General features: G+C 43.5%; 1 long non-coding RNA gene across 2 annotated transcripts; it reads left to right on the forward strand.

The window, feature by feature from the left end:
- The first annotated feature begins 79322 nt into the window (after window positions 1-79322).
- LOC121281158 lies at window positions 79323-349518 on the forward strand. 2 transcript variants are annotated; one of them, XR_005943831.1, is made up of 4 exons: window positions 79323-79661; window positions 89540-89617; window positions 210177-210290; window positions 349467-349518. It is a non-coding gene; the product is annotated as an uncharacterized LOC121281158 (long non-coding RNA). The 2 variants fall into 2 exon arrangements; XR_005943830.1 differs by lacking the exon at window positions 349467-349518 and adding an exon at window positions 215782-217144.
- The last annotated feature ends 227198 nt before the right edge of the window (window positions 349519-576716 follow it).

A 576716-nucleotide genomic window follows, 5' to 3' on the forward strand; every position in this document is an offset into this window, starting at 1 on the left:
TTCTGTTTCTTCCTCCTTCCTTTTGTTTTTTCCAATAATTTAAATAGATTTTTCTTTTCCCACCTATTTCCATTATTTTTAAATCATTTATGCCCCCCGACCCCCACTAGAGCTGTACCTTGAGTGCCCTACCATCCATTCTTAATGAGCACATTCGTTTAGATAATATCACCAACTTCAACACCTCTGTGTTCTTTTGTTCTTTTGTCTGTGACATCTTTTGATTATCTGATCCTATCACTGCTTGCTTGTCCCTACAACCACACCACCCCCCTCCACTTCTCTCCCTCCACCCAAACCACCCCCCCCCAACCTTAAATCAGCTTATATTTCACCCATATCCTTAGATTCACCCCGTTCTGCTGAAGGGTCATGAGGACTCGAAACGTCAACTCTTTTCTTCCTTGCCAATGCTGCCAGACCTGCTGAGTTTTTCCAGGTAATTCTGTTTTTGTTTTGGATTTCCAGCATCCACAGTTTTTTGTTTTTATCTCTTTGTTCTGAATGGTGTCAAGATTCTTGAGTGTTGTTGGAACTGCAATCCTCCAGGCAAGTGAGTATTCCATCACACTCCTGACTTGTGCCTTGTGGATAGCAAAAGGGAATAATGAGGTTTTGGGGAGTAATGAGGTGAGTTACTCTACGATGAAATCCCAGCCTTTGACCTGCTCTTGCAGCTACTGTATTTATATGGTTAGTCCAGTTTGGTTTCTGATCAATGGTAACCCAAACAATTATGTCAGCAGGGGATTCGGTGATGGTAATGCCGTTGAATGTCAATGGTTGGATTCTCTCTTGTGGAGATGGTCAGTTTCTGGCACTTGTGTGCCGTGAATGTCACTTGCCATTTATCAGCCCAAGCTTGCATGTTGCCCAGGCAATGCTGCATATGGGCACAGAGTACTCCAGTATCTGAGGAGTTGCAAATGACATTGAACATTATGCAATCATCAGCGAACATCCCCACTTCTCACCTTATGATGGATGGTAGCTCATGGATCAAGCAGCTGAATATGACTGGGCCTGGGACACTACTTTGAGGAATTCCTGCAGTGATGGCCTGGGACTGAGATGATTGATCTCCAACAACCACAACCATCTTCCTTTGTGCTAAGTATGACTCCAACCTGTGAAGAGCTTTCCCCCTGATTCCCATTGACTCCAATTTTGCTAGGGCTCCCTGATGCCACACTTGGTCAAATGTTGCCTTTATATCAAGGACAGTCACTCTTGCCTCACCTCTTGAGTTCAGCTCTTTTTTCAATGTTTGGACCAAGGCTGTAATGAGGTCAGGAGCTGAGTGGCTCTGGCGGAACCCAATCTGAGCATCAGTGGGCAGGTTATTTCTGAGTAGATGCCATTGATTGCACTGTTGATGACCTCTTCCATCAGTTTGCTGATGGTGGAGAGTAGACTGATGGAATGGTATTTGGCTGTTTTGAATTTTTTTGTGTATAGGACATACCTGGGTATTTTCCCACAATGCTAGGTAGTTTCCATTGTTGTAGCTGTGCTGGAATAGCTTAGCCAGGGGCACAGGTAGTTCTGGAGCACAAGTCTTCAGTACTATCTCTGGAGTGTTGTCAGGGCCAAAAGCCTTTGCAGTATAAAGCCCTTCATGCATTTCTTGATATCATGTGGAGTGAACTGAATTGGCTGAAGACTGGCATCTGTGATGCTGGCGACCTCCGGAGGAGGCCAAAATGAATCATCCACTCAGCACTTATGGCTGAAGAAGGTTGCAACAGCTTCAACTTTGTCTTTAGCACTGATGTTCTGGACTCCCCCATCAATGATGTTCAGGATATGTGTGCAGCCTCCTCCTGCAATTGTTTAATTGTCCACCTTCATTTCCAACTGGATGTGGCATAACTACATGGCTTAGAATTGATCCATTGGTTGGGGGATCGTTTTGCTTTGTCTATTTCATGCTTCTTCCGTTGTTTGGCATGCAAGTTGTTTGATGTTGTAACTTCACCAGGTTATTACCCCATTTTCAGGTGTGCATGGTGCTGCTCCTGGCATGCCCTCCTGCACTCTTCATTCAATTCCCATTCATGAAAGCCCATTCAAAACTTTAAAATCTTCTCAAGTACTTAATCCTTTGTAAAAACAAACAATTCACCCCCTTGAGAGCAGTGGAGGCTGGGTCATTGAATATATTCAGGGCTGAGTTAGATAGATTTTTGATCAGCATGGGAGTTGGGGGAATGGGGGGCAGATAGGAAAGTGGAGTTGAGGCCATGATCAGATCAGCCATGATCTTTCCAAATAGCAGAGCAGACAAGAAGAGTTAAATTACATATTCCTGCTCCTAATTCTTGTATTCTTGTGCTCTTGTGTTCCTTTCCACAAGCTATAATTAATTTAGCAAGGGGATCCTAAATTCACAGTTTGATTGAAAGCTCAAAGAGGATATTTATGATTTGCTGACTTTAATGTGGGTTTATGAATGGAAGTTTGTTTGTTTTTATAAGGAATTAAGCACTTCAGAAGATTTAAACATATTGAATGGGCCTTCAGGAATGGAAGTTTTTTTAATATAGTGAAAGCTGTAATAGACATTTAGACCTTTATTTTATTTCATCTCAACATGGCTCCTGAGGTCTCTCCATGCTGGATACAAGGTGAGTTGGTATGGAGGGTGTAAGAGCCAAGAGTGCCGGATGTGTTGGCATGGGTTGGCATTGAGTTGGCATGAAGTGCCTGTGGGGGCTGGGTGGGGAGGAATAGGTTGGCATGAGTTTGTAGTCAGTTGGCATGAGGGCTCTAAGTGGCCTTGGGGTTGTGTGGGGAACATGGGTTAGCGCTAAGTTGGTATTATGGTATGGGGTCATGGAGGTGGCAGCGGAAGTGTTTGGGTGGGTTGTGGGATGTGAGTGGTGAGGGCCAGAGGGCCTAACATTTAACAAAACATCTGAGACAATATCCCAGAGTGCAAATGCAGGCCTTTTAAAAAGCCCTCCTCAGAAATCAGCAACCCCTGTGGCCATCTCCTAACTGCATCCTAGGGCGGCAGGCCCAACTCCATCATGCACCCTCTCCCCTAGGACAACGATTGCACCTTTCAGGGTAGTTTCTCCTGAGATGGATGTGGCAAGCAGGGAAATTTCCCGACTCAAGCTACCCGTCTCAGGAGCGAAAATCTGGGTCTTAGTCTTTTTTTTTGTTGTGGTAGTTGAAGGAAATATATTGATGAGGGCACTAGAAAAGTTTCCTGCTTTTTATAATACTGGACTGCGGCAGGCAGGATTAATCTTCAACATCTCATCCGAAGGACAATTCCTCTGACAATGTATCACTTGCCTCAGTAATGCACTGGAGAATCTCCCTAATTCATGTGTTCATGTCCTGAAATGAGTTTTGACCCTACAGTCATCTAACTAAGAAACAAGAGTGCTCTCAACTGAACAAAGCTCCAGAGAATATAATCTCTTTGCTTCTGGGAGCTTTGCTTGATTCCCATTAAGACTGACTTGCTGAAACTCTCCTTTCTCTGGCTGTACAATTCCAAAGAAAAAGATTCTGGAGTGATATCACTGTTTAATTCAATCTCAGAATTGCACTCTCTGTGCAACAGTGTGATATTTTCATTTCTTTCCAGTGCATACTTTGTAGCCTCTCTGAGGAGGGTTGTCAATTAATGTTGCATTATCTGCAGAACATTGCCACCAAATCATTTCTCACTAACAACTGGACTGATTCTGCCCCAAACTCATTTCAGTTAGGAACTTTACAACTGTTAGAAATTAGATTTCCATCCCATCAGTCTAGGCCTGAGTCAAACTTGGGTTGCCAGAGGTGAAAGGGCAAATATTCTAACAGACTATTCTGCTCAATCCAACAGAGAGAATTTTCAATTTTGTTTCTTCTGTTTTAAGTACTACTACTGGAGATTTAATTTTCATTTCCACCTGTTTTCTTATGTTGGACTTGTTTTATATCTGTGTTTTCCTTTTTATTTACAGCGATAAGAGGTTAAGAAAATTGTTGGCTAGTAATGTGCTGTTTCACTTTTTCCTCCTTCACACATCTGTTAATTGCTTTTCTGCTACCCCACGAGCCACCTTATACATGCACTATTCCAAAACCATAAAGGAGGGTGGCTAGTCCCCCATCACTTACACAAAGCCTAGCAGAAACTTTCCCCATTGATCTTTCCTCTCGAATAATCCCTAGTTGAATTCTGAAGCCTGCTATTTATATAACTTATGGATACATCCCGTGTGCTAAAATTGTTTGGAGCCTCAACTGCTCCATACATCATTGAGGATAATTTAGGTTTTAGTAGCCAGATTGAAAGGTTACAAAAGAAGCAGTTGGAACAATGAGACAGAATAACCACAAATAAGGAAGCAGTACCTAAAAAATGGTGGAACTCAAAATGAAATAGACACCACGCTCTAATGGCTTGATAGAATAATGAGAAAAGTCAGTCAGGAAATAGCCGAGGCTCTGGTCACAATCTTTCAAACATCCTTAAATATGGAAATTGTGCCAGAGGACTGCTGGATTGTTAATGTGTTGCCTGTGGTCAAAAAAGTGTTAGACCAGGAGGCCTAATATTGGTAATGTGTAAACTTCCAGAGGATGTAATCTGGGATAAGATTGTTAGTCATTGAAATGAGTTACTTTCATACATTGCAGATTTGTGAAATATACGTCATTTCTGGCAAATTTTAGTTCTTTGAGGAAATAAAGCGCATTCTTAAAAAGCAAGGAGTGGATGATATGTATAATATTTGGAAAAAAAACTTTTCATAAGATGCTGCTTATTAAACTGAGGCACATAAAAGGATTATCATAACATTGTTATGATCGAGTGAGGAGTGAACTAGCTCCCCTTTATTCAGTGCCATCGGTTAGTCACAACAAAGGTTTCTTTAAAACATTTCCCTGTGAATGCCTTTTCCAACCCAATCAATCAAACTAGGTTTTCTTGAGTCAAAGAAAGAGTACGTTTATTCATTAGTAAACCCGAGAAAAAATAATAAAAGACATGACGACACACACACAGATCACAGAAGTTAGAAAATATAGAGTCCAAATATAAGTTAAAATAATATGTGATTGAATCCTTTTCTTGTCCTTGGGGTGTAGATTGTTGCATGTTGTGGATATTTGAAGTTAGCTTGTTTCTTTTAAAACTCTAGAATTGAATTCAAGTTCAGGTAACTGCACTTTGCTGGAGACAATCTTAGCTTCTGAGAGAGAGAGTGATTCCTTACTGCTTCCTTCATCAGTTTTTCCAGGTGACTTTGATGACTTCTCTCTCTCTTTCTGGCTTGGCAAACCAAGCCTCCTGTCTGTATATTCCAAGAAAGGAATCTGATTAACATGGCCAAGATTTTTTGGATGGCGGGGTTTACCATCCTGTCATCTGAAGAGTTTGGTCCCCATGGACACAGCCTGTCCTGCAGCCATTTCATGCTCTCACTTTGGAGGAAGTTCCACCTTAAAGAGCTGTTGGCTAGTATGATTGGCTGGCAGCTCTCTAGCCCCTGCAATGCCAGAAGATTCAGTGGACAGGGCTAGGGCTGCATGCAGCAATAGGTAATTTTTGAGGGTCTCAGGGAGGGGAGGGTTGGGGAGGCCTGAGGGTGTAGACACTGGGGCATTGGAGTGTTGGGGAGAGGCTTGGAGGAAAGGGAGATCCATGGATTACCAGACCTTAAGTGAGGAGGGCAGCTAAAAGGGGGCTTCTGATGAAGACACCCTCTACACTCCTGAGGCCTAAACTCAATTATTTTTTGGCTCCCCCCATACTCAGGGACTCCTCTCAGCAGCCTAAAAATTGAGAATGGGTGTAAAACAGCCCTTAGGTAGTCAATAATTGGCCACTTAAGGGCCTCAACTGGGACAAGGGCAAGCAGCTTGTCTGAGGCTTCGCCTGCCCCAGCGTTAAATTGCTGAAAGGTTGGAGCAGGCAGGAGCCCAGCAGGAAGCTCCAGTGCTATTTCATGCTGCACCCCCCACCTACAAATCTGGTGGCAGGGGAATAAAACTCAGGCTCGTGTCTTGTAAACGTTGTTCTAGAATAAGTAATCACATTTTTGATCTTTCATCTCAGAAAGTTTTGACGCATTTCAACCTGCTAGAAGCCAACAGGAGATGGGATTATTTCGTCCTGTAGAGGGAATTTTGAGTGCCTGATAGGTGTATTTGGCTAGTTAGCAGTTCCCATTGTCTTGACAGAATTGCAGTTGATTAAAGTCTAGCACTTTGCATTTTTAATGACTTCTTTTAAAGGCTCCCTTTTTGAAGTGGACCTTTACAACCCTCAGGTGTGAAACGCTATGCAGCATGTCAGGACAGGCCTGCAGTACAATCCATTTAGGAACTTTCCAGAGATGTGTTCAACTCACAATACCAGACATCAGGTGACTGGTGGTAGCCATCTTTGATCAGTGTCTTTTCTTATCTTTTTTTTCAAAAAACAGGTCATCTTTAAATAGTTCAGTATGTTTTTGGTTAACTGGTGAAGTTATAGGTAGATCTCAGTCATAATTTCCCTTCATTGTTACAACATAGATAGAAAGCTAGTTAAAGTAAAGAACTCAGTACTTCTAATTATGCTTTTCTGAATGAAAGGGTAGTACTGTTGTAATTCTTCTTTTTTTCCCAATTGCTGGTCATTTATGACTTGAAATGACACAGTGACAAAATATGCAGTTGACAGATACAGGGAAGTGGCTAATTGTGAAGAAGGCATGGATAGATTAGCAGATTGGACACATGGAAGTCAGATGCAACTTTATGTTGATAAATGTGAAGCATTGCATTTTGAGAGGCAGAAAGAGGAGAGAAATCCTACATTAGATGGCAAACTTTAAAAGGTGTAGGAGAACAGAAAGACATGGGGCAGAATTTTCTGGTTAGCGGGTAGAATGTGAGCGGGCATGGGCCCAGGCCGCCGTTATAAGTGGGGGGGCCAATTAAGGCCAGCCCAGCGTGAATTGCGGCACCTGAGGACAGCGGGAGTGGGTGGGCAGTGGCGGCGGGACTGCAATGACCACCGGCTCCAATTGGCGACCCGGCGGCCTGTTTAAAAAAGCTGCTGCAGCCTTTCAGAAGCTGACAAACATGGCTACTGGAAGGGCTCCCCAGAGCACTGCTGGTAGCAGGCCAGGCAGGAAGGTAGAGCAGGGGGGCACGGTGCCCTCGTTTTTCAGATAGTTACCTTGCTGCCCTCCTTGAGGAGATGGCAGAACGGCAGGAGGTCCTTGTACCCCAAGACGGGAGGAGGAGGCCCCCCTCACATGACCAAACGTGCCTGGGAGGAAGTGGCAGAGGTGGTGAGCTCCCGCGATGTGGTGCAGTGCACCTGGATCCAGTGCCGCAAGCACTTCAATGACCTCTTGCTCTCTGGAAGGGTGAGTACCAGATTGGCATTGGTCACTTAACCCAGCAGGTCGGCTTTCCCCCCTGGGGCATCATCCCCCCCCACCGACACCCGCCAAGTCTGGGTGCAGTGACTGCATTGAATCATTGATGCCATGTGTCCTTCACTGGGTGGGCCAGCAGATATTGCCCATGCCTATGTCACCCTGAGAGGGTGGTGATGAGATGGGTTATGCCCCCGCAGCATGTGATACACTGAGACCCACATTACTGTATTGGAGGCAACCTGGAGGAGCTGCACCTGGGCGCAGTGCTGGAACTCCAGGACATGTCAAAGTCAGGGTCATGACATGCTGGGAGGGGAGCGTCAAGGTGGCGTGGCACTGACCGATCTGCTGCCCTCAGCACTCCACATGCTTGCACCTCCTTGCGATGGAAGATTAGACCATGTGGTGCCAAATGTGATGTAGGCAGCAGTTGCCGAAGGGTAGGGTGGGGAGGAACAGGCCTGGCATCTTTGTGTGAGTGTTTGGCAGCCAGTGGGATGAGGAGACACTGGAGCCCTGCAATGTCCCACTCTGGTTGGGGTGGGCTGTCCACGAAGAGAATCCAGGTACAAGTAGCACTAATCAATGATCTTCTCTCTCTTTCAGGGGAAGAATGCACATAATGCTGCCAAGCGGGTGAGGATTGGCAGACAGCTGGCCCAGGTGGCCATCAGTACCAGGTTCGAGCAGGTGGCCCTAGATCTGAAGAGGCGCCATGCGCCCAGGTCCACCAGTGTTGGTGAGCTGGGGTGCCACTGCCTAGCACTGAGGACATCATTGTTCTCCCAACAGCCATGGCAGTGCTGAATGTTCAGTGATTGAAGTTTGCAAATGGCTTGACAATCGATTATGGAAGGATAAGCGCATAATGATCCGGGGGACAGGGATGCACATTGACATTGTCTCCACGTTAACTACTCAAATGTCCTTGTTATTCCTTTCAGCATCAGCGGATCAGGGCTGGGAGGAGGAGGCATAGGTTCCCTCTCATACCTGAGGGCCCTGAAGTCTTGGACTCACCAGCGTCACACCATCTCTGCCAGGCAGGCACCAGCGCAGATGCTAACACCTCGGTGGGAATTAAATCATCGGCTAGTGTCTCGGGGCACAGCGGTGAGGGCACTTCACAGTCACTGGTGGAGCTGGCGGATACAGAGAGTGGCCATGGTGCCAGCAGTCAGAGGACTGCAGGGGACCAGGCACATGCTCAGTTGGTGGCTGATGATGTGCCTCTGGAATCGTCCACGATGCAGCAAATGCAGGAAATGCGGCAGCGTGTGTGGGAGCATCTGGTGGAGATACATGATGCTATGCTTGGCTTGGTGCACATGGCGGAAGAGTCTATCACAGAATCACAGAGTGCAGAAGAGGCCCTTCGGCCCATCGAGTCTTCACCGATACATGGGAAACACCTGACCTACCTACCTAATCCCATTTACCAGCACTTGGCTTATAGCCTTGAAAGTTATGACGTGTCAAGTGCTCATCCAGGTACTTTTTAAAGGATGTGAGGCAACCCGCCTCCACCACCCTCCCAGGCAGTGCATTCCAGACCGTCACCACCCTCTGGGTAAAAAGGTTTTTCCTCACATCCCCCCTAAACCTCCTGCCCCTCACCTTGAACTTATGCCCTCTTGTGACTGACCAGTCAACTAAGGGGAACAGTTGCTCATGGACATCTATGTGGACCATCGCTGATGCAATGAGTCTCTTGGCCTAGCGCCATGTGTCCTCCATAGACACAGTGGTGACTCTCATGGAGAGGATCCTCCAAGAGACCAATCGGGGCTTCCTGGGGATGCGCTCGGACCAGCAAGCCCTCACATCAGCATTGACCTCAGCTGGTCAGTGCCAGTGTGGGAGATGGCCTGGGCACCAAGTTTCCCAGCTCGATTCCCATCTATCCACGGTGAGCAGGTAAGTCCGAATCGACCTCATGTTGGTGCTGCAGCTGCCTGACACCTCTGCAGGCTCCTCCAGTGCACTCAAGATGTGGACAGCAGCTTCTCCGCCCCTCTGTCATTGACCATTGCATCCGATGAGGCTGCGACGACTGGGGAGATGCCAGCTGTGGAACTGGCAGATCCCTCCTAGGTGGGGCCAGCATAGGCTCCTCAGGCCAGAGGACGGCCGCCAAGGTCATCAAGGCCAACAGGACAGCACAGTGAGCAGGTTGTCTCAGATGTCAGCGAGAGGGCAGCACCAAGACATAGCACCCAAAAGTGTAAACATAAAGCACCTTAGGCACACCACGGGTTAATCACCGGTGCTTTTGTGTTGGCGCACAATGAGTTGCTGTGATTTTTAACGCCTTTGTCATTTTGTTTTCTTAAATTCCTTTAGTTGTAATATTAAATTCAGACTTATCACCATGGCTAAGGGTGCCTCTTTTCTGCAGGTGGATGGTTACCAATAATGTTAGTGATTTGTGGGACATTCAGCTTTATTGACAAGGCTCTTGGTTAATGTTACTATCCAGGCAGATTTTGCACTTAGGTATGGAGTTTGGAGCCTGCAGCACAGGCTTGTTCTAGAGGTCCACATGTGGTGTGCTAGCTGAAGGATTAAAGCCTCCCGGGTGTTCCTGCCTCCCTGGAGTGTACTGGGTCAGCGTCTACCCCCGCAGCATTTCCCTGTGCATGCTCATCCTTGGACTCACTGTTGGACTCATCGTATGCAGCAGCAGCCACTGCGTTTACACCTTCTTAGTCCACGGCATCCCCCCTTTCCAGTGCAAGATTGTGGAGAGTGCAGCATGCAATCACTATCAGTGACACACGATCTGGGGGATACTGGAATGCGCCCCCTGAGCGGTCCAGGTATCGGAAGTGCATCTTGAGAAGACCGATAGCTCTCTCCAAAATGGCCCTTGTAGAGCTGTGGCTCCTATTGTACCGCTTCTCAGCTTCTGTTCTTGGATGGCAGAGAGGGGATGGCAGAGAGGTATCATGAGCCACTGTCTGAGGGGTTAGCCCTTGTCACTCAGCAGCCAACCATCACCTGGGCTGGAGCAGTGAAGGCCCTGGCACCTGGCAGTGTCTGAGGATGTAGGCATCATGGGAGCTGCCTGGGTACCTTGCACAGACTTGTACAATCACCATCCTGAGATCACACACTATCTGCACGTTCATGGAGTGGAAGCCCATCCTGTTGACGAAGGCACTGGGCTCACCTGCTGGCATCTTGTTGGCCACATGTGTACAGTCTATTGCACCCTGGACTGGGGGGAAGCCAGCAATGGCCGCGAAGCCTCTGGCTCGCTGTGTCTGGCTGGCCTGGTCCCAACGGAAGTGGATGAAGGTCAATGCACAGCTGAACAGAGCGTCTGTAACCTGAAGATCACCCACCGAGCCCTGGAAGAAGCCAGAGGCATAGAAGTTGAGGGCAGCTGTGAACTTTAGAGCAACTGGCATGGGGGTGTCCGCCCACAGTTAGGGGAGATCTCAAGCCTAATAATCTGACAGATGTTGGTAGAAATAGGAAAGGGGTGAAATATAAGCTGGTTTAAGGGGGAGGGGTGGGGAAGAAGTGGGGGGTGTTCCCTGGGTCCCTAACCCTAACCCTAATTCTAAACCTCCCCCGCACCCCCCCCGCCCCCCCCGCAAACCCCTTAAACCAGCTTATATTTCACCCCTTTCCTATTTCTACTTAGTTCCGTTGAAGGGTCATGAGGACTTGAAACATCAACTTTGCTCTTCTCCGCCGATGCTGCCAGACCTGCTGAGTTTTTCCAGGTATTTCTGTTTTTGTTTTGGATTTCTAGCATCCGCAGTTTTTTGTTTTTATCTTTGTTTTTAAATCTGAAAAATGTAGTTGACTGTCTCCCTTGAGAGATGGAGCCTCCTTCGGCACTGCACCTCAGACATATTGAAGTAGCTGCTTTGCTGCCTGTTTACCCTGGCAGCAGAATAGTGGCATATTCTCTAGCCCCTTCCACCTTGGACCACCTCTTGGCCTTGCACCCCTTGTGGCTGCGCTTCTCCTCCCAAAGGTGGCTCCCCTCGAGACTGAATCTGAACTCCTGGCCTCCTCCCCCTACTAGCCCTCCCTTCCTCCTCAGAGGAGGTGCCTCCAGTGGAGAGTTCAGCTCCCATTCCCAGGCTAAGGGAAGGCTTCCTGAAACCTGCAGGTCCAAAAATGATTCCTCACTACAGAGTGCTGACCTGAAGATTGCGAGTCCAGTCCAAGCAACTGGTATGAGTTTTGAAGTATTGCAGCTCACACAGGCAAGTATCAGTAACTTTGCAAATTAAATATTTGACAGGGCACACTCACAACCCCACTGAACCCTTTTATCCCGCCTGTGGATAAGGTCTCCTACCCGCCTGCCCATTGTGCCCATGCGCCGACCTGAAGATCGCATGGGAGCTGAAAAATCGGCATCAGTTGGTGCCTCAAAGGCCTTAAGTGGCCCTTTAATTAATGGCAGCTGCACATCAGATATTATCATGCGCCCGCCCAACGAAAAAGCACGATGGTGTCACGTGAGGGGACATGTTTCATAACATTTTTCATTTCTTTATGTTTTTTAAAAATAAACTCTTCACCTCTCTGTGTCTCAGGGAGATTATCAAGTGCGCATGCGCAAAATTCATGTTCGCTCCACTTGCACTCCTCTCCCCCCACTACAAGCCCACACAGGCAGCGCTGAATGCTGCCGCTCGCGTTTCACGTTGGGCGGGCCTTAATTGGCCAGCCAGCGTGAAATCACCTTCCGGCTTACATCGCAGGGAGCAGTCGGCTTTCCGACCACCTCCACCCACCCCAGCCGAGCCCGCCCGACAAGGGCAAAACTCTGCGCTAGGTTTCACAGACGGGAACAGAAACTAAAAGAAACTTAAACAAGTTAATGTTTAGGGTGCAGTGAGAATATTGCACCCAATTTTGAGCACTGTTTTAGGAAGCATGTCAAGTCTATGGAAATGGTTCATAAATGATACACTAAGATGATTTCAGAGCTGAGAGACTTTAGTTATGAAGATAGGTGGCAGGAAACACTTTATTCATTCAAAAAGTGCAGGTTAAGACCTGATGGAATCATGAAGGGTTTTGATAAATTAACGAGAAAGTAACGATTTCCGCTGCATAATGAGAGGGCACAATTTAAAATGGCAACTTCAAAACAAAAGGGACAGCTTAAGAGAATTTTTTTATGATGGGTCTATTAGGAAATAAATTGTCCCTCATTAACATTATTGAAGTGGAATCCATAATTTTGAAAAAGGTTAATTAAATAAATACTTGAAAATTTAAAGATGAATTAAGCAGGTAGCTCTTAAAGAGAGAGTTCACAATTCCAACTGTGCCTCCCGAACATGCAAATCATCCACCTGAAAGAAAAAGTATATCGCCTATAGGAACTGGGATGAGTATAAATCAGCAACGCAACCCATCTACAGGAAGGTCAGGAGAACAACTCCAACTGACTGGAACATGATTCTCTTGTGCCCCAGCCCCTGAGGACTGGTGACCAAGAGCAGACGCGTTGCTTCAATTCTTAAATCTTCATCATTCTCTGCAGAATAGTCACCGTTCCCACCAAAAGGAATTGTTTCAGTTGTAGATGACCAAGGCGCACAGCAGTCTGCAAAGAAGTAAATTTGTAAATATAAATCTCCAAGATGCGGTTTTTGAAAACTGCCCAAAATAAAGCTCACTGTATAAACGGAGCGGGAGGAATATTCCCTTTAATATCAGTAGATGACACACTTACTCTTTGCCTTGGAAAGCAAGCAATATTATGCATGATCTCCCTTTCACTTTGTGGTCCTATTTAATTTAAATATTGAATTCTAGAGGAAGCTAATTTCTCTTCTCAATAAAAGTGCCTGCGTTATGAACTTCAATGGAAATGGTTTGGACAACAAATGTCGAGGAAAAGACCATTAGTAGGTATTTACTTTGAGTGGCGATTCCAACCTCAATTAATTAAATGTCACAGAGTTGAGTGTGGGAGCATTGTAAAATATTAATGATTTGGCCACATACTCAGCTTCCTGGGGAAAAAAAATCATTTCAGTGACATCGCATCATACGTAGGCCTTGTAACTTTTTTGTGAACCACAAAGCTTTTATTATACATTTTGGACTATAAATCTGCTTTTCTCTTTTGATGGAGTTGGATTTTTGTGATACTTTGAATAATGTGCATATAGTGTTGATGGATAAGGATGATTACAGCCCAGTGAAATGACAGATTGAAATGGCTTGATGCAATGATAAAACCGGGCAATCTGTCTTTCCCAATGTTCATTTTAATGACTGGATGTCCTATTATTTCAATTCCCCTCCCTTGAAGCTCGTCTTTTACTGCAGAAGCTGTTCAAAATCAAAATGGAAGGCACAAGTAAATTCACATATGCTGCGATTACCCCAATGACTCTGAGTATCTCAGCTGTACTAACCAATAATGTTGCAAGTTTGAATCCATAACCTGTGCTGAGTTAATTGGTCTCAGCAACCAGGAGAGTAAACAAAATATTGATAATTGTTCCTGGCCGTAATAATTATCTAGCAGCCCAGAAAATGCACATGTGGATGCCTACTGAGGACAGAACGAAGCTCAAATAGGGTGCCTCCAGCTTTCCTCTCCCTTGGTTGAATAGCTTGCTGAAAGTCACTGTCCAGGATTTTTCAGTGACAATGAAAATGTCAGTGTTTGCCCTCCAATGATGACAGCAACTTCAGGATGACAGAAGTGCGGAAATTCATAAGCTGCTGACAGTGATTCTATGTCCCTCCATAGAGTAAGCTGTTGATGTCATTACTGAATGCAATTACAAAACAATCAGTTGGTAGCGGGCATGTTCGGCGATGTGAGTGGACAATATGGCAAGAAGGCCAAAAATCGGTTTCAGAATGTCGTGAAATCAGTTTGCAATCGTCTGCTCTGCCAGCCAATGGCAGGCCGCATTTCCTGCCGCTGGACATTGGGAACCTCATTGTAATATTGTAATACACCCTTACATTATTATAAGCCCAGCCCACGGGAATCGTTGCCCCCACACCACCCCCCCACACCCCGCCCACCCTGCTGGATCATCTGAGCACATTGGCATGATTGCACGCCAAAGTGTTTCACAACAGCATTTATAAAGCATGCATCTGGCAGGCTGCACTTTGAGAGAAACTTGGAGGTGAGTGCGTGGAGGAATGGACTTGGGGTAAAGTTGTGCAGCAATCACAAGGGTTGCCTGCTGGGCTTCAAGATTGAGGTGCCGTACTTTCAGGCAAGGGCACAGGCAAGTTGCTTTTTCCCGGCTGGCTGGCAGTGCAGTGCGGGGCTAGGGCTGCCCTGCGGTTGGGGAGAGTTGGCGTGGGGGGTGCAAGGTCTGCACTGTGACTAAGGTGATGTGGGGTGGGGGGGAAAGGACTGCCCTGTGTTTGAGGTGAGCTGGAGGTGGGGGGGACAAGGTCTGCACTGCAGTTGAACGTAGTGCACAAGCATGTGTGATGGGGCGGGGGAGGGAAATGGCCAAGCATTAGGGAAATCTTGTATAAAGTGACCATTCCTCCGCAGCTGAGACAGGTGCAGCCACATGGACGTGCTTTGAGTCAGGCCTCCAGCTTATCTGCCCAAACCAAGCAACACAGAAGCATGAAAGTGCCACCAAATGCTCCAAATCTTCCCCACCCCCACCCCCATCCCCCCCCCCACCCCCCATCTCACGCACAGACTGCAAACTAATGAGCGTTTTAGTGGACTGCAGAACAATTGGACGACTGTGCATGCTGTACAATATCCATGCTAAAGCTGGCCATGAAGCAGTCACTGGTGAAGGTGCTCACATTCCCCCCACAATGTCATCATCCCAGTTTGGACCAGCCTCCCCCATGGTTCAAGCTAACAGTGCGGCCATTACAGTGCAGGTTAGGGGAATACCTGCCCCTGAGCTGAGAGCACAGCATGGAGCCCAATGGGCGAAACTGCCGCCAATCGGTCAGGTGGAGTGGGGCGGATGTGGGTTGGGCCTTGGGCAGCCATGCAATGCACTAAGTTCTGGCTATCCAAGTGGTGGCTAGCGCTCTCCAGGATGCGTTAAGGGGCCTTTGGACTTAACCAAGAGAGGTTCTTAGAACACCCAAGCTGACCCATGTGCCTCTCTCTTTCAGCAGGCACGAGGAGCATGAAGCCTGATGACTTAGCCGTATACCTTATGACGTACAGAGAGCGGAGACAAAGGAGAAAAGAGTGATGGAGGCGCCTGCTGGGCAGAGGGGGGAGCAGCTCCCTTAGGAATCCCTGGGGATCACGCACACACTGCTTTGTTGACTGTGAGAATACTTCAATGTGAATGGTTGCTTAGCCTGCTTGTGGACATCATGCATGTATGGAGATCCCTTTACTTGAGGCTGGGTTAAAACTGACATCAGGAACAGGAAATATGTTGCTTCACTTGTTACCACAAATCTAGCCCATTGTTTTGTACATAAACGAATGAGAAACCTTTGCTTAGGGGAGAACAAGGAGACAGAACAATATTGGTGATAAGTACAAAAATAAGATTTCCTGTGATAAAGCTTCATTCTCCAGTTTCTGTAGGTTGATGCAGCCACATATTTCAGAATGTAAAAAATAGGAACAGAAATAGAAATAAGCCTGCTCCACCATTCAATATGATCTTGGCCTCAACTCCACTTTCATACGAACAAATGAACATAAGAACAAGGAACAGCAGTAGGCCATTCGGCCCCTCAAGCCTACTCCACCATTTAATAAGATCATGTCTGATCTGATAAGAACTTCAAATCTGCATCCTGCCTACACCTGATAACCTATCACCCCCTTGCTTACCAAGACTCTATCTACGTCTGGCTTAAAAATATTCAAAGACTCTGCTTCCACTGCCTTTTCAGGAAGAGAGTTCCAAAGACTCACGACCCTCTGAGAGAAAATTTTTGTGACCCCTTATTTTTAAACAGCGACCCCTAGGTCTAGATTCTCTCACAAGAGGAAACATCCTCTCCACATCCACCCAGTCAAGTCCCCTCTGGACTTTATGGCCAGAATTCTTACCTTGATGGGTGGGCGGGCTCCACCGGCTTGGCGGCGAGCGGGCAGCTGAACTCTGCCGCCGAAAAGGGCCCCGCCGTCATTTTTAAGTGGGCAAGCCAATTAAGGCCCGCCCAGCGACCTGCCCGATGGGAAGCGCTATGCACATCTGTCAAAGTGCGTTCTATTGTGTATGCGCGCAAAAGAGTGCACTGCTCCCTGAGACCAAGTGCTGTCTCAGGGAGATTACTGACAGTGTCAAAAACATTAAAAATATAAAAATATTAAAATTATTAACATGTCCCCCTCGTGTGACAACGTCACACGAGATATGGGTCATGTTAATAAAAAGGACATAAACTTTATTAAACTTTTTAAAAACAGACATGAAACCTCATCCTGCCAGTGGATGAGGTTTCATGTTTTATCAGGAGCCCGCTGGGGTTCCCAGCCTGCCCACCAGCCTTAAGGTTGGACGGGCAGGGCTTTTAATGATGTTAATTAGCCTGTCAATGGCCTTAATTAGCCATTGACAGGTCGGCGGGCGGACAGCTGTTTTCGCTGTCTGCCCACCTTCCTCAATATTTAAATGGACCGGGATGATGTCGGGGGCTCCTCCCAACGTCATCCGGTGTCATTTTCTCATCGGCGAGCGGGCCCTGCCCCAAATCGCCGACTGGAAAACTCTGGCCTATTGGTGTTTGAATCAAGGCACCTCTTACTCTTCTAAACTCCAGCGGATACAAGCCTTTCCTCATAAGACAACCTGCCCATTCCAGGTATTTGTCTGGTAAACCTTCTTTGAACTGCTTCCATCGTACTTACGTCCTTCCTTAAATAAGGTGACCAATACTGTACACAGAACACCAGATGTTGTCTCACTAGTGCTCTGTATAACTGAAGCATAACCTCTCTACTTTTCTATTCAATTCCCCTCGCAATAAATGATAACATTCTATTATCGTTCCTAATTACTTGCTTTACCTGTATACTAGCCTTTTGCAAGATCCCTCTGCATCTCAGAGCTCTGCAATCTCTCACCATTTAGATGATATGCCTCTTTTTTATTCTTCCTGCCAAACTGGACAATTTCACATTTTCCCACATTATACTCCATTTGCCACATCTTTGTCCACTCACTTAACCTATCTATATTTTTTGTAGCCTCCTTGTGTCTTCTTCACAAATGACTTTTCTATTTATCTTTGTGTCATCAGCAAATTTGGCAACCATCCCATCCATCCCTTCACCCAAGTCCCCTGTTCCCAATTTTCCTTGATTTCTTGACTAATCAAAAACCTATCGATCTCAGCCTTAAATATACTCAATGATGGAGCATTTATGACTCCCTGAGATAGAGAATTTCAAAGATTTACAACCCTTTGAGTGAAGAAATGTGTCCTCATTTCAGTCCTAAATGATCAGTCCCCTATCCAGGCACTGTGCAATCCTCAGTGAGGGGGAACAACCTCTGTGTTTATCCTATTAAGCCCTTAAGAATCTTTTATGCTTCAATAAGATCACCTCTCATTCTTCTAAACTCCAGAAAGTATAGGTCTAATTTACTCAGTTTTTCATCCTAGGACAACCCTCTCATCCTAGGAACAAATCTAGTTAAACTTTCCTGTACATCCTCCAATGCAAATATATCCTTTTTAAAATATGAAGTGCAAAACTGCACACAGTACTCCAGGGGCAGAAATTTTCGTCTCATGGACAGGCACCCACCCAACCTGAATGGAAGTAAAATAGTGCACAATGACGTCGGGACTTTCGCCCAACATCATCGTGCACCCGCGTGATATTTCGCTCGGCGGGTGCCTAAGCGGCACCCACCATTAATTAAGCAGCCACTTAAGGCTCTTAGCAGTCCAGTGGACTGTGATTCTTCCTCGCCTTGTGATTATTTGCTTGTCAGATGGGCAAAATGGGCAGGTGGCCAGCTGACATTTTCACAAACCTCATCTAAGGGCGGGATAAAAAGGGTCAGCAGCATTGTCAGTGTGAATAGTGAGGTGTTTAGGAGACAGCTTGTAGCTGGTTGCCCATTGGTACTTAACAGCTTCATCTCTGTTCAGGGATTCATTCTTAGTATTGCCAGGCTTCATTTCAGGACTCATTGCTGTCTTCCAGCCCCCCCGGAGGGTTCAGGTCTTGTGGACCCTGCCAGGTATCAGACAGCCTTCCCTTACCCTGGTAATGGGGATTGTGGTCTCCGCTGGAGGCACCTCCTCTGCAGAGGAAGAGAGGGGCAGAAGGGAGAGGAGGCCAGGTGTCCCAATGCAGCTTCCAGGGGAGGGACCTGTGGGAGGAGAGGTGCAGGCACAAGGGGCGCAGGGCCAGCAGGTAGCTCAAAGTGGAAAGAGCTGCAGAAGATGCTACTATCCTGCTACCAGGGTTTACAGACGGCGATGCAGCTACGTCAATATGCCTGAGGTGCACTGCCGAAGGGAGACAGTCACCTCCATTTGCCAGATGATTGGGCCTGAAATCAACTCTGACTGTGTGGGTGGGAGACCCCACGCTAGTGGCTCTAAAGGCCACAGTGGCCCTCAACTTCTATGTCTCTGGCTTTTTCCAGGGGTCAGTGTGGAATCTCCCAATCAGTTGTCCACAGTTGCGTCAAGCTGCTCACAAATGATCTGTTCAGGTGGGTACTGACCTTTATTCTTTATAATATGGAAAAGGCCAGCCAGGCTGAGCGAGCCAGAGGCTTTGCAGCGATTACTGGGTTCCCCCGCATCCAAGATGCAATCGACTGCACACATGTGGCCATCAATGTGCCAGTGGGTGAGTCGGGTGCCTTTGTCAACAGGAAGGGCTTCCACTCCATGAATGTACAGATAGTGTGTGATCACAGGATGCAGATTTTACAAGTCTGTGCAAGGTACCCTGGCAGCTCCAATGATGTGTACATCCTGAGACACTCCCAGGTGCTGAGACTCTTCAGCGCTGTAACCCGACTGGGTGAATGGCTGCTGGGTGACAAGGGCTATCCGTTGAAGAGGTGGCTAATGACACCTCTCTGCCACCCAAAAACAGAGGTGGATAAGTGCTACATGTCATGCCTCCACAAAGGCTGCGGTAGGGAGGACCATAGGTCTTCTCAAGATTTGCTTCCGAGGCCTGGAATGTTTGGGGGAATATTACAATACGTCCCAGAGTGGGTGTTACTGATTTTGTTCACATGCTGCATTCTCCACAATCTGTCACTGGCAAAGGGGGACCCACTGGAGGAAGAGGATCTTGATGCAGCTGCAAAGGCCACAGATGATGATCCAGTAATCAGTCCGAAGACTAGTATGGTGAGGGGAATGCTAAGAGCGTGGAGGCAGATCTCGGTTACCTTCAGGGAGGCAGGGACACCAGGGACACCTTGATCCAACGCTCTTCAGCTAGGCTACCAAAGATCAGCTTCAAACATATGCCAGGGCTGCCGCCTCCATCCTGGATGTCTGAAAGGTCCTTTTCATTTGAACATAAACAACACTCAGTGCCTGTGCAATAAAGTTCAGAGCCACCTACATCCAGCATTACAAACTGGAGTTGCCTGCACCAATAAAATAAAAAGGTGAAGCATGTTCAGGCCATGATGACAAAAACACAATTCAAGTCATTCTGAAAGTTCAATAATCTTAATAGAAACATTTCTGGTATTCACCATTAGACTAGTATACATAAAGTAAACAAAAATGGATATAAAATCACCTGTCACCTGCCCAATTGTGCTCAAGGTGCCTTTAACTTAGGTTTCCGAGTGCGATATCCAGGTGCTCCCCCCTCGCTGGCACTGGCATTGGAGACAGCCCGCTGACCCTGCTGTCTTGTTGGCCTTGATGACCTTGGCGGTTGTCCTCTGGCCAGTGGGGCCTGTGCTGGCCTCACCTGGGAGGGAGCAGCCAATGCCACGGCTGGCATCTCCCCAGTCACCACAGCCTCATCAGATGCCACAGTCACTGATGACAAGCATCTTGTGCGTCAATGTGAGGTCACTCTAGACTTCCCTTCACACCATTGATGGATGGGCACTTAGCTGGGACACTGGGTGCCTAATCCATTTGCTACACTGACACTGACTACCTGAGGTCATTGCCTGTGTGAGGGCTTGCAGGTCTGAGTGCAACCCCAGGAACCCCTGATTCTGCCCCTGGAACTGCCTCTCCATGAGAGTCACCACTCTCTCAATAGAGGAAGCAGTGTGCTTGGCCATGATGATCAGTGCTGTTCTCACGCTCCTCATAGATTCCTCTATCATGGAGACAATCGCACGCAGACCTTCATGGATCTCCACCAGATCCTCCCGCACATCTCACTGGACATCCAGCATCTGCCGCCTAATGGACAACTCCAGATGCTCAACATCAGCCTTCATCTGAGCCTCATCCTTCAGACCTCCAACTGCCAGCACCCTGGGAACTGTCTGCCTCTACCTGCACCTCAAGCGAATGTGAAGTGCCCTCACCAATGTTCACCAAGATAGTAGCCACTGCTCTCATGCCCGCCGAGATGTCGGTATCTGCGCTGGTGTCTGCTTTAGAGAGCGGGTTTGACACAGGTGCAAATGATGCCCAGTGGTCCTCCAGTGGCAGGGGTGGCCCTTCAGGGTCTGAAGATCGAACACCTGCTGGTGAACCTGAAAGGATGGAAAAGGATGTGTCCTTAGTTAAAGTAAGCAGACTGTCAGTGTGCATGCCAGGTACCCTGGTGAGACAACGGAGATCTGCATCATGGTGCCCTTGTTTTCCAATGATCAATGGGGACTCCAGGTTCAAGGCTCACATCAATGAAAAGATTACTGTAGAATGATTGCACAAGCTGAAATTCTCACCTCTGTGCACTGCACTCTTAGCTTTGTCTGGCACCCCACCCTCTCCATGTCCGTTTGCATGTGCCAGTTTTCAAGATCTAGGGCGTCTTGCTCATACCTTGGGAGGATTAGGAGGCTAACGGGGCCTCCGCCGGTCTGCAACCTTTCTATATTGTGCAAGGCCCGTCTTCTCCTGAAACAATGGAGGAGCATTGATTAGTCCGTTCTGTACCTGCAGCACCATTGCAGCCTGGCCAGCCCCAGCTGGTGAACACCTCGTAGGACACATCCAAGTCGTGGCCCTCGAGCTGGAAGGCAGTCAAGCCAAGTAATCAGGGCACACCCCCCTCTCTCTCTCTCCACCACCCCCCTTCACAGTTGGCACTTAGACTCTTAGACTCAAGCATCCCTGAGGTGCACAGGGGGATGACCGGACCTTAACACATCTGCACAATGCCAACATGGTTCTCACCCTTCCTGAGCGCAGCAGGTCATTGAAGCACTTCTGGCACTGCACCCAGGTGCACCGCAACACATCGCGTCTTCTGCCCAATGCTGCCACCTCCTCCCATGCCCTCTTGGTGAGGTGCGATAGCCTCCTCCTCCCATCTCAGGGGACAAGGCAGCCACCGTCTCCAGGCGGGCGGCGAGGCACTCATCAGAGAAGTTGGGGGGGGGGGGAAGTGCCCACCCGACATGCCCTCCTGCCTGGCGGGTCCATAGTCCTCTGTGGCAGCCTTCCGGTGGTTGCCTGGGCTGCTTTTAAACCAGCCGCCAGGCCGCCATTGAACCCAGCAGCCGACAGGCCCCCACACCTGCTTAGCTTTTCCCAGCCAGTGCAGCCCTCCAGCGTGAAATCGCGGTCCGGGCCCGACCACGAGCGGCAGTCCATTTCACGCCCGCTCCCAGGCCCGCCTGCCGTGCCCACCCGTTGAAGGGAAAATCCTGTCCTAGGTGTGGTCTCACCAAAGCCCAGTACAATTGTAACAAGACTTCCTTAATCTTGGAGTCCAGTCCCCTTGCAATAGACATTTGCCTTCATAATTGTTTGCTGTACCTGCATGCTATCTTTCTGTGTTCCATGGAACAGTACATCCAAGTCCCTCTGAACATCAACATTTACAAGTTCCACAACTTTTAAAAAAAAAAGAAATCTTCTGTTCTATACTTAGAACCAAAGTAAATAACATCACACTTTCCCACAGTATACTCCATTTGTCACAATCTCGCCCAATTTGAAAATGCTCCAAATTGCCAGACTCTTTGTTTCTTGTCCGCTAACCAATCCACTATCCCGACTAATACATTACTCCCAAATCCATGAGCCCTTATTTTCTGTATTAACCTTTTGTTTGGCACCTTATCATATGCCTTTTGGAAATCCAAGTATCTATCAATTCTGCTTAATCTATCCTACTACTGAATCCTCAAAACACCCTAATGAACTTGTCGAACACAATTTCCCTTCTGTAAAACACTGTTGACTAAATCTGCTCTTACTTTGATTTTCTAAGTGTATTGTCGATCAACCATTCCTTAATTTCCTTAATAATAGATTCCCGCATTTTCTGATGACTGATCTCAGGCTAACTGGTCTGTAGTTTCCTGTTTTCTTTCCCTCTTTTCCTGAACAATGGTGATATATTTGCTAACTTCCAATCTGCTAGGACCATTCTAGAATCTAGAGAAATTTGGAAAATCAAAACCAGTACATCCACTATTTCTGTAGCTACCTCTTATAGAATTCAAGGATGTAGCCCATCAGGCCTTGAGGATTTGTCAGATTTCAGTCCTTTAAGTTTCTTCAATATTTTTTCTCGGTGAAATTAAATACTGTAATTTCCTCACTTTTTTTTTTAGCCATTTGCTTACTCGGTATTTCTGGTATGTAATTTATGTCTCCTACAGCGAAGACAGGCACAAAACGACAAAGGGCTGGATTTTTTTAATTCATTCACGGGATCCAGGCTTCACTGGCTGGGCCAGCATTTATTGCCCATCCTAGTTGCCCTTGAGAAGGTGGTGGTGAACTGCCTTCTTGAACCGCTGCAGTCCATGTGGTTTAGGTACACCCACAGTGCTGTTAGGGAGGGGGTTCCAGGATTTTGAGCCAGTGACAGTGAATGAATGGCGATATATTTCCAAGTCAGGATGGCGAGTGACTTGGAGGGGAACTTCCAGGTAGTAGTGTTCCCATCTATCTGCTGCCCTTGTCCTTCAAGATGGTAGTGGTTATGGGTTTGAAAGGTGCTGTCGAAGGAGCCATGGTGAATTCATGTAGTGCATCTTGTAGATGGTACACACTGCTGCCACTATGTGCAGTGGTGGAGGGAATGAATGTTTATGGATGGGATGCCAATCAAGCTGGCTGCTTTGTCCTGGATGGTGTCAAGCCTCCCGAGTGTTGTGGGAGCTGCACTTATCCAGGCAAGTGGGAAGTATTCCATCACATTCCTGACTTGTGCCTTGTAGATGGTGGACAGGCTTTGGGGAGTCAGGAGGTGACTTATTCGTCACAGGATTCCTAGCCTCTGACCTGCTCTTGCAGCCACAGTGTTTATATAGCTAGTCCAGTTCAGTTTCTGGTCAATGGTAACCCCCAGAATATTGATAGTGGGGGATTTATTAATGGTTATGCCATTGAACATCAAGGGGCAATGGTTAGATTCTCTCTGGTTGGAGATGATCATTTCCTGGCACTTGTGTGGCACAAATGTTACTTGCCACTTGTCAGCCCAAGCTTGAATATTGTCCAGGTCTTGCTGCATTTGGACTGCTTCAGTATCTGAGGAGTTGTAAATGGTGCTGAACATAGTGCAATCATCAGCACACATCCCCACTTCTGACCTTATGATGGAAGGAAGATCATTGATGAACTGGCTGAAGATGGCTGGACCAAGGACACGACCCTGAGGATGTGATGTCCTGGAGCTGAGATGACTGACCTCCAACAACCACAAACATCTTCCTTTGTGCTAGGTATGACTCTAACCAATGGAGAGTTTTCCCCCTGATTCCCATTGACAGTTTTGCCAGGGGTCCTTGATGCCACACTCGGTCAAATGCAGCCTTGATGTCGAGGGCAATCATTCTTACCTCACCTTGGAGGTGGGAACCGTGACTCAGGGATTTTCCAATGCCATGATCTTACCTCCTGACTAGCAGTGCTTGTCCATGCTATTTTTATGGTGGGGAGTCGGAGATGGGCTAGAGACAGGCCTGTCATCTCCAGCAGTAAGCTCGAGTGGAAATGGAGGAGGCTAGATTAAAAGGCCCACATCGGCCCAGTTTTGGAGATGAGTGTGAGGCCCCCTAACTCTTGTCCCTTAACTACCTCAACCTCCATATTTTTTTCAACCCTCAATATCCTACTCATGTCCCACACATGTCCCATAATTCCCCACCAACCCATTCACTCAGTATCCACTGTAAACAGAACTCATAAACCCTATAATAACATTGTAAAGTCTTTGAGGAGCTCATAAATCTTTCAAAATAACTACACAACACTTCTTAACAGGATAAAAGCAAAGTACTGCAGACATTGGAAATGTGAAGCAAAAACAGAAAATGCTGGAAAAACTCAGCAGGTGGAGAGAGAAACAGAGTTATCTTTTCAAGCCCATATGACCCTTTTTCAGAGCTCTGAAGAAGGGTCATATAGACTCAAAATGCTAACTTCTTAACAGGTCATGAATTTGTCAAGATAGACAAGCTTTCATTCTTTTTAACAGCTATGTTAATAATCCCCACTGAGCAGGTATCAATTGGGGTTTTAAGTGCTTGCAGTTTCAGCTATTGATAATTTAAAAGGGTTTGGATGACAGGCAATTTAATTGGCCTGTATTAAATGCTTTTTTTTAACAAAGTGGAAGGTAATCATCAAATGACCTTTTTTAAAGCCTTTTTTATACATCGTATTGTCACTATAGGATTCTATATATCCTGCCTGTAACGTGGCGACCAGAACTGTACACAAAATTCCAGCTGTGGCCTAACCAGCGTTTTATACATTCTAGCATTACACCCTGCTTTTGTCGTCAATACCTCATCTAATAAAGGAAAGCATTCTACATGCTTTCTTCACCACATTATCCATCTGTCCTGAATATATTTTTGTTGAACATTTTGAATTGCTTGTTAAAATACCTCCCACTGTTTATTTTTTGCTACAACTTTTAGTATATTTGCCTAATCAACCTTAGCCAGCTCTCCCCTCATATGTGTATAAGTGGCTTTAAGTTTAAGATTCTTGTTTGCGACTGGAGTTTCTCACTTTTAAACTTAATGATGCTTGGTGACGTTGGGCTTGCGTCCCAACATCACTGCGCGTCAATCCGATTTTCAGCTCGGCGGGTCCGCACCGGAGTCGAATGTGCGCCCGCCGAACTGTCAAAGACCTATTAAGGCCATTTAAACATCAGTTAAAATAATTAACAGAGCTGCCTGTCCAACCTTAAGGTTGGCGGGGGCAGGTGAAGAGCCCAGGCGGCCTTCGCATTTATCATGAAACCTCATCCACGGGTGGGATGAGGTTTCATGAAGGTTTTTAAACTTTAAGTAAAACATTTTAATAAAATTCATAGACATGTCCCAGCTCATATGAAACTGTCACACAAGGGGACATGTCTTAAAATTTTTTCTTTTTCTTTATTTAAATTTTTCAAAATCAAATTAATCTCCCTGAGGCAGTTCTGTGCACCAGGGAGATTTCTGCGCCCTTAAATGGCCCGCCCATGTAAAATGGTGGCGCACAGCCGATCGCGAGCGGCAATCAGCTACGCGCCCGTCCACACCTTCTCCTGTCCAACCCCCCTGACGGGGAGAAAATTCTCCCCAATGTCAAATTCAATTGTATTATAATCATTTTTTTTCCCAGGTCATTTAGAATGTGGATATTTTACTATGAGATTACTAATTAGCCTTGCCTCATTACACAATACTAGATCTAAAATAGCTTTATTCCTAGTTAGTTCCACAGTGCATTGTTCCAGGAAACTGTCACAATAGTATTCTACAAACACATCTTTTGGACCACCTTTGCCAATTTGATTGGTCCAGTCTATGTGTAGATCAAAGTCCACTACAATTATTACATTGGCTTTGTCGCAATCTCCAATGCACTTAATGTTGTTTTAAAAGTTCATAAATAATTTTTTTTTAAATTCACATCCCATATGGTTGGCATGCAAATTTGCAACTGCTAATTCCAGTCCATTTTAGAATTTCAGGAAATATGAGTTACGGGTCCAAATTTTACTGTCTTCTACTTTGCCAGAGTGCACCCAAACTATACTCCACCTGACTTATCCTGACTCACTTAGACTTTTGGCTTCAGGTCTTTTGTTTAGGCCCAACATTCCCTAAGTGAAGGCTTTTAACTGGGGCCATGGCTATAATTGAGGCTGATAGTCCAGCTGCTCCACAGCCTGAGAGGCTTTCAGCAGCAGTTATGCTTTTTGGCTCCAAGTCTATCTGTTTGTTGTCTAAAAAATAGTGTCTAGAAGATTTCCAACATCAGGAATTCCTTAGAGATGGTTTAAAAAAAAGTTTTAAAAGCCTTAGGTGGGCTACCTGTCCTTGTTGTCTGCTTCACTCAAATGCTCCAATCTAACGAATGGGGTGAGGGGTGGTTGTGGCTGATGTAAATGTCTTTAAGGGATAGCACCATGACATCATTATAAGGGGAATATGTCACATGACCCAGTCTTAGTTTCACTTTTGCTTTGAGTAGAGTACGCACTTAGCTCTGATGTCTTCAAAATTTCTATCTATGGATAATTGTTCTCATGTGCCTAGTCTTAATAAATAAACTCACAACATGTTTATCAAATCCCTTATGAGTGATTGGTGCCTTGTGTCTTGTACAGTAAATAAGCCCAAGGTTTAATACTGTTATAATAACACAACAGTGGCAGGGGTAGGAAATGCAAGGACTATTATTAATTTATTTGGGAGTTATTTCACATGGTTGTCCATCTGGATCACGTGGAGGATAATTAGTTGGAAGGCTGCCTTTCCACATGATTTCTATGGGTACCTGACAATTATCCCTGAGGCACTTTGCCATCTCCTCCCCCACTCATGGGATGTCCTGATACAATAGTAACATAAAGAGGTAAAGACCCAAGTCCAAATTAAAGGAAAATCTGGCCTATATAACCTGGCATTCAGCTGAATGCTTCCAAATCCCTTCGACTCAGCTTCTTGCTCCTGTAATCCCTTCCAGGAGCATTTAGCCCATCATTACTCTGTTGACTCTTTGAAAGTGTTCGCCAATGAGCCCCCCTCTCCAATTCTTTCCCCATAGCTCCCCACATCTTTTCTCAATCATATACCTAATTCCCTTTTGAAAGTTATTGTTGAGTCTGATTTGAAATTCTCTAATCTTATTTTTTATTGAATCCTACTTTAGAGATTACATTAAAAATATTATCCTAATGTTGATGTTTGTATATTTGCAGTTTGGTTTAATTTGCTGCTCTATAATTTAATTCAGTTATTTTCTCTGTATTTGATGTTCACAGTGTTTTATACTACTAAACTGATTTGTTTATACCTCCTTCACTGCCAGCATAGCAATTATCTTCAATGAACCATGGCTACTTCTTTTGATATTATAAATGTTTGCAGGAATCTTAACTGGAACTCAATATTGTTTAACATGGCATGCACGGCAGTGCTGGGCAAGGATACAAGGAAGCATATGTGCCAAATAATCCTATTTGTATATTCATTTTTCTCCCTTGGCCTCTTATTTTTCAGCTCCGAACTCCATCTCCCACACGAACCAGCATATGACCTCTTAGTGAGATTACCCAAAGGTGTCAAGCTACAGACAGTTTTCTGTTGTAGGCCTATGCATCTGAGGAACAAATTTCACTGTTAACAGGCATTGGGCAGGAAAGACCTCTCCCCCGTTAGCTCCGGCTGAATTTGAAACCATATCCCAGAGGTAAAAAGTTAACATCCAACCTATTACACCACCCATTTGTTCTTTGTTGAATATAGGACTGGACAGTGGAGCTTCCATGGCTGCCTGTTTCCAGTCAGAGGGCCCAAAGCAAATTTAACCATTTTTTGCATCAAACCTTGAAGAACCAGGGACTGAATTTTAAGCCCAGATGGGGGAGGGCACAGAGATGGGCAGACACATCTTTTGCGCTGTCAGGGGGTGTACCGTTTCCCCAGCACCATCCCATTTTCGAGCCTTTTTCCCAGAGTTGCGGCGGGGTGGGGGAGGGGGGGATGGTGGTGGGGCGGGGGGTGGGGGGGGGATGGGGGGGGGGTGGGGTGGCGGGTGGGGGTGTGGGGAGGAGGAGGACGGCAGGGCTGTCCACGTGTAAGTGTAAAGTCGACAATTGAGCCTGCTTAAAGGCCTGTTAAGGCCTATTATCAGAGGCTGACTGGCCCCCAGACATTAGCAGGTATTGAAGAACAGTGTAGTTGCCGGGAGGTGGCATTCCCAGGGGTCAGGTGCCAGCGGTCCGGGCAGGCATTGTGGCCCAGCCTGCCTGCTGGCTTCAAGCTGCAGCTTCATGCCATCCTGTTGAGGGGTCCTCCATTCACAATGTTGGTGATGTGCCTTCTGATTCCAATAAGTTAGAAACAATCAGACTTTAGACTTAAAATGCTAGAGCTTCATTGAGTGTATTTCTTACTGCTCTCCCTGTGGCTGGATGGACTGATACATTGCTACTTGGTACATGACTTCAGTGAGACAGTGAATGTGGCACCCCAGGATATATATTTATATAACAATTTGTTCCTAGCTCTTTATGAATAATACAACAGTATAACAGTGGGTCCAGATGTTGATTCTATTTTTTATTTAAAATTTTAAAATGTTGGAGAGAGACCAGCTCAAAATGACAGCACCTTCTCTTTCACTGATGTGAAAAGCAACCTGCTGCTTCTTCAGAGTTGGGCAACCTCGTATTGGCTCCCCAACTTCAAGAGCACATCAACCATCCTGAATTGGGCTGCAGGCTCGCCCTCTGGCCGCTAATTGAACAATTTGGGGAAGATTACAGCCAGGTGATTGCTCCCCACACAGGTAGGCATCTGATGCACATTCAACCCTGACATCGAGGTGCTGAAGTCTACAAGGAAAATCCTGATTCATTGGGTGATATCAGGTCCACTGCCTGTTACACATTGCTCCTGATTATCATTTCCAGTGACATTATGGCCAATGCCAATAATGGGCCACAAAAACTTCAACTGGTGCTTGATAGTTTTTACATATAACATAAGGGCATGTTTATATAATAACTGCAAGCTCTGGGTGAATAAAGGGGTGATTACCTCTGTATATAGCAAGATGAGATCAAAGACAATTGCAGGCTCAAAATTATAACCAATTAAAATTTTTGAGTGAACTTTTGTTCTCAAGGTGAGAAATCTTTGCTGGGGAATGGAGCACTTTTCCCCCCACTTAAGCATTTCCAGGTCCATTACACCATGCCCTCTGCTCTGCCTCATTAATGTATTTTGTACCCAACCACAGAAATCCCTCATAGTGTGCCACTCAAGTTTGCCTCTTCCCATCCTAAGAAAGGCAGGGCTTGCACTTACATTAAGTTTATATTTTCCTCAGAACGTCCTGAGTAACTCACATTCAATTCATTACTTCTAAAAGCATGCATGGCCGCCTATGCACAGCAATATTCTACAAACAAAGAATGAAATTGTTCGATTACGTATGTATCGGGATAGATGTTGCTAAAGCAAACATCTTGCTGAAGAATGTCACAGTGCTATATGTTAAACAGGAGCAGATATTGCCTGTTGTCCTTTGTGATTTAAGTTTGAAAGAGTAGCTTGGGGCAGAATTGAAAGAAACATTTTTTGTGGAATCCTCCCATAAGTTGCGAAAAGGGACAGTGAGTTACAAGCAGCAATCATCATTCCTGTTGTTACTGAAGAACTTTATAAAGTCAGATTGGCGTGGCATTCATAAAATGTCTGTTACTAGACTCCCTATAACCAATTGTTCTAAAATATAAATACAATAGCCAAGAGTGATTGAGTGACTCTAGTAAGTGTATAAACACCTTGCTTTGTAGAATATTAGATTATGGGACAAATCATTAAAGTGTATTTCTCCTTTAATCTTCAGTTTAATCTCAGGGTTCCAATGAGATTCATTAACCTCTCATTTGATTTTAACTTCCAGCCTTTTGCTTGCACTCAATCTTCAATTATTCTATTCTTAATTTCTAATTCACCACCATAATTATTCTCTATGTGGATTCACCTCCTTGGGAGATTGCCTCCTCAGCCCTCACCATCTTGAGGCCACTTGCACAGGTCAACATGTGTTGATCAACACACCCTGGGATACCCCCCTGCCCCAGAAATGCTCTGAACCTGCAACCTCTTCCCTTGCCTGAGGCCACTTCTCCCCCCTCCCCAAATAAGCCATATCTCGGCAGCCATTGAAAAGCCACCCCCGCCTTACGGCTGGTCTCATAAATAGAAACCTGCCTGTGAGCCCCCTAAAAATGATGCGGTGCTGCCTGTGAAGCCTTTTTTAAAATTCATCCATGGGATGTGGGCAGTGCTGGCTAGGCTAGCAGTTATTGCCCATCCCAAATTGCCCTTGTTCAGAGCACATTTAAGAGTCAACCACATTGCTGTGGGTCAGGAGTCACATGTAGGCCAGAAGATTTCCTTCCCTAGGGGACATTAGTGAACCAGATGGGTTTTTACAACAATCATTTCATGGTCATCATTAGACTTTTAATTCCAGATTTTTTTGGATTCATATTCCACTGCCATGGCAGGATTCAAACCCAGGTCCCCAGAGAATTATCCTGAGTCTCTGGAATATTAGTCAAGCGACAATACCACAACACCATTACCTGGCACTGATGACCGTGACTGCTGCCTGAAGCAAGGTAGGCAAACAAGCTTCAAAGTCTGGATTGAAGTGCATCTCACCAGGCGCATGTCGTTTATGTTCAGTTGTGAAACAGGTGTACAATCATGCCAACGTGCCTGGATGATCCAGCATGGGGGGACGATTCTGGCAAGCTGGGCCTATAATAATATGCAGGTGTATTACAATGCAGCTCTCGACATGTGGCGGTGAGCCACCATTGACAGGCAGAGCAGACGATTGCAAACTGCTTTTGTGATGGCGTGAAACCGATCTTTGACCTTCCCACCATATTGCCCACTCACACCTACCATGACACCTGACACCAGCGAGCACGGAAAATTCCGCCAACTGTGTTGAAGTTTAAAAGAAACTCAATAAAGCATAAAACAGCCCTCAAGCCCTCACCCCTCACACTCTGTCACTGCCCCCCACACACTCACCAGCCATGCCAACCCATGCCCCCTTCCCATCTCCCATTGCCCCATATCCTCTATGCCAACCTGTGCCCTTCATCTTCTATGGCAACCTATGTCCTTCACCCACCTGACATGGCCCATCATACTCTCCATGCCATCTCATACACATCTGCCCATTCCCCATGGCCCTTTATAGCCACAATGCCAACTCATGCCAACCCATGCTCCTCACCTAACATGCTTTTCCCTTTAAACCCACCATGCGAAGTCACCCAGTATCTACCATGGGAAGACCTCAGCAGCCATGTTGAGATGAAATAAAGTTCTAGGTGTCCATTGCAGACTTCATTATATTAAAACAGAACACTCTCATTCATAAAAAATCATTTGCTACATTTAGATTCCTTCAACCACATAATCCCTCCTAAGAGCAAAAATTTAATTCAAGTGCATAATTCCTTAGAAAAACAAGCATTACAATTCATATCCCACTTCAAAGAGGCAATAAACACTTGGAAATGTCAACTGAATGGTGAAATGGCAGGAACACCACTGTGGTAATGGACGGTTGTGAAATCAGTCATGCAGCACTAATCAAGCAATGGAAGCCCTCGTCTTATGTCAACAGACATTGCAAAATAGCAATCAATGATTTTTTGAACACTCCAGACATTTTTCCAAATATTTAATGGGCATGAGTTTTAAATGCCTTCAAAGCTGTTCAAAGCCTTTGGCTGTGCATTTGGATACTTTTGACAGTTGCCTTTGACAATCCATTTTGACACTTTAACTGTCAAGATCATTGGAACTCTGAAATAAGCCAATGAACTTTTAATGCACATTTATGCCGACTTATAACAATCGCAAGGGCTACCTTGCCTCACCCAAGGGAAACCTGACCTCTGCAAATGTGTCTCAGCACCACATCATACTTCTTTAAAAAGGGTACTTTACCCTCTCTAAAGGACTCCATGAAGTTTAGACCTGTTCCTACCAGGTCAAATCTGCACACATTGTATTTCAGATACATGGGTCAATAAAATTAGACATGAGAGGAGGCAGCTGCTGTTTTATGTGAGCAGTTACAACAGCAAAACACACAGACGCAAATCCCAACCTGGGCCCATTCCTGCCCCCGCAAAAATGGTTGGTGCCATGTTTGGGGGCGGGTCTTCTGATTTTTGGCCTCTTCTGCCATTTCAGCAATGAGAGAGAGGCTCTCTGCCACTGTAAACATCCAGGCCGATGTCAATTCTAACCATCAATGGTCTCAAGATGCTGTGAGTATTGTGATGCAACATCACAAGGGCACCATACAGATAATTGATTGCAAAATACGAAGTGGCAAGTAGTTTTATCAGCTCCTCAAATCTTCAGGCCTCTCATTGGAGATCAAGTTAATATGATTGCAGGATTTTTTTTTGTGAGGTACGTTGAGGTTTCATTTGATGAGATGCCACCCAGTTTATTTCCTGCTTATTTATACTGAGATCTTCAGGGTTTCAGTGATACCATTATGTTCCTCCTTCTGCAGTAGCCTTGTGAGTGTCTCCAGAAGTGTTCTTGGGATCTAAATGATTCATCTATGTGAATGTGAAAGTTGGAATTGAGGACAAATTATTTTGAACTCTGAATATTATCTATGGCTATTGATATTCATACACCATCATGAGAATTTTAATTAAATGACTCATTAGTATATTAATTACTGTCTGACAGTGCTGGACAGTAATTTATTTGAAGTGCAGATAATCGGGGATTTAATTATCATGCATGTGTTGTACAATTTCAGAAGGAATTCACTGTATCTCTTTTTACAGTAATTAAAATTAAAATTTCCTGAATGTTAACAAGCGTGTGTATATACATATATGTATATGTATTTTTTGTGTATGTGTGATATAGATCACACACCAAAAAATACACTTTACACATTCTGTTGTTGGATGTAATCACCCAGAATCATTTTGAGGAACAGAGTCACCTTTTTCACAGCTGACTGAGAAATAGGTAAAATCAAAAGCAGTTTCATTGAATAATATTTATCTATACTTTAAGAAAATACTTAATTTTAAACAACTCAAGCATGTTAACATGATACATTTGTTTGCCCAGCCTCCCTGTTTAGCCCATCTTTTCTTTTTCTCCATTTTGCCCCTTTACCATTTTTATTATAATTCACTCTAATCTATTTATCCCATGGCTTTTTTTCCCTTTTAAAGTTCCAAAATGTTGTTTACTTTTGCCTTCCTAAATCACTAATTGCTCCTGATAAGGTAGTAGTGAGCTACCTTCTTGAGCTGCTGCAGTCTATGTGATGCAGGTACACCCACAATGCTATTAGGGAGTTACAGGCTTTTGTCCCAGCAATAGTGAAGGAATGGCGATATATTTCCAGTGTGTGACTGGAAGGGAACTTGTACGTGGCATTCCTATGTGTCTGATGCCCTTGTGCTTCCAGGTGGTAGAGGTGGTAGGTTTGGAAGACGCTGTTGAAGGAGTTTTGGCAAGTTGCTGAAGTCCACCTTATAGGTGGTTCACATTGCTGGCACTAGGCACTCGTGGAGGAGGAAATTAATGCTTGAAGTGATGGATCAGCTCGCTGGACCACTCGATTTGTTAGGTTGTGACCTTTTTTTTCATGGGCCTAAGTTAAAAATTAAAATTAAAATAAAACTGCAAATGCTAGAAGTATGAAATAAAAATAGAAAATGGTGGACATAATAGCAGGTTTGACAACATCTTAAGGGCAATTAGGCATGAACAGCAAATGCTGGCCATGCCGGTGATGCTCACATCCCATGAAGGAATAAAAAAAGAGCATTTTTGGTGTAGATTCTCAGAACTAGAAGTGCAGGAGATCTCTTACCTTCCAATTCCTAGTTCAGGTTAAAGGACTGCACCCAAACGGTTAGCTTAATTTCTATTTTCAGAAGTTGATGGACCAGTCGTGTTTGCCAGCATTTTCTTATTTTGTTTTGCCAGCCACTTATTTTTGTACAACTTAATTTTAAACTGTTTGGGGTCAGACAGTGAATGTGTTCTGGTCATAACATGTGCGTGCCAATGGGCTGACTAGGTATGTAAATCACCAGTGGGTCATGGGAAAGTAGTCATGTTGGGTAAGTTCTGAGTTGGGGCTGTCTTCTCATATATGGTATAAACTCCATTCTATGTGCTCAAGATATTTACAGCTTGTAAAGTGGATTAGAAACTATTTAGGGAGCTGAAGAAGCAATAACTCTCCAGAATGTTTTTTGGTGGTGGCGGGGAGAAGGGGTTGGGGGGGGTGGAGGGGAGGTGGTGGGGGTGGTATTTAATCTACAAACAGCAAACTATCAAAAACTGCATACACGGGTAGAAATTGAAAGTCTTGTGCTTATCAAAATATTATAGCCCAATGGACGATAGCTAGAGAGAGAGATAAGCTCTGTGAAGTGTGATAGAAAACCATATATTCTATCTAAACTACAAGGTGAGCTTAAATATTTGAAATGGAAGTAAAGGCCTCATCTATCTTTGAAACCAGAAAACATATTACCTATAGATCTCATTGGTGTGATTGTCAAGTATATAATTCCGGTTGTATCCTATGTCTTTTGCAGGGTTCCAGTGCTCATGATTAGATATTGCACTGTCTATTCATTGGCAAACCTAAGAGAATTTAAAGTGGTGCTCCTGTGGGTGTGATAATAATTGGAAGCATCACTGTTGTAAGAGAATTTGCACAGTTGTTGTGCACAACTTCATATTTCAAAGACAAATAGTTTTCAACTGTTTCCCATATTGTCCCACTTGAGAAATCTTGTTCATTACCTCTGTTGTTAATGGCTTGGCTGAAATGATTTCTTCACCACCTACTGTTGTGTAACTTGTGATTGACTCAGTTTTGGTGTCTGTGCATATCGGAGTACATTTTTATGATTTTATGTTCCTAGACTAAAACTAATGGGTGGAAAAATCACACAGGCTGCAATTCTTGATGAGTATTTCCATCTCTATGAAACTCTGCAGTTGGAAGGCAAAATTATGATTATATCTGATATTACCCAGTCTATATTGAAGAATATTAAAGGGTCCAGGAGTGATGGGAGAGTTGAACTGGATTAAATTGTTCAGACATAGCAAAGCTTTGATGAAGGTTTGATCAATTTAATCTGCAACAGGCATGGCAGGAGTGTGCCAACAGTCTCTCACATCCACAAGTTACAGGTGCAAATGCGCAAAAAGTACACAGGATTAAGGAACATTAACAAAGTAAGTTTGATGAAAGGATGCCCAACTAAAGGAAAGGAATGCTTGTAACTATGCCTAGATTGTGTGGCATGGAATGGGACATGAGTCTATGACAAACCAGTTTCTGAGGTTTCAGTGGGTGTTGCATTGAAGATATGGCAAAATGATTTGGGGAACACTGGAAATTAATGGCGCTCATCTAGATGCCTATATAGCAGGGAGCTTTTTAAACCTGTGTGGATTCATTTTATTTTAAAAATAGAACACTTAAACATATCTCATTCACAAATCCTTTTAGCGAAGGAAAAAAGATGACCACAATTCATGATGTGACGCTAGAGGAACCTGCAAATGAATGGGAAGATCCATTGGCTGCATGCAGGTCACTGAACAGTAGGTGGTACAACCCTTTGACAGCCTCTCATGATGCAGAGGAGGGGAAGTCAGGACTCCTCTAACATGTTTTGCTGCAGGTCTGCAGGCAGAGTTGACTATTCCTGACGTGCCTGAGAGATTATTGCATCTGCACTTTCACTTACAGATTGCTAGGTAGTGCGCCAATGACTACTAGTTATACCTTTGCCAGAACATCCAGATGTCCGTCAATACAGAGAATGCTAGGAGCATGTATGAAGGGATCAAAAAGGCAGCAGGTCCATCAGCAAAGAAAAGGACTCAACTGAAAAGGCAGAGGTGGTTATCATCGATTGCAATAAACAGTTGGAGAGATGAGTGGAACACTAATTGAGTTGTACTCCAAGGTGAACACTGTCATCGAGAAAGATCTAGATACCAGAGAAAGCCAGCCAGTCATGGAAGAGCTGGGTATTGCTATGATCCCAGGCCAGACCCCCAAATGTATGGTACTATCCGGCTAGGGGCTAAATCTTTGTTTAAAGTAGACAAAGTTTGACATTCAATATACTTGTTAAGAGATTAAAGTCACAGGATTCCATGAATTTTGAACAAACTGGAGCAAACTTTATTATACAGGACCAAAAAGATAAAACAATTTACAATCCCTATCTTATACTCTAACATTCAGGGTTAATATGAGGTAGATATGACTTAACAGGAGAACTGTAGTTGAACACACCACACTGCACAATAAATGGCAGAAGCAGCCATGACAGATTCCATGGATTTCTCAATAACACACCCAGACATCAGTAAACTCTGTGAGTCAGCTAATCTCATTGAAACTCTGCCTCTCTCACGAGGAATTCCAACCTTTAACTTGGAAGGTGTAACCTGGGAATGCCCTCCAAAATTTGCTCCAACTCGGACAACATCAATGGCAGCCCACCTTGCAGCGTTTCAATCTCATCTCCCACTATTCTGTTCACCTGGATTCTCAAGGCTGCACTCTAGCATCAACTGACAAGCCTAACCTCAGCTCTTCGGCTGTGCCAAGCAGAATAATACTATTCTAAAGGGTTACCTTCGCACCAATGGCCCATAGCACGGAGTCACAACACTTCTGCTGCCTTTTTCAATTGCCTTCTCCTAAGCCCTCTTTGATCACCAGAGCTTCTCCTGAGCCCCCACCAATTAAAGTCTGCAAACTACAGCCCTTTTTGTGTTTGGGGCCTCTTTCTCTGCTCTTCCTTCTTCTCAACTGGGACCTCTCCCTGTCTGCTGTCTCTGTCCCATGCTTGGGACACATCTCGACTATGGCGCTCTCTTCCTGGTCATATGACTGGGATTTTCACGCCGTTTTTTTTTCCCCCCCTTTTTACACAGGAGCACCGCTGTCAGGATGGCCCAGCCCTTTAACTGCCCTATTGAACATGCCCTGCTCGTTCTCAGCCCACACATGCACAAAACTCCCAATGTCTGTCGTGACTTGGAGTTCCCAGCCCCTGTTCCACAAGAAGGTAAATTGGCTGTCATCACCATATCGAACCCACAGTGCAGGAAATGTGCAAAGCTATTGACTCAGCAACTGTGAGCAAAGCTCCAAGTGCTGATGTTGTACCACCTGAATCTATCAAGCAAGTTCTTGCACTAACTCCTCTGTCTCTACTGGAGGGAGGGGTAAGTGTCCAAGGACATGCGTGATGCAAAGATTGTGACCCTTTACAAGAACAAGGGTGACTGCAACAACTATTGAGTCATCACCCTGCCAAGCATCTTGGGAAATGTATTTGCCCATGTTGCCCTTGTCTGATTGCAGATCTTGGCTGAACATATCCATCCCGAATCCCAGTGTGACTTTAGGACCAGAGGATCTACAACTGACATGATCTTCTCAGTCCGCCAACTGCAAGAGAAATGCCATGAACAAAGGAGACCACTATATATTGCCTTCATCGATCTCACCAAGGCATTCAACCTGAGCTGAAGTGGTCTACTTAAGCTACTGCAAAAAATTGGCCGCCCATCAAAGTTGCTCAATGTGATCTTCTCTTTCCATGACAACATGATGGGTATGTGGGGTCAAACATGACTGTATTCTGGCACCGCCATTCTTTGCTGCTGTCATATGCATTCAGGTCATCTAGAGAAGATTCTTACTGCCATGCCACAACTGACGGAAAGCTGTTCAGCCTCACTCACCTGAGATCCAAAACAAAAGTGTTCCATGTCCTCATCAGAGATTTGCTCTACATTGATGATACAGCACTAATATTCCACATATATGTACACCTTCAGTGGCAAACGGACAATCTCTGTTACACTGGTAAAGAGTTTGGTTTGGCTTTCAGCATCAGGAAGACAAATGTCATGGTCCAGGGTGTTGCTATACTTCCATCTATCAGCGTTGACGATGTGACACTGGAGGTTGCTGATAGCTCCAAAATACCAGCAAGATAAGGCAGAAGCACTTGCAAGAATCTTCAGCCAGAAGTGCAGAATGGATGATCCACCGTGGCCTCCTCCGGAGGTCCCCCAGCAATACAGATGCCAGTCTTCAGCCAATTTGATCTACTCCACATGATATCAAGAAACAGCTGAAGGCACTGGATACTGGAAAGGCCCTGACAATATTCCAGCAAAAATACTGAAGAATTGTGCTCCCCAATTTGCCACGCTGCTAGCCAAGCTGTTCCAGCAAGGTTGCAACATTAGCATCTACCCAGCAATGAGGAAAATTGCCCGGGTATGTTCTATACACAAAAAACAGGACAAATAGAACCAGGCTAATTACTGCCCCATCAGTCAACACTCAATCATCAGTAAAGTGATGAATGGCGTCATCAATAGTGCTATCAAGCTTAGCAATAACCTGCTCACTGGCGCTCAGTTTGGGTTTTGGCAGGGTCACTCAGCTCCTGACCTCATTACAGCCTTGGTTCAAACATGGACAAAAGAGCTGAACTCCAGAGGTGAGGTGAGAGTAACTGCCCTTGACATCAAGGCAGCATTTAACCAATTGTAGCATCTAGGAGCCCTAGCAAAACTGGAGTCAATGGGAATCAGGGGAAAAAAATTCTGTTGGTTGGAGTCATACCTTGCACAAGGTTAGGTGGTTGTGATGTCGGAGGTCAGTCATCTCAGCTCCAGGACATCACTGCAGGAGTTACTCAGGATAGTGTCCTAGGCCCAACCATCTTCAGCTGCTTCATTAATGACCTTCTTTCCATCATAAGTTCAGAAGTGGGGATGTTCACTGATGATTGCACAATGCTCAGCACTATTCCTGACTCCTTAGACACTCAAGCAGCCAATGTACAAATTCAGCAAGACCTGAACAATGTCCAGGCTTGGGCTGGCAAGTGGCAAGTAACATTTGTGTCACACAAGTGCCAGGCAATGACATCCTACAACAGAGGAGAATCGAACCATTGCCCCTTGATTTTCAATGGCATTACCATTGCTGAATCCCCCACTATCAACATCCTGGGGGTTACTATTGACCAGAAACTGAACTGGACTAGCCATATAAATACTGTGGCTGCAAGAGCAGGTCAGAAGCTAGGAATCCTGCAGTAAGTAACTCATCTCCTGACCCCCCAAAGCCTGTCGACTATCTAGAAGGCAGAAGTCAAGAGTGTGATGGAATGTTCTCCACTAACCTGGATAAGTGCTGCTCCAACAACACTCAAGAAGTTTGACACCATCCAGAACAAAGCAGCCCACTTAATTGGCACCCCATCCACAAACATTCACTCCCTCCACCACCGACGCACAGTTGCAGCAGTGTATACCATCTACAAGATGCACTGCAGGAGCTCAGCAAGGCCTCTAAGACAGCACCTTCCAAACCCATGACTGCTACTATTTAGAAGGACAAGGGCAGCAGACACATGGGAACACCACCACCTTGAAGTTCCCCTCCAAGCCATTCATCATCCTGACTTGGAAATATATCGCCGTTCCTTCACTCTTGCTGGGTCAAAATCCTGGAACTCCCTCCCTAAGAGCACTGTGGATGTACCTACAACACATGGACTGCAGTGGTTCAAGAGGCAGCTCACCACCACCTTCTTAAGGGCAACTATGGATGGGCATTAAATACTGGCCTAGCCTGCACCACCCACACCCCATAAATGAATTTCTAAAGACCTGGCACTTGATTCTGAAATCAACACATCCATTGCAAACAGTGGAGCTGTCATGTCCAAGCTGAGTAAGAGAGTGTGGGACAACAGCAACCTAGACTGAGAACACTAAAGGGCCTGTCAACCAATCCTGTGTCCTCAGCGCTCTCCTCTACAATGGTAAGACCTGGACAATGTATGCGGCAGGAGAAAAGGCTGAGCAGTTTCCACCTTTACTGTTTCAGACGGATCCTTGGCATCTCTTGACAGGACAAGGTGACAAGGTCACCAACTCAGAGGTCCTGGAGCGTGCTAATTACACTATCATACACTCTTTGCTATCTAATGTCCGCGCTGACTCAACCACATTCATGAGATGGATGATGACTGTATACCCAAAGACTTTCTGTGGAGTAAACTGACCACTGGGTCATGAACTCCTGAGAGTCGATTTCTCTGCTACAAGGACACCTGCAAGCGAGGTATGAAGATGGCGGACTTTAACACTGGCAACATGGAGCCAGTTGCTGATGGCCATGACTCCTAGAGGCTGACTGTTTGGAAAGGCAATGGCAGAGTTGAGAAAAAATGAAAAACTCAGCTGGCTGAGAAGACAGTCCCGAGTAAACAGACTCCAGCGAACATGAACCTTCCCAGCCCACTGTCTTCCTCTGCAGCAAATGCGGCAGAACCTGCTATGCCAGAGTGGGGCTCCTGAGTCACACCAGGGCCTAAATTTTCCATTAGGTGGGCGGGTGGAGCTGAAGCTGATGTGGCAGTGCTGCCATTTTTTGCTGGCGGGCCAATTAAGGCTTGCCCAGCGCATTTCCCATTCCCGTGGAGAACGGGAGTCTTAAATTTGCAGCGGGTGCGTACAGACCACTGGGTCCATAAAAAAAGGCCAGGCAGCCTCCTATAGGCTGTTCGCTATGGCCAGCTATAAGTGGCACTGCAGGGGGTCTGCACAGCAGGCCAATGTAGAAGGAAAGCCAGAGGAGGAGGGCAGGCTGCAGGGTAGGCCAGTGTGGGGGGCCAATGTGCCACTCCCTTTTCTGATGACTGCATTGCTGCCCTTGTGGAGGAGGTGGCAGCATGATGGGGGGTGCTGCTTCCCCAGGATGGGAGGAGGAGGCCCCCCCTACATGAAGAAGCATGTCTGGGAGGAGGTGGCAGAGGTGGTGAGCTCACGGGACGTGGTGCGGCGCACCTGGATCCAGTGCCGTGAGCGGTTCAATGATTTGTTGCGCTCTGGAAGGCTGAGTACCATGTTGGTGTTGAGCAGTTAACCCAGTAGGTAGCCTTAGCCTTTGAGCACCCCCCCCCACACAAAGTCTTGGTGTCGTGACTATATTGACTTATGTTGGGCATTTGTCGCATGCTGGGTGGTTAAGCAGATAGTGACCATGCTTACATCAGCCTGAGTGCTTCATGAAGATGGGTTCTCCCTGCACCATGTGTTGGTCTTAGTCGCACTTGAGTAGTCTGGGGGCAACCTGCAGGAGATGCAGCTAGGCACATACTCATAATTCCAACACATGTCTTATTCACGGTGATGAGATGGTGGAAGGGGAACCTCAAAGTCTCGTGGCCAAGGGCCATCTGCTGCCCTCGAAGCCGCACCTAATTGCACCTCCTTGCCATGGGAGCTAAGACCGTGTGTTTCTGAAAGTAATGGACGCAGAATGTGTCCAAGGTGGAATTGGCGGAGGGGTTGGGAGCAGCCATTTTATATTTTTTTGACCAGTAGTGTGCTCAGGAGCTTCTGGAGGCCTCAAATGGGCCACTGTGGTTGGGCATGGCGTGCGCATGCAGAGTACATGAGCGATCAGCCCCAATCAATGGTCTTCTCTGTTTTGCAGGAGAAAAATGTGCATAATGCGCATGAACATTTGAGTATTGGAGGTGGCAAGGCCCAGCATGTCATCTTGAACCGTTTCGAACAGCAGGCCCTGAAACTAGAAAGGCTCCATGCTCCCAGATCCACAGGTGTCGGTGAGGCTGGGGTGAAGCAGCCAGGTACTTGAGACCCACAGAACCATCCGCTCTGTCTCCCACTGATGATTGTTGGAATCGTTAATGCAGCAACACTGCTCATTCACAGACTGATAGAGTCAGGGGTGTGGGTCATGGACAAAGGCCCCTCACCCTCTAAAGGCATCTCTAACACCTTCCAAAGTCACCTTATCCCATTTCTGACCACCATCTCCATGGCCTTGTATGCCATGTCATTGCAACTGCGCATCCAAATATTTATTACATCTTAGGTGGGTTTCTGCCTCCACCATCCTTTCAGTCAGTGCGTCCCACATTACTCTGTCCAAAAGTTCCTCATCACCTCACCTGTCAACCTCATGCCTCTCACCTTAAATAAATGCCACCAGGATAGTCATCCCTCCGCCAAGGGGAAATGTTGCTTTCTGTCCACCCGATCTATTCCCCTCATAATGTTATGAAGCTCAGTAATGTCACCCTTCAATCTCCTGTGCTCCACGGCAAATTTCACCAGTGTATGCAATGTTTCCTCATAACTCCAACTCTCCAGGCCAACTTGCATCCAGGTCAGGTACCTCTGCACTCTCTCCACTCCAATCACATCCCTCCCATGAAGTGCAGGTCACAACTGAATGCAGAAGTGTAGCTGTGGCCTTGGCAGCATTTTCTGCACTTGCAACCTGACCTCCCTGTTCCTACATTCTATTCCTCAGCTAATAAAGGCAAGTATGGTTTTTACCTTCTTAAACGCCTTATGTTCCTGTCCCGCTACCTTAACGGGCCTGTCGACATGCCCAGCAAGGTCCCTCTAATCGTCCTTACTTTCCACGGTCCTACCATTCCTCATGTATTCCCGTAGCTTGTTTGTCCTGCCCAAGTGCATCACCTCACACTTATCCACATAACATTCCATTTGGCATTCCTTAGGCCATCTGACCAGCCTGTCTGCATCCGCCTGTAATGTTTGGGCCTCCTCCTGACTATTTGCCACTCCACCAATGTTCGTCTGCTTAGGTTCTGGAAGGTTGAGCGCATTATGAGTCTGGGGGAAAGGGTTAAAGTGTGTTACTGTGTGCATGCCAACTGATCCACTGTCCTTGTTGTTATTTTCAGCATCATCAGAGCATGGCCCCAGGAGGAATTGCAGATGCCCCCTCTCACACCTGAGGGGCCTGAACTGTCACCTGCGTCACACCATTTCTGTGACGCAGGCACCAGCGCAGAGACTAGCACATCAGTGGGAATTGTTACATTGGCTAGTGTCCCGGGGCACAGTGGAGAGGGCACTTCACAATTGCTGGAGGAGATGGCAGAGACAGAGAGTGCTGATGGCGCCAGAAGCCAGAGGACTGCAAGGGACCAGGCATACACTGAGTTGGGGCCGTGATGATGTGTCTCTGGAGTCATCCGCCATGCAGCAGCTGCAGGAAATGCAGCTGGTGTGAGGGAACATCTGTGAGTGTTGCATGAGAGTGTGCTTCATTTGGTCTCTGTGGTGGAGGAACCACACGGAGCATCAGTGATGCCATGAGCCTCATGTCAGAGCATCAGGCTTCCTCCATGGAGAGAGTGGTAACTCTCTTGGAGAGGGGCTTCAGCAGAACAACCAGCTTCTCCTGGGGATACATTCGGACTTGCAAGCCCTCACAGAGAGGAGTGGCCACAGCTGATCATTGTCAATGTGGGAGATGGTCTGGGCACTAAGTGTCCCAGCTCGGTGCCCATCCATCTATGGTGAGCAGGGAGGTCCTAAGTGACCTCACGTTGACGCAACATCTTCCTGTCGTCTCTGCGGGCTCCTCTCAGGGTGCTCTGGATGAGGGCAACAGCTCCTCTGCCTCTTTGCCAGTGACCGTTGCATCCATTGAGGCTGCGATGACTGGGATCTGTGGAACTGGCCACTCCCTCCCAGGCGGGGCCAGCACAGGCTCCACAGGCCAGAGGATGTCCGCCAAGGTCATCGAGGCCGACAGGACAGCAGAGTCAGCAGGCTGCATCACAAGCCATTAAGAACGATGGCGCAGCACCCAGACATAGCACCCGTAAATGTAAGCATAAGGCAACATAGGCACACCATGGGTTTCTCACTGGTGCCTTTGTATTGGCCCTAGATGAGGGAATTTTTATTTTTTGACATTGTAACAACACTTGGAATTAATTTTGTTGAACCAAAAGATGGATCAAAATACAATCCACATGTCTTACCATGGCTTAGGGTGGCTCCTTTGTGTTGCATTTATATGTTTCACAGACATGCCATGAGTGTTTGAGTGGACATTGAGGTTTATGTACAAAGCCCTTAGTTGCAGATGATGAAGTGGCAGTTGCAGACTTAAGTGCCGCATATGGATGCGCCAGGTCGATTTGTGTGGAGCTAGCTGAAGGTTCATTGGATTAAAGTCTCCCGGGTGTCCCTGACTCCTTGGTGTAGTTCTGGGTCAGCATTCAGCCCCTCATCATTGCCCTGTGCTTCCTCATCCTCTGAACTACTGCTGGATTCATCATGTGCAGCTGCCTCCACTGCATCAAGGTCTTCATCGTCCACTGCGTCCCCCCCTTTTCCAGCACAAGATTGTGGAGAGTGCAGCATGCTCCCACTATTAGAGAGTCACGATCTGGGGGGTACTGGAGTGCGCCCCCTGAGCGGTCCAGGTGTTAAAAGCGCATCTTGAGAAGACCGATGGTTCTCTCCACCACAGCCCTTGTGGAGATGTGGCTCCTATTGTACCGCTGCTCAGCTTCTGTTCTTTGATGGCCAAGTGGCGTCATGAGCCACCTTCGGAGGGGATAGCCCTTGTCACCCAGCAGCCATCCATCAAGCCGAGCCGGAGCACTGAAGAGCCCCAGCAGCTGGGAGTGTCTGAGGATGTAGGTGTCATGGAAGCTGCCTGGGTACCTTGCACAGACTTGTAGAATCACCATCCTGTGATCACACACTATCTGCACGTTCATGGAGTGGAAGCCCTTCCTGTTGATGAAGGCACTGGGCTCACCTGCTGGCGCCTTGATGGCCACATGTGTACAGTCTATTGTACCCTGGACGCGGGGGAAGCCAGCAATCACTGCAAAGCCTCTGGCTCGCTCTGTCTGGCTGGCTGATCACAGTGGAAGTGGCTGAAGGTCAATGCCCGTCTGAACAGAGCTGCTTGACACAAGTGTGGACAGCTGATTGGGAGCCCGCAAAGATCACCCACCGAGCCCTGGAAGGAGCCAGAGGCATAGAAGTGGAGGGCAACTGTGACCTTCAGAGCCGCTGACATGGGGTCCACCCACACAGTAAGGAGAGATATCAGGGCCAATCATCTGACAGATGTAGTTGACTGTCACCCTTCACAGTTGGAGCCTCCTTCGGCACTGCACCTCAGTCATATTGAGGTAGCTGCTTCACCGCCTGTATAACCTGGCAGCAGGATAGTGGTGTCTTCTGCAGCCCCTTCCACCTTGGACAACCTCTTGGCCCAGCGCCCTTGTGCCTGCGCCTGGCCTCCCAAAGGTGGCTCCCCTGGAGGTTGATTGTCCACTCCTGGCTTCCTCCTTATTCTAGCCCTCCTCAGAGGGGCTGCCTCCAGTGGAGATGTCAGAATCCATACCCAGGCTAAAGGGCGGCATCCGGAAAGCTGCAGGCCCGATAAAGAATACTGATTGCAGATGCTGAGCTGAAGGTTCAAAATACACAGGAAGCTGCTGGAATTCATTCTGAGCTGCTACAGATCACACAGCCAAGTTTAAAACAATTTTCTGCAACAAATACTTCACAGACCTGATTGACAACCCCACTGAGCCCTCATATCCCGCCCGTGGATGACTTTTGTTAAAATGTCGCTTACCCACCTGCCCGTTGTGCCCACGTGCTGAGCTGAAGATCGCACGGGCGCCTGAAAATCAGAGTCGATTGCCGAGTTAAGGGCCTTAACTAGCCCTTTAATTAATGGCGGGCACTCGTCACACTTCATCGCGCGCCCGCCCAATGAAATATCGTGATGGCGCGCGGTGATGTCGGGACGCTCACCACTCACCCCCCCCCCCCCAGCATGTCACCCTGAAAATTCTGCTTAACACAGAGTTGGCCACCACAGCACAAACCATCATCTGGGAGCTTACCTTTGTTTGTTATTTTCCCTTGCTAACTCTATTTCCCTATGCTGCAATTTTGGAACCCTCAAAGGTAAAAGCATGCTCACATAATTTGTAAATTTGCATGTTTATTCTAGTGAAATCCAATAATAACAAAGAAAAAAGCGTTCAGAGGGAGAAATACACATAAGTGGAAATGAGGGACCTACCAAGCAGATACAGTTAATGCATGAAACAAAATGCAGCAAAGCAATGCAAGTTTTGTTTTAATCCCACTATTGCTCTTGAAATGGCCTCATGCTCTGGCAAACTTACAAATAGTCCTGTGGACTTCGTTTTTACAGGCAAGGCTCCCACTGTAATTGGATTTAAATGTCTATTTACATAGTTTAAACAGTCTGCATAGCCTGGCCATACTAGCTCATTTCCTGGACCCAAATGGTGTGTTGACAAAAGAAATTGGGCATCCCACACGAGTTTGGGCATCCAATTCCTGGCCAGAATTTGAATCCTTGCTAAATCGGAGTTATGACATCAACTGTCTAAATACCTTGGTCAATCGATGCACTATTTGTTGTAGTGCTGAGCCATTCGGATTAGAGGGATGCCATGTTTAATGTCTGGACTGTGCTAAAAATTAGCCTCACTGTCTCTGACTTGAAGAAAGTTGATCTTCCATCATGACAAACACTGCTTCTCAATGCGGCGCTCTGTGCTGAACAATTGCAGAAGCATCCTTTGAAGGTTCATTCCTTGCATGCAGGCCAGTGTAAATAACATATTACAGCTGGGTTGTTTATAAGATCTTGCAGATTGTTTGAGTTTTCCACCTAAGCCAAACCAGTCAGAATTGATTCCGGTGAAGCGGTGACATCTTCATGGTTTCCTTAAACTTGGAAATGATGTGGTGAGTGGTTTAAGGGTCGCCTTGGACTCCCTGACATTCTTGGTTGTCTGACTACGGACTGAGCATTGTTAAAGCAGCAGAAGTCTACTGAATTCCCTTAAAAGGACAAAGATGAGAAGGGCTATTCATGGTTGTCCTTGTACCAAGAAGAACTTGACAAAGCAGTGAATGGAAGGGGCTAATTCCCACATTACTATTTGAATTGTAACAAAAATGGAGTGAAATGCAGTGAATGAGATGCAATCCAGGGACAAAGTTCACACAGTTAGGAGTACTCCAAATTATGAATGGTTGATCCTTGCTGAATTGCTAATTAAATCAAATGCCAGCAGGTAATGAGACATCACATCTGCACTGAGTGAAATAATGGAAGTCTATATTACATGTCACAATTTTTTTTGATAAGATTATATTCTGGTGGGTTCTACCCACCAACGTATAGGTAATTTAGAATACTGTAAAGAAATCAATTTCAAATAAATCTGAGTTCATTGCAACATGTTTATTTATGATATAACAAGCTTTCGGAGGGTCATTTACATAATCCTCAATACATTTCACATTGTATAAATAGTGTACTGTCTGGTGCCAATACAGTATCCTTTAAACATCAAATTGGTGACCCTGGCAGCAAGAGTCTCCTAACCAAGGGATAATACAAGGGAAATTGCTCAGTCTGAGTGTCCATCAATGAAGAATTCACCAGCAGTTGAAGAAACAAAGTAATTTGTGCAAAGGAAATCCAATTACTGAAGGGCGAGAAGCGGACTGTGGTGTGTTTATGATGTATTAGCATTCTGGCACAAGTGGGAAAGTGAAAGCTAATGCAAATCTCAGAGAGTGCTAAAATGAGCCATTAACCAAGTCATTTAGTTTACTATTGGAAATAGATTACACATACCTCCCCAAGGAACCGAAAGGAGCTGAATAGTTCGATGTCTTGAGAAAGCATTTGAAAATATGCAAGTCAGCTGTAGTGATGTAAGCATGCGGTGAGTTTCTCTGTTCTCAAGATAATCTGGTTTGAAGGAAGAGTCCGGGTCAGCTGTGTCACCATTTATCCTCCTCATCCATGCATGTATATACTTCCGGTAGACTGTGAGCTTTATCACGCTGTCCCATTATTGAGTTGCATATGCCTCGAGACAACTCTGTGTTGCTTAGTTTAGACTTGTGTAAAGTTTATTTACTGGATAGCAAGTTCAATGCCTTGTTAGTGTTGTGACTATCTCTTGATTTGTTACTTTTGTTTTAGGCTGCATTAAATTCCTTGTGTTTGATCAAAGACATGGGTCAATAACACGCAAGAACTACTTGTTTGAGGAAGACAAATTTACAGTTACATAATTGTTCTGAAAAGAGCAAGTTCTTACCTTAAAATAGTTTCTTGGAAGAATTGCTAGTCCTCAATCTTTCAAGCAGCGTACTCTTCCCATCACCTCCAGCATTTTCTGTTTTTAGATCTCATAGTTTTTTGTTATATTAAATTCCAGTGAACTAAATCGCTTCTACTGAGTCATGGTGAAGTGAATTTCATTGCACTCAATCCCTTTCATAGGACTTGTTATGTTAAAATCCAGAGTTAAGAACAAGGACAGACAGGAAAACAGCCTTTGCTCCATCCAACCAACTTCACACAATTGTAATACCTGTGCATCTTTATGTACACGTTCCACCTCGCTCGCATAATGCAATCACTTGGGAGACGTGCAAGGCTAGTTCAAAGATGCAGCAGCATTTGAGAGAAAAACAGTCTGGGAAATTCCTTTCTAACCTCCTTAGACAATGAAAAGTAGTCCAGGAGATCTCTCTGGCCCTGATGATTTTATATAGTGCTCACTCTAAATTCCAAAATTCTTGTTGGCATCTCCTGATATATTGAATTCCAATGTATTAAATCCCTTCTTATTGACTTCTGTTATGGTGAATGCTAATCTACCAAAACCCTGACTTTAGCTAGGTGAATTCAAATCAATTAAATTGCAGTGACTCCTATTTTAGTGCATTTCAATTGACTTCTATTCACTTTGACTTAAATTGCATGGTCAATGACCAAATTCCTTCGCATTCACTCACACAATATTGAATATTGAGCCTAAACATAACATCAAAAATTCAAAACTATGGTCATGAAATTTTAAAAATAGTTTCTGCTTCAATAATACATTTCATGATTTTCTGTTACTCTAAACTACAATACATCAGTCGATTTATGCTGTTAAGTCTTATATTAACACGGAAATGCAATTTAAGACTGAAACTATTGTACAAAATAAATATTTTGTGTTTTTGTTTAAATTGACTTGCTAGCTGAATGCTTCAATGAGCTGGAGAGCAGAGATTTAGAAACAGGTTTTTATCTACATTCAACGGAAATTTTGCCTGATCCAAATATAATGCTTCTTGTAAGATTAATTTATGCATTGATCAGGAGCCAGTTGTACATATATGTGAATATATGTGTGTGTAAATATAGTGTATTCAAATTTGACATTTAAAACACAGCAATGGTTTTTCACCATAACAGGATTTTTTAGTCAGCTTAATGAATAACATTTAAATATTTTCTGTGTGTGCGTCTGTACATATTACTTTCATTACAGCTAATTTATGCCACTTTGGGATACACACAATATTTGTTTTTGATGCTTGGTATTTAAGTGGCAGGCGGAGAAGTGGAAAAAAAAAGATTCACTCAACAACTCATTTTTACTGTGATACCATCTTCATTTCTTCATTCATGAGCATAAAAATGATTCCTGACACATTTTTCAAACTGTTTATATAAAACGTTACAGTATTTTTCATGTTGCAATGCAGTTATAAGAAGTACTAATTCTAGGAATGCCAGTGAAAAAATGCCATTCATAAGCTAGCATGTCATTTAGATGCAAATTGCAACCAATCTTCGCAGAAATGTCTATTGGATATTGTGAGGCATTACCCTCAGTGGGTTACTTCATTAATATCAGGTTTAGACTTCAAAGTGTTCCGAATGGAACACGAATTCTTAGCACTGTCATTTATCACACAAGACGTCCCTAACTAGCTGCAGTCCATCTTAGGGAAATCATTGAAACTGCTGCAAGGAGCTTGCCCATCAGGGAGTGAGATACAACATCATTATTAGAGTCAGCCCATGTTGTTCTTTACTCATTCTGCATTGACTAGTTCAGTGCTGCATTGATGGAAGTCTAGTGTGATACAAGAACAGAGATTATGGAATAGTAACTTTTATTTGCATAATAATTGAACTATGCCATGTTATGGTTATATGTGAGTCCAATGCGTCAGCATGGCTCAGTTGGCACATTTCAGAACTAGAGTGAGAATGATCCAAGTCCCATTCCCGTGACATGAGCAGGAGAAAACTGGACCCACTCCAGTGAAATAATGACAGCAAAGTCTTTGTTACATGGAGTGTCTTTCATGAACTCAGCATATCGCAAAGCTACTTGGTAGCATAGCACTTGAATATTGTTTCAAAGAAAGATACGGGGCAGAATTTTGCCCTTGATGGGCAGGCGGGCCCCACCAGCTCGGAGGCGAGTGGGCAGCTGAACTCCGCTGCCGAAACGGGCCCTGCCGCCATTTTAAGTGGGCGAGCCACCCGACTGGAAGCGCTACGAGCTTCCTGTGCAGGGGGGTGGTGGAGCGCACATCACCCTGAGACTAAGTGCTGCCTCAGAGAGATCGCTGCCAGTTTTATAAACTTAAGAAGTAGAAAAACAAAAAAAAATTAACATGTCCCCCTCATGTGATAATGTCACACGAGATGGGACAGGTTAATAAATATCACATAAAGTTTATTAAAGTTTTTTAAAACAGACATGAAAACTCATCTCGCCAGTGGATGAGGTTTCATGTATTATCAGAAGCCCACCGGGGCTCCTGGCCTGCCCACCAGCCTTAAGGTTGGATCGGCAGGGCCTTTAATTGGCTTAATTATCCTGTCAATGGCCTCAATTGGCCATTGACAGGTCGGCAGGCAGACAGCTGATCGCGTTGTCTGTCCACATTCCTAAATATTTAAATGGGGCGGGATGATGTCGGGGGTCCCCCCCCCAACGTCATCCCTTGTCATTTTTGCATCGGCGAGCAGGCCCCGTCCCCAAACTGCCGACGGAAAAATTCTGGCCATGTTGTCAAAGCTTTTTGTCTTGCATTCATCAGGGCAAATGCAAGAATGCGAAATTTTAAACAATCACAACAAGAAAAGCAGCTGATTGGTTGGTAGTCAATTCTGATTGGCCAAGCTGTTGCCATGGAGAAAGCAATGGGGCACTATCAACTCCCCAACCTTCCTGATAATTCATGAAATGTGCAAGGCTTGAACATATTCCTTTTGTTTGCAGAGAATGGATCTCTGCATATGAATGCATGCCATTTCTAGCAACCATAAATGAGCCACATTACAAGCTTGACTGATTATCTTAAATTGGTTGTCAGTGCAGCTATTACCACACTCAGGATTGCTCAGTAACTGCTGCTCAATCATGGAATCACATCTAAAATTAGATGTTTTATTGTGGGTTTTGCAAGCTTTGGTTGTCAAGATCTGCACTCTGCCTGTCATAAGCAGCTGAAGGAGCATGTCATTTGATTCCATCAACCAATCATTGGGATGTACAGCCTACATACCTGACATTGCACTGGGAGTGAAATTCACACATGACATTGCTCAATGGCATGGTATGCTGAACATCTTTTTAGGTTGACAGTAGAATCCCATTAGTGGAAAATGCCACTCATGTTGCCACTGCATAGTAGTAGTGTGAAACGGCTTGCTTAACCTGATGCTTTGAGATACCTGTTGTTTCTCAAAAATTTTAACAGTTTGAGCAAGCTGTTTCATGTTGCTACTACGCAGTGGCGATGTGATAAGTATTTTCCACTAATCAGATGTTGCCGTCAGTCCAAAAATGTTCTGTCTATCACTCAGTTGAACATGCCATATATGCATTTCACTGCCAGTGTGATGCCAGATATGTAGGCCGTACATCCCAATGATTGGTTGATGGAATCAAACGACAATTTTCTTTGGCTGTTCATAGTAGGCTGAGTATAAACCCATACTCAATCAGCTCACACTTGCAAAACCCAAAACAAAATGCCTACTGTTAGATGTGACTCTGTGATTGGGTAGCACTTGTCGGACAATCCTGAGTTCACTTATAGCTGCACTAACAACCAATTCAAGATCATCAGTCAAGCTTGTAATTTGGCTCATTTATGCTTACATCATGCATTCATATGCAAGGACCTGTTCTCTCAAATAAAAGGAATATGTTCAAGCCATGTGACTTCTTCGAATTATCCAGAAGCTTGGGGAGCCAATAGTTCCCTGTTGCTTGCTCCATGGCAATGCCTTGGCCTATGAGACTTGACTTGCCAATCAATCAGCACCCTTTTCTCCTGTAGTATATATTTTTTTTAATTCATTCATGGGATGTGGACTCCACTGGCTGGGCCAGCATTTATTGCCCATCCCTCATTGCTCTTGAGAAGGTGGTGATGAGCTGCCTTCTTGAATCACTGCAGTCCATGTGGTGTAGGTACACCCACAGTCCTGTGAGGGAGGAAGTACTGGGCTTTCGACCCAGCGACAATGAAGGAACAATGATATATTTTCAAGTCAGGATGGTGAGTGGCTTGGAGGAGAACTTCCAGCTGGTGATGTTCCCATCTATCTGCTGCTCTTGTCCTTCTATATGGTAGTGGTCGTGGGTTTGGAAGGTGCTCTCGAAGGATCCTTGATGAATTCCTGCAATGCATCTTGTTGATGGTGCACACTGCTGCTACTGTGCATTTGGTGGTGGAGGGAGCGAATGTTTGTGGACGTGGTGCCAATCAAGTGGACTGCCTTGTCCTGGACTGTGTCAAGCTTCTTGAGTGTTGTGGGAAAATCTGTTGTGATTGTTTGAAATTTGGCATTCTTGCATTTGCCCTGTTGAGTGTAAGATTTTTTTTATTCATTTATGGGATGCGGGCTTCGTTGGCTGGGCCAAAATTTATTGCCCATCCCTATTGAGAAGGTGGTAGTGAGCTGCCTTCTTGAACCACTGCACTCCATGTGGTGTAGGCACACCCACAGTGCTGTTAGGAAGGGAGTTCCGGGATTTTGACCCAGATGAAAAGCTTCGGCAACATGTCTCTCTTTTTAGCAATATGTCAAAGTATTTCCCAGTCAATGAAGTATGATTTTCTGAAGTGTATTTAGTGTCATTATATAATGAAATACAGAAATTAATCTCCACATATCAAGGCCCCACAATCAGCAATGAGATAAATAACCTAATGATCTGTTTTAGTGATATTGTTTGTTTGAGAAATATTGGTCAGGACATAGGAGAACATGCTCAGTTCTTTTTCAAATAGAGTTAATGGATCTTTAGGTCCATCTGAAAGAACAGACAGGACTACAGTTTAACCTTTAATCCAAAAGATGGCATCTTTGCAGTGCAGCACTCCCTCAGAAGGGCACTCAAATATCAGCCTAAATAATGTGCTCAAGTCCTGAAGTGGACCTTGAATTCGCAAATTTCTAACTCAGAGGGAAGAATGTGAAATGTTAGCCATGGTATACGGCAGGGTTGACCATTAGCAGATATAAGCTCCAGATTGATGTAAAGATCAGTGTATTTGATTCTCTCAGATGCATCCCCATCAAGCAAAAATTCATGCCAGAAGTGAGGTCCTCAAATTTGGTGCCGCAGTCTCCTTTGGATGAAACTTCAAACTAAGATCCTATCCACATTTTATTGAGATTCAGTTAAACGTTCATGATTTCTGAGAATTTTTTGAAAAAAACATCCCCCACCAACCAGTACCAGAAAAAGTATTATCTCTAATGACTGTTAAGTAGAATCCTAAATTATACTGTAATAGCAACTTTGTTTACCTGGATAATAAAGACAGTCGACTCCAAAAAGACTTGTTGTCAGAGTTATGATAAGACATGCAAGTCTTTTTTAAAAGAACATTGGCTGATTTGATCTAAAGGTTGATATTTTATGGGCAACATTTTCTCCCCATCAGGGGGGAAGTGCAGGCAGGCGGGCTTCCAAGTGGCGCCCCTAGTTGGGGGGGGGGGGGGGGGGGGGGGGGGGGGGGGGGGGGAAGGTGGGGGGGGGGGGGGGGGGGGGGGGTGTTGGAGGTGCCGCCATTTTACATGAGCGGGCCAATCGGGGGTATTCCCTCAGCCGGGAGTGCACTCTTTCGTGCATGCAAGCTGAGAATCTAAATGATGCAGGGTGATGTCGGAACGCATGCCCGACGTATCTCTGCATCATTCTATGCGTCGGCAAGTGGGCCCTGCCCCCGCTCGCCGACCGGAAGATGCTGCCCTATATATTTTTTATTCATTCATGGGATGTGGGTATCACTGTCTAGACCAGCATTTATTGCCCACCCCAAATGGCCAATGAGAAGGTGATAGTGAGCTGCCTTCTTGAACCATTGCAGTCCATGTGACACATACATTGGATGTCAGCTTCCAGACCCAAACTGAAGCCCAGGCTCAACTGAAATCCGCACTTTAAAATTTTGAGGGTTAATGATGCTAATCACTCCAAATTGTAGTCAATTAGCAGTCTACAGCGCATTGCCTTATGCAACCAGTTACAAGCAGTGTCACTACATGCATTAATCAGATTCTTATCTCTAATTCTTGCGTTGAGACAGCAGGGTTGTGTGTTGCATCATTGAAGACGTGCCAGTGTATTTAGTGGACACTTTATGCAGAAATCTGAAAAGTGGACCGAGGTTCCAAACTGCAGCTTGTTCATGTGAAATTAAAACAAAATGAAGGTTGGGGTAGTATTGTTGTGAGACTAGATCTTATGAACAATATATTGGCGTTGATTTTGTGTTGTTACCTGCCTGGAGAGTGGTTGCCCTATGAGCTGGGGCGAAATGGAGGATTGTGAGTGCAAAAAATGTTGAAATGGGCACTTAAGGCAATTCTGCACAATTTGCTCCTGATTTTCATTTTTGTCCCTCAGCATTCAATTGGGCTTGGAGCAAAGTAAGACTTAGGGACAATGAAGCTCTGAGAGAACATCGACTTTTATGTTTGTTTTTTGCAATGTTCTCACTACCTTTTTAATACTGCATTGTTTATACTTAACATTTTTCATAGTTTTGACATCCTTGCTTCCATTTCAGCCATCTATGCAATTTGCCAGCCTTATGTTCTTGTGTTGCTACACTGATCTTGGTTAGCTGGTAGACTGTTTTAATACCTTAGCATTGGATTCATCCTCCCTGTTTTTTTTTGCCTGCCTGAAGCTGTTCCCCAGTCCCATACAGGCTCTGAAAAAGGTGGTAAATAGTTTAAATGCTTACAGCCTTTCAAAGGGCTAGACCAACTTTTTGTGACGACAATCCTTAAACTGGCAGCACTAAATATTCCACTCTCCAATGCCATTGTGCACAGGAACTGTTTTGGAATGATTTAAACGACATCACTAATTCAGACAAAGTCAACTCAGTGTGTTAGTGATGCACATGACAATAGGACCACTATGAAGGCAACACCAAGGAACGAACTTTACGCTGGCACGAGGTTCCCACCTACCGCAATGTAAAAGTCAGAGATGAGCCCAGCTCTGCTTGGCCAGCTCACCCTGCAGACGTTTAATGGCCATTGGCTTAAAGCGGGATTTCTGTCCCCAGTTAAATGGCTGGCAGCTCTCCTGTCCCAGCAACACCACCAGGAGCAGAGGCCACTGTTGGGACTGAAACGGTCCATGAGGAAAGCGTGCCACGATGGAGCAGGGATAAAAGGTGAGTCTAGGGTCTCACCAGAGCAAGGATGACAGGCCCCGGTGAGGATTGATTGGGGAGTGGGCGGGGGTTTGGGTACATGGGCAGGGGTGACAGGTCAAGTGGCGGAATGCAGGGGTAAGTTCACACTTTGGGGAGGTATGGCTCATGGGGTCTGAAAAGGAGGCACCAACTACCATTTGCCCGGCCACTGGTCCACCAAATCCTCAGATGGCCTCCCCTACCATTGGTAAAAACCCAGCAGTGGTGCGAGGAGGTCCTTAAATGGCCATATAAGGTCCTCAGTTGGCACAGGGGTAAGGAGGCAGCCCTGCCACTGCTAAAGTTACAGTGGGGGAGGGGGCCAGAGGAGGTTAGTTGACAGGCATGATGCACTGCCATGGCCCCCAATTTTATGGCCCTACCTACCATCCCACCCCCTGAGGGGGTGGTAAAATTCTGGTGCAATCAGCTTCATTCTAGTTGGGAAATATGGTAATGATGTACAAGGCCAAAATATAATTCTGTGGCAAATGCTGGAAATCTGAAATATAAACAGAAAATGCTGGAAATACTCAGCAGGTCTGGCAGCACCTGTGGAGAGAGAAACAGTGTTAGCAGTTCAGGTCGATGACCAGATCAGAACTGCTGTTGAGTATTTCCAGCAAATTTTTTATTTTTATTTCATAATCCTTTCACCAGTTTGTTTCTTCCACATTGCCATCTTGGGGTAAATTTTCAGATGCAGATGCTTCTGGGGTAGGAACATTGAACAGTTGAACACGTGCCTGATTTACTGCACATTTCTTTGTTCTCCCCAAATTAGTAATCTGTTATGAGCTCCTGTCCATGAAACAAGCTGCCTTTAGAAGCTCCCACGCAGAGGTGGAGCAGTTACAATTTCCCTGTGAATATTTAAATGGCAGCAGCATCCATTTCAAGGGCAGGCAATTGAACACCAGTGTCTTCGACAGCAACCTGAACACCTGGGACAGCATCGCACCAGGCTAACCTCCTGATATACAAATGCACCCATGAAAACACTGCCGCATGGGCTTGGTGCAAGGCTGAATGTGCTATGTGGCACTTCCCCCGAGAACTGAAATACAGCATATCTGGAAGGAGACAGCAGTCAAAGACAATCCTCTATAACATGTCTCCAGGATTGCCAGGACCTGGAAGCAAATATGTAATAAAGTGACAGACCTGAACATTCTAAGATACAGTTACCCAATCATATCATCCACCGCATAAATGGTCCACATAAGCAGAGCACAAAATGTTTCTTCCTACATACTTATTTTGGATTTTCAGAGGGCTTTCGATAAGGTTCCACACAGGAGGTTAGTAAGCAAAATTAGAGCACATGGGGTAAAATACTGGCATGGATTGAGAATTGGGTAACAGACAGAAAACAGAGAGCAGGAATAAATGGGTCATTTTCAGGTAGGCAGGCTGTGACTAGTGGGGTGCCGCGAGAATTGGTGCTTGGGCCTCAGCTGTTCACCATCTACATCAGTGATTTGGATGTGGGGACCAAATGTAATATTTCCAAGTTTGCTGATGACCCAAAACTAGGTGAGAATGTGAGTCGTGAGGGGGATGCAAAAATGCTTTAAGGGGATTTAGACAGGCCTAGTGAGCGAGCAAGAACATAGCAGATGGAATATCATGTGAAGTTCCCCACTTTGGTAGGAAAACCAGAAATGTAGAGTATTTCTTAAATGGTGAGAGTTTGGGAAATATTGATGTCCAAGGGGATTTGAGTGTCCTTGTTCATAAGTCACTAAAAGCTAACATGAAGGTGCAGCAAGCAATTAGGCAAGCAAATTGTATGTTGGGCTTTATTGCAAGAGGATTTGAGGACATGAATAAAGAAGTCTTGTTGTAAATATAGAGAGCTTTGGTAAGACTACACCTGGAGTATTGTGTACAGTTTTAGACTCCTTACCGAAGGATTGATATACTTACCATGGAGGGAGTGCAATGAATATTCACCAGACTGATTCCTGGGGTGGTGGGACTGTCCTATGAGTGGAAAGTGAGGAGTCTCGTGGCCAAGCATTATTGATCTATAGAAGAACTTATCTCAAACTGTCTTACTTGGGCCGTTAACAGCCAAGAACAAAAAGAATGACCATTACCTTATACTTTTCCATCAAGGCTGTGGGAGCGCCTGGGAATGGACTTATTTGAATTTAGGGGAAAGCCTTCCCAATTGCTTACCACTCAAGGTGGATTGAAGTAAACAGATTGCATAGTATCATAGCAGAAGCAGTCACCCAATCCCTCAAGAGAATTTATGCAACACATGGTATCTTGGACATTGTAATGTCTGACAATGGGCCACAATTTGCCAATGAGCTATTCCTCAATTTTGCAAATGAATATGGCTTTGTTTAGGTAACCAGTTAACCTCATTACCTTCAAATGAATGGAGAAGCAAAGAGAGGAGTACAAACGTTAAAGATTTATTGCAGGAAAGCAAAGACCTTAGTCTAGTTCTTCTGAGTTATTGAACTTCAGCACCACAATGTGCTTTCTCACCATCAGAGTTACCAATGGGTAGGAGATTGAAACCATCTCTAGAACAAAAACTCAAATTCAACATCATCACAAATGACCATGAGAGGACAAAGCAGTGTAAAGAAGAACAGAAAAGCAACAAGGCTTGGAACTAATCACAGGCATAGAACATGTGAGTTACCGGTGCTGAAGCCTGGGGAGAGGGTACAGATCTGACCAACAGAAAGAATGCACAATCATTGAAAAAAGTCCACAGCCAAGATCATACAGGATCAAGACAGATCAGGGTATCATAAGGAGAAACCACAGAACCTTAATATCTTTGGGGAGGAAACCAATAGAAACTTGGACTTACTACACATATCCCGATGAAGAAGAAGAAAGACTTATCACAAGCTCTACAGCCACCCATGAGAAGAACACTCACACCAACAGAAAAGAGAGCATAGAATATCCTCGATCTTGAAAGGAGGTCAGAACTGAGATCAGGGAGGTTGGTCAAGGCGCCTCAGAGACTAACCCTGTTAGGTCTGAGACTTTAGTGGGGGGAGATGTAGGACAATGAAATTTGATAGGGATAAAGCCTTTTAGGCGGGGTGATGTAGAGTAAAGGGGTTAACATCAGAAGCATATGCGATGCTGATGTAATAATGATGCCTGATCACATGACTGAGAAGTAAGGGCGATCTGGAAGGAGGAGAAGCTCCCACCTCATGTCAAAGTCCAAATGGGTAAATGCTTGCTGTAAATAAAGAGTCATGATATAGTAATTATGGATTTATTTAGTGTGCAATGTACCTTTAAGAATAATACTTGTTAGAAAAAATCACATGATCTGTAGTAACCAGTAGGAGAGTAGCATGGGCTACATCAGCAGTCAGTATAGAGATAAGGCAGAATTTTGCTGTAAGCGAGCAGGGGGCATGGCCTGCTCGCCGATGCGTAAAATGATGTGGGATGACATCGGGCAGAATGCCTGAGGTCATCCCACCTCATTTAAATTTTCAGGAAGGCGGGGGCACAGCAAAATCAGCTGCGGGCCTGCTGACCTGTCATTCGCCAATTGAGGCCATTTACAGGATCATTTAAACAATTAAAGGACCTGCTCGTCCAACCTTAAAGTTGGCGGGTCGGCCAGGAGCCCCAGCGGCAAATACAGAAAACATGAAACCTCATCCAGAGGCGGGATGAGGTTTCATGCAGGGTGTTAAAAGTTTTAAGAAAGTTAACCTGTAAATTATGAACATGTCCCATCTCATGTGACATTGTCACATGAGGGGGACATGTTAGGGATTTTTTTTTTCTATTTTTAATATTGCTCAAAGTGGAATTATCTCCCTGAGGCTGCACTTAGCCTCAGGGAGATGTGCGCTCTTTCGTGCACATGCGCAAAAGAGTGCACTCTCGCTTTTAGGGAATCCCCCCCACCCGCACAGGAAACGCGTAATACTTCCCGCCGGACATCACACTGGGTGGGCCTTAATTGGCGGCGCAGCCCGCTTCGCTGGCGGGGATCGGCTCCCCACCCGCCGGAGATTGGGTTGGGCCCACCTGCCCAACAGACAGAAAATTTTGCTTATAGAGTTCGAGTTGAAAGCACGCGTGTAGTTGCTGCTGAGTATATTGGAAATAAACTTAATGTTTCCACTTAAGAAGTGTCTGCAGTTCAATCCTATTACTAACAGTACAACTCGGCCACCCTACAATAAATGATTTAGAGAGACTCGAGCAACATACTTTGGGATGATAGACAATCCACAGAACTCCCTCCTAAATGCCAACCACACAACAAAACACCTCATAGCTCTGTGGCTAGAATATCAAGCTTACCTGATGAGAGGGCCCACCTTCAAGGTACAATTTAGTACTGGAAGCCTTGCCATGCTGATGCCCACCATAATGCTTCTAACAGGAATTAACCGTGTGACGAATGTTTGTTTGCCTGTACACTGATATGGGAATATACTGGTAAATTACTGCAGGCACTTTTGAAATATTCAACATACATTGCTGTATTTCTCAAAGGACAGAAGAAAGCAGACATGGATAGAAGTTTAGGCCCCAAATTGCAGCCTCTAACAGCTTTCAAGGTTGCCAAGTTGGGTACTATAGCACCACAAAGATAGAGTTGAGGAGGTTGAAAGTTATCTTTTCCAAGACCTGGTTCCATTTTTCTGTTACATCATTTTCCTCTACTCACTAACTCTCATTTGGCTGCAGCATAAGGCACAGTATATTGCCATGTAAGTGCTGTTTGAAGAGGTTTATTACAGATAGCACTGTAGCATGTTCTTTTCCATTTTTTGTAGGTTTTGCTTTAGGAGCCACCTGGTAGTTTGAAATCACAAAAGCAAACAGCTCCTTGCATCATCCATTGCAAGTTCCAGCCCAGTTCATCCACCTTGGAGGGAACTCTTAGGTAAGTCATGCCTACTTACGTAGGAGAAAGAACCTCCTGGCTGAAGCCCTAGCTCCCTTTCTTCTTCAGCTATAGAGCTGAGAGATTCAGATCTTACAGAATTTGTTCTGGTCTGCATGACCATAAGCTGGCGTCATTTTAGCTTGTACAAAGCACACTGCATTGTCTGACCAAAGACAGGGAACTGTACATTAGGCACAAGAATGCAGTTGTACATGAAATCTTTGTTCTGCATCAGTCTACCATGAGAACTCTAGGACATATTTTATGCAGCCACTGCATCCCTCCCCCCAATACCTGCCTTACCCCCATCTCCTCATGCAGAGTTAGGATATCTCTCATGAAAACTCATTCCTTGGATTCCAATCTATTACAGGCTCCTTTGTCTAGCTTCTACATACTATAGGATTAGATGGAGGGAGCCATGAGGTGAGGCTTTATAGACCTCGAGTGTTTGTTCACACAGGTCATTGGTCACACTAAGAGCACCCAGCAACAGATAAATGGATGGAGTTGCTTGAAGGAAGCCACAAATTATGAATATAATGGTGCATAAAATATATTAGCACTAAGAGTAAGCAACCAGGCATAAAAAGGTCATGTTCTCATAACACAAAGTAGGAAAATAAATTGTTGCTACTTCATTGGACCTTTGTTCAGAGTTCCTTTCTGATTGCACAGAATAAAAACAGCAGTGTATGAGAACCTTATTCAGCAATGGTTCAGCAAAAAGGCCCACCACCACCTTTCCAAAGGCAACAAGGAATGCCCATTAAATGCCAGCTTTGTCAGTGATGCCAAGATGCAATAATGAATAATGAAAATAACTGCGGCATGGATGAGAAACAAAGCTCCTTACCATCTTAGAAGGAAAGACAGCTGCCTGAAAGAAATAATATTTTAACTTTAATAGGGTGCAACTTGATTGATGTCGGTAGTTCGAAGTGATTTGAAGGGCTTGTATGGGACAGTCAAACCAGTCACGGATTTGTCAAAGCCCACTGCTTGCCCCACCAACTTTGATTTGGCAAGTAATAGTGTCCTCTGCTTTTGAACTTTTGCCTACAATGAGTAGGATTCCGTCACAGTATTCCTGGGAGAGTTTCGTAAATATGATAATTGCTGTGAGAAACTTTATAACATGTATTCCATGTGGCCTTTTTGGATGACCTGGAAAATTGAAGTGTATAAACAAGGTGGTCTGGTTCAGTAACAAGAACTCTAGTGTGCTGCTCTGGTCTTGATATTCTACTCCTCTTGACATCCATACTACAAAGATTTAGACTATACTGAGTGGACAAGTAAGGGATGCTTTTTTCTGCCACATACCTAAACCTACCTACCTATGAGCGAGGATACCTAGGCTTTCCAAAGCACAAAAATTGCAGTTTCCGCATCATGATCTTTTCAGCACAATGTGGAGGTCACAGGTTATTGTGCGGTGAACATTTTATTCATTGTAGTTTACATGATCTTTGGAACATGACAGATTTGACTCTAATTCTTTGTAATGGATGTTTGTGAGATTTGCTTTTTGTCATTTGGCTAGGAGAAAACCAGATGGCAGAAACAGCTCAAAGCAGAAAGCCAGTGAGCAAATCAGTTGACCAAGGAGTGGGATTGGTTGAATGTGCAGAGATGACTATTATCTGACAGCTGACAGCTTTTTGAATGGGGATTCTGAAATTTATGTGCAAATTATCTCAAGGAGTGAAAAGGTGCTTTCTAATAATCTTTATAGCTTATTTGTGTGTTGTTTCAGATTCTTGCTACACCTATTTTCTCCCAGACATTAGAAAGTTGTAGTTGCAGATAACACTTAGCTGAAAATCATAAAATCCTATTTCTGTTCCAGCAGAGAAGATGACCTAATCATTCCTGTGGGATGAGGGCACAAGTGATTTATGATGGTATTCCTTACTTGTGAAATCTAAATGGGATTTCATGATTGCCTCGCTAAATATTGTCTATATCACCTATTATTTTTTTTATATTTTTTAAAAAAGCTGTTTATATCAGTGCTCATTTACTTCCTCATACCTTAAATTTATTTTTTACATCAGGTCCACTCTGACATATTGCAGCCTGCATTACAAAAATTCTAATACACCTCTTTTAATACACTGATATATCAAAAGCCTTATAATTCATAGCTTTAATATGTACTACATTTTGATGAAGGTGTTAGCTGTGCCTCTTGCCTCTGATTCAGAAGGTCATGAGTTCTAGCCCCACTCCAGAGACACAAGCACAAAATTTAGGCTGATGGCCCGGTGCAGTATTAACGGATTATTCAATTGTCAGTATGTTGTCTTTCAGACAACACAACAATGGCAATAACAGCACATTATATTTATATAGGGCCCTTAATGTAATGAAACATCCTGAGGAGCTTCACAGGGGCATTATATGACTCAAACTGAGTCATATAAGGAGATATTGGGTCAGATGACCAAAAGCTTGGTCAGAGATAGGTTTTAAGGAGTGTCTTAAAGAAGGAAGGCAAGGTAGAGAAGCAGAGAGATATAGGGACAATATTTCAGTGTGTGGGGCCAAAGCAATTGATAGCACACCCACCAATGGTGGAGTAAGTAGAATTGAGGATGCACAAGAGGCTAGAATTAGAGGAGCACAGATATCTCAGAGGGTTGTGCGTGAGGAGGAGGGATAGGGATGGATAAGGACAAGGTGGGATTTGAAAACAAGGATGAGAATTTTAAAATCAAGATGTTGCTTGACTGGGAACCATTGTTGGTCAATTAGCACATGGGTGGTAGGGGAACGGGACTTGCTGTAAGTTAAGACAGGGGCAGCAGAGTTTTGAATGACCTCAAGTTTACAGAGGGTAGAATGTGGGGTGCATTGGAATAGTTGAGGCTAGAGATAGAGAAGGCATGAATGAGAGTTTCAGCAGCAGATGAGCTGAGACAAGGTGAAGTTGAGCAATGTTTTGGAGGTGCAAATAGGCAGTATTAGTGATGACATGAATATGAGGTCAAAAGCTCATCTTGGGATCAGATGTGACACCAAGGTTTCAAACAGACTGGCTTAATCTCAGAGATAAAAACAAAAAAACTGCGGATGCTGGAAATCCAAAACAAAAACAGAATTACCTGGAAAAACTCAGCAGGTCTGGCAGCATCGGCGGAGAAGAAAAGAGTTGACGTTTCGAGTCCTCATGACCCTTCGACAGAACTTGAGTTCGAGTCCAGGAAAGAGCTGAAATATAAGCTGGTTTAAGGTGTGTGTGTGGGGGGCAGAGAGATAGAGAGACAGAGAGGTGGAGGCGGGGGGGGGTGTGGTTGTAGGGACAAACAAGCAGTGATAGAAGCAGATCATCAAAAGATGTCAACGACAATAGTACAATAGAACACATAGGTGTTAAAGTTAAAGTTGGTGATATTATCTAAACGAATGTGCTAATTAAGAATGGATGGTAGGGCACTCAAGGTATAGCTCTAGTGGGGTTTTGTTTATAATGGAAATAGGTGGGAAAAGGAAAATCTTTATAATTTATTGGAAAAAAAAAGGAAGGGGGAAACAGAAAGGGGGTGGGGATGGGGGAGGGAGCTCACGACCTAAAGTTGTTGAATTCAATATTCAGTCCGGAAGGCTGTAAAGTCCCTAGTCGGAAGATGAGGTGTTGTTCCTCCAGTTTGCGTTGGGCTTCACTGGAACAATGCAGCAAGCCAAGGACAGACATGTGGGCAAGAGAGCAGGGTGGAGTGTTAAAATGGCAAGCAACAGGGAGGTTTGGGTCATTCTTGCGGACAGACCGCAGGTGTTCTGCAAAGCGGTCGCCCAGTTTGCGTTTGGTCTCCTCTACCAAACGTAAACTGGGCGACCGCTTTGCAGAACACCTGCGATCTGTCCGCAAGAATGACCCAAACCTCCCTGTCGCTTGCCATTTTAACACTCCACCCTGCTCTCTTGCCCACATGTCTGTCCTTGGCTTGCTGCATTGTTCCAGTGAAGCCCAACGCAAACTGGAGGAACAACACCTCATCTTCCGACTAGGGACTTTACAGCCTTCCGGACTGAATATTGAATTCAACAACTTTAGGTCGTGAGCTCCCTCCCCCATCCCCACCCCCTTTCTGTTTCCCCCTTCCTTTTTTTTTTCCAATAAATTATAAAGATTTTCCTTTTCCCACCTATTTCCATTATAAAAAAAAACCCACTAGAGCTATACCTTGAGTGCCCTACCATCCATTCTTAATTAGCACATTCGTTTAGATAATATCACCAACTTTAACTTTAACACCTATGTGTTCTATTGTACTATTGTCGTTGACATCTTTTGATGATCTGCTTCTATCACTGCTTGTTTGTCCCTACAACCACACCCCCCCCGCCTCCACCTCTCTGTCTCTCTATCTCTCCGCCCCCCACACACACACCTTAAACCAGCTTATATTTCAGCTCTTTCCTGGACTCGAACTCAAGTTCTGTCGAAGGGTCATGAGGACTCGAAACGTCAACTCTTTTCTTCTCCGCCGATGCTGCCAGACCTGCTGAGTTTTTCCAGGTAATTCTGTTTTTGTTTTGGCTTAATCTCAGACTGTTGCCAGGGAGAGGGATGGTGTTGGTAGCTAGGGAAGAGAGTTTGGTGTGAGGACAGCAAACTTGGGCTTCAGTTTTCCCAATATTTAATTGGAGGAAATTTCTGCTCATCCAGTACTGGATATTGGATAAGTAGTCCGATTAATTTGGCAATGGTGGAGGAGTCTAGACAGCTGGTGGTGATGTAGGGATGGATGTCATCAGCATAGATGTGAAAATTAACGCTGTGCCTTCAGATGATGTTGTCAAGAGGCAACATGTAAATGAGAAATAGGAGGTGGCCAAGGCAAAGGTAACAGTGCAGGAGCAGGAAGATAAGATATGGCAAGTAGTTCTCTGGCTGTGGTCAGATAGATTATAATGGAATCAGGTGAGAGCAGTCCCACTCAGCTGGATTACAGTGGAGAGGCATTGGAGGAGGAGGCATGGTCAGCTGTGTCATACACTGCAGACTGGTTGAGAAGGATGAAGGGGGAAAGTTTACCTTTGTCATTGTCACATTGGATGTCATTTGTGACTTTGATAAGAGCTGTTTCTGTATCGTGGCCAGGGTAGATGCCTGATTGATTAAACCGACACCCCATCTGCTCTCTTAGGTGGATGTAAAAGATCACATGGCACTATTTGGAAGAAGAGCAAGGGTGTTCTGTCTGGTGCCATCTCTAATACTTATCCATCAAACAGCATCACTAAAACAGGTTATCTGACAATCATCACCTTGATGTAAGGATTCTGAGTTCAGGACCACAGATACCTAAATAGGCAGTCGATCATTTGTATGTAATTTTAAGATAGTTTATTAAGAAGCAACAATTTAGATATGACACATTAACTAATTAGACAGAGAAAGGTATACGACCTGTAACAGCTTGTGATAACAGCATTACGCTTTCTAGTCGAAGTATTAGGAAACTCTTTCCTTGATCTCTCAATCTTCCTCCTCCTCCTCTGGTCCATCTTCCATCTGAAGAAGGCAGATGCGCAACAAGCAATGCCACCTCACCAGCACCTCAGCTCCCTACCACCAGCATGACACCAATATATATACCCTTTTTTTCTGAGGGACTAAAGGCTTACCCAGTATCAATCACTCATCTAACTCGTCTGACCAATGGATACAGGACAGGTACTCCAAACATGAGGGTGCTTACCACCCACCTTGTGCATCTCTCCGCTCGAGGTCAGCTTTTTAGTTTGCATCTTGCTGAGGGTTATATACTGGCCCTTTCTAAACACTTGTATAGATAAGGGGGTACAGAAGACACCATCTTAATTTAGGAATGACAACATGAAATAAGTGACCTTGTCTGTTTCCACAGACGGTTTAAAAATTGTTGCCTTTTTAGACAGCTTTTTTGAGGGTGTTATATTATGCAGAAAATGTGTGTTTATGTGAGGCCCCAATTTCTTACATTGGGACCTTGCTGCATACAAATTGGCTGCCTCCTTTCTGAAATTGCAACAATGATTGCATTTCTAAAATACTTCTGATATAGTATTGATGTCTGACATGCCTTAGTCCCCTCAGCCCCATAACAACCTCTGCTATTCTCCATGTATATTGAAATGTCATATAACTCTCACTATAATTTTCTCATATACAGTGTGCCCTCTTCTATATCTTTTTGATGGCAGGTTTTGTGGTGCTGTGGGTAGCATCCCTGTCTCCGAGCCAGAAGCTCTGGATTTGATCCCCAGGCCAGGACCTGATGGCCAAGGAAGATGCATTCATAATACGACCAAACAGGTTGAGCGTCAACCTGCAAATCATTCTAAAACGTGCCAATGGCAGACAGTAAGAGTGGGAGAGAATCCTGGTCAGTGATAGAAAGTACATTCAAACCTCTACCATCACTATCCAGACTACAGCATGACTGTAAAAGCAATTTGGACTTCCTATGTGAACTATAACACAGCATGACCATAATTCTTTGATACTTCACACTGCCATCACTATATAATGCACTTCATATTGTACACACCTCTCACTGTAAAACTGTGACATACCACATGATTGTAGAAACTCCAAATTGTTCATGATTCCCTTTCTGAGAATAAATCACAAGACACTTGCTTTATATTGCAGCCGCTGCTGGTGCGGAGTTTTAAATATTATTTCCAAAAGCAGCATTATAGATAAGGTTTAGTGCATTCTCTAAATAAACTGTAATGTGTAATTAATTTTGTTCTCATTATGATGATGAACAACTTTTTAAAATTCCCTCATACTGACATAATTACAGACTCAGCTGTGTGAGGCTTAATTATCTAGTTCCCAGGTGGACAGTAACTGCAGATCTTATAGATGTATCTTTTTAATCACTTAATGATTTTTTTTTAATTCAGGGTATTTACATCAGTTAAATAATTGATTAGAATTCATCAAAGTTCCTCTGTCTTGTTAGTATTGCTCAGCTGTTATGATGGTAGAGGTGCTGTCTTTAAAATTAAGGTACCTGAGGGATAAACTTTGATAGACCAACCTTTTCTTGTCCTTGACTTTTCTTATATTAATGCTTTGCTTAAATTTAGGGTTAATGGAACAATGTGTTTTGAGCAATAATAGCCATTTAATAGAATTAGATAATTGTAGTTTAAAGTTGAAACTATCAAAGTTTTAGGATTTCTTTTAAGGTTGGAGTGTTGAAATCTGACGGAGCACAGGAGTTAATCTGGAGCATTTTGCACACAACAGGCACTGCTGATTTTGTTTACACAATGACTCACCTCAAATAGTCAGTTCTATATTCAACAACTGAATTTATTTACTTGTTTATGCATCAGATGATTATTTAGAATATGCCTCATGGCACAAGCTATCTGTTTAAAAATTGCCTTGATATTTATTTTTACTCCATTGGCATTAAGGACTTTACCACCGTGCTAAACCCAATTTTGAATTTGCAGCCCATGTGTCGTGCAGTGCTGTAATAGTGTTAAAGTGACTGCAGGCACAATATATGCAGAGAAAATGTATTCTCCTTGAATGTCATGTTAGGTTGTCATAGTAAAAAAATGCTACACTTGGTTTGTCATCCTTGACCTTCTTTCCTAAATCAATATTAAATCTCCTCTAAAAGTCTGCAATTTTCTATATACTCGCTCACTAGATCTTACAAGATCATTTGATAACCTTTCTAATCCTCAGGAATCTAGCTTTCCAAAATTCAGCAAACGAACATAAACATTAGGACCAATTTTAACACAGCCCACTGATGGATACCAGGCAGGCAGTCAGTTAAAATGTTGTGCGCGACTTATCTGCACTGATCCCCCTGCCTGCCAGTGGGTTGCGATTTTAACTTGCTCTTCTGAACAGCTGACAAACAGTGTGGGGTCCTCCTTTGAAATCTGACCTGACTTATCAGGCCTGACTTCATCTTCAACTGGAGATCTGTGGAAGGAAGCCATTTTGTTTTCTCCATCAGGCAGCAAGAGAAGCTGAGTACAGATGAGATCCAGGATGGTGTTTTATTTTGCAAAGCAGGTAGACCAGACCTTAGGCCTTCCCTGCCTTGGTCCTCCCAAACCCCACTGTCAACCCACCACTTACCCAAATATTATGCATGAACATTTATGTATAACATTATATATTCAATTTTATATGTTATATTGAATATTTTTAAGGCAGAGGTGGATAGGTTCTTGATGGACAAGGGAGTCAAAGGTTATCGGGGGTAGGCGGAATGTGGAGCTGGCACTACAATCAGATCGGCCATAATCTTATTGAATGGCAAAACAAGCTGGGGGAGGGGTGGGGAGCGGGGAGAAGGGGGGCGGCCAATGGCCTACTCCTGCTCCTAATTTGTATTATATACAAATGCTCAGAATCATTCCTTTGACTCTCTGATGACCAGATATCTTTCTCTTGTCTCTCCAATTCATAAGGCCCTGGGGTTTCCACCTCCCAGGACTCTCACTATGGATACCTGGAGAATTAGTCACCTGCCTCGCCCCATGTCAGCGTGACTGTTGGCCTGAGTTAAAACCAGGGCAATCACTTCACAAAGTTTAGTCTATTTCCATCAAAGCTTATGAATGCAAGTTGGCTGTGCCATATATTTTGCTTATCCAGCTGCTCCTCTGCAGTCCCTATGCAATCTTTTCTCTTTCTTGTTTAGGAGGAACCTGACATAACTGTTTAATAACTCTCTAGATTCCAGCTTCTCAACAACATGAAATGAATGAATACGTTTGTTTAGTGTGTGTGTAATTGGGAAAGAAAAACTGTTTATTATTAATTGAGAAGCACTGAGCATTCTTGCATTCAATGAATCTCTTGCCTTCTCATTATACCTTTCGCTTGTATTTCCTTGTCTCTATAATAGATTTAATGAGCTCCCCAAATGTTTAAATATTTTTTCCTCATCAAGCTGAGAGATATCAATGTTAGTGAATGGAACAACATTTTTTGGCTCTCTGTTCCCATCAATCGCATTCCCTCTTTGTAATATAAGGTTGACATAGAGTAAAACTCACTCTATTCTTGCTCAGCAATGTATGTGAACCTCAGACTTAAAATCATACCCACCCATTACATCAGTCTGACACTTTGGGTGGGATTTTCCGGCCTGCCCACTGCCAGGATCGTCCAGACCCGCTGAAAGTCAATGGAGTTCTGGCTGGGCTGCCAGAACCTCGCAGAGGATCTCGCCACGGAGGAGCCACAAAGTCCTGACCTTCATGTGTGTGAGGGAATGTGTGAGCATGAGTATGCATGTGTGAAGTGTGTGTGAGTGTATGTTTGTGTGTATGTGCGTGAGCGTGTATGAGAGTGAGTGAGCGTGTATGATAGAAAGTGTGTGTGTGTATGAGTGAGTGAGTGTGGGTGAGAGTGAGTGAGTGAGAGTGCGAGAGTGAATAAGCATGTGTGAGAGTGAGTGAGTGAGTGAGCATGTTTGAGAGTGAGAACCTTGATTCTGGGAATGAGCTAGACACACATATACACATAGACACACAGAGGCTGCTTGGAGTGGGGAGGGACACATACATACACACACCCTCCCCCTCCTCCTCTTCTCTCCCCAAAAACCTATCAACATACCGGGCCAGGAGAGGAAGAAAACCCAGGCTGGAAGCCAACCTGCTTCCAACCCTCATTTTCATATGAACTCCGCCGAAGCCACTTCGGAGTGTACATCACCAGAGGCAAATGCAAGGTCAGTGTTAGTTAAACAGAACTCCTTAGCTTGGCCCTGGTCCCCTTCCCCTTCCCTGGTGACCAGGACATGGGGCTAGTCTGTCACTCTAGCTCTGCTTCTTAATTGAAAAGACAAAAATGGTTTTATTGGTTAGCTCTGCTGCTTGGCACTTGTTAATGGTCATTTTTATTAATTACTTTTTTAAATTATCAATTTATTGCTTTGACATTGTTGCTTATGTTTTCATCATACATTAACTTTCTTTTTGAAATTCATGTTTAATGTGTCAAACCAGTTCTCAGGCAGCTGCTGCGGGGTTTCTTGCTGAAAAGGAACGAGAGGTTCACAAGACATCGGGCTGTATTCTGGAAGGCTGGAAAAAGGGTTATTTTTGTTCCAATAGAAATGGGAAGTGTTGGAAATGCTTAGCATGTCTGATGGCATCTGTGCAGAGAGAAACAGAGGTCAGTGACCCTTTATCTCTAACTAGTGCAGATGGTGGACCTGAAACATTGACCCTGTTTCTCTCGATGATGATTGGTCTGCTGAGTGATTCCAGCATCTTCTGTTTATATTTCAGATTTCCAGTCTCTTCAGTACTTTGCTCTCTTGTTATATGCTCCATGCTGGGCATTTGTAAGTGTGGTTAGTTTCAATTTAAAATGAGAAAATACTTATCACTCAGTGCAAAGTGTAATTTTTTTTGTTAAATTCCACTTGTGTGGATAGAAATAGCACATTATTGCTGGTGAATTGGTTGGTGCTAATTTACTGGAAGGTTTTGACATTTTTAAATTTGGAAGTGAAACCAGGAGTCATGCGCCAATAGAATAAGTCACTGTTACTGAACAACAGCAATCATTGGCTGTGTAGCCTGTTAATTGGGATGGGTACGTGCCAGACTGGCTGCTTTGGATAGTGACCATTCAGAATAATAGGCTACTCGGCCAATGAGCCCAAGACCCCCCAGAGCACAGGCCCCAGTGATTACCACTCACCTAGGCTCTGACCTCAACTCAGTGCACCATAAATCCATAAATACACTTACCCTCAATGGGAATGTTTTTGTTTTCCCATTTGGGTGTACTATACATGTATTTCCAATTACGTACATATGGATATATGGGCATATGGTTATACAAACTAGGCGAAGGGATAGGCCACTCGGCCCTTCAACCCTGCACAATCAATAAGATCATGGCTGATCTAAATGTAACCTCCTGCCTATCCCTGACAACCTTTCAGCCCCTTGTTAATCAAGAATCTATCTAGCTCTGCTTTAAAAATTTTCAAAGACCCTACGTCCACTGTCTTTTGAGGAAGAGACTCATGACCCTCTAAAAGAAAAAAAATATCCTCATCCCTGAGTAACTGAGTGACCACTTATTTTTAAAACATGACACCTACTTCTAGATTCTCCCATAAGATGAAAAATCCTCTCCACATCCACCCTGTAAAGATCCCTCAGGATCTTAAAGGTTTTGATCAAGTCACTTCTTACTCTTCTAAACTGCAGTGGATACAATCCTAGCCTGTCCAACCTTTCCTCATAAGACAATTTGCCCATTCCTGGTATCAGCCCAGTAAACTTTCTCTGAACTGCTTCTAATGCATTTACATCTTTCCTTAAATAAGGAGACCAATACTGTACACAGCACTCCAGATGCAGCCTGATCAGTGCACTGTACAACTGAAGCATAACCTCCATGCTCTTGTAATCAATTATCCTCACAATAAACAATAATATTATATTAGCTTTCCTAATAACTTGCTATAGTTGCATACGAGCCTGTTGTGTTCATGCTCTAGGACACACAGATCCCTCTGAATCTCAGAGATCTGCAATCTCTCACCACTTAGATAATAAGCTTCTTTTTTTCTTCCTGCCAAAATGGAAAACTTCACAATTACCCACATTAAGCCATGAGCACAGCACAAAATCTACCTTGTCTGCTATTTTGCAAGGCAGACATGATGGGGTTGATAAAGAGGATCCTTTATAGAATTTATAAATTTCTTTATATAATCATGACCTCCATTAAGCGGATCTTATTACACGTTTAGTTTCTGCTGAGTAGTTACTGGATCAGCAATCCAGAAACCTGGACGACAAGTCCAGTAAAAGGGAGGTTATGTCCACCCGTTAGGTCAGTCAGTTTAACATCTTGGGAAAGATTTAACTTCCAACAGTGCAGCACTAGATTTTGTACTCAAGTTTCTGCAGGTGAAACTCAAACCCACAATCTTCTGACTCAGAGGAGAATGTTGCCAACTGAGTCACAGCTGCCACTGCATCATCACAATGGTGCAACTACACCTAACTACACCTTGGGCTAGCTTTATCGTACAAACATCCCAGGAAATTATGGCATAAGTGACTGACATCCCACCATAATGTCCTGGAACTTCTGAGACATTCGATTGCGAACTTCAGTTAATCATTAATTATAATAGCACCACCCATCACTAAAATTAACGGTAATCACAAATTTGCTGAATTAATGCTACTTTTATTGCTGCTGCCATTTAGATCATTACAGAATGGTGCTTTTGAGCTCATTACGTATGGTTTCATCAGGATTATGTTGTGCAACACAATGATCAAAGTTGATCATCTATAGCTGTTTTAACATAAAGTAAAACCACTGAGTTTAAATAGAACCAAAGTCTCAGGGCACATCTTTCTGTGCTATACATGCAACAAGTCAACAGACTCTTGCCTATGAGTGCTTTGGCAGGTAAATGACTTTTGCTCAATTGTTACCTTGAAAATCCACCAAAATAGAATAATATTTAATAACGCACCGATGAAATCAATCTGACAATCCTCATATTAAATGGCTTTGCTGAATTCCCTAAAGAGTTGTCATTGTTCAACAGTAGCAGTTTGGAATTTGTAAATTTTTCTTTTGACCTAAATGAAAATGGTAGTTTTAAATTCATATTGTATTTGGAGGTATCTTGTAGCATTTCACAGTAAAGTAAGAATGATGTATTCAACAAGACATAAGACAAATTCAAAATTAACAACACATAGTTCTGAGCACTGAAATAAATAAAACCATGACAGGAATGGGAATACCTTGCTTTTAATTTTTTATCACTTTTAACAACTCTGAATATTGTTGCACACTTTTTGTGGATAATTGACAGGTTGCTGATTTTAAAAGGCAGGAGTTTATATTCATTATAACTATAGACATTGCAGAAATTGTGGATCCTGCTATCAGTAAAAATGACCATGAATATCCGTAACAAAAACAGAAAATGCTATAAATATTCAACAGGTCTGGCTGCATCTGTGGAGAGTTAATTGGCGGGATTTTCCAGTCCTGCCCACCTTGGGACTGGAAATTTCTGCCTGAAGTCAATGGACCTTTTGCTGGTCCGTCAAGTTCCCACGGCGGGCAAGACCAGAAAATTTAGGCCAGTGTTTCAGATCTGTGTCCTTTCATCAGTTCTACATGTGGCTCCAGTTCCACAAAGTTGACCCTTAACTGCCCTCTGATGTGGCCTAGTTGTATCAAACCATTGCATCAGGGCAATAAATGCCAGCCTTGTCAGTGATACCTACATCTCAAGAATGACAGGGAGATGAATTTTAAGAACTTAAGAATAGGTGCAGGAATAGACCATATGGCCCCTTTAACCTGCTCCACCTTTCAATTTGACCTTGATTGAGCTAAGGCCTTGACTCCAATTTCCTACCTGCTCCCCAAAAGCCTTGATTCCTGAGATGCCAAAAATCTGTCTGTCTCAGCCTTAACTATATTCAGTGATGGGCCATTCACAACCCTCTGGGGCAGAAGATTCCAAAGATTCACTACCCTTTGAGTGAAGAAATTTCTCTTCATCTCAATCCTAAATGATCATCCCATTGCCCAGAGACTGTGCCCCTGTGTCCTAGATTCCCCAGGCAGTGGAAACAACCTAAGAGTGTCTACAATGTCAAGCTCTTTCAGAATCTTGTATGCTTTAATGAGATCATCTCTCATTCTTCTAAATTCTAGCGGGTTTGGACCCAATTTACTCTAAGACAGCTATCTCACCCCAGGAAACAACCAAGTAAACTTTTGCTGTACCTGCTCCAATGCATGCAACCTTTTCTTAAATATGGAGACCAAAACTGCGCATGGTACTCCAGGTTTTGGTCTCACCAAAGCCCTGTACAATTGAAGCAAGACTTCTTTTCCTTGAACTTTAATCCCATTGCGATAAAGGTCAACGAGACATCTTAACTGCTCGCTGTACCAGTACACTAAATTTGTGTTCATGGTACAAACACACCAAAGCCCCCCTCGAACATCAACATTTACAAGCTTCACACGTCTTAAAAAAATATTCTGCTTTCCTATTCTTGTGGCCAAAGTGAATAATTTCACACTTGCCGCATTGTACACCACCTGCCACCTTGTTGCCCACTCACTTATCTCTATGCAGCCTCTTTGTGTCCTCCTCGCAACTTACATTCCCACCTAGCTTTGTATCATCAGCAAATTAATACATTACTTTCTGTCTCTTGGTCTATGTCATTAATATAGATCATAAATCGTTGATGCCCCAGCACTGATTATTGCAGCATAGATGTCAACTTGGAAATTCTCAGTTTGTCCCTATGCTTTAATTCCTGTCCATTAACCAATCCTCAATCCATGTTAGGATATTACCCACATGATCCCTTATCTTGTGTATTAACCTTTTGGGTGACACCTTATTGGGAATCCAAGCATGTTACATCTCCTGATCCACCTTTATATACCCTACTAGTTACATCTTCAGAAAGCTCTAATAAATCTATCAAAGATGATTTCTCTTTCATCACTCCATGTTGACTGCCTGATCATACTATAATTTTCTAAGTGCATTGCTAAGACTTCATTCATAATAGATACCAGCATTTTTCCAATGACTGGTGTCAGGTTAATTGGTCTGTAATTCCCTCTTTTCTCTCTCCCTCCTTCCTTGAATAGCAGTGTTACATTTGCTTCCAATCCACTTGGGCTGTTCTAGAATCTAGGGAATCCTATCCACTATCCACTATCTCTGCAGCTATCTTTTAGTAAAAAGGAATTAACCACATGGAGCAATTGGTTTATTTCCTGTCCACACCATTAACCTTTTGCTGTAAAATAAGCTGAACAGTTGCAAATTCTTGTCAAATAAGGAATCAATGTTCTGTTGATATTTCAAAATGAAACTGAAATAATTGTTCTCAGTATTTCTTCATGGTAAATAAGTTTTACAGCAATCCTAGATGGCAGAATGTGTATTGCAGGATTGAAATCTGTGTGACCCTGAAGTTTAATAAAATGGCAGTGTCTACACTATCCTGCATCAGGCAGCTACAATTTCAAAGCACTGTCAGCCCCCCATTCCATCAACTCTATTAAAAATACTCAGCAATAGTTGTCATCCTCACCACTCCTTGCAGCAAGAGCCATTTCTCAAGGATGTCACCTTCATATATACTTCTACAGTCACCTCTTGCATTGCATTTCATGTGTTTAAATTCAGAAATGGTAAGTTTGTTCCAATTCATAAACAAACTTTGGTTGGAGAGAGAACTTTCTGAGTTTCATAAAACACAATTTTCAATAGCAAGAGCACTGAAATGACTGCCTAGTTTTTTAGTCTCACCTGTTTAATGAAGCTTGATAACTAAATAATGACAAATAATCCGAAGAAAACCGTACATGAAAGATTTCCCACCGAGCTGATACTAGTCTTCAACATGTCTTTGATCCAAGGACACCCACAATGTGTGATTCAGGGTGTCCTCACTCTTCTTGCATCTCTGGTACCAAGAGAAATTTTGAATGTAAAAAACAAAAAAACTGCGGATGCTGGAAATCCAAAACAAAAACAGAATTACCTGGAAAAACTCAGCAGGTCTGGCAGCATCGGCGGAGAAGAAAAGAGTTGACGTTTCGAGTCCTCATGACCCTTCGACAGAACAGTTCTGTCGAAGGGTCATGAGGACTCGAAACGTCAACTCTTTTCTTCTCCGCCGATGCTGCCAGACCTGCTGAGTTTTTCCAGGTAATTCTGAAATTTTGAATGTGTTGCCCTGAGCCTGAGAGATCTGAGATTAACCAGTTGGGGATAAGGGCCACTGCAATCCACCCATGTGCCTCTCAAAATCAGCCAGTGTTATTCCTTCTGATTGGTACTTATCTAGTCTATGTGGTGGAAGGAATGGGACTTGATTGTAGTAGCCAGCCTGATGACATTGTCTAACTGGTCAGGCTAACTTGTAAATGATAGTTACTCAGGAAAGCTCCTGAGGGTGCCCAGCATCTTATCCCAGCACAAAGTCAATGCCTTCAAGAGAAGGGAGAAAATTTCAGTTTCAGCCCATGGAGGCAAACCAGATTCAAATAAGGTGTTTACCTTAAGAGAAATGACCCAGAATGTGAATATTCTGGCTCTGAAAGAACAAGGGGTGAACTTGGCCTTGGGCTTGAACATAAAACATGCAAAGGCAAATCAGCAGTCCACAACCCAACTGCTCAACTTTCATTTAACACACTTGACTTATTTTGGTTTACTCTGTTTCTTAATTAGCTCCTGACAGTAAAATCTTCTCTTAAAACGGCTGCCATGATGAAGAGCCTTCAAAACGAAACATTATTTCCTTTGGTCCTGTTAACCACATGTCCCTTTCCATTCAGAGTCGTAGTCTGCCAATCTTTCATAATCTGGAAGCCCTAGCAAGGAGCTACAGACATTCACTCAGCATTTCCTTGTGAGGAAACTATAAACTGCACAGGGGTGGGAGTACAAATCATTACATTTGTACACATGGCATGCATGGTGTTCTTGTTGGTGCATATAAAGCAGAGTGGCATGTAGTGTACATGAATATATGTAAAGTGTAGCAAACTGTGCATGTGGTGCAGATGAAGTGTACAATATGTGGAGCACCATGTGGTTTTCCTGCTGTGATGCACATAGAGCTGTACCTGGTTTGCACAAGGCAGTGTGAGGCGTGCACAGATTGAAAATTTATATATATGTGCAATAACCACTGTACCTGGTGTATTTTTTTTTTTAAATTATTCGCAGGATGTGGGCTCCACTGCCTGGGCCAGCATTTATTGCCCATCCCAAGTTGCCCTTGAGGCGGTGCCTTCAAATGAAAAATTGCATTGTATTTATAGAGTGTATGATGGAACTGAATACAAAACTATGGGGGACATACAAGATGCATACAGAGTTGTGTACTTGTGTATGTGGCATAGGAGATGCAGGTGAGTCTGTTTGATTATATTTACTTTAATGTCACTGTTTTGAGACAATACATGTTTAATCAGTGCATTTTCACTGCACAATGCCAGGTAATTAACATTTCCAAAGATAGAGAAACTAATCATCTTCCCTTGACATTCAATAGCATTACCATCATTCAACCCCCACCATCAACATCCTGGGGATCACCATTGACCAGAAAATTAACTGGACGAGTCACATAAATACTGTGGTTACAAGAGCAAGTCAGAGGCTGGGTGGGTATTCTGTGGCGAGTAACTCATCTCCTGACTCCCCAGAACCTTTCGACATCTATAAGGTACAAGTCAGGAATGTGATAGATTACTCTCCATTTGCCTGGATGAGTGCAATTCCAAAAACATATGAAGCTTAACATTACCCTGGAAAAAGCAGCTCACTTATTGGCACCCCATCCACCACCTTAAACATGCACTCCTACCATCGGTGCACAGTGGCAGGAGTGTGCACAATCTACAAGAGGCACTTCAGCAATTTGCCAAGGTATTTTGACAACACATTCCAACCCCTCAACCACTTCCGCCTAGAAGGACAAGGGCAGCAAGCACATGGAAACACTACTCTGTGTAAGCTCCCCTCTTGGTAACACACCATTCTGACTTGGAACTTTATCACCGCTCCTTCATTGTCACTGGTTAAAATCCTGAAACTCCCTACCTGACAGCACTCTGGGTGTACCTTTACCACACGGACCGAAGCAGTTCAAGAAGGTGGTTCACTACCACCTTCTCAAGGGCAACTTGTGATGGGCGATAAATGCTGGCCTTCCCAGTAATATCTACATGAAGGAATAAAAATTAACATATATTTTCTTCCCATTTAATTTGACAACTGCCCTGCTGTGTGCTCCCGTGTACTGGGGACATGTTAAAAGTTATTTCAGTTGAACTGGGAGAAGATTAAAAATGAAACTGCTTCCGATACATAAATGGATGGTATTTTGTTTCATTATAGCCCAAGCAGTTTATGATGGTGCAAGACTGACCTATGAAACTCTCAAAATATTTGGGAAGGTTGTAACACAACAAACCTATCTTACCTAAAACGACAAAAACAATTCATACCATGATATTATTTTTGCTCCTTTTATTCAGGTGTCTTACTATAACTTGCTTTAATGCAGCCCTCGTCACATAACAGAATGTTTGACAGCTTTTTCAGAAAGGGGAAAGGTGGACACTGAAGGTGGACGCTTAAGCAAGCAAAACAGTAAAAGTGAACGATTACACTATGCTTCATGGTGCCTATTGCTCTCTTGATAGTGTCCACTGATTGGACTGAAAGTGAATCCGAGAGAGCTGAAGCTGTTATCAGTTTGAATGAGGGATGTGATACTGCTGTTCAGGGCTGCCTCTCATTTGTCTGCATTCACATCACATCCTGTCCCTCGGCAGGAGGGCGCAGCCCAGCTGTCTGTCACACTGTCCTCCCGATGCCTGCAGAATCCCTGTGCAGTAACACTATATCAGAGGCAAGAGCTTGCTCCTCTGTTCACATTGAGAGCAGCTCGTTTTTTTTTTCCACTAGGCACCAGACTGTGGAAGCAACACTGACAGCAGGAGAGGCAGCCCCCTATGACAGTGGCTGTTTTTGGTTCAGACAAGAACAACTTATTGTTTTTCTTTTCTTTTTGTTTAAAGAAAACACCACTTCTGATTTTAACACATTCTTCGGCATGGCAGAACCTTGAAGAAGTGTAGAGTAGCCACACAAGCTGAAGCTTCTCCAGGATTTCAGCGGCTGCAGACTGAGAACTAAAACTGCAGGTTACAGTGAGGTAGGTGTCATGCTGTGGAATGCCACTAGTTTGACTGACTATTTTAAGTTGTTGATCGTACATATGTAGTTGCTATGGACACAGGTATGGCTTGCAATCCCTGCTACGTATTACTGGATAGTTCAGCTGTACTTAAGCGCAAAGATAAGCTGAGTTTATTTCGTTGTTACTCATCTTTAAGTTCAGTCTGTTACCCCATGTTTGCCATTTTTTTTTGTGTTTCTTTTTGTTGCATTTCTCATGACGGACCTGATATGGAGAGATGTCACTTTACAGTTGCAGCACATGTAAAGAACATGATGGGTATAAAGTGGTTAGACTGGACCTCTAAATGGTTGCTGGCATAAGGAGCTGTCAAATCTCATTGCAGCCTTCTCTTATCAATATCGACTCCACATGCCAGAATCTCAGTTAATCGAGGACCCGCTTTAATTTCTATAGTTAGTGTATTGACTGACCCAGATGCTTCGTCACTACGAGCTTTGTGTTTCATTTTAAAAAAATATATATAATGGTGACAATATAGCAGGACACACTCGCAGTTCCAGAATGAAGTATTTTGTTTCCATTTAAACCCCATGGTGGCAGGCTAGCTCCTTCAAGCACTTAATTTGTAGAGTTCTTGAATTGCAAATCTTCCATTCTTCCAAATCTCCTGCAGACAGATTTCTGCCAATGTTTCACCTCTACAGTTATTATCCTGTGCTACGTGATGTATCACTGAGTTTTACAGGATGAGCATTCACTCGCGTCTGGGTGAATTGGCTGTCTCAGTGTCAACTGTGTGCGCCGAGTACACTGATCGTTCACTCGAGCTTGGCACCACACGAATCGTTCGTGTTTGTCAGGAGTGGCAGTTCTTATACTGTGGATAATACACACCAGGTAAAATGAAAGACTCACTCACGTTGGCTGCAGTGAGGCTCAGTGTTGAATTTTACTCATGAACAATTTGAAAAAGGGTAAGTCGCATCTTGCTCATGACAGAGGACCAGTACCTGGTTGGAACAATTTGTTTTAGTGATGCAGTGGCCAGTATTCATTAATCTAGCATTTCAGATAGGTAGAACAGCTTCCTATATCCTGTGAACTGTGCAAGTGTGTTACAACTTTGCTATAGTACCTATTTATTTAATCTTTTTTATGGCTTGTGCTGAACATTAAAAATTCAGCCCAACAGATGTTTAATTTTATTTGCCTAGGATTTACAGCATTTTAAATCACTTGGCTTTGAGTTTTGTCAGTGTAAAAAGTATTAACTGTTCTTAATTCTAATTGCATCTTCATTTTTATCATCTTCATTCATAGTATTCTCCTGCTTGCAGAGAGGAAAACTTCTAATTAGGATGAAACTTGGCAACTAATAGATCAAATCTGACTGTGTCAAACTGGCAGGTCCAGATAGATTCCACTGCCATATTGTGTTAATGGCCGTATGCAAACAACTTTCCCATTTATGCATTCTTCATTTATTCTTTACATACAAAATTGGCCTCGGACTTGCAGGTGAGAGATAAAAGAAAGCAATATGGGGAAAATTGCATTCTGCTCAAAAAATGGAAAAAAAATGTTCATACTGTGAACATTCTGACTGATTTATGCAATGACGATGGGAGCGAGCATCAGGCTTTGTATCCACATTGCTGGTCAAGAATTTATTTCTGAATGTTTCTCATACCAACCATCTTCAGCTGGATGCATGAGAGGAATCTGCAAATTGAGCATGACCCCATCATCCATGCATGTGAGTCAGGGGAACACACTGTCGACCAAACTGACACACTTAAGTGTGCCTCATGAAGCTGCACTGTAACTTCTGAGTCAGATGGCTTTGGACTCAAATCAAGATTGACAAACTAGTGCAGTACAGAAGGATTTCTGCAGTGGTTCTGTATTGTCTTCAGGATGGGATGTTAATTAAATTCCAGTACGCCTGCTTTCTTTTTCCAATTGTTCCTTCTTTTCCATAAAGAAAGAAGTAAAAAAAAACAAAATTGTATTTGCAGGGAACCTTTCGCGTCCTTTGAACATCCCTTAGGGATGTTTGACGTTTCAAATAGTCAACACATAATCAGGGTGCTCACAATTTTTTCCATATTTGAATGGATTGTCCTCATATTGCTTTCTTTTATCTCTCACCTACTAGTGTGAGGCCAATTTTATATGAAAAGAATAAATGAAAAATGCATAAATGGAAAAGTTATCAGCATACAGTCATTAACACAAATGGCAGTGGAATCTATCTGGATCTGCTAGTTTGACACAGCAGGATTTTATACATTATTTGCCAAGTTTTATCCTAATTAGAAGATTTCTTCTCTGAAGAATAACACTTTTTTGGAATGCAATCACTGTTGTAAAATAAGGAAACACAGCAACCACTTTATGTATAACAAGTTCCCTCAAATAACAGTAATACAAAGGACCAGATTATCTGCTTTTTGCAGTGATGGTTGAGGAATCAATATTGAGCAGGCCAATTTGGTACTTGCTCTTCTTTCAATAGTGCCATGAAATCTTCTACATCTACCTGAGAGGACAGACGAGGGCTCATTTTAATGCCTTAGCTGAAAGACAGCACCTCTGACAGTACAGCACTCCCAGTGAAGAAGTTATCCTTTGCCTGGCACCATCCTATTGTATATCAGGTGATGGAGGGTCAATGTTGAACTCATATCCTGCTGCTGTATAGCCCAGGGTACTAATTTAAAATATCTTACACAAGTCATGGCATTAGTACACAATATGAAAAAAAAACCTTCTTTGACAATTTGCTTTTCAAAGCACAAATTATGTAATAGGAATAGAACATTCAGCCCACTACACCCATTATTCCATTTATGTTTGATAGGGTAGACATGGATTTGTTTTCACTTGTAGAGGAGATCAGGACTAGGAGCCATAATCATAAGATAGTCACTAATAAATTCATTAGGGAACTCATGAGGAACTTATTTCGCCAGAGACTGGTTAGAATGTGGAATTCACTATCACAAAGAGCAGCTGAGATGACTAATATAAATGCATTTAAAGGGAAGCTAGATAAAGACATAAAGGAGAATGGACTAGAAGGAAATGTTAGTAGGGTTAGATTAAGAACGTGGGAAGAGATTCATGTGGTGTATAAATACTGACAAGGAGCCGTTGAGTGGAATGGGCTGTTTCCGTGTTGTAAACACTGTGTAATTCTCAAACTGCCATGGTGGGATTTGAACTTACTTTCTCTTGATTATTAGTTCAAGCCTCTGGAATGCTAGTTCAGTAACATAACTGCTACACTACCGTAATCCCTATTTGTTTCATTCAGTCCTATAAAAAGGTTTGCTTATGTTCTAGTTTCCAGTTCAAACACCTTGACAGATGGCTGAAAGAATTATTACATTTTCCGTGCATCTACTGGAGTTGCCCAATTTACACTATTAACATTCAGTGGAATGGTTTCATGTCTGATGTGCTTTGTGGAACATGAGTCTCTGCATTTTTAAACAAAAGTTTCTAAATACTGTGTGAGAAAGGTGATGCGTGTTAGAGATTGCCAAATTGATGGCTGTTGATCTAGTGATTGTTTAAATTGAATTGCCTTCAAATTATTCCTCACATTAAACAGACTACAAACTGCATGGAGCTGTTTAAAGTCTACAATTTTGTAAGTTTACACCAACAACAATAAGTTAGGTAAGTCAGTGGGTTCACTTTGATCTCCAAGTGGAGATATATATAAGGTTACCACAAGACTCTGAATTCAGGAGAATCTGTTTAGTTTATGAGCAGTGATAATTTATCCGATACAGCTTTCTTTAAATGTTGACTCCTTAGCATCAATTAGTCAACAGTTCCCAATCACTTTCAATGAAACAGTTTGGCCAAATCACATGGAATATGGTGACAGATAACACACAAGAAAAAATGCTAGACCAGGCTTCTGTATCAGATCAAATGGAATACAGGTACTGAGGGTGGGTTAGGGTAAGAAGAGATATGCAGGAAAAAATGGTTTGTTGCATACAAATAGAATTTTTGTCTAAACAACTTGCTTACAAATTAATGGAATTGTATTGCAACTGGAATAATTTGATTTGGGAATTCAGGAAAGATTTGTATACAAGTGAGTTGTCTCCTGTTACTGGGCTTCAGAATTGCATTTAAGTAGGTTTGACAGTAATATACTTATCTGTTGAATGAATAAACACGAGCTACTTCAGCTACAGTATGTATTCTAGAAGAATTGACTCGTGCAATTGATCCTTCTTCGCCTTTTTAATTGTGATTCAGAAATGGTTGTGGTTTGGACTACTTATTTTCTGTTGATCATGAGGGAGATCCTTCATCTTTTAATACAGTAATTTTTTTAAAAAAAACATAATGAGCTCAGGTTTCATTATAAGGAATTAAAGGGGGCTTTGAATACTTGAAGCAGAGAAATGGTTCTCTGGTCAGTTCCGAACATCCAGGTAATATCATCAGCCAATGACGTGATTGAAAGTGCTGATCCAAGCTATCTATGCTCTTATGGAGTTGCAGCATGGGAGTGGGAACAGCTACCAGAAGTTTTTGGCTTTAGATTCTCAGGGCTAACTTACAGTTAATCATAATTGTAACACAATTGCTTAATTCAGCACTTTGTGGTGGCTTAAGGAAGCTGGCAGTTACCTGTAGAATGAGATTTTGTGAGCCGGACACCACTTGCATATTCATTTCCTTTCATCGTTAACATACTGGCCTACTTCTGCTCCTACGTCTTATGGTTGAAAAGTTGTCTCTATCTTAAGAGGATTAAAAGACAATAAGGGTGATTTTCACTTGGTGCTCCCTTGGAGGAGTCAGTGGGGAGCCTGAACCATTTTGATCCAGGATCCTCGCTATAACAGAACAAGAACAAAGAACAAAGAAAAGTACAGCACAGGAACAGGCCCTTCGGCCCTCCAAGCTTGCACCAATCATATTGTCCGTCAACTAAAACATTTTGCGCTTCCGAGATCCGTATCCCTCTATTCCCATCCTATTCATGTATTTGTCAAGCTGCCTCTTAAACACCACTATGGTACCTGCTTCCACCACCTCCTCTGGCAGCGAATTCCAGACACTCACTACCCTCTGTGTAAAAAACTTGCCCCACACATCACCTCTATAGTTTTCTCTCGCCTTAAATCTATGACCCCTAGTAATTGGCTCTTCCACCCTGGGAAAAAGCTTCTGACTATCTACTCTGTCCATGCCACTCATAATTTTGTAAACTTCTATCAAGTCGCCCCTCAATCTCCATCACTCTAGTGGGAACAATTTGAGTTTCTACAACCTCTCCTCATAGCTAATAACCTCCAGACCAGGCAGCATCATGGTAAACCTCCTCTGCACCCTCTCCAATGCCTCCATATCCTTCTGGTAATGTGGCGACCAGAATTGCACGCAATATTCCAAGTGTGGCCTAACCAAGTTTCTATACAGCTGCAGCATGACTTCCCAGCTTTTATACTCAATACCCCTGCCAATGAAGGCAAGCATGCCATATGCCTTTCTGACTATCTTATCCTCCTGCGTTGCCACTTTCAGTGACCTGTGGATCTGTACACCCAGATCCCTCTGCCCGTCGATGCACTTAAGTGTTCTGCCATTTACTGTATAATTCCTGCCTGTATTAGACCTTCCAAAATGCATTACCTCGCATTTGTCTGGATTAAACTCCATCTGCCATTTCTCCGCCCAAGTCTCCAACCGATCTATATCCTGTTGTATCCTTTGACAATCCTCTTCACTATCTGCAACTCCTCCAACCTCAGTGTCGTCTGCAAACTTACTAATTAGCCCAGTTACGTTTTCCTCCAAATCATTTATGTATATTACAAACAGCAAAGATCCCAGCACTGATCCCTGCGGAACTCCACTAGTCACAGCTCTCCATTCAGAAAAGCACCCTTCCACTGCTACCCTCTGTCTTCTATGACCAAGCCAATTCTGTATCCATCTTGCCAGCTCACCTCTGATCCCTATGTGGTTGGTGGGCCGCCGGCACCAGTGATTATCCCCAATAGGCAGTTTGCCAATCTGCAGGTGAAAAATTGAGCAGGGCGAGTATATATGTGAAGGGCTAATTGCAGCACTTTAAGGAGGAGAGTTAGAAGTGTTGGAAGTGAAGTGGGAAAAAGCACCTTTTTAGAGCAACAGCTGGACTACAGATGCAGGGATATTATAAGTGGATGTCTGTCATGCTCAAAACCATATCTGCCTGCAATAAAAATGTGTGGCAAGCATGCAAGTAGCTTTCCCTTACTGCAACTAAGGGTCTCTTCCATAGGCACTGTAAATGGTCTCCTCCTGGCCTGTACCATCCACTTTTCCTGAGCCAGAAATTGTTGATAGGATTGGAGGCCATCACTGTCCTTTGACTCTGATCAGCAGATACTCACAAGATACCCTGTTTTCAGCAGGAACTTTGGTCCCTTGGTCTGAAATCCACTTGCAAGTTGGCAAGGACTGGAACTTGGTGAAGTCATTGCTTCCATTCCCCATCTCATGCTCAACCATTGTGGCCAGCTGTTGCTTCTTGATGATTTAGAACTGGATAAATATGGAAGTCTGCATGATGTGAACATCTGTGACCTCCTGGGAACAGTCAGGTATCGTTGACCTCAATAAGTCAGCATGATTATCTGTTGTTGGCTGTAGGATAAAAATGCCGAACTGGAGTTAAGTTCACAATTGCAGTTCATCTTACTGTTAGCAAGAGTAAATGCAGGTCAATAGTCAATGTGCAACAGATGCAAATAAGAGCGTCTTAGTTGAGATAGGACCATCTCCTTGTGCATCAAGATCGAACAATTGGCTGATGATCTGTAAATAATAGGAGGATCATCTTTCCATTTTAATATACCCTTCTTTTTCTCCATCTTTTCCACATAAAATGTTACCACATTTCTCAATGCATAAACATGGTAAGATATTGAATACAAAAACAGAATTACCTGGAAAAACTCAGCAGGTCTGGCAGCATCGGCGGAGAAGAAAAGAGTTGACGTTTCGAGTCCTCATGACCCTTCGACAGAACTTGAGTTCGAGTCCAAGAAAGAGTTGAAATATAAGCTGGTTTAAGATGTGTGGGGGGGGCGGAGAGAGAGAGAAGTGGAGGGGGTTGGTGTGGTTGTAGGGACAAACAAGCAGTGATAGAAGCAGATCATCAAAAGATGTCACCAACGCACCTTAAACCAGCTTATATTTCAACTCTTTCTTGGACTCGAACTCAAGTTCTGTCGAAGGGTCATGAGGACTCGAAACGTCAACTCTTTTCTTCTCCGCCGATGCTGCCAGACCTGCTGAGTTTTTCAAGGTAATTCTGTTTTTGTTTTGGATTTCCAGCATCCGCAGTTTTTTTGTTTTTATCTCTGTAAGATATTGAATGCCTGGCAGTGGTATTTCAATCTACTTTAGCTGTGACTTACAATGAAATTGAAGCACCCTGTTTATAGCTGCCTGGTTATTTTAGGCAGTGCTGCACCCTAATAAATGACTTAATTGATGTTTTAGTAATTATATGCTAATTTGTTAGAACAGAGTTGAATTGCATGCAGAAAATTCAGGTTCGCAGTAATTACAGTAAGCATTGCATTAGTATCCATGAAAACAGAGCATTATGTGTAGTTAGTGTGAGGTAACACAACTAAACACACAATTCCAGCATGATTCTCCATTGGTGTGAAGCCAGTTTCTTCTCAGATTCAGCAACTCTGCTAAGTCAGTGCTCACTCATTCCATCAATATTTATAAATACTCAAATGAAAATTAAAGATGCTGTATATAATTCTTTGTAGCAGTTTTTATTAAAAAATAAGATCCTTTCATTGAGTGAGTTTGGCTCATTTTTTTGATACAGCACAATTAAATAATGGTATTCTTCTCTGTGATTTAATGGAACCTGTTATGCACCCATCATACAATCTTGTCACAGTTGCCCAGTTCGATATTGGAAAATCATTGAAAAAAACCTACATCAAATTTATTAGTATTGTTAAGTGCAGATTTTTGTTTGTGTGTTATCTTTCCATTGTTCAAAAAAAGTTTATTTTTATCTCTTTGGCTGAAAATACACATGCCCATAGCATAAAAAATGAAGAAATGAAGTGCTAACATGTATTTGGGCACGAGTAGTTTCAAAACAAAACAGGTAAGTGCTAAGATGACAACCAGCTTACTCTTGGTCATTTGCTTGTCACAGTTGATCAGTTTGAGGGGAAAAATATCATCAATTAATTTCAAATTTGTGCCAATGTCTTATTCATTTTGTACTATATATCCTTTTTCTAATAGTCTAAATACAGCGCACAGTTCGAATTGCAGCAGGTACTTAATTAAAGGAACTCTGTACAGTCTTCCCACTTAATCATTGTATATTTAAAAATACCCATCGTGTGCCTCTGCTTATTAACCCTATAAGATTTGTTTTCTCTCTGAATTTGACTATTTGCATGTTGACATCAATTTTCTGGTTGGCCACTTGTATGTCTAATTTACATTTACTCCCCAATCTCACTTTCTCCAATCAACTTAGTTGTGGAAGTGTGCCCTATGTCATGTAGCACATTAAAGACTATCTCTATAATCTCATAGAATGGACTTTGGTTGGTCAGCCCACCTTTATATCCATGATCCTGGTATCACTTTTTACCCAATTTCAATTGGAGTTCCATACGTGGTTGCTACAAACTGAGGCAATTAAATAGACCACATAAAATATCTTGTTCTTAAATATCCTTTGTTTCATCCTGTTTTTAGTAACTCCCTTTACTATATATTTGACTCATCTTTTGCATGACTTGCAATCCCAACTTTCTATCTTATGATAAAATTAAGGAGAACACCAATACCTGTATTTGTACTAAGATTCAAATATATTATCTGTATGTAATTTTTAATTGGCAGCACAAACTGCATCTTTTTTGAAACTTTGGCCTATCTTCCAGTCAAGTGAAATGATAGATCTAAGGAACTAAAACACAATATAGCCTTAAAAATTGTATTCTGTAAATGCAATGTTATACAGGCGAAGTGTGTCAAAACCTAGTATAGTAATTCAGAATGTGTCTCGTATAATTGTATAATATATATAGAAGTGTTACACTCATGTAACACAGAACACACCATGTATGGTATATACAGTAATGTGATATCTCACTGATAGATTATTATTTGTCGATAAAATATTCTCATCCTGTGGGATGAGAAGGCTAAAACTATGTTCCAGTATTTCTCTTTTGGTTATGTTGTATGAAGTAGCTTGGTAGAATATAAAGGTCAAATTGGAGATGATTAAAAAATTGGTGGTGGAATATATAACAAGAAAGAAAGGAAAATTTTCACTTAAATAGCATTTTTCACGACCTCAGGATGTCCCAAAGCACATATGCACTTTTGAAGTGTCATCACTATTGTAATGTAGGAAACATGACAGCCAATTTGCACACAGCAAGGTCCCACAAACAGCAGTTTGATAATGACCAGATAATGTGTTTTATGATGTTAATTGAGGGATAAACATTGGCCAGGACACTGGGTAGAACTTTGGTCCTCTTCAAAATATGAGCTTAATAGGAACGTTAGTGCAAATGTGTGCTCCTGTTACCAGTGTATTAGGCGCTACACTGTTTAACTAGCTTGTAGATATGAAAATTTCTGCTCCAATAGCATTTTAATTTAAAGATCCCCTCTTGGCCTTCAATATCATCTCCTGGTTTTATTCTGGTTCAGCACAAGCTACTGATGAAGATAACATTAAAATTCTAATACTTAATAGGTCATCTGAATGTGGGTGAGCAAAGAAGAAGGGAATTCTGACTGTGTGTGTGGTGAGGTATGTGTGCATTCATCATATTGTATTATTTGTTTTACAGGGGCTGTCAAGGTAGAGGAGCATTTCCTGCCTGACTGAGGGGAATCATTTTCTATCCCACTGTTGATGCATAAAAACGGTGAGTGGATCCAAAAATAAACACAAATGCACTGAGAAGCTTTAACAACCAAATTTCTTTATAGTTACATGATAGTATAAAGAATAAAAAAGATAAAAGAAATACTAGGATACCTGATCACTGAGACTCGCTCAGCTGGTGGACATGTGAAAGCAACCTCATTTTTCTCACCCTCCCTCTTAGAAAGCTACCAGCTAGGCAAGACCATGGTCAAAGTCACAGCCCACAGTCATTTTCTCACTCCTGATATATGTCACTTCATGAAGTTTTGATTAATTATAAAGATTCATCCATATACAGCAGTAGCAGATGGATATTCAGTTCTTCATAAGGTTATTTCATATCATGATAACAATACAGAACCTTTCACCATCTTTAAAGACAGAGTGGGAGAGACAATAACTGGCTAAATTCAGAATATGAAATATGAGAAGAAAGGGCATCAGCTTCTGTGTACTTTTGGTGATGTTATTAAATTAAAATCACACCAAAAATAATATAATACAGTTCCTTTAGCAAAAACTCCTGTGCTTTCTAGATATAAGGAGGCCCTGTAAAATGGCTCTTTAAATGCTAGACTGCTGAACTTCCAAACTAAGCATCATAATGAAGCTGACTTAGGTGATCAGTACCTATTTTTAAGAGATTATTATATTTTGGGATATTTCTGAATTATAAACTGATGTTCTTAATATTTTCAATCCACCTATACTCTAGTGGCTCAGCAATGCAATTTTATTGTTTATTTCAACATATAATGTCCAGAAGATGGGGTTTTGAAGTGGGAAAAAACAGGATTTCTTTAGCTGTATTTTTACAATTATGCATAGTGCATGAATAGCCTCAAAAGTTAATTAGGATTTCTTCAAACTGCAGATAAAAATAGGCAGCTTGCAAGTTTATGTACCCCTGCCCTTTTAATCATTCATTAGATCACAATGAGATCAATACCAATGCTGTAATGGCTTCTTACGGTGCAAGTAAATCTCTGCTCCATTCATGGAGAGCCTTGATTTGAGAATTCTTCATGCCTTCACCCTGCACTAAAATTTGTTGCCAATGAGCTCACAGTTATAACAAGTTGAATCTCTGAAAACTGTTCTTCCTTAGTTTAGGGATTTCAAGATGGTGATTCATTTTTTTACACTTGCAGACGAGTGAATGGAATGAAAGATGTTAATAAATGGAAGTGTGACTGAGACTTCCATCATGTCAATGGTTGTGAAACCCTATCGCTGTTTTGTCACAAACGAAACCAAGCTTGGCTTCGCTTGTGACAAAACAGCGAGAGGGTTTCACGTTCCACCTTACATGAGTAGGTCTTGCATTCTAAGTTATTCAAAGCCAAGCAAATGGAAAAGCAATATTGATTGGCATTCTTTAATATGTTATCTCTAAGTGATATTTGCCAACAGGTTGACTTGAGTTTATTGAGCATACAAATCATAGACAATTAGGAAACATTTTATTATACTTGTACATAAATAACAGTCTGAGGTCAGGGAGGAGAATAAGTACATTCCCACTATAAAGAAAAAATTCTAAAGGGAGGAACAACCATCCATGGTTAACTAAAGAAGTTAAGGAAAGCATCAAACTTAAGGAAAAAGCACACAACTCCGCAGAGATGAGTGGCAGGGCAGATGATTGATCAGAATATAAAGAACGGCAGAGAATGGTCAAAAGGTGATTAAGGAGAAACAAGTTATGGTATGAGAGGAAGCTAGCTAGAAATGTAAAAACGGATAGCAAGAGTTTCTACAGGTACCTAAAAAGGAAACGAGTAAGTAAAGTGAGTGTTGGTCCTCTAGAGAGTGACAGTGGGGAGTTAATAGTAGATAATAAGGAAATAGTGGAAGAAATGAACATTATATTTTGCTTCTGTGTTCACTGCAGAGGATACAAAAATCATTCCAGTATTGCTGCAAACAAGAGTTGAATGGGAGAAAGGAACTTGGTGAAATTGAAATCACTAGGGAAATAGTACTCAGCAAATTGATGGAGCTGTGGGCTGGCAAGTCTCTGGAACTCGATGGATTACATCCTCAGGTCTTAAAAGAGGTGGCTAATGTGGTAGTCAATGCACTGGTGTTAATTTTCCAAAATTCTTTAGATTCTGGAAAGGCTCCATCAGATTGGAAAGTAGCAAATATAACCCCTCTATTCAAGAGGGGAGGGAGGCAGGAAACAAGCAACTATAGACCAGTTAGTTTGATGTCTGTCGTGGGGAAGTTATTAGAATTGATCATTAAGGAGGTTATAACTGGCCACTTAGAACAGCTGAAGACAATTGGAAAGAGTCAGCATGGTTTTGTGAAAGGGAAATCTTGTTTAACCAATTTGTTGGAATTTTTTGAAGGAGTAACATGCGTAGTGGATAAAGAGGACCCTGTAGATGTACTGCACTTGGATTTCCAGAAGGTATTTGATAAGGTGTCACATCAAAGATTATTATGGAAAATAAAAGTGCATGGTATAGTGGGTAACAAACTAGCATGGAAAAAAGATTGGCTGACTGGCAGAAAGCAGAGAGTATGCATAATGGGTCTTTTTCTGATTAGCAGGATGTGACGTGTGGAGTCCCATAGGGGCCTGTTCTGGGGCCTCAACTTTTTACGATTTACATCATGTGACTTAGATGAGGGGAGTGAAGACATGTTAGCTAACTTTACAGATGGCACAAAGACAGATAGGAAAGAGGGTATAAGGAAGTTGCAGATGGATATAGATGGGCTGAGTGGGTGGGCAAAGATCTTGCAAATGGAGTTTAATGTGGGAAAACGTGTAGTTGTTTGCTTTGGCAGGAAGAACAAAAAAACAGAGTGTTACTTAAATGGAGAATGGCTGCATAATTCTGAGGTGCAGAAGGATCTAGATGTTCTAGTACATGAGTCACAAAAAGTTAGTATGCAGGTACAAAGTAATTAAGAAGGCTAATGGAATACTATCCTTTATTACGAGAGGGATTGAACATAAAAGTAAGGATGTTATGCTTCAGTTATACAGGGCATTTGTGAGATCACACCTCAAATACTGTGTGCAGTTTTGGTCTCCTTATTTAAGGAAGGATGTAAATGCATTGGAGGTGGTTCAAAGGAGGTTTACTAGGTTGATACCTGGAATTAATGGGTTGTCTTATGAGGAAACATTGGACAGACTGGGCTTGTTTCCATTGGAGTTTAGAAGAGTGAGGGGTGATTTGATTGAAGAATACAAGATCCTGAACGGCCTTGACAAGGTGGATGTCAAAAGGATGTTTCCTCTTGTGGGTGAGTCCAGAACTAGTGGGCACTGTTTTAAAATTAGGGTTCGCCCTTTTAGGACAGAGATGAGGAGAATTTTTTCTCTCAGAGGATTGTACGACTTTGGAAGCCTCTGCCTCAGAAGGCGGCAGAGGTGGGGGTCACTGAATATTTTTAAGGAAGAGGTAGATAGACTCTCATTAGGCACAGGAATCAAAGGTTATCAGTGTTAGATGGAAATGTGGAAATCGAAACACAAGAAGATCAGCCATGATCTTATTGAATGACGGAGCAGGCTCAAGGCGCTGAATGGTCTACTCCTGTTCATGTTTCTTATGTTCTTATGTTCTTAGACTGTTATTCATAGAAGGCATTCTTGTTTATTTACAGATCTATGTACATCTCAGTACTGTACATGAGGCTGTACTTCTACTTCCCACTAGATCTCGGTTACTTAACCATCTGTCATTGCATAGTTAAAAACAGTACCAGGTGCTGTTGATGTTAACCACTTACTCTATAGTTGAGGCTCCAGAGTTTCCGAATCCCTGATTGATCTAGCAGTGTTAGGAGCCTGCCTATCATCCTTAATAAGAAAGCAAGTGCAGAGGTGGCTAATTAAGAGGCTGCCTCCTGGAAGACTGCATGCTGGTTTTTTTGCAGGTAACTGCAGCCTTGGGACCCCAATTTGGTCCTGATGTTTGGGTCCAGAACTAGCGGGAAAATCCAGCTCTTACAATTATAGCAGAGAATAGCAATGATAAAATGTGATTAAAAATAAGGATCTGGGGAAATAGAAGGTTGTCGGTACACTGGGTAAGAAGCTAGATTTTAGAGATGTGGTTTGTGTATCACAGGGTTAGTTCCTATGGAATAAGTTAAAAGTGTAATTGAGGGAGTTGGGCAGAGTTCATGATGATGGGACAAATTGATTGCAGTTTGTGAAGGAAACAGTGTTGATGGGCTCAAAAGTCTTTCTTTATTCCATTCTATTTTCTTTTAATCTTTAAACAAGTCAATTTTGTTAAAATGCATTTCTGATTGGTTGTTGATATGTATGAGTGTTGTGGCACAGTGGATGTAAATGCTAAGCTGCTCAAATTCCAGAGGGAAACTTGAAACAACTGCCACAACTGTCTTGAAATTTGTATTTTTATTTCAAGATGCATGCCTTGAATTCAGTAGTAATAAGTCCATCGAGTCTTAGAGTGTTTTTTTAATTTTAAGCACATACATAGATCTGCAAATTACTACTATGATAACTCCTAGTTCCTCTAATTAACTTGGCTCCCTGTTACACCCCTGTTAAGGCAACATTAAAACAAAATAGACTTTAACAGACCCAGGCAAAGCCTGGACAGGTTTATTCATCATGAATTCTCTTAGCTTCGGATCCTATAGGCAGCAGCTTGGTACATAGAGGCCAGAAGCTTTTCAGACTCATTAGATCTTAGAATTCCTTCTCCTTACACATAACCTCATCTCCTTTATACATGTTTCTCCCTCCTTAATGTAAATCCCATTGTTCCAATATGTACTTTACCCTACTAATAATAAAAACCTTTCATAGCATCAATTTTTTCAGTAAGATTTAGAAAAAAAATTAGCACATTGGGCAGAATTTTCTGCCTGTCGGGTGGATGTGCCCGAACCAATCTCTGGTGGGCGGGGAGCCGATCCCTTTCGGAGAAGCGGACCCCGCCACCAATTAAGGCCCACCCAGCATGACGTCCGGCGGGAAGCGCTATGCGTTTCCTGTGCAGGCGGGGGGATTCCCCAAAAGTGAGAGTGCGCTCTTTTGCACATGCACACGAAAGAGCACACATCTCCCTGAGGCTAAGTGCTGCCTCAGGGAGATCGCTGACACTTATAAAAACATTAAAAATAGAGAAAAAAAAATCCTTAGCATGTTCCCCTCATGTGATAATGTCACATGAGATGGGACATGTTAATAAATCACACCAAAACTTTATGAAACTGTTTAAATCCCTACATGAAGCCTCATCCCGCCGCTGGATGAGGTTTCATGTTTTATCTATTTGCCGCCGGGGCTCCTGGCCTGTTTGCTAACCTTAAGGTTGAACAGGCAGGTCCTTTAATTGTTTCAATGATCCTGTCAATGGCCTCAATTGGCCATTGACAGGTCAGTGGGCCCGCAGCTGATTTTGCTGAGGGACCGCCTTCCTGAAAATTTAAATGGGGCGGGATCATGTCGGGGGTTCTGCCCAATGTCATCCCACGTCATTTTATGCATTGGCGAGCGGGCCCCACCCCCTGCTCGCTGACAGCAAAATTCTGCCCATTCTTTGGCTTCTTCTGGCTAAGTGTAGCATTTTACCCTCTCTTTTGAAATTCCAAACACACTGGTTTATCTAAAAATGCAAATTTTCCTTTCCACCTCACATTCTAAACTTTAGCCATGTTTACTTATTTAGCATGTCAAACCTAGCTTCTCTCCTGATATATTAAAGCCTTCAGGCCAGCTGTCTTTAATTCAATGAAGTCACACAACCCACTATTCCTGCTTTACAATAAATCCCAATAACATTATGAAAATTATTATATTTTCATGACAACGAGATTGTCTTATGGGTACCAAACTAATCATTACATGGATAAACCTCTCAACCATCACAGTGATCAAAGCTTGCTGATGTGCAGCACAGCTGAAGCACTGATAAAGGAACTGCACTGCACCCTGTCTATATCCGTACACCTCTGATTTTAGTGGTACCTGATGTGACTGGGGAAGTTTCTGTCCTTAATTTAACTTCACCATCCTAGAAGGCAATGAATCAAGGCAGTATCTCAGACAATTGAATAGGAGAAACAGCAACTGACCATAAAAATGGCATGTAAAGGTTTGATAGTATGAGGAATAATTAGCAAGGAAAAGCTGATTAGTTGGAAGAGCATGCTTTTATTGAAGCGGTGTTTTCAGAGTTTTAGAATTGAGCAGGAACTAACTTCATCTGATGATAATGGTTTTATTTTCTTCCCTAGGAGATATTATGTGTGCTTTTTAATACAAAAGAATAGCTAACTTCTTTGTTTTAATTTTACGGGGCCGATACATTAGAGGAAGAGAGATGGTGCTGTGGTTTAGATTGCTGACTTATAGCCCCAGTTCATGGGTTCAAATTCAGCACTGACAGATTTTTTTTTTTCCCTTTGTTGGATATAAGGATCTTAAATGACATGAATATGGGCAGTCTCAGTGCAGATCCCACTAGGCTTGAGTCCATACGACATAATTATTTGTAATAGAACAGTAATGAGCACTAAATTGGCAAGGTTACTTGGAGACTGCAAGGATACGTGAAACGGGAATGAATTGTCACAAAGGTACAATAGGTTGTGCTTTTTTCAGAGGTCTGTGATGCAACTGGGACAGTATTAAAGAAGCGTTATTCCTCCATCCAGCCTCTGACTGACATGTGAAAAGAAAAGGAAGACTTACATTTATATAGGAAGTCTCAATCATTTTACAGCCGATGAAGTGCTTTTTTGAGTGTAGCCACTGTTGTAATAAAGGGAAGGCAGCAGCCAAAATGCACATAGCAAACTCCCACAAACAGCGATGTGATAATGACCAGATAATCTGTTCTTTTTCTGTGATGTTGACTGAGGGATAGATATTGGCCAGAGTACTCGGGGTAACTTCACAGCGGGATCTTTTGCATTCACCTTCTTTAAAATTCATTTATGGGAGGTGGGCCTTGCTGGCTCGGCCAACATCTATTGCCCATCCCTAATTGCTCTTGAGAAGGTGGAGATGAGCTGCCTTCTAGAACCACTGCAGTCCCTGTAGTGCTGTTAGGAAGCAGGCAGGTGGGGTCTCAGTTTAATGCCTCATCTGAGGGACAAACAGCACCTCCCACAGTGCAGCACTCTCTCAGTACCACACTCCAGTGTCATTATTTTTGACTTCAATCACTGAAGGAGGACTTAAACCTGGAACCTTGGGAAGAATGTTCCCGTCAGCGAGCGGGAGGGGGGGGTTGGGGGTGGGGGGGGGGTGGGGGGGGGGGCCCACTCGCTGATGCGTAAAATGATGTGCGGTGACTTCGGGGCAGAAGTCCTAACGTCACCACGCATCAGTTAGATTGTCAGTTCGGCGTGCCCACCGAACTTTCAAAGGCCTATTAAGGCCATTAACAAAATCATTAAAGTTGTTAAGAATGCTGCCTGTCCAACCTTACGGTTGTCGGGCAGGCGAAGAGCCCAGGCGGCCTTCACATTTTTCATGAGACCTCATCCATGGAAGGGATGAGGTTTCATGATGACTTCATTAATTAAATGAAATTTTTTCAAAAAATTGATGGACATGTTCCAGCTCATGTGACAGTTTCACATGAGGGGACATGTCCTGAAATTTTTTTTCACCTTTATTACATTTCTCAAGACTTAAACTAATCTCCCTGAGGCACCCCTGTGCCTCAGGGAGATTTCTGTGCTCTTCGCAAGCCCCGACTGAGGGAATCCCCCCCCCCCCACCGCCTGCGCAGGGAGTGTGCAGCTCTTCTGGGTGTGCGTCACGCTGGATGGGCCCTAATTGGCCCACCCACTTAAAATGGTGGCGTGCACCCGATCGGGGGCGCCGATCAGGTTCGTGCACACTCCTGCCTGCCCCCGCACAACCCCCCCCCCCCCCCTGATGGGGGGAAAATTCAGCCCCTTATGACTCAGAGGCAAGAGTGCTCCCGACTGAGCTCTGGCTAATATGTGCAGTATTGATAAAGCCATTAAAAGGGAGCTCAATTTCCTTGAACGGCACAAAGTTCATCAGAATAATATTTATAAAAACTTTGGGCTGAATTTATAGGAATGAAGAGGACATGGCCACCAGAGAGACATAAGTCTGGGTTTTGACAGGGAGGGATTGGGGAGCTTAGAAGGGGGGAGTGGGGGGGTGTGTGGTGGGGTTGCGTTTTGGAGGCCAGGTGGGGAGGAACAAAGTCGGCGGGGGGGGGTGGGGTGGGGGGGGGGTGGGTGGGGGGGGGGGGGGGGGGGGGGGGGGGGGTGGGGGTGGGGTGGGGGGGGGTGTTGGTGGGGGGTGGAGGTGGGGTGCTTTCATCTTTTGGGGGTTAGGGTTACCCCCACTGCACACAGGGCACCCCCCCCCAACTATTTCCTTGTAGTTAGGTCCGCCTGCCCACGCCAACCATACTATAGCATGGGCAGAGTATTATTCGGATTAATTGTCTTGGTAGCAAACTCAATTAACCCATAATCATTTATTTAAAAATGGAGGGTGGGTTGCTGATTTTGGTGGGTGGGAAGGGGCTGGGCTTGCCACCCCTCGTATTTTACATGGTCATCCTCCTGCCGAAAACACACCCCATGGGGAGGCCTTAAAGTTCAGCCCCTGGAGCAAGTGTTTCCTTTTGGCAGGAATATTGGAAAGAGTTATATAAAATAATAAAATGTACAGTGAATCTGCAGAATGCTGAGTGGCAGATGGCACTGATTAAGAATGTAGCGTGTTAGTCCAGGTGAATGTGTCATTCTGAAGTCTTTGATGACAAGATATACAACAACAGTAAACAAATGGTAGATAAATGTGTCGATGAAATAATACTGGCAGTCATCACAACCTAAAGATCAGACAACTGGGAAATTAAATATTCGGAGTCAAGTGCAAGACTGGCTGTCCTTAAGCTTCTAACCTCCTTACAAACTGGCAAAATCAGGAAATTGGTTAGTGTGACATCCCATTCCTGTCTGACTCCATGTGTTTCCTAATGGACATATATCTATGGCAGAATAATTCCCATATTTTGTCATTTAATTTGGAGTCTCACTTGTGACGGTATGGGCAGAATTTAATGCTCTCCCCTATGCTGAGTTTGGTGATAGGGGTTATTTCATCAGGCGGCTGAAGTTGGTGGTGGGAAAGCCTTTTTAAAAATTTATTCATGGGATGTGGGCGTCGCTGGCTAGGCCAGTATTTATTGCCTATCTCTAATTGCCCTTGAGAAGGTGGTGATGAGCTGCCTTCTTGAACCGCTGCAGTCCATGTGGTGTAGGTACACCCATGGTGCTGTTTGGAAGGGAGTTCCAGGATTTTGACCCAGTGACAATAAAAGAACGGCGATATGTTTCCAAGTCAGTCTAGTGAGTGGCTTGGAGGGGAACTTCCAGGCAATGGTGTTCCCATGTGTCTGCTGCCCTTATCCTGTGGACAGCCTTCCTGCCCTGCTGCCAATTGAGGCTCATAGCTGGGTAATTAATACCACTTAAGGACCTTATCCCTCCCCTGCTGGTATTAACCCTGTGGCGGGTGGGAGGAGGGGGGATCCTCATCTTTCAGGGTTCATGACAAGCAAAACCCTGTGGGGCAGCTTGCAAGCTTCGGGGTTGTGGGCGTTGATGGAGGTGGTGGGGTGGGTGGTGTCCCTCATTCAAAGGCACTCAATACCTGATTAATACGTGATGGGGGTGGGGGATGCTGAAGGCCACTCCCCTACCCTTGTTGCTAACCCCCTCCCCCACTTTCACCTCTCCAACCCCCACTCTATGACCCCCCCTCCCACCATCACTCACCAGTGGCCTGGGTCCAGCAATGACCCTTGTGGGTGTTGCATTGCCAGCAGCCACTGCCTCTCAGGCGGTGCTGCTGTTCAGTAGTGCTGTCAGCCTCTGATTGGCCTGCAGCTCTTGGCCTGTGAGACTTCTGCCCCAAGTCCTTGATCCCTGGGAAAGCCAACTGCTGTCCAGTAAGTGCCTTACTGGCACTTAATTCAGCAGGCCTTTCCTAAAAGAGGCAACGAGGTGCTCTTGCTGGCTCCCAAGACTGCAGTGAGACCTTCATCGCCTCCATTAAATACTGCCCTACATTTACAGAATGGCAAATTATCCTTCCCATAAAGGTTAAGGCAAGCCATTGGGACAACAGAGATGAGTTTTGTGCTTCAACTAACTAATGTTACTTGACTTGGGTGTGATTTTAATGTCTGAAAGCTATTCCTTCTCCAAGACCATACTGTCTTGCTGGGGTGTCAATCCCCCAATACCAAAAAAACATTCATTGCAGCTTCCAGCAACACTCTTCAGATTCTACCTCATGTCTTGAGACAGAATCTCTTCATATGCACATTGATGGTCCTGATGCTCTGGCACCAGGCAGATTTTTACGGTTCAGAGCATCCTATTCACTCAGGGAAAAGCGCAAATTGAGAAATGTGATTCCACATAAATCTCAAATACAGCTTTATAGCTGGCATTTGAAATTGAGAAAACAGATTCATCAGCTTCATCTTTTCACATGGGGCAACCCATTTCATCCACTGCTTGATTAAAGACCAGATTATGCTCTGGGCTGTTTCTGTAGCGAAGTTGCTTTTCATCTGGATAGATCACAGCCTGAGAACCAACTAGCTACAATGAGGGTGTGATATATGTACCCTACTGGTTATGAACCCAGCATTCATACACTGGAACTCTAATCTCTGATCTCCAGGGCTTTACTTATCTTTGTACCGGTAAAATTTGTATAACTTACTTTACAGTTACTACACAAGGCACCAATGCACTACATTTAATAGGCAGACTGTGGTATTTGTGTGGGGCATTTGTACCATTTTTAGTGCAGCGATACAAACATCTCCAAAACAGTTGTTTCTGTCCTTGAGCATTTGTCCTTGTGTTAAAGCAACTTGTGTAACCTACTGAACACACAAACAGTGCACATTGAGGAGTAGATCAGGATTGTCACCTTTACAAAAACTCGCATCATGGTACTTCATGACCAGGTTACAAAGTAATGAGTAAATTGGAAAATCTAATTGCTTTTGCTCCTTACCTCATCAGTAATTTTCATTTAGAATTACTGTCTTCCAAAGCTGAAGCTAAGGTACCTCTGCAGTTTAATTTCTTTTTTAGGTTTCTCCACTGGCCTGGGGGCATATTGTTTCCTTTCAATTTGTTGTACCTTTGCTTTTCTTACTGTTTTTATCTCTTCTGGTCACTTTTAGTGGTTTTGTTATCAGACTGAAACTCAAACTTTAGCATCGATCCTATTTTGCTTTGTGTTGTTTTGAAGTTGGACTGTACTCTGTCCATCACTGCTTTCAGCGACACCTCCTTTTGTGTACACCTTTCTTCTCTTCACTCCCCCCCCCGTACCTCAATTTCTTCCCTTGCCCCCCCCCAAACTAGTCTCCCACTCTTGGCTCTTGTTCAACCCTATTTAGCTCCAGAAGTAGTTTATAAACTAAATGGCATTCTTCAGTAAGGAGCTCAACATGAAAACTGTCCTGGTATTGTGACTGTTGCTCAAATATGGTTTGTTGCATGAGAGGTCCAGATAAAAAAAAAAACCTATCATAGTAGCAATACAAGAAGCCAACAGATGGGCTGAGAAATGTTACTGAACACTGCATGGGGTAGGGAATAGATATTGTGTTGCATTCAATAGCGCTGCATGAGACCTAAAATCTCCCATTTTGTTCTTGCAGCAGTCCTAGAGTTGATGTAGAATAGAGCAACACCCGGCATCCTAACTATTAGCATTCCAGATTTAGATGAACCGTTAACTTTTATCCAGTGTGTAATTTATGTGCTTTGTGTTTGGGCACTTGTCCTTTGTCAGCACCAGAGCCTTTTTATTTGCCGTTAGTATAGACTCTAATTCTATATTTCTATAGTAGCACTTTATTGCTTTTATGCTTTATTCTTTGTTAAAGTCTTTCACGCTTAATGATTTGTGCCAATTTTTGTCAGGAATATAAGAATCCACATAAAACTACTGTCGTACTTGTGAAAGTTTTATTTCTTGAAAAAAATTATGGTCTTGTTTCATCTATTATTCCCTAGATAATGCAAGCCTTCATTTGCAACCTTCTGTGTGTTGCTGTGGTCTTCTTGGTCTATTGATGCATTGAAAGCTGCAAGACTAAGGATGCATGATGTCCTTTAGGGTCAAAGTGACTTTAGAGGATTAGTGAACATTCACAGAGGTTCTCTCTTTGAAATATTTATTGCTTACTTCTAGCTCCGTAGAAGCAACATTTCAGCAATGGACAGGAGATACTGATTATAGATGCCTTATCTGCCTGGAATGCTTCCTTCTGGGTGCCTTTTCCAAATAGGGTCTATACCTCATAATAACAATAATGCAGTGAAAATTGAATGTCAGACATAAACAAATCTTAGTGAAGTATTATCCCCCCCCTTTAAATTAAATTCTTCCCTGAGTGACTGTAAGGGTTATAGAGTGAAACTTTCTCCTCATTACAAATAAATACAGACTTCCACCATTGACTTGACTGACCATGTTCCCTTGGAAGCAGCTAACTACTTGAATCTAACAACTAAAGTATGGCCTGTTATTACCTTAAAGAGAAATTAAGGCTTCATACAAGTTCAATTTAATACTTGGGGCACTCAGTCAATTTGTAATTCCTGAGGATTGATTTTGGTTTTTTATCTTATTCAATTTACACAGCAGAAACAAGTTTTGAAGCAAAAGGCTTTCCATTTACCCGGAAGCAGCCATTAACAACCCTGTGGAGATCATTAGCAACCTATTGTCATCGGTTAATGATGTCACACTGCTTACCACTGGGGCCTGGAAATCTTTCAGCAGCACATATGTCAACATAGAAGAGCTTCTTAATCAAATCTCCTAATAAAAATAGGGTTCTGATAGTGATTAAATGGAAATGATTAAACATAACTGTTAGCAGAATCTTCCAAGATTAGAACATTCTATAACATCTCAGTATCTACCTTCAAGTGGGAAACTGTAAAAGAAAAAGATAATGAATCTGATAGTAGTGACTTCTGGAGACCCCCAGAGATCCGTTTTAAAACCTCTGCTGTTTTAAATATTTATTAACACCTTTGATGAAAGTATTGTAAGCAGAATGTCTCCGTTAGATGATTATGCAAAATTCTAACCATCGCCAAAGAAAGGCCTCACCACTTGGGAAAATAAAAGACAAAAGGCCACTATTTAGCAGCAAATGTAAGAAAATTGATCTAGGCATTAAAAATCAAATATGATGAGGGACATTATCAGGCAAAAGGTACTTCTCGTTGGCAGCTCTGACCAACATCTACACACTTTATGTTGTATGCCATATCAATGGCAATAATTAGTATTTATATCATAAAATGTCTCAGGGTGCTTTACGGGAACATTATCAAAAAAGGATTGCCACTGAGCCTCATAAGCAAAAGTTTGGTCAAAGAGATAGATTTTAAAGAGTGTCTTAAAGGTGAAGAGAGAGGTCAAAAAATTTAGGGAAGAAATTGTAAAGTGTTGTGTCTTGGTAGCTGAGGGCATGGCCCTCAGGTGATAAATTGTGGATCTGTATGAGTAGCAAATGTAACCCCACCATTTAAGAAGGGAAGGAGTGGGAGAATGGAGAACTACAGGCCTGTTAGTTCGATGTTAGTAACAGGGAAAATGTTACAATCTATTAGTCACTGGAGAGCTAGCATCCAGGTACAACAATCAATAAGGAAGGGAAATGGTATGTGGACCTTCATTGCAAGGGGTTTTGAGTACAAAAGCAAAGATGTCTTGCTGCAATTGTACAGAACCTTGCTGAGACCGCACCTGGGGTATTGTGTACAGTTTTGGTCTCCTTATCTAAGGAAGAATATACTTGCCTTAGAGGGAGTGCAACAGAGGTTCATCAAACTAATCCCTGGGATGGTGGGTTTGCCTTATGAGGAGATGTTGAAGAAACTGGGCCTGTATTCTCCAGTGTTTCGAAGGATGAGAGGTGATCTCATTGAAACTTACAAAATTCTTATAGGACATGACAGGTGGATGTAGATAGGATATTTACTCACCTGGCTGGTGAGTCTAGAACCTGGGGACAAAATCTCAGAATAAGGGGCTGGCCATTTAAGACTGAGATGAGGAGGAATTTCTTCACTCAGAGGGTAGTGAATCTTCCGAATTCTCTATCTCGGAGGGCTGTGGAAGCTCAATCTTTGTGCATGTTGAAGACAGAAATCAATAAATTTCTGGAGATTAATGACATCAAGGGATATGGAGATAGAAAGTGGTGTTTAAGTAGAGGATCAGCTTTGATCTTATTGAATGGCGAAGCAGGCTCAATGGGCTGAATGGCCTACTCCTGTTCCCATGTTCTTATTAGGCCAGAATTGAAGAAATGTAGAATTCTCAGAGCATTGTAGGTCTACAGGAGGCTACAGAGATATGCAGGAGCAATGCCATCCTTTAACTACATGCAATTTAGTACAAAATCATGTTCTTAACCTAGACATAGCTGTGATTGATTTAAGTCTTCATTTAAGTCTTTACCAAATTGAAGGCTTGGTACCACTGCTCTACAACTGCCAATGATAGTACCACTTGAGTACTACCCTGTGGAAATGAACTTTCTTAACCAAGGAAAAGCATTTTTTCTTACTATAATCTGTTGTTTAAAATAAGTTGTTTGTACTGTGTAAAGTGCAGAACCTGAAGTTCAATGTCAAAGCCGACCACCTGTGAGGCTGTGGTCCTGGGCATCAAAAATACATTAATGGCTTTCGATTTCACTGGGGACCTTGCTGTTAATATAATGGCTGCTACGTTTGAATATATTAGAACCTGCTCATTTTAAAGTAACTTATAGTTTGAGAAGTACTTTTATGTGTTTCTGACAAATGTAATAAGGTGCTACATAAGCACATTTCTTTCTTTATAAAACTCACAATTGTTTGTGGCTACCATTTGAAATCAGCTATTTACAATGAATATAAAGAAAATTGGGCTTTTAATTATTTGTAAAAAAAAAGAAATATTATATGGAAAGAGAAAGAATTGAATGTAGCTGAAATTGTAAGTACCTTGAAATGAAGGTGGAAATTCAATCCCAGGAATCGGACAACTGAATTGGACGCATGAGATTCAGTGAAATGGAACCAGCATCCTTGCTGTAAACTCCACTCTGGTTCGATTGCCAGGAAGGAATTTACAAAATACAAACAGAAAAACATCTGCTATTTGATGGAGCATCATGATATGTCATCAATGGGGAAAATCATTCTTTTTAAAAAAAAATAAAAAAGACCTGTAAATGCTAATTTAGTTTTGGGAAGTGTTACTTCACTGTTTGAAATTCCATAGGTAATTTCTGTGTCCCTCTTCATGAATAGCGTGATGTTAGATTGCCATGCATTTAGTCATTAGTTCAGCTATTAAGTTAAATCACTCTTGTGGTAGATAGATGAACATTATTCAGTTTGTGAAATTATTTAATGTCTCCCATGATGCCTGGCAGGCTAAAAAGAAAAATTATATTCCTTTTAAGACCTAAGTGGATTGGTTTTCTTCAATCATTTGTAATTGGTGTCCTAAAGTATTTTGATAGATTCAAAGAGAGAGAGAGAGCTTAGCACTTTTAACAAGGGACAACCTCACCGCCTGGGCCCCTTTTAAAAGGGAGAACATCACCATTGGGATCCCTTTTGAAGTGGAAGTATAATCATTATGCCTTTTAAAAATCACTTGCCAAGAATGATGACAAAAGAGAAATTAACTTTTGCCAAATGCAAGAAAGAACTTGTGTTTATGTTGTGCCTTTTACAACCTTAGGGTGTCCCAAAGTGCTTTACTTCCAGTTGAAACAAGAAAGAAAAATTGAAGTACTTCTGATGTACGCAGCTATTTTGTGCACAGTAAAGTCCCACAAACAGCAGTGAGAGATATTCAATACTCATGAGGGGTAAATGTTAGACAAGACAGAGGGAGACCTCCCATTTTTTTTTTCAAATGGTGCCATATAATCTTTTCTGTCCACCTGAAGGTATAGAGGGTACCTCCATTAAACATCTCACTTGAAAGATTGTGTTTCATATGGATATTTATACATGGACAGGCAATACACCTCACATAGAATTAGAGCACATAATCAGTCAAGTGGACATTTACTGGCATGCACCTGGGCGATATGTGATAAGTTGAAGACTTAAGTGAATCACAGCTATGTCCAGATTAAGAACATTACTGCTTGGGACGTTACCCCCAAAAAAGGTATATGGCAGAATCGGCCCAGATTTGTACCAAGTGCGGTAGCGACAGGAAGAAAATCCTGCCTCATTAGTCATGCATTCTCGGGGAACACCCCATTTCACTGGCGGGTGGCCTCTGATTTGCCTGCCACACCTTCGCATCGCCCCTTCCTCACGCCGGGCCCCATATTTAAAGTACAGTCATGTGCACACGTTTCAGTAAAAGTTAATTTCTCTTTTGTCATCATTCTTGGCAAGTGATTTTTAAAAGGCATAATGATTATACTTCCTCTTCAAAAGCGATGCCAATGGTGATGTTCTCCCTTTTAAAAGGGGCTCAGGTGGTGAGGCTGTCCCTTGTTAAAAGTACTAAGCTCTCTCTCTCTCTCTGTTTAAATCTATCAAAATACTTTAGGTCACCGATTATAAGTTTCAGTGCTTCCAGCCCAGGACTGCTGCACAGAAGCCATGGCCCTGAAAGGCAAGAAGACTGTAGCCCTGTGATTCAGTGACGTGTCCCTGGAATGCCTTTTAGATGCTATGGAGGACCACCTCTACGTTTGCTCTGGACGAAGGTCAGCAAGCAAGGTCACCAAACCAGCATGGGAGGTGGTAGCAGCGGTGGTCAGTGCCAACAACCTACAAAAGAGGACAGCCACCCAGTGCCGAAGGAGGATTAATGGTCTCCTCCGTCAGTCTCCTCGTCACTCTCAACTCACACACTCACAAACCCATCATGCATTCACACGGATCTCATACCTCAAGGGACAACACCACCAACTCCCATACACACCCTCACATCTCCATCAAACTCATATCCTATGGAGCTCGAGACCTTATCCCATCCATCCCGCTCACCACACAAACATTCCATGCAGTACCATCTGTCCTGCTCACACTCTCTCCATCCATTTTTATGCAAGAGGAGCTGGCTCACATCCTCTGGGAGTCATTCCAGATTCGGGGTGGAGTGGCCCACGTTAGGCCCCTCACTCACTTTGAGGAGCGTCATCGCACTGAATGGTGAGGACGTGGACTGTGCCTGCGGCAACAGTGAGGTTGGTGGCGAACACCCACGTGAGGATTCTGCATGGCTCTCTCTCCTGCTTTTGACTGTGCTGCCATGCACTAATCATCTCTACTTTGGTTCACAGGGAGATCTGCCAAGCAACCAACACTCTCAGCCAGCCAGTCCCTCAGCACCATCCAGATCCTCACCTCCAGCCAAGAGGACATCTCCTCCATTGAAGAGCTGGAAATAAACAGCCTGGAAGACCCGTCACAGCGCTTACCCACACCTTGCACGAGCACAGAGACACACACCTCGGTGGGACCTAGATCTAGAGCAGGCTCGGGTTCACAATCTGGCAGTCACCACACAGACACGTGTCCACAGCAGGAGGAGACAGGTTCAGCCGAGCTTCCCAGCACTCTGAGGACTGCTGGGGAACAGGCATCTGTGAGGTCTGAATCAGAAGACGGGCCTCTGGATTTGGACTTCCAACTTATCCTGGAGAGTCAGCAGAAGGCGTGGAAACATCACGCAGAGCTGTTGGAAACCCTCAACAGAGTTGCGTGCGAATCAGAGGAACACATCCACCTGCTCTCTGACGAAGTGATGCCTACATGTGCGTGTATGGAGGTCTCCATGGGAAGGATGGCCGGTGCCATGGAGACCCTGCTCCAGTAGAATGCGGAAGTGCATGCAGACATGTATTCCATCGCAGCAGCCGTGGGTGAGTTCCTGCATTGACAGTCTGAGAGGGAAACGGGCACCTCAATCTCCCTCCAGATGCTCCTTCCCCTCAAGAAGTAAGGCCAGGGCCCTCGGGCAACCAAAGGGAGGAGGAGCGGCAGCTGGACACCTCTGGGTCATTCATTCAGAAATCTTAGAGGCTGTCTTCTCCTTTCGAGTCCCCTTTGTCTATGGTTTTGTCCTCTGCCACCACAGAGGGAGCTGTTGGCCCACAAGAGGACAGCCAAAGCAAGCCGGTCCTTCACAGCCTTGGTTCTCCAAAGGATGCACGCCAAAGTCATCAGAGGCAACAGGGCCAACCATTGCACAGGCTGTCTCCACCTCCGCTGTGGATGTCAGGGCAGCACCTGGAAATGTTCAGCCTAGAAAAGTTAAGAATTTCTGATCACAGGTGGTTGCACAGGTGAACACATTTTGTCTCTTCATAATCTGAAAATGTATTCACTTTCACTGAATAATGTGTAATGGTATCTATCAGCTTCATTTACAGGCTTCGTGAATCCTCCCTGTGCCTCTCCCCACCACCACAACCCCCCCACCCCCCCTCCTCAAACTTGTAGTTCAACTGCATGCAGCCGGCCCACGAGTGATTCTGGAGGGAGGAATGTGTGTGTGTGTGTGGCAGGACCTGTCGGAGCCACGTACAAGCACTCTCCCACACACACAGGTCCTTCCTCCAACACTTATCCCAAAGTCCTGAGCAATTTCAATGCTGCCTGCTGGGGTTCTCTTTTAGCCGTCCATCTGAGCTGACCTGCATCTCCGTCCACCCAATGATCACACTCCCATGCAGCACCTGTTCCCGCCCAACATGAGGCTCTTTTCACTTTTGATTTTGCAAGATGGCCCTGATAAAGTTTATCTTCAGCTCCCTCATTCCTTCCCCTCCCCTCCCCCAGTTATCTATTTCCTTTCCCCTATCACGGTTGACCCCCCCACCCTGACATCACCTTTCACCTATCAGCCAGAGCCCTTTTCTCTCCAGGATGTCCAGGTATGTATACATTCCCTACCTTCCTAAGAACCCCACCCCCATCCACATTGACCTCCCCCACCTCCACCTTCCCACGCCCCGGGTCCATGTCTGCCTCCGAGTGCCCACCAACTGCCCTCACCGTCCCTTCTAGCGCTATGACATACACTCACCCTCCCACACTACCGGCTCACTCTGATCTCGCTCATTCTCGCTGTTCCCTCCTACTACACCCACCCTCATTTCACTCCCTAGGAGGCAGTCATCAACTCCACAGACCCTTTCCTTGCACCTTCAACTGGACATTCCCTCCCCTTTCTCCTTCCTCCACCCTATTCCTTGCCGCCTGCAAACTCCTTCCGTTCCCTGGACTCCTTCCCGCATCTGGACTCCTTCCTCCACCCAAACTCCTTCCCTTAAGCCGACCTCCCAAGTTGCCATACTCACCCTCCTCCCCCCGTACTCCCTCACCTCCACAACTCCATCGTTGCCCAACTCCCAATCTCCCCCCTGTCACCCCCCCCCCCCACACCACCCCACCGGTACACCTTCCTCTTCTAGTGAAACCCAGACCTTCCTCTCCCACCTCCAGTATACCTTCCTCTCTTGATCAAACCTACACCTTCCTCTCCATTCCCTCGATATCCATCAGTAGCAGACCACGGCCAAGACACTGATGTCCCAAAGCAGGCCCTCAACAGTGACCTTCCACCTTCTGTGAGCTGCTTCATGGCGGAGCTACGTCCATGGAAATCCACCCAGCGCGTGGTACATGTACCTCCAGGGTCTGGTTGCTGTAGGGCTCCAGCATCTTCCGCTCCTCGGATGTCTGTGACGTGAGCAAGGCCCTGACGGTAAGTCCCAACTTCTACACGTCACTCTTGTCAAACCGTGTTCTTCCCTGGCATGTTTTCCCACTGACATGGGTGGTAAATTTGATGTGGGGGGATGATTCTGGTGAGCAGAGCTTATAATAATATGCAGATTATTAAAATGAGGTTCTCGACGTGCGGCGGTGGGTATTGCGGCCCGCCATTGATGGGCGGAGTGGACATTGCAAACTGGTTTCATGACTGTGTGAAACTGAGTTTTGGCCTTCCCACCATATTGTCTTCTCATGCCTGCCATGATGCCCGACGCCAGTGGGCATGGAAAATTCTGCTCATAGTGTCACAAAGTTCCAAGTAATTATCTAAATCTGGTCCCAACTGTGAGTTATGCTTGTCTTCAAGAACATTCAGTTATAATCAAGCACCCTTTCAGGCAGTATATTCCAGATCTAAACAACTCACAGAGCATTTTCATTTCTCTTCATGTCACCTCTGGTTCTTTGGTCAATTATCTTAAACCTGTGTCTTTTGGTTACCGACCTGTCCACCCCTATTTACTCTGCGAGGACCCTTTGTGATTTTGTACGCTTCTATAAAATTGCCCCTTAACCTTCTCTACTTGAAGGAGAACAATCTCGGTTTCTCCCTGGATGGAATCGTCTCAGATTTTCACTAAGTGCAGTAGCGGACAGGAAAAAGGATGTTTACCCGTTGACTGCAATGGCGGCTTTTTGCGCTGTATTGTCCCAATGCCGCCTCATTAATCATGCATTCCTGGGAAACAAGCCAGGTTGCTAGCGGGTCGTCCTCTGATTTGCCCGCCCCACTGTCACCTCAGTCCTTCAGTAAAGCGGGTGCCATATTTAAAGGCTGCCCCTGTGCTCTTCAAGGGATAGGAAGCGGCTGCAAACTGATGGCTGCCAAAGAGAGGAAACCTGCTGCTGCCAGACTGAGCGACGCCTCCCTCGAACGTCTACTGGACGCAGTGGAGGCTTGCCGCGATGTCCTCTACCCCCGTTCTGGCCTCAGGAGGCTCATCAGTCTCACTACACTGGCTAGGGAGGCGGTAGCAGAGGTGGTCAGTGCCAACGCTGCACTCAAGAGGTTGGCCATCCAATGCAGAAAACAGATGAATGATCTCATCTGTGCTCCCAGAATAAGGCAACCATCTCATCACTCTAAACTCACACACTCACAAGCCCTTCACACATTCACTGGCATCTCACTCCCTGCCAGTTCAAGGGACATCACCACTCACTCTCTCACACAGACCCTGACATCTCCATCTGGCCCCATCTCCTCTGGAGATAGCCTCCCCAGCTCTCACCACCTTGAGGTCACTCGCACAGATCAACTTGTGTCCCCCCACACACTGGCGACGAGCTCAGATGATCCAGCGAGGGGGGATGATTCCGGCGAGCAGGGCTTTTAATTAGATGCAGATGTATTAAAATGATGTTCCCAACGTGTGGTGGCTAGAAATGTGGCCCGGTGTTGACGAGCAGCGCAAACTGGTTTCACAACTGCGTAAAACTGATTTTTGTCCTTCCTGCCCTAGTGTCTGCTCATTTGCGCCCTGATGCCCAATGTCAACGGGGGTGGAAAATTCTGGCCCTAGTCTTTTTAATTCAATTATGTGATGTAGACATCAACAGATGTGTTGCCCTTGAGGAAGTGATGGTGAGCTGCCTTCTTGAGCAGCTGCCGGCATGGTGGTTTGGTTTGCTAGGCCATTGCAGATGGCAGTTAAGAGTCAAACCACATTGCTGTGGGTCTCGAATGACCTGTAGGCCAGACTGGATAAGGATGGCAGGTTTCCTTCCATAGTGAATGACCCAGATGGATTTTTATGACAATCCATTAGTTTCCTGGTCACCGTCACTGATGTTAACTTTTAAACCCAGCTTTGTTTAATGAACTGAATTTTAATTTCCCAGCTGTTTTGGTGGGATTTGAACTCATGTTTCTGGGCACTTGAAATAGTCAGCAGGTTCTCCAGCATCTGTGCAGAGAGAATCAGAGTTAATGGGCAGAATTTTGCCCTTGGCATGCGGGCTCGGCAGGGTCAGGTTGGGGGCAGTCGGGAAGCCGACTGCTGCCTGTGCGGTTGGGGAAGGAGTGAGAGCAAGCCGAGCGCAAACCACGTGCACGCGCGCGATTGAGCGCTCCGTAATCTCCCAGAGACACCGAGCTGCCTCAGGGAAATGAAACGCTCTTAAAAAAGAAAATAAAAATGCAATAAAACGTGTTCCCTCATGTGGCTCTGTCACGTGAGCACGGACGTTACTAATTCAGTTGTAAAACTTATATTTTATTTTTATTTGCTTTTGCAATTCTCGTCCCCGCCTGTAATGAGGTCCCCACACAAGTGCAAAGGGTTCTTGGCCTTTTCGCCTGCCCACCAACTGTTAGGTTGGACGGGCAGTGAAAAATTTAGGTTAATTGAAGATTAACTTTAGGTTAATTGATTATTTAATGGCTTTAACAGGCTTTGAATTGTTGGTGGACATGCCGCCAACTCTGGCGCACGCCCGCCGACCAGACTATTGCGCGACTGCGCTTTGACATTGGCATGTTCGGCCCACGTCAACGTGCGTCATTGACGCTTGAGCGGGTCGGATGCGCGGCTGTCCGCCGAGCGAAAATTCCTGCCCACTGTTTCAGGTTGATGGCCTTTCATCTGGACTAAGGTAGCTGACCTGAAATATTAACTCTGTTCCTCTCTCCATATACGCTACCAGGCCAGCAGAGTATTTCCAGCATTTTCTGTCTTTGTTTCACAGTTGCAGCATTACATACGCACATGCAGGAGTAGGCCACTCGGCCCTTCGAGCCTGCTCCGCCACTCAATAATATCATGGCTGATCTGAATATAACCTCAACCCCACATTCCTGCCTACTTCCGATAACCTTTCACCCCTTGTTAGCTCTGCCTTAAAAATATTCAAAGACTCTTCTTCCACTGCCTTTGGAGGAAGAGAGTTCCAAAGACTCACAACCCCGTGAGAAAAAAAATCTCCTTGCCTCTGTCTTAAATGAGTGACCCCTTATTTTTAAACAGCATTCATAGCATCTTGCCTGTGGATTACTGATTCAGGAGCTAATCCAACAACCGATACGCTAATACCTGGTCTCTCCATCTAATTGAAGTCTTTCATCCTTGGAACCTTCCAATAAATCTCCTCTACACCCCAGCGCTTTGACATCCTTGCTAAAGAAGAGTGCCCGGAATTGGCCACAATACTCCAGCTTTGGCCTTTCCATGTTTTTTATAAAGCTTTAACAGAACACCCTTGCTTTTGTATTTTATACTGTTATTCATTAAGCCCAAGATCCCGTATGCCTTTTTAGAAGCCTCCTCAACATATCCTGGCATCTTCAAAGACTCGTACTGTCCCAGGTCTCTCAGTTCCTGCAGCTTCAAGAAAATTGTGCCATTTAAGTGATATTGCCTCTTATCATTCTTCCTAATGAATCACTTCACATTTATCTGTGTTAAATTTCATCTGCAGTGTATCTATCCATTTCAGTAAAAACAACCTGAAACCTGTTAATATCCATCTCACTGTTTATTACATTTCCAGTTTCATGTCCTCTTCAAACTTTGAAATTATTCTCTCTATATCCAAGGCCAGGTCATTACTGTACATCATTGGGAGCAGTTGTCTCAACACCAAGCCTCTGGGAGACACCACCATATATTTCCCTTCAGTCTGAAATATAACCATTCACCACTACTCTCCTTCTCACTCTTAAGCTGGAATTTTCCAGCCCCGTTGACGTCGGGCGTCATGGTGTGTGTGGGGTGGGGTGGTGGTGGAATCCAACGCGTCATCATCCGGGCAGGTCTGCTTCATTGCACACCGAAGTGTTTCACAACTGAACATAAGCAACGTGCACCTGGCGATCTGCACTTCACTCAGGACTCCAAGGTTTGTTTGTCTACTTTGCATCAGGTAGCACTCGCAGCCATCAGCACCAGGCTTCGCGGACAGCGCCACGTCACTTTTAGGGGGTCTCACAGGCAGGTCTCTACCCACTAGACCACCCATGAGGTTGGGGTGGCTTTTCAACGGCTGCAGGGCTAGGGCTTCCTTGGGGGAAGGGGAGAAGTGGCCTCAGGTAAGGGAAGAGGATGCAAGATGAGGGCTGTACTGGGGAAGGAAGGTATCCCAGGGTGTGTGTGTGAGGGCACATGTTGATCTGTGCATGTGGCCTCAAGATGGAGAGGGCTGAGGATTGAGTCTCCAGAGGAAATGAGGCCAGATGGCGATGTGAGGGTATGTGTGAGAGAGAGTGGTGATGTCCTTTGAGCTGGTAGTGAGTGAGAATCCGGTAAATGTGTAATGGCCTTGTGAGTGTGTGGGTTTAGAGTGATAAGATGGTTGCCCTATCCTGGCGGCACTAATAAAATCATTCATCCGTTTTCTGCACTGGATGGCTGACCTCTTATGTGCAGCATTGACACTGTCCATCTCTGTCACTGCCTCCCAGGCTGAAGTGGTCAGACTGATGGGCTTCCTGCAGCTAGAGTGGGAGTAGAGGCCATCACAGCCGGCCTCCATGGTGCCCAGAAGGCAGCCCAGGGATGTGTCACTGAATCGGGGGGCTGAATTCTTCTTGGCTTTGGGGGGGGCCATGTCTTCACCAGAGCAGTCCTGGGCTGGCAAGCATTAAGAACTGTGGCTGCAGTTTAAATATGGTGTCCTGCATGAGGAAGCGGCTAGGTAATGGCATGGCGGGCAAATTGGAGGCCGCCCACTAGCGGGACGGCGTACTTGCTGTGGCTGCATAATTAATGGGGCAGAAATGGGATAATACAGCACGAAAACCCACCATTGCAGCCGGCGGGTAAAATCTGGGATGATTCGGTCCTTAGTTAATTCTGTATCCATAATGCAACAGCCCCTTTAATCCATAGAGGAAAACAGATTGCAGGTATCCACCGATTAAAGAGTGTTCCAATAGCAAGGGAAAAACTTTCTCCCCATTGCGGCAGAAGTGCTGGAGCGGCCGCACCTCCATCAGGGGCGCGCCGCCTTTTACAAGGGTGGACTAATTAAGGCCCGCCCAGCGTGACATCTGCCAGGAAGCCCTGTCCCTGTGCGGGCGTGGGGGAGTTCCCTCAACCGGGAGTGTGCCCTTTCGTGCACGAAAGAGCGCACAGATCTCCCTGAGGCTAAGTGCTGCCTCAGAGAGATCAGCTCCGACTTAAAACTTTTATTAAACTTTTAAAAGAATTTTCCCTGCCATGTCCCCTCAAGTGATACTGTCACATGAGTTGGGACATGTCCATAAGTTTTATTGAAACCTTTCTTGAAAATGTAAATACCCTCATGAAACCTCATCCCGCCCGTGGATGAGGTTTCATGCTTTTTCCGAAGCCCGCCAGGGCTCCCGGTCTGCCCGCCAACTTTAAGGTTCGATGGGCAGGTCCAGTAACAACCTTAATTAGTTTGTCAATGGCCTCAATTAGCCGTTGACAGGTCGGTGGTTGCGCAGCTGACCTGAAAATGGAAATGATGCGGGGTGAAGTTGGGAGTTCCACCGATGTCATTCTGTGTCATTTTATGCATCGGCGAGCGGGCCCCACACCCTACTTGCCGACCAGAAGATCCTGCCCCAGGTTTTTGTTTTAGTCTTGTAGGTACATTAAGGACGTGCCCCAATAGCGTGCCTCCATTTTCATTTTAGAATGGTTACTGAGTGTGCTCAGTCCTTTAAAAACAAACTGCTGCTCGCCACTTCCCTCCTGCTCGTCAACCTTCCCACTTCCCCATCTTTTGCTTATCAACCCTCCTGCTCACTGACCCTCCCACTTGCCTTGCGCTCACTGACCCCCCCCCCCTTAAGTGACCGATTAATGGTCAGTTAAGAGCTTCTTTGCACCTCAGCCGCTATTTTACAGGGTTAGGCAGAGGCAAGGCGGGTAACCCGGCAGCTTTCACTGCATGGACTGTTGTAGAGCAAGAGGGGGTGTACTTCCTTTGAGGTGGTCCATTGTGCCCATTAGAGGCCCTCTCCCCAGATTGTAAAATTCTAAATTCCAGGCTTGCCTTTAAGTCCGGGCTCCATTAGTCTTCTTCATTGAGATCTGCCTATGGTCCCAGCACTCGAGTCTCGCACTGCTCGGACTCCAGAGCTGTTGGCCAATTAGATTCTTCCCAGATGGGGGCAGAGGTCCCACTCTGAGAGAGTGAACGGGTAACATTGCTGTGGGGCAGCTGGGTTTTGGGTGGGCAGGCTGACGACTGACCTTTTGGTTTGGCTGGAAATGTGGTGTCCCGTAAATTCAGCCCAGAGTTTCCTATGTTTCTTCTTTCATTTAGCATGTTTTTGTTCAGCACATTGTTTTTTAGGAACACATTAGGAGTGCTGAAAGAGGGATAGCTGTAAGCATTTCAGGTCATTGACCTTTCATCAGAGCCCAGACAAAAAGTCAACAACATGAAATGTGTTTCTCTCTGCACAGAGGCTGCCAGATCTGCTAAGTATTTCCAGAATGTTCTGATTTTGGTTCCGATTTCCAGAAGCCACAGTATTTTGCTTTACTCTGTCCCTTTACTCATGTGGGCTTCAATTTTGATAACAAGTCTATTATGAGGTACTTTATCAAATGCTTTCTGAAAGTATACACAACATCAACTGCATAATCCTCATCAAATCTCCGTTACTTCATCAAAGAACTTCAGTTAAGCTAATCAAGCATGATTTCCTGATGAAAAGTCACAGACCTGAAATGTTAACTCTGTTCCTGTCTCCAAAGATTCTGAGACCTGCTGAGTAGTCCCAGCATTTTCTGTTTTTATTCAGTCAAACCTGATTTGCCTTTCAATTATTAACCAATGTTTTTCCAAGTGCCAATTAATTTTGTTCCAGATTATTGGGCTGGATTCTATAGGCCACCGAAGCATACGGGTAGACCTGTAAGAGAGGGCACCATGCCTTCAGTGACAGATCATCGCTGCCCTGCCTGCAGCAGTGAAATTTTATAAGCGGTGGGGGAGGCATTAAGCTACCAGTTCACCCCGTTACCATAGGTTGTCCCTGTAGGGTTCTGGCCAGAGAACGTGGAAGGGTTTTGGGGGTGGGGGTGGGGGGGGGGCGGTGCAGGGGTGAGGGGCCAGGGGGGAGGTTGCAGTTGTCCTTTCCACATCTCTGGTGCCAATTGGAGGACCCCTCCACAGTTTTCCCACCCTGTGTCCACCCTCTCCCCAGCCCTGTCCAAAACGACCCCTTCATCTCCCCCTTTGCCGCGGCCTGCCAGCCTGACCCCTGCAAGATCCAAGAGTTATCTGGAGGTTTGGCTCCATCACTGAACACCACCTCGACCTGGCTGCAGTTCCGCCAGTGGCCACCACTCCTTTTGGCTCTGCCAGCACTGCAGAGCTGCTGGTCTCCGATTGGCCGGCAGCTCTATGAGGTGGGACAACCTCCTAAAGCGGGGTAGAAGTCTCACCTCATTATAATTAAAGGCCTGTGAGCTGTAAAATTAAAGCGGGGTGAGCCGGCCATACAGATACGCTGGGGGCTGGGATCCATCCAAATGTTTCTAAAAGTTAAAAACAAAAGCAGAATTACCTGGAAAAACTCAGCAGGTCTGGCAGCTTCGGCGGAGAAGAAAAGAGTTAACGTTTTGAGTCCTAATGACCCTTCAACAGAACTGAGTGGATTCTAAAAGTTTCCTCACCACTGACATTAAGCTGCCTGGTCTGTAATTACTGATTTTATCCTGCTCCAAGGGTGCATCATTTGAAATCCTTTAGTCCTCTGAAGCCACTTCCAAAGCATTTTAATGCAAGGAGTCTGACAAATAAGGCTGATGATTTGAGGGCACAAATTAACACATGGAAGTATAATGTCATTGTTGTTACAGAGACATGGTTGAGAGAGGGGCAGGATTGGCACCTCAATATTCTAGGATATAAGGTCCTCAGGCGAGTAAGGGAAGGAGGTAAAAGAGGAGAGGGTATTGCAATATTGATCAAGGAATCGATTACAGCAGTAATGAGGGATGACATCTTATAAAGGCTCCTCAAATGAAACCATATGGGTAGAACTTAAAAACAAAAAAGGAGTAATCACAGTGCTGGGAGTGTACCATAGGCCCCCAAACAGTCAGAGAGAAATAGAAAAGCAGATGTATAGCCAAATTTAAGAGAAATGTAAAAATAATAGGACAGTAATCGTGGGGGATTTCATTAACTGGGTTAGTCATAGTGGGATAGGTTTAGAGGGAGCGGTAGTTTTAAAATGCATCCAGGAGAGCTTTTTAAGCCAGTACATAGAATGTCCTACAAGAGAGGGGTGGTCCTGGATTTAATTTTAGGGAATAAAGCTGGGCAAGTGGTAGAGGTATCAGTGGTGGAGCATTTTGCAGATAGTGATCGTAACTCCATTAGATTCAAGGTTGTTAAGGAAAAGGACAAGGATGGCCCAGAAATCAGAATTCTAAATTGGGGGAAGGCAGATTTTAATAAGATCAAACATGATTTGGCCAGAGTGGACTGGGAGCAGCTACTTTTAGGTAAATCTGCATCAGAGCAGTGGGACTCATTCAAGAAGGAAATAGGGAGAGTACAGGGCCAACATATTCTAGTAAAGACAAAGGGCTGAATTTTACGAATCAGTGAGTAGGGGCGGGGCCCACTCGCCGACCTGTAAAATAATGCACGGTGACATTGGGCAGAACTCCTGATGTCACCCCGCCCGGATTAAATTTTCAGGAAGGTGGGACTGTAGCAAAATCAGCTGCGCGCCCACCGACCTGTCAATGGCCAACTGAGGCCATTGACAGGATCAATTAAGCAATTAAAGGTTGGCAGGCAGGCCCAGAGCCCCGGAGACAAATAGAGAAAACATGAAACCTCATCCACCAGTGGGATGGGGTTTCATGTAGGCTTTAAAAAATATCAATAAAGATTGTGTAAAAATTATGGACATGTCCCAGCTCATGTGACATTGTCACATGAGGGGACATGTAAGGGAAATTTTATTTTTCTACATTTATCTTTTTTACATGTAGGGCTGATCTCCCTGAGGCAGCACTTAGCCTAAGGGAGATGAGTATGCTCTCGATTTTAGGAATCCTCCCACCCGCATAGGGAGCGCATAGTGCTTCCCTGCGGACGTCACGTTGGGCGGGCCTTAATTGGTCCGCCCACATAAAATGGCGCCGTGCCTCCGATCGGGGGAGCCGATTGGAAGCGCTCCTGTATGCGCCCGCCCATCAACTTCCCACCCAACGGGGGGAAAATTCAGCCCAAAGGGTGGGATCAAAAAATCCAGGGAACCCTGGATGTCAAGGGATAAAGGGAGCTTATGGCAGATACCAAGGGCTCAAAACAGCGGAAACCCTAAAGGAATATAGGATGTGTAGGGGGGAACTTAAAAAGTAAATTAGGAGAGCAAAAGGGAGCATGAAAAAACATTGGCAGGTAAAATAAAGGAAAATTCAAGGTATTTTAACAAGTACATTAAGAGTAAGAGGATAACTAGGGAAAGAGTTGGGTCCATTAGGGACCATAGTGGTAATTTATGTGTGGAGCCGGAAGATGTAGGTAGGGTTCTAAATGAATACTTTGTGTCAGTGTTCACAAGTGAGAGGGACAACATGGGTATGGAAATCAGGCAGAAGGACTGTGATTATAATTAAAGGAATTAGGATAGAAGGAAAGAAGGTTCTAAGTGGTCTGGCAGGCTTAAAAGTAGATAAATCTCCAGGCCCGGATGAAATGCATCCCAGGCTGCTGAGTGAGGCAAGGGAGGAGATAGCAGGAGTGCTGGCAATAATTTTCAATACCTCTCTGGCCACAGTAGAGGTGTCAGAAGACTGGAGGACAGCCAATGTGGTATCGTTATTCAAGAAGGGAGGAAGGGATAAACCAGGGAACTACAGGCCAGTCAATCTAACCTCAGTGGTATGGAAACTATTAGAAGCAATTCTGAGGGACAGAATTAATCTACACTTGAAGAGGCAGGGATTAATCAAGGACAGTCAGCATGGTTTTGTTAAGGGGAGGTTATGTCTGACCAATGTGATTGAACTTTTCGAAGAGGTGACCAGGTGTGTAGATGAGGGCAATGCATTTGACATAGTTTACTTGGACTTCAGCAAGGGTTTTGATAAGGTCCCGCATGGGAGACTGATAACTGAAGGTAAGAGCCCTTGGGATCCAAGGCAATTTGGCAAATTGGATCCAGAATTGGCTGAGTGGCAGGAAGCAGAGGGTGATGTTTGATAGGTGTTTTTGTGACTGGATGCCTGTGTCTAGTGGGTCCCACAGGGATTGGTGTTGGGTCCCTTGCTTATGGTATATATAAACAATTTAGTCTTGAATGTAGGAGCGTTGATCAGTAAGTTTGTGGATGACACAAAAATTGCTGGGGTGGTAAATAGTGAGGAGGATAGCCCTAGATTACAGGAGGATATAGACAGACTGGTCAGATGGGCTGAGCAGTGATAAATGGAATTTAATCCGGATAAGTGTATGGTGATGCACTTGGGTAGGACAAACAAGGCACGGGAATACACAATGAGTGGTAGGACCTTGAGAAGTACGGAGCATCAGAGGGGCCTTGGTGCGCATGTCCACTGGTCCCTTAAGGTTGCGGGACATGTAGATAAGCTGGATAAGATGACATATGGGATACATGACTTTGTTAGCTGAGGCATAGAATATGAGAGCGAGGTGGTTATGCTGGAATTGTATAAATTGCTGGTTGGGCCACAGCTAGGGTATTGGATGCAGTTCTGGAATCCACATTACAGGAAGGATGTGATTGCATTGGAGAAAGTGCAGAGGAGATTTACCAGGATGTTGCCTGGGCTGGAGTGTTTTAGTTATGAGGAGAGATTGGATCGACTGGGGTTATTTTCCTTGGAGCAGAGGAGATTGAGGGGGGACAGGATTGAGGTGTATAAAATTATGAGGGGCATAGATAGGGTAGACTGGAAGGAACTTTTCCCCTTGGTGGAGGGATCAATAACAAGGGAGCATAGATTTAAGGTAAGGGGCAGGAGGTTTAGAGGGGATGTGAGGAAGAATTTTTTTCACTCAGAGGGTGGTGGGTATCTGGAATTCACTGCCTGAAAGGGTGGTAGAGGCAGAAACCCTCATAACATTTAAGAAGTATTTGGATGTGCACTTGCAGTGACAAGGCCTACAAGGTTATGGGCCTAGTGCTGGAAAATGGGATTAGAATAGTTCTGTACTTATTTGACCAGCGCAGACTCGATGGGCTGAAGGGACTTTTTTCTGTGCTGTAGACCTATATTACTCTATCTGTGACTCTATAAGCTAAGGGGGATTGAAATTTTGTGAGCAGAGCCTCTATAAATTTTCATCCTAACTTCCTGCAGTAAACCTAGGATGCATCCTACCCAGACTGGGTGACTTTTCTGCTTTGAGTACTGCCTTCTCATTTTTAATCCAAGTCAATTTCTCTACTACCTCCTCCTTTACTGTGACATTGGCAGCATCTTCTTTATGAAGAAACTTGCAAAGTATTCATTTTATAACTCAGTCATGTACTCTGTCAGCACAACGTCCACTTTTTAGTCCCTAAATCAGCCACAACCTTTCACTGGCTACCCCTTTACTATCTATATATCCATGAAGTAATTTGGGGCTCCCTTTTATGTTACCCTTAATCACATTTTCAATGTGCTCGCTTTGCTCTGCTTATTTCCTTTTTCATTTCTCCTATGTATTCAGCTTGGTTCTCTGCTGAATTATGAACCTAATATTTATCATGAGCCTAGCTTTTAATCTCTCTAGCTTTAGTCATCCAGGAGACTCTAGCTTATATGCCCTGCCTTTTCCCTTTTTGGGATGCATCCAATCTGCACCCAAACTATCTCTTCTTTGAAGGCCTCAAATTGATCAATTACTGTTTTTTTTTTGTCAATCTGTCATTCTAATCCTCCTGCATTTGGTTCCTTTTCAACTCACTGAAATTATCCTCTTCCAGTTGATTTTCACATTTAAACTATTTCATTTCCTGGAACTAGATCCAGTGTTGCTTATTTCTTTGTTGGATTGGAAGCAGAATTTTCATGGAGACTAAAGGGCTCCATGCCTTAGCCAAAATATCACCAGAGCCCTGAATCCAGAAGTCTCGCTCACGGACCTGCCACCCATCATTTTTGCCAGGCGGGAGTGGAATTGGGGTGGGGGAGGGGGTGGAATGGGGCAGGATGTATTTCACATATCTGCAGTTCATGGAGGTGGTGGTATATTTAAAAGTGCAGCTGCTGTCAACCAGAAGCAATTTTCATCACCCAAGTTTTTGAAATATGACTCGTGGTTTATGAATTTGAGGAAAAAGTCTAAATCAACTCAAGTTCTTTGAAAAGGTCATGTACCCTTTTTGAGAGGTCAGGTACCCTTTTTGAGAGGTCAGGTACTCCTGTGGACTTGTTAAGAGTAGTAATTAAAGTAAGTAAAAGATGTATAAGGTCTGTAGAACTGTCAAGCTGTCAAGTCCTTTAAATTCCCCGCCCTTTAAATTAAAAAAAACAGTCTGCTGTGACACTCAGTTGAAAAATCCCATGTTTGTAATTTCAGTACATGTTTATTGACATAAGCTTGAGCATCATCATGACAGGATTAGTATTGCTTGACTACTTCCACAACCTCTCATTATTTCAGTGAGAGGCCTATAAGTTCACAGTTTGATTGACAGCTTCAATTGGTTATCAAGGGATCAGTTGTCTTTGGTGTAGGGCTATGAATACCAATGTTTATTTTGGAGTAGGATTAAGTACTTGAAGGGATTTAAATATATTGAATAGAATTTTACCAACCAGAGTGTTATTTTCAATATAGTGAAGTCTGTAATAGATACTTAAAACTTTTTTTGATTTTATCTCAGAAAGGCTCCTGGGTGGATGTTGGGTGAATTGGCATCGAGGGTATAAGGTCAAAGGGTGGCGGGTAGGAGGCATAGGGAGGCATGGAGTCTATGAGAGGCCATAGGGTTAGGTAGAGAGCCATAGGTTGGCATGAGTTGGCATGAATGGGGCATGGGTGTGAGGAGGTGCTGGGGGTGAGGAGGTGCTATGGATAAAGACTAGACAACTTTACTATTTTTATTATAACTGTGACAAAGTCACAGAGCTCTGAGTCAGGCCTTTTAAAATGCCCACCTCGGCACTTAGCAGCCCCTGTGGCTGCCTCTGAACTCTTTTTGGGGGAGGCGGGCCTGACTGCAGATCACACCCGAAACCCCCACCACCCAGAATGAAAATCCGGCCATTCCTGAAAATTTTCTCCCAATTCGAGTTTTCTGAGTTGGGGAAATTTCCCAACTCGGGAGTGAAAGTTTGACCTATATATTGATCAGGAAAGTGCTGTTCTGCACAGTTCTGGAATTCCTCTGCTTCTTAATCCTTTGGTTCACTATTCCCTGAGTATACATTGGGATAATTGAAGCCTCAGATTAACACTGCTCTGAAGCTCTTGCATCTTTCTGCAATTTGCCTACACAACTGCTTCTATATATCCTTCCCACTATCTGATGACCAAGAGTTTACACAATAGTTCCTCTATTGTTCCTTAACTCAAAGCAAATAAATCAATCATATCGTTTCTTTCCAGTGCTCAAACAAAATATTTGATCAATATATGCCAGCTGCCACTCCTTTCTTTCCTGTACTATATTTCCTGGGTACATTTTCACCTGGAATATTAAGGACCCATTCTTTTCCTTGGGCAGAATTTCACGTTCCGCGGGCAGGCATGATCGGGCGTAAACTCGCCCAAGATGACGTTGGGTGAGGGTCCAGGCATCATCCCGCATGCAAGTAATCTTCAGCTTGGCAGAGCACGCTGGTGTCGGAGCCACGCCCATCATCAATTGAAAGGCCACTTAAGGCCGTTAAAAAGGCAGTTGGCGATTTTATGTTGCCCATGTGATTTTGTGTTTGTCGCACAGGCAGAACGGGCAGCTGGGCAGCCTGCTTTTTACAAAACCTCATCCAAGGGTAGGATAAAAAGGGCCAGCAGCATTGCCATTGTGAGTATTAAGGAGTTTAGGAGATAGTTTATTGTTGGTTGCTCATTTGAACCCAACAGCTTCATCTCAGTTTTGAGCTTCATTCTTAGCATTTCCAGGCTTCATTTCAGGACCCATTGGTGTCTCCAAGGCCCCCAGAGAACTTCGAATGTGTGGACCCTTCCAGGTAGCAGACGGCCTTCTGTTACCCTGGTAATGGGGGTTGAGGTCGCCGCTGGTGGCACCTCCCCTGAGGAGGAAGAGAGGAGCAGAAGGAAGAGGAGGCCAGGTGTCCAAATGCAGCTTCCAGGGGAGGGACCTGTGGGAGGAGAGGTGCAGGCACAAGGGGCGCAGGGCCAGCAGGTAGCTCAAGGCATAAGGGGCCACAGAAGATGCCACTATCCTGCTGCCAGGGTTTACAGGCAGTGGTGCAGCTACCTCAATATGTCCGAGGTGCAATGCTGAAGGAGGCTCCACCTCTCCAGGGAGACAGTGACCTCCATTTGTCATGATTGGGCCTCCAACTGTGTGAGTGGAAACCCCATGCCAGTGGCTCTGAAGGTTTTAGTGGCCCTCAACTTCTTTGATTCTGGCTCTTTCCAGGGCACAGTGGGGGACCTTTGTGGAGTGTCCCAATCAACTGACCACAGCTGCGTCAAGCTGGTGACTGAAACTCTTTTCAGGCGGATAGTGACATTTATTCATTTTCGTATGGACAGCCAGCCAGGCTGAGTGAGCCAGAGGGTTTTCAGTGATTGCTGGCTCCCGCCATGTCCAGGGTGTAATCGACTGCACACGTGGCCATCATGGTGCCAGTGGGTCAGCCGGGTGCCTTTGTCAACAGGAAGGGCTTCCACTCCATGAATGTGCAGATAGTGTGTGATCACAAGACGCAGATTCTGTAAGTCTGTGCAGCTCCCAGAATGCAAACACCCTCCAACGCTCCCAGGTGCCAAGTCTGTTTGTGGCTCCAGCCGGACTGGATGGATGGCTGCCGGATGACATGTGCTATCCATTGAAAAATTGGCTTATGACGCCTCTCCGGCACCAAGAACAGAGGCAGAGCAGCGTTATAATAGGAGTCATACCTCCATAAGGATGGTGATAGACAGAACCTCAGGTCTTCTGAAGATGCACTTCCAATGCCTGGACTGTTCAGGGGGACCACTACAATATCCCGCAGAACGAGTGTCACTGATCGTGGTTCCATGCTGCGCTTTCCACAGTCTGACACTGGCAAGGGGGGACCCACTGGAGGAAGAGGATCTTGAGGTAGCTCCACAGGCCACAAAGGATGAATCCAGTGGTGAGTCAGAAGAGGAGCACGGTGAGGAGAACGCTGAGGGCGTGGAGGCAGACCTCTGTATCCTTCAGGGAGGCAAGGTCACCAGGAATGCCTTGATCCAATGCTCCTTCGACTAGGCTGCCAAGGATTTGCATCCATCTCACACCAGGGCTGCCGCCTCCATCCCATTTGTCTGAAATGACCCTTTCATTTGAACCACTCAGTGCACTCAGTGCCTGTCCAATAAAGGTTAGAGCCCTTCAATCCAGCATTAGATACTGGTGTACCCAGCCCAAGTAAAAAGGTGAAGCATACTCAAGCCACTAAGACAAAAGCAAAATTGATATAATTTTGACGCTCACAACAAATTAACATTGCCATATCTGGTGTTAATGGCCACACCAATAAACAAATTAACATAACATGGCAGAACAGAAGATCACCCGTGAACAGTCTCTCTTGTGCTCATGGTGCCTTAAAATTACATTTGCGAGTGGTGCGTCTTGGTGCCCCCGTCACTAGCAGTAGCATTAGAGGCAGCTTGATGACTCTGTTGTCTTGTTGGCTGTGATGACCTTGGTGGTCGTCCTCTGGCCAGTGGAGCCAGTGCTGACACCGCCTGGAAGGGAGCAGCCAGTGCCACAGCAGGCATCTCCCCAGTCGCCGCAGCCTTATCAGATGCCAAGGTCACCAGCAGAGCGGCCGCCATCCAGAGTGCCCTGAGAGGAGTCCGCAGATACAACAAACAGGTCGTGGGCCAACATGAGGTCGCTCTGGACCTCCCTGCTCGCCATTGATGGACGGGCATCGAGCTGGGAAACTGGGTGCCTCATTCATCTCCCACACTGGCACTGACCAGCTGAGGTCATTGCCTGAGTGAGGGCTTGTGGGTCCGAGCGCAAGCCCAGGAACCCCTGATTCTGTCCCTGGAGCAGCCTCTCCATGAGAGTAACCACTCTTTCAAAGGAGGAGGCAGTGCGCTTGGCGAAGAGGGTCAATGCAGTGCTGATGTTCTGCATGGACTCCTCCAGAACAGAGGCCATGGCATGCTTACCCTCATGGATCTCCACCAGATCCTCCCACACATTTGCTGGGCATCCAGCATCTGCCACCTAACGGACGACTCTAGAGGCTCATCATCTGCCTTCGACTGAACATCATACTGGTCTTCAGCAGTCCTCCAACTGCTGGTGCCCTGGGCACTCTTTGCTTCCGTTTGCTCCTCAAGCAAGCGTGAAGTGCCCTCACTGCTGTGTGTCAACATTCTAGCCGATAATCTAACGCCCGCTGAGGTGCTGGTATTTGCACTGGTACCCGGCTCAGAGACCAGGAGTGACACAGGTGCATTTGAAGCTGGGCAGTCCTCTGGCATCAGGGGTGGCTCTTCGGGGTCCTGCGATTGACTGCATACTGGTGAATTGAAGAGAGAACAACGACATGTCATTAATTTAAGTCATCACACTGTCACTGTGCATGCCAGGGGCCTTGTGAGACAATGGAGTTCTGCATTATGGTGCCATCGTCTTTCAATGATCAATGGGGACTGCAGGTTTGAGGCTCCCATTAATGATGAGACGACACAAGAATGTTTACACAATCCAACACTCTCACCTCTGTGCACTGCACTCTTACCTTCGTCAGAGACCCTGCCTCTCCCTGACCTGCTGACCGAGGTGGGTGGCGGCTCTCCAGCTCCAAAGCATCCATTTCAAACCTTGTCACGATTAGGAGGTTTGGGCGTCTCTGCCTGCCCTTGACCTCTCTATGTTGTTATGGCTCCTCTTCTCCTGAAAGGTAGAGAAGCATTGATTAGTCCACTCTCTACATGCAGCACCATTGCAGCCTGGCCAACCCCACCGAAGGAACAACTCGCAGGGCACTTGAGTGTCATGGCCTTCGAGCTGCAAGGCACTCAGTCCAAGCAGCCAGGGCTTACCCCCTTGGCTAGCTCCAGCATCATTGACAGTTGTCATTCAGGCTCTAACACCCCTCAGCACCATGGGGGGGACGGCCAGTCCTTAACACTTCTCCACACTGATCTGTGCCAACACGGTGCTCATCCTTGCCGAGTGCAGCAGGTTATTGAACCGTTTGTGGCACTGCTGCAACATGCGCCTCACAATGTTGTGGCTGCTGACCTCGGCTGCCACCTCCTCCCAAGCTTTTTTGATCTATTGTCCGTTCACACCACCGAACGTGCCTGATGCCGGCGGGCATGGAAAATTCCAGCCATGTTATTTTTCATCTACACACTAAAAATAAACAACTAAAAATCTGTACAAGATGAACGGCTTGCACGTCAAAAAGGCTAGGACCAATATTCGCGATTGTCTGCTCAGCCCGGCGATGGCGGGCAGTGTTCTCTGCCATCGGATGTCGGGAACCTCATTGTAATAGGCTGCCCGCTGGAATCGCTCCCCCCTCCACTGGATCGTCCAGCCATGTCGATGGGAAAACACACCGACATATTTCACAACAGCACATAAGCGACGCACACCTGGTGAGCTGCACTTCACTCAGAACTTCAAGCTTTGTTTGTCTCCTTGCACTCGCAGTCATCAGCGCCAGGCTTCACAGACAGCACCACTTCACTTTTACAGGGGCTCATGGGTAGGTCTCTACCTACCAGATCAGCCATATGTAGGTGGCTTTTCAATGACTGCAGGGCTAGGACTTGCTTGGCGAAGAGGGAGAAGTGCCCTCAGGCAAGGGAACAGGCTGCAGGACAAGGGCTGTACTGGGCAGGGAGGATACCCCAGGGTGTGTGGGGAGGCACATGTTGATCGTGCAAGTGGCCTTAAGGTGGTGAGAGCTGAAGAGACAATCTCCAGAGGAGATGAGGCCACATAGAGATTTGAGGGTGTGTGTGAGAGAGTGGGTGGCAATATCCCGTGAGCTGGCAGTGAGTGAGATGCCAATGAATGTGTGATGGACTTGAGTATGTGACTTCAGAGTGCTGAGATGGTTGCCATATCCTGGCTGCACAGATGAGATCGTTCATCCTCTCTCTGCACTGGATGGCAAAACTATTCTGTACAGCATTGGCACTGATCACCACTGTCATTGCCTACCAAGCCTAGTTGGTCACACCGCTGCCCATCCTGCGGCCAGAGGGAGGGATAGAGGACAACGCGGTAGGCCCCCTCAGCATCCTAAAGGCATTCCAGTGACGCATTACTAAACCTGGGGGCTGCAGTCTTTTTGTTTTTTGTGGACATCTTCCCTGCAGTAGCCGTGGGCTGGAAGCACTGCGATGTGTGCACGAAGCTGGACTTTAAATATGGCGCCCAGCTTGTTGAAGCGGCCGGCGAAGTGATGCCATGGCGGGCAAATGAGAGCCCGTCCGCCATCAAAATGGCGTTTTCCTGGGAATGCATAACTAATGTGGTGGGTTTGGGGTGATAAGGCGTGAAAACCTGTTGTTGCGGCCGAAGGGTAAATCATTGTTTTTCTGCCCGCTACTGCACTTAGTGCAAATCTGGAACGATTCCACCCTATATGTATGTTTTAAGTTTAACATCCCTTTACTCCAGATTTATTATTTGATGCACTTTGGATCCCTTTAATGTTGATATTGTCTAATTAGTTATTTTAAGTTTATCCCCTAAGATGTTTATAAATATTTACTTACTTATTATTAGCCCTTGGTTTAAATGACTTAACATTTCCTTTCCCCCTCTGCAGTGAATTCCCACTATCGCTCACATTTAGTGAAGAATTAATGTGCAAATATAGCAACTTCAAACTGAAAATGGCAGGGAGTTAAGGACAAGACAGTTTAAATATTAGGAAGCCATTGTCTTCGGTCCCTGTCACAAACTTTGACCTTGAGCCCAAAGCTTTGCTGCCTATAGTTTAACTCACAGCAAGTCCTGTTCACCCATCAGACCTGTACCCTCTGACCTACATTGGCTCCTGGTCCAACAATGCCTCAATTTTAAAAGTCTCACCCTTATTTTCAAATCCCTCTATTGTCTCACCCCTTCCTCATTCTGTAACCCCCTCCAACCTTACAACCCTCCGAGATATCTTGCTCCTCTAATTAAGGTCTCTTCAGCATCCCCAGGCTGAATCACTCCACAATTGGTGGTCATGCTTTTAGCTGCCTCAAGCTATGGAATTCCTTCCCTAAACCTCAATGCTTCTCGCTTTCCTCCTTTAAGACTCTCCTTAAGAGCTATATTTTTGTCCAAGCTTTTGGTCACCTGTCCAAAAATCTTCTGTGGCTTGATGTCAATCTTGTCTATTTCAAAGGCGAATTTGAGCAGAGGATGAAGCTCAAACAGGTATGTAAGGAAATCTTGCATGTAAGTTGACTAGTTTGAATTTAAACAAAAGCTTGGCATTTAACTGTTCCCTGGTATATTCTCCATGGCAACACCTCTACCAATCATGATCCACTTGCCAATCATTCAGCACTCTCCTCTTATGCAGTATAAATGACTGTTTCCTTTACAATTGGTAATCTTGTGAATCTATCCTGATGAGTGCAAGACGAAAAGCTTCGGCAGCTTGTTTCTTTTTTCAGCAATACTCAAGTTCTGTACAACCAAACGACTATAAGCTATTACATTTATCATTATGAATTCTAATTGTTATGATCTATGATTATCTGCTGAAATAGATTGCAGCTATCTGTGCATCATTTAGAATTTTAGGTGTGTGCGTAAAATGAAAAAATTCTAATGAATTGTTAATGAGAAAGTGATTTAAAGCCAAAATGCATTGGTCACAATAAATTTGAATTGCAGTCTGGATGTTCCTTACTGTTCCATTGAGAAGTTGATGCCTATGATTTCTAATATCGATGGTCTTTGCCCAGCCTGTTTTGAAGTGGAGGGTGGGGGCAATTGTAGACAAGGGGCAATGCCATTTTCTTGCAGGGACAGAAATGAAATTGGTCTGCAAATAAAATTGGCTGACTGTCCTGTACTCCTGGGTCAGCACTGGGGGAAGCTGAACCACACTTGCTGAATGCCTGGTCACTCAGTGGGAGATGGTACACACAAGGTGGGGAGGGATGGTGGGGGAATGGTGTTGGAAGAATTTGCGGTGGAAAGGAAGAGAAGAACAAAATTGAGCCATCATCCAACCAGATTGGTCTATCTACGTTACGAATGATATCGTGGACTGAATGCATAGTCAATAAGTAATATAATAAAGAGTGCTTTTGTTCAGTGCAATTGTATTGGGTGCAGGTGAAAGGATTTTAAAAACTAATAAAACTTCCCTCCTAAATCATGACTTTTGGTAGGACTTGACTTTCTGCAACAGTGTCAAACAAGTGGGGAGTCAGTAGCCATTTATAGATCTGTCATTATTTTCATTTCCATTGAGAATATTTGAAATAAAAATCAAGAGTGATCTAATGAATGCAGGTTTGTGACTTGCTATCACCCATTCTGCACTATTTCACAAAGCCAAGATCTACTCCCTTGCCTTGTACCCAGCAAAAAGAAGCTTTTGTATCTTAAACTTATCTTGTGGTGACTTATAGAAGTGGAATGCTGAATCCTGTTGAGCGGAAGTGCCAATTAAGTGCCTCCCCTCACCAGTCCACTGGTAAAAATATATGCACTTGAACAGAAATCACAAAAGCTAATTGCTGAATTCCTGTCAGCTAAATATCTGTTACACAAAAACTATTAGTGCTAAGTGCCACATTGTGCTCCTTGAATCTGAAATGATTGTTATGTTTTGATAGTTTATTATCTGACGTGTCAGAACATTTACATCTCCAACTGAATTAATTAGGTATGTTGTAATATCTAAAGGAAAGATGTCATGACAGCAAACTGCAACATGCTCTGTCAAATGTAACTGTTTATAATACCCCAACTTAAGTGGTTACATATGTTGACTATAAGAGCCTCTACATTTATGCCCAAAGAGACATGTAATCCAGGCACAAACAAATTACATGGTCTATGAGACTGCAGAAATTCAGACATAATTGAATTTCGTGCATAACCGTCAATTTTCCCAAGTCTCCTCAGCCTTTCAAAATCTTGCCTAGAAAAAATCTCCACCCAGAAAATGGGCCAAATCCATAAATTTCAAACACATGCATCATCTAATTAAATTTGTTCAGGGTTCTCTTTGCATTGCAACTACATTTTCAGACGCAGCAGGAAAGAAATTCATTCTTTTGGTGTTTTATCGTTATTTTGTGAGCGTTTAATCCTTGCTGAGATCAGCTCTGTATTTTCTTTTTCGTTTGATATATTTTTATGGCATAAGTGTAAGTCGCATTAAAAATTGAAAAGCTTCACCAATTGCAGGTCTTAAACATACTGTGCCAGATGTGCATGACTGATGGTTAAATGAGTTGGAAGTTAAGTTTTTATGCTTAAAGAAGGAATATATGGTATGAGCTCAACATTTTCCTTGAGCCCTGATTGTTTACACTAGTTTACACCCATTTTAAATTTGGCCATACCCTCATGAAATTAGGAAGGTTTTGGGAGTAACTTGATTTCAGCAAAAGGGGAGCAACATGAGAGCCACATTTTTTGGTCTAACTTCTGCGCTGTGTCCGAGGAGTAGACTCTTGGCCAAGTATTTGTGCCAGTTCAAAATATGTTTTGTAGGGTAGCACAAGAATCAGAAATATATGTCATCCATGCCATTGCTCTTATATCCTCTCTCTATTGGCACGCCGTGAACAAGGGTATTTTACAAACTCATGATTACATCCTCGATTTTGCATTCTCTATTACTAAATGCAAACTTGAAGTTAGATTCTGCCATGTCCATTCATTGGGTACTAACTGTCCAATAAAGTGGGCAGGAAGAATGCACTCATTACAAGACCATAGTGCACTGCCCACTATATTGGTATAGGCATCTAGACCTGCACTTGAAACAGACATTAACTCCTTTGTATGTGAAAATAAGAGGTCTAACACCTGAATGTAGCCAGCATCAGGCTATGTGTTATAACTGGCAGTCTGTAAAAGAACTACTGGAGACTGCCACCAAAAAAAGGTGAGTTGCTTAAAAAACTACTTGCATGAATGTGGGGTCAAGAAGTATGAGAGTGCTCCTCATAATGCCATATTAAAACTACAGGCCACTGCCAGTCACTTCTCATTCTATCCCTTTAGTCTCAGTGCAGTGACTCAAAATTCAAAGCCTCATTGCTGGCAAACTGCCTTAGGACACCCAGCTGGTGGGTGCAGCTCAACATCGGCCACCCTTCCATCTATGAATGATGATGGAAACACAGCAAACAAATCATGTCAGATGGGGTGTCTTCTTTTGGCACAGCATCCCAATATAAATATGGTCCCAGCCCCAGTATTGGTGTACCTTGGGCCTACCCATTCAGTTGCAGTGATTGTTCTAGGCCAAGGGTTCTATTCACCTTTATACGGTCTTGCTTACTTATAGTTCTATTTAACAATCATGTGCATTATCTTTACAAGCACCTCTTTCTGTTTCCATTTGGGGTTTGTTTCCTTTCGCTATCTTTTTTTCACTTCCCTTAATCTTACGTAAAATGTGTTTGTATTTATAATATTGTTTATCTCTGAACTACACTTGTCATTTATTTGCCTACACATTTAGCCTATCTGTGTTTTGGTACAACCTTTCAAAATTTGTTACAACCCCCACCCCACTGCCCCTCCGCCCCTCCCCACTTTGGTGTCATCAGCAAATTTGAATAAAGTTGACACCATTGCGAAGTCTAGATCATTGCCTTATATATAGTAATGAAAGAGAAAGGACTTGTATTTGTAGAGTCTTTAATCACCTCAAGGCATCCCAAAAGACTTTACGACCAATCAAGAGCTTTTGAAGCGTAGCCACTGTTGCAGTGTAGGGAAGGATGCTAATTTGTGCACAGCAAGGTTCTACAAACAGCGATGAGATAAATTACCAGATTATCTGTTTTTTTTTAATGTTGGCTGAGTGATAATATTAACCAAGATACTAAGAGATCTCCCCTACTGTTCTTTATACATTGCCATGGAATCCCTTACAGATGGGACCTCAGTTTAACATATCTGAAAGTTGGATCATTAAGGTATTGCTTATAAGGTTTAGTAAAATTATAAGGTTTAGTAAAATAAGGCAGGATCTGGCCAAGATAGACTGGGAACAGCTACTTGTGGGGAAATCTACAGAAGAGCAGTGGGGGGGCATTCAAAAAGGAAATGGGGAGGGTACAGGCTCAACGTGCTCCTTTGAGGGTGATAGGAAGGAGCAACTAGCCCAGAGAATCATGGATGACCAGAGATATTCAGGATACGATGAGAAGGATAAGAAAGGATTTTAGCAAGTACAAGGGGAACAACTCAATGGAGGCATTAGTGGAGTGCAGAATGTGCAGAGTGGAGCTTAAGAAAGCAATTAGATGAGCAGAGGGGATATGAGAAGGTTCTGGCTGATAAAAGTAGGGAAAATCCCAATATATTCTACAAGTATATCAATGGGAAGAGGATAACCAGGGAAAGAGTAGGGCCCATTAGGGACCAAGGGGGAAATCTATGGGTGGAGCCAGAGGACATCAGTAGAGTGTTGAACGAATACTTCACATCCGTCTTCATCTAAGAGAATGAGGATGAAGGTATGGAACTTGGAGATAGAGACTGCGAGGTTCTTGAGCAAATTGATATAGGGAGTGACAAGGTATTGGAGGTGTTGACAGGCTTAAAAGTGGACAAATCTCCAGGTCCAGATGACTTGTGTCCCAGACTGCTGAGGGAGGCAAGGGAGGAAATTGCAAGGGATCTGACCCAAATTTTTAATTCCTCTCTGGCCACGGGGGAGGTGCCAGGGGACTGGAGAACAGCTAATGTGGTTCCGCTATTTAAGAAGGGTTGTAGAGATAAGCCAGAAAACTACAGGCCAGTGAGTCTCATGTCAGTGGTAGGGAAACTATTGGACAAAATTCTGAAGGAGAGAATCTATCTCCACTTGGAGAGACAAGGTTTGATCAGTGATAGTCAGCATGGCTTTGTCAGAGGGAGGTCATACCTAACAAATTTGATTGAATTTTTTGAGGAGGTGACCAGGTGTGTAGATGAGGGTAGTGCAGTTGATGTAGTTTATATGGATTTCAGCAAAGCCTTTGACAAGGTCCCACATGAGAGACTTGTAAAGAAGGCAAATGCAGATGGGATACAGGGTAATTTGATAAGGTGGATTTAAAATGGGCTTAGTTCTAGGAGACAGAGGGTGATGACAGAAGGCTGCTTTAGTGACTGGAAGCCCGTGTCCAGTGATGTACCACAGGGATCTGTGCTGGGTCCCCTATTATTCGTCATTTACATAAACAACATAGATGACTATGTGGAGGGCAGGATGAGTAAGTTTGCGGATGACACAAAGATTGGCCGGGTGGTTAACAGTGAGGTTGTGTCTTGGGCTACAGGAAGATATAGACCGGATGGTCAAATGGGCAGATAAGTGACAGAGAGAATTTAACCCTGAAAAGTGTGAAGTGATACACTTTGGAAGGAGTAATTTGACAAGGAAGTATTCAATGAACGGCATGACACTAGAAAGTTCTGAGGAACAAAGGGACTTTGGCTTGTGTGTCCATAGATCTCTGAAGGCAGAGGGGCATGTTATTGGGGTGGTGAAAAAGGCATGTGGGACGCTTGCCATTATCAATCGAGGCATAGATTACAAAAGTAGGGAGGTCATGTTGGAGTTGTATAGAACCTTGGTGAGGCCACAGCTGGAGTACTGTGTGCAGTTCTGGTCGCCACATTATAGGAAGGATGTGATTGCACTGGAGGGGGTGCAGAGGAGATTCACCAGGATGTTGCTTGGGATGAAACATATAAGTTATGAAGAGAGGTTGGATAGACTTAGGTTGTTTTCATTGGAGCAAAGAAGGCTGAGGGGCAACTTGATCGAGGTGTACAAGATTATGAGGGGCATGGACAGGGTGGTTAGGGAGCAGCTGTTCCCCTTAGTTGAAGGGTCTGTCACAAGGGGCCACAAGTTCAAGGTGAGGGGCAGGAGGGTTAGGGGGGATGTGAGGAAAAACTTTTTTACCTAGAGGGTGGTGACGACCTGGAATGTGCTGCCTGGGAGGGTGGTGGAGGCAGGTTGCCTCACATCCTTTAAAAAGTACCTGGTTGAGCACTTGGCACATCATAACATTCAAGACTATGGGCCAAGTGCTGGTAAATGGGATTAGTTAGGTGGGTCAGGTATTTCTCACGTGTCAGTGCAGACTCAATGGGCTGAAGGGTCTCTTCTGCACTGTGTGATTCTGTGATTCTGCTAATGTAGACCTCCACAAGGAACACAAATTGTCCTGTGGAGTCTCACAAGCTTCCTTTTATCTCAACTCTTTTCATTTGGCTTTCAGCTGGTTCTCTAACCTCTGGTCTTTATTCCGTATCCTATTGTCTTAGGGTGGAATTTTACGGGTCAGTTGGCGGCGGGCATGTTTGGTGGTGTGAGTGGACCATGTGGCAAGAAGGCCAAAAATTGGTTTCTTGACATTGTGAAAACAGTTTGCAATCGTCTGCTCTGCCCGTCAATAACAGCCACGTTTCCCGCCGTCAGACATTGGGAACTTCACTGTAATGCATCTGTATATCATTATAAGCCCAGCTCGCCGGAATCACCCCCGATGTTGGATCATCTGAGCACATTGGCATGATTGTGTGCCGATGTATTTCACGACTGTACGTAAGCGACTGTACAATGACAAGCTGCACTTCATTGTACTTCAAGGTTTGTTTGCCTACCTTGCTTCAGACAGTGTGGTGATTGTTGCTTTAAGGTCAGCCTTACTGAGTAAAGGTCAGGTGGTTAGAACAGCCAATCAACACAGACGCATGGAATCTTATAAGTCGTGGAGTTTTGCTCGTTTAGAGAATGTATTACAGCCTTGCTAGAGGCATGCAGCTAATCCAGCAGCTCTGTTAATAAAGTTCGTTGCTCAACTAAAGAAAGCCCTCAGTAGTACATCTCTACATCTGGCAACAAGGATGGATTGATCTTGGCGCTACCCTCACCCTATAATGGTGAGTTTCTTGCTTAAATGAAAGAAAGAGAAAAAAAAATACTCACCAGGGTGCCACTCTTTGGGAGGATCGACCCATTTGACACCTCCATGGAGGACTGGAGTCAATATATCGAGCACCTCGGGTTTTATTTCCAGGCCAATACTATAGGGGAGAAGGCAAAGCACAAAGCACTTCTCTTGAACATCTGTGGGAATCAAATCTATAATCTTATTCGCATTCTCACAGCCTCAAGTGCACCTGACTCCAAATTGTTCAGTAAGCTCCTGGATTTCGTGAAGGGCCATTTTCATCCCAAACCATCAGTCATTGTGCAAAGATTTAAATTTAATATGAGGGTGAGGGTCCCAGACAAATCAATCGTGACTTATATGGCTAAGTTGAAGCAATTGTCAGAACATTGTGATTTCGGAGTGAACTTGAACGACATGCTATGGGATTGGTTAGTTTGTGGTGTGCGCATCAACACCATTCAGCATCGATTGCTGGCATAAGTTGATATAAATTTTAAACGAGTATTGGAGATAGCATTGGCCATGGAAAGCACTGAAAAAGATTCGCAGGAGCTACAGAGCTTGCAAAATGGCGTCGTTTACAATTAGAGAGGGAACCTGCAGCCAGATGTGGCTCCAAAACCGCAGAAGCAGCCACGACGCGGGAATCATTCCAAATCACCCAGAAATCAAAATACTATACCGAAGGCCATCAGACAGCAATACTGAAGTTGAAATGTTCCCGATGTGTGGCCTACCACACTCCTGAAACATGTAGATTTAAGGAGGCCAAGTGCTATTACTGTCGCAAAAGAGGATATTTATTTAAGCAGTGCAGAACCAAGTCCAGACTGTCACGTAACCAGCTAGCAAAGATGTTAGAAGTGCATAACATTGAAGAGCCTGAAATACCTGATTCTGATGTTCACTCTCTTTTTAATCTTAAAGCAGTCGAGGCAGACCCTACCACTGTCACACTCCGAGTATATGGGAAGCCTCTAGTTATGGAGGTGGATACGGCGGCACCAGACACAGTGATGGGTGAGACATATTTCAGTACCTGACAGAACGTACCCAACCCTTAAGCCTGGAGAGAACCCTGCCCAGGGGTTACAGGGGAGAAGCAATAAAAGTAAAAGGCACCGCCATGGTACCTGTGAGCTATGGGCAGCAGCCAGTCTTACTCCCAGTAATAATAGTGACTGGGGAAGTACCAAGCCTTTGGGGCCGTGATTGGCTTCAAGAAATCAAGTTAAATTGATCTGAGATTTTTAAAGTGCGGGCAGGAGGGCCGCTAGATTTGTTGAAAAAAATATGACAGCGTCTTTCGCAACAAATTGGGAAAAATCAGAGGCTTGCAAGCCAAGATTTATGTTGACCCAGAGGCAACTCCCTGATTTTTTAAGGCAAGACTGGTACCATATGCCTTAAGAGAAAAAGTAGATGCTGAGTTCAACAGGCTGGAGGAACTAGGCATCATTCAGCCTTTTGGAGTGGGCAGCACCTATCATCCCTGTACTGAAACCGGATAAGATTGTCCGCATTTGCGGTGATTATAAGCTAACCGTTAATCGGGCCGCCAAATTGGATAATTCCAATAACTGAAGACTTATATGCAAAGCTGGCAGGGGGTCATTCCTACATTAAGTTGGATATGAGCCATGCATACCAGCAACTTGAATTAGATAACACATCTCGGAGGTATGTCAATAAACACACACACAGGCTTATTCCAGTGTACGTGCCTAATTTTTGGTGTGTCCTCGGCATGTGCAATATTTCAAAGGACAACCATGAGTTTGCTACAGGGATCACCATGGGTTGTAGTATACCTTGACGATGTCCTCATAACCGGACCAACAGAGGCTGAGCATTTAGCAAATTTAGAGGGGGTATTAAAAAGATTTCTGGAAGCTGGAATCCACCAAAAAAAAGGAAAAATGCACTCTCCAATCCACTGAGGTTACCCATCTAGGGCACCACATAGTTGCACAAGGATTACACCCTGTGGAAGAAAAGGTTAAGGTGATAAAGGAGGCGCCTTCCCCCAAAAATATTACTGAACTCAAATCATTTTTAGAGATGGTAAACCACTATGGCCAATTTTTACCCAACATATCGACTCTGCTGGCCCCCCTTGCACATACTGCCAAAGAAACACCATCATTGGTCCTGGAAGGCTCCACAGGAGGAAGTCTTCAAAAGAGTAAAGCAACTGCTGCACTCCTCAGCCTTGTTCTTCGGCCCATCTAAAGAATTGATATTGACCTGCGACGCCTCTCCATATGACGTTAGTTCAGTCTCGTCCCATGAAATGAATGATGGCTTTGAGATGCCAGTAGGTTACACATCAAGAACCCTCTCCGTGGCTGAAAAAGGTTATTCACAGGTCGAGAAGGAAGGACTGTCAATAGTCTTCAGAATTAAAAAATTCCACCAATACTTACATGGCAGGCACTTTACTATTGTCTCCAATCATAAACGCTTTTGGGTCTTTTCAAACAAGTCAAGGCTATCCCTCAGATAGCCTTGGCAAGAATTCAGCGATGGGCGTTAATTCTGTCCACCTAAGAATACACATCCGAACTGAGATATACATTGTGAACGCGGACGCTCTTAGCTGCCTACCTTTGCAAGAAAGCATTGTGTGTACTCCTGTACCCCAAGAAATCATTCTTGAATTGAATTTCTTAGACACATCGCCCGTCTGCATGAAGCAGATCAGGAACTGAACCAATTGAGATCCGCTTCTGTCCAAAGTGAGAGACCAGATACTTACAGAATGGTTAAATGAGCCAGTCTCTGAGGAAATGAAACCATTTTTTACCTGCAAAAACCAATTGAGTTATCAGGATAGCATCATACTCTGGGGAGCAAGAGTAGCCATCCCTGTACCAGGTAGAGGACTGCACCTAACCGAATTACACAGCACTCATACTGGCATTTCCAAATTGAAAATGCTCGCTAGGAGTTACATTTGGTGGCCTGGTGTAGCTGCAGATATCGAGAATTTAGTCAAGCACTGTCAACAGTGCCAACTGCAACATAAGTTGCCAGCCGTAGCCTCACTACACCCTTGGGAATGGTCTGGCTAGCCATGGATGCAGGCCCATAGAGATTACGTGGGTCCATTCTTCGGCACAATGTCTTTGCTCCTAATTGACGCACACTTAAAATGGATAGAGATTTCTGAAGTGAAATCACCTATGTCACATGGTACCATCAAAAGGTTGCGTCAATGCTTTTCGACTCATGGATTGCCCGAAGCCGTTGTATCAGACAATGGAGCCATATGTACAAGGGCTTAAGTGCATCGATGGGCAGAGCGATCTGGGTGTTCAGGTCAACAGGTTACTGAAAGTGGCAACGCAGGTGGATAAGGTAGTCAAGAAGGCATATGGCATGCTTGCCTTCATTGGCAGAGGTATTGAGTGTAAAAGCTGGGAAGTCATGCTGCAGCTGTATAGAACCTTGGTTAGGACACACTTGGAATATTGCGTACAATTCTGGTCACCACATTACCAAAAGGATATGGAGGCATTGGAGAGGGTGCAGAGGAGGTTTACCAGGATGCTGCCTGGTCTGGAGGTTATTAGCTATGAGGAGAGGTTGGAGAAACTCGGATTGTTCTCACTAGAGTGACGGAGATTGAGGGGCGACTTGATAGAAGTTTACACAATTATGAGTGGCATGGACAGAGTAGCTAGTCAGAAGCTTTTTCCCAGGGTGGAAGAGTCAATTACTAGGGGACATAGATTTAAGGTGAGAGGAGAAAACTTTAGAGGAGATGTGCGGGGCAAGTTTTTTATGCAGGCGGTAGTGAGTGTCTGGAATTTGCTGCCAGAGGAGGTGGTGGAAGCAGGAACGATAATTGCATTTAAGAGGCAGCTTGACAAATACATGAATAGGATGGGAATAGAGGGATACGGACCCCGGAAGTGCAAAATGTTTTAATTTAACAGCAATATGATTGGCGTAGGCTTGGAGGGCCGAAGCGCCTGTTCCTGTGCTGTACTTTTCTTTATAAAAACAAAAAACTGCGGATGCTGGAAATTCAAAACAAAAACAGAATTACCTGGAAAAACTCAGCAGGTCTGGCAGTATCGGCAGAGAAGAAAAGAGTTGACGTTTCGAGTCCTCATGACCCTTCAGCAGAACTGTTCTGCTGAAGGGTCATGAGGACTCGAAACGTCAACTCTTTTCTTCTCCACCGATACTGCCAGACCTGCTGAGTTTTTCCAGGTAATTCTGTTTTTGTTCTGTACTTTTCTTTGTTCTTTGTTCTTTGGTCTTTGCTGAATTTCAAAACTTCACCAACCTAAATGGCATTAAACACATCCGAACTGCACCTTATCACCCAGCATTGAACAGACTAACTGAGAGAGCCGTCCAAACTTTCAAGTCAGGATGAAAAAAATTGTCAGGAGGAACCTTGGAAATCAAAATCTCACGCTTCCTTCTAGCTACCGCACGACACCACATGCAACAACAGGAGTTCCACCAGCAAAACTGCTTGTGAAGCACCGTCTCAGAATGAGAGACTCGTATTTCCAAATTTGTCAGGATGGGTAGAGAAGAACCAAGGTCACCAGAAAACATGCCATGATTTGCATAATACAGCCCAGAAATTTATGGTAGATGAAGCCGTATATGTAAGAAACTACGGTAATAGTCCAAGTTGGATCCCAGGAATTATTGCCTGTGAGACCAGACCCCTTTCATATCAGGTAGAGGTGGAAGGCCAGATTGTTTGTAAACACATGGATCACCCGAGGAGCAGGGAGACACTTCCACAGCCTATGTTGCCACAAAGGAATGTTATCAAAGCACCAAAGTGTGTTATTGACCTGTTATAGACATAACTAATGTCTCCATTGATTCAAATAGTAATGAACTGCCTGTGCCAAAAGAGGTACCCGTTATTGCAGTTGTTATCAGCCTGTTAGTGTCAATCCTGTAGGAAAGCCTCAGCCTATAGAATTACTCCACTGTATCCAGAACAGAAAAGCCCCTCAACGACTTGATTTGTAATTACTGGATCTGTGTATGTAACTGTATAATCTGAATTCATGACAAAGTGCAAGTGTGATTATTTCTAAGATTTTTGATATTGTTTGTTATTCACCTGTATAAAGTAATTTGTATAAACAAGGAATGTAAAACAAGGAATTAAAAGGGGAGGGATATGGTGATTGTTGGTTTAGGGCCAGCTTTACTGAGTAAGGGTCACGTGGTCAGAATAACCAATCAACATTGAGTACGGGGAAGCTAAAAAGGGGTGGAGCTTTCCTCGCCTGGGTGAGTGTATTGTGGCCTTGGTCAAGGCTTGCAGCTAGTCCAGCAGCTCTGTAAGTAAAGTTTGTTGTTCGGGAGCACATCTCTACAGGCAGCGTTTGCAGTCATCAGTGCCAGACTTCACAGAGAGCACCATGTGACTTTTAGGAGGGCTCACAGGCAGGTCTCTACCTACCAGACCAACCGTAAGACGGGGGTGGCTTTTCAACAACTATAGGACTAGGGCTTGCTTGGCGGGGAGGTGGGGAGAAGCAGCCTCAGGCAAGTGAAGAGGCTGCAGGACGAGGCCTGTATTGGGGAAGGGGGGTATCCCAGGGTGTATGCGGGGGCACATGTTGATCTATGCAAATGGCCTCAAGGTGGTGAGGGCTGAGGAGGCAGTTTCCAGAGGAGATGAGGCCAGATGGAGATGTGAGGGTGTGTGTGAGAGAATGAGTGGCGATGTCATTGAGTTGGCAGTGAGTGAGATGCTAGTGAATGTGTGATGGGCCTTGTGAGTGTGTGAGTCTAGAGTGACAAGATGGTTGCCATTGCATGGATGAGCTCATTCATCCTCCACCTGCATTGGATGGCCAACCTCTTCTGTGCAGTATTGGCACTGATCACCTCTGCCATCACCTACCAAGGCAGAGTTGTAATGTTGCTGCCCATCCTGCAGCGAGAGTGGAATAGAGGACATTGCGGTGGGCCTCTACAGCATCCAACAGGAACTCAAGGGATGCATCACTTAACTGGGGTGGGGGGGGAGGGGAGGTTGCAGTCTTCTTGCCTTTTGGGGCCATGTCTTCATGTCTTCTTTGCAGCAGTCCTGGGCTGGAAGCACTGAGGGGTGTGTGTGAGGCTGTACTTTAAGTTTGGCACCCGGCGTGAGGAAGCGGTGAGGTGACGGTGTGGCGGGCAAATGAGATCCCGCCCGCCATCAAAACGATGTGCTTCCCAGGAATGCATGATTAATGAAGCAGAATTCAGATGATACAGCATGAAAAGCCGCCATTGCGGCCGACTGGTAAAACATCCTTTTTCCCACCCGTTATTGCATTTAGTGCAAATCTGGGACAATTCCGCCCTTAGCTTCTTAAGTGGTACTTTAGGAAATGAAATGTTGATTTGGAAATCCGTACACACCACATGCATTGCATATTCTTTCTCTATCCCGTGTCATTTCTTCAAAGAATTCTCTCAGCTTGGTTAAGCTTGAACTGCCTTTAGAATTTCACACTGACTGACCCTAATGAGCTCATTTTTCGAAGTGATTTGTAATTCCATTCCAAATTAAAGAATTTACCAGCAATTGAAGTAAGACTGACCTTTAATTCCTTGGCTGATCCCTGTTTCATTTCTTGAAAAGTTGAAACACGATTGCCGCTGTCCATTCTGCTGGTGGAACTATCTATTTTTATTTTTCCCTTCACAGAATTTTATATAAAATCTGTCACTGTTGTGGGTTATACCAGTTAACTCAGACCCTAGCTTATATGGCTGAGTTACACACAAGGCACTGAAGCTGCTAACTGACCCAATGATAAGAGCATCCCATTGACACAGAACAGACAGTTCATTGTCCAAAAATAACCATGTAGCTCATTGTGAATTTAAGTCATTCCTTTCCCCTTCATCTGATTTAAAAAAAACTACACAAAATTCCTTATTAATATTAATGGCAGCAAGTGGCTGCCATCATATTAAGGATAAGGAATTGTTTTACTGTTTTGTGATTTATTTTTGTTATTCATCATAATTTGCTCACATTACTGCTGCTACCATGGGAAGAATTTTCAGGCTGGCAAGCGAGGGCAGGGCCCGCTCACCGACGTCTAAAATGACGCGCGGTGATGTTGGTGGCGTGTCCTGAGGTCACCACGCGTCATTTAGATTTTCAGTTTGGCGGGCACCAGCCAAGACGGCTGTGTGCCTGCTGAACTAGCAAAGACCTATTAAGGCCTGTTAAAAACTAATTGAACTAATAAAATGAGCTGCCCATCCAAACTTAAGGTTGGCAGGGGGCAGGTAAAGAGCCCAGGCGGCCTTCGCATTTTTCCATGGAACCTCATCCACGGGCGGGATGAGGTTTCATGAATTGTTTAAAAATTCAGTAAAATAGCTTTTTAAAATTCATTGACATGTCCCAGCTCATGTGACACTGTCACATGAGGGGACATGTTTTAAACGTTTTTAATTTCTTTATTTAGATGTTTAAAACTTAAACTAATCTCCCTGAGGCACAGGGAACGCTCGGCGCGTCTGGGTGCACGTCACGCTGGGCGGGCCTTAATTGGCCTGCCCATGTAAAATGGCAGCACGGACCTGATTGGGTTTGCGCCGGTTCCCGCCTGCCCCCGCACAACCACCCCGACGGGGGAAAATTCTCCCCCATGTTCTGAAGTGCAACTTAGCATTGCATAACAGGAAGGTGCAGGTTATCAATCGATACAATATGATACCTTGTCACGCAATGATCTGACTTAAAAAGCTACATTGGGTCAAAAGTTAAAAATAAAATTAAAGAATGAAAGGGCTTGATCTTATATAAGCATTTCATGGCCTCAAGATGTCCAGTGGAGCACTGTAGAAGTGCAGCCACTGTTATAATATAAGAAACATGGCAGCCAATTTACACACTGCAAGATCCCACAAACAGCGATTAAATAAATGACAGATCATCTGTTTCTCGGTGTTGGCTGAAGATTATATTGTTTGTCAGGCTAGCGGGAGAACGCCCTTGCTCCTCTGTGATTAACTATTTGAGATTTTTTTATACCCGCATGATAGGGCAAATGAGACCTTGGTTTAACGTTTCATCTGAAAGACAGCAGTTCTGACAATGCAGCAGTCTCTCAGCACTAAGTTGAAGTGCTACCTTAGACTATGCGCTCAAGTTTGGGGCTTGAATCCATAACCTTCTGACTATGGGTTGAGAGTATGACCAATTGCGCTAATCTGACATTAATAACAATAATCAAAATGAACAAGTGTGATATTCATCAGTGCTTCTCCGCACATTTTCTATATTAACCAAAAGCCACCATTTGGAATTACTTGCAGTTTTTTTTAGGGTTGGCAAAGTATCAAAACTGGGATGATAAGCCTGTGAAGGTTGACGCCTCCAATTTTGAAAATCTCAAATTAATTATTTAAAGTACATTTGATTTCAGTCAAACCCTAATAAATTCTTAACTGGGTTGTCAGGAAATGTTGGAATGGCTATGATTTTGGTGAACTGGGAGTTTAAACTTGAAATTTTTTACCCAAAAAACAGATCAACACCTTGTTCTGATGGAAATACCAAGCACAAAGTGACATCTAGAAATGTGCAGAGTATGTGTAAACCTAAGTAGCAGATTGAATGACCTATATTAACTCAGCATTAAAAATTGAATTTTGTCCAAGTTTATCACTTGAATCGTGAAATATCACTTGATGTGATTCGGTTCAATGGAATCTGTAAAATTGAATTGAGTAGTTGAAGGTTTAGTCCAATGGAACTCTATGCAACATGAATGAGCAGAAAATATGTGGCTCATTCTAATTCTATATAATGTGAGTTTATGGGAAGAAGTTTGGCCTTTTTGTTCTTTACAATGGGAATATTTTGGATACTTTGCGGCAATTGGAAAATTATGCAGTGAGGGGGACTGTGAAAGGGTGAATATTACATTTAAGCTTTATATAGTGGAAGCGAAAGGAGTTAAATGGCTGTTAGCAAATGGATGTCTTCAATGGATACGCTTGCTGTAGAAAAAATGCCAAACTGCTATCAGACAAGATATTTAACGGTGGATTAACCGCTGTGACTGTTGGAAGCTGCTCTTTCATTATGCATCTACATGGCAAGGCTCTTAGTTTTCAGCCCATTATAGGTTTACATCATTGACTTTACAGTACAATACTTGAACTATTTATGACAAGAGGAATGCTCATAATGTTTTCCCAAGGATTGGGAGACCTCTGTTGTTAGCGTATAAGTAAGAGGGTACTATGGAGATACTGGGTATCAGTGAACATACACCCAGATCCCAGTAAAACTGTTCAATCAAGGAAAGCTTTTGGGGTGAATTTACCTTTCTGCTGATAACTTCAGCAGATTTCTTCTGTGAGCCCCTGATGTTTTTCGTTAAAATTATTAGTGCAGTATTTTCACCCTGCTGAGGCTGAACAGAATTAAAGAACAGTACAGCACCAGAGGTGGCAATTCAGCCCATCGAGCCTGTGTCAGCCTTTCTCAAAAGCAATCCAGTTAGTCCTTCTCCTCCACTCTTTGTATGCAATTTTTTTCCCAACTATTTATTCAATGTTCTTTTGGAGGCTACTACTAACTCATTGTGCTCTATTCTATCAGTCAGTGCAGTCTAAATCCTAAACAATCAATGTGTTAAAAAACTGCTTTTTCCTTATATTGCTGCCTGAGAGGGGGGGTGGAGGTAGGTCCAATCGAGGCATTCAAGAGAGAATTGGATTATTGGTCTGAATGGCCTCCTTCTGTACTGTAATAATTCTGTGATTCCCGGTTCTTTACCCATCACCTTAACTATTTGTCCCCTCATTATTGATCCTTCAGCCATTGGAAACAGTTTTTCTTTATTTACTTCATCTAAACCCTCCATGATTTTAAACTTTTCTATCAAATCTCTTCTTAAGTTTCTTTGCTCTAAGGAGAATAACCCCAGTTTCTCTATTCTTTCCTCTTCCCTGGAACCATTCAAGTATTTTTCTTCTGTATCCTCTCCAAAGCATTAAAATGTGGTGCCCAGAATTGGATACAATATTTAGTCTGGGACTCGTCTTCTGTGTCTAAGGAAGGATGTACCACACATGGCAGGTCAACAGTCGGAGAAGGGATATCAAGTTGGAAGCAGGGCAGGTCCAACTGGAGGGATGGCAGGTCAAGGGTCTCTGAGGAAGATCAAGAGAAAGCAGGGGAAGGTCAAGGATGATGGAGGGAGGCTCAAGGAAGACAGCAGGAAGGTCAACATAGTTTGGGAAGGGGGTGGAGGGTTGAGGGTGAGAGATGAAAGGTCAAGGAGCACTGGCTCTGGGTCAAGTGTTAAATTTGGACATCCCTGGATGATTGAGGGAAGAAGCTAGATGATGTAGTGAAGGTCGAGGGGATGGGAGGAATCTTGAGGGTGACAATGGGTGGGCTTCAGCTGTAGAGTCACACTGTGCATGTCCATTGACATGGCTGCTAAGAAAGTAGTACCTCACAGGAGATTAGGTTGTTTTGGGGGAGGCCAGTGTGGGATGGGAGGAGTTCTGAGTGTGGCCCATGGGAGGGTGATCCATTCCCATTGGTCAAGTGCAGCTGGTCTTGGATTGAAGGCTGTGTTAACAGAGGTGCTCTTACTTAATTTTCCTGCCTTCTTCACATAGTTCACTTTGTGGATTCACAATGGGCCTCATACATCCAATATTTTTGCAGCCACAGGAGGTGGAGGAAAGGATTTACCAGAGGAGGGCTTTGGTCACACAACAATGTAGGCCACAAGGCCATTAGCCAGCACCAGTTGAGCGGGAGGGAGGTCAGGAGGAAGGCAACCAGGGGCGTCATCGTCAAAGAGCACTTGCTCAGAATATGCACTAACTACATCCAGATATTTGATGGTCAATGCCAGAGGCAGCTTTCCTGGGAGACTATTACTGACTTGTGTGCGCTCCTTCAGCAAGACCTGAAGTCTTGCAGATTTGGATGGAACCCCACATTAGTCACATGTGGCATCTCCCAGGCTGCAACACATAGACACATACAGCAGGTAACCAATGCCGTGTTTAAAAGGGCCAACAAATTTGTTAGATTCAAAGCTGATGTTGAAAGCCAGGATGTGAGAGCAGTTGGCTTCGGTACTACTGTGCGGCTCCCATAAGTACAGGATGTAATTGATTGCACTCATGTGGCCTTTAGAGCTTCCTGGGAACAGCCAGCTGCATTTATCAAACCTTCAAGCATCTGGAAAAGAATTATGCAAGAGTGTGCTTGTTTCCCACAGAGCTGTCATGACTCCTACATTTTACAGAACTCCCAGCTGCCACAGCTCTTTGAGACCCCTGCCCAAGCATAGGGTTGGATTCTGGGTAACAAGGGGGCATCCTCTAAGGGCATAGCTGATGACACCAGTGTGTCATCTCCACAGCCCCATTCAGGAGCATGACAATGCAGCACACAGATAGACCAGGGCAGTCATAGACCGGACCTTAAGATTGCTGAAAATGTGCTTCTGATGCCTTGACTGATCTAGTAGAGCATTGCCATGCACGCTACAGAGGGGGTCCAGGATTGTTGTAGTCTGCTGTACATTGTACCTGCAAAAGGGAAAGGAATTGCCATGCGATGGCAAGGAGGAGCTGCTAATCTGCTCAGAATATGATGAATGGAGAAGGATTTGAGGAAGAGGATAGAGATATTGCAGCACCTCTCCACAGTGCAGGAACCATGGAGAGACGTGCCAGGGCTGTCAGAAAAAAAAATCTTTGTTTTGCCCAGTAATTGGGTACCTACTTGACGACCAGCACTTCCCCTGTAAACCTTTGCCTGCTCTAACTGTGCACCAACCACAGCCAGCCTACATTCGGACCCACCTTATTAACCGTACCCTCTACCTCATAGAAGGCCAAGGGCAGCAGAACTTTGTTACATACAATGAAAAGAAATGACTGCTGCCGAGGATATTGACTTTACACTGGCACATAAGTCACTGAAAATATTGTGAGCCATCCTTCTGCTCCTTGCAAACAGTGACAGGGATTTGAGTGCCTGAGCGGCATGTCACTTCTCACACTCGTATGTATCCTCGGCCAAACTCCTTGGCAAGTCATTGATGGGAAGGCAAGCAGATCCACGTCTCAATGCCTTGAGAATACAAATCAAGCCACACACATTACTATCCAATTAAGACTGATGTCTAATACACCACCACAGTGCTGCTGACACACATCACTAAGTTGCCTTCATTTAGCAACGACTGCCAAGCATGAAGCATGACAGTGCAATATACCCTCTGAATGAGGATGTCCCAAAAAATGCACTTGTGCACACAATAGTCCAATGAACAAACTATATTGTGCAATTGATATAAATGTGCCTAAATTTTATATTTTGCCTTTTATAGTCCGCCCAAACTTCAATTGTGTCAACTGATTGTGGGGGCAAAGGCTTCCTGTCCATTCCTGCTGTGTAATTGCACATGTGCACATGCCTGCTGGATGCACTTACAATTTGCATTGTAATTGCGTGCATTGCAGCACCCAAAGTTCTGAGCAGAGGCGACGCCCACTCCTAGTCCCACCATCAGGAACCATGCTCCTTTCATTAAATTCCACCCTAAGTTTGGGATTCTCCCATATCGTTCACGCACATATTCATTTTCCTACCCCAACCCCCACTTCAACATCACAGTTGTAACTCTTTCGAGTACAAACACGTTTCCATCTGTTCCTATTCAGATTAAGTTACATTGTTTGCCATTGTGAGATTTGAACTCTTGCTCTTGGGGTTACAAACCCAGTACCATAACCACTTGGCTATTTAGGCCAAGCCCAACATCACAGTTGTAACTCTTTCGAGTACAAACACATTTCCGTCTGTTCCTATTCAGATGAAGTTACATTGTTTCATAGTTTGCCATTGTGAGATTTGAACTCTTGATAATCTTTTAAATGAAAACCAAATCAACAAAATTGGGATAAATCAGGCACAGCCCCTAATTCAGGTCAGCTGTAAAACCAAGAACAACGTTTAAAGGAAACTTACAAACCTTAAATCAAAATGTGATTAAAGGGGTCAACAAAACACCCCAGTCCCCGCGGTGCCCACCGAGCACGGAAGGCCTCGAGAGTGCCAGCAGACACCGCGTGCTCCTTCTCCAGGGACATCCGGCAGCGAACGTAGCCACGGAAGAGGGACAAACAATCGGGCGGGACTCCCCCGTCGATCGCCCGCTGCCTGGACCTGTTAATGGCCAACTTGGCCAGGCCCAGGAGCAGGTTCACGAGGAGGTCCTCCTCCTTCCCGACCCCCTTCCGCACCGGGTGCCCATAGATCAGGAGCGTGGGGCTGAAGTGCAAACAAAACATCAATAAAAGGTTTTTCAAATAACTAAAAAGCGAGTGCAGCCTACAACACCCTATATATGCATGGTCCACGGACTCCACAAGACCGCAAAAAGGGCACGTGTCCTGAGAGTCCGTGAACCTATGCATCCTCTTATTATAAGGGACTGCTGCATGCAACACCCTCCAACCCAGGTCCCCGATAGAAAGGGGGAGGACACCTCCGTAGAGGGCCTCCCATCGGGGGCCTCCGCCGCCGGACGGCAACAAGGCACGCCAGGGCGTGTCCGGTCCGATGGACAAGGGCAAGAAAGTGGAAGGTGTGCAGCAGCAGTCCGTACAAAAAGCCCCTCTTTGCCCTGCCAAAAGGCACAGAGGGTATGTCCCCGAGGCGGCTCATATTGCGGGGCACCAGCACCCGAGGGAGGGTTCGGGGCTTGGGGCCAATGTGGAATTCCGTCCGAACAGGGGAACGCTCAGACGGAAGACCACCGCGTACCTGGGCCACCTCAAGACCCAAAATAACGTCGGGCCCGAGCACGACCGTTCTCAGGTCTTGGATGGCATCGGCTGCGACCTGGACACTCACAGACGCGCGTCGCGCCAACTCCTGCGGGAGCATCCAGCCCAGTCCTCTGCCACCCAGCACGTCCCCGATCCTGGTCACCCCTGCGGCCACAGCCCTCCTCTCCGCCAACCACTGAAAAGGACGGAGGGGCGGATTCCTGAGCAGCGGCTCTCTGACGATAGCCGCTACTCCTGACGGGGGAGAGCTGCGTCGCGAGGCGACCACTTTCCAGACTTTGATCAGGTCCTGGTAAAAGACAGGCAACGCCTGCAAGGAGCCACCGAGGCCCAGCTGTTCTATAAACAGGAGCTGCACGTCATAATTCAGGCCGTGCACCTGACGGAAGAAATACGTCATCAGGGCACACCATCTAGGAGGAGGCTCGACGTAGAGGTATCGCTGCAGGGTCTGAAGGCGGAAAGTCGCCACCTGTGTGCGTAGGCACACTAGCGCCTGACCACCCTCCCTAAGCGGGAGACTCAGAACCTCGGCAGCGACCCAGTGCAATCTTTTGTCCCAGAAGAAGTCGACTAACAATCTCTGGATTCTTGTGACAAAGTCCGGGGGAGGGGTCAAAGTGACCAGCCGATACCACAACATGGCGGCGATCAGCTGGTTTATGACCAGAACTCGACCTCGGTAAGATAGCACTCAGAGCAGTCCTGTCCAGCGCCGCAGGCGAGCGGTGACTTTTGTCTCCAGTTCCTGCCAGTTTGCCGGCCAGGATTCCTCAGCGGGGCAGAGATGGACCCCCAGGTAGAGAAGGCTGGTCCTGCTCCAGGTGAAAGGCCTGAGCTCCTCGGGTAGGGGATCCATCTGCCACTGACCGACCAGGAGTCCAGAACATTTACCCCAGTTGATCCTGGCAGAAGAAGCGGCAGAGTAGACCTCCTGGCACTCGCGCATCCTCCGCAGGTCAGCCGGGTCACTAAACATAAGGAGCACGTCATCGGCGTAAGCCGAAAGGACCACCCCGATGCCCGGCCCGCGCAGAACCAATCCCGACAACCTCCTCCGCAAGAGGCACAGGAAAGGCTCCACGCAAATAGAATACAACTGGCCAGACAGGGGGCAGCCCTGACGTACCCCTCTCCCAAAGCGAAGGGGCGCCGTCAGGGACCCGTTAACCTTCACTAGACACTCCGCGGCAGTGTACAGAAGTCGGATCCGGGCGACAAAATGCGTCCCGAACCCAAAAGCCCGCAGAGTTCCGAGTAAGTATTCGTGATCCACCCTGTCGAACGCCTTCTCCTGATCGAGAGACAGGAAGGCGCTCGACAGACCAGCCCTCTGGGAATGGTGGATGATGTCCCGGACCAGATGGATGTTATCATAAATGGTTCGGTCTGGGACGGTGTAGGACTGGTCAGGGTGGATCATGTGGTCCAGCACGGTGCCGAGCCGAGAAGTCATGGCTCGGGCGAAGATTTTGTAGTCCGTGCTGAGGAGGGAGACCGGGCGCCAGTTTTTCAGAAGGCGGAGATCCCCCTTCTTCGGCAGCAGGGCAATCACGGCCCTGCGCCACGAAAGGGGCATCTCCCCGGTAGCAATGCTTTCCCCCAGGACCCCCGCGAAGTCGCTCCCCAAGACGTCCCAGAACGCCCTGAAGAACTCCACGGTCAGCCCGTCTAGTCCCGGGGTTTTGCCCCTAGAAAGACCGTCGAGTGCGCCGGTCAGCTCCCCCAGACTTATAGGGGAGTCGAGCTTTCCGGCGCACTCCGGGCCGACCTGCGGCAGGTCCTCCCACAAAACTCTGCAAGCGTCCTCACTGGACGGATCCGGAGAGAACAGGGCAGTGTAGTAATCTCGGGCGATGGCCCTGATGCCCTCCGGATCCGAGACAAGGGATCCGTCGTCGGCCAGCAGCGTAAAGAGCTGCTTACGGACCCCGTGCCTTTTTTCCAGTGAGTAGAAGAAGGGAGAGCCACAGTCCAACTCCTTAAGGAAACAGATCCGCGAACGCGCCCCGAGACCCGACGAGTTGCAGGTCCCGCAGCGCGCCCTTCTTCTCATCGTACACCGACCGCAGGGCCGGGTCCGCGTCGGGCTGACGGAGACGTGCCTCCAGGTCGAGCACCTCCTTCTCCAACTCCTCGACCCTGGATTTGCGTCTCTTTGTCGACCCCTTCACGTACTCTTGACAGAAAACTCGGACGTGAGTCTTGCCCACGTCCCACCATAGCCTCAAGGAGGGGAAGCCTCCCCGCTTGCTTCTCCAGCCGGCCCAGAAGCGACGGAACGAGTCCAGGAACCGCTGGTCTTCCAACAACAGGTTATTAAAATGCCAGTACGCGGACCCCGTCCGAGCGCAGAACGAAGTGAGCTCCGCCCACACTAGACGGTGGTCCGTGCACGGAACCTGCTGTACAGAAGCAGCCGGAACGCAGGACACGTACGCCTTCAAAATGTAAAGGCGGTCGAGTCTGGACGCTCCGACTCCAGGTGACACAAAGGTGAACATGCTGGAGTCAGGATGGAGATTTCGCCAGACGTCCACTAAGTCGAAGGACCTGACCAGGTCCCGCAACTTACTCACACCTCGCGTGCAGTGCGGGGTACCGTGACGGTCCCGGACCCCGAGGGTGCAATTGAAATCCCCCCCGAGGACGATGCACTCGCCAGCGTCGATGGAGCCGAGATGAGTGGACACTTCTTCAAAGAAGCTCGCTTGCTGCTGCGTGCCCAGGGGAGCGTACACATTCACAAAGTGAAGCACCGCCCCCCCCAGACGCACAGTCAGGTGCAGCAACCGGCCTGGCACCGGCTCCTTGACCCCCAAGATCTCTGGCTGAAAATGCGGGGCCAACAAGATAGCCACCCCGCCAGAATTGGAGGCTAGGTGACTCATGTAGACCCCCCCTCGCCACTCCAGGAGCCATGTGGCTTCGTCTCCCGGAACGGTATGGGTTTCTTGCAGGAAGCACAACGCATACTTCCCGTCCCTGAGGACCGAGAAGTTCTGGAACCTGCGCTGTGCGCCCCTGCTGCCGCGGATATTGAGGCTGGCTATAGTCGTCTTCATTGTCAAAGGTACATCAAACCTTCACCTTAAGTCATTAAAAAGAAGAAGAGGACTTTTTAGTCCTTCCTCTCCTTCAGGAGCCCAGCAAGAAACGTTTGGACCCTCCGCCGCGCGTTCCTATCCAACTCAGGAGACTTGAGAGCCTCGCGAGTGGACCAGAACACCAGCGGAAAAGAATGCCACCGGTCCAAGGCCAACTGAACCTGTCTCGGCGACCGCGATGACTCGCCAAAAAGTCCCGGAGTTCCCTTGGGGGGATGAGGGGGGAGTCAGTGGAGGGCACCAGGGGATCCACCGCCTCGCTTGAGAGCGACTCAGCGTAATCTCCAGCGCTCACCACGGACACCCCGTCCTCCTCCAGGTCGTCGCCTCCAGCTTCCAACCCCTCCCCCGCATTGAGTACGGGGGGTGATTCGGAGCTGCCAGCTGGCCCCACCTGTACCTCGATCCCACCCCCAGGATCAAGGCCAGAGGGGTCCTCTCTGGTCTCCTCTAAAGGTTTTGGGTCAGAGGGCAGCGGCAGTTCTGATGCCCGCTCTCCTCCCGGCACCGGGTCGTCCGGGGAGCTCAGGACAAGCTCCTGACCCAAAACTAGGACGCCCGGTGCTAAGGTTTGGGATGGAGCGGGAAGGCCTTCCTTTTCGCCGCCACCCAATGACCCGTTAACATTTTTTAAATTTTGAAAGCTACAGTCCCCCGACGAGCCAGAAGGTACCTCGGGGGTATCGAGGGTTCCTGAGTCGGGCACCACCTCAAGGGAGGTGCCTTCAGTGACCCCCGAGGGGCCCTGTTCAGGGGACTGCAGCAGGTTGACGGGGGTAACAGTGGTGGGAGTCGGTGCAGGGGTTTTGAGTTCCCCCAGAGGACAGGGCGAGATTTTACTTGGTGGAGACGCCACCACCTCTTCATCGGGGGAAGGGACACACCCAACTTCTTCAGTTTGGGCATCACCCACCTCCTCCTCCGAAGCGTGACGTCTCTTCCGGGTCAGGCTGGGGGCTAGGGAGACCTCCATTTCCGAGGCCCCCTCCTCCTTGTCCAGCTCTCCCGGACACTCCACCCTCTGGGTTTTGGGTGTTAGATTCCCCGGCTCGGGGTCCCGCGTCTTTTCCGCGCCAGCCCCGGGAGCATGCGCAGGGACGACGCCGGACCCAGCACTCGGCGCCTTAGCACCCACGGGCCCGGGAGCACACGTGGACACAACGCCGGGGCCGGATGATGTCTTTTCCCCCGAGCCGGTGCTTGCAGGTGTTTGGGGGTTTTGGGGCGTTTCAGGGGCCGCCTCCAGGTTGCGGGTCTTCCTCCGCGCCTTCTTACGGCGCGGGGGCTCTCCCCCTGCCTCACCGGCAGCCGAGATGGCAGTGGCCACCGGCGTCGCTTCCCCTTGAGGGGAGGGAGATGGAGTGGTGGCGGGGGGAGGAGGGGCGGTGCCAGCCGTGGCCGCTTGGGTGGGGCTCGTGGCCTTGGAGGCGGGGCAGTTCTTCCTCACGTGCCCCGCCTCCTTACAAGCATGGCACCGCACGCCCTCCATGGTCCAGAAGACCCTATAGGCGGTCCCCTCAAAATTGATAATGAAGGCCCCCTCCAGGCACTCCTCCCGGGCCAAGCGGACAAATACCTGGCGCCGGAAGGAGTACACATGGCGGAGGGCCGAGTCTTTGAGGCCAAGCGGGATTGGTGCAACCCCCGACCTGACCTCCCCCAATTTATTAAGGTGGGGGAGGAGGAGCTCACTGGATAGAATAGGCAGGACGTTCAAAATAATAATTCTCTGGGCGGTGGCCTCAAGGGGGTCTACCGCCAGAAAAGTCCCGCCCACAGTGAGTCCTTTTTGCAGGGCGAGGTGCACCGCCCGCTCGGACCTCAAGAAGAATATGGCCTTCCCATACATTTTAGAGGCCGCGACAATGGCTGAGGGGCCGACGACCCCAGCCATAGCCTTTACGCAGGCCTCTATTGTCATTTCAGGGTGAGCATAGCTCTTTACCCCAAGGGCCCTGGTGAGGAGGTGGAATGGTGACAGGGCAGTGGGAGCAGCTGGAGCTGCAGAAGCAGCCACCCCCGCATAGGTTTTCTTTTTTTGAGGCCCTGCCACCGGTGACAAAACCGCCTCCATATTAGCCCTCAAGGGCCCGGCCACAGGCGATGGTGAATTGGCCTTAGGGCCAAAGCCACGCCCACCCTGGGAAGGATTGGCCATTTTGTTTGAGGAAAGGGGGTGGGGGAGAGAGGTAGAAACAACCTCCCCTCTTTTAGGCAGGAGAGGAGAGGAGGGAGAGGAATAAAAGACAGGGAGGCACAGGAGGGAAAGAGGTAAATGTCCAGGTGGGTGTCCTCGATGGTGGATGGACGGTGGGTGGGGGCCTGATGTTCTTCAGGCGGGGGAGGCGATGTCTTCACCAGCTATTGCTGGCCTTACTGGGAAAAGGGCTGGGTTGGGGGGAGGGGTGGCAGAAAGATGGTTTCAGCACACACACACACCCTCCCTCTCTTCCTTCCCCAACTCCTCTGGCAGTCTTCTTGCCTCCCCCTACAAAACACAGTCCTTAATTGCCCCCACCTTAAACAAAAAAATACACAGTTCAGACACCCACCTAGGATGTTGTTTTTCAACTCAGTCCTGGCCTCCTGGCCTTCCTGTCCTGTAGCAACAGCAGCAACTGTTCTCTTCTCTCCCTCTCTCTCCTTTGGCACCACAGGGGCAAGGCAGCAGCAGCAGCACTGGAGGAGCAGTAGCAGAAGCAGCAACAGCAGCAGCAGAAGCAACAACCCCAAAGGCAGCAGCAGAAACAGTTGAAACACTGAGGAGCAGCAACACCAACACCACACACCTTCTCTCCTCAGTATCAGGGAACCAACTGAATCCACAAATGCCTCCACGAGATTGTTAAGAAAATGAACTCTTGATCTTGGGGTTGCAAGCCCAGTACCATAACCACTTAGCTATTTAGGCCAAGCAACATCACAGTTGTAACTCTTTCGAGTACAAACACGTTTCCATCTGTTTCAGATGAAGTTACATTGTTTCATAGTTTGCCATTGTGAGATTTGAACTCTTGATAATCTTTTAAATGAAAACCAAATCAACAAAATTGGGAAAAAAATCAGGCACAGCCCCTAATTCAGGTCAGCTGTAAAACCAAGAACAAAGTTTTAAAGGAAACTTACAAACTTTAAATCAAAATGTGATTAAAGGGGTCAACAAAACACCCCAGTCCCCGCGGTGCCCACCGAGCACGGAAGGCCTCGAGAGTGCCAGCAGACACCGCGTGCTCCTTCTCCAGGGACATCCGGCAGCGAACGTAGCCGCGGAAGAGGGACAAACAATCGGGCGGGACTCCCCCGTCGATCGCCCGCTGCCTGGACCTGTTAATGGCCAAAAAGCAGGGAAGTTATGCTGAACTCTTTCGAGTACAAACCCATTTCCATCTGTTTCAGATTAAGTTACATTGTTTCATAGTTTGCCATTGTGAGATTTGAACTCTTGATCTTGGGGTTACAAACCCAGTACCATAACCACTTGGCTATTTAGGCCAAGCCAAATACCAGCACTAAAGCCTGTAACTCTTTCGAGTACAAACACATTTCATCTGTTTAGTCAGATGAAGTTACGTTGTTTCATAGTTTGCCATTGTGAGATTTGAACTCTTGAGCTTGAGGTTACAAACCCAGTACCGTAACCACTTGGCTATTTAAGCCAAGCAATGTCACAGTTGTATTACTGCTAATTTTCACCTATTCAGAGTTGCCTCAATCTTCTCCCATTTATTTCAATTGCTTTTTTCTGTTTAAGGTGGTTGTAATTTTCCCTTCAATTAGCTTTTGGGGCCCCAAGAGGAATGGAGGTACCTGTTTAATCTTTACTTTGTATTATGGTTTTAAGTGATCATATTATTTATTTTGCAACAAACTTTTTATTTCTAATTGTTATTTTCTCTCGAATTTGGTTCACCGTTTCAAACACTAAAGTATTATTCATGTTGTATTGATAATTAATTAGTGCTACCATCCAATCATGAAGACAACAATTGGCTTAGCTGAATATTTTGATATTGTTCTCAACTGAGACTTTTTACAATCAAATGCATTGCTGAAATGTTTACCCTAAATAGCAGACTGAATTGTTATACCAAACACACCATGTAATCATTTTTAAATTTACTGTTAAGACCATAGAAAAGTGCTGTGGCAGCAGAATGCATGCCAACCAAATGTTTTCTCTTATGATGTGGGAGGACGAGGGTTCACTCACATCCACAGTTACTTTCCCCACTGCCATCCAGCGAGTTCTTTATCTTGTCTTCAGTGAGACAAAAGCCCAGATTTTCGTTCCCAGCTCAGGTGTGCAGAGATGGGGAAATTTCTAGCTTTGTGAACCCGACCTTTAAAAATAGCCACCTGCAGTTCTCATGTTTGCTTTTTATTTCACATTTGAATTCATGTCTCTGCATTATTATCCAGGTCTTTGCATTGTTGGTCTAGTAACATAAGTGTTATACTTAAATGGTGATGTAACTTGTTTGAGTACAAACCCATTTCTATCTGTTTCAGATGAAGTTACATTGTTTCATAGTTTGCCATTGTGAGATTTGAACTCTTGATTTTGGGATTACAAGCTCAGTACCATAGCCACTTGGCTATTTAGGCCAAGCCTCTAAATGCTGCTGTACCACAACTTATATTTCATACTTGTTAACCAGACCATGTAAAAATCACTTGCCTCTGCAGCAGTGAAGGCGTATAAAGATAGAAAAGACAAAACCTATGTGGGAGATGTGCTTCATACCACACACAACTCCTGTAACATGGGTTTTTTTTAATGTGTCGGCAGAATTTTTCTCAGTTTTTTTAATTGAATTGCACCTTTCAATGGCTTTGACATAATTGTTTTGGTTTTTGTAACTTTAGGTTGCAATCAATCAGAGGTGACTGAAAATGCAATTACTATCAGCATTTGTATTAGCAAGAGCTGGAGCAGTAATTGGAAAGGCCACTGAGACTGTAAAAAGTATAATAAACACAATTTCTGTTTTGAAAGCTTGCAATAAGGGAGGATCAGCAGTATTGATTAAACCATTATCTGATGTGACCATGTCTTGCATTCAATTAAAAGTTGTTCGTAGTAAATTTTTGAGGAGACATGAGGGACTTGCAAGTATCTGTAGTGTTACACACAAGAGTGCTGAACCACCCAAATGATTACAACCAAGAGTTACAATAGTACAAATGGAAAATATATTAGAGGTGGGATTTGAAGCTTCTGAAATGCAATAAGGAATTTGTTCCAGTTTGAAGGTTATCAGTTGAGTTTTTTTTTAATTCTTTCATGGGATGTGGACATCACTGACAAGAGCAGCATTTGCTGCTGGGTAGCTTGCTAGGCCATTTAGAACATAAGAAATAGGAACAGGAGTAGACCATTTGGCCCCTTGAGCCTGCTCTGCCAGTCAATAAGATCACAGCTGATCTTCTTGTGTTTTGATCTCCACATTCCCATCTACCACCTGATAACCTTTGATTCCCTTACCTAACAATAATTTATCTACCTCAAAAATATTTAATGACCCCTTCTCCACATTTCAGAGGGCAGTTAAGAATCAACCACATTGCTGTGGGTCTGGAATCACATGTAAGCCAAACTGAGTAAGGATGGTAGATTTCCTTCCATAAAGGACATTAGTGAACCAGATGGGATTTTTACAATAATTGATGATGGCTATCATTACTGAGACTAGCTTTCAATTTGAAATTTATTAAGTGAATTTAAATTCCATCAGCTAGTATATTGGGATTTGAATCAATGTCCCCAGTGCATTAGCCTTGGTCTTTGAATTACTGGCCCAGTGATATTACCATTATGCCACAATCCTGCCCCCCCCCCCCCCGCCCCCCCCAGCCTTATGCTACAAGGTGCTCTCTTGTTTGGTGTACCTGGGGTCAATAATAAGGATTGTTTTCTCCCCTGGCCAAACAATTGGAGTAGAAGCTGATTCAGCCAGTTTATGTCCATAAAAGACTATGAGCTAGAAGATTATCAAGACTGAGCTCACAATCCTGTCAACAAGTTCTCGCGCACTTGACTAACATGTAACGAAGTGAAAGTGAGTGGTTCTGCAATCCCAAATTTCTAGAATTTATGCTTTATGTTAACAGAGGTTAAGGCACAACGTAGTTGCACATTTGTTTTCAACACAGCAAAACCCAAAGTGAACAGAAGGCAGCATGCTTCCCTCACACATCATGGGACAATTTTAACCTAACTGACTAGTCTTGAAGCTTGGGTCAAATACTGATCTTACACCTGATCTGATTTTGTCATCCTTGGGAGTGAATTTTATGGAGGCGTATATTGCTTGCCTCCAGCTTCCCCCTATCCTCACCTTCACCCCGGTAGAAAATTTATTCCACAGGTCAACGACTGTACAAAGGACAGTTCCGCAGCGATAGTACCTCCGGGGGAAGTCCCACCCTGAAGAGCTGCCAGCCAATCTGATTAGATGGCAATTGAATCGTCCCAGCAGCTCTAGAACACAGTCATCCTGGAGAGGCCTGAGAAGATTATGGATGGTGCACTGACAGGTAAGTCTGGGGCTTTTGGCCTGGGAGGGACCAGGGACCCTAGTGAGGTGGGTGGGTGGGGGAGGGGAGAGAGTGGTGTGGGGTTTGGGTTCGAGAGGGCAGTGGGGGAAGCATAAGGGTGGGGTACTATCTTGGGGGTTTTCCTCTGATGGTCACAGGGGACCCTCCAACCCACAAAAGAAAGTTGATTTCCCACCTTTTATGCTGAGTTGAGTAAGCTGGCCACTTTCCATCTGCCTTCCCTGCCCACTGTATTATGGCGGTGGAGGTGGAAAGAGGCATTTAAGTGGCCTTTAGTTGGAAACTTAAGGGCCTCAATAGGCCTAACAGCGGGCAGGCTGGCAGATGCCTACCCCCCGTAATATGGGGGACAGCTTGGCCGTGCACTAGTCAGCTGTTTTATTTTACATGCCCCCTGGCCTTTAAGTCAATGGAGAGCTATATTGGTCAGGGTGTAAAATGGACGGTCACCTAGTCCCATGGACTTCCCACCTAACAAATTAAGTTAAAGTAACCCTAATGTTTTCCCTGCGTGGCTAACTGTGAATTCCATTCTCCTATTCTATTTCTGCTCCTCGGTGGAGCCTGAGAGTCAGTATTGGAAGAATTGATTGGCTATCCCTGTTCTGCAAAAACTTTAAGGAACTGAGCTAGTCCTCTTATGGCAGGTTGCAGCCAGGAGGATGCCAAAGTTGAATGTGTGCCTGGGTAGCTCAGTGTTATTTCTTAAATGCCTGTGGCGTAGTGCTCTGTGGGCATAAAACCAGGTTTCTGGCCCACACCAATGTCCTTCAGCAAGTCTGTTACATTGGCGAGCATCCCATTGAGCCCTGAATGTGCTTCCTCATTGATTAATGAGGTTTTGGTGAGTCCAGAAGGCCCGGAGAGACAAAAGCCTGCAGCCAGTCTTGAGGATCTGGAAGTTAATATATTATATGCTCTCTAAAGTACCCTCCAACGCCCAGCAGAGCTGCAGTCTGGGGATGGAGATACTGACTGGTCTCAGATTACTACTTAGATGCAAAGTTGCTACAGATTCTGTTGAAACTATGACATTTTGCATCCCCAATGTTGCTGCAAATGAGGGCTGTGGGTTCCAGAGTGACAATGGTGGGTTCCAGAGTGACAACTACGAGCAGACTGTCCTTTAGGGTTTGCAAGATTCCCCACCAACACCCTTTTCAGTGGAATATTTATGAATTCTAGGTGTAACATTCTCAAAATTATGTAATTTTATGCCTCATTGCAAAGGTAGCACATCCTTCACCATTCCTTTTGCCCCTCTCATGTTTTGCGAATATATTTTAATTTTCCCTGGCTGAGTAGCCTCACTATGGAGTAGTGAGAAATCAAGTGATAGCGGGGTGAGATGGAGGCAAATATAAGTCCTGAAACTCATGGGTTGGCTTGACCTTCAAATCCTTGTTGTCATTATTCTCCTCATCATCTCCTTCCTCTGAATTATCCTCATCATAGTCCACTATGATTTCCCTTCTTCTCATCCTGATCTTTATTTTCTGCTACTGTCTGCCCCTATTGCAGTGATGGATATTTAGCCGAGGAAGCTACAAATGATGAATAGATGAGCATATCTCCCTTGGTATTAAGAAGGTAGAGAAATGGCTACATGCCATGTAGCGCTTCATACAACTGCCACAAGAACTGTGTAGAGGTGCACTCACTGCCATGATGCTTGCACTGTATCTCCATCCCTGAAGGATAGAGCAGAATACTTCTCCATCAGCTACATGGCCTTCTTTTGCTAAATTTATCTTGCAAGGCTGAATGAACTCAGTCAACATTAAAATTGTCTGCAGTCGCCCAGCTAACAGCTGATGTAAGGTATCTAGCAGTATCGTTCTGTTCAAGTGGAGAATGGGGTCTTAAAGTTCCCAAGAACTGCTGTTCGAAGATATGGTAACAATACTGTAGGACTCTGAGTTTGTGCCCAGCCCCACTTTTACCCAGGATGCAGTGTGAAGAGCTAGCATTTTAGAAAAGAAAGCACGTGCTTGTGCCCAAGGAAGGAAAGGGACAGTGTAGTGGCTGGTTTGCTTCCTGCCCTCTTCAGGTCATTGAACCTTCTGTGGTACTGGTTGACAGTTCTGTTGCTGAAAGAGGTGGTGCCACCCTTTTCCAGAAAGAATGAGACTTTTTTTTGTGACTTCCTGTCTTGGGAGCCCAGCAATATCTCAGTTCTTTGCGTAACCTCCTTGAGGAGGGTTTGAAGGTCCATCTCATGACCGCTCTTCCATTCTTAGCATTTTAAACATTGCACTCAATTTTTCAAAACACCCGTACAAAGTACTTTAGGCTTATGTGAGATTTGTACCAGGTAACTGTAAATTGATATTTAAATAAGCTGATCCCACCAATTATGGAAGGATCAGCACTGCTGAGTTTTGAGACATGCAAATTCTGGCTCATTGGGTAGAATCTTTTGTTCTGCAGTCTAAGTTAAGAGGCAGGGCCAAAAAAGTGCATTTTTCTCTCCAGAGGATGGGTTAGGTTCTGTTCATTAGCTATGCATGCGCTGGGAAATGGCAAATCATCCGGTGGGGCAGGCAAGAAGCCATCAGCTCCACCAATGCCTCACTGGGGTCAAAGATTGGGGCACCATGTTTAAAGGGTGGCTGTTCAGGAATTCATTGTCTGCGACCTGGTAGCATCATTGTTGCAGATCCAGCATTTCACAGTACCCTCAGTTCAATCCCTAGGACCCCTCCATCAACACCAGTGACCCCACCCTTTAGATTTATCCATCATCTAACCTCCCTCCCAGCTAACCTCCTCCCTTCCTCAGCACTAATCACCTTAACACCCTTGCTGCCTTCCCCATACACCCTTGCTGTGTTGCTCATGCACCATACCTACCTCCGTGCACATTACTCCTCTCATGCCTTCCCTGCTCACACTACATCTTTGGGTTACATTCCTTGCCACGGATAGAATATCTCCCTTGGCATGACTCTCTGCTCCTTGCCCCTATGGATTGCCCCCAATTGATCTGAACAATGGCCTGATGGACAAACGCTACAAAAAGAGACAAAAGCAGCAGGCATTCACTGGAATGATCAGGAAGATGAAGAGCTTGCCTGGTGCACACCACTTGTATGTGGTCAGGTTTCTGAAGGTATGTATTTCTCATTGATTGAGAACTTTATTGAGAAAGGGTACTTAATTCTGGTAGGCTGGGGTTCTATAGGAACATAGGAGCAGGAGTAGGCTATTCATCCCATTGAGCCTGCTTCACCATTCAGTACGATCATGGCTAATCATACACTTTAATGCCTTTTTCCCCACACTATATCCATATCCCTTTATGTTGTTGGTATTTGGAAAACTGTCAATTTCTGCTTCAAACATACACAACAGCTGAGCTTCCAAAGCCTCGGGTAGAGAATTCCAAAGATTCACAACCCTCTGAGGTAAAAAAAAAATTCTCCTTACCTCGGTCCCCTTATTTTGAAATTGTATCCCCTGGTTCTAGAATCCCCAGCCAGGGGAAACATCTTACCTTTAAGCATTTTGTAGGTTTCAATGAGATCACCTCTCATTCTTTGAAGCTCTAGCAAATACAGGCCCAGTTTCCCTAATCTCTCTTCATAGGACAGTCCCACCAATGCAGGAACAAGTCTCGTGAACCTTCGCTGCGCTCCCTCTGTGGCAATAATATGCTTCCTAAGGTAAGGGGACAAAACTCTACATGATACTCCATGTGTGGTCTAACCAAGGTCCTGCGCAATTGAAGTAAGACTTTGCTACTCCTGTACTCAAATCCTTTTGCAATAAAGGCTAACATACCATTAGACATCCTAATTGCTTGCTAATGAGCATGCATGAGATGCAAACTGATATAAAAGGACTTCCCGCCCATGACCATTGGGAACCTCAACCTGCCTTTAAAGTTCTGAGAACTTGATTCCAAAAGTTCATCCTGTCATTGGGATTCTGAATTTTAGCCTCCTGTGCGCTTAAGTTCTCACACCCACCTTTCTTCCCGTTCCCAGCAGCAGCAGAAGCTTCTGTCCGTTCGTGATCACCAAGAACTCACCAAGGAATTCACCAAGGGCTCCTTAGGCAGCACCTTCCAAACCCATGATTGCTACCACCTCGGAGAACCAGGGCAGCAAATACATGGGGGCACCACCAGCTGGAAGGTCCCCTCTAAGCCACTCACCATCCTGACTTAGAAATAAATCACTTAATGTTGTAAGGGTGGCCGAGTTGCTACCAATGTTGATAGAGTTGATCAGCAGACACTTCTTGGGTGGAAACATTGGGGAGAATTTTCTCCCCGTCAGGGGAGGTTGGGTGGGAGCAGGCATGCAGCCGATCGCCGCCTGCGATTGGCTGCATGCCGCCATTTTATGTGGGCGGGCCAATCAAGGCCCGCCCAGTGTAATGTGCACCTGGAAGCGCTGAGCGCTCCCTATGTGGGCAGGGGGAATAGGCTGAGTCGGGGCCTGCGCTCTTTTGGATATGTGTACGAAGGAGCACAGAAATCTCCCTGAGGCACAGCACTGCCTCAGGGAGGTTAGTTTGATTTTGAAGAATTTAAATAAAGGAAAAAGAAAATTTAAGACGTGTCCCCTCATGTGACAGTGTCACATGAGCTTGGACATGTCTATGAACTTTATTAAAAATTTTTATCAAAGTTTAAAAACCTTCATGAAACCTTATCCTGCCCAGGGACTGACACCTTTTCACCTTCCCCTCTAAATTCAGCATTATTAAACTCAATCTCATCCTGAGACGGCATTTCAACAATAACTCCGCAGGTGTGACACTTGTTATTGTGTGAGACATTGTCCTGTAATGAAAAAGAAAGTGTGCTAGTTTGGTTGCTAAGGAATTGCCAGTTAGCTTTTTCATGCCTGTCTTGAATTTTTGAACTATCCTTTCAGCCAGTCCATATGTGGAAGGGTAATATGGTGCAGTTTTTACGAGTGATTCCGTTGAGGCAGATAAACCGTTGAAACTCAGCACTTGTAAATGCCGTGCCATTATCAGAAACGACTACTTCTGGCAGTCCGTGAATGGCAAAACTTTGATGTAATTTCTTAATGGTAGCAACCGATGTTGGTGACTTCACCTCATATATGTCCAACCATCTTGAATGGACATTGACCACGAGGAACAGAAACATTGCTCCCAGGAAAGGTCTAACGTAGTCAATGTGTAACTGCACCAATGGTCTACCTGGCCACTTCCACGGGTGTAACGGAGCTGTCACTGGCAACTTTTGCAGTTGCTGACATTGCACACACTGCTTTACTAAACTCTCTATTTCGCCATCCATCCCAGGCCACCATAGATATGGTCTTCATTTGGGAAATTCCTGGATGGGCACTGTGTAGTTTAATTAACAATGGCTCACTTCCCTTTGGAGGAACTATCACTGATGCTTCCCACAATAAGATGCCATCCTGTCTGGCTATTTCATGTCTTCTGGTGAAGTACGGCTTCATTTCATCACATACGGCCACCTGTGACCAACCATGCAGCACTTGTTCTCGTACTTGAGATAGGACTGGGTCCCGACTTGTCCAGCCTCTGATCTGTTGAGCACATACTGACGAGGAATCTAAGAAATTTAACTGTAAAATAAGTTCCTGTGGAAGTGGGATGTGCTCATCAGTTTCTTTTAAAGGCAAACGACTAAGGGCATCAGCATTTGCGATTTGATTGCCAGGCCTATGTACTTATGTGTACTCATATGCTGCCAGAATTAAAGTCCTATTAGTATTTCTGTATCTTCTTTCTATGTGCCTTCTTTGTAGCGCAGACTTTATTCTTGGCCTTCTTTTTGTCTTCACTATTAGCTGAGCTCAATGGCTGAGACTCCCAAAATTTCATTATCTGTCTGCTTCTTGGAAAATTCTGCGACTTTTGTTTCCAAAGCCTCTTTAGCTTCATTTAGCTGGTTCTTCAACTCTTTCATCTCTTTTTTGTATTTATTTGCTGCTTCTTGGAAAATTGAGCATTGTTGTGTCTTCTCTGCCAACTCATTATTCAGTTTGTTCAGAGAAGTGTTGAATTCTTTCTGCTTCTCTTCCCACTTTTCCAGAGGTACAAACTCTGACCTGAGGGAATCTTACAGTGTGTGGAGGTCTTTCAACAAGTTTTCTTTTGCCCTGTGAAGGTTGCGCACTTTGTCTCAAACTCTGTCATCAAGCAGGGTCTCTTCGAGTTTCTTCTGATGTCCTTCCAGGTTTTGGCTTAAGACAGCCTGCATTTCTTCAGGTTGTTGAGTCCTTACACTCTCCTTTTTCAAAACAGGAATGCTTCCAGCTTCCATTTGGAATCTCAGTGGCCAATCAAGGTTGATCTCCCTTATCCAGTTTTGTCCTAGAAGGCTTGGTCCACAGCCTCTCAATACCAACATTGGTAGCTTTGCCAATTGGCTTCTGTAATGGACAGTAACTCTGCTCATGCCTTTTACTTAAATGTCTTCTCCCATATATGTTTTGAGCTTGGCAGTTGTTTCTACTAAACTTAATTGATGTTCACCATAATTCAAGTATCTGTAAGTATGTTCCCCAATTACTGTAGTGGAAGCTCCCATGTCCACTTCCATTCTTACACGTTGCCATTTACTTTCATTGTGACAAATATTGGTTCTGTCTTTCCAACTTGCAGATTAAGCAATGAGTCAATGTCTGAATTTGTTGTTTCAGGCTCTTCTATATTGTAAATTTCTTTGGGCTTCTTTTGTTTACAAGTCTGCCCGAATCTTTCCTTGAACTGCCTCATTATATGCCTATCTCTGTGACAATTACAGTATTCATTTTTTTAAACTGCCAATCGCTAAAAGACTACTTGTTTCCACCTCTATTAAAATTATTCTTCGATTTTGTTGCTAAGTTATTTTTCTTTATTCTTTGGCTAGTGGGGACTGTTTCCCACTTCTCAGCAGAGTTTTGCATTTTCCTGTCATTTTCAGCAGTGGTTTCCCGCCCAATGTGGAGGATGGTACCATTTTGTGCACCCTGTATTGCTTGTGAATCTCTTACTGCACTTTGCATGGCCAGTGCTATCTCTAGCACCTTGAAATCCAGGCTCACTTGGAAAAATAATCTGGTCTAAATAGTGTCCTTATTCACACCATACACTCCGAGCTGTTTAGAGTTGTACCGAACTCACAATGTTATGGTAGCTGCTTCAGATTTGCCACATAGCATGCAATTGTCTCACCCGGGGCTCTATTTTGTGAATTAAACCTGAACCTCTGCATCGTTACTGAGGGCTTTGGTTGAAAATGACCCTTCACGAGGTCCACCAATTCATCAAAATTCTTCAAACTGGGGCACTGGTTGTCATCAGACTTTGAATCAGACTGTAGCTTTTGCTCCAACAAGTACTTAAGAGGATCGCTCGTCTCTTCTCTTCCCCCGTAATCTCATTCACTTGAAAATAGAACGTGAAGCATTCTATGTAACGAGAGCAGTTGTCTGTGCTTGGTTCAAATGGACCAATTCTCCCAAATTGCGACATTTTGAGAGGGGATTACTTCTTCAATTCTAACAGAGCTTGCTACTTACAATCACTGGGCAAGGTACAATGCCGATTTCTTTTTAACTTTGTTTCTGCTGTTCAATCCTGTTTTACACTCATTGCCAGTTTATTGTAAGGGTAGCTGAGTTGCTACTATTGTTGATAGAGTTGATCAGTAGGCACCCCTTGGGTGGAAACATTAAGTTTATTTGTAATATACTCAGCAGCAACTATATGTGTGCTTTTAACTCAAACTGGATCTCTACACTGACTGCTGAGGCAGCCCGTGCTACTCTCCTATTGATTACTACAGGTCATGTGATCTTCCTTACAAGTACTATTCTTGAAGGTACATAACACACAAAACAAAACCATAATTACTACACCATTCCTTCACTGTCGCTGCATCAAAATCCTGGAACTCCCTCCCTAACACTACTGTGAATGTACCTACGCCACATGGACTGCAGTGGTTCAAGAAAGCAGCTCACCACCACCTTCTCAAGGGAAATTAGTGATGGGCAATAAATTTTGGCTGATCCAGTGACGCCCACATCCCATGAATGAATAATAAAAAAACCTGATGTAATTCAGCATGTGAAATTTTAGAGCTGTGGGTCTTACAAAACAGCTGTTTGATGTATTGAGACTAACAATGAAAGCATGAGATTACATTATTGTTTGCTGTAATGTGTCTTTAAGGGATAGCATTCCATCACGAGAAGAGAAGTGTGTCATGTGACCCAGTCTTATGGTGGCTGCACAGAAAAGCTTTGAAGACAGCAGCAGCAGAGGTGTGTGTGCGGTGTTGTGCTCACAGGCCATAGTGAAACTGAGACTGAACCACATGACACACTTCCCTCTGAATGCCCTTAAAGGCATTTACAACATTGTTAACATTCTAGCTGAATACAAAATGCCTTTATCTCCTTTAGTGTAGCGTTACATATCCTGTGAGTTTTTTTCTTTGTTCTTAGGAGGCAGGTGACTCTAGCAAGGTTGCATTTACTGCACACCCATACTTGCCTTAAGAACATGATGACCTGCCTCCTTCAGTCTCTGCTCACATGATGGTTTTAGATATGAAATTCCAGGATATTCACACAGTGACAACGTAAGAATGGCAATGCATGTCCAAACTAGGGTGATGTGTGACTTGGAAATCATGGTCCTTGCATACATTGCTGCTCATAGCCTTGTTGGTAGGACCAGGAGATGCTGTTAAAGTAGGTTTGGTGACTACTGCAGTGCATCCTGTAGATTCTTTTTAAAAAACTTAAAATTTATTTACGGGTTGTGGCCATCGCTGGCTAAGCCAACATTTATTTCCCATCCCTAATTGCCCTTGAGAAGGTGTTGGTGAGCTGCCTTCTTGAACTGCTGCAGTCCCTGTGGTGTAGGTACACCCCCAGTGCTGTTCAGGAAGGAGTTCCAGGATTTTGACCCAGCAACAGTGAAGGAACGGCGATGTATTTCCAAATCAGGATGGTAAGTGGCTTGGAGGAAAACTTCCAGGTGGTGGTGTTCCCATCTATCTGCTGCCCTTGACCTTCTAGATGGTAGTGGCCATGGGTTTGGAAAGTGCTGTCAAAGGAGCCTTGTTGAGTGCCTGCTGTTCATCTTGTAGATGGTACACACTGCTGCCTCTGTGCATCAGTGGTGGAGGGAGTGAATGTTTGTGGATGTGGTGCCAATCAAGCAGGCTGCTTTCTCCTGGATGGTGTCAAGCTTCTTGAGTGTTGTTGGAGCTGCACTCATCCAGGCAAGTGGAGTGTTGCTGGAGCTCACCGGTAACGGTATTTGGCTTAGTACAAAGAGGAGAAGAGTCAATTCTCTCTTAACTCTAAATTCGCTTTAATCACATCGTTAGATCATCTACATTTGGTTATATGTCAGGTCAAATATAGACATGCAGTTTACAGCAGGTTATACAGTTTTATTCTCAAAACTAGGATCTAAACGCACACCCACTGGGTTTTTCTGACACTCCCTGAGTGGTCACAGAATATAAAAGCTAATACCCGAAAAGGAGAGCTGACGCTGGCCAGGCATTCCGTTCTCTCTCTCTTGCATCTCTACGTTGCTGATGTAGGTTCTTCTGCTTCTGCGATGGTTGGTCTCTGGAGTCTTGCTGCTCCACACCCGAAATCCTTTCAGTCTTATACTGAATCTCATCCCTTCAAGCTGTGCTGTCTCTTTTCCATTGGTTTAGGCTTGCTTGCCTGATCTGTGGCACATTGTCACTGGCTCTGTTCCAAGACTTGCAATATCACCTTGTTCTTCCTTTTCTAAATAAGGACCCATCACATTTCCTTTGTCTTCAAGACACTCAGCTACTTTAAAACCGGTTCCAGCCAGGTGAGACCAGCGACTGGAGTCAGGTTTCAAAAGTTGCTCAGGTCAGTAACTGGAGTCAGGTTACTTCAGGTCAAAAGTTGGTTTTGCCTGTGTCAGCACTTCAGCTGCAGCCCTTGGCCAACAGGAGAGTATTCCATCACACTTCTGGCTTGTGCCTTATAGATAGTGGACAGACTTTGGGGAGTCAGGAGGTGGCTATATACTATAGCCACAATGCACCAGTGATGGAGAAAATGCAGGTTAATATGAGGTGCAGGGGAACCCATCAAACTGACCTATCCTGAATGGTGTTTATCTCTTTGAGCATTGTTGTGCCTACACCCATATGGATGCATGGTAAATATTTCATTTATCTCCTAACTTGAGTTTTGCAGGTCGTGGAAAGGTATTAAGTGCTCAAGAGGTGAGCTACTCATTGCAACTTCTGCCCTGCTCATGCATCCAAGGTTTTGATTTGGCTTCTCCATTTAAGCTTCTGGTCAGTGGTAACCTCCAAGATAATGGTGGGAGACTCAGCAATTGTGATCCCATTGAAGACCAAAGAGTGGTGGTTGGGCTTTTTCTTATTTAGCACAATTATTGCCTGGCTTTTGTGTGCTGTGAATGTTACCCATCAATTGTCAGCCTAAGCCTGAAAATTATTGCTCATTCTTCAAAAACTGGCATGGGTGGCTCAGAGGAATTGTGAATGGAACTGATCACTAGGATCATCCACAAACAGTCCCATTTCTCACCTTATAAAGAGGATAGTCATTGATGAAGCAGCTGAAATGGTTAGGTCAAAGTCACATCCCAAAGGGATTCTAGCAGCTTCTCGGAAGTTGTGATGATTTGTACTCTGAAAACCACAATCACATTCCTATGTATACATACAAACTCAGCAAATTAAGAACTCCCTTTGACCTCTATTTTGCCAGCATCCTTGATGTGATATTTAGTCAAAATGCAGTTTTTATGGCAAGGCAGCTACCCTCTCCCCCCTCTGGCTTTAAACACTTTTGTTCATACTTTGAGCAAGGCTGTGACAACTGACCTGGCAGACTGTGAACTGAATATCGTTGGCCTGAGAGCAAGCTTACAGCATGTTGTTTAATGGCATTATTGATGCCTTCCTTCAACAATTTACTAATGATTAGGAGCAGACTAATAAAATGGTAACTGGTTGGGTTAGATTCATCTTGTATTTTATATATATGATTGCTCCTCGTTTGTTTGCTTCAATATTTGTATCTACTACTAGTATAAATTCACTTTTCATGCCAGCATTCTTCATCTTGATTGGATTTTCGTTTAAATTTTCACCCATTATGAAATATTAATGATGCAGTCGACAGGCTTGCTGGCATTCAGCCACCATTTTGTGATCTTTGCTCTGCAGAAAGCTGTCTCCTAAGTCCTCGTGTGACTCCCTCTCCTCATTTTCCTAATCATTCTGAATGCTGTCTTTTTCAAATTGAGTTTTCAATTAATATTCAAATAACAGACAAAAGATAATCACGTTTGTTTGTAATAGATTGAATATTCTGCTCATTGCCCGATATTCATCAAACCTGGGATATCATTAGTACAGAAGGCTGTTCATTTATAAAAGCAAAATACTGCAGGTGCTGGAAATCTGAAATGAAAACATAAAATTCTGGAAATACTCAGCAAGTCTGGCAGCATTAATGGGGAGAGGAACAGTTAACATTTCAGGTCTACATCAGAACTGGGAAAAATGAGAAATGCAGTAGGTTTTGAGCAAGTGAAAGGTGGGAGTGTGGGGTTTAAAACAGAAAAGAAATGTTTGTGATAGTGTTAAGTGCAAAAGAGATTAAATGAAAAAAAGTTTCATGGTGTAAGGGCAGACGGATTTGTAATGGCACAAGTAAACAGAAGATGTGTTTGGAGCCTTTTCATTTATATACTGTTTTGTCACATCTCTCAAGCAGCCTAAAGGGTTTCACAGAACAAATTATTTTGGAGTGTTGTGAGTGCTCTTATGTGAGCAAACACAACAGCTATTTTTGACACAGCAAAGCCCCATAAACTGCAATTAGTTCATCAGTTTTTGGTTGCAGTTGTTAACAGAAAAATACTAAGAACTTCCCTGCTCTTCTTCAAATAGTGTCATGGAATCTTAAACATCTGATTGACAAAATATGTTCATGGTGCTATTGTTGAAGTTGGCACTGAAGGATGGCACTTTTAACCACATAAATGTTGGGTCTCAATTATGCCTTCAAGTTCTGAAGTGGAACTTGAGCACACAACCCTTTGATTCTAAGAGTATTGTAACTGAACAAAATTTACACTTAAGTAAGCATTCAGTGTGAAACTGTATTCTTACAAAATGGTGGCAAATTTGTTATTAGTTTGCACTCTGTTGTCAAAGGTGGCCATTCACAAAGGACATGCAGGCATTTTGGCACATCTTGCCACATGTAGAAGCTGCTGCCAGCACAACAACCATACTCTAAGATGACAAGCCATGTAACTTGGTGTTAAGGAACGTCAGAACACTTTGACCACTTGCTATCTGCCATGGCAGAACCATTATCCTGGAAAGTAATCTGCCAATTGACTACAGACTAGTTTCATGCTTACTGTTAGGTGAACAGAGGCATTTAGGGTAAGGAAAGTTGCCTAAGGTTTCACCCCCACCAGGAACTGAATCCTGATCCTCGCGGTACAATCTTAACACAGAGCTAATGGAATTTTTCATCATTATAAGCCATGCTAAGTCATTATTCTACGAACCAGGTCATAACTTAGAAATTCTAATTTGAATTTTAGAGGTTCCTTTGTTATATTTTAATACAAAATGTCTTACAAATGGCATAGGGATAAGAACCTGAGATTCCAGCCACAGGAGTTCCCAATCTTGACCTCATTCTCTGGGTGGGAGGCTCGAGACAAATGTTTCTTAAACAAGACAGTTCACCAGAGTGAGTGAAAGGACATTTACTCTTGTCTACTTGATCAGTGAGTTGTTTGGCTGAAGAATTGTGGATTTCATGTTGGTTAGAGGAGGAACAGCTGCACAATGAAATAACTGGAGAAAAAAATAACTAAAGAAGGGAAGGGAATCTATTTCCATACAGTGGTACATTAAGCTTAAATGTATGAGTATTTTCCCTTTGCTTTCTTCAAGTATTTTCATTTCAAATGTAAGAACACAATTTTATAGCTGATTTTATAATCCAGAACAGTAGCGATCTGTATCACTCCCCCACCCCTCCTCTTGGTCTATTAGCAAGAAAATATTTGTTAAATGAGTATCATTCTGAATTGATTCACTTTATCATAGGCATTATTCATTTTGAAGGTTAATGCAGAAACAGTAGTATAGCACAAAGGAAATGTTGGTGTTTGACACAATTTATTAAAATTGCAACATGAATTCTTGTCGAGAATAAATAAATTATAACATTTGAAGGGACAGCCTGAACAACTGAATTACAAAGGGATTTGATAGGATCCCAGTGAAACTGAATTTTAACTGTAAATATGAAAGGAAATTAATAAATATTAAGAGTAAAGCAATGTAGCACGAAAAGGACAATGCTTGCTTTAGCTTGAAAAATTCATACAATTATATTTCTTTCTCCCAGTGGTCCAAAATGTAATATCTTATTGTTAATATTTTTTAAAGGGTTGTTGTCATTCATAACAAGATTGTTCAATTAGATCTACCTTCCTGATTTATATTAATGACCTATGTTTTGTTGTGTAGGGCACAATGTCAAAATTTGAGGATGACACGAAAGTTGGAAGAATTGTGAACTGTGAGGAGGATAGTGTTAAATTTCAAAATGGCACCTTATGGTTAGTGGAATGGGTGGACAAGTGACAGATGCAATTAAATGTAGAGAAGTGTGAAGTGATTCATCTTGCTGGAAGAATGCAGAGACTATATAAAATAAAGGGTACAGTTCTAAAGTGGGTGTAGGAGCAGAGAAACCTGGGGGGGGGGTACATTTGCACAATTCATTGGAGGTGACAGGACAGGTTGATAGAGCTGTCAATAAAACATACAGGATCCTGGGCTTTATAAATACAAGCATAGGGCAGAATTTTCCCTCCGTCTGCGGGGAGGTTTAGGAGTGGCCTCCGATTGGTGCCCCCGATTGGGGGCGCGCCGTCATTTTATGTGGGTGGGCCAATTAAGCGTGACATCCGCAAGGAAGCACAATGCGCTCCCTGTGTTGGGTGGGGGGGGGTCTCCCTAAATGTGCATGCGTGAAAGAGCGCACTCACCTCCCTGAGGCTATGTGCTGTCTCAGGGAGATCAGCTCCTGTCTGAAAAAAATTTAAAAACAGAAGAAATAAATTTCCCTGACACGTCCCCTCATGTGACCCTGTCACATGAATTGGGACATGTCCATCACTTTCATTGACAATTTTATTAAAAATTTTAAAATTGACATGAAACCTCATCCCACCCGTGGATGAGGTTTCATGCTTTTTCTGAAGGATGGGCGGGCAGGTCCATTAATTACTTTAACTACTTTGTCAATGGCCTCAATAGGCCTTTGACAGGCTGAAGGGCGCACAGCTGTTTCTGCTGAGCCGCCGCCGACCTGAAAATTGAAATGAGACGGGGTGATGTCGGGAGTTCCGCCCAACGTCATCCCGCGTCATTTTACACATCAGCGAGCGGGCCCCACCCCCTGTTCGCCGACCAGGAAATCCTGGCCATAGTGTACACAAGCAAGGAAGTTATGAAAAACCTGTATAAAACATTGATTTGACCTCAATGGAGTATTGCAAGCAGTTCTGGGTGCCATACTTTAGGAAGGTATTGTGAAGACATTGGAGTGGGTGCAGAAAAGATTCACAAGAATGGTTGCACGGATGTGGAACTTTAATTGTGTATATCGATTGGAGAGGTGGGACTGTTGTCCTTGGAGAAAAGAAGGTTGAGAGGCAATTTTATAGAGGTATTCAAAATTATGCGGGGTCTGGACAGAGTAGATCACGAGAAACTGTTCTCATTGGTGGAAGGATCGAGAACCAGAGGACACAGATTTAAGGTAATTGGCAAAAGGAACAATGGTGGCATGAGGAAAATCTTTTTCATGTAGTGAGTGGTTAGCATCTGGAATGCACTGAACACAAGAACACAAGAATTAGGAACAGGAGTAGGTCATTTGGTCCCTGGAGCCTGTTCTGTCATTTGATAAGATCAAGGCTGATCTTAGCATGGTCTCAACTCCACATTACTGTCTGCCCCCCATAACCCTTGACTCCTTTGTCGAATAAAAATTATTGAACTCAACTCTGAGAGAAAAAAAATGTGTCCTCATCTCAGTTTAAATGGGAGAGCCTATATTTTGAAACTGTGACTCCTAGTTTTGGATTCTTCCACAAGGGAAAACATCCTCTCAGCAACCAGCCTGTCAAATCCCCTCAGGATCTCATATGATTCAATCAGATCATCTCTCATTCATCTAAACCCCAATGGGTATAGGCCAAATCTGCTCAACCTTTCCTCACAAGGTGAGCAATTCATTCCAGCAATCAGATGAGTGAATCTTCTCTGAACTGCTTCTAATGCAATTATTTCTTTCCTTAAGTAAGTACATCAAAACAGCACAGTACTCCAGATGTGGTCTAACTAAGGCACTGTCAGCTTTGACACCTAGATCCCCTATGCTGTAGAGTTCTGTTGTCTCTCTCCAGTCAAATAATACACTTACTTCTTACTTTTCCTGCCAAAGTGGATAATTTTACATTTTCTCACATTATACTCCTAATGCCAGATTTTTGCCCACGAACCCAACTATAATTTTTTGCGGATTTTTTATGTCCCCTAGACAACTTACTTTCCTACCTATCTTTGTGTCATCAACAAAATTACTTACCATACCCTTCATTTAAGTCATTGATATAGATGGTCAATATTTGAGGCCCCAGCACTGATCACTATGACACTCCACTAGTAACAGCTTGCCAACCAAAAGTGGCCTATTTATCTCGAAACTCTGCTTCCTGTTAGCTAACTCTGCCTGAGGGCGCGATGGAGGCAGATTCAATCATGGCATCCAAAAGCAAATTGGATCATTATCTGAAAAGCAAAAACTTGCTGGGTGATGGGGAAAAGGTGGGGGAGTAGCACAAGGTGAACTGCTCTTGCAGAAAGCCAGTCCAGACACAAGGGGCTGAATTTTCCCCTTTTCTGCTGAAACCACCCTATGATTCTATATGAAAAACTAAGGCAATTTTTATTTTTATTCATTCATGGGATGTGGGCTTCGCTGGCTGGGCCAGCTTTTATTGCCTATCCCTAGTTGCACTTGAGAAGGTGGTAGTGGGCCGACTTCTTGAACTGCTGCAGTCCATGTGGTGTAGGTACACTCACAGTGCTGTTTGGAAGGGAGTTCCAGGATTTTGACCTAGTGACAGTGAAGGAACGGTGATATATTTCCAAGTCAGGATGGTGAGTGATTTGGAGGGAAACTTCCAGTTGGTGGTGTTCCCATGTATCTGCTTCCCCTGTCCTTCTAGACGGTATTGGTTGTGGGTTTGGAAAGTGCTGTTGAAGGACCCTGACACTTGTGTGGCATGAATGTTACTTGCCACTTGTCAGCCCAAGCCTGGATATTGCCCAGGTCTTGGTGCATTTGGACATAAGACTGCTTCAGTATCTGAGGAGTCATGAATGGTGCTGACCACCGTGCAATCATTAGTGAATGAACCCACTTCTGACCTTATGATGTAAGGAAGGTCATTGATGAAGAGCTGAAGATGGTTGGGCCGAGGACACTATCCTGAGGAACTTCCGCTGTTCCTCATATCTGATTAACCCGATTGAGCTCTTAGATGAAGTAACAGAGAGTGTGGAATTTTTTTATTCTTTCAGGGGATGTGATCGTTGCTGGCTAGGCCAGCATTTATTGCACATTCCTATGCTTTCTTGAATCGCTGCGGTCCATGTAGTGTAGGTACATGACGAAAGTAGTGCAGTAGGTATTGTATATTGGACTTCAAAAAGGCATTTGATAAAGTACCACATAACAGATGAAGAAAGTGGGAAGGTCGAGATAGCATCGTGGGTACAAAATTGCCTAAACAATAGGAAACAGCGAGTAATGGTTAATAGATATTTTTTGAGCTGGAAGAATGTTTGTAGTGGATTTTCTCAGAGCTCGGTATTGGGATCCTTGCTATTCCTGATATATATTAATGATCTAGACCTGGGTGTGCAGGGAAAAATTTCAAAGTTTGCAGATGCTATGAAACTTGGAAGCATTGTAAACAGTGATGAGAACAGTGTAGAATTACAAAAGGACATAGCCAAGTTGGTGGAGTGGGCAGATAAGTGGCAGATGAAGTTCAATGCAGAGAAGTGTGAGGTGATTCATTTTGGTAGGAAGAACATGGAGAGACAATGTAAAATAAGGGGTGCAACTCTAAAGGGTGTGCAGAAACAGAGGGACCTGGGTGTATATGTGCATAAGTCACTAAAGTTGACATGGAAAGTGGAGAGCAGTTAATAAAGCATACAGCATCCTAGGCTTTATTAATAAGTGCATAGAGTATAAGAGCAAGGAGGTTATGCTGAATTTGTATCAGATACTGGTTAGACTCAGCTGGAGTATTGTGCATTGTTCTGGGTGCCACGCTTTAGGAAAGATGTGAATGCATTGGAGAGAGAGCAGAAGAGGGTTACAAAAATGGTTCCAGGGATGAGAAGCTTCAGTTATGAAGGTAGATTGGAGAAGTTGGGACTGTTTTCCTTGGCGAGGAGAAGGCTAAGAGGAGATTTGATAGTGATGTACAAAATCATGAGGGGGCAGGACAGAGTAAATAGGGAGAAGCTGTTCCCACTTGTAAAAGGGTTGAGAAAGAGAGGGCACAGATTTAAAGTGATTTGCAAAAGAAGCGAATGCAATGTGAGAAAAAACTTTCTCACAAAGTAATTGGTTCGAGTCTAAAAACATAGATAGAAAATAGAAGCAAGAGTAGGTCATATGGCCCTTCGAGCCAGCTCCGCCATTCAATATGATCACGGCTGATCCTCTATCTCAACACCATACTCCCGCTCTTTCCCCATACCCCTTGACGCCTTTAGAGTCTGGAATGCACTGCCTGGAAGTGTGATGGAGGCAGTTTCAATCGAGACATTCAAGAGGGTATTAGATGATTATTTAAATAGAAAAAATGTATAGGGTTATGGAGAAAAGGCAGGAAAATGGCAGTGAGTCATAATGTTCATTTGGAGAGCCAGTGCAGACATGACGGGCCGATTGGCCTCCTTCTGCACCGTAACAATTTTGTGATTTTGTGATTTGTACTCTCTATCTCTTTCTGTTATGGCTTGTTTATCATTTTCTATATTAATTCCTTTCTCACTTGCCTTGTCACCACTCTTTGATATAGCATGTCATCCCAAGTTTGATTCCTTGCCCCCACTATTTAGTTTAAAGCCCTCTCTACTGCCATAGTTATAGATAGAATACTGGTCCCGGTGGTACAGATCCCACTTTCCTACTACTGGTTCCAGGCTGCAGGAATTGAAGTCCATTTCTCCCGCACCAGTCTTTGAACCACACATTCATCTCTCTAATTTTATTTACCCTATGCGGATTTGCTCATGGCTCAGGTAATAATGCAGAGATTATTGCCCTTTAGGTTCTGCTTTTTAATTTAGCTCCTAGCTGCTCATACTCCCTCAGCAGAACATCTTTTTTAGTTCTTCCTATGCCATTGGTACCTGCATGGACCACAACCGTCGGATCCTCCCGCTTCCACTGCAAGTTCTGCTCCAGCCCGGAGCAGATGTCCCAAACCTTGGCACCGGGCAGGCGATACAACCAGCTGGACTCTAAGAAGACAGAAGCTAAATCTAGAAACTGAACAGAAGGACAGTTGCTGCAGCTGTTTCTGTTACTTGAAAATAACATGGGTGGATCTACACCATCCAGATCATAATAAGCAGAGTTGAGGAGCTTCTGTAGACTGTTGTGATTTTGGTGAAGACTGTGCTCGTGAAACTCTGGTTGGTTGTGCACTGCTGTTATCTGAGGATCAGGCAAAATCCTGGGAGAAGAGGAGTGGAAATTCTTTGTGAGCAACTCAGAGGTTTGAAGCACTTTGTGACTGAGATTGATGACTTTATTGCTGACTAGACTGCTGAGCCATTTTGTAAGATTTTTTTTGTTGTATCTGACATTTAATATGTAACTTATAGTTTCTAATCAAACACAACTTGCCTGTTAATTCATGTTTAACTAATGTTGATTGTAGAGTATAGGTTGTTCCTTAAGATGGTATTTATTGTTTGCTTTGCTTGGCACTTACGTAGCAAAAATTCTTTCATTAGAATTTCGGATTTCTTATTTTTTAAGCAAAAGTTACTGGCCTCATCTAGGATTATAACAAGGTAATCAAAATAATAAGGGATTTTGATAGAGCAAATAGGGAGAAATTTTTCCCTTTGCCAAGTGGATCAGTAACAAGAGATTATAGATTTCAAATAATTGTCAAAAGAGCTAAAGGGGAAGTGAGCAGAGTGTTTTTCCACACAGAGGGTTTATAAGATCTGGAATGCACCACCTGAAAGAGCAGTGGAACCAGATTCCATACGACCTGTCAAAGGTAATTGGACATGTACTTGAAGAAGTCTAATTGGCAGAGTTATACGGAAAAAGCTAAGGTGTGGGACCAAATTGGATCGCTTTCTTACATAGCTGGCATAGGAACTGTGCGTAAGATTCTAGATTATAAATGGGCCTTTTTCTGATTGGCAGGTTATGAAGTATGGACACAGCAGCGGTCTGTGCTGGGGCTTCAACTATTTACAATTTATATCAATTAGGCACTTAGAAAAACTCAAGGTAATTGGGAAGAGTCAGTTTTGTGAATTGAAAATCATGTTTAACCAATTTATTACTGTTCTTTGAAGGAGTAACATACATTGCGAATAAAGGGAGCCTGTAGATGTACTGTACTTGGATTTCCAGAAGGCATTTGACAAGGTGCCACATCAAAGGCTATTGTGGAAAATAAAAGCTGATGGTGTAGGGAGTAACATATTAACATGGTTGGAAGATTGGCTGGCTGGCAGAAAACAGAGTATGCATAAATGGGTCTTTTTCTGATTGGCAGGATGTGATGAATGAAGTCCCACAGGGGTCTATGCTGGGGCCTCAACTTTTTACAATTTATATCAAAGACTTAGATGAGGGGAGAGAAGGCATGGTAGCTAAATTTGCAGGTGACATAAAGATAGGTGGGAAAGTAGGTTGTGAGGAGGACATAAGGAGGTTGCAGACGGATATAGATAGGTTGAATGAGTGAGCAAAAATCTGGCAGATGAAGCATAATGTGGGAAAATGTGAAGTTGTTAATTTTGGCAGGAAGAATAAAAAAGCAGAGTATTACTTAAACGGAGAACATCTGCAGAATTCTGAGGTGCAGAGGGATCTAGGTGTTCTAGTGCATGAGTCACAAAAATTTAGCATGCTGGTTCAGCAAGTAATTAAGGAGACTAATGGAATGATATCCCTTAAGATGAGGAGAATTGAACATGGAAGTAAGGATCAAAATCAGAAAACGCTGGAAAAACTCAACAGGTCTAGCAGCATCTATGGAGAGAGAAATAAGGTTAACGTTTCGAGTCCGTATGACCCTTCTTCAAGTCACCCCTCACTCTTCTAAACTCCAGTGGAAACAAGCCCAGTCTGTCCAACCTTTCCTCATAAGACAACCCACTCATTCCAGGTATCAACCTAGGAAACCTCCTCTGAGTCGCCTTCTTCTGAAGAAGGGTCATACAGACTCGAAACGTTAACTCTGTTTTTCTTTCCACAGATGCTGCTAGACCTGCTGAATTTTTCCAGCATTTTCCGTTTTTGTTTCAGATTTCCAGCATCTGCAGTATTTTGCTTTTATCTTATGGAAGTAAGAATGTTATGCTTCAGTTATACAGGGCATTGGTGAGACCACATCTCAAATACTGTGTGTAGTTTTGGTCTCCTTATTTAAGGGAGGGTGTAAATGCATTGGAGGTGGTTCAGAGGAGGTTTCCTAGGTTGATATCTAGAATGAAGGGGTTGCCTTATGAGGAAACGTTGAACAGACTGGAGCTTAGAAGAGTGAGGGGTCACTTGATTGAAGTATATAAGATCCTGAACGGTCTTGACAAGGTTGATATGGAAAAGATGTTTCCTCTTGTGGATGAGTCCAGAATTAGGGGGCACTGTTCTAAAAGATGACCCCTAATTTTAAGACAGAGATGAGGAGAAATTTTTTCTCTGAGGGTTTTACGACTTTGCCAGAGATGGTGGCGGATGCGAGGTCATTGAATATTTTTAAGGCAGAGGTAGACAGATTCTCATCAGGCAAAGGAATCAAATGTTATTGGGATAGATGAGAAGGTGGAATTTAAAACATAAACAGATCAGCCATGATCTTATAATGGCAGAGCAAACTTGAGGGGCCGAATGGCCTACTTCTGCTCCTATTTTGTACTTTTGTATAATTCTAATTGAATCACAAAATCAAAACATTGAGTTACAGAATTTTGATAAAATGAAGGGACTATTTTCCTTTCTTGAAATAATGGCACAGTCCTTTCGTTTATCATTTCTCAGCTCAGCAGATAATATTTTTATGAAAGTTCTGACACTCTAAATATTTCTCATTGATCAATGTATAGGTTGTACATTCGGTGCTCATACAGCTAAGGAAATGTTTAAATGAGCAGTGTTTTTGCCTGCAATGAATTTTCATTGGTTGCACACTATGGTAGGAAATCTCAGCAATACTCAGAAAGTAGTCATAAATGTACACTGCCAGATTGAGAGTAATGTTTTCTTGCCTCTAACACAGAGTTGAGAAGACCAGTTGCCATGTTTTTTGTTCATTTGTTCATTGAATGTGGGCATCACTGGCAAGGCCAGCATTTTATTTCCTGTCCCTAATCGCCCTTGAGAAGGTTGGCAGGATACTGACCTGCCATATCTCTTATTCTCTGAGTCAGACTTAGCAGGAACCTATTCTTGTCCCAGTTGCAGTAGACAGATTGAGTTCTCAATTCTCTGCCAGTGCCATTGGAACCAGGCCTCAGCAATGTCTGGTGGGGGGAGGAGAAGCAATTACGCATACCTTTAATAAATGCAAGATATTGACTTTTCTGATGCAGTGTCACTTTCCACATCTTAAACAATTGGTAGAAGTTTCACTCAACAACTTTTCAAGGCTGACAATGGCCCTTCAGAATAGCAAGTCATAAATAAGATATTGCATCTTGCACACCAGTGAGAAACATAAAACTGTATGAGTTTTTTTTTTCTTTCAATCTATGACTGGTTACCTTGTGCTGCAATGTAATACTCTGAACCAGTCTGTATGCTGAATAGATGCCATTCCCTAAATCTCCCTGAAGGAAAATGGCAACCACACTACGTAAAATTTAATAAAAGCATGTAAGTATCAGGAATGGGATGGGGAGAGGGTGTGGGAATTCCTGTTATGTGATAAAAAATATCATTCTTATCGAAAACAAGAGTTGTATGCATCACTGGTGTGGTAAAAATATCGTTGCATCACTTATGGAGTATGGTCTGCAGAATTTTAAGATTTGCCCACAGGCAAATAGAGGAGGTGGTGGTGTAGTGCTATTACCATTGGATTAGTACTCCAGATACCCAGGGTAATGCTCTGGGGACATGGATGAAATTTGAATTCAATAAAAATTGGAATTAAAACTGTAACGATGCCCATGAAGTGATTGCCATAAAAACCTATCTGGTTCAGTAATGTCCTTTAGGGAAGGAAATCTACTGTCCTTACCTAGTCTGGCTTACAGCATTGTGGTTGACTCTTAAAATGCCCTTTGAAATGGCCTAGCAAGCCACTCAGTTCTCAAGGGCAGTTAGGGATGGGCAATAAATGCTGGCCCAGCCAGCGACACCCATATCCTATGAACGAATAAAAAAAAGTAAACACTATGGGGATGAAATTGACCTTTAGGAGCAGCGGAAAGTGATGAACTCTTTTCACTCCCTGTACTGGTTTTCTTTTGCATTGAAGTCAGAGGAGAGCAAAATCAGGTGGATTTAAGTTGTGTAAACAATTCAATGTCACTCGTTTTGAGCTCCTGTCAAAAAACAATTTCATCTCCGATAAAGAAGAGCTTGTTAGTGAGTTTGACGCTGATATAAGTGAACTTCCTACTGCACTGTAAACTTACACTGACAAAATTATCAGCGACAACTGATGTTCGCAAAAATACTGCTCAACCAGATGACATTGCAAGATTAAAGCTTCTCAGGCCCTCTGCCAGATCCTGGGATCAGGATTGTGTCATCTGTTTTCAATATTTCTTATAACTCAGTCCATGAAAATTCTGGGCTGGTTTTAATGCTTTTCACTATCCATCAGCAATTTATTGTCATCTTTCTGACACAAACTCCCCTCTTCGGAATTCACTAATTGATTTCTGTGGTTTAGTTCCTATGAGTAGGGCAGTACCTGGCCATTCTTCACGTCAGTCCTGATGGTAAGTGTATCTTACCATGGCAGACTTTACTGTTGAGTCTGATTTAGTGTTTATCTGACATTTTAATTGTGCATAGTTAATTAAATACTTCTGGAATAAGTACTAGTGTCAATAATGGTGACCATGAAACTACTGGATTATCATAAAAACCCATCTGGTTCACTTCTGTTTACTCAGTTGCATAAAACCCCTACCAAAAAATCAAATAAGAAAAAAATATAGCATCAACCTAAGCACTGGACATGACATATGCATACCCAGCCTAGTTGACCTTGCAAAGTCCCTCCTCACTAGCATCTGGGGACTTGTGCCAAAATTGGGATAGCTGTCCAGAGACTAGTCAACAACAGCCTGACATAGTTATATTCTTGAAATCATACTTTGCAAACAAGGTCCTAGACTCAGCCATTACCATCCCTGTCCTGTCCCACCAGAGGACAGACCCACCAGAGGTGGAAGCAGAATGATGTATAGTCAGGAGGAAGTGGCCCTCGGAGTCCTCAACATTGGCTCCAGACTCCGTGCAGTCTCATGGCATCGGGTCAAATATGGGCAAGGAAACTTCCTGTTGATTACCACCTACCACCCTTCCTTAGCTGAAGAAACAATACTCCTCTATAATGAACACCGCTTGGAAGAAATACTGAGGGTAGCAAGGACACAGAATGTACTCTGCATGGGTGTCATCAGTGTTTGTCACCAAAGGTGGATCTAGAGCACCACAGCTGGATGACTCCTGAAGGACCTAGATGCCAGACTGGGCCTGTGATAGTTGGTGAGAGAATCAACACGGTGGGGGGGGGCCTCCTTGACCTAGGAGTGTTCTTCTATTGCATGGGACATGGCCAAATTTAGAATGGAACTTGCCTATTTAAACATATCACCCCTATAATTACACTTTCCAAGTAGAGACACTGCAGCATCACCACTGGTCAGAAGGTATAATTACTGTCATTGGAACTTACAGTTTCAGCAGGAGTGTAGAACAGGTGATACCTGTTCGGGCAACAACCAAAGGCTTGCCTAATTCCCCTTTTCGAAAACAGAAAGGAGACAATGGATGGACCATTATAATAGATGGCTGATCCAGTATTATCTGTTTTACGCTCTCGCTGAAGTTAAAAGTTCTAGACTGTGAGACAAGTTTAAATAGACACTTACTAAAATAACTGTAGACATAGGAATTTGTAATGGTGTAAATGAACACAAGGAAGGAATGTATGGCAATAAATGTGGACTGAATTATGTTTGTTTGGCCTGGTCTAATTAACCCTCACCTTCTACTATCAATTCACCTGAAGACTACATTTGTTCTTATCTCCACATATGCATTACACAGGAGAGAGACTCACCGGATGTGATCATCCATCTCCTTTGTACTAGCGCTCAAGCCAACATTATAATTACACTTTTTATAAAACACATTAAAAAAATCAAAGCATTCATTTTCATTTCCTAAAGGAATATTGAGACTCCAGCCATTTATTTTTAATGATATTTTTGAGTCCTAGGGGAAAGAAATAGGGTCCATGTTTGTCAACTTTACAGCGCCTCAATTTTTAAATACTTCTCGTGGAATAATTTAACACAACTTTACGATCTTTTTGAGGCAATCAAAATACAGTAAAGGCACATATTTTACTATTGGCAATATTTACGTACTGACCATCCACTATGAAAATGAGGTCACAAATTGGGTTCAGCTCTGGAACACATAACTAACTTACTGAGGTTTGCAGCAAATAATGGTCACAGTCACAACAAAATGGAAGTTAAATTAGATGATGTATCAGACTTCTGAATTGTGATGATTTATGGGAGGGGGTTTGAAATAGTTACTTGCGCTCTGTAATAAAGCCGATGGAAGAAGTTTGCATTGAACAAATTAGTATCAACTCAAAAATTAATTGAGAGCTGCATTTTCTGCAACTCAAAAGTGGTTTGCCTATATTTCTTTCTAATTCCAGATCTTTTCAGTGCTGATAATGATTGAAAGTTTAAAAAGGCAATAGATTAAAAACCTTTCATGGGTCTCCATATCTGAAGAGTTAAAAGAGACTGAAGTAAATTCTTCTTCCTGCAAGGTAACAGGTGTCTCCTTTTAAATGTTCAAAGTTCATCTGCTTATCCTCATCACAGACTCAGTGAGCATTCTGTAGCTTTCCCTCACTGTGGCATTCTCATCCTCTACGTTAATATCTACTGTCTGGGTTAGAGCAATATTTGAGATTTGTGATGTGCAAAGTCGATGCAAGGACATGCAGTATGGTGAAAACTGTAAATGACAGACAGCTTAGGGACTGGCATCGGCTATTTTTTCATCCAGATGTCCTTGTTTACAAAATAATCATTATATGTACTGTAAAAAAAAAATGATAGTTGAATGGGGAGTTCTTTACTCAGCATCCCTGGAAAGAGCCAGGCAAGTATGCCATCCCAGAAATAGAGTGGTTTCCCTGCTGTGATGGATGCTGGGTAAAGAGTTCCCCATTCCACAAAAGCTGTTTCTGCAACAAAACCTATCTCCACCTTGCTCTGAGCTACATATACCAACGTCTCAAGATTTTGAAGGCAGGAAGGAAGCAAGCAGCTCAGGGAAGGCAGAGTGAAAAGCTAAATACAGTAATTTGAAACAGGCTCTGGCCCATATTTTAAGTTGTAAAAGGACTTGAAATGTTAAAGATTGTCCACAATGTGCAAGTGCTTACGGTTTCAGAATGTCTTTTGTATATTTTACCTTAGGTTATCTGAGTCTGCCAATTAATTTTTTTGGGACTATCACTTCATACAGGTTTCACTGTACATTGATTCTCCAACATGCTGTAGGCACACAATGCTAGGCTGCATGGTCATATCTGTAATTCAAAGATGGATCTGATCAATTCTTTAGATGTGTTGCCATGGCAGGCATTTATTAAGATGACATAAGCTGCTTTTGACAATTAGGGGGCAATTGTGATGAATTATCCACAACACAGTACGTCTCTGTCTAGTATAACACTTTGTAGATATCTCACAAGCACTTAAAATCTGATAAGATCCTAAATATGTAAGAAGAAAAGACCATTAAGTGCAAAAATCCTACTTCTTCTATAGATTTTGTACATGTTATTCTGTGGTAGACTTGATCCTGCCTCCTTCATCTACTGAAGAAAAATTCCGCATAAATAGTCTATGATCCCTAAAGGTAATCAAGTGAAATTAAAGTCTATCCATCTGTGCATGTTGACTATTCAACCCTGACCTGCTGCTGCCTTCCACAGACATAATCCCCAGCCTCCGCAGCCTATTGCATCCCATGGAGTATTTAGTCATCTCAGTCTAAACATTTCATTATAATCCTCAATCCCCTTCCAAGAAATATGCATACTTAATTTCTTTTGAAGGAGTTAATCTGCACAGCATTCAACCATTTTGTTGGGTGTCCAGTCCAACAATCCGGTATTCCTGTGGGGATGGGAATGGGAAGGGCAGACTTCTTTAGCCGTAGTCAAAGTCCTCAGTGAACATGCACCCCTCAGTAATATGGCAGTGCTGTGTATTTGATTTGGAAAGAACAAAACTAGGCAAACAGGTTCAGAATACAGTCCTTTTTTTTTGGTAAAGTGATTTTACTTGAAACTTGCAGAACATATTCACAGTGCTTTCAGCTTTAACTTCAAGCTGCTTTGGTGATCTTCCCACTGTTAAAGCTGACAGCATGGGGCTCCAGTTTTCAGGTGGTAGGATTTCCTTTCGGGAACAAAACCACATGTCTAACATAATTACATAACCACTCAGTTTGTCTCTTTGCATAATCGACACAGGCATTCTCATCTGATTGAAGAGTTAGATTAATCAAATATATCGGACAGTATAAGTATAATATTATGGTCTAATAAGTTTTTTCTAGCAGGATACAGTGTCAGTTAGGAACTTACAAGGCTTCCAGTGCTGTGACAGGTTAAGAATAGAATCCTTTTAAATCAGGAAATGACAGAAAATAATGGGTGGAATCATCCAAGATTTTTACCAAGTGCGGTAGCAGGCTTGAGAAAAGATGTTTCACCTGCCGGTTGCAATGGTGGCTCTTCGCTCCGTCTCATACCCTTCCCACCTCATTAATTATGCAGCTACAGGAAAGACACCATCTCGCTGGTGGGAGGGCGGCCTCTGAGGCGCCTGCCACACCATTACCTCATCATTTCCACACCCGAGTGCCATAACTAAACTGCAGCCACACACACGGTTCTCAATGCTTGCAGCCCAGGACTGCTTCAGTGAAGATATGGCCCTGGCAGCCAAGAAGAGTTCAGTGACCTGTCACTGGAATGCCTTTTGGAGGCCCATCAGAATGTCCTCCATTCAGCTCTGGCCACAGGAGGTCCAGCAATCTCACCAGTCCAGCTTTGGAGGCAGTGGCAGCGGTGGTTAGTACCATTGCTGCACACAAGAGGTTGGCCATCCAGTGCAAAAAGAGAATGAATGATTTCATCCATGCTGCCAGGGTAAGGCAACCATCTCAACGCTCTAAACTCACACACACTCAAGCCCATCATACATTCATTGACATCTTGCTCACTGCCGGCTCAATGGACATCACTACTCACTCTCTCACGTACACCCTCACATTGCCATCTGGCCTTATCTCCTCTGAAGATTGCCTCCTCAGCCCTCACCATCTTCAGGCTACTTGCACAGATCAACATGTGCCCTCACACACACACCCTGGGATACTCTCCTTCCCCAGTACGGCCCTCACCCTGCAGCCTCTTCCCTTACCTAAGGCCACTTCTGCCCCTTCCCCAAGCAAGCCCTAGCCCTGCAGCTGTTGAAAAGCCACCCCTGCTTTATGGCTGGTCTTGTAGGTAGAGACCTGTCTGTGAGCCCCCCTAAAAGTGATAGGGTTCTGTTTGCGAAGCCTGATGCTGATGACCATGAGTGCTGCCCGAGGCAAGGTAGGCAAACCAACATTGAAGTCCTGAGTGAAGTGCAGCTCGCCAGGTGCACATCACTTATGTACAGTTGAGAAAGACACGCCGACATGCCTGGATGATCCAGCATGGGAGAATGATTCTGGTGAGCAGGGCTTATAATGAGATGACGAAGCATTGAAATTAGTTTCCCAACCTGCGGTGGTGGGAGATGCGGCCCGCCTTTGACAGGTGGAGCGGACGATCGCAAACTGGTTTCACATGCCGCAAAACCAATTTTGGCCTTCTTGCCATATTGTCTCAACACTCCACCAAACATGTTCGCCACCAATGGGAACAGAAAATTCCGCCCAATGTCTTTAAAATTGCAAGAAAGAATTGTGAATTAAAAAACAATAGAGCAAAATAAGGGATACACTGGAATATGTAGTATAAAAACATGAAGCGTGCCTGAGAGTGAGTTACAGCCACAAAGATAACTGAGGGCTAACCAACCAATTATATGTGGTATAATGGGTATAGTTTATTGCAAGATCTGAGCATCTATTTATATTGCCCTCTCTGCTGCCCCCTCTGCTGGTGTGATGTTGTTCAATAATGGCTCTCTATAGCTAAGCATATGTTAGTCTTACTCAATGCAATACACGGTCACATAGGGTTGACTTATGGACTGCAACGTAATTGAAGGGTTTCAGATAATTTTGCTAGACTTGTGCATGCCATGAGTATTACAAGGCATTATTTGACATGGAGCAGATAGATACCAAGTGCAGCAGTTGCTGGCACTGTTGAAGCGGTTATTAGGGATTTGCATAAATTCTTGGCTCAGCATGGAGCAAAAGGATATTGGTTGGATGCAGAAAAGTAGATAAACGATGTCAGGATCCCGATGTATCAACCACTCAAGCAGAAAGAATGAAAAAAAGGGCTTGTGGTTCCTGAACAGAACTGAACCAGCCACACTAATACTGTGGCTACAAGAGCAGATCAGAAGCTGGGTGTTCTGCAGTAAGTGACTCAGCATTTGTCTCCCCAGAATTTTTCCACCATCCACAAGGCACAAGTGAGGGATGTGGGGAAATAGCATCCACCTGCCTGGATGAGTGCAATAAGGTGATGATGTAGTGGTATTATCGCTGGACTAGTAATCCAGAGACCTATGGTAATGCTCTGGGGACCTGGATTCAAATCCTGCCATGGCCGATGGTGGAATTTGAATTTGATAACAATCTGGAATTAAAAGTCTAATGATGACCATTGTCAATTGTTGTATAAAACCCATCTGGTTCACTAACGCCCTTTAGGGAATGAAATCTGTTGTCCTTACCTGGTCTGGCCTACCCACAGCAATGTGGTTGCCTCTTAAAATTCCCTTTGAACAAGTGACGCCCACATCTCATGAATAATAAAAAGATCTAACACAAAGCAGCCCGCTAGATTGGAATCCCATCCACCATCTTAAAGAGTCAGTCCCATCACTCAAATACACCATGACTGCAGTGTGTACCTTTGCTACACATTGCTTTATCTAGTGCAGGCTGGTTTGAGCTCACATTAGCCTCTCAGAGTTTCATGCCCCCTGCTTAGGTGTGGACTCACTCAGTGGTGTGCTCAATCATTTAAATTAGCAGCATTTTGCATGGTGCCTCTATCGGAAGCAAGTGGCATAAGTAAGTCGCACATCACAATCCCCGTGCCATTTTTATGGGTTCCTGAATTTTGCAGCCAAGGTCTATTCTGTCATTTCATTACTGTTACTTCTGAGAACCTGTTGAAGATCTGTACATGTAGGAATCTGTTGGGGTCAGGGGATAATGTTTTATTAAATTTGGAGGGAAAGTGTCTTGGCTACAGTCTCTGATTTCTTAACACAGAAGTGTTTTCATCGTGTTTGCCACACCCTTCTGTTGGATCCTGGTCCTTAGTTTAGTTGGACTAATGGATCCGGGTTGCACGCTTGTTTTGGGATGGTCGAGTTGGTACCATAGACAGAGTAGATCAGCAGGTGGTTCTTATGTAGAACACATTCTATTTATTTACAAAGGATCTCAGTAGCTACATTTATGTGCTTATAACTCAAACCCTGTTTCTACATTACAGACTTTAACTCTAGACTACTGACTACTAAGGTAACCCATGCTCCTCTGCTATTGGATACAAAGATCATGTGATCTATTATAACGATCTTCTTAAAAGTATATTACACATCAGATTACCATATCCCTCCACCTTTTCTCAGAAATACTTTTTATAGCTACAGTTACAATTTTTCTCAAAATATCAAATTATTAACATAGATAAGAAATTTACAAATTCTTCTTTCTGGGGGTTTCCTTATGCGTGTAGAACATCTCAGCACTACAGCTTCAAATGCTTTGTCAGGAACCTCCTTTTCTGCTGTTGTTCAAGCACCAGGTTCTTTGGTGGGCACCTGCAAATCTGTTTTCTTAGCTCTTGCAGGTACAGCTGATCCTTCAGACACATCTGTACTCAGTTGAGTTCTTTCAACAGGAGACATTGACGCAGTCATGAACACTGGAGGAATTATTTCATGATATTTTACTTCTCTCCTCCTTAATTGATCTACATGTTTCCATATGAATCAGTCTTCCACTTTCACATGGTAAGAAAGAGGTCCAGTCATTGCACTTATTTCAACTGATAACCACTTGGGTCCTTCTCCAAACTTTTTCACATATACCGTCTCTCCTATGGTAAAATTTCTTTCATGACTATGCTAGTCATGTCCAGTTTTCTGACTTATCTTACTCCTTTCCACCTTCCTCCCTAAATTACGGTGTTACTAAGCTCAATCTCGTTCTGAGATGGCGTTTCATCAACAATTTTGCAGGCATGACACCTGTTGTCATGTGAGGGGTGGTCCTATAATGGAAAAGAAAACATGTTAGCATGGTCGCTATGGAGTCTCCAGTTAATTTCTTCATGCCAGTTTTGAATGTTTGAACCGCTTCCTCGGCCAGTCCATTCGAAGAAGGGTGGTGTAGTGAAGCTTTTGCATGAGTGATACTGCTGAGGCTGATAAACTGTTGAAACTCAGCACTCGTAAATGCAGTCCTGTATCTGATACGACTAGTTCTGATAGTCCATTGCTGGCAAAACTTTATGTAGCTTGTCAGTTGTGGTTGAATTCACCTCATAACTGTCCATCCATTTTGTGTGGGTATCAACAATAAGGAGAAACATTGTTCCCAAAGAAAGTCCCACATAGTCAATACATAATCGCACCCATGGCCTCCCTGGCACTCCCAAGGGCATAACGGAGCTGTTGGAGGTAACCTTTGCACTTGCTGACACAGCATACGACTTCTCACTAAGCTCTCTATTTCTCCATCCATTCCAGGCCCCCGTAAGTAGCTGCGTGCTATGGTCTTCATTTGGGAAATACCTGGATGTGCACTACATAGTTCAGTTAACAATGGCTTTCGTCCTTTTGGAGAAACAATCGCTTGAGCTTCCCACAATAATATACTATCCTGGCTGGTTATCTCATATCTTCTGTGAAAATACGGTTTCATTTCTTCAGATTCCTGTTCTTGTTACCAAGCATGAAGAACTTGTTCTTGTACTTTGGATAAAACTAGGTCTTGACTTGTTCAATCTCTGATCTATCTAGCACGTACCGGTGATGAATCTAAGAAATTCTTGTGGTACTGGAACATCTTCATCGTTTTCTTTCAAAGGCAAACTACTAAGTGCATCAGCCTTTGTAATCTGATTTCTAGACCTGTGGATGAAAGTATACTCGTACGCTGCCAGGATCAATGCCCATCTCTGTATTCTTGTTGAGGCTATGGGTGGTATGGCCTTATTCTCGCTGAACAATCCTAGCAAAGGCTTTTGGCCTGAAATAATAGTAAAATGACAGCCGTGTACATGCTGGTGAAATTTCTTGACACCAAAGATGATTGACAAGCCTTCTTTCTTTATCTGTGAGTATCCTTTTCCGCTGTGTTGAGCCTTCATGATACATTTCCAGTAGGCTGTTCCGAGCCATCGACCATTTGATGGGAGAGCACTGCACCCACTCCATAGCGAGATGCATCACTAACTGTCAAAACTAACTTTTTCTTTGGTCAAAATGTGCTAGTAGGGTGGATGAGTGTAACAGTTGTTTCACCTTTGTGAAAGCTTCTTTCTGTGGTGTTTGCCAAGACCAATGTTGGTTTTTCTTGAGTAGGTAATACAGGGGTGCCAGTTCTGTCGACAAATTAGGCAAGAAGCGCCCATAGTATTTGATTATCCCCAAGAATGATTTGAGCTTGGAGGAGTTCCTCAAAACTGGTCTCTCTCTAATGACTCTCACTTTTTTCTCAGTTGGATGGAGGCCCTGTGAATCTGCCCTGTGACCTAAATAAATTACCTCTTTCGCTTGGAACATGCACTTTTCTATTTTTAAATGCACTCCCACCTGTGAGAAACATTTCAAACTTGTTCCAAGTTTGCCAGATGCTCCTTTTCAGTGAGTCCTGTCACCAGAATGTCATCTAAATAAACTACAACGTGAGGCAATTCTTGCAGTAAACTTTTCATTGTTCTCTGGAATATGGTGCATGCTGAGGATACACCAAAAGGCAAACGGGTATATTGGTACAACCCTTTGTGTGTATTAATTGTGACAAGTATCTGGGAAGCCTTCTCTGACTCCAATTGTTGATAAGCATGACTCATATAAAGCTTCGTGTAGGCAGTTCCACCTGCCAGCTTAGCATACAGCTCTTCAATTTTTGGTATAGGGTGTCTGTCCATCTTTGCCACTTAATTAACTGTCAATTTGTAGTCTCCACAAATTTGAATGCTTTGGTTGGTTTTAAGTATAGGGACTATTGATACTGCCCATTCTGAGAACTGCACAGGTTGTATAACTCCCAGTTTCTCTAATCCATCCAATTCAGCGTCTACCTTTTCCCACATTGCATAGGGTGCTGGTCTTGCATTCATAAATCGGTGGGGGGGTGGGGGGGGTGTGGTGGGTGTGTGGAGGGGGGGGTGTTTGGAGGGGGGGTGGGTGGTGTGGGGGTGATGGTGGGATGGTGGCAGTGGGTAGTGTCTGGATCCACTTGAATTTTTGCTTGTAGCCCTTGGATCTTCCCGAGTTCATCTTGGAAAACTGAGGCGTATTTTTGTTGTAGCTCAGGTAGCCCACTGGTTCTCAGCTGGAAGATCTCAGTCCAATCCAATTTAATTTATTTCAACCAGTTTCATCCAAGGAGGCTTGGCCCCTCACCTGTTACCACCATCAAGGGTAATTTTACTGATTGATTTCCGTACTGTACAGTAACTCTGCTTAGACCTTTGATTTTGATGTCTTCTCCCCTGTAAGTTTTCAATTTGGGACCTGTTTCTTCTAAATTTAATTTACAGTCTCCATAATTCAGGTATGTGAAGGTATGCTCACCTATTATCGTAGTGGAAGCTCCTGTGTCCACCTCCATCCTGATAGGCCTATCATTCACCCTCATTGTTACATAGATAAGTTCTGTTCTCCCTACCTTTAAATGATATAATGAATAAATACCAGGCTCTTCTACATTATAGATCTCACAGGGTTTTTTCTTTTGATTGAAAGTTGCCTGGTTCTATCCTTGCAATGTCTCATGAGGTGTCCATTTTGATCACAGTAAAAACATTTGATTTTTTAAAACATCCATTCATTACAAGGTTGTCTGCTTCCACCTCTGTTACCATTATTCCATGTTTTCACTGCTAAGTCATTTATTTTTATTTGCATTCAAACAGTGGCTGCTTCCCATTTCTCAGCAGAGCCTTGTATTTTGGCACCCTTTTTGGCTGGGCCTCACCGCCAAACATGGAAAATGGCACTATTTTGCGCTCCACGTATGGCTTTTGAGTTCCTCACTGCACTTTCCATGGCCAGTGCTATTTCTAGCACCTTCTGAAAACCCAAATTTGCTTCAGACAGTAATCTCTTCTGAATCGTATCTTCATTTATACCGCACACCAAGTGATCTCTAAGCATATAATTTATAGATGTACTAAACTCACAATATTCTGTTAACTGTTTCAGACTTGCCACATAACAAGCAACTGTCTCCCCTGGGGCTTTATTTCTTGAGTTAAATTTGAACTTTTGGATCATTACTGAAGGGTTAGGCTGGTAATGACTCTTCACAAGGTCCACTAAGTCATCAAAACTTTTCATATCCAGGGGTCTGGGTGCCATCAAACTTCGAATCAATCCACAGGTCTTAATCCCACATGTAGATAAGAGGGTCGCTTGCCTCTTTTCCTCCCCCACAATGTCGTTAGCTTGGAGAAAGTATGTGAAGCGTTCAACAAAATGAGACCAATCGTTCATGGTTGGGTCAAAAGGATCAACTCTTCCAAACTGCAGCAGCTTTGAGGGGACTGCTTCGGTGACTAGGATGGAAATTCTACTTACAACTGCTGTGCGAGGTACGCGATTTTGGTTCACTTGACTTTCTCCCTCACTTTTTCTTACTTTTTTTTCATCCTTCCTTGCTTTTTCTTGCTTTTTCCTCATTGCCAGTTTGTTGGATCCTGGTCACTAGTTTACTTGGACTAATGGATCCAAATTAAACGCTTATTTCGGGATGGCCAAGTTGGTATCATAGGCAGAGTAGATCAGCAGACAGTTCTTATGTAGAACACATTCTAGTTATTTACAAAGGAATTCAGCAGATACACTTGTGTGCTTACAACTCAAACCCTATCTGTACATTACAGATTCTAACTTTAGACTACTCCTACTAACTACTAAGGTAGCCTGCGCTATTCCGCTGTTGAATACAAAGATCATGTGACCTTCCATTATAACATTTTTCTTAAAGCTATATTACTCATCAGATTACCACACCTTTGATGTCTCGCCTTTGATTTTTTTTTTTCTCTACATACCCAAAGCATAAAAGTAGGGTGAACCTCATAAAAGTTATGAGGTTAGTAACCCCATAACTTCCACATACTAACATCTACAACTCAATGCTGCTTGGTGTACATTTCCAATCTGCAAAGATAATGCCTCTTTTGCTGAGCAAGTCTTAAACAAAATCGGTGGCATTGCTCTGTATTTCCTCAGCTAAGGATGACAGGCTGTCAAATGAAGACGATTTCTGATCATAAAATGAGGTAGTAAAACTACCATGGCACAAAATATTTCGTAATAATGTGCCTCAGACTGTTTGCTTTTAAAATAAAAGATGGCATTCATGCTTGAGCATGCTCTAAAAGTACTTGGTTTGTTCGCTCCTTCAATTGATGGTGCTCTTAATGAATATGGACAAAAGGGAAAGAGAGGAACAGATTGGTTTCCAAGTCTGCAAGTCACAGGTCCCAGATAGCGCCATTTCAGACCAGGACATTATAGCTAACTTTGGCAAGTTAGAACTTCGACAAGTCTGGTGTGACAATGAAATGCATGATCTGAACCAGTGTTGAGAAGAGGTTTGATTCTCTTTTTGCTATGGTCACATGTAGCAAAATATAAAACTTTTATGTGTTGTATTAAGACTTCGGCATCCATGGCATTATTCTACTTAAAAACAGAAAATGCTGGAAATATGCAATACATCACACAATTTCTGTGAGGAGAGAATCGGAGTTTATGCACTGAATTTAACCATTACCCGGGAGGCAGGGTGTGTCGGGGTGGGGTTGGCATTGGGGAAGAGACAGTAAAATCACGGGGAGCCATGTCAGATCATTTCCCCAACTATGTCCCGCTGTTGGGAATTTTATCGACGGTGGGACAGGAATCGGACTGGCTGCCCATCCCCCCCTAAGGAGGTGGGCAGACAATGCCCATAAATAAAGGCCCAGTTAGGAGCCACTTAATGAGAACATTGGCATTTTGCCAACAACTGACCCCACCGCTGCGTGAGGAGGCTGCCAGCTACATGGGTGCAGCCTCTCAGCAGCAGCCCAGGCAGAGAAGGATTGTTAAAACCAAGGGGGGTTGCAGGGAGGGGAGGGAGCCCCCTTGACCCCAGTGATTTCCCCCAAGGGGATTCCCCTCCAATACTCAGCCATGGAAGTGTTTTACACTATTTTTTTCCCTACCTCCTGCAATTGCATGGGAAGAGAAGGAGGTTTAACACATGCCCTTTTAAGCTCTCTCCTCACCATACAAAGCCCCAAAAAGTCCTTCCAGGTGAAGCAGCAATTTACTCGTACTTCTTTCAATTTAGTCTACTGTATTCTCTGCTCACAATGCAGTCTCCTCTACACTGGAGAGATCAAACGCAGACTGGCTGACCGTTTTTGCAGAACGCCTCCATTCAGTCCACAAGCATGACCCTGAGCCAATATAAAAACAGAAAATGCTGGAAAAACTCAGCAGGTCTGATAGCATCTGTAGAAGGAGAAACAGAGTTAACGTTTCAAGTCTGTATGACCTTACTTCAGAGCATCTTAGTGTTTAATTCATGATCCCGAGCTTCCTGTTGCTTGCCATTTTAATTCACCATCTTGCTCTCACGCTCACGTTTCTGTCCTCGACCTGCTACAATGTTCCAGTGAAAGTGAACACAAGCTCAAGGAACAGCACCTCATCTTTCCGATTGGCACTTTGCAGCCTTCTGGACTCAACATTGAGTTCAGCAATTTCAGACCTCTGTCCTCCGTTTTGATTCTGTGTTTTTTTGGCCATGTGCTGGGCTGGATCTTGTTTTTCATGTTTTTGATTTTGGACAGAGCTGTTCATCACTTTGGCATTCACACTCACTCTGGATAAATGTTTTGTTTCTTTACTACAATCATTACCACTCCCTTTGCCTTTTGTTCCATGACACCTTTGTCAATTAATCTCTCCTATCCTCCTCCCTATCACAGACCTCCCCTTTTGACCTTCCTCCCTCTCCCCCTTTTCGATGACATATAACTCATTACATTTCTACCCTCATTCAGTTCTGATGAAGAGTCATATCTGACTTGAAATATTAACTCTGTTTTTCTCCCCATAGATGCTGCTGGGCCTGCTGAGTATTCCAACACTTTCTATTTTTATTGCAGATTTCCAGCATTCGCAGTATTTTGCTTTTATTTCAGTGATGTACCTCTGATGTTCTGCTCTTATGGTCACAGACCAGCTACAAATTTAAGGAGTACTTGCCCTTTCCTTTCATAAATGCGGCTGGACTAAAGACACAGGTAAAGGACACATGAGTACAAACAGTTACAAAATCCCGCCTGCAGAATCTTCCCAATGGCAGAAATATGAAATAAATAAAAGATTCTTTCCTGCTGCTGGCTGCTTTCTAAAGGGAAGTTGCTGAAATTACTGTCCTTAATTTAAATACCAAGTGATGCACCAGTAACTCACAAGCCGCAATTGTGTGCAGAAAGTTGGACAGGTGCTGATCTTCTGAAAAAGGGTATGCCATTTTTTTTTTAAATCAGTGCAGTGTAACTAGAGCAACCAGTGATGGAGCTACCCCTGCCCTGGACCTAGTTTGCAAATCAACGTTGAAAGAGTGCTCATCAATTCAAAAATTTTAATATGTTTAGGCAGGTGTCTGAACACAAATTAAAGGAGACAGGTCTGAGTGGGCTGTCAAAGGTGTAACTTGTCAGGCATACCTTCTTTTGTTCCAAAGCTTGCAAATAGCGATACCCAAAGCTCAATGCAGATCATCACACTAACAGCCCCAGCCAAAGAAATGGGCCCAATGAAGCGATCAGAACCACCTTATGAAGCTGTCAGGAAAGTTTCAAGTAAGTTCCCTAACTTGCTTTGTTCAACAAGACTTATCAAGCACAGGAAGAGTAAGTTGTTAAGAAACACATCAAATATAAAGCTCCTTTTCCCAGCAAAGACCCACCTGAAGGGAGTATGACTCCCCTTGCAGTATTTCTTTTATTTTAACAGGTGTTTAGCCTACTGGGTGCAGTACAGTCACAGAATTTGTACTATAACAAGGTCCCCTTAATAGCTGTGAAGTTGAGCCTTTAGTGAGCTTTGTGTAAACTGCTTCAGGGTCACATTGCCATGCCCAGCACCCACAGGGAACAGAATATATGCGAGATGACAGTAGGCTCGTGTTAAGATTTTGCTTGCAAATCTGTATAGCTAGAAATTTCTAGACGGGAGATCTATGATACTGATTTTGCCTAATAATTATTCTTTTGGACTTCCTCAAGTATTTGATCCACAATATGATGTGTCATGGGCTCAACTGGTAGAGTCTGTTAATTTGGCACTGGGCCACAAATGCGGGGTATGTTGATATAGTTGTCATGTCATGAGCTTTCAATCTTGGCTGATGGATCAGGGGACCTGTCAAGCTTCTTGCACAAGAATGCAAGCAAATTTTCCCAAAAGGAGGAGAGAAAGGTTTCCTGGAGCTGAGGTACCCCAGGACTGACGAGCAATCATTTACACTGTGAGGTATCCACTTGTCTTTTCAGTCAAAGAATGCTGGAAGTTCAGATTTAAAACCTTCTCACAGCATTTCAGAGCCATATTGATTTAACCATTAACCTGGATTTACTCAATTCATTGATCAAGAACGTTGAAATGTTTTCAATCCTCATTATGATACTGAAGCAGTGAGGACATTTGACTTTTGTTCCAGATAAAGCTGACTGGAAGTTTGGCTGAGATTATATTACTGATGGGCCTATTACATACAGCATTGACACCTACAGGATGTACTGCAGAGCTGTTGGGCAGAGGGCTTGTTTTTGCAGTGACTTTTCATTTCGGTTGAACTGTGCAGGGAAAGTGGTTCTCCAAGGCGAGGGAATTAAACTCAGAAGGGCTGAGCATTTGGTGCCTGGGCGGAGAAGCATGTTCCCACAATATTTTCTGAGGAAAATACTCAGATGATTCATATTTAGTAGACGGCAAGATATTTATAGCTCCTGACCCCTCCAAGGCTTTCAGAGCCACATCTATTACGATTGGATGTGCTAGGGCGATTAGGAAGTCTGAGATTTAGACTGATTTGGTCAATCTAGTGCACCAAAAACATTGAAATAGTGCTTTAACCCTTGCTCTGTTGAATAAGGAACAACTTAATGCAGATACAGAGCATATATCCCTTACCCTGCAGAATAAATATGAGTAGTATATGGTTGTACAGTCTGGAATATTTGCTTTGCTGACCAATTGGACACTGCTATCCAGGTTACTTGTTGTGACATACCCTTGGACAAAGTGCAAACTCATTATGTCGGGCAGAAACTGGCAGCGATCTAGTCTTGTGATTTCTACCCCAACATTTAGTTGAATGGTAGAGCTGCCTGGCTAGTTATCAACTATGGAACCTATGTGGTGAAATCCGCCATTTGCAAGCTGTGGTCTGCATTGACAGGATTTTCAAAGCTTGTGATTTTTTTTTTTTTAACAGTTCCTAACTGGAATCAAGTCGGTTTCTGGGAGGGGCTTGTTAAATGGATTTCCAGCTGTGAAATCAGCTTCAGGTAGGTTTCTAGGGAAACGGAAGCTAATTGGGAAGAATAAACAAGGCCGGGAGATCTGACTTCAGTCGGTGATCAGAATAGTGGCTATGGAACGATGTGTGTGAGCCCGCTGAAAAGACTAAAACTTAAAGGGTGTGTGAACAGTCCATGCCCACTGAGGGATTGGGTGGTTAACACCAGAGCCAACCATACCATGTACTGAGAGTGTTATTGAATGGAGGAAGAAGATGACCCTGGGAAAGCAATGCCAACAGGATTGCCATGCATACAGTGAAGGAGGTCATACAGAAATGCATCTTGATAATCACACACATTGAACACAGATGGAGTAAAGCGATTGCCGGAGGCTTCTTGCTGATCAAATCCTGCATAAAGAAGAGTAAGTGAATTCTACCAGAGGATAATAGAATTGTGAAACTCCACCATGCCACATATGTGCTGAGAGTGCAACCTGTGAGAATTAACTTTGTTGTATTGGTTTTTAAAGTGTAATTTATAGTTTCTACTTTTTTTCTTCTTTCATGGGATGTAGGTGTCACTGTCAAGGCCAGTATTTGTAGCCCATCCTTAACTGCGCGAATTGCTAGGCCATTTCAGAGGACAGTTAAGAGACAGTCACGTTGGGTCTGGAGTCACATGAAAGCCAGACCAGGTAAGGAGATTTCCTCCCCTAATGAACTAAATAAGTTTTGTGACAATCAATGATAATGACAATGGCAATCATGTTCATTATTGCAGAGTCCAGTTTTTAATTCCAGATTTTTTTAAATGAATTTAAATTCTACCACATGGTGAGATTTGAACCCGTTTTTCCAGAAAATTAGCCTGGGCTTCTGGATTACTAGTTTAGTGACGTTTCTACTGCACCACCATAAAAACTACTGAATATATTTTGGTTGATAGTTCAATTTGGTTTGATTGCTACAGTAAAAGTTTTGAAAAGTGAAATCTTCTCCATCAGTTTCTTCCTTTGGGGTCATTTGGGAAGTTTGGTCCTATCACCATATTGGTCTCCATAGGGGTCATAATATCTGTAAGGCAAGATCAGATTAATTGCAATTAAAGGAGAGAATTTTTTTTGTTCATTCATGGAATGTGGCACTGCTGGCTAAGCCAGCATTTATTGCCCATCCCTAATTGCCCTTGAGAAGGTAATGGTAGCTGCCTCTTGAACCGCTACAGTCCCTGTGGTATAGGTACACCCAGAGTGCTGTTAGAGAGGGCGTTCCAGGATTTTGATCCAACGATAGTGAAGGAACAGCGATATATTTCCAAGTCAGGATGGTCTGTGGCTTGGGGGGCAGGGTGGGGAGAAACTTCCAGGTGTGATGTTCTGTTATGGCACAGCCGATGTTAAATGTTGAATTGTTCAAATCCCAAAGGGAAACTTGAAACAACTGCCACAACTTGCTTTGCAATTTGTATAAATTTTGAGGTGCGTGCCCTGAACTCAGTATTAATATGACCACCAGGCATCAGGGACTTGGATTGTTTTAAGGGTTGAATCACTTATCGCTGACCTAAATTTTAGACTTGCTTAAATGTATCTATGAACTCATTTGCATTTGTCCTGGCTCCCCTTGCTGGTAAATTCCAGCCCTGCTCTTTCTTTTCTCTAAAACTAATGTTCACCTATCATTTAGGGGTTGGAAATTAGGATTTTGGGTCATCCCCACCTCCATTATGTCCTTTTTTCTCCTCCACTCTTGACCCCCAGTATCAGAAGATGGCAAGGGGCGCTGCTGCAATAATCCACAGTGCCAGATTAGTGGTGAAGACAAAACTGGAAAAAAAAAGTAAAGCATTGAAAAAGCAAAAGCTGAGAAATAGAAAAGCTTAGAAAAAGGATCAACATAGAGATAAATGAACATGTGAAATAACTTATTTTTTACTCCTATAAATCTGTCCACCATCTACAAGGTATAAGTCAGGAGTGTGATGGAATACTTTCCACTTGCCTGGATGAGTGCAGCTTCAAGAATACTCAAGAAATTCAGGCCAAAGTAGCCCGCTTGATCAGCACCCAATCTACCACCTTAAACATTCACTCCCTCCACCACTGCCGCTCAGAGGCAGCAGTGTGTATCAACTACAAAATGCACTGCAGTAACTCTCCAAGGTTCCTTTAACAATACCTTTCAAACACACATCCTCTACCACCTAGAAGGGCAAGGGCAGTAGATGCACGGGAGCACCACCACCTGTGGAGTAATTATGGTTTTATTTAGTGTGCAATGTACCTTTAAGAATAATACTTGTTAAGGAAGATCATATGATCCATAGTAATCAATAGGAGAGTAGTGCGGGCTACCTCAGCAGGCAGTACAGAGATGGAGTGAAGTTGAAGGCGCATGTATAGTTGCTGCTGAGTACATTGTTAATAAACTTAATGTTCCCACCCAAGAAGCATCTGCGGATCAACTCTACCTATATTACCAACTCGGCCACCACTCATAACAAACTGCTGACGAGGATCTATGGGATCCAACAAACTGGCGATGAGGAGAAAACAAGATTAAACATATGAAATCAAGTTCAAAAGTAATTGCAATGGTAATTGTAATTGTAAGTAGAGGTTCCATTCAAGTAGAAGAAGTTATTCCCTCTCAGAATGCTGCAATTCCATGCAATTGATCCATTCGATCCAGCCATGGATGATTGGTCTCATTACATTGAATGCCTTGTGCTACAGCTTGATTCATAGTTTGATGGCACCCACTGCCCCAGAGTCAAAAAATGTTGATGAATTGGTGGACCTTGTGAAAGCCAAAGCCCTTGGTAACAATGCAAAAGTTCAAGTTTAACTCAAGAAATAGAGACCTGGCGGAGACAGTTGCTTGTTATGTGGCAAGTTTGAAGTAGTTAATGGAACATTGTGAGTTTGGTACATCTCCAAACAACATGCTTAGAGATTGTTTAGTGTGTGGTGCAAATGAGAACACGATTCTGAAGAGATTATTGTCCGAAGCAAATTTGGATTTTAAGAAGGCGGTAGAGATAACACTGACCCTAGAAAGAGCAGTAAGAGACTCAAAAGCCAAACAGAGTGTGCAAAATGGTGCCGTCCTCCACATTGGGTAGGAGACTCCAGCCAAAATGGGTGTGAAAATGCCAGACTGTACTGAGAAGTGAGGAAACAGCTAGCAGGAAAATTGTAAAAAAATGACTTAGCAGCGAAAACAAAGAATAATTTCAATGGAGGTGGAAACAAGCAACCTTATAATGATTGGCATTTTTAAAAAAATTGAATGCAATTATTGTCACAGAAATGGGCATATAATGAGACTGTGCAAGGAAAGATTCAAGCAGGCTTTTAAATAAAAGAAGAAACCCAGTGACACCTACAAAAGAGCCTGAAACAACAAATTCAGAGTTTTACTCATTGTTTAATTTGAAGGTTGAAAAGACAGAATGAGTATTTGTAACAGTAAATGGCAGACCTGTTAGAATGGAAGAGGACATAGAAGCTCCCACAACAGTAATTGAGGAACATACCTTCAGATATCTGAATTATGGTGAACATCAATTACATTTAGAAGAAACTGCTGCCAAATTAAAAATGTACATGGGTAAAGACATTCAAGTCAAAGGCATAAGCAGAGTAACTGTCAATTATGGAAGTCAATTGGTAAAGTTGGGAGGCAGTGGATTAAGCCTTCTAGGGAGAAATTGGCTAAGGGAAATCAGCCTTGAGTGGCCACGGAGATTCCAAAATGAAGCTTGAAGCATTTCTATTTCAGAAAAGAAGTATATAAGGACTTAAGAACCAGAAGAAATGCAGGCTGTCTTAAGTCAAAACATGGTAGAACAGCAAAAGGAACTTGAAGAGACCATGCTTAAGCAAAGGTTTCGAGACGAGGTGAACAACCTTTGAATGGAAAAAGAAAACCTGCTGAAAGACCTTCACACACTGCAAGATTCCCTCAGGTCTAAGTTTGTACCTCTGGAAAAGTATGAGGAGAAGCAGAAAGAATTCAGCAGCTCTCTGAACAAACTGAAGAATGATTGGCAGAGAAGACACAACGATGCTCAATTTCCAAGCAGCAGCACACAACTACAAAAAAGAGATGGAAGAGCTGAAGAATCAGTTACATGAAGCCAAAGAGACTTTAGAGGCAAAATTCACAGAGTCTTCTAAGAAGCAGGCAGATGATGAAATTTTGGGAGACTCAAACATTGAGTTCACTTAAGTCGAGCTCACACCTGAGATTAGTCTGGCCAAAATGGAAGTTGAAAAGAAGGCTGAGATTAAAATCAGCGCTAGAAAGAAGAAGGCACATAGAAAGAACTGTTAAATTTCTAATTTTTCCACCGGTGTGTGCTTGACAGATCAGAGACTGGACAAGTTGGGACCCAGTCCTATCTCCAAGTACGAGAACAAGTGCTACATGGTTGGTCCCAGGAGCCCGTATCTGATGAAATGAAACTGTACTTCAACAGAAGACATGAAATAACCAACCAGGATGGCATCTTATTGTGGGAAACACGAGTGATAGTTCCTTCAAAGGGAAGGGAGCCACTTTTAATTGAACTACACTATGCCCGCCTAGAAATTTCCCGAATGAAGACCTTGGCACGCAGCTATCTATAATTGCTTAGGATGGATGGCAAAATAGAGAGTTTAGTAAAGCGATGTGTACAATGTCAGCAACTGCAAAGGTTTCCAGTGACAGCTCCATTACACCCATGGGAGTGGCCAGCTAGCTCCTGGGTGCAGTTACACATTGACTATGTTGGACCTTTCCTGGGAACAATGTTTCTGCTCATTGTTGATGCCCATTCAAAATAGTTGGCATATATGAGGTGAAGTCACCAACGTTGAGCACTACAATTGAGAAACTACATCAGAGTTTTGCCATTTACGAACTACCAGAAGTAGTCGTTTCCAATGACAGCATGGCATTTACAAGTGCTGAGTTTCAATGGTTTATCAGCCTCAATTGTATCACTCATGTGAAAACTATGTACCACTATTCCTCAAATGGACTGGTCAAAAGGGTGGTCCCAACGTTCAAGGCTGGCATGAAAAATCTAACTGGCAATTGCTTAGCAACCAAGCTAAGGACTACCCTTCACACAACCACAGGTGCCACACCTGCGGAGTTACTGTTGAAATGCCGTCTCAGGATGAGATTGAACTTAATAATACTGCATTTAGAGGGAAATTGGAAAGGGGTCAGGGAAACCAGAAAACTAGACACAACTGGCATGGTTGCAAGAGGAAATTTACCGTGAGAGAGCAGGGTATACGTGAAAAACTTCAGGGAAGGACCAAAGTGGTTACCGGGGTGAAATAAGTGCAGTGACTGAACCTCTATCTTACCATGTGGAGGTGGCTCTATCTTACCATGTGGAGGTGGAAGGCCAGATCATCCATAAACATGTGGACCATTTAAGGAAGAGAGAGACAAATCACCAAGATTTGGTTCCACCAGTGATCATGATCACATCTGCATTTCCTCTTGAGGATACTCAACCCAGGACTGACACGTCTGATGTTTCTGTTAGAGTTGAGGACACAGAACTGCAACTGTCCACCAAAGCACCAGATGTTCAGGCAACTCCGGAGAAGAAGGTTCCTGACAAAGAATCTGAAGTTGTGGAGCTGTGACCTTTCACACGTATCAGGAAACCACCTGAAAGACTGGACTTGTAAATTCCTTACCCAGTGCAAATATTATGTTGTCTTGAAAAATATGTATAGCCAGGTTAAAGGGGGAGAAATGTACTAATTATGGTTTTATTTAGTGTGTATGGTACCTTTAAGAATAATACTTGCTAAGGAAGATCACATGATCTGTAGTAACAAATAGGAGAGTAGCGTGGGCTACCTCAGCAGGCAGTGCAGAGATGGAGTTGAAGTTGAAAGCACATGTACAGTTGCTGCTGAGTATACTGGTAATAAGCTTAATGTTTCCATCCAAGAAGTGTCTGCAGATCAACTGTATCTATAGTACCAACTCGGCCACCCCTCACAACAAACTGGCGACGAGGATCCACGGCATCCCACAACCTGGAGGTTCTGCTCCAAGTGACACACCATCCTGACTTGGTACAATATAATTCCTTCGTTGTCATTGGGTCAAAACCTCAAATTGCCTTCCTAACAGCTCTGTAGATATACCTGCACCAAATGGACTGCAATGGCTCAAGGCAGCAGCTCACCACCACCTTCTCAAGGACAATTAGGGATGGGCAACAAATACTGTCCTTTCCAGTGATGTTCACATTTCAAGAATGAATAATAATAATAATAATAAATGGTACGAAATGTGCCTTTTTTCTTATATTGTGAGATCTAGTTCATATCGTAATGGTCCAGAGTGCAGAATGCCACCACTATTGAAAATGGTAGAGGAAAGATGATGTAACACAATATGAAGTGGTCAAGATCTGCCAATCCCGAGTTTTAAAAGATCTTAGGCTGAAGGGAACACTAAGGACTGAATTTTATGTTGGGACGGGTCCTCACCCCCTTACGACAAAGATCAAGGTGAGCCCGCCTGTGCTTGGCCAGCTCACCCCACATCCATTTAGCAGCTGTCGGGCCTTTTGTTGGTTTGAGGTGGGACTTCCGCTCCCTTTCAAGAGCCATTCACGACTCCAAGAACTGCCAGCTAATCAAATGGTTGGCAGTTCTCTTGTTCCAGCTGTGCTATTGCTGAGATTGCAGGCAGTCGGTGAAAACAAGCATCATGGAGCCCAGACTTACCTGGGCCAGGCTGGCAGGCCTAAGCAAGAGGGTTGAGGGGCTGGGACCAACAGGCTTGGAGGGGGTGGGGGGTAAATGGAAGGAGAGGGGGCAAAATACCTTGAGGGTATGCCTCCATTGGGCAAAAGGTACCCAACCAGAAAGCAACAATCCCCAATCCGGCCACACAACTTGCCAAGTTTTACCGGATGCCCTGGACACTTGGCGCCAGCCTCCCCCAACACGAGTAAAATCCCAGTGGTGGTGGGTGGAGACTCTAATGTGACTATTAGTTGGCCATATGAGGGCCTCAGTTGGCCCATGGGCCAGTGGAATGCCCGATGCCTTCCCCACCATGGGTAAAATACCCACAAAGGCTGGGGTGGGTAGGCAGCAAGCATGGTGTCACTACCATGCCACCCAATATTATATTCACCCCCCTGCCCACATGAAAACATACACTGGGGTGGTGGGGCTGGGAGGACGGGGAGTGTTAAATTCCAGAATAAGTGGACAGAAGGATTTTCACAAGTTTGTGGAGCTAGGAAAGAATGAGTTAAAGTAGAACATGATATAACGGGACTTGATTCTGTCTTATAGCTCAACATAGATAAGGGGCTGTAGGAAGAATGTATGTGATGGCATATTTGAAACTTTAGAGAAGGAAAACTTAAACTATCCACTGTGGTATATACAGTTCTATAGAAAGTTCAGCCAATAGCCATTGCCAAACACTTGAATTCTTATCGACTCAATAAATAACAACTTCATCAGCTGTTATTGGAAATGTTTCATTGGATGTGACATGAAAATCTTTATTTAAAATTCTGGCATTGAAATGTGGGGCAGACATTTAGAAGTAAATGCTGATGCCTGTGCATTGAGGCAATACTCATGCAAATTTTGTCATTTAATTTTTTACAGACACAGTAAAATGTTACCTTTGCTGTAGCAGCTGGAGATAATTTACATAACTATGTCATTGTAGTTTTGGATGGGGGATGGAGTATCTGTTTCCACTTGCTAAATGGACTAGAATGAAAGCAGATTGGCCATGAATGGTGGGTAGGATGCAGGTTCAGTTTTCATATTTGGCTGATTTAAGAACACAGGACCACAAGAAATACAAGCAGGAGTAGGACATATGGCCCTCAAAGCTGCTCCACCTCAACTCCACTTTTCCATGCTATCCCTATATTCCTTAATTCCCATTGTGTCCAAAAAACCATCGATCTCAATCTTGAAACGACTATCCAAAGTCTATTGAAAACCCTCAATGCCTATTGATGCCCTCTGCTACTTACCCATATTGACATTTGTGGGGGTTCATTGGGAGGCCACTTCATTTGCATGGGACAGGTGGGTAACAGTGCCTTTAAGCACATATCCCTGGCTGGGATGTGATTGCCTGCATTTCACCCTAACTTGCGCAGTGCTCCAATTGCCCTTGCCTCCCTTCCCCCTCACCACCCGCACTCCCCCAGGACAAAGAAAGATAGCAGATCCAGGGTATTTTAAAAAAAATGTCCTTTCGCTCTTTCAAGATCCAATTTACTCGCTAGACTCGGAACTGAGTAGTAGGGCATACATGTTTAGTTGTGGAAACTGATACTTTCTCGTATGTCGAGCCCTAGTGAATTATAGGACTGGGAACTCCTCAAGAAATCCCCATCCCTGGTTTCATTATAAACTTTATGTCATCTACCTTGTAAGGGGTGGATGGAAGCTTTATCCCTTTCAATCTAATTGGGAAACTCCCAGAAGTGGTGGAAACACAACATAATCCATTCTTCCTTGTTTCCTTGGTGATTCTGCCAGATATATCCAAATTACAGAGGCAGACCGGTAAAAGCAAAGTAAGATATGCACCAGAGTTTTAAACAAGCCTGTCATAAGGAGACAGAGAAGGAAAGGGGACTAGAAACATGGTCAAATTGGTACAATCATGTGTCTTTAAGCTGTCTTGCAACGAGTGCCACAAGAGTGTTTTTTTTAATTCATTGGATGTGGGCATCACCGGCTAAGCCAGCATTTATTGCCCCTAATTCATCCAACCCTTGTTCAGAGGGCATTTTAAGAGCCAACCACACTGCAGTGGATCTGGAGTCTGGAGTCACATGTAGGCCAGCAGATAAAGGAATTTACACTAGTGATTCAACAATGGTCTCATGGTCATCATTAGACTTTTAATTCCAGATTTTTTTTTCAATTCAAATTCCACCAGTTGCTGTGGCGGGATTCGAATTCAGGTCCCAAGAGCATTACCCTGGGTCTCTGGATTACTAATCCAGCGACAATACCACTCGGTGGTATACCTCCCCTAGGTGTGACCTAGGGAGACAAAGGTGGAGGGAAAGAAAACATTATTCTGGCAGATGCAGCTTTGACTTCTTCCTTCAAATTTGCAACTGTTAGGAGAAACTAGTTAGGTAACAGCTCTAAGTAGTGCTTTGCCCTTGAAATGCACAATTTGATACTCTGGTGATGACCGGAAACCTCTACATTCCTCAAACTAGGGAACAAACCCAGGACCTCTTTGGCCTGTTTTGCTCAGTTCCTCACTGCCTTATAACCAGTTTATTTGTTCTCTTTGTCCTTGACTTGTTCAGAAATGAAGACACACCATCCACCAGGTTGTCTGCAATGTGAATGGTAAAGATTATTATGGGCATTCTTAAGACATTTAAATTATCAAGCCAAGTGTGAAATTTAGATTGTTATTACAAACAACGTTGTGCTAAGTTGGATTGTTAGCAGCCCTGCACCCTTTCATTTCCTCTCACTTAACACATTGTAAGATAGATACAGATGTGCAAGCCCATTTGATCTACCTTTAACTCATCTATGTAGAAAAATGTCCTGTCCCCTAACACATGTCTCTTAAGCCATTCCAACTTTTTAACTTCTCTTTACTCTGCTTAAGAAGACATGGCAAGTGTCATTCACTTCTTGCATTCTCCTGTAACATTGCCTATTGCATGTACCCTGACATACCCTTGGATAATGCATTGACTTTTATCGATTAACAATAAAAACAATTGCAAGGTTTAAGATCTGCCTTGTTCCAGGTACAAAATGACATTCAAATAATATTTGAGTATCCTATTGTTTTCACCAGGAAAGCAAAGAATAAATTTGAGCTGCCTTTGCGAGGAAATTGACCAACAAATTAGAGCCCCTAGCTTAAAGAATAAATTGCAAAATGAATCTTAAAATATCACACCAAACTAACAAATGCATCATACAAAAAATACTGTCTGAGATCACGTTCTGCGACTTCAGGCTGATCATGGATGGTCCTTGTCTACACAATCTGCCTCAGTCATACAACTATTCTCCATTAATTAATCTGTTGCTGGGCATGGGAAGCGAAGTGTGGAGGTTAAAAGAATGAAATCCATTGAATGCAGTTAGTATACCTGATAGATGTGTTAAAGACTGTGGTATCATTCTTCACCAATATTAACTTATAACTGAGGCTGCCTTCGTGGGGTTTCATTGTATTCTTGCTGTCTCCTTAGGGAGGCTGCATTGACTAAAATCATCTCTACTGTGACATTTGGAAAAGTGAGTCTGTCTTGAGCATCTTCTGTTTTCCATGACACATCAGTATTCTTCATTGATTATGTACGCAGGATTAATTATGCTGTCAATTAACGTATTTATATCTTTAGACATTGCATTGACTTACTTAGTTTAATATGGTCAGCAGCCGCCCCAACTGTTCAGCAGTTTGCTTTTCGTAATCACCAGAGGGAGGATGTATTATTTGTGATTGAAATTATGGTGATAAAATTGGATGGGGAAACAAACTCTCGGACTTATTAACTGACAAAAAAAAAAATACCTTGCAGCAGTGAACTGGTGGAGGTCTGAAACTCTCATTCTTTTAGAGCTTGTTGTCTGGCCCATAGAAATGTAATTCCTCAAAGTTAATAACAAATCTGAATTACAAATGCCAAGTTGTAAAAACTCTGACACGAAATGGAATAGTTATCAATGTTATAATAGTAGACGATTTGAAATCTTAGATACCAGATTCTAGCCATGCACCCATCTGCCATAAATGGACTATTTCATATGTACGAACATTAGCGGGTGGGCCATGTAGTTCCTAGGGCCTGTTCACCATTCAGTTAGATCACGACAATCTATATCTCAACTCCATGTGGCTGCTTTTGTTCCATATTACTTGATATTCTCAGTATTGAAAGCTCCAATTGCTGAAACATCCATAGTCTTTTGGACAAAATCACAGACAAAGCCATCAACATTGGGTAAGTATTAGGACAGAGATAAAGCAAAAGTTGAGGCCAGATTGCAAACCTACATGAAATGTCATCTTGGGTCAGTTGATAGCATTCTCACTGATATGTTATGGGTTCAAGCACCATGGACCCAAGCACATATTATAAGGTCACACATCGATACCATACTTAACTTGTTAGAGAGGCTGTTTTTTTCTGATGAGATGTTAACCAAGGTCCAATCTACTTTATAGCTTGCTGTAAAAGATCCCACGAAACAGCTCAAGGAAGAACAGAATACTTCTCCCAGTGTCCTGCCAACATGTCTCCCTCGGTCAACAATATCAAAAACAGCTTAATTAGCCATTTATCTCATTTGTTTCTTTGTAGGACCTGCTGAGCCCAGATTGGTTGCTGTGTTTGCCTGCAGAACAACAGGGACGACAGTTCAAAGAACAAACCGATGGTTGTGAAGCATTCCAGGATGCTTTGATAACTAGAAAGGTACTTTAGAAGTGTAACGTCTCTCTTCTTTCAATGTTTCTCCTTTGTTGTTTGTCTTGTGCTTGTCCTAATCTCTGTGAATGGGCATTGCTGTGCCATATTTATAAGATCTAAATTTAGCTGCCAAGTTCCATTCTGCAATGGGATTCAATGACAGATAAATGAAGTTCCATGATTTGACTTGATAGGTCTGTAAGATCAAATTTCAGTCATGTTCCCCACTTTAACTGTTCAACCCATGACCTCTTGCAGATGAAATGCTTGTGAAAACAGAAGGAGTTAGCATTTAAGAACTGAATTTTAATAGGAAGGAGGTTAGTTGTCAGGGCTTTTAGGACCTGGCTGGTATAAAGCTTTTGGCACAAACTGCCTTTCTATCTGGTATGGATCCAACTCAGTCAGATGGAAATGATGGGGATAATTTTAACCAAGCTTGCTCATCTGCAAACTATTGGGAATGGGTGCATCCCACTTTTTAGTGAAGGCAATAGAGAAAAATATGGGGCAATTTATAAAACTGCAATTCCAGCCAATCTCCTGGGTTTGATCAAAATTACCTCAGAGATTTCCTCACTCTTAATGCCTTTACATGTCCCCACTAAAATAAATTTAGGAGAATATGAGCATAGGACCTGGAGAAGTTTACAACATAAAGATTTTTATAAATTCATTCATGGGACGTTGACTTTGCTGGCTGGGCCAGCATTTATTCCCCACCCCTAGTTGCCCTTGAGAAGGTGATGTTCATTATTTGGCATCACTGCTAAATTTGTAACACTAGATCTTGATGTTGGCAGCTGAATGGGTTAAGCACTTGGGATTTGAAACTGGGTGATCTGAAAACCTTTTCCTGCCTTGACTTTTTCTTGACTTTTGGTGTTTCAGATTGCATTACGTTATAGAAAGGGGATGCTTTTCTGAAAGTGGAATTGAGAAATTGTATTGGGGCACATTTTGCAATGGGTTATTTCTGCAGTTACGAACATATGAAATATGAGCAGAAGTAGGCCATTTGGTCCCTCGAGGCTACTCCATCATTCAATAAGATCATGGCTGATCTGTTTGTGTTTCAAGTTGCACATTCCCATCTACCCCCAATAACCTTTGGTTCCCTTTATCATGAACTTGATACATTCTAAATTTTCCCTAAAAAATATGGCATCCCCCTTTAAATACAGTTCAAAAGTAGCCATAAACTGCCGTTAATAAAGGGGTATTTTGTAGTAATGAGTTGTGACCCAGTGGGACATTCAGAATATAAGAAAAATGAAGAACCCTTGAGAAATCATAGAGGACTACGTTTTATGTGCTTGAGTAGATATTTCCCAGCCATCAGGCAATGTGGCAAAGGGTTTCCATTTAAAATTAAATAATTTCTTAACTATTGAGCTAGATAGAGTTGGGATAACCTTATTGCTTCATTGGTGTGAGATCATTGGCTTTATTAAGTGATCATGGAAACTTCATATTTTCCCACATGCCTTAACCTGAAAGAGAAACATTGATGAACCTCCTGATAATTTTTCAAGCAGGAGTCCTGCACTTGGACATTTCAACTCACTGTGCACCTAGTAGGCACCAGTTTCTAAGGCTTTTAAAGTAATGTAATTGACTTTGTCACAACTCATTTGCACTTTGTCTCAGCTGGTCAATTCAGTGTAAATGAGGATGCAGATAATCTCCTGAAATGTTGAGGTTTCATTATGCAAGCTTAAGGTCAAAACTGCAGCCATTTTTAATCACAGTCTGCTTTTTGGCAAATGTAGAACTGTTCTTCATTTTTAGCTGTGGACATTGAAGCTACCTTCTACAATTTGTCATTGGTATGACTGCTGCAGACATTTCTGACCTGTGTATTTAGCTATAATGTTTCAAATATTTGTATAAAAAACTTAAAATATTCCTCATTGTCATTTGAACTTTGGTTTTACATCATATTTCCCTCCACTTCCTCCCCTTGTTATCACAATTGAAGACATCGGAGTCGATTTTAAATTGGGGTAGCACCTATGTATCGGGGACTGGAATTGGGGCACACAATTGGAAGTCATGTGGGATGTGAGGCCCGGTCCATCTTAACAGCCAGGCCTTGTTTAAAGTTTTCATTTTTGTTTTCTGCTCCCAGCTGGCAGGAATATGGCCTAACCAGTGGGTGGCAATAGGAATTGGCAGTGGTGGGGAAAGGAACAGGATATTGCTGGAGTCCCAAAGCAGCAGTCCCAAGGGAACACTCCCCGACATGAGGTTGAGTTATGGATGCAGTATATAATAAGCATATGCTGGCATGGGGGAGTGGGAGGCAAGGAAGGGCCAGCAGAGGCTGGGATCTGGGGAAGCACTCCTGCTCCTCCTGACCCTTGAGGAGGCCACAAAAGTCATTCTTACAAACTTACTGTGGCTCCTGGCCAATCCACGCTTCCACCAATTCAGCTGTAAAGGTTGGTCTGGTACAGGGATCCCAAGTCAGGAAGGTAATTGAGCCATCAATGTACTGTTAATGTGTCATAAAATATTTGACAGTTGGCTGGGATGCCCTTCGACTGTGACACCTCACTCTTGGGTGATCTCAACATATCTATTATACCAGCTGATCTTCATTTTCCAGATGCAAATCAAAGCAATAACTTAATTCCACTCCTGTTTCCATCCAAATGTTTAAGGCGTTCCAGCTTGTGATTTATGCTTGCCTGGAGTCCAGCTTCTTGATTCTGCGCATCGTGCCAAAGGATTGATTATTTTATTGCTTGTCCTGTGTAGTTAGATGCAATGACATTTCAATAGATATTGGCACCGTATTCTGCTTAGCGTGTGCTTTGTGACTGATATACTTGTAATTGATAACTAGACAATCGGGTGTCATTGAACTTCTCCAGATTGTTTGCTCATTGATTTATTTCTCTTTTAACATAGCCATTGTGTAAGATACCATGCAAATAAAGCAAATGTTAACTTAAATAGGCTTAAAAAACATACCGCAACTCACTGTTTTTTATCCCTCCAAATGATGAGCTTCTGTCAAATCAGATTTTAGACTTCAGGCTTCATCTAACAGATGCTCCTTAAACCCCCAAATTCTCACATAATTAAATAGCTTTGGTGTTTTGCCAAGTTACATAAATATAAACATTTTTCTCCTGGAAAAGTTAGTAACAGCAAATGAATTGTTTTTAAGTGCAGACACTACTGTCATCGAATCATAAAATGATACAACACAGAAGGAGATTATTCAGCTCATTGTGCCTGTGCAGGCTCGTTGAAAGAGCTATCCTATTAGTCCCAAACATTTTTTCCATAGCTCTTCAAGTATTTGTCAAACTTGCTTCTGAAAGTTATTATTGAATCTGCTACCACCGCCCATTCAGGCAGTGTATTCCAAATCATCATGACTCAATGTTAAATAAATCTGCCAATTATGTAAGTAAATTTTGTAGCCAATTTTTAAAAAATGGTGCTGAAACTGCTTAACTCTTTTCAAAATGTTTTTGCATACATCTTACTGAACAGGACAATGATGGACCCACTGAATGGGCTGGGTACATAGCCAGTGTATGGGCCAGTGATGTACCCAATGTACAGGCCAGTTTTACAACCCTGTTTACAGGCCAGTGATGTAACTCACTGTGTGGGCCAGTTTGTAACCCACTGAACGGGCCAGAAGTGTACCCAGTGTACAGACTAGTTTTGTAACCCAGTATACAGGCTAGTGATGTAACACTAGATCGTGATGTTGGCAGCTGAATAGATTAAGCACTTGGGATTTGAATCTGGGTGATCTGAAAACCTTTTCCTGCCTTGACTTTTTTCTTGACATTTGGTGTTTCAAATTGCATTACATTGTAGAAAGGGGATGCTTTTCTGAAAGAAAGGGAATTGAGAAATTGTACTGGGGCACATTTTACAATGGATTATTCCTGCAGTTATGAACATGCATGTAACCCAGTGTACAGGCCAGAGAGCTGTGGATGCTCAATCAAGTATACTCAACTCAGAGATTAATTAACCTTTAGATACTAAGGGAATGAAGGGATATGGGAATAGTGTGGAAAGGTGGGGTTAAGCAGAAATTCAGCTGTAATCTTATAAAATGACTAAGCAGTCTTGAGGGACCAAATGGCCCACTCTTGCTCCTATTTGTTACCTTCAATGTATGGTTCTGACCAAACTGCACTCTGGTCAAAGTGTGGCTTGTCCAGAGCACTATACAGCTTCAAGAATATCCAAACATGTGCTCTACTCAGATCTATGCCAAAGAGTCAGTTCATACAGAGGCCAAAGGAAAAATTTCAAAGACAATCTCAAAGCTTCCATGAAGGTCTGCTCTATTAACATCAGGGGAAAGCGATGCCTCATCAGACCCAACATGGTGATCCATCATCAAACATTGTGCCTAGTCCTTCCAATCATCAAGAGGAGCCTTGAGAGAGAATGGCGAAAGAGACCGAAAGAGGGTAGTGGCTCAAGCCAGCAATCCACCACCACCTCTACCCGCTGATAACCAATGTCCTCACTGTGGAATGGCTTGTGATTCTAAGATAGGGCTCATGAACCATCTGCGAACCCACAGCTAACATTTGCATCTCACTTGAATCCAACCATCCACAAAGAAGAATTAGCTTCAACACAAGGGATTGCCAATGACGATGCTATAGTTTCAGTACAACTGCCCCAGACTTATACTTCCCTGATTTTTAAATATATTCCTATTCTTAACATGTTAATTTGCATCTGCAGATGTCTTCCAGCTTCTTCCTAGCCCACATTAAAAATTTCCCATGTTTTTATCCAGTGTATAATATTTATGTGAAGCATCAGAACAGGTTAGTTAAACTGAATGGCCTGTTTGTATGTTATATATTGTGACTAATGTTGCAGTTATCTATGTTGAATTTTTACTACCATAGTTGTGCCTATTTGCAATTTTGCTCAGGTATTTCTGTAGTTTCTTGGCTGTTTCATTAGAATCAACAGCCCTAATACAAATTGAGTATTATCTGCAAATTTTACCAGCTTGCATTTTGTTTTCAAATCCAGGTTGTCCATCTGGATTCAAAACAATATGGCTTCCAATGTGAATGCCAAGGGCTTTCCAATTAATATATCTCCCAGCCAACATATCACTCCTCTAAGTAGTATTTGCTGGTTGCTTTTTCAGTCAATCCCTTACTCACTGCCAAGTATTACAAGCAGACCCAATCCCTTAACTGATGCAGCAGCTTTTTATGGGGAAATGTTACTCAAAGATTTTCCAACGACCACCACCTCAAAATGAACAGTCAAGGAATTTGATCAGATAGAATCTTCCTCCTAAATAATGTTGGATTCTGTTTACTAGCTTATTTTCAAAGAGGTCTTTTGCTAATGATTGATTCCACATTTGTACTGCTATTGATGTAGGACTAAGGGATTTGCTGTTGTCTGATAGTGATGCCACCTCCATCTCATTTCCAACTCTGTATTTTCTTCTTTCATTGATTTTCCCTCCATTTTACAGAAAAAAAGGGACGTTCGTAGCCTGGCCTTCTGGAATACACAATGCTGAGAACTGAAATTCGCTTCCCATGACACACTGGCTTTTTTTGACTTTGCTCATTGTTCAGTACGATGTGAGCATGTGACAGTAGAGCACTTTTACTTTAACTGGAATGCAGGGCTATTTTATTCATCCAAATATCTGAACCTTTGGCAAATAATCATTAATAACCAAAGGGAAATTAAAAATAATGCATGTGATTTGCCTTGTCCAATTTAATTTGTTAATTGGATCCCGCACAGCTATTTGGTGAATGTTGTACTGATTAGAGTGAACAGAACCTTTCACAACTTTCAACCAACATTGGCATTAAGCACTTCCAAACCAACCTAGATAACCACAGGATAAACTGCCCTCTGCACTGTTTCAAAAATGAAGCCTTGGCTTCACCTCAGACATGAATTTCTGTGGCAATACATCGCTGTTGGGTGATACTGAAAGTTTTATGTCTACACCGGGTATGTTGCCAATCTCAATAGTATCTGAAGGAGGGAGTTATTTTGTGGTGGTCTTATCAGGTGAATTTTGCCGAATAGCAGACAGTATTTCTCCGTCACTGATACACTTTAAAGTTAGCTTGTGCCACTAAATACTTCAAGTCTGAGCATTTTATGAGGCATCAACGCATTCTTATGACAAAGATTATATTGACGGAAAGCTATGCAGCTTCAGGTTTGTGTTTACATTTTTTCTCTTTTCCAGCAATTGATTAACTATTTGAAGCACATTTTTAAAAAGTATTTCACTGTTTCACTGATAACCAAATGCAAACATGTCGCCAGACTTTCAACAGTAAATTGTGAGCTTTGTTCTGAATATCCATAGTCATTTTCTATATAAGCAGAGGAGACAAAGCATTGTGCAGATGTGCCATGCTTCAGAGATTCAGCAGGTGCTCGTGGGCACTGGTGTAATATTACAATATAATGAGCCCTGATGCTGTAAAAGCACCAGTGAGGATTGTACATGTAGAATTCATATTCTGACTGTATTTCAGGTATAACAGAGGCATGAGTGCCAATCTACAACTAATTAATATCATTTTTGTCTGATTAACATTGCTCAGTTGGTGCAGAGTGGTAGTATGTGGCGATAGGGCAAACATTAGTTCGGTTGACATAGGTTCAAACACATTTCACTTCAAACCCTGTGAGTCATCAGCTAGAAGAAATATTCATTCAGCCGCTGAAGTATAAAGAAGGGGAAAAAAAGGTATTGTCATGACTTAGAACTCACCGGTGTTCTTGCTCATTTCCTCTTTGTATCTACATTCACTGTATGAGATGATGGTTTATTCAATGTCAACAATGCCAATTGTGCAGTACTTCCACTTGACTTGTGGTTTCCTTCACTGATAATCACGTTGCTTTGTTCTATTCTGTAGGAGCATAGAAATAGCCTTACAACCCATCACAATGTGCCATCTACAATTTACAAAACTTGGGCCAATTCTTTAACAGGCAAATCAAAATAATTAGGCAGAAGCAAGTTAAATTCTGCCTACCAACAAGTAATGGAGCTCTCATGCTAATGTCAAGGCCCAATCACAGATGGCCACCCTACTCTTTATATTTTTAAAATTATACATATTTTATCTGTGAAAATGTGCACTGGGACAGGGAGGTAGGGACTGCTTAATAAAACAAAAAAAATTGAAGCGTTTTACTTTTAATTGGTGCCTTAATAGATTGGCTTGGGCACATTCTGATATTTCAGAAGAACTGCAGAAACACACTTTTCCGCCTCCTTTGTGCTATCATCCGAATTAGTCTAATGTTTTTTTTGGCATTTTTTCCTTTCATTTCAAAAGAGGATGGATTGTTTCCCCATGTTCTATTAAGTAGAGTGGATAGAAATGTGGTTCTTTTTTCCAGTATAATGCATGCTCATAATACAAATTGTTCAGGACTTTGTTGCTTTGTTATGGCTGCAATTGTTATGACCAGGGTCACCAAATAGGTATAATTTTGAAGCTAAAACAGAACACGTGTCAGTTAGTATCTGTGAAGAATCTGAAAAAAGTTGCATTACAGCCTTTCATTAGAATTGTGAGGGAGAACAAAGGATAGTGAAGCACTTTATTGAATATATGCAATGACAAACATTACACTGTCCAAACTTTTCAGAAGGCAGCAAGCATTCTTATTTAAAATCCAATTTTTGGGAATTTTTTGTTTTTCCCTAGAGTTACTTGGACAAGGTTTCTTTTACAATTGTACCCAAATATTCTAGCCATAAACCAATTAAAGGATCACCATGGCCTGAATTTTTCAGATGGTGGGTTCTTGCTTCCTGCCATCCAAAGGGTAAGCGGGGAACACATCCCAGCGCCCCACAGCTATTTCACCCTCGAATGATCATTAAATGGCTGCAGGCGGGACTACTGCCTGTCACTCAGGAGGAAGTCCTGTCTCAGGGAGTTGCTGACCAACCTGATTAGCCGGCAGCTCTTCAGTCCCTGCAGTGAAGGCACTGCAGTGGGCAAATGAAGAAATGCAGGAGGACATCAGCGGCTAAGTCCGGGGCGCAGGAGGCCCAGGTAAGTTCAAGGGGTCCCAGGGCAGGGAGGGCAAGGAAGACCTGGGGTGGGGTGGGGTGGGGGTGGGGGGGTGGTGCATGAGAAGGGCGATCACTATCTCAGAGGAGAGTCTGGGGTGGAGAGGGAGGTCCAGAGGCTACCTTGGTGAGGGGGGGAGGCTGACTTCAGAAGGGGGATTCTAATGGAAGTGCCCCCACCCCCACCCACTTTCCACCCGAGACATAATTTTGTTCTTTTTTGGGCGTCACCACAGGAGTTCAATCCTCCTGTCAGCCTAAAAATTGAGGCTGGGTAGGAAACTGCCCTTAGGTGGTCAATGATTGGCCACTTAAGGGCCTCAGCTGGGGCAAGTTCAGGCTTCCCGTCCAAGGCCTTGCCGGCCCCAGCGTATAATCGCTGCTTGGTCAGGCGAGCGGGAGCCCAGAGGGAATCCCGTCCCTTCAATTTCACGCTCCTCCACTCTGTCTAAAAACCCGCCAGTGAGAAAATGTAAAATTCTGCTCCACATTTTGGGCGTAGTTGAGTTACATGCAAAACTACAAATATGCCCAAGTCGTCTTGCTTTTTGCCTCTGTCAGTTAAACTCTCCATCCAAGCGAATTTCCACCCACAAAAAACTATCTGTGCCCTACCTTTGAAACACGAGTATCACCGAAATGCATTTGTTTGGGTTTTGGTGTGTGGGGGTGGGTGGGAGTGGTGCACGGCGAGCTCTGAATTTCACCACCAAACAATCAGGGCAGCAGGAACAATCATTTTTCTGGTGGGTTATTGCATTTTTTATTCATATATCCTCATTGAGACCTGCTCTGTATTTTCTGCATCGTTAATGCATTTTTACGGCATGATTATAAGCCACATTAAAAATTGAAAAGCATCCTCGTTTGCAGGCTCTATTCCATGTCTGATGTGTACAGATGATGGTTAAATTCATGCCTGTTTAAGTTCGGGTATATGTTAATGAGATCAGGAGGATCCTTGGGTGTAACTTGGCATTGACAAAATGCAGGCAACATGAGCATTTTTGCAACCAGTCTCATTTGCACCCAACAAGGAAACCCCAGGACCATCTCAGTGGACAAAATTTCTTTGTAAGCATACAGGCCAGGCACTTTAAAAATATTACTTAATAATGAGTCCATTCCCCTTGGTAACCCCCAAAGAGCAACATGAAAATTCGAGTTAATTCCAATGAACAAAATGCAAATTTTATCATTTCAAATTGTGATATTGGTCCAATGATCATAGAATTTGGACCTATGGAATTTCTCCCCCCTTCTATATTTGGTGAAGCGATGCAGCAATATTCACAAAATTAAATTTGGTCTTGTTTTACTAATCTATCAAAGCTTTTAAAATCAAATATATTCATGCTGCCATCATGTTTCCAATGTAGCTCTGAGAGTGAGGCTCAATGAGCTATGATAATTGTGTTGGTACTAATGTGGAGCTGGATTCGTCTAACCCCATCTTTGGTGCCATTTTATTCAGAATTATAATTATCAAATTTAATTGTAAGAAAAGTCAGTTCAGTCAATGAAGTCTGCTTCATGCGATGGACCAAGCACACCTGCCATGACCTCCATTAAGCTTCAAGCTTATTTTGTCACTGAAGATAAACAACATCTAAGACTTTACAAGAGAAACAGATCCCTGAAGGCAATTGAGCAAAAAATGTCACAATATAATTTTAACATTGCAATCTGACATACCATGACTGGTTCCATTCCACAGATGGCGTCCAAGTGGTTCCAACATGACTGAAGTCAGTGTTCTGGACAAAGTTGGCTGATTCTTTTTTGACTTGCCTGCACGGTGATTCAAATTCTCATATTGTAATAATGGATGAAACGGATTTATTGCAGTATGCCTATTTACTTCCACCTGTGATTGCTGCACACAAGCCAGATCACTATCTTTCTTTGGTACACAGCCATTTAGTTTTTCTGCTCTGGATAAACATTTTCAACATGGTGCTGAATATCTTAAATAAGAAGTCTGCAGATTTCAGTCAGCATATCTGATTTATTACAAAAGCAAAATGCTGTGTATGCTAGAAATCTAAAATAAAAACAAAAATTGCTGGAAATACTCAGCAGGTCAGGCAGATTTTTGTAGAGAGAAATAGAGTTAATGTTTTAGCTTGAAACAATCTTCCATTTGAAAGGGTATCTTGATCTGAAAAATTAACACTGTTTCTCTCCACAACTGTTGACTGACTTGCTGAGTATTTCCAGTGTTTTTTGCTTTTACGTCTGATATATTATTTTAGTGTTGTGCAGCTTAGAATAAGGTGCTAAGTTCATAAAAGATGGAAATTCATTTCTTTTGAATCCATTGTGTAGCATAATGGAGTATGTTTGACTAAGTCCCACAAAAGGTTAACTGTAATAGTCTGTGATGCCATAGACGGAAGTGACATACATTCATGTGATCTGTAAGTCTTGCAGAAAGCAGCATGGAAAGAAGCTAGAGTAAGGGAATGTTCTCATAAAACTGTAAATATGTTACAGTGAAGTTAGTGTTTGCGGCTAGCAGCCTTCATGAGTTATTGAAACTACTCCAACACAATAATATATGGCTGCAAGTGGTAAAAATATGGTGATAGAAACATTTTTCCCTCTACCAAATTGCTTTGAGAAAGTTACAGGCCTAAATCAGCTGAAGCATAGCCAAAATGGTACAGGAGATAAATTTGATTTTGCACCTCATCCGGCCTCACAGTGATGCCAGATTGTGAGTAGGCTAGTACACTTTCGTATGCAATGGGTAACTGTGGGGATGACATTTTAGTTACCCTGGGAATTGATGAGGGTAAATCGACATATGCTGAAGTAATTGATGCATTGGATACATATTTCAATCTCTGCAAGAACACCATCATGGAACGTGAAAAGCTCAAGAAAGGTACCCAGAGATATGGGAAAAGCATCGACACATTTAATAATGATTGTTGCATTTAGCAGAATACTGTGAGTATGGCAGTCTGAAAAATTAGCTAATTCATGACAAAATAGTGATGTGACTAGGGCGCTGATGCTTTATCAGATAATTTGCAGTCTTGAGATGGTTTGATGCTGGTAAAGGCAATTCAGTTAAATAGAGAAGCCAAGATCAGGAGGCAAAATCAATTGGTAGTCAGAGGAGGGACAGAAAGAGAGAGACAGCCTGAATTGTAAAAGTAACAGATACAGTTGAATTCATCAGGCATAAGAAAGGGAAAATGGGATGAAGGAGAGACGTGCAGCATGAAAAGCATTTAATGCTGGCAGCCCAGACCAGCTGTTGCTGGTGTGGAAGAGAAAAGCACAGGCAATGGAAATGCCCCACCAAATACGAGCAATGCCATTGGTACGAAAACATTGGCATTTTCAGGCAGTATGTCAAGGTAGAAAAACAGGCAAAAATAAATAGTTTTCAATGGAAACAAAGTCCATGAAGCTGAAGATTCACAAGACATTGAGATACCCTTCTTAGGATAATTACGCGGGAACAATTGGAGTACAGAGATCCTGAGAGAAGGTCACAATTTAAATTAGACACTGGAGCAGCATATTCAGTTCTCCCAGACACTGACCCATGGTTAAACAAGAAAGTTCTTCAACCATCCTGCAAAAAGCTACACGGACTGGGAGGAACAGAGCTGAAGTACTGGGAGAACTAGCAACTACTTCAAAGCACAGAGATAAAGTAATTACTGAAATACTGTATGTAATTCAAGATCAGAGTTGTTCACTTTTAAGTAGAAAACAATGTGTGGAACTGAACCTAACCTGCAGAACAGAAGAAATAAAGAATGGTGAAGGAGACTTCAGGGTAGAATTTCTGAAGTCTTTTAAAGGATTGGGAAAGCTGAAAACAGTATATCATATAACACTAAGCCCAGAAGCGAAACCAATAGGTATATATACACCCAGAAAGGTTCACATCCTTTAATTCCAAAGATAAAGAAAGTGTTCAACTCAGTGGTCAGACCAGGAATCATTTCACCCATAAAAGAGCCAATGAGTTGTTGCTCAGGGACGGTAGCATTTCCAAAGCCAAATGGTCCCATAAAAATTGTTGATCTCACACAAGTCAATGAAGCTGTGAAAAAAGTCAATCCAATGGTACCAGTAGATGAGAGTTTATCTAAATTAGGGAAGACTCAATATTCTCTTAATTAAATGCCAGGAGCAGATTCTGGCAAATACCACAAGAATAAAGGTCCAGGCTTCTCACAACATTCATAACACCATTTGGAAGATTCTGTTTTAACAGGTTACCCTTTGGAATAACATCAGCACCTGAGATCTTTCAAAGAACAATGTCAAATATTTTCGAGGGCTGACACAGAGTTGTTTGCCACATGGATGATATGTTGATACATGTGTCCACTCAAACTGAGTATAACATGAATGAGAGCAGTGCTGAGAAGACTAAAAGAGACAGGTTTGATACTCAACAGTGAGTGCGAGTTTCACAGCCAACAGTCAGGTTTCTTGGTCACATAGTGAGTGCATCAGGAATAAAGGTCGGTTCACTGAAGACTAGAGTCAGAAAAGAATCTCCAGCTCCAAGGAGAATCACGGAGTTACAAAGCTTCATGGGAATGGTGAGTCAAGTGGAAAACTTTCCAAAAAACTGTACAGAGCTTAACAAGCCACTATGCCAAGACACTGAATGGTGCTGAGAAAAAGCAAATCAGAAATCATTCAAAAAATTCAAGGGGAGCTTAATGTCCCCAAGAGATATTAACACATTATGACCTGGAGTTACCTACTGTAATTGCAGTGGACGTTCCTTCTACAGGATTGGGGGCAGTGCTTTTCCAGGTCCAAATAGATGGAAAACGCAAACCAGTCTAATACACATCACGGTCATTAACAGGTAAAGAGAAGAGATATGCAGTAGTCGCAAGGAAGCATTAGTAGCCACTTGACATGTGGGAAATTTGCTGACTACGTCCAAGGTCTTCACATTATGATAGAACCATACCATAAAACTTTAGTTACTCTATTGATTTTGAATGCTTGCAACAATGCCATCAAAAGTTCAAAGATTTAAATTGAGATTGATGAGTTTTGAGACTCTTACAGTATATGTTCAAGGGAAACAACAGAGCTCAGCAGATGCATTATCATGCATTGAAACAGAGAATCCAGAAAAATGTGATATTGAATTTGTGGAAGAAGTTGAGTAGTTTGCTATAACGACAGCCTATACATTACTGGAAACAATGGGCAGAAATTTTCCATTAGCGATGGGGGTGCAGGGTGTCATTGGGTGGGACACCCAACGTCACCTCACGTCATTTATATTTTCAGGTCGGCGGGCGCACAGCTGAGTCGACTGCGTACCAGCCGACCTGTCAACGGCCTATTAAGGCCATTAAGAAACCAATTGAACTCATTAAGGGACCTGCCCGCCCAACCTCCAGGTTGGTGGGCAGGTCGGGATCCCAGGCGGGCTTGCGAAAAAACATGAAACCTCATCCATTGACGGGATAAGGCTTCATGACGGTTTTTAAATTTTAACAAAAGGTTGCAATAAAAGTTATGGACATGTCCCAACTCATGTGACAGAGCCACATGAGGAGACATGGCAGGGAAAATTTTTAGACCCCTTTATTAAAAGTTTCAAAACGTAGCCGATCTCCCTGAGGCAGCGCTTTGCCTCAGGGTGATCAGTGTACTCATTCGTGCGCATGCGTGAAAGAACACACTCCCAGCTGAGGGAATCACACCACCCCCTCCGCCCCCTGCCCACACAGGGAGCACATAGCGCTTGTTGGCGGACGTCATGCTGGGCAGGCTTAATTGATCCACCCACGTAAAATGGCAGCGCACCCCCGATCGGAACAGCTGATCGGGAGCTCACCCGCTCCCGCCCGCTCCTGCTCTTCCCCCCTGCCAATGGGGGGGAAATTTTTCCCTATGCGAAGGCTGAGTGAAATCATAGAGGCTCAAAATCAGACAAGGAATGTAAGCAGATCAGAGAATTCTGTACTTGAGGATGGGCAACATATATATGACACAGTTCTACCTTGAGACCATGGCTGGAATTTTACAGCAGCATTGGTGTTGGGCATCATGGCGGGCCAGGGGATGGAGCTGGTGGGGGGAGGGGGCGGTTAAACAATACGCCATTGTGAAACCAGTTTGCAATCATCTACTCCACCTGTCTATGGCGTGCTATGTTTCCCACCGTCGCATGTCGGGAATCTAATTTTGATACTTTACCATCTCATCATAAGCCTTGTTCCCTGGAATTGTCCCTCCATTCTGGGTCACCCAGGCACGTGGGTGTGTGTTTCACATCTGTACATAAGCGACGTGCACCTGGAAAGCTGCGTTTCGCTCAGGGACTTTGAGGTTTGTGTGCCTACCTTGCTTCGGGCAGCACTCACGGTCATCAGCGCCAGGCTTCACAGACAGCACCACATCAGAAGGCACCCCAGGGACGCTTCACTGAATCAGGGAGCTGCATTCTCCTTGGCTTTTGGGGGCGATGTCTTCACCGGAGCAGCCCTGGGCTGCAAGCATTGAGAAGTGTGCATGCAGCTGCATTTTAAATATGGCACCCTGCATGAGGAATCGGTGATGTAACAATGGGTGGCCAAATCAGACACCGCCCATCAGCGAGATGGCATGTTTCCTGTGGCTGCACAATTAATGAGGCGAGAATGGGATGCTACGGCACAAAAACTCACCATTGCGGCTGGCGGGTATAATGACTATTTTCCCATCTGTCAACACATTTTGTGCAAATCTGAGACTACTCTGCCCCATAGTTTTAGCAGAGAGCACATCTGACAGTGATTAATGATTTACCTGTATACAATGATAGAACAGTAATCCCTAGAGCATTGAGACTTGAAGTCTTACAATGCCTACATTAAGTTCATTTAGGTATTAGCAAATGAAGAGCCAGAGAATGGTATTCAGTGTGGTGTACTAGTCCCTCAAAGTCATTGGAAGAAATGATATTCAGATGTATCACATGTACAGTTCAGACAGGAGTCAAAAGAACCACTAATGTCATCTTCTTTTCCTTCAAGGCCATGGGAACGCCAAGGAATGGATTTAATTGAGGATAAAGTGAAAAATGTTCACAATAGTAGTAGATCATGACTTGAGATGGATTGAAATACAATTGTTAAATGTTCAGAATTCCGAAGCATGACCATGACAACTATCATCAGTTGTTGTAAAAACCCAACTGGTTCACTCATGTCCTTCAGGGATGAAAATCTGCCGTCCTTATCTGGTCTGGCCTATGCATGACTCCAGACTTACAGCAATGTGGTTGACTCTTTACTACCCTCTGCAATGGCCTAGCAAGCAACTCAGTTCAAGGGCAATTAGGGGTGGCAACAAATGCTGGCCTTGCCGGCAACACCCGTATCCCATGAAAGAATAAAAAAAACAGCGATAACATAATTGAAAGAAATCTTCACAGTCCATAGGATTCCTGATATTGTGATATCAGCTAATGGTCCACAATTGGTGAACAGTTTCAAGAGTTTACAGAATTATTTGGATTTATTCACACAAGTTCACCAAGGTTTCCTCAGGCCAATGGAGAAGTGGAAAGAAATATCAGAGGTGTAAAAGCATTACTGAAAAAGAATGAGGATTTTCAACTGGCGCTTTTGAGTAAGAGATCTTCACCCTTGCAGAATGGATTAGCTCCTTGGAAAGAACATTGCAGACAGATTCCTACCCTTCTGCATACATCAATACCACAGGTCAAAGACACAGACCTAGAAATAGTATGAGAAAGAGAGGAAACTTACCGAAGTAAACAAATGAAACACCATGATTGTTGTCACAGAGTAAGAACAATATCAGATCTTCAACAGGGAGAACAAGTTTGGATCAGAGATCAATCAAGATTTGGAGAAATAGTGGAGAAATCACCACACCTGAGATCTCACATTGTCAAGATGGAACTAGGTACAAGTAAGGAGAAATAGAAGAGCTTTGATTGCAATTGAGCAACAAAATGAAAATCAGAGGCCAGCGAGGTTGAAATCATTTGAAGTGAAAGGAGGCACTGAAGCAGGTGATCCTGAACCATCTATTAGTTCAAACTGTATTCAAGAGCATCCAGGAGACCAAAAGCAAAATGAGAAGCAAAAACAGAAAATGCAGGTCCAACAGCATCTGTGGAGAGAAAAACAGAGTTAACATTTTGAGTCCATATGACCCTTTTTCACCTTGAAATAGAGCCTTATAGACTCGAAACGTCAACTCTGTTTTTCTCTCCACAGGTGCTGTTAGACCTGCTGAATTTTCCCATCATTTTTTGTTTTTATTTCAGATTTCCAGCATCTGCAGTATTTTGCTTTTAGACAAAAAATGAGAAGGTCTCATTCCCTACAAACATAAGAACAAAGTGGAGGTGCCACAATGCCTTACAATCGGTGTAAGAGAAGATGAGAATCTCAAAAAACAAAATGGAGGAAGGAAAGAGAAGAGAGAACAAGAAGAGAACATGAAGAGAGAAAGAAAAATGACCGATACCTCAGGGAGCAAAAAGAGGCTACATTTCTTACGAGACTTCAAAGCACCAAAATTTTCAAAATGACTAGGAAACCGAAGCAGTGGATCTCCAGGAACTTCAGGCAGTCTTGAAGTCTGAACAAAGATTTAGGGGGAGATGTAGTATAATGGAGTATGTTAGGCCAAGTCCCACAAAGGGTTAACTGTAATAGTCTGTGATGTCACAGAAGGAATTAAGATGTACTCATGTGATCTGAGATTCAGGGAGAAAGCAGTGTGGAAAGAAACTAGTGCAAGGGAGTGTTCTCATAACCGTAAAAATGTTACAATGAAGTTATATCTCTTCATATAAACTTAATAACATGCACTGGGAATCAAATTACCATAGCAATAATGGAGCTTTCTTTCATGCTTTTTGAAGTTATCCAACAAAACATGATAAAACTGACCCGCATTTACCAAGGTGGATTAGAAACATGGACAAGCTTGTGTTTGCAGCTGGCAGTCCCTGGGAGTTAGTGAAACTCCTGCAACTCAACAACACAATAACATACATTGTTCAAAAACAAGCTTGTCCGTGTTTCTAATCCACCTTGGTAAATGCGGGTCAGTTTTATCATGTTTTGTTGGATAACTTCAAAAAACATGAAAGAAAGCTCCATTATTGCTATGGTAATTTGATTCCCAGTGCATGTTATTAAGTTTATATGAAGAGATGTAATACTCTAATCAAGTTGCTTCAAAAATCTGCAACTATTATAAAGCTATGATTTAAAATCAAAGAAAAAGGTATCACAAAAGTCTATGAGGCAGCTTAATGAAGATGTCAGTGGCACAATAGGATTTTTGGCAAGGCTATTACTGATTTGTTCAAAGTACAGACCTTACCAGTCTATCGTCCTTATAAGAGTTTTCCTTATCTTGCATATTGATGCAAATGCTGGAATAGATACTCAGGCTTACAAATGGATGATAAGTGCTTTCCTCTACCATTAATACAGCCTGACAGGCTTCTTGTTATTACCACATACTTACGTTAATGTCCTCCTGTTATTTTATTTTGTAATTTCTTGGCATGTAATATTTCTGCACAATTTTGCATCATTAAATTGTCTACAAGTCAAACTAAACACTGTAGAGAAAAAAATCAGTTTATTTCTTCATGTGAATGAGTGATTTTTATGTGTTTTAGATACACTGTCTGAGTTTTATTGACCACAAATGGAACAAGCTATCGACTATGCAAGAGAGCTTAAATTAGAATTTCATCAGCGCTGGGAAAGGGCGGATGAAGCACAGGCCAAGATAGATTTTAGATTGACTGACACACTTTTATCACATTTCTTCTACTACTTACAAACTTGAATATCCCTTGGGCTTTGATCAGTTCAGTTCTTTAATGTGCGATGCAATTGTCCATTAGGAGAGTATTTCTCATTAAATGGGAAAATAAAATTTCAGCTGTCGAGAGGGTGAAACATTGGTGGTTGTGTGTCGGGGACGAGAGGAGAAAATGGAGAAGCTGGACACGAAGAGAAAGGTGTGTGGCTGCAATTACCAGGACAAAATGTCGTAGCATTTAACGTAAAGCAACTTTTATTTTTTGAGAGAAGGTGGCAGCTGACAGCGGTATGTTAAGAATGAAGGTGAGAGGTCAATTCACCAAGTCAAATGCACAAACACGTTGCTCAGGTTTTAGAAATTATGGGTGGAATTTAATGCCCTCCCCAGAGGCAAGTTTGGAGGACAGGAGGGCATTTAATCTGGCAGGAAAGTACTGGTTGGGGATCCCGCTTCCTGCCTGCCTCTGCCCGATTAAGCCTGGGGCAGGAAAGCTCGTGGTTGGCCTTCCCATCCTGACATCAATTGAGGCCCTTCACTCACCTGTGGCCTCAGTCCCTCACTAATCCTGGGCCCCTGCTGGGTGCATTGCTGGCAGCTACCACCACTTCCCCAGTGGCACTGATGGTAAAGACGAGCTGCCCACAACTGATTAGACAGCAGCTCTCGGGGTAGGGTGGGGGGGGGAGGCGAAGGGGCAGTTGTATTTCTGCCCCCAGGTTCCTTGATCTAGGGAAGGCCTGCCACTAGGCACTTAACTGCCTGAAAGGCACTTAATACAGTTCAGCTGAGGTGATGCAGGGCTCTTACTGGCTGGCTCTCCAGCCAGACAGCATCCCTGTCGCCTGGATTAAGTACTGCCTTTATGTCCCAAAACCTGATCACCACCATATTTATCTCATTCACTTTCACTTTTCCTTGGTGAATTTATTTTGCCTCCTACTGGTTAAGATGCCCCACCTCTCCTCCTTCCCCACCTTCTTATGCTAGGTACTGTTTTCTGCTTGAAAGGGTGGGTCTTTGTCAATATTATGCAAAATCGGGATCGCCGAAGAGGAACTACAGATTTGATTGTACTGAGACTGCTTTTGGTTAAAACAGGGAACTCACTGAAAACAAGGGGAAAGGCTTGTGGTGTTGTACAGCTGACACGCTCTCAGTGGTACAACAGGTGGGTGCAACAGTGAATATATTTATTTAGGTTTGTTGGGTATTTGTTCCTATTTTGACCCTCGGTTAATGACCCTCAGCAAAGTCCACACTTTCACCATTCAGAATGTGTCAGCTGTAACCCACCACAAGTCCTTTCCACTTGCTTACATTGAAGTCCCTGTTTTAACCAAAGACAGCTTAATGCTATGACATCACTATCCCATCTCCAGGTTCCCTGGCAAATCTGGGAGGTTGGGCTGGATGTTGGTCATCTCTGTCAAAGGGGAGGATTTCTAATTAAAGCTGCAAGGTATGTTGTTTTGAGGAGTGCTGTGCAAGAGAATGCTGGCCAAGTCGTAGTGTGGGACTTGGCACCACTTCACCATCCATTCGTCTGCCCTTCTGAACCCTCTTTGTTAGTCTCCAAGTTGCTGGGCTCACAGTTCTGCTCAGCCACTTACATCCATGCCTGCTTGGTTGGAGAGGTTGATGTGGGTTACAATGGCTCACCAGTACTTGGATCTTTGAGGCTGCAGAAACCATAAGTGTCTCTCTCTCTTACTGGAGGTCCTGCTGAGAGATCCAAGGGGTTGCATTGAGCTGAGTTCTACCTAGGGTTCAAAGAAGAGGACAACATCTCCAACTAAGCAAGCTTGGTTGGAAGTGGGTAAGCAGACGTGTGCTTCCTCCAAGTTGGAGACAACATAACAAGAGGACCAGGACCTCAAGAGAGCAGGTGAGTGTATGTGGAGCGGTGCCAAACCCCATGCTATGGCTTACCCGGCATTCTCTTGCACAACACTCCTCAGCACCACATTCCTTGGCAGCTGCACCCATTCCTCCTTCTGTAACTAGCATCCCTATATGTGCAGTGAACTCTCATGCTCACCTCATGTTATTGCCTCCTTGTACCGTACCTCATAGTCACCCTCCACTAATTGTTGTCCTTGCCTCCTCTCCGCACAAGCCATTACACATACTCATAAGTCTGCTTCTCTCCTTGTAGGAGAAGAGAGCATTCAACCTTGACAAGAGGCTGCATCCCAGGGTTGGGATAGTGTTGCCTTCTAATGACAGGCACTTTATTAACACGGGCAATGACTGCCCACCTACTCCAGTCAGAATTATTCCAGGAGGCTGCAGTTGTTAGGAGTGACATGCCATGACAGCCTGAGCTTCTTGAGGTACTGACATTCAGACATGTTGGGAAAGACCATAGACCCTGTGTTAGTGATCTCACCTCCTTCCAGCTGAATTTGGCTGTCTATTCCCTCTGTCCATTCCCCTCATATGGCTGAGGAGGAGGAAGCTGGTGCTGCTGCTGCTGCTCCTGCTACGAGAGTTCATCTGTACCTGAAACGTAACTCTGTTTCTCTCCATGAAGGCTGCCTGACTTGCTGAGCATTTCCAGTATTTTTTGTTCTTACTTTCTGATTTCCAGCATCCGCAGCATTTTCCTTTTGCTCCCTTTGCTGCTGTTGGTGGTGGTGTTGCTTCTCCTCTTGATCTTCATCAGAGGTTAAAGGTGCAGCTGCATAAGCTGCTCCAGTGCCATAGTGAATGCTGGCAGCTGGAAAATGCCGCTGAAGGTGAGTGAAATGGTGGACAGTTTAAGTGACTTCCAAGAAGTTGGCAATCAGCCATCATCAGTGAAATCACTATTTGAGAGAAGAAGTGTTGTGAGCAGCAGACTCTCACCTGGCCATGGATAAAGCTCTTCAGTCTAACTGGTCGAAGGCTTCACAGCTTGTCAGTTTCACTGAAGAGGAACTCCCTGCTGTGCTCTTTCCACTGTGATCCCGGTAAGTTGCTGCCAGCTTGGGAAACTGATGCCCTGGCTGCAAAAGGCAGAGTTGAGGGTCAAAACAACACTTAATGGCCTATTTGAATATCTTAATTACTTACTCGGCAGCTATACATAGGTTACTTCACTTGCCTTCAATCCCATCCCAGCAAAACACGGAAGAAGTTGGGATGATGTCAGCATTCCGACCCAATGTCACTATTCAGGGATCTAATCCCTCACACAAACCTGACCTCTCCAGCCCTGGGAAAATACCCCCACCCTGGCCATAAAAGAAAGGAACATTTTAGGCATGTTTAGTGCTTTACAGTACAGGATTTACAGTCAGGGAGTGCTTTTGAGGTCAATGATATCAAAAGGTTGGACAAGCCTTTTTTAGGTCAGAATGTATGTTATCTTGTGAACATTTTAGATCAGTCAAATTTGGGCGAACAGATGCAAGTTTATTAGCAGCTCAATGATGTTTGAGTCTCATTAATAACTAATTTCACAATTTGCCTTATGCAGCTCATTTAGTTTCTGGTCATTTTCCCGGCATTGTGCAGAAAGCACAGGATTGCTCCATTGTCAAGCTACCTACTAGAATTTTCAGGAAGAACACTCGATTATTAGTGAAATACTCTCTGACCTGATCTTTTTGCATTAAATTTGTACCATTATTGGCATGAATTCAAAGTCAAAGCTCTGCCAAAAGAAAAGCATAAATCAAACTTGTACATTTTCAGTATAAACTGCACTCAATTTCTAATTATTGATTCATAAAATATGGTTCAGTCCAGAGGCTGTTTTGACAGGTAATTAAGTGCTGAGTTTACAGGCAGCACTGATTCCCAATTAGACCAAAGGATGTTTCTGCTTTACCAGGCTTTATCATTTCTATCGCTGGAGATTAGCCACTGTGAGCTGCTCTTTTCCCTTTAGATTTGGCAATGGTTCTCTGTATATGCAGTAAGCTCTGATGTGTAATATTGGAGATCAGAGTGTAAACATAGGGTGGTAGCTTCTTAACTTTATTTTGCAGAAACAAGGAGCCTTAATCACTAAGGGATTTTCAGAGCCACATTTTTGTGGAACTGTAAATCCTTCCTTTGCTCATCAATCCTGCTAAATATACATAGGAGAGCAACTGTAAGTGCAGGAACCAGGCTCGGCAGTAGGTTAAGGTTCTCCTTTTGTAAAAGCATCACAAACTCAAGCCAAATTAGCCACAACCTCCATTCCTAGCCCACTCTATCCCCTTCTCTGGCAAATATGAGGCTGAGGCAAACTGTTCCCAACCTTGTTGTTGTATTTAATCCAAGATGAGCTTCCAATGATGGCTCCATCACCAAGATCACCTACTTCCACCTTAGTAACATCACCAAAATCCACCCTTGTCTCTGCGAATCTGTTGCTGAAACTTTCATCCATGCCTTTGTTTGCTCTAGACTTAACTACCCCAATGCTCATTTAACCAGATTCCCATTTTCCACCTTCCATGAACTTGAGCTTACTCAAGATTCTGCTATCCATATCCCAACTCAAACCAACCCTATCACCTCTCACCCCTGTGCTCACTGACCTGCATCAGTTCAATTTTAAAATTGCCATCCTTATTTCAATGGCCTCCACCCCTCCTTATATCTGTAACCTCCTCCAGACCTACAAGTCACCCTTCGTGATCTCTGCACTCTTTCGGTTCTGCACATCCCCAACTTTAATCCCTCATACCATTGGTGGCTATGCCTATGGGCCATGAACTCTGGAATTCCCTCCCAAACAGGTTTCCAAGAAGGCTTGGAATTCTGCAGCGAGTGCCTCACTTCCTGACTCCTCAAAGCCAGTCCGCTATCTACAGGGCACCAATCAGGAGTGTGATGAAATATTCCGTACCTGCCTGGATGAAAGCAATTCCAACAATAACAGCAGTATAATTGCAGAATAGGCAGATAATTGACAGTTGAAGTTCAACACAGGTAAATGTAAGGCAGAACATTTTGGTAGAAATAATAGGGAGGTCACTTATTACTTGGAAGGTGCAAGTCTAGGTGGGATAGAGGTACAAAGGGATCTCTGAGTACAAATACATCAATCACCAAAAGTTGTGTCACAGCAGGGCCACAAAAAGCATGAAGCTTTATTTCTCAAGGGATAGAATTAAAATATAAGAAAGTTATGTTTAACCTGTATCAAATCTCGATTAGACCACAGAATACTGCATGCAATTCTGGCCGACATATTATAAAATGGATATAGGGGTACTAGAGAGGGTGCAGAGAAGATTTATGAGGACAATACCAGAAATACATAGGTATACACATTAGGAGAGGATTGACATGCTGGGTCTCTTTCCTCTTAAAAAATAAGGCTGAGGTGCAATCTTATAGAGGTTTTTAAAATTGTAAAGGTTTTGATAGAATGGATACAGGGAGGATGCTTCTTCTTGTATTGATGGCCTCTAGTTACACTCTTCCCCACAAGATAGTCACTAATAAATCCAATTGGGAATTCAGAAGAAACTTCTTTATCCAAAGAGTGGTGAGAATGTGGAACTCATTATCACAAGGAGCGGTTGAAGTGAATAGTATAGATACATTTAAGGGGAAGCTAGACAAGCATTTCAGTAAGAAAGTTACAATGCTAGGTTTAAATGAGGAAAGATGGGACGAGGCTTGAGTGGAGCATAAACACAGGCATAGATGAGTTTATGTGCCATATATCCTATATAATCCAATGTAAAGAAGTTTGACACCATCCAGGATAAAGCAACATGTTCATTGGCACCCGATCCACCACCTTAAACATTCACTCTGTCCTCAGTAGGTGCACAGTGGCAACAGTGTGTATCATATATAAGAGACACGGCAGCAACTTGCTAAGGCTCCTTTGACAATACCATCCAAACCTGTAACCTCTACCACCTAGAAGAGCAAGGACACCAAGCATCTGGGATCACCGGCAAGTTCCCCTCTAAGTCGCACCTCATCCTGACCTGGAATGATATCACTGTTCCTTCACTGGCACTGAGTCAAAATTCTGGAACACCCTTCCTAACTGCACTGTGGGTGCTCCTACACCACAAGGACTGCAGCAATTCAAAATGGCGGCTCATCACCACCATCTCAAGGGCAATTAAGGATGGCAATAAATGGTGGCCTAGCCAGCAAGTCTTCATCCCAGGAAATAATTTAAAATGAGCCTCAGAGAGGAGCCAGGGAGGGATGGAGTTTGTAACAAATGAAGTTTGTGACAGGGACCAAAGACAATAGCAATCCAGAACTGGATGTTGGACAAGTAGTCTGATAGTTTAGTTTCAGTGGAGGTAGAGGTGAGGTAGAGCTGGGTGTCATCAGCATACATGTGGAAGCTGGCGCTGTGTTTTTGGATGATGTTACTGAGGAGCAGCATTAGATGAGAAATAGGAGGGGCCCAAGGATATATCCTTGAGGCACACAAAAGGTAATGATGTGGGAGCAGGAAGGAGGCCATTGCAGGTAACTATCTGGCTGTGACTAGATCATTAAGGATGGGCCAGACAGCAGTCCCACCCAGCTGGATGATGATGGAGAGGCATTAGAGTGGAGCTTTGTGGTCAACCATTTAAAATGCTGCAGGCAGGTAAAGAAAAACGAGGATCATTTACCATTAGTCACAATCAATTAGGGTACCATTTGTTTCTTTGGTAAGGGCTGTTTTGGGACTGTGGCAGGCATGGGAATCTGATGGAGAGGTTCAAATATGAAACCTAAGAAAGATGGGCACATATTTGGGAGGTGACAATATGTCCGAGGAGTTTGGAGGTGGGGCAGTAGGTTGCAAGGATGGAGGGATCGAGGGTTGTTTTTTTAAGGCTAGCCAATTGGAAGAAGAGGGGACCAATGAGGTGAGAGAATTATTAATAACAGCTGACACAGGAGTCAGGAAGGGAAGCTGGCTGGTCCACAGTTTCAGGGAAGTGAGATATAAAGAGCAAGCGGTCGATCTCATTAATAAGATGAACTCAGAGAGGACATGAGAGGAGATAGGAGAGAAACTAGAGAAAGATGCAAATTCAGGGCTAAGGCAGTGGAGGATCCTTAGAGGAAGAGCTAGGCAAAGGGAGGGAAGGAGTAGAGACAGCTGAAGAGATTGATCTCTGCAACAAAAAAGTCCATGAGCTCCCCACACTTACTGTTGGAGTTGAGGGCAGAGGAGGAAGGAGAGAGGGATTTAAGAAGATTGTTTGTGATGGAGAAGAGAAGCCAGGTGTTACTTTGTCTCCCTGTATAATGGTTGAATAGGGAGCAGTTTTAGTGATGGAGAGCAGGACTGACAATGCTTTGTGATCCAGCCAGAGCTGTGGCCTGCCAAAGGATTCAGAGCACCTGCGCAAATTTATCCCAATGTGAGAAGCATTTCATGAAAGAAGAGAAAAAGGAAAATTTTCACAAAGAGAAAAGTCTTCTGTCAAGAAGCAGATAACACAAGAAACTTTAGTATAATGGAGTATGTTAGACTAAGTCTCATCAAGGGTTAACTGTAACACTCTGTGATGCCCTGAAAGGAAGTGACATGGACTCATTTGAGTTGAAAGGCTTGGAATAAACAGCATGGAAAGAAGCTAGCGTTAGAGAGTGTTTTCATAACTATAAATATGTTCAGTCTTCAGGAGTTATTGAAACTACCCCAACCCAACAACACAATAACATATGGTGGCAAGCAGTAAAAAGATGGTGATAGAAAAATCCCTACCTCTATCGGAGTGCTTTGAGAAATTTACAGGCCTAAATCAGACTGAAGCATGGCCAAAATGGTACAGGAGATAAGCTTGATTTTGTGCCGCACCAGGTATCACGGTGAAGCCAGATTGTGAATGGGTTAGTATGCATTTGCACGCAATGGGTCACTGTAGGGATGACATTTTAGTTACCCTGGGGATTGATGAGGGTAAAGCAACGTATGCCAAAGTCATGGATGCATTGCAGATATATTTCAAACTCCATAAGAGCACCATTGTGAAACACATAAAGCTGAATAAACATACCCAGAGAAAAGCATTGACCCATGTATTAATGATTTGTACTGATTAACAGAAGGCTGTGAGTACAGTAATCTGAAAGAAGAGCTAAGTCAGGACAGAATGGTTGATGGAGTAATGGATGATGCATTATCAGATAATTTGCAGTCCCAAGATGACTTGATGTTGGCAAAGGTAATTCAATTAAGTAGCTAGGCCAAGATCAGGAGACAGAACTGATTGGTAGTCAGAAGAGGGAGTGACAGCCTGAACCCCAAAGTAACAGATACAGATGAATGCATCAAACTAAAGAGAAAATGGAGAGAAGGAGAGAAATGCAGCATGAAAAGCAGTTTATGGCAGCCCAGTCTAGCTGTTGCTGGTATGGAAGAAGGCATGGGTGTAGGAAATATCCAACCAAAGATGTGCATTGCCATTGGTGCAAAAAGATGAGGCATTTTCAAGCATTTTCAGTATGCCGCAGTGGAAAAAATGGGCAGAATACTCAAACAGAAACAGTTTTAAAAGGAAACAGAATAATTAAAGTTTAAGGTTCGCAAGATATTGAGATACCCTTTTTGGGAAAGATTAAATAATTAAGTGGGAACTATTGAAGCAAGAGATCCTGGTAGAAAGTCACAGGACACACTTTAGATTAAACACTGGAGAAGTAGTTTTAGTTCTTTCAAACACTGAGCCATGGCCAAACAAGAGAGTTCTTCAACCATCCTGCATAAAGCTACAAGACAAGCAGGAACAGAGCTGAATAGAAGAGATAAAGAATGGTCAAGGTCAATCAGGAGTCTTGAGAGCAGAACTCCCGAAGTTGTTCACAGGATTGGGAAAGCTGAGAACAGCTAATCATACACCATTAAGCCCAGAGGCGAAACAAATATAATTATACATGGAGCCCAGAAAGGTTCCACACACGTTACTTCCAATACTAGAAAAAGAGATTGACTCCATGCAAAGACAAAGAGTCATATCACTCGTAATAAGCCAATGTATTGGTGCTCAGGGATGGCACTGCTTCTGAAACCAAGCTGGTCCACAAGAATATGTGTTGATCTCACACATCTCAATCAAGCTGTGAAAAGAGAAGCCCATCAAATGGTACCAGTAGATGAGAGTTTAGCTGAATTAGGGAAGAGCTGAATAGTCTCAAAATTAGATGCTAACAGCGGATTCTGGCAAATACAACAAGAAGGAGAGTCCAAGTTTCTCTCGATTTTCATAACACCATTTGGAAGGTTCTGTTTTAACAGGTTACCCTTTGGAATAACATCAGCACCTGAGATCTTTCAAAGAACAATGCCAAATATTTTCGAGGGCTTACACAGAGTTGCTGGCCACATGGATGACGTGTTGATACATGTGTCCACTCAAGCTGAGTATGACATGAGAGTGAGAGCAGTGCTGAGAATACTACAAGAGACAGGTTTGAAACTCAACAGTGAGTGCGGGTTTCACAGCCAACAATTAGATTTCTTGGTCACATAGTGAGTGCATCAGGAATAAAGGTTGATCCACTGAAGACTAGAGTCAGAAAAGAATTTCCAACTCCAAGGAGAATCACGGAGTTACAAAGGTTCATGGGAATGGTGAGTCAAGTGGAAAAAATTCTAAAAATTTTAACAGACCTCAAGGAGCCACTATGCCAGTTGTTACACCAAGACGCTGAATGGTGTTGGGAAAAAGCACATCAGAAATCATTTGAAAAAAACCAAGGCAAGGTTGATGTCATCCAAGATATTAGCATATTATGGTCTGTAATTATCTACAATTATTCAGCAGATGCGTCCTCTACAGGATTGGGGGCAGTACAAAGAGATGGAAAATGCAGGCCAGGCCAGTCTATTACATGTCATGTTTACTAACAGATTCGGGGAAGAGATATGCAATAATCAAAAAAGAAGCCTTAACAGCTTTCATGGTCATAGGAGAAATTTTCTGATGATGCCTTAGATCTTCACTTTACGACAGAAACAGACCACAAACCTTTTGTCACACTATTGATTTTGAACGCTTGCAACGGTGCCATCAAGAGTTCAAAGATTTAAATTGAGATTGACGAGTTTTGAGACTCTTACAGTATATGTTCAAGGGAAACAACAGAGCTCAGCGGATGCATTATCGTGCATTGAAACAGAGAATCCAAGAAAATGCAATATTGAATTTGTAGAAGAAGTCAAGGAATTTACAATAATGACAGTTAATACATTACCAACAAGTACACAAAGATTGAGTTTAATCAAAGAGGCTCAAAATTCAGATGAGGATGTAAGCAGATCAGAGAATTTTATATTTCATTTTAATCATTTATGGCTGGCTAGGCCAGCATTTATTGCCCATACCTCGTTGCCCTTGGTGAGGAGCTGCCTTCTTGAATCGCAGTCTATGTGTTTTAGAAATACCCTCAGTGCTGTTAGGAAGGGAGTTCCAGGATTTTGAACCAGCAGCCATGAAGGAACGGCAATATATTTCCAAGTCAGGATGGTGTGTGGAGTGAATGTTCAAAGTGGTGGATGGGGTGCCATCAAGCGGGCTGTTTTGTCCCTGATGGTGTCGAGCTTCTAGAGTGTTGTTGGGGCTGCACTCGTCCAGGCAAGTGGAGAGTATTTCACCACACTCCTGATTGTGCCTTTTAGATGGTGGACAGGCTTTGGAGAGTCAGCAAGTGAGTTACTCTCTGCAGAATTCCCAGCCTCTGACCAGCCACAGTATTTTTATGGCTAGTCCAGTTCAGTTTATGGTCAAAAGTAAACCCCAGGATGTTGAAGGTGGGGGATTCAATGATGAGAATATCGCTGAATGTCAAGGGGGAGAACGTTAGAGGATGGCCAACATATATACCATATAGTCCTAACTTGAGATCGTATTTCGAGCATCGAGCACATCTGACAGCGACTGATGATTTACTGGTATACTATGATAGAATAGTAATACAAATAGTTTGAAATGTGAGATCTTTCAACGCCTACACCAAGGTCATTTAGTAGTACCAGGTGCAGAGCCAGAGCACAGTATTTGGTTTGGTGACCCCATCCTTCGAACTCATTGGAAGAAATTTTATCCTCATGCATCACATGTATAATTCACAGACAGGAATCAAAAGAACCACCCATGTGATCTTCTTTTCCTGCAAACTCTCGGGAATGCTTGGGATGGATTTAGTTGTGCATGGAGGGAAGATGTTCATAATAGTAGATTACCACTTGAGGAGAATTGAAGGGAAACAGTTAGAGGCAGTGATAATGTCATTGAAAGAAATTTTCACAGTTCATGGGATTCGTGATGTTGTGATATCAGATAATGGTATCAATTTGTGAATATAGAATTTCAAGAACTTACAGAATCATTTGGATTTGTCCATGGACTGCAGCGGTTCGAAAAGGCAGCTCACCACCACCTTCTCAGGAGCAACTAGGGATAGGCAATAAATGTTGGCCTAGTCGTGGAAGCCCACATCCCAAGAATGAATAAAAAAAACACAAGATCACTGAGGTTTCCACAGATTAATGGAGAACCAGAGAAAGGTGTCTGAACTGTATCTGAAAAAAGAATGAGGATCTCTCTTAGCGCCCTTGAGTTACTGATCCTCACTCTTGAAGAATGGATTGGCTCCATATGAGTTACTCATGGAAAGGAGTCTCAGAACACAGATTCCTACCCTGCCACATACATTGATGCCACAGGTCAAATACAAAGGGTGGGATTTTTTGCGCCCGCCCACCACCGGGCTCTTCAGGTCCTGACGTCTGACTGGGGCACAGTGGGCCCTGCTTGCGATGGGGCCGGAGAATCCCGGCCATAGACATGGGGCAGGATTTTACTGTCGGTTAGCGGTGGTGGGGGAGGGGCCCGCTCGCCGGTGGGTAAAATGACACGGGTTGACGTCAGGCGGAACTCCCGACGTCACCGCGCTCCATTTAAATTTTCAGGAAGGCGGGGGCGCAGCAAAATCAGCTGCGCGCCCGCCGACTTGTCAATTGAGGCCATTGACAGAGCAATTAAAGTAGTTAGTGGACCTGCCCATCCAACCTTAATGTTGTCAGGCAGGCCAGAAGCCCCAGCGGGAAGTAGAAAAAACATAAACCTCATCCACAGGTGGGATGAGGTTTCATGTAAGGCTTTAAAAATTATAATAAAGTTGTTTTGGAAATTATGAACATGTCCCATCTCGTGTGACATTGTCACATGAGGGGACATGTAAGGAGTTTTTCGTTTTTCTATTTTTAATGTTTTTGAAAGTAAGAGGCAACCTCTCTGAGGCAGGACTTAGCCTCAGGGAGATGAGTATGCTCTTTCGTGCGCATGCATGAAAGAGCGCACTCTTGATTTTAGGCATTCACCCCCACCGCATGCACAGAGAGTGCATAGCGCTTCCCTGCAGACGTCACGCTGGGCAGGCCTTAATTGGCCCACCCACATAAAATGGCGCCACGCCTCCAATCGGGGGCACCAATTGGAAGCGTTCCCATATGCGCCTGCCCATCAACTTCCCCCCTAATGGGGGGAAAATTCAGCCCTTGGAGAAAGAACGAGAAAGAGAGGGACTTCCCGAAATTGTTATGAAACTCATAATTGCTTGTCAGGAATGGAGGCCGGGAACTCCAAGTTTTGGCAGTCTTTGGACCGCCTGCGCATGTGTAGGCCGGGAAGAGGTTGCACACGCACAGTTCAACATCTTCTTGTTGTCTGGGCCCAGGACAGGTCCAACGCAGCTGCATATGGAGGCAGAAGAAGAAGGGCCTTAAAACCCAGGTCAGGTGACTGGGTACAGAGCACCAGGATTAATAAGTGTACCAAAGAGAGGGACAAGGGAGGGAGACAGGGTGGGATCCCAAGAAATGTGCCAGAGAGAGGGACAAGGAAGGGGGATAGGGAGAGGTCCCAAGAAGTGTCCCAGAAAGAGGGACAAGGGAGGGGGATAGGGAGAGATCCCAAAACGAAGTTCCAGGTAAGGGACAAAGACCGGGGAAAGAAACAATTCCCAGTTAAGTTAAGAAAGAGAGAGGAGCAGAGAAACAGGCTACAATTAGGAAAATGATTGCAAGGAGCAGTCTTTAAGTGAAGTAGGTTTGGGAGAAGCCCTGTTAATCAAAGAGGGCTCAGAAGCAGCTCTGAAGATCAAAGGAGGCAGCTAAAAGTTGGTGACTCTGTGCTGCGGGCTGGTTGGGAAAAGTACCCATTTGGAGCAGTGGTGTTCTGTTCAGTGTAGCCGAAGAGCTGAAATTGTGCTTTTAAGTTGATGCTTGAGTGTACTCAGGAACCCAGGGAAACAGAATCTCACAGGATAAGATTGAAACCCTATGAGGTAGGCTGTCATTGAAACATCCGAGTTGGAGCAACTTTTGGAGAGAATGCCGAGGACAGATCTTCAAAGGTGAGGATTGGAAACTTTCATGAGAAAAAAAAGTTTCAGCGAGATTGGTTGCCTCACAGTGTTACTGACATCTGGTTGGGGTTTTGCATTTATTGTGTAGTGTGGTGTGTTGACCACAGTTGACGTGTTAGTTCACTTGTACCTCATACTTACCCTGAATGTTAGAGAATAAGGTAGATATTTCAAATTGTTTTATCATTCCATCCTTGTATAGTAAAGTTTATTTCTGTTTATTCGAAATCTGTGGAATCTTGTGGGTTTCTTTACTTAGTAAGTGTCTTGGATCTTAACCTTTGTCTACTTTAAACAAAACATTATTGGTCCCGAACCAGATCTCGCCAACAGCTGAGGGTCTGGCCAAGGATCATAACCTTACATTGCTGTAGTGTTTCCATCCCTCCCTCCTCCTCAAACCTAAAAAAATAAGAGAGAGGAAGAGGCAGTGCCTTCAGGAATGCACCAGACCTGTGGGGGACACTCTTCGGAAAGTAGATTTTAAAGAAAAAGCAGCTGATTGGTGAGTAAATCCTGGAATTCGGTGGGAGGAGCACCGGAGCGGTGAATATAAATCTAGCTTACCTCGGGGATTCGCGGTCTTGTCTCCAGGGAGCAGACGCGGAGAGAGGAGCACTGGACTGGTGACCTGGGGGCACAGAGTAACTGAAGTCAAAACTGAAAAAGTGACATAACAGGAAATCTGTGACCTGATTGGTTGGTAGGAAATCTGCACCAAATTTGGAAAAAAAACACTGCAAAGCTAATTAATAAATTAATTATCTAAGTTGAGATGGCTGGGCGGGTGATGTGGGAGCTGGCAGATCCCATTGCGAGCCGCAGTGTAGCAAGTGTTGGTTGCTGGAGGAACTCCGGCTCAGAATTGATGAGCTGGAGTCTGAGCTCCGGATGCTGCGGCACATCCGGGAGGGGGAGAGTTACCTGGACGCTTTGTTTCAGGAGGCAGTCACTCCTGGTAGACTAAGTATCTCAAGTCCAGTCAGTCGTCAAGGTCAGCAGGGTGTGACTACAAGTGAGGCAGGTGGAGGGATCCTGTGTTCAGGAACAGAGGAGCCTCAACTCCTGACCTTGTCCAACAAGTATGAGGTACTTGCTCCCTGTGTGGATGAGGAACAGGGCTGTAGGGAAGATGAGCCAGCTGACCTTGGCACCGTGGCACAGGAGGCCATTCAAGAGGGGGGAGCAAAAAGACAAGTGGTAGTTGTAGGGGATTCTAAAAAAGGGGAATTTATAGCATCCTTTGTAAGCAGGATCGAGGGTCCCGCATGGTATGTTGCCTGCCCGGTGCCAGGGTGAGGGACATCTCTGACCGGCTTGAAAGGATATTGGAGAGGGAGGGGGAAGATCCATTTGTTGTGGTCCACGCTGGGACAAATAACATAGGTAAGACTAGGAAAGAGGACCTGTTTGGGGATTATCAGGAACTAGGAACTAAATTAAAGAACAGGTCCTCAAGGGTTATAATCTCCGGATTACTACCCGAGTCACGTGCAAATTGGCATAGGGACGCGAGAATAAGGGAAGTAAACAAGTGGCTAAAGGAGTGGTGCGGGAAAGAGGGGTTCCATTTCGTGGGGCACTGGCATCAGTATTGGAACAGGAGGGACCTGTACCATTGGGACGGTCTCCACCTAAACCAATCTGGGACCAATGTTCTAGCGAAAAGGGTAAATAGGGTGGTCAACAGGACTTTAAACTAGAAAGTGGGGGGGGAAGGGAAGGGTAAAACTCTGAGAAGTATGACTAATGGGAAACAAAGCAGCAGGTTAGCGTGTGGGGGGTTGGATTCAACTTCATGGAAAATTATGAAAAAACTGAAAAGAAAGGAGAGCCCAGGAGAGGCTATTAAAGTCTCCAGAACACAAAATAGGACAAAGTGTTTGGAAAGGGCTAGGAATCTAACTTCAAGCACATCAGATAAAGGGACAACAATGAGAAAGGGGACAGGAAATACAGGACTGAAGGTGTTGTATCTGAATGCACGCGGTGTGCGAAATAAGGTAAATGAGCTTGTGGCGCAGATTGAAATTGGCAGGTATCATATGGTGGGCACAACGGAGACATGGCTGCAAGGAGACCAGGACTGGGGGCTAAATATTCAAGGATATACATTCCATCGAAAGGATAGGCAGGTTGGCAGAGGGGGTGGGGTTGCTTTGTTAGTAAGAAATTAAATTAAATTGATAGCAAGAAATGACGTAGGGTCAAATAATGTAGAATCTGTGTGGGTAGAGTTGAGGAACCGCAAAGGTAAAAAGACCATCATGGGAGTTATGTACAGGCCTCCAAACAGTAGTCAGGATGTGGGGCACAAGATACACCAGGTGATAGAAAAGGCATGTAAGAAAGGCAAGGTTACAGTGATCATGGGGGATTTCAATATGCAGGTAGACTGGGAAAATCAGGTTGGTATTGGATCCCCAAGAAAAGGAATTTGTGGAATGTCTACGAAATGGCTTTTTGGAGCAGCTTGTGGTGGAGCCCACTAGGGAACAGGCAATTCTAGATTTAGTGATGTGTAATGAGGCAGATTTGATAAGGGAGCTTAAGGTGAAGGAACCCTTAGGAGGAAGTGACCATAATATGATAGAATTTACCCTGCAATTTGAGAGGAAAAAGCTGGAATCAGATGTAACGGTATTAGACTTGAAGAAAGGCAACTACAGAGGCATGAGGGAGCAGCAGGCCAGAATTGACAGGGAGATGAGCCTAGCAGGAAAGACAGTGGAACAGCAATGGCAGGAGTTTCTGGGGGTAATTTGGGAGACACAGCAAAAACTCATCCCTAGGAAGAAGAAGCATAGATAGGTTCTTGATTGGTAAGGGGATCAAAGGTTACGGGGAGAAGGCGGGAGAATGGGGTTGAAAAACTTATCAGCCATGATTGAATGGCGGAGCAGACTCGATGGGCTGAATGGTCTAATTTCTGCTCCTATGTCTTATTGTTTTATGGTCAAAGTAAATAGAAGCAACACTCTGATAATGGTGACAGAGCAAAAACATTATCAGACCTTCAACAGGGAGAACAGGTTTGGATCAGAGATCAATCGAGATACAGGGAAAAAGTTGGAGAAATCACCACACCCAAGCTATTACATTGCCCAGATAGAACTGGGTACAGTCAGAAGAAACAGAAAAGCTTTGGTTGCAATTGAGCAACAGTGTGAAAAACAGAGACCAGAGAGGTCACAATCATCACAACTAGAAAGCAACCCCAAAGCAGGTGATCCAAAGCCATCTATTAGTTTCAATTCTGTTCAACAGGTTCCCTACAACTCAGAGGGCAACTAAGTATGATAAACTCGTGGGTCTGAATTTTATGTTCCAAGGTCAGGCACGTGCCTGACCCAAACGCTTGTAAAATTCCACAAAATGACGCCGACTATGTGTCCCAATGTCATCTCTCACGCGTGCAATATTGAGATTGCGCTTGGGAATCTGAGCCATGCCCGCTGACACTTAAAGGGCCAATTAAGGCCATTAAAAAGCCTATTGACTGAGATTTTACGTTGCCCATGCAATTTGTGCTTGTTGTATGGGCAAAACGGGCAGGAAGCATATTTTTATCAAATTGTCATCCAAGGGCGGGATAAAAGGCCCCGGACACAAGTACTTTCATTTGCTTTGTGATTTTGCTGCTGTCACATTTCTGAGTTTTGCCAGATTTCCTTTTGATTGCCCAAGCCTTCTAAGCTGGTTCACCTATAAATTTATGCCAAAGTCCTCACAAAATAGATCAGCCTGTCCAGACCATGGGGAACATTGTTGTTTACACACAATATTGGCCTTGAAAATCCATGGCCACTTGGCCTGTTGCCACTGTAATTATATGGGGAGGGGTTGGGGGGTTTGAGCTGAGGGTAGGGGCTCTCTGAATGCCAGACTCCCTATGACCCAGGCCTTCATTACGACCCAGCGTACAGATACTGCAGGTTTGAAATCGGAGATGTCCCAGCTGACCCAACAGCAGATGTGGAGTATGACCAGATCCCTGCATCATTAAAAATGGGTTTTTAAACAGGATTCCATGACAAAGTGGAACAACCGCGTTTTGTTTGCAGCCCCGAGCACCGCATCCCTCACTTGCCACCACCCATCACCACCACCCCCCTGACCCCCCCTACAGCCACTGGCCCTTGCTGTGCCACCTCAGCTGGACAGTCCAAAGCTGCTGCAATGCCAGGTAGGTAGGGGAGGTGGTGGCATAGTGGTATTGTCACTGGACCAGTATTCCAGAAACCCAAGGTAATGCTCTGGGGACTCGGGTTTGAATCCCACCATGGCAGTTAGTGGAATTTGAATTCAATCAAATTCTAGAATTAAAAGCCTGATGATGTCAAGAAACCATTGCCAATCATTGTAGCAACCCACTTGGTTCACTAATGCACTTTAGGGAAGGAAATCTGCAGTTCTTACCTGGTCTATATGTGGCTCCAGACTCATAGCTGACTCTTAAAATGCCCTCTGAACAAGGGCAATTAGGGATGGGCAATAAATGCTAGCTTAGCCAGTGATGCCCACATCCCATGAACGAATAAAAAAGGCCAGATGCACCCTTGATGGCATGGGTGTCTACCATGTTGGAGCATTCTGCTCTCTGGAGTTCAGTAAGTTATGGGCTCAAGACCCATTCAGAGAGTTGGGCACAGGGGCTTGCAGTCCTGAGAGAGTGCTGCACTGTTTGTAGTGCCAGTGTTCAGGTGAGATATTAGCCTGAGACGAAATCTACCCTCTCAAATGGATGGAAAAGATCCAACATTGCTGTTTATGGGAGCTTGCTGTGCGCAAATTCTCCACATTATAGCTGTGACCAACTGGCAGTGAGGCACTCTGGGACGTCCTGAAGTCATGAAAGGTGCTCGAGAAATGCTTATTCATAATTTTTTCTTTTTTCACTGATCTGAGCAAATGAAGGGAACCCCCCTCCCCAACTCTTTTCCCCCTCCTCCCTACCCACAGCTTCCTCACTTCTGCCACAAAGTTCAGTTGGACCAATGGCACATGCTGGGCATGACCTGTAGACTTGCAAGGCATATGTCAGAGCCACTATAGACAAATACATTGAGTCAGTGAAGGTTTTAGTCAGGATCAAGTCATAGGGAAAAGCAACGGTATTAACACCAATTTTGTTTACATGTTGTGGGGCCGATCTGTTTTTCCACTGAAAGTTTAATTGAAGTTACCAAAGTTGTGGGGGATACAATTGGACCTGGTGCCTGATTCATTCCCACCCCGCCCGCACTGTCAGGCCAACCGGAAGATGCATTTCACGGTGGGCGGGCCTTATTTGGCCACCCAGCGTGAAATTGCGTTGAGAACGCGACCTTGCATGGGAGCGTATTCTACATCCGCTTCCGGACCCGCTGACTTTGTGCGCACGCCAAGTGTGAAATTCAGGCCATGAAGGCACAACAACGCTGTCAGAGAACATGGAGGAGAGAGAAGAAAGAAGAAGAGGAGAACATGGAGAGTGAAGGAAAAGTGACATTTACCTGAGAGAAAAAAAGAGGCTGTATTTCCTATGGGACTAAAGAATACTGAAATGTTCAGAATGACTAGGAGACTGAAACATTGAGGGAAGAATTTTCGGTTTGGCAAGCGGGGGCGGGGCCCACTCACCGACAGATAAAATGACGCACGGTAATGTTGGATGGGCATCCCGAGGTATCCATGCATCACTCAGATTTTCAGTTTGGCAAGTGTACACCAGAGTTGGCTACGCACCCGCCGAACTGTCAAATGCCTATTAAGGCCTGTTAATAGAGTCATAGAGTTGTAGAGGTCTACAGCACAGAAAAAGGCCCTTCAGCCCATCAAGTCTGCGCTGGTCATACAAGTACCTAACTATTCTCATCCCATTTTTCAGCACTAGGCCCATGGCCTTGTATGCCATGGAACCGCAAGTGCACATCCAAATACTTCTTAAATGTTATGAGGGTTCCTGCCTCTACCACCCTTTCAGGCAGTGAGTTCCAGATTCCCACCACCCTCTGGGTGAAAAAATTCTTCCTCACATCCCCTCTAAACCTCCTTACCTTACCTTACCTTACCTTAAATCTATGCCCCCTGGTTATTGATCCCTCCACCAAGGGGAAAAGTTTATTCCTGTCTACCCTATCTATGCCCCTCATAATTTTATACACCTCAGTCATGTCCCCCCTCAATCTCTTCTGCTCCAGGGAAAATAACCCCAGTCTAAAAAATCTCTCCTCATAACTAAAACTCTCCAGCCCAGGTAACATCCTGGTAAATCTCCTCTGCACTCTTTCTAGTGCAATCACACCCTACCTATAATGCGGATTCCAGAAAAGCACACAATACTTTAGCTGTGGCCGAACCAGTGTTTTATACAGTTCCAGCATAACCTCCCTGCTCTTATATTCTTTGCCTCGGCTAATAAAGGCAAGTAACCCATATGCCTTCTTAACCACCTTATCTACCTGTCTCACTACCTTAAGGGACCGGTGGACAGGCATACCAAGGTCCCTCTGATCCTCGGTACTTCCCAGGTTCCTAACATTCATCGTGTATTCCCGTGCCATGTTTGTCCTGCCCAAGCGCATCACCTCACACTTATCCTGATTAGATTCCATTTGCCACTAATCAGCCCATCTGACCAGCCCGTCTATATCCTCCTGTCATCTAAGGCTATCTTTCTCACTATTTACCGCCCCACCAATTTTCGTGTCATCCTCGAACTTATTGATCAACCCTCCAACATTCAAGTCTAACTTGTTTATATATACCACAAACAGCAAGGGACCCAACACGGATTCCTGTGCAACCCCGCTGGACACAGGCATCCAGTCACAAAAATACCCCTTGACTATCACCTTCTGTTTCCTGCCACTCAGCCAATTCTGGATCCTATTTGCCAAATTGCCTTGGATCCCATGGGCTCTTACCTTTGTTATCAGTCTCCCATGTGGGACATTATCAAAAGCCTTGCTGAAGTACAAGTAGACTACGTCAAATGCATTAGTTAAAAACTAATTGAATCAATAAAATGAGCTGCCCGTCCAGTGTAAAGGTTGTCGGGCAGGCGAAGAGCCCAGGCGGCCTTCGCATTTTTCATGGAGCCTCATCCACAGGCGGGATGAGGTTTCATGAAGTGTTCAGAAATTCATTAAAACTTTTTTAAAAAATTCATTGACATGTCCCAGCTCATGTGACACTGGCACATGAGGGGACATGTTTTAAAAGTTTTTCATTTCTATATTTAAATGTTTAAACCATAAACTAATCTCCCTGAGGCACCTCTGTGCCTCAGGGAGATTTCTCCGCAAGCACAAAAGAGCGCAGGCCACAACTCAGGGAATACCTCCACCCCCCAGCCCGCACAGGGAGAGCTCAGCATTTCTGGGCACGCATCACCCTGGGCGGGCCTTAATTGTCCCACCCACGTAAAATGGTGACGCAAACCCGATCGGGGGGAAAATTCTGCCCTGGGCTTCCAGGCCTGTCAGAGATTGTAGAAATTCGAATTGAGACTTGGGGGGGGGGGCGGACGTATGGTGTAATGGAGTGTGTTATGCTAAGTCCCATCAAGGGTTAACTGTTACAGTCATGGAATTAAGTGACATATACTCATGTGATTTGGGAGTGTCCAGGAGAAAGCAACATGGAAAGAAGTTATGGTTGTCAGGGTGTATTCTCATAACTGAAAGTAAATTACAATAAAGTTACGGCATTTGCAGCTAACAGCCTTTGGGTGTTATTGAAACTACTGGTAAAACTAGGGTGAACCTGGTTACTTCAGGTAAAACTAGGGTGAACCTGGTTATAATCCTGTCCTCTGAGAAAATAGACTACCAAAATACAGTGTAAAATACAGTGTAAAATATTTTCATAAAGTCACTTTAAATTCATGGTTGAACATTTTCTTAAAATATTTGCACCTAAACTAGCACTGTATGTAAATCAGATGAATGAGGAAAAAGGTGTGGAGTTTCCCCAGATAGCCAAATGGGTAAAAACCCCAGTTGATGCGCCATGTCAAATCAAACAAATGGTTCCAAATTCAAGTTTGCTTTGAAGCTTGCTGGCCATAATCAGGGGAACACTCAGTGCAGTATAATGGATCAAAATGTCCCTGGGCCATGGAAGAAGAAAATCAACAATAGTTCCTAATTCTCGTTGTTATCCAATGATTCCCGCTGAAAAGTGCAGATTTCAGGTAAAACTAGGGTGAACCTGGTTATAATCCTGTCCTCTGAGAAAATAGACTATCAAAACCCATTGTCTAGCTATGAAGAGTTGGTCCTTGAATGGGATTACTGGAGTTAGAGCCTGTGGAACTAAGGACAAGCATGAATACATCCTTCAGGAGAGGAGAGGAGAAAACTAACAGGGAGAGGTGGTAAACTCATTTTTTGTCTAGTTTATTGAGGTGTTGAATAAAGCAAAACAGTGGCTGAGTGCGGAACAGTAGACACTGAGATGTGCATGAATTGGTACCTTTTAGCTAGTGGTATGTAATGGTGTTCCCAACTATATTGAGTATTGAGTATTCAGCGCACACAATCACCTTAAGTTCATCATCTCTCACGGCGGTGTACACAACCAGCAAGAGACATAAAACCATGCAATGCAGATCAATCTCATCTAAATTCAGTTCAAATTAGTTTCTGTAAGAAGATCTTCTTTTATGTCATCTGTAACCATAGCCACTACCTGTTTTTAACCATTTTTCATTAACAGCATAGTGGTAGAAAGTATTTCATATAATTTGCTTAAGTTAGAATGCTACGCTTCTTCCTTTTGAAACATTACAAATAGACGGTTAAGAAGTAGACAGATCCCAGTTTGCAAATCAATATTTAAGTGGGCTGCTCGGACTGTAATTGCCTTTAATGGGACAAGTGGCCCTCACTCATCAGGTAATAAAATATGCGCTGAGGATGAGGAGAAAATAAATTAGTTTGCGACATTCTGTAGCTTTTTTAAAAAAAAATTATTATTCTCATTTTGATGGGTTAAATAATGCAGCTGTATTAAACCTGGAGAGGTTGTTGGTGCTCTCAGCTTGAATGCAGTAAGTGCATGGATAGGAGGTTGCCAATTCTCCGTTGCCAAGGAGATTAATTTATCTTTCAGGAGATGTTTTGCACAGATGTGAGATCAGCTGAAAGTAAAATTATTTTGCTGCAGTTTTGGTTCATACAGCTGCAAATAAAATAGTTTTTTTTAATCTGCTTGTATTGTGTTCACATTTTTCCCTTAAGAGGCTCACAATGTTCTTTCTGTACTGTCCTTGCACTAGGACACCAGGGCATCAAAGCCTCACAGACATTTACCAAAGGTATGGTATTTCCTTCAACAGTTTGACCATCCATCAGCTACCTCATCAAATAAAAGTGTCAGAAAGTGACAGGACTTCTAAAGACGAGCAGAAGTTGAAATGTTTAAATTCACCACAATTAAAGACTGATTTAATATTTTCATGATATGATATTTTGTTCTATTGCGCAAACCAGATATCAGGAACAAAACTCTTCATTTCACCTTGAGTAAAGTAGTAGCTTTCGGATTTTGCATCTATACATCTTCTTGATTATGTGAAGGTTAAACAAGACACATCCTGGTATTACTACTAACATCAAGAGTAGAATGTAAATCATTGCTGTATATTCTTGTTTCTCACTCAATGACACCCACTCAAAGATAGCCATCGGAGCCATTGACAGTGCAGTATTGAAAGATATGGCCATGACAGATGCTTAATGTAAACCTTTGAAATCAGGAAAAACTCATATGGATGGTGTAGAAAAGAATGTTATTAATCTAGCTAAAACCAAGTTAATGATAATTTAGATGAGAAATTTCAATGAAACCACCTGTCACACCATTCACCAACTTGCAGTTAGAATTATGGGCATAAACCATTAAATCAACTCCATGATCCTTGAATTGTCGAGGACTGAGACTTATGATTATGATGGACATGTGAGCAGTCTCCTTGAGGGTCAAAATGATTGTCAGTTCCTGTGAACTGTGACAGCTGCATAAAATTCTGCTGTGCCCACTAATTAAGAATGAGTAATAACATTGAGTTATTGCAGAGAGAAAGAAAATAAAAAGCAGGCTTATGCTGCAAACTTATTTTAGATATGTTTGGAAGCAGCCTTGCAGTGATAATGTGGGAACTTATAATTTGATGTGATTATAAAACAAAATGTGCTATTTTCAGTAGACCCTTTACGGACTTATAACAGAAAAAAATGTCTGGCAAATCTTTTTCCTTTAGGACATGGAAAGGTGGTGTGTGACACACCATTCATGGCCAAATTCTGCCTTAGCCATATTGCTCTATATTGTACTTTCAAAAAAATGGGGGTAATAAATTTGCCTACAATGGGGTATAATTTCTACTTTGGGTGCAATTGGTGATTCTGGCACAAACTGCATCCATTTTGAAGTGTTTCCTCACCTATTTCTGATCAAATTAATTTGTATGTTACCAAACACACAATTAGGTAGCATTTTAAAACATATTTTTTAAAATTGCTTTAAAAAAGTTTATTCATACAAAAAATAAACATTTGAAATCAGCATTGATCCATCACCTGAGTTATTTGGTTTTAAATTACTGACAATGACTTTTTTAGAAAGCAACTAAAACTCTTTTGAAGGTAGATTATAATGCAGTTATCAATTCTCAGTTATATTTTAATTGTTTTTTAATTCAAAATTTAATTCAGAATATATTTGCGCAAAGATAGGTGGCAGGTCAAGATTGTACAGAATATAAAGAACAACAAAGATTGACAAAAAGACTAATAAGGAGGGGGAAAATAGAGTACGAGAGAAAGCTAGATGGAAATATGAAGACAGATAGTAAGAGTTTCTGTAGATATTTAAATGAGAAAAGGGTTAACAATGAGAGTGTTAGCCCTGTAGAAAGTGAGTCTGGGGAGTTAGTATTGGAAAGTAAGGAGATGGCAGATGAATTGAACAGGTATTTTGGATCGGTTTGCATTATAGAGGATACGAGTAACATCCCAGAAAGCAGTAAATCAGGAAATAGAAGGGAGGGAGGAACTCAGGAAAGTTACAATCACCTGGGAAGTGGCATTGAGCAAATTGTTAGAGCTGTGGGCTGACAAATCCCTGGATCCTGAGAGACTTCATCCGAGGGATTTGAAAGAAATGGCTCGTGAAATAGTTGGTGCGTTGGTTTTAATTTCCCAAAATTTCTTAGATTTAGGGAATGCTCTATTAGATTGGAAAATAGCAAATGTAACTCCTTTATTCAAAAAGAAAAGGTGACAGAAAGCAGGAAACTAAAGGCCTGTTAGTTTAACATCTGTCATAGGAAAAATGTTAGAAACGATTATTAAAGATGGTATAGCAGGGCACTTAGAAACATTTAAGGCAATCTGGCAGAGTCAACTTGGGGCAGAATTTTAAGGTTGTCGGGCAGGCACAGTGGGCAGGCCTGGGAGTGGCCGGGAAGCGGCCGACCACGATTTTGCACCGGATGGCCAATTAACGTCCAGCCAGCATGAAAGGCGCAATGAAATCCTCAACGCTGCGGTGTGGGCAGGCACAAGGGAGGGCACAGTGAAATCTCTCTGAAGGGAGAAAGCTGACTCAGGGAGCTGAAGAACTTAAAAGCATCAAATGAAGATTTTAAAATGCAGAAAAAATTGTCCACACATCGGACTCACTCAACTAAACATAGATTATAAAAATTATGCCCAAACGTTTTAATTTAAAAAAAAATTAATATCAGAAACCCAATCCTGCCCTTGAATAAGGTTTCCTCAAAAATTCAAAGGCCACCTGGCCAATTTGCCCGCCTGTTAACTGTAACATTGGACGGACAGTAAGAAATCCAGGTTCATTCATACGCTAATGGCTTTAATAGGCCTCTTAATTGTTGGCAAGCACGCTGCCGACTCTAACGCGCGCCTGCCAATTGAAATATCACACATATTTCACGCAAGGACACGTCAGGTGTGCGCTTGCATGCCGAGCGGAAAATTCTGCCCATGGCTTTGTGAAAGGGAAATCAGATTTAAACAATTTATTGGAGTTATTTGAGGGGATCACATGTGTTGTGGATAAAGGGGAACTGGTGGATGTACTGTACTTAGATTTTTCTTTATTCATTCTTAGGATGTGGGTTGCGCTGGCTGGGCCAGCATTTATTGCCCATCCCTAGTTGCCCATGAGAAGGTGGTGGCGAGTTGCCTTCTTGTACCACTGCAGTCCATGTGGTGTAGGTACGCCCAAGGTACTGTTAGGAAGGGAGTTCTAGGATTTTGACCCAGCAACAGTGAAGGAACGGCGATGTACTTCCAAGTCAGGATGGCGAGTGACTTGGAGGGGAACTTCCAGGTGGTGGTGTCCCCATCTACCTGCTGCCCTTGTCCTTCTAGGTGGTAGTCGTTGTGGGTTTGGAAGGTGCTGTTGAAGGAATTCCTGCAGTGCATCTTGTAGATGGTACATACTGCTGCTACTGTGTGTCGGTGGTGGAAGGGGTGAATGTCTGTGGATGCGGTGCCAATCAAGTGGACTTCTTTGTCCTGGACAGTGTCCAGTTTCTTCAGTGTTGTAGAAGCTGCACTTATCCAGGCAAGTGGGGAGTATTCCATCACACTCCTGACTTGTGCCTTGTAGATGGTGGACAGGCTTTGGGGAGTTAGGAGGTGAGTTATTTATCACATGATTCCTAGCATCTGACCTGCTCTTGTAGCCACAGTATTTATATGGCTAGTCCAGTTCAGTTTCTGGTCAATGGTAACCCCCAGGATGTTGATAATGGGGAATTCAGTGATGGTGATGCCATTGAAGATCAAGGGATGATGGTTAGATTCCCTCTTGTTGGGGATGGTCATTGCCTGACACTTGTCTGGCATGAAGTTACTTGCCACTTGTCAGCCCAAGCCTGCATATTGTCCAGGTCTTGCTGAATTTGGGCATGGACTTCCTCAGTAACTGAGGACTTGCGAATGGTGCTGAACATTGTGCAATCATCAGTGAACATCCCCACTCTGACCTTATGATGCAAGAAAGGCCATTGATGAAGCAGCTGAAGATGGTTGGGTTTAGGATACTACCTTGAGGAACTCCTGCAGTGATGACCTGGAGCTGAGGTGACTGACCTCCAACAACCACAACCGTCTTCCTTTGTGCTAGGTATAACTCCAACCAACGGAGAGTTTTCCCCCTAATTCCCATTGACTCCAGTTTTGCCAGGACTCCTTGATGCCACACTTGGTCAAATGCTGCCTTGACGCCAAGGGCAGTCACTCTCACCTCACCTCAGGAGTTCAGCTGTTTCATCCATGTTTGAGCTAAGGCTGTAGCGAGGTCAGGAGCAGAGTGGCTCTGTCGCAACCCAAATTGGGCATCAGTGAGCAAGTTATTGCTAAGCAAGTGCCGCTTGATAGCTTGATGACCCCTTCTATTACTTTACTGATGATCAAGAGTGGACTGATGGGTTGGAAATTGGCCAGGTTGGATTTGTTCTGCTTTTTGTGTACAGGGCATAGCTGGGCAATTTTCCACATAGCAGAGTAGATGCCAGTGTTGTAGCTGTACTGGAACAGCTTTTAGAATGTTATCGTTCATTGTGAGGGGAATTGAATACAAAAGTAGGGAGGTTATGCTTCAGTTGTATAGGGCACTGGTGAGACCACATCTGGAGTACTGTGTACAGTATTGGTCTCCTTATTTAAGTAGAGATGTAAATGTGTTAGAAGCAGTTCAGAGAAGGTTTACTAGACTAGTACCAGGATTGGGCGGGTTGTCTTCTGAGGGAAGGTTGGACAAGTTAGGCTTGTGTTTTCTTTTATTTGTTCATGGGATGTGTGCAGCACTGGCAAGGCCAGCATTTATTGCCCATTCCTAATTGCCCCTGTTCAGAGGGCATTTAAGAGTCAACCACATTGCTGTGAGGCTGGAATCACATCTAGGGCAGACCAGTTAAGGATGGCTGATTTCCTTCCCTAAAGCTCCACTGGAGCAGAAGAGGCAACTTGATCAAAACCTTGAAGATCCTGACGGATCTTAACAGAGTGGACGTGGAGAATCGTGGGAGAATGTAGAACTAGGGGTCATGGTTTAAAAATAAGGATCGCTCACTTAAGAGCGAGATGAGGAGAAATGTTTTTCTCTCAGAGGCTCATGAGTCTTTGGACCTCTCCCTCAAAAGGCGGTGGAAGCAGCGTCTTTGAATATTTTTCAGGCAGAGCTAGACAGATTCTTGATTAACATGGGAGTGCAAGGTTATCGGGAGTAGGTGGGAGGTTACAATCAGATCAGCCATGATCTTATTGATTGACAGAGCAGGCTTGAAAAGCCAAGTGGCCTGTTCCTGCTCCTAGTTCATATATTTGTATGCATTTGTGTTCATACGCAACGTAAAACTATTCATATCCTTGCACCCAAAATTAGCAGTTAATTTTTAAGACTCTTCTCGGGGGCTTGCAAACCATTCGAAAGGGAAAACTTTAAATTAGTTCCCCCTGGGTTATGCTTCATTTTGTGGGCTGGACCCACTTCTGGCACAATGTTTTCAAAACCAGCATAAAAGATTGCAGAATGTGCTGCGTGCAACTTTGCTTAAATTTCCAAATGATTGCATCAGTTATGCCAATATCTGGTGAATTGCACAAACACAATAGATCGGAAACACAGGCCAACATCTTTCATGAAAATTGTTTCCATTTAAAATATGTTCTGTGTTGGCTCTATAACTGGTGTGAAAGCAGGCAGGGTGTTTCTCCCTATAATAGAAATGTGGCTTACTATGTCAGACTTTATAACAGTAACGGTTCCCTTGTTGGTATGATCCTGCAATGATGGCTTCCACGTTCAGGCATCCTGTGTTGGAATGATCACAGTGAGCTGAGCTGGAAAGAATTAACAACAATGAAAGAAATCTCTATCATAGAGATGTGCCTAGCTATGATCTGGCATGAGTTCAATTTACCAGATATAAAGGGTAAGGAGAACTAATAGACAGTTCTCTCAAACTGGTAGTTTTTGAGCTTTCAGTGTGAAAGACAGAGATAATAAGACCCACAGAGACATGTTACTAGCCTGTAAACTTAATTTTCTGGTTCACCCCTGTAGCCTTTATCTTACTTCAGGAATAAATGAGGGATTTGCTCACAGAGCTTTTCAATTGAGCTCTGAATCAAAACTCAATCTCAGATTTAAAAAAAAATCCACAACCTGTGCCACTTTCGAAAATGACTTTTAATCCTAAATCCCCCAACAGTTCATAATGAAGAATCTTCTATGTCTTCTCTTAAGCAAAACCTCTCAAGCTTCTAACCTACATTGAGAACAATCCCAATTCCATCAGGGTCCCTTCGCTCACAATACCACATTTTGAGTTTCATATCAATCTGAGAACTATTCTCTAAACTCTCTCTAATGTATAAATATAATTTACAACATAGTGCATACTATTCCAGATTAACCTTAGTAATGACTCTTAAGGGATTAAAATATTGTACTCAACAAATAATCAAAATGCTATTGAGTGTTGTACTGTGGATTCTTCAGATATCTCAATGATGAGATCTTGAGACTTATATATTTAAACATAAATCATTTATTGTTAACCTTTAACTATTTACAGATCCTGGGTTATTGTCATACATGGTGCTGTTACCTGCATGCAGGCTCTTTCCAGAGTGTTTTCTCGAGACTGTTCTTTCAGTTTATTACCATATGACTCTATACATCATACCATGGGCAGTGCTATTCTCCAATCCCACATTAACCCTTGCTCTGCAGGCGGATCATACAACAGCTCCCTTTCTTCTCCAAATAAAACTTTCCCCCCTTCCAATGGAGTATAAGTGTTTACAATGTAATCTTTACTTGTTATACCTGCTCCCACATCTCAAGTCCATGACTTTATAAATTCAGATGATCTTGAGGCCTGATGGTTCTTTCATATCTCGGTCTGTCACATTTGGAGGAATGGTAGTCATACTGTGTGTTTCTGGTACTTGGTTATCTCCATTTGATTTGCTTTTTGCGTTCCTTCGAGTTGTGTTTCTCTTTATTAACAACCTGTCTGCTTTGTTCAAATACTGGGGTTTGCCCCGTTCCTTCCACAGCATATGTGCACTCTTTTCATTCCTAAAGTGGAGTTGGATTTTCTTTTTCTGTGGTGTCCATCATATTCTTGCTGGAAGTATATGTTTTGCAAATGGAACCTTCATTTTCATCTGTTTCGCAATCTCAGCCAAACATTTATTTGTTGTTTTAATTTCAAACCACTTTGCAAGATTATGAATCTTTTCATTCAGCTCAATAGTTCTCAGGATGTCTGAGCCATCCAGTGCTCTTCCTTCTTCTAGTTCCTTGCACTTCAGTGTCAGATTTACATTTTCCAATCTTATTTCTGTCTTTTCTTTCTCTGTCTGCAACACAACTTTGTCCTTTTCCTTCATTTTGTTTCACTGTTGGCCAGGTTTGTCTCCGGCAATGTTTTGACTTGTTCAGTTCTGTAATTGTGCTACTCATGGCTTCATTATCTGCTCACAGCTTGGAACGTTCAACGGCTTTCTCTTTCAATGCCTCCTCTTTTCTATTCAATTGCTTCTTCAGCTGTCCAGTCTGTTTCTTGTAGCTTTTGGCTTCCTCCTGGAATATAAAACATTGCTGAATCTTCTCCACCAACTGGTTCTTTGGTTTGTTCAGAGTGACAGTAAATTCATTTTACTTCTCTTTGTAATTTTCCAGAAGAATAATTTTTGTCCTGAGGGATTCTTGTAATATGTGAAGATTTTTCAACAGGTTTTCCTTTTCTTTGTGAAGCTTGCTTGTTTCATCTTGAGCTTTCTTGTAATTCAATAGAGTCTTTTTGAGTTTCTTCTGCTGTGCTTCCATTCTGCTATAGAAGGCAGTCTTCATTTCTTCATGTTGTTGATTGGTAATGCATTCCTTTTGCATTTGACCTTGAAGGACAATCAATTGTTCTTTCAACTGTTCATTTTCTTGTTGACCTCTTGCTGACTCAGTCTGGGCTTCAGTGCATTGTTTCATTGCTACTGATCATTCCAATACCGCTTTTTCTAAAGTAATTTCAACGTGCTCTGTAGCTCCTCGTGTCTTTCCATGGCTACATATTGACTCTTCAAGGAGTCGTTCCAGGGTCACAACTTCTTTGCATTCTCTTTCTGCTTGCTGTTTTGCCTGGCTGTACATCTGGTTGAGTTTTCCTAACTCCTGCTTTGATTTGCCAACTGTGGAATTGAGGGTTGTTATCTCCTCCTGGCATCTTTGTGTCATCTCTGAAATTTGTTTGTTCAAATCTTGAAGAGCTTGGTTCATTGAAGACTTCAGTTTATCATGCATTTCAAAGGTATATACTCAGCTTGAATCATTCACTTCAAATCTTCCAGTTCAGCTCTGATGTGAACATTTTCTCATAGAGCAGCTTCATTTATTTTTTGCATGATTTGCTTCCTTTGAGTTACCTCAGATCGCTTTCCATCACTCACAGCCATCTGTTCACTCCACACTGCTATCTAATTTCCTCTCTCTGGGGTTGTCTGTCGCCCTTTCTTTGGGGTCTTTTTTTGCCTTCTCTCTGGGATCCTTTATTGCTCTCTCTGTGGGGTCCTTTGTTTCCCTTGGTGCTTTATTGAGAGTTGCCCTCTCTCTGGGATCTTTTGTTTCCCTTGGTGTTTTACTGGGAGTGTACTAGATCTTTTCCTAGCGCCTGTGTTCTGTAGAAGTTGGAGTTTAAAATATCTGTCAAAGCCTTTTAATGGCTCACCAAATATTGTTGAATATTGATCTATACATTGGCTATGGAGTACTTCACCAGCCAATAAACTAAAGATGAATAAAAACTTATCAACTTGTGATTCTTCTGATTCCTTATTTAATCTTCTACTTCTCCTTAAACCAAAAATTGTTTTCTTAAAGACCCCCACCCTTGGCCTGGTTTAGCCCTTTCCATAGCAGAAATGCATCTGGCTCCTCTAATTTGCTATCCATGGCCGTTTGTTTTTTTCTTATAGTTACTGCGTTAAATTTCATTATCATTTTAAGACCGTCAGTGAGGTAACTGTATTTTTCACTGGGGCTATCTGCAGCTGGCGGCTTTCTGTGCTGTAACTTCCCCACGCTTTTTCAAATTTTGGCAGGCTCGCCAACGCTTGTGGCTGCTTTTGTTTTTGAACTTCTAAACTTTCACGGTAGGAATATTGCTTTTCTCTGCAATATTTCCTTTTTTTGCAGGTCATATTTGGAGTTTTGGCATGCTCCAATCAGGGCCTGTATTTTTTTAGCTTCAAGTGACAGCACTTTTCTTTTCTGCACTCTCTGCCTTTATTTTTCTCTCAGGTATTTTTGTTTTCTCAGCAGCTTCTACTTTACTCTGCAGTTTTTCTTCTTAAACTTTTAACTCTGCCAGTCGATATTTAACTTCTTTTGTTTTTAACTTCAGTGCAGCGTGGCCATGATTGCTGCAATCTTCTGAGCCCTGGGATTGTCATATATTCTATAATATAAATACAGCTTCTTTTTTGTAACTTTTCTCACCATCTTCTAAACTGTCCAGATTCTCTGTCTGTGTTACTTGGGGTCTTGCAATTTTTTTGTATTTTTGCGCACCTGCCTTTGTGATCTGACCAGGCGTATTTTTCTTTTTAGTCTGCATCACTTGTGGGGTGGGGGGAGGTGGTCTTGCAATAAACTTTTACTCACTCAGGTGCATTCCTCAGCTTCTAAATCTGTAGTGAAGTTTCTTCAACTATTTCTCCAAGTTTTCTTCCTAGATGCACATCTCTCTAGTTCAGCTCCAGCTGTTTTTAGTTTTTAATACCTTGGGCTACTGTTCTGGGTTCATCATATAAAATAACATTTTTCATATCAGCGCTGATGAGAGATCTTTTAGAAGCAGCCACCTTTGCCAACCATGTTGTAATATGGGTTATTTAGATGTATCAATGATGAGATCTTGAGACATGTATATTTCAACATGAACCCTTTATTGTTAACCTTCAACCATTTACAGGCCCCTGGTTACTGTCATGCTGTTATCTCAATGCAAGTTGGTTCCAGAGTGTTCTCTCTAGATGGTTCTCACAGTCTATTACCATGTGACTCTATACATCATACTATGGGGAGTGCTATTCATTGGAAGCTGCATGTTTCAATGCTGGCAAGCTCTCAGCAGCACAATGCCTCTGAGCCATTTTGAGAGGTTGGTAAGTGCATGGACACGCACTCCTCCCATGTAATGGAGGAGCATGCACCTTCCAGCATCTCGGCTGGTGCATCTGATGGAGGCTGAATACCTAGAGATTTGTCCTGAAGGCTCTTTTGTTGCACTTACCTTGCCAGAGCAAATAAGGTCATTGTAGCTCACACTGGACCCAGTTTCTGCAGACTGTACTGTGTCTGTTCAGGCCTCCATACAGGTCTGCTGGGTTTGCAAATGTGGCTTGCTTCCACCCTCCAGGAATGAGATCACCTTCTCCTTTCCCCTGTGGCCTCAAGGGGCTTCTCTCGCCCAAGTTCCAGACCTCTGTGTTTCCTGAGGCATCCTTCCAACAGCAGGTGATACAATGAAATGGCAATCACAGTAATGGCTGCCGTGGTCTGCTCAAATCAGGCCCACACTTACACAGCCTGCCTCCATTGCATCCCTTGTGGGTGCTAGCTGGCCACCCAACTTACCAGTTAACAGTCCAACTCTGTGAAAATTGGGGGCTGTGGTTGCTCCCTATCACCTTACAGAGCAGGATCCTGACTTCTGCTTCCTTTCCCTGCAAGGAAAACCCTACCCAACCTATCAGCTTAGCTGAATTGACAGCACATTTGCCTCCAGATCAAAATGTCGTGGTTCTAAGCTCTGTTAACATCTGACCTAATATTCTTGGCTGATATTTCAGTGTAGTATTCAGGGACTACTGCATTGCAGAGATGCTGTTTTGCTGGGGATAAGCCATTCAACCAAAAGTCTTCCTCTACGTATTTAGGTGGATTTTTAAGATGTCAGTGCACTCTTTGGAAAAGAGCAGGGTGCTTTCCTAGTGTCAAACTACCCCGAAATGAGAAAATGGTTCTTGATCTGATTTCTGCTTGTGCTATAGTGGCGCAATGTGGCTGCTGTGTTCTGTGCCAGTCACTTCAGAAGTAATTTACTGTGTGAAGCACATTAAGATGCTTTGATGTGATAAGTGCAACAGAAATTCAAGTATTTTTGTAGAATAGGATGCCTCTATTCTGAACATATGCTACTGTATCAATGTGCATAACCACTTTCTGCACATTGAATGCTATCTGCCTTTTCTTAGCGTACTAACTTAATTTGTTTGGTTACCCGCCCACATAGCCAGGAGTCATCTTCAAATATAATCGCCTTTACTGAAAGTCCCATCCACACATTGACATTGTTGTATGTGGGTTTTGACTGGCTAAGGAAGGTTGCGGAAACACAGATATGTCTGAACAATAGCTGGTTTATGTTTAGGAACATAGCATTTACAGATATGCAAAACTAGATGTTATTCAGTCTAAACCATGAGTATTCTCCTACTAGGATCTTAGCCATGTATCTCTCTTTTACATCATGATGAGTTCTGTCGAAGGGTCATGAGGACTCGAAACGTCAACTCTTTTCTTCTCCGCCGATGCTGCCAGACCTGCTGAGTTTTTCCAGGTAATTCTGTTTTTGTTTTGGATTTCCAGCATCCGCAGTTTTTTTGTTTTTATTATTATGATGTGGGCATTACTGTTTCTCCTGTCCCACCATTAACTCTTTCAGCCTTGAACACCTCAATGCTACACCTGCCCCCAATCTTTGTCTAAATATATTTATATTTACATACGACCCCTTCTCCCCCAAGTCTCTGACTTCATGGGCAGGATTTGCCCTTGGCGGGGATGCTTTGTGGGGGCGGGCGGGGGCAGTCAGGATGCCGACTGCCACCCGCGATCAGCTCCGCACCACGATTTCACGCAGGCAGGCCAATTAAGGCCAGCCCTGTGTGGATCTCGAGCAGCAGCGCTGAGCGCCACCTGTGCGGGAGGGGGGAGGATGGAGTGCGGGCCTAGCGCACATGCGCACGGAGCTACCTCAGGGAGATTGAAGCGCTTTTCGAAAAAATTAACAAATACAGCGAAAATTTAATAAAACATGTCCCCTCTGTCACATGAGAAGGGACATGTTTTTAATTCCAAAATAAAGTGTTTATTTAGTGTTTATTTGCTTTAGGAAACCTCATCCCGCTCGTGGAAGAGGTTTCCTAAAAATTGTAAAGGCCGCTTGGCCTTTTCGGCTGCCTGCCAACCATAAGGTTGGACGGGCAGCGTAAATTTGCATTTAATTAGCTTGTTAATGGCCTCAATAGGCCTTTTAATTATCGGTGGGCATGCAGCCAACTCTGGTGCCTGTCCGCCGAATGAAATATCGCGTGAGTGTGCGATGGCGTCTGTAAGCACGCCAACGCCATTGTACGTCATTTTACACTTGGCCGTGTTGGGCGCACACCCGCACGCTGAGTGTAATATTCTGCCCCATATATTTAAGCAATCTGGAGGTTTCATGACCCTCCCTGATTGTGTCCTTGTGAGACTTGGAAGATCTGTAGTCTCTGCTTGGACTTTTTTCTTTGACTCAGTTGCTTTTCGGTAAGAATTGCAGTATCTGATGCATTGTCAGTTGGACTCAGCACCTGGCTCTCCCAAATAAATAATGGAAGGTTCCCCTTGATGCATAAGGGATTTCTCCTATTCTTTCTTATTGTGCCTTCTGGGGTATGTACCAAGTTGTTAATCGCCATGCCTTTGAACAATGACCCTTCTCTGCCTTGGTCTTTGATCCAAACCTTGTCTCGTTTGTTCAGCTTGGGCAGGATTCTGGTATGGTACCTCCTATTGTAAGTGGAGGCTTGTTGTTTTCTGTAGGACTATATCTGTAAATGCTATGTTCCTAAACATGAACCACTTATTGTTCAGACATATCTGTGTTTTCGCAATCTTCCTTAGACAGTCAAAACCAACACACAACAATGCCAATGCTGTGGATGGGACAGAGAAGGCGTCATTGTCCAAAGGCATGGCAATCAACAACTTGGTACATATTCCTGAACCATCTGATAGTCCCAGACTGCTAATCTTGGGATTCATTTCTTGGGTAGCATAGGAGCTGAGTATGATTTTTTTCTGCCATTAGCAGCTCTGATGGTGCCAATTCACATTGCAGTGGATTAGACCTGTATGTTAATGTGCCTTTGGAAAATCCTGGTTCTCCATCAAGAGGATTTTAATAGTGCAGACTCCCCCTTTCCACCTCATCATTGGATTGAGGATACCTCGGGCAACTGATGATGTGTTGGAATCTGTAGTTCTCAGCAAAATGGATGAAGTAGTCTTCAGTGAATTGCAGAATGCCATGTGTTGCAAAGGCATCTTTGAATGACCTAATGGCTGACTCTATGATCATTGTGTGTAAAAGCCTCCCCTGGATCCAGCTGGAGAAGTAGTTGACAATGATGAGGAAGAATTTGCAGTTGTACATAAACAGCTCCTTTCCCAGTCTGGCTAAGGAAGATTGCAGAGACATAGCTGTGTCTGAACAATAACTGGTTTATTGTAAGAACATAGCTACTTACATACATACAAGACTAGGTGGTACTCAGTCTAAACCATGAGCTTTCTCCTACTAGACTCTTAGTCATGTGACTCTCTCTTTCATCACCATGTGGACAGAACTGTTTCTCCAGTCCCACACATTAACTCTTTTAACCCTTAACACCCTACTACTATATACGTGACAATAAAATATCCATATACCTGTAGAACTCCATTAGTTGCTTTTCCCCAAAGAGCCATATCCATGAATTGTTTTACTTTCTGTTACCAAGGTGATTTCTAACCCAGTTGGCTAATTTGAATATCTTTATTTCCTTTCTTGGAAGACTTTGATATGGGAGGTTGAGGAATATCTTGTTAAAATGCAAACTCCTTGAACTCGACAGTATCCATTACCTTTTGATTCAGTGAATGAGTCAAAGAATTCCAGAAGGCTTTCAGGTTTGTTTTCTCTGAAGCCAAGCTGAATATTTTTTATGGGCTGCTGTACTCTTTAAATACTCATGTCCAGTAAAATGTCTTTGACCCGGTCTCCATCTTCAGTAAGTAATAATTGCTTTATGATGCCCTGATTCGAGATCTATCTTATAAGTGTTGAGATTGATCTCCAATTTTTTTGCATGCATGAATCTTGTATTTATTCATCTCCTGAAAAATACTAGAAGGAACAAAGAACTTGTGCTCACATAAAACCTTAAGTTTCTTATTTCATTTGTTCTCAGGAGGTTTCCTTCTGTAGTATATCATTCTATGATTCTACAAAGGGTTGGTAACCAGAGGACATGGATTTAAGGTATTATGCAAAAGAACCAAAGGTGAAATGAGTTTTAGTTTTTAATGCAGCAAACTATTACAATCTAGAGTGCACTGACTGTAAATGTATTGGAAGCAGATTCAAACTTATCTTTCTAAAGGGATTTGAGGGCAAAATTTGCATGGTTATAGGGAAAAGGCTAGAGAAAAGGCCTAATTCAATCGCTCTTTAACAGAGTCAGTGCAGGCACAGTGGGCCAAAAAGTCTCCTTCTGTGCTATATTGTTCTATAATTCCAGGAAGCGGATGTCGTTGCCAAGGTTGTATTCATTGGCCATCCCTGGTTGCTCAACTTTTAAGATATCCCTAAGTGTTTCACATGCATTTAATTATTTTTAAAGTGTGGTTGCAATGTGTTCTCGAGGTAAACCATCACATTTGTTTGGTGTTTAGTTCCTTAAGACTCTTAGGTTCTAAGGAACTTTGAGACACTTGAGGGCTGAAATTTTCAATTTTACATTCCTGCAGCTGACTGGAAAGACATCTGGAAGAGTTATGCATACGCACTCTACTCACAGTGCAGCCGCCAGTGCCTGTGCAACTCTTCCTGATGCCTACCTTTCCAGTTGGCAGCAGGAGTTCAGAATATGGGGGTTTGTTTGGTTTGTTTTACACGCCATCCACTTCCCACATGTTACATCATTCAAGTGGACATGGACATTATGTTTCCTCTTGTGGGTGAGTCCAGAATTAAGGGGCACTGTTTTAAAATTAGGGTTTGCCCTTTTAGGACAGAGATGAGGAGAAATGTTTTCTCTCAGGGGTTTGTGCGACTTTGGAACTCTGCTTCAGAAGGCAGTGGAAGTGCGTTCATCGAATATTTTTAAGGCAGAGGTAGATAGGCAAGGGAATCAAATGTTATTGGGGGTAGATGGGAATGTGGAATTCAAAACACAAACAGATCAGCCATGATCTCATTGAATGGTGGAGCAGTTTTCACAGGTTGAATGGCCTACTTCTGCTCCTATTTTGTATGTTCGTATGTAGGCACCTGTAGGCTTGAGTCCCACATAACCCATAGCCTTGAACTTTTTGTGCTGTTTTAGTGCTAGGGCTTCCTATACAGCTGGAGAGCTCAGTTGGTAGTGAATGGGGCTCTAATCTAAGAATCATGGGTTAAAGTCCTATATTGGGTAATTAGTTTTCTCTTACACATTTTCAAATTACTTTGTCTATTGATTTTTTTTTTAATCAAAAAGTGGCCTTAAACAAAACATTACAATCAATTCTCCCTTGAGTTCATTGGATGTTGGAAATCTCACTTACTGAAATTTCCTGGTTACATATCTTCATCGTTTATTGATTCATCAAAATCATGTTTTACAGAGGAAACAGTGGATAAATGATAGGTAGCCTAGGTACAAGAGCTTGCAACTGGATAAGGACTGAATAGACCTAAGAAAGGGTAACTTGAACTTTATTGTTAGTTTCTGTCAAGCAACTTGTTTGTTTTAATGCAATCAGCTGATGCCCTGGGCTGGATTTTCACCCAAGGCGGCTAGCATGAGTCAGGAATTTTCTTGGCTCGGTGTCCCCACCTTAGGGGTAAGTGCTGGGATAGTCATTCCAACAGCAGGGCGGTGGGGGGGCAGGTGGTTCTGCAAGGGATGGTGGGGGGATGGGTGCTAACTTGCATCAGGCCTTCCAACCCTGGAAACAGTTCAGGGGCAGCCACAGGGACTGTCGTGTGCCAAGGCAGGTTGTTTAAAAGACCCTCCTCAGTGCTCTGGGACTTCATTCCATTTGCCCTCTAGCCCTAACCCCTTTACCCCCATATACCCCCCATGCCCCATCCATGCCAATTGATGCCACCTCATGCCCCCCATGGGGTGTGGTTAGAGGTACATTATTTGGCATGGAAGGCATGGGGAAGACCTTATAAACTTTTGAAGGTTCCCTCATCCAGACTATGGTTCACGACACCTCTGAGGGGCTGTGAGCCAAGATTCCTTTAAAAGCTGGCCTAACTCCTTGAGAATTGTGGAGACGAGGAGATGCTATCCCTGCTATTAGATCCGGCCAGGTCAGGAGTGCAGGGTGCGAGTGATGGGCCCAGACCAAACCACCCTATTAACCCACACTGGTGAAAATTGGGGGTGCCAGGATCGGGAACCCTGGAATCGGGTCCCAGTCACCATTTTCTCAAATCCACAGATTCTCCGGGACTCCATGAAAATCCAGCCTGACTCTGACAGAGGGCGGAATTTTTCATGCCTGTTGGCGTCAGGCGTGTTTGGTGGCAAGAGCAGACAATATGGCAAGAAGTCCAAAAATCAGTTTCACGACATCTTGAAACCAGTTTGCAATTGTCTGCTCTGCCCATCAATGGCGGGCCGCATTTCCTGCCGTCGGACATCAGGAACCTCATTGAAATACATCTGCATATCACTATAAGCCTAGCTCGCTGGAATCATCCTCCTACACTGGATCATCCGAGCATGTCGGCATGATTGCACGGTGACATGTTTCACAACTATGCATAAGCGACATGCACCTGGCGAGCTGCACTTCACTCGGGACTTCGAGGCTTGTTTGCCTATCTTGCTTCGAGCAGCACTCACGGTCATCAGCGCCAGGCTTTGCAGGCAGCACCACATCACTTTTAGGGGGGGCTCAGGTGTAGGTCTCTACCTACCAGATCAACCATAGAGCAGGTGTGCTTTTCAATGGCTGCAGATCTAAGGCTTGCTTGAGGAAGGGGGAAAAGTGGCTTCAGGCAAGGGAAGGGGCTGCAGGGCGGGGGCTGTACTGAGGAGGAGGGGTACCCTTGGGTGTGTGGGGGCAAAAGTTGATCTGTGCAAGTGGCCTCAAGATGGTGAGGGTTGAGGATGCAGTCTCTAGAGGAGATGTGGCCAGATGGAGATGTGAGGGTGTGTGTGAGAGAGTGAGGGACGATGTCCCTTGAGCTGGCAGTGAGTGAGATGCCAATGAATGTGTGATGGGCTTGAGTGTGTGAGTTTAGCGATAAGTTGCCTTATGCTGGTGACATGATTGAGATCATTCATCCTCTATCTGCATTGGATGGCCAACCTCTTCTGTGCAACATTGGCACTGATCATGACTGCCATTGCCTACCAAGCCAGAGTGGTAATGTTGCTGCCCCTCCTGCGGCCAGAGCGGGGGTAGAGGACATCACTCCAGGCCTCCATGGTGTCCAAAAGGTGCTCGAATAACATGTCACTAAACTGGGTGGCTGCAGTCTTCTTGCCTTTCAGGACCATGTCTTCTTTGCAGCAGTCCTGGACTGGAAGCACTGAGAGGTATGTATGCGTCTGCACTTTAAATGTGGTGCCCGGTGTGATGAAGCGGCGAGGTGACGGCGTGGCAGGTGAATCGGAGTCTGGCCACCTTCGAAACAGTGTTTCCCAGGAATGCATGATTAATGAGGTGGGATTGGGACAATACATCGTGAAAAGCCGCCACTGCAGCTGGCGGGTATAACATCCTTTTTCCCACCCAGAGACTGCAACTCCACATCTACAATAAGTGCTCCCCCTAGTGTTGCAGCACAAATAAACATAGCCTGAATTTTATTGTTTTGAAGAATGTTAATTCAAAATTAATAAAAGGGAAAAGATTGATTTTTGCTTGTTAGTCCTTTGTTGAGATCATTAATAATGAACTCTTTAAGGGCTGTGCAGTCAAATTGATAAAGGAGCATTTCACTCCACAACAGATGTGTAGTTAGTAAATTTAATGAAAAGGGAAGTTATTAAGTGATACGATAGAGGTGAATAATAAAACTGGAATTTTGTTGAAGAACATCAGAGAGCAACCATTGGTTGCTGTGTTTCATTGAGGGAAGCTAAAACTGCCCATGATTTTTTTTTTCTTATGCTTCATGGGATGTGAGCATCATTGGCAAGGCCAGTATTTGTTGCCCATCCCTAATTGCCCTTGAGAGAGTGGAAGGGAGCTACCTTATTAAGCTGCTGTCGTCCATCTGGTGTAGGTATACCCAGAGTACTGTTCGGAAGGGAATTCAGGTGTTTTGACCCAGAGGAAGTGAAGGAACAGTGATATCGTTCCAAGTCAGGATGGTGTGTGGCTTGTAGAGGAACATGCAAGTGATACAATTCCCATGCATCTGATGCCCTTATCCTTCTAGGTGTGGAGGTCACAGGTTTGGAATGTGCTACCGAAGGTGCCTTGGCTATTTGCTGCAGTACATCTTGTTTAAAGTAAACACTGCTGCCACTGTGCATTGTTCTTGGATGGAGTGAATGTTTAAGGCAGTGGAAGAGAGAAGGTGCTTTGTCCTGGATGATTACAGAATTGTTACGGTACAGAATTGGCCCATCATGTCTGCACCAGCACTCTGAATGAGCATTATGATTCAGCACCATTCTCCTGCCTTTTCCCCTTAAACCTGCACATTGTTTCTATTTAAATAATCATTTAATGCTGTGATTGAATCTGCCTCTATCATACTCCCATGCAGTGCATTCTAGACCCAAACAACTCACTGTGTGAAAAAGGTTTTTCTCACATCACATTTGCTTCTTTTGCAAGTCACTTTAAATCTGTGCCCTCTCGTTCTTGATCCTTTTATGAGCAGGAACAATTTCTCCCTATCTACTCTGTCCAGCCCCCTCATGATTTTGAAAACTTCTATCAAATCTCATCTTGGCCTTCTCCTCTCCTAGGACAACAGTCCCGACTTCTCCAATCTATCTTCATAACTGAAGTTTCTCATCCTGGAATCATTTTTGTAACCCTCTTCTGCTCTCTCTCCAATGCACTTGCATCCTTCCTAAAGTGTGGTGCCCTGAACTGTAAGCAATACTCCAGCTGAGGTCTAACTAGTACCTGATACAAGTTCAGCATAACCTCCTTGCTCTTGCACTCCATGCCTCTATTAATAAAGCCTAGGATACCTAATGCCGTATTAACTGCTCTCTCCACCTGTCCTGCCATCTTTAATGACTTATGCACATATACATACACCCAGGTCCCTCTGCTCCTTTAGAGTTTTACCCTTTATTTTATATTGTCTCTCCATATCTTTCCTACCAAAATGAATCACCTCACATGTCTCTGCCTTTAACTTCATCTGCCACCGATCTGCCTATTCCGCCAACTTGTCTGTGTCCTTTCGAAGTTCTACACTGTTCTCCTCACAGTTTACAATCCCTCCAAGTTTTGTATCATCCACAAACTTTGAAATTGTCCCTGCACACCAAGATCTAGATCATTGATATGTATCAGGAAAAGCAAGGGTCCCAATATGGACCCCGGGGAACTCCACGACAAATCTTTTTCCAATCCAAAAAATATCTATTAACCATTACTCACTGTTTCCTATTATTCAGCCAATTTTGTATCCATGTTGCTACTGTTCCTTTTATTCTATGAGGCTACTACTTTTCACAAGTCTGTTGTGCTGCGCTGTGTCAAATGCATTTTGCATGTCGAGCATCTTAAGTGTTGCTGGATCCACGCTCTCCAAGCAAGCGGAGATAATTCCATCACACTTCTGACTTATGCCTTGCAGATGGTGGACAGGCTTTGGGGAATCAGAAGGTGATTCCCCTTATGAGGGACATGGACAAGGTGGATAGGGATCAGCTGTTCCCCTTTGTTGACGGATCAGTCACAAGGGGACATAAGTTCAAGATGAGGGGTAGGATGTTTAGGGGGGATGTGAGGAAAAACGTTTTCAACCAGAGGGTGGTGACGGTCTGGAATGCACTGCCTGGGAGGGTGGTGGAGGCGGGTTGCCTCACATCCTTTAAAAAGTACCTGGATGAGCACTTGGCACGTCATAACTTTCAAGGCTATGGGCCAAGTGCTGGTAAATGGGGTTAGGTAGGTAGGTTAGGTGTTTCTCACATGTCGGTGCAGACTCGATGGGCCGAAGAGCCTCTCCTGCACTCCGTGAGTTACTGACTGCAGAATTCCTAGCCTCTGCTCTTATAGCCACAGTATATATATGGCTGGTCCAGTTAAGTTTGTAACCACCAGGATGTTGATGTTGTGGGGAATGAAATGATGGTAATGCTGTTGAATGTCAAGGGGAGATGGCTAGTTTGCTTCTTGTTGAAGATGATCACTGCCTGGCACTTATGTGGCATGAATGTTACTTGGTACTTATCCAAGCCGGACTGTTGTCCAAGTCTTGCTTCAGATGGGCCCGGACTGCTTCAGTATCTGAAGAGTTGTGAATGGTGCTGTACACTCTGCAATCATCAGCGAACATTCCAACTTCTGATCTTATGATGGAGGGAAAGTAATTGACAAAGCAGCTGAAGATGGTTGGGCCCAGGATAGGACCACAAGGAACTCTGCAACAATGTTCTGGGATTGTGATGATTGACCTGATTGCAGCTGACATAGGAGGGAGACAGCAGGGGCGCCTCTAGGTGGATACTGCCTCCTGAGACTTAGGTTATCTGTAAAGGAAAGTGGCCACAGCTGTAGCCCTCTGGCAGAGGCAGAGGTATGTTGGCCACTGCTGAGGAATGCAGAGGCCCTGCAGCCAACATCAGTTAGGCTGAGAAAACGATTTTTAAAAATTTTAAATTTGTAATGAAGGAGAGGAACTCCCTCTGAAGTAATCGCTGAGGCCAGTGGGGATGGAGGGGGTTGGGGGTGTGATAGTGGAGGGGCTGCGTTCCCTACCCCTGGCCCTCTGAATGAAAAAATACAACCCTCCTCCCCCCCTACAATTGGCCGGTTGCTGAGTGGCCACCTGCATCCAGCTGTTGTGATACGATATGCATGCAACTTTAAGGGTCGCAGCTTAAACTACTGTCAATCATTGCCCACCTCAACAGGACATGATGGACCATGACTTGTAGTCAGACTACAAACAGTAGTGGTGGAGATTAGGTGTACTACCGAGGTACACAGCCAACTCTATCTTAATAATGTCTTATGTTTCAATGAAGAGTCCACATTATTGTTTCCACAATCTTTGTGCATGATTAACATGTTTATACCAAAGAGAAGAAGAACATAATATGGTGGCAGCAGTGGAAACCTGGTTTTGAAGATTTGACTGAGCAGAATAGAAGCCTCAAGCCTTTCAGATCCAGCAGAAGTAAAGAACTGGTGTGGAAGTGAAACAACTATCAAAGCTCACTGGAAGTAAGTGATCCTGCAACTCTGTAGGAGTCATGTACATATGATATCTTCTTTCTAGGATTGCACCTCGTTCCAGGCAGCAGGCGCCGGGTCCCGCTTAGTTTGTTCAAATCTGGGGGAGCTTAAATAGTGAAAGTCTACCTGCTGCAAAATTTAATCAGGAACAAAAATTAAACAGCAGACTCTAAGTGTTCTTGCTTTAAGCAGGACTCCACAGAAAAAGATAATTTATTGCTGCATTCTCTCTCTACAGGAAGACTGGGGAAGCTAAATACTGCAAGCTGGACTGGGAAAAATAATCTTTCCAGTAACAGCTCCTAACAGCTAAAAGGAGCCTGTGAGGAGGCTTTTTCTACTGTTTGCTTTCACTTTTGAAGTTTTACAGCCATTTTCTTACCTAAATTGCTGCTTTATGGGCAGAGCTTAGAGTTAAATGTGGAAAAATCAGAAAGAGCTCAACAGCACCATCACTGCAGTCAAGCAGTAATCTACAACCACCCAAGGCAGTGGCCACAGAAGCTACTGCAACTCAAAGCTAAATTAACTCTAAAAGAGCTGAAAGAAATCTGAATAGCTCTCAAAAGCTCTATTTTGCATTAAAAATTCTGCCAAAAGTTAACACACAAAACTTATGACATTCAATTGGAAGTTCTCCTATTTGAGTTTACTTTGTTCTGACAATGCATTGAGCTGTGCTTTCTGGAGGTCAATATTTCTAAACCAGATAAACAAGCTATTAAAATTAAAATTGCTTTAGGCAATGAAGGCCTCCACATGACCAGGCCTATTTGACAATCATCTTAAAAATCCAGATAAAACATGGTTAACAGTTGAAGATCAATTACGAGTGAAGCTCAACTTCAGGATACACTGAAATCCACTGAAACTCATGTCTTTTAGGCAACAACCGACAGAGGCCACTGATCAATTCTTAAGTAGGTGCAGAGACTTGGTATGTGATTGCAACTTCCCAGCAGCGGAGCCAGCCAACAGAATGATTGATCTCGTGTTAGCATGCACTCCAATGAAAATGTTCCAAAAAGATATCTTGGACCAACCCAAAGGTTACACCACGGAAGCACTGCTATGAAGCGGACGTAAGTTTAATGCCATACTAATGGGTAGACAGAGTCTACAGGGTATGTGTAATTCGTCCATCGTTGGCATGATAGCCAACACAAGCAAGCCTCATAAGCAATGTAGGTGATGCAGCTTCATACATGCACCCAGAAAATGCCCAGCTTTTAATGTTGTATGAAGGGCATGTGGCACCAGAGGACACTGGAAGCACCAATGGAGCAAGAGGTTTGACACCATGAGAAGCCCCAAACAAAGGCCAGACAGGTACAGCATTCGAACCAAGCAAGAGCGCCAAATCAAAACTTTATGAAAACTCTAGCCAAGCTACACGGTCGGATATGAGGATGACCAGAACATCGACACACAAAGTGAGCAGGTATTCAGCATGGTGAACATCAAAGGATGCATTGGCATAGTGTTACCAACAGAAGCTTTTCCCATCATCCAGATTATATGCCCACAGATGAAGGATCAGCACAACCAATGTGCAAAACTGAAGACTGGTGCAGGTGCAAACATCCTTCTACTTCACACACTGAAATGTATGCACTGAAGCTGCAAGTGATGATTCAACCAACCAACATCAAACTGAACGCATGCAATGGCTCTGAGATCCCATCCCTGGGATCCATTCCATTCAAGTGTCGTTAAAAAAACTCACCCTGGTCATCCCAGATACTTTATATCATGGACACCATGGGTCCGGTGATCGCAGGCCTACCGGCGTACAAGGACCTGTATTTGGTTACCATTTATGGTATTGTCGAGACAATGATGAGGAGACCACAAGGACTACCATTGAAAACCCAATGCTTACACTGGGAGAAAATCACCGAACTCTGCAATGCAAACCAGCAGCACAGTTGGAACCAAATATGTGTAGCCATTCCGAATGTGCACACTTCCATACTATGGAACTAATGTGAATTACTATTCAGCAGACAAATGTAGGCAAATCTCCCTAGTCATCGCTCATCGATACTCCCGGGGTACCTGATTCATTACTTGAAAAAGAGGGGAAGATGAAACACGCCCATGATCGGCATACAAGGAACAAATTACCCAACCATAACATCGGACAGAAAGCTCAAGCACTACAACGGGCTTATGGTACCTGGAGTCCAGCAGAAATTGTCAACCTATGCCCAGAACCAGGATCTTACCAAGTAGCAGCACTAAATGGCATGGCCTGGTAAAATTCCATTTAATATTTAAATTTGCTTCCTGCCTCCTTATGGCAGGAATCCTGATGGAAAACAGTCCAGCCATCAATAAAATTCTTCACAAAAACAGAATTACCTGGAAAAACTCAGCAGGTCTGGCAGCATCGGCGGAGAAGAAAAGAGTTGACGTTTCGAGTCCTCATGAATAAAATTCTTCAATGGAAGATATGAGCGGGGAGCCAATCTGCCACAGCTCCCTGCAATTTTACTGCCCCCCCGCCATGATCCCACCTCGGACGGCCTGCTAACTCTGTTTCTCTTCACAGATGTTGCCACTGGTACATCAAGGAGCCGTGGCAACAATTTGACCAACCAGAACTGACTTGCTAACCAATCAACACCCCTTTTCGCATGCAGTATAAATTGCTGCTCCCTTTGAAATTTGGCATTCTTGTGCCTGTCCTGATGAATGCAAAACAAAAAGCTTTGACAGCATGCCTTTTTTCAGCAAATTCTGTACTACCAAGCAACTACTTCTGCCAACTCTCGGCTTGGCCTTTTCTAAGGAGAACAATCCCAGCTTCTCCAATCTGTTCACATATCTGAAATCTCTCATCCTTGGAATCATTCTTGTAAATCGTTTCCCCACCCTCTTTTCTTCACATCCTTTCAAAAGTGAGGTGCCCAGAACTGTACACAATACTTTAGCTGAGTACAAAACAAGAGTTTTATGAAAGTTAGTCATAACCTACTGTTACTACTGCAGTGTTATTTGATGGCATGCACTTGCCACTGACAGAAAGGCCAACTGGTTGCTACTGTTATACAGCACACATGCTTGTTGGCATCTCCTAACCATATGTGTCTGTTCTCCAGTAACCACCTGATGGTTTATTGTAGTCATTTTATAAGCAAACCAAAGGTACTCTTGCCTTTAAACTCAAAGTGCGTATCCCAAAACTTCCACACAGCAGCAGTGGAAACATTCTTAGGAGATGTTCCTGCTTTGTCAGTATTCGGTGTCACAAGTTACACCGGTCACTTAGAAGATTGTAATACAAATAACTGACATGTGATATCATTGTGAGAGGTGGCAAGGAATAACTGGCTGTTGCACTTCCTTACAGGACTCAGAGTACTATCTACTATAAGTGTTAAAAATGTCCTCTACACAGACTTGTGACTGTACAGACTCCATTTCAAAGCAGGCCATTGACGTTTATATCCAGATACAACTGGGTACAGACTCTTGGCAGCGGCACTCTACTCTACATCGTCAGAAATTCAATCACCAGCACTAATACTCTTTCAACAACAGTGTTTTCTGTTAAACCCTGTGATTCCTCCATACTTGTGCCATCTACTGCCTCTAAAGTATGAATATCTGTGCTCAACTTTGATTGTGATAAGGTGCACTTCAGTTTAGGCTGGAGGGAGAGCTGGTTTCTCCTTGTTGTTTGAAGGGAGCAGATGATGAGGTAAATAAAGCAAACATATTCATATGGCAGTGTTATGATGTACCCAACTTGCACTTGGCACATTCAATGTTCTTGGATCAATAGTTATAACATATTGTGGAAGGAATAGAATATCTAAATAATATGGTACGTACCACAAATCATGCTACATTGGCACAATCACTGCCAAGATTTCCCTCCCAAACAATTTCCCAATAGAATCCAAATATGAAGTTCATGATATAAGGGACCACCACTATCCTGAATGCTCCAGCTATGTACCAGTTTACCTCTTAATAAGAACAATGGGTTTTTGTCCCATGGAATTCCCTCCTAAAACACATTGCATCTTTCCTCCTGGCTTGTATAATGTAATATGCAATTTTCACTTTCAATAATTGATTTGCAATATTTTTGTTAATATTTCCCTGTGTCAGTATAGATTTTTTTCACATTTTGTCTTTTACAACAACTTTTGAACATGATATTGTTAAGAAATCAATTTGAGCAATGTGAGAAAAAATACAGGGTTTACCTGTAGTATAAAATTGATGAGACAAGGGGATAAGTTCAAGGAAAACAAGGTGGAAAAAAATGATTGGGAGAATCAAAGGAAATAATGAGATTAAGATTGAGAAAAAAGATAAAAAATGTCTTTATTCTAGAGAAAATGGCTAACAAAATAAGGAGTGAAGGATTCCAGAGGGCCCTGTATCTCAGGAAGGATGTGCTGGCCCTGGAGAGGGTCCAGAGGCGGTTCATGAGAATGATCCCAGGAATGAAAGGCTTAACATATGAGGAATGTTTGAGGACTTTGGGTCTATACTCAAGGGAGTTTAGAAGGATGAGGGGGGATCTGATTGAAACTTACAGAATACTGAAAAGCCTGGATAGAGTGAACGTGGGGAAGATGTTTCCATTAGTAGGAGAGACTAGGACCTGAGCGCACAGCCTCAGAGTAAAGGGAAGACCTTTTAGAACAGAGATAAGGAGAAACTTCTTTAGCCAGAGAGTGGTGAATTTATGGAATTCATTGCCACAGAAGGCTGTGGAGGCCAGGTCATTGAGTGTATTTAAGACCGGGATAGATAAGTTCTTGATTGGTAAGGGGATCAAAGGTTACGGGAAGAAGGCGGGAGAATGGGGTTGAGAAACTTATCAGCCATGATTGAATGGCGGAGCAGACTCAATGGGCCGAATGGCTCATTTGCTCCTATGTCTTATGGTCTTATGGTCTTACATCCAAGGTATGATCATTTCCTTTGTGATTTCATTATGACTACATTTTGAAAATAATGTGTGGACTGCTTTCCCATATAGGGTTGAAAGTTAAAAAGAGAAATGGGAACAAAACAATTGGAAGTAGAAATTGCTCACAATAAAGACTTAGGCAGATCTTGAAACACTTGAAACACAGCAGAGGAGAGGTTAGAATAGCAAATTGGTTGGGCTATTAGTTAGAAAATAAGTTGATTTACAGGATGCAGAGGATAACTGTTAGGCGTCTCGTATTTATTTCACTACTGGGGTATCATATGGATTCATTCTGGGGCTGTTACTGTTTCCCATATACCTAATGATTAACCAGAAGAGAAATAACACACAAAAACAAAAATTGCTGTAAAAGCTCAGCAGGTCTGACAGCATCTGCAAAGAGAAAGACAGAGTCAACGTTTCGAGTCTGTAAGACTCTTCTTCAGAACTTCTTCAGAGAAATAACAATGCTGTTCAAGTTTATAGACAATAATTCATTGGGAGGTGTCATAAATAAGGGGGGATTAGCAGAGCAGCTGTAGAGCGATTTGGACAGGTTATAAGATTGGATCAAAAATAGGGCAAGGAATGCCAAGTCACAAAGATGGAGAAGTCCAAATTAGGAGAGTTAAAATGAAATGGGAATGGTCTACAGGAGATGAATCTGGAGGATTTAACGGAAAACATTTTTTTAGAATGTCACCACAATGTACATTACTGGTGAAAAAGGCAAATAGATCATCAGGATATATAGATTCAAGAATAGAGCCAATGTCCCTGGAAGTGATAGCTTGTACAAAGTACTGCTTTGGTTCTATCTCAAGTATGATGCATATTCTGGGCATTGTGCTATAAGGGTAGAGGGGGGTTATTCTGGTCTTTGAAATAAAAGACAATTAGATAAATTGGATCCCAGAATGATCATGATTAACATAAATTGTGGGATGATGTGTTATGAGTTCGGATGCGTCCTGCCATCAATTAACCGGCCAGTTAAGGCCCTTGAGGCAGCAATTGATTTCAATTTTTCGCAGGCCGTGTGATCTTCAGGACATCGCACAGATGCAATGGGCAGGCGGGTGGGAGACATTTGTATAAACTCATCCATAGGCGTGATAAGAGGGGTGAATGGGGTTACGAATGTGATGTTTGAGGTATTTAAGTGTGAAAGTAACTTATACTTGCTTGTGTGAGCAGGAAGATTTCACAACTCATACCAGCTGCTTGAACAGGAGGAAAAGCTTTGCTCAGGACTCTACAGTAAAGATCATTTCTGGGGCCTGCAGCTTTCAGTAAGTTTTCCCTTAGCCTGGGAAAGGGAGTTGTGCTCTCCACTGGAGGCACCTCCTTTGAAGAGGAAGGGAGGGCCAGAAGGGAGGAGGAGGCGAGGCGTCCACATTCAGCCACCAGAGGAGCCAACTTTGGGAGGAGAGGCACAAGCACAAGGGGCACAGGGCCAAAAGGAAGTCCAAGGCGGAAAGGGCCACAGAAGACGCTAATATCCTATTGCCAGGGTTTACAGGTGGCGAAGCAGCAATCTCAATATGTCTGAGGTCCAGCACCGAAGGAGGCTCCATCTCTCAAAGGAGACAGTCACCCCCATCTGTCAGATGATAGGCCCTGAAATCTCTGCTAACTGTGTGGGTGGACACCCCATGCCAGTGGCTCTAAAGGTAACAGCTGCCCTCAACTTCTGTGCCTCCGGCTCTGTCCAAGGGTCAATGGGTAATCTCTGCAGAGTCTCCCAATCAGCTGTCCACACTTGTGTCAAGCAGGTGACAGACGCTCTATTCAGGCTTTCATTGACTTTCATCCACAACCACTAGGACGATGCCAGTCAGACACAGTGAGCCATAGGATGTGGCTTCCCCCACATCCAAGGTGCAATAGACAGCACACATGTGGCCTTCAAGGCGCCAGCAGGTGAGCCCAGTGCCTTCATCAACAGGAAGGGCTTCCACTCCACAAATGTGCAGATAGTGTGTGATCACAGGATGCAGATTCTACAAGTCTGTGCAAGGTACCCAGGCAGCTCCCAGGATGCTTACAAGGTACTCAGACACTTCCAGGTGCCGACCCTCTTCAGTGCTCCACCTGGCTGGCTGCATGGTTGCTGGGTGACAAGGGCTATCACCTCAGAAAGTGGCTCGTGACACCTCTCTGCCACCCAAGAACAGAAGCTGAGCAGTGGTGCAATAGGAGCCACGGCACCACAAGTGCTGCGGTGGAGCGAACAATTGGTTTTCTCAAAATGTGCTTCTGATGCCTGGGTCGTTCAGGGGGCGCACTGCAATACCCCCTAGATCGTGTGTCGCTGATAGTTGTTGCATGCTGCGTTCGCCACAATCTGGCGCTGGAAAGGGGCGATGCAGTGGATGAGGAAGGTGTCGACGCAGTGGCTGTGGCTGTACACGATGATTCCGGCAGTGATTCCAAGGATGAACATGCACAGGAAAATGCTGAGGGGGTAAACGCTGACCCGAGCATACTCCAGGGAGGCAGGGACACCTGACAGGCTTTAATCCAAAGAACGTTCAGCTAGCACACCACAGGTCGAACACACGCCAAGGCTGCAGGCTCCATACTCGATACCTGAGTGCTAAATCTGCCTGGATACTAACATTAACTAAGGCCCTTGTCAATAAAGCTCAAAGTCAAATAACTCACTCATAACATCATAGCTTCCCATACACATTCAGAAGTAAGGAATTATCCTAAGGCATGGCAACATGTCAAAATTTATTCAGCAAACAGTAAATTCATAAAGCAAAACAAAAACGGTGTTGGCCATCACACCAAGTCTTCCACAAACTACTGTGGGCCAACATAAAAGCACCAGTGAGAAACCCGTGGTGTGCCTAAGGTGCCTTAAATTTAAGCTTGTGGGTGCTACATCTGGGTGCTGCCCCCACCACTGGCACTGGCATCTGAGACAGCCTGCTCACTGTGCTGTCCTGTTGACCTCGATGACCTTGGCGGACATCTTCTGGGCCATGGAGCATTTGATGGTCCTGCCTGGGAGGGAGCGGCCAGCTCCACAGTTGGCTTCTCCCCAGTCGCTGCAACCTCATCGGATGCCACGGTCACTGGCAGAGGGGTGGAGGAGCTGCTGCCCTCATCCTGAGCGCCCTGAGAGAAGCCCACAGAGACAACAGCCAGCTACTGCGCTGACATGAGGTTGTTTCAGACCTCCCTGCTCAGTGTAGATGGATGGGCACTGAGCTGGGAAACTTGGTGCTCAAACCATCTCCCACACTGACACTGACCAGTGGAGGTCAATGCTGCTGTGAGGGCTTGCATGTCCGAGCGCAACCCCAGGAGGATGTGATTGCTCTCCTGGAGGAGCCTCTCGATGAGAGTCACCACTCTCTCCATGGAGGAAGCATGGCGCTCAGCCATGAGGCCCATGCATCAGTGATGTACCGCATGGACTCCTCCAGCACAGGCATCATGCCATGCATAGCTTCATGTATCTCCGTCAGATCATCCCACACACTCTGCTGCACTTCCAGCATTCGCTGCCTCATAGAAAACTCCAGAGGCACATCATCAGCCACTGACAGAGCATGTACCCGGTCCCCCGCAGTCTCCTGTCTCTGCCCGCACCTCAAGTGAGTGTGAAGTGCCCTCACCACCGTGCCCCGGGACACTAGCTGAAGATTTGATTCCGACCGAGGTGCTAGTACCTGCACTGTTGTCTGCCTGGCTGAGTTGGTGTGACGCTGGTAAGCACATTTGCTGGGGGGCTTTAGGGGTGAGGGGTGGGCCCTCTGCCTCCTCCTCCCGGTCCTGCTCTGGTGATGCTGAAAGGAAGAAAAAGGACATTTGATTAGTTACAGTGCAGACAATGTCAACTTACATGCTGCTCCCCCAGATCATTATGCATTCATCCTTCCAGAATCAAGGGTAAACCCAAGTTGCTAGCTTCAATCACTGAGCATTCAGCAGTGCCATGGCTTCTGGGACACACATGGTGACCTGAGTGCTCCCAGACATACCTCCCCATGGCACCCCAGCCTCACCACCACCAGTGGACCTGGGGGCATGGTACCTCTCAAGATCCATAGCCTGCTGCTCGAAAGCTATTAAGATGGTCAACTGGGCCTGCCCTCTGCCAGGCAACATTCATTCTGACACATTGTGTGCGGCCTTTTCCTGAAAAGGAGAGAAGAGCATTGATTAGTTCAGCCTGCACATGAATTCCCATCGCATCGCTGCCAACCCAGCCAGAGTGGGACATTGCAGGACTCCAGTTCTTCGTCACCCGGTAGCTGCCGCAGACTCACCCAAACAAGCAGGGCTAACCACCCCCCAAACCCCCCCACCCATTGCCCAAATGTTGCCTCTTTCACATGTGGCACCACAAGGTGTCACTTTGCTAAGCAGGGAGGCACAAGCATGTGGAATGCAAACACAAGAAGATGGATTGGTGCCCCGTTAACTGGACGCTCCCCTCCCAGCATATTAGCACCCTGACTTAGACATGCTTTGCAGTTCCAGCACCCTGCCTAGGTGCAGGCCCTTGACTTTCCACCCCATTCTATACTCTGGGTGTCAGTGTCACACATGCTGCGGATACAGGACACATCCTAGCTCAACCCTCTAAGGGTGAACTGGGCATGGGCAATCTCTGCTGTCTCACCCAGTGAGGGATCCATGCCGTGAGGGATTCAATGCCGTTACAGTACACGGAATTGCTGGGGCGGGGTGGGGGTTGGGCGCTGCAGGGTGTTGGGGGAAAGGGTGACTGACGGGTGCATTAAGTGACTTGAGACAACATGGTACTCACTCTTCCTGAGCTCAGGAGATCATTGAACCTTTAGTGGCACTGGAGCCAGGTGCGCCGCACCACATCATGGGAGCTGACACCCTTGACCACCTCCTCCCATGCACGTTTGGTCAGGTGGGGGGTGGGCGGGGGGCTCTGCCTCCCATCCCTCAGAAGAATGACCTCCCACCGCACTGCCACCTCTTCCAGGAGGGCAGCTAGGCACTCGTCTGAAGAAGGAGGGGTACAGTGCCCTGATGACCTACCTTCCAGCCTGGCCTGCCCCGATGGCTTACCTTTCGGCCTAGCCTGCCCTGATGGCCTACCTTCTGGCCTGGCCTGCCCTGATGGCCTACCTTCCAGGCTGGCCTGCCCTGATGGCCTACCCTCTGGACTTGCATCACCAACATTGCCCCTTTGCTGAGCCCTTCTCCCAGCCATTGTGAGCAGCCTTTCCGAGGCTGCCAGGCCTTCATTTATACAGGCGGCCGGGTCGCCATTGGATATGCCCGCCGTCACCCACCCACTCCCGCTATGCACGGCTGTGGTGAACTACACCGGGTGGGCCTTAATTGGCCCGCCCATGTAAAATGGCGGTGCGGACCCGATTGTGGGTGGCGATTGGGTTTGCGCCTGCCCCCGCCCACTCCCGCACAGCCCGCCCGACACGGGGAAAATTCTCCCCCAATAATTACTACTTGCATGTTGAGTGTAAAAATCACATTGTGAAATATATAGAAGCAGGTGAAAGCAATTAGGGTTGATATAAGAACACATTGCAAATGTTTATTAACTAGGTAAATGCTCACAATGTTCACTCAATAGGGCAATCCTCAACCATTAAATAATTATCAATAATAACGAATTATAAGCTATAATCAAAAGGGAGGAGTTTAAATAAGGAGGCAGCACCCATGGCTGCTATGGATGATGTCATTTAATTTAGTGGGGAACAGAGATACAGGCTTTGTGAACAAACAATCACAACTATTGCATAAATATTAAGGGGAAGCCTTAAACCACTGCTTCTCAAGATGCCGAAAAGCAGGACACCTTAAACAAGCAGTTTTTATGTCCTGCTATGACAGCTAAAACCACTCACGGATTTAAAATAATACTTTGATTTAAATATTTGATGGATATCCTAAGAGATTTTAGTCTGTCATATTTTTTTAAGAGTCTCCTTTACTGGATTCTATATTAGAACTAAGGACGGAATCTTCTCTTCGGTGTTCAGGGGGGAGGGTGAAGTCGGGGGCCACACGCCGATGCATAAGATGACGCGCGGTGACACCGGGCGTGTGTCCCGACGTAACCGCGCGTCATTCAGATCTTTCGTTCGGCGGGCGCATATCGGAGTCGGCTGCGCGCCTGTCGAATTGTCAAAGGCCTGTTAAGACCATTAATAAACCAATTAACCAAATTGACAGGGCTGCCCATCCAACCTTAAGGTGAAGAGCCCAGGCAGCCATTGCATTTTTCATGAAACCTCATCCACGGGTGGGATGAGGTTTCTGTGAAGGGTTTATTAAATTAATAAATATTTTTTAAACATTTCATAAACATGTCTTAATTCATGTGATGCTATCACAGGAGGGGACATGTGTGAATGATTTTTAACTTTCCTCATTTTGAAGTTTCAAATTGAACTTAATCTCCTTGAGGCAGCTCTGTGTCGCAGGGAGATTTCTGCACTCTTTCGCGTGCATGCACGCAAAAGAGCGCAAGCCCCGACTCTCCCTCCTCCCCCCGCCCGCACAGGTACCGCTGAGCGCTACCAGTCATGTGTCGTACTGGGTGGGCCTTAATTGGCTCACCCATGTAAAATGGCAGCTGGCAGCGATCGCAGGCAGCGGTCAATTCTGTGTCCGCCCATGCCCACGCCCACTCCCAACCGGCCTGTCCGACAGGCAGAAGGTTCTGACCTAAGATTGTGTTTTCCATTTTTCTATAGTCTTTAACATTGCAATGTACTTATCCATTTTTAAAATGCACGGCATGTTAAACGGTTCATTAAAAATCTTGTAAATAAGTTAGTAAAATACGACATCTCACATAGTTTTCTGTAAGCAATTTATGAACTCCCTCTCTGTATTCTCCTAAAGTGGGGAGATGCAATTTTTGAAGAGAGACCCCCGGACCCTTATAATGTCTGGGTAATTATAACCTAGCTGAGAATATTTAAAAGGCTATCTGGAAGAAGGTAACCTCCCTTGGGGCAAAAGTGGTTAACTTTCTCGGACCCAAAACATGTGTCTGCAGGGAGTGGCAACTGTGAACAAGTGAAGGTGATTATTGGAAGAGTTCTCCTGATCTGGGATAGTGCCCAAAAGGGGCTAGGGTTATAATTCACTTAAAATATGCAGAAAAGATATAACCTCTTTGTATAGATCGTAGTTAAAGTGATGAGATAACTTACTAGCAGTCACCACTTAAGTTCACACATGAAGAATGGTTACTTAGATGATGTAATTGTGAAAGGATGTAAATGCAATAGAAGCAGTTTAGAGGAAGTTCACTCAACTGATACCTGGGTTGGAGGGGTGTGGAGTGTCACCTCATGAGGAAAGGCTGGGCAGGCTGGGCCTGTATCCATTGGAGTTTAGAAGACTGAGAGGCGATTGAAACATATAAAGTCCTGAGGGGACTTGATAGGGTGAATGCTGAAAGGAAGTTTTCCCCTTGCATGAGAGACTAGAAGTAGGGGACACAGTTTAAAAATAAAGGGTCTCCCAGTTAAGACAGAGATGAGAAGAAATGTTTTCTCTCAGAGGGCCGTGAATCTTTGGAACTCTCTTCCACAGAGAGGCAGGTTCAATGAATATTTTTAAGTCAGAAGTAGATAGATGCTTGACTAACAAGGGAGTCAAAGGCTATCTGGGTAGGCATAATGTGGAGTTGAGGCCACAGTCAGACCAGCCATGATCTTATTGGATGGTGGAGCAGGCTCAAGGGGCCGAATGGCCTACTTCTCCTCCTAATTTGATGTTCATATGTTCACATGTAATGGATGGTTTCAATACCAATTGTTTCAGGCAAGAAGAGACAAGTTGCCAAGGAGAAAAATCATTGCTGTAGTAATGATTAGCAATCAGAAGATGATTGTATGCTTGAGTTCTAATACTCAACCTGAAGTTAAATTTATCATTATAATTAAAGCTAGCAAAAAATATGGTTTTGCAAATACTTCAAAGGGCAAATGTCATAATGAAGAGGGACCTCATATTAGAAATTTAAAAAAGAGAAGATAAATCATTATTTTAAGACAGAAGAGGTATGAAAATTACATCCTGATACAGAGAAATAGAATGAAAACTAAACCTGCACTGCAGACTCTGAGTGCAGGTGCAATCTAAAAAAAGGATAAGACAAATTATTTAAATAATGAAGATCATCAAAATCTAATAAGCTTTGGAAGCTAAACTGAGTATTAGAGAGAGAAAGACTGTATTGGAAAAGAGAGATAGGAGCAAAAGAAAAGACTCACATTTATATAGCATCTTTCACATTCACCAGACCTCTCAAAGTGCTTTATAACCAATTAAGTCCTTTAGAAGTATAGTCACTATTGTAATGTAGGGAATGCAGCAGCGAATTTGCACAAAGCAAGGTCCTGCAAATGGCAATGGACTGATGACCTGATAATCTGTTTTTGTCAGTTGATTGAGGGATAAATATTGGCCAGGACACTAGGGAGAACTCCCCTGCTCTTTAAAATGATGCTATGGGATTTTTGCAACCATTTGAGGGGGCAGGCAAAATCTTGGTTTAAAGTCTCATCTGCAAGACAGCACTTTCTGACAGTGCGGCACTCCTTCAGTATTGCAGTGGAGAGTGCAGCTTCAGAATTCTGTATCCAAGTCATGGAGTGGGACTTGAATCCAAAACCTTGAGTTAGAGGCGAGTATGCTACCAATTGAACCATAGCTGACACACAAGGGCAAGGAAAAACTTATTTTGGGTGTTGTAATATGCCTTTAAGGGATAGCAACATTACGAGAAGAGAGGGGTGTTAGTATCACATTTGCTTTTCAGCAGAGCGCGCACGTGCATACACACAGCTCTGCAGCTCTGATGTTGTAAATCTTTCTACCTTTGTATAAATGTTCCCAGGCACCTATTCTAAACAAATGAACGCATAACATGTTTACCCAATCCCTTATGAGTGACAGGTGCCTTTACATCATTACAAAAACACATCGTTGGGCAGCAGCAGATTGATTTCAATTTTCCAAGTTATAAAATGGAAATGGCAGAACTTTTGAAACCTGCTAAGCTTTTAATGAAATTGGGTAGAATGATCAAATGGCATGAGGAACTGGTAAAGATATGAAATACATTGCTCACAAAATTCTAGGAGTAGAATTTGGCTGCCAAATCTGCTACAGATTTTAAGGGCTGTTGTGCATTTAATGTAAACACATTCAAGTGACTAAAGGTCTGAAATGCCTGTTTTCTTTGATCCAAATAAATCAACCAGTGATGAAACTGTGGCAACACACATTCTTGAAGCATGTGACTCCTGAGAATACAATTCTGTTAGCAGCAAAGAAAAATTACCAGCTAATCACAGCGTATTTACAATAACAATCCATCTCAAGAAGCTAGCAAATCACTTAATCAGAATAAATGCTGAAAAATCTATTAATCCAACTGTAGAGTACGTAATTGGTGTAGGCAGTGCTCAGTGTCAAAAGAGAGCATTTTATTTTAGTGACAATATTTTGGAATTTCTTAAGCTTGCAGTGGACTGTTGAAAGCATCAAGCGACTTGTTTTGGTGTGGAAGGACATCCTCAAACAACCAAATTAGCAAGCCAGTGTGAGATTAAAGTGCAGAGATGTTGAATTCTGTATCAGTGACTAGAAGGGCTTGATGGACTTGAAGAAAAATGCAAAATCAGTTTATAAATGTTCCTGCACAGTAGCAGCACAGGGACCATATTAACAACCAAGGTGGGGGAGAAAAGCCCCATCAAGTGCATTGTTGCTCACCCTATCCATTAAATGGTGTAATCTTGTATGTCATCCATCTAAGCCAGTGGTGATGTCACTTCCTTGAAGGAAAGAAGACAGAGGAAATACAGCTGTGGCCAATTCAGGGGAAAAGAAAAACCTTTCTATTTCTGTAAACTAAGTGGATTATTAGCTAACTTACGCATGGTCAACACAATTTCCTGGACTGGCTGTGATTACCTGACTGGAGAAAAAATTTCCAAAATGTTTTTCCAATTATCTTCAAGGGTTTTTCTGTTTCATTTGTCTCAGGAGATTACATTGTTATGTGGGTGGGGTAGCAGAGGTGGGAGTGGGTGGGGGAGGTTGGATGAGAAATATCCAGTCATGGTGCACCAGCCATCATGAGGCGTGGGGCAGGCTTAATTGCCTAGCTGGTCTTTTCCTGCCCGTTAGTTATATATGTTTGTAACCAGGCAACTTCATCCAATATGTTCCAATTTCCCAAACAATGCAAGACAAAACAGTATTGGACAATATCACAACTTTTGACTGCATTTTACCTTGATAACCTTCAATAAACCTGTCTGTCTCAAATTTAACAAAAGCCTTTGTAAAATTTATAATAGATGTCGGTGTTGTACAGCTACAATATTAGCATCCAGCAGGCAATGTGGAAAATTGCCCAGGTACATCTTGTACACAAAATACAGGACAAATGTAACTCTGCCAATTACTGCCCCATCAGTTCACCCTATATCATCTGTAAAGCAATGGAAGGGGTCCTCAACAGTGCTATCAAGCAGCACTTGCTTAGCAATAACCTGCTCACTGATGCTCAGTTTGGGTTCCGCCAGGGTCACTCAGCTTCTGCCCTCATTACTGCCTTGGTCAAAACATGGACAAAAGAACTGAGCTCCAGAGGTGAGGTGCAAGTGACTGCCCTTGACATTAAGGGAGCATTTGACCGAGTGTGGCATCCAGGAGCTCTAGCATAACGGGAGTCAATGGGAATCAGGGGGAAAACTCTCCATTGGTTGGAGTCATACTTAGCAAAAAAGAAGAAGGTTGTGATTGTTGGAGGTCAATCATCTGAGCTCCAGGACATCACTGCAGGAGTTCCTCACGATAGTGTCCTAAGCTCAACCATCTTCAGTTGCTTCATCAATGACCTTCCTTCCATCATAAGGTCAGAAGTGGGGATGTTCACTGATGATTGCACAATGTTCAACATCATTCATGTCTCCTCAGATACTCAAGCTGTCCACATCCAAATGCAGCAAAACTGGACAATATCCAGAATTGGGCTGACAAGTGGCAAGTAACATACATGCCACATAAGTGTCAGGTAATGACCATCTCCAACAAGACAGAATCCAACCATCACCTGTTGGTGTTCAATGGCATTACCATCACTGAATCCCCCACCATCAACATCCTAGGGGTTACCATTGACCAGAAACTGAACTGGGACTAGCTATATAAATACTATGGTTACAAGAGGATCTCTGAGGCTGGAAATCCTGCATTGAGTAATTTACCTCCTGACTCTCCAAAGCCTGTCCACCATCTACAAGGCACAGGTCAGGAGTGTGCCTGGATGAGTGCAGCTCCAACAACACTCAAAAAGTTTGACACTATCCAAGACAAAGCAGCCTGCTTGTTTGGAACCCCTTCCACAAACATTCATTTCCTCCATCATTCCCTCCAGCACAGTGACAGCAGTGTGTACTATCTACAAGATGTGCTGCAGAAACTCAGCAAGGTTCCTTAGGCAGCACCTTCCAAACACATGACTGCTACCATGTAGAAGGACAAGGGCAGCAGATAGATGGGAACACCACCACCTGGAAGTTCACCCCCCAAGCTCCTCACCATCCTGACATGGAAATACATCGCCGTTCCTTCACTGTTGGTCGGTCAAAATCCTGGAACTCCCTCCCTAACAACACTGTGGGCTTACTTACACTACAGGGACCGCAGCTGTTCACGAAGGCAGCTCACCACCATCTTCTCAAGGGCAATTAGCTATGGACAATAAATGCTGGCCTAGCCAGCAATGCCCACATCCTGTAAATGATTTTTTTAAAATCCTCCATTTTCACTGCGTCTCTATGATAATTTGTCCAAGTGACCATTGTTCGTGTGTGATTCTTGATGGTGAATGTTGGCTAGTTATCCTATCATGGAAAGTCTGAAGCAAATATTCAATGGTGTTACCTCATCACAAAAAAGTCACAGCAATCAGATCATGATTACATGTTTCAGCCTTGTGCTAACTCTTCTGTCCTCTTTTTCAAATAATGTTTTATTATTTTCAGGGTGTTCTCAGTACAAACTTTCAGGACTCTTGGAGCTCCATTTCCTCATGATCTGATTGCAATGGTGCTTTATGATGCAGTAGTCTCAATGAATGGTTTTTTTTGTTACTTGCATCATCCTACAGTTCAATTTTCAGGACAGTTAGGAGGTCCAACTCATATTAAGATTACAGTCATATTCATGTGGAAGACAACAGTTGATTGTTGTTGCAGCACTCTACATATTGTTTCCCTTGTTGGGTTGTGTATAGATCTTTATCTTACTGTGTGCTTTGCAAATTCTTGGCAAATTCTGCACTCTCCAGTTTTTTGGCTCATTCTGTTCTACCAGCAATGTTCTAGGCTTGCACTGTGAGTTGTCTGGGCCCCACTGGACATTCTTTGAGATTTTACTCTTATTGAGATTTGGCATTGTCTCCTCATTATTGTGTCTGGGATATGTTTGTTTCTGTATGGCCTTTGGGTGTGTAATTATTAATCCTTGGACTAACTGATCAATCCTCATGTTACTTTGTATTTTCTACATCCTTGGCCCACTCTGTTTTAACATTTCTCAGCATCTTGCATTCTACAATTTCTTTAGTCTCTCTCTTATCAATTCTTACATAGCCCTAAGCAAGTTTTGTTTTCCATCATTTCTCACCTAGCTCGGCGTTTTATTGATTCCTGGCTTGCTCTTTATTTTTCAGATCTTTAGTTGGCTCTATGTTCTATGGATTCCTGGCTACCTTTGTGGCCTTATTATACCGTCCTTGGCCCTGTTAATAGAACTGGGTAGCAAGGAAACACACAGAATTCATAGCTTCAGCAAGTTACCATGTTTCTTCGCAATGTTGAAAGTGCAATATTTTATTTTCTTATCGGCCTTTTTCCATTTCTCTACACTCCCTTTATGACACAGCAGCTTTAGCTGAGAACATGGTCTCAGGTTTATTCTTAGGCCTCACCTGGCTGCTTAGGAGTGTGTGAGTTTAATGTTGAAGTGACTGGCTCAGCACTTCCTCACAGAGGAAGAGCAGAAAACCAGGAGCTCACCGTATGGGAGTAGTGTGGTTTCTGAACTTGTGTTGACCTTCCCTGCAGAGCAGCCTATTTGAACTTCAGTATGTTGCGGCACAGTGCTGCCCAACTGCTTATTTCTCTCTCCACTATATTGTCATTATTGTGCTTGAATCTTTCTCAATTTTACGTGTGCAGGTTTTAGGATTTCTGAACTAGCTTTTAGAATTGAAATTGTTTCTTAAAAAGGCTTCAAGTTAGAGCAGTATGTGCAATATTGGGCTCAGCACCATTTGAAGGATATTAAGGCTTATGAGAGAGTGTAGACTCACAAGGGCACTGCCTGGTATGGAGGGGTACAAACCTTCTCAGAAGACTGCCAATAATGATTTCCCAGCAGCAGCAGTTAAGAGGTGCTGCATGGAATGGGTGTGATGGGGAAGTTGGTGGGGGGGGGTGCGGGGGAGCTGATTTTTCTTCCTTTGATTCCTTAGTTGCCTCCTTCTATATGATTCTTTCTCTTCCCTCAGCAGCAAGGAAACATACAGAATTCTTAGCTTCAGCAAGCTTACCATGTTTCTTCGCAGCCTACATCTTATCTCTAGTCAGCACCTCTCCTGACCTTACGACCAGATTGTCAGTGAGTTATTACAGCACATAAATAGACCATTTACCCCAGCTATTCCATGCTAGCTCTTTGTCGAGCAATCCAGTCAGCCCCATTCCTCAACTCTATCCTTGGAGCCCTGCAAGTTTATTTCCTTCAAATATCCACTTGTGTCCACTGTGGGTTCTTAGGGATTATGTCTGCGCATATTTTTCCTTTCAGGCCTTTATAAACAATGGCATGGGAAGTTTCTAATTCATCCAAGTGTTTATCCTGATCCCAGTTAAAAGGTCACTGATCCCAGAATCTGAAAGAAGCTTCAATTTCTTGTAAAAAAGAATCAATTTCCTTTGGATATAGTTTGATCACCTCCAAAGGCATGGCTTAATCTTATCATCAAAGCAATTTTTAAAACAATTATAAAAAATAGTATTCGGCAATTAGCGTACAACTGTTGTAAGGCTGAGAGCTGCTCTGTCTTTATAGAGTCCGATTTTAAGCTATTCAAAATCTATCCACTTGCACAAAGTTAAATTCTGACCCAATTTGACTCAGTGTTGCTTTAGTTGGGCTTTGCATACAATGAAATTCCTTTTAAATAAAGACAATATTAAAAAATTATTTCATGGGTTGTGGGCATCAGTGTCACTGGCAAGGCCAGCATTCATTGCCCATCCCTAATTGCCTGCGAAGCTTGCTAGGCCATTTCAGAGTGCAGTTAAGAGTCAACCACAAGAGTCACATGGTAAGGACAGCAGATTTCCTTTGCTAAAGGACATTTGTGAGCAAGATGGTTTTTTTTATGACAATCAATGATAGTTTCATTTGCCACTATTACTGAAACTGGCTTTCCATTCCAGATTTGTTAATTAAATTTAAATTTCACCAGCTGCCAGGGTGGAATTTGAACCCATGTCCCCTGTATTACGAGGCCAGTGACGTTACCACTACGTCACCATCTCCCCCATGTTGAGGGGGATGGTGGGATGGGGTGGAGGTGATGACAATCAAAATGGCCAACAAGCCCATGCACTTCAAAATGGACCACCTTTAATTCCAAAGCAAAGTCTTGCCATTCACTGTGGAGAAAACTATATGAAATCAGTCTGAGCTGTCAAAAGTTTTCTCAAAGTCATGCTCCAGAGCCAGCACAGAATGCACAGTTTACAGCAAGAGATTAGATGGTGTTTGCATTGAGAACAGGGAATGAAAAGTTACTTGAAATTTAAACTTACACATGTGGCATGCAGATCGGATGTTGGTTGGAAACTCCCTTCTACGCCTCTCACCTTGCATTGTCGAAGAAATATAGTTACAACTTGATTCAATCTGTGAGATTGCTCTGAGCATACTTGTGGAGATCATATGGGGCTAGAATTTTGCCTTCGGCAAGCAGGGGGCGGGGCCCGCTCACCGACACGTAAAATGACGCGGGATGACTTAGGGCGGAACCCCCGACGTCATCCTGGTCCATTTAAATTTTCAGGAAGGCGGTCCCGCAGCAAAATCAGCTACGCGTCCGCCAACCTGTCAATGGCCAATTGAGGCCATTGACAGGATCATTTAAACAATTAAAGGACCTGTCCATCCAACGTCCAACCTTAAGGTTCGCGGGTCGGCCAGGAGCCCCGATGGCTAATAGATAAAACGTGAAACCTCATCCAGCGGCGGGATGAGGTTTCATGCAGGATTTTAAAAAGTTTAATAAACTTACCATGTAAATTATGAACATGTCCCATCTCATGTGACAAGGGGGACATGTTAGGGAGTTTTTTTTTTCTATTTTTCATATTTTTAAAAGTTTCAGCGATCTCCCCGAGGCTGCACTTAGCCTCAGGGAGATGCGCGCTCTTTCATGCACATGCGCAAAAGAGCACACTCTCGCTTTTGGGGAATCCCCCCTGCCTGCACAGGAAACGCATAGCGCTTCCCACCAGACATCACGCTGGGTAGGCCTTAATTGACCCGCCCACATAAAATGGCGACATAAAATGGGAACGGCTCCCCTCCCGCAAGAGGTTGGGTCGAGTCCGCCCACCCGACAAGCAGAAAATTCTGCCCATTGTGAAAAGAGAGTGATTCCAAACTTCCATTTTAATTACCAGCTTAGTGCTGCAATGGGGCAAATACAATTTGAAGACTTGACTCAGGAGCTGTATTACAAACCTTTCCTTGCTGTTCTATATTAGTGTGAAAGGTCTGGCAGTGTAGAACATGAAGCTGGTGTATTTCCTTTTATAAAATGCATCACGCTCTGCAGCAATTAAATATATATCAAGGAAGATTATTTACAGGCTGATGGAAGTGTACACATCAAAAAAAACATGAGAATTGGTATGATATTTTGTACACTGTGTATCAGCCCAGATGTATTGCAGTCCTGTCTTTTTCGCTGTGTTAAGCAGCCATGCCTATCAGCTGTATGAGTACTGAATAAATTCTGAACTAATAACTGGCTGCCAAGATAAACAGGAGGGGTCCAACAATCAAACACTTAGTAGAAGCTCACAATTGCATGAGATAGGAAATCATAAATCATTGTTTTATTGAAAATATGTTGATGAATTATGGTTTTGATTCTGATACTCTTCAGTTTTCCTCCCCCATTTCTAGGTCCAATGCAGTTTCATCTTAAACAAAAACAGAATTACCTGGAAAAACTCAGCAGGTCTGGCAGCATCGGCGGAGAAGAAAAGAGTTGATGTTTCGCGTCCTCATGACCCTTCCACAGAACTGAGTGAATTTAAGGAGAGGGGTGAAGGTTGGGGGGGGGCGGGCGGGCGGGCAGCGTCGGCGGGGGAAATAGGGGGAGAGAAGTGGTGGGGGGTGGTGTGGTTGTAGGGACAAGCAAGCAGTGATAGGAGCTGATAATCAAAAGATGGCACAGACAAAAATGTGACATCTTTTGATTTTCTGCTCCTATCACTGCTTGCTTGTCCCTACAACCACACCACCACCCACACCCCCCCCCACTTCTCTCCCCCCACCCCAACCCCCCCCACCCCCCCCGACCACCCCCCCCCACCTTAAACCAGCTTATATTTCACCCCTCTCCTTAAATTCACTCAGTTCTGTGGAAGGGTCATGATGACTCGAAACGTCAACTCTTTTCTTCTCCGCCGATTCCGCCAGACCTGCTGAGTTTTTCCAGGTAATTCTGTTTTTGTTTTGGATTTCCAGCATCCGCAGTTTTTTGTTTTTATTATAGTAGTTTCATCTTTGTTGACCAATTTTTGTCCCTTTTTCTTAAAAGTATAGATCTTGTTCCTAGTTGGTCTGTATATCTGGTTATGATTTCCATTTAGTTGTTTAGTGCCATCATTAATATCTTTACATATTTGTTTAAAACTGAAATCATCAAAATATCTATGCCGTTCACTGTGGAGCTTCCGAATCCTGCTTCAAGCTTTACCTTGCGGCCATGGGTGCATCCTTGATGCTACACAACAATAGTGGAAAACCTAGCCTATTGTGCATAAGCGTCTTTATTTGTTCAAACATTTGAGGGGTGGGTTGGCATGGAGGGGGTGCGGGGTGGGGGGGTGGGGTGTGGGGTGTGGGGAGTGGGGGCGTGGTCTCTGAGTGGTAAAATTGGATGAACTGGCCAAGAGGAGGAATAAAACTCTTTATTCTTATTGCCAGTTTAACATTCATGGTCATCATCTTGTGCAAATGTAACTGATCTAATTCACCAAAGGTTTTCGACCTTTTAGCTTCTCATGTTATAAAAATGCTACAGAACCCTTGTAATACAACACAGGTGTTTCTCTGTATAAAAAAAAAAGTGGTGCAATTGTACAAATATATTTAGCATTGCCTTTTGTTTACTTAATGTGAAACGATCAGCATCGGTGAGGGAGCTCTGTCTGTCCTCTCCCATCAAACACCCAGAGCAACTCCCCTCTCACAGGTGGCAGCCTGCGTAAGTAAGCCGTGGCCATTCAGCCCCTTGTTTCTCTAGAGCTCAGTTGCTGAGAGCTGAAAGCTGTCTGTACTTTTCCCTAGAGTTTTGTTGGGCATTTGGCCTGGGATTGCAATGATCATCCATATTTCCATATGTACAGCACAGGGGAAGAGGGCAGCAGGACTTGGAGCCTGGTGCATTTGGCCACTGCAGTCATTGCTGTCCCCTAGCTCTCTGTGCCGAGGCTCGTTTTCTTTTAATTTTAAGGCACTTTTTTTCTCCCTTTCTATCTCTCTCACTTTGCGTGCTTCAGTGTGCCGCTGCTCAGGTTAAACTTGAGCTCAGCCATTGAGCACATGTTGAGGAAAAGAAACAGGCGCCAGCATCTTCCGGTCAGCGAACAGGGATGGGGCCCACTCGCTGACGCGTAAAATGATGTAGGGTGACATCTGGCGTGCGTCCCGACGTCACCCCGCATCATTTAGATTGTCAGTTCGGCAGGCGTGCATCTGACTCGGATGCATGCCCGCCGACCTGTCAATGGCCTATTAAGGCCATTAAAAAACTAATTGAACTCATTAATGGACCTGCCCGTCCAGCTTTAGGGTTGGCGGGCAGGCCAGGAGCCCAGGTGGGCTCGTGAGAAAACATGAAACCTTACCCACGGGCGGGATGAGGTTTCATGAGTGATTTTAAAAATACAGAATATTTTACAATAAAAGTTATGGCCATGTTCCAGCTCATGTGACAGTGTCACACGAGGGGACATGGCAGGGAATTTTTTTCCTAATCTTTATTGAAAGTTTTAAACGGAGCCGATCTCCCAGAGGCAGCATTTTGCCTCAGGGAGATGAGTGAACTCTTTCGCGTGCATGCGCTAAAGAGTGCACTCCCAGTTGAGGGAATCATCCCATAGCCCGAGCATGGAGCGCATAGTGCTTCCTGGTGCACGTCACGCTGGGCGCATTTTAATTGGCCCGTCCATGTAAAATGGCGGCGCACTCCCAATTGCGGGCGCCAATTGGAAGCACACCCGCTTGCGCCCGCTCCTGCACTTCCCCCCCGACGGAGGGAAAGTTTTGCCCAGGATTACCTTTGGTGGACTCCATGAAAACGTCTTGCAGATCCCCAAAGGAGGACCGCTATGATACAATATTCTCATCTTAAAGAATTTACCTCCTTGCTGCATCCTTAACACTTTGAATTGAAGACTCATGGTGCCTACACCACTCCAACTCATCAATTCCTCAGAATGCGAAACTAAGGAACTCTTAATACTCCTCAGTTTTCCCTTTCTACTAACCTCCTTTACCCCTTACAATCTTTAGGCATTTTTGCTGTTGCCTAAGCATCATTACTTGATTTACCTGGTTCCTTGTCTTCTAACCCAGTTGATACTCTAAAGCTCATTCCTTCTTCAGCTTTATTTCTCACATCAAAACACATATTTCATTAGCTTCTTGAAACCACCACTGCCCCTGAGCCGTTCACCTGATTAACTGCTGAGCTCTGAGAAACAAGCTGTACAGAATTACTCTTTTTAGGCTTCGGGAGTGACCCCTAGTGTGCATTAAAGTCTTTAACGTCTCCTGATCAGTGACTTAAAACTGACTGACTGTGATCCCAAGTGTTTGTTGTGTGTGCAGCTCTTGTTAACAGGAATATATATAAAATAAACATATGTTAGCCTGAAGGCCTCAGTAAAAGCTACTAAATTTCTCATTAATCAGTTCCCTGATTTTGCCGTTGAATCCTTTCTATTCCTATTATGTCTGATGAGAATGCAAGGTGTTATTTTTCATTTCAGTTTTCAATTTAATTTTTAATACACCATCCATGTATCAGACTTTGAAATGACTTATATTAAAGAATAAAATAAAAGTAAAAAAGTCAACAGGTGAAAATGAGTTTTAAGTTGAATATATAAAATTCAATGGTCTACTTTAAATGAATTGTCAGAAAATATAATCAGCCAGTTTTCCATATGTGATGTGGTAACTGATTTTGCATGCTTAATCTAGTCAGCAAAATATTAAAAGACATTAAATGGATTGTTAACAGCAAGCATAAAGATTAAATCAACAAACAAAACACAGCCATAATAATGCAATCTCAGGCTGGAGTGTTACTTATGAAAAGATCAATGAAGTTTTTTTCGAAAAGGAAGTATAGACAATGTTGTAGTTTAGCAAGACCAAAGTTAGATATTTACCCCTGACAACAGCGGAATTAGAATTTAACTCAACAAACAAGACATGCTGATGGCGCCAAAATTAGTTTCAGGCCTATATTTTAATACATGTAGATAAGCATCAGCTTGGGTCAGCTGGTAGCATTCTCACCTTTGACCCAGAAGGCTACAGGTTCATGACTCACTCTAGGATTTAGGAACATAAAAAATAGGAGCAAGATGTGGGGTTTCTCCCTTTCTCTCTCTCTCTCACTTTGTGCGCTTCAGTGTGCCGCTGCTCAGGTTAAACTTGAGCTCAGACATTGAGCACAGGTTCAGAAAAAAAAACAGGATCACCTTTGGTGGACTCCATGAAAACTTCTTGCAGATCCCCAGAGGAAGGACCCCGACGATACAATATTCTCATCCTAAAGAATTTACCTCCTTGCTGCATCCTTAGCATTGAAGACTCACGGTGTCTACATCACTCCAACTCATCATTCTGCTCTCATTCAAAAACAATGATGGCTTTTTTTTTTACCTCAGTCACTCTTTCCTGCACTATTCCCACATCCCTTGATATACTTAGGCTTGAATTGTTGCCCCTGACTCAAAGGCAAAGTCAAAACAATTCCCAGCTCTGCAAAACCGACTCACAGGAAAGTGCCCTGGAAGTTCGGATTTTTGGTCTGGGTGGGCTGATGGGCAGAAATGCGAATCATGGCAGGCGAACCAGGAAACAGTACAGAAACTGCCGGTTGCAGAGGTGGGCTGGGTGGCAGGCCTAGGTGGAAGGTCTGCTTCGATGCAGTGGCATGGTGTTGAGATTTTAAAAAAACAATAAAACATAAAACAGCCCTCATCCCACACCCCCTCCACACACACTCGCCATGCTCCATCCATGCCAATTCATGCCAATCTATGTGCTTCTGCCTACCCCAATGGCCCTTTATAGCCCCATGCCAACATAGTGCCAAATCATGCTAACCCATGACCGCCCCAGCTCCCACTGTTTGCCCTTATACCTACCATGCCAACTCACATTGTATCCGCCATGGTCAGGCCTCAGGACCTGTGCTGAGATTAAATAATGTTTTTAAGTGTCTATAGATGAATTCACTATATAAAAGAAAAGAAAAAAAAACTGGCTAGGATTTTACGGCCCTGCCTCAGTGTGTCTTCTCCCAGCGGATGCAGTGAACCATTTAATTTTTCATTCAGTTCGGTGGGACTGAATCATTCCGCCAGATGAGAAAGGCCATAAAATCCTGGCCACTCTCATTGATAAAAATCCATTAACTACATTTAATTTCTTTTAATCGCTTATAAGAACAAGCATTGGAATTCATAGCCCCACTTAAAAGAGTTTATAACCACTTGGAGCTATCAATAAATATGTGTATCTGACAGACACCCCACTGTGATAATGAAAGGTTGTGAAATCTGTCATTCAGCACTAATCCTTTATTGATAACCCTCAGGCTTATATCAACAGAGAGAATAAAAAAGCAAGCACTTTATTTTCAAACAATTTTCAAGAAGTTTTTTAAAATTATTTAAAGATGGGAGTTTTAAATGCCTTGACAGCTTCTTTTGACATGTCTCTTGGCAGATCCTTTTGACAGATATCTTGACAGCTATTTTGACAGTTCTTTGGACAATTCCAATGAGACTATGCACTTTTTACACACATTCATGTCTAATTTTAACAACCCCAAAGGGCTCCAGATGGGAAAAAATCTCAGATCATTATAGAAAAGTTTTTCTTTGAATAATACAATCTCAGATTCTTGATCATGCATTATCACTGCATTTTTGATCAAGATGGCCTTGTCTATGCCCAATTTACCATGTTTTGACGTGCATTTGGATCATCAAATATATCCCCACATTGGAAAAAGTGGCTGTGACATTTTAAAGGTACAATTGCAGATGACAAAAGAAAAAAGGCCTTACCTCTCCACTATGGAAGTAAAGAATTGGAAGATATTTTTAAGACACCTACACCTGCACAAGATGAAAACAACTATGACTCAGCAAAAATATGCTATCAACCTATTTCACACCCATATAAAATACAACATATGAAATAATTGTCTTCCAATGCACTAAGCAAGAAACAAATGAGAAAATTGACCCTAATTGCATGTGATTGAGGCAATCATCAATCAAATGCAATATGGGTGATTTTGAACATATCGAACATGAAATCAAAATATAACTAATCGAAAGTTGTGTCTCTAGTCAACAATGTCAAAAAGCACTTGTGAAAGACAGAAAGCTGTCAGAACTGTTAGAGTTAGCAAGATCACTATCACTTTCAGGATTTAGACCTACTGAAGTTGAGGCTGCCAACAGTAACAATACCACATTCTAAGTTCAACTCCTGTGAACTCTATTCAACAATCACATGTCAGGAAAGCACTTGCAAAGCAACATCAGCCTCCCAAACAGAATTATGGCTTTTCCAAACCATGTTTCCATGATGGTGGTGTTTATCCACACCCAGCAGCATGCCTTGCTAATGGCAAACAAAGTAAAACCTGTGGGAAAACTCATCCACTTTGTTCAACTTGGTCGTAAGTCCAATACTACCAGAACGGTGACATGTAAGTGTACCATGGCATAAGGTTGAGAGAATGTAGCCAATGTAGAGGCGGATAACCCTGAATATGCTTTTGTGCTTTCTTTCGTACACAACTAGCCACGAGTTAAGAATCCTGACTTACCCGATTTCTAAACAGAGGTCAGGAAGAACAAGTCCTGACATGCCCCAGGAGTTAATATGTAGTCACCAAACCAAGACATACAATGAGGAAGGCATAGGACACTGACTATAGATGAATCGTAGAGAAAGTGAATGGTGCTAAACTTTTTGCTAAGCTTGACTTCAGTGCAGGCTACCATCAACTCAAGTTTGTGGAAGAATCGAGGTATCTTACAGTTTTACCCACTCACATCTGACTTCTTCAATACAAAAAGCTCAGCTTTGAAGTCAACTCAGCAGCTGAGGTGTTTAAGCACACAATTCAGTCTGCACTGCAAGGGATTGAAGACGTGCTGAACATCAGTGATGACATTCTCATCTACAGTTGCACTAAAAGTGAACTCAAGATATGCTACATGCATGTCTAAATGTCGTAGAGAATGTAGCAGCACCTTGAACAAAGGCAAGTGCTTTTTTAATGAAAGCAGAAACAAATTCTTCAGTCATGTGTTCAACAGTGAAGTAGGCATCATCTGATGCATGAAAAGTTGAACCCATTGCAAACACTGCAGATCTTACAAACATATGTGATGTGTCTCCCAGGATTCATCACATACTGTAATTGCTTCTTTCCTGACCTCGCGACGCTATCCTACCCACTATCTGAACTGACAAAAGAGGCCGCCAAGTGGGAATGGGCTAAATCACACAAACTGGCTAGCCACCAGATCAAACAATGGTTGTCAACACATTACACAAATGTATATTTCGACCATGAGAGAACCACCTAGCTAGTTTTGAAGGCAAGCCCTATTGGCTTGGGTGCAATTCTTGTGCAGAAAAGCCAGGCAGGGAACTCATCAACTGTTCTGATAGCAGACAGATCACCAATGCCTGTAGAATGATGTTATTTGCAAACAGAGAGAGAGAGGGCACTCTCAATCACATGGGTATTTTACACTTTTATCTCTACTTGTATGAAAGCGTGATTATAGATATAACCAATCATAGAACACTAGTAAGCTTGTTCAACAATCCACATAGCAAACCATCCATTCGTATAGAGCATTGGATATCAAACCACAAAAGTATGAGTTACATATTCAATATCAGCCAGGCAAGTTCAACCCAGCAGACTATCTGTTGCGACATCTGTTGACAGCAGTCAGTGCTACTAGTTATGAAGAAAAGGTTGTCAAACAACATCTTAACTACGTAAGCCTAAATGCAGTGCCAAAGTTGCTAAAACTATCAAAGCAGCAACAAAACAAGATGAGGTGTTGCAACTGTGTATAATAGCTATGGAATCACAAAACTGAAAAGACGTAATCAAGAGAGCATCTATAAATGAAATCGCTCACACACTACAAGATCTTTACAATGTTTGAAATAAGCTCAGTGTTACAACAACATCTGATCTTGTATTACGTGGCATCTGTATTGTCATTCCATATTCATTGATGGAATGTTTTGTAATATAGTGCATGAAAATCACCAGTGAATCATCAAAACGAAACAACTCCTTAGGGAAAAGGTATGGTTCCCAGGAACTGACTGCATGGTAGAGCACAAAATCAAGCAGCATTTGCCATATATGCAACCACAATGTCAAATCTTTGCCATCCACTCAAGATGACTGAACAACCTCTGTGACCATGGATTGAAGTTAGCATCGATTTCATAGATTTGCCCATTGGTGAACACCTGCTTGTAGTCACTGACAACTGCAGCAAATTCCCAGTTGTGGAAATAATTACATCTACTTCAATGACAACAGTCATCTCAAAGCTTGACCAGCTTTTCACTTTATTCACAGTCAAACGGCGAGAAGTGACAATGGAACCCTATTCAACAGCAGTGAGTTCAGCAGTATCATCAACTGCCTGGCTTCACTCATCAAAAAATCACACCCTATTGGCCAAGGGCTTTTGGAGAAGTCAAGAGATTTATATGTACCTTGGAAAAAGTGATCCATGCAGCTAAAGCGGAAAGCAAGTCATGGAAGCAAGAGTTGTATTGTCCTCTTCGCAATTGCAGAACAACTCCTCACTCAACTACTGGTAAGCCTCCGGCTACACTCAACCTTGCACATCCTATATGCATGTCCTCCGGAGCTACTCTGCGGCTCTAATGTTCAACATGCACTTGTGATAAAGAACAGCAGAATCGAATGAAAGTGAATGAAGAGCAACAAATGAAATTTAGAGGTGTGCTGCTAAAGCCGGGAGATAAAGTGCTTGTGAAACACGATGGTCATATTGGAAAGCAAACAACCCCTTTGACATCCAACCATTTGTTGTGACTAACCCAAAATGATCAATGATCACTGTTAAGCTTGCTTTGCAAACCATCATATGAAACATGTTATTCTTCAAAGCACTAAAAACATTGAATCTGATTCAGATATTGACATCTCAGGTGAAGAACGAGTTAACTACCTGATGTTAGACAATATCCTGCTAGTGAGGGAAAACATCCACTTTGCTTACTTGTTATTATGTTATGAAGTAAACCTTTTTCAGTTGTTGAACAAATCTTTCATCTCATAGTGTATAACTGAGTGCATTGTTAAATTAGTAGAAAAAGTTAGAATATGTAATAGTGTTACTGGTGAAGTTGAATGTTCACATTATGCTTGTTTATTGTTTACACATTTGTTTTTATGTTTACACATAAACCATTGAAATACACACACCTCTCATTTGTTAAGAAGGGGAGGAATGTGGTATATTGAAAATTGTATTGTGCATTTTGTTCACCTAAGGCTACCATACACATGTACCAGCAGAAGGAGTCTAGGAGGAGAATAAAGGAATCCATGTTTTAACAGCACATGCAGCAGTTCTGCTTCGTACTGAATCTTATTGTTTCTTCCCAACAACTTCACAGCCTTTAAGAATTTTACATGTTTCAATGAGATCATCTCTTATTCTTCTAAGTCTAAGGAATATAGGCCAAATCCACTCAATCTCTCCTCAAAGGACAATCAGTAAGGTGAATCTCCATTGCACTCAGCCTCCAAGGCATGTATATCCTTCCTTAGGTAAGGAGACCAAAACTGTACACAGTACCAGAAACTTACATAATTGTAATGAAACTTCTTTATCCTTATACTTCAATCCCTTTGTAATAAAGGCTAACATATCATTTACTTAGCTAATTGCTTGGAGTACCTGCATGTTAACTTGAATCCCTTTGATTACCAATGTTTACCAGTCTCTCGCTATTTAAAATATATGCTACTATTCTATTTTCCCACCAAAGGGGATTCCTTCACATTTCTTCACAATATATTTCATCTGCTATGTTCCTTCCCACTCACTTAACCTGTCCAAATCTTTCTGCAGCCTCTTTGTGTCTTTCTCATGCAACCTACTTTCCCACCTAACTTTGTATCATCAGCAAGCTTGGATATATTACACTCAGTCCCCTCATCTGAACCATTGATATAGATTGTTAATAGACACAAGCCCTGATCCTTGCAGTACCCCATTGGGTACAACCTTCCATTCCAAGAAAAAGACCGTCTCATTCCTACTCTATTTTCTGTACAGTAACTAATACTAATATATTATGCCCAATCCCATGAGCTTTAATTTTCTGTAATAACCTAATGTGAGCATACTATCTAGGCTGACATCTTTAGTGCAGAAGAGTTGAATTGTTGCAGGTGCTCTCCTTTGAGTGAGATATTAAACTGACATCCCACCTACCTGTTCAGGTCATGTGTCATTATTTGAAGAAGAACAAGAAACTCTCCCATTGCTGAGACAATATTAATTTATGGTGCCTTGTTGTGTTATGAACAGATACCATGTTTATCAACATTACATCTGTCAATACATTTCAAAGGAATGTGTCGGATATGAAGCACTTTGCAATGTCCTTAGAGATGTGATGTTGCAAGTTCTTCCTTCTATGTATTAGTTATACTTATATTTTTATAATCGCTTCCTTGTTTAATTCATTACCATATTGATCAATGGTCATTTGCTTCCAGATTTCCTTGAACCTTTTACCTGGTTAGAAATGTAAGTGTGGGCTTTAAAGGTAAGTGCAAATATAGAAAGTTGAATGATGTGACCCTGGAAATACTTGGAGAAAGCAAAGATGTGAAATTGTGGATTAGACAGGTATTCTGGCCTATCATTTGACTTATCTTTGAAGGAAAGGGAGAAACATTTGTAAAGTTTTTCTTTGAATGTTAAGTCGGTTGAGTAAAATTCACAGAAGAACATCTTATGCATGGGTATGGTAAGGAATAGGTCTCATCTCATTCCATGTTCTTTTGTGTTTTCTCCTTCAAGTTTCCTTATTGTGATGCTCATTCCTGTTGGGATGCAATTCCACAATCATCGGCCACCCTTCATAACCTTCAGTAAAGTGATCATTCTTTGTGTATGAACCTGAACTTAGATATTGTAAGTGAGCAAGCTCTCTGACTCTGTGGACAGGGAAAGGAGGTGTGAAAAACTGGCCTGATACTGCCCTCTCCTGACATCCACGTATACACTTTCCAGCAGAGTTTCAGAGCATGTTGATGAGAACGGGCATCCTGTTTCCTTTGTTCAAGTTGGCATCCATGCATGAGCACCCAACATTTACACTGCTGATGGCAAAACCGTGAGTCCATGTGGCTGTTAGGTAAGGCATCAGACTCATTTACACAGTGAAGTGCAACCGACAGAGGATTTCCCTCCCTATCTGTTACAACAAAATATTGTAGGTCATTACTTTCCTGCCTGTCATCAGCCAGCCGGCAGCAGGCCAGAATTCAAACCTGGGATTTTCCTTACCTGGTTTGACATAGTTAAACACTGCCAGATTGAAGGAGCTTTTTGATTTTGTTTTATGAAGATGTAATTTATGAACCCAGTGAGAGATTGCAATGTCATGAACATTTATGCAAACATAAGAGCAGAATTGTGAAGAAAGCATTGCATGTTCACCAAGAAAGAGAAAGTTACAAGCAGGCAGCTGCCAGCAATACCAATGCCTTACCAAATACAATTTAAAAACTGCTGCTGCTGATGCTCCTTGTACTCTCACTGTCGTCTCTGTGTGAGGAAACATCACTCTCGATTAATCAGGAGTGACAGGGTGATTTATAGATAATAAACACTATGATCTTAGGAGACTCAAATTAATAAAACAAAAGCAAAATTATCATGCAAATTTATGTGACTGATGCTGGTAACAGTAAATGGATGATTAATTAGGCTGCTTCTTTCACATATACCCACAGTGAATTCCATTTTAGTGCCTTTTTTTTAAAGAAGCTCTTAGAATGATTATCAATCTACAAATCTAAAATATGATTTGAAGTTATTCCATTTTCTTAATATAATTCCAACCTGCCCTGGACTTGTTCTGTGCCTTTAGGGCAGGAATAATATTAGAATAGATACTAATTGTCCAGTTCTCCCTCCTGGGTTGTGGGATTTCAATCAGCATATTTAACAGCAATTACCTGCACATCTTTCTTTAATTGATCACTGCAGGCATATTGAAATACTAGCAGACACCCCACCAAGAGAAGTTTCACCCAGGTGTGGATACATTGGTACCAGCCTTTAATATACCATTTGTAATTCAATATGCACCTTATTAGCATTCAGGCCATTCTTCCACCCATCAAGTTACAACAACTTGTATTAATATAGCACCTTCAACATAATAAAATATTCCAAGGTATTTCAAGGGAGCATTATGAAGTAAAATTTGACACCAAGTGACATCAAGGTGATATTAGGGTAGATGTCCAAAAGCTTCACAAAAAGGTAGGTTTAAAGAAGATTCTTAAGGGAGGATAGAGAGGCAGAGAGGTTTGGTTGAGTATTCCAGAGCTGAAGGCATGGCCGCCAATGGTGGAGTGATTAGAATCAAGGATGCTCAAGAGGCCAGAATGAGATCAGTGTAGATATACTGAAGGTTGTGGGGCTGGAGGAGATTATAGAGATAGGGACAGTTGAAGCCATGGAAGGATTTGAAACCAAAGATGTACATTTTAAAATAATTTTAAAAAGAAAGCGCTTGTATTTATATCATAATTCATCATCGCCCTGCTCCACCCACCCCCAGTCCCACTGTCCTGCAAAGGGATGACCTTCAAAGTGCACTCACTGCTACAGAGTAGAGAAAAGCTTATTTTTGTACAGCAAGACCTCACAGATAGTAAATAAAGAAAGTCCCAGTGATTCTGATTTTGGTGGTATTGAGTGGGGAAACCTCCTGCTATTCAGCAAATATGGATTTACCTCAGCTAGTGATGGGGCCTCAGTTCAATGTCATTCATTCTATTGACATCACCTCCAATAATAGAAAGAACACGTCTTTCACAATCTCAGGAGATTCCAAAGCTTATTATAGCCAATTGAATATTTGTGGCGTAGTCCCTGTATTAATTTGGGAAATAGCAGGCAGCTAGCATAAAGCAAGGTCCCACAAACAGTGATGAGATATATGAACAGTCACTCTGTACTACACTGGTGTGTCAGTCTGCATTATGTGCTCAAGTAACTGTTGTGAGCTCTGAATCCATCACCTTCAGCCTCACTAGCCATAGCTGACACCTATGAAATATTCCCTCAGCCCTGTAATGACGCGTTATCTTAGGTTGGGTGGTCAAGTTAACAGTGAGGCTTGAACCCATATCTTTTGACTCTTCGGTGAAAGTGCTATAATTGAGCCAAGCTCCTACTGTAGTCCTGAATGATCCATGGCTGCATTTGATTTGATAATATGCATTTGAGTGCCATACATGACAGTGCTTCTGAAATTCAGTTATTTTCCAATCGGCACATGCTGGCCCTTTTCTTCTCAAAATTTGGCTTTGTTTAAACCCACTTTCTATGAAATGTGGCAACTCAGTTTGTAACTGGGGCATTCCAGTACCTCCCAAACAATTTTGTCCTCATCCAAGCTGAAGCAGCACATAAAACCTGCAAAGGGGTGTAAACTACAGACTTAAAATATGGATCTTATTGGCAAGGTGCACCTGTAATTTATTTAATTTTCCAGTAGGTGGTGCTCACTCAGTGACTTTTCATCACCTCCCAAGCTTCAAGACCTCGACATGAACGTTTTCCTGCACACTTGGTTGGTACTGAAAAGCAGTTGCAAAGAGGTTTGTTGGCAGTGCGACTGCTTGTCACACTTTCCTCAAATGTTTCTGACTACCCAAGAGTATGTGAGCCTTTGAGACAAGGAGGTCTTCACTCAAGCAACTGTTCTGCAGTCTCATCCAGCTTCTGAAAATACAATCTTTGTCTAAGGTCATCTGCAGTCTTCAGACTGTCACAAGGTATCCATTACCTCACACCCTTCTATCAGCCAGAGAGTGTTCTACTTCCGTTGCCACACTACTTTGTTTCTTGTGGCATAGACAATATAAAACCGAAAGGTTAAAACCTTCTTGAAAGTTAAAAATTAGTTATCAAAAAAGATTATGCTATAATCGACAGAGTCAAAATAGATGTTTCAAAGGAGTTACGCATGAGGGCAGATCATATGTACCTAGGAGGTGGTGACATAGTTGTATTGTTATCGGACTGGTATCCCAGAGACCTGGGTTCAAATTCCCTCCACAGCAAATGAAATTTGAATTGAGTTAAAAGTCTGACGATGATGGCCATGAAACCATTGTGAATGGTTCATTAGTGCTGTCATTACTTGTCTGACTTACATGAGACTCTAGATCCACAGCAATGTGGCTGACTATTAACTGCCCTCTGAACAAGGGCAATTAGGGATAAGCAATAAATGCTGGCCTAGCTAGCAATGCCCACATCCCATGAGCAAAAAAAAAATTGAGGCCAGGTGAAAGATTAATATCTGGGTGTAGTTCTCAGACTTACGATACAACTGGTTCCTGAAAACTGTGTCTTAAGATGAAAGGTTGTAACACAGAACTGATTTTCCCATAAGAACAAGATTATATTGGTCCCTGAACCAAGGCCCGATACCCTATTTTCAACAAAATAATCTAGAAATTTGTGCTCCAATCAATTATAGACGAGTGATATTTTAATATTACATAATTATATAATAATGTACTTATGTTGTAAATAGCAATGATATTGACATAGAAAATCACATGATAAGCTAAAAACACATTAAAATATAGTACAGTGCTATAATAATGCATTAGAACAGCAACTGAGCATCTTGAGTCAGGGAGATGGACAGCGCAGAGCGTCGACGCGCATGTATGAACGTTTGAATTTATTCACTGGCATTGTGTCATAAAGCCGAAACTGACATGGGAAAGTCAAAACAGGGTGTCAATTTATAAACGTCATAAGTGCAGTTCATCACAATTTAAACATCGAGGACTGCCTGTGCAACATATACCTAAAGCTATGGTTCCCAAACTTTAACATCCTGTGAACCCTTTTCATGAAAATGCCAAATCCCGCGAGCCCCCTCCTAAAAATAAATATTTTCCAGGGATTTTCTCCATTGCCTGAGTATAAATTATAAAAAGCAGGCATCTTGGAAATATAACATTTGTTTTTCTTATGACACTTTATTGCAAACTATCTCACCTCCCCCCCTCACGCCCCCACTGCCCCCACCACCCCTTTAACCCTCTCCTCATCAATTCACCAAATATTCACAGTAAGGTCTTAGTGAAATGATGACACTCATTGCTGGCATCTGGTTACAAATCTCGTCCAATATATATGCAGCATGAATCATTGACGTTACGAGATATAATGCAGTGTTAGTTTGTGTGCATCCTCCAGGTGATCCCACCGTGACTATTAAACAAACCAGAGTGCAGATTTTACTTGAACAGCATCATGCAATATTATTTATTTGACAGGAAAATATCAATTGATTATTTATATAACACTGTGCAGTGGATAACTCTGATTTTGATGATGGCCACAGGCCTCATTCACATGTTTTGCACATTGCAGTCCCTGTACAGTACTTAATTTTGTGGTACTAAACCTTTAAAGTGACCCTTCCCCAAAACCCCACTCTATCCAACCTCTATAAACCCACCCTATTCCCCCTATCCCCACTCCCTATCCTCACCCTTCCACCTCCACTCACCCATCCCCTTACTTCCACAAACCCCCACCCTCTCCCCTTATCTTCCCAGCCCCACACCTCACACCTCCTCACCCCCACACCTCACCCCCCTCGTCCCACACCTCACCGTCACACCTCACCCCCAAGCTCACCCCAACCCCCATACCTCATCCCCACACCTCAACCTCACCCCCACCTCCACACATCTCCACCCTCTGATCCACCATCCTCCCCTCCCCTACCCTCCTGCATCTAATTAGCTATAAAATGATTAAAGGATTTAATAGCCTTGGAACAGATCTTCAATCAAGAACACTCTCAGTTGCTGCTGCTGATCTTCAGGCATTTTGTGGTTTTTTTTGGCAGGCTTTTCAAAATTGGAACCATGAAGCTGCCAAAGGTCAGAAACAGCTCAGTGGCTTGACTAAGCTGAAAAACCAACTTTAAAAAATCTGAATTCTCGAGCCTGATTTTTAAAAAAAAAGTCTTTCAGGTCTGGCTCCCCACTGTGTATGCCATTACAACACTGAGCCTGCCACATGCTCCTGCCAAATGTCACTCCCCCACCCCCAAACTTACCCCACCCCTCACACCTTTTATTCTGAACAACAGTAATCATTGGCCAAGTCGCCCATCAATCGGGATGGTCTACAAACCTGATTGGCTGCCTTGGACATTGACCATTTTGAACGACAGGCTGCTCCTCGAACAGAGACCTGAGGTTAATTTTGGCGGGAAGACACTTGCATCGGTCATTACAGGATTTTTCCTACAAAACCTTTGGAACATTGGAGGATTGGCAAACCATGGTTTGGGAGCCACTGACCTGAAGCAAGCATGTTCTAGGGTGTGCATTCACTGAACAATTCACTCTAAAACAAAGCATACTGTTTTGCCTTTGTACAAGCCATTGGCCAGGCCTTAGTTATAAAACTATGTCAAGTGTTGGTATCTTTACATGGCAGGGGTTATAGAGCTTTTGTTAAGGGCACAGAGAAGGCTACAAGGTTAATTCCCAGTTTAATAGATTTTGGCTACTCATGTAGGCTTGGAGAGCTGGGTCTGCATCATTTACAGAAACTTAAATGGGGTGATTTGATCAAGGATTACAAAATAATGAAGGGACTTTCTGGTGTTTATGGGGACTATTTGTTTTGCTGGATGGGTGAGGGGACCCTGGGGGTCATGCTTCAAATTAGCTCGGATCTTCCGCAGTTCTTCTTTCCCAGTGGCTAGTGGAGCCTGCAGAACAGGCTGGCAGCTTGTTCAATGAACCCAATGCCTTCAAGGGAGAGATGGACTTTTTTCTGATTGTGGCAAAAAAATCACTTCACACAAATGATAGGTATCCCACAATACAAGCTGGGTCAGTGTGATCTCCTGGACTAGCTTTGGTTGCTTAATAAAATGGGGGAGGATTTTCGCAGGTTTTTCCTGCCAATGGGCCTCACCTTTTATCTACTTATTCACCACTCCCAGGAGGTTAAATTGGTGAAATATGAAGCATTGTTGCTCTATGGAACTGACAAAATTGACCTGTTGATCTTTCACTGTTCAACACTGTCCATATGTTCTTATGAATCCTAAAGCATCTTTTTTTTTATTTGTTCATGGGATGTGGGTTTCACTGGCTAGGCCAGCATTTATTGCCCCTCCCTAATTGCCCTTGTTCAAGGGCATTTAAGAGACAATCACGTTGCTGTGCATCTGGAGTTACATGTTGGCCAGGCTAGGTAAGGAGAGCAGAATTCCTTCCCTAAGTTACAATTAGTGAACCAGATGGGTTTTAACAACAACTGGCAATGGTTTTATGGTTATCATCAGACTTTTAATTCCAGATTTTTATTGAATTCCAATTTCACCATCCGCCGTCATGGGATTCATACACATGTCCCCAGAGTATTACCCTCAGTCTCTGGAAAACTAGTCTAGTGACAATACCACAATGCCACAGCCTCTCCTTAATGCTGACTGTTTGTCACTTGTCACAATCAGGTTCACTACCTTCTTGAATTTGGGACTTTCTGTCCACAGGGACTGTGCAGTGGTCACCCTTACCAATGCTGTCATAGATAGCTGCAACTGCAACAGCTAGATTGGTGAGAATCAACTCAATTAAGTTTTTCCCTATACTTCTTTCACTACTGCTGCAGGCCCCCACTGCAATCTATGACTTTCAGGACTTGGTCAATACTGGTATCACTGAGCCACTTGGCGATGGACATAAATTCGACCACCCAGAGTTCATTTTGTGCTTTTGCTCCCATCAGAGCTTCTTTCAATTGGTGTTCAGCTTGGACAAGTACTGATTCATCAGCTGGGGGAGGATGGCATGTTTGACCTGATGCCATCAGATTTCTTGGGGTCCAGAGTCAATGTTGAGAACTCCCAGGGCCACATGCTGCTAACAGTACACCACTGTGCTGCAATTTCTGGTGGGTCTGCCCTGCTGGTGGAACTGAGACATACACGGGGATGACAATGGAGGAACCTGGGCCATTGGCTGTAAAGTATGAATGATTCAGTGGGTATGACTATGCCAGACTGTAGCTTGAACAGCCTGTGGAACAGCTCTCCTAATTTGAGCACAAATCCCCACATTGTTGTGAGGAGGTCTTTGCAGGGTCGACTGGACCTAGTGTGTCTTTGCCATATCCAGTACCCAGGTCAATGCTGGGAGGTTTTTCTGGTTTTATTATGTTTATACCATGAGTATTGCTGAAAAGAGAGACATTTTTTGTTGAAGCTTTTCGTCTTACACCTATCAGAACAATTCGCAATAAAATGCCAATGTCAGGGGAAACAACAAATTTATACTGCATGGGAAGAAAGTGCTGATTAGTTGCTAAGTGGATTCTGATTAGTAGAGGCGTTGCCATGGACAATGAACCAGCTGATGGTGACTGGCAGTTAACTTCCAAGCATTGTTGGAAATTTAAACAAAGCAACCTAATTTTGATTGATCAAGACATTGCCCTGGGGAATGAACAAGCAAATGGCTGTCACGTATTTTGTTTAGCTGAAACAGGCGCAATGTGTATACAAGTTCTTTCTGATTGTAACGAACAGGGTCCTGTGTATTAATACATGTAGCTTCCAGTACATACAAATGCACAACATTGTGAGCCTGACTGACAATCTTAAATTGGTCATCAGTGTATTCTTAGCACACTGAGGATTATTTAGCAAATGTTGTGCAACTGCAAAATCACATCTAATCTTGGACACTGTGTTTTGAGTTTTGTAAGCACGGGCTGGTTGGGTACGGTCCATTCCTTGTTCGTTGCAACTGAAATGTACAACCAAATGACTATATGTTTATATCTTTTTGTAGTCTTTTGACACAACTGAGTGACATTCAGAGGGCAGGTAAGAATCAATGACATTGCTGTGAATCTAGAGCCACATAATTGGCCAAACTGAGCAAGGACATTTCCTTCCCTAAAAGCCATGAGTGAACCAGATGATCTTTTAACAACTTCCCAATTGGTTCATGGTCATCATTACCGATACTAAACTTTTATTCCAAACGTGTTTAATTCATTAAAATTCCTGAGCTGCTGTGGTAGAATTTGAATTTATGTCTCTGGATCATTTTCCCAGTGATTACTAGTCAAGTAGATTAACCATCGGCATTGTCATCCCTAGCAGAGAGCTGTGCTGCATATGTCATCTTTTAATGTGAGGAATTGGTGCGCAGTCGCAATCTTGTTGACAATCTTTACCCTATGGCAATGGAAAGCCATGATGACTGGACGGTGTTATATCCCACTGCAGCCTTCATCCATCTTCACAGCCATTGATGTGCTCATGTGCTGAAATCATCCAGCAGGTTCCACTGTTGACGACTTGTAGCATGTTTTAATTGAGGTTCCTTTAACAATCATGCTACCAAACACTTGCCACGATCCCAGTAGACCAGTAGAAGTGAGGAAATTATGATGGGTAATGCCACCTCTCTTCCTTATGTGTGGCTTAATGGCTACACCCAGTGAGTCATTCACACTGGAACTGAAATAAATTCTTTAACATCAAGACAAGAATCTGTTCTATGACCTTTACATAAAGAAAATGAATTAAGAAAGAGGGGCTACTCATCTGACATCTGGTTTACATAGGCCAGACGCAGATTGGATTGAAATTTTCATGTGGCTTAATGGTGGGTGTAAAGAATAAATGATTAATGTTTCTGTGTTTTATTATTCCATTTCTAGGTGGCTATTCAGCCACATTCATATTTGACATGACCTTTTTCTCGCTTAACTGAGTTCATCATTAATTCCCTTATTTAAGCTGCTTGAAATAAATTTCTTTCTGATATTTTCACTTAAAGAACAAACTATTTTGAAATGTCTTCACTGCCTCATCTCGTGTTTTTTTTTAATTTTCTTTGCTTATCAGAATATTCCTTGCTTGCTTGGGTTGGTGTTGTGTTTGACTCGTCTTTCTTGAGCCTTGTGTGTTTCCCATTCTGATTGCTATGTCTAAATACAAGAAAAGGCTTAATTATCATCTGAATAGAGCAGGAGTTTGCAGAAGCATAGAATTTGTTTCTAAATGAGTTTGGCAGACATTGTATGCTACCTTGCCCTTTTCCTATTATTCCTTGCGTATCGACTGGTAATTATTATGGAACATGGATAAACAACACTTACTCTGCCATTGTTGTTGGTTTAATGCAGTGCATAGATTATAGATCGCTTTTATCATAATTGCTGTACTCCAAAGAAATAACCAAGACTCCAAGGTAGTTAGCGAAGTGTAATTGGGGGCGATATCCTGAAACGGAATTCCAATGGCCTGCTGATTAAGTATTCAGAAAACACAAAATGGGATTTAAGGCTTCCGGATAACATTAAGAAACTGAGATTATCTGCTACCTGAGTCTGTTCATGTGAACAAGATTCCATACATGTATGTGGCACTTTATTTTTATTCATGACATGTGGGTATTATTGGCAAGGCCAACATTTATTCCCTTAAAATGGTGATGGAGAGCTGCCTTAGCAGTTTGCTAAACTATTTCATAGGGCAGTTAAGAGTCAACCACATGGATGTGCATCCAGCGTCACATAAATTCCCCAAAGGATATTAATGAACAAGCTGACTTCTTAAAACAATCCGATGGCTTCATCGCCATTTCTGGCACTAGCTTTTTATACTGGTATTATTTAAGTAACTGAATTCAATGCACAAACTGCCACCTTGGGATTAAACTCACAAATCTGGATTACGAGTCCACTAGCAGAACAACCATGCTGCTGTGCGCAGCCAATATTTCAAAACATTATGGAACTTCTAGATTGAAGGGTTAATTCCCTCTCAGTACTCCTCCTGAACATCGCACAGCTGAAAAATAAACATACACTCTCTTTGCTCCCCAAATTCAATTGTAAAGGTGTAAAAAAAGAAAAATAAACTTGCATTTATACTGCATCTTTCAGGATATCCCAAAGTGTTTTATAGACAATATCCAGTAAAAAACATGAGTTGGAATCCTATTATAACAGCTATGCATTAGACGTTGGCAGCATGGATACATTCCTGAAAATAAGATTCCAGACCAGGAGTGACCAATGCCATTGCAGCCAATACAATGTGTGGAGTTTTCCGAGCCTACTGGGGCCAGGCATGATAGGTGGCTTGTGCGGAAAAGACAGCGGGACCCACTTCACAACAGGGTGAAGGCAGGTCGCAATCTTCCACTCAACCAACCGATGACGAGCCACATTTCCCATCATCGGTCAGCGGGGAGCTAATTGTAATACATTAGCATATAATTAAAAGGCCATCACACGAGGCTCTTGGAACCCCGCCGTATCGTCCATCCACGTCTGCAGGAAAGCACGCCGACGTGTTTCGCAACAGCACGCAGGTGTCGTGCGCTTGGTGGCCTTCACTTTGGGGGAACTGAGATCAGTAAGCAGCAGTGTTCTCCGCAGCTCGCCCATTATTTACAGGCCTCAGGGCCACTGGGGAGGTGAGTGGGGGGTGGGGTGGGGTGGGCGGTGGGTGGAGGGAAACTGATGCCTGGCCACGCAGGCAACTGCTGAGGGGTGGGGATGTCTGGGGACAAGGGCTGGCCAGCCTCGTAGGCGACTGCTGAGGGGGAGCAGGGGTCAAGTGCTGCCCTGGTGCTGCATCACGCACGCAGAGGGGGGGCAGGTTAAGTGATGGAAGTGGCCACGCATTAGGGGCACCTGTATAAACTGACCATGCCTCAGCAACTAAGACAGATCAGGCGCAGCCACAGTGATACGATTGGGATCGGGCTCCTAGCCTGCTCACCCACGCAAGCAACTCGGAGGCACCAAGGGGCCACCAAGCGCTCCATACCTTACCGTCACCCCACTGCACCCTACACGCCCGGAGCAGATGTCGAGTCTGCCACCACTTTACTGGACCACGGAGCAGTTGGACTGCACACGTTGTACAATCTCCTCACCCAACGCTGGCCATGTAGCAGTCATTGCTGGAGGTGCTCACAGCCCTTTGCAATCTCAGCATCCCAGTTTGGACCAGTGTCCCCGATGTTGCAGGTTGCCAGGTCAGCCATGCAGCGCACTCATCTCTGGCCATCCGAGGGCTGACCAGCACGCTCCGGGAAGGATTAATGGGCGGTCACACAGGGCCAGAAAGGGTGCTAAGTACAGACATACCAACGACGTCTCTCTTTCTCTTTCATGCTGCAGGAGGATCCTGCATACATCCTGGTGACCTTGCTGTATGCCTGATGGCCTACAGAGACCATAGAAGATGGAGGAAAGAGTGACTGAGGCACCTGTCTACACAAAGGCAGGAGCAGCAACCTCATGAGGAAGGGGCAGCAGGGGCTCCCGCACACGCTGTCCAGGAGTGACAGCGAAACGTGGCTGGTCGGCATCTAGCAACACCCAGGGTCTAGAGATGCCGCCTGCCATTCCTGCAGATGACTGAGAACCAATGTCACTGACAACTGCGCATGTCTATGGACCTGGTGGATCACATCTGCCACTTACTGCAGGACTTGGCGCCAAGGGGACATGGAGGGCATCCGCTGCCAGTGGCTATGAAAGTGACCGTGTCGCTCAATTTCTATGCCAGTGGCTCCTTTCAGGCCTCCACAAGTGTCCTCTGTGGGATTTCACAATCCACCACTCACAGATACATCCATGAGGTCACAGATGCCATCTTCCCCATGGCACACAACTTTGTGCATTTCGCCCGGGACCGGGACAGCCAGGATGCAAGATCCATTGGATTCACCCTGACCTCGGGATTTCCACAGGTGCAGGGTGCAATTGTCTGCACTCATGTGGTACCAAGATCTCAGTCACTACACTCGGTGGACTTCATCAACCGCAAGGGCTTCCACTCCCTGAACGTGCAGCTGGTATGCGACCACCAGAAACACACCCTGCAGGTATGCACATGGTTTCCAGGGAGTATGCATGATGCCTACATCCTGAGTCACTCACAGATCCCTGCAGTCCTCCAGGGTCCACAGAGGTTGCAGAGTTGGCTCCTTGGGGACAAGGGCTACCCGCAGAGGCTGTGGCTGATGACACCCATGCGGTGGCCTCAGACTGCAGCAGAGCAATGCTATAATGAGGCTCATGCAGCAGCTCGCAATTTGGTGGAGCAGACCATCGGGATGCTGAAGATGCAGTTCCAGTGCCTGGACATGTCTGGTGTAGCCCTGCAATATAGCCCACAGAGGGTGTCATGCATCGTTGTTGTCTGCTGCACTCTTTTACAACCTGGCACTGCAACAGGGAGAGGAGCTGGGTGAGGAGGAGATGGAGGAGCTGCATGTCTTTTCTGATGAAGAGGTCACTGTTGGGGATGAGGGTGTGGGTGTCCTCGGTGGTGACGATGATGGGGATGAGGCTCTTGCAATGGCTAGACAAGGCAGGCACGCTCGGGCGGTCCTCATAGCTGCCAGGTTTGTCGAGGATGATGACAACATGCAGTGAGAACACTCCAATGACCTTCACATAGCCTCTGTGAATGTCTGACTCCTATCTGGCCGAGGGCTGCTGGCTTACACTCCATGATCAGGGCCATCTCAGAGATGCAGCCATGAAACCTTAGTGGCATCTCATGCTGTGTCTGCCGTCAGCACCTCAGCCCTTCAGGAGCTGGTGCGCAGTATCACTGGTCTCAGATGCTGGTGTTATGTGGGCCAGCCCCACCTTAAAAGTGCTGAGAGCACACAGAAAGCATGAGGGAGCCTTGTGGCACTTGCCCACTACATTCTGGCAGCAATGACCAGCACTGCTGAGGTGCAGACATTAGTAATGTTTCCAGGGAGTGTGAGGCTGGACCATCACTGTGGTCTGAAGGCTGCACAGAGAACAGGGAAGAGGCCCCGGACTGAGACACCTGCCTTTCATCTTGTGCAGAAGCACTTCACATCTGAGTGACAAGAACACTGCTCATCAGAACAAGGAGCCATAGGCAGGGAGACATTCTTGGGAATTTATTGATGATAGTGAATAGTATGTACAAGTGACTAACACCCATGGGCAGGCTGTGTTTCCTGATTGGTCTCAGCTGCAGCTCTTTACTGCTGAGCTGTGGCTGTTGCTGTGGTTGTGCTGGGTGCTGTGGGATTTCCAGTGACTGCTGCTGCTGCTGTGGTATTTCCAGTGACTGCTCCTGCTGCTGTGGGATTTCCAGTGGCTGCTCCTGCTGCTGTGGGATTTCCAGTGGCTGCTCCTGCTGCTGTGGGATTTCCAGTGGCTGCTCCTGCTGCTGTGGGCTTTCCTGTGACTGCTCCTATTATTGTGTTGCTGCTTTCCCTCAAGCCTTCTTCCATCCTCTGAGTTGTTGGGGACCTGGAGTCTACAGGGCCTGAGCCCTGGAGGAGAGAGAAAGAGAGAGAGAGAAGGTGCTGCTGCAGCTGCAGGACAGGGAGGCCAGGACTGTTTGGTTTAACATCCAAGGTGGGTGTCTGGGCTTTTGTTCGATGGGGCTGAAGACAGCTGTGTGTTTTGTAGGGGGAGGAGAGGAGACTGCTGCAGGGACTTGGGGGAGAAGGGGTTTGTGTGTGTATGTGAGTCTGAGTCCAGGTAGCTGGTGCTGCCTGGTGAAGAGGGACAGGGCTGACTCCTGTGTGCTAGGCTGTACCGAATGCCTGGTGAAGACATCGCCTTCCCCCTATGGGAAGAATATCGAGGCCCCCACCCACTGAGGCTCCACTGAGTGACACCCACCCACCCTTTATCCTTTCCCTCCCATGTCTTTTACTCCTCTCCTCTCTTTTTTGTCATCCGGGATGGGGAGGTTACATCATCCATTTCCCCTCACCCCGGGGTGGGATATTGTTAAACACAGGGCTCGGGGTGGGTGTAGCTCAGCCCCTATGGCTGCAACAGAGTCACCTGTAGACAGACCTTCTCCGGGCGAATGTGGAGGCGGTGCTGTCACCGGTGGGAGGGCCCACAAAGAAAACTTATGCGGGGATTATCCGCCCCTCAGCCGTAGTTGCCGCCTCAAAAATTTTCTTGAGGTCAGAGCAGGTTTGTGCACCTGGCCCTAGAAAAGGGGCTGACTGTGGGTGGGACGTTTCTGGTGGTGGACCCCTTGGAGCCCACCGCCCAGAGGGTCAATGTTTCCAATGTCCCTCCCTTTGCCCCCAGTGAGTTCCTCCTCCCCCACCTCCATCAACTGGGGGAGGTTATGTCAGGGGTTGCACCGATCCCGCTCCTTCCAGTGCCAGGTTTTTGCCCACCTGGTCAGGGAGGAGTGTGTGGAGGGGGGCTTTAATGTGGAATACGAGGGGGCTGCCTACAGGGTCTTCTGGGCTCCAGATGGCATGTGGTGTCATGCCTGCAAGAAGGCGAGGCACGCCCGTAAGAACTGCCTCACCTCCAAGGCTGCCAGCACCATCCAAGCGGCCGCACCTGGAACCACCGCTCCTCCCTGCGCAACCACTCCATCTTCCTCCCAGCAAGGGGAGCTGCCGCCAGCAGTCACCGCCACCTTGGCTGTCGGTGAGATGGGGCGAGAGACCCCGCAACGCAAGGAGGTGCGGAGGAAGACCCGCATCCACCCCAAATCCGCCCTGATCCCCAGACCCCTGAAAATGCCGGCTCGGGGGTAAAAACATCACCCGGCCCCTGCGCGCCTCAGCGCCATGTGCTGGGCCCGGCGTCGCCCCTGCGTGGGTTCCCGGGTCCGGTAGCGGTGGGGCGTGCGACCCCGAGCCGTTGGTCCTTTTAAAGAGGGTGGACCTGCCCAAACCCCTGAGGGCAGAGCGTCCAGAGCGGCTGGATGAGGCGGCGGAGGCCTCGCAGATGGAGGTCTCCTCAGCTCCCAGCGTACCCCAGAAGAGACGCCTCCCCTCGGGGGAGGAGGACTTCACAACTCGCAAGGTCGGATGTGTCCCCTCCCCCAGTGAAGTGGCGGTGGCGTCTCCACCCAATAACTCCTCACTCTGCCCTCTTGGGGAAGCCCAAATCCCCGTTCCCTTGCTGCAGTTCCCTGAGCAGGGCCTCTCGGGGGTCGGTGAGGGTTTCGCCCTTGCGGTGGTGCCACACCCTGACCCGCCTTGTACCTCCAAAGTGCCATCTGGCTTGCCAGGAGGCTGCGGCAGTCCCTTCATGGCCCTGACCCCTGGGTCACCGGGCAGCGGTGGCAAGGAAGGCCTCCCGTCTCCTGACCAATCTTTAGCGTCGGGCGCCTTTGTGCTAGGTACGGAGATTTTTCCGGAGTCGCTGGTTGACCCGGTGCCTGTGGGGGGAGTGAGGCTCTGAGCCACATCCGCCCTTTGGCCTTTATCCCCAAGAAGAGACCAGAGAGGACCCCTCTGCCCTTGATCCTGAGGGTGGGATCAAGATGGAGGTGGAGCTGATTGGCAGCTCTGAACCAGGCCCCATACTTAATACAGGGGAGGGGTTGGAAGCTGGAGGCGACAACCTGTAGGAGGATGGGGTTTCGGTGGTGAGCACCAGGGATGACTTAGAGTTATTGTTGCATGAGGTAGTGAATCCCCTGGTGCCCCCCATCAATTCTCCCCTCATCCCTTTACAGGAGCTCCAGGATTTTTTAGTGAGTAATTGCGGTCTGGTCACCGAGACGAGGTCCAGTCGGCCCTGGACCAGGGACATTCTTTCCCTCTTTTGTTCTGGTCCACCTACAAGACCCTGAAGGCCCCTGGGCTGGACCGGAACACTAAGTGGAGGGTCCCCTCATTTCTCGCTGGGCTCCTGAAGGAGAGAAAGGATTAAAATAGTTCTCTCCTTCTTGCATTTTGCATTAGGTGATGGTAGCCCATACTTCTGACAATGAAGACTACCATAGCTAGCCTCAACACAACACGGGTTCCAGAACCTCTCAGTCCTCAGGGACAGGAAGTATGCGATGTGCTTCCTGCAGGAAACCCAGACCGTTCCAGGAGACGAAACTACGTGGCTGCTGGAGTGGTGAGGGGGTGACTACATGAATTACCAGGCCTATAATTCTGGTGGGGTGGCTATCTCCTTAGCCCCACATTTTCAGCTGGAGATCTTGGGGGTCAAGGAGCCAGTGCCAAGCCAGTTGCTGCATCTTCCTGTGCGCCTGCGGGGCGCGGCGCTTCACCTTGTGAATGTGTACGCTCCCCTGGTCGCGCAGCAGCAAGTGAGCTTCTTTGATGAAGTGTCCACTCATCTCGGCTCCATCGACATGGGCAAGTGCATCACCCTCGGGGGGGATTTCAACTATGTCCTTGAGGCCAGGGACCGTCACGGTGCCCAGCACCGCTTGCTAGGTGTGAGTAAGTTGAGGGACCTGGTTGGGTCCTTTGATTTGCTGAAAGTTTGGTGATATCTCCATCCTGACTCCAGCGTTTTCACCTTTGTGTCACCTGGAGTCGGAGGGTCCAGACTCAACCGCCTTTACGTTTCCAAAGCATTCACGTCCTGCGTTCCATCGGCTTCTGTGCGGCAGGTGCTGTGCATGGAATACCGTCTGGTGTGGGCGGAACTCTTTCCGTTCTGCGCTCAGACAGGGTCTGCTTACTGGCACTTTAACAACCTGCTTATGGAGGCTGAGCAGTTCCTGGACTCATTCCGTTGTTTCTGGGCCAGCTGAAGAAGGAAGCAGGAAGGCTTCCCCTCCTTGAGACGATGGTGGGATGTGGGCAAGGCTCATGTCTGCATTTTCTGTCAGGAGTACGTGAAGGGGTCGACAAAGAGGCTAAAATCCAGGGTTAAGGAGTTGGAGAAGGAGGTGCTCAACATGGAGGCATGTCTCCGTCAGTCCGACGCGGACCTGGCCCTGCGGTTGGCGTGCAAAGAGAAGGAGGGTGCACTGCGGGACATGCAACTCGTCGGGTCTCACAGCGCATACGTGAGGTCACAGCTACAGTTCCTCTGGGACCTGGACCCCCTATTACTCACTGGAAAAAAGGCACAGGGTCCGTCAGCAGCTCCTTACGCTGCAGGCAGACGTCGCATCCCTTGTCTTGGATCCTGAAGACATCAGGGCCATCGCCCGAGACTATTACACTGCCCTGTTCTCTCCCGATCCGTCCAGCGAGGATGCTCGCAGAGTTTTGTGGGAGGACCTGCCGCAGGTCGGACTGGAGGGCGCCGGAAAGCTTGACTCCCCTATAAGTCTTGGGGATCTGTTCTGGGACATCCTGGGGAATGACTACGCAGGGGTCTTAGAGGAAGAGTATCGCTGCTGAGGAGATGCCCTTCTCATGGTGAAGGGCTGTGATTGCCTGCTGTCCAAGAAAAGGGATCCCCGCCACCTTAAGAACTGACGCACGGTCTCCCTCCTCAGAACAGGTTACAAGATCTTTTCCAGGGCAATGTCTTCGCTCCTTGGCACTGGCGAGTCCTGGACCACTAAATCCACCCTGACCAGTCCTACCCTGTCCCGGGGTGTATCATCTTTGATAACATCCATCTGGTCCAGGATATTGTCCACTTTTTCCAGATGCCTGGACTGTCGAGTGCCTTCCTGTCTCTTGACCAGGAGAAGGCGTTCGACAGGGTGGATCATGAATGTTTATTCGGGACTCTGGGAGCACTCGGGTTCGGGATGCATTTTGTCATCTGGATCCGACTTCTGTACACCGCCGCGGAGTGTCTAGTTAAGGTTAACGGGTCACTAACAGCGCCCCTTCGCTTTGGGAGAGGAATGTGTTAGAGCTGCCCCCTGTATGGCCAATTGTATTCCATCAGATTTTCCTCTGCTTCTTGTTGGGATTGGTTTTGCGTGAGCCAGCCATCGAGGTGGTTCTTTCGGCTCACGCCGATGATGTGCTCCTCATGTTCACCCACCCAGCTGATCTGCGGAGATTGTGCGAGTGCCAGGAGGTCTACTCTGCCGCGTCCTCTGCCAGGATCAACTGGGGCAAGTATTCTGGACTCCTGGTCAGTCAGTGGCAGATGGATCACCTACCCGAGGAGTTTGCACCTGGAGCGGTACCAGCCTCCTCTACCCGGGGGGTCCACCTCTACCCTGCTGAGGAATCCTGGCCGGCGAACTGGCAGGAGCTGGAGGCCAAAGTCACCACTCGCCTGCGGCTCTGGACAGGACTGCTCCAAGCGCTGTCTTACCATGGTCGAGTTCTAGTCATAAACCAGTTGATTGCCGTCATGATGTGGTACCGGCTGGTGACATTGACCCCTCCCCGGAATTTGTCACAAAAATCCAGAGAGTGCTTGTCGACTTCTTCTGGGACAAAAAGCTGCACTGGGCCGCTGCTGAGGTTCTGAAACTATCGCTTAGGGAGGACGGTCAGGTGCTGGTGTGCCTATGCGACTTTCTGCCTTAGGCCCTGCAGCGATACCTTTACGTCGAGCTCCCTCCGAAATTGTGTGCCATGGCGACGTATTTCTTCTGCCAGGTGCACGGCCTGAATTATGACGTGCAGCTCCTGTTTGTAGACTGAAGGGGCCTTCATGGCTCATTGCAGGCATTGTCCGTCTTTTAGCAGGGCCTGATCAAAATCTGGAACGTGGTCGTCTCGTGACGCAGATCTCCACCGTCAGGAGTAGCGGCTATTGTCAGCGAGCTGCTGCTCAGGAATCCTCCTTCCTTCCTTTTCAGTGGCTTCTGGGGTGACCAGGATCGGGGACATGCTGGGTGGCGAGGGGTGGGCTGGATGCTACCACAGGAGTTGGTGCATCGCGCATCCATGTAGGTCCAGCTCGCGGCAAATGCCATTCAAGACCTTAGGACAGTTGTGCTCAGCCCCGATGTCATTCTGGGTCTCGAGGTAGTATAGATGTGTGATGGACTTCCGTCCAAGCGTACCCCTGTTCGGACAGAATTCCACATTGGCCCCAAGTCCCGGACCCTCCCTCGGGAGCTGGTGCCCCTGCAACTTGATTGCCTCGTGGAAATTCCCTCTGTGGCCTTTAGCACAGTGTGGAGGGGTTTCTTATATGGGCTGCTGCTGCACACCCTTCACTTCCTTGCTCTCACCTGCCGCCCTGGACACGCCCTGACATGCCTTGTTGCCATCCGGTGGTGGAGGTCCCCAGTGGAGAGCCCTCTACAGGGATGTCCTCCCACTTTCTATCAGGGACCTGGGCTGGAGGGTGTTGCACACAGCAGTCCCATGCAGCTGTAGGTTGTGTCAGTTCATGGACTCCCAAGATACCTGCATCTTTTGCGGCCTCGTGGAGTCTGTGGACCATGTCTATGTTAATTGTTGTAGGCTGCAACCCCTTTTCAGTTATTTAAAAAACCTTTTACTGTTGTTTTGTTTGTACTTAAGTCCCACACTCCTGATCAATGGGCACCCGGTGTATAAGGGGGCTGGGAGAGAGGAGGGCCTCCTCATGAACCCGCTCCTGGGCCTGGCCATTGGCCATTAACAGGCCCAGGCAGTGGGTGATTGAGGGAGTCGTCCGACCTGGCTGTCTGCCCCTGTTCTGCGGCTATGTTCACGGCCGGATGTCCCTGGAGAAGGAGCCCGTGGTGTCTGCCGGCACTGTCGAGGCTTTCCATGCTCGGTGGACACCACGGGGACTGGGGTGTTTTATTGACCCTGTTAATCATATTTTGGTTTAATGTTTGCAAGTTTCCTTTTAATTTTGTCTTTGTTTTTGCAGTTTCCCTTTAAAGGGCTGCTTTTTACTTTGTCCCTAATTTTGTTATGTTAGCTTACTTGGTTGAATCAAAGGAGTTAATTCTCCTTAACTTTCCTAACGCTGCTGCTACCTTTCCTACCCTGCCTTGAAGTTCCCCAGACATCCACAGTGGAGGTGCAGGCAGTCTGCTGACTGTAATGCCCTGTCTGTTATGACTTTGGTGGGCGTCTTTGAGGTCCGAGACTTGGAGAGCCCCAGCCTGCTTTCGGGGTCCTGCTGTTTGGCAGTGGCACCCTCCTCAGCCTGTGAAGCTGGATCTGTGGAGGTCACAGGTAGAGGGGGGTCAGACAGGCTGGTCACCCCCAGAGTCACCTGGGTGGATGGCCCCGGATTGTACACCTGCTGATTCTCGTTCCTATGGGTGCCTGAGGGCCCCTGGCTGACTCCGTGAGCAGAAGGGGTAGCTGGAGTGAAATCGAGTGAGGGGAACTGCCCAGCACCCCTTTTGCGTACACACTGTTGGAGGCCAGCAATGGCATGAGCGATGGAGTTAAGCCCATGCAGCAGTGCAGGAGTGACATTCTGGACCAAGGTCTCTATGGTGGCCGCCATCCTGCCAGTGTTGACCTCGGTGCGTTGCAATGCCGGCACTATCATCTCAGCCTGAAGATGGATGGACTCCTCCAACATGCCTTGCAATCTAAGGAGTGCAGCGGACATCCCTTCCTATTGTTCCCTAGCTTGGCCTTTGGAGTTCCAGCAACTGTGACATGACCAAGTCCAGAGGCTCGTCATCTGACACATCTTAGGTGGAACACATTCTGTTTATTTACCAGGTACTCAGCAGCTACACATGTGTGTTTCTACACCAAACTTTATCTACACACTTCTGCTGCTCACTTGCAGACTACTGACTTCCAACTGACTACTAACTAACTATGAGTTAGCCCATGCTTCTCCTCTATTAGTTACACAAGGCCATGTGATCTTACATCATAACACCCTTCTTAAAGACATACTGCACATTAGATAAAACAAGAGATAACACAGATTAACTTTAACATTTTGTGTTCTGTGAGTGTATCAATGCTTCTGATGATGCATTTTTTGACAATTACTATTAGCAAACGTGACAAGCAAATGCCCGATGCAAAATAAATCATTCTCTCCATTGCTCCAACATTTGTTTTAACTTCAATCCTAAAAAAAAATTGTTATTTGCTCTTTACACTTTGTACCTTAGTCTAAAACAATGTTTTAAACAGTTAAGTGCTTTTGAAATCACTGGAGATTTACTCAGGCCTAAATTATGGAGCTGAATGAACATTAGCGGAGATGGTCATTAACCCAGGGCGCTGCATTGATTGCACCATTTGCTTTGTGTATTAATATCTCCTTCCAGCCACTTCTCCCAATTATATCAATACTCTTCAATCAATTCTGTTTGATTTCTGTTTTAATAGCACACATTGACCTGTTTTAATAAAAAAGGAATCCTGAGAGTAAGGACCTTTGAATTAATATTAGGGTCCTCTTGAGAGAATTTTCACTCAAATGATCATAATGCAGAGATTCCTCTTTTAAAGGGAGTCCTGGTAGAAAGATCCCCCGTTTTAAGAGATTTCTAATGAGGAAGTACCCTCTTTAAAAAGAGCTTGCATTTTTATGCTAAAATTTCTGTACGGTATTTCATTCATTCCCTAGCTGTTCAGTTTCTAAAGTTTCCCATTATATAATTTCTACCTGTTTTTACAGTGCATTATGTTAATTGGGTTTACCTGACTGTGCACACATTCAGGCCGCTAAAATATCTATGCGGTTGGAATTTGGTCGAGAGTACAAATAACACAAACTGCTGTTGCCTTGCCATGCATAAGGTGATTTGATCAGTAATTTAGTCTGCAAACAGAGCCAAATCATGGAAAAAGAGGTACTCACTGGAAAACAGCAGTTGCCAACAGAAAATGTTTGAAATTTCCAAATTCTGTTGGTTTAAACATTGAATTAATGTCATCTATGTTACGATCCATTCACCTTCTCCACCACCTCAATCCCAGCTCTTGGGAGAGAATTTTCCCGTTCTTGAGGGGGCTGTGCGGGGGTGAGCGGGGCAGGCGCAGACCCAATCAGTGCCCTTGATTGGTTCCGCAGTGCCATTTTATGTTGGCGGGACAATTAAGGTCCGCCCAGTGTGATGCGCACACGGAAGCGCTGTGCGCTCCCAGTGCGAGCGAGGGTTCCCTGAGTCGGGAGTGCGCTATGCAGGCGAAAGAGCACAGAAATCTCCCTGAGGCATAGAGGTGCCTCAGGGAGATAAGTTTTAAGATTTAAAAATTATAATAAAAAAAAATAAATTAAGACATGTCCCCTTATGTGACAGTGTCACATGAGCTGGGACATGTCAATGAACTTTGATGAAAAAATGTAATTAATTTATAAACCCTTCATGAAACCTCATCCCACTCATGGATGAGGTTCCATGAAAAATGTGAAGGCCGCCTTAAGGTTGGACGGGCAGCTTTCTCAATAGCCTTAGTTAGTTAATTAATGGCTTTAAAAGCCTTTGACAGTTCGGCGGGCGTGCAGCCGAGTGTGAGCCTATGAGTCTGCCGAACTGAAAACCTAAATGATGCGCAGTGATTTCGGGATGCACGCCCAACGTCACCCTGACCCTGCTCACCGAGCCGAAAATTCTCCCCTTGAAAGCATGGGTTTATGTTGAGATGTCGGCAGACTCTTCTTAATCTCACAAAGGAGATTGTTCTTCACATATGAATAAATGCCTATATAGTGTATACCAACAAATTCCAATGTGCAACAATCAACAGGAGCCTGAAATCTACTTTACTTTCACTCTAAGTGAGGGGTACAAACAAACTGTCCGTTCACCAAAAACAAGCCTGGTCAATGCTTGAACTGTCCCACTTTATTTTCCTTTATTTTTCTATGGGATGTGAACATCACAGCAAGGTCAGCATTTGTTGCCCATCCCTAATTATCTTTGAACTGAGTAACTTACTAGGCTTACATTTCAGGAGAGTTAAGAGTCAGCTACATTGCTGCAGAGACTTGGAGCCACATGTAGGCCAGACCAGGTAAGGATAGCAGATTTCCTTCCCTTAAGGACATTAGTAAACCAGATGGGTTTTTATAATAATCAATGATAGTTGTCATGGTCACCATTACTAAAACTAGCTTTGTATTCCGGATTTATTTATTAATTGAATTAAATTCCACCAGCTGTTGCAGTGAGATTTGAACCCACAGCCCCAAAGATTAGCATAAGATTTTGGATTACTAATCTGATGATATTATCACACCACCACCATTGCCCCCTAAACTGACATATTGAGCCATTGCAACTTCAAACATGGGAGCATCATTAAATGCCAAATTAGAAAACTAGCAAAAACAGATCCTAAAAAGAGTGCTAATGTTATTTTATGTTTGACAATAGGCATTGTTTTGTGCAGTTTTGTGTTTACTATTATTGTACTTTTAAGACAGCAATAATTTATCCCATAATGATAAAGAATGCCCTTCCTAAGCCTCTCTGCCATTTCTTATTTCTCTCCCTTTAAGCCACGTCTTAAAATCTATCTCTGATTACATTTTTGGTCACCTGTCCTAATAGCTCCTTATCTCCTCAGTGTCAAATTTTGTTTGATAATACTCTGGTGAAGCACTCTGGATTTTTTTTCATGTTAAAGGTGCTACATAAATGCAAGTTGTTGCTGTTAATCACAGACTCACCATCTCTCTCCCTTGAACATGCCTCCAAACCTATTGCACCAAGTGTGAAAGCAGCATGATATGATAGTACTCATTTGTTACAATAGACAAAGTTAATTACTCAACAGATCTTGGGAAATCTCAGTTGGCCGTTGGCAGCTCTTCTCATTTTCAACTGCAGTTGCAAACAAGAATTAATGAGAATAGAATGAAAATGAGAGGAGTTTTATAAAGGGTTGGTGATCCACTTTATCAGATCAGAATGAAATACTTTGCAGTAGACATATGAATTTACAATTATGTATGTTAAAACTGACCCTGGTGACTGCTAGTTCCAATAAGTGCCCATCATGGAAGAATGAATCCAAAGCTAGTCTTTTATCTCAAGCAGGTTTATTCTTAAGACAGCTCTACAGAGTAATAGATGTTCACAATCCCTTCCACCCCAGTACTTTACAGCTGTACTCATTTATGGGTGGGCCATGCCCATCACTTTTTTTTAACAATGCAATTGCTTTAAAAATGTAATTGCTGTACAATGTAATTGCCAGTCAACAAGAAGATTGTTATTGGACCTTGGCAATGTGATTACTGATACATTGACAGTGACTAATGTGATGGCTGTGCGGAGTATGAGGAGTTTGAACATTAGCTGACTTTTCAATCATAAAGCATGCACATGGACTCTGGACTTCAGATGACTGAAATGTATGTATTGGGCAAACATTATGCTCATTGTTTTATTCTTATTCCCATAGCTGGGAATATATTTGCCAGGAGTAGGGGTTCTTTCATGCATCTGCGATAGTTTTGCTGTATCAATCCCCTAGAATCCTTAATTCCAGTTCTTCTGTCCATTCTAATATCAATTAAATCCTCTGCAGCCCTTCTAATATGTGCACAAAATGCCTTGTCTTGGAAGTCTATAACAAGTCCCACTAATCAATTTATAATCAAATACTTGATTCAGCGGCACCTCGATTGCTGCAGTTTCTCCTTGAAGACCAATAACATTTCTTTCAATAGCAATGAAGTCCTGGTTAACACTCTAAAAATTACCCTTTCCTTTTCTGGCGCATTGCTCATGCTTCGGGAAGTTCTGGACAGTGATTTCAAAAACGATACAGTCCAGTCCAAAATGGACATTGGTCACATTAGTTCCTGCAACATGCACTCATTTGTTCAAGCAAAATAATTTTTTTAGGAGAAAAACATTATCTTCAGTTTTTCCTCAAAATTAACTTATAACGGCATGCCTGACAGGTGACACAGTGTCATCATTGTCATATTGTAACTCTTTTTGTGAATAAGGATCCATCCCCTTTAACGTACTAGACAGTTCAGATCCTGAACATTGATTATTTCTAACAAGATGACAGCAGTTAAACTGATTTTTCATACAACTGTATCAATAAAGTGCTTTCCATTTACTTTGACTCCCTGAATGTCTGTAACTTGAAGTCTGGAAGTCTAAATGGTTATTAAAAGGATTTCTAACAGATTTAATCAACGTTGGAGTTATGTTATTCATTAGAAGCTTTGATTTGATTTTTATAGACCTACTGTCAGTGGCTGGGTGCCTGAATCAGTCAGAGGCGTATAGTCTTGGTGCTTAGCCATTGAGCAGCTGCCATATATTTGGAGATGAGCAACAAGTAGACAGTGTAAGACATCTTACTTAGATATGACAGGACTTTCTGAATGACAAATGCATTAAACAAAAACAAAGGCCCGGAATTTTGTCTCCCATTCAAGGTGTGAATCGGGTTGCAAAAGGCTGACTTTAGCTCGAAAAGCAATTTCCTCTGTCCCCCCAACCCAATGCCATTTTCATGTGGCCTTTCCATGAGTCCAGAAAGTGTTGAGTGCAAAACTCACACATACCTCTTTCAAGGCTGGGGTCCTCATTGTGAGGACCACAGGAAAATTGTATTCCCTCCTACACACTATGTTCATGTGCTGATGTGGGTTTTGGAAGCCCTAAAAATTGCACCTCCTTGGAGAGTTTGTGACAATGGGGGGATGCCAGCTGTGGAGTCTGGAACATTCTGAAGGATGAGAGTAAAATGTTTTGACCCTTTAAATGTCATATTAGTGCTGTATTGTAATGTGGATGTGTTTTTAATGCAGAGATTCACCATAGGGCTCTGTCCTGCAAGGTAAGTTAACCATTACATTGACCACTATTATGTAAATATTTGCATATATTACAATGCTTTTTTTTTCCATTGGAGAAAGTGCCATAATACATTCAAAAATGTAGAAAAACACTTGGTAAACTCTCTTGTCATGTCTGGCACTGGGATTTGAATGTACAGACAGCTCCGACTGTGAATAAAAAACCCTGCTTTTGAAAGGTAAAAGAAATCTGAGGCTGGAATTTTCTGGCCAGGTTGGTGTCGAGTGTCATGGCGATCATCTGCTCCACCTGTCAATGGCGAGCTGTTTCCCACCATCGCACATCAGGAACCTAATTTTAATATTTTAGCATCTCATTATAAGCCCTACTTACCAGAATCATCCCCCAACGCTAATCGTCCATGCAGGTCAACGTGTTTCACAACTGAACATAAGCAACGTGCATCTGGCACTTCACTCAGGACTTTGAGGTTTGTTTGTCTACCTTGCTTCAGGCAGCACTTGCAGCCATCAGCACCAGCCTTTGCAGACAGCACCTCACCACTTTTAGGGGGACTCACCGTCTGGTCTCTACCTACTAGGCCAGCCATAAGGCAGAGGTGGCTTTTTGACAGGCTGCAAAGTGGAAGCTTGCTTGGGGAAGGGGAAGAAGTGGCCTCAGGCATGGGAAGAGGCTGCAGGGTGAGGGCTGTACTGGGAAAGTGGGGTACTCCAGGGTGTGTGTGGGGGTACATGTTGATCTATGCAAGTGGCCTCAAGATGTGAGGGTTGAGGACACAGTCCCCAGAGGAGATTAGGCCAATAAGAGGCTAATGAATTGCCAGTCTGCATGAAGCTCGTACTGAAATGCTCAGCACTGCCGGGGTGGAGGAGGGATGAGGGTGGGTGCTGATCTAAGCATGGGCATGGGCAAGTGCTGATGAGAGCTCCCTGAAGACAGAGACCTGCCTCAGGGAGCTGAAGATTTTAAAACCAATAAATAAAATTTTCAAAATCTGGAAAAAAAATGTCCAAGCATCACAGTCACCTGAACATATACATGCTGAAAATTCTGTCCGTACTTTTAAAAAAAATCTAATAATAGAAACCTCAACCCGCTCTTGGATGAGGTTTCATCAAAAATGCAAAGTCCGCATGGCAGATCCTCCTCTCCGCCAACCTTAAAGTTGGATGGACCATGAAAAATCGGGGACAATTGGAACTTTAACAGCTTTAGTTGTCTTCTTCATCATCGCCAGGCATGCTTCCAACACTTGCGCGTGCCTGCCGACTATAATATCGAGTGAATGTGGGACGATGTCGGGACGCTCACCCGATGTCATCTTGCTCGATTTCACGTCCAATTGGGTCAGGCATGCACCTGGATGACGACCTAAAAATTCTGCCCAGTGTGTTTCTTGTGGCTACATAATTAATGAGGTGAGAATGGGATGATACTGCACTAAAACCCATCTTTGCAGCCGACGGATAAGACATCCTTTTTCCCGCCTGCTGCCGCACTTCGTATAAATCTGGGATGAATCCACCCTGAATGCATGTTCTCCTCCATTGATTGACAGGCAATCTGCTTTTAAATGAAGAGTATACATTTTCTTTTAATTTGAGGCTTTTGCAGTTGCAATAATGCTTTGATAGCTGTGGCAATTACGAATGTTTGGCTGAGTTCCAAAAATTTAGAGTACTTAGTTCTATTGAACCAGCTGGTCATGGGAATGACTGACAGCTTTCCAAGGCTGTAATAACATACTCAGTCTTTGATTTGGTTTAAGTGTACAGTGTGATTTGTATACACAACTTAATGACCAATTAAAGGATTAACCTTTTGTTCGTTGAAGAATTTTTTTTTGCAGTGCAAGGACAGACATATGAATGAGAGTTTTATTACGTGATCACAGGTTTTTTTTCTTTTACACCTGCTTTTAAAATAGTTCCAATTCCTAATGCAAATCGTTAAGTCTGTGGAATTCTCTTCCCCAGCCACAAGCGGAGGCTGGACCATTGAATATATTCAAGGCTGAACTGGATAGATTTTTGAAAAATAAGGAAGTCGAGCATTATGGGGAATGGACAGGAAGGTAAAGTTGAAGTCACAGTTATATCAGCTGTGATCTTATCAAATGGCAGAGTTGGTTCAAGAGGCCAAATGTCCTACTTCTAATCCTATTTCCTATATTCCTGCATGTTCTTGCATGCATGGCTCCTGAGGTCTTTAAATGGTGGATACTGGCTGAGTAGATATGGGGGATCCATGGGGGCACAATTGTGGAAGGTGGGCTCAGAGGGGGCATGGTGTAGCATGGGGGATCTGAGAGGGTATGGAGGTGGTATGGGGAACTGAGGGGCCATGGATGTCACATGGGGATTCAGGGGTTGGTGAGGTGCGTTGTTTAGAGGCCTTGAAATAATGTTGAGAGTTGGGTTGCTACGTTGGAGAATATAGGCAGGCCTTCTAACCAGCCCACTTCTACACCCATACTCTTCCCACAATTGATCAAGCGCAAACTGCACTGCAAACGTGAACCCTGTATGAAGAAACAAAAATCCCAGGCGAAGTCCCACTTAGGTCGAGTGTGCAGTTCGGAAGCCACATAAGTACACAAATTGCATTTTCCCAAAGCTACACAAAAATCCATGCCAAAATGTTCACATAATAAACAAATGTTGTAATCCTTGGCCTGTAACACTATATCACTGAGGGCAAAATCTTAGCAGCTACACACGGAATTGGCTTTGAAGGTGGGGTGGCAGGGAATTTATGAAAGTGGTGTGTCGGGTCAGCTCTCTGATTCCTTCCTCCTGCCGTGCGATCTTGCTGGAGATGGGTTCTAAACAGCAGCAGCACCCAGTTGGCAGCGATGAGTGGCCAGTTTGGGTTGATGAAGGACTCACTTAAGGCCAATGTGCAAACAGCACTGGAAATTTACCGGTGTTGGACCGGCTCCCTGTTGAGTCAGTCCCTCATTTCACTAGCCCTATTCTTCAGCTGCATGAATCCACAGGCCACAGCCTGAACCATGACCATTCCCCTGAAGGGGTTTCTCCACACTGTTGGCCCTAAGATTTGTGGGCCTTCCTAATATTTACATCTTCAGCACGTCTTCCAATGACATGTTCACCTTGAGTCACAGAATTGTTACTGCACAGGAGGAGGCCATTTGGCCCATCGTGTCCGTACTGGCTCTCCAAATGAGCATTATGACTCAGTGCCATTCTCCCACCTTTTCTCCGTAAACCTGCACATTGTTTCTATTCAAGTAATCATCCAATGCCCTCCTGAATGCCTCAATTGAACCTACCTCCACCACACTTCTAAGCAATGTATTCCAGACTCGAACCACTCACTGAGTTAAAAAAGTTTTTTCTCACATCAGATTTGCTTCTTTTGCAAATCACTTTAAATCTGTGCCCTTTCGTTCTCGATCTTTTGCAAGCAGGAGCAGTTTTGCCCGATCTACTCTATCCAGCCCGCACATGATTTTGAACACCTTTATCAAATCTCCTCTTAGACTTCTCCACACCAAAGAAAACAGACCCCCTCATGCTCCCCTAACTACCTCAGTAGTGCCCACTTCTTCCAGCGTGGCTGCTGTCTTTCCAATGATCCTGCACTTCTGATTAGCACTCCTGCCTCATGAACCTGCCCATCATCCTTAATTAGATGGCGAATGCAGGGGTGGGTGGGGGGTGGCCTGTATTTGGTAGCTTTCAGGAACATTCCACCTGTCGGCATACCAATGCTTGATCTATTTGGGCTCAAGACTCAGAAATGGTGCTACATCTGAAATTTTTCACCAAGAAGATTTTTCATCATAAGATTCCCCTGAGTGTTTAAACAAAGGAGACACAGACTTTCTAACAGTTGTGGCTTCATGAGATGTGCTATGTCACTTCTTGATTAGAGACTGTTCATATAACACAGGACAGAGTCAATAGCAGCTAGATCCACATTAAAACAAAACATGGCCATTTTTTAAAATAGTGGTAACTGTTGTCTATTTCTTAGGTGACACCCTTTTCCCAAAAATGATGGAAAGACCAAAACAGCTTGCAAATATATCGTGCAATTCTTGTTCTCATCCAGTTTGTTTGACTGTGCTTCACGGCCAATTAATTACTATTGAAGTGCATTCACTGGTGTTATCAATCACAGTGACAGCAGAATAATTTTCCTTATCTGTGATGGGAGAGCTTCAGTTGCGCAGCCGTAAAGAAAAGGCAATCCCCACCTTCACTGCAAGCTGTTTTTGATTTACATTGGATCAAATGCAGAAGCCAAAAGCACCTCTCTTGGCGTTGCTCACCGTTTATGGGAGTATAAGCATCATCTTGTTGATAATTTATGACCAGCTTTGCAGTTGAAATCAGCATAAACCTGGTAAGGTAAATGTGGTGGCAATATGCTGCAACCTCGGACACCATGTGACAGTGGCAATCTAAACACAGGATTCCACTTAATCTGCTCTGCCCAAGAGCGCAATTGTAAAATACAACAATGGTGCTTTTTCATCAGAAAAGTGTAATGTCATATAAGAATTTAATGAGTTTTGAATAATGTTTCACTGGATGATTAAGATCACAAGTTAATGCTAGCGTTTTAATTGCTCAAAAGCATTATCATAGTAATAGAATGATTGTTATCTTTGGAAATTAGCTGTTGTTGAATAAACTTTTCACCACTCATTTGTGAGGCTTGACTTCAACTTCTGGCTTAGACTGAATAATTGGTTCATCTGATGGAACATATGTATTGATATCTCTTTTGGATTATTCTGTATATTGTAGATGCCAATATATTCTGGATGGTTATCTTTTATTTTGTTGCTATGCTATGAGTAATTGAGGAAGAAGATCATTATTGAAAATCTATAAATTATCAGAAGATTTTCATGAGCTTTTAAGATTATGATCATAACACAAATGGTGCAGCAGTTTTTTTTAATAAACTCAATTTTCCCTATTCATTAACAAAAATAAAATAAAGTAAGGGTCTTTTCATAGATTCAAGTCCAATTAATGTTTGGAGCATTTGAAAAAAAAGCCTCCTCTGTTTAACTATCCATTATTTGTTACTGAGGAATGTTTTTCAGTTTCATTTTTGTACCCTGCACATCCCTCTAATATTATTAACATTAAAATAGCATGAAGTTGAGGTTATCTGATATGCTGATTGTTGCAAACAAACCAGTATCTTGTTAATTAGAGAAAACAAAACTAGAAATTATTTGAAACTATTATTGCCTCAAGGGAAAGTTTTCCCTTTTGTACTGGTGTGAATAATTCTTATGTTAAAACTGTTCTGCTTCTGTCAGTGTGTTTTTAATGCACAAATTCTTGGAGTACATTTCAGAGTAACTTGTGCAGTAGAAAGCTTGTAAGACCCTTGTAAAGTGATATGCATCTCACCATTATCTATCCTTCTAACGAATCATGTAGCTACCAGGGATGAGGTACTTCATCCATGTGGGGAGACTAGAGAAGTTGAGATTGCTCTACTTAAAACAAGGAAGGTTAAGGGGAGTTTTAACAAAGACGTAAAAACAAAATAAGGAGTTGTGATTGAGTAAATAACAAGAAACTGTTTTAACAGTCAGGAATGTCAATTATTGCAAAATAACCAGAGGGAAGATGAGGTGAAATATTTTCTTGTGACAAATAGTTATGATCTGGAATGTACTACCTGCGAATGAGATGGAAGCAGAATTAATGATAACTTTCATGAGGGAATTGGATATTTACATGAAAAGGAAAATATTGCAGGGTTATGGGGAAAGAGTTAAGGAGTGAGGCTTATGGGTTAGTTTTCAAAGAGCCAGCATGGGTACAGTGGGCCATTTGGCCTCCTACAGTGCTTTAATAATTCTGCCAAAATATTTTACTCACTTATTAAGAGTATATCTTTTATTAAACACACCCAGCAAATTATCAAGAGGTTAAACCTTTTCCATGTAATAATTGATTTGGTGTTTCTAATTTTAGTGAAAGGATTCCTGAAATGTAATCTCTTTAATACTATCCTAATGTAACAAGTTATATGGAAAACAATTGTGTGTAATCTAGAGTACAAACCCAGCAAACTGTGCAATCTGGGCAAAATAGTCTTCACTTAGTGGTGATTTACAACTAAAAGTATTAAGTTAGCCTGAATGAATAAGATAAAGGGAGAAAAATGGCTTAGGATTTTCACTTTTTAATGCATTAGCAGAAAGAGCCCTTATCAGAAGCTCAGCAAAGTGGAATTGACTCTATTCCAACAAGTCTGATAGAAATCTTCAGGCTGCAATGATTCCAGTTTTAGGTATGGTCTGTGCTGCAGGCCAGCAGCATAACAGAAGCAGCTGGTAGTTCTCTTACCTCAGTGTGCAATGTATTCTCCTCCTGCCCAGTGGAACTGCCATGAACAGTTACACACATCAAACCACGAATCACCTTATTTCAATATGGCAGATAAAGGAGATTCAGAAATTTACAAAGGTGACTGACTCCAGGCCAATGTGCAAGTCTCTCCGAGATGCATTCCTTCCTCACCAGATCAAGCACACATTCAGGATCCAGAAAATGTAGATTGCTGTTCACTCAAAGATCACAATGTATTGGAGTGCCAATCTAAAGTATGTAATGAAAAACCTCTGCAATATAAGATTTGATCCCAAAACCTCCTAACTCAATGGTGAGAGTGCTATTATGCACAGAGCGAAGGCTGACAATTGCTGACATTAGTTGCAATTTATGGTTTTCGATTTTTGCTTGTAATTTTTTCAGAACTTTATTTTTTTAATATATTCATTCACAGGATGTGGGCTTCGCTGGCTGGGCCAGCAGTTACTGCCCACACCTAGTTACCCTTGAGAAGGCGGTGGTGAGCTGCCTCCTTGAACCGCTGCAGTCCATGTGATGTAGGTATACCCACAGCACTGTTAGGGAGGGAGTTCCAAGATTTGGACCCAGTGATAGTGAAGGAAAGGCAATATATTTCCAAGTCAGGATGGTGTGTGGCTTGGCAGGGAGCTTCCAGATGGTAGTGTTCCCATCTATCTGCTGCCCTTGTCTTTCTAGGTGGCCATTTAGCGTTTATACACCTTTCTAATCCCTTACGTGCTGCTTTAAAAATAAAATACTGCTTGCCCATTTGTATTAATAGAAATCTAAGCAAAGAAAGAGGCCATTCAGCCTATTCTGCTAATGCTAGCACCCAATGAAGTTGATCTATTCCAATCTCACTTCCCTGTTTCTTCCCTGTATCCATTAACTGTATCCCAATCCCTGTTAATTGTTGTAATTGACTCAGTCTTGATGATGACTTATGATGATGTGTTTAATATTTTAATGGTTTTCTGCTTGAAAAACCCCTTTTCTTTATATTAATCCAAAGTTGATGTTCTTTTATTACAATTTTCAAGCTAGTGGAAGCATTCTTTTGCTATTGCCCCCTTAAACTTTCAAACATATAGTAAAATTTATTTTTCCCCTTTAGTTTTCTCTATTCCAGTGTAAGTGCTCCATTATTTAGAGCTTAAGAACATAAGAAAGCAAGAAAGACTATTCAGACCTCAAGTTTTTTTTTTCCATTTAATAAGATCATGATCAAACCTCAACCTCAACTCTATTTTCTTGCCCAATCCCCATATCTTTTGATTCCATTAGAATCCAACAAATTATTGATCTTAACCTTGAATATACTCAAGGTCTGAGCATTCGTAGCCCTCTAGTACAGAATTTCAAAGAGTCACAATATTCTGTGTGAAGATGTTTCTCCTCATCTCAATCCAAAATGACTGTCCTCTTATCCTGAGACTATTCCTCCTAGTTCTGGACTCCACAGCCAAGGGAAACATCCTCTTCGCACCTATCTTGTCAAGCCCTGACAGAATCATATATATGTCAATGAGATCATCTCTCAATCTTCTAAACCGTGGACAGATTCAACCTCAACTCAACCTCTCCTTGTAGGGAAACCATCTCATCCCAGAAATCAATCAAGTCAACTTGGTTGAACCTCCTCAAAGGCAAACAAATCCTTCCTTAGGTATGGAGACCAAAATTGCACACAATATTCCAGATGCAGCCTTATCAAGGTGTTTTACAATTGCAGCAAAATTTCATTACCTTGCATTCCAACTCCCTTGCAATCAAGGCCAAAATACCATTTGCCTTCCTAATTGCTTGCTGACCTGCAAAGAAACATTTTGTGTTTTTCATACAAGGCTAGCCAAATCCCTCTGAACACCAACTTTTGATAGTTTCACCATTTAAAAAGTATTCTGTTTTTATATTCTTCCTACCAAAGTGAATAACCTAATTTCCCCACATTATACTCCCTCTGCTATTTTCTTGTCCACTCACTTAACCTGTTTATATCCCTTTGCAGTCTCTTTGCATCCGCTTCACAATACACTTTCCCAGCTTGCTTTGTATCATCAGTAAGCTTGACAAAATGTAAAAGCAACATGAGGAAGAACATATTCATATAGCCATTGCTTAAGGTCTGGAATGCACTGCCTGAGATTGTCGTGGAGTTAGGTTCAATTTAGGCATTCAAAAGGGAATTCGACTGTTATCTGAAAAAGAAGAATGTATATGCGGGGTTACGGGGAGAAGATGGGGAATGGCACTAAGTAAATTGCTCACTGGGAGAGCTGGTGCAGATATGATGGGCCGATTGGTATCCTTTTGTGCTGTAACAATTCTGTGATTGTGGTCCCTTCATCTAAGTCATTAACATAGATTGTAAATAACCGAGGCCCAGCATTGATCCTTGTGATATGCTACAAATGACAGCTTGCTGTTATGGCACAGTGGATGGTAAATGCTAAGCTGGTCAAATCCCAAAGGGAAACTTGAAATAACAATCACAACTGTTTTGCAATTTATATATTTATTCCGAGATGTGTGCCTTGAATTCAGTAGTAATGAGTCCACCAAGTCTTAGAGGGTTTTTACAAAACTAAATTGAACATTTATTAATAAAAGAAATAATTTTAAGCACATACATGGGTCTACAAATTACTACAATGATAACTCCTAGTTCCCCACATTAATCTAACTCCTAGTTACATCTTTGCTAAGGCAACAGTAAAACACAAAGATTTTAAAAGACAAAGGCAAAGTAAGACAACACACTGAACAGTCAAATTCAAAGTGAGTTTTCTTAACTTCAGTTCTTGCAGACAGCAGTTTGGGCACAGAGGCTGGAAGCTTTTTACACTTGTTAGATCTTAGAATTCCTTCCCTTGCACACAGCCTTCTCTCCTTTATATATACTTTCCCCTCTGAATGCAAATTCCCATTGGGTCTTTGGACTTTACCTCTCTAATAATAAAAAGCTATCATAGTACCAATTTAACCAGTAATCTTTGGGAAAAGATAAATACTGTGGTGAATTTTTAGGTCGGCGAGCGGGGGTGGGGCCTGCAGGTGGTGACAACAGGCAGGCATCCCAACATCACCCCATGTCATTTACATTTTCAGGTCTGCGGGTGCGGAGCTGAGTCTGCTGTGTGCCCGCCGACCTGTCAACGGCCACTTAAGGCCCTTAAAGAAGTAATTGAAGTAATCAATGGACCTGCCCATCCAACCTTCAGGTTGGTGGGCAGGCTGGGAGCTCTGGCGGGCTTCTGAAAAAGCATGAAACCTCATCCACAGGTGGGATGAGGTTTCATGAGAGTTTTAAAAATGTTTATGAAATTTATAAATAAAAATCATGGACATATCCCACCTCATGAGACAGTGTCACATGAGGGAACATGCCAGTAATTTTTTTTTCATTCAGTACAGTTAAAGTTGGAGCGATCTCCCTGAGGTAGCACTTTGCCTCAGGGAGTACTGTGCGCTATTTCGTGCATGCGTGAAAGAGCACAGACCTGCTCAGGGAATCCTCCCCTCCCCGCCCTCACAGGGAGCGTACAGCACTACAGGGCGGACATCACGCTGGGCGGGCCTTAATTGGCCCGCCACATAAAATGGCAGTGCGCCCCCGACTGGAGGTGCTGATCAGGAACCCACCCGCTTGCGCCCACTCCTGCACAACCCCCTAATGGGGGGAAAATGCTGCACACACTGTTTCTTAACTTCTCCTGCTTAGGCGAAACATTTCACTCCCTCTTTTGAATTCAGGCTACTCTGGTTTATTTAAAAGTGCAAATGTTCCCTTTATACACATTCTAAAACTTCACCCATTTTTACCTATTTAGCATTTCAAACCTACCTTCTGTTCTTACATCAAAGCCTTCAGACCAATTGTCTTTAATTAAATAAAGTCCCACACACACAACATACAGAGACACCGACCCCACTATTACTCTACAATAAACTCCAAATAACATTATGAAAATTATTATTTCTTCCTGACACTTGCCAAACTGAAAATGACTTGTTTATTTCTAGTCTCTGTTTTCAGCCTTTTAACTAATCCTCTACATATAAAAACGAAAGGCTTTAATTTATATAGCTTTTCACAACCATCAGATGTGTCAGAACATTTTACATCCAATACTGTTGAAGAATGGTCACTTTTTTAATGTAGGAAACCATCCATGCTAATACCCCCGAATCACAGGAGTGCTTATCTTTTGTAAAAACCTTTTGTGTGGCACATTATTGAATGCCATTTGAACCTTTCTTAATAACCACCAATTCTTTGTATCATTCTCATGAGTTTTCACCGTTCCTGATCAAATGGCCTTCCTTTCTTTTTCCATACCTTTCATTGTTTCTGCAAAATAACCACATACATCTCCCAACATATTCTCTCTCCTCAATGTGTTGAAATAAAGACTCATCATACCATCTCCAACTGTAATGATTGGTAACATACTGCATAAGAGGCTTCTCTACAAGATAGAATCTTGAGGAATGAATGGTAATCTGCTGATGTGGATTGTGAATTGGCTGAATGCCCATAGAGCAAAAGTGATTTTTAATGAATTTGGGTCTGCATGGAGACCAGTTATCAGTAATATCCCATAGGGAAAGCTATTAAGAACTTTGCTGTTTATTGTTTTCAATAATGATCTAGATTGGGAGAATAATTTAAGTTTGTTGATGATATCAAGATATATGAGAGAGTTAGAAGATACTCAACTATTACTAGAAGATCTAGATATGCTGGGGAATTAACTTGTGTTAGCAAATTATATCTAATTTAGAAAAATGTGGATAGTAAGCAAATAGTCTTTGAAGCTAGACATATCTACATCCTAATGGGAACATAAGTAAAACCAAGGGTAAAAGAAAGCTGTTTCAGTGCATTGATTTCAAAAGGTTCGAGACCTTTTAAAAATATATTCATTAACAGGATGTGAGCGTCATTGGCTAGTCCAGCATTTATTGCCCATCCCTAATTGCCCTTGCGAAGGTGGTGGTGAGCTGCCTTCTTGAACTGCTGCAGCCCATTTGGTGTAGGTACAACCACAGTGCTTTTAGGGAACAAGTTCCAGGATTTTGACCCAGCAACAGTGAAGGAATGACAATATCGTTTCAAGTAAGGATGGTGTGTGGCTTGCAGGGGAACATGCAGGTGGTGATGTTCCATTGTATCTGCTACCCTTGTCCTTCTAGTTGACAGTGGAATAATGCTGTTGAGGGAGTCTTGGTGAGTTGCTGTAGTGCATCTTGTAGGTGGTACACACTGCTGCCACTGTGCACCAGTGGTGGAGGGAGTGAATGTTGAAACTGGTGGATGGGGTGTCAATCAAGGGGGTTGTTTTGTCCTTCATGGTGTTGAGCTTCTTGATTATTCCATCATGCTCCTGACTTGTACATGGTAGACAGGCTTTGTGGAGTCAGGAGGTGAGTTATCCTTCCGAATTCCCAGCCTCTGACCTGCTCTTATAGTCACAGTATTTATATGGCTAGTCCAGTAAGTAATACCTGCGCCATGAAGCTATAGGTAAAACAAACACATTTTAGGGTGTAATAAAAACAGAAAGGGCTGGAAATACTCAGCAGGTCTGGCAGCAGAGAAACCAAGCTAACTTTCAGGTCAATTAGCTATTCTGATGAAAATATCATCAACCTGAAGCATTTTATTTCAGATTTCCAGCATCCACAGTGTTTTGCTTGTCAATGAGGTTCTAGGGTGTGTCAATATATTCTGAAGCCAGGTGAAGTAGGAAACCAGATGCCAATTTATTTGTTCCTGTCCTGGAAAAGAAGTTTGTAAGGACCCAACACCCTGAAGAAAAGCAGGTTATCTTAAGTCAAAACCTGGTAGAACAGCAAAAGGAACTCAATGAGACCATGCTTAATGACAGAGTTTGAGACGAGGTGAGCAACCTTCGAAAGGAAAAAGAAAATCTGCTGAAAGACCTTCACACAGCACAAGACTCCCTCAAGTCTAAGTTTGTGCCTCTGGAAAAGTATGAAGAGAAGCAGAAAGAATTCAGCACTTCTCTGAACAAACTGAAGAATGGCAGAGAAGACACAGCAATGCTCAATTTTCCAGGAGGCAGCAAACAACTACAAAAAAGAGATGGAAGAGCTGAAGAATCAACTGCATGAGGCTAACAAGGCTTTGGAGGCAAAAGCCGCAGTATTTTCTAATAAGCAGACAGATGATGAAATTCTGGAAGACTCAACCACTGAGTTCACTCAAGTTGAGCTTATATCTGAGAGTTGTCTGACCAAATGGAAGCTGAAAAGAAGGCCGAGATTAAAGTCAGTTCTAGAAAGGAGAAGGCACATGGAAAGAAGGCACAGAAACACAAATAAGGCTTTAATTCTGGCAGCTTATGGGTATACCTCCATCCATAGGCCTGGAAATCAAATTGCAGATGTCGATGCACTTAGTTGTTTGCCCTTACAAGAAAATGAAGACAATATCCCAGCTCCACAAGAGCTCGTTTTATACTTAGATTTCTTAGATTCATTGTCGGTATGTGCTAAACAAATCAGAGACTGGACAAGTCGAGACCCAATCTTATCAAAAATACAAGAACAAGCTTCACGGTTAGTCACAAGAGTATGTATCTAATGAAATGAAGTCATACTTTAACAGAAGACATGAAATAACCAGCCAGGATGGTATCTTATTGTGGAGAGTATGAGTGATTGTTCCTCCAGAGCGTAGAAGGCCATTGTTAATTGAACTACGTAGAGCATATCCAGGAATTTCCCAAATAAAGACGATAGCACAAAGCTATCTATGGTGGCCTGGGATGGATAGAGAAATAGAGAGCTTAGTGGAGAATTGTGATTGTGTCAGCAATTGCAAGGGTTACCATCAGCAGCTCTGTTGCACCCTTGGGAGTGGCCAGGAAGACCATGGGTGTGATTGCATGTTGACTATGTGGGACTTTTCATGGGAACAATGTTGATATGCTCATTGTTGATGCCCACTCAAACTGGATGGTCATATATAAGGTGAAGTCACCAACATCTTCTGCTACAATTAAGAAGCTACGTCAATGTTTTGGACTACCAGAAATGGTCGTTTCTGATAATGGCATGGCATTTACGAGTGCTGAGTTTCAATGGTTTATCAGTCTCAACGGTATCACTCATGTAAAAACTTCACCACACCACTCTTCCTCAAATGGACAGGCTGAAAGGGCAGTTCAAACGTTCAAGGTAGGCATAAAAAAGTTAACTGGAGGCTCCTTAGCAACCAAGCTAGCACACTTTCTTTTCCATTATAGTTCAAACCCTAATACAACAACAGGTGTCACAACTGCGGAGTTATTATTGAAATACCGTCTCAGGACGAGATTCAGCTTAATAACGCCAAATTTAGGGGGAAGGTGGAAAGCAGTTAGGGAAGTCAGAATACTAGACATGACTGGCATAGTCGTGACTGGAAGTTTACTGTAGGAGAGAGGGTATATGTGAAGAACTTTGGAGAAGGACAAAAATGGTTACTGGATGAAATAAGTGCAGTGTCTGAACCTCGAGGTTACCCCGTGAAGGTGGAAGGCCAAGTCATACAGAGACATGTGGATCATCTAAAGAACAGAGAAACAAAGCACCAAGAAATTATTCTGCCAGTGTTCACGATGGGGTCAACATTTCCTGTTGAGAGAACTCAATCTTGTCTAGATATACCTGCAAGAGTTGAGGAAACAGATTTGTAGGTGCCCACCAAAGAACCAGATGTTCAGACAATTCCAGAAAAGGAGGTTCCTGACAATACATTTGAAGTTGTAGAGCTGAAATGTTCTACACACATAAGGAAACTTCAAGAAAGACTGAATTTGTAAATTACTTATCTGTGTAAATAATTTGCTATTTTGAGAAAATTATAATTGTAAATATAAATTGTGTTTCCGAGTAAGGGGGGAGGGATGTGGTAATTACGGTTTTATGTAATATGTAGTATACCTTTAAAAAGATGTTACAAAGGAATGTCACATGATCTTTAGTAACCAATAGAAGAGAGCATGGACTACCTCTATAGTTAGTTATCTGTGGTTAGTAGTATGGTGATAGGGTTTGATGTGAAAGCATGCAAGTGTAGCTGTAAGTATCATTGTAAATAAACAATGCGTTCCACTTAAGAAGTGTCTGCTGATCAACTATCAACTATCTAATTACTAACACAGCCACCCCACGACAAGCGTGCAAGAAGGATCCACAAGATCGAACACAATCCCTTAAAGGTGTACTGCAACAAAAACAAAAACTACAAAGGAAACTAATCAATTTAGAATAACATTTCCAGGACTGATGATGTACCGCAGCCTCTGTGGAATCTTTCTTTAAGCTGTTTTGAATAAAAAAAACCAAACAAATTGGTTAATTTAACAATTAACAACAGTTAACAAATTGACAGCCTTTAAAGGGGTACTGTAACAAAAAAACAAATCTTTAACAGAAACCTATCTCATTTAAATTAAAATGATATTTCGAGAAGGCAATGCACTGTTTGGGGGAGATGGTGGCATAGTAGTAATGTCGTGGGGCTAGTAATCCAAAGACCCAGGCTAATACTCTGGGGATTTGGGTTCATATTCCACCATAGCAGCTGGTGAAATTTAAGTTCAATGAATCAAATTTGGAATTGAAAGCTTTTCTCAGTAAAAGTGACCATGAAACTATTGTCCTAAAAACCCAGCTGGTTCACTAAAGCCCTTCAGCAAAGGAAATCTGCCATTGTTACATAGTCTTGCCTACATGTGACTCCAAATCTACAATATTGTGGTTGAGTTTTAATTGCCTTCTACAATGGCAAGCCACTTAGTTGAAGGGCAATTAGGGATGGGAAATAAACATTGATCTTGCTTATTTATGCCCACATTCCATGAAAGAACTAAAAAAGAAACTCCAACCCATGGCACCCACTGGTCACAGAAGGCATCATGCATACTGGCAGACACCACATGCCATCTCTCCGAGGACACTTGGACATAACCGTGGAAAAGAGGCAGACAGGCCCCTCAACCACCCACTGACTGGACCTACTTATGGCCAAAACAAAAACAGAATTACCTGGAAAAACTCAGCAGGTCTGGCAGCATCGGCGGAGAAGAAAAGAGTTGACGTTTCGAGTCCTCATGACCCTTCGACAGAACTCATGAGGACTCGAAACGTCAACTCTTTTCTTCTCCGCCGATGCTGCCAGACCTGCTGAGTTTTTCCAGGTAATTCTGTTTTTGTTTTGGATTTCCAGCATCCGCAGTTTTTTTGTTTTTATCTACTTATGGCCAACTTGGCCAAGTCTTTTTTTATACTCTTTTGAGCAAATCAAATAAACTAATAACCAATAAACTAATTAACAGGACCTTAAAGGGACTCTGTAACAAAAAATAACAGGAATCTAATTATACTCTTCTTGAGTACACCAATAAAACAATACACCAATTAACAAATTAACTAATTAGAATCTTTCTTTTTGTGTGCTTCGGTTACTCAATCAATCAATGCCCTTCATCTGTGTATCCTTAACCTTGAAAATGCAATTAATACATCATTAACAGTGTTTATTTACAGGACAATTCATTATCAAACAAAACACACTATTTTGTCTTTCTACAATACTTTTATTATATGTCATTTGGAATACTGTGCCTAGTTTGGTCTGCTCACATGCTGGAGGATATTGAGGCTTTGGAAAGTTTAAGTAGAATTCCAGAAGATTAATTTACAATTTAAAACAACTTATGGCACAAGTAGCATCAACAGGTAGTGTAGATGTAATTTTATGGAGGATTTAAAAAATGAAGTGACTGGATTTATGTGGAAGTCGACCAATATTTTCTACTGAAGTTTAAAGAGCACCATGAGTCACACTTGAAAGCTGTTTTGTTCTTCTTTATTCTTTTTTGGTATGTGGGCATCACTGGCAAGACCACCATTTGTTGTCCATCCTTAATTGACCATAAACTGATGACTTGCTCAGCCATTTCAGATGGCAGTTAAGATCTGGAAGTAAAGATGGCAGATTTCCTTCCCTAAAGTACATTAGTGAACCAGATGGGATTTTTCTTTACAAAAATCAATGATAGTTATAATAATAATTATCACTGAGACTAGCTTCATATTCCATATTTATAAATTGAATTCAAATTCCACCAGCTGCTGTAGTGGGATTCAGACACATGTCCTGGACCTCTAGATACCAGTCCAGTGATATTACCAGGAAGCCACCATCTCCCCCTTGTTATGGCGAGCAGAACCAGATTGGATTTTAAGGCAGTTTTTCCTTTCCCAGAAAATAATGGACATGTGAAACAGATTGGCAGTTTATGTCGTGAACACTGATTCACTACATTTCCTTCAAGTGGGCGCTGAACCTGTTTTGAGCAGGGATGGCGATCACATTGTTTAAGAAATGTAATGTAATTTAAAAAAAAATCATTCATGGGATGTGGGCATCGCTGGCTAGGCCAGCATTTATTGCCCACCCCAAATTCCCTGTGGGAAATGGAATGGCTTGCTAGTCCATTTCAGAGGGCACTTAAGAGTCAACCACATTGCTGTGGGTCTGGAGTTACATGTAGGTCAGACCAAGTGAGGTTATTAGTGAGCCAGATGGGTATTTATGACAATTGACAATGGGTTTATGGTCATCAATAGACATTTAATTACAGACTTTTTTATTGAATTCAAATTGTATCCCTCTCCACAGATGCTGTCAGGCCTGCTGAGATTTTCCAGGTATTTTTGTTTTTGTTCTAGATTTCCAGCATCCGCAGTATTTTGCTTTTATCTTTGATTTCCCTCACCTTATACCCTACTATTTCTAACTTTTGTGTTATGCTGTCTTCTGGGCCATGGCTGTTTATCATTGTTTAAAAGGAGTATTGATATAATGTCAGTAATTTCTGTGACAAAACTAACAATAACCGCATGTCCCCTGAATTTTGCAGGCGGCGGGTGGGCTTAGCAGAAGCGGGCGGGGGTGGTCGCAGAGCCGATCGCTACCCGCGATCAGCTCCACGCCGCCATTTTATGTGGACGGGCCACGTAAGGCCTGCCCAGTGGAAGACATGATCTGTAGCACTGAGCGCTACACGTGCGGGCAAGGGGGAGGAGGGAGAATCGGGGCCAGCACTCTTTCGCGCAAGTGCGCAAAAGAGCACTTCAATCTCCCTGAGGCCTGGAGCTGCCTCAGAGAGATTGAATTGCTACTGGAATTATTCAATAAATGGTTTAAAATTTTAATTAAATATGTCCCCTCATGTGATTGTGTCACATGAGATGGGGCATGTTTTTATATTTTGGAAAAAAAATTATTTAATTAATAAAAGCTTTGGGAAAATCTCATCCTGCTCGTGGATGAGGTTTCCTAAAAAAACGTGAGGGCCACTTGGCCTTTTCACCTGCCCACCAATCTTAAGGCTTGATGGGCAGCGTTAACTATTCCCTTAATCACTTCCTTAATGGCCTTAATAGGCCATTTACATATTGGCAGGCGCGCAGCCGACTCCGGCACGCGCCCACCGACCGAAACATCACGAGACAGCACGATGATGTCAGGATGCACACCCGATGTCATTGCGCGTCATTTTACGTGTCAGCGTGTCCGGCTGGCTTTCGCACGCCGGCTGAAAAACCCTGCCCATGTATCTAGAATGTCTTGAATTTGCTATATATTCTTCTTTGGACATCACTATGCTGTAGGAGGGTCACATCCTCAGCTGCAATTTTCTACCATTAGATGTAGCTCCATAGCCCCAGAAACCCCCATAGCTACATGTAGAGGTAGAGCTTTGACTTGGGCAACATCGCCTGCTACAGACCTTGATTGCCTGTAATCGAACTGAATATCGGATGGCTAATTTTGGAACAAGTGTTTGATGCGCTACTGCCTGTTTTGTGCTATTGCCCTAGAGGAATTTCTACCGTGTAGTGCTTGGAGAAATTTACCCTACCCTGGACAAAGTTGCAGGAGATAGTGTGACGTAGTCCTGAAGACAGTAATTTTGCTATATAAAACTGACTGAACAGGTTGTAAAACATTAGTGTCCAGGTTTTGGTAGAGTAACAGGTGGTGTGCACTGTCCTTTTATCCATAATGGTCCTTCAGTCCCAAAGGTATAATTCCATTAATAAGCTATTATTTTTATTGCTCTGATATTTTATGTACTTTTTTTTGAAATATTAAATTAAGTTGAAGAACTGTGGAGCAAAATTGATTAATAAACTGACCTTTCAACTCAGTTGAATTCATGTGCTGTCTAAGGAAATAGATTGAAAGCCTCCTTTCTCGAATGGTTGTAAGCAACCTTATAGGAAGTGACCCAGTTTTTGGTGGCAGCAAGCCAGAAGCACAAAAGCAGTACCATTTTGGGAGTAAATCAATAGTCTCACTCAGGGAAGCCACTAGGCTGGCTGGTTTGTGGATTGGAAATGTCAGGCTAGGCAGTTGAGGGTAGCCTTTTTGAGTTGGAAATCATGATAATTGTTGAGTTAGAATTATTGTTGATCTACATCTAAATCCGGCCTGATGAAGGGATGATTAATTTACCAAGAATGACATGTCCCCTCTCAGAGTTCATATCAAATTGATTGGTGTATTTTTGGTAGTAGCAGTCACGAGTATTTTGGAGAACGTTTTGCATTTCTTCTGTGAAAAATGCTAGATGTCCTTTTCACAGATTTTTACAATGCCCCCAACAACTCAGTCAAAATGGTGGATGAGCTCATTTTTCCTCATGGCAATTTCCTGCAACGTAAATTTATTAACAAAAATGAGAATAAATCAGCCAATCAGGACAAGCGTATCTTCATGTGTCTCAACCAGATAAAAAGCATATTAACTCTTAACTGGTATAAGTAATAGAAAATAAATCATAAGTCTAGCAATCCCTTAGCAAACTTGTGGAGTTAATTTTGTCTATAGTGTCTTGGAGGTTGATGGGACATTTTGGCCAAATTTTCCAAACCGGAATTGTACAGTATGTTACAGAGCATCTGAAATTGACCATGATTGCTGTAGGGTGCTGACGGAGGTCTGGAAGAACTAATTTTAAAAGGAGACTTAATAAGGCAAGGTTAATTCTTTAAAGTAGAAGAACAAGACAGATTTATGATCACTGTTATAGTTCTAAAAAGCTTGATTCATCCAGAGAAATAAGTGAATTTCTTTATTGTCTATCACCCTACTTTAACCCAGCCTGCTTATAACATTGAGATTTTGATCTATTTGGCCTGGGAGGGATTTTAATTTTATCTATAATACTATTCTACGAAGGTATATTCAAGTCACAAAGGATTATCTGCTTCAGTGATATATAAGCAACCTGCAGCTAATTATTTAGCATAAATTAATTGGAATACCAAATGAATCAGCAATGAAAGATGTTTATTTCTTGTGCTCTCCCCCAGGGTGAGTTTTGCAGCAGTGGGGGTGTGAGGCTGGTCTGCCCTGCCACCAATTGAGGCCCTTAAATGGGCAGTTAATGACTAACTGGTATGTACTACATTAATTCTATTGCAGTCAAATAATCTTGAACCACACACCAGGTCAAAGGAAAATATTCTCTACCACCTAATAAAGTTCTAGCAGTGCCCACAGTTGCACATGAAGCACACACTACTTAAGTTGTCTACCAAAGAAACTTCTATTGACAGCACGGAATGATGAATTGGTGTAAGAGCAGTGTTGGTTCTTTGTGATGTCTGCCTTGTTCATGTTCTGGTCTTAGTTTGTGCATGATATGGAGTGATGAACTGAGGTTTCTTTTGGAATGTGGTGAGCTGAATTTTTTTTTCTCTTTCAGGTTTCCGAAGCGCTAAAACAATTGAAGCATGCTGCAGGTTGATTTTGTCGTAAGTACCAGAATTGCAAAGCATGAGAAAAATCTCACTTCATTACTTTATTAATAGAAAACATGAATTGTAAAAGTGGTTAAAAAACCAATAATGCAACTGAGAGGAGACTGCAGAATGGTCCTTGCAGTCGCAACATGATTTCTAAGCTCTCTCTTTTTTAAGAACTGTTCCAGTTTCATTTCTATCTGTGGAATTTAGATTCTTCTGGTCTCTTCCTTGGTATATAAAACTGTCCCAGAACCTGGCACAGCAGAGGGGGTGGGCTGTGAAGAAACATCAACCTAAAGCACATGCAGATTCAATCAATTTATGTGCATGGTAAAAAGCGATATAAATTTTCTTTTTTATATAGTGAAAGATTAAGTGGTTGTATACATCATAAAATATCATACATAATGCAGCATACTAGGTTAGATTTTCATTTTGTAGCCTGAATGTAAAACAGGTTTTTAAAAAACTGTTATAGAAACCATCCAATTTTCATTAGCATTGATTTGACCCAGCGTTATTGATGTACCATTGCTCTGTGCCTATGGATCAAGAGGAGCTTAGCGTCTGCCAAGAAGAATGCTCTTCATATTATAGACACGGAGTCTTTGACCAAAGTTGACCAAGAGAAAACTGTAAGACAGACCCTCGACTGCTGAGGCAGAAATCATGTACTGAAACATTTCGGTCAAATGAATCCACTTAACCTCCTTCGGAGAAGTTAACTCATTATACAGTACTAAATGTTTCTAGCATTGGTGAGGAGGATAATTGCTGAAATCAGCCACAGAGAAGTGAAAACAATTTGGTTGCCTTCCCCATTCCATTAGTTATTAGTAAAGCCTCATGAGAGAATATGTTTGAGGATAAATTAACTGCTGAGTGTTTAGCTACGGCCTTGTAAAGCTTATCCTTACCTGTGGAAAGATTATGGATGTAAAGACAAAAAATACTTCTTTAAATTCAGTTGACAGGGCCTGCAGGATACCCGTTAGGAGATTATTGCAGTATGAATAGCAAGCCTTTTTAGCAATTTTTTTAATTGGAAAGAATTAAAAAATATGGAAACCTGTTATGACTGGTCACAAAAACACATACATAGCTGCATGATATTCTACCAACAGTCATTCAAGAACAATAACATGCATTTATATAGCATCTTTAACATATTAAAACATCCCAGTATGTTTCAATAAATTTTATCAGACAAAATTTTACTGAGCCACATAAGGAGGTATTGGGGTAGATGACCAAAAGCTTAGTCAAAGAGGTAAGTTTTAATGAGCACTTTAAAGGAGGAAATAGAAGTAGAGAGATGGAGAATTTCAGGCCTTAATACCTGAAGGCAAGGTTTTGCAGTATGGAACAATTAAAGTTGGTGATGCATGAGAGACCAGAATTGGTGCAGTGCTGAAATCTTAGGAAATCCAAGGTAATTTATGGAGAATATAAGGTACAGAAACAGGCTATTTGGCCCAACCATTCCATACTGGTGTTTAAGCTTCACTCGAGCTTCCTCATCTTTTCTTATCCAAATCTACCATCATAACCCTCCATTTCCTTCTCCCTCATATGCTTGTCTAGTTTCCCCTTAAATGCATCTTTAGTATTCACTCCAAATATTTCTTGGAGTTCCACATTCTTACCACCCTCTGGATGAAGATGTTTTTTCTGAATTCCCTATTGGATTTCTAGGTGACTTTCTTATATTGATGGCATCCTATGCTCTTCCCTGCCCCTCACCCCTTCAAGAGGAAACATTCTGTTGTCACTCTGTGAAAAGTCATTTGTTTTTTATTCTTTTCAGCTTCAATTTTGAACCCTTCATCAATTTTCATTTTCTTCTAACTTAACAGAGTGGTAACTGCCTCAAAATAGAGATGATAATCAAAATAACAATGCAGTAGGCTCCATTTTGAAAGAGGCCTAGCACCAGGACTTCTCTTACTGGTGGCCCTGCACCCCGGCCTGAATTTGAGGCCTCAGTTTGGCAAGCTGCACCTGGACATCTGTCAGTTTGAATGAGGATGGAGCCTCGAAATTGTGAAGGCTTTCTTTGCTATTGGCATGGGTAGTCAGCAAGCCTACTTCATTGCCCAAAAGTCACAATTGCTCCATCATCTCAAAGGTAAGGCCTCAGCAAAGGGGAAACAACTAATCTGCTTTTCTAAATCCCAGGCTTGGAAATTTCCTGTTTAATTTGTCATGTCTTCATTGTACACCCAAATGGAGATTCTGTTCTATTATTAGATGATCAAAGATACAGGCTATCCTGCTGAGTTAGAAATATTTGGAGATTATTAGAGGTTTTAAATGAGATTCTTTGGCAGCTAAATGTTACCACACGTGGGAGTAGAGAGCCTTGGGGATGAACTGCTGGTTATTAACAGAATAATTGATATCTGGCAAGGAGTTATAGTTTGTAACCTAATTGATTCAGAATTTACATATATAATTTAGAATACCTGGGAATTAAAGGCTGCTTTCTGATAAAAGGTGCAAGATGGTTCCTCTGCAGAATGATGGTTTGGGAAGAATATAATGCACTGATCTAATCAAGATGCTTTTCCTCTTCTACCTCTGTAGCTTTTTCATGTTTTCCATCATTATTGCTTGAGTTGTCAATAATTCCCTACATGTTAACACTGGAAGGTGTAGGAGGGTGATGTGTAAGTATTTTCCCCATTTCCAATGGGGTAGCGTCAAGTCTTCAGTCAGTGGCCCAGCACAACAGGACAGCTGGAATCAATAAGCCATGGTATGGGCTATTGCTATGATACCTCTGAACTCCCGATGGATAGCTCCCTACCAGAGAACTGATGTTAATAGCAATCATTAAACTCTATGGACTATCTTCAAGACATCATATAATGATATGCATTCACAAGGCAGGAACATAAGAGCAGATACTGAGGTGTTGAAGTAACTATTCAGACATTTTAACCACTTGGGCGGAAGTGAGCTAACTATATGCTTCAGAGTTTGTAGAATAGAAGTAGCGCACCACATGTATAAAAATGCAGCAATGAAAAGAAGCAATTTTTAAATTCTTCCTGTGATCGGACCATCACTTGTCATGCCAACATTTGGTGCCCATTACTAATTGCGCTTTAGAAGGTAGAAATGAGCCACCTTTTTGAACTGCTGCAGTCCACGAGTTGTTGTATACTGATAGTGCTGTAAGGAAGGGAGTTTCAGGGTTTGGATCCAATGACAATGAAGGAATGGTGATATAGTTGCAAGTCAGGATGGTATGTGGCTTGTTGGGGAACTTGAAGAGTTGTGAATGAGGAGCAAAAATTAAGCTCTCTCCCCAGGAAGGGTGAATAAATGTTGGCTGGTGCAGAAAGCAGAAGGATTTTTTTCTTTAATGCCTGCTGGAAATGCTCAACAGGTCAGGTGGCATCTGTGGAGAGAAACAATGTTAATGTTTCAGGTTGACAACCTTTCATCAGGACAAGATGGACAGGATGACAAAATTCCAGGATCCACTGTATTTTACTTTTATAAAGCCTAAGTTTACCTGCTATTGGCCATTTATGCTAGTGATTGTGAAATGAATCACTACAGTCTTTTTGTCCAAACTGACACATGCATAGAATGTATTTACCCTAATGGACTACTGTGTTGCGCCCTTGTGATAACATGTACGAGTGTACTTTGTACACTCATTCATCATCATTCATCACAGAGATGAATGATTTAAGAAATAGGAGATACATAGCCTGTCTTGTGATTTCGGTAGCCAGCAACCATGGAGCCAGGAATTACTGCAGATGTTCCAGACTGATCCAACTATGGGGAAGCTGCATAGTTTCAAATGCTTCTTCTATTGCTTGTCTGAGAGATCAACAACTTGAAACTCGCCCTTCTGTTGCTGTGCTGCTGCAAACGTGCCACTAATGAGGCCAAGCACTCATGAAGTCCCTGCAAGTATAGACTGTTGTCTTTCTACATGCTCTCTAAATAGGTTTTTGGTGCATGACATGTTGTCACATCCTGAATCAGTTCCCATCTTTCCTGGAGCTCCATGGCCAGGATTTTACAGCCCCTCCCACCCGCCAAACTGAATGGAGACTTAAATGGCTCGCTGCATCTGCTGGGGGTAGGCATGCTGCGGGATGGTCATAAAATCCTGGCCCATGTTTGAATCTCTCCAATCAGGCTTCTTCCCCTGCCATTGTACCGAAACAGCTCTTGTCAAAGTCCCAAATAACATCCTATGTGATTGTAGCAAAAGTGATATTTCCTCTCTTGATCCTTCTTGACCTGAGTACAGCCTTTGACACAGTTGACCACACCATTCTCCTCCATTGTCTCTCCACTCTCCCAGCTGTGTCAGACTACGCTCACACTATCAAATTGCAGTGTTATGAATGCAAGGTTTAAAAGAAGATGTTTTGGGATTGTCCCTTTAATCCGAGGTAAAATGGAGTAGTGAAAGAGGGTCATATGATCTATCTGACAATAAACCTGGGTGGCTTGGTTACCACAGGGAGGCCCAGTTTGTGATTTACTGGGATCAAAGTGTGAAATGTTCACACCTAAAAACAAAGGTAGAAGCAGCTAGGCTAACTGTAGATAGACTTTCCGTCTCCAAGTTCTTGGATAGAAAAGGAGAGCGATCTGAGAGATAAAGGTGGTGGGGAGTGTGGTCCAATAAGGCTTGGTTCTCTGCCAACTACCGAAGCAGAAATGTGAGAAGAAGGATGGTCTCCAGTCAGAGAGTTGCAACTCTTGGCAATCTAAGGAATAAAAGATTTGTTTTATCATGGTCCAGGATGAAGGTAATCACTGGGATGGGACTTTACTGCTTGTAATCAGCTTGACTTCTCTGGAATCTGAGAGAAGGGCCTTTTGATCATCATTTGATGTTACAACTCAGCAAAATGGGGAGAAGTGAACCTTTTGGAAGTTGGGAATGATGTTGAACTGGTTCTTATGCAAGCTGTTATGCTGAAGAAACTGGGACTTAATATTACTGTGGGATGGGGTTTTCAGTAGTGTTAAAATTAGAAGGGCTGTCTTTTCTGTAGTTTAGAGTACTAGTTGCCTACTAAATGTTTATTCAATGTTGCTTTTTTTTGTTTGTAACCGTAAAAAGGTAGAATTTCATGCTCTCTCCTGTGGTGAGTTTGGTGGCAGTGGCATTTAATTGGCCAGGCAGATAGGGAGTGGGGACCCCTCTGCCTTCCTGCATCCACCTCAATTAAGTACATGGTGAGAAGGCCCATGGACCACTTAAGGGCCTTATACCTGTGCCGCTGGTATTAACCCATGTGTGGAATAATTAAGACAAACAAACCCTTTGTTTTGGGGGTGCTTGCAATGAATCCTGGGATACCTCATTCAAAGGCATTCAAGCGCCTGACTGAGGAACACAGCATTAGGAAGTGGGGGCCCGCTGAGACCCAACTCCTGCCCTTGCTGCTGACCTCCCTCCCTAAAAGAAATGACTTGTACCACTTGCTGACTCTGTAGCTGGCAGGCGATGCCCCATTGCCTCCACTAAATACCACTCAAAGTCTTAAATCTTGTTGTGCAATTCCATTAAGTTAGTCACTGGGAATTCAAGCCTCTTGATTAGTTATCGGTGTCTACCAGATTGTAACCGTAACCGGCGAATCAACTGCAATGGCTTCTCTTCCTGTTTCTGCCCTCTGACCTTTGGTGTCCCCCAGGGATCTATTCTTGACACCCACCTATTTCTCAACAACATGCTGTCCCTCGCTGATGTCATCTGAAGGCACAGCATGCTTCTTCACATGTGCTGGCAACACCCAGCTCTGCTTCACCACCACTTCTGGTAACTCCTCCACTTTTGTTAAATTATCAGACAACATATCTGACCTCCAGTACTGCATAAGCAGGAATTTCCTCTAATTAAATATTGGGAACTCTGAAGCAGTTGTTTTTGGCCCCGCTACAAACTCCTTTTCCTAGCTACCAACTCCATCCCTCTCTCTGACAATTTGTTCACAACTTTATCACATTTGATCTCAAAATAAACTTCTGACCTCGTATTTGCACCATCAGTAAAACTTCCTATTTCCATCTCTGCAACATTGCCTGATTTCACCCCTGTTTCAGTGCATCTGTTGTTGAAACTCTCATTCATAGCTTTGTTATCTTGAGCCTCAACTATTCCAATGCACTCCTGATTGGTCTCCAATAAATTATATCCTCCATAAACTTGAGGTCATTCAAAACTCTGTGGCCCCCCATTTTAACTCACAGCATGTCTTGTTCCCCTACCACTCTTGCTAGGCTTGGCCTAAATAGCCAAGTGGTTATGGTACTGGGTTTGTAACCCCAAGATCAAGAGTTCAAATCTCACAATGGCAAACTATGAAACAATGTAACTTCATCTGAAACAGATGGAAATGGGTTTGTACTCAAAAGAGTTACATAATTTGAAAGATTATCAAGAGTTCAAATCTCACAATGGCAAACTATGAAACAATGTATCAAGAGTTCAAATCTCACAATGGCAAACTATGAAACAATGTAACTTCATCTGAAACAGATGGAAATGGGTTTGTACTCAAAAGAGTTACATAATTTGAAAGATTATCAAGAGTTCAAATCTCACAATGGCAAACTATGAAACAATGTAACTTCATCTAAAACAGATGGAAACGGGTTTGTGCTGGCTTGGCCTAAATAGCCAAGTGGTTATGGTACTGGGTTTGTAACCCCAAGATCAAGAGTTCAAATCTCACAATGGCAAACTATGAAACAATATAACTTCATCTGAAACAGATGGAAATGGGTTTGTACTCGAAAGAGTTACCACTCTTGCTAACTAACATTGGTTCCTGGTGATAGACATTTTAATTTGATTATAAATTGATTTTAAAATTATCAAATCTCTCCATGATCTTGCCCCGTCCCATCTCTCTCATCTCCTCCAGCCCCACAATCCACTGAGATATCTCTGCTCTTCTAATTCTAGCCTCCTGTGTATCTCCAATTTTCACTATTGGTGGCCACGCCTTCAGTTGCTTCATCCCCAGCACAGTAATACCCTCCTTAACTTCTCCACCTCTTTACCCCACTTTTGCCCTCTAAGATGCTCCATAAAACCCAACCTCTTTGACCATCCCGTATCTGCCTATGTGACTCTGTGTCATACATTGTTTCGTAACGCTCCTGTGAAACACCTTGTGGATGTTTCATTACAATAAAATTGCTATATAAGTATAAGTTGTTGTTGTGAACAAGGTTTAATGGACTCTATTACACTTTGGGTTCCGATCCCTAGGCCAGAATTTTATCCTTGGCGGGCCCCGCACTTCGACGAGTAAAATGATGCGCGGTGATGTCGGACGTGTGTCCCGACATCACCAGGCGTCATTCCGATCTTCCATTCGAGGTTTCATGAACATGTTATTAACTGAATAAAAATTTTCATGAAAATTCGTAAACATGTCCCAACTCATTGTCACATGAGGGGACATGTCTGAATATATATATTTTTTCTTTTTTTCAAAGTTTCATAATGAACTTAACCTCCGTGCTTCAGGGAGATTTCTGTGCTCTTTCGCATGCATGCTCCGACTCTCCCTCTTCCCCTCCACCCACACAAGTAGCGCTGGGTGCGCGCCATTGGCCCACCCACGTAAAATGGCAGTGCGCAACCTATCGTGGGCAGCGATTGGCTCCGCACCCACTCCCAACCGGCCTGCCCAATGGGGAGAAAACTCTCCCCCTAATGTTTGAACAGCATTAGTGTGTAATTCCTGATGAGATATCGTAGATGTTGTAACTCTTCTTGTCTGAGATCTTCTTCCCTGATCATGTTACTGACTTTTGCTTGCTGCTACATGTTATTCCTGTAAAATGGGCAACTGTAACTCCATGATTGTGTGTGATAGAATGTGCAACATTGCCCAGCCTGGCTTTGCAAGAATAAATGGTACACTTAATCATAAGTTTATTTTTCCCTTTCGTAGTTGGGCCTGTAAGGCCAAAAGCATGGAACAGCAACACAGAAGAGGTTGCACTGCTGGAATTCCAGTCTGCAGTGTCCATCCCTTCCTCACTCATCACCTGCCATACTGCTGCTCTGGCCACAGGAAGCTCATCAGTCATCACCACTCTGGCTTGGGAGGTGGTTGCAGAGATGGTCGATGCCAATGTTGCTCAGAAGAGGTCGGCCATTCAGTACAGAAAACTGATGAATGATCTCTTCTTTGCCACCAGGGTAACATAACCATCTTATTGCTCTAAACTCTGTCACTCACAAGCCCATCACACGTTCACTGGCATCTCACTCTCTGCCAACTCAAGGCACATCACCACTCACACACTCTCACACACACCCTCACATCTCCCCCAGAGACTGCCTCCTCAGCCCTCACCATCTTGAGACCATTTGCACACATAATTGTGCCCCCACACACCCTGAGATGCCCCCCTTCCCCAGTAAAGCACTTGTCCTGTTGTCTCTTCCCCATCCTGAGGCTGCTGCTACTTCTTCCCCAAGTGAGCCTTAGCCCTGCAGCTTTTGAAAAGCTACCCCCACTTTACGGTTGGTCTGGTAGGGACAGACCTGCCCATGATCCCCCCCTAAAAGTGATGCCGTGCTACCTGCGAAGCTTGGCACTGATGTCCGTGAGTGCTGCCCGAAGCAAGATAGGCAAACAAACCTGAATGAAGTGCAGCTCGCTAGTTGCAGGTCGCTTATAATATAATTGTGAAACACGTCGGCATGATTGCCTAGACGATCCAGCTTGGGGGGGATAATTTTGGGGAGTGGGGCTTATAATGAGATGCTAAAGTATTGAAATTAGGTTCCTGACTTGCGGTGGGAAACGCGGCCCGCTATTGATGGGCGGAGCAGACGGTCGCAGAGCTGGTTTCAAAACGAAGTAAAACCAATTTTTGGCCTTCTCGCCATCTCGTTTCTATGCACCACCACCCCCCCCCCAACCCCGCCCCCCCCTCCCCCCCCCCCCCACCCCTCCACCACCCGCCATGACGCCTGACACCAACGGGGCCAGAAAATCCCGAGTGAAGTGTACCACAAGTTATGACATGCCCTTTTTTTTGCAGTGCGGAAGAATAACGAGGCCTAAGAGTGTAGATAATGGGACAGAATTTTAACCTCTGTACTACAGGAAATGAAGCGGATAGGTCAACTCCATTCTTTTCTTTTAATGCCCTGCCCAAGACTTCAATGGAAGTCCAGTTGGATGGTATATAAAATGAAGAGTTCTTCTATCTGCTTCCTCCCCAGACAAGTTAAAATAAAATTACCCTCTAAAGATATTTGTGAAGAGAGGGAGAGGAAAGCCCATATGGAGGCAAATGGGGTTTCTGGGTTTTCCTGAATATAAAACTGAGTATAAAACAAAGGAAGCATTACTGAACATAGTGTTGCTCAGATCACTATCAGTTATTTTGGAGAAGATATTAGTCTCAGGGAAAGGATATGTTTGCTGTAACATCAGAAAAGTGACAGTTATGAAGAAAAGTGAACATTAGAGCTTTATTTAGTAGACCAGAGAAGGTTTTGAGAGAATTTAGTGAAATATTTGAAAATGCTGAGCTTAAGAAGGTTAAGCAGTGTAATTGTAGGAAACATAACAAGATACTGTTGGTGCAAATAGTTTATGTAGTTCAGTATCAATTACTGTATTGGCATCTGTAAACAGATGAAGATAAATGTTCATAGCTGTTGAGTTAATATGTAAGATTGGGACAAACTGGCTCTGTGGTAGAGGACCTGGTATTTAATTTGTCCAGATATCCATTGGGACTTAATAAAATAGATCTTCCAATCAGTGCCCATCTCAGTATACAAATGTTATGTAGCTCTCATGTGTCAATTTGTTTGCTTGGACGTGCAGTGCTTACTGGAAGTATAGTGCACTGAATTTGATGTTGGCTCTGTTATGCAGTTTGTGGTATTGCTGAAACCTGTACAGAAATCCCATCAGCTTTACTGCAGATGTCGCCCGGTCTGAATTCTTTGATTTTTTCCAAGCAGCCTCTGGCCTGTCATAGTTAATCACCAAGGCTTTGTTGCTGCATGACTTTACATCAAAAATATAAAGGGTTTTCTGTTTCCTTTGTCAAAACGTTACTCTGAGCCTACAGGGAGTGGAGGTTTAAAAAAAAACTTTGTATCCCGAATAACTATTGTTGGGTTGAAAATGTTAGGCAGCTTGTCCGTATAATGGATTATTTTTCCTGTATAAATAGAAGTTTTGAAATTTTTTGTAATTTTTTTGAAATACTTCCTCTCCAGAAAATTTGACCATTCAACATGTGAGGTCAGTGAACAGCAATCTGTGTTTGAAAGCACCTGACAGAAATTCAACTCTCACTAGCTTTTCTACTCTGCAGACTTCTGAGCCACACAAAAAATTATCTTAATATATGTTTGTGACTGAGTAAACTAACAAGTGACATTGAACATTTTTTTACTGTGAAAGTGCACATTTACCAGAAATAGAAATAGGACTCGTAATCTTGGACTCAACAACGACCTTGAGTAATGGTTGATGATTGAATGTAGAGGATAAAGCTGGACTTTCTCTTGTTTACCATGGTCATCAACCATTACTTGGTATATGCATTGCATGAATGTTACCTGCTATTTCTCAGCTGAGCCTGGATTGTTGTCCAAGACAACTTCATTATTGGAAGATTTGTGAACACCAAAAGTAGCAGGATCTGGACAGAGTTGAACAGACACCGAAAGGATAAAGCATCTGAATGGTGGCACTCCTTCAGTACTGCATTGAAATGCCTGCCTAAAATAAGCACAATATTTTGACTTGGTGGTGAGAATTTTATTGCTGACATCAGGCTGACACCAGGTCCTCAGCTGCTTTTTCAGAGGGAGCAGTAAGAGTGAATTTTGGTTCCTGGATGTTATGAGCACCTTTTGGGACAAAATTTATTTCCTTTCTCATTGTGTTGGGTTGTACAGCCAATGATGCCACATGTGATGGCTGTCTGGTCTGGTCCTACTTGCTATCTGGCTCAGATTTTGAGGAGATTAGCTGGTTGGGGAGCATATTGCATCACAAGAAGCACTGGTACTGTTGGGCGGTCAGTCAGGTTTAAGGATCTGCTTGGAAACAGAATTGCTGAGATGTGTGAATCCAATCTGCTCCCTTCACGAAATGAATCCAGACATTAGACCCTCCAGCACACTAATCTTCAGCCTGTGCATGTGAGAAATGGTAAATGGGCTTCTGTCACTGGGGCCTTGCTTCAGATGGTTTGGAATAGCCATGTGCACTTCTGTAAAATAGACATACACCGCTATATTTGAGTGAGTATTGGACCCTCCTTTCATGCCTCCAGACCTGCAAGTTTTAAAATGTTTTTAAAGAATTGCATGAAGTGTTGGTTTTCAGATAAAATTGTCCCTCTATCTATAAGCTGCATGAGGTGCCAATTGCTGGACTCAACAACTGAGAAGAAAATCAGCTTTACCTGGCTCTCCTCTTCGTCTTGACCTGCTGAAGCCCTTGATCTGGTTGTAGGTGAGCTGAAAGCTGCTCCAGTTTGGGTGAATAATGTGGGCACCCATAAGGAACTGACCTGAGCACTATTGTTATGGGCTAAGCCATCGTATTGGGAGAAACAAAAGTGGAACATAGTATGTCGACCATCATGGAGTCCCTTTAAATACAGATGGCCCATTTTGTACTGCGCAGTGTCAGCTTCTGCATTACAGAACGAGTAAGTAAGGGAGGAAGATAATTAAGGAAATGGTAATATCTCTGAGCTTCAGTAAAGTCTCTAAGTTCTCTTTCTCTCCCATTCCTTCTCAAGTACCACTTCTATAATTTGGGGAGAATCTCCTGAACTCAAGTCAAAGGTCAATAGTTGAACATGCCCCAGTACCTCTTTGTTCCCACTGTATGCAAAGCATTTTCCTCTAAACAGGTTCAGCATTTATGATACTTGGATGTTGATAAGCAGATAGAATCAAACCAGTGCTCAGCCCACAGGCCAGCTTGTATGAATCCAGGAAAATGTACTATGCAAATAGCTTATGTTAGCAGTGTGCTTTGGGGGTATACCTTGACAGATTTATATGTGACATTTGAAGTACGCTTCACTGACACAGTCTGCTATGTTAATACAATGTGAGCATCAATACTTAAAAAGCTCAGGGCTGATTGTCCTATGTGCTGCTTCACTGAGACTGCATCAGGTTGAGAATAAACTCATTGTGTCACACGTCCCATGCCATAGACTCTGAGTAGGCACACTCTGGGAAGCTTCAGTTGGATAAGCCTTCTAAGAGCTTAGAACTTGATTTCTTCAAGGACGTGAGGGACCCACATTTGCTTACTCAATCACTTCAAGCAAAGTGTTTCAATTCTTCCCTGTTCGGAGGATGCTTTTCATATCTGATGAGGACAACCTTTGATGTACCTAGAGGACCATCTCAAATCTGGTGTCTCCAAATGGAGCAGTCTCGCCATCTTCTGTCCTCCATGGAACACCTGATGAAATTCCAAATTCCTGATTATTCATTGGAGTTTTCCTTCATGTACAAGCATCAGCCCTTTACGCACTGATGATTTGCTGGATAGTCTGCTGCCTTTCCAACCGGGTAGTTGCCTGCACCCGAGGCAATCATTCAGGGAACATGTTCTAATTATACTAATAAACTGACCTCTCAAAGTCACACAAAGTCAGCTCTCCAGGCAAAATGTGCAACTACACCAGGACTGAAGTATCTGCCTTTGTATCTAACTCTTCCTGTACCTGAGTTTAAAGTGAAAGATCAGGCAACGAAAAACAAGTTTTACATGGTGCCTTGTTGATGAATGTAAGAACAAGAGTTGGTCATTGAACCCCCAAAGTCTGTTCCACATTTCAATGAGATTGTGGCTGATCTGCAACCTAACTCCATGAACCTGTTTTTGCCTCATGTCACTTAATAACTTTAGCTCATAAAAAAATTACCAATCTCAATTTTAAAATTAACAAGTTATCTATCACACATTGGCATTAGTGGAAAAGAATTTCAAACTTCTACCAGCCTTTGCATGAAGAAATGTTTGGTAATTTTACTCCTGAAAGGTCTGGCTCAAATTTTTAGATTATGCCCCCTCTTCTTAGAGTCCCCAACTACTGGAAATAGTTTTACTCTATCCTATTGGTCCTCCTTAATAAGTTAAACTTTGATCAAATCACTTCTCAACCTTCTAAACCTGAGGGAGTACAACCTTAGTTTGTTTAATCTCTTCTCATATCTTAATCCTTGGTGTCCAGGCTTCATTCAAGTGTGTCTATGTTGCACTCCCTACAAGGCTGTTATATCCTCCCTAAGATGTGGTGTCCAGCACTGCACTCAGTACCCCAGGTGTGGTCTAACCAGGGCTCTGTAGTATAACTTCCATTACATTGCATTCTATTCCTCTACATATAAAGGCCGGCATTCCATTAGGGGAAAGGACTAGATACTCAAACTCAGTGCTAAAAATACAAAACACTTCTTTCCCAGCACTGAGATCTGTCAACCTAAAAAGCACAATAACATCAAAAAGTACCTTTGCAAAATAATTTTTTTCTGTGACTCATCCATTTTCCCTTCTCTTGCCTTTCTTTCTGTGGACCAGGCAGAGTTGAGAAATTCATGAGAACAAACAAAATCTCTTCATATTCCCTCCTGGTTTTTCTTAGCTCCTTTTATATTACATCTCTTTTTGTATGACTGCAGCCTAGTGAATCGCAAGTTAGGGAATCACTGTTATGAATCACTCCACAGCAGTGTGCATTGATACAGCAGCTACTCACCATCAGATCCCTTATGGCCAGTGTTAACTGCTGCCAGTGCTAATCTTTGTGACCGTTAAGAAATGGAAGTTTATCCAGTGAATAGTCTCAAAAGGGCTGGGCGGGGTGCAGCAAGACAAATTGTTCAAAAAGATTAATTAGGTTCATTCCCAGAAATGAATTGGCAGCAATGCTCCTTTAAAATAGGCCCAAAAAATCCTTGGGCCACAATCACATCAGTTACCCCAAGATTATGCTCAGCAGTGGCTTCCACCCAATGCTTGGGTTTGTGTGGTCAATGGGAAGGCACTTGATTTGCATTGAGCCAACAGAGGGCTGCACCACCATGAATGCATCTCAAACATCCAGCCGCATGTACCACGGGAACTCTTTCCCCTGACAAACCCGTTAGAATCTTCTATGGCCCCTTTAATAAAAGGACCGATTCTTTAAAAAAAAAAGATTTTCAATTATCTTCTTGAAACTGAATCCCACCCCATGGAGACACTTTGTGACCTGTGAGGTGAATCTCACTTGCTCCATTTGAATCAGGAAATGACATATCTCAGTGAAGCACGAACTGCCTGCTTAAAAAAAAACTTATTAAATTCACTTATGGGATGTGAGCATCACTAGAAAGGACTGCATTTGTCGCTCATCCTTATTTGGCCTTGAGAAGGCAGTGGTGAGCCACTTTCTTGAAATACTGCAGCCCATGTTTAGGTACAGTCATGATTCTGTTAGGAAGGGAGTTGCAGATAATTGACCCAGCGACAGTGAAAAGAATGGTGATTTAGTTCTAAGTTCACCAAGGCTCCTTAGATAGCACCTTCCAAAACCATAACCCCTACCATCTAGAAGGACAAGGGCAGTAGATGCATGGGAACGCCACAAACTGGAAGTTCTCCTCCAAGCCGCTTACCATCCTGACTTGGAAATATATTGCCGTTCCTTCACTGTCACTGGGTCAAAATCCAGGAACTCCCTCCATAACAGCATTGTGGGTATACATACACCACATGGACTGCAGTGGTTCAAGAAGGCAGCTCATCACCACCTTCTCCAGGGCAATTAGGGATGGGCAATAAATGCTGGCCTAGCCAGCGATGCCCACATCTGATGAATGTATTTGAAAAGAAAAATCAGGATCGCATGTGGCTTGCAGGGAAAACTTGCAGAGAGTGGTGTTCCCATGTGCCTGCTACCTAGGCAATAGAGGTCAGGGATTTGTAAAACGTTGTCAAAAGAGCCTTGATGAGTTGCTGCGGTGCATCTTGTAGATGGTACACATTGCTACTGTGCACCAGTGATGGAGTGAATGAATGTCTAAGGTGATGGATGGGGTATTGGTCAAGCGGGCTTCTTTGTCCTGGATGGTGTTAAGCAATTTGAATGTTTGGGCTCCAGGGAAATGGAGAGTTTTGCATTGCACTCATGACTCATGTCCTGATGATGGACAGGCTTTGGGAAATCAGGAGGTGAGTCACTCACCACAGGATTCTCAACCTGTCACCTGGTCCTGTAGCTATAATATATGTATGGTTATTCCAGTTACGTTTTTGCTCAATGGTAACCCCCAGGATGATGATGATGGGGATTCAGCGATGGTTGAACATCAAGGGGATAAAAGCAAAATATTGCAGATGCTGGAAATCTGAAGTAAAAACAGTGCTGGAAAAACTCAGCAGGTCTGGCAGCATCTGTGGAGAGAGTTAACTTTTCGAGACCAATATGATTCTCCTTTGGAACATCAAGGGGAGATAGTTATATTCTCTTTTGTTGGAGATGGCCATTGTTTTGAACCTGTGTGGTGTGAATGTTACTTGCCAATTATCAGTCCAAGCCTGAATGGTGTTCAGTTCTTGCTGCATGCAGACGTGAACTGCTTCAGTATCTGATGAGTTACAAATGGTACTCAGCACTGTGCAATTATCATCAAACTTCTCTACTTCTGACCTTATGGTGGAGGGACGGTCATTGATAAAGTGGCTAAAGAGTCTTTGGCCTTGGACATTACCCTGAACAACTCCTGCTGCGATGTCCTGGCACTGGGATGATTGACTTCCAACAACTACAGCCATCTACCTTTGGGCTTTGCAAGACTCCAACCAGTGGAGAGTCTTTCCCTTCATTCCCATTGATTTCAGTTTTGCTAGAGCTCCTTGATGCCACACTTAGGTCCAATGCTGAATTGATGTCAAGAGCAGTCACTCGTCCCAAGAATTCAGCTCTGTTTTCCATGTTTGGACCAAAGCTATAATGAGATATGGAGCTGAGTGACCCTGATAGAACCCAAATTTGAGCATTGATGAGCAGATGCTGAGTACGTGCTGCCTACCACTGTTGGTGATGATCTTTAGCAAAGTGATTGAAGATGCGAGTAGACTGATGGGGCAGTAATTTGCCAGCTTGGATTTGTCCTGCTTTCTGTGGGCAGGACATACCTGTGCAAATCTCCACATTGTGTAGATGCCGGTATTATAGCTGTACTAGAACAGCATGGCTAGTAGGGTGGGGTTAATTCTGGAGCATACTTTTTGTCAATGGCCTTGCAGTGGACTGACAGAGCCTCCTTAAAGTCAAGCAGGACATCCAAGCAAAGGTTAGGACAGCTTCTTCATGTCCAAGCTGTGGCCTTGTTCTGAGCTGTTCCATCTGATTTTGTCCAAAATATATGAGGTGTCTGCTGGAATGGTTGAGGAAATTTAGCTTCCAGTTATCATATTGCCTATGCAACATATCACTAACACATTTAGTGTATTTCCTGTATTGAATGGCAGGAATTTGGTTTAATTCCACCTGCATATGTTACACGCACAGACCAAGCTTCCAAAGAAGTTTGTGAAGTTCTGACAACCTGTGAAAAAATGTGTGAGTAAAAAGGCACTGCTTTCACAGTGAATTGATGATTAAGGGTGGTTATAAATATAGAGACTGTGGAAAGTAGTCAAAGATTTACCAGGGTTGATTTTCATCTCCTGACAAAATTGAACCCAAAGAGAGCTGAACCTAGATGAATCCCTTAATTTACCTCATTTGCATAGCCCTGTCTGCAGCCACAAGAAATGCCCCTGTGAATGGGCTGATATCTCAGCTTGGAAGGTCATACTAACCTCCACCCAAAAAAAAGAAAGAACGAGATTGCCTTTGGTTCTGCTGCTTTTCCTTCCTGGCCCATTAGTGAGCCTGCTTTTCTGGAGCTGCTTGTACGTTACTCGCTGCTCCTTTCCAGATCCTTCAATCTGAAAATTGGCTGTTCACCTTGAAGACCTACTGTCCTTGTAAAATGACTCAGTTTACAGTGATCTGTTTACTGGATTGAAATGTGATCTTCATGCTGCACTAGCACTTCAGTTTGATAAATATTTTGAAATAATTATTCACTAACTTGTTCAGCTGGGCAAACATATTGCCTTTCTCTGTTTATTCATTGTCAAAGTAGGCCACACCTTTGAGTATCTTAAGGGCAAGTTTTAAAAGCAACATGACCAATACTACGTTTGAGAGTGTTGCCCTGCCCGGTATTTTGTGTATTTTCTCACTCTCCACCTGTACTCTTCCAATGTCCTCTTCCACTGTCAGTTGCATTCCTGCTATTAGATAGTCATGATGCACCCCTGACCTTCTCTGCCTCAGAATGGCAAGGCATTAAAAACACGGGTCTCACTCTTTTGTGACATTTGCATGATGAAATATTTCCTTCTAACACTGAGGTATAAAGTTAGAGGATTTTTGATTGTCCCTTATTAACAGTTAATGACTGCAATAAAAGGTGATTAATTTTTCTTCTGTCATTCTGTAAATTAGCTTTTTATGAATCCAGTTAATATGCAGAATTCAGGTTCTGAAAGGTAATTTAGTGATACCTATATTTTCCTGTTGATGAACCATGAAGTTAAATTCATCATAAATATTATATTTTTTGGAAAGCAAGGTGCTTTTACATTTATTTGTTTCTGCTTCTACAAGGGTGTTCCACCACAGATATACTATAGTAGATTGTGGTGGTATCTTAATGTTGAATTGGGGAGAGATAAATGACTTTCACATCTATGCATCCTCTCCTCTAGTTATTTTCAATGGTGGGGGGAAGCCAGTCAGGGAATATTCAATACTCTAGAGTGGTCAGAGTTGTTACTTGTTGTCACCTGAGTTGATCTCTTAATATAATTTAATTTTCCTGCAGATGTTTGCAGTTAAAATAAACCAGTTATTGAAGTTAATACAGGCCACAAGAGAAAACAGTTCTGCTCCATCAATCATTGCTATTCAGTGTTCTTCACTGGGAAGCACCCATTGTGTCTAGACATCAATCAAAACCACAGCCTTCCAGTTCTTACATTAAAAGGTCAGAATGTAAAAGTAATAGAATGAGGATATTCATCAATAATAAATGCAGGAAGAATCGGGGTTTTTTGACCGGTATTTGGGTTTGACTGGAATCTGCTGGGAATGCTTACAAGACAGCGGCTGCTCTCTTTTAATGTTGACATCACTGTTCCTGCTGACATCAACTTAACGGTGACCTTGTTGCTGCCCTTGAAGACGAGGATCAATAAAGTCTATTGGGTACAATACCTAGCATCTGTTGAAGTAGTTAAGTTGTAAACACAACATGTTCCAATCGATTGTCGAGAGGAATTATTTTGTTTGCACCACACACTCAGCCATAAGTATGATTGTTGAGAAGTATGATTGAATCATGAGGCCAGTGCATAGGCTGATATCAGAGGTCTTCATTCTTTGTCCTTAAAGCGGACTGTACTTTGAATTAATCCTTGAATGTTATCTGTCCATTTATTTCTTTCTCTATCGATCCTAGGTTAGTGAAGACTATCATTTTAAACTCAAGTCATCACATAAAATTGATTTCAGAGGGGCTCCATACTGGCTCACGGGTTTATCCAGTCAATAGCTAAGACCAGGAAGGGTGACAGTTGAACTCAGTGTCCCTGCTCAGTTACTATCCAACAATCCCTGTTGGAGATTCATGTTGTACATCCAAAGAGCAGAGGATATGGTCAAGCATCCTGTCAACACTACCTAAGGTTCAGATACAAGGAATTGTTGCTTGGGTGAGACACTGAAGGTTGGCTGATCCCCATTCAAATCTTTTCTACCAAGGGCCAATTCTGCAAGAGAAAAAATTGGAATAAAACTTAGGTTTTCATATATTTTACATTCCACCTTGCAGCTCTCTATAAAATGGGAACCTTCCTTGCCAGGAGATTTAAATATAAAAAATAGTCCAGAAATATTAGAACAGCAGTCACCCACACAGTTTTTGGAAAACAATGTGGAGTAGAAATTATTCGGCACTGTCTTTTGGACGCAGGGATCGCAATTCATGATCTGCCCATTGCCATGAAGGTAGAATTAGATCAATTTGCAGAGGCCTCAATGTTCCTTTATTATGGGGCAGATCTTTCTTTTCATCTGCTCTTGTATCAAAGATGACGGTCTGTTTCTTTTTAGACACAAGACCACCAAGTGCCTGCTCTTACATTGCAATTCCTCCAGCATCTCCACTTCTTCGATAACATTGCTGTGTTTGCTCCAGTTCTTCTTCTTCTGATTGACTAAGAAATTTTATGCTGCCTCATTGGGCTGCATTCTCTAATCATTTCAATGTGGACCACATTGCTGGCTGTTTGCACACTCAACAGGGGACCTAAGACCTTGCCAAGCTAGCACATGTCCCAGCTGACCTCCATCACTTAAAGGCAGTCTGTCCCTCTTAAAAGGAAGTTGCACTGGATAATAGAAGGCTGTTGCTGATGTTGTCATGGGAGGCCTACAGAACCACATGTGTTCATTTGATGGTGCCCCGCACCATCAGGAATCCCTCTATCCTGGCAAAGCCACATGCTCTTTCATCATGCTTGAATGAGAAAACAACGTATTGTCCTCATGTGGAATAGATGGCCTCCATGACCTCCCAGATTCTCTGACAGATGAAGTACTGGAAAGTATTGGAGCTATCTCCCATTCCTGACTGGAAAAACCTGGACACGTTAAAAAAAATTAACGTGCCCATGACCTTCACAGCCACATGCAAGCAGGGCCGTTTCCCCAATCTCTGGTGTGAGGGCTGCAGGTCAGGTACTAGGAGAGGGCCCAGTTCAAGGACCACCCCCTTTTTGAACATTGGTTACCTTGCGTACTGGTATTGGATCAAGTGAAGATAGGAGAAGTGGTCCCGAAAGGCCTTCAGTGGATAGGGTTTTCTGTGTGGTGCCCTCATCCTCCTTTTTCACAGACCTTTTCTCCCCACAACCCCTGTTCTGTCCCATGGTCATATTGTGAAGCAAGAGCCATTGTATGTCGGGCAGCAATTCCTATGTTCTCCTTGATTGTAAGCACCAGCTCTTCCAAAAAAAAGCACTTCCAAAAATAGAGCTCAATACTCCCACTAACTCAGCATAAGCAGAAGTAAATCATGGGAACCTCAAGTTGTCGAATGGCCCTTTAAATGCTAGGCCCCTCTTACGGCTAAGCGTATATTCATTAGTGAACACACTGAATTGATCGGCATGCTCTAAGTGTGCAAATGGAGCATCAATTAAGCTGGTAGGCCTGAGTGTCATCATGATGGTACCAGTTCTCAGGATGCAGGTGTACCTGCACCAATGCTCTTCCCAGCATGGGCCGAGTGCTGGGAAGCACTCAAAATAGCTGGAGGCCCAGCATTGCCCAACTTGGAGGGTCTCTAGTATCAGGAAAATATGCTGTATGCCAAATTAATTTTAACCCACCAGCTGGAAAACGGAACTGAAATTTTTAAATGCAGAGACTTTTTAAAACACAAACTAAATGTGTGACTTAAGCTCTCAGCAAAGATGGCTACCCAATTTGCATCACAATACTCTCCACTTTCCAAGCCACTGAGATGGAGACACCACACCTTCAAAGACCCATCAAGCACAATGTCCTCAGGAGAATATGAGTGAGCTATGTATCCTGGCCCCATTAGTAAGGCATCAAGGCAATCACCTTGAAACTTCAACAAGAGTTCTGAAACATGAACTCATCAAGCCTAAAATGGGAATACATGAAACCTAATCACTTGAACACTGGGACACTGGCTGAAAGGGAAGATTCCCAGACATGAATGGATTGAATTACAAGGGGTAATAACTAGTCACGACCATATTTTAATCCCTGGGTGATGGTCATGTGACTGGCCCACCCTTTGTTTGTTTAAACTTCTGCTTTCTCTGCAGTAAGAGGTCAGGCAGCAGAGATGCTGATGAGCAATGACCCAAGTGGGGTCCCTCATTCCTTCCTCCCTCTCCAACCCAACTTAAGCTTCAAACTGTGTTTGTTGACCATGAGAATACAGAGATTCCCCTGTTGCAGCCAGAGACTCCTTCGGGGAAATTAACCCCGCATCACTGTCTCCAGAAGAACAGCCAAATAAGCCATCTACACCATTAAATTGGAAGCATCAGGACCACTAAGAGAAGGTTCCAAGACCACCAAATTCTACCTGAAGCCAGGTGTGTCACCAAACTACTTCTATACCCCTTTTATTTCCCTGGACTATAGTTGAGTAATTTATCCTTCCCACCCAATATATATGACTTTTTTTTTAATGATTACAGCACGTAAACAGTTACCTACTCGTTGACTTGGCAAGTATATCCTTTTCAAAAAGCCCTGTTGTGATCAAACAGGGAAAGGGCAAAGAGAAGAGCCGTTTGACACTTCCCCACCCAATCGTAACACCAGCTGCATTGGTGCTGTCTCCTGCAGTGTTATGGATCCGAATTTTCACCTTTGATTTCTGGTTCTGAATTTTGTTGGGGTTCTTCCTGTCTTGACAGACTGGAAATGACAGAAATCAATGGTAAAAAAATTAAGCCTTTAACTTTGATCCCTGATCTGTATTGAGTTTGCTGATTTCAGTGAAAGAAACAGTAGGGGTGTTGTAATTGGCCTCGCTGTTCCTGACCTAAGGAAAATGTTCCATTCTCGATCACTACCCAGAATTGTGAGAAATAATTCATTTATATCCCTTTGGATTGTTTGTTCAATCATTTAAAGCCAACTATATATTAATAATAGTTATTATTTAAACATAAATGAGACTTGGCTCAGAATTTGAGCATCAGCTTTCAGGGTACAGAAGTACCTTACACTACTTCTGTGCCCTAGGTAGATTCTGTCACTGTAAGCATTCATACCCTTTGCCTTGTACTTCCAGTCAGTTTTTCAGGTACCGCTGATAATTGGATCCCAAGCCAAATAGTGAGGTATGAAACTGGATGGAAATTCTTTGTTTACAGAATGTGGCATCACATTCTACTTTCCAACCAGTGTCGCAGCAGTCCCTCTTTGTATGTGCTCAAGATACTTAATCTAGCAATATCCTCCATTTGTTTATTGTCAATCTTAACAATACAATTAACATAACATTAACAGTTGTCTCAATTTCCTTGAAGTCCCCTGCCCTGATTGTCCATTGGGACCCTCTTCTTTTATCTCTTCTTCAATTCAAAAACTATTGATTTTTGTTGCTTCTAGCTTACATCCATGTCCAATCAAAGAAATGCCACATTCATAATATTCCTGCTCGCTCAGATTTTGACCTGCAAATCCTCCTCTCACTTCTATCATTTGTTCTGACTCTTCAAACAGTTATCAGGTGCAGCTATGGCAATAGAAAGGGGCCACCTTTAAACACTGGAGACATGTGCATCCTTGATGGTTAATGGTCCCTGTGAACCACCCATTGTCCTAGCCTTCCTTTTTCTTTTCACAGCATTCCAGTGAGGTTGGGGTTGACCTTGGCTCCCTGACCAAGCTAGGTCTCCTCTGTCTCATGCAACAGTAGTGGCAAACATCCAATTTCTGCTAAACTATCCACAGCTTGTGATCTTACTACTTCAGCTCTCTTTCTCTCCTAGTTTGTCTAAACTGCGTCCTGTAAGAGATTGACAAAAACAGAGGGTCGTGAAGTCATATGCAGTCATTTAAGGATCTTATGCATTAACATTGCATATGTATATAATAGCATTTTGCAGTCAATCTGAGCCTCAGGAACTCGGTTATCTCACATTGGCTCCTGCTAGATGATGCACATGCTTGGAATTGCTGGGGCAACAGGGTGGACTGTGATGCTTCCACTCACTTCTCAGTCATGGAACTGTCCTGTTGATCGCTGTTTAGAAACTCAGAAGAAGAACAGCCACTTAGACAAGGACCTGAAGAGCCGGCAGCAGCTTTGGAGCCATTCTCAAAAAGAATCAGTACATTCGGGAGAGAAAAGGCTAAGATCAAAGAGCAATGGAATCATTAGCTGTGACTGCATTGTGCCATCACCTTCCCTTTTCTCATTTAGTTTGAAAGCTGCATGTCAAGCTTAATGATAGTGTCGCTCGCCATGGGTGATATTAGTGAGCTGTGACAAGATGACCTTATACAACTTTAACCAGTAGAAGCTGAGTTGGTGTGCTTCAAAACCAAATGTTATCACATCAGTTATGTCTGTCACTTCCCTGACCCCTTTGAAGCTTGGTATTGTGAGAGCTACCCTTTCCACCTTTTCTTGTTTCCCGGCTCACTTTCTTCTGTTGTTCAATGTTAATGAGCTTCCTGATGAATTTGCAGACAATATTTGTCTTCTTTGTCAGGAAAAGTACAAAATTAATAAAAATAGTAGAAATGCCACCAAAAATTAAAAACTTAAGCCTGATTTAAAACATACACTGCAAAGCTAAAACAAAAAAAAAGACAAAGAGCATCTGACCCTTGACATCTCACCTAACTTCCTTTGGCCTTCTCCAGGTGGTAAAGGGTATATCTAGTTCGAACGTAGCCAAAACAGTCAGGAAATAATGCTCAGCTTCATTTAAATTCATTATAATATTTAAATGAAGTTCTGGCTCTAAAATACTTGCTGGAAAATCTGCTCAGTGCCATAAGGGTAAAAATCAAACAGTGTGGATCGCCACTGAATTTTCAAGTGGTCTTTCACCTGTCCCACTCCTCATCGCTGACTCTTACGACTAAAATGACCTGCCCTACTATCCTCCAGCTACTTTGCTTTTCCATGTTCTGGGACAGGCTTTCTTATTTACAAAACATTCCATTTATCTCCTCCAAAAGAGAATAAACCTTCCAGCAAATAAAAGATCTGTAATTATTGGAAAGCTTGGCAAAAAAACCCAGAAAATGTTGGAAACATCTGAAGCAGCATCTGTGGAGGGAATGCACCAGTTAACAATTCTGGTGTAAATCCTTCATCAGAACTTTTGGGATATGTTATGACTAAGATGATGATACATCCTGTGGAACATGATGAGCTTATTTTGGGGATGAATTCATCTGTGTGAGGCAAGCAGGCAGGGATGGAGATGTGGCCAGAATTTTCTCGTCGGCGTGCGTGGATGGGCGAGCCTCCTGATGTCCGCGCACGCCATTGCAATGTTTAGGAGGGCGGGTGCGCGATGTTCTCTGATGCGCACCCACTGTTAATTAATGATCCACTTAAGGCCCTTGAGGAGCAATTGTCAGGGAATTTTCGGGGCCCGTGCAATCTTCAGGACTCGCAACAGGCAGGCGGGTAGGCCACATTTGTATAAACCTCATCCACAGGCGGGATGAGGGGTGAGTGGGGTCACGAGTGTTATTTGTCAGACATTTAATTGTTGAAGTTACTGATACTTGCCTGTGTGAGCAGGAATACTTCAAAACTCTTCACAGCTGCTTGGACAGGTCAAGTCTCTTGAGTAAGCATAATTTCTGGGGCCTTGCTGGTTTCAGGAAGCCTTCCCTTGGCCTGGGAATGGGAGTTGTGCTATCCACTGGAGGCACTTCCTCTGAGGAGGAAGGGAGGGCCAGAAGGGGGAGGAGGCCAGGAGTCCATGTTCAGCCTCCAGGGGAGCCACCTTTGGGAGGAGAGGTGCAGGCACAAGGGGCACAGGGCCAACAGGAAGTCCAAGGCGAAAGTGGCCGCAGAAGGCACCACTATCCTACTGCCAGGGTATACAGGCAGCGAAGCAGATACCTCAATATGTCTGTGAAGCAGTGCTGAAGGAGGCTCCATCTCTCAAGGGAGACAGTCACCTCCATCTGTCAGACGATAAGCCTTGAGATCTGCATCAACTGTGTGGGCGGGCACCCCATGCCAGTGGCACTGAAGGTCACAGCTGCCCTCAACTTTTATGCCTCCAGCTCTTTTCAGGGGTCGGTGGGTGATCTTTGCGGAGTCTCGAGTCTCCCAGTCAGCTGTCCACACTTGTGTCAAGCAGGTGACAGATGCTCTGTTCAGTGTGCATTGATTTTCATCCACTACCGCTGGGAGGAGGCCAGCCAGACAGAGCAAGCCAGAGGCTTTGCAGCAATTGCTGGCTTCCCCCACGTCCAGGGTGCAATAGACTGTACACATGTGGCCATCAAGGTGCAGCAGATGAGCCTGGTGCCTTCATCAACAGGAAGGGTTTTGCTCCATGAACGTGCAGATAGTGTGTGATCACAGGATGCTGATTCTACAAATCTGTGCAAGGTACCCAGGCAGCTCCCACGATGCTTACATACTCAGACACTCCCAGGTGCCGGGGTTCTTCAGTGCTCCAGCCCAACTTAATGGATGGCTGCTGGGTGACAAGGGCTATCCCCTCAGAAAGTGGCTCATGACGGCCCTCCACCATCCAAGAACAGAAGCTGAGCAGCGGTACAATAGGAGCCAGGCCTCCACAAGGGCTGTGGTGGAGAGAACCATCTGTCTCAAGATGTGCTTCCGATGCCTGGACCATTCAAGGGGTGCACTCCAATACCCGCCAGATCGTGTGTCGCTGATAGTGGTTGAATGCTGTGCTCCACAATCTGGCACTGGAAAGGGGTGGCACAGTGGACGAAGAAGATGTAGATGCAGTTTCTCCGGCTGCACATGGTGAGTCCAGCAGTGAGTCCGAGGATGAGCACGCACAGGAGAACGCTGACCTGGGCATACTCAGGGAGGCAGGGACATCTGGGAGGCTTTAATCCAAAGAACGTTCGGTTAGCACACCACAGATAGGCCTCCAACACCAGCCAGGGCTGCAGGCTCCACAAACGATACCGGAGTGCAAAATCTGCCTGGGTAGGAACATTCACTAAGGGCTTTGTCAATAAAGCTCAATGTCAAACAAGTCACTCATAACATCATGGGTCGCCGTCCACCTGCAGAAGTAAGAAATCACCCTGAGCCATGCTCACATGTCAAAATTTAATGATTTTACATAATGAAACACAAAAAAAAAAGCACATCACACCAAGTGGTCATGAACTAAAAGCGGGGCAACATAAAACCACCAGTGAGAAACCCATGGGGTGCCTAAGGTGCCTTAAGTTTACGTTTGCGCGTGCTACGTCTAGGTGCTCTCCCTCACTGGCATTGGCATCTGAGACATCCTGCTCACTCTGCTGTCCTGTTGGCTTCGATGACCTTGGCGGCCGTCCTCTGGCCCATTGACCCTTTGGCCCTACCTGGGAGGGAGCAGCTAGTTCCACAGCTGACATCACCCCAGTCGCTGGAGCCTCATTGGATCCCACGGTCACTGGCAGAGGGGCAGAGGAGCTGCTGCCCTCATCCAGAGCGCCCTGAGAGGCGCCCGCAGAGACGACAGGCAGATACTTGTTGCCCAAACCATCTCCCACATTGGCACTGACCAGCTGATGTCAATGCCGCTGTGAGGGCTTACAGGTTTGGCTGCAACATCAGGAAGCCCTGATTGCTCTCCTGGAGGAGCCTCTCAACGAGAGTCACCACTCTCTCCATGGAGGAAGCATGGCACTCAGCCATGAGGCTCATTGCATCGGTGATGCTCCTTGTTGGCTCTTCCAGCATGGGCACCATGCCACGCATTGCTTCATGTATCTCCACCAGATCGTCCTGCATACCCTGCTACACTTCTAGCGTCTGCTACCTCACGCACTACCCCAGAGGGACATCATAAGCCACCGACCGAATATATGCCTGGTCCCCAGCAGTCCTCCGACTGCTGGCGCAGTGGGCATTCTCTGTCTCTGCCCGCACCTCAAACAAGTGTGAAGTGCCCTCACCACTATGCCCCGAGACACTCACCGATGATCTAATTCCCACTGAGGTGCTAATATCTGCGCAGGTGCCTGCCTGGCAGAGATGGTGTGACGCTGGTTAGTCCATTTGTTTAGGGCCCTCAGGTGTGAGGTGGCCCCTCTGCCTCCTCCTCTCAGTCCTGCTCTGGTGTTGCTAAAAAGAAGAACAAGGACATTTGATTAGTTCAAGTGGAGACAATGTCAATCTGCATCCCTGTCCCCCGGATTGGTGTGCACTCATCCTTACATAATCAATGGTCAACCCATGTTGCAAGCTTCAATCACTGAGCATTCAGCAGTGCCATGGCTGCTGGGACACACATGGTGACCTCAGTGCTTAGCAAACATACCTCCCTGTGGCACCCCAGCCTTGCCACCACCGGTGGACCTGGGTGCATGGCGCCTCTCCAGATCCATCGCCTCCTGTTCATATCTAGTCACATTGGCCAACTGGGCCTGGCTTCTGCCAGTCCGCATCTGCTCAGCGGCATTGTGTGCAGTTTTCCCCTATAAAAGAGAGAAGAGCATTGATTAGTCCACCCTGTACCCGGATTCCCATCGCATCCCTGCCACTCCACCCAGAGTGGGACATTGCAGGGCTTTAGTACTTTGTCACCCCGCAGCTGCTGCACACCCACACAAAGAAGCCAGGGCTGACCCCTGACCCTTGCCCACATGCTGCTTCCATCACATTTGGCACCACACAGTCTAACCTAGCAAAGCAAGAAGGCACAAGCATGTGGAACGCAAAGGACAGCAAATGGATTGGTGCCCCGCCACTGGAAGCTCCCCTCCCAGCATGTTAGCACCCTGACTTTGACATGCCTCACAATTCCAGCACTGTGCTTAGGTGCAGATCCTTGAGGTTGTCCCCAAAACTCTTCCCAGGGTGTCAGTGTCACACATGCTATAGGTGCAGAACCCATCTCACCACAACCCTCTCAGGATGAACTAGGCAGAGGTAATATCTGCTGGCCCACCCAGAGAGGGAAACCATAAGACCATAAGACTATAAGACATAGGAGCAGAAATTAGGCCTTTCGGCCCATCGAGTCTGCTCTGCCATTCAATCATGGCTGATAAGTTTCTCAACCCCATTCTTCCGCCTTCTCCCCATAATCTTTGATCCCCTTACCAATCAAGAACCTATCTATCTCGGTCTTAACTACACTCAATGACCTGGCCTCCACAGCATCCTGTCACAATGAATTCCATAGATTCACCACTCTCTGGATAAAGAAGTTTCTCCTCATCTCTGTTCTAAAAGGTCTTCCCTTTACTCTAATGCTGTGCCGTCGGGTCCTAGTCTCTCCTACGAATAGAAACATCTTCCCCACGTCCACTCTATCCAGGCCTTTCAGTATTCTGCAAGTTTCAATCAGATCCCCCCTCATCCTTCTAAACTCCATCGAGTATAGACCCAGAGTCCTCAAATGTTCCTCATATGTTAAGCCTTTCATTCCTGGGATCATTCTCGTGAACCTCCTCTGGACCCTCTCCAGGGCTAGCACATCCTTCCTGAGATATGGGGCCCAAAATTGCTCACAATATTCTAAATGTGGTCTGTCCAGAGCCTTTTAAAGCCCCAGCAGCACATCCCTGCTTTTATATTCTAGTCCTCTCGAAATAAATTTGCCTTCCTAACTACCGACTCAACCTGCAAGTTAACCTTAAGAGAATCTTGGACCAAGACTCCCAAGTCCCTTTGCACTCCAGTTTTCTGAATTCTCTCCCCATTTAGAAAATAGTCTATGCCTCTATTCTTCCTACCAAAGTGCATGACCTCACACTTCCCCACATTGTATTCCATCTGCCACTTCTTTGCCCATTCTCCTATCCTATCCAATCCTTCTGCAGCCTCCCCGCCTCCTCAATACTACCTGTCCCTCCACCTATCTTATATAAACATGTTCAGAGTTGGGGGGGAGGGGGTATCTTGCGGGGAAAGGCTACCAGCTTTATTAAATGACCTCTGCCAACATGATATTCACCCTTCCCGAACGCAAGAGGTCGTTGAATCGCTTGCGGCACTGGACCCATGTGCGTCGCGCCACGTCATGGGAACTGACTATCTCTGCCGCCACCACTTCCCAGGCACATTTGGTCACGTGGGGAGGTGGGGGGGTGGGTGGGGGGTGAGAGGTGGTGGGGGGGGGGCCTCCGCCTCCTGTTCCTCGGAACGAGGACTTCCCGCCGTCCTGCCACCTTCTCCTTCGTGAGGGCAGCTATGCATTCGTCAGAAAACTGAGAGGCACACTGCCCCACTGCCCTACCCTCCGGCCTGGCCTGCTCTCCAGCAGCGCTCTGGTGAGCCCTTCCACTGGCCTTTATGATCAGCCCTTGCAAGGCCGCCAGCGCTTCATTTAAGCAGGCTGCCATGGGACCCGGCAGTCATCGCACTCCCGCCGCCGCCCGCTCACACCCGCTATCCTCCCGCTGGGAGGGCCTTTATTGGCTTGCCTGCGTAAAATGGCAGCATGGAGCTTATTGTGGGCAGCGATTGGCTCCTTGCCCGCCCACGCACCTCCCGAATGGCCTGACTGATGGGGAGAAAATTCTCCTGGTGGGATTTATATATTGCGGAGTTTCACTTTATTATCTTTGGTTTCATTGTGCTGTTATGTGGAACTTTTCTCAGATAATAAAATAGAATCCACAGGAAGGTCGATTGCCTGTGGAAAGAGCAGACATGTTGGACCCAATGATGTTATCTATTGCACGCTTTCTAGTTCCTCCTAATTTTTACATTTCTGAAAGCAGAAAGGATAGGGAGAGAACATTATTGACAGTATTTACAGCACAGAAACAGACCGTTTAGCCCTATAGGTTCACGCTCCTTCCACCTTCCTCCACCTAACCCCATCAACATATCTTTCTATTCCTTTTTCCCTCATGCATTTATCTAGCCTCTCCTTAAATGCATCTATGCTAGGCATCTCAACGAATCCTTGTTGGAGCAAGTCCTACATTCTAACTGCTCTCGGGTAAAAATGTTTCTCCTGTATTCCACAATGAACTTATCAGTAAATATTTTATATTTATAGCCTTTATTCTGGTCTTTTCCCAAAAAGTGGAAACATCCTTTCTAAGTCTACTCTGTAAATACCTTTCATAATCTTAAAGACCTCTATCTGTTCATTCCTCTGCCTTCTCAGCTGTAGAGAAAGGAGCCCCAGCCTACTCAACTTTTCTTGATACGTATTGCCTCTCAGTTCTGATATTGTTCTAATAAATCTTTTTTGTACCTCCTCCATAATATGGAGACCAGAACCGTAAAAACATAATTTGGATAAACAAGCAATGAATGTATGCTGACCTTGACGGCAATTAAAATTTGATGGTCCTGCTCTTGTCAATAGGATCTGTGATATAACACTTCATCACATTTCATGCACAAAAAATTATTCTGAAATGCTGTACTATAAGCAAATGTGGTGGCCATTTTATTCACAGAATCCCAAAAATTTCATGAGGTAAATGGTAATCTGATTATCAATCTGTACTTGTATCTTGAAAAATCAAATCCACTTCCCACCCCAAAAGAGAGAAATAGCCTCTCGAAATGAACAGTTATGAAGAAAGCTAATGCAGTATTATGATGTTTTTAGTACTGACCACTTCCAACAGTTAAAAGAGCTGGATTATTACACTAACTGTCAGTTTAAAATTATATTTACCACATTCTTCAGTAAGTTTGAACTCGCGCTTTCTTTAAAATGAGATTCCACCTGAAACTTCTTCCTGCTTAAATTACTTCTCTTTTAAAGATAACGCTGCCCTTAATTCAGAAACAAAAGACAAGCGGAGAACATTCACACCTGAATGCTGCTTGCAAGGTCTTCATTTTCCTTTTTTTTATTTCCTTGCTGTATTTTTATGGCACCTCACAGTCGATAACATGGGTCCTTTGTTTTAGATGATGACATTTAAATGACAGATATAATGGTTTTTCTTTAGCAAAAGGACCACAGTTCAAAAAAAAATCCAATGAGGGAAATGTGGGGTTGATGGTGGATTTCAATAATTTTATCAACTGTAAAATTACTTAATCATTGTGTCTTGCATGATGGATTAAATATGGAGAGCTTTTATGTATTATCTTATCACGTTGCTGCAGAAGAGTATTGTGTGTCATCATAATGACATCCTCAAGCCGCCAAGCAGAATAAATTATTAGATGCCAGTTGCTTTTTTTTTGATATTGAGGGAGCTGTGAGCTTTCTTCACTTTGAGGAAAAACGAGGCGGAAGCAATGTTTTACATAATTGTTTTGAGATAAAACTTTTTTTTCATATTATTGTTGCAACGTACAACACATTATTTTTAAAGAGTGGACTTGATGCATGATTTGTGCTGTGATTTCAACTGTTGGCAAAACATATTTAGGACCTGGAACTGTTAATCTGAGCTAAGAGTCTGGCTCCCACAGTTTTATTAACTGTAGCAAAATTCAGGGGAATTTTAACCCCCCAAAATCATGTGGGTGAGCCAGGTTGAATGTAAATGATTTTAAATCTCAAATCTAACCTGACCACTTCTGATTTTAATGGAAGTGGGATGAGGAGCTGAACAACCAATCAGCTCCTAGGAGGTGGGTTGGTCATTTAAATAGTTTTAATGAGGCTTCATGTACTTGTCATGCCCAGGGAAGGCATGTCCTGTTCATAGCTTCAAATGTGGACTACGTTCCTGTGGAAACTTCTGAAACAGTCATATGTTTTTAAAACAGACACTAGGATGACTAGGATGGTCGCCAAGAGTCAAATGACCTTTGCTGATTCAATACAGAGTCCTCTAGCTTCCAGAAAACTCTAATTTAATCACCCTTGCTGGAGCCTCCCCCAGAATACCAATACAAATGTTATCTATGGGATTTACACATGCTATTGTTTGCCTGCGATTTACCCAAAACTTAAAGTCTTAAGACTTCTAGACTTCTCATCATGAAGATTAATGATTCATAAAAAAGAGCCGAAGAGACCAGTTATCCACAAAATAAGTGTGATAGACCACCATCTATTGTTGTGTAGTGTAGTGATGTACTGTTGTGTAGTGATGTATTTAGACTTCAAAAACCCTGCTGGTTAGACAATACTGGTATTGGCCATTTGACTGAAACTGGCTGGAGATAACCAGTTTTGATTGAAAGAGTCAAAAAACACTTGGGCAGTCTGAAGGAGGCCGCAAGCTAGCAACTGCAGAAAAGACGGTATCATTTTTGTCTATTAAGAACCTTGAGGATGTGAAGTCTTTAAAAGCCTCCCAGCCTGATTCCAAAACTCTAAGCAAATCTGCAAAGAAATTTGACTTCCTGATGCAAAACCCACAAGTGCTTAGCTTTGCAACCTACTGCACATTCATCACTTTGAGGGAATCCTACAACAATCTGGATATCCGACTTCAGCTGTTTGAACCCATCTGAACTACAGTTCAAGAGTGGAAAAGTCCCCTTTCTTTCAGAGCATTCAAGAAGTGGGGTGAAATCTAGCAACTAGCTAGCAAAGACCAAGCAATATGTTTATATTCCTAATAAAATTAGTACTACGAAAGGGGTTTTATTGTTAGAAGAGGCTGGTAATACAATGAGAATTTGCATTCAGTGAGATGTGCTGGGTATAACAGACAGCAGTTTTGTGTGTGTGGGGCAGAGGCATGTAAGATCAAAGCAGCTGTAAGCCTCCAACTGTCTCCACAGGAACCAAAGTGAAAGGAACCTCATTTTTAATTTGTAAGGTGAAAATGCTTTGCCTGGTGTCTGGTTAAGTCTATGGGTCACTGTTGCCTTAATGGTGATTAGTTTGGGAATTTGTTAAAAGTTATGATCGTAGTAATTTGTAGACATGTATATATTTAATTGTGTAAATTAATAAAATGTTTAATTTAGTTTAATATAAAACCTCTCGAGAACTGGTGGTCTGATTTCTGAATTTAGAGTTGCATTTCAAACATACCACTTAAAAATATAGGTTATGACAGTTGTTTAATGTTTCCCTCTGGGATTTTTAAAGAACACAGCTTTACCAAAAGGCTGTCTCATAACACCCTCCCTCTTTAAAATCAAGGCAAACACTTTTAATAACCTAGATGCTTAGTTGAATACAAGTTTATTAAGTGGGAATCTCGATTTCTACAGATATTTTTTCTCTCTCACTTCAAAGCATGCTTTAGTCTAACCACTGAAAAATTGCGAATCCCCCATGAATGCTTTGTGAGAATATAATCAATATAGACCGGTGCTTGTTTCTCAGGGTCAAGTCATTTTTCAGGTCTCAGTATGCAAAAAAAAGCTTCTGTTCTTAATCCTTGTCCTTTTTCCCCCTTTTTGTTTGAATATATCACAGCTGAAGGCATCTTTACTCTGGCTGCTGTCTCTAACAACTACTGAGCTCAGTCATACTAATGCACCCACTTTAACAGGTTAAAAAATCATCAAAAAACAAAAGCTAGATCACAGCAGTTGTGTTGGTATTTTGAAAGGTCACCTCAGGCTTGCCTCGTTCTTCTATACATTTAAAGCAGCTTGAGCTGAACCACTTTGATTACATTTCTCATTCATCTTAATTCTTCATGGTTTTGACTTGTTATAAAATGGTTGATTTCTCAGCAGTAAACCAATTCACCGCTGTCTTAGAAAGTGCAGCCATTTGAAAGTTGTTGTTAAAAGGGTGAAAAAAATCCTTCACATCAGAAGGCACCACAGGAACTCCAAACCCAGCCTGATCAGAATTGATCAACTGGGTTCCGTTGTTCTCAGCTGATCTTTGGGTTTGAAGCATGCCAGGGTCTCTAATCATCATCAAGGCTGACACTCCAGTGCACATAGGTGGAGGTGACATCTGATGGCTAATAATTGATCCACATTGGCTCCCAGTCTGGCAAAGCTTCAATTTTTGTGCCTTGAACAGCCTAAGCCTTGCAATCTAGATATCCCTTAAACCCTTCTGCCTCCTGAACTCCTTTTCCCCTTTTAGGACCTTCTTTAAAATCCACATCTCTGACCACCCTTCTTAATATCTCCTCCTTTGACGCGATGTCTATTTTTCTCTGCTTTCACTTTGAAGTGCTGAATGTTTTTGCTACATTTAAAGGTACTATATAAATTCCATATTTCATTGTTGGATGCTCCTGGTATAGACAGTATACCATATTGTCTAACAACATTGCATTTATAAAGTAATTTATTCTGTGAAGTGCTTTCTTGTAATTTGACAAGGTTTATGCATGCAAATACATATTTAAATTTGAGCAAATTTTGCACAGATTAGAAATTTCTGGAAATGCAGGAGGGATTTTTATTTGAATTCTCTCTGCCTAAAATAATTCTGACCAACATTTTGCTGAAAAGCCTTGGTAAATTAAAATGCAAGACCATTGATTGAAATGGCAGCTTAGGTCTGTGAATGACCCAATACAGGTTATTGAGAAAGTGTTCAATAAATTTAAATGATAAAAGAAGGAAAGTCTAGAGGGAGTACTCTTTGTTCAAATGTCTTCTGCCATTATCTATATGGAAATAAGATTGAGATAAAATACGTTTCATATTTTCTTCCCTGACCTAATTTGTTGCATCTGTAGAGACCCACTATTAGATCTTCTTGTCTCCAGGTGATTTGGTAGAGATCAATTTAGGGATATGGGTAAGATGGGATAGAGGAGCTCCACTGATTGTAATGGTTCCATTGCTCAATACCAGCCTAGAGCTCTGTGACTTTTGGAGGAGATTTCCTAACTATTTAAGTACAGGTAGATTTCCATGGTTTAGGTTTTTATTGTTTGAAAAAAAAATCCTCGGATGTCATCTGTATTTCTAATGAGCTTTTTCAAAAGAGGATAGAATCAGAAAGATATATTTTTTAAGTTAATAGGAGCCACAGAATAAAAAAGAAGCTGAAAATGACTCATGTACTTGCCATCAGTATTCTCAGTGTTCACTCTAATAGCGTGAAGCATATTGACAGAGTCAGGAGCAAGTCCTGAGGTGGTAATCTTTGTAGGGGTCGACAACAGTGGGACAAATAATCTAGGGGATTTAAAATGCACATTAAATGAGGATTACCTCAAAACTCCATGATAACAGATGTAAATTAATGCCCTTGGGTGTATTTCCAGTGTTTGGAAAGGAGATTCATTAATAAAGTGAATGGTGAAAATGAATGGCTGGCAACCTGGTGCCTCACAATGGTACTTCATAAATAAGTGAGAATACTACCAGAATAACAAGTGCTGATTCAAGAGAGACAAACTGCACCACATTAATCTGCTCACTATTTCCTGCACTGGGTAGCAATATAAATATTCTGTAATTCAGTGGCTGTAATTAAAAGGAAACAATTCATTATTCTAAATTTACCTTCTGTTTCCTCAGTTTATGACCATACTCGATACATTCCCTAGAAACAAAGTAAGGGGAAGTGAAGGTCTGTTCTGCTTCATAATCCTGTCCCTTTATTTCACTGTGGGAAGTAGAAAAATGCTGAAAAGAAAATGGGCTCAATTTTTCCATTTTGTAAATGCACTGTTTTAACTCGTGCAACCATTCAGCAAACAGTTCTCATTGAAGGCTGCACAGCTGATTGTAAACTGAAGCAAAACTCTGTGGATGTTGAAATCTGAAATAAAACCAGAAAGTATTGGAAATACTCAACAGGTCTGGTAGCATTTATAGAGAGAGAAACACCATTAATGTTACAGGTTGTTCGATCTTTCTGCTTTCTGAAGTGAAGAAAGAAGAATGCTGGCAGCCATTTTGACCCGCTAGTTACTGCAAGTGCAATCTGATTGGCCAGGTGTGATCCAATCGTTTAAAAGGTTTTAAGATGCCTATATCTATATTTGTAAATAAGCTCATCCCTTCAATTTTTCGCTGCCTCCTCCTTTTAAAAGGCCTGAGGGCTTCATATGATCAAATGACATATTTTGCAATGTGCAGTTGTATTTTGGGCTTGGTCATTGAATCTTTCAAAAACTAAAGTGATAATGGAACTGCCACCTTTATTTCGAGATGTGACTTGTTCAGGATTCAGACGACCTTCGGCTTAAAACCAACGCCTTGTTCTAACATATTTTTATTTAATTTAAAAGTGGACTGTAAATATGAATTAAAATGAAGATTTACAATATGAATTGTATAGTACGCTGTAATAGATGTCTGATTGTAAAAGTACTGACAAAAGATCACTGGGAAGTGTCTGAGTGGGAGTCTTAGTTGCAAACTGTTTTGCTTGTAGATTTGCTAGAGGGCCCTCTGCACTCCAACTTGCATTCCAGGGGAGGCGATGGCGTAGTGGTGTTATTGCTGGACTAGTAATTCAGAAACCTAGGGTACTTCTCTGGGGACCTGGGTTTGAATCCCACCACAGCAGCTGGTGGAATTTGAATTGAATAAAAATCTTGAATTAGAAGTGCTATGGAACCATTGTCAATTAACTTATCACTATGAAACCATTGTCACTAATGGCAAAATTTGGTGTCTGTCTGGCCTATGTGTGACTCCAGACCCACAGCAATGGAATCTTAAATGGCCTAGCAAGCCAAAAAAGGAATTAAACAGGATAGCCCACCTGGCATTGACCTAGGCACTGGAAATGACAATGGTAATCGCAGCCCTGTTGACCCTGAAAAGACCTCCTTACTAACATCTGGGGACCAAAATTGGGAGAACTGTCTCACAGACTAGCCTGACATAGTCATCCTTATTTATCTGTCCCAGACTCATCGTCACCATCCCTGTGTATGTCCTGTCCCAGGACAGACCCAGCAGAGGTGGTGGCATAGTGGTATGCAGTCACCCTAATGAGCAAGTGGCAGCAGGCCCCTGGATCCAGAGGATGAGGCTCACAGTGCGTAGATGCTTCTCAAGACCGCGGGTATACAGAAGACGCATGTCTTTTCTGCAGATGAGCGAGAGACAGTGTTGTCCACGTTCAGGGATCTGGTGGCTCACATCTGCCATGACTTGACACCATTGGGACTGGGAAGACATCCTTTGCCAGTGGCTCTGAAAGTCTCTTCTGCGCGACTGGCTCTGTCTAGGGCTCCACTAGGGACCTCTGTGGGATCTCAAAATTTCATCCATAAGTGCATACAGATGGTGCCAGATACCCTCTTTGTCAAGGCCCACAATTATGTGAATTTTGCTAGGAATAAAGCTAGTCAAGCAGCCAGATTCCCACAGGGTGCCAATAACTGCAGTCATGTGCTATAAGAGCTTCCGGGTAACCGACAATGCAGTAGATCAACAGGAAACTCTTCCAGTTTCTCACTCAATGCACATCTGGCCTGTAAGCACCAAGATAAAAGCAAAAAAACTGCGGATGCTGGAAATCCAAAACAAAAACAGAATTACCTGGAAAAACTCAGCAGGTCTGGCAGCATCGGCGGAGAAGAAAAGAGTTGATGTTTCGAGTCCTCATGACCCTTTGACAGAACTTGAGTTCGAGTCCAGGAAAGAGCTGAAATATAAGCTGGTTTAAGGTGTGTGTATGGGGGGCGGAGAGATAGAGAGACAGAGAGGTGGAGGGGGTGGTGTGGTTGTAGGGACAAACAAGCAGTGATAGAAGCAGATCATCAAAAGATGTCAACGACAATAGTACAATAGAACACATAGGTGTTAAAGTTAAAGTTGGTGATATTATCTAAACGAATGTGCTAATTAAGAATGGATGGTAGGGCACTCAAGGTATAGCTCTAGTGGGTTTTTTTTTATAATGGAAATAGGTGGGAAAAGGAAAATCTTTATAATTTATTGGAAAAAAAAAAGGAAGGGGGAAACAGAAAGGGGGTGGGGATGGGGGAGGGAGCTCACGACCTAAAGTTGTTGAATTCAATATTCAGTCCGGAAGGCTGTAAAGTCCCTAGTCGGAAGATGAGGTGTTGTTCCTCCAGTTTGTGTTGGGCTTCACTGGAACAATGCAGCAAGCCAAGGACAGACATGTGGGCAAGAGAGCAGGATGGAGTGTTAAAATGGCAAGCGACAGGGAGGTTTGGGTCATTCTTGCGGACAGACCGCAGGTGTTCTGCAAAGCGGTCGCCCAGTTTACGTTTGGTCTCTCCAATGTAGAGGAGACCACATTGGGAGCAACGAATGCAGTAGACTAAGTTGGGGGAAATGCAAGTGAAATGCTGCTTCACTTGAAAGGAGTGTTTGGGTCCTTGGACGGTGAGGAGAGAGGAAGTGAAGGGGCAGGTGTTGCATCTTTTGCGTGGGCATGGGGTTGTGCCATAGGAGGGGGTTGAGGAGTAGGGGGTGATGGAGGAGTGGACCAGGGTGTCCCGGAGGGAGCGATCCCTACAGAATGCCGATAAGGGGGGTGAAGGGAAGATGTGTTTGGTGGTGGCATCATGCTGGAGTTGGCGGAAATGGCGGAGGAGGATCCATTGAATGCGGAGGCTGGTGGGGTGATAAGTGAGGACAAGGAGGACCCTATCATGTTTCTGGGAGGGAGGAGAAGGCGTGAGGGCGGATGCGCGGGAGATGGGCCGGACACGGTTGAGGGCCCTGTCAACGACTGTGGGTGGAAAACCTCGGTTAAGGAAGAAGGAGGACATGTCAGAGGAACTGTTTTTGAATGTAGCATCATCGGAACAGATGCGACGGAGGCGAAGGAACTGAGAGAATGGGATGGAGTCCTTACAGGAAGCGGGGTGTGAGGAGCTGTAGGAGTCGGTGGGTTTGTAATGGATATTGGTGGACAGTCTATCACCAGAGATTGAGACAGAGAGGTCAAGGAAGGGAAGGGAAGTGTCAGAGATGGACCACGTGAAAATGATGGAGGGATGGAGATTGGAAGCAAAATTAATAAATTTTTCCAAGTCCTGACGAGAGCATGAAGCGGCACCGAAGTAATCATCAATGTACCGGAGAAAGAGTTGTGGAAGGGGGCCGGAGTAGGACTGGAACAAGGAATGTTCCACATACCCCATAAAGAGACAGGCATAGCTGGGGCCCATTCGGGTACCCATAGCCACACCTTTTATTTGGAGGAAGTGAGAGGAGTTGAAGGAGAAATTGTTCAGCATGAGAACAAGTTCAGCCAGATGGAGGAGAGTAGTTCTCAATGAAAAGATCGAGAGATCTTTTCGAGATTGGATCGAGAGATCCAATATTCCAATATTCTCCCTCCACCTGGACCCCTCCCTCTGGATTCTTACCTTCTCTCGATCTTTTCATTGAGAACTGTCGGCGCGACATTAGTCGTCTCAATTTCTCTGCTCCTCTCACCCATTCTAACCTGTCTCTCTCTGAACTTACTGCACTCCATTCTCTCAGGTCCAACCCTGACATTGTCATCAAACCCGCTGACAAGGGTGGTGCTGTTGTTGTCTGGCGCACTGACCTCTACCTCGCGGAGGCTGAGCGTCAACTCGCAGACACTTCCTCCTACCTCTCCCTGGACCATGACCCCACCACTGAACATCAAGCCACTGTTTCCAGGACTGTCACTGACCTCATCTCCTCTGGGGATCTCCCTCCCACAGCTTCCAACCTGATAGTCGCCCAACCTCGGACGGCCCGCTTCTATCTCCTACCCAAAATCCACAAACAGAACTGCCCCGGTAGACCGATCGTCTCAGCTTGCTCCTGCCCCACAGAACTCATTTCTCGTTATCTTGACTCCCTTCTCTCTCCCCTTGTCCAGTCCCTTCCCACCTACATCCGTGATTCCTCTGACACCTTACGTCACATCAACAATTTCCAGTTCCCTGGCCCCTACCGCTTCCTCTTCACCATGGACGTCCAATCCCTCTACACCTCCATCCCCCACCAGGATGGTCTGAGGGCCCTCAGCTTCTTCCTCGAACAGAGGCCCGAACAATCCCCATCCACCACTACTCTCCTCCGTCTGGCTGAACTTGTTCTCACGCTGAACAATTTCTCCTTCAACTCCTCTCACTTCCTCCAAATAAAAGGTGTGGCTATGGGTACCCGCATGGGCCCCAGCTATGCCTGTCTCTTTATGGGGTATGTGGAACATTCCTTGTTGCAGTCCTATTCCGGCCCCCTTCCACAACTCTTTCTCCGGTACATCGATGATTACTTCGGTGCCGCTTCATGCTCTCGTCAGGACTTGGAAAAATTTATTAATTTTGCTTCCAATCTCCATCCCTCCATCATTTTCACGTGGTCCATCTCTGATACTTCCCTTCCCTTCCTTGACCTCTCTGTCTCAATCTCTGGTGATAGACTGTCCACCAATATCCATTACAAACCCACCGACTCCCACAGCTATCTCGACTACAGCTCCTCACACCCCGCTTCCTGTAAGGACTCCATCCCATTCTCTCAGTTCCTTCGCCTCCGTCGCATCTGTTCCGATGATGCTACATTCAAAAACAGTTCCTCTGACATGTCCTCCTTCTTCCTTAACCGAGGTTTTCCACCCACGGTCGTTGACAGGGCCCTCAACCGTGTCCAGCCCATCTCCCGCGCATCCGCCCTCATGCCTTCTCCTCCCTCCCAGAAACATGATAGGGTCCCCCTTGTCCTCACTTATCACCCCACCAGCCTCCGCATTCAAAGGATCATCCTCCGCCATTTCCGCCAACTCCAGCATGATGCCACCACCAAACACATCTTCCCTTCACCCCCCTTATCGGCATTCCGTAGGGATCGCTCCCTCCGGGACACCCTGGTCCACTCCTCCATCACCCCCTACTCCTCAACCCCCTCCTATGGCACAACCCCATGCCCACGCAAAAGATGCAACACCTGCCCCTTCACTTCCTCTCTCCTCACCGTCCAAGGACCCAAACACTCCTTTCAAGTGAAGCAACTTTTCACTTGCATTTCCCCCAACTTAGTCTACTGCATTCGTTGCTCCCAATGTGGTCTCCTCTACATTGGAGAGACCAAACGTAAACTGGGCGACCGCTTTGCAGAACACCTGCGGTCTGTCCGCAAGAATGACCCAAACCTCCCTGTCGCTTGCCATTTTAACACTCCACCCTGCTCTCTTGCCCACATGTCTGTCCTTGGCTTGCTGCATTGTTCCAGTGAAGCCCAACGCAAACTGGAGGAACAACACCTCATCCTCCGACTAGGGACTTTACAGCCTTCCGGACTGAATATTGAATTCAACAACTTTAGGTCGTGAGCTCCCTCCCCCATCCCCACCCCCTTTCTGTTTCCCCCTTCCTTTTTTTTTCCAATAAATTATAAAGATTTTCCTTTTCCCACCTATTTCCATTATAAAAAAAACCCCACTAGAGCTATACTTTGAGTGCCCTACCATCCATTCTTAATTAGCACATTCATTTAGATAATATCACCAACTTTAACTTTAACACCTATGTGTTCTATTGTACTATTGTCGTTGACATCTTTTGATGATCTGCTTCTATCACTGCTTGTTTGTCCCTACAACCACACCACCCCCTCCACCTCTCTGTCTCTCTATCTCTCCGCCCCCCATACACACACCTTAAACCAGCTTATATTTCAGCTCTTTCCTGGACTCGAACTCAAGTTCTGTCGAAGGGTCATGAGGACTCGAAACGTCAACTCTTTTCTTCTCCGCCGATGCTGCCAGACCTGCTGAGTTTTTCCAGGTAATTCTGTTTTTGTTCTGTAAGCACCAATGCCTGTCTACCATCATAGCTTTTAATGTAGTTTCCCAGTCTGCCACAGCCATTTTGCCCCTCACACCTTCATAATTTCCTCTGTTTAGATTTAAGAACCTAGCTTCGGATTGAACTACATCAATTTCAAACTTAATATAACATTTCCATCTTGTTATGGTCACTCTTCCCTAGAGGCTCCTTTACAATGAGATTATTAATTAGTCCTTTCTCATTACACAATACTAGATCTAAAATAACCCATCCTCTAGTTGGTTCCTCAACATACTGTTCCTGAAAACCATCTGATATACATTTCAGGAATTCATCCTCCACAGCATTAGTGCTAATTAGGTTTACCCAGTCTAGATGTAGATTGAAATCCCCCATGATTATTTTATTAGTCTTGTTAGATGCACCTCTGATTTCCTGATTTCTACTGTATCCTACATTTCCACTATTGTTTGGTGGCCTATAAATAGCTGCTACCAATGTTTGCTACCCTTTGCTATTTCTTAGCTCCACCCAAACTGACTTCACATCTTGATCTTCTGATCCAAGATCCACTCTCACGAACGTACTGATCTTACCCTTTATTACTAGTGCTACCTCACCTCCTTTTTCCTTTTTAGCCTATTCTTCCTAAATGCAGAATACTCTTGAATATTCAATTCCCAGCCTTGGTCACCCTTCAGTCATGTCTGGGTAAGGAAAGTTAGATAATATCTGTTTACTTCCATTTGTGCCATCAATTCATCTATCTTGTTGCAACTGGTGTGTGCATTCAGATAGAGTGCCTTTAATTCTGTCTTTTTTATTTATCTTCACAACCTCTCTTAAGTTTATGTGCTCTGTCCCTTCCTGCCACATTCATTATCAATTGCCTTATTGCTACCTTGGTCTCTTGCTTTGTCCTCTCTCTTTTAATTTATTAGATCTTCACTCTCTTGATCGTTCACCTACCCCCCCCCCCACTCCCCCCACTATTTAGTTTGAAGCCTTCTCTACCACCCTAGTTTATGTGCCTCATCAGAACATTTCCAGCATGGTTCAAGTGAAGACCATCCCAATAGGACAGCTCTCACTTTCTCCAGAACCGGTGCCAGCATCCCATGAATCAAAGCCTATTTCTCTCATGTCAGTTTCTATAGACAGGAAACAGAAACTGAACTTCTTTACCCTCTCCCCAACTGTCTGTAGGCAGAAGTGTTTTTGAATCATTTTTAAATTAGGCTGAGGTGTGTTTCCCCAAATCTCAGTTTATGTGGTCTAATTTTATAGGTAACATGCAGCAAACTCTTTGATTATCTCAGAAGCTTAGTTTATTTCACATTCGAGCCTGGCGGTGGGATGAGGGGGGGTGGGGCTTGTGATTGGCGGGGGATTGTTCACAACCAGGAAGCACACAGTAAGGTGGAATAGAAAAGAGGGAATTTTCACAGCTCTGGATAACAACAATAAATCAACCACATAAATAAATATTAGTTCATGTGATTTCCAGATTTGGAGAAGTCAAAGTCCAGGGAGTGTTTCCTTCATGGTAGAATTCAGTCCAGATGAGTTCCTAGTTGGAGACAACAACACAACTATCCTTAAAACAAATGAGAATGCAGCATAATGGGATTCTTGTGCTTAGACCACTTGACAGGCAATGATCACAGACTTTTAGAATTAGACAGGCTTTGAGGGGTTGAGAGATGGTGGCCAGCTCCTTGGTCAGCCAAGAGATTTACTAGGAGTTCTTTCTGGTTGATGTTAAATCAGTAGACTGAACTCTGAGGCTAGAAATGTGATATTAAAATGGTTCAAAAGATGAGAAGCATGGTAGCCTATTCATGAGCTAATTACGGCCTCACAAGTCGTTTCTGTGCTTCTGGCCAAAATCCATTGTTTCCCTTAGGAGTTAACACCTTTTCAGATATAACAAGTTTTGATGTCTCTGTCTTTATCATCCTGGCTGAGGGGAGTCAGTAGGTCTGTTTTCTGGTTATAATGTGGCCTTACAATGGGGTGTAAGTATCCATATGGATGAGAGTGAAATGATTTTGTTATTTGTAATGTCTGTTGGAAATTTCCAGATCAGATGGCCAACCTTGAGTTATATGACCTGTAGCAGCCATCTTGTCATTTTGCAAAAGTCCATTTTAAAATAGCAAAAATGAAAATGATATACACAGTTTTGTTTTCTTTTCATGTTTTATTGACATGACACAGTCTTTATGTCACTTCCTTAACTCTCCAGTTTTATTTGATCACCACCAATTTGTTTGGGGTTCGGGTAATAATCCGTTATTATCATTGAAGTTCTGCTTTTTAATTTAGCCCCTAGCTGCTCATACTCTCTACACAGAACCTCTTTCCTAGTCCTTCCTATGTCATTGGCATCTATCTGGACCATGACAACGGATCCTCTCCGTTGAACTGCAAGTTCCCCTCCAGCCCAGAACAGATGTCCCAAGCCCTGGCACTGGACAGGCAACAGGCCTTCATGTTCTTGGCTGCAGGGAACTGTGCCTAACCCCCTAGCTATACTGTCCCCTACTACCACAACATTCCCACTAACTCACTCCGTTTGCATGGCTTCCTGTACCATAATGCCATGGTCAGTTCGTTCATCCACTCTGTAGCCCCCACTTTTGTCCATTCAGGCTGCAAGAAGCTCGAGCCTGTTGGACAATTGCAAGGGCTGAGGCTCCTCCACTTCTACCTTCTCGATCCCCATATCTGCCTCATTCACAGTCAGACCCCCTGTCCCCGACCATGGACCAAATCAGACAATCCTATCCTAATGGATGTGAAAGCTTCCTGGAACAAGCTCTCCAGGTAACTTCCCTCTCCCTGATGTGTAGCACTGTCTGCTGCTTGCCCTCCAGCTCTGGACCAAAGTTCCTCCAGCCACAAACAGTTACTGCAAATGTATTTGCCTGGATCATACAGGTGCCCACGAGCTCCCACATTCTGCAATCGCCATCACCTGCCCTGCCATCTTTATAGCCATACTTAATTAATTAAAATTAACTCAGTAAAATAATTGGGCCTGACTGTGCTTATATTCTTATTATTTTAATCAATGCTCTACTTACCCCAATTAAAATTCTCTGGTTAAAATAAACAGGAAATACTCACTAGCCAGTCTAACAAGTTTTACTACTATTAGTAAACCTTACTACGACTACTACTACTACTAATAAAACCTTACAATTACAAAAATTACCTGAGCTTTGAAAGGTAAATGAGGAAAATACTCACCAAATAATCAACTACCTCTTTTCCTGTGATGTCACACTTTGAATTTTCTCAGAACATGGTCAGTGTGCTCTGCAGCCACAGCTTAGACCGGACTAGGTCACTCTTTTAGGTGCTGCTTTCTGTCTCTGGGTCCTCCCCTCTCCCACAGGGATTTGCCTGAATCAAGGCGTGTTGCTAATCTCTCCTCCACCTCAACAATAAACAGTCTTAAATTAGTCATTAAACAACCAAGAATGCATGTTGTGCTTTTGCCAGGTAGACAAGCTCCTTATGAGTAACATATTGAGCAGTAAAACCGCAGTAAAGGAGGGTGAGTGCATTGCCACCACCATCCTGGCTTTAGCATGGAAACACTCTAGTTCATGGAACAATGATTCCATCAGTTGGAGGTTTGGAGCAAATTCATTTTCTTGCTGTGTGAAACATCCTAGCTTTCATGCACATTGATATTCACAATAGGGTGCTGAAGCTTTGTGATATATGTATTATCTGCATACAAATTGATGTCATGCAACACTGTGCATTTGGAGTGTAGTCTTCAAAGAGGGATAGCAGATAGGAGGTTACTTAACCAGGGCCAAGGCAGAAATATTATGATGGGGGAGAGGGTAGAATATTGGGGAAGCTTAACCAAGGTGGGATGGCCAGTGAGAAAGAGGAGTGGGATAGAGGCCGTAAATTTGCAGGTGAGCCAGGATGTAACTGATGCAGATTTAGCACGTGAGAGGAGGAAGAGAATATGGTATAATGAGAAGCTAGAGAGTGGAGTGAGAAGCTTGCAGGAGTGGGGAGGGAGGATAATCAAAGGTATAGACAAGTAGATAAAAACAAAAAAACTGCGGATGCTGGAAATCCAAAACAAAAACAGAATTACCTGGAAAAACTCAGCAGGTCTGGCAGCATCGGCAGAGAAGAAAAGAGTTGACGTTTCGAGTCCTCATGACCCTTCGACAGAACTTGAGTTCGAGTCCAAGAAAGAGTTGAAATATAAGCTGGTTTAAGGTGTGTGGGGGGGGGGTGCGAGAGAGAAAGAGCCCCCCCCCCCACTCACCTTAAACCAGCTTATATTTCAACTCTTTCTTGGACTCGAACTCAAGTTCTGTCAAAGGGTCATGAGGACTCGAAACGTCAACTCTTTTCTTCTCCGCCGATGCTGCCAGACCTGCTGAGTTTTTCCAGGTAATTCTGTTTTTGTTTTGAATTTCCAGCATCCGCAGTTTTTTTGTTTTTATCTCTGTGTTTAATTGACTGCCACTGCTCTTCAAGAAATGCCTACCTCCTTGAAGAAGTTCTGTTCTTCTCTGCTACAAGATTTCCATACCTCTTTTTTGCCTTGCTCACCTTCATTGCTTTCCATTTCCCTCCTGGTGTTTGACAAGGTCCTCTCTCTCTCTCTCCACCCCCCCCCCACACACCTTAAACCAGCTTATATTTCAACTCTTTCTTGGACTCAAACTCAAGTTCTGTTGAAGGGTCATGAGGACTCGAAACATCAATTCTTTTCTTCTCCGCCGATGCTGCCAGACCTGCTGAGTTTTTCCAGGTAATTCTGTTTTTGTATAGACAAGTAGGTTGGTTGGGGGGGATCCATTGGAAGCAGGGGCATGAATCGATTAAAGAGGCTGAGGAGAGAGGAGATGTGGGAGAGAGGATTAAAATGGGAGCAAACAGAGAGAGAGAGAAGGGCAGAGTTAAAAATAAAGATGCTGAATTCACGAATTTGAAGCATTGTTACACATGGTGAGGAGAAACAGCAGCACTATATTAATTACATTTTTTTTAAAAATTGTGGCGGTAGAACAAAATAAATCAAAGATTTTGGCAAGAAATGTAACAAAATTAATTAAATTAGTGGGGTGCGAGCTTAACTTGGCAGCTAGCATCTCACTTGATTGGAGAGCAAGGCAAAGATGCATAAATAAACAAAAGGTTTAACACAGAACATGATGAGGCCATTGGTCAAAACATTGGCAGGAGTGCATGCCATTACTGCAACAAAATTTTCTCCCTCCCCCTCCGCCCAACATTCCCAGTCAAGTATGAAGAGTTTGGCCAACACATTTTATTAAAAGCACTGCTACTTTATAAAGGCCACCAGTTAACCTTTTCACTTTTGTGAAGTATAGGAAGACAAAGATAAATAGACTTCAGAAAAGTTAGCAGAGAAACAGGGTGTGGAGACAAGGTTGACATAGCTCATTCATGGACCATTTTGACAGCTGTTTTCTTTTTCTTTAATCTGCCACATCCTGCCACATATTCTCTTGTATAAATATCTACAGGCAGAGACTGTATGTGACCCATTGCCCTATTAACAGCGTAGCTCTACTCTTCATTTGAACTTGCGATTATCTTGATAAAGAGCTCAGCACACGGGTCACTATCTACTTTGGAATGTCTAGACTCCAGAGAGCTCTGTTATTTTATATAAATACAGATTTATGGATGGCTGTGAATGACTAAAAAGGCTGTAATTTAATCAAACTGGGATGATGTTGTAAACCATGAGAGTGAAAGTCGAGTATTTTATGGACATCATCTGATCCCCTCGATTAAATTTATAGCCTTTTACTTACACTCTTATTCATCATTTTTTATAATCAAAATATCATACTAGTAATAAAATGAAAGCCCTGCTAATTACATCAGGTGAAGATTAAGGGGCTATTGTTGTCAGTGAAAAATTATACTCTTGCGTGAATCACAAGCGTAGATACATATCTGGTTCCAAGTTGGAATAGAAAATTTTAGGTGGCGGCTCTGGTATCTATTTTACACTAACACAAGGTAATGTACTCTTTTTTTAATTTCACTATTTGTAATGAAGCAAGGGCTATATTTCCCTCTCTTTAATTTTGTGAGAAAGTAGACATGAGTATAAAGTGGCGAATATGACACTTTGTGAACGAGTAAATGATTCCTCATTTCGCCAGCAGACCGCCTCTTTAGATATCCTTAGCAAAATTGTGTTGTGAACTTCAACATGCTTGTGCTTTAGTTTGTTGATCTGGCTGAATGATTTTTGTGCAAAGCAGCATAAGAAATTATATTTGGCATGTCTTTGTACAGCTGTTTACAAATGCATATCTCAGTGAAGCAGATTGTCACAGTGCAGAGGATGCACTGTCTCCTTTCCCCCAACAAATATTGCAAGAGTTGCCAAACACGTTTCAGACAATGGCCCACTATTGGGGAACATTTCAAAAAGGAAGTGGTTGAAAGGAAGTGATGAGTATAATGTTGATCCCAAGGCTGTTTTCTGGGCATGGCTGCATTCTTGGGGATCAGTTTCAAGCTGACAATTGAGCAAACAAACCACTGAACCCTAGTGTATACAATGCAGCCATGTGCCAACTTAAAACTATGGGCAGAATCATCCCAGATTTGCACTAAGTGCGGCAATGGTGGATTTTTATGCCTTATCATCCACTTCCTGCCTTGTTAATTATACAGCCACCGGAAATATGCTGTCTCACTGGGGGCAGCCTCTGAATCACCTGCCATGCTGTTACCTCACTGTTTCCTCACTCTGGACAACATATCTAAATTGCAGCTGTGCACATGGTTCTCAATGCTTGCAGACCATGACTGCTCCAGTAAGACATGGCTCTGAAAGCCGAGAGGAGTTCAGTGACCTGTCAATGGCTTGCCTTTTGGAGGCCCGTTGTGATGTCCTCCACCCTGGCTCTGGCCGGAAGTCCAGCAGTCTCACCATTCCGGCTTGGGAGGTGGTGGCAATGGTGGTCAATGCAATGCTGCACAGAAGAGGTTGGCCATCCAATGCAGATAGAGGATGAATGATCTCACCCGTGCTGCCAGGGTAAGGCAGCCATCTCATCACTCTAAACTCACACACTCAAGCCCATCACACATTCACTGGCATCTCACTGCTAAGGGGCATCACCACTCTCTCTCACACACACTCTCACATCTCCATCTGGCTTGATCTCCACTGGAGACTGCCTCCTCAGCCCTCACCACCTTGAGGCCACTTGCACAGATCAACATGTGCCTTCACACACACACCCATGAAATACCCACCTTCCCCAGTGAGCCCTCGCCCTGCAGCCTCTTCCCTTGCCTGAGGTCACTTCTCCCCTTTCCTCAAGCAACCCCTAGCCCTGCAGCTGTTGAAAAGCCATCCCCACTTTACGGCTGGTCTGTTAGGTAAAGGCCTGCATGTGAGTCTCCCTAAAACTGATGTGGTGCTGCCTGTGGAGCCAGTACCTGATGACTGCAGGTGCTACCCGAAGCAAGGTAAGCAAACAAACCTCAATCCCAAGTGAAGTGCAGCTCTTTCCAGGTGCACGTCGCTTATGTACAGTTGTGAAACACGTTGGCATTGCTTAAACAGGAGCAGTGTATGCACCAGTGAACACAGGCGCGATGGCTGAATGGCATTTGGTGCGATTTAGAATGTGGATGATTTTTAAGGATTTGGACGCATTACCAATTGAATTGGTAAGAGGATGCACTTTATTGTTTGCATGGCAGGTATAATATCACGACAACTGTTTACATTTCTGATTGACTATTCCCAATCAATCACTGGACAGAAGAACGTGTTTTGTCTTTGTTTGACTTTTTTCTTAGATAAGCAAGTACCATAGACTTCCTCAGCCAGCATTCATGACCACTCACACAAGCTAGATGTTTCCTTGACCAGGTGGATGTTTGGCTTCACCAAGTAGCATTCACATCCACTTGCACACACTTCTGATTCTGTACCTGAATGTTCACAATCTTCCTCCTTTTAATGCAACAAAATGCTGATCCTCTGACTCAGTGGCCTGAACTTTAGGTTCAGGATCCCAATGCCAATGCAGGGTTGTTTTCCACGTTGGGAACCGAGAAGTGGTCATGTGGGATCCTTGAGACTTTTGAGGTTGGTATGACACTAAGGTTGCAATCTGTCTGGTTCAGCCTCAGACAATTGTCGAGGGGGGGTGAAATTGAGTCAGTGACCGGTGATCAGATTTTGCTTTGATGCTGAATGATGGGCATGATTAGTTGCTGTCCTGTTTCAACCTCATCTAATGAGTCAAATCTCTTTAATTCAGTTAAAAGCAAAATACTGCGGATGCTGGAAATCTGAACCAAAAACAAAAATTGTTGGGAAAAATTCAGCAGGTCTGACAGCATCGGTAGAGAGACAGAGTTAATGTTTCGAGTACGTATGACTCTTCTTCAGAACTCTTTAATTCAGTATTATGCTGAGCATTCGGCCTCCTTCCCCTTTGTATTCAACCCTTTATTTACTTAGGCACCTGAATCACACCAAATTGTACTCTTTTCCTTTGTGCCATGTCCTGTCTTCTTACTCCTCTCCCTATCTTTGATGACTCTCTTAACGATGACATTTAAAAATCAGCTTGAGCATAGAATTCCATGTCAGCTTGTAGTTATCCTGCTTTCACTCCTTGGCAACAGTCTATGAATTACTTTCTTATACTAAACTGATGTTCCTATGCCAGACACATACCCAATGGCTGAATAATAGGTCTCCAAAAACGTTTTGCATCCGGCTTTACATGGATTGTAGGCAATGAGCAGAACAGGGGTTAGGAGGAGAGTGTGATTAGACAGAGCTTGAAATATGGTATACAGTGCTGAAAGATCATACTGGAGTGCATAAGTAGAAAGAAATGGAAATGAAAAACCTTGAGAAAAACATTAAGATACGTATAATGAGAAGTGTCCTTTGAAGCAAACTAGTGGTGTGTTGCATAAATATATTAACGGTACGATAAGAATATTTAAGAGTGTATCCTCGAGTACTATTTTTATATATGCAGTTGAGTATATGACAGAAGCATCCTAGGATACTTTTATTGAGGTTGATTCTGCTCATACTGCTGAACAAAAACTGCATTCCCTCTTCGATTTGTTATCAGCAATTACTATGCAAAACCAAACAAAAACCTGCCAGGTAGAGGCAAAAATAAAGTCAGGGTGACAGTTAACAAGAATTCTTAAACATCTCCGAGACAAGTCTTCAAAATGTATCCGAGATATGTGCATTTGAGTTTTCTTGTTCCTTTGAGACCCCATAAAATTCAGCTAACAATAGTATTTTTTTGCTGCAGAGATCTCTTCAATGGGAGAGCAGTTTTAACGAGAGAAAATTATGTTTGTTTGGGTGTTGTTGTTGGTTGAAGGCCTCAACAAATGAAACTGAAAGGGTCACCTCCTTTTATTAAAGGCTGCTTCACAACCCTTTCTCTCTGATGATCCAAATTGCGTGATAAAATAGATCCTTAAATATCCTTGTATGTTGTGTGCATGGTGCAGTTCTGATGACAATGGCGCAAGACTATTCTATTGTCACCTTCCTTCAAATATCAAGACTGACATGAAGAATACTATCAAATCCCAACAGAATTTCTGAGAGTATGAATTTGACAGGACTTAGTACAAAATTGGTGTCAGTGTGGTCAAAATCGGTTTAATCAAATCTATTAATAAAGATATCATTTGATGAAACAAAAGCATGACTTTAATGGGATCTGTGTCACTCAGCGTGTGTATGCTAAATGTCTGCATAGCTAAATCCCCTTTTTATTAAGGCCCTTACGCATTCATCATGATTACAGTGACCTTGTACTCCTGTCTGTTTGTTCTGTAATTGCACAAGATATCGCCTGTCATTTCATACCCATGTGGATTAATTTACAGGAAATATTAAGTCAGCTTCAGCAAGTCACAAGTTGTTTATGAATTTTGGGAAAAGTCCGCAGTTGATAAGTGGTCCAAGTAAAACTGAAAAAGTTGTCATAGATTTTACAGTGGTTATTTGCTCTCATAGTTTGATGGTAACAACTCCACATCTATCGTTGACGTAGTGCCTTGCGACTGCAACAAACTTGCAGAGTATAGTAACTCATTGAGGCTCTTCCTTATACAAATGATAGGCAGTATAATAATTCAGTCACGGCTTGGACAATCCAAATTGGAGATGACAAGGCGTTGTAACTTCAAGTAATTGTCTGCTATCTTGCTCATGCTACTTCATCAGAGCTGCCATTTTCAATGCATCTGCCCACCACCCTCCGCATAACAGACATGGGATATTGAAAAATATGATGTACATTCATCTTCTGTCTCTGTCACTTCAGACGATGTGGGACCAATAGATTAGAAATGCACAGAAGGACCCCCAACAATTTCACAAGTTTAAGAAATAATCTTTGCGCCTACCGAGACTGAGAGAGTTTTATTTCAATCCGGAGTAAAATTTGACCTTTTTTCTGTTTTGTTTTTGTTTTCACTGCCTCTGGGTCCAAAGTGACCTGCTTCTGTGTCTCCGTCACTGCTCCGTTGAACCATTCCACCAGAGATTACATGGAACTGGCCCAGGAATGAGATTCATTCTGCTTTTAATTTGAATCCCCTCCCCCCACACCCATCTCCTCCACCACCATCCCCCATCCCCCCCAACCCCCCAAACACCCCCACCAACTCCCATGGATAAACTCAGTTTCTCTTTAGCGTGACACAGCTGAAATTAGTAACTCAGGTCGTTGGGGATTGTGGCCGCCTGTCAACGGACCCTTGCTTTGTGACCTGATATCCGGTGCTGTCAATAAATTTTGAAATAAATGTGAAACGCCTGCCAGTGCAATTTGAGGCTAGGGTTAAAGCAATTATGATACAACAGGAATCTGATCGTCTCCTCTGCAGCACACTGTAGCTCTACAGTGGAGCTCAAAGTCTTTTAGGGGACAATTACATTAATAAATTCAGCAACAGCTGTGAAAACATATGGTTTAGTGACTCTGTGCCCATGTTAATTATATGTAAATAGGAATTTAATAACAAGCAATTAACATGTGAATTCTCCAGTTTGGGGATTTTACCCGTTATTTCTTGCTGTAAGGTTAAATTAGTTCCAGCAGGTTTTACTTAGTACATCAAAAGCAGATACAGCAAAGCTGCTAATCTTCTGAGCAGAGAGTATAACCATTTCTTCTTTCCAAAAGACAGCGTGAAATTACAATGCTCTTACCTTTATTGCTATAAATATTTTAGCATATTGTTTAGCCAGATACTCTCTATTGTATGTGAGTGACTGATGCTTTCCAAAGGGGATGAGCTTTGCTGCAGCTGTGTCAAGCAAGCAGCACTTTCTCCACTGTCATTTCTCTCAATCCATTAAAGGAAGAAAAGTTACTTCTCAGATTTGTGTCAAACTTCTGATTTTTTTCTTTTTCTGAACATCTTGTTTCGCCATCCTGGTTTTGGCGCAGTAGAGTAATAATGAAGTAGCATGTTTTGTTTCAGCATTGGTCTATAAGGAAAAGCAGGTTTGTGCCCATTTATTCCTGGCACAGTCAATTAGCCAGCCTCTGCTGAGCTATCATGGGGAGGCAGAGTGTAGGAGGCCAGGCGTTTCTCCCTCCACCATAATGATACTGGTACAATTAGCAGCCTGGCACCTGGGGACCATTATGCACTGATGTAGCTGCTGGAGATAAGTAGCTGGCATGTCAGAAGATCGTCCTTATGCTGTATTAATTATGTAACTAGTTTGAAGCAAGCCTGAGTTGCACTGTTTTATGAAGTATTGTTCACAAGTAGAGACTGAAGAAGTAATGACTTTGCTGAGCGTGCTGTGAATAAGAGAAATCACATGGTGGTGTCAGAAGTACTCAGAGCTGCTGACTGAAATGGCTGTAAAAAGATCATCACTGCATAACAAGTACAACTTCTAATTGTAACTTCGTGCAGAACAGACATTTAAGCAAAGGAAGAGAAATTCTAAACTGGCTATGTTGCAGAGAAAGAAGAAATAAAATACTTTTTAGCACTCTGACATCCTTAGGGTTTCCCAAAGCACTTTAAAAGTGGAGACTTGGATTTATATAACACCATTCATAAAGGCAGCGGGCAGAGCTTTCAGATCGGTGGGCGGGCGCAATCGGCGAGTCCAGAAGCGGCTGGGGAACAGACCGCTGACCATGGTCAGCCCCCAACCGCAATTTCTCAGCAGCTGGCCAACTAACGGCCAGCCAGCCTGAAAGGCGCGCCAAAATGCTCAGTGCTGCCTGAGTGGTGGTGGGTGCTGATGTAAGCACGGGCACGGGCAAGAGCGGAATGAAAGCTCCCTGAAGGTATAGAGAGCTGCCTCAGGGAATTGAAGGCTTCAAATGTATTAAATTAACATTTAAAATCAGAACAAAAATGTCCAGGCATCACAAACAGTCACCTGGATTTTTAAAATTTAATAATGGAGACCTCATCCCACCCTTGGCTGAGGTTTCATGAAAAATGCAAAGGCTGCCTGGCCGATTTGCCCGTCCGCCAACCTTGAGATTGGACGGACCACGAAAAATCGGGGACAATTACAACTTTAATGGGCTTAATTGCCCTCTTAACTGTTAGTGGGTGCGCTTCCAACTTTTGCGCGTGTAATTGCTGCTGGGCAGGAAACATGGCGGCTTGTTTGCACACAGTAACATCTGACAAACAGCAAGAGATGGTGATTGAATAATCTGATCCATGATCTTGGTTGAGGGATAATATTGCCCAGGACGTAGGGAGGATGCCCCTGCTCCTTTTGAAATAGTGCTACAGGATGTTTTAGGTCCGCCTGAGAGAACAGATAGGGCCTTGGTTTAACAACTCATCTGAAAGACAACATATCCAGCAGTGCTGCACTGTGTCAGTGCAGATTATGTGCTCATGTCTCTGGAGTGGACTTGGACCCACAATCTTTTGCTTCTCACTAACACTGTGAGTGCTACCAGCTGAACCATGGTTGAAGCCTTGGTTTGTAACCAATTGATTATCTTTGGATTGTAGTCACAGTTAAGTGGGTTGGCATGGTAAGAAATTTGCATTCAGCAAAATCCCCCAAACAGCAAATTAATGAATGACAAAATAATTTGCTCTGGGTGGTTTTGATTGAGAGATTTATTGATTGTCCAGGACATAAGAAAGGGCCTCTCACTTTTCTTCAAATAATCTCTGTCCATTTGAGCTGACAGATAATGAATTTAATGCCTTTTCAGAAAGTTGGCGCTCCCAACACCCTCTCTGAAATGTAGCATACATTATTTACTTATAGGTTGCGAAGACCTAAAGAGTTGAAATCCTGCTTAGTGTGTTTGGTGTTGTGTTTAATATTAATGTAGAGACATGTTGCATGATTAAAAAGAAAATTTGGGAGGCAATGGAGGAGTTTGTGAATTTCCATCAACCAATGGAGAATGGGATTCACATGTAGTATTCTTTGAGAGTTAGGAATTTAATTCAAATAATTAAGGCTGGGGAAATTGCTTAATCAGTATTTAATGACATTAAACTTTGCAGAGATTTCTGATTTTCTGGATTACAGAAGCTCCCCAACTTGTAATCATGTTAGGAGTCAAGGGGAAGCAGAGAGAGCTAGACCTCAAAATTAAAAAATCTGCCAATCTGATTAGAGCAGCAAACTCAAGTATAATAGACCCATAATTATTGAACTGTCCATACCTAAACTAAACTACCAGGCATGAAGCAGAAGCCCAAGCTGATCTGAAGGTGGAAAGATTGACTGCAAGACGTATGTGAGGGGAAAAAAAAATCCTGAGGTCCAGCATTTTTGTTACCAGAATTCAACAGCCGCACAGCAAGTTGTGTTTTAAAGATTTATTTTGCAGCCAAGCGAAGGCGCAATAAAACCAGAAAAAATGACTGCGTCTCAGAGGCAGATGAATACAATAATAGACAGTACATTTTGGGGTTTTATATGAGATATTCTTCTCTGGTTCAGCATCCCAGACAATTCCCAGAAAAGTCCTGACTGCCCATGAACAAGAATCTTTTCTTGCCTGTTATCTAGGGAGTTAATAGTAAGACAAGGATTGGGGGGAACCCCCTCCCCCCCCATCACTGTATTTCAGCTCTGAGTTATTCCTTCACATATCTATCTTCACTTCAGAAGGTCAAACAATAAACAATCTGCAACACCATGGCTTAAACTGCAAACTGCCAAATATATTGGGCAGAATTTAATAGCCCCTACTGATGGGGTTACAGGTGGGAGGATGTCAAAATTATCTGGGTGGCCTTCTCTCTGCCTATCCACCCACCCCTGACTTGACCGCAATTTTATGGGGAGGGCAGGGTGGTAGATGAGGCTGGGGTGGCAATAAATAGCCCTTTTAAGGGCCGCTTCCCATCTGGCCACAATTTTGAGACAGGCAAGAAGAGGTCAGGGCTATGGGGCCACCGAGTGGAGGGGAAGCCCAGCAGCCCACCTTGCATATTGGCCTCTGGTGGTAAAGTGGGGGTTGGAGGGAGCGCCTCCTTCACTGGCCCCCTTTACAGATGGACTGCCCCTCCCACCCGGGTGCTCCCTCCCTGTCTGGCTTTGCCACCCACCTCCCTCTCAGTCTGAAATTGCAGTGTGGAGAACAGCATGGAGTTTACAGAGATATAGGCACAGCAAGAAAACAGAAGAGCATTGAGTGATGGAAGAGGGAGGGGGGGACTTTAAGTCACTGAAAATTGACACACAGCTTCAATATTCAGCTGACCAGCTATGTGATCCAGCTTGTTTGAAAATTAAGTTACCCAGGCCAGGATTTTTCCTGTGGCGGGTGGGGACGGGCATGGAGCCATTCACCACCTGCAATTGGCTCTGCGCTGCCATTTTACGCAGGTGGGCCAGTTAAGGCCCACCCTGCGTAATACATGGCTGGTAGCGCTACCTGTGTGGGCAGGGGGACAAGGGAGAGTTGGGTCCGGCACTCTTCCACGAAAGAGCGCAGAAATCTTCCTGAGGCAGCTCCATGCTTCAGGAAGATTGAATAGATATTAAAATAATTGAATGAATGATTCAAAAATTTATTTAATCAGATCCCCTCATGTGACTGTGTGGCATGAGTTGCGATATGTTTTTATATTTACGGAAATGTATTTATTTATTTAATAAAAGCTTCAAGAAACCTCATCCCGCATGTGGATGAGGTTTCCTGAAAAACGCTAAGGCTTGTTTGGGCTTTTCGCCTGCCTGTCGACCTTAAGGTTGGACGGGCAGCGTTAATAATGACAACAATTGCTTTCTTAGTGGCCTTGTTGGGCCGTATACATTTCGGCGGCGCACAGCCAACTCCCGTGCGTGCCTGCCGAGCGAAATGTCGCGATGGCGCGCAATGACATCGGAATTCATCACACGCCATTTTACACATCAGCATGTGGGGCCTGCCCCCACACACCAATGGAAAAATCCTGCCCCAAATATACCTATAATGTTTTTGAGTCTTAGCACGTCTTGATTTTCAAAAGATCTAGAGCCAGCGGTTTGAAGGTCAGGGGGCACGTATAATCCAACAGGTGATCTTTCTGCTGCCTACCAGCCCACCACCGAACTGTCTGAAATTTTGGCCAGGATTTTCCTCCACCTGCGGTGGGTCATCATTGGCAGGATTAGAAAATTTGGATAGCTGTTGAATTTTAATGGCTCTCCCAATTTTCCCGCGATGATGCCTGCTGGTATAGGGGCCAGAAAATCCCACCCTTTATGTGGGACAAGGGTTGGGGTGGTGTTGTATGGGCCTCATCCTGCCACTGTATTTTACCCATGGCATGGGTAAGCCATCCATAGGAAGCCAGCAGCTTTGGTTGCCCAGGCTGGTGTGGGGCAGGGTGGGTGTTGAGGACCTCTTTAGGGGCTCCCTCGGCCCATCAGAGGCATGCCCCCAATCCCCCATTCACCTCCCAGCGTCCCCAGTCACCCTCTTCGTCAATTAGTTGGCAGCTGGCACCCCTTTCTCAGGGGGAAATCTCACCCTAAGGCTCTAATGCTGCTCCCAGCATTAAATTGTTGTGGGATAACCGCTGGGATCATGGACAGGTTAATCCCTCAGCCCCGACATTTTGGCCAGTGTGGCAGGGGTCATGATGCTCCATAAAATCCAGCCACTGATTTCAACAAGTTTGAATCTATTTTGTTAGAATTAATTTGAACAAACGTGCTCTGGGGTTTCAATGTTTTCTTTTCAAAAGATAGCCTGGCTTCGTAGAATTCTGAAACAGAGCTGTTTGACTGACAAGTAAAGTAAGAGCATCAAAACAATGGAATATTGAGATCTTGCAGCAGTAATTTAACAGTTCTACCTCTTTGCAATGGAACCCCTTCTGCTTTTTCTAAATTGTGACCAATTATCCTCTTTCACAAAACAGTCTTTAAACAGACTTAGTGCTTCTTCTTTCCTTCACAATTAGGGTTATTCTTAATTCTTTCAGAATCTCAGTGAGGCAGATACTGTTAGATAGGGGTGCATCTTGTGATCTTATTGCATGGGGCATGTATTGTCCACCTCTAATTGCCTTTGAGATTAAGGCATTGGTGAGCTGCCTTCCTGAACCACTTCAGTTCATGAGCTAACCAACCTCAGTTGGCTAGATGGCTGGTTTGTGAGGCAGAGTGACGCCAACATTGCAGGTTCAAATCCTGTACCGGCTGAGGTCGTCCATGAAGGCCCCCACCTTCTCAATCTTGGAGGTGTGGCGACGCTCAGGTTAAGCTTGCCACCAGACTTCTCTCTCAGCTGCGAGACTATGGTCCTCTGGGACTATGGCAACTTTCATGTATACACAGTGCATGCACTATTCAGAAGAGAGATCTGGGCTTTTGACCCAGCGACAGTGAAGTAACAGCAATGTAATCCCAAGTCAGGATGATGTGTGGTTTGGAGGGGAACTTACAGGTAGTGGTGTTCCCGTGCAATTACTGCCCTGCTCTTCTAGTTGGTCAAGTTCACATATTTAGAAGGTTTCTGTCAAGGGAGCATTGGCAAATTGCTGTGTATCTTGTAGCTGCTGCCACTCTGTGGCTGCAGCAGTGGTGGATGGGGGGATTTTTTATGGTGGTGGATTTCTCCTGTGCTTTGTACATGTTCAGTTATTAAATTTTTTTCCACCAAGTTGTTGGAAGTGAAAGCTGAAAATGGTGCAACAAGGGCATCTGGGTCCTTGATGAACAATAGAACAAACAGTATACCTCACCACTCAATGAGATTTAAAGATTGAGAAATGGTTAGGGAAAGGACCAAGAAGGAGAGTGCATTCAATGTCAAATGAAGGAAAATGACTGGATTAAGAGAGAGGGAGAGGCGAAAGAAACAAAAAAGACTTTCTTTTTAAATTACTTTGGCATAGCATTTCTGCTCGATTGCTCTGTTTTTGTTTCTTCCCAGCACCTATCAGCCGAAAATGCATTACTCGTGTGAAAGGTCATGGGATTTTACACGCAAATTGTGTTCAGTGCAGCCCGAGTTTCTGTGATATTTTGTGCTAGTTTCAATAACGAGCAAAAAGCAGGTCTCTCCCACAAAACTGGCCGCAGTTGCAGGCTGAATTAATCATCATTGGGAATTTGCGCACTTGCACTCAATGCAGGACATCAAGGGAGTTCCAAGAATTAAACTGGACCTTTGGACACGCGGAAACCAATAAGTACATTTTGAAAGTTCCTCTGAATTTTTTTTTTAATTTGCTGAGGAACTGACTGCTGCACCCCATCTACCTAGAAAATAGTTCTGCATATCTTTCAACAGTCAATTTTTAGTAGTTTAAATCCGGTTCTTCTCAGGTGACAGACTGACACCATGATTTTGTGCATGTGTGTGTTTTTGTGTGTATGTCGTAAAGCCATTGTTAGCTGAATTTTTCAAACTTTACCAAGTTACCGCTCTGAAATATATCAAAGAATAATTTTTGAAGCAAAATTTGTTTTAAAAAAAGTTTTAAAATACTGCTGGCTGTGTTGGTGTGTGCCAGGTTTTTGCATTGGTGATATGCAAATGAGCGAGCAGGCTCCCTAGGAGAAAGAAAAACATTTTTCAAATGGTTGCAATTTGTGCCCAAAGTGGAAGCTCGACACAGACATTTTAAAATCTCCGAAAACAATGCACAATCTAAAGGAAGCAGACGCCACTGCTATAGTTGTTCACTTTCTGGGCAAGTGAGGTTGATTGGCAGTCATTATCAATTATCATGTCTTTCAAAAGGATACTTTTGTTATTTACAAGACCAAACCCTCTGTGTCAAGTTTAATGGTAAATCAACGTGCAAATGTAGCAACTTTGTGAAAATCTGGAGAACTTAAGTCCCTTTTTCATGAAGCTAATGGCTGAGCGCACACATTGCCAGCAACTTGTGGGAATTTTCAATTAACAGGGTGCTTCTTCCTTGTTGCAAGTTGCTGGTTGATTTGCATATTAATAAAAACAGGTTTCATTCATGTTGCTCTATTTATTTCAGCCAAAACTGGCCTATTCTGTTTCTCTCTTTACAGTTTTTTATTTGCTGTTTTCTCACCGCAATCAAAGAGGAATCTCCTCCTGCCAAGGGAAATACTTTGGGCCGAATTTTCCAGCATCCCCAGTGACAGGTTTAATGGCGGGTGGTGAGAGGGGTGGAGAGAGACAATGCGGCAGGAGCCAAAAGTTCAGTTTCCCGCCTATGTAAAATGATGGCAGGGTCTTGTGCTCTCGCCCATCATGGCAGGTTGTTAATGGGATGCAGATGAAGGCCTGACCAGAATCGCTCCCCCCAACCCCACAACTGTCTGCATCGCCAGTGGGAAATTAGGCCAGGCCAGAACATACTGGACCAATGTGGTGTGTACATGTCGACACTTACCTGAAGGCCTGGGGCAGCTCATGGAGATCTGAAGAGAGTGGGGGGGTGGGGGGCTCCAGCAACTGGACCTTGAAACGCCACTTGAAGTAATTGTTGGGTGGGGCATCAACCATGTGGGTCTTCTCAGTGCAGCAGTTTCTTGCAGGGTTCAGATCTTCAAGCTTCAGGTGCAAGGCTGCTGGGGGTACTGGTGGGTGGTGATGGTCTGTACTTGGGAGGGGGAGGGGTGAAATTAGACAGGGAGGAGAGGAATTAAGAGGTGGGGTGAGTGTGGAGGTCTAGAGGGTGTTGCGGAAGTGGCTGGGAATGGTAGGGGAAAGAGAGATTCTGCGGGGTTCATGCAGTGGGGGAGCTGGTATGGGGTGGGAGGGTGGCAAGGGCCATGCTGGAGTGCGGGCGGGGAGTGTGCAGGTGGGAAGGAGCATGGGCCGGTTGTATAGATGTGAGGGAGCATATGGGTGCTGAGGTGCGGACAGGCATGGGGGGGGTGTGTTGAGGTGGGGACGGGGATAGGGGGGAAGAGGGGAAAGGGATTCAGAGGGTGGGGTCAATGGAGGACTCCTGGGGGGCATAATTAGGGCACAGGTAAGAGGATGGGAGCCGGTAGAATGGCAGGGTCGGTGCAGCGATGTCAAGTGAAAGGGGTGCTAAGGGTTGTTGGAGGAAATGTGGAAGGTGATGCAGATTCTGGGGTCAGCAGAATGGGGGCGGGGGGTGCATGTCAATTAGGGTGAGCTGTTCAGGAAGGTAAGGGACTTCAACAGTGATCTGCACAGGATGGATGGTGATGGTGGGGTGGATGGGGCTGAAGAATGACCTTGGGGAGGTCAGAAGTGATTCCTGGTGTCCATGGTTATGGAGGGGAGGGTGTGGGTCACAAGGGGAGGGGAAAAGATATTAGACTTGATCTCGAAGGTGATGATGACCATGGCTGCCAGGAAGTATGCAATTATGCAGAGCCTTGTGGTGGAGATCTCTAGATGCTGCATGGGAACTCTTTCAGGTCCAAACCAAATAAACTAAATTAACAAATCAGGACAAATTAAGAGGCAGTCCCTGAAAGGGAAACTGCAAAAACAAAAGACAAAATTTAAAGGAAACTTACCAACATTAATTCAAAATGTTTTTAAAGGGGTTCCCAGTCCGCACAGTGTCCACTGAGCATAGAAGGCCTCGACGGTGCTGGCGGACATCATGTGCTCCCTCTCCAGGGGCACCTGGCCGTGAATGTAGCCGCAGAAGAGGGGAGATGCTGCATGGGAGTTGGATCATCGGGAGTGCGCAGAGATGCAGGCCAGCTCAACTGGACAACTGAAGGGGAACCCCAGCATGTGGTACTTACAATGCTAGGTAATTGGGATGGATGAGAGTATGAAGGGCAAATGCTCAGCGTGCACCAGAGATTTTTTGCACATGACTCACAAGGGCCCTGGCAAAGACCTTTGCCTCCCTGCACATGTCTGATCCGGGGGGACATGGGGTATACCTTGGAAGATGGTGGGCGGGGGGTGGGAAGGGGGATCAAAGGCTAAAGGACTATCATAAATAAACCACATCAGACATAATTCAAGTGCAAGTGAGCAATATTTACAGAAATGTGATAAGTGTAACAATCGCCTGTGCCAATCACTTGTGAAATCAGAACTTCTTAATTTTTCTTTCCCTACCACTTCTTCTAAGCGCTCCCCTCGTTGCCTTGGATGCCTCTAGTGGCTGTCCTCTGGAGACACAAGGCCTGGGGGGACCCAGTTTACTTTGGATGGCCTGCTGTGGGGCAGCTGCTACCTATGTGATCACAGGGGATGAGACTGAAGTGGTCACAGGCAAGAGGGATTCGGAAGGGCCGGACACCCTGAGTCCTGCATAGACGTCCCAGGGATGTCCAGCTGCTACTGCTCCTCCCTTTGGGTGTCTGAGGACCCCTGTCTGACTCCTTGAGGGGGCAGGGCACCTGGAGGAGGTTGGGGTACACCATCCCCTTCTCACATATCCACTGTGAAAGCTCACCCATGGCTACAGCGATGGAATGCATGTCTCTATGCATCTCCGGCAGAATTTGCTGGACTAGCATCTGCCACCCTCCCGATGAAGACCTCCATGTGTGCACAGGTCAGCACCACTTTGTTAGCCAGCAGGCAGACAGATTGCCCGCTTCATGTGCCACCCTGTTGAGGGCCTCAGACATCTCTGCTTCTTGTTCCCTCGCCTATTGCTGCCTCTCTAGCATCTCTTAGAAGGGCAGTTCCAGCGGTCCGTCATCATGAACCTCATAGATGCCTCTTCCCCAGCAATCCTGCAAGCGCCAGTAATCTTGGCTGACCCTGCCCCCTCCTGCTGCAAACACATGTCCATGCAGTGACCAGCAGAATGTGAGCCCCTTCCTAAACATCTAATACCCACTGAGGTGTGTGTCTCTGGACTGCTGGAGGGTGCAGGTGACTGCTGTGACACCTGTACAGATGCACTTTCTTCCTCCACAATGTCCTCGCTCCTCTCTCGCCTTGTCTGAGTGCTGGACAGGCCATTGTCACTTTCGGGTCTTGCCCTCTTCCTGTTGGCACCTGTATGTGAGAGAGGGGAGAGCGAGTGACTGCATGAGTTTCCTCAAATATGGAGGAAGGCATGACCCTTTGGTTTCCCTGACATGCATGGATCCTTACTGAAAGGAGGCATCAAGCCAATCTCTCTATCTCTGCTGGCTCGATCCCACTCCATCCCTGCCAGCTTGGCTGCCTGCTCCCCGAAATCAGTGAGATCTTTGAAATGTGGCCAGCCCCTCCCGTCTTCTCCCTCTGTCTCCTATTATGGCTTAACTTCTCCTGCGCAAAGAGAGAAGATGGGGTTGAGGGAATTTGGGTTTCATGTATCTTCCTTATGCTTCCACTCTTAGCACACAATCCAGAGGGTTATTTGTATATGACGGACTGCATGCAGGTTGTCCATAAGAGTTCTGGGGCAGCACCCTCCAGAATGGTGAGCCCATGCACATAGAAGGATAAGGCTCACAGAGGCATGACATTCGCGGTGCTTGCTGGTGCGCTCAACACCTGAGCCCGTTCCCCTTCTCCAACCCTCCCAGGCAACAAAGGAGCTCTCTTCGTCTGAAAGGATCAGGGACCCATAATGGTCTCTCCACCTGCAGAGTAGATGGACTGCAGCGGGACTATGAGGCATCACTTTATCATGTTGCCACTGAGGCCCATGTCCCTGTACCATTCAGTGAGTTGAGTGTGAACAGTTGAAGATTCACTTACCCTCGCGGACCGGATAAGTTTATTTATCTGTTTGCAGCATTGTAGGGCAGGCCTCTGGTGGAGACTATCGGCACTGATTTCCCTGGATAATTTCTCCCATGCTGGGTTCGTCTCCCTGCTCAGCCTCTTCTTCCCATCCTTTGGATAGAGGATATTCCTCCTGGCCTCCACTTTGTCGAGCTGGATGTCTAGGAAGGCATCGCTGAATTTGGGTGCCACAGCTCCATGTCCTCTTTGGGCGATCCCCTCCCTCAATGTTGTGTAAGCTGTTGTCCAGATGCCTTTTAAATATGGCACCCAGATATGATGGTGGCGCATGCGCTATCCAACCTACCCCACCGTGCGATGCATCAGGAAACCCCGACTGCATAAATTAGGAGGTCTGTGTTGTACAATAATGGGAAACGCTCCCTATTCTCACCCCCACCATGGGACTTAGTCCTGGAATGTAAAATCCTGCCCTTTGTTACACACTGCATGGGCAGAATATTAAGCTTAGTGGGCGGGCGCACGCCTGACCCAGCCAAACATAAAATAACGCGCAATGATGACGGGCGAGCGTTCCGACATCATCGTGTAGTTCCGCAATATTTCATTCGGTGGGTGTGCGTCGCAGTCGGTAGCGCACCCGCTGACAATTAAAAGGCCTGTTGAGGCCATTAAAAAGGTAATTAAATTCAAATTTGTGCTGCCCGTGCAACCTAACGGTTGGCTGCCGGGCGAAGATGCCAAGCGGCCTTTGTACCTTTTAGGAAACCTCATCCATGGACGGGGGCAAGGTTTCCGAAAGCAAATAAAGATCAAATAACACTTCAGTCAAAAACATATCCTTGCTCATGTGATAGAGTCATATGAGGGGACATGTTTCTTGACCATTTTTATTTTCTTTGTTTTTTTGAAACAGCGCTTCAGAGATTATGAAGTGCTCACTAGCGCTCAAGCGTGAAGTTCGCACTTGCCTTCCTCCCCCCACCCGCTCAAGTAGCGCTGGGCTCTGCTGCTCACGTTTCACACTGGGTGGGCCTTAATTGGCCTGCCAGCGTGAAATCACCGTGCTGTGCTAATCGTGGGCAGCGGTCAACTTTCCGACTGCCCCTGCTGAGCCAAGGGCAAAGCTCTGCCCCATATTTTGAAGGTGCATGCCAGTAAGCAGTAGCCCTCCCTGTCTCGTTTTTTTTTTTCTCTCTCAGTAGAAACGCTGGTGGGCAGATGGATGTGTTAACAATGGAGGATTTATTAATTCAGAGAAGGCGACTGCAGCACGGGACCTGGCTGAATGCCAACTTATTGCTAACTGTTTAAAAGGTAGAGCAGACTGTTGGCAAATGCTGACCCATTTGCCTTTTGTTAGACAGCTGGCACTTACTGCCTCATTTTACATCTTGAGGCTCATATCCAAAACTAGGAGCAGCTTTGACTCTGATGAACCTTCCCCGCACTCCTGGGGTGGACAGCCTGCTACTGCCCACTCTCTCGGTTCACACATGAATAACGACCGCTTGAGCAAAATACCGGAGGGTTACTGACAGCAAGAACTCATACCAGGAGAGGAATGGGGAGGAGGGGGTGCAGTAAAAAGAATGTTTTCATGTTCCACTACCTTTCCCTGTGGGTCAAGAATCTTCTTGTTTATTTTCATTAATTCTTGTAAAATTTAAAAGGCATTTTTAGCACTAGGAGAAGAGCACATTTCATCCATGTCACTTTTGAAAATTTTGGCAAGTATGCTGGGAGTCCATTTAAAATATAAATAACTATATCTTGATGAACTGATAGGTCAATGATCTTGTTAAAATAGAATTCACCCCCTAACATTTAACTAATCTTCCTACTTTTAGAAGCTTCTTTTTTTTCAATACCTGGACTCTTATTGGCCCTGTGAATCTTGGGTACCATTGATAACACAATAGTTAGTGCATGAGGTCTGGCCAAGTGTTAACTACAACCAATTAAAGGAATAATCCAGCAATTTTATTATACTTTGAAGTGCGTCACCTCTGCAATTGGTTCTAAAAGGTGTAAAATGCTATTGGTAAGGGGAAGAAGTCCTAATGTTCTTAGCAAGTTAACATGAATGAGCTGATGAACTTTTAATGGGCAAGATTTTTACTTGCGCAAAACCCATTCACTTGTACAGAATAAAAATTGAGCTCTATTAACGTGTTTGTACGTGCGGGAAGACAAGGCAATCAAAGTGGACCAGTGAAGAAAATACGGCGTTTTTCAACTTTAAAGTTACATCGAGATGAACAAATATATTTGCCAGGGGTGAGTTATTTTCCCGGAAGCAGCTTCCTAATTGGCCATCTCCAAACTTGCCATCCAGTTAAGAGCAGGAGGTGGGCTCCTGGTGCTGCCAGACCAAGCGGAGGCAGAATCACTGAAGCCTCGGCAGCTTCACTGGAAGAGGCAAACTCTGCTGAGGCAGATCAGGATTGAGAGGTGGCCTCAAGGTGAAGTTGCCCTCGCAAGCCAAGTTTAAAATAAAAGTTTAGAGGGACCAAGCAGGCAATCACCTTCGACAGGAGGGAAATATCTTTGAAAGGCTAATTGGGGCTGCTTTTCCTGCCCGTGGCTTCCTCTTTGGGGAATGATATGGCCTCCCGGACTGCCATGGGGCAGCCCCCTTCCATTGGGCTGGTAGCCTTTGCATGCAGTTATGGCCACTCCACTGCTGGCAAAATGCCAGTGAGCCAGGAATGTCACTCCTAACTGGGACCCTCGGCATGCAAATTAGTTGCCCACCTACATGCAGCAGGCAGCCAATCAGTTTCCGTGCCCACCACGGGAAAATTTCCTGGCAGCAAAAATGTCCTGGGGTCTATTTTCGTGGCTACAATGCTTCTAAGTCTTCTACCCTGGGGTTGGGGAAACTTTGTCTATTATTTATTCTAACAAGAGATTGAGGTGACTGACCTGTTAAACAATGGCATGCTTTTATTTTTGCTAAAAAATTGCATCAAAGATTGAATTGGTCATATCTGTTGATGTAGTCACGCTAACCTCTAAAGGTCAAAGCTTCATATTATTGAACCATAGAATGATAGAACTGTTACTGCACAGAAGGAGGCCATTCAGTCCATCGTCTGTGTTGGCTGCCTGCTAGAGGAATTTACCCAGCCCCACTCTTTTGTCCTTTTTTCTGTGAACCTGCAATTCTTTTCTATTCAGGAAACTTCCAATTCACTTTGAAAGTCATGATTGAATCTGTCTCCATCACACACTCTGGAAGCCCATTCCAGATCCTAACCCCTTGCTGCATAAAGACATTTTTCTTCATGCCACTATTGCTTCTTTTCCAATTATCTTAAATAGGTGTCCTCTGGTTTGTGACAATTGGCTTTCTGCCAATGGGAACATTGTTTTGCCATCTATTGTGTCTAGACTGTAAAAGTACAGGGTTAACACTTATGAAAGCTGCTGAGCATGTGCTTAAGGAGCTATATCACAGTGATGTCACTCACTGAGAGGAGATGAGTGTGAAGCATCTCAGAGAGTAGCTCCAGTTATGTCTTTGTCTTACTGAACCTTTGTAAATCGTCAACATGTAGATAAACGTTTTGAACAAAGTAAAATTGTCTCCGGCAAGATCTCTTCCAGGGTAAGAATCCAATGAATCCCAAGATAAACTCACAATAACAGGTGGTGGCAGCAGTGACTACGCCAACAGGAACAGTAGAAAACGGTAGGAAAGGCCTCAAGTGAAGCCCAGCAACAGTGCTGCTCAGCAGGTGAAGGACTTCGAGGCCAACCCAGAAACCACACCATAAGCAATCAAATAACGGCAGCCCAGTGACTGGTAAGACAAGCAGCATGGAAAAAGACAACCTAAAACCAGGGTGAGAAATGGGTTCTAATTTTCCCCTATCAGAATCCTTTCAAGATATAAAGAGCCCCAGACAGACTGAGAAATGGTAAAATTGACAAAGATGTTTTACCCAAAACTTCAAGTCTGGTGTGTAAAAAAAACAAAGATCAAATTAGCACTATGTTATACACTGTTGGGATTATAGCAGAAGACATGCTGGCCAGACAGGGGATGCATAAAGAGACAGCCTCCTACGAGGATGTCATTGGATCCTTTGACTCGTACTTCCGCTTCTGTAAAAATATTATTATATAGAGGATGAAATTTAATCAGACGCAGTCAAAAACAGGGGGAAAGCGTCGACTTATTCATCAACAAACTGTGTCGCCTCACTGAAAATTGAGAGTATGGAACACTAAAAGATGACTTAATCATAGATAGAATAGCCGTTGGCATTTTTTAGATAAGAATCTCTCTGATTCCTTATAATCTTTGGAAGATTCAAACTTAAATAAAGCTATACAACTGGCCAGACAGGCTGAAGAGTGGAGGCATAATAAGGTTTTTGTCAAAGATGCGAAGGAAATTTCCCAAGAACAACCTGATCAACTGTTCAACTTATGGGTTGTAAAACTGAAAGTCTATCAAGGTAGCAACCAGGGAAACATCCCAGAAAGGCACCATTTTCGAATGTCCGAGCTGTGGCAGGAAGAATGCCTCGCCCAAATTGTGCAGTGCCATCACTGAGGCAAGTTTAGCCATTTTAAAGTAGTCTGCCATGCCAGGAAATCTGTGTTCATAAGAGGGAAGAATAAATCTGTTAAAGGAGCCTCCATTCAAGAAATCCAAGTTGGTTCAGAATGCTTTGAATCAGTCTTAATAGACAAAACTCGATTCCTATGACCACAGGAGGACAACGTAGATCTTTCATTTCCCTTCAAGGTGAGGTTAGATGCAGTGGGAGACAGGTACACCAACAATGAAGGTGACCAGCCACATGATGATATTCTCGATCTTAATACGCTCTTCCAGGAAAGAATGGAAGAGGATGATGACCAAGATTCCACAAATATTAATGGTTTGTTGCAGGAGGAGATTCTGAACCTTGCTTTACTTTTTGAAGACAGCATACATGTTGATGAAGTGCCAGAGATGTTCAGGCCTGCTGAGAAAACTCACACTGAAGAATGTGTGCAAGCTGAACCACTGCCTCCGGAAAAATAAATTCCTATAGTATTAGCAGGACAAACATTTTTTTTTCTTTGGAATATTCTCCATCCTTCTCTTCATCCATTTGATTCATTCATTTAAGAGGTATTACATAGTACTTAGTTGGTTGCAGCAGTAGAATTTTGTAGACCCTCTACAGCTGTACAAATCTTCACAGAAGCTGAATGAGCTTCAGTTTGTCAAGCAAGAGCAGCCAGCAGCCCAAGCTTTCCCCAAAGTACAAAGAAGAAGGGAATGAAAAAAAGAGAAGGAATGAAAAATCTCTGTTCATCACCTTTAACTTGTGAACCAGATGCAGAAATCTGTGCCTGAAGAGGTCGGTGCCGTCCAAGGAGAAGATTCTAGAGAGCATACATCCTGTACATCCTCAAACCAAGAACACAGTTTGAGATTGATGTCACCAGCGTAAGAGACTGTGAAGGGGAGTTGTCGGAGATTGTGTATAATAGTCTGAGGATAAATACTCGGATGTAGAGTATAGGGTTAACTCTAATGATAGCTACTGAGCATGTGTGTAAAGAGCTATGTCACAGTGATATCATTCACTGAGAGGAGGTCAGTGTGAAGCATCTGAGTAGCCCCAGCAAAATCCTGGTCTTATTTAACCTTTGTAAATAGTTAACATGTAAATAAATGTTTTTGCACAAAAGATCATTGTGTCCATCAAGACGTCTTCTAGAGTAAGAAATGGATCCCAAGGTAACAGAGTGTTCAACATCATAAGGGGTCTATCAAATCTCCACTAAAACACTCTCTTCTCTAAGGAAAAGAACAACCCCAACTTCTCCAGTCTTTCCACATAACTGAAGTCCATCATTCGTAGAACCATTGGAATAAATCTTTTTCTACACCCTCTGTAAATACTTCAAATCCTCCCTAAAGAGCGATGCCCAGAACTGGGCATAATACTTGAGTTGAGGCTGAGCTGACAATTTATGATGATTCAACATGAATTGTTGGTTTTGTACTCTATGCTTCGATTTATAATGTCATGAAAGTTTAATAATTTTCATAATATTTTTCTGGTTTATTATGAAGTAGGTTTATGGAGCTAAGTATAGTTGCTAAGTATATTTGGATCTGTCTGTGTGTGATTTAATTACATTTAGAGTCAAGTATACTGGAAGTTTAAATCCTCAAAAAAAGCTAGATGCTTGACATGCTAGTGAGTAAACATGGATGCTGGCTTAGCATGTAAGGCGTGAAGGGAATTTGCATTTTTAGATAAATGAAGGGATATTTGGATTTCAAAGGAATTTTTGTTTGTTTATAGCTAGCCAGATAAGTAAGACTAAGGAATGTGTTTATTTTTCCCAAAGGTCACTGGAAATAGTGGCAACACGAAAGTTTTTGTATTGTGAGGAACATATAGCTTCAAAGACATATGGGGCAATAGAATTTACATATTAAAAAGAGAGAAACATAAATAAAGGAGAATGTAGGGCTATGTGAAAGGAGAAGGCCATGTACGATCTAACAGGAGTATGTGAAAAGCCTTAATGAAGCCTCCAGAATTTGTGCATCTCTGATGGCTAACAAAACAGAAGCTTGGGAAAAGCCATTTGGAATTCCACTATCCAGGGTATTGTTAACTTGCTGAGTTTGTTTTAAATCTGAAATCTAACTTTGGACTGTTGCCCTAAAGGGGGTATAACTGGGGTCAGGTTAATTTGAAATTTTAGGAGTTATAGTAGTAATTGTAGTCTTATGTATGTGCTTGAAATCTTTTTAATCATAAGTATTTTAATTTAACCTTTAAAATCTTTAAAGGCCTTGGTGGATTTATTACTTCTGAATTCAGTGGATACATCTCATAATAAATACAAATTGCAAAACCATTGTGATAGCGCAGCTAAGTTTCCCTCGTGGATTTGGTCCACCAGGCACATATCATCTGCCACATCATAACAATAAAGTCCAGGATCCCATATCCATTAACCATTTTCTGAACATGCTCTACCAATTTTAGTGGTTTGTGTTCATATACCCCCGGCTATTCCATTCCTACACCCACTTTAGAATTACATCCCATTACTTTATATTGTCTCTCCTCGATCTTGCCACCAAAATGTATCACATCACAATTCTCTCCATTAAATTTCACCTGCCACATGTCTGCCCATTCCACCAATCTGTCTACATCCTCTTGAAGTTTATCACTATCCTCCTCAAAGCTCACAATACTGCCAAGTGTTGTGCTTGCCATTTTCAAATTTTGAAATTGTGCCCCAAATACTCAGTCTAAGTGATTAATACATGTCAACAGTCACAGTGGTCCTTGTACTGAACTCTGAGGAATCCCACTGTAGAGCTTCTTCTAGTTTGAAAAACAATCATTTACCACTATTCTCTTTCCTTCACTCAGCCAACTTTGTATCTGCATCAGCTCCTATCCCTTGTAATCCATGGGCATCAACTTTGCTAACAAGCCTATTATATGGCACTTTATTCAACGCCTCTAGTGCATATACACCACATAAACTACATTGACCCCACCAGTCATTGTTGTTACGTCATTCGGAAATTCAGTTCAGTTATTTAAACATGATGTGCCTTTAATAAGTTAACGCTGGCTTTCGGTAGTTAATCCACCCTTGTCCAAGTGGCTGTTAATTTTGTGCTGGAATAATGTTTCTAATATGTTTGCCCACCAACTAGGTTGGACTGACGGTAATTACTGGGCTTATCCTTTGCAAAATACTGCGGATGCTGGAATCCTGAAAAAAAGCAGAAAATGCTCAATACTCAGCAGCATCTATGGAGACAGAAACAGAGTTAATGGGCTGAATTTTCATCCTCAATGTGGACACTGGGAGACTGGAATATTTCTGGTTCAGCCTGCCCTATTCAGGAGACGGTGCCAGGAAAGACGGGATTTTCACTGTGGGGGATTTGGTAGTGGTGGGGTGGGGTGGGGTGCTGTAGGCTGCAGTCGGGTCAGCCGACCTGCAAAAGAGTTTGGGGGCAGCCACAAGGGCTGTTGGGTGTGGAGCCATGCTGTTTAAAAGGCCCGCCTCGGTGCTGTGAGTTTTTGGCCTGGTTATAATAAAAAAATTGTAAATCCCTCTAATCTTCATCCCCACAACCCTTCACCCCGCACAATCCCTATGCCCCATCCATGCCAACTCACCCCCCCCATGACAAGGTATGCCACCCACCAAGCCCCTATAGTCCCTCATGCCTTCCATGCCATGACACTTCCATGCCCATTGACCACAATACGCTGTATAGAACCAATGAACCCTATAGGGTGCGCTTTTTAAAAATCTTCTTTAAGAAAACAGTCATTCATTGATAACTTTCCACTTTCTTTGAAAAAACCTTTTACTTCACGTTAATAAAAGTGTCAATCATCTGGACCCTTTAACATATCAATAGTCGAAACTGCAAGCACTTGAAACCTCTTTATCTTGTTTAAGTAAACAAAGTGCAATGGACAGAGGAGATCAGAAAGTCAGAGCTGTCAATCAGGCAATGATTTCCCTGGGGCTCAGATGTTTCAGTACTCTAATGGATGCCTGGAACATCAGTCAAGAATGCATACCTAGGATATCCTCTCTCACCAATACTGTAATATTCATTTGAATCAATACTGCCACCCTTCCTCCTTTTTCTCCCTTATTTTTCATGAACATCTTATACCCAGGGATATTCAGTACTCAGTTCTGACTGTTTTTGAGTAAGGCCTCTTGCTATCAATACAACATCACATTCCGATGTGACTATTTGTGCCTCCAACTCAGCAACCTTATTTCCCACACTCTTTTCACTTGCATAAACTTGAATTAGATCTTGCCGTATTTCCTATTGGTCTGACTCCAGCTAATATCTCATTGTTTCTTTCTCTAGTTCTATTTTCTCTCCCAATCCTTTGTTTATCCTTCCTAATACTAAAGCCTTGCTCCTAACACCCATGAGTTTAAAAGCAGGAGAAGAGCAAACTGCAACAGGCAGAATTAAAGGACAGAACCTTCAGGTAATCGTGTTGAGAAAGATGGGATTCACCATATGTAAGACTTGCATTGTCTTAAATATAACTTTTTATCTTGCTTCCAGACAGCGAAGTAGTGGCAAATCTTCCATCTTTAAACTTTCAGCCAATCTTCCGATGGAAGACACATTCATAATCCATTTAGAATGGAATGACAGTGCTTGTCACTTGCAAGAGAGAGATCAGATCATATATCTCCAGTTGTCAAACTGCAGTGATTTAACTTGACAAGCTTCCTGCCAACTCAGACAGCTTTTGAAGTTTAGCTGCTTCACCAGATATTGGATGTGTTGTCTGAAATTCTTAGGCCAAGCTTGACAATGAGGAATTGAAAATCTGATAATACAGTATAGAATTGCTGGGCGAATGTTATTGGTAATCGGAGACTGTGTAATCGCTTCAGCAGAACAGCTCCTGCTTCTTCTGCAGCTGCAATGACCTTCTCCAGGTGCACTCGAAAGAGCACATTATGGATTACATTCTCTACAGCCTTCACAAATGTCTTCTGTTTACTGATTGAATTTGCTTCCGATAGAACTCAACGCTCAGCCTATAACTTCTTTGTAGAGCTGAGCTAGAAAAGGACTTTAATACTTAAAAAATAATTTAAGTGCATGTTTATTTTGGTGCAATATGCCAAAGGATGCCATTTGCTGCCATTATATCCGGGTGAATTTGGAGCGTTAGCAGCAACTGTGAATCCTCATCTGGACCTGGATTTTTCCAATGGCGGGATGGCTGGGTGGGAGTGGGCGAGGGCGGGTGCGGAGCCAATCGTCACCCACAATTGGCTGTGCGCCACCATTTTATGCGGGTGGGCCAGTTAAGGCCTGCCCAGCATGATGCGTGGCCAGTCGCGCTCAGTGCGGTGGGGGGAGGAGGGAGAGTTGGGGCCTGTGCTTTTTCACACATGCGCGCAAAAGAGTGCGGCACTTTCCTTGAGGCACGGAGCTGCCTCGGGGAGATTGGATAGATTATGAAACATTTTAATAAACAAAGTAAAAATTCATTTAAACATATCCCCTCATGTAACATGAGCTGGGGCATGTTTGTGAAGTTGGGAAAATTTATTTATTTATTTTACAAATGCATCAGGAAATCTCATCCCATCCGTGGATGAGGTTTTCTGAAAAACGCGAAGGCCACTCGGGCTTTTCGCCTGCCTGCCAACCCTAAGGTCGGACGGGCAGTGTTCGAAGGTATTTTAATTAACCCCTTAATGGCCTTAATAGGCCCTTAACATTTCAGCGGCTATGCAGCCGACTCCGGTGGGCACCCACTGAACGAAAAATCGCGATGCGTCCTGACATCATTGCATGTTATTTTATGCATAGCTGTGTCAGGCCCGCCCCCACATGCCAACTGGAAGATTCAGCCCATGGAGTCACTCAGAGTTTGTGCTCAACATTCTTAGTAGTGTGACTGTGGACTTTCCCTAATGTCAATTTATAGTCCACACAGACCAACATTTAACAAAAATACTTTGTTCTTCTAAGGACTAATCCCTCCCAGGACCAGAACAGAATATCTAACACTGAAGCTTGGATTCGTGAATATGTATAACGGCTATTACAATACTGCCCAGACATTATTTCTTCCCATAGATTTCTATGCTAACTGTATAAACATCTCATTTATATATTATGAAAGCACATATGTAGGGAACTTGCAATATTTCAGTCACCTTAATGCTCTAGACATTCAAACCAAACACTGGACTTATCACCAACTACTTAACCCAATACAAATTTAAGGGGCTTTTTCAAAGAGAGATTCCCATAATGAGGCTGATGTGTCCTCCACAATACAAATTGATAGTTCAATGTAAGCCGAAGCTTTCCATCCATTCAATATTTTTACAATAAGTGAACTGTCATAGATTAACAATTATTCACCATTTCAGTGCGTCAACATGATAGAACGTTCTTGACCAAAGTTTGAGCCCAATGCAATAACTTTTAAAAGCCATAAAGCAAGGAATTGGATTACTCAATGAAATACGCAATGGCCTAGAAATTCAATCACGTTGTGTCCATATTGCGATTGATAGACAGGTGCACAAGACTTTGATATTGTGGGCAGGAACTGTACTCCTTTTAAATTGGGAATGCACAGGCCATCATATTGGACCAAGTTACTCCATAGGCACAGAGCTTAGCCAGAACTCTAAAACACTTAATAACATAGTCATGAACTTATACTTGTTGGAGGACACTTCTGATTTTGATATGCCTCAGTGCCTGACTTGTCAGGCTAAACTCAGCATACAACTCATGGTGCTAGCAGACATGACGCATCCTTCACCATTGCTATTTAAATGGATCTAGCAGTTTTTATGGCTTGGTTGCTTGATAGTTCTTTTAAGCTATTGTTTTTGTTCTGGATGCTTCTTGAACTTTATACAGCTTTGCAGCCAGGCAAGCTCCTGGTGCTATTTTTGTGTTTGCTTTATTCTGCAGCCTCTTCCCACTTGCAGTTGATTTTGGAAGTTGTCTGAAGAGATCTCCCTTCTCCAGTCCGCTATTTGCTTCGGGGTATCCAACACCGCATCAGTGACTTGGATTTTATGGGGCCTAGGAGTAGGCTGGGGAGCAGGAGGAGTGTAAAATTGTGCAAGATGGCATAGATTGGTGTGCCTGTCACTTTCCCACTGCTGCAGGCATTCTGCAGTGTTGAAGGTAGTGGATGGCCCTCCCACCCTTGAGCCAATTGAGATCCTTAAATGGACCACATAAGGGCCCCTTCCCATTGCTACTTCTATACCCTAGTGGCTAGGGGAAGGGGGAATCTCCTGATCGGCCGAGTTCTGGCTCGCGCAAGACTTCACCAGCTGCAAGGGTTGTCCTGCCTTGCCTTCACAACCAAATATTGGCCCTGCCTATTTGGATCCACTGAGTCTAACCCAACTTGCGTTAATCCTGGGGCCTCCTCTACGTTGGCTTATCTGGACCTGCTGCAATCCCAGAGGGGGCCCGCTGGAGAAGCTGCTGGGACTGAAGAGTTACCAGTCCTCTGTTCAGCTGGCAGCTTTTGGAAGCCGAACTTTGTCTCTTAAAGGGGCAGGAGCCTTGACTGCAGGCAATTAATTGCCTAAGCAATGTAAAATGCAACTGGGGCTTCCATTACTAGCTGAGGTGGGGTTGTCCCCGAGTTTCTCACCAGTGGATGGGGCCACCACTGCCCCTAAAATCACAGCTAGTGTCTCCCTCAGTGCTTGCTGCAGCTAATTTGTGTTTGCTTTATCCTGCAGCCAGAGTGAACCTCCCATTTGAAAGGATGCCTTTAAATGATGACAAACGCCTGATACTCAGCCCCCAGAGCAGGCTAAGCCATTATGTTATCTGCTACCTGGCGTATCACCAACAGGCATGGGCAGTTTGCCCCAATCCATTGTGCCAATGTTTGGCTGTGATTGACTTTCTAGGCCAAGATCAGAGTGAAGGAAACAGATTCTGCATTAACTGTAACAACTCAACTGCTGAAATGGGCATGAACTAGTTGTTGAAGGATTCAACTCGCATTCTGGAGAAACATAAAAATGGATCTTGCCAATTGAATACCTTGAAAAATGAATCCCTCTGTTTTGTTTTTCTGATATGATTTGGAGATTTGCAGTTGAGAGTTGGTGACAGGGCTGAGAGAGGACATTGTTCAGGTCTTCAGGATGAGAAGTAACATGAATTTAAACTGCATTACAGATAACAAAATTAATCAGATTAAAGATAACTTATCTTTCATATGTTGTTACATAAGGTCCCACAACAGCAGATAATGCAGTGCTGCTAACTCCTTCAAAAAAAAATCCACATACATATTTGTAGAAGGGTAGGGCAAATGATTTAAAAAAAAATTATGGAGCGCAATAAGCTGAAATTTGAGGCCTCCTGCCCAGAGGCATGTGGTAGCTGGTCAAGGGCATGGCATGACCTGAGAATGGCATGGAAGAAATTTTTGCCTCATTACCACCATCTCCGTGGTCATAACCATCTTTCTGGATCCCTTTAAACAGAAGCTGTGGCCTCCTAAAGAGGGCACACAATCAACTGAAAGGCCTGAACTGTTGTGCACACAGTCAGTATCAATTAGCCATTGGACCAAAGAGATTCTATTATTTCTGTAAAGCTGAGATGAGCAGGAACTTCTCTGGTCTCTACAAGACTAGCTTGGGCTGGTGTTGTTATGGCTCACATACAACTGCTGCTGCTCCTCCATAGACCTGCTTCTTGTGGGAGGAATGGGAGTGGGGCTGGTGGGAGCAGGGAATTTACCCCAGTGATTTAAGCGCTCTCAGAATCTGGATGAAGCATCCTTGCAATGCAACTGTTGAGTGTTGAATTGGGTGTATTCCAAGTTAGAATTGATATCCTGGAGCCTTGCTCAATTATCTCAAGAGCCAAGGAGTAGTCTCACAAAGGCTTATCTTGGAGATTTTATCTGTAACTGATTTATTTCCTTAGGAAATTAAATTAGTTGCGTAGAATCCACAATATAGCAAATCGTTTTCAGTTTGTAAAGAACAGATCGTATGTTGTTTGAACCAGGAACAGGCTTTCCAGTCGGGTTCTTAGTTCCCTCATTTCTCATATACTAATGTTTATCTGCAGATAATTCAGGTAGTTTATGATTCCTGTTCATGTGTAGTATGCACTAAAGGAGCAATTAACTGTACTATGACTTGTGTATGCCTCTGTCTCAAAAAATTAACTGACACCTCCCACTGTACAATCTGTGTGTGGATCCTGTCTCTCGTGCATGTTGACTGAACTAAATAATTACTATGAACACTGAAGCAGAAAAGTTCATACTTAAGCACAGGATGCTACCATCTGGACATGAAAGAAAACCATGCATGGAAGGAAATTTAAACCCTAAGTAGCATTTAAAAGATTGTTTGAAAAAGAAAAAGGACGGGAAGGTCATACTGTCAGTTTATAATATAGTGCCACATGGGAGTGGATGCAAATTAATTTCATCCCATTTACACTATGCATGTGCTTTCAATGTGCATGTCTGGCCTATTCTGAATTCTGTGGGTTATGGCAGTGGAACACTCCATTTCAGAAGATGAAGAGACATCGGCTGGTTTCTTCTGAATGCACCTGCTAAATACTTGACAACTCTGTTTAATTTAGTCTGGTGTTTTTAGCAAAGCCATGACTATTATCAAGCGTAAAACCAGATATAAAATAACCAAATGTATCGACAATAAATAAAATTGTTGCATTTATGGTTTTAGCTTCTATGATTTATATCGGGCTACATCTATTAGAGCAGAACTTGTAGTTTGCAGCCTGGCACTCTCTCTCTCTCTCTCCTTTTTCTCTCTGTCCTCTTCTGTTGATTGCTAGCCCTTTTACTATATAAACACTGGCAATGATTGCTACTTTAATGTGCCTTTAACTACAAAAATACTTTCCCAAAATGCTCTTCTTCCACTATGCCTTGACATCAAAACTTTTCATATTTTTTCGTCCTATAATTTATTCTTCCATGGATCTCAAGAGCTACGGGCCAAACCTTATGATCCTATGGAAGTCATAAGAGCTCAGGGTTGGAGACTTGGGTTGCTCACCCACTTACCAATCGGTCACCAATGTAGATAGTTGGATGATGTTGGGTACAGGTTATTTTGTGGCTTGTACACATTTGTGATGGTCACCTTACCTACTTGATGGATATGGAGTAGCGGTCATCTGATTTTAGGTCTTCAATGTCTTTGGTGAGGCTTTCCTTGATGTCGGACGCTAGGCCGTATATCTTGTTATCCCTGCGTGCAATTGTACTCAGGAATGTGGAGCCAATAACTGGAGTGGTCCACAAGGTGGGTTTCTTGCTAAGTGACTACATCCATATTCCTATCAGGGAGTTATTTTGCGACGAACTCAGATTTTGCTGAGGATGGATCTTCAATGTTGAGCAGGTCTAATCTTGTTGCTGGTCCCGTTTCTCAGCTTTGTTGTCCCTGAGAGAACCCATTTTCCGGTGTGTTTTTACTGTTTGGACCAGGAACCCAGTGGCCGGTCACCACCTGACAGCATCAGGTTGAGAAAATTAACTTCACAGGAGGACCACATGATGGCAGATGACCTCCTCCAACAACAGAGAGTTCACATCTTCATTGGCTATTAAAGCACTTTGGGAAATCCTGAAGTCATGAAAGGGGCATTGCAAATGCAAGTTCGCTCTTTCTCTCTCTTTCTCTTCTCTTGCTCTTTCTCTCTTTCTGTTTCTCTCTCTCTTTCTGTTTCCTCTTTCTCGATTTCCTTTGTGATCTCTTCCTCTTTCTTTCTCTATTTCTTTCTTTCTCTTTCCTTCTCCTTTCTTTCTCTCCTTCCTTCTTTTTCTCTTTCCCTATCTTTCTTTCTCTCCCCCTCTTTTCCCATTCACTTTCTTCTTTTGTTTTTCTCTCTCTCCCTCTTCACATCAACAAAGTGCCCTTGGAGGTGACACAGAGCAGGGCAAGAAGACATTTGTGCCTTTCATAAGGGAAAAAAAAGGCAAAACTGTTTTCAAAAATAGTTCAATTAATAAAGTGCAGTTTTGGCAAGAAATTGATGAAGGTCATAATTTGTGCTATATTGTGGCTGAAAGAAGAAACAGAAGTATCCCCAGACTCAAATTAAAATAAATGCTAAAGGATTTTCCACATGTCAGAACAATTGGTTTACTAATGGGCACTTGAAACAAAAGCAGGGATTCTACAAACACCGACAGCTTTGACAGTCTCTCATGGTTTTGTTCATTGACTGTCTAAATAGGGTCACTGCAAGCAACCAAGGTGATATTTTTAATATAAATTACAGTGATAAATCATTAGTTATCTGCAATGCATGTGTTCACATATGCAGTATCTTCTGTAATTCTCTGATAAGCGGGTTCATGGAAGAGTGGCTAATAAAATGGTCTTAATCTGCGTTCGAAGAGCTGTTTTTGACAGCAGTTTATGGCTGCTTCGCATAAACATTAGTCTTTGTTTAAATCAATATATTTCTGCAATTATCCTTGTGATTCTCAAAATTGATTTTTTTTGCATAAAGTTTTCATGCTTTCATCTTGATAAATACTTATGGCTCATAAGGTGAAGTGAGAGAGGAATTAAGCATTGTTTCTGGACAGGAATTAGCTCCTCTAGGAGGAGCTAATGGACATAATGTTTGTAAACTTCCCTCACATAATGGGCAGGTGCTAATTTACAAAACCTCATGTTGATTTTTTACAATTGGACCTGCTGGCAGGCTAGAAGAATGGATGGGAAACCCAAAACTCTGTGGAGCAGATTTTTCCATTGCCATTAAGTGAGCCACAGCATTAGCATCCTCCTTCCAGATTTCCTGACCAATCAGATCGGGGTGGGGGGCGGGGAGGGTGGTGGCATGACTAAGATGCACACCTGCCTGTTGAAGCCTCAGTATGAGGCAGAATGGAATTTGAGTATTGTTGAAAAAAGATACCTTTTCTTCTTTCACTCATCAGGACACTTGCAAGAATACCAGTGTAAGGGGGAAACACAATTTATATTGTATGTGAAGAGAGTGCTGATTGGTTGGCAAGTGGTGTTGCCATGGAGGATTTTTTTTTTTATTCATTCATGGAACGTGGGCTTCACTGGCTGCACCAGCATTTATTTTCCATCCTTAGCTGCCCTTGAGAAGGTGGTGGTGAATTGCCTTCTTGAACTGCTGCAGTCCATGTGGTGTAGGTACACCCACAGTGCTGTTAGGAAGGGAATTCCAGGATTTTGACCCAGCGACAGTGAAGGAATGGCAAAATATTTCCAAGTCAGGATGGTGAGTGACTTGGAGGGTAACTTCCAGGTGATGGTGTTCCCATGTATCTGCTGCTCTTGCCCTTCTAGATTGTAGTGGTCATGGATTTGGAAGGTGCTGTGTAAGGTGAATTTTTGCAGTGCATCTTGTAGATGGTGCACACTGCTGCTGCTGTGCATCAGTGGTGGAGGGATTGAATGTTTGTGGATGTGGTGCCTATCAAGTGGGCTGTTTTGTCCTGGACGGTGTCAAGCTTCTTGAATGTTTTGGGAGCTGCACTCATCCAGGCAAATGGGGAATATTCAGTCACACTGCTGACTTGTGCCTTGTAGATGGTAGGCAGGCTATGGGGTGAGCTATTTGTCACTGGATTCCTAGCCTCTGACTTGCTCTTGTAGCCACAGTATTTATATGTACCGTTGATGGTACCTGACAGTTAACTGCCAAGCATTGTTAGAAATTTAAACCAGGCAGCTTGATCTTGATTAGTCAAGGCATTGCCCTGAGGAATAAGTGACAGCAAATGGCTGTCACTTATTTTGTTTAGCTGAAACGGGCACAATGTGTGTACGTATTATTTCTGCCTGCAAAAGAACAGGGCCCTGTGGGTTAATATATTAATAATGGAATTCTACAACTGCAACTGCAACTGAAAGAGAGCAACTGGAATGCTTGAGTCACAAGGAGGAAGGCCTCCCTCCCTCTGTCAGTTCTTTGTGGCATCCTTGGAGACCCCACAGAAGAATTTTCTTCCAAGCAGATAAGAGAAAGAAGCATGCCTCTGAAGTTACACAGGTATAGCTGGAGAACAGGAGGAATGTGATCATTCACTCATGGATATAGTGCTGCAATTAATTCAATTACCTCACCAGGGCAGGAAAGGTGAGTGGCATGGCACATTCAACCCCCTCACTCTAACTTTCCCTGCCTTCCCCTGCACAGAACTCCTTGGATCAACATGCCTTGCAGCTCCAGCATCCCTTTCTCTTAAGGCAACTTCTCAGGTCTCCAACTGAACAGCCAACACTGAAACTCAAATTTATCCCACAACCATCTCACACTCATCCCTCACAGTCACTTCCCACAAATTGGCATTCCATTCTCTTAACATGTTCCATTTCCAAAACTCAGAGCTCTCTTCTTTCTCTCCTTACAGAAGAGAGAACAGAACATCAAGACAAGGCAGGAAATGCGGGGTGTGGGGTATCTCTCCAGTCATAACCACCTTGACCACTATGATAACAACATACTGAAGATAAGCAGAGTCTTGGAATGCAAGGTCATTGGCAATGGAGAGATGTATGTCTGCCAGACACTTAGTGACAGAATTAAATACCACACAGCTCCATGGTACATAATACTTACTCATAGTACCTTGGTATCAGCCACTGAAATATGCTAACCTGCACCATGTGACCTTTGAAAGATTTTGCCTTGTCAGGTCTAATTCATGTCTTTCAACTTCCATAGGTCTTTCAAACATGACTCAGGAGCTGGTACCGGGTGAGGAGGAAGGCTCATCACAGGAGCTCACTCACTCTGATTATGCACCATCCCATGACTCATGCACAACTTTCACCAGCTCGGTGGGGACTCTAAGACCGTTAGTTGGGTTGTCACATGGTGAGTCACGCATCCTAAGTGAGCAGGAGCATGTGGTGGAGAAAGTTACAGCATTGGAGGGGCCCTGTAGGTGTGTGAAGAACCCTCCAAGCTCTGCTCAGTTGAATACAGATACTGAGCTTTGGGGGGCCATTGACCAAGAGGACTTTCTGGAGCAGGGAATGAAAATATGTGAAGTTCTGTCAGCATTTCCAGAGTATTTGTGCACCCTGCAAGGAAGATATCTTTTTTTTTATTTCAGTTGGACTGTGGATTGAAATTACAATGGCTGCAGGTTGAAAGACATGTCCACTGGAACAGGATGAGAGATATATACAATGTTGCAGTCCTGAAACAGAGTGTACCATGAAAGACAGGATGGTGCTGGAAAGGACTCCTGGACTGAAGAAGCTGCCCAGCAGCAATATTTTAATTGGCTCCTGACCAAGTGACCAGGGTTTGTGTGAAAGCAGGGCAGCGGAATATTTCCTAGCCTGAAAGGAACAAGACCTAAAACCTCTTTCTCCTGTGCGTGGAAGATTCCAGTATTTCCCACAATAATATCCAGCTGACTTTTCCTCCTTTATATCTCTATAATCTATTCTGTGTCTGAAAACCCCTGCCAAGAGGCAAAAGGGAAAATCACTGTTAGAGACATTGAAAGGCAAGGTCTCAACGAATGAGCTAAATACTGAAAGTGCTGGATGGCTACCTTGTGCCATCAACAAAAACTGAAAGGAATTTGGAAGACATCGATCAAAATCAATCCATCGAATCCTGTACTCCAGAATTGGTGCTATTGAACTGTTTTATCCCACCCTTAAAATCCATGTTTTTGTGTGTCTTATGTGTATTGTATGTGTGCGTATTGGGATGTAAGAAGGGGTAGTGTTTAGATTATAGAGTTAGAAATTAGCAGTTCATATTTCTTTCTTTTGCTGCTGGTTAAAAACAGTTTGTCCAATAAACAGTTATTTACTTATTAAGTTACAAACCTGGTGCTCGTATCCTGTTAACCTAAATTAAACAGTTAGGTAGAATTGAAGCAATCTGGTGGTTTGGTCAAACGTTTCACATTTGTTGCAGCTCGGGGAACAGTGGGGCTTGATATTACAGCGCACTGTCTCCATTGAGTCGTGACAACCCCTAGAGAGATATTGAAGGAATCCATCATGAGTGCAATGAAATCGCAGGCCTTTGCATTGATGTATATATCCATGGTAGAGTGGCATGGAGTATCAGGCACGGTCAGCCACCAAGTCCATGTTGACCCTCACCAATAGCCTGCACACTCAGTCTGCAAGTTAAAATAGGCTGAAGAAAAGCATCACCTCAATCATTGAACATCTCACTGACGTGCAGCAAAGTGCACTCCAGCCCTTAGGGTGGGCCATGAGAGAGAAAATGGAGAAAGGCGACATGGAAGTGGGAGCTTTGTTCAAAGCACTCCAAATCCAGCCCATTGAAAGGCCACAGACCTGAAATGTTATCTAAATCACAGATGCTTCCTGACCTGCATGTTTCCAACATTTTCTGTTTTTTTTCAGTAGTTTGCTTTTGCTGTAGATGGTAACCCTTGCTTCTAAAGAGCCAACTACTGATTCTGCTTGGTTTTGCAAGTATCTGTGGGAAACCTGAATGGTGCAGGATGAAGGCATCATGGCAGCTCCCTGGGTATCTTGCACAGAATTGCAAGATGATCTTTTGGTGGCTACATATCCAGCTAAATATTAATGGAGTGGGATCCCTTTGGACAGAAAAAGACTTGAGGATGCCTTGATTGACACACGTGTGAAGTCTATGACCCGCTGTATTTATGGGAATCCAGTCAGAGCAGAAAGTCTGAGAGCCTGCACGTTTTGTCTGACCTCATCAATAATAAAGTGAATGTAAGTGGCAGCCCTGGCAATCATGACATCTGTTACCTGGGAGCTTCACTGGTACTTAGCAGATTGTGGGATCCTGCTGCTGTCACCAACAGATCCCTGGAAGGGAGATGAACATGAGGAAATTCAGGGCTGTGGTAAATTTGGCAGCCACTGGCAATATGTGTCCAGCTGACCCACTGGAAAAGGAGTATTGTTCCAGGAGGCTACTGCAATCATCTGCCATGAGATTCTGAGCCTCCTGTGGCACTGGTGCTCAAGTCATGTCCAGAAAGCTCATTGTTTGCCTGTATACCCTGTCCCAGGAGGTATCCCTTCTGTGACCTGACACTCTGTGTCCATTCCTTCTCTCCTGTGGAGCAGCAGGGTGTTGAGGCGAAGGTTGCTACTTTTCCTGCTGGTGTTTCTCCTACTGCTGGTGGTGTTAATCATGCTGCTACTATTGTGCCTCACCAGACGTCTAAAGTCGAGGCAAATAAGTTGCTTCCATGTTGCTGAGAAGGGTGACAGCTGGGGAGTGGAGATCAAAGTCAGAAAAATCCAAGTTAGCAGAAATAACCTCAAGTCTTGGAAATCCACCTTTAAATCAGTGAAAGCACACTCCCTGAACCAGTCCTGTGAACAAAAACCTTTCCCTAGGCAAGGAAGCAGCTGCCATGTCTCAGTATTTAAAGGCTTTCCAGCCTGTCAGTTGCTCAGTCCTGTTAATCCCTTCTGTACTCCCTTAACTTGTTCAACCTGGTGAGTTTCAGACAACCCAGGAAATCTGTGCACCAGCAGTTAAAGCTAGAATCCAAGGTTTAAATGCATTCAAATACCTTTTTAAGATATGTTAACTTCAGCTCCTCTGTCCATCAGGTTTCCCATGCGCTAACAGACATGCACAAGTTAAATGTGGTTTCTGCTGGCCACGTGGATGCCACTTTTTTTTGCTTCCTTAACATCCTGCAGACACTGGCAGGTTAAAAATGTCAATTTACTTTTCTCAAAGCTTTTTGTTTGAAGGTGTTTAATTACTGTAAGATCAAAATAGTTATTTCAGAGACCGGTAGCACTCAGCTCCAGTGAATCCCACTGCAAGAAATCAATGTATTGGAGAGGACCTCTGACAATGTAGTACTACACTCAAGTGTTAGTTTACATTAAAGACATCAATCCTGGAGTGGAGTTTAAACTCACAACCTTCTGACTCCAAAGCAAGGGTACTAATTACTAAGCCCAGGCTAATACTAATTCCAGTTCAGCCCTACAAATATTTCTACTACAAATATAAAAGCTTCTCACTTTACAATTGATCTTAATATTGTTGTCTTATGGGGGAAATGTCAAATGTAGATTCTACTTTTGATTGCAAAACAGTGACTCCTTTGCAATCTCTGGATGTCTGGTTGTTAGGTGTGGACAAGGTTGGACTCAACATTCATCTGGCAACCGAGTGAAAGCAGGGCTGCACTAAGGGACCCAATAGGTTTTTCTCAGCAAAAGGGCACCTGTGGTGGGGGAACACGTCAACAAATCAAAAATTTATAAGGCTATGAGCCAAGTATTGGAAAATGTGATTAGAGTAGATAGGAGCTTGATGACCAGTGAGGACATGATGGGCTGAAGGGCCTCTTTCTCTGCTGTAAACTCTATGACTCTATGACAAATCAACAACTTCAGATGCATCATGGCAAATAAAGGGCGTTTAAAAGTGCAGTTGTATAAGTGACTTGCAGGAGAATATTTGACAGGGGCAGATGCAGAAGGATGGGTTTGGAAAAAGATAGGGGGTGGGGTTGGTCAAAGAGACAAAGAAGTGATAAGAGAGATCTTTGTTAATCATCAAGACTGCAGGAAATGTGAGGCCATGGGAGTTATTGTGGTTGAGATGGTAATCCAGAATATAAGTGGGAGAGTTTACATGGAGGGTGAAGGATGGGAGGCTAGCCAGGAGAGCACTGGAATACTTAAATCTAGAGGTAACAAAGGCATGGATGAGAGCTTCAGTGACAGATGGACTGTGGCAGCAGCAGAGGTGCTCTTTGTTGTGGAGGTAGAAATAATCATTGTGCCAAAGTATATCGGGTCAGAAGGTCAATTTGGGTTGAACAAGACACTGAAAATGCGAACTGTCTGTTTAGCATAAGACAATAGCCGGGATTGGGCGTGCTCAGTGGCGTGAGCGGACAATATGGCGCAATTGGTTTCACACCACCATGAAACCAGTTTGTGATCGTTTGCTCAGCCCACTGATGGTAGGCCATGTTTCCCACCATCAGATATTGGGAACCTCATTATAATACATTGGCATATTATTATTAGGCTTTCCTGCTGGAATCATCTCCCCCACATCCCCCCACCCCACCGCCTCCAACCCCACCCCTGCTGGATTGTCTGCCCATGTCGGCGGGAAAGCGCACTGGGCAGAACAGGTCTTGACAACTGACGTGCAGAAGTCGGGACTTACCAGCCAGGGCTTTGATCACAGGGCAGACATCCCAGGAGCTGAAGATGCTGGAACCTGACACCAGCGGCACACTGGAGGAACATCCATGGCATGCTGGATGGATTCTCGTGGACATGACTCTGCTGCGAAGCAGCTCATGGAAGTTGGAAAGTCACAAGGGGTGATGGTCAACAGAGTGGGAGAGGAAAGGCTAGGAATGGCTGGGACAGGAAGAGGTGTCGGAGGGGGTGAGGTTGGTGGGGAGGGTTAATGAATGTCTGGATGGGGTGATGCAGGATCCTCAGTTGGATGTTCACCACCGACCTCACTGTCACCGCAGGTAAGGTCCACATCCTCACCAGTCAGTGCAATGGCACACTCTGCTAAGTGAGTGAGGGACCTAATGTGGGCCACTCCACCCTTTGTCTGGGACCTCTCCACCCCCGATCTGGGACTGCTCCTTGCTGAGGTGAGCAGGCTTCTCGTGCATGAAAACAGATGGAGGGAGTGTGAGCAGGACACATGGCACTGCGTGGAATGTGTGTGTGGTGAACAGAGCCATGGACAGGGATGAGGATGTGAGCGGAGATGATATGAGCCTGATGGAAATGTGAGGCTGTGTGCGAAAGTAAGTGGTGTTGCCCCTTGAGGCGTGAGATCCCTGTGAATATGTGATGGGCTTTTGAGTGTGTGAGTTGAGAGTGATGAGAAAAGTGAGTTACCCTGGCGGAACAGATGAGACCATTCATGTTGTAGTGGCACTGGGTGACTGTCTGCTTTTGCAGGGCATTGGTGCTGATCACTGCTGCCACCGCCTCCTAAGCCTGGTTTTTAACACGGCTGTCCCTCCTGCGGCCAAAGCGGAGGTAGAGGACATCGCATCAGGCCTCTATGGCACCCAAAAGGCATTCCAGTGACTCGCCGCTAAACCTGGGGGCTGCAGTCTTCTTGCCTTTCGTGGACATCTTCCCTGCAGTAGTCGTGGCCTGGAAGCACTGAGATGTGTGCGTGCCTGGACTTTAAATACGGCACCCGGCGTGATGAAGTGGCGAGGTGATGGTGGACAGGTGAAAGAAAGCCCACCCACCACGGAAAGGCGTGTTTCCTGGGAATGCATAAATAATGTGGCAAGATTGGGATGACATAGTATGAAAAATGCTATTCCTGGCCGGCGGGCAAAACATCATTTTACACGCCCGCTACTGCACTTAGTGCAAATCTGGGTCGATTCTGCACAGTGGCTGGGGTGTTGGAGTTGATGGCAAGGGCAAGGAGCTTGTGGCAGGGGCCAAAGTCGATGGCTTGACATCCCAATGTTTAACTGGAAGAAATTGTGGCTTATCCGAGGCTGGTTATTGGACATGCAATCTGACAACATAGCGTCAGTGAGGGGCAATGGAGAGGTAAATTTGAGTTTCATCATTAGTGTTAGGATATGTGCTGTCTGAGGGTCTACCAGTATACGTCCTCTGGAGTGGGAGGTGGAGGCAAGGGGGCAGTGGGTAATAGTAGCAGTGGGCACGGAAATTAGGCCGCTTCCCAGGCTCCACAGGACTCACATTATTATATACTTGAGTGGCCTGGTTCTCTGAGGCAATGGAGGAAAATCAAGTTTGGTAACATTTAATTTATTTTCTCATGGGATGTGGGCATCACTAACAAGACCAGTGTTTGTTGCCCATCCCTAATTGCCCTTAAACTGAGTAGCTAGGCCATTTCAGAAGGGAGTTTGGGGTCAACTACATTATAGTAGATCTGGAGTTACATGTCCATCAGACCAGATAAAGATGGTGGATTTCTCTCCCTAAAGGACATTAATGAACCAGATGGGTTTTTATGACAATCTATGAAAGTTTCATGGTCACCGTTACTGAAGCTATCTTTTATTAATTGAATTCCAATTCCACCAGCTGCCATGATGGGATTGGAACCCATGTCCCCAGAGTATTAGCCTGGGCCTCTGAATTACTAGTCCAGTGACATTAGCACTATGCCACCATCGCCAGCATCATACTGATTTCGTGTGATAGAATCCAGCTCACTGTGTTTTTCTTTAATTAAAACTTTGTTAAAAGGATTTTAGTTCTGTGCCAATATTACTCAAAAGAAACTGATTAAATAGAGAACAATGTTTTTTTTTTTCACTGCCCCAATACATGAGCTGAAAATGATCTAGTCCAGAAAAATCTCATTTCCTTGAATCTGTTACCAGCCTAATAGACAATGTGAAATGTTTCAATTACTTGTCCACTTAACTGGAAAAGGCAAGTTAACGGGCAGGATCAAATAGCTTTAAGTGTTTATGTTCAAACAGCAAGATTGGCATATGCTCAAATGATACATACATATAACCAACCAGTTTACAGATTCAGAACTGCCACCAACATGCCCCAGGCAAGGATTTATCCATTTCAGTACAACACCAACAAGACTTTCATTCCATCCTGATGTAGTTTAAATTTAATAATACAACATGTGCCATTGTCTTTTCTTTTTCTGTGTGGGAGGCATGTTACTGTTTTTGACCTGTCATGTATTCCTGAATGGAAAATAATTCGGTGGCATCTGTTTTGTTTGAATTTTTTGAGCTTTATTGATATTGTGTGCATTAATATAGCCAAGTGAAGCAGAGTTAGATTCCAGTGTGTGAAAAAGAGAGAGTAAAGGCAGTTACAATGTATTAACCTGTGTGTTAGGGTAACTTTGTGGAGCAGGTTTATAAATTCACTGTGAGCGATAAGAAATTAAGAGCAGTAACAGTTTGAACGATTTAATGAGAAACATGTGACACCACACGGGCCAACTTATTAAGGGTCAAGTATTAGTTATCAATTAAATATCAATTATTAAATATTTTTCTTTTATCTTAGTGTTTAATTCACTGCCACTTCTCTTCCAGAACACCTACTTTGAAGAAGTACTGCTCTTCTCTCCGACAGGATTTCCATTTATCTCATTTGCCCTACTTGCCTTCATTGCTTTCCATTTCCCTCTTGATGTTTGTAAGGTGTTTGCCAAAACTCGCTTTCACAGCCATATTTCCTTCCTCAGCGACTGTCTCTGTCTCCAACTTACCCCCATGTGGATTCCAACTGAAATTCCATCCCTCATGTTTCAAATCCACCTAGGAATACTGGTATATCTGAGACATACAATGCTCCTTGGGCTGCTGTTCTCGTCGCATCCTGAGATCCACACTCAGTGCCATACACCGCCATATGAACACACTCAACCTCTCCCTCCAGCAGCACCGACTCATCCCATCTCAAAGATCTCCTTGTCCTCAGTTTCGTTTTATTCTTTGTCTCATTCGATGCCTTAACAAGAAAATTCTTCTCTTCCTTTCAGGTGTTAAGGAATACAAGCTCCAACAATTTATTGATACCAACGCCCATCCAGAACACTTCACTCCATCCTGTCATTCTGACCTCATCCCTTCTTCTATCCCCAGCCCTTGCCGCGTAGTCACCATACCCTCTGATCTTCCCCTCTCTGATGTTGAATGTTCTGTACTCAGCAAAGGACTCACTTTCATACCCATAAGCGCTCACCTCAGTGAATTTCAGGCTCGGCTAGATGCTGAACTCTTCTTCCGCTGCCTTCATCTCCATGCTCACTTCTTTGGGCAGGAGTTCTCCCCCCATTCAATGGATATTTTCACCTGCCTCCAGTATTCTCCTTCCGCATGGACCCGTTCCTCTGGCATCTTACCTACTCTTGATTTTTTTTCATTGAGAACTATCGGCGTGACATCGGCTGCCTTAATTTATCTGCAGCTCTCACCCACTCTAACCTGTCTCCTTCTGAACTTGCTGCATTCTGTTCTCTCAGGTTTAACCCTGACTTTGTTATCAAACCTGTTGACAAGGGTGGTGATGCTGTTGTTTGCATACTAACCTCTATCTTGCGGAGGTTGAGCATCAACTCACAAACACTTCTTCCTACCTTCCCCTGGACCATGACCCTACCACCGAACATCAAGCCATTGTTTCCAGGACTGTCACTGACCTCATCTCTTCTGGAGATCTTCCCTCCACAGCTTCCAACCTCATAATCTCCCAACCTTATACAGCCCGCTTCTACCTCCTCCCCAAATCCCACAAACAGGGCTGTCCCAATAGACTGATCATGTCAGCTTGTTCCTGCCCCATGGAACTCGTTTATTCCTATCTTGACTCTCTTCTCACCTACATCCGCAATTCCTCTGATGCCCTACGTCATATCAACAATTTCCAGTTCCCTGGCCCTAGTTGCCTCCCCTTCACCATGGACACCCAATCGCTCTACACCTCCATCCCCCAACAGGCTGTCTGAGGGCTCTCCACTTCTTCCTTGAATAGAGGCCCGAACAATCCCCATCCACCACCACACTCTCTCACTGAACAATTTCTCCTTAAACTTGTATCACTTCCTCCAAATAAAGGGTGTGGTTATGGGAACCCGCATGGGCCCCAGTTATGCCTGTCTCTCTGTGAGATATGTGGAACATTCCTTGTTCCAGTTCTACTCAGGCACACCCCCACAACTCTTTTTTCTCAGTACATTGATGACTGTAGCGGTGCTGCTTCATTCTCTCATCTGGACCTGGAAAAATGTATCAATTTTGCTTCCAATTTCTACCCCTTTATCAGCTTCACATGATCCATCTCTGACACTTCCCTTCACTTCCTTGACCTCTCTGTCTCCATTTCTGGTGCTAGTCTGTCCACCAATGTTCATTCCAAGCCCACCAATTCCCACAGCTATCTCAACTACACCCTTACATCCTGCTTCCTGTAAGGAATCCATCCTATTCTCTCAGTTCCTTCACCTCTGTCACATCTGTTCCAATGATGCCACCTTCCAAAATGACGCTTCTGATATGTCTTCCTTCTCCCTTAACCGGGGTTTCCCACCCAATGTGGTTGACAGGGCCCTCAACCGTGTCCGGCCTATCTCCCGCGCTTCTGCCGTCACCTTCCCCTCCCTCCCAGAACCATGATAGGGTCTCCATTGTCCTCGCTTTTCACCCCATCAGCCTCCGCATTCAAAGGATCATCCTCCGCCATTTCCGTCAACTCCAACATGATGCCACCCCCAAACACATCTTCCTCTCACCCCCCCCATCAGCATTCCATCAGGACCTTTCCTGCGGAGACACCCTGGTCCACTCCTCCATCTTCCCCAACACCTCACCCCCTTCCCAGGGCACTTTCCCATGCAATCGCAGAAGATGCAACAACTGCCCCATTATCTTCTCCCTCCTCACCGTCCAAGGGCCCAAACACTCCTTTCAGGTGAAGCAGTGATTCACTTGCACCTCCTTCAATTTGGTCTGCTGTATTCGCTGCTCCCAATGTGGCCTCCTCTACATAGGGGACACCAAACATCGACTGGGTGACCACTTTGCGGAACACCTTCGGTCTGTCCGCAAACATGACCCAGACCTCCCAATCACTTGTCATTTCAGCACACCATCCTGCTCTCATGCCCACACGTCCATCCTTGGACTGCTGTCATGTTCCAGTGAAGCCCAACGCAAACTGGAGGAGTAGCACCTCATCTTCCGATTAGGCACTTAACAGCCTTCCGGACTTAACATTGAGTTCAACAGCTTCAGAATATGAACTCTCTCCTCTATCTTTTCCCCTTTTTTTAATCCCTTTTTTAAAATTTATTTTTATCTTTTATTTACTTATTTTTATTCATTGCTTTATCCTCTTTTATAAATAATTTCATTACAATTCTACTTCACTTTAGCTCATGCGGACTCGAAACATTAACTCTGTTTCTCTCTCCACATATGCTGTCAGACATGCTGAGTTTCTCCAGCATTTTCTGTTTCTGTTTTTATTTCAGATTTACAGCATGCACGGTATTTTGCTTTTGTTTTCATTAAGGGTCAAGGTGGTCATCTTACTCCCCTCTCTGGAAGCAGCTATGATCATGATGAGAAATTCTGGTTTTTGGTTTACACTGTCCTTTCTAACTTGAGTGTGGTCAATAAAATGAAACAGAAGTATCAAAGAAAAGGAAGAATCTTTAAAAGCCGAGTAACATTGTAATATGCCTTTAAGGGATAACAGCATGCCATCCCAGAAGGGAAATGTGTCATGTCATCCAGTCTCAGTTTCACTTTGTCCCATAAGCTGAACACTGCGCACACAGCCCTGCTGCTGATGTCTTCAAGTTTTCCATCCATGTATATATGTTCTCATGTGCCTAGTTTAAATAAATGAACCCACAACATGTTTACATGACCCTTATGAGTGATTGGTGCCTTTATATCATTATAAAAACACAACAATCTGTACCTCATCTTTGTCTAAGGAATGCTATTGTATCGATCCACCTCTTGCCTTCAAGCACTGCTGTAAGGTGACCACAGGCTTCCAATCTGGAGTGAAATACATGAATATTTTGCAATTGGTTATGTTTATTTAGTAGTCCACACTGATACCTGAAGAAGGTGGATGAGCAGGGAGGAAGGGAGCCATGCCAGCACATACTGAACAGGATAGACGATAGGGTCAAGCTCATGGGGGAGAATTTTCTCCCCATTGGGGGGGTTGTGTGGGGGCGGGCATGAGCAGGCATGCAGCTGATCGGTGCATCCAATTGGCTGGGTGCCACTATTTTATGTGGCACCCAGTTAAGGCCCGCCCAGCGTGACACGCACCTGGAAGCACTGAGCACGCCCTGTGCGGTTGCTGGGTTGCCTGAGTCAGGACTGTGCCTCAGGGAGATTAATTTTAAGCTTAAACAGTTTCATAAAGTGTTGGCGAAGTTTTTATGACATGTCCCCCCATGTGAAACTGTCACATGAGCTGGGACATGTGCATTAATTTTTCTGAAAATTTTAAACCCTTCATGAAAACTCTTCCCGCCCTTGGATGAGGTTCCATGAAAAATGCGAAGGCCGCCTGGGCTCTTTGCCTGCCTGCCAACCTTAAGTTTGGAGGGCAGCTCAGCTGATTGCCTTAATTGCTTTTTAACAGGCCTTAATAGGCCTGTGACAGTTCGGCCACCGAATTGAAAATCTAAGTGTCATGCGGCGATGTTGGGACGCGTACCCAATGTCACCCCGCATCATTTTACGCCTGGGCGAGTGGGCCCTGCCCCCACTCACCAAGCCAAAGATTCTGCCCATGAACTCAGTTCTCCCCTTCTTAAACATGATCGCTTTTGTTTGCCATAGGAGAGTATTCCTTCAAATGCTTCCATTATCACTCAGTTCTGCTCTGAAAATGACTGACAGAGAAGATAGAGATGGGTATTTGGCAACAATAGGGAAAGGATTTTTTCATTCTGTCATTTCCCCTACTTCACCCTCTCCTTTCACTCTCTCCACTCACCCTTGCTATTTAAGTTTATCCCCAATTGGAATCTTAAAGGGAACATACAGATGCAATTTTCTTCAAGTCATATTAAATGGGAGAAAATCATTAAAATATCTATTTTAATTCCTAGCTACACTGTTTGCCATGGTAAAGCCTTTACCTCTGAGGAAGAATTAGAATTCTTCTGAGGTTCAGTGCTAACAGATGCTTGGGCCCAGGCCAATAGAAAGTGTTTTTTCTAGAATCTGTTGAACATCAGTATTCTGGTTTATTGGATAATCCCATTAGGTTGGTACCTAACATATATAGAAATCAGATTGACTGGCAGCAATCCAGTCCCTGCACAACAGCGCTGCAGAGAACAGAAGAAGAAATACAGGAGGAGATAAGACCCTAAGTCTGAGCACCGGAGGCCCAGGAAAGTTTAAGGGATGCCAGGGTGAGGAGGGTAGGGAAGGCCTGAGGGGGTGCAAAAGGGGCAATTGGGGTCTCGGGGTAGTGGCCTGGAGTCGGGGGGGTGGGCAGTGGATGTCCAGAGGTCACCAAACCTTAAGAGAGTGTGCCCGACTTCAGGAGGGGACTTCTGAAGGAGGCGTCACCACCTCCCCCTCCTGCCCAACTTTCCGCCCAAGATGTAACTCTGTTCTTTTTCAGGTTTCCCCCACAGAAGTTCAATCCTCCAGCCAGCCTAAAAATTGAGGCTGGGTGGGAAACAGTCCTTAGGTGGCCAATAATTGGCTACTTAAGGTCCTCAGTTGGGGCAAGGGCGGGCTTCCCGTCCAAGGTCCTACCCGCCCCAGTGTAAAATCGCTGTGTAGTTGGGGCGGGCAGGTACCCGGAAGGAATCCTATCCCCTCAATTTGATGTTTTCCCCCGTGCCCCCAGCTAAAAACCCATTACTGGGGGAGTGTAAAAGTCTGGCCATTCTATCTGTGCCTGCTCAATCACAACCTTTCATAATTTTAAAGACCTCTATTAGGTCACTTTTTAGTCTTTTTCAAGAATTATTTTTTGAACCCGCTCCAGATCTTCTATCCCTTTATTTATAATATGGCAACCAGAACTATACACTGTACTCCAGGTGTGGTCCAACTAAGGCTTGATACAAGTTTAACATATCTTCCCTACATTTACATTATATGCTTCTGGAAATAAATCCTGGTAATTGGTTTATTTTTTAACCTATGCCTCTACTTTTAGTGATTTGTCTATTTGTACTCCATTATCCCTTTGTACCTCTGCACCATTTAGATTCTTATTTTTTAAGTAATATGCTATCCTCCTGACTTTATTTGCCAAAATAATACACTGCAATTATCTATGTTGAAATTCATTTGTCAATTATATAACCTATGCAAGTTGTTTCTCTTGCTGTTATTGCTGAAGATGAGACATACGCAAGTGATTGGAATTAAGATTAAACTGAGAATGCTAATCTATGAGAGGTCAAGTGTAATCAAAATATGCCTGCTGGTAAAATTGATAAAAGGCAGACGCACAAAATGTGCTGATTGAACTTAATGGAATATAAAATTGGTAGCAGTGTAAACTGAGCTGATGATTCATAATAACCCTTTTGTGCTAGTGCCATTGACCAATTGTATCCCCAGTATATGCTCCAGATAGAGACGGAAGAAGTGTCCAAGAGATATAGGCCAGTGATCCTACTTGGGGGACATGGTGATGTAGTGGTAATGTCATTGGACATTTTAATAAATCTGGAATTAAAAGTTAGTCTCAGTAATCGTGTCCATAAAGCTGTCATCGATTGGCATAAAAACCCGTCTGGTTCCCTAATGTCCATTAGGGAAGGAAACCTGCCATCATTACCTGGTCTGGCCTACATGTGACTCCAGGCCCACAACAATGTGGTTGACTCTTAATTGCCCTCTGAGATGGTCATGCAAGCCACTCAGTTCAAGGGCAATTAGGGATGGGCAACAAATGCTGACCTTGCTAGCCATGCCCATATCTCATGAAAGGATAATAAACATTTCAGGGTTCCTATCTATCCAGAAAGTAGTACAGTTGTCACAGTTGAGGTGCTCTTGGACATAATACACCCACAATTCTGATTGAGTAGGATGTCTATAGTACATCTATAGCAAAGACACTTTCCAATATTAAAATTACCACCTGCCTTTGGAGCTAATTACTCTTTCCCCTATTGCCCAGTTCTATCCACTAGACAAATTTCAAGGTTCCTCGATTGAAACATTCCTGTTCTGGATGGGAACAGTGGAACTTTGCCCGAATGGAGAGTGTAAAAGAATAGAAAAGTGGAATTAAAATACTTTGCTTCTATTTTCCTCTTTATGACTTTCCTAATGCCAGGCTGTGATGCCAGTCTTTATTTCTTCCTTATGTGTCTGGCCTCCATTGTGCAGAGCTTAAATTTGGATTGATATCTGGGGAAATCACATGCATCCAGCACACAACAGTTTATAGCTCCACTTTAATTTGGAGGGTACCAGAACTTCCACAAGAAAGATGTCTGTGTTACATGTCTCTGACTGTGTACTGTTTGAGATGAATTTTTCAAGTGTTGAGGCACTTTGTGAAGAGTCACTCTGCACTGATGATATTTGCTGCCTCTTTAGCATAACAATATAAACATAAGAAATAGGAGCACAAGTAGTCCATTTGGCACCTTGAGCTTGTGCCACTATTCAATAAGATCATGACTGATCTGATTTGTGGCTTATGTTCACTTTCCTGTCTGTGTCATCTTCACCCTCCCCGCACCACCTGCCATAACCCTTGATTCCCTTCTAGATTAAAATTGGCTCAATGCGCAATCATTTTTTTGATTTAAAAGAAAATAATGGGCAGAATCTGGTGGTGTATCAGACACACCTGTGTGACTGAGTTTCCAATCTCCAGAAGTTCTGCGTCAGAAGTTTTGAATCATAAAGGTTATCCTGAGGGACCGAAGATAAGATCAGGCAAGAAGTAAAGGTGGATGACATAAGGATTATTCTTCAAATCCAATAGATTGCAGGACAAAGGAATAGAAAAGTTCTCAGGAAAGGTTATACCCAAAACGCTAAATTGTCTTTTCTCTTTACATTTGTTGGTTGATCTGTGAATTTTCAACATTTTCTGTTTTTGTATCAGATTTTGTTTCCAAATTTCCTTTTTTTAATTTCATTTCTGTAATTCATGAATCAGAGTAGAAACTGACATCAATTCTAATAGCATAGAGAGAGCACAAAGACATATTTGGAGTTTACAAAAGTAGCATAAAGAGGATCAATAATTGCAAATATTGTTACAGAAGTAAAATGGATGCCTTAATTCTGCCTTGGGGAGCAATGCCCTGCACCCATAGAATGCCTGAAAGATGTCCAACACAATATTGTGTTTGATTTTTCAGGCATCCCTGATGGATTCCTAAACAATGAGTTTGATCCTTTTCATTTGCTAAATTCGATACCTTAGAGCGAAGCTGTAAGGCAGCCCTTGGGATTCTTAACTGATTTAAAAAGAAATATCTTTGATGTGGAGCCAGAGGGAACCAGAATACTTCCCTGACTCTAGGCCATCTTGATATAGGCTCCTAGTGTTGCACCTGCCACTTTCGCCAGGACTTATGTTGCTGGGAAGGCAAGTGACCCTCATATAATTTTTTCAATTAGCCAAGTTGTCTCTCGAGGCATAACACAGTGGTAGCTTTGTCAATTAACATTAATGCGACCCAAGACCTAATTTCAGGTCAGTTTGGGTATGTATTGGAACCATATTGCCACCTTTGTGCCCAAAACCAACGGCTGGGAAATTTGTATCCAACCATGTTAGCTTTTTTGCTGATACAAGTGGAATCATCAACCTGCTAGTTCTTGTCCAATGTGTCTGCTGCTTTGGTTCAGTTTTGGTTCAAGTTTGATGTTCCAGGCTGATGGCTGCTGTTGTTTTGGGTGTTTTCTCCAGTTCTTTAGCCAGCTGATACCTGCACAAGGATGGACAGCTCACGTGCACACATAATAAATACTCACATGAATGGAATTCCAGTTTGGAATAATAGCAAGCTCTCATCTGCATTTTGAATTACACAATTTGAATTGGTTTTACTATCTGCTCTAGAGGGGAGCTGGAAGTATTTGAGGCTTCTATTCAACAACAAGCCTCAAGTTTCAATTACTTCTCAACCACCCCTATTGCCCCAACTTGATAGGTTGTCCCTGCTTTCATTATAAGCTGGGCCAATCCTCTTCAGCCCAAGAAGAAGGAATTTCACTTACTGTACCATGATTGACTGTTGGCCTTCATATGTATTGTATTTGCATATTTTAAATTGAACACTAGAGGGCTCCCTAACAGGAGCAAGCATTTTGCAATTATGCAGCAAGGTCTCCTTTTTTACTGATTGTTATATTCCACAGAGCCTGAAATAAAATACAAGAGAATAAACCTCTCCACAGTGCTGATAAATTTGTGACTAAAATGTAAAATCAGTTACAAAAGAATCTAGTCATTTTATCGTTTAATTAAAATGTCGCAGCCCAATTAAATCTTTACTTATTAATTTTTTAATTAAAAACTTGTCTAGCAATTTGCGCAAATGTTTAAGGAAGCAAGTTTATTTAGTACTGAGTATAGATGCTTCAATTGGTCCTTGGAGACAGACTCCCACTTCACTAAATCAATCCTACAGTTTTTTAGGTTGCACTTAGGGAAATTTATTATGATTGTTATTCTCCAAAGGGTTGCTGCTTTTCACTGCTATTGAAATAAAACAATAATTATAAACCCTTACATACCCAGTATTAAGGGAAAGCTAGATAAGTATATGAAGGAGTAAGGTACAGAGGATTGCAATGATAGAGTCACGTGAAGTAGAACGGGAGGACTAGGCTCAAGTGGAACATAAATGCTGGCAAAGACCAGTTGGGCCAAATGGCCTGTTTCTGTGCTGTAAATTACTAAAAATGTACCCTGCCACCCTAATATAACATAGTCTACACACTGTATGTGAAATCAACCCTAGCTATTGCTTGGTAGGACCTAAGCTATCAGTGCAATAGCAATTCTATCTAGAACCACAGCTCCCTTTCTGACCAGTCTGCACAAGCTGTGGGTTCTTTCTTTCACCAGTGCCATTGTATGTCTCTCGGAATTATCAGTCACACACTACCTTGTATGGACCTCTGCCAACTTATCCTTCTTTATCGAAATGAGTTAAGCCCATACCCTTAATTCAGTTCTGAAGTTCAAATCAAACTGAGACTGATGAGGTAAGTTTGTGTCATTCTTTCATGGGGTGTGGGCATCGCTGCCTAAGCCAGCATTTATTGCCCAACTCTAATTGCCCTTGAGAAGGTGGTGGTGAGCCAACTTCTTGAACTGCTACAGACCATCTGTTATCTGTTAGGAAGGCACTTCCAGGATTTTGACCCAGCAACAGTGAAAGAATGGCCATGTAGTTCCAAGTCAGGTGCTGTTTCTGGTACCTAGGTCAATGCCAGATGATCTATCTGGTTTAATTCCTTAATCAAATTTTCTGTAGCACTGTATTAAGAGTCAACCACATTGCTATGGATCTGGAGTCACATGTAGGCCAGACCAGGCAAGGATGGCAGATTATAAAAGCAAAAAACTGCGGATGCTGGAAATCCAAAACAAAAACAAAAATACCTGGAAAAAAACTCAGCAGGTCTGATAGCATCTGCGGAGAGGGAGAGTCATATGGACTCGAAAGATTAACTGTTCCTCTCCTGTCAGACCTGCTGAATCTTTGGAGGATGCAGATTTCCTTCCCTAAGTGCATTGATGAACCAGATGGGTTCACAACAATGGTTTCATGGGCCAGCATCTTCTGGTCGGTGAGCAGGGGCGGGACCCGCTCTCCGATGCATAAAATGATGCACGGTGACATCTGGCGTACTTCCCGACGTCGCTCCGCATCATTTAGATTGTTAGTTCGGCGGGTGCGCGTCCGAGTCAGATATGCACCCGCCGACCTGTCAATGGCCCTTTCAGGCCATTAAAAAAACAATTGAATTCATTAATGGACCTGCCCATCCAACCTTAAGGTTGGCGGGCAGGCCGGGAGCCCAGGCGGACTTGTGACAAAACAAGAAACATTATCCATGTTTTCATGAGTGATTTAAAAAATGCAGAATATTTTACAATCAAAGTTATAGACATGTCCAAGCTCATGTGACAGTTTCACATGAGGGGACATGGCAGGGAAATTTTTTTCTAATCTTTATTGAAGGTTTTAAATCGGTGCCGATCTCCCTGAGGCAGCACTTTGCCTCAGGGAGATCTGTGTGCTATTCCGCGCGCATTTGCAAAGGACCGCACTCCCAGCTGAGGGAACACTGCCCCCTCCCCCCCACCCCACCAACCGGGCCGCACAGGGAGCACATAGCGCTTCTTGGTGCACGTCATGCTGGCCCACCCACATAAAATGGCAGCACGCCCCCAAATGGGAGCACCGACTGGAAGTGTGCCCGCTCCCACACTCACCCCTCCCCCCACCCCCAACGGGGGGAAAATGCTGCCCATGGTCACCATTCTCATAGTCTCCTTCAACAGCACCTTCCAAACCCGCAAACTCTACCACCTGGAAGGATAAGGGTAGCAGATGCATGGAAACACCACCACCTGCAAGTTCTCCTCGAAGCCACACACCATCCTGACTCGGAACGATATTGCTATTCCTTCACCATCACTGCATCAAAATCCTGGAACTCCCTCCCTCACAGCACTGTGATCGTACCTATACCACAAGGACTGCAGTGGTTCAAGAAGGCAGCTCACCACTGCCTTCTCAAGGGCAATTAGGGATGGGCAATAAAATTGCTTGCCTATCTAGTGATGCCCATGTCCCATAAAAGATTTTTTTTTAAAAATTGAGACATGCTTTTAATTCTGGATTTATTAATTGTGTCCTCAGAGCTTTAGCCTGAATTACTAGCCTAGTGATATTACCACGATGCCACCACCTCCCCTCAAAGTCTCTTCGTTGATTGCAGGAGTCTTGACATGAAATGTGTTCAGATGAGTTTGAGCCTAACCCTTAAAACACATGGATCCACATAAAGAATCAGTGCAGTATTCAATGTGAATTTCAATAAAATTGGTGGATTCATTCAGATAGATTAGGGGGAGTGGCAATGTCACCAGGGAGGATCTAAGGGAAGATTTTTTTTGTGCCTGGGGCTTAAGGCACATTATTGTCAAAATGCTGTGAGAATTTTACTCTACATGCTTTATCTAACTTGAGACTGTTTGCTGACATTAGATGCAAAATGGACAAAATTAATTTTGTCTCTAGGATTCACCTCGATCAGTTCAGGAATCATCCTGTACATGCATATGTGCAGGCGCATGCACGCACACACGACTTTAATGAATGGTATCACTTTCTGGTGCTGGATCTCATGACCTCACCTACCCCTCTGGAAAAGACTGCCATTTCCCTGCAAAAAATGTTCCTTTTCTCAGCATGTGTAAAAAAAAAAAATCCAAATTTCTTTTAGATGTTTAAAGTGCCAAAAGACAGCTGAAAGGTAAAGGGAAAAACAAGCCACAAAGGGAAACCTGCTCTCAGAGATATCCAACTATCAAAAAGTAAGTTTTAAAAGCTATGCTACATTGAGAATCTCTCAGTTGATGTGAAGGCAAACTGCTCCAAAGCTTCTGCCAATTCTACTTTGAAGCCAATCACAAAAAATAATCTAGAACAACTCTTCCTTCCAGTTAATATCAAAAAATATCTTGTTATTTTTGAATGTCACCCTACAGTGGCTCAGGTAAGATCAAGTCTCTGTGGAACACTGCAGGTGAAAATCGGTGCCCCATCAATCTCTGGCTGTGCCATGGTGTCTATAACATATTGCATACTCTTGGATCAAAATACTCTTTGTAGCAATTCAGTCAATAATCTGAGGTATTTTCCTTTCCCCCTTTTTTCCAAAAGGGTACTGTCCCTTTGCCCTTCTCCCTTCACTTACATATTGCAGAAAATACAGAATGAATTAGATCTTAAATGTCAGTCATAATGGTTTTATTGACCAATAATGGATTTTACTGGTGTTTATGATTTGGAAGTGGATTCAATACTGAAACAGTCACTATTGTCAATTCATTAAACCTGAGCTGGGATCCAATATAGATGGTTACTCTAGATTACCACTGTGCTCTGGTTCCTAAGGTCATGCTTAATCACATCAGCTCTAAGCATTGTGCTAGTTCAGGGGACTGTAGGGAATATGCTACATGGCTCATTACATTATATTGATATGGCACTGTTATTGCTGAGGTAAGCTGCTTATTCGAAGATCTTGCATGAGCTCTTTTAATGGTTTGTTTAAACTGCACACTTTAGCTAGGAATGTTCCAGCATCAGCAGCAGCTTCTCGGAGAATAAGAGAAGATAAAAGGACATTTGTCCGGACTTTACTGGAGGAGAAATTCGTTCACATCATGCCATTTATAGCTTCATTGATATCAATTGAAGAACACTGCGTGAGGGGTGCAGGGTTGACCCACGATGGTGCCTGCTCCCAGGGAATTGACACAAGCCTGCATAATAAGAAGCAGCACTAGGCAAATGGACATTTCCCCTTGCATCTGAAGCAGATATAAGTGATTTTATATTAAAAAAAAAAATTGTATAAAACAGTTCATGCAAGTGGGAAGTTTAGTTAAAAATATATTTTTAATGAATGGCTGAGTGATATTGACTATTGGTGTAGTGCTGCTACATGGAGTGATGTCAGACATGTAGGAGTCCGTAATTCGTCACTTTTGATTTCCAAATCTCTACTTGGGAATGGGAATTGTTTAAAAAATGGAGATAGAGAGAAAAATCAGATGGTGCAACCAGTAGGCTTCTTCTAGTCGTGTCTCGGAGCAGTCACTATGGAGTACAGTGGTAGCACCTTCTCCAAGTACCCTGAGCCCAATGGCCTAATTTATTCTTGAATCTGAATTAGGATGAATGAGATGCCACATGGGTGCATTATTGGCCATTGTCATGAGAGAGAAAATAAGTCTAGGTATATCCTGGGCTTGAAAGTCGTTTCTTGATGTTCTGAACACATGGATTCCTCGGAGAGTTTGGGTCTTGCTGGTTGTTTCAGTGTCATCTTTTGGGAAGTCCCAAAACAGAGCGGGTCAAAGCTTGAATTCTGATGGTATTTTCCCCATTGAACGGAAACCTTGAATAACTAAACCTGCAAGTTGAGAAAGATTGAATTGTAGTTAAAAAGAAAGGCTTCTGGTATTTGAATACATTTCATAGATTTTCAGACATCACACTCAAAAACTGAACTAACTGGTCCAAAGTAAGAACATGTCACTGTTCATGCACTGAACTCCTAATAGAAGGGAAGAGAGTCTGTTGTTTCCAGCAGGATGTCCCACAGTCACATTTGATAGCCTAAAGTGTATATGTAAACCCAACTCTTTAATTCCAGATTTGGAGTAATGATGCCTTTTGTTTAAAAATAACAGGGCTGTTGTTTGTTAGCAACAGCATTGAAGGGATTAATTATCATGCACACCTCGTCAGCAAGATATCTGTGCAAGCAGTCTTTAATTTTGCCAATGGCCAGGCCCAGCTGCTCTTTGCATTCATTTTAAATGGCTACACTGAATGCCCATGAGCTAGAATTCAAACAGCACATTTTATTGAACTAATAATTGAGGAGAACTTTGGTCATACAGGAGATCCCATACTCTTCTCCTAAAGTATGAGAGTTACTTTGAAAGCTGTCAAAGTTTCAGACACAGAGACATGCTTCAAAGTTCTGCTTTCATCTCTCCACTGAACTTGCAATTTCCTCAATGTTCTAATTAAAACCCTGGCAGTTTCTTCATAGAATCTCCTGACCTGGCACATCTAACTCCCCAAGGCCACCAACATGTTTCTTCCTGACAACAGCTGCACAGATTCATCAGTTTGGAAAGTTATTTAAGAAAAGTTAATAATGGGAAAAGGCCACTTGACCCATCGACAGCACTCCATCCAACACTCCAACTCTCCCAGGATAGTATTTTGAATGTCTGAATAGTGACTCCTGAACACTGACCTATTGTACATTTCTAAAGTTACTTCACACAGATAATAAAGGAAATATCAGTGATACCAGTTAAAGCAACTTCAAAGTCTGGAGATTGCTGCTTGTTGGCTCTTCAGCTCACCCAAAACAAAATTATCCCCATTTACAGCCGTAACTGTCCGGTGTACCACGAACAGTCCAATAGAGGGGGCATTGAACTGGAACTTTTGAAGAATATTCTTTTGGTTTCACCACATGTATCAAATAACAATCAAAGCTTTACTTACACAGAATTTCTCCCTTTCTCGATGGATACTTATTATTGGTCACAATTCATGAATGTTTAGTAATTGGATGAAATAACTGTTTCCCCCAACCCCTCCCCCCATAAAAGGTTAGAAATTCCTTTGGAATTTTATTCTAATGATGATAAAAATCACAATAGCCTTCATACAGTAGACATCATTTCAAGAAGTTAAGAATGGTCTGCAATGAGCCCTTAGGCTAACGACAGATACTAATCTAATTCGATAGGGATCACATTGGCATCACCCAAGAGCTTCTTTTTAAGATTGCATTAGAGGGTGGTTACTCAGCAGAGTATATAAAGCTCACCACTGCCTTCTCAAGGGCAATCAGGGATGGGCAATAAATGCTGGTCTATTCAATGACGCCCACATCCCATGAATGAATTTTGCAAAAACATAAAGATGGTGGCTACATTTCAAAAGTACATAATTTGGTTTGAGACATCTTGATGTCATGAAAAGTGCTACATTAGGGCAAGTATTTCTTTCCTTCAGACATTATTCTGAAACTGAACTGAGACCCTGTGCCTCCCAAACTTAGAGCAGGCTTTTCCTGTGGGTTCCTGGTCCCTGCCATCCGGCTCAAAGGAGATGGTCATCCACATTTGATTGTCCTCAAATTGGCCAATTAGTGGCCAAAGCACAGGCTTAGCCATCGAATTTTGTTGGAGGGTTAATGGAAGACTTTCCAGATTCAAAACAATACAGTATTCTATGGCAGGTAAGTGAGAGAAAGGGTTCCCCGAAATGGAGGTGCACTCTCTCCGACTTTTTAAATTTAAATTACAAAATGGCCTTTGAAGCTGGGCTGCTGCTGTTGGGTGGGTTTTTTAGGGTTGGGGGGAAAGGGGGAAGTGCGGTGGTGGTGGAACCCCTCCACAAGACAGCCTGCAGCTGCAGCTGAACCCAGGCAGGGAGGGCCTCTAAGTCTAGGTCCAGATGGCTAATCTGTCCCCCTCCACCCGTGGGGATGGAGAGGTCAACCGGAAAATCCCAATTGGCTTCTTTCAATAGGCCTCAATTTGCCTTTAATTCCTTAAATTGGCCACCCTCAAGAGGCTGGGTAACTCTGCTGCCCCTCACCCGCCACGCACCCCCCCATTCCTCTATCCCCCTCCATCCCACCTCAGGGATGATGGTGCAGGGAACTAGCACACCAGCTGAAGGTGCTACGTTTAGTGTCCCACCCACCCCTGTCCCCAGCCCTGGCCTGGGGGCTAAAAATGCTGCCTTTACCATGGGTTTGCAGGGCCAATTTACACTGGCTGTCTAAGTGTGACACCATTTTGTAGTTGGTATGAGGCCGATTGATGCTCTGACATTCTGGTGATGAGCTGCTACTCTGCATTTTTGATCCTGAGCTGTAAAAGACTGTCTGATCTGCTGAATATTTCCAGCTATTTCTGTTTTTGAAAAAAAAATATTTTAGCATCAATAATATTTTGTTTTTCTATAAAAGGCTGCATTGACACTTCATGTTGAAATCTACATTTCAGCTCTGAATTGCCCCACTAACAAGGGGTTTCATTTTCACACTGTAGTGTGATCCACTCTGAATTTGTTTGGGTGAAACCCGGCTCACACAGCGATTCTAGTGTAGCAGCAAAACTTTAAAAACAACAACATAAGCTGAAATTGGTGTAAAAATGCATTCTTACATTCCTAGTGTTTTACAACACTGGGTCTTGTTTCCTACCAGGAATTTTGTGGTATTTCCAAATTCAGGTTTCCAGGGTCTTGCTGCCACAGAAAGTTTGAGATAAATACCTTAGCTATTTTCAAAAAAAAACATGGGCGCACAAGAGGGAAAAGGGAATAGAAATACAGGTTGAGGTGAGGTAGAGTCGTGTGGCATACAGTAAACTCCCATGAACGGCGGGGGCTAAGTTCCCACAAAATTGCGCAAAGGACAAAATCACAAATGATGAACATAACTTTACAATGGGAGTCAATCGAATAGGTTCCAGCCATTGTAAAATTTGACACCTATAAAAGGTGAAAAGCAATAAAGACTATGTTTTGAATAAACTTAAGTGAAATTCGCTGGAGAAATTGTTTAACAAAGCAGTAAAACAAGAGCAGTGTAAAATTTGTTATACTTACAATGTAGCACTATATTTGAGACTGGATATGGGGGGAAAAGGGGACATGGCTGATGTGGATGTTGATGTGCATAAAAAAAGGATAATGTTATTCTTGAGTGCTTCACCTTTTGCCTTTCAATTTTGTAAAGTTCTCAGTAAGGGACAATATCAGTGTCAATCACTCTACAAAAGGCAGTGCTTCTCTCCATGTTTGTATAATAGAAACTCCTATAGGTGTAGGAAGCTTTGAAGGATGCAATGACCCCCTGGTCCATTGGGTGGATAAGTGAGGTCTTATTTGGGGGTTAAACCAAAATGTCAGTGTCTGGATGGCTCTCTGCGAGAGAATGTAGATGTCCAGGTGCATTATCAAAGATAAGTAGGACCTTGAAGGACAAGTTCTTTTCCCTCAGACAAGTCCTAACCTCATGCAGAAAGCAGTTCTTAAACCAGCCTTCAAACACTGTTGCCATTGCTGTTAGGCTTCCCAAAGACTGGCAGATGAGATTTAGTTTTCCCTTTAATGGCTTGAGGGTTTTCTGACCTATAAACTAACATTAGTTTACATTTCAAATGAGCCACATTGGCACAAAGTAATAGTGTTAGCCTGTCCTTTGCAGCTTTAAAACCAGGAGCTGTCCTTTCTTCTTTCAATATGTATGTCCTGTTAGGCATTTTCGTTCACAACAGGCTGGTTTTGTTTGCGTTGAAGACCTGTTCTGCCTGGTAGCCTCTCTCCTCAATGCATTCCCGCAGCATCTTGGGAATCTCTGCCATAGCTGGATGGTCAGCTGATGATGCAGCCTCCTCACCAACTTCACATTATGCAGCCTGAAACACTTTTTAAAGCAATCAAACTATCCTGTACTGGCTGAAAATCCTCTGGAAGGCAAACGTGAGGCACCTTCTGCGCCACCTTCATCATCACTATTATTACCAATAACACCAGCGCTATCCTCTTTAGTACTTTTTCTGTACTGGTACAATTCAAACGCCTTAGCCTGAATTTTTCCCACATCAGGCGGGCACGGCGGGAGCGGGCAGGGGGGTCTCAGAGCCAGCCATTGCCTGCAAGCGGCTCTGCACTGCCATTTTACACGGGCGGGCCAATTATTACGCATGCGGTAGCGCTCAGTGCTACCTGTGGGGGCAGAGGGAGGAGAGAGAGTCGGGGCCTGCGCTCTTTCAGAGCTGCCTCAGGGAGATTGAAGAGCTTTTGAAAATAATAAGCAAAATCAATAAAAATTTAATGAAACATGTCCCCTCATGTGACTGTGCCACATGAGATGGGACATGTTTTTGTTTTTCAGGAAAATTTTCTATTTAATTCGTGAAAGCTTTAGGGAATCTCATTCCGCTCGTGGATGAGGTTTCCTAAAAAACATAAAGGCCGCTTGGCCTTTTTGCCTTTAATTTGATATTAATTAATTCATTAGTGCCCTTAGGCCTGTCAATTATTGGCGGGCACGCAGCCAACTCCGGCATGCGCCCACCGAACGAAGCATGGCGAGACAGTGTGATGATGTCGGGATGCACGCTCGACATCATCGTGTGTCATTTTACGCACCAGCATATTGGGCCACCCCTCCCCCCCACATGCCGACTGAAAAATCCTGGCCCTTATTTCTAATGACTGAACCATTAACTGGGGTCCTCCTTTGTTGCTGGTGCTCTATTGACATGTTTAGTGACTTCTCCATTTCTTCCAAGTGCAGATCTGTCCTACTTACAAAAGTTAGCCTGGCTGTATGATTACCAGAAACACTAACACTGTCCTTTATTTGATCTTCAGACTGCCTAATGAATCTAATTGTGGATTCATTGCTGCTGTAGTCCCTGGCCAGCATGGTAGCATTTGCACTGTTTCTCAGTCTATCTAATATTGTCATTTTTTTGGGCAAGTGTCATCACTTTTCTAGGATGTTTACTGCTTGGTTGTGACTCACTCATTTTTAAATACAGTAATGTACTGTGTACTGTATGGACTTAAAGATTATAGGATTGTGATCAGGATTTACATTGCAGCAACCAGGAACACCCACATGCAAACAGTGACAGATGATGCAAGCATAGTGCACATTTCCTACTGCATGAAATACGCCACAGACACCTTCGTTTTTTTTACCTTCACTTAGGTGGCTTTTCTTTTTTCTCAGTATAGTATCTTCTAAAGTTGACTTCTACAATTTTTTTTATATATAAGACCGTGGATAAGCGAACATTTGGGCCTGCAAAGGGCAATCTGGTGTACAAAGACTTTTGCACAGGCAAATGAATTCTGGAAATAGGAAGTTATGAATGATGGGACTTTACTGTATAAATACCAGCAGAGTCTAGTTAGACAAAAATGCCTGTTTCTGTGCTGTACATTCGATATAATTCTACATAATTTGCATACCATCTAATCACACGCCTTGGCTTTATTCTACGGATAAGTAAGGAGAGTGTTGGTTTCATCTGGGTCAAGTGAATTAAATTTGAGAAGTGAAGACGATCACTTTAACAATAAAAATTGAAGGAGGCCTGTGGTTATGCTAACTGGTGTGTGATTTGTATGTAACCTGCACAATTATGTCTTGAAATGAATTGGTTTAGTATCCTTGCAAGGAACTCTGGTAAGCAGCACCAATTTCTGGTTGGTTAGTCATGAAATTTTCCTTGTGGGTTTGAGTTAGAGCTGAAAGAGCCCTGGATTTAACTGGATTATTTTACACACCATTGTGGTTATAAAGCATCAAATTTAGAACAAAATACACATTCAGCTCATCAAGACAACTCCTGCAAAATTTCTGTTGAGTCTCATTCTCAATGACTTATTTCATCTTTGAGAGAGATTGGCACAAGCACATTAACATCAATGAAATGAAAACTCATTTTTTTTCTCTGTGATTGAACACATTTTCGAAAAACACTTACGCAAGGAACACTCGGCTGCAGCAGCCTAGCCTTATTGAATTTTAACTTGGCAGATACTGTTGGTGACATCCCCATTTTTATGACAGGTTGGTAGTAATTCAACAATGAGTGCTGTAAGTCTGATACAAAAGGGAATGAAAGTCTCGCAATGTGATTTTCAGTAAATACTTCAAAAAAAAAGGCAATATAGCCAGAGAAAATGAAATGTAGTTGTTGTGTGGCTTCTATAATGTTTAGCTGAAATCTGAAAGTATAAGTTTATGTCAAGGCTGATTTTCTGCATTGAATTGTCCATTTGAGGTAAATGGATCCTATGTGATTTTCTTTGAACCATCAATAAGAAAATAGCTCCAAAGCTCAGCGTATAGTAAAGAATGGCCCGGATCTTCCCAGTAGCTGGAATCATTGGATTCCCACTCCGCAAGAACGTTCCCCCAACTCGACATTGCTATGCACTTCTTCCGGGACCTTCCGAGCCTGGCTTTCCCAGAAATGCGGAGTGCAGTGACCATCGGAGAACTCCATTGCAGCAAAGGAGAGTTGGAGGCAAAACAGGGCAGGCCTTCTTTTTACGGCACTAGCTGCCATATGGTAAGTTTAAAGGTCCAGTTTGAATGTTCATGAATGGATGAGTGGTGGGTGAGGTAGATAAGTGGGTAGGGTGGAAGGTGGGTAGGGTGGCAGGTGGGTGAGGTGATAGGTGGGTGAGGTGGTGGTCGGGTGGGTAGTCTGGTGGTTGGAGGGGTAGTTGGTGGTTGGGGTGGTTGGGGAAGGTCGGTGGGGTAAGTGTGAGTGATTGGGGGGAAAGTTCTGTGCTTACCAAGGTGTTAGACTAGGGTTTAATCTGTGTAACGTCCCCTGGGTAACCATTCTGCCAAGTACATCAGAATTGTCCGAAGACTCTGATTCTAACTCCAGTGTTGGAGACCTTTGCAGATGGTGCCGGGGAGCAGGGGAATTGCCCATCAGAAGTTGAACCTTCCAAGTCCATCCTACGAGGGTCAGTGCGGCAGGACTTCCACAAGGTTCTGATGTGGTATCTCAGTTGTGCGTCAGGTCTCCAACAATCCAGCGACTGGAAGATTTGCGCCAAACAGTTTGAAAAGAGTAAATGAGAGTGAGAGTAAATCAGGAAATACCAAACAAATTTATTAAGAAGAAATGATTTAGGGAAGGAAGGACATCCACAGCATTGATGTCTTGGAAAAGAAAGAGTCAGAGCCCATGCAATGCCTTGATTTCAATGCATTGTGGATTCAGGCAGGATAAAGAGTATGTAGGATGATGTATTTGCAACATGGGTTGAAAAGGAAAGTTCAAAGCAGTTCTAACATCATGTCAATAAAATGACATTGCATTAAAAAAAAAGGTTGCAACAGAAGGTGGAAGCGAAGGCTTGAACTGAGAAGCTTTTGTGTTCAGCCAAGTTTTTTTCTCTTGTATTATATTAAGGTTTGCAAGTGAGGCAGACAAAAAAAAATTACTACAAATGTTGAGCAATATTTAAGTCTTGGATTGAATTGGACTGAATTGATGAGGAGAAATGTTTGGCATCAGGTCTTTTGGAGACAGCTTTAACAATGGAGGAGGTTTGGGGGTTCCATTTGAGAGCAAAGACTATATAGTAAGTGTAAGAATGTGAATAGGTGAGAGCGGGCAAAGGTATTGGGAATTATGCACAAAATTAAATCAGTACTCGCCTCCTAAGTTTTATAAGGGATCTTGAATAAACCACCGTGTTTTTAATAATGAATAGGCTGTCCAAGAGGGTACAGATCAATTTGGCTTTGCTAGAAATCAGGTGGCTCTTATGGGTTTTGCCTACATTGGCCAGAATTTTCTGGCCCCCTTGTTATCAGGTGTCAGGTTGGGAACAATATGGTGAGATGGCTAAACATTGGTTTCACGCCATTAAAAAAACTGTTTGCAATCATCTGCTCCACCCATCAATGGCGGGCTGTGTTTCCTGCCGCTGCACAATGGGAACCTAATTTCAGTACTTTACATCTCATTATAATCCCTGCTCATCAGAATCATATGCCCAGGCTGGATTATCCACGCACATCAGCAGGATTGCATGCCGACATATTTCACAACTATACATAAGTGACATGCACCTGGCAAGGTGCACATCGCTCGGGACTTTGAGGTTTGTTTGCCAACCTTGCTTTGGGCAGCAATCGCAGTCATCAGTTTAGGCTTTGCAGGCAGCACCCTATGACTTTTAAGGGGGCTCACAGGCAGTTCTCAACCTACCAGACCAGCCGTGAGGCAGGTGGCTTTTGGACAGCTGCAGGGCAAGGGGTTGGTTGAGGGAAGGGGAAAAGTGGCCTCAGGCAAGGGAAGAGGCTGCAGGGTGAAGGCTGTACAGGGGAAGGAGGTTATCACGGTGTGTGTGTGGTGGTGGTGGGGTGGGGGGTGGGGGGGGTGGGGGGGGGGTGCTCTGTGAAAGTGACCTCAGGATGGTGAGGCCTGAGGAGGCAGCCTCCAGAAGAGATGAGGCCAGATCGAGATGCAAGGGTGTGTGTGAGAGAGTGAGTGTTGATGTCCCTGGAGCTGGCAGGGACTGAGATGCCAGTGAATGTGTGATGGCCTTGAGAGTGTGAGTTTAGAATGATGAGATGGTTGCCTTACGCTGGTGGCACAGATGAGATCATTCTTCCATTTTGTGCACTGGATGCTGACATCTTGTTTGCAGTATTGGCACTGATCTCTGCCACCGCCTCCCAAGCCAGACTGATGGGCCTTCTGCAGCCTGAATGGGGGTAGAGGACATTGTAGCAGGCCTCCACCGTGTCCAGAAGGCATCCCATCGATGAATTGGGGGAAGTGGGGCGGGGTGGGGGGGGTGGGGGGTGGGGTGGGGGGTAGGGGGCATGCTGCTGCACTCTTCTTCGCTTTTGGGGTGATGTCTTCACTGGAGCAGTCCTGGGCTGCAAGCATTGAGAAGTGTGCGCATGACTGCAGTTTAAATATGGCACCCTGTGTGAGGATGTGGTGAGGTAATGATGTGGCGGGAAAATTGAAGGCTGCCTGCCAGCGAGGTGGCGTAGTTCCTGCAGCTGCATACTTAATGAGGATGGAATGGGATGTGAAAACCTGCCATTGTGGCGGGCGGGTAAAACAATTTTTTACCCCTTCGCTACCGCACTTTGTGCAAACCTGGGAGGATTCCATCCATTATGTTGACAGGGCTCCTGTTGATGCAAGTTAGATTAGTATAGGGATGATTCTGGTGAGTTTGGCTGGGTTTTGGGGAAGTGAGGCTTTCTAGTCATGTATTGGTTGTAAAGAAAGGAGCACTTGTCATATATATAGTTAGTTTTAATTGTACAAAGTGTACAGAGTAGCATTGTTCATTCCAATTGCCTGACTATGCTAACTGCAATTATTAACCAGAATAACTTTAAAGGAGAATTTTATTCCTCATTATATCAACGTAGGATCAAATTTGCCTGAGGAAAAGAGGCTACAGTAAATCTTGATCTGACAGCATTTAAGAGTACCTTTTAAAAATTCAGTGCAGAAAATAACCAAGTCTTGAATTTATTGAGAGTTAAGTAATTCTTATGTGAACTGTCCCATCGGAAAATGACATGATTGATTAGAATATGTGAGCAGCTTTGCCCATGAGATGGTTGTTGAAAAGACAGAGCAACATAAGTGTGTAAATGTTTCAACAACAGCAAAAAAAAAGTTTCTCAAAATGCTTTCTCATCTTCAGATTGACCCACGTGCCCTAGTAAAATCCTAGCTGCAAGAGGACTGATAGGTATCCTATTTCCAGGTCTCTTTCAACACTGCTATGTAATTAGTTACAGGGCTCAAGCTGACTATCTGCTCTGATCTTCCATTCTTCTTTATTGTGTAGGTTTTGATTTTTCTTTTCCATATGGCTTATCTTAAACAACTGAGCCGTGAGGAGCACATTTTTGTAAGATAGATCAATGGGGTGTGGAAAGGCGCTTAAGCTTGCTTTTTCACACACTGTAATCAACCATCACACCCCAGATTGCCTAAATGTGTGTTCAAGTTTGAAAAATTGCTCTTTATTAATTTCAGTTCTAACTAAGTAAAGAAACTGAGAAATTAAACCCAAATGTTCCTCTGTCATCTTCACAAGTTGTTAACTCTTAAGTCAATTCTAATTCATCTGAAGGCTGAGTGAAAACAAAAGATCTGCTACTGCAGAGATGAATTACATGCACAAGCTTTTGAGGCTGTTGAAGCCATTTTATTGGTTTTTCGTCTAGATAGAACATGCCTGAGATCATCAAAGGTCATGTTTAATGTAATATAATTTGTTAGCTCATTGAAAGGCATCTCCATTTTTCCAACTGCTACCTCTGTTGCAAAAGTTGTTACAATTAATATAAGATTTTATCTTGTAGAATCCAAGCCACTGTTTCCAGTGATGTATGTTCTTTCTCTTCCAAAAACCAATTCCCCTCAATTAACCACCTCCAAGCTAGCAGCTTTTCAAAATGGCTACTATATATTTGTTAATGGGGTAAGATTTTTTGTGGATAGTGTCAATTTTACCCTCCTTGTCCGAAGTCCAAATTATACAATTATAAATAATTCTTAAATATCAAATGAGATCTGGTGGGTGTAATAGCTGAGAACAATGGTATTTTACCTGTGTAACTTAGAATAATAAGCTTTTGCTTTCAACTTTAAGATTTATTATAATTCAGGTTTGAACAAAAATGCCACAGCTTAATTCAAGTTTTAAGACAACATAAATATGGGAATATTGAAGAATTTCCAGTCTCTGCTAAGCTTTTTCTGAAATCCCTCTCCTTGAAGCAATGTGTTTCAGATCAGATGAGCAATTGTAACTGTCAAACTCTGATTGTTAAGGGAATATCTCCCAAGTTACATTCTGAAACCTGTACAAAATATTTGTATTCACTGAAAGGAGAACAACTAAGCTCTGTGTCAGTATTGCCATTGTTGTTTTCCCACATCCTGCTGAATTTATTGGTACATTCTTGTTGCTACATGAATGTTACATGTTTGCATGTTTTTTAACCTGATTTGTTAGTCTAGATATGAATCTTTCTTAATAAACTGCACTGCAATTCAGCCTTTGGGCAGCGAATCTTTTCTTCAATAAAATAGCATTATTATTATATAGTTTCACTAGTTGAAGCTGGAATCCAACCCTGATCCCAGAACAAAAGACATTGTTCTGGCTGTTCCTCCCCATCTACTGGACACATCATTTGTACTAAACTAAGGTGTGTGCAGTGTTCAAAAATTCATTGTCATATACTGTGTACAGTGAACTGCACCTGTTCCCCAAATACATTAAGAGAGCATGTATGGGTTTATTTTAGGTTATACAGGGTGTTATAATTCTAATTGTGGTGTTTAGATCTAATTAGAATATATTGGCATGCGACACTTAAAATAATATTGAGTGCATCTTCCAAATAGGTAATGGATTTTTGAGTTAGCAATGAGAACATGGATAAACTAATACTAATGATGATACAGTTTTCATTAAGTTGATGAATAGTTTCTTCTATTGTACAAATTTATTAAATTAGATTATTCAAGTAAAAGCAGATTTTTTCACAAAATTTTGGTTTGATAGAATATTTAGCCATTTAAAAATAATTCCAGCATGTATATATTATAATATATTTGCCAATTCACACAGCAATTATCACACAAACAGCATGTAATAATGATGCTGTCAATTGAGGGATAAATATTGGTCAAGACACCAGGGATTACTCCCCTGCACTACTTCACTACTGCACTATAATAGTGCCAAAAGGGCTTTTTTATGTCCATTTGGGAAGGCAGACAGGAGGTCAGTTATACATCTCATCAGAGAGACAGCACCTCTGCCAGTGTCTCACTCCCTCAGTCTTTCTTCAGGTACCATGCCCTAAGAGGGCATTGGTGACCATGGACTTCCATGTTAATCTTGCTCTAGAGGTGTGGATAATCTTCATTGGTGATTCAATTCATCCAGTTTGTGAGGCTCTTTAAAAAGGTTGTTCTTTGTCTACCTCAATTTCTTTACTATAAATCTTTCCCATTATCATTAAACTTTCTAAATTATGATTTCTTATGTGCCCAAGAAATTCCAACTGTCCGTCTCTGATCTTGGTCAGCAGAATCCTTTTGGTCTCAGATTTTACGAGCACCTCTTATTGGCAGTGTGACTTGTCCAACATATCTTCTTTTTTCACCTCAAAAACCATAACTCTGCAGCCTCAATTTTTCTCTGCATTTCTTCGCTGATCATCTAAAACTCTCTTTGGTATGGCAAGGTTGGTGTGAAGTAGCATTCCAGTATTCTCATCTTTGTTCTCATGGCTAATTTTGGTTGATCCCTCAGCATTGAACTGATACATCAGCCTAGATTTTGTGTTCAAATCCTGCAGTGGGTCTTGCACCCACAACTTTCTGATTCAGAGCAGGAATGCTACTAACTGAACCACTGCTGACACAGGTGTTGTTTGAGGGACAAATATTGGCCAGGACAATGGGAAAACAACCATACTACAATCTGAATAATATTATGAGATTTTTTAAATGCACCAAAACAGATGCTTATTTCTTGCCTTAAACTCCTTCAAACCTGCATTGAAGAACATGCTACGAAAGTTATAGTGAATGAGGAGGTAGTTGAGATGCTCTATGGGCTAAGAATTGATAAAGAACATTTTTAGAAAGGCTGGCTGTACTTAAAGTCACCAGGACAAGGTGGGATGCATCTGAGGATGTTGAGGGAAGTAAGGATGGAGATTGCGGAGGTACTAGCCATGATCCTCCAATCCATCTTAAATGCAGGAATGGGGTGCCAGGTGTGGAGAATTGCAAATTTTACCCCTTTGTTCAAAAAGGGTGTGAGGAGAAACCCAACAACTACAGGCCAGTCTGTTTCACATGGATGGTGGAAAAGCTTTTAGAAATGGCATTCTGAAATGACAAAATTGACAGTCACCTGGACAAGAATAGATTAATTAAGGAAAGCCAACATGGATTTATCAAAAGCAAATTGTGTTTAAGCAATTGGTTAGAGTTTTTTAATGTGGTAACAGAGTTGATTGATGAGATCAATGTGGTTGATGTGGTGCAGATGGACTTTCAAGAGGCATTTGATAGAGTGCCATATAATAGGCTTGTTAGCAAAGTTTAAAATTGGCAAGTGAAAAAGCTTTTCGAGATAATGGCCTGAATTTTCAACAAGAGGAATGGTTTTCTGTGCTCTCAGTTAAAGGCTTGGCTGAGAATCCAGACAACCATTACTCTTGTTGAAACACCTGCACCCCAGCGAAAACATTGCTTGATTGACAGCTCAAGCTCTCGAATCTCTGTGGTCAATTTCACAATGTTTAGTTACACAAGTTTAAGTAGTTTCAAAGGCTTGGTTTTTGTTATTGATACTTTAAAGGGTTTGGATGATTGATACTTTTATGCCTTTTCATGAAGTTACTTTATAAATAATAGGAAGCTATGAATACATTTTTAAATTGTTTTTGTTTACTGGTTCTACTATTACTATAGGGTTCATTGGTTCTATACAGTGTGTAGTGGGTCAGAGGGCAAGAAGTGCCATAGCTTGGCAATGGGAGTATAAGGGGCCATAGGGATTGGAAGGAAGGGCAGAGCTTGGCACTGGGGGTAGGAGGGGCCAAAGGGGGTGGATGGAGGATCAGATATTGGCCAAGTGGACATGAGGAGGACCTTTTGAAGTTACATTTTAAAAAGTCCCCTAGTGTTCTCCCATGAGGGGTTGTGAACTGAAACTCTTCTAAAAACCTGGCCCGAATCCATGAAAATCGTGAAGGAGTAAGAGATGCTTATCACTGCAATGGAGTGGGCCAGGTTGGGAGTGCTGGGTGCAGGCTTTTGCCAGGAAACAGCAAGCACCCTCTAAAGGTACTCCCAAAAATCAGAGAGCCTGGGAATGAGCCAGGAATCCCAGAATTGGGACACCCCGCAATTCTTTAAGGGGTCCTGAATCATCCTGACTCAGTGAAAGTCCAGGCCTATAGTCCAGGAGAAAACAGCTATATTTCCTTCCCCAGCAATTGTCTCTGTCTTCGAATTACCCCACATGGACTCCAACTTCCTCACCATCCAAGGGCCGAAACATTCCTTTCAGGTGAAGCAGCACTTCACTTGTACCTCCTTCAATTTGGTCTCCTGCATTCTCTGCTCCCAATGCCGTCTCCTCTTCATTGGGTAGATCAAATGCAGACTGGGTGACCACTTTACGGACTTGCGGTCTGTCCGCAAGCATGACCCAGACCACCTTGTTGCTTGCCATTTCAACACCCCATCCTGCTTTCATGCCCACATGTCCGTCCTTGGCCTGCTGCAATGTTCCAGTGAAGCCCAGTGCAAACTGGAGGAAAAGCACCTCATCTTCTGAATAGGCATTTACAGCCTTCTTGGCTTAGCATTTAGTTCAACAACTTCAGACCATGAACTCTCTCTCCTCTATCTTCACCCCTTTTAAAATCCCCTTTTTTAAAATTGATTTTTATTTTTTATCCACTTATTTTCATTTTTACTTTTATTCATTTATTCATTGTTTTATCCCCCTTTTTTAATCCCTTTCCATCCTTTTCCCCCAACCACTGCTCTCTTCCTGCACGCCACCCCCAAAAGAGCCATCTGTTACTTGTTCTATGTTGTTCTTTCACAGAGTGAAACACTCTTGTTATGCTATTAACAAATTCTGCTTTCTTACCTTTATGCCACTATCAGCACCTTATTTAACCCTTGCCACTACCATTAACAGTCCCTTTGTCTTTTTGTCCATGATGTCTTTGTCAATCTCACCTTCGCCCCCAACTATCATTGGCCTTCTATCCAGCTTCACCTGCTCCACCTCACCCCCCCACACCCCCCACCGCCACCCCCCCCCCAAACTGTATAAATTTCATCACATTTCTACTTCTCTTCAGCTCTGAAGAAGGGTCATACAGACTTGAAACGTTAATTCTGCTTCTTTATCCACAGATGCTGTCAGACCTGCTGTGTTTTTCCAGCATTTACTGTTGTAATTTAAAATTAACAGTCACTTGGACAAATGTGGATTAATCAGGTAAAGTCAGTATAGGTTTGTTGAAGACAAATCAGTTTCAACTAACTTGATTACGTTTTTTGTGCAGGTAACAGAAATGGTTGATGACAACAAGTGGATGTGGCATATTTGGATTTCAAGAAGGCTTTTGATAAGGCCCCACATAAGAGACTAGTGGGAAAAATTAAAGCACATGGGATTGGGGGTAATATACTGACATGGATTGAGAATTGGTTGACAGACTGGAAACAGAGAGTGGGAATAAATGGGTATTTTTCCGGGCGGAGGATAGTGACTAGTGGTGTACCGCTTGGGTCCCAGCTATTCATGATATATATAAATGATTTGGATGAGGGAACCAAATGCAATATTTCCAAGTTTGCTGAAGGCACAAAACTGGGCGGGGCTGTGTGGTGTTCTACTCGGCTTGGCTGAAGAGCTGGTGTTTTGCCTGTGAGTTGGTGCTGGAGTGCAGATTCGGGAATCTAGGGGAACGTAATCATGGGAAACTAGGTAGAAACACTGGGAGATGAGCAGTTGTTGAGGCAGTCTGAGTTGGTGTGACTTTGAGGGAATTCTGAGGCTAGATCTTCAAAAAGGGAAGAGTGTATACTTGCAGTCCCTCATAAGGGAGACGGAGATTGAATGAGGTTATGTAACTCATTGTGGATAATGACATTTGGGCAGTTTGCTAAGAAATCCAGGGAATCTGTCTTGGTTGCTTCAGCCATGTGTTGTGCAGTGTATTGCACTTGACCACAGTTTGCCTGTTAATTCACATCTACCACATGTTAATTCCGAATGTTAGAATATATGATAGGTATTGTAAATTGTTTTACTTGTTTGACTTTGTATGGGAAAGTTTATGTTGTTTGTTCAAAAGTCATGGAGCCTTGTGGCTTTACTTTCTTGGTAAGTACCTGGGGATCTCAAACTTCGTCTACTTTAAACAAAAGGTTACTGGTCCTTAACCGGATCATACCAAAAATTTAGAGTCTGTTCCAGGATCATAACAGTTTTAATGAGTTAGACCTCAGTGTACAGAGTATAACCTCAAAAGTTGCAGATGACACAAATCTTGGAAGTATTATGAACTGTGAGGAGGATAGTGATATACTTCAGGAATACTGGACAGGCTAGTGAAAAATGGCAGACATGTGGCAGATGAAATTTACTGCATAAGAGAGTGTAGTAATAGATTTTGGTAGAAAGAATGAGGAGAGGCATTATAAAATAAAGGTTACAATTCTAAATGGGGTGCAGGAAGAGAGAGGCCTGAGGTTACAAGTACACAAATCATTGAAGGTGATAGGGAAGTTTGAGAAAGTGGTTAAAAAGTCATAGGGGACCCTGGGCTTTATAATTAGACACACAGGGCCGGATTTTCATGTTGAGGTAGGAATTGAGAGTCAGGAAATTTCTATATGTCACAATCCCACCTCTTATGGCGGCCAGATTAAAAGACCAGCTCCATTCAGAGATATTGGTCCAATTCTGTGAGGCCCCCTATAATCCTCACCCCCAACCCCCTTATACCACCTCAGCCCCTATACCCCTCCACCCCTTAGCCCCCACATACTCAACCCCCATACCTTCCTCAACTCTCACATATTCCCTCAACCACATGCCCCTCAAACCCTTACTCCCTCAATTCCCTTACAAAGGCCTTTAACTCCTCAACCATGGTCAACCCACCTCACCCTTCCCTTATTCCCCTTTTCCCCCATCCCACCTTCAGCTCCCTTACCCTCCTCAAGTTCCCTGCATTCTCATCCCCAAATTCCCTCAACTCCCTTATTGCCTAATCCCTCTTAACTCTCCCAACCCACTCTCCTAGTATTCACTATGAACAGAACTCATGAGCACTGTAATAACATTTACAAGTCTTTACAAAGAACATAAGCCTGTTAAAATAAACCAACATTACTTCATAAGCCACTTAGAAACAAATTATCCTCTTCAGGAGCTCATAAATCTGTCAAACTAAACATACATTACTTGAATGGCCATTCCATTTTATAAAAAATGATCAGCTGCTTTAGATGCTCAGAAATCTGTCAGAATAAACAAGCCCACATTCCACAGCTCAACTATGTGCACAAACTCTTCTGAGCAGAATCCATTAGTAGTTTGGAAGGCAGATCAGCATTCAAATTGGCATTTCCCCTAAAAAACTCTGTTTAAAAAAACCCTCATGAGCAGAATCCATTAGACATTTATTTTTTTCATTATTCATTCAAAGGATATTGGCTTCACTGGCTGGGCCAGCATTTATTGCCTATCCCTAGTTGCCCTTGAAGGTGGTGGTGATAACTGAGTGGCTTACTAGGCCATTTTTAAGAGTCAACCACATTGCTGTGGGTCTAGAGTCACATGTAGGCCAGACCAGGTAGTTTTCCTTCCCTAAAGGACATTAGTGAACCACAAGGGTTTTTACAACAATCAGCAATGGTTTCATGGTCATCATTAGGCTTTTAATTCCAGATTTTTATTGAATTCAAATTTCACCATCTGCCGTGGTGGGATTCAAACCAGGGTCTGCAGAGATTAGCTGAGTTGCTCTTGTAGACTGTACTGTATGAATGCAATGGTCTAATGGCCTCCCTTTGTCGTGTAACAATTCTATGAAGTGCCAGCCTGGATTATGTGCTCGGATCCTGCAGTGGAACTTGAATCTGACTCAAAAGCAAGAGCGTCACTGCCGAACCAAGGGTACTTTAGTGACTTGTTTTTAATGCCATGCAAATGGAATTTGCCATTTTTTTCAGCTATGGACTTCACTATGTCTCTTGTTAATAACAATAATTAAATATTGTTACTCTTTCTAGTTCTGCATCTCAGCATGTAAAGTGCCGATTCTTCCCAGCTCAGCTGTCAGCCAGTCAAAATTCAAAGTTGGAAAGAATTCTTATGTCTGTGGATTTGTTTTATTTTATTATTTTAAAGCTTAAATATGAAGCCTGTTAGCCATGTCACCAGTAAGTTAGAAAATAACAAAGGTGATTATATAAATTAAAATCTGCTTTCCAAATGTGCAATGCACCTGATGTATATTTTCATTTATCTGTGAGATCAGTGTAGTTTAGTTGTAATGATTACTTTAGTAGCAGATCTCTATTATTGAAAGATGCAATTGTATCATTATTAATTAGCATGTTCTAGTTTGTAAATCACAATGGTATTACCCACCAGGCTGTTAATTGTTATCTCCAACTAGCTCACAGTAAAGGATCCTGAGTGATTGCAATTCTGAATGCTATAGTGTGTCGTCTCTGGCACTTTATATGGCTTAGCTTAAGACACCAGCATTGGGGGTAGAACAAGAACAAAATAAAAGCAACAAATACAGAAAATGCTGGAAAAACTCAGCAAGCCTGACAGCATTTGTGGATAGAGAAACAGAGTTAACATTTCGAGAATGCGTAACCCTCCTTCAGAGCTAATGAGAAGTAGAAATGTGATTAAATTTATCCTGTTTAAGGGGGATGGAGCAGGTGAAGCTGGATGGGGGCAAAGGAGAGAATGAACAAAGGTGCCATGAGCAAAAGGACAAAGGGAGTGTTAATGGTAATGGTGAGGGCTAAAAAAGTTACTGATAGTGGCATAAAGGTAAGAAAGCAGAATGTGATAACAGCAGAACAAGGGGAAGCACTCTGTGAAAGAACAATATGGAACAAGAAATAGATGAGCCTTTTGGGGGTGGGGTGGGGGATGGGGGGATAGGGGGGTGGGGTGGGGGATGGTGGATAGGGGGTTGGGGTGGGGATGGGGGTATGGGGGGGTGGGGTGGGGTGGGGTGGGGGATTGGGGGGGTGGGGTGGGGTGGGGGATTGGGGGGGGTGGGGTGGGGTGGGGTGGGGGATGGGGGGGCGGGGTGGGGGATGGGGGTGTGGGGTGGGGTGGGGTGGGGAAGGGGACAGTGGTTGGGAAAAAAAGGATAGAAAGTGGTTTTAAAAAGGGGACAAAAAAGGGATAAATCAATGAATAAAAATAAAAATAATAATTGTAAGAATAAAAACATGTAGATAAAAATAAAAATAAATTTTGAAAAAGGGGATTAAAAAAGGGATGAAGATAGAGGAGAGAGTTCATGGTCTGAAATTGTTGAACTCAATGTTAAGTCTAGAAGGCTGTAAAGTGCCTAATTGGAAGATGAGGTGCTGTCCCTCCAGTTGGTGTTGGGATTCACTGGAACATTGCAGCAGGCCAAGGATGGATATGTGGGCATGAGAGCAGGATGCTGTGTTAAATGGCAAGCGACAGGAAGTCTGGGTCATGCTTGCAGACAGACCAAAGGCGTTCAGCAAAGTGGTCACTCAGTCTGCATTCGGTCCCCCCGATGCAGAGGAGACAGCATTGGGCGCAGTGAATGCAATAGACCAAATTGAAGGAGGTGCAAGTGAAGCGCTACTTCACCTGAAAGGAGTGTTTGGGCCCTTGCATGGTGAGGAGGGAGGAGGTAAAGGGGCAGGAGTTGCACTACTGCAGTTGCATGCGACAGTGCTGTGGGAAGGGTATGAGGCTTTCGGGATGATGGAGGAGTGAACCAGTGTGTTCTGGAGGGAATGGTCCCTATGGAATGCTGACAGGCGGGGTGAGGGGGAGATGTATTTGGTGGTGGCATTATGTTGGAGATGGCTGAAATGGTGGAGAATGATCCTTTGAATGCGGAGGTTGGTGGGGTGAAAAGTGAAGACAAGGGGGACCCTATCATGGTTCTGGGAGAGAGGGGAAGGTGTGAGGGTAGAGGTGGATGAGTTGAGGGCCCTGTCATCCACAGTGGGTGGGAAACCTTGGTTAAGGAAGAAGGAAGACATGTCAGAAGTGCCGTTTTGGAAATTAGCATCATCAGAACAGATGCAACGGAGGTGAAGGAACTGAGGGAATGGGGTGGGGTCCTTACAGGAAGCAGGGTGTGAGAGCTGTAGTTGAGGTAGCTATGGGAATCGGTGTACTTGTAATGAATATTGGTGAACAGTCTATCATCAGAAATGGAGACAGGGAGGTCAAGGAAGGGAAGTGTCGGAGATGGGCCATGTGAATGTGATAGAGGGGTGGAAACTGGAAGCAAAATTGGTACATTTTTCCAGGCCCAGATGAGAGCATGAGGCAGCACCGAAACAGTCACCGATGTGCCAAAAAAAGAGTTGTGGGAGGGGGCCTGAATAGGACTAGAACAAGGAACGTTCCACATACCCCTTGAAGAGACATGCATAATTGTGGCCTATGCGAATACCCATAGCCACACCTTTTATTTGGAGGAAGAGAGACAAGTTTAAGGAGAAATTGTTCAGTGAGAGAACAAGTTCAGCCAGGCAGAGGAGAGTGGTGGTGGATGGGGATTGTTTGGACCTCTGTTCAAGGAAGAATTGTAGAGACCTCAGATCATCTTGGTTGGGGTTGGAGGTGTAGAGGGATTGGATGTCCATGGTGAAGAGGAGGTGGTTAGGGCCAGGGTACTGGAAATTGTTGATAAGACAAGGGCATCAGAGGAATCATGGATATAGGTGGGAAGAGAGAGAATGAAGTCAAGATAGGAAAAAATTAGCTCCATGGGGCAGGAACAGGCTGACACGATCAGTCTACCGGGACAGTCCTGTTTGTGGAATTTGGGAAGGAGGTAAAAGCGGATTGTACAGGGTTGGGAGACTATGAGGTTGGAATCTGGAGGGAAGATCTCCAAGGGAGATGAGGTCAATGACAGTGTTTCTTTTTAAATTTTAAATATTCTTTTTACAATGTTAATATCTGGGTAGCACATGTTGGTGGAGAGGCTTTACAGCTGTTTAAAGTGCTGAGCAATTGTTGTACATGCTGGGCAGTACACATCAGGGATTGTTATCTTCTGATACGCTGTTGGTTATTGTGATCTTTAAATCACCATAGACTGGAGTTTGCTCTGATTGTTAGATAATATTAAGCTGATGGAGAAAATTGGAAGAGAATGTAACTCTCTCAAGAACGTGAAACATCCTTCTAAGATTTACCAGCATCTATGAGACATAATGCAAATCTGGGACAATTCCACCCCAAGTGCTGTAGCAGGTGAGTAAAATGATGTTTTACCTGCCTGCCACAATGGCAGGCTTTCACGCAGTATCATCCCAAATCCGCCACATTACTTATGCATTCCTGGGAAGTACAATGTCCCCATGGTAGATGGGGTCTCATTCACTTGCTACACCATCACTGTGTTGCTTCATCACGCCTGGCACCACATTTAGGGTATAGCTGCGCTCAGTGCTTCCAGCCCAGGACTGCTGCAAAGAAGACATGATCCTGAAAGTCAAGAAGACTGCAGCCCTTCAGCGCCCCTTGGATGCCATAGAGGCCCACTGTAATGTCTTCTACCCCCGCTCTGGCTGCAGGAGGGGCAGCTACATTACCACTCTGGCTAGGTCGGTGATGGCAGTGGTGATCAGTGCCAATGCTGCACAGAAGAGTTTGGTCATTCAATGCAGATAGAGGATGAATTATCTCATCCGTGCAGCCAGGGTATGACAACCATAACCACTCTAAACTCACACACTCAAGCCCATCACACATTTATTGGCATCTCACTCACTGCCAGCTCAAGCGACATCACCACCCAATCTCACGCACATACCCTCAGATTTCCATCTGGCCTCATCTCCTCTGGAGACTGCCTCCTCAGCCCTCACCATCTTGAGGCCACTTGCACAGATCAATATGTGCCCCCACATGCAACCTGGGATACCCTCCTTCCCTGGTACAGCTCTCATCCTGCAGTCTCTTCCCCTGCCTGAGGCCACTTCTCCCCTTTCGCCAAGCAAGACTTTGCCCTGCAGCCGATGAAAAATCACCCACATGTAGCTAATCTGGTAGGCAGAGACCTACCCATGAGTCCCCTAAAAGTGATGTGGTGCTGTCTGTGAAGCCTGCTGCTGATCACTGCGAGTGCTGACTGAAGTACGGTAGGCAAACAAACCTTGAAGACCCAAACGAAGTGCAGCCCGCCAAGTGCAAACCTTACATATGGTGCTGTGAAACACGTCGGCGTGTTTTCCCACCAGCATGGCTGGACAATCCATCCACGAGATGGGTGGGGATGAGTCCGGAGTGCTGATGTATTACAATAAGTTCCCAACATCCGATGGCAGGGAAGACGACCCACCATCAGCAGGCAGTGTAGACGATCACAAACTGGTTTCACAACGCCGTGTAACTGATTTTTGGCCTTCTCGCCATATTGTTGGCTCACACCACCGAACATGCCTGACACCAGTGGGGCATGGAAAGTCCCGGCCAGAGTATTGTCCTACCCATGGAAATTCAAGAACATGTGCCATCTACTACAATAGGGTATCTTGATGGAGTGGGGTACCTCATGATATGTGCTCTTATTCAGACTTTTTCCAATGTGTTTCAGCTCAAAAAATTCTTGTGCTGTAAATTTCTGCAAGTGCAGTCTACTAATGGCATGGTGAATGCAAGGGGCACCTTGGACTCCATTGAATGACAGGGCTGACAGTATATCTCCATAAGCAATGGGATTTAAGTTTTTTTTATTCATTTACGGGATGTGGGCATCGCTGGCTATGCCAGCATTTATTGTCCATCCCTAATTGCCCTTGGTAGTGGTGAGCTGCCTTCTTGAACTGCTGCAGCCTCTGTGGCGAAGGTACACCCAAAGCTCTGTTAAGGAGGGTGTTCCAGGATTTTGACCCAGCGACAGTGAAGGAATGGCAATATATTTCCAAGTCAGGATGGTGAGTGACTTGGAGAGGAACTTGCAGGTGGTGGTGTTCCCATGTATCTGCTACCCTTGTCCTACTAGATGGTAACAGTAGTGGATTTGGAAAGTGCTGCCTAAGGAGCCTCGTTGAGTTCCTGCAGTGCATTTTGTAGATAGTACTGTAAAGAACCTATTTTTATTTTTCTTGGACTCTGACTTTAAAATTGGGCAGTGGCAGTGGCTATCATGGCTGCAGTTGAAAGACATGTTCGCTTGAACAGGATGTGAAATATACAATGTTGCTATCTCCTGGAACAGTGAGCCAGGTTGAACAAAATGGTGCCGGAAAGGGGTCCTGAAATAAGACGACCTGCCTAGCAACAACATTTTAATTGGCTCCTGATCAGGTGACCAAGATTTTGTATGATGGCAGTGAGCAGATAGATCCTAGCCTGCAAAAAGATCATACCCAAATCCTCTCTCTCCTATGTGTGTAAGATTCCAGTAAATCTACAAGGCTAGCTAGCTGGTATTTTATTCCTATCTCTGTAACCTGCTGTCACGGAAAAACCCCCTGTCAGAAGGAAAATGGGAAAATCACCAGTAGAGACACTGAGAAGCAAGTTTTCAATCAGTGAACTACAGACTGAAAGTGTTGGAAGACCATCTTGTGTCATTAACAACAAACTGCAAGGAATTTGGAAAGAAATCAACCCATCCAATCCTGTACTCCAGACTGGTGCTATTGAACTGTTTTATCTCACCCTTAAAATCCATGTTTTGGGATAGAGTTTAAGTTATAGAATTAAAAGTTAGCAGTTCATATTTCTTTCTTTTGCCACTGGTTACAGACAATTTGTTTAATAAACAGTTGCCTACTTAGTTTTACAGATCTGGTGCTCTTATTCTGTTAACCTAAATTAAACAGGTAGAATTGGGGCAATTTAGTGGTCTAATCAAATTTTTCATATTTGTCGCGGCTCGGGGAAGAGTGGGGCTTGATAGGACAGTGCACTATCCTCAGTGAGTCATGACAGTCCACACTGCTGCCACTGTTCGTCGGTGGTGGAGGGAGTGAATGTTTGTGGAAGGGATGCCAATCAAGTAGGCTGCTTGGTCCTGGATGGTGTCAAGCTTCTTGAGTGTTGTTGGAGCTGCACTCATCCAGGCAAGTGGAGAATATTCCATCACACTCTTGACTTGTGACTTGTAGATGGTGGACAGGCTTTGGGGAGTCAGGAGGTGAGTTACTCGCCGCAGGATTCCTAGCCTCTGACTTGCTTTTGCAGTCACAGTATTTATACGGCTAGTCCAGTTTAGTCTCCGGTCAATGGAAACTCTCAGGATGTTGACAGTGAGAGAATTCAGTGATGTTAGTTCCTTTGAACATCAAGGGGCAATGGTTAGATTCTCTCTTGTTGGAGATGGTCATTGCCTGACACTTGATTGGCGTGAATGTTGCTTGCCACTTGTCAGCCCAAACCTGGATATTGTTCAGGTCTTGCTGCACTTGCTCATGGACTGCTTCAGCATATGAGGATTCGCAAATGCTGCTGAACATTGTACAATCATCAGCGAACATCCCCACCTCTGACCTTATGATGGAAGGAAGGTCATTGATGAAGAAGCTGAAGATAGTTGGACCTAGGACACTATCCTGTGGAACTCATGCAGTGATGTCCAGGGAATAAGATGATTGACCTCCAACAACCACAACCATCTTCCTTTGTGCTAAGTATGATGCCAACCCAGCATTGAGTTTTCCCCCTGATTCCCATTGACTCCAGTTTTGCTAGGGCTCCTTGATGTCACTCTTGGCCAAATGCTGCCTCGATGCCAAGGGCAGTTATTCTCATCTCACCTTAGGAGTTCAGCTCTTTTGTCCATATTTGAACCAATGCTGTAATGAGGTCAGAAGCTGAGTGACCCAGTCGGAACTCAAGCCGAGCATCAGTGAGTAGGTTATAGCTAAGCAAGTGCCGCTTGATAGCACTGTTGCTGATCCCTTCAATTGATTTACTGATGATCAAGAGTAGCCTGATGGGGTGGTAATTGGCTGTGTTGAATTTGTCCTGCTTTTTGTGTACAGGACAGACCTGGGCAAGTTTCCACATTGCCGGGTAGATGCTAGTGTTGTAGCAGTACTGGGGCAGCTTGGCTAGAGATGTGGCAAGTTCTGGACCACAAGTTTTCAGTACTACTGCCAGAATATTGTCAGGGTCCATAGCCTTTGCAGTTTACAGTGCCTTCAACCATTTCTTGATATCATGTGGAGTGAATCATATTGGCTGAAAACTGGCATCTGTGATGCTGGGGTCCTCCGGAGGAGGCCAAGATGGATCATCCATTCGGCACTTCTGGCTGAAGCTTGTTGCGAATGCTTCAGCATTTTCTTTTGCACTGATGTGCTGGGCTCCCCCATCATTGACGATGGGGATACTTGTGGAGTTGCCTCCTCCAGTGAATTGTTTAATTATCCACCACCATTTACAACTGGATGTGGCAGGGCTTGCAGAGCTTAGATCTAATCTACTTGTTCTGGGATCGCTTAGCTCTGTCTATCACTTGCTGCTTATGCTGTTGGCATGCAACTAGTCCTATAATATAGCTTCACCAGATTGACATCTCATTTTTATATATGCCTGATGCTGCTCCTGCACTCTTCATTGAACCAGGGTTAAACCCCTGGCTTGGTGGTAATGGTAGAGTGGGGGATATGCTGGGCCATGAGGTTACAAATTATGGTTGAGTACAATTCTGCGGCTGCTGATGGCCCACAGCACCTCATGGATGCCTCATCTTGAGTAGCAAGATCTGTTCGAAATCTAGTGCCACATGACACGATGGAGGGTATCCTCAATGTAAAGGCTGGACTTCGCGTCCACAAAGACTGTGAAGTGGTCACTCTTACTGATACTGTCGTGGACAGATGAACCTGCAGCAGGTTGGTGCGGATGAGGTCAAGTATGTTTCTCTCTCTTGTTGGTTCCCTCACCACTTGCCACAGACCTAGCCTAGCAGTTATGTAATTTAGGACTCTGCCATCTCGGTCTGTGGTGGTGTACCTGAGCCACTCTTGATGATGGACTTTGAAGTCCCCCACCCAGAGCACATTCTGCGCCCTTGCCTCAGTGCTTCCTCCAAGTGGAGTTCAACATGGAGGAGCACTGATTCATCAGAGCTGTTGGAGGGGGAGGGGTAGGGTGGCGGGGTGGTGGTGCGTTGTGATAGGTGGTTATCAGCAGGAGATTTTATTGCCCATTTTTGACCTGGTGCCATGATACTTCATGGGGTCCTGAATTGATGTTGAGGACTCTCAGGGCAACCCCCTCCCTCCTTCAACACTGTGCCGCCACCTCTGCTGAGAGTGAATTAGAGCCAAATCAGACAAATAAAGAGAGTAAAGGAAAGATTGGATTAAGAAGAAAAACAGAAAAAGAAACAAAAAGGAAATTTCAGAAAGAAGTATTTAAGTTTCTTTTTACACCCCTATCATCAAATTACTACTTGCAGGAACAACTCAAAAATTAGTTATTTTTTTCCCGTTCTGGGCTGGAAAGGTTGCATTATATTACAGATATTATGTTGTTAGAAGGACCGTTACACTATTTATTATGAACCATAACTTTCTGCGCCAAACTTTAATGTGCAAATCATTCGAGTTCTTAAAAATAACAGGCTGGGTAATGAGGAGATGCGCTTTTTGTGAAGCGAACATCGGAAATTGACCAGCAAGTTCTGGAGATTTACAATTCAAGGCATGAACCTGCTGGCTGATTTGCACATTGATAATGGTGTCTGTCATTAACACACATTGTTTTTTGCAGGAAGATTTGGCCCATTGAACTGTATATATATATATTTATTGGTGTTCCTTGTTTATTTCTGTTATCTCTAATAATGCAAGACTATTTTGTTCCATGAGCTTCTGGGCTTTTTTTTTATAGATTCCTGCTATGATAGGAAAACCACAAATTGATTATATAGATTTATGAAGTGCAATGATTTAGTGAATGAATAAGGTTGAGTTCTGTTTTATGTTAACTGGAAGATATTTTACTCTGATTTGTCCCTTCATAGTGAAGTTAAAATCCCCTGCTTGTTCAGGTGGGCAAATTTGATCCCATTGAACTATTTGGAGAACAGCAGGGAATTATTTCAGTGTCCTGAGCAGCAATCCTCTCATAAAATCAGTTAAGTGGTCACGCATAATATGTGCGGTTTGTCGGGTCTTGCAGTTTGCAGATTGGCTGCCACATTTGCCAACAAAACAGTGAACACACTTTGAAAGTAACCTGTTGGATGAGAAGCGCTTTGAACTGTTCTGATGTTGAGTATACAAGTGCAGCCTCTAGTTTTTTTAGCCATGCCAATATTGGAGACATTGCTACATACCTGTGAAATGTTCAGATGCGAGCCCTCCATACATATTACATTATGTAAACTGTCTCGTTCCCAAGGCTGAGCATCTTAAAAATTGCAGCAAGAAAATCAATGAATCCTGCCATGGAGAATCTCCTTATTTTCAAAGCTGCAGGGGGTACTCAATACTGAAGAAGGACAATTCATTCCTTGCAGTCAGGTCTAATGTGTAAGTTTTATATTAGGCAGTCAGTCATACAGAGATCAAGACTCAGCAACTGCTAAGAATGAGATTTACAAAATCCAGCAGGTTGTGTTGCTGGTGGCTGTACATCACAGCAGGTAAATTGGTAAGGGACGTGAGCAAATGAGGCCCCGTAGAGTGGATAATGCTTCCTCCTGGAGCCTATTTTCTGTGACACCTGCTGAGTGCTAAAAAATGCTACAGCAACGAAAATGGGTTCCAAAGGCAACTATAATACATTATCAAAATAAAAAAAAAGCACTCCCTATATAACTGTTGTGACTATGGTAATTGAGAAGGAACTTGAGAACTCCAACTGTTCAACCGTGAAAAGAAACTGACAAAAACACATAACTGCATTTTGTCTCCAAGAGCTTTAACTATCTGACATGCCACGATGATGGCTTTAAAGAAGTTAGGAAACTGAACTGGCAAGAGGCAATGGCGATGAATTTCGTCAAATACTTAAGGCACTAAAAAGGTGACCAAGATGGGTCTTGAGCCGAAACATTGCTTGAGGCTGTGATTAGTGCAACATACCATCTTATTAAAGGAGTTGAATGGCTGCCGGAGGCTTGTTAAACAACTGGTTGTCTCTTAAAATGCTTTTAGCACTAATTTAAAGAGGCCATGCGGTATTTTGGTGGCTATTGCCTTCAACCAGTGCTCTACCTACCAGTGACCAGCTGTTTAGAAGTAAGCATGGCATTGATATCTTTTCCAAGCACTACTTGAAGGTGTACTCACCATTTCATCTTTTCTAACAACTATTATTCTTAAAGATACGTTAAACACTAAATAAAACCATAATTACTACATACACCTTCTAGAAATCACCAGTAGAAAGGGAAAGCTTGGTTATGGACATCTTACTCGGGTCCCACTTTGTCTGGACAAGGATTGAGAGGAGGGCTTGAGGCCAAGCAGCTGCTAGAGGATTGAGGGGCAAGAGAATGAGTTACATCCTTCCACCCTGTGGGTACAGGACATCCATCTTGCTCTGGACATCCTGCACCAGGACCTCAGTATTATATCCAAGAACCCATGCACTCTCACCCTTGGTCCCTGAGCCATCCTGCAGTGTGCGATTGGGAGACATTTTATGGTGGTGTGATTTTACAGTCCCACCAAAACCAATGGACTTTTGAACAGCTGGCTGCATTTTACAGTCCCGTCCCTGCTGCAGCTGCAAAATTCTGCCAATTGCGTGCCTGCCAATGCACTCCGCACCTTAAGTGGATGTGGGAGGGGAGGCCACATGCACCCCTCTGCAAAAATTGCATCTAATCAGCACTTTGGTGCTAAACCTTCAGGTTTCTGGTTAACATTCCTAGAGAAGTTCAAATTATGGTAATTGGCAATTAGGAGTGAATTGTATGCTAAATCCAGACTTTCAAACAGGCTAGTCTTTTTCGCATCTGCTCCCATTTAGCACACATTTTCACCCTTTGGCCAAAATAACATGCACAGACTCTTCTGACACTAGGTGGAAGCATATTTGTGTTGGCTTAAGTAAGGCTTTCATGCAGTGATGCATTTTAGAATTTTAAGTACATTTTACATTAGTCTCAACAGAATTAAGATTGGGCTCTGACCTATTTTAGACTGTTGGACATGTTGAAAACTGGAAATTTGAACACTTCTTTGAGATCCCTCCAGTTCCAATTTTTGGCAACCTGCTAAAGCTTCTATTAAAATTGCACATTGCCATCTGAATCTAAGGGAAAATCTAAAAATGCTGTAAGGAAATCAACTTATTATTTTGCTGTAATTTCACAGATCTTTCATAGGCTCACTGCCAGTTTATTTGTATTTCAGTGGTGCTTTATGAAGTGGTTCTGCATTATCTCACGATGATGTTATGGACAGTTTGCACGGTGCCAAATAGTAGAAAATGAACCCGCACTTTTAAAGCTCTGCTTTGTGACTTTGTTTTGACTGGGAAGTAAAGGCAGGGTCTTGATTGAAAAATTGTATGGCATTGACTTGCACAGATGGGATGAGAAGTTTGGCTACTGGCCCGAGAAAGCATAGCTGCCCACACCTTGGCAACATTGCTAATGTTGCCATTGTTAAATGGCACTGCCACCTCATTTACTTACTGTGCTTACTGCTTATGGCAGCATCACTTTACAGTAAGCACAGTGTAAAATGGATTGTTATACAGTATTTCAGATTGGCGCCCTCAGTTATTTTAAGATAGCATTCATTTTGAAAAGTATCTCAAATGCCTTATTTTACTGGTCATTGGTGCAACCTCATCGCTGTCGTTGCTTTGCCTTATTGTAGTGCAAACTGCTCACTTGACTCCCAATGAAGTTATCAATTTAAAATAATGATATGATTTGTGTTCAATAATTCTTTTTAATTCACCCTCCAGGGTTTTGTTGGGGAGGGACGTGTGCCAAAGGATTGCAGAGTGGTCAATGTAATACTTACTTTCTATAAAGGAGACTAAGCTAACGCAGCTAATCACAAAGCAGTTAGTTTAGCATCTGTGGTGGGGATTATTTTGGAGCCTTTTTAATTAAAGATGAATTATTAAATGTCTCACTGAAAAGAAAATTATCAGAAGCAGCCAACACAGATTTCAGAAAGGAAGTTTGTGCTTGGAAAGCCTTGCAGATTTCTTTGAGAGGATGGTAGAAGGAAGTGGTGTACATGAGATTTTGGAAAGCCTTTGACAAGATAGCACCCAGAAGTCTACTGGAGAAAACTGAGTGCTGTGGAATTGGACAACAGGTAGCAAACTGAAGTTAAAAAAAAAACTGGTGAGAAGGGAAGAATCAAAGAATACGAGGCACTAAACACAGTTTCCCAGAAAGGGTGGAAGTGGGTAATAGTGTCTCACAGTGTTTTGTTGTGAACCATAATATTGTTCCCTTCAATGGCTTCCCTGGTACCTTATTCTCTAAGTTCATCACTCTTTGTTTAAAAGTTTCTCCCAATTTTCATTTTTCTTTTTCTGTCACTGATCAGTCCTGTTCACTGTAGAAATCAATAATTGAGATAAAGGGCCAGAGGAAATTGGTGTCTAAATTTGCAGGTACTAAATGAGGAAGCATACTAAAAATTCTGACATCAAAAGCAAACTGTAAAGTGATAAAATTTGCTGACGGAATTCAGTCAGTAATTGTAAGGTGATGCAATTTGGTGAATAAAGACCAAAATTGTACTTCGACTAGGTTAAGGTTGGATAATGTGGAAAAATAGAAGAATTTGGGTGTTCAGGTTCATAAAACCATTGAAAGTGGCGCTGCAAATGGCCTTAACAAAAAAACAATTCGAGTATGATTTCATGGTTATAAACAGAATGTAAAAGTCAAAATGTAATGGTGAAACTATACTAAAAAAACTTTGTGTTAGCTGCAGTTTTAGGCTCAACAATGCCTGAATGATGCTTATGCAATAGCTATAGCACAAATTCAGAAATTTAGTATGGACTGCAGGAAAAGCTTTTTTTTCCACACAGGAGGGCTGTAGGGCTGTGAAATGTACTACCAGAGCTAGTGATTGAAGCAGAGACCATGTCAACATTTAAGAGTCAATTAGATCGGTGGTGGAAGGAATATAGGGTTTGAGGAGCAACACAGGCAGATGGGATTAGGACGACTGCTTGTGCAGAGGATAGAAAGCAACACAATCTATTTCTATGTAGTTCTGTCAATCTGTGAAGTTTTATTATCTTTGAAACTCAGCTCAGAGCTCAGTCAATTTCAGTCAGATTATTGGCATGATTGTCTCTGAATAAGATGGTTAAATTTGGTGCTAGCTTTGTCCTGTGCACTTGCATTGATTCACATCTGGGTTTAAGATTACCTATATTCATTTCTTGCAGGATCCTGAGAGAGAAGGAGCATTTGTCCCATTCATCTGGGTTGTATTTCTAGTCATCAGTAAAAGAATATAACTCTGACAGACTGAACTCACCAGTGTCATCTTTTACATGCAATATATATTTGTGTTTCATATATACTTAAGTACTCCATGCTACTTGTATCATTCAAGGACAATTGCCTAAGTAGCTCCTGAGCCTTAAGGTGAGCTGGAGCTGAAATAATTTAAGCCTGAAAGACCCTTATATTAATAACTACCTCCCCTGATGTTAATGCAGTTCCCTTGCGTAGTTGTGCTCAGTAACTCCAGCAAACATTCAAGCCCAAGCCAACACACGAGCAGGAAAAAATATTAATTCTTTGTATTTTTTTTTAAGAATTTCTGTTTTTTTCCCCCCGATTCTCATTTGTTGAGAGAAATTTAAAGAAATGTACCACATACGAACGTACAAAAAAGGAGCATGATAGGCCATTCAACCCTTCGAGCCTGCTCCACCATTTAATAAGATCATAGCTGATCTGATAGTAACCTGGGGAAGAATTTTTGGGTTGGCGAGCGGGGGCAGGGCCCACTTGCCGATGTGTAAAATGACGCACAGTGACGTCAGGTGGGTGTCTCGCCGTCTCTGTATGTCATTTAGATTTTCAGTTCGGCGGGCGCACACCGGAGTCAGCTGTGTGCCGGCCAAACTTTCAAAGGCCTATTAAGGTCTGTTAAAAACTAATTGAATCAATAAAATGAGCTGCCTGTCCAACCTTAAGGTTGGCGGGCAGCCGAAGGGCCCAGGCGGCCTTCGCATTTTTCATGGAACCTCATCCACAGGCGGGATGAGGTTTCATGAAGTGTTTAAAAATTCTATAAATTTCTCTTTAAATTAATTGACGTGTCACAGCTCATGACACTGTCACATGAGGGGACATGTTTTAAAAGTTTTTAATTTCTTTATTTAAATGTTTAAACCATAAACTAATCTTCCTGAGGTACAGAGGTGCCTCAGGAAGATTTCTACACTCTTTTGCACGCGTGCGGAAAAGAGCGCACTCCCCAACTCAGGAAGCACTCAGCTCACGTAAGATGGCGGGGCGGACCTGATCGGGGGCGCCGATCGAGTTCGCTCCCGCCCTACCCCCGCACAACACCCCCAACGGGGGGAAAATTCTGCCCCTGAAATCAGCTACCTCCAATAACCTGTCACCCCCTTGCTTACTAAGAATCCATCCACCTCTGCCTTAAGAACACTCAAAGACCCTGCTTCCACCACCCTCTGAGTGAAAAAATTTCACCTCATATCTATTTTTTAAATGGGTGACCCCTTATTTTAAACAGTGACCCCTAGCTCTAGATTCTCCCACAAGAGGAAACATCCTCCCCACATCCACCCTGTCAAGACACCTCAGGATCTTATGTGTTTCAGTACTCTGTACTATAGTAGTAAAGTTGCTTCAAAAGAATGGCAAGTTGCAGGTTAATCTTCCAATTGTGTTGCAAGTTGTTAATTCATTCACTTGCACAAAGTAAACTTCAAAGAAGGCTTGACTAAAGACCGACTCTCTCACACCTCCTAGTGGTAGTTGCTATAGCTACTGCTAACTTATTGACTGTGGGGCATTCACAGGACAATTCCCTGCCTCAATATCAACAGTAGCATTAAATATTTAACTACATATTTTCTTGGGAAAAGCATCATTATATCATCTAGTGTTTAAATCTCATTCAGACTCATCAGTGTAAGTAGCAATTTTATTTTAAAATACCATGCTTGAATGTTGCTGCCTCTTTGTTTACGCAGAACGTGAATGCTACGGTCATGAATCATTGCTTTCTTTGGCTTGTAAGTTGGTTTACTGTATTTTAAAAATCTAGAGAACATAATGATCTTATCATACATGTGCTGATGCATCAGTGTTTAGCCCACAGGTTGATGATTTGGAAAGCCTAGATTTCAATTTTAGAAAGCTGTTTTTAAATATATTGGATAAATTTGTACTTACAGCAGAAATAATAACAGCTATAACATCAATTCAATGTTACTATTAACATGGTTACACAGCAGCCTGTTGCTGAATTGAGAAAAAAACATTTTTAGTTTGGGTTCAACAAGCCTTCCCTTGCTTTTTTAACAGATATCATGCAGCAAGAGATTGACTATGGTCTTGGTGCCATGAATGAAGATGACGACCTAACTTATTAATGATGAAGTTGCACTGTATACAATAACCTCCTCTACCTTCAAACGTAACACTCCTGCGCTCGTTTTTTTCCGAACATTTTTCGGAAAAGCCTCCTGAAAACATTATCACTCTGATTGAACCAGCAATCATGTTCCCCAACTCTGCTTACCAATTTCTGATTAGTGTCTAATCCTGTTGGTTGATCCTTTAGTTGAGGTGCTGGTTATATCTGTATTATTATTCATTTTGAAGGTTTAACAATTATGTGTTGTAAGTAGTAAGTATTGTTTATTTCCGTCACCCCATTTTTGGCAGGAGAATCACAGAATTCTCAGAGTTGGCGCTTGCAGGAAATGTGCTATCGATCACTGGACATTGATGAGAATGCAGTGATGGGGTCAACATGTATATTTTTTATTGGGACATATTTATGTTTAAGTGCATTGACAGCCATGAAGAGCTTTCCTCTTGACTCCTATTGACCTTAACTTTGTTTGGGCTCCCTAGTGTCCTGTTGGTATCAAGGGTAGTTACTTTCATCTCTGCTGTGGCTTTTGGCTTTGTGTCCATACCTGAGTCAAGACTGGGGTGAGGTTTGCAGCTGAATGACTCTGATCAAACTCAAACTGAGAATCATTGCACATATTATTGATGAGTGGGTGCCAGTTGATGTCTTTCTTGAGAATCCTTCCATCATTTTGATGATGCAGGATTTAGGAGAAGGTTGATGGGTGACAATAAATTGGGTTTGATTTGTCCTGCTTTTGGTCGGAGCATATACATAATCTCAAGTAGAAGCTCATTTCATAGCTGCACTAGAACAACTTGGCCAGTGAGCAGTTAATTCTGCAATACAAGACTTCATGTTTTACAGACAGGACTGTAAGTTCTCATAACTTTTGCTCTGTCTGCTGCAATTTGTTGCTTTCTAATATCACATGAAAGTGAACCAATTTGGCTGGACACTGGCATTTATGACGGTGGGCTGAGATGACTCAAATGGAACTATGCTTGTGTCATTATACATAAAAGTAATTTTGTTTTTTAATAAGTCCATCTCCCTTGCCTTTATGCATTGACGTACCTTTGCAATTATCCATAAATTCTGCTTTTAAATCTAACCTCCCAGAGTTACAAATTGTGGTGATCTTAATGAAGGGCTTATTCTCAGTTCACAGAGTCATGAATTTTTATGCTAGGTTTCCAGTTATGAACTTAGGAGCTTAATAACTGAACCTAGTGTTGCAGAGAAAAAGAGTAGATAACAAAATTCACTGTGAATTGCACTTAAATTAATGTATGATGAGATGCTCCTTTTTGGCTGAATTTATAAAAAAAAATAATAGTTTAGAATGTTGTTTACTTGCCTGGCTTAGTGAAAGATTCTGTGTAGATCGGAACTTAATTTACAATAAGGAATATAGACAATGGATCCTCTAGAACAAACTATAGTTGCAATCCTTTCATTTTCAAAAACTCCCCTGACTGAAGCACTGTTATTGTCAAAGCAATACAATCATCAGCAAGTCTGGGCTAATCCTGCCTTCATTCCAACCTAAAGAACATGGAAGAGCAGATGTGTATTTATGACAGCTCTGTTATGGCATTTTATTTGTTATCTGTAACTTCTTTGGGTACAAATACCAAATAAAAAAAACTGTACTTTTAACTTTCAGAAACACTCATGTCACACAAGTGCCAGACAGTGACTATCTCCAATAATAGAGAATCTAGCCAACCCCCTTGACATTCGATGGCATTACCTTAATTGAATTCCTGACCATCAATAATATCCTCAGGGTCAGCACTAACCGGAAACTTAACTGGGCCATACCTTGGCTACAAATAGGTCAGAGTCTGGATATGCTGTGGTGAATGACTCACCTCCTGATGCCCAAAAGCATTTCTATTATATATAAGGCACACGTCAGGAATATGATGGAATAATTTCAACTTGCCTGGATGAGTACAATTCCAACAACACTCAGGATGAGTCCAGAACAAAGCAGCCTGCTTAATTGCCATCCCATTCACCACCTTAAACATTCATTCCCTGCACCACTGGCAACTCCAGCTGCAGTGCAACAACTCGCTTCTCAAATAACACCTCCCAAACCCATGACCTCCACCACTTAGAAAGACCAGGGCAGCATGGGTATGAGAACATCACTACCTCAGAGTTCCTTTCTTACATTACACACCATCCGGACTTGGGCATCTGCATATATTATCACCGCTGGGTTAGAATCCTGGCCCGCTCCATCTAACAGCACTATGGGGGTACCTCAACACAGAGGCTGCTGCGGTTCAAGAAGACAGCTCACCACCACCTTCTCAAGGGTAATTAGGGGTGGGCAATAAATGTTGGTCTTGTCTGAGATGTCCATATCCCATGAATTAATTAACAAAAACGTAAACTGATCGACTAATTTACTGGGGCAATTTTGTAAAACCGACAATGGAAGGAAATAAAATCTGGTTCTCATTCTTTCCAGTTCTATTTTTCAACTGACCTGATTAGTTGGAGGGCAAGTAGACACCTTGCTCACATCTTGCTGTGTCATTTAATTTCAGAATATTTTAAAAAGTCACTCCATCTTGCAACAGCCTTGCTGCACTTCCCATCCATTAACTTGTGTTTTTTTTTGATCCAAAAGCTGCAGGCATTTTTGTTTTCTCCATCAACGGACAGCTCATATTCCTCAGGCCTTACACAATCCTAAATCTTCAGTTAGAACTTTATTTCTTCCCAAATCATTCTGGTAAACAATATTAGCCACATACGACTTGTGATTCTGAATTAACTATTTTGATCCAATCGAGAAATTAGACAAGAAGGACAAAAACAGAACAGCACAAGCTTGTGTACAATGACATCAGTAAATGGTCTCATCGATAACATTACAATGTGACAGCAGTGAATACACTGAGGTTCTTTAGTGGCAGAGTAACACACTTGCTTTTGGTTTTGTTTCATTCAGGATGCTAGTCACTGTGCTTTTGTACTTCAGTGTTCTTTTCCTTCTCTGTCTCCAGAGACCCTGGACCATAGGCTTAAAGGCACTATGTGTCCTTGAAATTCATTCAGTCCACAGCAAATTGCAGGCAGGTTTCTCCCAAAAGATGTGATTTCCAGATTGAATTTTTCACAGGAAGGAATTGCCCATGCCTCTTAAATAAAACCTCAGTGGTATAATTAACACATGAATGTTATTTTGAAATCAAAGACAGAAGTTAGTTCACGTAAGCCAGATCCATGGGAGTTGAATTGATTTTCACCAGGGTTAGTTTACCTTTTTTGTAGAACAGAGTGCAATTTTTTACGTTTATATACAATGCCAGTTTTAAAAAATTCATTCATGGGATGTGGGCATTGCTGGCTAGGCCAGCATTTATTGCTCATCCTCTTGTTCAGAGAGCATTTTTGAGAGTCATCCACGTTGCTGTGGGTCTGGATTCACATGTAGGCTAAACCAGGTAAGGACAACAGATTTCCTTCTCCAAAGGCATTAGTGAACCAGATGGGGTTTTACAACAATTGTTTCATGGTCATCAGCAGACATTTAATTCCAGATTTTTACTGAATTCAAATTTCACTGTCTACCATGGTGGGATTCAAACCCTAGTCCCCAGAGCACTGCCTTGGGTCTCTGGAACACTAGTCCAGTGACAATACCACTATGCCACCTGTTCCCTTTTAACCCCTGTTTGTCTTTGTACAATGACAATGACGTCGTTTGTCGAAGAAAAACTGTAACATCGTTCATTCCTGCCCTCTAACTGATCTGATTGGTTGTAACTAGTATCAATCTCAATGTCCAACTGCTTAGTTGATTGACAGACTCCCTGATTGGTTGATTATGACAAGCACCAACCTCAGTGAAAGAGATGAATTTTATTATAAATTGTTAACAAATTGTTGCACCATCTTACAAAACCGACGGCCATTGTGTACAAGCTCTTGTTTCTAATTGGCTTTTATGAGCAAGTTTACAAATAAGGTTTCCTGATTCTGGTCCCCACAGATTGGAAAATAACACGACTGTACACTTATCACTTCCCATGTGAGAATAAATCCTGACTCCACCAATCTGTTGACATTTGCCCAAACAGCCACAATGGGATCAGTGAATGAAAAGCAATTGCCTGAGGGTGCAGAGTCAAAAACCTATTGATCAAAATAATGTACTCCATGTTATTGAACTCAACATGGCAGTTCTGGTGATATTAGATAAGGGAGCACTGTGATTTTGTTTGGCATTTTGTTATGACTATAGCATCACTAATATTAAAAGTGAGATGACTGAATTATAGTTGATTCAAATAGGCAGCTTGAATGTTCTCATCAGTTGGAGTGTGTTTATAAGATTACGTTTACATACTTGTACTTTGTAAATCTGGACTGTAAATAGATTGAATAGTTTGTAGGGAGTTCTCCCAGTGCCCTGACTAACATTTTTCCCTTAAGCAACTTCATTTAATAGCCGAACACATGGAAAACAGTGGCAGAATCGGACAGAATCAGCATGGATTTATGAAGGGGAAATTATGCTTGACAAATCTACTAGAATTTTTTGAGGAAGTAACTAGTAGAGTTTATGAGGGGGAGCCAGTGGATGTGGTTTATTTGGACTTTCAGAAGGCTTTCGACAAAGTCCCAGATAAGAGATTAGTGTGTAAAATTAAAGCGCATGGGATTGAGGGTAGTGTATTGAGATGGGTAGAAAACTGATTGGCAGACAGGAAACAAAGAGTAGGAATAAATGGGTCTTTTTCCGAATGGCAGGCAGTGATGAGTGGGGTACCGCAGGGATCGGTGCTGGGACCTCAGCTATTCACAATATATATTAATGATTTAGATGAGGGAAATAAATGTAATATCTCCAAATTTGCAGATGACACAAAACTGAATGGGAGGGTGAGCTGTGAGGAGGATGCAGAGATGCTTCACTGTGATTTGGACAAGCTGAGTGAGTGGGCAAATGCATGGCAGATGCAGTATAATGTGGATAAATGTGAGGCTATCCACTTTGGTAGCAAAAACAGGAAAGCAGATTATTATCTGAATGGCTATAAATTGAGAGGGGGGAGTGTGCAACGAGACCTGGATGTCCTCGTATACCAGTCGCTGAAGGTAACCATGCAGGTGCAGCAGACGGTAAAGAAGGCAAATGGTATGTTGGCTTTCATAGTGAGAGGATGTGAGTACAGGAACAGGGATGTCTTGCTACAATTATACAGGGCCTTGGTGAGACCACACCTGGAATATTGTGTGCAGTTTTGGTCTCCTTATCTGAGGAAGGATGTTCTTGCTATAGAGGGAGTGCAGTGAAGGTTTACCAGACTGTTTCCTGGGGTGGCGGGACTGACATATTAGGAGAGATTGAGTCAGTTAGGATTATATACGCTGGAGTTCAGAAGAATGAGGGGGAATCTCATAGAAACCTATAAAATTCTAACAGGACTAGAAAGGATAGATGCAGGTAGGATGTTCCCAATGATGGGTGAGTCCAGAACCAGGGGTCACAGTCTGACGATACAGGGTAGACCATTTAGGACTGAGATGAGAGAAATTTCTTCACCCAGAGAGTGGTGAGCCTGTGGAATTCGCTACCACAGGAAGTAGTTGAGGCCAAGACATTGTATGTTTTCAAGAAGGCATTAGATATAGCTCTTGGGGTGAAAGGGATCAAAGGATATGGGGAGAAAGCGGGAGCAGGCTATTGAGTTGGATGATCAGCCATGATCATAATGAATGGTGGAGCAGGCTTGAAGGGCCAAATGGCCTACTCCTCCTATTTTCTATGTTTCTATGTTTCTATCATGGAAAACACACCTCGCTTTCTGTTTGTAGGATGTTGCTGTATGCAAATTCGTTGATGCGTTTCCTAACATAACATGCACCATTCTGAAGTCCTTTGGGACGTCTTTCCTTTTTGATTTTGCTTTACAAAAGGAATTTGATATAAATTAGTAGTTGAATTCTAAATAGAGCAGATATTTCAGTCACTAAGCTAAGACCTGGGTGGAAAATCATTTTCCACAAAATCATATTAAGTAGAACACCTCCAGCAAGTAGAAACAAGGTTTTCTTCCTATAATTTCAAACAGATGTCAGATTCAAGTCATAGGGCAGAATTTTCCCCCCATCGAGGGGGAAGTTCCAGAGTGGGCGCATGGAAGCGTACCTCCGATTGGGGGCGCGCCGCCATTTTACATGGGCAGGCCAATTAAGGCCCATCCAGCGTGACATCCGCGAGGAAGCGCTATGCACTCTCTGTGCAGGCGGGGGGTGGATTTCCTAAGCTGACATGCGCACGAAAGAGCACACTCATCTCCTTGAGGCTAAGTGCTGCCTCAGGGAGATCAGCTCCAAATTTAAAAATGTCAAAAAACAGAAAAAAAAATTTCCCTGACATGTCCCCTCATGTGACACTGTCACATGAGCTGGGAAATGTCCATCACTTTTAGTTACACTTTTATTACATTTTTTAAAAACCTACATGAAACTTTATCCCGCCCGTGGATGAGGTTTCATGCTTTTTCCAATGCCGGCCAGGGCTCCTGGCCTGCCCGCTAACCTTAAGGTTGGACGGGCAGGTCCACTAATTACGTTAATTACTTTATCAATGGCCTCAACAGGTCGGCGGGCGCACAGCTGATTTGGCTGAGCCCCCGCCGACCTGAAAATTGAAATAAGGTGGGGTGATGTTGGGAGTTCTGCCCGATGTCATCCTGCATCATTTTACGCATCGGCAAGCAGGGCCCGCCCCCCACTTGCCGACTGGAAAATCCTGTCCATGTAGATAAATGTCCTGGTGTAAACTGAGTTAGGATGACATGCGAGCCTTTTAAAAATAGTATGTGGAACCTGATTCTGGGATTCCCAACCCACTCCTGTTTCCAGCCATTTTCACAGGATAAGGATGTGGGTAGCCCACCCACATGCCACACTCCCACCCTTGATGGGCTTGGGGTTGCAGTTTAACCCCCACCCTCTGTATTTCTAGTGGAGTCAGGCCCCTTCAGGAATGGTCCATAGCCTCTCAAAGGAGACATGAACCACAGAGGACCTTGTGTCCAAGTGGGGAACCAAAAATAATGTACACAGCATCTGACCTCCCATAGCCATAGCATTTATGTGACTGGCTCTGTTGAGCTCCTGAGCAATGATGATCATCACCTCAGCATATTGATGAGAGTGGTTTGAATTTCAAAGTAAGGTGGCTATGCTCTCACTTGTTGGAGATGATCATTGCTTGGTACTTGTCTGAATGACTCTGGCCACTAATCGGCTCAAGCTTGGATATTTTTTACATCCTGCTATGTCCATGCCTGGACTGCTTTGGTTTTTGAAGAATTGCATCTGGAGCTGAGCATTGTGCAATCATTAATGAACGGACCCCCTTCTGTGCTAATGATGGAGAGAGTTTCATTGATAAAGCAGCTGAAGATAGTTAGGTTCAGGATGTTAAACTGAAGAACTCCAGCAGTGATATCCTGATGCTGAGATGATTGGTCTGCAACTGGCATCGGTCATGGATGGAAGCTCAGGAAGAGACCACTGAGTAATTGGAGAAATTATTGAGGGTAGATTTATTGGTTCTTGTACTCTTCAGTGCTTTACTAATGGCAGCCTCAAATTCAGCAGCTGTGGTTAAGGCAGAAGAAACAATGCAACTTGTTTCTTGGCACACTGATTGCTGCCCACTAACGTGTGCTACTGCTGGATGATACCACACTGTTCATGGGAAATATAAATTTCTCCCTCTAGGATATGTTCAAGCTGAATGCTCAGCCTGTCTTATATTGGCCAGCAATGTTGACTTCCAATTGTCACTTCCTATGAGCCTTCCTCAGTCAATGGGGAGGATCTGGAGGCCATAAGTGAGGAACTGTGTCTGCACTTCTTAAAAGAGTTCTGCAATATAGAGGTTTTTTTTGTTAGGTACGACTAAAAAGCAGTTGATCAACCTAATGGGCTTCTCTATTATGTTTTGAAATCTCTAAGCAATAAAATAGGTGTTAAATTGCTGTTCAACATTAACAGCATACAAACAGTGAATCAGTCCCTGTCAGTAAAGTGTATGAGGCTTTAATCGGCCTCATTATAAAGCTGAACTCACTTATCTCGATTATTTAGAGTATCTTCATATATTTTCTTTTGTAATGTAAAATCAAGTCCATCCTGGTCAATAATAGAAGGTCTTTGGATAATAAATCTTAGAGTAACAAAAGAGAATTGAAGTAAATTGGTGTTGGAAGGATGTGGAAAAAGCCAATAACAGACAGTAACATGAAGAATGAGGCAAACATAGAAACTGCCTTGGCCTGAACATATTGATGCTTTGCATTCAGGTAACGTTTCCCAGACAACCAGCAAATATAAGTAAATTGGTTGATACTTTCCCTGTGAAGATGAGAGCAGTGAAGGAAGAGATTACTTTGCAATAAACTAAAATAATGAACTCGAAGCAACAACAAAAAAAAAAACATCGCTCAGAGGAGCTGGGTCAATTCAATAGAAAAGATAATTGGATAAGGTGTAAAATGAGCTACTGATTTGCTACCACCAAAAGACCAAATTCACCCCTCCTAAACTGGAACACAAAAATCTGTCAGAATTCAAGATGAGTTATATTAAGCTAATTAAACCTCTGATGCAAACTTTGTACGTGAGTGAGACTATTGTGCGTACATGTGACCTATAATTTTTTTTTCTGCACCTTTGTACTTATTGTCAAGGTGAGGAAACAAGTGTTGGGTTATAGGTTGCTTTGCCACATCCCCCCCCACCAACTCTCTTCCACCCCACCCACTTTGTCCATGCCCATGCCTGCCATTGTGTCAGCGCCCAGAATTTGCAAGCCGTATAAATAATGTCTAAGCGACAAGAAGTGTTTTTCTACTGTTTTTCCCACAATACGCCTCCAATCCTTTGTGCTGCACGTGCAAGAATATTTCCATTTCTCCCGGCAATTATTCATGTGGCTTTGAAGTGAGATTGCCACTCGTGTGACAAATGTTTTGTGTGCAGTTGTTTACTGCAAACTGTCTCTCCCGCTAGCTATATGCATAACTGTATCTATGTAACCAGATTAGAAAATAGTTTGGAGGGCTGTATCTTTTTGTCCTTTGGTAGCAATGCTGTGTCCATGTCAGGAATCCTAATTAAGATCCATTAGATTCTGAGCCCCTGAGGCCTGTGCATTTATACAGTGGTGCAGCTTTGCCATCATTTATGAGGAAGGTGAGAATGCACCACTTTTTCTTGAGCTCTCTGCCAGAAGGCAGGTCCTTGATGATTATTCACTGAACCATGGCAAAAGTGCTGCGGTAGGGCTTGGAGGCAGGCCCCGAGTCTGTCTCAGCCAGAACGAGGATCAAACCCTGTGCTGTTGCAGTTGAACTGATCCACACACTAGCCATCTAGCCAACTGAGCTAATCAGCTCCAAACACTGTTAACTCACTATGTGATGGAGTTTCAGGTTCAAACGCGAAAACATGGCAGTACCAGGGGTATAGAATCCTGCCCAAATAGCATGAAAAGAGTATGTAGGGGGTAACGTAATGGCATGGATAGAAGATTGGCTAGCTAAAAGGAAACAAAGGGTAGGCATAAATGGGTCTTTTTCTGACTGACAGGATGTAATGAGTGGTGTGCCATGGGATCAGTGCCGGGGCCTCAACTTTATACAATTTATATAAATGACTTGGATGAAGGGACTGAGAGTATGAAAGCTAAATTTGCTGTTGACACAAAAATAGTTTGGAAAGTAAGTTGTGAAGAAGACATAAGGAGGTTACCATGGGACTTAAATAGGTTAAGTCAGTGGTCAAAGATGTGGCAAATGGAGTATAATGTGGGCAAATGTGAAATTGTCCATTTTGACAGGAAGAATAAAAAAAAGCATATTACCTAAATGGTGAGAGAGTGCAGAGCTCTGAGATTCAGAGGGATTGGGGTGTTCTGGTGCATGAATCACAAAAGGCGAGTGTGCAGGTACAGCAAGTAATTAGGGAAGCTAATAGGATGTTATCATTTATTGTGAGGGGACTTGAATACAAAAGTAGGGAGGTTATGCTTCAGTTGTACAGGACACTGGTGAGACCACATCTGGAGTACTGTGTACAGTACTGGTCTCCTTATTTAAGGAAGGATGTAAATGCATTAGCAGTTCAGGGAAGGTTTACTAGAGTAGGAATGGGTGGGTTGTCTTATGAGGAAATGTTGGACAGGATATGCTTGTACCTACTGATGTTTTGAAGAGTAAAAAGCAACTTGACTGAAACCTTTGAGATCCTGAGGGATTTTTAGAGGGTGGATGTGGAGAGGATATTTCCTCTTGTGGGAGAACCTAGAACTAGGGGTCATTGTTTAAAAATAAGGGGTCGCCGATCGAAGACAAAGATTAGGAGATTTTTTTTTCTGAGGGTAGTGAATCATTGGAACTCTCTTCCTCAAAAGCAAGTGGAACCCAAGTCTTTGAATATTTTTAAGGCAGAGCTAGATAGATGCTTGTTAAACAAGGGGGCGAAAGGTTATTGGGGGTAGGTGGGAGGTTACAGTCAGATCAGCCATGATCTTATTGAACAGAGGAGCAGGTTCAAGGGGCTGAGTGGCCTATTCCTGCCCCTAATTCTTACGTTCATATGTTCGAGTTTGAATATTAACTAAACTAACAAAATTGAGTTTACGATGAGGTAATAGAATAATGGATGAGGGGGCAGTGCAATTGAGGTTGTGCATATGGACTTTCAAAATGAAATGTGATAAAGTACTATAAATTAGCCTTAATAGCAAACTTGAAGCTCATTGCATAAAAGGAGCAGTAGCAGCATGGATCCAAGATTGACAAAGGGTTAGAAAACCAAGAACTGTTGTGAATAAAAAACAAAAACAGAATTACCTGGAAAAACTCAGCAGGTCTGGCAGCATCGGCGGAGAAGAAAAGAGTTGACGTTTCGAGTCCTCATGACCCTTCGACAGAACTTGAGTTCGAGTCCAGGAAAGAGCTGAAATATAAGCTGGTTTAAGGTGTGTGTGTGGGGGGGCGGAGAGATAGAGAGACAGAGAGGTGGAGGGGGTTGGTGTGGTTGTAGGGACAAACAAGCAGTGATAGAAGCAGATCATCAAAAGATGTCAACGACAATAGTACAATAGAACACATAGGTGTTAAAGTTAAAGTTGGTGATATTATCTAAACGAATGTGCTAATTAAGAATGGATGGTAGGGCACTCAAGGTATAGCTCTAGTGGGTTTTTTTTTAAAAAAATGGAAATAGGTGGGAAAAGGAAAATCTTTATAATTTATTGGAAAAAAAAGAAGGGGGAAACAGAAAGGGGGTGGGGATGGGGGAGGGAGCTCACGACCTAAAGTTGTTGAATTCAATATTCAGTCCGGAAGGCTGTAAAGTCCCTAGTCGGAAGATGAGGTGTTGTTCCTCCAGTTTGCGTTGGGCTTCACTGGAACAATGCAGCAAGCCAAGGACAGACATGTGGGCAAGAGAGCAGGGTGGAGTGTTAAAATGGCAAGCGACAGGGAGGTTTGGGTCATTCTTGCGGACAGACCGCAGGTGTTCTGCAAAGCGGTCGCCCAGCTTACGTTTGGTCTCTCCAATGTAGAGGAGACCACATTGGGCCAACGAATGCAGTAGACTAAGTTGGGGAAATGCAAGTGAAATGCTGCTTCACTTGAAAGGAGTGTTTGGGTCCTTGGACGGTGAGAAGAGAGGAAGTGAAGGGGCAGGTGTTGCATCTTTTACGTGGGCATGGGGTTGTGCCATAGGAGGGGGTTGAGGAGTAGGGGGTGATGGAGGAGTGGACCAGGGTGTACCGGAGAGAGCGATCCCTACGGAATGCCGATAAGGGGGGTGAAGGGAAGATGTGTTTGGTGGTGGCATCATGCTGGAGTTGGCGGAAATGGCGGAGGATGATCCTTTGAATGCGGAGGCTGGTGGGGTGATAAGTGAGGACAAGGGGGACCCTATCATGTTTCTGGGAGGGGGGAAAAGGAGTGAGGGCGGATGCGCGGGAGATGGGCCGGACACGGTTGAGGGCCCTGTCAACGACCGTGGGTGGAAAACCTCGGTTAAGGAAGAAGGAGGACATGTCAGAGGAACTGTTTTTGAATGTAGCATCATCGGAACAGATGCGACGGAGGCGAAGGAACTGAGAGAATGGGATGGAGTCCATACAGGAAGTGGGGTGTGAGGAGCTGTAGTCGAGATAGCTGTGGGAGTCGGTGGGTTTGTAATGGATATTGGTGGACAGTCTATCACCAGAGATTGAGACAGAGAGGTCAAGGAAGGGAAGGGAAGTGTCAGAGATGGACCACGTGAAAATGATGGAGGGGTGAAGATTGGAAGCAAAATTAATAAATTTTTCCAAGTCCTGACGAGAGCATGAAGCGGCACCGAAATAATCATCGATGTACCGGAGAAAGAGTTGTGGAAGGGGGCCGGAGTAGGACTGCAACAAGGAATGTTCCACATACCCCATAAAGAGACAGGCATAGCTGGGGCCCATGCGGGTACCCATAGCCACACCTTTTATTTGGAGGAAGTGAGAGGAGTTGAAGGAGAAATTGTTCAGCGTGAGAACAAGTTCAGCCAGACAGAGGAGAGTAGTGGTGGATGGGGATTGTTCGGGTCTCTGTTCGAGGAAGAAACTAAGGGCCCTCAGACCATCCTGGTGGGGGATGGAGGTGTAGAGGGATTGGACGTCCATGGTGAAGAGGAAGCGGTAGGGGCCAGGGAACTGGAAATTGTTGATGTGACGTAAGGTGTCAGAGGAATCACGGATGTAGGTGGGAAGGGACTGGACAAGGGGAGAGAGAAGGGAGTCAAGATAATGAGAAATGAGTTCTGTGGGGCAGGAGCAAGCTGAGACGATCGGTCTACCGGGGCAGTTCTGTTTGTGGATTTTGGGTAGGAGATAGAAGCGGGCCGTCCGAGGTTGGGCGACTATCAGGTTGGAAGCTGTGGGTGAATGTCTATTTTTGGATTGGAAGGAAGTATACAGTGGAGTTCAGCATTGGACAACTACTGTTTTTGATGTAGATTAATGACTTGGATTTTGCAGATGACACAAAACTTAGAAGTCTAGTAAATGATGAGGAAGACAGAAGTAGACTTCCTGAGGGCATAGACAGGCTGGTGGAATGAGAGGGCACAAGGCAGATGAAATTCAGCTCAGAAATATGCGAGGTGATATATTTTGGTAAGGCGTGCAGGAAGAGATGGGCCTCAGGGTGTTTGTGTACAAAACTTTGATGCTGGCACAACAGGTTCATAAAACATTCATCCAATTCCTTTTTAACGGTTACCATTGAATTTGCATCCATCACCCTATCAGGCAAAGAGCTCCAATTCCTAACTACTCATTGCAGAAAAAATATTTTATTTATCTTATTCATTCATGGATAGATGCTCTATGAGTAAGGCCAGCATTTATTTCCCATATTTAATTACCCCCCAGAAGCTGTCTTTCTGGGCTCTATATATTGAGGCATTATGGCCCAGATTTTTGCTACCAAAATGAGTGGCTCGAGTCGGGAAATTTCCCAACTTGGCAGACCTGCCTCAGTATAAAGTGCCTTTTTACATGCTACTGTCATTCTGGGCAGGTGGAGGCGGGTGAGAGTCGGGTTCCCAGAAGCAGATTGGAGGTGGCCCACAGGGGCAGTTGAGTGCCTAGTAGGTTGGTTAAAAAACTCACCTCCGTTCTCTGGGGCTTGACCCAGTTGTTTGGTTATATTTTAGGCCCTCCAGCCCTCACTCCTCACATTCCACCACACCCCACCCACTCCCCATACCACCTCCATGCCCCCATGCCAACTTAGTGCCAACTCATGCTCCAACCCACCCAATGGCCCCTCTTACCCTCCAAGACAACTCAAGGCCCTTCCATACCCATTCACCCATTATACACTACGTGCAGAACCAATGAACCCTATAGTAACAATGGCTTGTGTGAAATTGCTTAGAAAAAAAAATCCATTGATAATTTTTAGAAAATAAACTGGTACACATAGAATCCTTAAAAGTGTTAATCAAACAGGCCACTAACCTCTTAGCTTTGTGCAAATAATAATTGAGACATGGACAAAAGAGATCACAGAAAAAAATAATTTATTAGAGAAATGTCAGTCAATGTCACTTCTCTACACCTGTACAAACAAACTCACTCACATAACCCGAGTTTCGGCTCTCTTGAGACTTTGCTGTAAAAACCCATCTTGTTCACAAATGTCCTTTGAGGAAGGAAATCTGCTGTCCTTTCTTGGGCTGACCTATGTGTGGCTCGAGACACAAAGCGATGTGGTTAACTTCTAATGCCCTATCAAATGGCCTAGGAAGCCATTCAGCTGTCAAGAAGGCAGGTCTTGATGGCAATTAGAGATGAGCCATAAATGCTGGCCTTGGCTGCAAAGCATCTTTCCCATGAACAAAAAAGGAAACCCTTTTCCTCAATAAATTAGGATCTGGAATGTTTACCTGATTGGGTTGTGGATAAAGATTCCATATTAATCTACGCTGCTAAAGATGAAGTGCTTGTGAAATATGATGGTCATGTTGGAAAGCAAACAATCCCTCTGACATCCAAACTATTTGTTGTGACCAAACAAAAGGACCAATGGTCACTGCTCAGCACAGTTTGCAAATCTTTACATGAAACATTTCATCTGCAAATCACTGGAAACCCCATTCACAAGCATTGAATGTGATTTTGATATTGACATCTCAGATAAAGAACCAGTTAAATGAGACCACACCTGATGTCAGGCAATACCCTGTTTGTGAGAGGAAATGTCCATCATACTTAAGTGATCATGTTATGGAGTGAAATATTTTCAGTTGGTGAACAAATCTTTCATCTCATTGCACATGACTGAGAGCATTGTTAAATTAATAGAAAAGTTAGAATATGTAATAGTGTTACTGATGAATTTGAATGTTCATGTTATGCTTCAGTTTATTGTTGACACTTCTGGCAACAAACCACTGACAAACATCATGCCTCTCATTCGCAAAGAAGTGGAGGGGTATGGTGTGTTGAAAATTGCATTGTGCATACACATGTACCAGCAGAGGGACCTTAGAAGGAGAATGAAGGATTTTTCACTTGTCAGGCAGTGTGATTGGCGGGCCCAGAAGTGGACTGGATACGGGCCCCTGACTGTGATTTTTCACTAGCTGGCCAGTTAATGGCCAGCCAGCATGAAATGTGCGCTGAGGAAGGCTCAGCACTGCTGATGGGGATGGGAAGAGGGTGAGTGCTGACTTCACCATGGGTGCTGGTGAGCGCTCCCACTGAACTCCCTGAAGGTGGACAGATGCCTCCGGGAGCTGCAGATCTCCACAGAATAAGCAAAACAATAAATGTGCTGCAAAATATGTCCATGCAGCACAATCAAGCATCTGAAAGCATACCTCATTAAAAAAAACAGTTCCCAAATATCTCTTTTTAGTTTATTACCCCACAGAGATTTCATCCCGCCCTGGATTGAGATTTGAGCCAAAATATAAAGGCCGCCTGGCTGAATGGCCCGTTTGCCAATCGTAAAAGTGATTGGGCCATGAAAAATCGCTTTCAATTGCCTCCTTAATGGGCTTAATTGCCTGCTTAATTGTCAGCAAGTGTGCTTCCGACTACCACAAGATTGCCCAAATGCGGAATGACATAGGACACTTGCCCGACATCATCCCGCACTGTTTCACATCCATCCAGGTCAGGCGCACGCCCGCTCGCCCGCAAGGCATAAAATTCTGCCCCATGTTTTAACAGCAGGTGCAACAATTCTGTTTCTTACTGAATCTTACTGTTTCTTCCCAAGAACCTCACATCTTATTCTATGATCCGATTAAATTAACAGCTTGTAATCAATCTGGTTCTGGAGCTTTCTTTTCTTTAGTAGCTGGATTACACAGAATTGGAATTACTCCGCATATGACCTGGATGAAAGTCTCAAGCTGGACATTGGTTTGGTATTCCACAATTTGCTAACATACCCAAGTTGAGGGTCACTCAGAAGTCATAGGTTTGGTTACATGAAACAGCACTCTAGAATGTTGTAATTGTGTTTTAGAGCAAAGAGGTGGATAGTATTGTAGATTGAATAGATGGATCAGAGATAATTTATCATTGGGGATCACTGGGAGTGATGAGGAGAGATGGGCATAGAGACAATTTTCATTGCGTGTGGGTGTATAAAACAGTCAGACCTCAACATGAATATTATAGCGCATTACAGTGATTGTGACTCTTGGATGCTTTGTTCCTTTCACTTTCCTCCTCAAGCATCTAACCATTTGTTGCCTTATAATGGTTCTCCTAGTCTCAATGACAGGCCTTTTATCTGTACTAAGGGTCCATTTTATTTTTTAGATCGACTTGTAATTAAAGATAAATTAAATCCTTTCAATTTTAACCAAGTAAACCTAGGCCAGAATCATCCCAGATTTGCACTAAGTGTGGTAGCGGGCAGGAATCAGCCGCAATGGCAGCTTTTCACACTGTATTGTCCCAATCCCACCTCATTAATCATGCATTCCCAGGAAACATGACATTTCGATGGCGGGCGGACTCTCATTCGCCTGCCATGTCATCACCTCGCTGCTTCCTCACGCCAGGCACCACATTTAAATTGCCACTGCATGCACACCTCTCAGTGCTTCCAGCCCAGGACTGCTGCACGGAAGACATGCCCCTGAAAGGCTCAAAAACTGCAACCCGCCCAGCTTAGTGATACATCCCTTGAGCGCCTTTTGGATGTCTTGGAGACCCACCATAATGTCCTCTACCCCCGCTCTGGTCAGAGGGGGGCAGCAACATTACTAATCCCCCTTGGGAGGAGGTGGCAGTGGTGCTCAGTGCCAATTCTCTGCAAAGAGGACAGCCACCCAGTGCCACAAGATAATGAATGATCTCTTCCATTCCACCTGGGTAAGTCACTCTACTCATCACTCTCAAATTTCATACTCATAAACCCATCACACATCCACAGAGATCTCACTCACAGCCAATTCAAGGGTCATCCCCATTCACTCTCTCACACACATCTTTATTGTCCTCATCCTGTCTATGGGACCACTCACCACCCACACATGCCAGGCAGGCTTATCACCTGGCCTGGTAGGCTAGAGAGCTTATACTCTCTCCACCTGTATTCATGCAGGTCAAGCTGGCACACAACAAGAGGGAGAGGTCGCAGACTGGAGGAGGAATGCCCAAGACCAAGGTCCTCATGGACTTTGAAAATTGAATCATCCAGCTGGCCGGCGAAGATCTGGACCATTCCTGTGCTGACGGTGAGGTCGGCAGTGCTCTACTAAATGAGGATCCAGCATTGCAACAACCATCACACAACCATGCTGTGAGTGACGTGCCCAGTTTCACAGGCCTCTGACATGCACTAATTATATCTCCTTGCTTTCGCAGGCACATCTGGAAAACAGCCGAGGGGGCCCATGACCCAGGACCTCCAATCAAACCCCAAAGGCACTGTGGAAGAAGATTCTGAAGGCACCCTCATTGAAGACCCATCAAAGCGCTCAGGCACACCTTCCACCAGTGCAGGAACGCACACCTCAGTGAGACCTCATTCCAGAATACACTCGGGATCACAATCTTTTGAGCACATCACACTGTCTGATCCACAGCAGGCAGAGGCAGGGACTTCCAAGATTCCTGACACTCTGAGACTGCTAGAGGCCAAAAATCTGCTGAGTCCAAGTCACTTACGGAATGTCTGGACTTGGTCATACCTCAGTTGCTGGAGCTGCAAAGGCAAGCTCAGGAACTTCAGGAAGGGATGGCCACTGCATGCCTCAGATTGCAAGGTGTGATGGAGGAGTCCATCTGCCTTCAGTATGAGGTGATAGCATAGGCATGCCATGTACCAAGGTTAACAATGGTAGGATAGCGGTCGCCATGAAGACCTTGGTCCAGGATATCGGTCCTGCACTGCTGCACAGGCTGAACTCCATCACTAGCATCATAGTTGGCCTCCAACAGTGTCAACATGAGAGGGATGCGGAGCAGTCTGATCTCACTCCAGCTTCCCCTTCTCTTCAAGCAGTCAGCCAGGAACTCTCAGGCCCCCATAGGGAGAAGGATCAGCAGGTGCACACCCCGGTGCCATCCACCCAGGTGACTCCGGGAATGTCCGGCCCTTCCAAATCCCCTCTTCCTGTGACCCCAACAGCTCCAGCTCTGTAGGCTGAGGAGGGCGCCACTACCTCACAGCAGGACCTTGAAAGCAGGCCGGGCCCTCCAAATCATGGCCCTCCAGAGATGCCTGTCATCATACACAGGGTGTAGCAGTCAGCAGGCTGCCTCCACCTCCTCTGGGGATGTCGGGGGAGCACCAAGAGGTAGTGGCAGGGTAAGGAAGGTTAAGGAGATGTAGATGAACAGCCTTGGCATTGGTGTTAATCACTTGTACATAGTGTTCACTATTGTAAATAAACTCCCAAGAATGTCTCCTTGCCTATGGCTCCTTGTTATGATGAGCAGGTTTCGTTTCACTCAGATGTGAAACTTTGGTTCCTGCACAAGAAAAAGGCAGATGTCTCAGTCCAGAGCCTCTTCCCTGTGCTTTGAACAGCCTTCAGACCAAAGTGATGGTCCAGCTTAACACTCACTAGACATATTACTGATGCCTGCATCTTGATGGTACTTGTCATTCTGCCAGAATGCTGTGGGCAGGCATTCCGTCATTCTCTCTGTGTGGCTCTCAGCACTTTTAAGGTGGGGCTGGCTTCTATCTTGTCAGCATCTGTGTCCAGTGACGCTATCCTCCTGAGGGGGTCTGGTGCTGAAGACTGACAAAGGATCAGATGCTTTTAAAGATTCATGGCCGCGTCTCCATGATATGACCCTGATCACAGAGCACAAGCAAGCTGCCCTCGGCCAGGAGTCAGATATTCACAGAGGCTATGTGAAGCCCTAAGGAATGTCCTCACTGCGTGTCATCATCATCCTCCTGCAATCAAGTGACTATTAGGGCCTCTGTTGCGTCTCCATGACAGGGCCCTTATCACAGAGAATATGTACGCTGCCATTGGCCAGATTGGAGTCAAACATTCACAAATGCAGTATGAGGATTTATGGTATCTCCTCACTGCATGTCGTCATCATCCTCCACATCCACCAGCTATGAGGGCCTCCTGTGTACGCTGCCTTGTCTGGCCAGGGTGGTGGCCTCATCGCCATCACTGTCGCCTTTGTGGACTCCCTCAACTTCATCCCTGTCGATGTCCTCCTCATCGGAGGAGATCTCCAGCTCCTCCATCTCCTCCTCAGCCTGCTCCTCTCCCCATTGCAGCACCAGGTTGTAAGGGACACAGCAGGTGACAATGATGTGTGACACCCTATGTGGACTATATTACAGGGCTCCATGAGACCAGTCCAGGCACCAGAACCTCATTTTCAGTATCCTGATGGTTTGCTCCACCAAGTTTCAAGTTGCAGTATGACCCTTATTATACCTTTGCTCTGCTGCAGTCTGAGGCTGCCACACAGGTGTCATCAGCCACGCACCCCCCCCCTTGTTCCCGAGTAGCCATCCCTGCAGCCTCTGTGGACCTTGGAAGATGTCAGAAATCTGAGGCCAACTGAGAACGTAGGAGCCCTGGACACTCCCTGGAAACTGTGCACAGACCTGCAGGATGCATTTGTGGTGGCCGCACACTAGCTACACATTCATCAAATGGAAGCCTTTGTGGTTGACATAGTTGACCACTTGTTGTGATGGAGAGCTGAGTACAACATGAGTGCTGTCGATGGCGCCCTGCACCTGTGAGAAACCTGTGATCTGGGCAAATCCCAGTGCTCTTGCATCCTTGCTTTTCCAGGTGAAATGCGCAAACTTGTGTGCCTTTGCGAAGATGGCATCCGTGACCTCATGGGTGCATTTGTGGTTGGCGGCTTGCGATATCCCATAGAGGTCACATCTGGAGCTCTGAAAGGTGCCACTGGCATAAAAATTGAGTGTCACAGTCACTTTCATGGCCAGGGGTGGTGGATGCCCTCCAACTCCAAGTGGCACCAAATCCTGCAGCAGCTAGCAGATGTGGCCGACCAGTTCCCTAGACAGGCATTGTCCATGACGACATTGGTTCTCGATCATCTGCAGGAAAGAAAGACGGTGTCTATAGATCCTGGGTCTAGCTAGGCACTGAACAGTGACAGCTTGATGTGGGTCTCCAGTGGTGTGTGAGGGAGCACTAGCTGCCCCTTCTTCCTGAGGGTGCTCCTCCTCTCTCTGAGCAGACAGGCGTCTCTGTTGCTCTCTTTTCCTTTACCTCTGTTCTCTATGCCACGAGGCATACAGCTAGATCAGCAGACTCTATGCTTCTGATGTGGTCTTCTTGCAGGATGAAAGAGAAAAAAGCGTGGGTTAGCTTGGGTGTTCTAAGGATCTCTCTTAGTTAAGTGTGAAGGCCTCTTAAGGTATCCAGAAGAATGCAGGGCAACACTTGGACGGCCAGAATTTAGTGCGCTGCATGGCTGCCCAAAACCCCACCAACCTCCAACCGATTGGCATTAGCTTTGCCCACTGGATTGCATGCTGTGCTCTCAGCTCAGGTGCAGTCATTCTCCTAACCTGCACTGCAAGGCTGCCCTATTAGCTTGAACCATGGGGTCACTGGTCCAAACCTGAATGATGAAATTGCAAGGGGCTGTGAGCACCTCCACCAGTGACTGTTCCACGGCTAGCTTTAGCAAGGAGATTGTACAATGTGCCCAGTTGTCCAGCTGTTCCGCTGTCCACTAAAATGCTAATTAGTTTTCAGTCTGTGCCCGAGAGGTGAAAATTTCAGGAGAATTTGGTCGCAATTGCCATAGAAAAGTTACAGCACAGAAGGAGGTCATTCAGCCCATCTTGTCCATGCTAGCCTGAGGTCACCCAGGTGCCCTTTCTTATCCCACCTTCCTGCGCAAAGCAATTTTTCATGCCTCTGTGTTGCTTGAATGGGCAGATAAGCCAGAGCCTGACTCCAAGCACGTCAATGTGGCTGCGTTGGAACTGTCTCAGCTGTGGAGGACAAGGTTTCCTAATGTGTGGCTATTTCCCTTCCCCTCAACCTCACCCACATGTGCTTGTGCACTACCATCAACCGCAGTGTGGCCCTTGCCCCGGCTCTGGACTATCAGCCAGCCGCAATAAAGCAACTTGCCTGTGCCCTCGCCTGAATGCGCGGCACCTCAACCTAGAAGTTCAACAGGCGACTCTGGTGAGTGCTGTGCAATGTTACTGCGCATTCACCTCCGAGTTCCCCTTGAAGTGCAGCCTGCCAAATGCATGCCATATGTATGCTCTTGTGAAACATGTCGGCAGGGAAGGACAATCCAGTGGTGGGGGTGGCATGATTCCAGCGAGCTGGACATATAATGATATGCAGATGTATTACAAAGAGGTTCCCGACATCCGACAGCAGGAAACAGAGCCCACCATCGGGCAGAGTGGACGATTGCAAACTGGTTCATGGCATTGTGAAACCGATTTTTGGCCACTTCACCATATTGTCTGCTTATGGTGCCAAACATGCTCAATGCCAGTGGGCGCAGAAAATTCCACCTGTACTTGCACAGTCCATGTAGAAGATAATGATATTCTGATAATTTGATGTCAATTTTACATTGGCAGCTAAACGTGGACCACTAGTACATGAGAAAAGACATTGATAGCTGTCGAGAGAAAAACCTAGTGTGACGGGGACAAATTGATACCTTTCCGTCAGTTATATTTTGGCTCTTGAGTACTTTGGTTTCAAGAAGCAGAATGTAGCTTGAGATTGAAATCCATGCAAGTATCACTTTTCATAGAAATATTAGAACATATTTGTCACAATATTAGCAGGCAAATAAGCCAAAGGGCAAAAGAAAACACATGCAACTATAGAGCAAAAGAGGTCACTCTTCTCCATGGAGTTATAGCCAGTGTCAGAGAAGAAAGCAAAGCATTCTACTGGGGAAATAGGATGGAGGAGAGCATTTCCCCATTGAGTTCTAGTTAATTTATAACACAAGGAGGGAGACAGAAAGCAGGAAACTATAGGTTAGTTGGCCTAACATCTGTCATTGGGAACATGTGAGAATCCATTCTTAACGATGTAGTAACAGAACATTGAGAAAATCATAATATAATCTTTATGGCACACATGCTATCAGAAAGAGTGATAGAGATGAAAAAAGATGTATTGTGTTTTATTGATTATAGTAAGACATTTAGTAAGATGAGAATGAAGAACTGATGAGCATGTTCAAGTCTCTTGACCTTGATGGCAAATAACTTAGAATGATAATAAATCATTTTTGGGAACAAACTGTAGCTGTAAATGTTGAGAATGATTGAAGTGATTTTGTGAAGATTAAAAGAGGGGGTAGTCAGGGGTGTGTTTTCTCCTCAGATTTATTCAGTCTATATAGTGAAAATATTCTTAGAAGGATTGAAGACCTTCCTGGATTATTGGTTGGAGATTACAACCTTAACAATATAAGTAACACCAATGACACCATTCTTATTGCTGACTCTGAAGAGAAACTGCATAACATTTTGGACAGAGTAATGAGTGAAATTGAGAAGAAAATGATAAGAAAACAAAATGTCTAGTAGTGTCCAAAAAGAGAATCACACCAGAATGTAAGATCACATTGAAGAATGAAAAAAATCAAACAGGTAGACAAAATGTTGTTACCTAGAAATTATGTTAGCATCGGATGGAAAGTGCAACCAAGAAATAAGATGAAGGGAGCTTTGGAGAGCCCAAAGATGCATTTCAAAATGAATAAGATTATGTTAAACTCAAAATTAGCTGTGAAAATAAAGCTGGGAATCCTGGAACACCACATCACACCAACTTTGACATTGGAAGCAAATGTTGAGCCATCAGTGAAACAATGCAGAGAAGAATTGAGGCTGCAAAGTTGTGGTTTTTGAGGTGAATAATGAAGCTATCTTGGACAAGTCACGCTACCAGTGAAGAGCTGCTAGTAAAATCTGAGACCAAAAGAACTCTGCTGATCAAGATCAGGAAGAGACAGTTGGAATTTCTTGAGCACAAAATAAGTAATCATGATTTAGAAAGGTTGATGCTGATGGGAAAGATCAATGATAACATACGTTGAGGGAGACAAGGAATGATCTTTTTAAGGAACCTCACAAATTGGATGAATGTACAATGAATTAAGATGATCCATGCCTCTGGAGCAAGATAAATATGGAGGCCCATGGTTTCCAAAGTCTTCTTGGGGCATGATATCTTAAGGGAGAGAACATAATCAGGCAGAGATTTTGTGAAAGGGAAATCGTGTTTAACAAATTTATTTGAGGATGTAACAAACAGGATGGATAAGCAGGAACCAGTAGATAAAGTGTACTGTATTTGGATTTCCAAAAGGCATTTGATCACCACTTAAAAGGTTACTTACTATACAAGCTAACAGCATATAGTGTTGGGGTGATATATTAGCATGGTTAGAGGATGGTTAACCACCTGGAAACAGAGAGTTGGGATAAATAGGTCATTTTCAGGTTGTCAAACTTATGGAGTGCCGCAGGGATCAGTGCTGGGGTCTCAACTATTTATGTTCTATATTAATGACTTGGATTAAGGGACTGACTGTATTGTAGCCAATTTTGCAGCCGGTATAAAGATGTAAGAAAACAAGTTGTGAGAGGGACACAGAGTCTGCAACAGGATATAGATAGGTGAAGTGAGGGGGCAAAAATGTGGCAGATGGAATGCAATGTGGAAAAATATGAGGTTTTCCACTTTGGCAGGAAGAATAGAAAAGCAATGTATTATTTAAATAGAGAGAAACTGCAGGATGCTGGGATATAGAGGAACCTGGGTGTCCTTGTACACAAATCACAAAAAAGTCATCATGCAAGTAATTAAGAAGGCAAATAGAATGTTGGCCTTTATTGCAAGGGCAATGGAATATAATAACAGGGAGGTTATGATACAACCATACAGAACATTGTTCAGACCACACCTCGAGTACTGTGTGCAGTTTTGGTGACCGTACTTAAGGACGGACATACTTGTCTTATAGTCAGTTCAGAAAAGATTCACTCGGTGATTCCTGGGATGAAGGAGTTGTCTTATGAGGAAACATTGAGTAGGTTGGGCCTATACTCATTAGACTTTAGAAGAGTGAGAGATGATCTTATTGATGCATTTAAGATTCTGAGGGGGTGCTTGACAACGTAGATGCTGAGAGGATGGTTCACCTTGTGGAGAAATCTAGAACTAGAGGGCATAACTTCAAAATAATGGATCACTCATTTAAGGTGGAGATGAGGAGGAATTTCTTCTTTCAGATGGTCACTAATGTTTTGAATTCACTTCCCCTGCGAGCAGTGGGGGCTGGGTCATTGAATGTATTCAAGGCTGAGTTAGGCAGATTTTTGATTGACATTTAACTCACATCCCTGTGACTTGGAGTCAAGAGTACTACAAACTGAGCCACAGCCAATACAATTAGCAAACTAAAACAATTGTCAGAAGCTAAAGGGCAGTACTCCTCAACTAAATCCTGCCAAGATTGAAAATGTCATTTATTCCAGAAATTTTTACAGAGTGGTCTGTGCAATACATATTTGTGAATAGTGATTAATATTATATACACTTATTATAGAGAGTGATCTGTGATTTTACTAGGTTCCAGAGACGTTCACAGGTCCCTAAGTAGAAGAGAATTCTTTCCTTTCATGTAAATATTTGCTCTGCATTATGGATTTTCTTGTGTCAGTCAGATATCATGATGCTACGTGACAGACAGTAAATACATATTCCTGCTTACTGGCTTGGAAAATATCTTGCTGTGAATCCTGCAGTAATTAGAAAGCAGCATGAGACTATCACCTCATTGATTGTGCAATTTTACTTTGCTGAGATTTATCTTGTTCTCTACAGATTATTGTGATAATATTCACAAATTAAAATAAAAGTGTTTACCAAAAACTAAATTCAATTGCACCCATGGGGAGTTACTTAAAAAGTTACGTTAGATTCACATGGAGTGTAAATTTATATTTAATATCGGTAATTAATTAAATGAAAGAGCTATAATTGTGCAGTAAAAATAAAGCCTAGAATAGTGCTGATACTCCTAACTGCTGAGAACAGCGTGCAAGTACTTAATTATACACACAGCAGGGTAGTATGTTTCTTCCTCTTCCTTGGCTTCCATACAAAGAGTGCATCAACTGGATTTTAATGGATATCTTTCAGTAAAAGTCTATTGTTGTCGAATTGCCTCCTTCTACTCCTATTTTGCATCCTCTGCCTTGTTCTGTGAATAGCAGCAAGGAAAAGCCTTCATGGTTTTCAGATGGTTTGAAATGTCCACATTTTAAGATTAACAAAGGTTCCTGCATATATGTATTTTTGTCCTCTGCCTGTTAAAAACATGTGTGCTGTTGCTCGCTCATGTACCGCAGAGCTGGAAGTGGGTCCCTTTAGGGTAATTTTAAAGATATGCAGTATGCAAGAGGTGAGCTTTATTGAATAGCGTGATGGAATTATGTATGAGAGAAAGACATAGACATTTCTACAGTGCATTTCAGGACTCTACAAAAATAATTTTATAACTAATTCAGTGTTTTTGAAGTGTAGTCACTGTTGAAGGTAGAATTAGTGGGAACCATTTTGTGCATAGCAACCTTCCGCAACAGCGTGTGATAATGACTAGGTTGTTTTGTTTTAGTGATATTGTTTGAAGGATACATTTATGACAGTATACTGGGGAGAACTGCCAAGATCTTCTTCAAGTAATGCCAAGGGAGCTTTTATGTTTAACATCCACCTGAGAAGGCAGATGGGACCCTAGTTAAACCTCTCATCCTTTAAATAGCACCTTTGACATTGCACAACTCTTTCAGTATTGCACAGGAGTGTCAGCCTGAATTAGATGCTCAGGTCTCTGGGATGTGACTTGAACTCACAACCTTCTGGCTCAGGTGACCCACTGAGCCATAGTTGACATCTCTAACTGACAACAATTTGATGCCTGGAGTTCACTCTGTGTGGGTGCAATCAATTTAAACCCAGCTGCAGGGAACATCAGTTACAGAATGACACAAAGGAGGTCGAGGACCAATCGCACATCCACCTTCCTCGTCAGGAACTAGTGCAAAGCATGGCATAGACAAACCCAAAAAGAGAGGAATAAAGCTAAATAAATGTGCAAATAGTGGTGGTACACTTGGTTGAAACAGTCTTCTTTTACATTTGTAACCTAGGTATAAATCCAGTAACAGGCTGTTCATTGATTAAAGAGGAATCCAGTTGTGTGGAAGTTCAATAAAATACAGCATCTCACTTATTGAGATCACAAGGTGACTACTTCAGGAAAACGAGAAAGATTACATTGATGCACTAAGGAAAATTCATTTAAATTTTGGTTTAAAGTGTAGGAATGGAATATAAAAGTAGTGTAGTTTTGCGACAGCTGTGGGGCGTTGGTGTGACCACATTTGGAGTACTGTGTACTGTTTTGGTCTGCTTACTTAAGGAAGGATATAATTTCATTAGAAGCTCATTTCTGGGTTGAAGGGGTTGGATCTACATCAATTCGAATTTAGAAGAACGAGACATGATCTTATTGAAATATATAAGATCCTGAGGGGATTTGACAGGAAGGATATGGAGAGGGTGATTCCCTTTATGAGAAAGACTAGAACTAGGAGGTAAAGATGACCATTTAAAACAGAGATGAGAATTTTTTTCTCTTGGAGGGTCATTAGTCTGTGGAATTCTCTTCCTCAGAGGGCAGTGGAAACAGAGTCATTGAATATTTTTAAGGCTGAAGTTACATGGATTCTTGATTGACAAGGGAGTCAAAGGGTAAAGGGGGTAGGCAGGAAGGTAGAGGTCACAATCAGATCAGGCATGATCTTACCAAACAACGGAGGCTTGAGAGGCCGAATGGCTTATACTGTTCCTAATGTGCTTGTCTGTACGTATATAATCTTTGTGTGTGTACCTGAGGGGCCACAAGCACTATTTATACAGGTAATATTATCCTGTGTGTGCTGCTTAACTGAATGCTAATAACACCATAGCTTTGATATCCCAAATATTGTTCCCTCTCCTATAGAGAACATACCATTTGTACAATTTACATGCTATATGTGCAGGAGGTGACAGACACCCATGAGTCATAAAATAACAGATAGGCGTGGATTGTCACTGTTTACCAGGGGATATTGTATGGATACTCATGTAATCTGATCCTTCTTCTGGCAAGGTGACAGCAGTGTGGTCAGGTTTGTGAATCGAATACAGGATGTCCATCAACCAGCTGCTGGTTCTGATGTTTAATGGTGGGGAGTGGGGGGTGGTGTGGAGGGATGAAGTGAGCATTGGGAACCTAACAGAATTGTGCAATGAGGACTACATCAGCTTCCATATTCATTAAAGTGAGTTCCAAAGGTATATGTTTGTCCAAATGTCTACAAATTTCTGCATTTGTTTCTCTATCAGTTGAAAACTTTCCATCTATTACTGTTCTTTGGGGGAGCTGTCAATGTCTTTTGGCAATGAGATGAGGGAGTCCTGGGTTGTCTCAATGTTTCCAAAGGATGGCCGAGAGTGCACTAATATTTCTAGAGGTTCTCATCGAGACAATTTTCATAAAAAATCGCTAAGGTGCAACTGAAGCAGCGTGCATTCTGTTTATACCCTACATGGAATTTAAAATAATTACTGTTTAAAATTATATTAATGAATATTAAAAGTACAGTGTGCCTCATATAGCTCGGATGGACAAACCAAATTATGTTAGAACAAAATCCTGAGGCTTTAGAGATAAATAATTACTTTATTTTTTAAGCCCCCATCCCCTCGTGATACATGTATGTCATTGCAGCCTTCATAATAAATGTAATTAAAGTATTTAATTAACTAACTTTTTCTATGAAATTTAATGAAGGTGTGAGTCTGAGAATGGCCTAGTTTTCAGAGTATCACCCAACAGCTCATACTGCTGGTCTTTCTCTTCAGGGCAGTACATCAGCACCTCAGATTGCACAACTGTGTGCAGCTACCAGGAGCTCATTTCAAAAGAATCAGTCAGAAATTTCATGAATTACTAACACATGACAGCATTTTGTTCTTACCATGTCTTTAAGGAAGCAGAAAATTTGGTTTGTCTAAATTATTACTTTTTCTTCAGCTTCCTTCCTTTTGCTGAGGGTTGGCTGCAGTGTTGTGCTGGTCTCCTGTAAGCAACAGCGTTTTTGTGACTAGGTTTCATTGCTAACCATGGGTTGTACTTGGTAAGGTCCAAATCTTTTCTGAGGTGGCTGGCTAAAAGTCTGCTTCATCAGCGTCCAAGATGTATTACACATCTTGATGGTATTGGCCGTCAGATCCATTGTCAATTGCTTGGATCATCTGCCTCTTCCATCATTCCAGACTTCATACACTTGGAGGGATGATGTTCCCTATCTACACCAGATAAAGTCGATGATACCCCCACTTAGCTCAGCTTGTCAGCCAAGGCAAGGTACCTGGTTATGTCCGCTGGTCTTTATCACCAGCTGCTTGGAGGAATAAGTCAAAGCTGAGGACACTCTGGGACACCAACGAGCCTTACCCACATTCAAAACTAGAAGCTGGCATTGATTCAGAGATACTAGATCTGTCACAGAAATCTCCCATATACCCCAAATTATTACTGGTTGCTTGAAAATAAGAAAAAAATGTAGATATGGGCTTTGGTGGTGCTACCACATCAGGGAATGCCTTTACCAGTGCCCTTTCTCCAGCCTACTGATGATTAGCCTCTGTTGGCACTGGTAGCCCATTCAAATGATTTAGATCCCCTGGTTTGGCCCTGAGTAGATCACCAGTACACACAACGTGGCATCAATGTGGGGCCAACGATTTGTAACCCCTCAATGATTAAGCAAGTAGCTGCCTAAGTAAAAAAGTTGATACATTTTTGCATGATACACGTTGACTCCATTATAGTCCTAGTCCAAACATGGATAAAACAGCTGAACTCAGGACATGAATTGAACACGTCTGCTCTTGACATCAATGCAGCATTTGACTGTGTGCGGAATCAAGGAGCCCTAGCAAAATTGAAGTCAATGGGCATCAGAGAAAACTTTCCACTGGTTTAAGTCATACCTGGCTCAACAGAAAATGGTTGTGGTTGTTGAAGGTCAGTCATCACAGTCCCAGGACATTGCTGCATGAATTCCCCAAGCCCAACAATCTTCAGCTGCTTCATTGGTGACCTTGCCTTAATAACAAGGTCAGAAGTGGAAATGTTCACTGATGATTGCACAGTATTCATTACCATTAATAACTCCTCAGAAACTGAAGCAGTCCATGTCCATGTTCAGCAAGACCTGGACAACATTCAGCTATGGGCTGATAAGTGGCAAGTAACATTTGTGCTACACATGTGCCAGGCTCTGACCATCTCCAGCAAGAGAGAATCCAATAATTTTCCCTTAACGTTCAATGGCATTACCATTGCTGAATTTCCCCAGTGTCAACATCTTGGGGTAACCATTGACTAGAAACTGAACTGGATCAGGCAAATAAATTATGTGGCTACAACAGCAGGTCAGGTCGGGAATTCTGTGGCAAACAACTCACCTCCTAACTCCCCAAAGCCTGTCATCCATCTACAAGACAGTAGTCTGGAACATGATGGAATACTCTCCACTTGCCTGGATGAATGTGGCTCCAACAACACTCAAGAAGCTTGACACCATCCAAGACAAAGCAGCCAGCTTGATTGGCACCACATCCAGTCCTTAAATATTCACCCCCTCAATTGCCGGTGCACAATGGCAGCCGTGTGTACCATCTACAAGATCCATTGCAGCAACTCACCAAGTCTCCTTTGACAGTCCCTTCCAAATCCGTGACCTCTGCCACCTAGCAAGACAAGGACAGCAGACACATGGGAACACCACCACCTGCAAGTTCCCTCCAAGCTGCACACCATCTTGACCTCAAACTATATTGCCGTTCATTGACTGTTGCTGGATCAAAATTCTGAAACTCCCTTCTTAACAGTACTGTGGATGAACTGACATCAAATTGACTGCCGCAGTTCAAGAAGGTGGCTCACCACCAGCCTCTCAAGGGCAAATAGGAATGGGCAACAAATGCTTGCCTTGCAAACATCCCATGAAAGAATAAAATACTCCCTGGCAAATACATAGACAATAAAACAATTTGGTGTGGAACTACCTTTGTATTTGAACTCAATGACATCTGAAAGCAAAAACCTAACACAAAGCATGTGGAACACTTGGTGGAGATATCTTGCACAGTACACTAAAATTTCCTCTTTAATTTATGCCATCCTTGGCCCAGAAAACCAATATGGCAGACAAAGCTGTTGCTGGTCACCTACTAAAATTTACAAGAGCTCCCACTTCAACAACATCTTCCAATGGAAAGCACACAATGAATGGCACCAGTTTTGTCAAAAAGCCTCAAAACAGAACACCTCATCAGTTTTCACATCATCAGAACTTGATTGCACTTTATAATATGAAACCTGGCTTTGCAGCCAGCCACAACATATTTGAAGATCTTTGGCTCAGAAAATTGTAATTGCCTGTCACATTTCTGTCATCTTTGAAGGTTTGGTTCCAGCAGTATGGCATTCAGCAAAAGCTGCCACCCTTACCCAATCTGATCTATGTGTTACTCCAGACCCATACTTACGTGCTTGACTCTTACCTGCTGTCAGAAGTGGCCCAGCAAGAAGATTTTTTTTTCTCTGAGAAAGTGGTGGACCTTGCTTTGACTATGGTTGGGCAATAAGTGCCAGTCACGTCTGTGATGTCCACATCCCAACAATGAATATTCAAAATTAAATTGGCCTATTTTACCATGCATAGACCCACAGTTAGCAATGAGCTACTCACAATTCTCCCTTCTGATTGTTCGCTCTTAGTTGCTTGGGTGATTGGTTTTCCAGCATGTACCCTCTGGTAGTTGGTGATGTGCTGAGCCCAGACGAAGCGGGTTTCTGCCGTGGCAGCAGCATTTGCGGCCATACAGCTGGCCCAACCTCCTTCACCGAAAATGGCTTTCGGAAAAACCTCAAGACCGGTGTTGTCATCCTCAATCTAACATCAGCCTAAGACACGATCTGGCACACTGAACGTCTGGTGAAAGTACTGAGAGTGATGTCAAGTTGGCCCACTGGCTTGATTGGGTTACTGATATGATCTTAAAGTTCCAGAGTATACATGGTTTCCAACTCTGGTTTGAGATATTCCTAGAGCTTCTCTCATGACCTCCCACCTCCAATGGCATGGCCCAATCAAAGAACCTCTTTTCCTATCCCCATTATTTCTATTACTAATAAACAGAGGTGTTCAATTCAAATGGAAAAAAAAAGAAAATTTTTTAATACCCCTAGGATTTTTCTCTAGGATTGCTTGCCGCAGTTGTCAGGAAATTTATACTTAATTCCTGAAGGGTTGGCAGCTCTATTATGATCAGTGAACTCCCTCAGGAATCAGTTCTACCCCTACACCTTTTTTTTTCATTTTTATATGATCGACCTCAGATAGGTGAGCATCGGACAAGGGCAGAATTAGATTTAAATGAAATGCCTCACTAACCACCCCTCACCCCTTGAGGTCAGACAGTTCTGAAGCACTAACTGTCCGGTTTTACACATGGCCGACTTGAAGAGATGGCAGAATGCTGTTGGCACCCTTGAAAATGAACCCAAGCATGAGTCACCATCATCAGGAGAAAAGAAGAGGAAATTGTGTCTGTGCTGAGTTCCTGGAAATGCTTGAGTGGGCACAAGCAATTGAAAGGAACATTTACTTTCTATTGTTGTGTTGGATGGGTACTCATTCACAGCTGTTCAGCAGAGCATTGCTAATACAACAAACTATGTTATGCAAATATGCTTTCAGCTTTCTAGTGTGTGTGTGATGAAATTCCTTTGTTTAAGCAGCAAGGAGCATTAGAAGTTGGTAGAGAAATAATAGGAAATTGAAATCCCCGCAATATTACCATCCCTGCAGAAACTTGGAAAATCAATCACATTTGCTGTCATGTGGTACTGCTAAATTTTGCAAGCCTCTTGCAGCTCAACTACATGAGTAAAAAGTCTATTGCTGCTTTGAATTGTACGCCACATCAATGCTGAGCGTTTTAAAATTGCCACTCTTTTGCTAAAAGTATATCACATCAGATATTCCACTGCAATACACCTTAACTAAAAGGACTGCATCATTATTCCTGGTCAGAACAGAGGTGATTGTGTAAATACCCTGTTAAGCATACCTGGAGACTAGGCTGCTTGAAATGATTGGGATTGATTTTATGCACAGAATTTATATGTAACTATCCTCCACTCTGCACATTTACCTGAAGAAACTGTTTTGCTTTTATTAGCAGACATTATTACAGTTTTTGTCATAAGCTGTGTTTGTTGTAGATTCTTTTTAATAGATTCTGCAGACTGCTCTAATGTGCTGCTGAACAGTGTGACTAAGTTTGCTGAGTAAATACACTTTGCTTGCTGTGAAATGCAGATTGTTGGGAGCCATGCCACCACTCCATTTCATTGACTGACACAATGAAATGGTCACTGCTGGCCCTTAAGTTTTCCGCATGGAAGAGTCTCAGCATCTAGCATCATGGAGGAATAGAGAACATTTCAAACTATAGTTTTACCTAGAATGCATTCATTCTAGTGCTGTTACAACAGGTGTTTTAATGTGTTTAGAGGGCCAAGAACTGCTTCACACTGAGGAAATAACATGCAAACATACGAACAGGAGAAGGCCATTCAGCTCCTTGAGCTTGCTTTGCCATTTAATAAGGTTTGTGTCAGTCAATCAAATGGAGCGGTGGCATTGTTCCCAACAATCTGCATTTCACAGCTGGCAAAGACTATTTACTCAGCAAACTTAGTGGTCTGATGGTAACCAGAAATCTGCATCCCACCTACTGCTGATAACCTATCACCCCTTGCTTACCAAGAAGCTATCCACCTCTTCCCTAAAAATAACAAGCAAGGTGGTTAAAGGCGAACCTGCAGATATAGTGCACTTGAATTTCTGAAGGGCATTTAATAAGGTGCCACATCAAAGATTAATATACTAGAGAATATGGTGTAAGGGTTAACATATTTGCATGGGCAAAGGATTGGTTAGCTAACAGGAAGCAGACAGTAGGGATAAATGGGTCTTTTTTGGTTTGGCAAGCTTTAACTACCAGAGGGCCACAGGGATCAGTGCTGGGGCCTCAACTATTTACGATCAACATCAGTGATTTGGATGACGGGATTGAATATACTTTGGCTAAATCTGCCGAAGATGACAAGATAGGCAGGAAAGTGAATTGTCAAAGGTAGGTAAGGAGTCTGCAAAGGGAGAAAGATAGGTCAAGTGAGTGGGCAAAAATTTGGTAGATGAAGTGTAATGTGGAAAAATGTAAACTTGTCCACTATAGCAGGAAGTATGGAAAAACAGTCTACAATTTAAATGAAGAGAGATTGCAAAATGTATTGCGATAGCTGAAATTGTTCTTAAAGGGATGGCTTCTGGAAATTGAGCTGTCATACCCATAATAGTAAAGATATACTAGTGTCCTGCTTTCATATTTGATAATGCTCTCACACAGTCTACTAACACCCTCAAAAACGGGTATGTGAACTAAGGGTGCCAGTTTGATTGTGGATTGTGGTTTTTCCACCATCTGGCACAAATGGCACATTTTACAAAACTGCACCATGTCCTTGTGAAGATCTGGCCAATAGAAATGTTGGTTTATCCGCACTTGAGTTTTCCATATCCCTATATGTTCGGCCATCAGGATGTCATGTGCTATCCATAATATCTCTTTGCAATATCTGGGCGGTACCGCTACCTGCTGAACAACCGTCCAATCTTCAACTGCAGGTCTATGAGGAGATCTCTACTTCCTCATGAGTATCCTATTTTTAATATAATAACATTCTGGAACTTCTGCAGCTTCAGCTTCAGTTTGGGCTGATTGTGTTATCTTACTTAACTCTGGATTGGTTATTTGAGCCTCAACTAGAGAAGATTAATTAAACATCTCTTTTGGATTATCTTTGAAGAAATTTCAGCTAGCCAAATATCAGTCTGTGATATCACTTTGTCTACAGATGATGGACATTGCTCAGGCTATCACACATGAAGGAAACATTCCTGGAACCTTTTCCTGTAATTGCTTCTTCTCTTTAACCTCATTTGGGCTTTCCTAAGTATGGGACAAACTACCACCTTTGCTCTGGCTAAATCATTCCCCAGGAGTAAGTCAGCTCCATGTATTTAACTTCTGAACAACCCCCACCATCATTGTCCCAGACATTAGGCCACACTCCAAGTGCACTCGGTACAAAGGTATGGGGATATACTCCCTGCTGATACCATTTATTAAAATTTTGGCCTTTAATGCACTCTCTGGTGGAAAAGATTTGCCTTTCTCTTAATATAATTATAGGTTTAGCTGTCTCATTTGAGGGATAAGGGTTTACTTTTACTCTTGATATGAATTCTTTAAAACTCTCATATATCTTATTCACCTCTCCTGAACTCACAGCAGTGTTCACACTCAGTGTCAAAGCTGTAGTTAATGCTACAACTTGACCTGTTGTATTTTCAGTCAGGGCTCCTTTTCCTGAATCACCCTTATGCACCCTATTAAGTCACATGGATATCTCGCGTAACTTCCAAAGATCTGAAAAATCGTGTGCCATCTTGTTATAATGGAAACACTTCAACCTTTGAATATCATTTCCACCCTCAGCACTTTGCTTTCCAGCCTGAGGAGGAATTCCTGGGGCATTCCCAGCTGTCCCTTCTCTTCCCTGGCTAATTACCTTTCTTTCGTCTTTTCACCTTCTATGCTTCTTGGGTTTGTGGGAGTGATGGAAGAAGGGTTTAGCTTTATGGACCAGTTCATAATTGTTAGCCATCTCCACTGCCTGTCTAGTTGTTGTAACCCTCTGGTCTTCAACATGGGTTCAAACTACTGGAAGAAGTGAATTTTAAAATTATTCCAGGATAATCATTTCCCTAATCATTTCCTCGTATGTTGCCTCCCCCTTTAATGCCTATATCCATGGGCAAAATGACTTTGCTTTACTATTGCAAATTCAAAATAGGTCTGTCCAGGCTGTTCTTTTTATGTTACAATATTTCTATCTGTATATCTCAGGGACCAACTTGTACGCATTAAGAATAGTCTTCTTTACTACATCATAACCCACAGAAAGTGCTTCTGAAATTGAAGCATAAACCTTATGAGCTCTACCCACCAACGTACTCTGTAGGAGCAATGTCCAGATTTCTTTTGGCCAAGTCATTTGCTTAGCTACCTTCTCAAAAAAAATAAAGAATATCTCTACCTCTCTTTACTGAAACTTTGGGAACGTTTGAACAAATTTAAATAGCTCCCCACTGGGCTTTGGGTTGGAAGTCGATTTTCCATTATTAGCATCTGAGACCTCGTTTTTTTTTAAATTCTAACCTTTGAAGCTGGTATTCTCTTTCTAATTTCTTCCCTCTTTCCTCCCTTGCTAACTTCTCTCTCTGGAGGCCAAGTTTTTGGATTTCCAATTCCCTTCCTCTTTCCTTTTCTTTTGTCTCCAATCTTTTCAATTCCAATTCTCTTTCTTTTTCAAGTTTTCTCATTTCTCCTCTTCTTTTGCTCCCATTTCAAGTTTTTTCATTTGCGGCTGAATTTTAGCCAATTCAATTGACTCACCCCCTGGAGAACTTGTCTCTCTGGAATCCTTTCCAATTTCAAATGCTGCACTATTCCCTTAACCATGTCCACTTTCCTCGCCCCTATGGTTAATTCTAACTCCAATTTATCCGCCAATTCCGTTAGCTGATCTTTGGTTACTTTTTCTAAACCAGTCATGGATAAATCTTCCATCTTTAGAAAAGTCTTAGCAGCTTCCAAAACCATTTTGGTGTACTAATGTATATAAGAAACCTAGTCCGTGTCCTCGTATCCTTCAAATTATTATTATTCCCTGTCCAATCACACGTTGTCTGTTTTTCAAATCCCAAATGAGCCCCAATCTATGTTATGACCAGGATGGGAGGAGTGTGCAATTAATCTAGCCACACTAATCCACAGGTCATGATAATAGTTTAAATGTTCAATGCACTCACCAAAACAGCCTATTACTTACCTTCACGATTGTTGTCTGTTACCCAGAATAAAAGAGACTTTTTCCAATCTTCTTTCAATAAACAACAAACTTATTAGTTTATTATGAAACCAGTCTTGTTGAATAGAAAGGCAAAGCTTAATATGGAATATGAAATTATACTAATTACTCTTTCAGAGACCCTATGTCTTTATCTCTCTCTCTTTCTCACATACACACACATATACATACACACACTCACATACACACACACATACAAAATAAAACAAATGTAGAAATGGAGGAATTTGGCCAAATGTTAAAAGTCAATGGTTCAAAGGCAAAGGATAGGGGGTGGAGTTCTGGAATGACATCTGGGTTATACAGTCGTTCTCTCAGCATTGATCCATGAGACGATCAATGACTCTGGCACTGCTTTCCTGGTGGACTCAAGGAAGCCTCGAGGGTACTCTATTCCAGCATGTAGAGTTTCTTAGGAACAGCATATACTCATTTCTGGCTGTGGACTGGCTCTGGATTGCAAAATGTCTGCTGTTGTCCTTCCTAAGCAGTTGGTCCTTCTTCTCAAAAACAAAACCAAAACCAAAACCCATTTTTAATACACAATCTTCCAGGTATGGTTTTCTTCAGAGCCATAAAAACCCATGTGAACCCCTTCGTACACAGTTCACTGGGGTCAAGAGGTTTACAGTTTTTTTTCATCTGCTTAATTACCCTTTCTTATAAAAGGATGTTTTTTTCCAGAAATAGCAATCAGAGTCCTGCATTAACAGTTTAAGGGACAGTGTCTTTTGAAACACAAATTCTTCCAGAATGTCTGTAGTCCTTAAAGATGAACCATTTTCTGTGATTAAAGTGTTCATGATAACACCTGGAATACTGAATACCGTTTTGATCTCCTTATTTGTGAAAAGATATAGTTGCATTGGAAGCAGAAGAATCACTCAGTTTATTCTTGGGATGACGGGATTATGCTGTGAAGAAAGGTTGAAGAGGTTTATCCTATACCTATTGGAGTTTAGAAGACTGAGAGGTGATCTTATTGAATTATATAAGATATTGAAGAGGCTTGATGGGGTAGATACTGGGAGGATGTTTCCTCTTGTGTGGGAGACTAGAACGAGGGTTTAAGAATAGAAGATCTCCCTTTTAAAACTGAGAAGAGAAGATTTCTTTTTTCACTCAGTGTGTCATTAGTATGTGGAATTCTCTTCCCCAAAGAGCATTGGATGCTGAGTCATTGGATGTATTCAAGGGAGAATTAGACAGATTTTTGATAGACCAGGGAGTCAAGGGTTATAGGTACAGACAGGAAAGTGAAGTTGAGACCACAACCAGGTCAGCCATGATCTTAATGAATGGTAGAGCAAGCTTGAAGGGCTGAATGGCCTACTCCTTCTCCTAAGCCCTATTTTCCTGTATAGTTTCTTACATGTCAGCTGTCCACTGGTATCTCATCCAAATGGCTGTCCTCTATGTGTGAACCAGGTGATGCGCATCAGCAAATAATTCATAGGGACTGGAATAGGCCACTCAAGTTGAATCATTCCTCCACCTGCCCATTCTTCCTTTAACTCAGCAGCCACGGTGCCAATTACTTACTCAGTTCCACAACTGCCACGGAAATCAAGGCCAGGATTTTCCCCTCGGCGATTTGGGGGTGGGGCCCACTTGCCAAGGGGAAAATGACACGGGATGACATTGGGAGGAATCCCTGACGTCATCCCGGTCCATTTAAATGTTTAGGAAGGCGGGCAGACAGCGAAATCAGCTGTCCGCCCGCCGACCTGTCAATGGCCAACTGAGGCCATTGACAGGGTCATTAAATTAGTTAAAGACCTGTCCGCCCAACCTTAAGGCTGGCAGGCAGGCCAGGAGCCCCGGCGGGCTCCAGATTATTTATGAAACTTCATCGACTGGCGGGATGAAGTTTAATGTCCGTTTTGCAAAAAATTAATAAAGTTTATGTGTTCTTCATTAATATGTCCCATCTCGTGTGACATTGTCACATGAGGGGGACATGTTAATAATTTTTTTAATGTTTCTATTTTTAAAGTTTTTTCCACTGTCAGTATTCTCCCTGAGACTGGACTTTGCCTCAGGGAAAAGTGCGCTCTTTCGCAAAAAAGCACACTTTGACAGATTGGGAATCCCTCCCCCGCACCCCGGAACAGGAAGTGCATAGCGCTTCCCATCAGGCAGGCTGCTGGGCGGGCCTTAATTGGCCCGCCCACTTAAAATGGCGGCGGGCCCCGTTTCAATGGTGGGTGTTGGCTGGCCACCCGCCGCCAAGCCAGTGGGGCCCACACGCCAACTGAGGGCAAAATCCTGCCCCAAGTGTGCATTGGGCAGCAACATTTACTGACTGGGATATGAAAGAACTTGCATTTTAGTTCAGATAAAGAGAGAATCCAACATGCTAAAGATAAAGAAATGAGGCAGTGGGTAAAATGAATTAAGAAAACCAGTCAATCCTTTGAACCACCTTGAAAAGGCTAACAGCCCAAATTTAAAAATTGTGCTCCTTTCAACACAGAGTGACAGGCTTAAGCATGAGAAATGTTGATCTTTTTTCTAACACTGCCGATGAGAGAAGTCCAGATGTGGTTTACAAATCTTCCCCACTGCTACTGCATGCAGACTTTTTTGGAGTAACATGGAAATGTAAAAGTGCAGCTGCAGCTCAGCTCTTGTGTTCCTGACATGAACATAAAGATCTAACTTAAGCTACACTCATAATGTTGTGGCTTACAAATAACTGTCACCATCTTATAGAAGACATTGCTTGAAAAATTTGTAAAAAGTGGCTTCAACTGATTCACTGTGATGTCACTACATACAGGGGAAATGGAGAGGTAGCATGTTGTTATTTCAGCTCGTATGTGATAGAAGGAACAATTGTGCTGGTGACTATTTGTGATGAAATTGTAAAATCATTTTGAATGAGTGGGTAGAATTTAATGCCCCTAACCTCCCAGTGGCAGGTTTGGAGGCTGAGGAGTGTGTTTAACCAGGCTGCAGGGTTTTGGGTGCGGACCTTTTGCCTCCCACCTCTGCCTGGTTAAGTCTGGGGTGGGAAGGCACATGGATGACCTTCCTGCTTAGGCACTAACTGAGGCCCTCAAAAGGGCAATTAAAGGCCTCATCCCGCACTTGCTGATATTCAACCAGCAGCAGGTGGGGGAAGAGGTCACACGGGAGGTCCAAGTAGCAAAGCCTTGTTGGGGGGGTCCTCTCTTAAAGGCTTTAAATGCATTAGGTGCCTAATCAAGGGACCAGGCATTGGGAGTGGTGGGGAAGGTGTCACCGAAAGCCACCCATTCCTGCTCTTGCATTCAACAACCCTCCCCCCTCCTGCAACCTCCACCCCTCTCCACTCCATGACCCTCATCCTGCTCTCACTCCTTTGGCCTCAGGTTCTCCATTGATCCTGAGCCTCTGGTGGGTGCATTTCTGGCAGCTGCTACCTCTCCTGGTGGCACTGACTGCAATGGAGAGCTGCCTATCTCTGATTGGCTGGCAGCTTTCAGGAGGCAGAATTTCCACTCAAAGATCCTTTAGTCTTGCTGGCCAACCTTAAAAACCCAGGAAAACTGGCTTGAACAAATTCCACAAACACTGCACTTAAGGCAACATTAAATGTGGAACAGAACAAGCAATAAACGTTATGACTGAACCATCAAGCAGGCTTCTTGCTTACCCTTGAACATTGTTCTAAAGGAATGTTGAAAGTGTCTTGCTTTTGAAGGGGAAGCAATTGAAAATAATATTGATAAAAGGAAAATCACTTGTCAATTTCTCTCTCCAAACATATTGCCTCCCTGTTCTGCTTTAGACCAAGGCAGGGGCCAAGTCTTGAGTGCCTAGGTCTTGTTGGCTTTCATTGTTCCACATCCCAGAGGTCCAAAGGTCATAATTGAAGGCTTTAAAGTGTATCATGTTGAGTCCCTATGAAAACAAAATCAATGTTTATTGTCATTCATGAGAAGAGGTCATTATGTGATTCAGCAAAATCAATGACATCAATACACAGTACACAGTGCCTTGCGGGTTAACTTGGCTTGGTCATTGTTTATTTTCTTGTACAGAATTGAGTGTGATCACTTTTATACACATCTTCTCAGTATCATAAAAGCTACCAGACAATTTGCATCAAATACAAGTGCTTTATGTACATGAGAAATTAAAATAAATACCCATATCCAATGGCCCCCATTTTATAAAACAGGCAGAATGGAGTTATGCAGACACAACAATGTTGGTAGCTTGGGGTAATGAATAAATGTTGAGGCTAGATCAATTGAGCACTTCAGAATCAAGACTGATCAATTTTTGTCATATAAGAGTACAGAGGCATATGGAAACAAAGTGGCTAAATGCAGCTAAGATACAGATCAGCCACAAATTAATGGGGAAAGAGGCAAGGGCTGAGTATCCTACTTGAGCTGCTATGTGACTAGAACTGTTTACCCGTGTGGAAGGTAAACAGTGATACTGACTGGATAGGGACACACTTTGGGCTGGGTGGCCTGCTACCATGTTGTATCTTTTATGTAATCCAAATTTATATCCCCTCATTATTGCTATTGTGGAAATTCTCCATTATTGTTTAACCTGTGGAATGCTGTACTGTGGGAAATCATGATTGTCAGAGGAGCCTTTGGTCCATCTGTCCCCTCAGGTGGACGTATAGGACCTATGGCACTATTTGGAAAAGAGCAGGGGCTTTCTCACCAGTATCTTGGCCCTCAATCAAAACCACCAATAAGCAGATTAAGTGGTCATGATCTCACTGCTGATTATGGGATCTTGCTACTCAACAACAGTGACTATACCTTACTTGATTGAGATATCCTGTGGTTGGTAAAGGGGCTATGCAAATTTATTTATTTATTCATACGTAGATAATTTGTTCATTTATAAACAACACTCTTATAATCCCTTGTACTCTATTTATAAAGTTGGATGCAATTTTACATTCCCTAGACTGTATGCTTTTAGAATTTTTAACATGCATAAGGGTTTGTATTGTGGCTATATAATGTTCATAGCAGTTAACTCCATTGTCAGATATGCAATTCAGAATAACTAAATTAACCATTAAGACAAATTGATCTATTAGTAGCTTACCAAGTGTTGATCACAATACATGATAAACACAGCACTAGCAGGAAATTCACCATTGCTTCACTAACAAGTACAAGAGTGTGTTCAAACAGACAAATTCCAATACATTGAATGTGTATCATTTTGAAGTTTGGACAAGCAACAGTGTCATTCAGATGAACATCGTGAAAGCTCCCAACAGTATGTTTCTACCTTATTGTGAATGATGGTCCTGTAACTTGCACACTGAGAACTACACCAACTCTGCTCGGATAAAAGCAAAATGCTGTGGATGTTGGAAATCTGAAACAAAACCAGAAAATGCTGGGAAAACTCAACAGGTCTAACAACATCAAACCTACTTGGATATCCTCAGCAACAGGCTCTAGTACAAAACCTTGAAGCCTACATCACTAGGGCTACTAGTTGTCCAACTAATTTAGCATTAGTACTGATTAGTACTGTGAGCATTAGACTGGAAAGTGTCAAAACAGAGAACAGGCCGATGTCAGCCCAACTGTGCGCCTGCCTACTTATTTGCCGGCAGTTACAAAACCACTGCTTCAGAATCCCAAACCAAGCAGGCCCGCTTCCTACTCCTCCCTGAAACATCAAATAAAGAATGCCTAACATGGTCAGCCAGCCCCTCATTTAGGCTCACTGTAAGGCAATCATCTTTCAGACATCTCAGCCCTGAAATTGGCTGCAAAATAGCATGATTTTGTCCAATTTCTACCCCATAGAGATCTGCTTGTCCAGGATAGCATGTGAACTCTCTCCCCATTGGGCAACACCTTACTTCTACAAATGTAGGGAGCTTAGATGTTAGTTGGGAATAGCCAAGGATTAGGGGGCCCTTAAGTATATGCATGCAAGATAGTGCTGGGGTAAATATAGCTGAGGCAATGCAACCTAGCAGCACCAAATACTAGTAAGCTTCTTGAAGCTTGTGCAGCTAAGATTATTCAACCTGCTAAGGCACTGGCCTGCAGAATTACTGGGAGCTGAGAAGGAATAGCAATCAATGAAATATTATGGATCTACCAAATATGCCATAGATGGCTGATTTAGTTCTGAACTTTGTATTATCTTGGGGCAAACTTGGGCCAAAAGACGCACCTGTTTTTAAGGTACAACTGGTACTAGAAACTCCTAGTAAGTGGCATTTTGCACAGCATGATTCACTATAACTTGTGAGTAAATTACCACCACTCTCATGACCACAATGTGAACACATCACACCCCATCAATCAATAATTCTACCACATCAGGAGCATCTACTTGCTCTTCTGGTATGGTTGGTATAACATGGATATGCAAACACATCCTCTCATACCTGGTGTTCAGGTAATGCCTCCCAACAGTTGTTATTGCAGCTCATCAACGATACAATAGAAATCTGCCTTTAAAATCATTGGGAAAATCTTTGAAGGACTAGTTGAAATGTGGCAATTTTTGCTGATCCATATGTTTGAGTCCAAATTGTACTAGACCTACAAAGTCAGCAGCTGTTTAATTCAAGTCTTCAATTGAGGTGCGAGCCACAAACAGAATCCAATTCAGCAAGGTCGCCTTTAAGGTGTGTTTGTGATTCTTAATACCATTTTGTAAGAAAATTGCCATCAGACTCCCCCTTGACAAGAGCAGCTTTTAGGAATTGTGATCTAAGTGGAACTGACTGTAATTGTTTTTGTGCATGATTGTGTTAATAAAATAAACTGGAACTCTTAGATAACCTGCAGCCCATCAGTAAAATTGAATGCTCTTCATATCACCCTTTCATTATTGTCTGCATCTAATGTATGACCTTAATTTGTGTAAGAGTGCAGAATTCAGGTGACTTCCCTTCACCTTGACCTAGGCTGATTGGCCTGTGTGATTTTGTGAAATTACTTACTGTGCATGTGTTAGACATCTAAACAATGCTCTCTGCAGGCAAGGGTAAAGTGTCCTGAGCTGGAACAATCTTCTGGCTTAGCATTTTGCCAAGCAGCAGGCAGCATTCCTGCAAGAGTTTCCTGAACTTTAGACTTACCATCTCTTGCTTTCGGAGCCTTTGGAACTGACTGATTGTGATGGAGTGCAGTCAATCAAATTAGAGACTCAGCTGCTCTTTCAAAACAGGGCCTTGCAAGGGAAGTGAGGAGTAGAAACTGAAGCTTAGCTGCAGTGACAGCTACAGGCTTTCAGGTCCACTTCTGGTTCTCAGCACTGGAGCCTTTTGGCTCTTCTGAAGAGCAACAGCCTAGCCCTAGAGGATGGAAAATAAACATCTGAACTGTTCTGGAAGGGTAAAGGATTAAACATTTCTGGTACCTTTTTCTATCTTCAGGATGCTCCCATGATCCAGGTAGACCCTTTGGTCAATGGAAAACCCTGCTGTTGTTTTATTTTGGCGGTACCCCTCATTTTGGGTCCCCACCTCATTTAAATCCCTGTGCTGCATCTGTGCCACAGATTTGTGGAAGAGAATGTAGATTTTGAAATCAATGTGACATGGAATATAGGGAGTCCGTGAAAGTCATTAAGAACATGGTTCGGTCGACTCAGTGCGAGCGGCATTTGGAAGGCTGGTGAAGGAAGGTGTGATGATTTAATGATCATATGAGTGAGGGAGCTATGGGGACAAATTATATTTCATAATTGGCATTAGGCAATCACATGATAGACTGGAGCTTTGCTCAGAAATATGACCTTATGTTCAGGATGTGCTGAGAATGACATTGTAATTGTATTGCAATATTAGATCATACATTGTATAAATATTGCAAATAATGAAACTCATTACTTTGAACTAAAAATATGCTGCCACCAAAAATATATGATTTCTTTAAAAATAGCTTACCTGATTGTAGAGTTGATAGATGATCAGCCCTTTCCCTCCTGTTTGTTTCTGTACTCCAATGGTTACCACCTCTAGCTAGATCACTGCCTACAATGCAGCAACCCAAAATGGAATTGCTCATCAGTGATCCTGGCAACACCCAGCAGGTGTCTGCACCTTGCCAGCCTCATGTAAATTATCCCTGAAATCCAATATTGGGTATGTCTTTGGTCAACTTATTCCAGCGCAGGTGTTATTCCTTGTGCTCAGTGTAGTGTATTGAAAATCACATTGTGCATGTCCACTTAAAGCTACCATACACATGTACCAGCAGAGGGAGTCATGAGGAGAATAAAGGAATCCATATATTAACACAAGTGGAGTTCTGATTCTGAATGCTTCTTGATGAATCTTACTTTTTCTTCCTAAGTAATTCACACTTAGTTTCTGTCGCTAGTGCAGGCTATGTCAAACCAATTTCTCGACCTCTCTCGCTCTGATTACCCCTATTGAGCACAATCCCGCTTTCTAATATTAACTTTCACTTTACTCCTGTCATTGCTGCTCTCCTTGTCATGTCTCTTCTACTCTTGTTTTCCATTATTTCCACATGCCATGTCTTAGTTCAGTGGTATATTCTAATATAGACTACAACCTATATGTGTGTTTATGGGTTTTGCATGTTAAATAATTATATAGTCTATCATAAAAGCTGCCCTGAACTGGAGGTCATTCTTTACAGGTAAAAACTGAATTGATAATTAATTTCCCTGGCAAGTTTTATCTCAGATGCTTCAATACATAAAAAGGGTCCTTAAAGTAATAAGATCCCCACCTCACCAGCCCTTACTTCAAGCAGTCAACTATCCCTGTACTTTAGAAATCAGTTGAAAACAAAACCATTGGTGTTGCAGTGACCTGTGGTGATTTGTAGTAGGAAGTATGGGGTACTCTTCCTACTGATTACAGTAAACAGAAGCACAGAAGAAGTATCCACAGAAGGTCACATTGCTGTCATCAGAGGGATGACTGGCTCCCCTGCTGTAAGTAATGCTGTTGTTGGATTATACATTTGACACTGGATTTGCCCAGGCATTGTTGTCAATTTGGCACCAAATGTTTAGTATAACACAGCCAGATCAAAAATTGGTACATTGAGACCACATCCATGGGGATCCACTTAAATGGATGGTTTTGACATTGCAGCATTACTTGCCAGCTTCAATCTACAGCTGGAGCCAGTACAGCATCCCAGAAATAATGCAATGCTTCTGAAGTATTGCTGTGATAAACTGGCCTTTCGAACCACTGTTACATAGATTTATAATGTGCTATAACAACTGTTAACGGACTGAGTTCTGGAAGTGATATGGGATAATCTAGAGGTACAGCTGCTTGACCAGTAATGTAAGAGCTGGCAGCTGTTTAAATGAGCAGATCACTTTTTGATCTCAAATGCCAATTGTTGTTGGAGGTGACAGAAATAGGAACACAAGGAACACAAAGTTAGCAGGCAGGTAGAGCAGATAGTTTTGAAGGTAAATGGCCTTTACTACGAGGAGATTGGCGTACACGAATAAGAAGGATGTTGCTACAATTGTATAAATCTTTGGTGAGGCCACACCTGGAGTACTGTGCATAGTTTTGGTCCATGTTTAAGCAAGAATATATTTATCTTGGAGGAGGTACAGTGAAGGTCCACCAAACGGATTTCTGGATTGAGGAGGTTGTCCTACGTGCAGTATATTGGGCCTATAATCTGAGCCATGAGAGGTGATCTGATCGAAACATGCAAGATTATGATGTTGCTTAACAGGGTAGAGAATGAAAGGTTAATACACCGTCTAGGAATCCAGAACACAATCACAGGATAAGGGATCAATCATTCATGACTGAGGTGAGGAGAAATTTCTTCATTCAGATGGTTGTGAATCTGTGGAATTCTGTACCTGAAAGAGTTGTGGATACAGCATCATTGAATACATTTAAGGCTGAGATAGATCTCTCAGGGAATCAAGGGACAAGTGGAGCAGACAGGAAAGTGGAGCTGAAGCAGAAGATCAGCCAGGATCATAAAGAATGGTGGAGCAGGTTTGAGGCTCCTATGGTCTACTTCTATTTCTCTTTCTTATTTTCTATGCGCAATTGACCATAGAATCAGAGAAACGTTTAGGACAGAAGGAGACCATGTGGCACATTGTGACTGTGAAAACACTGTCATGCTTGGTTCCACATCCCTGCCTTTTTGTTCATGCTTCTGTAAATTTTTTAACCTCAAGTATCTATCCAAACTCTCTTTTAAAATTGAAGATGTTGGAAATGTTCAACAGGTCGGCAGCATCTGTGGAGTTCAGAGCTCTGAAGAAGAGTCATACAGGCTCGAAATGTTAACTTTCTTTCAGTCTCCACAGTTGCTCCCAGACCTGCTGAGCTTTTCCATATTTTCTGTTTTTATTCCAGATTTCCAGCATCTACGGTATGTTGCTTTTACTTCCCCTGTAAAATTATTCATGCAATCACCATCCACTGACTTTTTACACAGAGAGCTCCAGGTCGTGACAAGTTTGAGTCAAATGAATTCGTGTCATCTAGATCGTTGGACAATGATTTTGAATCTATGTCTTCTGGTTATTCTCTTACTTGGCAGAGAAATTAACTTTGCTACAGCTATCCTATCAGAACTGCTCATCAACTTGAAAACTTTTATTTGGTCACCTTTTAGCTGTCTCAGTTCCTAAGAGAAAAGTCCTAACTTTTCCAGCTTCTCCTCCAACTCTGGTAGCATCATGGTTAAACCTCCTCTGTATCCTGTCTAAGGCCTTTACATCTTTTCTGAATACGGTGCCCACCAGAATTGCCCAGCTGAGGCTTAACCAGTGATTTTTAAAGTTCTTTCACAATTTTCATGCTTTTCTATTTAATGCCCCTATTTATTATCCAAAGTAACGCATGTGCTTTTCTCAATAGATCGTCCTTGCCAATTCCACCACCAGCAGACACACCTTACCCCTCGCCCTAGCATTCCAAAAGGACTATTCCTCCATGATACACTGGTGCAGTCCTCAATCACCCTCAACACATCTTCTCACAGCACCTTTCCAAGCAAGCACAGGAGATGTCCTCCCTTTGTGCCGCCCTAAAGGCTCCTTCCAGATGAAACAACAATTTCAGTATAGTACACTTTATTTACTACTCACAATGCAATTCACCCATCCAAATCCGCTGCTGGTTAACACTGCACTAAGGAAATAAGCTCTTCACAAAATTAAACTGTCAGTTATAATAGTCCAGGCCTCAAACTGATAACCTCAGCAGGTTTGTGCACTCACCAATCCCTCCTCCCCACAACGGCCGCATACCCCTCTTCACATTGTTCCTTTTCCTGATTATACATTCTGTCATCAGAATGACACAAAGAAGACTTCAATTTTGTCCTTCAAGCAAAGCTTTGAAAGTGAGAGAAACACCCTGTACAAGTGAAAGGCCTTCCGTGCATTTACAATTACTGAAAGAAAGCCATGCAAACATGTGTACTTAAGGGTTAGTCTAGTTGAATAAGAGCTTGTGAAGTATTGCAATTGTTTTATTGAAGAAAACAAATCTCTAGGATACTCACGGTTCAATATATAAAGCTGATTTCCTGTGATTTTCATTGTGTGTTGTTCATACTAAAGCATGTTATGTTATTTAGGAATTTTTGTTTTGCACTTGAAACATGTAGCACATTTATTACAAAAGATACGCTTCAATGCATGATGAAGACCCCTGTGAAACGGTTGGTATTTGAGGATGAACTAGGAAATGCAAGCAATTAATAATTTGTTGGGTTTCCATGGTAGAGATCTGGAGCTTGTGCTCTGTGCTCTGTTGCCAACCTAGCGTGAGGACAATTTATCTAATATTTGAGAGCAGAAGAGAGGGAGCATTCTCATAATTGCTTAAATTCACAGTGAGCTGAAGAATAATTGCTATCTGCTCCTATCTGTTTCAAAGCCAGGCAGAATCATTGCTAAGGCAACAAATTTTTGTCTGCTTCTTGGCTGTTTTCCTAAGTTATGTTTCCTAACATTATTAGTATTGAATGACCAGAACATAGGAAACATAGGAACAGGAATAACCCCTCAAGCCGTTCAGTGAGATCATGGCTGATCAGTAACCTAATGCCAGATTCCTGCTCTTACCCCAAATCCCATAGTACCTTTGGTTAATAGAAATCTATCAATCTGTGAATTAAAGCTAACAATTTATGTAGCATCAGTTACCAACTGCAGAAGAGAGTTTCAAATGCCTACCAACCTTTCTGTGTGGAAGCCATGATCTAATTTCACTCCTGAAAGGTTTGACTCTAATTTTTAGATTTTGCCTCCTAGTCTTAGATTCCCCAACTAGCAAAGATAGTTTCTCTCTAACTGTCCAATCTGCTCCCCGTTATATCTTGAAAACTGATCAAATCACACCTTAACCTTCAAAATTCCATGGAATACAACCCTAGTTTCTGTAATTTAATATATAAAATAAAAGCCCATAAATTAACCTCCAGAATTTGTGTTTCTTTCCACCTCAATTCAATGTGTAGTTAGGCTTAACATAATACATGTGAAAAGACTGGCTAGTTCATTGGACTTGTACAAGACAGTCATGACACAACTCAGCATCATAACCACCACATATTTTCTCCCAGCAGTAACCATGTAATTTCCTGGGAAAGGCAAAAAAAAAAAACAGATGGAACAAAGCCTAAACCAGTTCAGGAAAACAAAATCTAAGAAATCTCTCCAGTCATACACTGGTATATTCTGAAATTCAAACTCATTTTTATATTTTTAAAAGCAAAAAACTGCGGATGCTGGAAATCCAAAACAAAAACAAAAATGCCTGGAAAAACTCAGCAGGTCTGACAGCATCTGCGGAGAGGAATATAGTTAACATTTCGAGTCCAAATGTTCTGATGCAGAGTCATTTGGACTCGAAACGTTAGCTGTATTCCTGTCCGCAGATGCTGTCAGACCTGCTGAGTTTCTCCAGGTATTTTTGTTTTTGTTTTATATTTTTAAAAACTGACCATAAAAGGATGCAGAAGAGGGCTGCCCGAGGGTCACCTGACTTCTTTTGTGGATTGAAACCATTCTCCCCGTCCCAAGAGGGAACACCAAAGGGACATTCCAGACTGATGTTGAATCAACCTCTTTTCCTAAAAGTAATTCAAAAGGGTATTATCAGTTGAATGGGTCATTCAAATAGACAGTAACTGGCTGTCTCAAACTTCCAAGGTGTCAAACAACAGCACAGTATGTGTAATCAGCACATCACCCTTTTTTGCAAAAGAAAGAATTTTGAACTCGTGGAAGTCACACGATGAGGAAACCATTTTGGTTGTCAGCTTTAAATTCAGCAAAAGCTGCTTGTTGAGAGAGAACTCCACCAAAAGCCATCAAACCAGCTGCAAGTTATCCAAAGAGCCAAGGCCATAAACAGAAATTCCTTAAAGGTTAGAGAAGGACAAGTAAATTCTGTCTGTGACATTCCCCTCCCCTCTAAAGCTAACAAAGCTCATTTAGCAGGTCACAGTGACCATCACTAAGCTTGCATTTATACAATCCAATCCAAGTTGCCAGTCAGAAAATCAAACATATTTCCTTATAAGATCTTTGATTGCACTTCCAGACTTTCTGAGAATTACCTGAGCACTTCTCCTAGGCCCGTTGGACCTTTTTCTTTTATGCCACGGGTTACTTTAACTTTCGAGAAATCTTCTCAAGCTGCCAGTCTAAACTTTAAAGGAAAGGGAGGAAGCTCCAATAGGCTATGCATAATCTTCGTGCTAGGGTAGAGGGAGAATGAGATTGCAGACCAATTCAAGTTCTGCACCATAAATCTGCTGTGTCCACCATTAAAGCATGAATTATTACAGGAGATATAGGATGCCTTCATATCACATAGTATTCATATCCAGAAAGTAAAATCCAAGATGCTATCTCACGTGTCTCTCACCCATTATTCCAGATCTCCCAGAGTTCAATGAAGACGTGTTGACTTGACTTCAGTCCCTTCCCCCTCCATTTCCTTCATTGAAAATACCTGGAATCCACTTGTCCCATCTCATCTGCTGTGGCTGTAGCTGGGATCTCACTGTGCAGCTGGGAGCAATGTAATCTGTACTTTCTTTCTGTAATGTGAATTGCAGCACTGATCTTCTGAACTACAAACTCTCATTTTTAAATTCAACTGTTTATTAAAATAATCAAATATTCATGCAAAAATTATGGTAAGATGTCTGTGTTTTGAAGTGTGCAGTTAATTCTCCCTTAGGTAAAATGTCAAGGTTGTCTTGTGATTCACATCTTGTCTGTTATTTTAGTTAAAGGCATTCTAATTCAGAAGGAAGTCCCTCTTTCATAATTGAGATAAGCCATAATGGATTCTAACATTTTAAAACATTGGTATTAGATTTGAAAGGATACTGTTTGGAGAATAAATTTAAAATCTTTTGAGATAATCTGTTCTTTCATATGAATTGACTGAAATTTGAAACAACAAAAACCAAAAGCAGATGAAAGTTAAACTGTGGCAATTTGTAGAGTTAAGGGAGATACAAATGATAAACTAGGGAAGCAGGTAGGAAACTACAAAGGAGAAACTTGTGTGGTCACATCAGAAGAACTTTGCTGTAGAACTTAGAGTGAGATAACGGTGTAGCTGTAATGTCACTAGACTGGTAATCAAGAGGCCCAGAGCTAATGCTCTGGGGACCAATCTGGAATATAACACTAGTCTCAGTGATGGTGACCATGGCAACTATCATCGATGTTGTAAAAGCCAATCTGGTGGGCTAATGTCCTTTAGGGAAGGAAATCGACCATCCTTACCTGACTCGGCCTATCTGTGACTACAGGCCCGCAGCAATGTGGTTGACTCCTAAATGCTCTCTGAACTGGCCTGGCACGCCTCTCAGTTCAAGGGCAATTAGGGATGGGCAATAACAGCTGTCCTTGCCAGTGATACACACATCTCATGAAAAAAAAAATGAGCCATTAAATCATTCAAAACACTTTCTGCAAAGATTTTTTTGTTTGCCACTTTTGACGCTGAGCTAAAATTTCTAACGTGTTAATTTTGATTGTAATTTATTTCATAATAACATGATTAAACTCAATTTAACATGGCTCTGTCCAACACTAGACTGACCCCTAGGCGCGGGTCATGTGTTCTCTTATATCACTGTGTGGGTGGTACTGAACTAAGTCCCGCATTAATCCTATATGTGCCAGATCCTTATACTGCACCCCCCAAGCCTTTATACAATGTATTTGTGTTTAACAGCTTAGCATGTACCTTCAATTAGAAACTTCTAAATAGAGTAGAAATGGGGAAATTGTACCCATTGGTGGGTACAATCAAGAACCAGAGGGCACAACTTTAAGGTAATTGACAATAGAAGCCATGATGGCATGCGGAAAAGCTTTTTCATGCAGCAAATGATTAGGATCTGGAATAAGCTCCCTGAAAGTATGGTGAAGGCAGGGTCAATTGTGGCTTTCCAAAGGTAATTTGATCATTATCTGAGAAGGAAAGCTGTGAAGGCCATTGTGAATAGGCAAGGATTGAGTGGCACAAGGTGAATTCCTCCGTCAGAGGACCAGCAGAGACACAACAGGATTAATAGTCTCCTTCCGTGTTGTAACCATTCTATGATTCTGTGATTCAATAAATTAACGAGAGGGTTTTTATTCAAGGTAGATAATTATCTGAAAGTATTTATGATTAGCGGCCAGTTATAAGGCTTGTTTGTCACAATCCCCACTCCTTTCAATCATTTACAAAGGGAATCATCAATTGCTAAATTAATTTTGTTGCCTGATAATAAAAATAGAATTTTATTAAAGTAATTATGAGCTTATTTACCATTCAGAGGCAGAGACACAGAGAATGGAATGTGTTTGTTTATTCATGCAGCTGTGATATTTGTCCAAAGAAAATATTTTTTTTCCCCAGGAACCAATAAAACAGAATTAATGCAATGTTTACAAAGATCTTCCAGAAACTTCCAAGACAATGCAGTGAGTTTTAGTTGTCTCATAATTACCTGGAAAAACTCAGCAGGTCTGGCAGCATCGGCGGAGAAGAAAAGAGTTGACGTTTCGAGTCCTCATGACCCTTCGACAGAACTTGAGTTCGAGTCCAGGAAAGAGCTGAAATATAAGCTGGTTTAAGGTGTGTGTGTGGGGGGCGGAGAGATAGAGAGACAGAGAGGTGGAGGGGGTTGGTGTGGTTGTAGCGACAAACAAGCAGTGATAGAAGCAGAATATCAAAAGATGTCAACAACAATAGTACAATAGAACACATAGGTGTTAAAGATAAAGTTGGTGATATTATCTAAACGAATGTGCTAATTAAGAATGGATGGTAGGGCACTCAAGGTATAGCTCTAGTGGGTTTTTTTTTTATTTTATATAATGGAAATAGGTGGGAAAAGGAAAATCTTTATAATTTATTGGGAAAAAAAAAAGAGAAGGGGGAAACAGAAAGGGGGTGAGGATGGGGGAGGGGACTCACGACCTAAAGTTGTTGAATTCAATATTCAGTCCGGAAGGCTGTAAAGTCCCTAGTCGGAAGATGAGGTGTTGTTCCTCCAGTTTGCGTTGGGCTTCACTGGAACAATGCAGCAAGCCAAGGACAGACATGTGGGCAAGAGAGCAGGGTGGAGTGTTAAAATGGCAAGCGACAGGGAGGTTTGGGTCATTCTTGCGGACAGACCGCAGGTGTTCTGCAAAGCGGTCGCCCAGTTTACGTTTGGTCTCTCCAATGTAGAGGAGACCACATTGGGAGCAACGAATGCAGTAGACTAAGTTGGGGGAAATGCAAGTGAAATGCTGCTTCACTTGAAAGGAGTGTTTGGGTCCTTGGACGGTGAGGAGAGAGGAAGTGAAGGGGCAGGTGTTGCATCTTTTGCGTGGGCAAGGGGTTGTGCCATAGGAGGGGGTTGAGGAGTAGGGGGTGATGGAGGAGTGGACCAGGGTGTCCCGGAGGGAGCGATCCCTACGGAATGCCGATAAGGGGGGTGAAGGGAAGATGTGTTTGGTAGTGGCATCATGCTGGAGTTGGCGGAAATGGCGGAGGATGATCCTTTGAATGCGGAGGCTGGTGGGGTGATAAGTGAGGACAAGGGGGACCCTATCATGTTTCTGGGAGGGAGGAGAAGGAGTGAGGGCGGATGCGCGGGAGATGGGCCGGACACGGTTGAGGGCCCTGTCAACGACCGTGGGTGGAAAACCTCGGTTAAGGAAGAAGGAGGACATGTCAGAGGAACTGTTTTTGAATGTAGCATCATCGGAACAGATGCGACGGAGGCGAAGGAACTGAGAGAATGGGATGGAGTCCTTACAGGAAGTGGGGTGTGAGGAGCTGTAGTCGAGATAGCTGTGGGTGTCGGTGGGTTTGTAATGGATATTGGTGGACAGTCTATCACCAGAGATTGAGACAGAGAGGTCAAGGAAGGGAAGGGAAGTGTCAGAGATGGACCACGTGAAAATGATGGAGGGGTGGAGATTGGAAGCAAAATTAATAAATTTTTCCAAGTCCTGACGAGAGCATGAAGCAGCACCGAAATAATCATCGATGTACCGGAGAAAGAGTTGTGGAAGGGGGCCGGAGTAGGACTGCAACAAGGAATGTTCCACATACCCCATAAAGAGACAGGCATAGCTGGGGCCCATGCGGGTACCCATAGCCACACCTTTTATTTGGAGGAAGTGAGAGGAGTTGAAGGAGAAATTGTTCAGCGTGAGAACAAGTTCAGCCAGACGGAGGAGAGTAGTGGTGGATGGGGATTGTTCGGGCCTCTGTTCGAGGAAGAAGCTAAGGGCCCTCAGACCATCCTGGTGGGGGATGGAGGTGTAGAGGGATTGGACGTCCATGGTGAAGAGGAAGCGGTAGGGGCCAGGGAACTGGAAATTGTTGATGTGACGTAAGGTGTCAGAGGAATCACGGATGTAGGTGGGAAGGGACTGGACAAGGGGAGAGAGAAGGGAGTCAAGATAACGAGAAATGAGTTCTGTGGGGCAGGAGCAAGCTGAGACGATCGGTCTACCGGGGCAGTTCTGTTTGTGGATTTTGGGTAGGAGATAGAAGCGGGCCGTCCGAGGTTGGGCAACTATCAGGTTGGAAGCTGTGGGAGGGAGATCCCCAGAGGAGATGAGGTCAGTGACAGTCCTGGAAACAATGGCTTGATGTTCAGTGGTGGGGTCATGGTCCAGGGAGAGGTAGGAGGAAGTGTCTGCGAGTTGACGCTCAGCCTCCGCGTGGTAGAGGTCAGTGCGCCAGACAACAACAGCACCACCCTTGTCAGCGGGTTTGATGACAATGTCAGGGTTGGACCTGAGAGAATGGAGTGCAGTAAGTTCAGAGAGAGACAGGTTAGAATGGGTGAGAGGAGCAGAGAAATTGAGATGACTAATGTCGCGCCGACAGTTCTCAATGAAAAGATCGAGAGAAGGTAAGAATCCAGAGGGAGGGGTCCAGGTGGAGGGAGAATATTGAAGATGGGTAAAAGGATCCGTTGAACTGGGAGAGGACTCCTGCCCAAAGAAGTGAGCCCGGAGACGAAGACGGCGGAAGAAGAGTTCAGTATCATGCCGAGCCCGAAATTCATTGAGGTGAGGGCGTAAGGGTATGAAACTAAGTCCTTTGCTGAGCACTGAACGTTCAGCATCGGAGAGGGGAAGGTCAGGGGGTATAGTGAATACACGGCTGGGGTTGGGATTGGAAGATGGGGTGGGGACGGAGGGACAGGCAGGGGTGGAGGGTCCTAGATGGGTGTTGGTGTCGATGAGTTGTTGGAGCTTGCGTTCCTTAGCACTTGAGAGAAAGAGAAAAAGTTTCTTGTTGAGGCGTCGGATGAGCCGAAGGATAAAATGAAACTGGGGGCACGCGCAGCTTTGAAAAAGGGTACGGCGGTGCTGCTGGAGGGAGAGGTCGAGTGTGTTCATATGGCGGCGCATGGCACTGAGAGTGGATTTCAGAATGTGACGGGAACAGCAGTCCGAGTCCTTTCAAGTGAAGCAGCATTTCACTTGCATTTCCCCCAACTTAGTCTACTGCATTCGTTGCTCCCAATGTGGTCTCCTCTACATTGGAGAGACCAAACGTAAACTGGGCGACCGCTTTGCAGAACACCTGCGGTCTGTCCGCAAGAATGACCCAAACCTCCCTGTCGCTTGCCATTTTAACACTCCACCCTGCTCTCTTGCCCACATGTCTGTCCTTGGCTTGCTGCATTGTTCCAGTGAAGCCCAACGCAAACTGGAGGAACAACACCTCATCTTCCGACTAGGGACTTTACAGCCTTCCGGACTGAATATTGAATTCAACAACTTTAGGTCGTGAGTCCCCTCCCCCATCCTCACCCCCTTTCTGTTTCCCCCTTCTCTTTTTTTTTCCCAATAAATTATAAAGATTTTCCTTTTCCCACCTATTTCCATTATATAAAATAAAAAAAAAAAAACCCACTAGAGCTATACCTTGAGTGCCCTACCATCCATTCTTAATTAGCACATTCGTTTAGATAATATCACCAACTTTATCTTTAACACCTATGTGTTCTATTGTACTATTGTTGTTGACATCTTTTGATATTCTGCTTCTATCACTGCTTGTTTGTCGCTACAACCACACCAACCCCCTCCACCTCTCTGTCTCTCTATCTCTCCGCCCCCCACACACACACCTTAAACCAGCTTATATTTCAGCTCTTTCCTGGACTCGAACTCAAGTTCTGTCGAAGGGTCATGAGGACTCGAAACGTCAACTCTTTTCTTCTCCGCCGATGCTGCCAGACCTGCTGAGTTTTTCCAGGTAATTCTGTTTTTGTTTTGGATTTCCAGCATCCGCAGTTTTTTTGTTTTTATTTAGTTGTCTCATCCCTGTTGTTGGGTGTTGGATACTATCCTGTAGTCTTCGTGAAGTCTTTGTGTCTTAAGTAGGTTAACTGTATGTATTTATTAACTACATGATAATATGTGATATATAGAGTAAAGGGTTCAGGCCAAGAGCTGTCTCCTTGCTTGCTTGTGCACACAGTTCTTCCAACACTAGACTGAGGGTCTTGTGTTCTTTTACATCTGTGTGGATGGTACTGTACTCAGTCCCACTTTAACCCTATATGTGCCAGACCCTTTTAATACATCCCCTCAAGTCTTTACCCAATGTATTTCAAGTTATTCTAGTTTACCCCATGTGTTTACATCATTATTACTACTCCATCTCCCTGCCCCCACTTCAAGTCTCTGAGTTGAAAGATTCAGATAGTCTGGAAGTCTTATAACTCTTCCATATCTCATTCGCACTAGTGTAGGAGGAGTGGTAGGCTCTGTCGCTGCAGGTAAACTCTGTTAATTTGGAGGTTGTTGTGGCATCTGGGCATCCTCCTTGATGTCTCTCTGCTGCACTGTGGGAAGGGGACAGTCTAGGGACGAGGAGGAGACTCCTCCTGTTTCTCCTGACAGAACCTTCTGGGGTCCAACCAGGTAGGACCGAGTTTGGTCACCATCCTTCCTGCTGTGAGTCTCTCATATTCCTGCACCATTGTACCATGAACCGCTACATCGTCCATGTGGCAAATTACCCCACTGTAGGCCCTGAAAAATGGCCGAAATATTTCTGGTAACAAAGCGATTCTAAATGGCAGGCAATTAAAGCAGAATCTGCCGAAAGAGGTGATGAATGTGGTCAGAAACCTGGACTCCTCGTCAAGGGAAAGTTGTCAAAAGCCACTGTTGGCACCCAGCTCTGAAAATACCATGCTTGTCGAGAGTTTCATCAGGCTTTCGACGACTGAGGATATGGGATGTACATCTCTGGCTAAGGCCATTTTGAGCTGTCAGGTCAATGCAAATACAGATGGACCCATTGGCTTTGGGAATGGGACCATCCCAGAACACCATGTGGGTAGTTGTGTAGCTGGGAGATGACTCCCATGTTTGTTATCTCGCCCAGCTGCTGCTGGACTTGTTTCATGAGTGGGTGGGGAATCTTTCAGTGTGTGAATGGGAACATGGAATCCTCCCTCAGTGTGATCATGTTTGCATTTGTCAGTCACTCCAGTCCTGTGAACAGCTTCGGAAGCTCAATTTTATACTTGCTGGTTGACTCGTTTTTTTTTTGTCGAAGGTTATGCTCGACACAGGCTCTGCAGTTTAGTAGTGAACAGTCTTGGTTGTGGATCAAGAACAGGGTCTTTCAGATTCTTTCATCCTTGTATCCCAGTGTCATTTGCAGGGTGCCTTTCACTTGGAGCTTTATGCCCCCTGCCCGTATATGTGTCATGGGCGGCATCAGCCATTGGGTCACCAGCCATGGTCCTCTGCTTGATAGGACCGTAACACTGGCTCCATTCCAATTTAAAACTTGTGAGGTGGCCATTAACCACCATTTGTGAGATGGCCTACTCTGGCGCGCACCTGTTGACTGAACTGTCCCACGAACGCGCCTTGATATTGGCACACTCGGCCAACGTCAACACACGTCATTTCATGCTCGAGCAGATCGGGCACGTGCCCACCCGCAGAGCGAAGATTTCTGCCCCAGATGTTTAGGCACCGACTCAGGAACCTAGCTTTTCTGATGGAGTTCTTAAACAGCAATTTCTGATCACTGCACTATTCAAAAGTTTCTCAGGATTTGCTTTACCTCCTGGAATTTAAAAGTCTTTGCACTCACCCCTGCCTGGTCTGGTGACTCTGCACACTCTGGAAATTGAAGCTAGACTTCTAAGAAATCTAATGAAGTCTTCTGTTGCCGTGAGGAATTTTAAATTTCTGCCTTCAGCTTCCAAGCCTTTCTTTGAAGCTTTTCCCTGGCGATTTTCCCCTGAGAGGCTGCTTCTTGAGCTTTGCTTCAGGACAAAATGTTTTTTTTGAATCTTGTGCAAATGGCTCAGTCCAAGGTCAGACTGACCCCTAGGTGCAGGTCACGTGTTCTCTTGCACCACTGGGTGGGCGGTACTATACTCACTCCCACGTTAAGCCTCTGTGTGCCAGCCCTTTACACTACTGACCCCACTATCTCAGGAACATGCTCGCAGGTGGGGGTTTTACCAGTGCCAGGGGAGATGATGGCAGCTTACCTGCCTTTAGGCCAATTGAGGCTCTGAGGAGGGTGTCTTCCCATTTCACCAGGGGCAGATAGGCACTCATTAGAGGCTGCCCAGTAAAACCTGGTGGCCTTCCTGCAGGCTCAGATGATGTCTATCTTGATCAGGCCTTGTGTTCCACAGAGGCCTCCCAAAGTGATGTGGGCCACCCACATGAGACATCCCTTTCCCTGCGCACGTGAGTAACCATTACCCTCTCCAGGACCTTCCTGATCATCCCCAGTGATGCCTGATGCCACTTTCCTCCACTCTAGGCCTTCTCTATCACCGCTACTCCGGGGACTGCTGTGGTCCCAGCAGTGCCCACTGCTCCCAGTGGCGCTGCTGGGACTGAAAAGAAGTCAGTCCACAATTTGGCCAGCAGCTCTTGGAGGCAGGACATACTGCCCCAGAGGGGTGGAAGCCATGGCTTCAGGCAATTAATTGCCTGTTCCATGCAAAATAGAGACGTACTTCCAGGGCATGCAGTTGTGGGTTCACTCCTGACTTCCTGGCCAGTGAGCAGGGCCACAACTGCCATGTAAAATCCCAGCCAATTTGGCGAGACTGCTTGGTTTATGGACAGCTTGGAATTTACTGTTCTCCAAAACTTCATGATGCATATTTCAAATTGTGGACAAGGACCGATATAGAAGAACATAAGTTGTAGGCAGATATGAAACTGAAGGCATGCACCAAACTGTGCAGATTGGAAATGGTTACAGGGAAGGTTTCCTTTGACCAGCTGCCATCGTCTTCATGACAGATCTTCCCAGAGGAGGTGAGACTCCAACATGGAGCACAGCGCAAGTGGCTGATTTGACAAAGACACTTACAAATGTGTCTGTGGGTAGAAATCAATTATCACAACTTTGCCTGACTGTCTTTATAAGGTTATCATCTCTGTAGAAAAGGAACAAGACTGTAGGAGTTCAGTCAAAGAAAACCTTTATTCAACACTTGAACAGTTGTTCCCTTACCTCAGACATAAATCCTAAAAGAGCCGCTCTTCTATACCTGCCATTGTATTTCCTTTCTGTGACATAAAGCCGATTATTTGATTATGGTGAAGAAGTATCATCCGCTCAAAAAATAATTGGCATCCAGCTAGGAGCAGTAACAAATGCTGTTTTGGCATAATTCTAGGCCACCTGCATGATTGCTAATTCTGGCGACAGGCCTGATCCTAGGTAACTGGCTGGAAATCCTTTTACTACTGCACATTCCTTGCTTCTCTTATCTAAATAACTCATTCCTCCGGTCCATGAGGGACTAATGGGCAGCAAGATCCTACCACTGTCCCTGGTCCCTCACAATCTCCTTCGCTCCTATGCAGGTGGTGTCCTCCTTAAACGTACTTCTCTAGGTCTTCTTTGGCTGGTCCTGTTTTCTTCTTCCATCTAGGGATATCCATTCAACAGGCACTCTGGCCCACAAGTTGAAATACGTGTCCTGCCAGCCTCAATGTTCCACAGATGCCTCTGATCAGTTCTCCGTAGCACTTCTTCATTGGTGTTGCTGACCTTCCATGTGATGCCCAAGACCTTACATAAGCAGCGCCACTGAAGGACATCTAACTTACTTGGCACCTTTGCTGTTTTTTTCCATGTCTCACTGGCATAATACAATGAACATGTAGAGTCGCAGCTTCATGACCATGTTGATGGTGTTGACTGCTCAGACCATGTGAAGTTGCTGAAAAACCCATGCTGCTTTGCCGATACTTGAGTCGATATCGATCTCTACATCACCCTCCCTGGAGGTGCTGTTTCTTAGGTAGGGTAAGTGGTCAACATCCTCAATCTCCTGTTGCGTGATGGTGATCTTTTTGATGCCTTTTTGATGTCCAGGCCAGTCATTGGCTTGGTCTTCTCGCTGCTAATGTGTAGACCATCCTTGGCACTACTACTCTCAAGATTGGAGCGCATGCGATTCTTCAGCCAGCAAGGCGATGTCATCTGCAAAACCCAGGTCCGTCAGCCAGTGGTGTTGCCACAGGATGCCAAAGTTTGCAACCACCATCACCTCCCTTGTGATGAAATCAATAACAAAAGAAAAAAGGATGGGGAGAGTATGCAGCCTTTCCGCACTCCTGTGATGATGTTGAAGTCCATAGTGCCCATAGGTAAAAACAAAAAACTGTTGATGCTGGAAATCCAAAACAAAAACAGAATTAACTGGAAAAACTCAGCAGGTCTGGCAGCATCGGCGGAGAAGAAAAGATTAGACCGATGGTGTCAGCCTGTTCCTGCCCCACGGAACACATTTCTCGTTATCGTGACTCCCTTCTCTCTCCCCTTGTCCTGTCCCTTCCCACCTACATCCGTGATTCCTCTGATACCTTAAGTCACATCAACAATTTCCAGTTCCCTGGCCCCAACCGCTTCCTCTTCACCATGGACGTCCAATCCCTCTACACCTCCATCCCCCACCAGGATGGTCTGAGGGCCCTTAGCTTCTTCCTCAAATAGAGACCTGAACAATCTCCATCCACCACTACTCTCCTCCGTCTGGCTGAATTTGTTCTCATACTGAACAATTTCTCCTTTAACTCCTCTCACTTCCTCCAAATAAAAGGTGTGGCTATGGATAACCACATGGGCCCCAGCTATGCCTGTGTCTTTATGGGGTATGTGGAAAATTCCTTGTTCCAGTCCTACTCTGGCCCCCTCCCACAACTCTTTCTCCAGTACATCGATGATTACTTCGGTGCTGCTTCATGCTCTCGTCGGGACTTGGAAAAATGTATTAATTTTGCCTCCAATCTCCACCCCTCCATTTTCACATGGTCCATCTCTGACACTTCCCTTCCCTTCCTTGACCTCTCCTTCTCAATTTCTGGCAATAGACTGTCCACCAATATCCATTACAAACTTACCGACTCCCACAGCTACCTCAACTACAGCTCCTCACACCCCGCTTCCTGTAAGGATTCCATTCCATTCTCTCAGTTCCTTTGCCTCCGTCGCATCTGTTCTGATGATGCTACCTTCAAAAACAATTCCTCTGACATGTCCTCCTTCTTCCTTAACCGAGGTTTTCCACCCACGGTCATTGACAGGGCCCTCAACTGTGTCCGGCCCATCTCCAGCACATCTGCCCTCATGCCTTCTCCTCCATCCCAGAAACGTGATAGGGTCCCCCTTGTCCTCACTTATCACCAGCCTCTGCATTCAAAGGATCATCCTCCGCCATTTCTGCCAACTCCAGCATGATGCCACCACCAAACACATCTTCCCCTCACCCCCCCGGTGGCATTCCGTAGGGATCATTCCCTCCGGGACACCCTGGTCCACTCCTCCATCACCCCCTACTCCTCAACCCCTACCTATGGCGCCTCCCCATGCCCACGCAAAAGATGCAACACCTGCCCCTTCACTTCCTCTCTCCTCACCGTCCAAGGGCCCAAACACTCCTTTCAAGTGAAGCAGCATTCCACTTGCATTTCCCCCAACTTAGTCTACTGCATTCATTGCACCCAATGTGGTCTCCTCTACATTGGAGAGACCAAACGTAAACTGGGCGACCGTTTTGCAGAACACCTTCGGTCTGTCCGTAAGAATGACCCAAACCTCCCCGTCGCTTGCCATTTCAACACTACACCCTGCTCTCTTGCCCACATGTCTGTCCTTGGCTTGCTTCATTGTTCCAGTGAAGCCCAACGCAAACTGGAGCAACAGCACATCATTTTCCGACTAGGCACTTTACAGCCTTCCGGACTGAATATTGAATTTAACAACTTTAGATCTTGAATTCCCTCCTCCATTCCCAACCCCTTTCCATTTCTTCCCCCTTCCTTTTGTTGTTTTCCAATAATTTATATAGATTTTTCTTTTCCCACCTATTTCCATTATTTCTAAATATTGTATGCCGGGCTAGTCTTTCCACCTCACCCCCACTAGAGCTGTGACTTGAGTGCCCTACCATCCATTCTTAATTAGCACATTCGTTTAGATAATATCACCACCTTCAATACTTCTTTGTTCCATTGTTTGTGACATCTTTTGATTATCTGCTCCTATCACTGCTTGCTTGTCCCTACAACCACACAACACCCCCCAACTTCTCTACCACCCCTCCCCCACCCCCCCCCCCCCCCCCACCCCACCTTAACCCACCATATATTTCACCCCTCTCCTTATAGTCACCTAGTTCTGTTGAAGGGTCATGAGGACTCGAAACATCAACTCTTTTCTTCTGCGCCGATGCTGCCAGACCTGCTGAGTTTTTCCAGGTAATTCTGTTTTTGTTCCATTGTGCCCATACTGGTCTTGATGCAGCAGCTGGAGTCATGGTAAAAGGCTTTGAAGGTGTTAATATTCCTTAATCAAACCTTACAGTCTATGTTCCTGTCTTTCCTCCCTTAAAAACCTGCTCAAAATTCAACCAAGCTTTTGACCATGCCTCCACTTGCAACCTCTGCTTTCTCAGCATTTATCTTCCATACAGTCATCCATGTAGCGTGATTGAGATTTTTTTTACATGAGAAAACTATGTAAGTGCAATGTGTTTTTGTGTATGAAGAACAACTGAATAATGGAAATAATTATGATGGGTGTACTGGGCAAGTTTTGCTACCTTGATTGTTAAATGTCCAAATAAACTAAGTTAAGGTTAGGTGGAACATGCACCCAGGATGCGGACATTCTAAGACTGTGGGACACCATTGACTTGAAGGAATTAAAAACAGAAAATGCTGGAAAAACTCAGCAGGTCTGGCAGCATCTGTGGAACGAGAAACAGAATTAATGTTTCAAATCTGTATGACTCTTCACACAAACTCAAAATGTTAACTCTGTTTTTTTCTCCACAGATGCTGCCAGACCTACTGAGTTTTTCCAACCTTTTCTGTTTTTATTTCAGATTTCCAGCATCTGCAGCATTTTGCTTCTATATTATATTGGTCCCAAGGAATTTGGTGGTCAAGTCTACTTAGACTGTGTGTAGTTTAATAACATGTAGATTACTCTTGAAAAAACATTAATGCTGCAAAATTTGGCTCTGTAGTGCTTATGGGTGTCTTTTTGGAACTTAAAATGGCATCCGTGCTGCATGTGCACTCTTCCAGTGCAACACACGCTGGATGCCAACTTGGTGAAGATGCCAATTAGGAGTATGCGTAGGAAGAATGCAGAGTAGGCAGATTGTAATGCCAGTCAGCATTTAACAATGATTTGACACCAACACTGGTGTTGACCTTACCACCCCAGTTAACACTCTCTCTCAAACATTCACAGCTGAACATTTGTTCAGCGGCAGGAAGGAACTCTGTGGCAGGAATATGTAATAATTTTCATAACATTATTGGAATTTATTGCAAAGATGTTTGTGTTTGTGTGTGTGTGTGTGTTTGTGTGTGTGTGTGTGTGAAAGGCAGCTAGTCTGAAGACATTGATGTATCAGAAGATAAGCTAGTTTTGAAATATTAAGTAGGTAAACAGGGGTAAAGTTTTAGAATGTGAGGTGTAAAGGGAACATTTGTATTTTTAAATAAACCAGACTAGCTTGACCTCAAATGAGGAAGTGAATTGTTTCACCTAACCTGAAGTTAATAAACAGTGTGTTTATTTTTCCCAAAGATTACTAGTAAAATAGATACTATGATAGATTTTTATTATTAGAGAGGTAAAGTCCAAAGACACAGTGAAACAATGGGAATTTGCATTCAAATGAGAAATCTGTCTAAAGGAGATGATATTATGTGTAGGAAAGAAGGCATTCTAAGATCTAACAAGTATGAAAAGCCTTCAGCCTTTAAGCCTCAAGCTGCTGCCTAAAGAAACTGAAGTTATGAAAATTCATTTTGAATTTGACTGTTCAGGGTATCGTGTTACTTTGCCTGGGTGTTTTAAAAATGTGTGTTTCTACTGTTGCCTTAATGGAGGTATAACTGGGAGTTAGATTAATTAGGGGATTTAGAAGTTATTATAGTAGTAATTTGTAGATCTATGGTATGTGCTTAAAAAATTTATTCTATTAATAAATGTTTAATTTAGTTTTGTAAAAAACCAATAAGACATGGTGGCCTTCTTTTTCCTGAATTCAAAGCCCGCATCTTGAGATAAGTACAAATTGCAAATAGTTGTGGCAGCTGCTTCAAGTTTCCCTCTGGGATTTGGGCAGCGTGGCATTTACCATCCACCTGCCATAACACTCCCCACCAGTATTACTTAAAGGGATCATCAACAACTCACTGGTGATTAATCTCCACTGGCTCTTTAAGTTTGTGGGAATGCTTTGATATTTTGAAGAGTTGGTTAAAGTGGTTGTAATCAGAAGGAAGTTGTTCTACACATAGAGAAGTCTTTGGCTGTGACTGCAGGGTTCAGGGCAGACCACTAGGTCTCAGTCATGAGTGTTAAAGTTACAATACCCCTTGGGCTGAAGGATGAGGTGGAGCAAAGACAGCAAAGGAGAAGACAAGTTGTTGGCAGAGGGAAAAGGAAGAACATAAGAAATCGGAGCAGCAGCAGGTCATTTGGCCTTCAAACCTGCCCCGCCATTCAATAAGATAATGGTTGATCTGTCCCAGGCCTCTCATCCTCTTTTGTGCCAGCTCCCTATAGCCCTCAACTCCCCGAAATTTCAAAAATCTGTCAATCGCCTCTTTAAATACTTTCATTGATCTAGCCTCCACAACTCTCTGGGGTAGAGAATTCTAGATATTCACTACCCTCTGAGAAAAGAGATTCCTTCGCATCTCAGTTTTAAATGAATGTCCTCTTATTCTGTAACTACGTCCCCTAGTTCGAGATTCCCCCACTGGTGAAAACATCTTCTCAACATCTACCCTGTCAAGCCCTCTCAGAATCTTGTATGTTTCAATAAGACCACCCCTCATTCTTCTAAACTTTAATGAATAAGGGTTCTTGATATGTCAACCCCTTTATCCCAGGAATCAGCCTTGTGAATCTCTTTTGAACTACCTCCAATGCTAGTATATCCTTTCTCAAATGTGGGGACCAAAACTGTACACAGTACTCCAGGTGTGGCCTCAACAACACCCTGTACAGTTGTAACAAGACTTCCCTATTTTTACATTCCAGCCCCCTAACAATACAGGCCAAAATTCCATTTACCTTTTTAATTACTTGCTGCACCTGCATCCTGACTTTTTGTGTTTCATGTACAAGCACATCCAGATCCCTCTGTGCTGTCCTTTTTTGGAGCCTCTGTCCATTTAAATAATAGTCTGCCTTTTGATTTTTCCTACCAAGATGCATGACTTCACACTTTCCCACATTAAACTCCATGTGCCAAGTTTTTGCCCACTTACTCAACCTATCTATCTCTCCTTGTAGATTCCTTATCTCCTCATCACAACATACCCTCCCACCTTTTTTAGTATCGTCAGCAAATTTGGATACATTACACTTTGCCCCCTCCTGCAAGTCATTCATATAGATAGTAAGTAATTGAGGCCCTTGTGGCAATCCACTAGTTACCTCTTTCCAACCCTGAAAAAGACCCATGAACCCCGACTCTCTGTCTTCTCTCTGTTAACCAATCCTCAATTCATGCTAATACATTACCCCAATACCGTGAGTTCCTATCTTGTGCAATAACTTTTTATGTGGCAGTTCAGCAAAAGCCTTCTGGAAATCTAAATACACTATATCTACCTGTTCCTCTTTATCAACCCGGCTTGTTATATCCTCAAAGAACTCTAGCAAATTTGTCAAAAATGATTTCTCTTAGGGGCCAGCTTTTCAGCAGGAGGCCTTATCCATCTAAGCTCTTCCCGGATATATTCTGTTATCTCAGCCAGAGCAGTGTGCGATCTGCCTTGCAATGGAGGTTCTTACAGTACTTGGCTACTTCTTGTAATCAGGCCTGTTGCCTCACAGCAAGATGAGGACACTGCAGCCAATGGCTGTGAAGGGGCTGTGCCCATGAACTTATTTGTACAGTATCCTGCAGAATGCAGTGGATGACATATGCAACATCTCCCAGTTTGCCATCCTCTGCTGTGCAAGAGATGTGACAGGCCCTCTTTATGCCAGGGAAGGGAATTTCATTGTGCTTTTTCTGAACAGAGAGAAGCAGGCAGAGTGTACACGTGGCTTTGTCAGGCTAGAGGGTTCCTATTGTGGAGGGTGCCATCAGCTTTACACATGTGCCTTTGAGGAATCCACATCTCAAACCTCAGATGCCCCATAAAGGCAAAGGTTACCGTTTGCTGAATATATAATTTGTCTATGAACATGCCCAACGCATTATGCTATTGAATGCCTGGTATGCAGGCAGCAGTCATGATACTTTCATTTTGTTCCAGCCCACTGTTGATTTAGTATTTAAGCTACCATGTCTAACCAGAGGGTTGCTGCTGGATGACAAGGGCAATCTGCTTTACACCTGAATTATGACTGCACTCATAACCCAACCACATGTGACCAGCATGCATATACTCAAAACCATGCTGCCATATGAAACATCACAGAGCACACCATTGTGTTCCCAGGATTAAGGACTCTGCTGCCTGGACTCCACTGCTGCAGCTTCACAGTATACTTGACAGAACGTGTGTTCTGCTTTGTGATGGGCTGTCCTTGTCATCATGAGGGCACAGCCCTTTCCACCAGGAATGCAGCAAACAGCTAAGGAGCAAGAGAAGGTGGAGGAGAAAGGGAGGAAACACCCAGCACTCTTCTAATCTAGCAGAACCATCCATAATTGCCTCATTCGACTATTGTTCCTGTGAACACAACCTCAAAGCCCCATTGTAAAACCTCACACCTTACCATCCCTCCGTTACAGATTATCAAAACATTCTTTTAGCCTCAAAGCTGTAACAAAAGCCACCACAAAACATAATTGTATACCTAATTTATCCAATAAACCATCCAACAATTCACACAAAATTCATCTAATCACTCTTCTGCATTCCTTTAGTGCAGTCTTGCCTGGACTGGTACCCCTATGCCATACAACCTGAATGGCTACAGCATAGCTTGTGGAAGGCTACTGACTTTCAGTTAGGGACACTGCAGATGGCCTTTCAGGACAACCTTGAGTAGCTTCAGTCTGCGCTACCTGTTGGTGTGGACAACAGCAGTCTGGGCTGGCTTGCTGGTGGGCAACAGCAAATGCACTGGCAGAATAGAAATGGTGGTCAATCCTGCAGAGCACAGCAAGTTTGTGCTTAACTGAGCCACTGTCACTACCCTGGAGGGGGGGCCTCAGCAATTGGACTGCAGTGGTTCAAAATGGCAGCACACCATCTCAAGGACAATTAGGGATGGGCAATGAATGCTGGTTTGGCCAGTGATGCCAACATCCTATGAATGAATTTTAAAGAACCTAGTAATCTGCTGGGGGACAGATTACTGAACTTCTGTGATGACAGCAGTTTGAACTTGCGTGACAGCAAGCTGAGATTTCAGAACCTCAGTCTGAGTTTCCATTGCAGCACTCAAGCATTTTACTGGCTTCTGCCTGTGTTACAATGAAACCTGAGGCACTGGCCATCAGGTGCTGTATTATGGTGGAGTCCATGCGAGTTCTCGTGAAGTTGGACATACTTGCACATTGGAAAGGATGAGCTACAAGTTCTGTGGAAAACCCTGTGCCAAGTTGGGCCAAAATTCCCCCATGCTCTTGAAAGTGCCAGCAACCTTTCTGGCAGATCATGCCCCAAGCATTTCTGTGTCCATGCCCATAAGCTTGTATGCCACCCTATTGAAGAGCTCATCTGAGTCATCTGCAGCAGAACCCAAATGTGACCTCGCCCTCTGGGGAATTTGTACCTGCTCTATGCTTTCCCCCGCTCTGGCTGCAGCCCATTCATACCCGATGACTCATCGCTTCTGTGCTACCCTCTAACGTTTACACAGTGCCAGTATCTGAGCTAGTGGCTGCACATTTGAGTCAGAGTGATGGTGCTTCTCCTTCATTAGTCCCTTGTTTCTCCTGCAATTCAGGCTCCTGCACTAGTTGTTGGGCAGGTGGAAGTTCTTAGGTATCTGAAAGAGGAAAAGACACATGGGTTGCTTATTTGAAGGGAAGAGTGGAGAAGCAAGAGATGCATGTTTATTCCAAGTGCAGCTGGTAAATTTGTAGGGATTGTGGGATGACGGGCAAGTGGGATGTGAAAAGCCAGATGAGGTTGGAACATACTGACATTCTCTATGGTTTCAGTCCAACCAATGGCCACAGTTTCAGTCATAGCTGCACCAATGTTTGCCAGCACTGTCTCCTGCATTGGGGGGAGGAGGGTGCTAGGACATGCAGCCATGCCTATCCTCTCCATTAGTTGCTGCTGCCTCCAATTATGGGCACGGTTCAAAAGCTGGCAGTACGTGCAAGCAGGGAAATATGAGTGCATGCCCTACAGCAGTGCTAAGTGTGTAAGAGAAAGGTGAGGCCATGACTGTTAGGTTTGAGGCGTGCTTGAAAGTGAGTATAGGGAGGTGAGTGAAGGGGGGAGGGTAGTGAATGGAGCAGTGAAGCTGGTGCTGCTTTGTAAAGATATGGCATGTTGAAGACGTATTCACTCCGCTCGTGTGAGTTCATTGAACCCTGGCCCTCTGAGTTAGACTGCTGGCATTGATCATGATGGCTATCTGCTCTCACTGCCCTTCATGTTGTCTGCTTGGAGAGCCTCCTGGCCCCCTGAGAGAAGACCTCACTCTTTCTGTACACCCCCTGCTCCAAGGCCTCCTGTGCTGCATCAGAGAACCTCGAAGCACACTGTTTGGTTTGTTGTTCCACTTCCCTCTTCCTTTTGCTCATAAACTCTTCCACAACCACTTCCACCACTTGCTGCAGCCAGAATGCACATCGATTTTAAGAGGTACATGCTGGCATTAAGGCAAGCTTTAAATCTGCTTGCCTTGCATGAACCTTGCAGTCCCCTGCTGAGGCGTGCAGCCACTCAGCAGCTCATTTAGTACTGGGATGCATGCCATGATCATTATAATGAGCAGGCAGCATGAAGTTTGCATGTTGTCTGCATTACCCTGAAGATTGTGGGTTAATCGCGCATCCTGATCCCAGCACCCATTTTGTTACCTTGGCATGTTTTGTGTAATGCATGGGACTGTCCCATTAGACAAGGTGACTGTTGTAACAGCTTTTGGGGCCCCCAAAAGTTGATTCTTTAGAATCAACTGTTTGTTTTCTATCAAACTGGGTCTCACAATTTGTACCTGAAAGTTAAAAGGACTTGTACTTATGCAGCACATTTCACAATCACAGGACGTCCCAGACCACGATTAATGACTTTGAAGTGTAATCCACATTGTGATGTAGGAAAACATGAAACATTTTTTCCACTTTATTTGTGGTTGGAAGTGCAAAATGTTTATCCTCTGAAGTTGCAGAAGGTTGAATTGCTAAATGAAGCAGCTTTTCTTCATTTGGCACTCAGTGTATGCAACAGGTTCTGCCAGCTTAGTATGAATATCATATAAAGCTTTCCTCTGTTGTCCCTAAGTGCCAGTCTTCCCACTGCACCAGTTCTGTTTTCTGATTCCCATGCCAACCATCCTTGTGGTTGTTTTGTGTAAATCTGTCCATTTTGGCACCTATGTGTGTGAAACTATGAACTGTTTTGTGCAACTGACGTGAATTCTCAGACGTGGCCTGAGAATTACAAAGTGTATTTTAATTAGGATCTCCATAGCATTTCAAGACTCTCATCCATCCCCTGTGGGTGACTTTCAACTTCTAGGAATGAAATGGTAGCTTGACTGACACCAGCTAGTCTGTCAAAATCATTTGTTTAAATTTCTAACCATTAACCAGCCCATATTTAACTTATAACAATTATAAGTTAAAATCTCAATTATATGTTTCAGTTTTATTAAATTTTGCTTCCAACTTCCATTATTTGATCTAATTTCACATGCCAAATCTCAGTTCTGATCATTCTGAATCTCCTCGACGTAGCACAATGTGCAGAAGAATGGTTAATTTTGCAATAAAGAATAGTAAGAATCAAGGTTGAGATTCAAGAGTTGAATGTTGCCTTTTAGTAAACACATTTGTGGACAATTGGCCAATTGGAACATCCTGCTGTACACAAGACTGTGTTGGCACATTTAAGGGAGGAATTTTAGGGCATTGCATTTAGTTATTTCTAAGCTATTATCCCATAGTGGAAATTTAAGACCTGTGGAATTGGAAACAAAGTGATTGGTGATGTGACAAGCTGGCTGCATTGATGGTTCTGATGTTACTAGTTCTGTAATTTTTTTATTATATTCAAGTAACATCCCAAATCTAATAAAAGAATATATAATAGTAAAATACCACTTTAGCAGGTATAATACAAGCTTTATTCAACAGCCAATTTGGCTGTATTTCAATTTTCCAGGATAAACACATTGCAGGCCGATTGAGGAGCCATGATGGCCAACAGCTAGTCAATACTAGATTTAATGCATCCCTGTTGGCAGGTTTGAAGGTGGGGGAGCTCATTAAATCCAGCGGGTGACCTGCTCCCCACCACAATTATACCAGTGGCAGGGGTGACATCAGCACCAGTAGGCCAATTGAGGCCTTGAAGTGGGCAATTAATAGCCAACATTTATATAATTATTTATAAACAGTTTGTAACTTGGCTCGGGAAAATGCTAAACACTACATTAGCTGTTAACATATTTTTATTATGAAAAGTATCTAATTTTCATTTTATTGAAGATTTTGATATGCTAAAGTTCTGGAAATAGGGTGTGCTACATTGTAAGTCCTGTAAATTGTTTGTACATTCCATTTTTCTGTCATTGATTTTACCCCCTTGCTAACCTGAATTTGAAATTCAGTGATATTCTTGTTAAATGGTAATAAAGGGATTAATATGCAGGCCTCCAGCAAGCCACTGGCTCTGGTGACTGCACAACACAATCAGAGAGTGATCAGACTTGCTGAAATGTGAACTGGCTGAAGCACTTGAACTGCTTCAGAAGTCTGGAACGATAACAGAAATGTTTAAAGGTACAGCCGCACTGAGTATATTGAGAGAGCTGTCTGTAGGAATCATGGAAGACTTGCTTTATATGAGGTGTTTGCTATGGAAAGGGCATTTTGCATGGTTTCTCTGCCAATGAAAGAACCATGAACATACCATGACATAGAGCCTTATACTGAAGGCGGTATTTTACCAGAGCTATCCAGTCTAGCACCTATTCGTGGCAGAACCATTAATGACCTAGATTATAATAGAGGTTAGTTAGTGTCTAACAAAACATTCTTTCATGATGGATTCCTTTCATAAAGGGAGTTTATCAAATTCTCCTCCTCCTCTCATTTTATAGCACTGTTCTTGTTTAGTGCTAAAACATTTATGACAGTTAATTTGTACGCCTCTCATTCCACTGTTGGTGCTTTTACATCTGATACTTCATGAATTGTGAGGAACATAAATGCACCAACTTCCCATAGCTAAAACCAACTCCCTTATCACTCAACAGCAGACCATCTTTTTATGAGTCAACACTTTGGGGTAAGGATGATGCTGTAGTTATTCTATAATCTAAGTTCATTAGGCATTTTTTTCTGGAACCTTTATTGACCACCATCAAATTAGACATTTGTGCTTTTCCCTCTGCCCCAACACCCCTCCCTGGCCCCAGCCTTGTTAAAATAACATGGCTAGGTCAACACCAAGGGCTGTATGTACCACTGTAGCGGGGGTGGGGTGCACGTAAAGCTGGAAATTAGGGTGAGTGCCCACCTCACCTCGTTCCCACCCACGCCGAGCTCATCTCCATAATACCGGGTTGGGGGGTGTGGGGGGGTGGGGGCTGGTTGGCAGGCAGCAAAATTGTCCACCTGCCATATTTAACTAGATAATCAAGGGTCAATTAGGATTGTTAACAAGCTGATTGACCCTGATAATACACTGCCACACCATAAAACACTTGGCATGGGCAGTCGGTCGGGAGTGGGCAGCCCGATTTTAAAAAAATAATTTCTTCAGAGGATGGGAAGGAACGGGGGCTCTATCTCTTGGGGATGCCCTCTGTGGATCAGGAGTGGTCCACTAAGGTAGAATCCCCCCCCCGCCCCCTTTCTTTCTACCTCCCTACAGCCATAAACCCAGCACCCCAATACCTCCGCACCCCTCCCAAATCTGCCTAAACCCTTTTTGCACAAGGCCCTGAGCTTCCTGGTTTTTGGGGATCTATTGCCCCTGCTTCTTCTTCGTCCTAGCTGCAGGCCCGGCAGCACCCACTAATGCGCTCTTGGCACTACCAGGACTGATGGAGCTGCCGGCCAATTGCATTGGCTGGCAGCTCCTGCTGGTGGGATGGTTGGACTTTCTCCCCAGTGAGAGACAGAAGTCCCGCACTGGCCCTGTTGAGCCTGCCTGCAGTGCTTTATGTTTGTGGGGCTGGCTGGCATGGAGTGGGTCAGCTCCACGCCCACTTTGCTTCCAGGTCGGCAATCCCTGCACCCCACATAATATTCAGCCCCAAGTCTGCTGGCTATATTTTTTCCATATCAGCATAAGCTTATGTCATGCAAGTATAATAATTCTCATAATAGATTTATTGTAAAGGTAATAGTAGGGTTTGTATAGTTTCTCTGTGTGTTTGTGCGTGGGTGTGTGTGTGTGTGTGTGTGTGTGTGTGTGTGCGCGTGCACGTGCGCATGTGTGATTTAACTGAATTGAAGACAGTTGTTTTGCAGGCTTTGAGTCATCAACAAGGAGCTAGGTTTGAAATGCTAAATGCGTTAACATGGATGAAGTTTTAGAATGTGAGGTGTGAGGGAAAATTGCACTTAAGGATAATTAGGTTAGTTTGAATTTCAAAGTGATGGTAAGATGTTACACCTAGCCAGAAGTCACCTAAGCTAAACAGTGTTTTTATTTTTCCCAAAGGTTACTGATAAAATTAGTACTATGAAAGATTTATATTATAAGAAAGGAAAGTTGCAAAAGCATATCGGAACAATGGAATTTGCATTAAAAAGGGAGAAACAAGTATAAAGGGCATAAGGCTTTGTATAAAGGAGAAGGAATTCTAAGATCTAACACAAGTGTAAATAGCCTCCAGCATCTGTGCATCACGTTGCTGTCTACAGGAACTGAAGCTGAGAAAACTCACTTTGAATATCACTGTCCAGGGTATTGTGTTGCTTTGTCTGGGCCTGTTTAATTCTATTTGTTTTTGCTGTTGCCTTAATGGAGGTGTAATTGGGAGCCAGATTAATTAGGGTTTTTTTGAGCTTTTATAGTAGTAATTTGTAGACCTATGTATGTGCTTGAAGTCTTTTCTTTTGTTAATAAATGTTTAATTTAGTTTTCTAAAAACCTCTGAAGTTATGAAGTCATGAAGTATTGCTTCTGAATTCAGGGCATGCATCTCGAAATACAAATTACAAAACAGTTGTGACTCCGTGATCAAGTTTCCCTCTTGGATTTGATCTGCCTGGCACATATCATCTGTCACATCATAACACTTCATACAGAAAATAGTGCTGATGGAAAACAGTGGTCTCTGGAGCGGTAATGATAGGTCTGTCTCAGCACAGTGGGCCAATAACCTTCTGTCCCTGGATTCATACCAGTGTCATTTTAATGAAATTGCACCACAATGTGGCAAGGTGTTCTACTAGTAGTAGCAGAACCTTAAGCAGATTATGCTTTATCGCAGTGCTTCATAACAATGAAACTAAAGGCACCGATTGTGCAACACACAGTAAAAATTCACAACACACCATGCTGCCCAGCTATTACTGTCGGATTTCATCAACCAGGCAGTTTGTGAGAAATGCAAGGAAACATAACCAAATAAATTCACAATTAAAATTACGTGATGACCTTCCATATGGCTGAATAAGTCAATTAAACCAGTTGGAACATAAGATGTCAAAACAATATCACAGAGCTATTTCAAATCTAGTCAATAAAAGACAATATTTCATCATCCTGTGTAATATATTTAACCGGCAAATTAACTTATTTATAAGAAGGTGAGTAATGAATCTTAATTTCCTCATCAGTTTAAACAATGGGGGAGTGATTGTGGGTCTCTGTATATTGAAACCCTAATTATCTATGCACCCATTATTATCAAGTAGGATAAGTAGTTGTTACCTGCATTTCCAGTACCTGCCAAAGAAAGAAGAATGATCTTGCTTTTATGTAGCGCCTTATCAGATCTCTCTGATACATCCCGAAATGCTTCCCTGACAATGATTTGTTTTAACATTCAGTTACTGTTGTTACAAGACAATAAATTTCCAAGTTTAGAAATGAGACAAATGACCAGTTAATCCACTTTTGGTGATGTTGGTTGAGGGAAGCACATTGGTTCTGAGAACCACAAACTGGTCTTCAAAAAGATATTGAACACTCACCTGAACCACCAAACCCAGCAAAAAGAGCTTTGGTTTGGTGTTTCATCTAAATATTGGCACCATTCAACAATGCCGCATTCGAAATGGCATGAGTCCAAGTCCTAAAGCAGAATTTAAGAATCTTCTGACTTGAAAGCATTTAAATAAACAACGCCGTGTGCAATCCAAGTAGCTCTGATACTTTGTTTTGGTTCAGGAGACCAGTGAGGATCACGGTTTCAGATCTAGGAGATGAGCAGGATGCCAGTTGCAACATTTGTATTTCACAATATGCCTATATTTTAAAGGCAAAATATTGGCCTGAGCTGTAAAGAGAAAAGGAAAATATTTGAAAGGCTTGCATCTATATACAGCCTTTTTCAAACTTAGAACTTCACAAAGCATTTACAGCCAACGAAATACCATTCAAACGTTGTCACTGTTGTAATGTAGGAAACACAGCAGCCAATTTATGTACAGCAAGCTCAACAGTAATGTGATAATGACTAAATAATTACTTTTAGTGATGTTGTTTGACAGATAAGTATTGGCCAGGGCATTAAGAATAACTCCCCTGCTCCTCTTTGAAAAACTGCTTTGGGACCTTTTATGTCCACTTGAGAGGCCACAGGGTGGGTCAGTCTAGAACCCCGTCTCATCTCCAATACTCTAGGATGAAGGTACCGGATAGTGCAAAGGCTATGGGCTCCTGACAATATTCCGGCAATTGTACTGAAGAATTGTGCTCCAGAACTTGCCGCGCTCCTAGCCAAGCTGTTCCAATACAGTTACAACACTAGCATCTACTTGGCTATGTGGAAAATTGCCCAAGTATGCCTTATATACAAAAAGCAGTACAAATCCAACCTGGCCAATTATCAGTCTACTCTCGATCATCAGTAAAGTAATGGAAGGAGTCATCAACAATGCTATCAAGTGGCCTAGCACCTCATAAGGTCAGAAGTAGGGATGTTTGCTGATGATTGCACAGTGTTCATCACCATTTGTGATTCCTCAGATACTGAAGCAGTCCATGTCCAAATTCAGCAAGACCTGAACAATATCCAGGCTTGAGCTGACAAGTGGCAAGTAACAGTCACACCACACAAGTGTCAGGCAATGACCATCTCCAACCCAGAGGGAACCTAACTATCATCCCTTGATGTTCAATGGCATTACCATCACTGAAGCCCCTGCTATCAACGTCCTGGGGGTTACCATTGACCAGAAACTGAACTGGACTAGCCATATAAATACTGTGGCTGCAAAAGCAAGTCAGAGGCTAGGAATCCTACAATGAGTAACATACCTCCTGAATCCCCAAAGCCTGTCCACCATCTACAAGGCACAAGTCAGGAGTGCGATGGAATACTCCCTACTTTTCTGGATGAGTGCGGTTCCAACAACACTCAAGAACCTTGACACCATCCACGACAAAGCAGCCTGCTTGATTGTCATCCCATCCACAAACATTCCCTCTCTCCACCACGGATACACAGTGGCAGCAGTGTGTACCATCTACAAGATGCATTGCAAGAATTCACTGAGGCTCCTCAGACAGCACCTTGCAAACCCATGACCACTACCATCTAGAAGGACAAGAGCAGCAGATAGATGAAAACACCTCCACCTGGAAGTTCCCCTCCAAGTCACTCACCATCCTTGACTTGGAAATATATCACCGTTCCTACACTGTCGCTGGGTCAAAATCCTGGAACTCCCTTCCTAACAGCACTGTGGGTCTACCTACACCACATGGACTGCAGCGGTTCAAGAAGGCAGCTCACCACCAACTTCTCAAAGGCAACTAGGAACGGGGAATAAATGATGGCTAAGCCAGCAGAGCCCACATCCGTGAATGAATAAAAAAAGTGCAATCCTTCCTCAATATTGCATAGTGTGTCAGATTAAATGTGCTTGAGTCTCTGGCATGATCTTCTGACTATTCAACCTTATGACTCAGAAGCTAGAATGCCAACTAAGCCTGTAAACCTAAGCATGTTCATAAATTAACCACAAGCTTAAAGACTCCATGGAGCTGTTGGAAAAATAACAGCCTGTTCATATTGTATGCCATTATTAATGTCAAATTGGCCAGCAAGTTCAGGGGATTAAGAGATACACCATATTTTGTGAATTTCCAGAACTTACTGTTCAGGTTATGGCGTTCCACCATTTTTTTTAAATACAAACAACATCTTGCTCATAAGCCCCCTTGTTCATTTAAGAACTTGCTGGATTTACATATTAATTGTTAAATGCACCATCCCAAGGTCAAGTCTGGTAATTAACAGTGTAAGTACCCTTTTAACAATGTGCTAATCAACTTCTCTGGCCCAGAAATTGAACAATTTACATTGAGGGGCCTCCTTCCTTCAGGTAGTGAATTGTTGATATTTATAATTTTACAGTTTTATTTTTTCCTTCTTAGTTATTCTTTCTGTCTCACTTTTCTGTCTCTTAACCAAATCTTTCTTTCCCTCTCTTTATTTCTCTTTCTGTACCTGATTTGATTCTAGTTTTCCCCGCTTCCTACTCCATTTATTTCTCAATCCTTGCATCTCATTGGTTAAGGAGATATGCTGTAAATCCCAGATGCCCGATTGTATTTGCCATAATCACCTTGCACTTCCAGTAAGTTAGGCCACCAAACATTTTTGAACTGAAGGATGCAGGTAAACGTCTAACTGATGCCACACTTCATGTGATGCCCTGCACCAGCAAATTCTAGGCAATTACATTAGACTAAGTATAGGGAGAATCTTAATTATCTGCTAACTTCCATTTTCTCCTGTGGACATTCCCTCATCATCATAATCATGCTTCTACTGCTTGGTCACTCATCTAGAAGCATAAGCTTGCAATGCATATTTGCTTGTTTTTTATGGTAAGCAATGTTACAGTGCTTTTTGTGTGTTACAAAGCAGTTTATTGTTGATTTTATTTTTATTTGGCTGCGATATTCAAGCTTTGTACCTTTAGGATGTTTCACTGTTCTCTTAAACACTTTTCAGTGATGGAGAATTCCACTTGTCAGAGCAGGTGCTAGGTTATGGGTAATTGGGTTGTTATTCTTGAAGTCAGTTTTTTTTTCAAGTGAACTCTTGTGATTATTGAGGTGAAGGATATCAGTGCTGAGATAAGGAATATATTCTCACTTTTTGTATGATATCATTATCAAGTGCTTCTATGTCAGGTTCTCATAGTGGTTTGAAGATAAAGCTGCTTCCATGCAGCCTCTTAAATGCACCTTGCCTGTGACCTCAGAAAGGTTCTGTCTAGCAATCTTTGACATTTTCACTTCTCATACCAGACAGTCTGGTTGTGACTAGCAATTAAGTGCCAATTAGTTATGCATAACAGACAGCTTTGAACTAGAAGCTGGACTCGGGTTGCCAAACTCAGTGTAGCTGGCAGAGAGCAAATGGTCTGATCCCATCAGTCTGGCATGGAGTTCAACCCAGGTCCCGGAGGTGAAAGGTCATTTTTGTAGCAGGCTACCTCATGCAATTTCCTGTCTATTTGCTGTTTTTATTGTGTTCCTGTGCTGTCAGCTGTTGGTGTATGATCCTCTGACAGCTCGTGGTAAATCTGCTGGACTTTCAGCATCCAGAGAGCCCTTTCTATTATTGTTTCCTGAGTCCAGTAAATGTCCTGTTCTATCAACATCTCGTTCCTTATAATGATGTTACAACACACTGACATTAGGCCAGCAAGTAGTTGCACATGGCAATTGCAGTGAACTCATGATACAATTTCTGTGGTGGGATATTAAGAAGAGTCGAGGACTACAGAGACATTGGTGTGTGTGTCCAGAAACCCTGAGCATAGCAGTACAGGTAGATAAGGTGGTTAAAAGGGAATTCAGGATACTAATCTTTATTAGCCAAGTCATAGCATGTAAGAGCAGGGAGGTTATGCTAGGTCTGACTAGTCAGGCCACAGTTGGAGTACTGCGTACGGTTTAGGTCACTGCATTACAGGAAGGGTTGTACTACAGAGGGTACAGAGAAGGTTCATGTGAATGTTGCAAGAAATGTAGAATATTAGCTACAAGGAAGGATTGGATAGCAGTGGAAGTTTTCTTGGAACAGAGGAGGCTGAGAGCAGATTTATTGAGATTCTTAAAATTATGAAAGGCCCTAGATAAAGTAGATAAGAAGGGCCTATTTCCATTAACAGGTGGAGTCAATAAGCAGCAGGACATAGATTTACAGCTTTGATAGAAGAATTAGAGGGGAGCTCAGAAGAATTTCTAAAGGCTGGTGATTGTTTGAAGCTCACTGCTAGAAAGGGTAGTAGAAGCAGAAATCTTGGATATGCACTTGAAGTGCTGTATCTGACAGGGCTACAAATCTTGAGCTGGAAAGTGGGATTGGGCAGGATAGGACTTTTGGCTGGCAGAGTCACAATGGGCTGAATGGACTCCTGTGCTATAAATTTTCTGTTTCTATGTGTGTATGCATCTGCACACTTGGAAAATTGTTACATCAGCTGCACTTGCCACAATGGGTTCCACATTTGCAATCAGTTCACAGAGAGGTGAACTGCACTATTCAAATGTCAATGGATGAAACATGGCACACTTTGGTGAGAACAGCAATTTAATATTGCAATCCAATTGAATTAACCCTAGCTGCAATCAACTGTTATTCAAAGAGTAGTGCTCCTTGTGATAGCGGCCATCTAGCTATACTTATTACTATAAATCGCTGTGTATAAGTCAACCTGGCATATAAGATGGCCCCAGTTTTCCAGCCACAAAAATTGTGTTTTTGCATATGCTCTCTGTACAAGTTGAACACCAACACCACCTCCCTTCACCCCCCAACCACCTTTTCAGCCATAAAATGCTATACTCGAATAAGTAGTAAGCCTCAATTTTGCATTTTGAAACGCATATTTCACTTACCAATACCTTATAATTAGGCACAAGGGGTCAAGCAGGCGACACGGGCTATGTTGCAGAGATGCACAGGAATTTAAGATGCACCCACTCATTGCATCGGATGCCGATGTCATTTAAAAATGTCGACCACCCACACCCTATTTGGCCTATAAGCTGAACCCCTTTCTTGGAGGAAATTTTTGAGGCTTCAAAGTTCGACTTATACACCGACATCTGCAGTAATATAAAGTTCAATCCTGATCTTAAATCGCCATTCAATCTTTAATTAATCCCTAGACTGCCAAGAAGCTTTTCTCCTTTTGTTTTATAGAGCTGGTGCACTAATGCTAAAATAAATATTAAAATTTGCTGTAATAATTATTTTCATTTCAGCAATTCCTTTTAGCATTGTAATAATTCTGAACTGCACGACATCTAAAGCACGATTTCACTGAAAAATAGAAAGTTAAGCACTTCACCAAAAGACCCGGCATCATAATGGAAATCATTAATCATTGCATGAAAATCATATCAAAACCAAAAAGTGCGAATGAGCACAATGTCTAATGGTCAAATATTAAATGCTTTTTAGACTAGCCTATTCTCTGCATATTTAGCTGGAGGGAAGACACTTGCCTCAGACATGGGCTCACTGAGGGTAACCTAATTTGTTTGGATGTACTGCAGTTCTGAGATGATAGGTCAACTGAAATGACCTACCTATGTGCCCGCTTTCCATTCCTTTCATCATTTTAAATATCAGGTCCCCTCTCTCAATTTCCTTCCATAAAACTATCTGCTGGGCTAGTTTTGTTGTTGTGTTTAGAACTTGGGTGTTGAGGCTTTAAATATTCTGGCAACACAAACTAGCATTTAACAATGTTCCACTGAATTGCCTTCCCTATTTTACTATGGTAATGAGATTATATAAATGAAAATTGTTTGGCGAACAGTGTGGAGGATGTAGAAGACTTTAGGAAGAGGATGATGTGTTAGTGGAATTGGCAGTTAGGTGGAGGATGCAACTTGTCACACATATGTATGGATTGATCCTCATCCATGCCTTTGCTACCTCTAGACTTGACTATTCCACACGATCCTTGCTGGTCTCCTACTTTCGACCCTCCATAAACTTGGTCATTCAAAACTCTGCTGCCCATTTCTTAAATCACAGAAATTGCCCTTCCTCTATTACCCCTGTGCTTGCTGTGTGGCTCCCAGTCAAGCAACACCTTTATTTTAAAAGTCTCACCCTTATTTTCAAATCCTTTCATGGGCTTGCCCCTCCCTAATCTCCTCCAAGCCCTCAAGCCGCCAAGATATCTGCTCACCTCTAATTCTGACCCCTAATCGATTCCCAATCATAACCGCTCCACTATTGGTGGTTATGCTTTCAGATGCCTCAGCACGGAGCACTGGAATACCATCCTACACCTCTGTGCCTCTCTCGCTTACCTCTTTTAAGGCACTTCTTAAAACCTAAATCTTTGACCACGCTTTTGGTAATCTGACTTAATATCTCCTTATGTGGTGAGGTGTCATACTTTGTTTATAATGATCTTGTAAAGTGCCTTGACACGTGTCATTGTTGTTACAATCCCAGTTGATGTTAATACTGGGCAAGTCCGATTCCAGAGTGAAACCTGACTTGGTAGATCGTAACTTTTATTTTTCTTAGAAACAGTGGAGGTCTGTTACTGGACATATTCGCAGGAGTCTGCTGATGAACTTTTAACACAAAAGGATAAAATATATATTAAGCAAGAAAAATGAATGATATTACACCAGACAAAAAGGTTAGAAAGATCTCAATACAAACACTGGAATATGATTCAAATATTCACTATCCTTTCACGTCAGCTAAATCCTTACAGACACACACAAATTTGGAAAGATAAAACAATTTACCATATATATCTTATACTCTAATATTCAGGGTAAGTAGGCGGCACATGTGAACCAACTGGCGAACTGTGGTCAGACACACCACACTCCAAAGTAAATGACGTTTGCGACCAAAGCAGATACTATGGATTTCTCAACAATCCACCCAGATGCTTGTCACACTGAGAGCCAACTGATCTCATTGAAACTGTCTTTCTCACGGGTATTTGAAGAACTAACCCGGGAATTCTCTCCAAATGTCACTCCCACTCGGATGGCTTCAACAAGAATCCACCTCCAGGGTTTCGATCTCACCTTCGAAGATTCCTTTCCCCTGGATTGCCGTGTACCACTCAAGCTTCAGCTTCCAAGCACAATTTCAGATTTCCAACCGTGCCAAGCAAAACACCACTGCTCTAAATGGTACCTTTGCCCTTACGGCCCACAGCACGGAGTCACCAAACTTCAGCTGCCCTTTTGGATCTTCAGGCTTCTCTTGAGCCCACTTTGCTTCAAGTATGTTCCCCGCAGCTCTCTCTCTTTAATTTGGAGTCAATTGCACTGCTCCTTTCTCTCAACTTTGTTAAACAGGATCTATTTATCATCTCAGTTCTTGTCCTTTACCTAGGGCTGTCTTCTGGGATCTGTTTGAGACCTTTCTCTTGGTTTGAGACTTCCCCCGTCCCCCTCCCTGGCTCCTGCTGCCAGGGACACCTCTGCAATGAGGCTCCTCTTCAGATCACCTGACCTGCAGTTTTGCACTGTTTCACTTTTCTTCTGTGCAGGCACATGGGGCCAGTTCCTGGCCTAAATACGTAAAATAAATGAACTGCACATGTGCGCAGGGCCGGTTCCCAGTCTGAAGACATGAAAGACACCAACTGTGTGTGTTTGGCCCTTTCCTGGTTGATGCATATGCAGAAGTCTCAAACCCACTGGGAACTGTAGTTCCTAAACTCCTGATTAGGATAAGTTTTTTTTTCCTTTGAGTTTCATCACATTATGTTAAAAGGGCTATATAAATGTAAGTTGCTGTTGTTCTTGTGATACATTTTGGAAGAGAAACATAGAATGGGGGCATTCATTTAGAGAAGAGACACTGAAAAGTTTGGATTAACACCTTTAAGAATCTCTGGTTAGGCCACAATGGAACTGAAAAAAAAAACTAGTTGGAGTTTGCACAATGCCTGATCCATCTAGTGTTTCTCAAATTTTGCAGATGAGGCTTGGAACAGGCAGAAGAGCTCCCCATTCCTAAATTGGGCCAACACTGATAACAGATGCCAGGCAGGGATTCCTAAAATCAGTGAAAGTCAATATGGTGGTGACCATGATGTTTACGCAGATCAGATCTGATGTTTTGGTATTAGTAAACACAATGCTTGACTTACACCACAGTCAAAATTTCTGTTCCAATAGTCTGGATAGTCTCCCCTCTGTTATAAACCTCTGTGGGTCTGTACGTCCTGTTCTAAATGTTTATCACCTTAGATTGATTCATAGTAAAATGTAAATGACATCTCAAAGAATTATTTACTGTTTTTTTACATTAGTGCCACACAAGTGCCAGGCAATGACCACCTCCAACAAGAGAGAAGCTAACCATTGCTCCTTAACATTCAATGGCATTACCATCACTGAATCCCCTACTATCAATGTCCTGGGTGTTACCATTAACAAGAAACTGAACTGGACCAGCCACATAAATACTGTGGCTACAACAACAGGTCAGGCACTGGGAATTTGTGGAGAGTAACTCATCTCCTGACTCCCCAAAGCCTGTCCATCATCTACAAGCCACAAGTCAGGAGTGTGATCGAACACTGTCCAATTGCCTGGATGAGTCTGGCTCCAACATTCCAGAGGCTCAACACCATGCAGGACAACACAGCCCACTTGATTGGCATCCCACCCACTGCCTTAAACATCCATTCCCTTCACCACTGATGCACAGTAGCAGCACTGTGTACCATCTAAAATATGTTAATGAGCTGAGCAGGCATCTGGTAAAAGAAGAGGCTCGAGCAGGTCTGTTCTCAACATAGTGTTATTCATAAAACCCAGTATATCATAAATGCAGACTATTTTTTCCTTTCCACACAGTTTTTTTCCCCCACACAAGTGGAAACTGATTCTTATATATGTGCCCTAACCTTTCCCCAATTAGTATCAGCTGCTCTTAATCACAACTAGAGCATGCACTCAATTGTCACAGTATTTCCAGCATTAACACAAGATGCACTGAAGCAGCTGATCAAGGCTCCTTCAACAGCACCTTCCAAACTTGCAACCCCCACCATCCAAAAGGACAAGGGCAGCAGATGTATGGGAACACCACTTCCTAACCCTAACCTGGAAGTTCCCCTCCAAGTCACACACTATCCTGACTTGGAGCTATATCACTGTACCTTCAATGTCAATAGGTCAAAATCCTGGAATGCCCTCCCTAACAGCATTGTGGGTGTACCTACACCACATGGACTGCAGCAGCTCAACAAGGTGGCTCACCACCACCTTCTCAAGGGCATTTAGGGCAGATCCTTGCAAGCGACATCCACATGCCATGAACAAATAAAGAAAATAACAAAAATATCCCAAGATATTCTATAAGTATATCAATGGGAAGAGGATAACCAAGGGAAGAGTAGGGCCCATAAGAGACCAAGGGGGCAATCTATGGGTGGAGCCAGAGGACATCGCTAGAGTGTTGAATGAATACTTCACATCCGTCTTCACCCAAGAGAATGAGGATGAAGGTGTCGAACTCGGGGACAGAGACTGCAAGGTTCTTAAGAAAATTGATATAGCGAGTGACAAGGTATTGGAGGTGTTGGCAGGCGGGCTTAAAAGTGGACAAATCTCCAGGTCCGGATGATTTGTGTCCCAGACTGCTGAGGGAGGCAAGGAAGGAGATCGCAGGGGCTCTGACCCAAATTTTTAATTCCTCTCTGGCCACGGGGGAGGTGCCAGAGGACTGGAGAATAGCTAATGTGGTTCCACTATTTGAGAAGGGTTGTAGAGATAAGCCAGGGAACTACAAGCCAGTGGCTGGGAAACTATTGGAGAAAGTTCTGAAGCAGAGTATATATCTCCAGTTGGAGAGGCAAGGTTTGATCAAGGATAGTCAGCATGGCTTTGTCAGAGGGAGGTCATGCCTAACAAATTTGATTGAATTTTTTGAGGAGGTGACCAGGTGTGTAGATGAGGGTAGTGCAGTTGATATAGTTTATATGGATTTCAGCAAAGCCTTTGACAAGGTCCCACATGGGAGACTTATAAAGAAGGCAAATGCACATGGGATACAGGGTAATTTGATAAGGTAGATTCAAACTTGGCTTAGTCGTAGGAGGCAGATGGTGATGACAGAACGGTGCTTTAGTGACTGGAAGCCAGTGTCCAGTGGCGTACCACAGGGATCTGTGCTCAGTCCCCTATTATTTGTCATTTACATAAAAGACTTAGATGACTATGTGGGGGGTAGGATTAGTAAATTTGCAGATGATATAAAGATTGGCCGGGTGGTTAACATAGAGGTTGAGTGTCTTTGGCTACAGGAAGATATAGACAGGATGGTTAAATGGGTAGATAAATAGCAGATGGAATTTAATCCTGAAAAGTGTGAGGTGATACACTTTGGAAGGAGTAATTTGACAAGGAAGTATTCAATGAACGGCATGACACTAGGAAGTTCTGAGGAACAAAGGGAACTTGGTGTGTGTGTCCATAGATCTCTGAAGGCGGAGGGGCATGTTAGTGAGGTGGTGAAAAAGGATATGTGACACTTGCCTTTATCAAGTGAGGCATAGATTACAAAAGTAGGGAGGTCATGTTGAAGTTGTATAGAACCTTGGTGAGGCCACAGCTGGAGTACTGTGTGCAGTTCTGGTCGCCACATTATAGGAAGGATGTGATTGCACTGGAGGGGGTGCAGAGGAGATTCACCAGGATGTTGCCTGGGATGAAACATTTAAGTTATGAAGAGAGGTTGGATAGACCTAGGTTGTTTTCGTTGGAGCAGAGAAGACTGAGGGGCGACCTGACCGAGGTGTACAAGATTATGAGGGGCATGGACAGGGTGGATAGGGAGCAGCTGTTCCCCTTAGTTGAAGGGTCAGTCACAAGGGGACATAAGTTCAAGGTGAGGGGCGGGAGGTTTAGGGGGGATGTGAGGAAAATCTTTTTTACCCAGAGGTTGGTGACGGTCTGGAATGCAGTGTCTGGGAGGGTGGTGGAGGCGGGTTGCCTCACATCCTTTAAAAAGTACCTGGATGAGCACTTGGCACATCATAACATTCAAGGCTATGGACTAAGTGCTGGTAAATGGAATTAGGTAGGTAGGTCAGGTGTTTCTCACGTGTCGGTGCAGACTCGATGGGCCGAAGGGCCTCTTCTGCACTGTGATTCTGTGATTCTGTGATCCTCCTCGCTATCATTGATAAACAGTGTAAAAGTAGCAGTCCTGGGGTAGACTGTTAACTCTGCTTCACTTTGTCTGTTCTGTATGTAATGAAGTCCTTTATTTTACAGGTATGCACAAATGCATTGTGACTGAAGGCCTCCTATCAGCAAATTGGGAGTGTTATTCCCTATTCAGCCAGTCTACAGTGGACTATTATAGGTGAGTGGTAAAATATAGCTTCAGCATAACTTTGGAAGTATTCGAAAGAGATGGCAGCTGGTTATGCAGAAACTTTGTCAAATTATGTAACAACTGAGAAGATGTAACAACCGTGATGATTACCTTGTTTAAGATGTTCATATTTCCATTGGGATTGAATTTCAAACCATAGCCTCGGCATTAATCAGGTAGGTGGCTTGCTCATTTCAGAAACTGCCCAATTTTCATTGAAACAAATGAAATGAAAATCAGGCAATTCTATAATAGACATGGCATTTATTTGCAATGCCAGCTTTATGGCTCAACACAATTTGAAAATCTATTACTTTAAGTCCTCAAACATTATGGAAGAGAGAGGTTGGCTAGTTTATTTAATCCAGCCCAGATTGATGAGAGATAATTTTTTGCGCTGTTCTGGTTGTAAGCATCCTAACTGAATTTATTTTGGGCAATTTAAACCCAGTTTATAATGGATGCTTTCAGCAGAAAATAACATAGAATCGTATGAAGCTCATTGTTCATGTACTTTGTCTATCTTTAAATTCAAGTTTATCCTTACTTCTCCATTTCTCTTTGGCATCTCATTCTTCGATAGTTTGCTATGTTTTCATGGAACTTTTCTCTACTGAAAGCAATCAACCTGTCCTTCGAATATTAGCCACTGTTTTTCTATTTCTTGGTCAATATTTTTCTCAGTTTACTTCCTTTAGCTTCAAACACTTTCCCTAGAGTTGGCTCCTTTCTCGTGTATTATTTTGGTCTTTGTATTCTGTAGATGTCCCTTAACCATGATCTTCTGTCTTCTATCATGAGCACCACTCCTGAGTTGTGGTCCCACACTTAGCTCTCTCATCTGCTCTAGTTCATTTCCTATTACTGGGGAAGTATTTCCTCAATTCTTGGACTTATATATTGGTCAGAAAGGAGTATTGTACATGCTGTAAAATCTCCATCGCCTTCTCCCATCTTTACTCCCTCTCCTTGCCAGTTTATTTGTGGGTAGTTGAAATTCTCCATGATTATGTTTCTGGATTTTATACTCATTTGTTTTTCTCTCCCTCTAGCTTCCCACTACATGATGGTGTGCAACTGATCCCTTACTATCCTTTAACTCAATCCATATAGATCCTATTTCTACTGAAACAAAATATTGCAGATGCTGGAAATCTGGAATAAAAAAACAGAAATTGCTGGAAATACTCAGCAAGGCTGGCAGCATCGGTGGAGAGAAGCAGCATTAATGGCCAGAATTTGAAATGTACCCGTGCACCACCCCCACCCCCACCGGATGGGTTCTGAGGGTGTGGGGGTGGTGGTGGGGGGCAGTCTGAAATTACGCAGAAGGGATTCCTTCTGAGTTCCCGCCCACTTTTGCCTTGCGGCAATTTTACACCGGGCAGAGCCTCAGATGGTACGCCCACCCTTGCCCCAATTGAAGCCCTTAAGTAGCCACCCGAGACCCCCAATTGTCCCACTCGTGGCCCCCAGACCTTCCCTACCCTCCTGCCCTGGGACCCCGAAACACCTTTTTCCCAGGACTTCGGCTCAGGAAGCTTCATGCAGTGCCTCTTCCGGCCACTGCAGTGTTGTTCCTGGAGGGACTGGAGACTGACAGCCTATCTGATTGGCTAGCAGCTCTCCAAAGCGGATCTTCCTCCCGAGTGAGGGGTGGAAGATGCACCTTATGCAAATTAACACTCATTAGAGCATAATAAGGCAGTGGGGCTTTAGGAGGCGGTAGGGGTGCTCAGCCCCTGCCATCCTAAAAATTCAGGCTAATATTTCAAGTTGATGATCTTTTATCTGAATCTGTAGATGCTGTTTCTATCTTAGTTAATATTATCTATGCATGCTACTGCCATTACATTATTTCTGGTTATCATCAGTTAACCTATCACCCCTTCTTCCTTCCCTATATTTTTTAAATATGTTATTGCCTGCACCATTTAACTGCCAGTCCTGTCCTGTCTGCAGCTATGTTTCTGCTATCCCTATTACACATTTGACACAAGCTGCCACTAAGGGTCAAATTTTCTCTCCCAAGTTGGGAGCATGGAGTCAGGAAAATTCCTCACTCCGCAAACCCAATCTCTTTTTGACCACTTGGAGCTGTCAATCAAGCTGTGAACTTGCAGGACCCCAAATGATAATGATAGGTTGTGGAATCATTTATGCAGTATTAGTCCCAGAATAATAGCTCTCAAGCTTACGTCAACAGACAACTAGTTAAATTATTAGCACTGATTTGTTTTTCAACTGCAAGCTGTTTTTTTTCCAAAATTTAAATGCCTTGACGGCTTGACGGTTTCACTGAGTTTGTCCACTTTTTGCGCACATTCATATCTACTTCAAAATTCCCAAAGGGAACCTGGCCTCTCCCAAAGAACACTTCACCACTTTCAAAGGGGTACCTGAGCCTCTCCAAAAGGGTACCTTCCCTCTTCAAAATAGCACCTTACCTCTCCAAGTAGCTTTGGAAGCTTTAGACCTTTTCCTGAAATGTCTAAAGCCCACAAATCATGTTTTGGACATCCCACTAAAAAAAATTGCATCTATTTCAAGGTAGCTGCAGTTTTACATGTGCCGCTGCCTCTGTAAAACATGATGTGCAAACTACAATTCCCTGCCTGGCGAAAATAGTGGGTGCTGGGTTTGGGGGCAGGACTTCCGGAATCAGGGCTCCGGCGCCATTTTGGCTAAGATGCAGTGCCCTTTGTTATGTGAAAATTCAGATCTAAGCTGGTTGATCAGATCAGAATTCAAATAATTATCATATCTGCAGTTGTTACAATGATTTCTCCCTCAATCTTCCTCTCTTGTGAATTTTTTGCCAAAGTTTTGTCCCATGTATAAGAGTCATCCTCTGGCGCCCACCTCAAGCGGCCACTCCTCATGTGTCAGTCACAGCAATGAGTTTTGGTGGATCATTTACTGAAGGGATGTGGAGGATGGGGTCACAGCTGATCCTGACATCACCTGGCATTCATACTTCCAATAAAAAAGACATTCAAGGTAAAAGGCCTCGCATTTATATTGTGCTTTTCATGCCCACTGGGCTTCCCAAAGCACTTTACATCAGTGACTACACTTCACTGGCTATAATGTCGGAAACACAGCAGGCAACGCGCAGAGCAGGTTTCCACAAACACCACTGAGACAATGACCAGATAATCTGTTTATGTGATGATTGAGGGATAAATGTTGGTCAGGACACCGGGGGCTCTTCTTCAAAAAATATGCCGTGGGATCTTTTATACCCACCTAACAGGGAAGACAGGGCCTCAGTTTAGTCTCTCATCTGAAAGACAGCATCTCCGTCAACGCATCCTTCCCTCATTCCTGTATTGGATTGTATTCATTGCTGTACTGTGTTGTAATGTCAACCTTGATTTTTGTGCTCGAAGGTGAAAACCCTGGTCACTCTTTCGCTAATTCAGGGATGCTAAAGCTAAATATGTCAAGGCTTGTAGCTGATTTGAATGACTTTCAGGGCACTGTCTGTCAAGCTATATCTTAAAAATAAGCTGAATTTTCTCTGAGTGCAAATATTTATAAAATAATCCAATTTGCAGTCACTAGATGGTGCTGTGCTACTATAACGCAGCATTATGGAATAATACACCATGACTGTTTTCCCAGCTGAGATCAGACAGTTCAACCCGGCTGAGAATGGAAGCTGTGGTCTTTCTAATTAGGATGGCCCAGCTAATGAATTAGGTCTTCTTAAAAATGTTGCTACAAAGAATTGTTATTAACATTTATGCATCCTTATTTTCGAATGTACATGTTTAAACAATGAGTGCTGATAACATGATTAGTTGGGATTGCTCAGAAGTGTTAAATTAATAGCAAATGCGATGGTCATGAATGGAGAGTGGAGCTTTGGTGATTATTACCATTCTAACAGTGCATAATAATTTAGCTTCTTTGTGCTTTCAGGCCAAGGATGTCAAAAGTGTCTTTAGGTTTGACAATTCCAGCTCTTTGATCTATACAATTAGATATATAAAAAAAAACGTAAACTCCAATTTGATGTCACGTTCATCTTAGGCTTGAAAAGATGTGCAGGTATAAACAGTGTTAATAATAGTGTTCCAAAACTTACTCAAGGCCAGTCTCTTTCTTAACTTTAATCCTTGTTTTCTCTTATCTGTAAATACATTGGGGCAATTCATCCGGGCTTCCAGTCCTCATTCACAGGGGTTAAGTCTGTCATCACCTCACAGGTGTTCAGCTCTGATCGAGTGTAATATTTTGGGGACAGGAGGTTAACCAGACCTCAATAACAAGTTATGAATCTGTCCTGAAGATTTCCCTCATGAGTGAATAAATCTGATATTCCATTATTCTTCATTATCCATTTAGTTTATATACACTATGACTACCTTTGACCTGGAGGCAGTACAGTAAGGAACATTTATAATTTATTTGAAATCTCTATGGCATCTATTGTTAAGAATGTTTGAAAAGTACATTTTGCAATTGATGCAAACTCTTAAGAGATCACTAGTAATTTTCTTGAATAATAAGAAATACTGCTCCAAGTGACCTGGCAACCCTTGACCTAGAAGCAATTCCAACAGGAAGGAAGTTAAGAATGCAGCCATGTGGTTGGCAGATACAAAGGAGAGCAGCTGTAGGGTGAAGACAATTGGCACAAAGACCAAAAAGAGGAATACAGAGAATTCTTTTGAGGAGGATTACTTTTAGGAAGAGGTCAGTTTTCCTGTTTGGCAGAAAAGGAGATAGGAGCTCCTGGAGGTACTGAGTGAGCTGGCTAATAAGGTCCAAAGCATGGAAAGCAGTGTGCATAGCTCAGAGACCCTAAAGAGCTGGCCGTTTTCTCAGAAGAGGCCAAACCATGAACCAGGGTGTTATTGGTTGGCTGATTGAAAAGGAACTCTAGAAAGCTACAGCATCTGGACTGTTGTCACCTGAGGGAGAGTAGGTTCATAGAAGTGTGCCTTGCTGATGATGATGATCATACCCGTGAAACCTGAAGGTGAAAGCTATTTTCAATAGGACTCCCAGCCAACCCTGTGTGAATAAAGAACAGCATATTGTGGAATTGTGTAGA

The sequence above is a fragment of the Carcharodon carcharias genome, chromosome 8 (assembly GCF_017639515.1).
Source record: "Carcharodon carcharias isolate sCarCar2 chromosome 8, sCarCar2.pri, whole genome shotgun sequence".
NCBI classification, from domain to species: Eukaryota; Metazoa; Chordata; class Chondrichthyes; order Lamniformes; family Lamnidae; genus Carcharodon; species Carcharodon carcharias.